At 32.2% G+C, this 514,839-nt stretch overlaps 30 protein-coding genes and 3 long non-coding RNA genes across 92 annotated transcripts; 15 read left to right on the top strand and 18 right to left on the bottom strand.

The window, feature by feature from the left end:
* Positions 1-2,015: 2,015 nt before the first annotated feature.
* LOC113517359 (adenosine receptor A3) lies at positions 2,016-86,381 on the bottom strand. Of its 2 annotated transcripts, XR_008253639.1 has the most exons (4): positions 85,555-86,381; positions 6,129-6,340; positions 2,621-5,629; positions 2,016-2,532 (listed from the first exon to the last, which is right to left on the bottom strand). XR_008253639.1 is itself a non-coding variant. In XM_026902014.3 (3 exons), the coding sequence occupies exons 1-3, from the start codon at positions 85,976-85,978 to the stop codon at positions 4,937-4,939; spliced, it is 1,329 nt and encodes a 442-aa protein (XP_026757815.1). In that variant the 5' UTR covers positions 85,979-86,381; the 3' UTR covers positions 2,016-4,936. The 2 variants fall into 2 exon arrangements, 1 of the variants encoding a protein (XP_026757815.1); XM_026902014.3 differs by having other exon boundaries at positions 2,016-5,629.
* LOC113517545 (uncharacterized) lies at positions 24,235-27,507 on the bottom strand. The gene has a single exon (XM_026902246.3). The coding sequence runs from the start codon at positions 27,383-27,385 to the stop codon at positions 26,126-26,128; it is 1,260 nt and encodes a 419-aa protein (XP_026758047.1). The 5' UTR covers positions 27,386-27,507; the 3' UTR covers positions 24,235-26,125.
* On the bottom strand, positions 30,308-33,882 carry LOC128202199 (corneodesmosin-like). Its single transcript, XM_052901605.1, has one exon. It carries the CDS (start codon positions 33,799-33,801, stop codon positions 31,615-31,617), a length of 2,187 nt encoding a protein of 728 aa, XP_052757565.1. The 5' UTR covers positions 33,802-33,882; the 3' UTR covers positions 30,308-31,614.
* On the top strand, positions 34,966-35,826 carry LOC128202200 (uncharacterized). Its single transcript, XM_052901607.1, has one exon. The coding sequence runs from the start codon at positions 35,195-35,197 to the stop codon at positions 35,780-35,782; it is 588 nt and encodes a 195-aa protein (XP_052757567.1). The 5' UTR covers positions 34,966-35,194; the 3' UTR covers positions 35,783-35,826.
* On the bottom strand, positions 68,911-71,653 carry LOC116413411 (uncharacterized). The gene has a single exon (XM_031912524.2). The coding sequence runs from the start codon at positions 71,528-71,530 to the stop codon at positions 70,685-70,687; it is 846 nt and encodes a 281-aa protein (XP_031768384.2). The 5' UTR covers positions 71,531-71,653; the 3' UTR covers positions 68,911-70,684.
* A 3,108-nt stretch (positions 86,382-89,489) lies between the features above and the next one.
* Positions 89,490-92,284, bottom strand: LOC113517250 (kelch domain-containing protein 10 homolog). The gene is made up of 3 exons (XM_026901875.3): positions 91,774-92,284; positions 91,484-91,695; positions 89,490-90,874 (listed from the first exon to the last, which is right to left on the bottom strand). Exons 1-3 carry the CDS (start codon positions 92,119-92,121, stop codon positions 90,214-90,216), a joined length of 1,221 nt encoding a protein of 406 aa, XP_026757676.1. The 5' UTR covers positions 92,122-92,284; the 3' UTR covers positions 89,490-90,213.
* A 1,458-nt stretch (positions 92,285-93,742) lies between these two features.
* Positions 93,743-107,359, bottom strand: LOC113517296 (RING finger protein 10). The gene is made up of 11 exons (XM_026901940.3): positions 106,988-107,359; positions 106,493-106,670; positions 100,460-100,654; positions 100,191-100,281; positions 99,694-99,915; positions 98,944-99,102; positions 98,085-98,577; positions 97,578-97,714; positions 96,442-96,556; positions 95,621-95,865; positions 93,743-95,214 (listed from the first exon to the last, which is right to left on the bottom strand). The coding sequence occupies exons 1-11, from the start codon at positions 107,079-107,081 to the stop codon at positions 94,990-94,992; spliced, it is 2,154 nt and encodes a 717-aa protein (XP_026757741.2). The 5' UTR covers positions 107,082-107,359; the 3' UTR covers positions 93,743-94,989.
* Positions 104,868-112,318, top strand: LOC113517360 (zinc finger CW-type PWWP domain protein 1-like). 2 transcript variants are annotated; one of them, XM_052901461.1, is made up of 6 exons: positions 104,868-104,958; positions 108,292-108,389; positions 108,757-108,944; positions 110,396-110,592; positions 110,937-111,552; positions 112,040-112,318. In XM_052901461.1, the coding sequence occupies exons 2-6, from the start codon at positions 108,304-108,306 to the stop codon at positions 112,144-112,146; spliced, it is 1,194 nt and encodes a 397-aa protein (XP_052757421.1). In that variant the 5' UTR covers positions 104,868-104,958; positions 108,292-108,303; the 3' UTR covers positions 112,147-112,318. The 2 variants fall into 2 exon arrangements, with proteins under 2 accessions (XP_052757421.1, XP_031768190.2); XM_031912330.2 differs by lacking the exon at positions 104,868-104,958 and adding an exon at positions 107,807-107,885.
* Positions 112,319-116,803: 4,485 nt separating this feature from the next.
* LOC113517212 (elongation factor Tu, mitochondrial) lies at positions 116,804-120,262 on the top strand. The gene is made up of 7 exons (XM_026901804.3): positions 116,804-117,035; positions 117,377-117,580; positions 118,047-118,213; positions 118,578-118,821; positions 119,152-119,343; positions 119,431-119,797; positions 119,988-120,262. Exons 1-7 carry the CDS (start codon positions 116,990-116,992, stop codon positions 120,169-120,171), a joined length of 1,404 nt encoding a protein of 467 aa, XP_026757605.2. The 5' UTR covers positions 116,804-116,989; the 3' UTR covers positions 120,172-120,262.
* A 578-nt stretch (positions 120,263-120,840) lies between these two features.
* On the bottom strand, positions 120,841-123,068 carry LOC113517209 (GTP-binding nuclear protein Ran). Its single transcript, XM_026901797.3, has 3 exons — positions 122,911-123,068; positions 122,096-122,549; positions 120,841-121,751 (listed from the first exon to the last, which is right to left on the bottom strand). Exons 2-3 carry the CDS (start codon positions 122,522-122,524, stop codon positions 121,536-121,538), a joined length of 645 nt encoding a protein of 214 aa, XP_026757598.2. The 5' UTR covers positions 122,525-122,549; positions 122,911-123,068; the 3' UTR covers positions 120,841-121,535.
* A 197-nt stretch (positions 123,069-123,265) lies between these two features.
* Positions 123,266-193,356, top strand: LOC113517207 (syntaxin-1A). Of its 7 annotated transcripts, none has more exons than XM_026901796.3 (9): positions 123,267-123,493; positions 151,187-151,270; positions 166,045-166,144; positions 174,623-174,697; positions 175,450-175,706; positions 177,088-177,225; positions 177,401-177,511; positions 183,677-183,787; positions 188,129-188,267. In XM_026901796.3, exons 1-8 carry the CDS (start codon positions 123,461-123,463, stop codon positions 183,752-183,754), a joined length of 876 nt encoding a protein of 291 aa, XP_026757597.1. In that variant the 5' UTR covers positions 123,267-123,460; the 3' UTR covers positions 183,755-183,787; positions 188,129-188,267. The 7 variants fall into 7 exon arrangements, with proteins under 7 accessions (XP_031768161.1, XP_026757595.1, XP_026757594.1 ...); XM_031912302.2 differs by lacking the exon at positions 183,677-183,787 and adding an exon at positions 184,393-184,485 and having other exon boundaries at positions 188,129-188,265; XM_031912301.2 differs by lacking the exon at positions 183,677-183,787 and having other exon boundaries at positions 123,266-123,493; positions 188,129-193,356.
* Positions 193,357-194,779: 1,423 nt separating this feature from the next.
* On the top strand, positions 194,780-198,925 carry LOC113517510 (DNA-directed RNA polymerase II subunit RPB11). The gene is made up of 4 exons (XM_026902197.3): positions 194,780-195,009; positions 195,094-195,183; positions 198,061-198,235; positions 198,823-198,925. The coding sequence occupies exons 1-4, from the start codon at positions 194,957-194,959 to the stop codon at positions 198,856-198,858; spliced, it is 354 nt and encodes a 117-aa protein (XP_026757998.1). The 5' UTR covers positions 194,780-194,956; the 3' UTR covers positions 198,859-198,925.
* Positions 195,587-197,289, bottom strand: LOC128202177 (uncharacterized). The gene is made up of 2 exons (XR_008253631.1): positions 197,113-197,289; positions 195,587-196,800 (listed from the first exon to the last, which is right to left on the bottom strand). It is a non-coding gene; the product is annotated as an uncharacterized LOC128202177 (long non-coding RNA).
* Positions 198,926-199,415: 490 nt separating the features above from the next.
* LOC113517361 (restin homolog) lies at positions 199,416-264,185 on the bottom strand. 16 transcript variants are annotated; one of them, XM_052901468.1, is made up of 20 exons: positions 263,902-264,185; positions 263,221-263,532; positions 223,398-223,457; positions 223,094-223,168; positions 222,103-222,192; positions 221,230-221,382; positions 220,913-221,149; positions 220,611-220,800; positions 220,308-220,527; positions 217,798-217,854; positions 209,673-209,813; positions 208,979-209,110; positions 208,874-208,894; positions 208,500-208,671; positions 207,739-208,095; positions 204,838-207,656; positions 203,960-204,099; positions 203,479-203,622; positions 201,815-201,990; positions 199,416-199,873 (listed from the first exon to the last, which is right to left on the bottom strand). In XM_052901468.1, the coding sequence occupies exons 2-20, from the start codon at positions 263,459-263,461 to the stop codon at positions 199,827-199,829; spliced, it is 5,472 nt and encodes a 1,823-aa protein (XP_052757428.1). In that variant the 5' UTR covers positions 263,462-263,532; positions 263,902-264,185; the 3' UTR covers positions 199,416-199,826. The 16 variants fall into 16 exon arrangements, with proteins under 16 accessions (XP_052757428.1, XP_052757429.1, XP_052757431.1 ...); XM_052901469.1 differs by having other exon boundaries at positions 263,964-264,185; XM_052901471.1 differs by lacking the exon at positions 222,103-222,192.
* A 1,045-nt stretch (positions 264,186-265,230) lies between these two features.
* LOC113517306 (protein pelota) lies at positions 265,231-270,436 on the top strand. The gene is made up of 7 exons (XM_026901956.3): positions 265,231-265,465; positions 265,537-265,780; positions 266,087-266,341; positions 267,649-267,871; positions 268,759-268,951; positions 269,249-269,355; positions 269,977-270,436. The coding sequence occupies exons 1-7, from the start codon at positions 265,425-265,427 to the stop codon at positions 270,075-270,077; spliced, it is 1,164 nt and encodes a 387-aa protein (XP_026757757.2). The 5' UTR covers positions 265,231-265,424; the 3' UTR covers positions 270,078-270,436.
* An 11-nt stretch (positions 270,437-270,447) lies between these two features.
* Positions 270,448-274,651, bottom strand: LOC113517525 (pescadillo homolog). The gene is made up of 6 exons (XM_026902218.3): positions 274,477-274,651; positions 274,165-274,398; positions 273,584-273,955; positions 272,663-273,383; positions 271,404-271,600; positions 270,448-270,753 (listed from the first exon to the last, which is right to left on the bottom strand). The coding sequence occupies exons 1-6, from the start codon at positions 274,498-274,500 to the stop codon at positions 270,478-270,480; spliced, it is 1,824 nt and encodes a 607-aa protein (XP_026758019.2). The 5' UTR covers positions 274,501-274,651; the 3' UTR covers positions 270,448-270,477.
* A 133-nt stretch (positions 274,652-274,784) lies between these two features.
* Positions 274,785-298,460, top strand: LOC116413413 (uncharacterized). Of its 3 annotated transcripts, XR_008253630.1 has the most exons (4): positions 274,785-274,986; positions 278,863-279,065; positions 288,110-288,289; positions 297,989-298,110. XR_008253630.1 is itself a non-coding variant. In XM_031912526.2 (2 exons), the coding sequence occupies exons 1-2, from the start codon at positions 278,807-278,809 to the stop codon at positions 298,135-298,137; spliced, it is 408 nt and encodes a 135-aa protein (XP_031768386.2). In that variant the 5' UTR covers positions 277,165-278,806; the 3' UTR covers positions 298,138-298,460. The 3 variants fall into 3 exon arrangements, 1 of the variants encoding a protein (XP_031768386.2); XR_004224091.2 differs by lacking the exon at positions 278,863-279,065; XM_031912526.2 differs by lacking the exons at positions 274,785-274,986; positions 288,110-288,289 and having other exon boundaries at positions 277,165-279,065; positions 297,989-298,460.
* On the bottom strand, positions 276,153-277,087 carry LOC113517362 (uncharacterized). Its single transcript, XM_026902017.3, has one exon. It carries the CDS (start codon positions 276,993-276,995, stop codon positions 276,261-276,263), a length of 735 nt encoding a protein of 244 aa, XP_026757818.2. The 5' UTR covers positions 276,996-277,087; the 3' UTR covers positions 276,153-276,260.
* LOC116413412 (uncharacterized) lies at positions 281,963-282,884 on the top strand. Its single transcript, XM_031912525.2, has one exon. It carries the CDS (start codon positions 282,011-282,013, stop codon positions 282,800-282,802), a length of 792 nt encoding a protein of 263 aa, XP_031768385.2. The 5' UTR covers positions 281,963-282,010; the 3' UTR covers positions 282,803-282,884.
* LOC113517364 (LIM domain-containing protein A-like) lies at positions 291,792-294,221 on the top strand. The gene has a single exon (XM_026902019.3). The coding sequence runs from the start codon at positions 291,842-291,844 to the stop codon at positions 294,065-294,067; it is 2,226 nt and encodes a 741-aa protein (XP_026757820.2). The 5' UTR covers positions 291,792-291,841; the 3' UTR covers positions 294,068-294,221.
* On the top strand, positions 295,931-297,222 carry LOC113517365 (uncharacterized). The gene has a single exon (XM_026902020.3). It carries the CDS (start codon positions 296,021-296,023, stop codon positions 297,128-297,130), a length of 1,110 nt encoding a protein of 369 aa, XP_026757821.2. The 5' UTR covers positions 295,931-296,020; the 3' UTR covers positions 297,131-297,222.
* Positions 298,461-302,075: 3,615 nt separating the features above from the next.
* On the bottom strand, positions 302,076-325,634 carry LOC113517602 (uncharacterized). 4 transcript variants are annotated; one of them, XM_031912494.2, is made up of 28 exons: positions 325,472-325,634; positions 325,268-325,329; positions 324,065-324,198; positions 322,671-322,806; positions 321,010-321,141; positions 320,560-320,653; positions 319,913-320,017; positions 319,276-319,520; positions 319,002-319,119; positions 317,656-317,788; positions 316,799-316,917; positions 316,432-316,544; positions 315,869-316,078; positions 315,265-315,376; positions 314,347-314,464; positions 313,669-313,811; positions 313,031-313,162; positions 312,799-312,891; positions 312,553-312,669; positions 311,626-311,732; positions 311,171-311,335; positions 309,577-309,735; positions 308,975-309,075; positions 308,100-308,286; positions 306,346-306,537; positions 305,251-305,356; positions 304,652-304,787; positions 302,076-302,845 (listed from the first exon to the last, which is right to left on the bottom strand). In XM_031912494.2, exons 1-28 carry the CDS (start codon positions 325,496-325,498, stop codon positions 302,697-302,699), a joined length of 3,645 nt encoding a protein of 1,214 aa, XP_031768354.2. In that variant the 5' UTR covers positions 325,499-325,634; the 3' UTR covers positions 302,076-302,696. The 4 variants fall into 4 exon arrangements, with proteins under 4 accessions (XP_031768354.2, XP_052757570.1, XP_052757571.1 ...); XM_052901610.1 differs by lacking the exon at positions 312,799-312,891 and having other exon boundaries at positions 325,472-325,586; XM_052901611.1 differs by lacking the exons at positions 312,799-312,891; positions 313,031-313,162 and having other exon boundaries at positions 325,472-325,586.
* Positions 325,635-328,568: 2,934 nt separating this feature from the next.
* LOC128202171 (uncharacterized) lies at positions 328,569-332,985 on the top strand. The gene is made up of 2 exons (XR_008253627.1): positions 328,569-328,736; positions 332,504-332,985. It is a non-coding gene; the product is annotated as an uncharacterized LOC128202171 (long non-coding RNA).
* Positions 332,986-333,333: 348 nt separating this feature from the next.
* On the bottom strand, positions 333,334-369,767 carry LOC113517538 (uncharacterized). 11 transcript variants are annotated; one of them, XM_052901412.1, is made up of 14 exons: positions 361,888-362,024; positions 361,679-361,743; positions 357,886-358,056; positions 348,921-349,017; positions 346,789-346,953; positions 345,842-345,951; positions 344,859-345,080; positions 344,180-344,362; positions 341,931-342,106; positions 341,530-341,733; positions 340,863-341,087; positions 339,857-340,075; positions 338,292-339,542; positions 333,334-333,558 (listed from the first exon to the last, which is right to left on the bottom strand). In XM_052901412.1, the coding sequence occupies exons 2-14, from the start codon at positions 361,724-361,726 to the stop codon at positions 333,498-333,500; spliced, it is 3,132 nt and encodes a 1,043-aa protein (XP_052757372.1). In that variant the 5' UTR covers positions 361,727-361,743; positions 361,888-362,024; the 3' UTR covers positions 333,334-333,497. The 11 variants fall into 11 exon arrangements, with proteins under 11 accessions (XP_052757372.1, XP_052757373.1, XP_052757370.1 ...); XM_052901413.1 differs by having other exon boundaries at positions 338,282-339,542; positions 361,978-362,008; XM_052901410.1 differs by having other exon boundaries at positions 361,978-362,008.
* A 7,438-nt stretch (positions 369,768-377,205) lies between these two features.
* On the bottom strand, positions 377,206-381,852 carry LOC113517436 (glyoxalase domain-containing protein 4). The gene is made up of 5 exons (XM_026902099.3): positions 381,535-381,852; positions 381,064-381,113; positions 380,684-380,949; positions 379,343-379,498; positions 377,206-378,410 (listed from the first exon to the last, which is right to left on the bottom strand). The coding sequence occupies exons 1-5, from the start codon at positions 381,622-381,624 to the stop codon at positions 378,118-378,120; spliced, it is 855 nt and encodes a 284-aa protein (XP_026757900.1). The 5' UTR covers positions 381,625-381,852; the 3' UTR covers positions 377,206-378,117.
* Positions 381,853-384,727: 2,875 nt separating this feature from the next.
* Positions 384,728-406,052, bottom strand: LOC113517522 (receptor-type tyrosine-protein phosphatase N2). Of its 3 annotated transcripts, none has more exons than XM_026902211.3 (23): positions 405,501-406,052; positions 398,009-398,098; positions 396,925-396,978; positions 396,485-396,548; positions 396,142-396,276; positions 395,314-395,410; positions 395,095-395,227; positions 394,493-395,011; positions 393,623-393,763; positions 393,195-393,428; positions 392,437-392,539; positions 392,213-392,302; positions 392,064-392,143; positions 391,912-391,979; positions 391,304-391,522; positions 391,053-391,204; positions 390,757-390,811; positions 390,266-390,487; positions 389,574-389,771; positions 389,190-389,356; positions 388,031-388,084; positions 387,357-387,534; positions 384,728-386,735 (listed from the first exon to the last, which is right to left on the bottom strand). In XM_026902211.3, the coding sequence occupies exons 1-23, from the start codon at positions 405,679-405,681 to the stop codon at positions 386,622-386,624; spliced, it is 3,348 nt and encodes a 1,115-aa protein (XP_026758012.2). In that variant the 5' UTR covers positions 405,682-406,052; the 3' UTR covers positions 384,728-386,621. The 3 variants fall into 3 exon arrangements, with proteins under 3 accessions (XP_026758012.2, XP_026758013.2, XP_026758015.2); XM_026902212.3 differs by having other exon boundaries at positions 393,195-393,347; positions 405,501-406,051; XM_026902214.3 differs by lacking the exon at positions 393,195-393,428 and having other exon boundaries at positions 405,501-406,050.
* Positions 406,053-410,550: 4,498 nt separating this feature from the next.
* On the bottom strand, positions 410,551-427,395 carry LOC113517283 (activated Cdc42 kinase Ack). Of its 3 annotated transcripts, XR_008253634.1 has the most exons (11): positions 427,056-427,395; positions 426,720-426,973; positions 425,768-426,185; positions 424,783-424,984; positions 423,628-423,823; positions 421,533-421,658; positions 420,919-421,001; positions 418,051-418,263; positions 417,291-417,419; positions 414,153-416,562; positions 410,551-413,701 (listed from the first exon to the last, which is right to left on the bottom strand). XR_008253634.1 is itself a non-coding variant. In XM_026901920.3 (10 exons), exons 1-10 carry the CDS (start codon positions 427,140-427,142, stop codon positions 415,472-415,474), a joined length of 2,799 nt encoding a protein of 932 aa, XP_026757721.2. In that variant the 5' UTR covers positions 427,143-427,395; the 3' UTR covers positions 410,551-415,471. The 3 variants fall into 3 exon arrangements, 2 of the variants coding, with proteins under 2 accessions (XP_026757721.2, XP_026757722.2); XM_026901920.3 differs by having other exon boundaries at positions 410,551-416,562; XM_026901921.3 differs by lacking the exon at positions 418,051-418,263 and having other exon boundaries at positions 410,551-416,562.
* Positions 423,710-424,945, top strand: LOC128202191 (uncharacterized). The gene is made up of 3 exons (XR_008253635.1): positions 423,710-423,832; positions 424,043-424,328; positions 424,821-424,945. It is a non-coding gene; the product is annotated as an uncharacterized LOC128202191 (long non-coding RNA).
* A 417-nt stretch (positions 427,396-427,812) lies between the features above and the next one.
* Positions 427,813-452,060, top strand: LOC113517617 (cilia- and flagella-associated protein 65-like). 6 transcript variants are annotated; one of them, XM_026902350.3, is made up of 26 exons: positions 427,813-428,117; positions 428,499-428,718; positions 429,735-429,889; positions 430,433-430,552; positions 430,796-431,078; positions 431,426-431,507; positions 431,902-432,082; positions 432,514-432,620; positions 433,450-433,582; positions 434,409-434,572; positions 435,622-435,789; positions 436,394-436,460; positions 436,549-436,719; positions 437,010-437,198; positions 437,626-437,702; positions 437,804-438,074; positions 438,300-438,539; positions 439,191-439,364; positions 440,081-440,224; positions 440,685-440,800; positions 441,286-441,405; positions 441,661-441,793; positions 442,435-442,572; positions 443,064-443,182; positions 443,792-443,914; positions 451,897-452,060. In XM_026902350.3, the coding sequence occupies exons 1-26, from the start codon at positions 428,007-428,009 to the stop codon at positions 451,994-451,996; spliced, it is 3,906 nt and encodes a 1,301-aa protein (XP_026758151.2). In that variant the 5' UTR covers positions 427,813-428,006; the 3' UTR covers positions 451,997-452,060. The 6 variants fall into 6 exon arrangements, with proteins under 6 accessions (XP_026758151.2, XP_052757409.1, XP_052757410.1 ...); XM_052901448.1 differs by lacking the exons at positions 431,902-432,082; positions 432,514-432,620 and having other exon boundaries at positions 427,817-428,117; XM_052901449.1 differs by lacking the exons at positions 431,902-432,082; positions 432,514-432,620; positions 439,191-439,364 and having other exon boundaries at positions 427,815-428,117.
* On the bottom strand, positions 452,051-470,869 carry LOC113517480 (S1 RNA-binding domain-containing protein 1). Of its 5 annotated transcripts, XM_052901453.1 has the most exons (14): positions 470,525-470,869; positions 469,327-469,448; positions 459,541-459,988; positions 459,312-459,465; positions 458,720-458,946; positions 457,601-457,846; positions 456,948-457,182; positions 456,472-456,593; positions 456,155-456,302; positions 455,584-455,667; positions 455,011-455,153; positions 454,280-454,492; positions 453,411-453,667; positions 452,051-452,348 (listed from the first exon to the last, which is right to left on the bottom strand). In XM_052901453.1, the coding sequence occupies exons 3-14, from the start codon at positions 459,945-459,947 to the stop codon at positions 452,161-452,163; spliced, it is 2,424 nt and encodes an 807-aa protein (XP_052757413.1). In that variant the 5' UTR covers positions 459,948-459,988; positions 469,327-469,448; positions 470,525-470,869; the 3' UTR covers positions 452,051-452,160. The 5 variants fall into 5 exon arrangements, with proteins under 5 accessions (XP_052757413.1, XP_026757955.2, XP_052757414.1 ...); XM_026902154.3 differs by lacking the exon at positions 469,327-469,448; XM_052901454.1 differs by lacking the exon at positions 470,525-470,869 and having other exon boundaries at positions 469,327-469,532.
* LOC113517481 (protein-lysine N-methyltransferase EEF2KMT) lies at positions 461,424-469,805 on the top strand. 7 transcript variants are annotated; one of them, XM_052901456.1, is made up of 5 exons: positions 461,424-461,474; positions 468,014-468,340; positions 468,550-468,808; positions 469,050-469,274; positions 469,698-469,805. In XM_052901456.1, exons 1-5 carry the CDS (start codon positions 461,439-461,441, stop codon positions 469,802-469,804), a joined length of 954 nt encoding a protein of 317 aa, XP_052757416.1. In that variant the 5' UTR covers positions 461,424-461,438; the 3' UTR covers position 469,805. The 7 variants fall into 7 exon arrangements, with proteins under 7 accessions (XP_052757416.1, XP_052757419.1, XP_052757417.1 ...); XM_052901459.1 differs by lacking the exon at positions 461,424-461,474 and adding an exon at positions 461,819-461,969; XM_052901457.1 differs by lacking the exon at positions 461,424-461,474 and adding an exon at positions 466,354-466,473.
* Positions 470,870-472,316: 1,447 nt separating the features above from the next.
* On the top strand, positions 472,317-475,805 carry LOC113517535 (mitochondrial inner membrane protease ATP23 homolog). Of its 2 annotated transcripts, XM_052901599.1 has the most exons (6): positions 472,338-472,432; positions 472,515-472,757; positions 473,497-473,542; positions 474,160-474,241; positions 474,634-474,858; positions 475,238-475,805. In XM_052901599.1, the coding sequence occupies exons 2-6, from the start codon at positions 472,535-472,537 to the stop codon at positions 475,430-475,432; spliced, it is 771 nt and encodes a 256-aa protein (XP_052757559.1). In that variant the 5' UTR covers positions 472,338-472,432; positions 472,515-472,534; the 3' UTR covers positions 475,433-475,805. The 2 variants fall into 2 exon arrangements, with proteins under 2 accessions (XP_026758034.2, XP_052757559.1); XM_026902233.3 differs by having other exon boundaries at positions 472,317-472,757.
* A 2,606-nt stretch (positions 475,806-478,411) lies between these two features.
* LOC113517541 (glycine receptor subunit alpha-4-like) lies at positions 478,412-510,527 on the bottom strand. Of its 2 annotated transcripts, none has more exons than XM_026902239.3 (10): positions 509,679-510,527; positions 494,717-494,784; positions 490,235-490,302; positions 488,446-488,666; positions 488,093-488,175; positions 486,009-486,140; positions 483,936-484,134; positions 483,157-483,364; positions 482,201-482,311; positions 478,412-481,085 (listed from the first exon to the last, which is right to left on the bottom strand). In XM_026902239.3, the coding sequence occupies exons 1-10, from the start codon at positions 509,768-509,770 to the stop codon at positions 480,855-480,857; spliced, it is 1,413 nt and encodes a 470-aa protein (XP_026758040.1). In that variant the 5' UTR covers positions 509,771-510,527; the 3' UTR covers positions 478,412-480,854. The 2 variants fall into 2 exon arrangements, with proteins under 2 accessions (XP_026758040.1, XP_026758039.1); XM_026902238.3 differs by having other exon boundaries at positions 485,982-486,140; positions 509,679-510,524.
* Positions 510,528-514,839: the final 4,312 nt, after the last annotated feature.

Raw genomic sequence — 514,839 nt, 5'->3', positions numbered from 1 at the left:
TATTATTATAGACGGTCATGATTTTCATTTACACAAATCTTTAAAACCGCTCAATTGATTTTAATAAAATTTTGTAAATGTGTATTGTTTACTCCAAAAGAATAGGTTTTATTCCGATAAGAAAGGTAATGATGCTAGATGGCGGTAGGAGTAAAAACAACATTTGCCGTATCAACTAATCTTAAGAATATAATAAAATAAAAACTGGACGATGTCTGTGCATAAAAGATATTTAAAAAAATATATGTAAGAGGTTTTTTAATAAAAGTAATAGAAGACAGCCAAAACAAAATTTTTTGGAATTTGTGTCTGTCTGTCTGTCTTTTGAAATTCACTCGTACGTAATAGCGATAAAAAAAATTGTACTAAATATAAATAAATAAAATTACGTTTAGTGTAATAAAATAAATCAATACACCAGAGGGAGACTGCGACTGTATCTTTCTTAAATAAATAAATATTATTATTATTATAGACTTTGTACAAAAGTCGATTGCTTGGGTACCTCTGTCCCATTCATGTTTCTACTATGAAGCAGTTTGCATGGCTGTATTTCGGTTTGAAGGGCTATGGCGTGAATTTACAGAGTACAGAGAAATAATACCTGAATCCTCAAGAATGGCAACGCATGGGGGGTATCATGAGCGAAACAGTATACTCTGTTATGTCTATAGTACAGCTCATGTCTATAGGCGACGGTTACCACTTTCCATCAGGTGGGCCGTCAGCTTGCTTGCCATTCTAAGTTGTATAAAAAAAAACAATATTAATACAAATTAAATATGAAAACAAAATCATTGAAATAATATTAGGCTGCTTAGAATGGCAATTTTTGGTATTATTACAATCGAAGCAGAAAGTTACAGCTAGTAATTGTATGTGTTCAAAACAATAGTAATAAGTAATACAGATACATAGGGGAGAAAGGGATTGTTAGTAATGGAGACTGAGAATCCCATTGCTAGCAATATACCCAACCAGGTCGACCTACTCGCGATTCCCCCTGGAAACTATCATGGTTAATTCCTGATGAATTCATCATGATGGGCTAACTGGACTGTTTTCGTTCTCATCTATCACCCTTCACTGGTGCTCCGCCAGCGTATCCCGTTAGCGCAGGTGGGGTTACCTACCATTTTCACCCATCAAAAAAAAAATACAGATACATAGGTAAATACAATAGTTAGTACATAATTATGCTATCAACATTAAACATTACCATCTAAATGTTTGTAAGGCGAAGGTCATATGACAATAGTGCAATCTGCAAGATGAAGGAAATTTTGCAATCCTGCAACGATATTACTAGCTCTGAAGTGAAATTGTTGCAAAACATTCTTCACTATTTCATATACGAGTATATTACCAGTACTTATGTTAAGGTCGACACGAAATATTAGAACGTCTAAAACTGTAGACACAATAATAGACCTGGCTAATGCTATATTTTATGAAACTTAAAATAGAAACAACTTACGGTCGACCTGATAGAAAATAATAGCCGTCACGTAAATGTTTATAAAGTTTATTGCACAAAATTGCACATTGATAACAGATAAATATTTTCAACCATATTTTCAATTTTTGGAGTACAAAAGGGGGGAAGGGGTTGTTAGTAATGTGGACTAACAGTCCCATGGCTAGCAATATACTCTGTCAGGTCGACCTCCACGTGGTCTCCCCTGGAAATCATCCTACTGAATCCTAGGTGTATTCACCAAAATGGACTCACTGACATGCTTTTTTATTCACACCTATCATTCCTCGCTGGTGCCCCGCCAGCGTATACCATTAGCGCAGACGGAGCTACCATTCCATTATCATCCATCCAAAAAATACATACTCCAAAAAGGTGACAGAAAAGGAAGTTTTCAATTCGATTCCTATTTTTTTTTTAAATAACTAGCTTTTGCCTGCAACTTCGTATGCGTGGATTTTGGAGGTGCATAACCACTTCTAGGTGAAGTATAGAAATAAAACATACATTAGACTTTAAGTTGTATCACACAACTATAAAAACCTCATTTAATTTGATGCACCAATTTTTGCATAATGCTAGAGCAAACATATTGACAGACAGACAGGGAAACAAAAATTATATTTTTAACCTCTATTGTTCTTATTAAAACACCTGTAATCGTGTTTTTTTTAAGTATCTCGAATGTACAGACATCGTCCAGTTACAAATTATAATAGTAGAATTATTTTATTTTATACTAAAAAAAATCAATTTCTAAAATAAATATAAGTGCTTAACTTCAAAATGGCTGCACCTTACATTATTATATATATGTATATACCATCGAATCTTAAAAACAGGATAACTTTTGTCAGCTAATTGTCAAATTAGCTGACTCGTTTTTTTTTTATTAGTTTTTTATTTTTTAATTTATTTAAACTTTAATGCACAGTAAAATTCTATGTACATTTGGCGGACTTAACACCGAACGGTGTTCTCTATCAATTAACCATTGGGCAAACCAAGATATACGTAGGCGGTGCATTTTTGAACAGTGTTTTATGTACTCACGCCTTATTCAAATTCAAATTCAAATTCAAAAATCATTTATTCATGTAGGACATTTTAGCCGCTTATGAACGTCAAATTTTTACATTATACCTTAGACTGTACCTATTTAGCTAAATCTATTTTATTGTGATTGTAAATTGTCAGGACAAGACTTGTATGAAAGAAAATGTTTGAAAAATCGTACGTAAAGAATACAGCCGTACGAATCCGGAACAGGCTGCTAATTTTTTATATATAATTAATCAAACAATTTAATAATTTTTCATATACAAATCAATTTATTTGTATTCAATGTTACTCGATATAAACGTTCCATTATGATCTATAACATAATGAGACAGCCTAGACAGAGAATGCCAGGTACAATCCTTAATCTATGAAAGAAATACAGGTATCTGAAGCTTGTTACGCGAAAAATGTACATGTGACAAAAATACAAACCGAATTATAAGCATTTTTCTTTTGCAGAATTGAGTAAAATACAAAATTTGCTTATATTGCTCTTATAATAAAAATTATGCACAACACAGGTTAATAAATAAACGAGTTGCAGACGTCGGCAAAAAATGTTTATAATGCCATTTGTTATTTTTATTCATATGGAAGATTTCTGCATAATTAATTATCTCCACCTCTCCACCTATTTTACGTTAAATATTCGAAAGAAATTTACACTTATACGATGGTACAATTTATGATTATGATTTGATGGAATGAACTATTGCCGTCATCACAAACTTATTTAGGTGAGAATAAATAAATCTTTCATGGTCGTCGTGTCGTAAAATCTAAATAGTTTTGTAAAAATATTTCAGAAAATCTATGTAAAAATAAATATATCTTTTGTATTGTATTATATTATAAAATCTTTATTATACATACTTTACATTGGACACATTAAGAGATTTTTTATATCCATATTTTCTTAAAGTAGTTGAAATTGTCTGTCCATAAATTTACTGTCCTTATATATAAAAGATATAAAATATAATTATATAACATACATAAATCTTACACATCTAAATGAAGCGTCTAATGACAAAAAATATCCTAAAATAATTGGCTGAACTGTCATTTAATTAAATGTTCAAGTATTCAGTCATTCAGTCATTCAGTCATACATCATTATTACAACTCTAAAAATATATTAAAAATCATAAAACGATGTACAAGTTTAAAAGTATCATCTTAGATTACAAGTATAATGTAGTATGTACTATCGTTAATCCATAATTTAGATAGATATAAACAGATAAAACGGTGGTTTATCACAATTACAAAATTTATACAATTTTAAAAATATACACTAATAAATATAAATTGTTTTATTTTTAAAGTATATCATTTATAATTTCTAAAACTCTTCTAGTACTGACATCTATATAAATATCTCAATATCTCTTAATCTGACGTTTACATTATAATAATTAAGCAATCGTTCACTAGATGGCGATAAATTTATTTTAATGGATTCGCAACATATTCTTCTTTAATTTTTATCTAAATTTTTTTCCAATAAATAGGAATAATCAACTTGTTATACATTCATTCAACATTACCGTTAAAACACAAATATCACAGATGACAAAAAGTAACACGAATTATAAATATAAAACTAGTTTACATAAAGTGTGCTTAAAGTAATTAAGAACTTAATAAAAAATAATGATATTAGATATATAAATTAGTAATGCATTTCAGAAATTTTACACAGCCAACCTATATTTTATTTAATTATTCTACAGTTTGAGGATAGACAGGCAGCGACATCTATCTGACGTTAACATTTATTGTAATTACCCCGTTTGCTACAAAATCAGGTTGATTGATTCCATAGATGGCGTAAGATGTGGAATAGGCAGCAATTTATTGCATTACTCGTCGTTCATTTTCATTACAATTGCACAAGGCAGCTCAAGGTGAATCACCTGACTTAAACTCTTAAAGCAGATATCTTAAAATAACCAGCAAAAAATTGAATAGATAAATCACTATTGTATTTAACTTTATACTCTGAGTCAAATATTTAACTAATCTTATCAAAATTTGTATTCAAATAATATAGGTAGGTAGGTACTATGTAAAAAACACAAGTTTTTATAGTAGAATAATAAATATATTTTGAAGCAACAATTGACTGGTTTTGCTTAGACCAGCAACAATTTATTAAAATACAACGTGTAAAGCGAATTAAAACTGTTCTTATCTAAAATATGAATACCTATTTAATCCTTATACTCGTAAATATTTCGCTACTTTCGTTATCCTTCCAAGCAACTGTCGTAGACTAGCATTCATGGTCGTTTTACCATTTTATAAACTGTGGGAATGTCTTTTTCAGTGAAAAATATTAAAGCTTCATGGTCAAGTCACACTAAAAGCCGGTTCATACCGGCAAGGCTCGTGTCAGCTATCTCCGCTGGCACTGCGTACTCTACGAATTAACTTCTCAACTCTTTTGTATGGACTTTGACATATCTCTTGATTAGCGTCAATGAGATAGGGACCATCTGATTCTCTTTCTTCGGGGGTGTGAAGTCCGCTTGAATTATCTGTACCGACCACATTTATAAACGGTTGAATATCTTGAACAGCAGGTGCAGATATTGCTACCACCTTATTTCTATCCTCAGCAGCCATAACTTCCGCTTCTCTCTGTCTCAACCAGATTGGGGAGTTAACATAGACTTTCGGACGCTCTCTCAAAGCATTGCATCTCTCAAGCGCTGGTCTCCTCATTGGTGCTGGTGGCCTGTATGCAGCTGAAATAGGTACACCTCTGCCAATAATAGTATAGATCAGACCTTTTAAAGCTGCACGAAAGTCTTTCAAATGGTAAGCATACAACAATGGATTAATAGCGGAATTTAAATGGGAAAATATAATGCAAAAATATGTGAGCGTGTTCGGAATGTTCAGTTCTGGAACGAAGGCTTTAACAGCGTTCACAGTGTAAAGAGGTATCCAGCACAAGATAAAGAAGAAGACGATGATTGCAAGGTTCTGTGTGGCTTTCACTTCACGTTTCTGCGTTGGTCCCAGTACTCGAAGCATGGTGCCTCTTCCATGACTACCATTCACTGTCACCACCTCACTTAGCTGAAAAGAAATAAGTGGCATATCATTAAGAATGTTAAGAAAACATAGCTAAAGAAGAATTAGATTAAGGAAAAATGTATATAAACATAGATGCTTATGGGAATGTTATATTTTCGTATTTATTTTCTTCAAACGCTAGTAAAAATAGTAAAGTCAAATTTAATATATTAATAAGATTTTCTACGCAGCCCGACTAAATGACCATTATAGGCTATCCATTGACGCCTGCAATATCAAGAATGTTACATGCGCATTGCCGACCCTAAGCAAATGTCTCTTTTTTTAAGAGCTTCTTCCACATCCTGAGCACTCGCAAGAGGAGACCTCTCTGAAACCGCACTGTACGCGACCATTTAGGTTCTAGCATGTGAGTATGAATTCCCTGTCAAGCGCAAACGGTGCAATGATAAAAAGTAGATGTAAAAATTATTTCAAACCGTTCTTCAAAACATAATCCGTTATATATACATACAAGCTGTAAAACACACAATGTTATTACCTGTTTTACAACCACTCGATAAATGTGAGCATAAAACGCTGCCAGGAGCACGCTAGGAGTGACTATGGTCGCGAAGTACAGGAACAGAAGGTAATTGTAGTCCATAACTTCGACGAAGTAGCAGCCTGGCGCTGCCTCCACGTCAGCGTGCCAGCCGAACAATGGTAGCAGACCAACGCAGACACCCGCTATCCAGCACACCGATATTATAACTGAAACGAACAAAACATTATTTTATATTTATTTAAGAAATTTAAAAAAGAAGGATGATTTCAAGTCTACAGATTATGACTGATCATGATCAATGATTCATCATTTCAGCCGTTAACTGTCCACTGCTGAACATGCGCTGCGCTGCGCTTGGCAGGCAGGTTAGCAACCGCAGTTAGGCTTTTAGAAATGTTTTAAAAAGGACGCTGCTCTATCATTAAGGTCTTTTATTCGCCTCTTACGACACTCACAGAAAAGGAAGGAGTGGCTTATTCTTTACCGGAATCTCACAGCAAATGACTGATAATTAATATTTAATGGTCGCGTCGCTAAATAAATAGGGCTTTAATAATTTAAATTTAGGTATAATGGCGTGACTCCCTCTATAGCATTTTTTAATATTATAGCTATTTATTTATTTTATTTAATACAGATAGTTAACGGTGTATTAGAAATAGTAATACAAATACTTTAATAATTTTATTTATTTGCATTATAATGCTCCCAATTTTTTTTTTTTTATGAAACTTGAAATAATAAACAAGCTAACGAGGCGTCTGGTGGAATGTGATAACCGTCGTCTATAGACATGAACAAAAATACGGACATTACAGAATACAATGTGTCATTCATAGTGCATTGTCTGTCATTCATTTATTTATTTTATTTATTTAACACTTTATTGCACCAACATAACATGATTTGTTAAAACAATTTTCAATACGTATAGTGTAGTACAAAAGGCGGTCTTATTGCTAAGCAATCTCTTCCAGACAACCTTTGGGTAGAAAGGATTAAAGCATAAGTAGGTAGGTGGCGCGTTAAAAAAGATAGACTTGTAAAAAATAATATTTATGACAGCATAGTCATATACATACATAAATAAACACATACAACCAAACATATACATATATATACAAACACATACACATATAAATATATATACATACACATACACATATAAATATATATACATACATATACATATATACGCATAAATACATACAAATATACCATATTAATACACATATATATAACACACACAAAACTGGAAATACGTAGGACTAAGTGATTATAAGGATAGGTAGTGGGCTTTAACTAAGTTTTTAAAAATGGGCAACGATTGAGCGCACCGTATAGAGGTAGGGAGTGAGTTCCACAAACGAACTGCTTGCACGGAAAAGGATTTGGAGTAAAAACAGGAAGAATGGGTAGGAATTATGAGTTGGAGGTTGTCAGTACTACGTAAAGAATAAGAATTAGAATTGCTCTCTCCAAGAAACATAAAACGTTCTTTTAAATAATGAGGTGTAACTGGATTAAAGAGAATTGAGTAAAGAAGGGAAAGGATGTGCCAGTTACGACGAAGACGGATAGAGAGCCACTTGAGCCGTGTACGATATTGGGATACATGGTCATATTTGCGAAGTCCAAATATGAACCGTATACATAAATTTTGAAGACGCTCAAGTTTATTTAACTGCTCTTCAGTGACATTTGAATAACAAGAATCGGCGTAGTCAAGGATGGGGAGGAGCAATGTATGAGCAAGCGCAATTTTGGTATCCATAGGAAGAACCTTACGCAACCTGTAAAGGGATCCAGTTGCCGCAAACATCCTCCTGCTAATCTCAGCAATCTGAGGTGACCAGGATAAAGTACTATCAAAACAAATGCCGAGATTTTTAACGCGGTCGCTGTAGTTTAACTTCATTCCATTAAAAACTACAGAAGGAAGGTCATTCAAAGCCATTCTGGAAATGTAACTAGGGCTACCTATGATTATAACCTGGGTCTTGGTCGGATTTACAGCAAGACCATAGGATTTGCTCCAGACAGATATACGTTCAAGGTCTTCGTTTATTGTATTTACTGCAACAGAAATATTAATAAGAGGAGCCCGGCAGTAAATTTGAAGGTCGTCTGCATAAAGATGGTAGGAAGACCGAAGCTGAGACGTGATATTGTTGATAAATAAGGCAAATAAAAGAGGAGATAAGACGCCACCCTGGGGCACGCCCGCAGATGTACTGCACCAAGATGACAAAGAGTCGTTGATACGAATACGCTGCCGACGTCCAACCAGGTAACTACGAAACCATTCAATTGCCGTTGGAGATATGTTGAGAGAAGTCATCAGTTGCAACAAAATGTCGAAATCGACGGTATTAAAAGCATTACTGAAATCTAATAATGTTAAAACTGTCAGCTCTGAGCTATCCATTCCGAAACGGATATCATCAGAGATCTTTACAAGAGCAGTAGTCGTGCTGTGACCTGCGCGGAAACCAGATTGCAGAGGATTAAGAAGGTTATTTTTGGACAGAAACAAGTTGAGTTGCTGATGTACTAACTTTTCCAGAGCTTTGGAAAGGAAGGGAAGAATGGATATAGGTCGATAATCGGAAAAAACTGTGGGGATATTTTTTTTAGGTAGGGGGATAATAAAGGCTTCTTTCCAGATATGAGGAAAAATACCTGAGGATAATGAATTATTAAAGAGAAAAGTAATAGTTGGCAACAGGATATCAAGGATAGGCATGATCATAGCACGACTGATGTTGTCAGTACCCAGAGCATTAGAAGATATTGACAGTAAGCTTCTCTCAACATCACAATCGGACAATTGTCCGAAAACAAAAGGAGTGTAATCAGGAGTTGGAAGCGAAGAAAGATAATACAGTGTTTTTAATTTGTCATTAGGAACAACAATAGAAGAGGAACAAAAATGTCTATTAAGGTTCTCAATATCAATACTAGTGGAACTCTCATTGTGTTTTTTTCCAACTCCTAAAGATTTAAGAAATTTCCAGACTTTTGCTGGATCTCCATTCTCAACAGATTTATGGATGTGGCGACGTTGGGCCTCCCTACACATCTTATTGCAGAGATTTCTGATGCGCACGTAGTTGTCACGATATCTGTCTGGGTCTTTTTTAAATTTAGTTTTAGCATTATTTTTCTTGTTTATGATAGCTCTAATATCCTCAGTGAGCCAGGGCGCAGGCAGATGTCTGACTCTGACGGGACGGATTGGGGCATGCCGATCATAAAGGTCAAGAACGAGTTGATTAAATTCTTGTATCTGTAAGTTTACACAACCTATATTTGCAATAGATGACCAGTCACACTCCGATGCATCTTTTCGCAAACGGTCCATGTCAATGGCCCCAAAATTGCGCTGCATGAGGATTCTACGCTTTAATTTAGGAGGACGGATTTTATAGGAAAGGTATAAGAGATTATGAAAGGAAAAAGCATCAGCGGTGTGCTGACCAAACTTGGAAACATGTTCGGGAGAAGATACAAGGATTAGGTCAAGTAAGGAAGGATTGCAATTCGGAAAAAAATGGGTTGCTTGGAGAGGCAAAATATTTAAATTACAAGCACTGGCAACAGACTTAAGACGGTAAGCTCGGCTATCATTTTTCAACAGACAGGTGTTAAAATCACCCATGATGATCGTGTGATTGAAAGATGGGGTAAGGTTTTCGAGAAGATATTCAAAAGAGGAAAAGTAATCTACAGAAGAGGAAGGGCTATAGAAAACACCTAGAAGGACTTTGAAGTGGGATAAGGTGATTTCAAGAAAAAGGAATTCCGCTTCATTAGAGGAGTTAGAGGAACTAACGATATTAAATGGTATATGAGTACGAAGATATATGGCAACACCACCACCACCTCTACCGGTGCGATCACAGCGAATAAGATGGAAACCAGGAAGGGAGTAAGCGATAGAAGGAAGACAAGGTTTCAGCCAAGACTCCGACACAAATATAGCATGAATGTTGTTATCAGTAAATGAGTCTAACATGTCAGAAAAATGGGCAGGAATACTTTGAGCATTAATATGTACTGCATTGAAATTTTTACTACATCCGAAAATGTAGTATGCAAAGTTTCGTCAAGAGGAATGTTAATGCTATGAAAACTGTCATCACTAGAAGAGGAAGAGGAGGAAACTGATATAGAAATATCATTTATATCATTGTCCATAAAATGTGTGTGATATATAATTAATAAACAAATATATTATTTATATAATAATAAATATCGTATAAAATACGAGTATATAACGTTAAAACATCTACCCGCCAGTGGTTTGTCAAAATTGGTATACAATAAACAACAAATATTCATAAATAAAGCAAATATTGAAAACACATTATCACAACAGAAAGAAGAAAAAAAAAGGAAGGAAAAAAAAAATACATAATTGTTCAGTTAAAATGGAGTACACAGGAATAAATTAAATACAAGTGGGCCCGGATACGTACACCCCGCATGCAGTCATTTGTAGTAATATTAATAGTATATTAAATATCATTCTATATTTTGGCTGTTAAACCTATTCTATAAACTTCTATAAATTAGATAAAAACTAATTATTGCATGTAACGGAATACATAAAAAAAAATAACTACACAAAATTAATCAGTACTGGCAATAATACACACTCAAAATCTACCTGCTAATTTCTAATAATTCGGTCTGTTATTCTATCTATACCCAGTTTCATTAAATATTCATTACATCTGACAGTTGAAATTACGGAGCTAAATAAATACAAGTAAACTTCTAGCGGCATTTGATGCAACAAATTTGTAAAATATTACAAGTGTTTTGTTGTGTATAATACAAAAATGTGAATGAAAAGGATTTAATATAAGTATAAAGATACAATGAGAATGAGCCAGATTAGTAGTTAGTGAAAATTGACAGATTTGATGTTACATTGCTTAGCACTTAGTAAATAATAAAAAAAAACAACAAGATTATCACTATTAAGCACAGAATAATGTAAAATATGGATATATGAAATTATAGTATAAATAAATAGGGCCAGCCATAAATAAAGTCATGAAATAAATAACCATCTACCAGCAGAGCGAAAATAACCAAACACCCACTTACAAAAAAAAAAAAAAAAACTAAATTAATTAAAATATTAACTTATACAATTCTAAATTCTTTTGGTAACACGCTTAGTGCGACTCAATCCAGCCTGATCCCGCCTATCCATTGTCTTCGAAGCGGCCGAAACACTTGCTGGCAATTTGACCTCATCAGTACCTGTACCCGGCAATGAATCGGTTAGACGATTCAACTCAGTAATTGAATTTAAACGTTGTCTCTTACCGTCTGGTCCATCGACAATCACGGATCCATCACGAGTCCTGCACTTGGATATACCAAAATGCTTCCGAGCCGCCATAAAAGCGACGTGTCTGCCCTTGGTAAGAAATTCAGAGAAAGTGATGCCACTATTCTTGAGCCCAGTTTTTGAGAACCAAACTTTGTCCTTAATTTCAAGATTGCGGAACTTCACCAAAATTGGCCTGGGCTTCTCACCAGACTTACGTCCCATCCTGTGGCTGCGACTGATGGAATCTTCAGTGATGGGTAGATTGAGTCGCTCAGTAATAATTTTTATCACCTCTGAAGATGTGTCTTTGCCGCTGTCCTGAACACCATGCACAAGAAGGATTTTGCGACGGCTGCGCATTTCAAGCTGGTCTTGCTGCTTGGCGATAACCTCAACCTGTTGTTGTAGAATCTTCAATGTAGCTAAGATGGAGGACTTGAAATCGCTGAAGTCCGTTGCTAATGAAGCAAGGGTAATCGGTGCAGTACTAGCCTTGTGAAGATCCTCCTGAAATGCCGCCATCTTACTTGAGAATGTTCCTTCATTTGTTCTAGAGATTCTTGAATTGACTCCATTTCTTTATTAAGGAAAACTAGAGAGGAGATAACGTAACCACTGGCAGATAACAGCAGTAATTAAAGTTGGTACATAAATTTAGATTAAAATAAATAATAAAAACAATTAAAATGTATTTATAAAGTAGACAACTTATTTATACGTCTGTCTTGTATAACTACTATTCATATGGACTAAGACATTATATGTGCATCCGCAATTTGTAATTTCACTGCTATATCCCGCTTACCAGACGGAAACATAGCTATGGAAATACAATTGTTAGGCGAGAGTATATAGAGGTCCAGCAGGAAAAAGAAATGTTGGAAGGCAAAAAACTGGACAAGTATTACTATAGATAAGAAGAAGTGGAAAAAGATGAAGGAGGCTTTTACCCTTGGGGACCACTAAAGTGGATAAAAAGCTATAATAATAATAATAAAATAGAGAATTTAGTGATAAAAATAAAAATAGTCTTTATTCAAAGAAACTCCATTACGAACTATTTTATTTCGTCATTGTTTTATGTTTCTACTCCTGGGTTCGAAATGTGCTTATTTGCTGAGAAGAAACTGCAAGAAACTCGACAATAACTGTTTTCAATTTATGTACAAGATAATTTTACATTCATATACTGTATAAGTACTGTCACTATAATTAGCATTGAATTCTATTTATAGGTTATATTGAATGTGAAATAAGCAAATATGAGCAGACCGAGGGGAAAGGGATTGTTAGTAATGGGGTCTAATTAACCCATTGCTAGCAATACACCCTATCAGGTCGACCTCCACGCGGTTCCCCCTGGAAACCGTCGTGGTTAAATCTAGTGGAATTCGCCACGATGGGCTAACTGACCTGCTTCATCCTCATCTATCATCCTTCACTGGTGCCCCGCCAGAGTATCCCGAGTGCGCAGACGGGGTTACCATTCCATTATCACCCATTAAAAAAAATATGAGCAGACCGGTCCCAACAAGTAGCAACGCAGTGAACGCACGAGTATAACAGATAAGCTAGCCATCATTGAGCACAACCATATTTTAGGTACTCAATGACCCAGCTCACCGCGCCACCTCCAATCTGAACATTATAGTGAGCTTGACTTACAGTGAGTATGGTTTACATCATTACATTGCCTGTGTGATTATCAAAATACCCGCCAATTACAAAATTTTAATTGTTATTTATAGTCAGATGAAAATAATAATAGTGTGTTATTATATGCCCGATATGATATCTTTACCAAAACTAAACCGATTTTGAGCATTCATTTTTTTCTAATTTTATCAACATTAACATCCTTATTGTCGTTACTATTATTATAAATGTGAAAGTGAGTTTCAATGTTTGTTACCTTACAGCGTCTTAACACCTTAATCATATATACCTCTATTCTACATTAAATAGAGAAGGATTATGGTTTCTACTATATCTTTCTCTATCCCATATAGTACGTTTTATCCCAGTTAGTAAACCAATCCCGGCCACACGGACGAAGTCGCGGGTAAAAGCTAGTTATAAATAAATATTAAGTTTAAATAAAATGATAATAGAAATAATAATAGCAAGATAGCTATTCATTACAAATTTTATCAGTAGCGCTATCTGATTTAAAATGTTGTCTATTGACATACTTTCTTATCGTGGCCATGATAAAAAAAAATACAAACAAAACATTACGATGTGAATCAAATTCTAGAACACTACACACAAATCATAAATTATACAGTTCATATATTAAAACAATGCGGTAACAATACTTGTGTATTCTATTTGCAGAATATCTGGAAATTGACCAAGATCATTCTCGAGAATATAGCTATTTTATTACCTAATCACATTGACTTGTCACTCATCATTCACTGTACTATACGAAATTAATCCGATAATATTTATATATAATAGATAATAATTATCCAAACAATAAGTGCTTTATATTATTCCCAAATTCGTGTATAATATAGTATATATCATACATATATGTGTAAGTATATTTGTTATTCATATATATTTATTCGTTTATATATGTAATTTTAGTATGTATGTATATCAATAATTAGTAGTACCGCATTCGAGTATTCTGACACTTCCCTATGGTTGACTGGGAGAGAATGCTTTTAGCATTAAGTCCGCCATGTACACATATTTGTACTAATGAATAAATAAATAAATAAATAAATTTACAAAAATCTGAAGATTTTGCATTAGCGATTAGACTGCGTTCTGTACTTTTAATCCTTACGTCCTTACTAATGTCTATTTATTATTACTAACCTTTTTCAATATTGTAAATGCAAAAATGAGTTTGTTTTTAACATTTCTTCTCTCAGCGTATAGCGGCTTAACCAATAACGAGATTTGGTACCCACGTTGTATTTGAGATGAAGAAGAAAATAAGAGTACTTATTGCGGACAATCAGTATTATCCGGGTCAAACAAACAGTTGTAGTTTAAAACTAATTGTAGATCATTCTTTCTCTTTTACATTTAATCAGTATTTGGGTAACAAAGTGTCAATGGATGAATAACTTCTAGCATAAATCGATAAATATATGGATAAATTACCTCTTAATATTTAATATAATGTATTAAATATTAAGAAGTATATTAAATCTAAAAACGACTGTGATGCATTATTATCTGACATTAATGCATTGCGCCAACTTTCAGTAAACTCGCGTAGGAGTTTCCCGAAAAGCATACTTTATAATGTTTGCATATTCGATAAGAGTGACAAAGTCTCATCAAGAAAATTCAAATTGCCATCTTTAGTAGTTCCAATGTTCCAATGAGGGAAAGGAGTTCATTGATCCCTCTTAAGTTGAGTATATTGGCATGTATATTCTAAAATAAGACACTTCTTTAACCCATATTTATTTAGAAACGTACTATTAATTATATGCAGTATTTAATATATCTATCTACATTCTGTATGTTTAAAAAAGATGAAGGCTTCCAAATCGATTATATTTTTAAACGAAAACAGTAAAAGAGATTGTCGATTCGTTTGGATTTTTTTTTTTATTTTTGTTCTGTTAATCATATCGAGTAGGTTACCAATTCTAAACCTATTTTAACAATACTTTTGCTGTAAGTCCGTAGAAAGAGAACAGAAGTGCTATGAGTGCATGTATTATGAAATAGCAATAGAATAACCACAAGTACTATGCTTAATCTATGGCGAACTCTGGTTCAATTTTGATGATTGGTACTATTTTTATGGCAAACAAGCAATGGCCCATCATCATGAAAAGTCCATCGCCTATAGACATGCGAATTACATAACAGAGTATACTGTTTCGCCCATGCAGTTGCTATCACTCAAAAGTTATTCCTTTGTACCTGTACATTTTCATTTTCATCATCATCATCCCATCGATCAGTTCTGTTTGCGAACTGTTAATCAATCCTACATTTTCATTTTCAGATATCATCCCTTTTTACTTACATGTCACATGTCATTATAAATTTTTTTATGGATCCCCGTTTTGTTTCTGCCAAAATACGCTAAAATCTTGATATATTCTTATGTAAACAATAACAAAAATTCATAATACAAACACAATCTAAACAAAACACTATATGGTTATGCTGTGGTTAGCACCTTCGTCATTTCCATGAAATAAACAAACATCTGTTATAGGTATGGCAATATCTATAATAGTTGGCAAACTTTTGGATGAATTTGAGAACGTAAATTAGATTACGTTTTGAAATTATGGAACGGAACGTTGTGGAAGTACTACAATGTCTAAAATAACAATTCATTATTGAAGCTGGTAAATTAAGTCTGTGGATTGTAGATATTTATTTCCATGGTACAGTAGCAGAAACGTTGTTTTGCGTAAATAAAGTACAAGTTTGTATTTTCTGTTGGCTCCATTTACAAATAGAATCCATTTAAATTGCCCTGCAGAAGTCAGAAGATTCTAAACCCAGAACGCGAAAAATATTTTTTTCATGACAACCTATTTTTATTGTCTGATTTCACATAATACGTTAATGTACACGTAATTATGACACGTGTCGAATTATTAAAGAAGATTAATTTATCAAATTCACTTTTTTTTTTGTAATAAATAATTAATTTCTTTATTCGAATATCCATGATTGTCAATATTCATAACATAGAAAATATCATTCCCGTACTCTTTTGTATATAAGTATCATTATCTCGTTTACATAAAATGCATTAATATGAATGAAATGTCAATAGTGTATTCACAATTAGTTTTCTTTCTGTACACATCGTTACATTAATATTTATTCAGGTGAGGTATTTGCAAGATAGGTATTCGAAATAAATGACGCCTTATAAATTATAACTAATAAATATTCAACAGTGGAACAAACATCCAAAAATTTGACAAACTCTATTTAAACATTCTGCACCTATCGATTTTTCCATTGGTAGTTGATACTGCCCCTATTTAGGATAAATACTCTGCCACTGCGTAGTATAGTGGTTGCCACTTAACTTTGAATAAAGGTTTCAGTTTTGTTTTTCTATCCAGCAATAAGTAAGAAAAGAAATTTAGAAACTTTTTTTGGTCGGATTTAAGTGTTCCGAGTCGTGTCTATAAAAATGATATTTAAGCAAATTAAAACTAGCCATTGAACTTATTGAGTGGTACATTATCCTTTTACAATCCTATTTTGCCTCCATTTTAGCAGTCCCGAAAATGGAGTAGGATAATGTGTTTAGGATTTATGCATGTGAGTTTCTTTATTCCGCTATAAATTCATAAACAGATTTGAATGTATAGGATACAGAATCTTTGAATCATCGAATGATAATGGCAATTTTTTTTTTATTTATAAGTTTTAGGCAGGGTAAGCAAATTTTTTAAAATACAAAGCAAAATATTACTTTATTTTGCTTTGTTATAATATCGATCGAAGTGCACATCAATTATTTTATATATTCAATGTATCTGTATTTGTACTTGCTTGATATCTCTTAAACATTACAAATTTAACTAAAAGTAAATCTAAGTATATAAGTGCTAGAAATATACGTGAATATATATAACATTACAAACCCTTTATTGAGCACAAACTAAATGTATACATAGATTATTGTATAAAAAGAAACTTAAGGCAGCAACCTTTGTTGTGGTCGAAAAATTAAAAACAAACGTTCTGTAATATCTTCCAAAAGAAGTCAAAACATATGATAATAAAACAAACACAATGTACTAAACTGTAAAAAAAAAGTTAAAATTAGGTTAGGTATTATTTTATAGCTCAAAAGTAGTTTTGTTAACAGATCAATAAAAAATATCATATTCTACCGTTCAAAAGTCATCATCACATTTTCCTACCTCTATCCCAATTATTATTTGAGATCGATGTAATATGTTTTTTTATCCATATTTACAAAAATATTTGGCCTATTATTTTTCGACCAGCTGCCTGCTTGACGTAAACCCATTCAGCCAACCCCGATCGCAGACATAAATACCTTCCTTTTATCTAGTTCGGTGTTCTAATTATAACATTTAAATATGTTTCAATCAAATCGAGCATGATCGATTAAAAAAAAACCTGTTTTGTTAAATTAAGAGGAAAATACGTCAAAACATGTGTTATTGAAAGAAACTCGTGCCACAACCTTGCCTCTGAGTAGTTAAATATCAATTTTATATTTACTAGTAGGTAATAAGTATTGTTCATGACTTTTTCCTTTCGGTCTTTATGCTCAACCTATTATGCTCAATAAAACAATCTATTGAATGATTTATTATTCAGAATAGATGTCGATTCAAATGTCAAATAAATATTTTAGGAAGACAAAACTTTTATTTACGCTTAACTGTATCACGCGGTTTTGATCGCGTGTTTTAAATATTTTATTTGCTAAGTTAAGATTTAACTTAGCCGTGTCCCAAATTTCATTCAAATCCATTCAGTAATTTTTACCTGAAAGAGTAATAAACATTCATCCATCTGTCCATCTACCCCTCCCTACAAACTTTCAAATTTAGAATATTAATAGGGTATAATATGTAGTTCGTTACATACCTTTTTTTGAAATAACAATGGAATGGTAACCCCGCCTTCGCTATCGGTATACACTGACGGGGCACCAGTGAGGGATGATAGGTGAGGATGAAAGCAGGTCAGTTACAGTAACGTATCTAACAATAAGTCACGATGGTTTCCAGGGGGAACCACGAAGAGATCAACCTTGCAGGGTATATTGGTTCGTTGCATACTTGTTATTTTTGAAATTTAACTAATCCTGCAGGAGCTTTGCCATCTTGGAATGGCAAACAAGTTGAGTAACATCTACCTGATGAAAAACTGGCAACAATTTTAAAGTTATTTGTAGTGTCAAAATAATAAACAAACAAATTCAAAACATTTATAATAATAAACAATAGAGCGAGTGTAACTACATATTATTACAATGGCTGCTCAAACTGATACATAAAAGTAAATACGTACATAAATATACGAATATCAGATAAGGAAAATGGAATACTGATCACGCTCTTCTGTAGTACATACTGCACTTATCCTGATGCCTTGAATCTTGATATTTATTTATGGGTATTTCGTTTAACCACCAACAACACCAGCGCCAAGAATAGCAACTTCATCAATAATAGCGGAGTCAACGCGGTCACCGTGACCGAAAACGGTCAGGACTCATCAAAATCATCATTTCGTTTAATATTTGATTAACTGTATAGCTATAAAACAAATGTTATATTAATTGACTAATTAAACGTGTTCATAATTAGTTACTATTGTATAGGAGCTATAGCGATGCGGTGACAGATGAGAGAAAATTTTTATGAGATTAATAATAGCGCCTTCTGCGAACAATGAAACTAGATGAACATACAGAGCATCTAAAATATTAATTAATAAACAAAATTAGTACGTATTCGCTTACGTTTGTTTAATTAACCGCACTCGTACACGTTGAGTAGGATTAAATTAAATGTCAGATAAACTAGAGAAAACTAGTTACATAAGTTTGATTAAAATTTAATAATATGTCCAAATAATGGCTTAAAACCTTTCTTTGTACGAAAAACGAACGAAACGTTATCATAAACGTGGATGAAACTTTGTTTATTAGTTCGTTGGTTACCTTTAAACAATTTAATGACACGACCCATCAATAAATGGTATTCACGTACTATTTGAGATAACAAAGGACATAGACTACATTTTATCAGTCAATCAATATCACCCAGTCACATAGACAATAGACGATCTCAAGCCACAGATCATTATCGATAACCAAAAAATAGTTAACTATTCATAATCACCTTTCCATTCTTAGTATAGAGGGAGACTTTGCACAAAAGTCGATTGCTTGGGTACCTCTGTCCCATTCGTGTTTCAATCGTGAAGCAGTTGTGTTTGCATGGCTGTGTTTCGGTTTGAAGAGTGAGATATGGCGTGAATTTACTGGGTACAGAGAAATAACACCAGAGTCCTCAAGAGTGGCAACACATGGGGGGTATCATAGGCGAAACAGTGTACTCTGTTATGTCCATGGTACTGCTCATGTCTATAGGCGACAGTTACCACTTTCCATCAGGTGGGCCGTCAGCTTGTTTGCCATTCTAAGTTGCATTGAGAAAAAAAATTTCGATCATAAATAAGCAAATACTCCACGATCCATTTTCGTTAGAGAAAGTTGTTCAGTTTCATTCAGATTATCGGTGTGTGAATATAAAAATATTTAAAATCAACTGCATTTCCATTCCACAAATGCATACCTATAGTTGATTTCCGTATAGTAACCGTGTAAAGTTTTGTCTTGAAGACGTCGGAAGTGGCGGATAAAACACTGTGCTACTCTGTAGTATAAGGAAAACTTAAAATAAATCTCTTGACTAATACTTATCCTCCTGAGTAGAAACCCGTAATCAATTAAAAAAAAATAAAATATCTATATATATCTATATATATATACAGATACACTTCACAGAATAGGATACTCAAATAAATGCATGCACGCGTCATCGCAGTTCTTTAGAACGTGGTATCATTATATAAACCGGTGAATATAATGAATGACACACGCGCATGACAACGAACGAACGTTATATTCTGTTTAAAACACACACGTTTACCACGAATACGTATTCACCTTTTGTTATCACCTCAATGGTCTTAAGGTGAATAAATTAGGGCATTGACACAGGAACTATCCTGTCTCCATATCTTGGCATATCTTTGGCTTATAATCTTGCCTCGCAGTTCGAAGGGGACGTGAAGAGGTCGTTCGATAAGCCACGTCACAGGCTTTCAAGTATGACTAAGGAGGCCTAGAAACACCTCACATCAGAGGACGACACTCTCAATATTAGTAGTACTATCTTCTATTACTAGTATTTACATTTCAAGAGACTGGTAGTAGTAGGTTGTTTGGTGTAGATTTTTACTATAATTTTTTTTAACAGTTATTATAAATAAATTACTGTTTTCCCAAATTGTGTATTATTAAAACTTCATCCCTTTTTCTAATAATATAAACCATTACAAATGAAGTATATATTTATTACCTAATACTGATAAATTAAGTACATAATCAAAATAAGATATATTTTCATATTTTCTTTTCAAAAAGCATTCAAAATACATTAAATATAAGATATTTGAAATATTATTATTTTTTATTATAGATGTTTAACCTATTATTGACCTAAAACATATACATCCACATTTAGTATATAACCAAACCGCAGAAACATGCATTTCTGATCAATCTATCATTCTACATCTGACTCACTCAGTCGCCACATAGATGACTTTATTCAGCGACTAACTTTTACCCACGACTTTGTCCGCGTAACTGGCATGTTCACTGACCAGGACAAAAGTTAGCCTATATCCTACTTTTATTGGTTAAGCCGTTAAGACAATAACAGGTAACACACAAACAAACACTCTTTCACATTTATAATTTTATTTTTATATACCACTGAGGTGACAAACAAGCATACGGCCCACCTGATGGTAAGCGGGTTAATGAGGATGTATAATTATTAAACGCCATGGTTGACATAAACATTCACACTACTAGGTCCAATATTCACTGTATGAAATGACGATACAAAATTCCCCCTTTATATGTATTGATATTCCCAGTGAGTTGACTTTCTAACCGATGTTTGGAATCGTTTTTATTTACTACAGTCATCGTATTTATGACTGGCCAAGTTTCTCGGGAATTTTTAAATGAGTCATACATTATTAAATGTTTGTAGATTCAGGGGCCTATTATTATATGTGGCGCCATTCTCTAAATTTGAAAATTCAATTTCCAATTAAAATTTAAACTTTCTTTATTCAAATAGACTTGTTTACAAGCATTTTTATTTTAAATTTATTGCAGGGTTTGAAAAGTTATTATCTGGTGAAAAGAGCCTTCAAGAAACTCAATAGTTACACTTTAAAATCTCTATTTACATATGTTTATTACTATATCTAACATGGTCATAAAAAAGCCCGCGCATAAACGACTAAAACCATGCAATGCTAAACATTTAGTCTGTTTTATTTGGCTTTGTTCAATAAGTATTTAAATTAACGGTTTTAAATTTATTAAAAATTAGATACAAAATATTCTTCAGTATCTAATTATAATATTTAATGTCACTTCCCATAAAAGACCTATATATTAGTTTTTATTTAGAATAACTAATAAATATTTAGAATAACTAATAAATATTTAGAACTAAATTTTTGATAGATTTAAGTCGATATTATCACAAAACCTAGGTCTGTAAAATAGTATTTTCACAAAACAACTAAATTAAAATATTAGTTTAAAAAATATGGGAAGGTTCATAGAAATGGCGCTACACAATTAACCTCACTATCATTAATGTATGGGTAAACACATTTTATTTGTATGTAAAAATAGAAGCTATTGCCACTCTGTCCTCTTTACCTGTCCCATTAAGTAAAAGTTAGCGTGAAGATACAAACTATTAGAATAATCATACTCCTTCAGAATTCTCTTAATCTATTATTAACCGGCTATAAAAAAATTGTCAAGCGTGGCATCTACTAGCGAAATTCCCTTTATGGGGAAAGCTTATGTTCAGCAGTCGAGAGTTAAAGACTAAAATAATAATAATAAATATAAAAGTATTAATTGTTATTATATAAAGTGCTTTTATAGAAAATATGAAATTCAATCATTTCGCCTCTGAAATGACAAGTCGCAGAAATAAAAAAAAATTAAAAAGACGTATTCCATTTGAGTAGTCATCCAAATGGGATATTTCTCTTTAATCGATTTCTTTTTTAAGTAATCATTAAAAAAATCTTCAAATATATGATTATAGTCGCTTAGCGTATAATAATGGATAAGAATATAATACACCAGTACAGGAGAAAGAATACTTATATTGTTTATTTCAATAAAACTTAATGAAAATATAAAAAAAAATTACTGGAGCATAAGACAGTCTGCTGATATCCAATAATATAGACAGTACAGATTAAAAATCGATTAAATGATTAATGTAAATTAGAAAAAATTGTTCGTTATTAATTTCATTTAGGAAGTCTGTGTAATAATTTCAATAAAACTTGGTTACCTTTCAATTATATCCTATTAAACAGATTATAGTAATAAGTCGCCTCTTTGCATAGTAATGGACACTGCAAACTAAACAAGCATATGGCCCAACTAGACCTAATGCCCAAAAAATTTTTGCAGATTTTGTCACAATGATGAACAAATGCCACAGCACTTAATTAGTGGTTGTAGCCCACTCATACATAAACGATATATCTCCTTTGGAAAAACATCTTATAATTCCTATCACTGAAAGGAATTAGCAGCAAACATTAAAAAGGAGCGCACACAGAAGATCATGGAACAGTCGCAGTGTCACAAGCTTTTCTGCTAGTTGTTTGCTGATATCTGCCTTTTATGAATGAAAAAACACCCGCGCCAGACGTTGAGGGATTGTTATGTAATAAGATGCGTCCTCTTACCTATCATTGTTAGTGCCTCTTTTTATCCACATTAGAATTATCATGATTTTAGCATACCATAACATAACCAAACCATTAATGCGAGTATTTGCACGACTCGTTTGAAGGTTATTATTGTAATTCCTGTTCAAGGTGACTCTCCGCAAAAACTGATCCAACTATATGGAACTATCTATGTATATATTGACTTTTTAGAATACGACAAAACAATGTAAGGATAGAACATATAAAGTGTAGATTCTGAATAAATTTTACTGGATTAAAAATTCTTCACAAAATTATTATTTTGCGGAAATTGCCTAATTCTATATCACTGGTTAGTTCATTACAATTATTTTGTTTAATTCCGTTATGGCAATGGTTGCAAAATTAAACAAAATAATTCTAGTCGATTAACCCATAATTCTAAAGATGACTGCAGGTAAATGAGACGCGAATATTAAGATAGATGATATGCTAACGATGAATAATATTATTATAACTAAAATATTACCAAATATAAACAAATTTTTAATCATAATAAAATTATAAATGAATCAATAATATATAGAATATCAAAATTATATTTATTATACAACAATATGACTGTAACATGTGTAACTTTAACAAGTAATATATTAAAAAGTGGGTAATCTAAAAAAATCTTAATCTAAATATTCTAAGTACCTTTTACACAAAAATGTACATATATCAAAAACCATATTCAATATGTACATAAATTATGTTCCACCTTACGCGTAGTTACAACGTGCCTACCATTTTGACGAGTGTTTAAAACTATTTAAAAAAAAACACATTGTGTTCAGCGTTACCCATGTCTAATAGTCATATCTATATATACCGTCTTCTTTTGTATGCACATTGTATTTATTCAAAGAATTTATGATTCTGTCTCTTGTTTATCGAACCTATATATTTCAAATAAAGAATAACATCAAAACCTAATGAAAAACAATTAAATTCTGTTGAAATTGTCACAGATACAGACTCTAAATGAAATTAGTAACAAATAGAAGGTTCAACCAATTAATGGATTCTTTACTTCTATTCGATACTGTTAGATATCAATAGCTGTCTCATTTTCTTATGGCCATATTGAGAAATATAACTTTTAATCACAATAAATGCCCTGATAAATTTATTTATGAGAAAAAATCGTATCAGAGAAAAACACAGGTAGAATAATTAGATGAATATAGATAAACTTCTTGATTAAATTAGAGATCTTTATTTCAAATAAGTCTTTAAAATGCAACATTTAACATTTTGCAAAATTATTAATTTCTGAAAATAAACCTGAGTTTTATGTCTTTATATAATAAGACATTAGCTCAAGTACAAAAAATAAATTTTAATAACATTACAGGTATATATACTATTATATCTAAAGTAGTGTTTGTTTTTCACGCGGAAGCGTTTGCAAATATCATAGTGGTGCTAATTAGCATAATGTCCAAATTTCATATTCGGCGCGTTCGTGATATACACTTTTTTTTTACTATAACTTCATTTTTGACAAACTGAAATGCAATGTAAAATCAAATTTTAAACCTTACACAAACTACACACCTGAGAGCCTACCATGAAATATTTTCCGAAATTTCGGAGACTAAAGAAACAGAAATTTGATGTTAAAATTACATAATACATGCCGTTTAAAATTATTGAAAATGTTAAAATATCGTTCCTCTGGACTATTAGGATAGGATTTATGATGAACGAAATGTTAAGCTCCATTTACTGGGTCGGAATTTCATTTAATGGTAGACCGCCTGATCATATTTCAACCCATTGTTACTTTGGAAGTTAAAAGTTTGTAAATATTGCACCTATATTTCTGATTTCTCGAGCATTTTGTTATGCCTTATATATGTATATTAATAAATTCTTATATCACAACATTTTCAATGCAAAAGAAAATATGCAAGTTTAAATAAATGTGTGTACATTCTAATCTGGCTAAAAGTTTGTCGAAGATGACTTTATGATTTTTCGTTGCTCGATCACGCTTAAATGGCTGGACTTATTTGAATGACGTTGGGTACACAGATAAATACTCGTATTATTTAACACATAACAAACTTATTACTTTTAATTTAGTGCTAAGGTTTTTTATCTTTAACAAACCGCGTTGTAAATTTGATAGAACTCTTTATAGCTGTCTAATAGTAGTGTATATAAATTTTACATAATACATACATATTATTTCTAAGTAAACAAATCTATAGACTACAAATCTATAATAAATCATAAAATATCTGTCTAATCTAACAGAATCAGATGTCAGATTTCCCCATTTAGTTCTTTGTTAGTCCCATTTTGTCCTAGTTACTTTGGAATAGAATAGGCCACTCCTTCCTTTTCCATAGCTATCGTAAGAGCTGACTAAGGAAAGGCGAGAGATAGGCAGCAGCGTCCGTCTTAAAATATCTCTACAGCCTGACTGTGATTGCCAATCCACCTGCCAAACGTGGCAACTACTCGTTACCCTCCAGGAGGGAGGCTTATGTTCAGCAGTGGACAGTTAAAGGGTGGCAAGATGATGATGATGAAACAGTCGGTGAAAAAAGTTATGTCATATACACGACCATAATAAATCAATTTTGATAATATCAAACCCCCTGCAAAATCTCTTGCGAGTTATAATAAATTGTATGATCTGCCTATTATAGAATTATAGCCTATACATTTGTTTACCTAATAAATAATTTTACACGGTCATGCTATAAAATGTACTCTGTTACTTTGTTTTAGTAACATTACAAAATATCACAATTTCAAAGACATTTCAAGATAGTTACCCTAATAAATGTTAATATAGTATATTTAAACAGTATTTAAGTACATTTTATTACACGTGACAAGAAGATCTAACTGTATTTTGCATGCTAATTCTAGCAAAAGTGTCTTAAGAACTAAATACGAAACTATCTTCTTTTTATGACTAATTGTTTATCACGCTTTCATAAAATGGAAATCAATGTTTTTTTTTATTATTTTTTATACACTTTAATAGATAAAATGATAAACTATTTATAGCAAGCAATAGGTAAATATATACAATTTGATATTCAACCTTACCTATTTAAAATACTACACAGTTTCAATAAACAACGAATGTTAAAATGAAAGTAGCCAATAAACTTATAGTAGGAATGTTCCGTACCGCTGAATTTCGCTTTAATGATTGATCAGCATACGCTTGCAAAAGGCCGCAGTCGATGGTCTTCCTCATATTACTAACAGGAGTGGTTCTTATAACATAACACTTCATGCCTGATGTCACTTCAATTGGTTTTCCTTTCACGTCCAAAGCATTGGTAATGGTTGTATTGGTTGTCGTTGTTGTTACTGTTACCGAGGAAGTCGATGTGTTCGTTGCTGCGTTCAATGTTGTATTGGCAGGAACTAAAGTGCCATTTGGTAACATCATTTCTCCACCAACTGGGGTTAGCGGTACCGGTTCTGGGTTTCCATTCACCGTCGTAACGTTCGTCACGGTTGTAGTTGTGACACTCGTATTATTAGCAACACTATTTGTTGGATTGTTTTGATTGCCCCCTTGGCTTTGGAATATGAAACTAGTTATAATCTGACAATCAATTCTTGTTTCTTCATAATCACCATTGTTATTTCTCAGGCCGAATTTACACACTTCACCTGGTTGAGGTTTGTATTGAGAACTACCGCTGCCATGACTGTGTGCATAAGCAGCGCTGCCTGCAACGCCAGCCAAAGCACCAAGGTTGAATAACGCCAGACCAGCCAACAAAGTACCGTATTTACTTCCTGAATCCTTGTATTGGTAAACGTAAGTTGGAGGTGGACTGTGATATACAGGAAAGCTCATTGCACCAGATGGACTTGTATACCTGATTTGTTGTGGCGGACTGTAGTGGTAGTGATTATGGACGGTCGTGTGGCTATTGTAAGTTGTATGCGTATTTCCTGAACTCGGGTATCCATGACTTTGTGGTCTAGACCCTGATCCAGATAGGCCTCCAGAGCTTGGATACGAATGACTCCCTCCGGAAGAAGGATACCCATGACTTTGTGGTTTAGATCCTGAACCAGATAAACCACCAGAAGATGGGTAAGAATGTCCTCCGCCTGACAAACCACCAGATGACGGGTATGAATGCCCTCCACCTGATAAACCGCCAGATGATGGGTACGAATGTCCTCCACCAGATAATCCACCTGAAGGGTAACGATGTGAAGAATGCGAGCCCGACAGACCGTGAGAGCTCGGATATGAATGTCTGCTTCCCCCACCACCGTAACTTCTTTTAGCGTCTGTGACGGGGTCCAATAAACAAATCACAAAAATTGTGCATAATAACACGCGTAAAGGTAAATACATTGTGAATTCCACTATATTTTTATGCAACAATACTAAATTCTAAAACACACAAAAGTAACATGCGTCAAACTCTTGCGCACTAAAATAACAACTGACGTACGAAATGAGAAATCGAGAACAATTAACTCCACAGATTAACTAAACAAGCCACAAGCAAGAGACGCAAATATAAAACAAGCAGCTATCCCGTTTCAACAGTGTTGCCCGTACGCAAAGTCAATTATTACACCTTTAATAAACAGATGACATATTTTTACATACATATAAAAATTTTGTAACTAATTATTTTTAATATTAAATTGTACATAAATAACAAAGTAAGTGACATAAGGTGTCAATAAACAAAGACAAAGTCTTTGATATGCTACAAGCCTTTAACGTTTCCTTCGTCGAAATGATCTTAGATTAAGAACTATGTCTAAAATAGTCTGATAAATTATTTGTTACAATGTTCAAATAGCAGCAAAAACTCAACGGATAACAATAGCAGAGTTTTGGAGGTGTGCATTCATTACGTGATCTTAATTATTTCGTGTAATCAATCAAAATTCATCAAGATATCAAACAAATTTAATTATTTCATTTTTTATTCATCAAATATGTATGGAGTCGTATATAAAAGTAGGAAAGTAAGAAAGTATCAAAGGATGACCTGGAACGGAGCTAGCTGGAAAAAAAATGCATGAATTAGTTGCCCTGACAAGAAGAAACTCTTAAATTTGAAGAGATATTCATCTAATAATTTTATTATTCTTAGGAGTTTATCTCACATAAAAGCGTCGCTATACGACCTTTATAACGACTAAATTTTATTGCATAACATACACACGAATACAAACGCATAATAAAAAATGCAATCAAATTTCAACCTCTTCCTATTCATGTAAATTAAAAATAACTGATACATCTGCAAAAATGATTATTAAACAACATACGTATAAAAACTTTAAATGAAATTAAAATATGTACATAACAAAATTCTCGTTCGAAATCAACAAATTCTTTCTATGAAAACTTTTTCTTATTGAAATCCACAGTCGAATATATTTTGTGCAATACATACAAAAAATTTTAGTTTTTAAGCGATTGTAATTGTAACATCGTTAAATGGGAAAATAATTTTGCATTTTTTGTCAAGTTATTGCTTTATAAAAAAATTACAATATCCCTCATAACATTTTATATTTTTATTATAGCAACACTCATCGAATGCTTGAGCAACAATAACCGTCGTATGAAAATACCAAACAAAAAATATTACCTGCACTGCACTACACTACATATTACTCTTACCTGAATATAAGATAAAGAGAACTATCTGTTCTCTTATCTTGAAATCAGATAATAAACAACCTGCTCAGAATTTTTAAGTTTATTCTGACATGTCGTGTTACGATAAGTACATTTTTTATCGCATTATTTTGTTTTTTTTTTTTTTATCTGTTGATAGCTGTTATTTTCAACGCTACAACTGCGAAAGTAAGTTTGTTTTCTGTTACTTTTGAGTTTGAATGTTCGTTTGTTACCTCTTAGCGCCTTAATGGCTTAACCAACCGTCATACTCATAAAATTCAGCCATATTAATTATAAATTAGAAAGGAGAAAGCTCCTTTTTTTATTCCATTCAGTCAAAATATAACAATCACGCGGACGAAGTCGCCCATAAACAATAGTTTTTAATAAGTACCTTATACTATTGTTTACTACTACGTATAATTTCCATGTTTGTTTACTTTGGAAAGTTAGGTAATTCCTAGAAAATTTAGTGTAAACTGTAATATGACATGTAGATAATTCATGTAAAATAAATCCTTAGTAATACCTAATACATATGTATATTGAGAAGTCTATTATTTAGAGTTATTATTATTTGTTATTATTACCAAAGGGAGACTTTGTACAAAAGTCGTTTGCTTGGGCATCTCTGTCCCATTAGTATTTCTACCGAGAAGCAGTTGAATTTACAGGGTACAGAGAACAAGATAACACCAGAATTTTCAGTAATGGCAACACATTTGGAGTATCATAGTCGAAACAGTATAGCCGGTTATGTCCATGGTACTACTCATGTCTATAGGCGACGGGTACCACTTTCCATCAGGTGGACCGTCAGCTTGTTTGCCATTCTAAGTTGCATAAAAAAAAAGTTTTTACGTCTCCACATCATGAACATGATACATTAGCTCTACGTACAACATAACTTTCAATTAGAATTGCCAAGATCTCCTTAGAAGTTAACGTTTTTGAAAATATGACAAAGAAATCTATAACTGCCTATCATACGACAATCATACTATTGCTGAGCATAGACATAGTATGACGCACTTAAATTGATACAGTATCAGCCATTAACTGTCTATTGTTAAACATTATGCAACAGTAGTTGCCACGTTTGGCATGCGGGTTGCCAACCGCAATGAGGCTTTGATGTTTTACGAGGAACGCTCTTACGACACCAACGGGAAAGGAAGGAGAGGTTCATTTTATGCCAAATTATGCCACTCAAATTTATATGACATGCTATTCCAACAATGCCTGTTTTTTTACAAGAGGATTACTCGTATTTTAAAGAATACTTATTTATTTTGATATACACAACGTACAAGATAAAAACAAAAAGAAATGAAAATAACAAAGTAACCAAATATAACTACTAGCTGTATCCCATGGTTTCACTCGCATGAATCTGTATGTAAAGTATTCTAACATTAAGCTAGGATATCCGTTTAGTAGTTTTTGTATACGAAAGTAATAAACATCCATCCTCACAAACTTTAGCTTTATAATTAATAATAGAAGGATAAGTTATTAGTTTTAGAAGGATAAAATCGTGATAATACTTATGATTTACAACTGAAAAAAAAAATATAAAGAAATAAAATTGACGTATTTTTTTAAGAAATAGAAAAATATAGATAGAAATAGATATAAAGATAGATAATTTATTTGCATCACTTACAGCACACAAACAGCAAAAGATACAAAAGCAAAGTGAAAAAAAAAATATGTATAAATGTTCCTTATATATTATTTACTAATCAATAAAACCCCGCATGAACATAATTCAGCTAAATCTCTATCAAACATAATATCAATACTGCCTACTAACATTAGCAGGCGCCGTGTCGCAGAATGGAGATTCGATATTTTTAATGGATTTCTTGTAGGTGATTCATAATCATCAAAGTATAACTTCTTTTTTATGAATCACAATATAAAGCAATTTATTCATCTTTTTGGTACATAATAGTACACTGTAAGATAACAAAATATTATCATTCTATAGCAAATAAATAACTTCTTAGATATGTAATAATGAATTCCTTCAATGATAACTCAATAGTGGTCACGAGATTTCGCCCTATACAAAATACACGAACTAAAAATTATAATATTCAAAGTATAAAGTATTACATTATTTAATTTTATATCATACATGAGGTATCAATATAAACATATAACACATAAAATTTGTTTTAATATTATATGTACTTAGTTTATCTATACTTATAATAAATCTGTAGAGAGGTAAATTCTGTACATGAAATATATTTCCAAAATAACTATCAGGTGATTAGTGATCGATACTGATACCAAAAATGCAATCAGTAAAATTTTTGTCTGTCTGTCTGTATGTTTGTTATAGAAACAAAAATTACTCGACAGATTTTAACGAAACTTGGTACAATTATTCTTCATACTCCTGGGCAGGTTACAATATACTTTTCATCACACTACGATCAATAGGAGCAGAGCATTGAAGGGAAATGTTGGGAAAACGGAAGAAGTTACTCCATTTTTAAGCTTCCGTCGAGTGTGCAGCCTTAATGGCCACTTTTTAAAATGTAAAAATGTCCACCCGTGCGACGCCGGGACGAGCCGCTAGTTCTATAATAAGGCCCTAATATCAAATCGAATAACAATTTTCATGTAAAATAAAATTACTCAGTAACGAATAGTACCTAATAGCAATTCAATTTATTCTACAAATTTTGACGTATATACGTATAACCCTTGCGATTAAAAAAGAGTCATCAAAATCACTTCAAACTTGATTTTAATTTAAAATATTTTAATAATATAAAATTCTTTACAAAACTAAAGTATTCAACACAAAAATTGTTAAATTAAAAAAAAATTATAATAATATATAAACATACATGTACAGACAAAAAAAATTACACAACACGCAATCATTATTATCATTACTTCTTATCAGTTACACTCATTTATACACTTATAAACAAAGACATCCACCAAGGAGGCTTCGCCAGCCAAGACTTTAGCTTTTGCCTTGAAGGCATAATGATACTTTCCTTTTTCTTAGGTTCTGGCATTTTCGCATACTCCAGTAACACGTTACAATCTACATTGTTTTGCAGATATCTATCTTTAGTTTGAATTTCCACAACACACTCCATTTTTGTCGAAGATACCGGTGGACCTTTGATCGATAAAGGATCTGTAGTATTTACCGTGGATGTACATACGGTACCATTTACAACTGTCACATTAAATAACGTTGAATTAGCAAGAGTCATGTTTTCATTAGTACTATTAACTGTGGTCACATTTGTTACACAGACTGTTTGATTCATGTAACTTTGTGATTTAGTTTCATTTACAGCATCCTTAGTAAATGTTGACACTATTTCACAGGGTATTCTCAGTATCTTTACTATATTATTGTCTTCCTTTACTTTCAGGGTACATATAGCTGAATCTTTTGGCCTGGTATTGGTTAGAGATGTGTAAGAATTTAAAGATTCGTACCGTCTTCTATAATAATCATCGTAATAGTAATGATCATGATAATGACTATGTGAACGACCTATATTGTATATCGCTAACCCAATCAAGAGGTCACTATATCGGCTCCCTGAATTTCTGTACTCATTTATATATACATACTGAGGAGAAGAATAATAGCTCGGAACACTATAATGTGGTATATTATACGTTTTTCCGTAGTGTGTGTTACCATTAGTATGAATATGGCCATTCAAATTTCCAGTGTTTGTATTGTACCAGTTATGTGATCTTGAACTATGTACTCCTGGTGACAGATTATTTCCTGAACCAGATAAACCTGTAGCAGCAGATGGATAACCATGTCCAAACCCAGGTGTTGATGTATATTGAGGATGACCTGCCCCAGATAACCTTGTTGGTGATTGTGGATAACTGTGTCCTGATCCAGATGATGAAGATGTAGAATAGACATGACTAGAATCAAGTTTTGCTATTAAAGGTGAACTGTTGTTACTAATGCCTGACAATCCTGTCGATGACATTGGGTAAATATGTCCAGTACCAAATTTTGAGGTCGTTGTTGGAATCGGAGGCTTATATGGACCAGATCCTGACATACCTGATGACGATGATGGATATTTACTACCAAATCCAGACAAACTTACATTTGATAGAGGACGACTGTTACTATAAGTAGCTATATGAGCAGTTCCAATAGATCCATTAGGCTTAGGAAGGGGAATAGGATGTGATTGTGGTTGAGTATTTGGACTATTTCCTGATAATCCTGTTGCTATTGGATAGCTTGGACGAATACCAGAATCGTGCGTTAGTATAACTGGCTTATTTGCTCCCGATAAACCCGTTAGGGATGGAGGATATTCTTGACCTGTGGGTTTTTTGTTGTTACTACCTGATAGCCCTGATAATGACGATGGATAACTATAGTTAGTTTTAAGCGGTACTGAAGATAAAGGTGGTTTGTAGCTACTTACTCCCGACAGGCCAGTAGAAGATATTGGATAATTATGACTGGAATATGATGATCCTTGGGGTGAAGATGGTTTGTTTTGAGATAGTTTTAAAGGTGGACTACGTGTATTAACACTATCTCCTGATAGCCCTAAATTTGATAATGGATAGTTATGGTCTCCTTTAGGTAATACTGAAGATGCTAGTGGCTTATAGTTACTACCTCCTGATAGACCTGTACGAGATATTGGATAATTGTGGTTGTAATGTGATGATCCTTGCTGAAGTAATGGTTTCTTGTTATCATCTCCCGATAATCCTGAAGAAGCTGGATAACTGTGTCCTGATAATCCAGAGCTTCTAAAAACAGATTGCTGATTATAACTGGATGAAGGCTTGTTCTGCAATCCGGAGCCAAATATAGTGGGTGACGAAATACTTAAAGATGTTTCTGGTCTATTTATTACATCGCCTGATAGACGTGAAGAAGACGCCGGATAATGATAATTGTAAGTAGGCCTGCTTATAGCAGTTTCATGAAGTCTGCTTGTAGACGGCTTGTGACTATAGCTTCCCCAACTTCTACCACCACCACTACGCCCACTGCTTCTTGACCCACCAAATTTTCGACAGTCTGTACTCACTGACAAACAAATATAGAAAAAGCACAACAGAATAATTCTGTTGGCCATTATGAGAAACACACACGCACAAGTATTTGTATCAATCTCAACTGATAGTATTAAATCATTTACATTACTATAAACATGCGGCCGGATGACGTCGAATATAGTCGTTCTGGGAATGAAGTAGCTCAATGTGACCACTGTGATAAAAAAGGGTAAAGATTAATTGAACATGGGTGACAGACAACTCGTAATTACAAACGTGCGATTTTATAAATAACTAATTTACACAATAAATACTGTTTACTAAAATGTAAACAGATTTTATTTATTTATCTACCCTTTATTACTCCATAAATAAGAATAATAAATACAGTTAATTTGAATGAGAAGGGATACAAAAGGCGATCTTACAAGTAACTTTTTCAGATTTTTATGTAATTTATATAAAAAATACCAAAGAACAAAGTTTTGATTCGAGGTATAAAAATATCTTATGATAATATCCTATCCTTCCTTCCTTATCCTATAATATGGATAATCTCTCTTGAAAGAAAAAAAATATTTAGTGATTATATTATATTATATTGAAATCATTTTGAGTGATTTATTAATACTAATTTTTATTTGTGACTTCGTCCGCGTGACCAAAATAATTATATTTTGACCATGATAATAAAAAACGTAAGAGTACAATTTTGGTACCGAACCCCAATAAAAGTTAATAAGATCTTTAATTTTTTTTCAAAAATCGAGTTTTTAAATCGTTTTTAGCTAACAATTTGCCATATTTTAATAATGTCAATAAATCTCTCACAATTTCCTATCCCAGTCCCTCATCCAGGCATGAGATAAAGGATTTTATTAAAAAAGTATCGAGTTCCAAGAAGCTTTTGCAACTCTGGGCGACACTGATGTAACACCAGATCAATTACTAGAGCTGTTTAACGTTATTCAAAAATTTACTTATCACATGTATAAAAATGACAGTCAATACAGATCTTTATCATTTAAATTGCTAAAAATATCAGTTTCCACTCACACCACACTACAACCGCAATGTTTACGTCACCGGAATATTCAAAATCTAAGAATCTATTAATAATATGAATGCTAATATAAAAAGTTGCAACAATAAAATATCTTAGTACAAGAATATTCACCGTCAATTGTAACCTCGATTTATTATTACAGCAAACTAAACCATGGGGTCCAATTACTAATACAGCTGATAAACACAATGAGTATAATAAAAAAGGATGCAATGACAATGTTTCGATCACGTGGCTCTTTTATATTTAACAATGAGCTGTAAATCGCGATATAATGATCTTTTACGCTATAATCAAGTCTTATGAAGTCAAAGCCGCTGTTCTATCTCGCGATTCTGTCACGACAGATTACCGCCGCGATGCTCGTTTAGTTCCAAACATGACGTCCGCACCGCATCACCTTTAAAATGTTACTCTGTGTGCTATTCATGAACTTGTTAATTCAAGTGTACTGCGATGGAACCATCAAACAGATGAAGCCGTATATATTCCCTATACCATTTGAAATGCCCAACAGAAATGATCGCGCCGATCAGTGCTGGCTAAGGATAGAAGACGTGGAGATAACGGAAACACTGACGATCTATTGTCGTATTGCCCGTGCGTTCCTTCGTAGTTACATCCCTGAATACAACTTAAGGAAAATGACTGAGGATGACGTGAATGTTAGTGTATGGACTGAAGAATCGAGGAGTCCAGAGGATACTTTAACTAAACCAGAAACTGATAAGAAAACAGTGAAAGACTGGAAGTTTACCACAGTGATGGACCCCCTAATGCATATGAGGTTATATGTGAGTCAAAATGCAGACTGTAGATTAGTCATGTACAGCCGAGATGGGACTTCGAATTATAAGGTCGATTGTGAAACTCTATTATATTTTGTCAATGATCATTTACAGAATAGTGCAGTGTTCTTGCGTGATAATAAGTATCTTATAGTATTATGTGTTTTCCTCATATTCACCAATATTCCAATTACATGGTATAACTAGCAATATCTTTTCCCTATATGAATAAAATGGCAAGTTGTATTTTCCTTTTATGCTTATTATATAATACTGTCCTTTCCTTATCTGCATCGAATTATAATAAGAGATATTATGTTATTGTGGTGACATAAGTAGATCATAATAATGATACAATTTAAATGAAAATAAATATAACCATATAAAAGTTATCATTAAACGAAGTAATTTTAAAAATATTCTTCCAAATATGCCACAGACGTTGAACAGTTTTGGCAGGATTACTTAATCTAATATGAACTACTAAATTAAAATAATGATTGAACAATATCTGTACATAAGAGATATTAAAGAAAAAATTATATCAGGGAATATAAATAGCGTAGAAAAACAATACTTTTTTCAATTTTCTCTGTTTGTCTGTCTCCTATGTTTGTTTCGTCATTACGCATAAACTACTGCACAAACACAAATTAGATACGGTTTTCATAATTATGTTCCTAAAGCTAGAATTTAAAATTGGATGTGTTTTATCTTAATACTTCACCTAGAATTGGTCTATTTCATTAGTTTTTCAACTTCCAAAATCCACGTACGAAATTGCGGGCAAAAGCTAGTTTCCATTAAACCTATAAGACCTTAGTAGCGGCGATACAACGGGATCTAAGTACGCGACATGTAAAAGCAGTGAACCAAACCAAGTCACGCTTGACTTGTGTCCATGTAATTAACTATTGTGACGTAATTGACTGATAGCGAGCAGTAATGAATGAAAGCCTACCAATAAATAGTTCTACTGAATATATATAATAGAAATTACTAAGAAAATATCCTTCATTTACGTAAAGCCAAATTAAAATCTTCAGGTTAAAGACAGGTTTTTCTAATTTATAATATTTAAAACAGTTGACTTTTTTGCATGACAACATTAGAAATAGTATTTATCATAGATTAAGAATAATAATCAGCCGTGTAAGTCTCGGCATAGAATAGGTCACCCCTTCCTTTCCTATGGGTGTTGTAAGAGACGACTAAGGGAACTTGTGGTGAAAGATGGAGAGTAGCAGCTCTCTCTCTCTATCTCGTAAAACACCACCAAAAGTCAAACTGCGGTTGCCAACCCGCCTGCTAAGCATTGCAACTACTGGCAAACCCCCCTTATGGGGGAGTCAATTAACGCCTGATTCATACAACAAGGATAATAATAAATTATCTAAATAGCAACTATTTATTTTATGTATTAATATTGGCAACTCAGTGATATCTACATAAATGCTATAAGGTTTTTGATTATGGCACATAATTTTACTTTCTATCAAATAAGTACCAATACAAAAATCAATAAATTATTATAAAAATCCTACGACTTAAAATTATTTATATACGCATATCATCATCATCATAGGCATTATCTTTCCACTGCTGGTCATGGGCCTCCCCCTTAGACATATAGGACTCCTGCATCCACTGACTCCCTGCAATGCATTTGAGGCCGTCACTCCATCTAGTAGGGGTTCATCCTACACTGCGTTTGCTCATACGGGGTCACCACTCAAGAATCTTTCTTCTCCATCAGTTGTCGAGTCTTCGAGCTATGTGACCAGCCCATTGCCACTTCACCTTAATTATCCTTATAAGTATATAAATATATATAAAAAATAACAATTCTGCCAGTTTTTACCCTGTTTTCCTCTTGTCATGCTTTAAATTACTTGTTGGCAAATAAGCAGTTGTAAATATTCTTCTTATTACTTATTCTTTTTAAAAACATAATAATAAATATTTTGAGTCATTCGACATTGCACATTCAACTAGACCATCAACACAATTCTATAGCCGTGTTACACAGCATTTAACTAAATTTTACGCGAATATTATACCTAAGTAAACGTTAGAAACTGGAGCATAGAGCTCTAAATTAACTTCTTTTAGCATCTAGTCCACGAATTCGATAACAATATATTTTTAAATACAATGCCTACATACGTAGACACACTTGTACATACAAATTCGATGAATGTGTCATGTACGCTGTTATACTTCATCTCTTTATGGAATCATAACTAAATCCTAATTAACATTACAAAATAATTTAAGATTTTATTCCACAAAAAAACACCGACTTGTCAAAACTAGTTATTTTGATTTAAAAACTAAATTACTGAACCAATTTTGATCAAATTTCTATTGGATCAATCTGAAAGTATAAGTCTTTCAGATAGAAAAATAATTTACAAATCGGTACAATTTAGTAAATGACGAATTTCCAAGATAAGAAACATAATAAATACAATCGAATAGAGAACTTCCTTCTTTTTTTAAGTCAGATATAAATGGGGTTTATCTATCACGTACCTAATTTTATTAACAAATAAAACCAAAACAGTCTCACATGAAAAGCATATAACTAGTAAGGTAATATTATATTTAATATCTGGATAAAAACAAAAAATGAAGTCTTACTAGTGCCCGAATTTAATTCACACTTTATTTCAATTAATATTCAACCTCTTTAAACCATGTTTATTAGGTACGTTAAATGCAATTTATAACAAGTATTTATCATGTTCACTTTGTTTCAATAGTCCTTGAGACTGATATCGTAAAAACAGAAACGCACATCACGTGGTATTATACGTTCTTACTCGATAATTTGTTTTTATTCCAAGATGAGTTTGCTGTTCTTGACTCACCTGATGATAAGCGACAATAAGGTCTAAAACGAAGTGTGCTTATTAAAAATACTTATTCAGAGTTGCAGGTTATATTTCTCTACGAGCACAGAAACAGAAAGACCTTATATGTTTGTATTCGGATGATGATGATTAAGCGAACTGCTTTTTTCGAAAAAATTCGAGAATTTCCACGATAAAAAAGTATATTATTATAAAATCCTACTAATAATATAATTGTAAAAGTTTCTAAAAATTTTTGGACGGTTTTACACAATTACAATAGGATTTAAAATATTACTGGAATCAAAGAAGTATATATTGCGTCGCAAATGAAAACGGCAACTTTAATCAACCCAAAATCAATATTTCAACTCTCGATTCTAAAATGAATTATAAAAATCACTTTAGAAACGGCGACGTAATTTAAAAAGAAGTTGAATGAAATTCAGACAAAGTACAACTATCAATCTGCTTCTTCTAAAGGTTGTTTAAAAACACAATAGTATATACAGACTAAGCTATTAAAGCAAGAAACTAAATTCCCTAAGTATTTGTTCTTCAACGCTTAAAACACGCTTAGTATCTAACATCCAATTCGTCTAGTTTACGACACGCAATTTTTTTCTTAACAATCAGGCAATTGAAAAGGTTTTTAGGAGCCTACAATTATGAGGCCACAGTTACCTGATGTCACGCTATTTGAATTTGAATGCAACTACAGTAACAACTTACTCAAATTCTATTATTCTTGTAAATATTTTTCAGTTTTACAATACTGATTTAATATTATAGGATAACTTATTTAAGATATTCGTACTGTCAATACACAGAGACTGTACAAAAGTCGATTGCGTAGCTACCTCTGTCCCATTCGTGTTTCAACCGTGAAGCAGTTGTGTCTGCATGGCTGTGTTTCGGTTTGAAGGATGGGATATGGCGTGAATTTACTGGGTACAGAGGAATAACACCTGAGTCCTCAGGAATGGCAACGCATGGGGGGTATCATGAGCGAAACAGTATACTCTGTTATGTCCATGGTACTGCTCATGTCTATAGGCGACGGTTACTACTTTCCATCAGGTGAGCCGTCAGCTTGTTTGCCATTCTAAGTTGAATAAAAAAAAAAAAACAGTGTCCTAGGCGTATTTAAAGGGAATTGTAAGCCTGCTCCAGGACTATCTTGATTTAAATTAAAAGTATAAAAAATAAAAACAACGTTATAATATAATAAATTTATTAATTTTAATCACATAGAACTTAATGTCTTTAGTAGCATCAGGGATTCACCGTGATAAAAGTACCCTGTCTTCTTCATCGCAAATAATATTTACATATATTGCCAAACATGGCGATTTGTTAAAGTATTAAAGCACCAAGAGCTAACAAACAAACAAATAAGCAAACATACGAACTTACTTTTACTATAACTAATAATACTAGTAAAGGTTAAGATATTAGTAAAGATTATATCACTGCTAAAGCAGACGGTCAGATTATATTCGAAGCAGCTTTTCCTGAAAGGTATATGATGCTTTTATGGTCTTAGGAGACAGGAACAAATGGAGGAACATCATTCGTGAGAAACTGACACGTGTTGAAGGTCACGACCTACAGCCATGGGGATACCGACGTGTGGAACGCATGAAGAATGAGAATTTCGCACTATCTTATCTATACTACCTAATCCTACTAAAGTTTGTTAAGTTTTTCAAATGTTTGTTACTCTGCCCCGCTTGAACAGTTGTATGGATTTAAATGAAACATTGTACATAGACAGATCATAATTAAAATTGATGTCAATTAAATTATAACCTTCCTCAGAAAATGAGTTGTCAAATACAAAGAGATTTTTTACAAAACCGATTGTTAATTCCGGAGCTAGTATGTATACACAAAGTCTGCTGAAATGAAATAAAAATGAGACCGGTTAGGTGCGAGTTGTTCTCACACGCTGAGGGTTCCGTACAGAAATATATAAATATGAGACAAAATTATCTTCATTGTATTTGTCGTACTAAATAGTACTTTTTTTAATAGACCATAATTTTAATTAAAAGCATGCATAGCTAAATTTGTTTTTTTTTTTTTTTATAATTTCTCAAAATCAGCATTTAAAATATAATTATTTCAAATTTCCTGCATCACAAACTTCAGACAAGAGTGTATCGGTATAATTCTACGATTTAGTTCTACTAGTAAAACAAAACGAACTAAAAAAAACCTAGTTTTATTAGTAAGATTGTCTATTAGAAAAGGTTGTCTTTTTTACATTTTAAAACATAATTATAAATATAAATCAGTAATTATAAATCAATTTTAAAATATACAAGTCACATTTCATATGATATACTTGGGTCCCTTTTGGACCTCCCAGCAAAGAATATAAAACTATTGTTTTAGTTATTACGAGTAACATTACAATACGTGTGGGCCATTTGAAATTGGGAATATGTAAAAACATTCCATTTTCAAATAAATAAAATAAGTAGTTGCTGAGACATTGCGCTGTAATAAATATACTCATGTACAAAGTCGCACCGTATGGGTTCTTTAAAGCTTTTCACTGTGGTACCCTAAAAATTGCTGGATATGTCTGTTCTATTTAATAATTAGTAATCTAATATATTAGTGTGAATAAATACACTTATGAGGGAAACATAACACTCTAGAAGGACCACAATATTAATTGTTCAAATATGACAAAGTCCAGATATATAACGGTCCACATAATAATCCGCCCTTTTATTCCTTCAGCACGTTTCAATACAAACAGGGTAATAAATGGTATACCAAGCGGAAATCCTGTGTACTTTTCCCAGAAATAGAAACCTACGGTCGAAACATTTTTTTTTTCATAATTTCAAACAAATTTGATCATGTAGCCAGGTAATTTGTATACAGTCATTCAATCTACATATAACTATAAATGTGACAGTGAGTTTGTTTGTTTGTTACTTTATAGCGTTTTAGCGGCTTAACCAATCACTATAAGGGTGGAAAGGGATTGTTAATAATGCGGACTATCAGTCCCATTGCTAGCAATATACCCTATCAGGGCAACCGCCACGTAGTCCCCCCAGGGAACCATTGTGCTGAATTCCAGATGTATTCATCACGGTGGGCTAACTGACCTGCCCTTTCATCTAACCTATCATCTCTCACTGGTACCCCGTCAGCATATACCGTTAGCGCAGGTGTGATTAACATTCCATTATCATCCATTAAAAAAAACCAATCACTGTCAAATTTGGTATACACATACTATTTGGAAAGGATTTAGACTACTTTTTATTCTGGTCAGTAAACATAATCCGATAAATCATGCGGACAAAGTCGCAGGTAAAAGCTAGTAACAAATATTATATTCCACGCGACTATAACATACCAGATCATGTTCTGTAAAAAATAAACTAGTTGTTGGTTATTAAAAATTGTCGAGCAAATCATAAAACATAACTTAGTCCTCCATTATATTATAATGCAAACAGATAATGCAATAATAAATACAGATACAAATATAAAAGTATTTCTTTAAACGTGAGTAAATAAATATGTAATTATTTTATACAACTGCAACGTATTAGGTTTATTAAAAGGCATTCTGAACTCTTTGCTTATTATTTATTTACAGGCGCTCATCGTTTTCTCTTACCGATATTAAAAATAAAAATAAGTACATATCTCTTTCTAAATACTCTAGCGTATTTTTTTGCGACAAAAAGTTAACGGCGTACCTAGGGGTCTACCATGAAATGAAATTTTGAATTTTCAGACTCATTTTCGTATTTTTGTTCATATCGAAATTGGCTCAGTAAATCAAGCTTAAAATTTCCTTCATCATACATCTTACCATAATAGTCCAAAGGAACGATATTTAAACATTTTTAAACGGTATGTATTATGAAATTTTAACATCAAATTTATGTATCGTTAGACCCCGAAAAGTCGAAAGATATTTCATGGTAGGCCCTCTGATGGATAAAGGTAACCATAAGTGTTAAATTTCGTAGTATACGTTAAGAACCTGTGAAATTATCTTTCTACTTTTGGTACTTAAACAGTACCTTTTACTTTAATCAACTGGTAACTTTAATCTTTGTAGAAACTTTATTTTCTTTTTTTATTTCTTTGTATTAAATTTATTCCGTTCCATTAGTGTAATCACATATAAATTTACCTTATGTTAGTAACCAAATCGAATCAAATTCTATTAAAATAAGGACTATAAAATTAATTATTATATACTCAGATTATTTATTCTTATAACGCAATAAGTGCCTTATGCCGTCACGAAAAGAGCTATTATTATTTGTCTACTGGCATGAGGTACATAAACTGGCGTCGTAGAACAGATGAAATTAGTAGTTCTACAAAGTTGTAGCTCCCAAATGAATACATCTATATCGATGCTGTTTCATTGTATATATTTATATATTTTTTTTTATCGATGTCTACCATAGGACTAATAAATCATTATTTTCTTTAGACAATCAATTTATATACATTTTTTACAGAATTTTAAATATAATTTACTAAAAATATGTAAATCTCATATAAAAGGGTAGAGATTTCGCCATATCTCACCAAAGGGGACGATGAGATTTACATAAACCCAAATCAGAATTTTTTTACATCTCTATAAATTATTGATACCCATTAAGTCCTTTCTGTGATTAGAGAAGTAAATAAAACCAAATTTGAAAAATCAATTTAAGGTATGATAGGGCTGATATACCTAAAGGTAAAAGCCCTTAAAAAAGCAATTTACGTAATTAATGAACAATCTTAAGACAATTTTTATCCTAATTCACTTATTTATTTAACTTAATTAATGGCTGTTTAATCACCGCTACAGATCTACCTACATGAAGTCCATAATCACGCGTAACAAACAATTTAATGTATTGCTCAGCTAGGTCAAGGTGATTAATTCATGGTACTACGATAGAAAGTAATTAATTGTTTATAGCTATCACATTGTAAAACATACTATTAGTAGTAACTACCTACCTACATGAGCTAACGACTACCAGTCACAAGGGAGGCGCTATTAATTGATAAAAGCTTACATCGCCCACTCTCCGCCGTTGTGTTCCATCAATGGAATGTGGGTTTAGCTATCCGAACACGGGCAGGAATTTGAAACGTGCAAATTGGTGGTTTAGATTACATTTAAACGACCAGTGTTTGCAAATATTAAGAAAGAGGAGGTTATTCGATTAAGCGCACAATATATTTATATTTATAATAAATAATAAATATATATATATATTTATAATAAGTTTGCTATTGTAATCTTTTGGAGGAAACAATAAAGAGTATCTATCTATTGTGCCTAATTTATTTTTCGAAGAGATTTTCCAAAAGGTGAGGTTTCTAATTTGTTTATTATTTTTTATGTTATATTAGGCTATCTTACGCAATTACATCGATATTTTTTCAACCTACTCTCATACCTGTCGATCACATATTAATTACACGACTGCACAAAAAATGTGTATAATGTTTTCAAGGTTCATATATAGAACTGTCATATTTTTTTACCCTTGTCTTTAAAAAATAAATGTATACACAATTCCTTTTCAGTTCATATATTTTTAAAATCTAAGGTATCTATAAAGCACCTCTTTTTCGATTTAAACATTTTGTTATTTTAAAAATGAGAAGAGCGTGAAACTACTTATAGCGTGACCTTATTTTCTTTTTCTTTTGATACATACAATAAGTGTAAACTAATAAAAATGCTAATATGACTGGTACTTCCTTGTCAGCCCTTTGTCACAATACTCAAGGCCTGCATTTATGACACTTCGCCGGGATGGGCACGCCGCCCTTTGTGAAGGACAAACTAACGCATCGAGTTTCATTATTGCGTCATTGCCATATACACTATTATTTTAAATTGTCAAAGCATAATTGCATTGTTATTAAAAGTAAAAAAATGCAAAAGTATTATAACACTAGTAGTGTTGTACATATAATAAATTGAAAACTGTTTTCACACTTATATGTAAACTTAAAATCTGATACATATTTTCATACAAAAGCGGGCAAGAAACAGTAATTTATAAAAATCATAGTCTTGCGCCGTAAATAAGTAAATGGATGATAATGATAATAATTTCGTGCAACAGGTAGGTAGTAAATATCCTGCTTATAATAATATACTTGTTGCAAACTCCTTAGTTATTTTAAAGATTTTATTTTTATTGTATTATGTATTATACTTCTTTGTTTTTACAATTATCACTTTGCTCTTTTTCGCTGTCGTAGTCTGTCTTTCGTAGTTTTCTTTATTGTAGTTATTTTCCCTTAATCCATTAATTAATTACATCAAATACATCAATATACAATCCATAATATCGCCCGCTATACTTAAAAAGTAAATGCCATTATTTTATTTCTGTTCCATTACCTACGAGAAAGTTTTGAAAATATTAACATTAGAAACATTTATTCGTGACAATTATGAACAAATTACGAGCTAATTTTATACGAAGATATTCCTAAAGAATTTACCATTTTTCGAAAATTTCAAATTTTCTCTTTAAAAAACATTGAACTTTGAACCTGAGTGAGGCTGTATAAATCTCATCCGCGTTAATACCTCTGTTTCACTCGCGTTTCTGACGCCAAGCAGCTGTGCTTCCGGCTGAGTTCCGATTTGGAGGGATGGATATAATAACGAAATTACTGCATACCGAAGCATAACATTTTTGTTCTCGAAAATGTCATTATATGGGGCAAATCTGTGATGTTCATACTCCTGTTTATAGGTCCTAATAGTGTCACAGGCGTCCATAGGCTACAGTGACTGTTTGTCATCAGGCGGGCTGTATGCTTGTTTGTTAATCGTAAATTTTAATAAAAATAATTCCATTACATTCGCCGTGTGGTCCCAGCTATTCTATAGGCCACCCCTTCCTTTCCTGTGGGTGTCGTAAGACTAAGAAAGGCGAGAGACAGACAGCAGCATCCCTCTTAAAAAATCTCCAAAGCCTAACTGCGGTTTCCAACCCACCTGCCAAGCGTGGTAACTACTGGCAAAACTCCCCTCTTGGAGAAGGCTTTTGTTCAGCAGTGGACAGTTAACGTCTGAAATACCAACAATAAAGAACGGGCCAATTAATCTAACTTCTTCCTTACCTGTACTATTTACTGTACCCCATCTTATTCACTAGTACCCCGTGAGAATATACCATAAACGCAAGCGAGATTTTCATTCCACTTTCTTCCTTAAATAAATCAATTTGAATATTTTCACATTTACGGAAAAACGCGAGAAAACAATTTGTCGAGAATCTGGTTTTTTAATCACTGTCCATAAGGTGAACCGTCAGCTTGAAGAAATTTATGGCATTCATTAAGATTCTTTATGAGGATTGGGTAAAAATGAAAATCATCAGTTTAAAACATTTTCCTTACGGAAAAAATATTTGTGGAAAATTTTATTTTTGAATAAATGGAAATATGAGTTATTTTTATTTATATTACAAAATACAAAAAGAACGAGTTCCAATGAGCTTAAAGATGATTTAAAGTTCTATAAAGTAGACATATACTACAGAATAGTACACTCATAAACATTATATTGTGACGATACAATAAGAGTTAAATTATTCTGAGCTACTTTTGTTGGGGGCCGTGTCAAATTCATACAGTAATTAAGTTCACGCGACACACAATCAGTTTGTCTACCCATCAGAAGTAAACACCTACTCTGACTTGATTAAATTACTCGCATTGTGTATATAATTATTGAATATTATTATTATTAATATCATATTACCAATTTAATTCAACTACTTTCTACATTGTTTGATCTCTCCTTTCCACTTAAATGTGATTTTGTGAGAAATAGTGAGAATTCTTCCACTCTTAAGTACCAATAAGATTTTAAATTATTACATTTATTTTATACGAACTGTTCCTGTGACTTTATCAACGTGGCCAGGATAAAAAATAGTATACATAATACCTGAAGCAGACTCCATGCCAAATTTCATGACAATTACTTGGATATTATTATTATTATTTTACACTGACATCCTCGTCATCAACTTCATTTGCTTATTTTGTTGAAGTAAGAGTAGAATAAAAAGTTAAGAAAAATACAGAATACTTAAGCTAGACAAGATTGGTAGTAAAAGAAATGCCAGGAGGAGGCAGCTCCTCTTACTGACTCCTGGCTTAAAAACCTGCTAAAGTGAATTGGCTATACTATCACCTTAATTTTCAGAGCGACAGCTTCAAATATTAGGATTCCCTTTATGTTGTCTAACTCCAATAGGAGTAGAACTCAAAGAAGAATAAAAACTTGTGACGTATGACTTTGGACTGATACGAATGAAAAACATAGCAATATAAGTTCCTACTGTTACGCAGATATTAACAAAGAAATTATTTCCCGAATTCCCAATATTCCTACGAGAACTGAAAGCAGAGTTTAGGCAACCGAATCCGAAACTTTTCCTCTAACCAATTATTAAATTTCCCTGTCACATAATATATTTATGAAGCTGACTGTACAAAAGGGAAACTGGGACAAGCGCAAGGAAGTTTTTCTTCAGTTCTTATAACATTACTGTCTATATTTTGCGACTTTACCTGATTGAATCAATATAGAAACTATGCTAAGTTAATCCAAGTTTGGTCTATGAACTAAATTTCTTTTCTTTTTTTATGAACAATAAAGTTTTTTAACTTTTAAAAAACAGTACAATAATATCAAATAACTTCACAAGCTGTCACATTTCTATTACTAAGATAATAAAATTGTCGTCAAAATTAGTTTGTTGAGATATTTAAATACTTGTTACTCAAACGGATGAATAAATCTGAAAAAAAAATGGTACATAAATTTATTAATTCCCTATATCATCATTCCCGGCTGTTTCCCACCACAGTAGATAAGTCTTACTATTAAAAGCTTCATTGAGATACGAATCTGTATTCCAATTTAAATTATTTTAATCTAATATACGAAACATCGCTTTACCTTGTCAAGTTGTTGTTTTTTGCGGAACGAAAAGTAAACTGCTCGACTAGTTTTGAAACCGTTCGAAACCCTTATTCGTGAACGGACAAATTGGGAAAATTTAATTTAGATTCCATTCATGCCTTTAGGCGATGGTACATTTACAAATTGGCTGGCCAGTCGCTTGTTTGTCTACACTATTAGTAAAAGTCACCATAACCATAACAACCCATTAACATCACATTACAGAGTACGGGACCACTCCCATAGCAAGATATTAATTTACAGAGACATTGTTAAAACATGAAATTTATATTACAATAAATTATTAAATGATCGAAAAATTTCAAATTTCAATAAATTATTCGAATATTATTTTCATATTTTAATAGGTAATATTTTCCTAAATTATACTATATTTATATACCAAATTGGTATTAGCATAATTAACAAATGTTTAATTGTCATTTCAATATTTAACTTACAATTACCAAGCGGATTGGTATAGAGTTTTGTTTCGAATAATTCCTCTCTTACACTGGTATTGCTATTTAATCCCCTAACCGTCTTTTACAATCCTGAGAATGTAAAGAATGAAAGGTTGATAAAGGTTGGACATTCTCTCTCTCGTTTGCCTCTCTAATAATAAACAAAAACATATAGTCCCAGTCAATAATCAGATAACTATTACTATGGTAGTAGTACCACTTAGTACTAAGTGTTTACCCTTACTTCGTCTGTGTACTTTTATAATCCCTCATTCCCATTAAAAGTTGTTATGCGTAAAAGGAACCTTTGTTCGCATTTCAACTCCTAACCTACATAATACCTGCAGTTGGGGGAAAAGGGATTCTTAGTAATGGAGACTAAGAATCCAATTGCTAGCAATATACCCAACCAGGACGACCTCCTCGTCGTTCCCCCTGGAAACTATCATGGTTAATTCCTGATGAATTCATCATGATGGGCTAACTAGCCTGTTTTCATTCTCATCAATCATCCTTCACTGGTGCTCCGCCAGCGTATCCCGTTAGCGCAGGCGGGGTTACCATCCTAATTTCACTAATAAAAAAAATACCTGCAGGTTGGACAAAAAAAAAGACGAACACATATTTTTATTATGCTTATTACATTTTCATTTGTATGTATATTTCGAACATAATTTCATTTAAAATACTTAATTTCTAAACCGTAATACCAAAAAATCCGAGGTGGTACTAACCCGGCGTAGATAATTATTTTTTAATAAGCCAGCATTATTACCTACGTTTCATTTTGAATCTCCAAAAATTGAAATGTGATTTTTAAATAAAAAAAATTAAAATCATATTTTACTTTTTGGACTTGCTTTTTTTATATAACTTATATCTAAAGGTCACACTTGTTTACGTAATTCATTACTATCGATGCAGACATATACCTAATGTTAATACAAAACATTCATAAATCAAGTCATTGACGAAGAATTATAGCTCAATATAATGTACCGAGTGTGTTTGTATTTTTTTTCAAGAAACTACCGAATTATATTTGAAAAAATCGCGTGGGTTGACTCGTATAATGAACGCGCACAATTTACAAGGCCTCGTAAAAGTGTCACCGACGTTTGATGCGACAACTGCGTGCCTCATATCACATTCCCAGTCTAATACACTTTTCCGTTCTGTAGACAAAAAAAAATCTATTTTATAATTTATTTAAACTAATATAACAGTATAAAAATCTATTGTCTAATATTACAAGAATTTCAATTTTTGTTTACAATGGAAAATCTCAAAAAATAGTTAACCAATTTGAAAAATTCTTTCAACTATAGAAAACTGCATTGTTAGCAAATAACATGGATTATATTTTATTTTGAAATAAATTGATAAGTAACCTATCTACGCATATGAAGTTAATATTCAAGTTTTTAAATAAAACAACAGCTTGCCCGTTTTTTCCAGCTGAAAATTGCAAATCGAATGTATTGTAGAATCATAAAAATTCATGTCTAAATATTCATATCACATTGAATAATACATATAAATAGAACTAAATGGTAATTATAATGAATGTCAAATTATCGTGTACGAGTACTTCTTATACGAATTCAAAAGAGTAACTGTTACGTTTCGTAATAATTCGAACGTCGTCGAGTAATATTTCGAACGCAGAACAATTTAAAAGAACTTGTAAACAATTCTATTTGAATAAAGATTATTTCTATTCTATAACTTCTATCCAAGAAACTCTTAATTTTGATTTTAAAAATATTTCTTTTTTTCTATTTGTAGTTAAAGCGAGATAAATAGAGCAGCCGGCGAGTTGTGATACTATAAAACAAAATCGAGCCATTAACTCCAAGTATACTTATCCCATTCGAAGTCAAGTCCCTAGCGTAAATCATTATAACGAGTAGATTTCGTGCCGCAAAAAACAAACAGTGATTCATATTTCAGAACGAATAAAAAGCATCGTGGTCAACGAAATGTTCCATGGACAATATCGATTTAAAACATTTGAAGCTAATACGCGAAAGCAAAACCTAGAGAATTTTGCTCCAAAAAGAAAAAACTATTTGAGGTATGACTAAATTAAAATATGACCACTTCGAGAGAAAATCCTATAAATTATATTATTTTTAGGATTAATTTTCAATTAATATTAAATAGTAAATATGTAACATGGGAACAAAAACTACAACAATTTTATGCACAAAAATAGTGATTTTTAAAATTTTTTGGTACCTTAAGTCAGTTATTTCCGTATAAAATAAACCTATTCATATCACATATATAAGTCTGTGTAGTGTAATAAGATAAATACTAAATACATACTTACTGAAATTTCTCAAGATTGCCATACCTAATAATAATACTATAAAGCTGTGTCCTATTATACGCAATTTCTATACAGGAAGATCTGCAATTCCTCTCACGCACAACAGTAACTGTACCAAGGGAGAATTGAAACAGAAAACGTGTTTGATACAACCTTCGCACTGTAATTACTTCTTGAATAACAGACTTTACCGTAACATATACAATAGAAATAAGAGAATATTCATATTTGAAACACGGTTTTTATTTTTTTGCAATTAGAATATAATATTAAGCCACTACCCCTACCACATTACGTTTTGCATAAATATGTTGTGGAGAGAGTAAATTTATGCTTCACTCAAAAACATTTTTCGATATAGATTTAGATTTTATTGTACTTAGTATCGTTAGCGCGCAATGTCTAACCGACTCCAAAAAGGATAAGGTACTTGGTTTATCCGTATTTTTAACTAGGAAATCATTGTCAATGCTGAACCGATCTTGATGATTATTTTATAATAATAATAGGTACTGTTCGTTCTGTAACCTACCTATTATTGATTTTTCGGAGGTCATATAAAGGTTACGCAAACCATCCCTCCAGGACCAGCTAAAGAGGTCTTATCTTAGAACATTTTATGATCCTTGGTTTTTTTCCCTCAGATGTTAGGAGATAGTGTAAGTTATAGTTAAGAACTTATTTTTATTATTAATAATAAATAATACATAAAGTTATTGTTGTTAAAAATAAATCAAATACGTTGAAATAAGCAAACAAATTTTACAATAAAAAAAAATATGAATTTATTTCCTATTGTAACGTTAATGTAAAATAGTGATGCGCAAATCTGAATGATTTTGTTATTAGAATAATTAGTAATTACTAATTTTATAATTCGACTACTACATTAGTAATATACTTTCTTTTAATTTGCGTATTCGAATGATTTACTAATTAGTAATTTATCAAAAAAATTCTTTCCCTGTATCCACTATATCCACTAACGGTAGTGAATAGACGACCAAAAAAAAAAAATATTAATAAATTCGCACATCGTTAATGTGAAATTAATAACGATATTTTTAAAAGTGAATGTGTTTTTGAATCGTGCAATTGTAAGTGGTCAATAAAACTAACGAAGTAAACGAAGCATTAATTTATACGATTTGAATCATAATACTGTAAAAATAATAATGAAACCCCAATGTAGTACTGTGATTACATCTAGTGAGTCTAGACAAGTAAAAGCACTGAGTATACATACATATACATACCTACCTACTTCACATATTGTAGAGTACATTTTCTTGTCGTGTGTTAATATTTTATCTCGCTAATAAAAATAAATATATGTGTATATGCAACGCAGTGGTAATTTTATTTATTTATTTATTATTTTTTAAGGGAAGCTTACAGCTGTATTAACTTAATAATTAACTATACTTAACAACAAGAAATTAATTAGAAGCTACCACATATAATTAACGAAAATTAAATCACTAACAATGTAGATAATTAATGAATATGAAAACACAGGCTAAACGTCGTTAAAATCAATTAATGAATAATTTGCGATGGTTATTTTTATATAACTGCTGCTACTATTAAATATATCTATTTCATTATCCTTACTTTATTTTGAATTTATAATTAATAAATATGAATTAAATAAAAACCGCTTTACGTTATAAATCCGTTTACAATGATGCAAAAGTAGTTCCAAGTTAGTTTATCACAGCAATTATTCTAAAAGTTAATGAATTACCTATTCTAAAATGTAAAAAAGTTTACTACCTATATTTAAACAATTTCTTAAATTTCATTTTATTTTTCAGACGACTTTAAAACACGGAGGAGGTTTCAAGTCGGTTGCATTTCTTTTTTTGTTTTTTTCTGAGAAACTCTATCATTTATAAACCCATTTGAATCCTTTTTTTTTTATCTGTAAGGATATACTTTCAGATTGATTTCATAGAAATGTTATCAAAATCGGTCCTGTTGTTAAGTTTTTAAATCAAAACAACTCATTTTGCCACGCTTAAAGTTGGTATTTTATTATGGAACAAAATTTATTTTTTCCAAACAAAAGATAGAGAAATTAGTCATTTTTATTCTCGTTCGATCTTTGTTATACACATAGTACATTATATTGCATACAAAACAAACAAAATCTTAATTTATTTATAACTTTATATTATATTTGTTATATTTATGTTTTTTAAGTAAGAAAAAAAGCAATGACTAAATTAATATGAGGACCAACACGCGAGTCAACCCTATCAAATCCAAAAAGAATATCACAATCTGTTTAAAACTTCCAAAAACCGGAATACATACATACAAAATAATATAGACTAATATAAAACCTGCGACAAAGTTTAAATTGGTTTGCGCATTCTAACAGGATGTGGGTGACAGCTAACACTGGCAGTTTTTACTGTTAAAATAACTTATTGGGACAGATTTTTGCATTCGAAGTGAATATAATAATCGTAATTAATACATATTATTATGTAATATTTTGCTAACTCAATGCGAGTACACTTCGAGTCATACCACGCTTTACGCTAGAGATACGTTCTGGAAAAAATCGCGTTAATTGAAATTCACGTATATCGAGGTATGATTAAACATATGTACACATTCATTCGCGTATTTGAACGCGAAATTTGAAATTTGCATTATAGTGAAACCACGCATAACGGGGTCACGTAAAGAGGGGTATTACTGTAGTTATTATTTTTTTGTCTACGGTTTTAGTTACTATTTACTCAGATCATGCTACAACGCATAAAGTACCTATGTATCGTGCGACCAAAGATATTGGATAAAATACTAATTCATCTGTGAAGGCGACTGTAGCCAGTGCCTTTATTAAAGTTTACTATCTCCGTTCAGATTTCTCTATCCACACTGTAATATATAGTACGTACAGTACAAGGAATAATAGGTAGTATTATTCCCTGTTATAGGTACATACTCGCTATATAGGTAATACTTTACATACTTATATTAAAATGTCCTACCCACCCACATACAATATATACATTTTGAAACAGCATATATATTAGGGAAAACGTGAAAGCCACATTCGAGGGTTTAAGAACATGAAAGTGTTATAAAAAGTGAGTTATATTCCGTGAAAATTCAGCAACCAACCACCATCAAAGACGTGTGGAACCGCTTCTTTTTATTAGATATTCTAAAGAAATTTGCTACACAATCCTTATAATAAAAAAACCTACTAGGTCTACGTTCAAAATAAAAATATAAATGTAAAAAATATAAAGGTACTCCTGTTGAAACAAATTGATCTTATTATACCGAGGTGTACAATTGCAATGGAGGAGCTAACAAGACTTAGGAGAGCAGAATATAAACCAGTAACAACAAGGAAGATAATAAAGATAGCCTACTTATTATGTAAATGACACCATAAGAATAAATATATATATATATATATATAACACCACATCGTAAGTATTCTGAATTTAAATAACAAAATTTTCTGTGGGTATTTTTTTTTACTTTTAACGGACAACAACATTTTATTTATTTATTTAACTTTTATACACCTATAGTGTAAATGGCGGACTTAACAGCATATAGCGTTATCTACCAGTCGACCGTATACGAGGAATGTCAGAAAATATTATAAACGTGCAACTGGAATGCGAGAAATAATACAACGTCGCTGGTCCCTAACATTTTTCAGTTCTGGTCTGACCGCCGTGCGTTTTTCAATCTGGCATTTTCTCGAAACCCCGTCGGCATGGACCACTTCCGTTGAAGAGCATCGTAACTTCTCTCGAAACTCGGCAAGAATGTGAAATTTTTGCCGATCTCAAACAGTTTATGGGGATGATGCTGTGAAGGAACCATCCACAAGTGGCTTTCAGAGAGGGCCGAGAAAAAGATGACCCACGTTCATTCCTTCCACTTTAAATTCCGACGAAAACGTGGAAAGAATTCGAACTGCAATGGGGACCGTCGTTTAACGGTCAGACAGGTGGCTGAAGAGCTTAATTTTGGCAAAACCGTGGTCCACGAAAATCTAATAAACTAACATAAAATAAAAAAAATTTGCGCCAAGATCGTTCCGTGAGTTTTTGAGTTTGTAACACCCCCTTTCGCCTGTATTTTTGTGTGACTTCTTATTATTATTATATCTTCTTTACATAAATTGACGACGGGGCAGAGAAACCTAATAAATTTCTTATCTCTTTATGTCACAGGGGGATAATAACGTTGATATATATTTAGATAAAATTTTTAAAAAACTTTTATATTCAGACAAACCTCGTACAGGAATAACAGAAAATATTATTGATATATTTAAATTTGACATTATACAACATCGCTGTAACATTTATTTTATTGATTTAAAAATTATAATTTAAATAAACTTCCAGCAGCAGTACAAAAAACGACAACATAACCTTCAATAAAAAAAAAATACAATACCGTAGGTGTGTTAGAGAGAAGTGTGGACTGAATCAGACGATGCTCATTTGCCCCCTGTGTTGTAAAAAAAATCGAAAAAAAAGAAGATGAATCTTCTTTTTTGTTTGTTTGGTATATTTTTGTGTGTATTATTATTATTATATCTTCTTTAATTTTGAACCGATCTTAATAAATCTTTTCTCTTTAGTCACAATAATAACGTTGATATATATTTAGATAAATTATTACAAACAATTCAGACAAATACAAACTAATATTTTTATTTTATATATTTAAATTTGACATTATACTAATTCGTATTTATTTTATTGATTTAAAAATTATAATTTAAATACTGATTTGTCATTGCGTGACAAAAAACTGTTACATTGGTTAATAAAAAAATATAATGACAAGATTGATGAATGTGGAAGAAGCGAAAGAAGTTTGTTTGAATCGAAGCATTTGGCGTTCCATTGTTTCTGCCTACCCTAATGGGAGACAGGCGTGACAGATATATATGTAAATACAACTATTTACTAAAAACGATAATACAAACCGAATTTAAATTAATTTGAATTTTTTTTTAATTTACACACAGAATTTTTTACTTTTTATAACAGGTCTGTGTTTTAAAATTGCCTATTGTAAACAGATATTCAAGCAAAGTACAAATGTCCTTAATTTGACCTTATTATATGGGATAGGCATATTGCTTTCTTTTAGTAACGTAACATTCTGGGGTTTGGTCATAGTGATATTTTTATGATTAGAATCTCAACCTTATTGTTTAGTACCACATAGCTAAGTAGAAATAAAGAAAGATAAGTTCAAGTTTAAATTATGGCTGCTATCAAAAATAAAGCTTGTGGAAAAATAATTTAATTAACAAGTAATTTATATTAATATAAGTCATTTTATAATTATTACTAATGTAACATTGGTACAAAGACGTTTGTAACGATGGATGGATAGATTTATGGATGTTTCCAACTCTTTTACATAATACCTACTGAATGGATTTGAATATAATTTGATACACTAGTAGGTTATGTCCTAACTTAGCACACAGGATACTTTATATACCGATTCACGCGAGTGAAGCCGCGGCATACAGCTAGCACAAAATAATAGAGAACTCTTGGAATTCGCTAATCGAAAGACTGGAATTCGTCCTGCCACTTTGTATTCAATATGCTCAGCGAATTCTGGTTCCATACAACTACACAAGTAACCCAAGTAGCTAATAAGAAAAGTCCAGAACAATGAAAAATGGCTATTAAAATTTCTTTCACGACTTCGCTTTTGTTCATTGTGTATGAAATTTCGCTTATTTATCACATCTTAGCACAATATATTGCAACTTAATACATTCTGCCTTTCAAAAATGCTTTAACTATTCTATTTTCTATTTAATTTAAAATTGTCCTACTAAAAACCGACTTCAATTGTGACTAAACCAGTTATTTTGGTCTGAAAATTAAACTATTGCACTGATTTTGATAACATTTTTATGTGCCCAATCTGTAAGTGTATCCTTTCAGATAAAAAAAGAATTCGTGTTTCAACCGTGAAGCAGCTGTGTTTGCATGGCTGTGTTTCGGTTCGAAGGGTGGGATATGGCGTGAATTTACTGGGTACAGAGGAATAACATCTGAGTCCTCAGAAATAGCAACGCATGGGGAGTATCATGGGCGAAACAGTATACTCTGTTATGTCCATGGTACTGCTCATGTCTATAAGCGTCGGTTACCACTTTCAATCAGGTGGGCCGTCAGCTTGTTTACCATTCTAAGTTGTATAAAAAAATCCAAATCGGTCTAGAACTGACGAAATTATGACGTAGTAACTCTGTTGAATCGGTTTAGACTGGATAAAGTTATGAGGTAATAAAAGTATTAGTAATAAATAAGTACTTTAAAAAAAAAACAACCGAATTGAGAATCCCTTCTTTTTGAAGTAGATTGAAAATTATATTAAGCTTTCACTTTTTCAATGTATTGTTAAAAATAACTGAGCGATAAACAAAAAAAAACAATTAATAGATATTATGGGCGGTCTATAAATTAATTGGTATGATCATATTCCACTATCAAGGAGCTTGATCACCACAGTTTGATTTTTATTACCTAAATAGCTGTATCCCGCAGCTTTGATCACATGCATTTATATATAACATATCTTATTCTGTAATGTCACGTCTTTCTCAATTGTACGCAAAAAAAAAAGAAGAAATAAAAGCTCGACTGTCGAGAACAATATATTATCATCACAACAGCGATGGTGTGCTTGCATGCCTACTATGTGGAAGAACATTAATTAAAAAGATTAGCTACGTCAGCCACATCTAATACAGCAACGCCAACAACAGTCTCTTATGAAGACAATTAATATAATATAATAATAGCTGAGTCAAAGAGGTCGTCGAAACTGAAAACGGTCTTTTTTTAATGGGTGATAATGATATAGCAACCCCGCCTGCGCTATCGGTATACACTGGCGGGGCATCACTGGGAGATGATCGATGAGGATGAAAGCAGGTCAGTTAGCCCATCCAAATGAATTTAACTAGAATTAACCACGATGATTTTCAGGGGAAACACGTGGAGGTCAACCTGACAGGATATATTGCTAGTAATGGAATTATTTGACCCCATTACTAACAATCCCTTTCGCCGATCAACCCCCCCCCCTCGCCCCGAAAATCTTATGTGTTACGTTTGGATATAACATACATAATCGTACTGGTTTATCAAACTTCTTTCAAATCCATTCGGTCGTTTAAGTGTAAAATAAATAACAAATATTTAAACATCTTTACAAACTTTTGATTTATATTAATAGTAATTATTAATAATTTATATTGTTTTATTATTTATTACTTATACTGTAATATCTTACTATATATCTTAGTACATATATACTTATACTAGAATATCATAATTTAATAGCATTCTTTATTTTACGTTGTGTACTTTATGCGCGTATAGTAAAAAGTATATAAGTAATATAAATATCGCTGACTCCGAGCAGCGATCTTATAATTTGCCTGAAGATGCCTAGTTTAGAGGTGAAACACGTGTCGCGAAAAGCGCGTGAACAAAATAGCAGTCAAAGATTGATGACTAATATGGAAGGTTATGGAACTTCTGGTAGTAATAGTGGCGATCAATCTTATAGTGTTGGCACTCACACACATACTAATGGTAGCGAAATTAAACAAAATAGTTCTGATCAAATCCGCAGTGATATGGACTTCCACAAGACACCTAGTTCAGTACAATACATTGAATATCGAACTCTCTTTCACATACAATTTAAGGACCTATTTTCCCCCATTATAACTACATTAGTATGTAGTAAAAATATTATCAATATAATTCTTACATATTCTAATATAAAATAATAAAATTTCATTAAGATCCATTTAACAAAATATTGCATCTATAAATAAACTGTGTTGGTAACAAATATTAAAAGTATCGGCCAAACTTCTTACATCGCTAACACTCCACACGTCGTGGTGCGCCGCGTGTTTCGTAAAAGAAAGAAAAACTTTATCGCCGAACACCAAACTTGGTTTACGTCTTAACAAACTCTCATAAGCCTCGCTTATTACTACTCACTTGTTCGAACTCATAGCTGATTGACACCGAAATTTATGAAGTCGTGTAAAAATTAATACAATTAATTGAATACTCAATATTATTCAATAATTTGCGCAAGAGTATAGATATAACAAGAATACGTTTTACTTTACAAAAAAATAAATAAACGACAATATATTAGAAATTAAATAGGTAGACTTATTAAAATGAAAAGATTTAGATTTATAATACGAAACATAAAACGTGAATTTTGTTCCCCGATAGCCGTCGTTTGCTCCAAAAACAGTAAAAGTTCGCAAACTCTATTCATTACAAAAAGAATGGTCAAAATCGAAATAGACAATAATAGCACCTAATTTACATCGCAACATTCAAGAAAAGTGTATTTTTTCTTTTTAAAAGACCAGCAGTTCAGTTACAAGTCTTCCACTGTTAACCGATACCACAGATAATATAATACTATACTAGCCGATACTCATGGACGGCGTTAGTCACTTACCATCAGGTGAGTCGCATGCTCATTGCCCTGTGTGTTATATAAAAAAAAATACCAAAAAAATACAGACAAAAAGAAAACATTCTCTTTTTAAAAGTTCTTTATAAAATAATAAGATGTATTACACTATTCGCTACTTATCAGTCACCACAATAGACTGGTTGCCGCCAAAGAGAATAATCATAAAAATTATGACAGAATTGGTATTATAAATAGAAAAAGTTTTAGGGAAGGTAGTAAAAATACAGAGTGATAGCAAAATTTATAACTTATTATTATGTGACGTCACAAATAAAATTGTTAAAATCTTATTAATATTACAAATGAAAAATGTTTGGATCTTTGTTATTCAATCAAGCCCAAGTAGCTAAGCGGAAATGAACCATATCCTGGATTAACGACATACAATACATTAAATGTTTTTTTTTAGCCAGACGAATGCACGGAAAACAGCTAGAATTTTATTTTTAATACTTGTATTCATTTTTCATAATATATAAATGGACAGTGAGAATTTAGCTAGTATTTTATATTCGAAAGAAATATCAAAACAACTTGTCAACAGTAAACTGTCCTATAAATCATACTAGTGTTTATCGGTGACTTTGTTCCCGTGACTAGAATATATTAAGTGACCAAGATAAAAGTAGCCTATGAAGCTATAAAAGTGCTAAAAGGTATGACTATGACTTCGTTCGCGTGACCGGAGTTCTCCGTACCATCGCCTTGTATATCAAATATCATAGTGATTGATTTTTATTTTATTTTATTGGCACATAAAACAGATCACAACCATAAAAAACTTAAATAATAGTTACATTTGTGATTCGTCTAGGTTATAATCCAATCACATTATGTGCACAGCTTGAGTAATTCATGAAAAGCAATCACATAAAATAAAGAAAATACTTAAAATGTTATATAAATATATAAAAGATAAAACTATATAAAAAAACATATTTTCAATCATATTACATCATATATTAAGAGGTAACAAACAAACTCACTTTCTCAATTTATAATATTATAGTTTGTTTCTAGGAATGGCAGGATATCTGGGTTCATATTATATAAAGGATCACCTACATAACCCCGACTTTAATAAAAACTTTTTATCGAGTATGCTTTCTAACACGATATTCTCGTCAAAAAGCAAAAGGTTTTCAATTTCTTATATATTAAATATTTCTTGAGTATGTGTTACATGATATCTTCACCTATTTTATACTGATTTTTCTTTTCATCATTCTTTCATCATGCAATCACTTATTGATTATACATTAATTTATTCTCATATTAATTTCATCATTGTTAAAATCAATGTAATTTTTGGCATTGAAATATCTATTTAATAATTATTCAAGATTTTATTTCACAAAAAAAATATAATTAGATTTAAAAGATTAGCATCCGAGTACTTTGCGAGCTTGAGTGTGCATTCCTTTGTTTAAAAAGGAAATATGGAAATCGGAACAGTATTAATAAAAATATCGACAAACATATATAATCGAATTGAAAACCATCTTTTTGAAATAAAAAAAATAGATAATAAAGAGAAAGTATTTCGGAGCTTTTTTGGTATCCATATTAGATTACATAAGTAAGTATACATTACACCTCTTGTCTGTGGTATCTTACGACCGAAGATGGGGGGTCATTATGCCCAACAAACGCGTAAGCATCTAAGCTCATGAAGATAAGAGCACTCTAAAATGCAACTTCGTTGGTATGTTAATGACAAACTGTTGCTGCACAAACAGTTTTTTCTAAACTAATACAGTAAAATACTTATTAAATACGTATTTAATAATTTAAAAGAATAAGACGAAGAAAACATGGTAACAGGGCCAAAAAAGCGGGGAATAAACTAGCTTAGAATGCGGATACGAAAGTCATGTTGGGCAAAAACAATAAAGATATATTTTCATGTATCAGTATTTTATTTCATAATGTTTTATACGTAAACGTTGTTTTACCACTTATTGCGAAATATAAAAATCGCGATTAAAAAACAGGAGTTGATCATAAAAGGGTGAAAATTTGAAGTTGTATGTATTTTTCAATGCTAAATCATATTAAAATAAAAATAAAAGAATGCGGCATTGTTATAGACACGATGCCGCATTCTAAATTCAAACATTTTAAATCTAATAAAATTCATTTTAAAATAGGAATAGTGAAATTACTAGACCAGTGATTCTCAACCACTGTGCCACGGCACTTTTGTGTGCCGTCAAATTTTAAAAGTGTGCCGCCAAATTTTGCAAATATTTAAATTTTTTGTCATAAACTATTTATGCAGTGTGTTGTAGTAAGTAAATAATTTTTATCTTTTTCTTTGTGTGCCGCCAAATTTTGAAATCGTTAAATATGTGCCGCAACAAAAAAAAAGTTGAGAATCACTGTACTAGACTATAATAATTTTACCAAGTTTGAAGTGACCGTTTTTTCTGCAGACAAATTTATTTATATACTAAACTTATTTTTAACTTTATTCAACTCTAACATAATAACAACATAATTAGGATCGTATTCAATGTTAACAGTTTACAGTAATCTCTCTCCAGTTACATTTTGCTGTAGTTTCTCTAATTAGTACCAATTTATTAGGATATGCGTACATTCCCACAATAAGTGTCTGATTAAATGTATGTAAAGTAATATTAGTAGCCTTGTGGTTCCGGTATAAAATAGGCCACCCCTTTCTTTTCCGTGGGTGTTGTAAGAGGCGACTAAAGGAAGACGAGAGATGGGCAGCAGCGTCCCTCTTAAAACATCTCTAAAGCCTAATTGCAGTTGTCATCCCGCATTTTAATAACAATTACTCTCTTAGAACTTGTAAAAGTGGTAACACATGTATGTAATCTGAAAAATATTCAGTACCACAAATTACATAGTAATGCAAACTTGTAGCAGAATAAATGTTAGATTGATGTATGTTGTATCAGCCGTTAACTCTTCACTGCTAAACATAGCCTCCCCCATAAGAGGGGGTTTTGCCAGCAGTTGCCACATTTGGCAGGCGGGTTGGCAACCGCAGTTTGGTTTGTAGAGATATTTTAAGAGGGCGTTGCTGCCCGTCCCTCCACCATTAGCACCCTTAGGCGCCTCTTACGACACACACGGGAAAGGAAAAGGTGACCTATTCTATGCCGGGACCTACACGGCTGTGACATTGTCTTTGTTATGCAACTTATAGAAAAGTAAATGTTAAGTACTCTATGTTTTTAAGTACCATATGATTTTTTAAAGACAAATATTTTTAATATCTATTAGATCTCTCTAAAGACTCAGTACAGACTAATAGATAGTAGAAACTGTAACCTATAAGTCTCTTATATTATATATATTATAATTAACCGTTGTGTTTATATGTCATACACATTAGTTTATCTTATACAATAGGTTATACATGTAAGCATGTGTGTAGTAAAATATCTTTCTAACAATCTAAAGATTTAATTGTGTTACTAAACTGTGATTATAAATATGTGTAAAGATATATCTATAGTGTGTTAATTAATATTATTGTAAGTAAAATAAGGCTCATGACTTCACAACACAAGGAATGCTAGTGTAAAATCTTGGGAACAAAATGTAAATAATAAATTTTTGGTACCAACAAATATTTTTATTATTAAAAAAAGAATGCGACATTTTCCAATCTTTGATGTATGTAGTTCAGACAATACTGTTGGCCGTACAAATTTATTCCAATAAATTCTTTATTCCATTATTTGTGGCGCAATATGTTTTTCTCTTAGGTTTTCCTCTTCCAATCCTCCCTTCAACTGTCATTTCTGATTTAATATGACAACTTCGTGGTCTATTGCTTCCGTAGAGGTACTATCCGTAATCTATGACTGCTACACTCAGTGGGTCTACCATAAAATGAAATTTCGAAATTTCGGACTCGATTTCGTGTTTTTGTTTATACCAAAATCGAACCAATAAATGGAGTTTAACATTTCGTTCGGCATAGATCCTATCATAAAAGGAGCAATATTTTAACATTTTTAATATTTCCAAACGGCATGTATTGTGTAATTTTAACATCAAATTTCTGTTTCGTTTGGCTCCGAAATTTCGGAAAACATTTCATAGTAGGCCCTCAGACTCAAATATTTCAGATTTGATTGTAAAAATTGAAATATGAGCTATATCTAAACTATAATCCATCATCACAAACAAATATAAATAAGGAGAGCCTTATAATAAAAGGACAGCAGCGAAAAATTATGATTACAAATTCGAATAGATATCTAACCTAGGCTAGTGACCTCCTGCTAATTGAATTACATTGTGCTTGACGAAATAAGAGACGCAAATAAACAATATGCACTACTTACTGATAATTACCTATATTTAGCAGGCTAAATCCTGACTGCGGTTGCCAACCCGCCTGCCAAGCGTGACAACTACTGGCAAAACCCCCCAATATGGTGTAGACCTATGTTCAACAGTGGAGATTTGACAGCTGATATAATAATGACGGTCACCTATGTCTACTTTCAATAACATAATTCAATATCATTTATCTCAAATGATATATTTATGCAATTTTTTTATTATTATTAGCTTTTTGTAATACATACACACATAATTTATTTATAATTTTTACATATATGATATGTTACCAGAGGGAGACTTTGTACAAAAGTCGATTGCTTGGGTACCTCTGTCCCATTCGTGTTTCTACCGTGAAGCAGTTGTATTTGCATGGCTGTGTTTCGGTTTGAAGAATGGGATATGGCGTGAATTTACTGGGTACAGAGGAATAACATCTGAGTCCTCAGGAATGGCAACGCATGGGGGGTATCATGGGTGAAACAGTATACTTTGTTATGTCCATGGTATTGCTCATGTTTATAGGCGATGGTTACCACTTTCCATCAGGTGGGCCGTCAGCTTGTTTGCCATTCTAAGTTGTATAAAAAAAATTACGATTTATCATTAACTGTATCACACTTAATTGCCCTTTTTAAAACGAATAATCACAAATTACATAATAAAAAACTAATTATTAACATACTAACTAAAAAACAGTTGTATTTCCGTAGTTATTTTACACTTTTAATAGTTGTGTGTACGGGCACAGTTAATATAATACTATACTAGTACTGTACTGGTACGGGTATACTAAGTAATTAGGTAAATATGACTTAGGATAGCTTGCTTACTAGGTACTGATAAATAGCAACTACATTATTAAAACGTCGATAATTATTGATCCGTTTATTGATGAATTTTATGCAACGTCGCGATGACGTCGCATTTTTTTTTTTTCATTTATAACCCCTCAAAAATAATTTTAATTTGTTATCAGTCCTGTTCATATTCATAACAGATGTTCCTAGTATCGCCTTTTACTAATATCAATAATTATTATCCCTGGACTTCAAACAATTATTTATCTTATGTAACTACATATTTAGGTTTAGATTAAGTAGAAAGCTTACGAGAGAGAGACTTTTGAATCGACTTCAAAAAAAAGGAACTTCTCAATTCGGTTATATTTTTTTATATTTATTACCTCATAACTACATCAGTTGTAAATCGATTCTCATCTCATCAATCGTCCCAACATTTTTTATCCTTGTGTCCTTAATAGTTCTTATAAAAAAACATAATTAAGTAAAATTTTTGCTAAGACTAGCCTCACGTAGCAAAATCAATCTAAATACCTAGATAAATCAATATGTACGTATTGTATGTATGTAAGTACTTAATTTTGCTCCTATATTTCATATATAAACATAACATACTTGTAGATGTACACAATATACATACTCGGTACAGGCACTATGAAAACATTGCCTAATAAGCAGCTTATAACATTTTATGTGACTATCTTACAGAGTTAAATAAATCGACTGTCAAATACACATTCGTGTACAATTTGCGTTTCAATGTGTTGTCATGTTTGTGTGAAGGAAAATCCACAGATATCTATAACAATCAATCAACATGATAAATGATTTATTCCATGGTGCTGGCGTGTACATTATGTTCCTTCGCGTTTCATATTTTTTACTTAATGGTGGCAAATAAGCATACGACCCGTCTGATCGTATATTACGGTAACCAATGACCGCCTGCAACACCCAGGGGTGTCACTCGAGAATTACCGACTCAGATAAAATCTTATTACGCCCTTTTTAAAGAACCCCACGCTCTAGGGAAAACTTAAGAAGGAAGTTTAGTGAAATGCTAAAAATAACATGCCTAATAATGTAATTTAATATGTTATAAAATAAATCAAATTTTCAAAATACGTAAATACCTATATCATGTACAAAAGAAATATATTAATTCTATATTTTATTAAAACAATAGACAGATAGCTAGATAGATAAATAATTTATTTGCATCACTTACAGCACACAAACAGCAATAGATACGAATGCAAAGTGAAAAAAGATAAAAAAAAAGATGCATGTACAAAAAATTAAAAACAAAAACAAAATCAGAATGCATAAAATTAGTAACATTGTTTTTTTCTTCATGCGTGTGCCACAGTAATACAAAATGGCCACAACTCAGCTTTTTGCTTTGCCCTAAAAAGAGCAAAATAGTGATATTCTGTTGTGGCCAAAAGTGAGCCGCGAAATACCACTGAAAAAAAAAAATAAACAAAGAAAGAATAGCAATATTAATAAAAATGTTCAGAAATTATTAAGATCATCTTAATCGAGATTGAACGACCATTTTATAGTATTTCAAGAACTATACATCTATGCTATCTCTATGGTAACCTTACTCAACATCGAAGTTATGTTCACAGTAGGTCTAGCTAATAAAAAAGTTATGTAGCTACCCAATTTGTGATCAAGCTTTTCTCTGCCATGTGCCCATGATAATATGTGACAGCTGCACTCTATATGAGGCCGAATTTAGAACACAGACGTACAATACGAGGTCTGTCCGGAAAGTTCGTATAAAAGTGTTCTGGAATGCGAGAAAGAAGGCTATACATATATGCTATCTATCGGCATGGAGCCCGCTTCCGTTGAAGAGCAGCGCGTCGTAATCAAGTTTCTCTCGAAACTCGTTGATGTCTCAGAACAGTATGGGGATGATGCTGTGAGGAACCAACCGTCCACAAGTAAAAAGGTCAAGACAATGTTGATGTTTTTTTCGATGTTCTTGTCCATCAAGAATTCGCCCCTCCAAGACAGTTGATGGAAAATTCTACGTCGATGTGCTCAACGCTTCGTGTGGCACGAGTTCGTCCAGCGCGATGGATTCTTCACCACGACAATGCCCCTGCCCATCTCTTGATTTTTGAATATGTGACAGCTGGCACTCTATATGAGGCCGACATAAATTAAAAAAAGAACACACAGTGGACGTTGGCACAATATAATAACTTTGAGGGGATAAAATTGATTTACCTGAATAATTTAAAATAAAATTTTTAAAAAACTTTTATACGTACAAACATAATAACTAAGTATTAAGTTTATTAAAAACAGTTAATAATAACTGTTTTAATAATAACTGACTTGTGTCTTGTACTTTATAGGACAAGTCAGTTACCACAAGTAAGATATTAATTACTATACATTATATTTTTACTAAATTTCTTAGAAACGACACTGAAGACTGAATGGTTAGAAATGAGTCTAAGATTTGGTTAAATGCACTCTATTTTTTTTTTTGACGTCTGATTCTGTATCTTAGGTTGTTTTATACCTGAATGTCCCATAAAAACTTTGATTTTCAACTGTAAGTAGGTACGTATCACGAAAACAGCAAGGCGAAATGCACAGCAGGTAATTGATACCTAGATAACAAAATACCATAGGCTTTTATTGATTTAAAAGTAATATACCATCAAGGTCTATATGAAAAATGTTATTTAATAACAAATCTGTACCAATAGATATTAAATACTTTATTAGATAATTTTATATATATTTATACAACTATTTAATATATTTTTTTTTATACAACTTAGACAAACAAGCTAACGGCCCACCTGATGGAAAGTGGTAACCGTCGCCTATAGACATGAGCAGTACCATGGACATAACAGAGTATACTGTTTCGCCCATGATACCCCCATGCGTTGCCATTCCTGAGGACTCAGGTGTTATTTCTCTGTACCCAGTAAATTCACGCCATATCCCACTTCACACCGAAACACAGCCATGCAAACACAACTGCTTCACGGTTGAAACACGAATGGGACAGAGGTACCCAAGCAATCGACTTTTGTACAAAGTCTCTCTGTGGTAAAATAGTTTAATTGTTAGATCAAAATAACTGGTTTTGTCACAAATAAAGTCGGTTTTGTTGGACACAATCTTTAATTATCGTTATCAACTACCTAGTCATCCTATCGCGACTGTATATTATTCCTGTATGTTAACGCAGTATCACATGCACAAAAGCACATTAATCACAGTTCTGACTATGTAGTAAATACAGTTAGTGATTAGATTTCGTGTTAGTCCACCTGTATGGTCAAACAAATTTGAACCGTACTCACTTGAAATAAGAAATAAATTACTTAGTGTGTATTCATTTATCCCCGTGTGTGAGCAGTGAAAATCCAATGAGATTAAGCATACCTTACTGTTGCTTGATTAACTTTCCGATGATTGAAATACCTACAAAAATCAAATCCAATTCATCAGAGTGGAACAGATAAATATTCCTGCATAGTTTTATATACCTATACTTTAACCTATATCTGCTCGACCTTATAATATAAATAAATTAATAAATATGCTTAAGACTATAATCCCTAATCGGGAGTTTTTGCCAATTGTTGGGGTGAACATAACACTCGTCATGCCCTTAGTGAAAAATAATGCTGTCTCAAAGCTTGTGTACTCCTCTGTTAGTAAATATGAAATTTATTATAATCAGTCCCGTAATTCTAAAAATTAACCCTACCACAAATACAAATGTAACCATGTAAATGTAATCATCATCCATTTAGGAGAGTATTGTACTAGAAAAATTAAACATTTATCCCAAAACACTTGAGTCGAAACACATAAAAAAAAATGTTGACCCTTGCATACTAATCTAATCCTTGCATATTAATCCTTGCATACTAATAATAACGAATCCAGCTGTCAACTGAGTTTGAGAAGTTTAAAAATTTTTGTCGTCTAAAGTATCTTTATGAAATAAAATACCAGTATATTCTATATCTCTAATAAAACACTCCCTACAAAGGATGCGTTTAATTTCAGTTTCATTTTTCTTTTGTTTTTTTCGTTGTAAGTAATTACTCTTTTAAAAATTTTAGCAGGCGGTAAATGTACATAATTAATTACTTTGTGGAATTTATTAGCCCCCTACAAAGATGACAAAAGGAACATTACTTTTCCCTGTAGCTTTTGGTTATAACTCAATGTGAGTCAGTCACTATCAAAACAGCCGGATAAAATGCGCGTAACCATTTTATTGCATTTAGCTAAAAGCCTTTACGATTTCTATAAAGCAACCATGCGTTACAATTTACAACATACCTATATTATAAGTATATATAGCATACACCTAATATAGATATTTATACATATATAATCTGCGTTACTGTAGATATACATGGTTAACTAAACTACTGACCCTCGCGATCTCGTACGGATACACATTAAGATGTATTGCACTTACATACAAACCTTTCTATATAATTTTTAGATGACAGTAATATCAGTATCCAAGTCCGCTGCACGATTTAGAAGACTTTGTTCTATACTATACATATTACCTACATTAAATAACTTTTTACATTTAAGCACCAAGTAGTAATAAACAAACTCATTTTCAACGTAATAATGATTTGGTATCAAAAAGGGCATAGAAACTAAGTTGATTCATTTTTATACCAGCCAATCATAATATCCCAGTTACACGGACGAAGTAGTGAGAAGAGCTAATACTTAAATAATATGATTCTAGATTTATCTGTGTATATAATAGTACCTAGTCTCTTTGATTTATGGAGTGATTGATCTATAGAAAAGCACAGATAAAACAACAACATTTCATACTTTTTTATGAGAAGAGTTAAACCACTTGATCTGTCTAAATATCATTATAAATTTTCAGTAATAAAATTATTAAGATTTAAACAAAATATAAATCAATAGTTGATAAGTTTTAGTGATAATAAAAAGCTGTCATTTTATTAATTAGTTTAATCATGAATATAAAATAACAGAGAATACAACTTAATTGTATATACTAGGCTATCTATGGCTATGTTTCTTGTTAGTATTTTGCATGATTAACACTTCAATGCACTTAGTACCAAGTAGCTTCCAGTCTTGTTCTCGCTTATAAATCTATTACCTTCATTTATTTTCAATCTATGAGATTAACCTACGAGTATACCTAAAGAAATCCACTATATTGAATTTAGTTAAAAGCCCTACATGGTTTTCTATGAGAATCCATAAATTGGCATTAAATCGTGCTTCGAAATACACATTAATTTTTACTTATTTATTTAATGCAAACAGACAGCTAGAACAATACATAATTACACACTTAAATAGTAATTTAACATGTCATAATCATTGTCTATATAACAAAAGCAGTCTAGAAACACTTGACACCAGATAACGCTTCTCTATCACAAGTAGTTACGCTATCACTGTTTGTAATGAAATAAAGACCAAAATGAAAGAAATATTAGAAAGACTTTCGTAGGAGGTAACATAATAGTTATAGGTTGTTTGCCATTCCCAATTATACTAATAAACAAAAGTAATCTATTTTACGGATTCTCATAGAAAAATAACAATTAATTTATAACAAAAATAAAACAAGAATAGAATCCTAAACGAATTGTTTAGGAGAATCCTAAACGGAAAATAGAAAATCTAAATCCACCTAGAAGCTTGTGCGTGATTAAATAGGGAACATACAAACATCTGCAAACTCTTTCTAATTCATATTATAGTGAAAGCAGTTGTACTAACACTTAACAACAATGTTCATGCCTTTAATTGTTCATCTAAGCATTATGAATTTTAAACAAATATTGATTATATAAACTGCCTTATTTTATAAAAAACACATTTACATTTGGTTAATTACTGACTATAAATTCAAATGGCCACTGACTACCCGCCATTGAATAAATTTATTTCAAGGCTATGCAACACTGTTGCATCTCTGCCGACATTTCCCATTAGACCTTCTTGGAGTCAGATTGCTGACTGTTAATAATATGAACACTATCCCCATTTCCCCATCAATATACACAATTTTTTTTTAATTGATGACAATGAAATGATAACCGCGCCTACGCTAACGGTATACGCTGGATGATAATGAAAAGGCAGATCAGTTACCCCATCATGATGGATAAGCCTAGAATTCAACAAGATAGTTTCCAGGGAGGGAAGGGGCACGTGAATGTCGACCTGACAGGGTATATTGCTAGCAATCCCTTCCTTCTCAATATACCCTATTAGTTCGACCTCCACGCAGCTCCCCTGGAAACCATAACAAATAAATTTGTCACGATGGGCCAACTCATCTGACTTCATCCTCATCTATCATCCCTCACTTCTACTCCGCCACAAGTGGATACTGATAACGCCTCAACTTACTTTGTCAGTTCTAAACCAATTTGGAAAATTCTTTATTATCTGAAAGGATTTACTTACAGAATAGTCTCATATAAATTTTATCAATATCGGTTCAGTAATTTAGTTTTTAGATCAAAATGACTAATTGTGTCACAATGGAAGTCGGTTTAAGGGTTTAAGGGACACAATCTTTATAATATATTATTTTTAAATTTTACAATTAGACACCTACATACATATATGAATGAATATCAAGTACATATATTTCTAACAGGCTTTTAGATAACAATATGCATTAGCTAATATTTTTTATCTTACATGTATTATTGTATTTTCACTATTATATGAGATATTAAGTACGTACTTCTTAATTAGAACAATAACCCATATTATTCATTTGATTTAGTGGCGCTGTTTCCTTTAGATCTTCTTTGTTTTTCTTAGCACAACATTGACAACAGATATATATGGCAAGCACGACAGCTAACAAGAGCGGCAGCCAAATGTATACGGGTAGCCCACTTGACTTCACAGTATCAGCATACTGTTTCAGCAACGTACACGGTATTGTGTGATTTTCTCGATTCATAGTCGAGTTGTGCCAAATAGTACACTCTTGACGATTCGTCACTTCCAACGATGATCCAGTACTGACATTCGGGTGTACGTGAATTAAAGACGACGATATATCAAATGTTTCTGCATTAGGATCTTCTTTTGCTGTAGCGTTCGCCATAAAGGAAGACATCATGAAACAAGGGAAAGTCGTCTCCTCGAAATGTTCGTGATCAATAATTTGGAGGGAGCAACTTTCTTTCTTGTGCGCCGTATAATGTGTACTCGTATAGTGATGCGGTTCGTTTGATATCCTTCCTAAATTGTACAAAGCGAGACCGCTTATTAAATCTCCAAAATGTCCACCAGATTCTCTGTACTTATAAACATAGGTGGGCGGTGAGCCGTGATACACTGGATACATCTGGGGCGTGTTACAGTAACGGCACTGGAAGAAAATATTGCTCGGTGGGTGATAGGAGTAGTATCCGTGGTGTGAATAAACATGATGAGCGGAGATCGACCGTCCATGCGATCCTGTACCGTGACCGTAACTGTGACTGTTACTGTAACTATGTCCGCCTGAGTGACTACTCCTTGCACTGATATAAGAGTTTGTAATATAAAAATAGATGATAATTATTTTATGGGGCTGCATATTGCCAATTGCAGCGCAAACGGCGGGCACCGACGTACGACTGGCGGGGAGGACGAGATAATGCGCCGAGTCTTAGCCAGAATGCAGACGCGTTGGCGCCAGTCTGACGAGGACGCGGCCATACTACTGTATACCCCAAACAAATCCCTCTCTATTTATGTATATATATTTAAGTATTAATACTATATTTACATGTATAAACGCTTCTCTAATTACAAAATAAGTATTTGAGGGTTTCATATTAAAACGAAGAATTCCTATAGTAAGTCATAATTGTATTATTTAGAGACGTCACCTATCACACTGATTGCCAGAGATATATCTTCTTAAAGGCATATGCTTGGATACCTTATTCCCACTTGTATTACTGCTTATAATTCGAAGGCATAAAAATAAATTCCGTTAAACTATATTTAGAGTAGAACTACATAGAAATATTAAATGTCAATTAGTACAACAATTAATCGAAAATAAAAAAAAATATTAAGTACTAGTGATCTGACCCAGCTTCGCACAAGCAGATATAATTTTCGAAAATAATAAATAGCCTCTGAAATATTTTTCAGTTCATCCATTACAAACAAGAATATCTTTTCTCTTTTTTACAGATAGACACTTATTTTCGTTTTTTTTTTTTCAATAATATCGTCATATTTATTTGTTTTGACAAAGGAGAAAATTATCATATTCACTGTCTTTTTGTACATACGTTAAGGGATATTTTGGCAAATTCTGGGGAGATATTATTAATTCACTAGTTTATTCGTACCGAATTATGAAAATAATAAATGTCACATATTTACACCAATCTCCTGTTTCTCAGATTGTGTTATGTGTCCATGCAAAACCAATCAACAAATTTAAACCACAATCCACATACGAACCATTTTAAAAAAGATTATTTCCTAGATTTGCTCAACCAAGAACTGAAGCCAAGATCTCATCTATGCAAAATGACGTCTATACCATGGAAATTATCTAATTGAATTAAATCAGCCTGTACTTATTATATAGATGGACCGTTTATTTTGAAAGTGGTGTAAATCCATTTTTGAAGAAAATGAGCTATCACGTAATTCATGCTTATTTAATGTAATTTTTTTTATATATAACTAGGCCGTGTTTAATTTCTCAAAAAAATCACATGTTTTGTACAACTTAAAATCGGTCGGTAAATGAAATTGCATAATCATCTATTATGAAAGTGGTGTAAGTCCAATTGACAGAGGTAGGTGGCATAGCAGTTGGATGCCGATTAGTGTTTTGTTATTTTTCATTTATTTAAATTTGAAAAAATCGCCCTAGAGCCTTTGTACCAAAATGCCAGACCTATTACGTACGAAAAATATAAAGACACGAAGCAGCTACTACCCTATATACCTCCGGTGCATCATGCATATTTTGAAACACTATCACATGCAGAAAATAAGTAAATTCTTGTAATAAGTATCTTGTAATGACAATGTAATTGCCGTCTAAAATAAAATTTTATGTGTTGTTATGCGTATTTGTAAACAAAATTATAATAAAATGAAGTATATTTTAAGCGATATTTGATTTTACAAAATTGAAATTAAACGATTTTTACAATTGTCTAATTTTGAAAGTGGTGTAAGTCCATTTACAGCACATAAATATGTGTTATCGTAGTCTAATTAGGCAAAAACAAATTTATATAAACAAATTAAATGTTGATAAAACAATAGAAACAATGCCAGACCTCATATGATTTGCCTGTATTTTTAAATCAACAAATATAGTAACCTTTAATTTTCTCGAAACAAAAGAAAATGGACTTACACCACTTTCAAAATAAACCGTCCAGATAATGGTTTAATATAAATTGTACTCATTATGTCTCCAAGTAACTTGAAACTAATCATGCACGCTATAAGGTCCAGACTGGTGGCAACGTAGTGAGCCGAGTCAGAGATCGCTATAGTTGAGTGCAGTGATAGATGACTCGTTCATCACACTTATGAACCGGTGCTGCTTGTATTACTTTGTAATACATATAAATAGAACTAAATGCTACATACTCACACAAATGTAAAATTATCTTGTACATAAACGAATTAAAAGGAGTAACTGTTGAGTTTCTTGCGGATGTTTCTCAACAGATACCATAACAACATTCCAAACCCAGCAATAGAATCTGTAAAAATGACGATTTAAAAGAGCTTGTAATTTAAGTTAATTTGAATAAATATTATTTATTTCTATTCTATTATCTTATATTGTTAAGAAGCAAAAATCTTAACAATTTAATCCAGAAAATGAAGCCTTGGAGACTTTATCGACTTCGAATTTAATTGTAAATCCCATGTTCGTCCCACACGACAATGTATAAGCGGTACAAAAATTTTCCTTTGTGTTTATTCAAAACATAGTCTTTAAGAGAAATTTCATTCAAATCCGTTTATAAATAGGTATAATACGTGATTGGATAACAAAATATCCAAACTTTCACATTTAAAAATATTTGTTATGTAGTATAGATCGTGGACATAAAACAATCACCACTAAAATTTACAATAACAACAAATATATACCATATATATATATATATATATATATATATATATATATATATATATATATATATATATATATATATATATATATATATATATATATATATATATATATATATATATATATATATATATATATATATATATATATATATATATATATTATATATACCTTATCCTAGTACCGACACCAGTCTCTCACAAAAATTGTTTTGAATTATAACCTACGTAGCTTTAAGTTTTATTATGTTGTTATTTTGTGAGAGACATAAATAAAATAAAAAATAGTACCTTTCATGCCTATGGGTGACAATTACTACTTTTCATCAAGTGGGTCGACCAGTGCCATCATGCCCAGGAATAGCATTCGCATAATTTCCATTATCTATGCTTCGCAATGATAGATAAAATCGAAACTACATCAATTCTATTTGAAAATTTTTTTTCTAAAATTCTGTTGATGTTCTAATTACCATAAACTAGACTTTTACATTTAGACCCAATTACACTCAGAACTAAACAATGAAATATACGAGTTTAAACGACTTAAATGAGCCATTAGATTTCTTATACCTACATTCTCGCTGTTTTGTATTCGTATTACGAATACAAAACAATACTTATTATTCTTGATAACAACTTTGGTCTATCTCCACACTAATAGACTTGATTTTGTTAAAATTTCTCTAAATTATATAATATATTTTTAAGTGTTATCCGTATATGTTACGTCTCAGATAATATTACTCTAATGTAAAAACTACCGGTTTAATTTACGTGTAATTAAATCAAAAAAGCTCGACTAGTTTTGGAATCAATTCGTAATCTTTAGTCATGAGCGGCTTTGACACGAGCACGATCCTAATAATAGATAGATAATATTACTATTTTAACTGGACAAATTTTGTAAAGAGGAAAAATTAATTTCTTTTTGTAATAGATAAACTTAAAAAATATTTAACCTAATTTTAACACCTATTGAAAGTTCCATTATCAGCAAATAACATGGATTGAATTTTATTTAAACAAAAATAGAAACTCCTACTACAATTGCAAAAATGTATTTATTTACTCCTGCAAATGGGAACAGGTTGCTAGTACTACATATAATTTAAATGTTAAAGAAAAACATGAAACTACCTGCATGTACATAATGTTTCTTTCGTATTTCGTGTGTAGCATGCTTTATATAATTGCTCACAGTTCTCTATGTTCACTATAGTTAAAAACCACTCTCAATCCCAAAAAAGATATTTAGTTTAGTGAATGAACAACGGACACACTATTTACCTGAGAGACGAGACGCCATCATACAACTCCACACAAAGCGGACACTTCCTGCGAGATATCGAGATGGACAATTTCCTGAGCATTGTCACTTAGACGCAATGTCTCCTTGACCGACGTTGATTTAAATTGTATACAGTAGATCGTGATGATATTTTTCTGTACTATTCCACTTAATTTATCGACAGCAGAATCCTCCTGTTTTATTATACGTTTTAATCCTTGACGCCAAAATTTCTTGATGCTTTAATATATGAAATACGCTTAGACCGTAAGTTTGAAACTACACCGTGCAACGTCATAACATTTTTTTTTCTATGAATAATATTTGAATAAAATACATCCTACGAATATCGAATTTTAATGCATTATTATGGAATAGTAACCCTGCGTATGGTAAAGTCTCGGTTAACGCTAGCGAGGTCCCAATAAGGGACGATAGGTGAGGAAGAAACAAGTCAGCCCATCGTGACGACTTTATCAAGAAATAACAACGATGTATTCCAAGAGGGGTCCCTCTTGAAATACATCGTTGTTATTTCTTCCATGGAGTGGACCAAGAAGCCCAATGCTCTTGCAAATGATAAGGCATATTAATATTAGATGATATTGCAAGTAATGGAGCTATTTATCCTCATTACTTACAATCCCTTCTCCCCTACACTGTTAGTTTTACTAGTGAGAGATGATAGGTGAAAACGTGATGAATACACGAGGAATTAATCAGCGGCAAGGTCTACCTTACTGACTGAATAAACTCTATATTACTAGCTATGTGCCAACATATTCAATAGTTCCAGTTACTAACACACCCCTCCCCCGCATTTTAGTAGTTGTACTCAGAGTAATTGTACAGATGATGCAATAAGCTGGCCTATGTGCTATACAGAATACATGCAACCAGTATCAAATCTTTAAACAAACGTACACTTTGGTGTATAGTAAATAATACGCTTACAAGTTTCAATATGTACCAAAATATGTGAACAAATATATAGTATAAGTATTAACATTTAACACTCATTTTTCACTGCACTCTCTGGCTCTGAATTGCATCATCATCATCATATCGGCCATTGTCTGATCACTATTAAATATAGGCCTCTCCCATAGATTGCACGCCTCGGTATACAGAACGGTCTCAAACCACCTCCCTGTGGTGCCAAGGTGTCCAAGCTGACTCCCTGCAATACATTTGAGATCGTCATTCCATCTAGTCATCATCTGAACCTAATATCAATCGTTATCTGTTCCCTACTACATATACGCATCTTCCACTAACAGCCATGACGAACAGTCATGAGCGACCTGCATCAACTGACTCCCTGCAACGCATTTCAGGTCGTCATTCCATCTAGTGGGGGGTCGTCCTACACTACGTATGCCCGTACGGGGTCGCGACTTAAGAACCTTTCTTCCCCATCGGTTGTCAGATGATACTCATACTCACATGATTATAACCTATGAAATGAAAGATCTAAATTTACGCAAACAATATCAGGTGTACACTAGACAACTAGGCAAGTCATACGTTTTCAAGCGAGCACATGAAAAAGAACGAGATGCCTGATATTGCCGTCTCGTTCTCTCTTATGCATACAGTAGCAATAACGCATCTATCGATTGATCATTTGCCACTTGCGATTGTATATTATAAAAATTAATAAATTCTCATGGGAATTAACGTAAACAGATGTACACACAATAATATACACGTACATTTACATTACACCTGTGTTTATTAAACATTCGATCATCGAATGCTATTAAAGAACAAGGAAATTTATTGTAAACTAAAGAGATTTTTTTTTTATTTTAACTGGTTTTTCAAATACGCATATCGCGATATTCATTACTACTTGTACTTTACATTTTCCGCATTTAATTTAAAAGAAAAACAATAACTCCAATCGTCATAAAATTAATATGGAACCGATATGGGAGCAAACACCACCGATTGCATAAAGTGTTGTCAAAATCGGTTCAAAAATAGCGACGATAACTGCGCAATATAATCATAAAAAGTTTTTTTTTAATCAGCTTAATAAAAAAAGATGAATCTGCTGTTTTCACAATAAAAAGGAAGAATAAATAAAATAATACTAAATTATAATAATATTAAATTTTAATGCCTAATACATGTGTTTTTATATAACTAACTACCATAACTGTCATTGAGAATAATGAGTTTCAAAGTTAGGTATATAAATTCACTTAACTATAGTGTGACTACTAGTAGGTAGGTTCTCGGGTTTTGAAACATTGAAACTTTTGGAAAGGGGAAACTTTAAACAAGGCACGTAGTCAATGTTCTTTGTTTACATGTCTACAATTAGAAACTAGTCACAAAATTAATTAAACTGTACCAATGAAATACGTCATTAGAATATAGGTACATGGGGGAGAAAGGGATTGTTAATAATGGAGACTAAGAATCTCATTGCTAGCAATATACCCAGCCAGGTCGACCTCCTCGCGGTTCTCCCTAGAAACTATATCATGGCTAATTCCTTGTGAATTCATCATGATGGGCTAACTGGCCTGTTTTTATTCTCATCGATCACCCTTCACTGGTGCTTCGCCAGCGTATCCCGTTAGCGCAGGCGGGGTTACCATTCCATTTTTACCAAACAGAAAAAAAAATATAGGTACAAGGTAGATACTCATAATAGGGATCCGTGTAAAACTGATCCTAACATGCCCAATAAAAGGCAATAAAAATTTATTCCATAACAACAAACAAAACTACTAATATTAGTGTAAGACCTACGCGAAAGTAAGTCTGGTCGATTATAAACAGATTGACGAAAATTACACACAAAAAATTAAAATTATTAATCGTTTTATTTATTTCCTATATTGTATAATGCAAATAAAGTTTAGGTATATTTATAAATATATTTGCAACTGTAATCTAATTAGGCTGGAGAAATATTGTAAACTATATATTACTGTTATAGTAAATGCAAAAAATAAAACAGGAATTTATAGTATGTCTAAGTTATATAACATAGATAGCAGTAGATCCTAATAATAAAAAGGCATATAAATGCTATATTATTAAAATAAAGAAAATATATGTAGGTATTTGTTTTAACAGGTGATAATAAAATGATAACACCCACAACACCAACGCATTGCTGTAAAAAGGAATATGCTAAGGTTATGTTGTCGTATCGGTTCGGAAATACTGCGATATACACTGGCAGAGCAGCAGTGGGGGATGTCCAGATGGTTGGGATGAAATTTTAGTTTATGGCGGGTTGTACGATGGTGAAAATCTGCCTTGAAAGTGAGGAGATACGACAAACGGTGTCTTTTTTGCGGTGAACGCGCAGACTTGTGTCAGCGCGCAGAGTTGGGCCATCGTGCTGAATTCCACAAGAATTAACCACGATAGTTTTCAGGGGGAACTGCGTGGAAATCGACCTGATATTGCTAGTACTCATAATGGGCAAATTAGACCCCATTACTAATAATCCCATCCCCTATATGCAGATATTTAAAAATCATAAACAGTTACATAAGGCTTTATTAGCCAAGCCATAGAATTACTCAAGAAAATACGAAATCTTATAAAACTCGTAACTTCGCAATAAAGCGGAAAGTGACCGGGAAAATGTCACCATGAAGGAATGTTATTTATTTCTATTAAGAAAATGGGTAGGTACAACAAGGTCACAAATGTCGTTTTAATAAGTATTTACTTACCACAATATTATAGCTACTGCCTATATACAGTCTGTTTTATGATTATTCCACAAAGAATTAATAGGTATAGGACCAACACTGAGGTAAACCCTATTAATTGTAAAGAAAATTATCGAAGATGTCGCGTAATATAAAAAGAAATCTATCGTTTGCTTGGGCACCTCTGTCCTATTCGTGTTTCTACCGTAAAACAGTTGTGCTTGCATGACTGTGTTTCGGTGGAAGGGTGGGATATGTCAATGAATTTACAGGGTACAGAGGAATAACACCTAAGTCCTCAGGAACACGGAACACACACACACGGAAGGTTACTGGCCGAAACAGTATATTCTGTTATGTCCATGACTACATACTACTTATGTCTATAGGCAACGGTTGCCACTTTCCTTCAGATGGGCCGTCAGCTTGTTTGCCATTTTAAGTTGCATAAAAAAAGAAATAATCCAATCTCTCTTTTCTTTCATAAAGTTGATTGAAAAGTCAAATAAATGTTTATCTCTAAAGAAGCAAACTCTACGTAGTTACACACGAGTAGGTGCTTTGCTTTTAGCATGGTCCACTGAACAATCGACAGGCACATATTGACGAAGAAGTCTTATCTATAGACAAGTTGCTCAGTACTTTGATTTAGAAGAAAAATTGAAAAGAACAAATGAAATAGGAAAAAGAGAGTGTAAATAATAATAATTTTAATTTAGTTACTTACATAACATTTACAATTTGACTCCAAGAAATGTGGGATAAAATATGTTTTCTGTAGATTACATTAATCCTTCAAAAAAGAGCATATTCCTTATTAAAAGGTTGGCAACATAATGCAATTCCATTGATGTTGCGGGTGCTTATGGGTGATGATAATCACTTACTATCAGGTGAGCCGCATGCTCGTTTGCGCTCTGTGTTAAAAAAATCCTATATCTCTACATAGATATAATTACAATGGATAAAATCTATGGAATACTAGCTAATCAGACAGATGTCCATATGTGCTTTAAAAATAAGTTTTTGACAAATAAATGATAATTTAAAAAAAAAAATAGATGACAAATAATTTATTAAGGATATTTTTTTGTGCGACATCGATACCCCCCGAGGCCTTTGAATGTTACTCTGTCTGTTATATATTTCCGACTCTAATGTTATTAAATAAATCGTATTTAATTTCAGTTTTTCAAAATGTGTCAAAATGTGTCATTTGTCAAAATGTGTCGAACGCAACGGTATCATTGCGCGTGTCTTTGGAAACGTTTTCAGACAGTAACTGAAAATCAGTAGATTGCTTATTAAACAAAACAACTCACTAAGATATTGCCTTTTTACATTATTGTGGCACATATGTATATTTTTTCTTAATGGATGTTATTAAGAAAAATATATATGATGGCCAGTGTATACCGTTAGCCCCGCCTGCGCTGACGGTGTACACTGGCGGAGCACCAGTGAGGGATGATAGGTGAAAATAAAAAAGAAGGTCAATTAGCCCACCGTGATAATTACACCTACAATTCAGCACGATGATTTCCAGGGGAGACCACGTGGAGGTCGGCCTGACAGGATATTTACTAACAATGGGATTGGTAGTCCACATTACTAGCAATCCCTTGCCTCTCCCCCCCCCCCCGTGGTACATATATAACTTTTTTATATATTACGTTATGTATAAAAAAAATATGTATATTGCCCATACGTTAAACACGTGTTTTTTTACTATTTTCACAACTTTTGTGTCTTTATTAAAGTAAATACTCGTAGAATTTATCTCGAAGGTTGGCTACCAATAAGTCCCCCTTTTCAATTAACTACAAAAACCAAAAACAAAACATTTCAATTGTGTTTTGTGTATATCTTTGTGTGCGTGTGTGTATATGTGTGTGTTTCTCAATCGCTCTCTCAATGTATGTAAAAAACTTTCATTTCATTGTCTACAAACACCATCTAGGAATCTTCCTGTAAACTCAGATTTTTAGCAAATCGTGTAAAAACCACAAGCTGAGCAATCATTCATCACTTGTCTGATAGCTTGCGTCCAAAACATGCTAAAGTAAATTAATACCCGTCAAGTTGGTGCTGTTAAAGGAAAAGTTTTCAACTGATAGGATTCACTGCGTCTTATATAACAAGAGATCAACCCAGGGGACCACAATCCTTTATTATATCAGCTTCTCTCGTAAAAAAATGGTTTTATGACTAGAAATGTGTCGAATCAGGTTAACTCTAGTAAAGTCGACCTACCTGACAAGCCTGTCAATCACTACTAGAATCGGAAACACAGTATTCGAATACAAGCGATACTCGAATTAAAATTGTTCGTAAATTATAATAATTTATGTTTTTGTTTAATCTTTTTTTTTTTCTTTAATTACTCAAGGCAAACTTTAATGACTGTACATATATTTTTACCATTTAAGCTTCAGAAATCCATTGAAAAATTAATAAAGTTTGTGAAGAACTCAACTATTAATCAAATAATAGTACTTGTTTATTCTCAGACTCGATTTAGGTTTCGATTCTTTTTTAATGAGTACCAAAACTTTCGAATATAAAAAATTATTAACTCGGCACATCACTCCTAGTGACCTCTGTCACAAGACTATTTTTATGAGGAAAGGTCTGCAAATCTGCTCCTGCGTCTATTGTTTTCCTAAAATATTTATAACCAGTACTAGAGTTTTGATTCGTCTGTTGAAAATACAAAGGGTGACTGTTGAAAATACGAAGGGAACTCTCTAAAGCCAACATCCAATGACATTTTTTAAAGCATGAAAATAGAATGGTGACCCTGCCTGCGTTATTGATTTACTATGACGGAATACCAGCGAAGAGTGATAGGTAAAATTGAAATCAAATTTAGTCTATCGTGATAAATTTACGAGAGAGGACCGCTTGAACGTAGACTTGACAGAATTAAATTACCCGAATAACTATATATAACTAAATTTAAATTTAGAACTTAATTAGAATAGAGCTAGATTTAGAAATTTAATAGATAAGTACGTGTAAAATAATAATAATATCCCGTGATACGATCATGAACTGCAGAAATGGGCCATAAGAACTAAATCATTACCAGTTTATAACGCGCGTGTTAATGTTAACATTCTTACTCGTATATGTAAACGATAACCACAAACGACCATCTAATGAAGGCTGTGTATACAATAACCAGATCACCAGAGATAGGAACAAGTGTGTGAAATAATATCTACACATAAGCACAACAAATAGAAAAAGATTTTTAAATGTGTTTATGTTTAGAAAAATCTTTTTGATCTTGAGAACTTAACATTTTAAACTACAATTTTTTTTTATTTTTTTTTTTTTCTTTTTACTGTTAAAGGTTTTTGCAATTGATCACGATGTCATCTGATGGAAAACGATGATGAGGTGTAAAATGAAGCTTTTCAATTTACCTAATTAATGAAATCATTTCATATTTTTAAATACTTAATTAATTAATTATATTTAATTTGGGCTATCGGTAATAATTGAGTCGCCCGAGATAAGGACTTACGAAATAATAGAAATTGGGTAAAATGGAAATAAAAGTTTAAAAATGTTTATACCAAAATTTATAGAAGCTCCCTGTAGTAGATTCATAAAAAAAGATGATTTAAAAGTGCTTGTAAATAAACTAGTCTATTTGAATAGATGATTTGAATTTGAAATGTACGAACGTAAGAATTCATGAATTTTCAAAAACAATTGAACAATTTTCAATATTTCTAAATGATTATTCAGAAAATGTTCCGATAACGAAGTATATTTTAAATGTACTAAGATTTTTATTAATAATCAATCAAACAGTGGGCAAATCTGAAATTAATACATAAATATAGTCGATATAGATATAAATAATAATAATTATAGAAAATAAAATTTACAAAGTTTACAGCTATTATAGATAGACATATGATAGAAATACCGTAATTCATTTTTTTTTTTTGGGACGCTGGCAAAAATTTTCTGAACTTTACCCTTATAATCTCACAAACCTACATATGAGCAATGTACTATCACTGTGTATGAGTCAATGTTTTTACGTCAATAGGTATATGTACGTAATAATAGTTATCATTAAAACTCGCATTAGTTCAGTTCTATTCCATTAATCTTACTGAATTTCTTTCTAGATATAATATAAATAGAAATAAATAAATAAGAGTAAAAGAGCTTGCAATTCTGGTAATTTTTTTTTTTAAATCTACCTATATAAATACTTAGCGCTTTAGCATTTTTAGTTTTAGAATGGACGTAATAATATCAGTTTTATTCCAGTAATGTTACTGATTTTTTTTTTTAGATATAATATAAATGAATAAGAGTAATTAAAATTGAAATTCTAGTAATAAATTTGTTTTTCGAAATTTACATATACTTACCACTTTAGCAGACATATATTTCGACGAAACTAAGTTTTACTCACCAAAATCCAATAGAAAATTTAATTCTTCTAGGTAAGTAATGGAATTGTTCAATTAAACTAACCCATTCTCATGAAACTCATTTAGAAGAGAAACCCTACATTTTCTATTCGCAACATTACCCTACATACCTACACTATAATGTCTATGTTCACGTAATCAAAGTGTTGTGATGTGATAAAAATCACATTTGTCAGATGATAACATCGTGCATACCTACTTAATTATAGAACTTTGTAATAAATACCACTACTGTTATGATCTCAATAGTTTATTTTTCAATCCGGGCATAATGTTTATCTTTTTTTTTTTTTTGTTATAGTTAGTTTGTTATTGTAAATATTTATTTCTATTTATAACGCCAACCATGTATTTATTACACAATGAAAAGTAATGAAACTATTTGAAAATATGAGTTGACAAAAAAAACACCAAATGCCGTAGATATGTACGTATATAGGTACTCATATACTCATTTCCTCCTACCACGAATGAATAAATTATGATGAATTAGAAAAATAAAACGTTATCTTAAAAGATTACAACAGGAGCAGTTATCTACTATTTATGTACGATGACATTCATATGGACCGCTTATTGACAATTCAAATGTTTTTTTTTTTTTTAAATACTACTGTAGTCTTTTGATAAAATTTCGGTACTACTGAAAATATATAATTAGAATATTGTAATTAGAAAGTAAACTTCTATGATGTAGCGACGTATTTCCTATCGATAAGTAGTGGTATACATCAAAATTGAAGAACATCATGTCAAACAATTATATAGAACACAATCTATAGATTTTACAAGCGAAAAACACGGAGAGAAAGGCAAAATCTCTCCACGAGATATTCTAGTCTCCTCGAGTTCCTTTGAGTTCCCACCCTAAGATAAAGTAGCAGCAGCACTCCATTATAATGATAGACTTCTAATGTATAAAGTTTGGCCTTGTCTTCTAAACATCCCTAAAGATGTCGTAATGCTTTTATAGAAACTAACAGTGTGTTCCAAAACTGTGGAGCAACAAATTAGAAATTTTTACAGTAAACGCGCAAGCTTGTAAGATCTCTTCAAAGATTGGTCTAAGATTAGTTTCATTTTAGAATGTAAATTACTATTACTATTAGATCTATTACTATTCTTATTGTAATAGTGGTAGTACTATTTACAAGCAAATTGACCATCGCGATATTTTTATTAAGTACGTTCATGGAATTGATGCCTAAGTTGCCATTGTATTCAAATATATGCAGTTATAAACCAATAAATATATGAGTACCTATAACATATTAAGTGCTCATAACGATTATATAGACAGTTTAGTTCACATTTTATCACATTTAGTCTCAATTATACTCATAAATACCTATAAAAGCCATAATTTCTAAAGTTTTTTTCAAATAATTCTAAAAATTCAAGAGTTTTAATACAAAACCAATTTTCACTTTTCGACAAAAACAATTATCATTTAAATAGCTTTACTAGGTATAAAGTTAATAGTCCGAAAATTAGCACAGAATAGAAATCCTAAAAAATTGACAATTATGTAATTATTATATGGTAGAAAACACAGATTATCTTGTTACCATTTTTATTAGGTAGACAACCAAATGTAAAGTGCTCCTGAGATAGTCAAAATAGATTTTGATTCTAATCAAGCCATTTAATATTTAATGCGCTAGTTTCAGTAGGTACCTAAATATATTAAACATTCGAAGATTTAATGTGTTTTTAGTTATACTTAATACATCATTTAATCGTATTAACGATTCATCTGATTAGTATGTATTCAAGAAGTTTTGATACGTAATTAATAAAAAAAAATCTTTTTATAGATACTTATGAACGATAACGAATTATACTTATTATTTTGTATCAAATTTTGTTTACTAAAACTTATCACCTAACAAACGACATAAAAAACGTTACAGTATATACACAGTGAACGCCCATGAATAAGAAAAAAGAGATGTCATTTATCACCAACGCAATAACATCTAATTGCACAGACGTTGGTTGTCGTCTAATCATTCAAATTTAGTCAAAATATAGATAAAAGTTTACTCACCTATAGCTGTTTTAGTACGAACATTTCTAGAGTAGCACATCGGATACAAGATAGCCCAGTAGCGGTCAACGGACACGGCCACCAGGCAAAAGATGCTGATTGTACACAACATCACCAATAAGGACACAGTGAACAGACAGGCGTGAAGGTTTCTCGGGAGGCCCACTGATGCTAAGATCGCGAACGGTATCCCGAACAGTCCAACCAGGAAGTCGGCAGTTGCCAGAGACACGATATAATAGTTGGTACGACGTCGCAGCCGCCTGTCACGGCGGAACACATAAATCACCATTGCATTGCCCACAACAGCTACCAGTGCCACTAAAATTTCAAGAGTAGTGTAAGTGGCATGGAGCTCCGTTGTAGGAGTCCGATGAGGTCCAGGTCCGAATGTTGTCGTCTCTACCTCTAGATCTTCTGCCATAGCGACTTCCGATATGATCTCACTACAAAAAAGTTTACCCCATAATTTGACCCGTCGCTGCCATTTATGTCCCTTGTAGGATTGAATTGACTTCAGTTTGCAACTAGGTCCGGAAAATGTTTTAATTTTTTTCGCAGACACTTAAATATCAAATTTACATACATTTTTACATTTAAAATTAATGAAACACGAAATAACATACGTAAAATATTTAGTTACTGTTGTAGGTTGTAGGTCAATTTTTTTTTGTAATTCGTAATCAGTGACCGAAATATGGTCAATCAGAAGTACGGTCGAGAATGACACTCTCGCGAGGCGCGCTTCCCGTCACTGCGGGCGCGATTTGGCGCGAAACGCCAGCTTGACATCGTCGGGACGCACGCCCTACGCCGACGCGCGAAACACTTGTTGCGGTCGCGAACACTGTGCTACCCTTGAAAAAGGAATCAAGTTCACACTACACCAATCATACAATCCAAAACAACATGTTATTTATTAATTTATTATTAGCACCAAAGCACTCAGAATTTTTGAAAATTAATTCAAACTGGACAGTAAAAGGTGAAATTTTGAGTATTCTTTTCAGATCCCAAAAAATATTTATTTAATTATTTTATTGGCAAATATATATCTACAATTATTCCAAATTTGAAGTCAATAGCATTTGTAATTGCTGAAATAAAACGCTGTAACAGACGGACGCATGAACAAAAGTAACACCATAAACATTTTTTCAAAGTATGAAGACGTAATGGTAACCACGTCCATGCTGGTGGCATGGACGTGGTTAAAAGGTGAAATTTTGAGTATTCTTTTCAGATCCCAAAAAAATATTTATTTAATTATTTTATTGGCAAATATATATCTATAATTATTCCAAATTTGAAGTCGATAGCATTTGTAATTGCTGAAATAAAACGCTGTAACAGACGGACGCATAAACAAAAGTAGCACCATAAACATTTTTTTAAAGTATGAAGACGTAATGGTAACCACGTCCATGCTGGTGGCATGGACGTGGTTAAAAGGTGAAATTTTGAGTATTCTTTTCAGATCCCAAAAAATATTTATTTAATTATTTTATTGGCAAATATATATCTACAATTATTCCAAATTTGAAGTCAATAGCATTTGTAATTGCTGAAATAAAACGCTGTAACAGACGGACGCATAAACAAAAGTAGCACCTTAAACATTTTTTTAAAGTATAAAGACGTAATGGTAACCACGTCCATGCCACCAGCATACGTCAGCGGGGAACAAGTGGGAGATGTTCGGTGAGGATGAAAGCAGATCGATTCCCATCGTGACAAATTCTTTTTTTTTTTATTTGTTTGGGAAAACTAGCAGTTACAAAATAAAGAATAATACATAATATTAATCAAAGAAAACATTGAGTAAATTTGCCACCAACACCGTTTACCACAGTTTAAATTCAAATGTACTCGTAATACAAATAGCTGAAGCAAACAAGAACAGTTAAAAATTACATGAATCTTTTAGAGATTAACTTTTTAAAAGTGCTTGGGCGTTCATTTATAATATCAACATCATTAAATAAAGTGTTATATAAATTCACAAGTCTATACAAAGGTGACCGTTTTCCAGAATTTGTACGACAGCGGCTAGTGGCAAAAAGACTATTTGGATAACGGCAATGCACTCTAGTGGGTATTCTATACCACAACTTATTGATAATTGGACTACAGTCATATCTATTATGACACAAATCATATAAAAGCATAGTTTCTAAATGGATACGTCTATAATTTAGTTTAATTAATTTATATTTGTCAAGTAATTGTTCATAAGAGGAATGGCTATTGGTATACTTATAATGAATTGAACGCAAGAATATTTTTTTAACTTTTTTCAATTGCATCAATATACTCATTATAAAAAGGATTCCAAATGGACACAGCATATTCCAGTTGAGAACGAATAAGACTTTTGTATAAATGAATGAGTGACGAAATTTGTTTGAACACACAACAATTCGACTGGAATTAGTCACGATACTTTACAGGAAAGACTGCGCATAGTTTGTTACCGTTACCTTTTAGAATTTTAACAGCTCGATCAATCGGTATAAAATTCATTGGCATATTTAAGACTATTTTACATCTATCACCCCTCACTAGCGTCCATAAAAAAAATAACAAATGTATAGGTAAGGACTTCCATCATAGGCGCCCCGCCAGGATTACTTTTAGGAATGTACCTATTTATACACAATACTATAACAAAGAAAACATTAATTGCAAATTTATATGTTCTTTTTTAACAAATTTGAACAGCAAGACACCAGCCCTGTTATTATTCAAAAACTTAATAGAAAAATTATGTCAAATACTAGAGCACCCCCTTGCCTGTGCAATATGAAACATCTGCAACAACCTGCAAAATGACGACATGCTATAGGAATCACGAGCGCCGAATCATGATTCCCATAGCATGTCTCTAAACTCTATTCCATAGATAAATTCAAAATTATTCGTGATGTCTTCTCAAAACACGTAAAGCTGTATTCCGGTATATCTTTGCAATAGACATATCCTCAAATGATTGATAGTATGGTAATAGATGGTAGTGGGATATGGCAGTGAAATTAGCGGCTACGAAAATCTATTAATGATTAAGATTAACAACGCATAAGAGGTGCTCGAGTATTATAGAGTATTCTGTGTAATGTCCATGGTACATTTTATGTCTATAAACAATGATTAAGTACCATTTTCCATCTTATGGGTAACAAGTACGCAGATGATTTTCTGTTTATTTTTTTAGACAGAATTTTACTGTTATTTTTTTTTTGTTTTTGTTATTGTGTCACAAAAATGTCTCGCGCAAACTGTACCTTGCCCAAAACTAACTTTGATTTTTCACCATTATAGCCATTTGTTTGACTTTATATATTGCATAAAAAAGTACCATAAAAAGAATTTTTTCTTAGTCATCATATCAGCCATTAACTATCGACTGCTGAACATAGACCTCCTCCATAAGAGGAGTTGGAACAGTTAGGCATTGGTGATGTTTTAAGAGGAAAGCCGTACAATAATATACTTGACTAAAAAAAAGTAATAGAAACATAATATAAATAAATAACTTTCTGTTACTAATTATCGTATAATGAAAATATCTATTATTTACTACAAAATCAAGAAAACAGGGAATTCGTATTCTCTTGTTTATGTAAGTATTACCATCATAACAACCGTTAATTGTCCAATGCTAAATATAGGCCTCTCCCTATTGCAGGGTTTTTGCTAGTAATTGCCACGCTTAGAAGATTGGTTGACATGAGAGACGCTACTGCCCATCCCTCGAACCCATGGGAAAAGGGTTGGCCCATTCTGTGGCGGGACCACACGGCAATTCTTATGGTACTACTACCAAAAACCTAACTCACTCTAAGATCTCTGTTACTATAATTCAATCCTCTATATATATAATCAATTTAAAACCTATTATGGACTTACCAGTAAAATTGTAGAAATGAAACACAAAATCAGTAGAGATTTATATTATTTTTGTCACCATATCTAACATTATCTTTCTTAAAAATCAGAGACTTTATAATTATGTACTATATTTCATATTTCAATAAAAAAACTGAAAACAGTTATGATAAATCAATCATTTTTATAACACTAAATATAATGTATTAGATATTGATGAAGATTTTTGTAAACTTTGCAAAGAAAAGGAGGGCCGTCTCGATGTAGAGTTGATCAAATAACAAAAATTTTAACTACAACAGTTACCATTTCTTAAATGCTATTTCTAATATTAGCAATTGTAGTGGGCTTATCTATTTTATATTTTGGACTGAAATAATAACCCAAGATGCTGCCTTCATGATACAAACGCAATTTCAAATAAGACTGACAGCATTGCTTCTAGCAATAAGTCTTTTACAAATAAGTACATTGTTAATCATCTTTATGTATTGCTATTTCCCTTACTCTTGTTTGACAATAAAGCTTTTTTAATAAATAAACAATCAAATTAATATAAGCATAAAAATAATATACAATTACTTGTACACAATTTAGGTTAGAAACTTCTGGATTCATTTATATGCCCAATAGTTTCTTTGTGATGTTATTATTTTTTCTATAAATCTATTGTGTTATTGTTAAAACATTTAATTTATTATTGAATCATTATGTCTGCTTGACTAGGTATACATAAAACATGCCAAAAGTAATAGATAATCCAAGACATAAGGACTAACTCATAGGTGTATGTAATCTATTTACCAGGTGAATTGGTACACCAATGTGTAATAGTGTTTTTCTATCTACTTGATCTAAATTGGGATGGAAATTGAGCAATGCCTCCCAACAAATTTCAGTAAGGCTTGGAATACATAACCATACTTTATACATAGTATTATTCCGATCTGTATCATTGTCTTTAGGTTCAATCCCACCAAATACATACATACAACCATATGAGGTCACTGTAGAAGAATGGAAATATAATGGATGTGGTAAAACTGTCTTTCTCATAAGTGTCCATTGCAGATCCGATAAATCTAATCTCCATATATCTTTAAACACATAATGTACATCAGAACCACCAGCAACAAAAACTTGTGATCCATTTGGTGTGTCAATTTGAACAGCACTGTGACATTTCCTTGGTAAGGGAGCTACAGTATACTTTGAAGTGTTATCAGCTTTTGGTATGAGGATAGTCCAAGTTTTTGTTTTCAGATCAAACATAGGTAACTCCATTAGTTCATATGCCCACTCTCCTGTGCCTCCACCAATTATATACAGCTTGTCTTTTATTCTTGCCACTTCATGCCTGTATCTCCCAAGTGGTTCCCCCTCTTCTCCTGTCCCAACAAATACTGGTTCCCAAACCATAGTCCGTAAATCTAATCTAAAAAGAGGTATATATACATTAATGTAATTATAGAGATGGAGAGAGGGTTAATAATAATGAGGACTAACGAACCCATTGCTAGTAATGAACCCTGTCAAATGCAACCCCTATAAGAAACCATGATTCTTAATGAAATTTTTAAAGCAGACCAACTAATCTGACTGGGGGGAAGGGATTGTCAGTAATGGGGAAAGTAGTCCCCATTGCTATCAATATACCCTATCAGGTCGACCTCCACATGATTCTCCCTGGCAATTTATCATTAAATTCATCACGATGGGCTAACTGACTTGCCATTTCATCCTCACCTACCACCTCTCACTGGTACCCCACCAGTTTATACCGATAGTGCAGGCCGGATAACCATACCATTTTCACCCATTAAAAAAAAACTGACCTGACTTCATCCTCACTTTTTATCATTCATTCATGCTTATATGCCATATTTAATAATCACAAACCAATAGTGCAAAAGAGCAAGAGTACTACAGAAGAGTACATCTATTTAAAATTTTACAAGATAGCAGATTAAAATATTCTTCTTCTAGAGATAACAGACATTTTAGAATTTGTTTTTTTTTTTACAAATGATATAAAAATACAAACCTATAAATATCACAGTTATATGCATAACCATTAGTACCTCCTATTGTGTAAAAGTAACCATCATGACACAATACTGACTGGCCATATTGGCCAGGAGGTACTGTTCCTTGTACATCCAAGATCTTTAATTTGGCATCACCATTGCATGTTCGCCATACAATCACGTCATTACTACAACGATTGCCAAAGGGAGCTCCGGTACCTCCAAAAATCTGGAAAGAATCTATAATGTAATTACCTAACATATGGTCATTGGAAAGTACATTTTTATGAATTTAAATTACACTAACCATTAAATATTTGCCATTCATACACATTGCATTTGAGGCCAATTCCTCAGGCATATTTTCTATGACTTTATGTTGCTTCCATTTTCTGGTGGCGATTGAAAAGCTCCAGAGTTCTTTAAAAAGTGGCCGAGCTGGAGTCCATGTAGGATTCTCTATTTCAATATTAGTGAGTGGCATAGTAGGATTATAACCACCAAAACAGTAAATATTTACATCATCACACACTATCCTGTGTCCACTACGAGGCCTAGGGCTCTCCGAGCTACGATATTTAACTTCAGTAATCTTAAATGGTTCAAACACATAGTCTGTTTTTGAAGGTGTTACGCCGAAATCAAAATGTAGCATTTAAAATAATTTTATGTCTAAGTATTATACTTTAATATGTTTTACAAGTTAGGAATTTAAATTCTAAAAATATACAAAATGCAAGCCAAAGGTAGAGAAATGTAGAGAAAAGAAACATTAAAAATTCTTATCTCAGAATGTGACAGCCTATGACAGCGTTAGCCTAAGGCTGACAGCATTAGATGACATATTCTTACAGATTCTTATAGATTTAAAAAACTATTTTTTTTTTTACTTTATTTTCACAGAGCAAATAATTACTACACACTACCTTACATTTATTTTATATGCTCGTAGACTGGGTGCCTTTCAAAGATGTCCCTTGTAACCCTTAAAGGGTCCCTTGTAACCCTTCATCATTATCATCATCATATCAGTCGTTAACTGACCACTGCTGAACATGGGCCTTAGGAGGTTTTTTTTAATGAACGATATTGGATTGGTAACCACTAGATTAACACATCGTGATGAATTCTCCTGGAATTCAGCACAATAGTTTCTAGGGGGGACCACATGGAGGTCGACCTGACACAATATATTATTAGCAATAGGAATTCCAATACTTGCCACATTTGGCGGTCGGCTTGGAAACCGCAATTAAGCTTTGGTGATTTTTTTAAATGGAACGCTACTGCACATCCAGAGTAATGTGTAAAAAAGGTACGAACCTGATGTGAACGATATCAAACCTGACGTAAGGTTCATCTAAATGAATGATGGCCTATTTAAATAATAAACTCCAGTGTGAAGATTTTAAATTTGATATAGGCGATATAGAATTTAATGACTTTTTTGAGAAATATAAGTCCACAACAAAGATAGATTTTTGTTTTTACTTACATGTATAGTATACCTCGTAAACCTGTTTTTAAAATTTCAATTTGATGTCACAGCGAAACATAATAAAGGATCAATATAATTATCTAATAGATTTAATGTAAAAATTGTTATATGATAGTCCATAAATCAGTAATTTCGGGGGAAAGGGATTAGTAGGGATTAGTTAGTAATGGAGACTGAGAATCCCATTGCTAGCAATATACCCAACCAGGTCGACCTTCTCGTGGTTCTCCCTGGAAACTATCATGGTTAATTCCTGATGAATTCATCATGATGGGCTAACTGGCCTGTTTTCATTCTCATCTATCACCATACCATTTTCACCCATCAAAAAAAAATCAGTAATTTCTCGAAATTATCAAATTAAAATATTAGATAAAATGAGGTTTAGAAAAATGGAAATTTTTGCTAAATGGTGTGTCTACAGAATATATTCTTCCCAGGGATAATGTGAGCATTTAGTTTCATTTATGCATTAAAACGCATCAATACTCGTTAAAAAGAAGAGGAGAAAAAGAAAGAGAGTTAGTGCCCTCTTTTGTAATCTTATATCTAAATAAAACCATATATATATCTGAGGTGGCATAAAAAAAAAAGGATACTGCCCTGATGGTAAACGGTTACCGTAGCCTATGAACGCCTGCAATACCAGAGGTATTACGCGCGCGTTGCCGACCCTGAAAAAACCTCTTTATACCCCTTTTGAAGACCCCCATTCTATATAGTCTCTTGGGAAAATTTCAGAAAAAATATGTAACAAATTAATAAAAAACAATACCAATTTGTTCCAGTTATCTTTATTTCAAATCGAAAATTATAATGATAAGAGTAAATCAAGCTTTGAATCCGTTACCATTTTATATATAATATAATTTGCATACATATTTTAGACAATTTATAAGCTACAAATCTAATAAAATATGAAGCGCATACAACAACAAAATCTGTTTAATTAATAACAACATTTATACGAGTCATACATCGACTGGATATTATTGACAAAAAGCGAAGAGAAAATTGAGCAACAGGTACAAGGGTAACAAAATTGAGTCAAACTTTTTTATTATATTATTATATGTAAATGAACGTAACAAGATACATTAATATTGTAATAAATTTGATGACGAAATATATGAAAAATTAATGAAAAAAATAATATGTGCAAATAAAAATTTATTAAACAAATTATTCTGTCATTATAAGAAAAAGCAGATAAACTGATGCTGATAGTAACAAATTAAAAATAATTTGTTACCATGTAAAACTCGACTAAAATTCTTATAACATAGAAAGAGCTAGATTCAGCTGTTGACTTATCATAAACTCGTGGGTATTGCTCGAACTATGTAATTATGCATACTATTTTGATGAACAAATGATTCTTGCTGCACAAGCCATTGTTGCAAACTTTGTATTTGTTAACTTTGGTATTGGCAAGATCCTTCCATCTATTTTGTTTTAAAAATATACATATATTGCAAAAATAGTTAAATTACAAATATTTTACAAAAATGTCACGGGTTAAATAGAATTATTTTTGTTTAATTCGCTATCATTAGTATACGTGCGAATGCCAACACTCGAAGATTGACTACTATTATTATTACTAGAGGTGTTACAACCTTCTATATAAACCATCAATCTTCGACCGCTAATCCGTCCACGCACATTTTGCAAAACGTATTTCACCTCTAATAAGTAGCTTGGAGCAGTGTTAAACGTTCGGCGCCTAAATTGCTAAAAATTACAAAGAAATTAATTCAAACTATAGATGTAGATGGAAATAGATAGCACAATGTATAGAAAACGTTTTCCATTGTACTGTGTTCTTACAAAAGCAATTTATTGTTACCTACCTCTTGTAATACTCATCTAAACATGTTTTTAATAAAGGAATTTTAAAGTTAGGAGTCCGTTAGACACTTTTGAGATTATACAGGGCAGGTAACAAATGCCAAAGTATTTGCAGAAGCGACATCTATTTGAAGTCATCGCGACATCTGGAGTTAAATTAAATATATAACATAATTATGTCAAATTAAGGGGAATTTTAATGCTTTTGGAATATAAAGCTTTAGGTTTATTCTTTTTGTTCTTCTTGTTCGTGGAAGAAGGCGCGGCGTGAAGGGCGGCCTCTATAGCATCGCTCAGACTAAGAGTACGAGGAACGAGTCCATCGTCATCGTCTGCGGGCGAGGGCGATGGCGGGGCAGCTGCTTTGCGAACACGCCAAGTGCCGCTAGTACTTGCCATCTGAAAACAAAATAATTCAGTTCATAGGAACATTTTAGCAAATGTATATTTTAGCGATTTATCTTTTCGTCGTTATATTTATAAATATACATGTTACAAACCCCCTCTTTCGCGACCAGAAATTTTATTTCAGAACAATGATTTGTTTTACTTATTTATGTGTATCTTTAAATAACATACTTTTTTAAATGTATGAAATAGATCTAGTTAATTATTTATTATATTAATGAGTTACAATGACCTTACATATATTTACAATGTCCAGTTCCTTAGATGATATTAATATATAATTATGATAATACTTCGGTTTTTTTTTATTCCGTTATTGATCCCATATTATTTTAAACATGAATTAGTTTATGCAGAGTAAATTCTTCGAACATAACTACATTATTTCAACAGTTACCTTAGCAAAAGATGGCCCCGAAGAGGGTGGAGACATAGTGCTTGTAGTTGAGCCAGATTCATCAAGTGAAGGCAGAGGGACATCCACTATTTGACTGCTGTATGACGGAGCCGCGGGTGGGAACAACACTTCAGATGAAAAGTCAGGCTTCGGCGGGCCTTCCACGGCACGGCGGTGCGCGCGTTCGCGACGACGTTCCTCACGTTGCTGACGAGCCCGATTTCGAGCTCGACGTTCTAATTCCTCTGTAATTAAAGATAAATCATAGTAATTCCAGAGGGAATTTTCTACAAAAATCATTTGCTTGGGCACCCGTCCCTTTTACGTTTCTACTGTGAAGCAGTTGTGTGTGCATGGCTGTGTGTCGGTTTGAAGGGTGGGATATGGCAGTGAATTTACAGGGTACAGAGGAATAACACCAGAGTCCTCAGGAATGGCAATGCATGGAGGGTATCATGTGCAAAACAGTATACTCAGTTATGTCCATGGTACTGCTCATGTCTATAGGCTTCAGTTACCGTTTTCCATCAGGTAGGCCGTCAGCTTGATTGCCATTCTAAGTTACATAAAAAAGAAAAAAATTACAAAAATGCTTTTAAAAGTTTCACCATGAAAACCATGAATCTATAATTCATGGTCAATGCTTTTGATCGTCGTAAATTATGTTGTAATTTCATATAGTACAAACAAGAGGAAACGTTGAAACGAAAGGATTTGTTAGTTAGATATATTTGATTTTAAGTTGCTATATATATTACTTGATTTAAAGGTAAGACCTACAATTAACCAATCACAGGCAATACTAATAATAATATACATACCTGCAAAATTGTTAAGGGCAACTGTAGTTACATATGGTGGTTGCAAATCCAGTTCCACAATATCAAATGAACAGTGGAGAGGCAGGTGAGCCGTACAAGGCATATGCTTTCGAGTCTGTAAACAAAATACATTTTAATAAAAAACTACTAACATAAAATTTCTTGTAAACCTATTTTAATTTTTAAAACTTATGTTCATTTAATGACATCTATATACATTCACAACGAGAGTTTTACACAAAACGCCGTACGCCCCCTGAAGAAGACTTCCAGATAAAGCCGAAACAATTGTCTAAAACGATAAAGTTACAGTAAGTTCGTAAAATTCACGTTGTGCATGTATATAGACACCTATTTCAAATGTTAATGTGTTCAGTCAAGTTCTATTTCACTTCATTTATACCACAATGATGGCAAACAATGCATGTAATAACTCAGAACCGTTCCTTATGGCAATCTATGGGGGAGGCCTATATTCAGCAGTAGGCAGATGTCTGAGATGATGATTATAATGACGATGGCATACAAATCATTTTAATAGTAACAATAAAAAATATTTCAAAAGAAAGAGATGTAACATTGAAGATTACAAATATTGATAACAGGCAATTACCAACTCTATACAACCAGTAACATTAAATTTCGCTACTTATCTATATGATAAGAATTAACGTATTGATATTTTATAACTAGACAATATATGTACATGGAAAATATTTAGAAATATTGACTAAGGGATATTAGAAGTCAATTTGTAAGTTTATTCTGTTATCACAGAAAAACTTGTGGTCACAATCGAGTTCCTAAAAGTCTATCCTAAAATCTAGTATATGTTTTATCTAGATATGGCATCTAAAGTGGCTATATTTCATGGTTATTAAAGCATAAAGCTAGTAATATATATAATACTAGCGATATACATATATAGTGAATACCAGCCTGACTTTGTATGGGTAAATAGAATTTTTGAAAATAATAAGCTTATAATGTAGCATTCTATAGTTTTTTTTTAATCGGTCGAGTATATTTTTTATTTTATCACAAATACATTTGTTACATACAAACAATCAAATATTTCCTTTTTATAATACCTGTACAGATAATAATGTACATATACAAAATTATTTAATATTTACTTGTTCAATAAGTGGAAAGGTTTCACGTTGTAGTACGCGACCTCGAATAATAGGCGGGGCGGCCGATAGGGCACCCCAAGACGAGTTCAAAATGCGTACATTCAATTTGTTAAGAAATACCAATTGGCCATCTTCAGCTGTAATAAAAATATTTTTATAAGTATACAAAAATGATTAGAAACTTCATTGTTTATAATTATCTAAATAAAAAAAAATTAAGTTGCCTGTAATAGCTGTACATCTTATATAATACACTAAGAGTATAATAGGTGAAAGAGATTAATACTAGATTGGAAATAATCAAAATATAGTGACATTGGTCATTTACACACCAATACATCTGGTATAATAAAAATATTAATGTATCAAATTTTAAACAACGGATTACATTTATTTAAGTGAAAAGAAGACAACATTATTTGCAGTACATTTATGTTTGTATTCTATAACTAATATTTAAGTTTTTACATACTACAGTAATGATAATTATAAACTCAAATTACATACCTTGATAGAAGTAGAAATATTTTGTTTGATTTTCTTTATCAATGTCTGTAACTGTAGGATTATTCACTATTTCATCGAGCTCTAAGGTAGGTAAATCTTCAGTTAAAGGAAATTCTTCCATTTCCAAAATTTTGTCATCTGTATCACTCTGATTGAATGCTGGCGCTTCTGGGTTTAAGTTTGATTGACTGGTTTCTATACCCAATTCTTCCATTTGATCCTGTATGACTTCAATAGAAGCAGCGCCTTCCTCAGTTACATCAAACCAGTCAATTTTATTCTTATTAACCTCCTGTTTTTCATAGACAGTTGGTACTGCTTTTTCAGTAACTGTTTGAACAATCTCAAGTTTATCAACTACTGTATTTAGTTTCTCCTCTTTTAACTTCAGTAAGTTTAAGGCTTGTTCTAAATATATAATTTCTGTTGTATCTATTTCAGCCAATATTTGGTTTTGTATTTCCATTCTTTCTCTCTCTAATATTTCTTGTACCTATCATGTAAAAATTAAATTAAAATTATTGTGACAATTCAAATAGAGTTAAAAATCTATTAGTATGGTTTTGCTATATAAAAACTATAAAAATATGTATAAAGATGTCAAAAGGTCTTATCATAGCTGAACCAATTTGGATAAAACTGTTTTTATCTAGCTAAATTAATCATAATGTAGATTAACATATAGGAGATACGAATAATTCGACAATGACAAAGTACTCGAAAGATTACATGATTATACACTCCCATATATGGGGGAGACTATTTTCAGCAGTAGACAACTAACAGCTAATATAACAAACATAGTTCATAGTAAATTTATTAGACTAATTATAAAATAAGCAAACTATGTTTTTCTAACCTGTTTCTTTGTAGCAGTAAAAAACTTGGAATAAGGTGCATTATTGATGGTTTCAAGAGGCAAAATTGCTGTTGGTTTAGAATCAGTCAATTGTCCTCGAGGAGGTGCTATTTCCACTATTGTGGAACCTCGTAAACGGCGAACTAGACGCATTGTAACCTGAAACAAATATGAAAATCTTTACTTTTTCATTTATTCATAACTAGCAAGAAAAGAACCGAAGACTCATGAGTCATGTTGTACTAACTACTTGGTTAGTGCTCTGTTTAATTTAGTATTAAATATGCATGTAATATGTACAGGTAACAGATTTAATAGAGATCCCAATAAAACGAAAAGGATAAAATTAACAATCCAGTAACCAGGACTATTGGTGCTTCTGTCATTCATCTGCAAACTATTGTGATTAAATACTAACGAACTTATGCTAGAGAGGGAGAGATTATTGGTAATGCAAATTACTAGTCCAATTGCTAGGAATATATCTTGTGAGGTAGATCTTCTGAAAACCATTGTGCTGTATTCTGAGTGTATTCATCACAATGGGCTAACTGACCTGCCTTTTCATTTTCACCTATCATCCCTCACTGGAAACCCCCAACATCATAAACAAATAGCATAGGAAGATAGATAAGTAGATACTCTTTATTGTTTCCTACAAAAGATTACAGCAGTAAAACTTATTATAAATACAAACAATTATAAATTAGGAGAATTACTATTCTATTTTCAAATATTATAAAAATATACCTCTTCAGCGGGTGGCTCCCACTGCACCATCCGTGTGGGTTTCATATCTTGGACATGTAAAGGAGTTGCACATACAGGGCAAGGAGGAGGCTGTTTCTCATGTGCGGCTGTGTAGTGCAGTACGCAGCCCCAGCAATACACGTGACCGCATGGCCCCGCGCGGCCCGCTGATGAAACGCCCAGACAGATTGGACACTCGGAGCGACCCGTGCTTCTCACCACCTGATAACAAAAACATTTTTGTAATGTGTATACAATTTAAAATTTTGTTTCAGATAATGTGTTAAAATTAGTATGGGACCAACAGTGGAATCAACTTTTCTGATATCCAAGCAGGGATATCCAATGTATACACACTAATACAATAGAAAAGCTTTTTTATGAAGTTGGTTGAAAAATCTTTTAAAAGCATAGATAAAATAAATTTTCTTGCAGGTATTTAAATAAATAATAAATTTAAAAGACAAAAAAAGGACAGTATTAAAAATAGAACATACAATTTCTTCAATTTGATCCCACTTAACAGGCACATCAGGATCCAGTAAGTTTGCCTTGTAATCTCCATCTTCCTTCAATATAAATTGGCAACTAGAATGAAATAAAGGAAATTATTAAAAAAATATCGAAGTTACTATAAAAATTACAATTAATAAACACAGTGGGAAATGGAGGACAAATTAGAAAAATATAGTATATACAGAACATACTATATCATTAAATATAGTAAATTATGAGGCAACCTTATAACTTAATATCTATTACTTACTATGCACGGAGATAAAGATCGTGCTCATGTCTATATGATACGCGCTGTCCTTGACGACGAGGCTGTGGTTGTCCTCCTCTGCGCTCCTGGCCACCTCGAGTGGGATACATGAAGTTCAGCAAATGGTTCAAGTTTTGCTTTTTGCTTCCAGGCACAAGTACTGAGCCAATTTCAGGCTCATCATCTTCTTCTATCCTGTATAATAATGAAGTTTACATCATAATAGTCCAGTGGCTAAAGATATTAATTTATTGTTGAGTTTTTACCACATAGTAAAAACTTTATTTAAAATTAATGTGTAACAGCCAGGGAATGTTAAATTCCTCAGAACACGCATGTTCACTCACCTGACATAAAATGAATATATCTAAGTACCCTCAAGCAATATATAACAAAAATCTTATTAAGTAAAAAAACAATATTTTTGTTTATTTACGGTCTATTAGAAAAGAGAAAATAATAATTCATTAAATTTCTATTATACATATTAAAAGATACAACTTGGTTGAGATTGGAAGCAAAACTATTTTAATTGTCATAACTATTATACAGGTACCCACATCAATTGACTTAATCAAATTACCCATTATTTTTATACATAACATATCTCACCCCTATAATCTTGAAGTACAATTAATATCTATAATAGTTACAAATACAGAAATCAGCACATAAGACTAAGATACTCTTTATATTAATCACAACACATGAACACTACACAGATTCCCTAGGTATACCAATTATATCTGGCCAGGAATCAGGGTCTGGTATTTCAATCTCAGGCGAAGCCTCAGGTACAATATCATCTGGTTGATCCCAGGATGATCTACGTTGGCGCATAGTATGCTCTTTGCTACCACGTGATAAAATCTGATCTACATGGCGCCTATGTATCTCCCCATCCTCTGTTCTCACCCTATATGTGGTTGGACCTTCAACCTCCACAATGGTAGCCCTGAGCCATTTCCGTCCTGGCTCATAAACCCGAATTAACACTGCTTGATTTATATTAAACGTTCTGTTTCGAGACTGTTGGGCTACAGCTTCAAGTTGCTTCTGGGCATCATCTGGTACACAATTAGGGTGTAAATTGGAAACAGCAGTTCTATATCGACGGCCAATTAGAATTTCCGCTGGTGTTTTATTAGTGCTATTCGGTACTGTGCGTAAATGATACAATACTTTCGATAGCTTTTCAGGCCAAGATATGTTACAATTGGCATATGAAAATTTCTTAAGTTTATTTTTAAATGTTTGTATAGCACGTTCAATATGCCCATTAGTCGCAGGATGATACGGGGGTGAATACTTGTGCTTTATACCATTCTTTTTCAGAAAAGAGTTAAACTCTTCAGAACTAAAAGCCCTGCCATTATCAGATACCAATATATCAGGCAATCCTTGTGCAGCGAAAATCTTCCTTAATACATTAATAATTGTCTCACTGCTCATTGATGGAATAATCTCGGCTTCAAACCACTTGCTATAACTATCCACCAGTACAAAAAATGTTTTACCTTGGAAGGGTCCTGCAAAATCTACATGCACCCGACCCCAAGGTTTCTCCGACGGTATCCAAGCCTGTGGATCTTTCGGTGGATTATTTCTCACTTGTTGACAATGCACACAGTCTGCCACAATTCTCTCAATGTGTAGATCCATATCACGCCACCAAACATATCCTCTAGCATAAGCCTTAGTCTGAACAACGCCAGCATGGGGAGCATGTAATAATTCCAAAACTTTACTCTGCAGTGCTTTGGGTATAATAACTCTGTTGCTCCATAGTAAACATCCTTTACTATGAGAAAGAGCCTCTCTGCGAGACCAAAATGGTTCCACTTCCATATTTGGACTAGAACGGGGCCAGCCATGTAGTATATGAAACATAACTTTCTGTAGAATTGGATCTTTCTTAGTTTCTACTGCAATCCGTGTTACATTAAGGTCCCACCCCTCTGGCTGCTCATCAAGTAAAAGTACTTCTCTTAGACGTTCCTCTTCCCCTGCAGACGTATTAGGCACTGTCCATCGACTAAGGGCGTCTGCATTTCGAATAAGTTTCCCTGGCCTATATTTAATATTATAATTATAACAACCAAGCTTCAGCGACCACCGTAACATTCTTGGTGATATTTGGTCAGGTATAGGTTTTAAAGCGTTAAACAGACCAACAAGCGGCTTATGGTCCGTAATAATATCAAATTTACGTCCTGCCAAATATTCATGAAATTTTGTGATACCAAATATAATTGCCAGGGCTTCCTTGTCAATTTGTCCATAACGCCGCTCATGTGGCTGAAGAGTTCGTGAAGCCATCATAATCGGTCGTTCTGATCCATCATCCATCACATGGACAATCATAGCTCCTAGACCATAATCAGAGGAGTCACAAATTAATAGCAGTGTTCTGTTTAATTCATATCCAACTAATGTCAAATCTGATGATAAAAGATTCTTAGCTTTGTTGAAGGCCACTTGTTCGGCTTCACCCCATATCCAGGGTCGTTTTGCATCTAATAACCTATACAATGGTTCAAGAATCGTCGCTTTGTCAGGCAAGAATTTTTCATAAACATTATAAAGACCCAAAAATGCCCGTAACGCCACCTTACTCTGAGGTGCTGGTTTCTCTTTAATCTCCTTGACCTTTACTGGAGATGGATGTAGTCCTTCACCATCAATCATATGTCCCAGAAAGGTAATGCTGTCTGATGCAAATACACATTTCTTTACATTAAGACGAAATCCCATTGAATTCAATTTGCTTAAAACTTTGCATAACCTTTCATTATGTTCTTCAATGTTTCTCCCACATACAGCAATGTCATCGAGCAAGCATGCTACTCCTTCCATGTCTACAAGGGCTGCTGACATTAATCGCTGGAAAATTGCTGGTGCCGCATTCATCCTCATGAGTCCCATAGGAGTGTTAAGCGTTAACAGTTCAGCTGTCTCCTTATCCACCTTCACCTGTGTATAAGCTTGCTTAAGATCCAATTTACTAAATACACGTCCTCCACTTAACTTTGCAAAAGCTTCAGCTGATGTGGGCAGTGGGTATGTATCTGTATTTATAGCAGCATTAACAGTGGCACGATAATCTCCGCAGATACGGAGTGTGCCATCATCTTTCTTAACAACTCTAATTGGTGTGGCCCATTTTGAATACTTAACTGGTGTCAAAACGCCATCATTAATCATCTGTTTCAAAGAAGCTTCCACTTGTTGTTTAAGTGGAAATGGTACTGGTCGAGCTTTAAAATACTTCGGTGCCATTTCAGGTCGTACATGTAATGAAACTTCTGGACCAATATATTCTCCTAAATCATTCTTAAATAAATCAGGAAATTTGTCTATGAAGGATGCTAACTCTTCATTAGACCAGCACAATCCAGAAACATGTATATCCAGAGGGTTGAACCAATTTCTTCCTAATAAACTTGGTCCTTTGCCTGTTATCACCAACAGCTCACATTGTGCCTCCTTGTTACCTAAACTAGCCCGTACATTAGCCAGTCCCAGCACTTTCAGTGGTTCACGTGTCCATGTCACTAATTTTATGTTGGTAGGATTCAGTGGGGGTGGTGTTACCCATAATTTGTAATAAGTTTCCTCTGAAATAATTGTTCTCGAAGCTCCAGAATCAATTTCCATGGAAAGGCTCACACCATCTATTATCACATCAGCTCTAATTGCTGGAAGGTACTTTTCTGTACAATTATACACCCCCAACATCTCTTCGGGCAAGGACTTACAGCTTCCCTCCCCACATTCTGTAGTCTGATGCACTTTCGCCAATCTCCTCTCACAAGCAGATGCGATATGCCCATAACGTTTACAAAAGTAACATCTTGCTTTCACAAACGGGCAGCTCACCAGTTTTATGTAGTCTTGCACAATGTCGACAGTCATTTGACTTTATCCTACCAATTTCCATAGGTTCCGTAACATGGAACGGAGTTTGCTTCTGCAGGATGTTATCAGGGTATAAATCCAAACATGTAGCTTGATAATTGAGACACATTTGTAAAGCACTTTCACAAGTTAGCTTTTCTGTTTTCAATAATTCTCTTTTCAAGCGTATATCACAAACCCCTAACACCAGTCTGTCTCTCAACTGACGTTGCAAGTCCGAAAAGTTGCACTTAACAGCCAATAAACTTATAGCTGCTACAAAGTCTTGCACGCTTTCATTTTGTAATTGATGACGTTTATGAAATTTTTCCGTTTGTAAAATTTCATTAATTTCCGGTTCATAAAATTTGTCCAAAACATGTAGTATATGGGAAAATTCCACTTCAGTTGGTCGATTTGGTACTAATAGAGATACAATTAAGCCATAAGTGTCTTTTCCACACTGAGATAAAAACAATGAACGCGCTTTATCGATGTTCTGTTCACCATAACCCGCGGCATCGAGCGCACATAATAACTGCTCTTTATAATCCCTCCATTTATCTGTTTTTGGATTAAAATGTCCCGGAAGCACTATATTGGTAAGATTTGACGTCATTTTCGCATAATTACATTTATTTTCATCAGTCGCCATTAAAAGATACAACTTGGTTGAGATTGGAAGCAAAACTATTTTAATTGTCATAACTATTATACAGGTACCCACATCAATTGACTTAATCAAATTACCCATTATTTTTATACATAACACATATATAAAGGCATATTAAAAATTTTACTTAAGTATAAAAAATAAAAATAATAGATTTATATTAAACTTTGTTCAGCAGTGACAAGATATAAATTCCTTTATCATTAAATATCATATTTACATTCCAGTTACATAATAAATCAATTACATGGTAACATGTCACTAAAACTAGACTTGGGGTAATACTGCTTTTTTGCTATATTGAAACAGTACTGGTACTAAACTAACAGTAATTTGAATATCAGATATTAAAACTATATATTTAAGTATTTTATAACACCTAAAAAAATACAGATAAATCTTTATTTATCACTCACAAGAAACACATTACAGTACATAATATTTAGGTTTTTATCTAAAAAAAATTATTAATCCTTGTGAGAATCTAGAGTCTGAACTATGATAATGAGTGTCTTACAAAATGGCAAGTATTAGTAGTCTTGTTACTACTAATACTGTAATAAAGTCTGTATAAATATGAAAAGATGGCAATATTTACAAATGTATATATTTTTTTATATTGATATCAAATAAATGCTCATACCTTGTACTGCACTTTTTTGGTATGTTTGTTATAAAATTTTATTTTTAATTATAGTGACATCTATTATTACTTACTGTAATGACTAAGTGACACTGATGTAAAATGTTAATACTATGCAAATTTCTTTGGTTTATATTTAAGCTGTTGTATGAGATATGTTTCATTATAACCTATGGAAATTGACTATCTATATATAATAATAAAATATATAAATCATTATAGTGTCTAAAAAAATTGTTATCTATTAAGTAAGAACAATAGTCCTGGGCTGGGCACAGCTTACCCGGTATCTCTTAAGCTTTATTTTAACTTTGATTTTATTTAATTTAAAATAAATTATTTAACATTATTTACAGCATTCACTTATTACTTTCAATAATTTAAGAAAAATGTTTAGAAAATAAGTTATTATAGATTAGAAAATTAATATTTAGCATAGTAGAAAGTAATCAAATATTCTTTTTACTGGACTGTTTGCTTCATGTGCATTCATTCAATCAAATATTCAAATACATACTTCAAAGCTTATACCACCTATTCACACACTCATGATTAATCTGAATAGAATCTATTTAAGATATTAACAATGTTGGTATTGGGACATTATTCTCCCCTATTGTCATCTTATAGATATCACCATAATGCATGTATGCTATGACAAATCGAGTCATAGTGGTGCAAATTGGCCAATATTGCACTCAATATGATGAACTGGTAAGTGCATATCAGTTATGTTATTTGCCAATTCTATAAGAATTGTGTCTGCCCAGACCATATACTATAATTTTTTTTTAATTTATTATAATATTTTATTACGCACCCGGTGCTCGACGCTCCACCCACAAGGAATCCAGAAGAACCACGAGGACGTGGTTTCCTATCAACTGGTCCCCTGCCCCTCTGAGATAGTGCATTTTTACGATATGGTTCATTTTTAGGAGTATTATTAGATCCTTCTCGTTTCCTATTATTCCGTGGCCAAGGTTTGTGTGTTAAATCTGAAGGAATTACAATTTATACATTAATTATTTAAAAATCTTCATTGATATTAATAACTAATTAATAATAAACAACTTCATTACTACAAGAAAGAACCAAAAAACTTTTATTAAATTATATTATCAACTTGTTTCTGCCTACCCTAATGGGACACAGGAGTGACAGATATGTATATATTATAAACTTTAATAAATATTAAGCTGTTTATATATATAAGACAACTACTCATTCAACCTTGTTCGGAGAATAATTGTATATTTAAGTAAATAGAAGCACTTTAGATTAGCAGTGACGGATTGACATGACCTTTACTCACCTGTATTCTTTTTACAATCGACGGCGGATGCCCTCGACTGTGATTGAGATGATCGATTTAAAGATTTCTTGTCCATTCTGGATTCCTCCAACATTCACAAAAACAAATGAGCGGGATACTCCGCAAGGAGACAACGATATTACGTGCAAGGCCGACATTTTAGAAAGCCATGTTTATGATACAAAACAAAGAAAAATGTATCTTATTATTCAACCAAACTTTACCAATTGGTAAAATTACAAACACACAAGATTTTACACAAAAAAGGGAGTATTCTCTACTCCCTTTCGTCGCTAACGACGAATATGTATAACAAAAGACAAGAAACTCCTTCGCCAGTAATATGGCGACCAGCCGGTAGACAGCCAGATAATTTTAGATGCGCACTTCCGTAATATATACTGAAAAAAATAAAAATTATATAATTAAAAAAAACAAAGTTAAATGAATGTTATTCTTTATAAATAGTAATTTATTAAAATATTTTTTATTAAAATTTGTTTCTCATTTAATAAGTTATTATTATGACTACAAAAGTCACAATTTTCAATTATCATCTTATGAATTACGGATGAAATGCTTAATCTATGATAAAACCAGACGTAAATTTATTTTTTAAATAAATAATTAGTAGGTAATAAAAAAAAATATTGGCGCCAAAATACTAAAAAAATATTTTTTGTAAGAAGAATTCCTCCAGATTAGAAACCTCAATTTTAATAATTTATTTAATTGAAATAGATATCAAATTTATAAGTAAATTATAGCTTCGAATATTGAGTAATAAGGGGTGATTGATCGTTATTATTACGTATACCTACTTATTGTGATCATGGAAAAAGTTCACTTGCCTACTGAAAAAGCTGAAGAACCTGATGAAGAAGCTCGGCAGCCCACTGTAATCAGAAATTACTTATTCATATACTTATATTCTCTAATACATTGAAATAGTATAACATATATTTATATCAGTACCAACACGTTAACTAAAACAATTCTCGAATAAATTACTAGTTATAATTAAAGCAAATAATTTAAAATATTTTTTATAATATCATAACAGGAATAACTTTTATAATTTTAATCACTTTTATAATAATTTGATTATTCTATTTTATTTATTTATTTAACACTTTGTTACATGAATTGTTTAAGTATTTTCAATAAGTATAATATAATACAAGTGGCGGTATTATTGCTAAGTAATCACTTCCAGACAATCTTTGGATAGAAAAAGGTTTTTAATCTACCCTCGCATTTTGTAATATTATGTTTATGAATCTTGTCACAAATTGTAATTTTAGTGCGACACAAAAATGTCTTCAAGGAAAAAGAAACAAAAGAAAAATTTTACTCTTAGATATTCAGAGGCAACAGAAAACACTGTAACCCGGACAAAAAGGTAAAAAGATTATATAATATTAATGTTATATATCTGTATTAACATTTTCTACTGTAAAGTCACACACTTGTTTTATAGGTAGATTCCTACATACTACTAGTCGGGTGAGGGTTTCGCCCTCTGGGACTAAGAGTTTCTAGAACTATTATTCTAGTTTCTTTATGTGTATTATAAATGTAAAAGATTTAAAGATGTTTTCATGTTTGTTTCTCAATCACTCTTAAATAGTTGGACGGATTTGAATGTTTGGTATCTTAATGGTAAAAAATGGTATCTTTACATAGAATACTTTTTATGCACTTTCTCTTCAGAGGACCTTCAGCTACTTTGCTATTTAAAAAAATAAATACATCGAATTGTATTGCAGTGCGCCTAAGGATGCCCTTAGCCAACCAGCTCCAGGCCTGTCCCAACGCGAGAAGCTCCTGTGGCTGCAGAAACGTCGCAAGCCCGGCTTATGGGTGCAATGCGATGACTGTGACCGCTGGCGGTACCTTGCTCATGTCATCGACAGCCACGAATTACCGAAGAAGTGGTTTTGCCGAATGAACCCAGGTTATTTCTTTTCAACAGACTTCAAGAAAGGAAGCAGTTTTTATTTCGGATGTATTTTTTTTTTTATGTTGATTACCTCACCTTCGTTAGTTATAAACCGATATGGAAAACTCGTTTTTTGTTTTTCTTCTTTCTTTTTTTTTACTTTGAAATTAAGCTCAGAATTTTAATCTAAACTGACTCAGTACTTTAGTTTTTAAATTAAAATGACTGATTATGCTAGGGCTAAAGTCTTTTTTTTTTAGTAGAACATAATCTTACAATTACACAGTTGTTACAGTTTTTTTTAATGGGTGATAATGAAATGGTTGCCCCGGCTGCGCTAACGGTATACGCGGGCGGGGCACCAGTGAGAGATGATAGGTGACGATGAAAGCAGGTCTGTTAGCCCATCGTGACAAATTGCACTAGAGTTAACCATGATGGTTTCTAGGGAGAACCACGTGAAGGTCGACCTGATAGGGTGTATTGCTAGCAATGGGGCAGTTAGCTCCATTACTAGCAATCCCTTTCCTCCTACAGTTGTTACAGTTAGATGCAGGTAAAAAACAGGCCTTAACAAACAGATAACATTGCTGAATAATTGTCGTAAATATAAAAACAACTTATTAATGTTAAATTTAAACATTTCCATGGAAGTATTATGGGCGAAACAGTATACCCTGTTACGTCCATGGTACTGCTCATGTCTATAGCCGACGGTTACCACTTTCCAGCAGGTGGGCCGTCAGCTTGTTTGCCATTCTAAGTTGTATAAAAAAAAATCCTAAAATAATTATTTTTATAATATATAGTTTATTAGACTAAGGGTACGTGAAACCTCTCTCTGGTTTTGCAGAAATCCATATGATATGGTAACCATTTACCATAAGACGGGGCATATACCTACATGTTTGTACCTTTCTGATAAAAATCTTATAGAAACTATCCTTAATGATAATATTCATCATCATGTCATAGCTGTTATCTATCCACTGCTAAATATAAGCCTCCCCGATATACTGCCATAAGGAACAGCCCTGAACCACCTGCATTCACTACCTGAATGAATTCGTGGTCGTCACTCCATCTAGTATGGGGTTGTTTTACAAACAAAAACTAGTTAGCTATCATCATCATCATTTCAGCCATTATCCGTCCACTGCTGGACATAGGTTTCCCCTATAGATTGCCATAATGAACAGTCCTGAGCCACCTGCATCCACTGACTCCCTGCAATGCATTTGAAGTCGCCACTCCATCTAGCGAGGGTCTTCCTACACTACGTTTGCTCTGTTTGGGGTCGGCAATCAAGAACCTTTATCTTTAGTATTACTTAAGCAATAATGTCTAAATTTCTGTTTTTTAACTTAATAAATAATATGACCATTGTAATAATTTTAATTCAAAAGTATTTTTCGTTTAAACAATGTCTGAAAAGGTATAATTAGCAGACTATTTACTTAATTCAGATCCCACCATGGTAAGCTGCTCTGCTCCCGAAATTCCGATACCATTGAAGGACGAGGAAGACCTGATCTACAGTGAGTACTCCGCTGGGTCGGTGGTCTGGGCGCGCCTACAGGGCTGGCCATGGTGGCCTGCTATGGTTGACGATTGCCCTGACACGGAACGTTTTTATTGGCTAGACGGTTTCTCTGACATACCCGTAAGTGTCGGGCGATTTTTTTAAATATATAATCATGTAATAGCAATGAAGCCTGCATTAATAGTTTACGTTAATGAAATCCCATACAATATTGTCAAGCTTAAAAGTGAACTTCAAAAAGTAAATTGGAGTATGACACAATGTCTTCGTAAATTCTCTTCGACTATACAAGTAGAAAAATAATCGCATAAAAAGAATATACCTATGTATACATAGAATGTTGTTGTCTCATTTTATCTCATGTATGTGGTAGCGATAATGTATCTATAGATTCATTTTCCATCTGATTACACCCGTAATACGATTAAAGTCACAGATCTTATAGTAATTCTTTATATTTGCAGACTCATTATAACGTTGTATTCTTCGATGCCATCGAAGTCACACGAGCTTGGATTAAATGTAATCAACTGAAACCATTCAGTGCCAATAAGAAAAATTTTAACTATTTATTTAAAGACAAAAGATATAAACAACGGTTAGAAGTAGCCGTGAAACAAGCTGATGATGCTAATATGTTACCATTGAAACATCGTCTATCCAAATATTGTTTCATAACCAGATACACCGGAACAATTATTAATCCTAAGAAAATAAAGAAGAAAACATTACAAAAATTTAAAAATCAATTAAAAAGAAAGCTAAATATTGATTTCTCCAGTGATAGCACCAGTGATACAGATAACAGTTCAGAACTTGAGATGACTGTATCCAAAGATGCATCTGTTAATAAATCTAATATTATTCTTTTGGGGACGCCGAAGAAAACAAAAGAGGCAGCGAATAGTAAAGCTAATAGCAATAAAATTGTCACTCGTAAAGAAATTCTCGCAGATAATAATTTATCTGAAGACAATGTCACTAGTACTTCAGTTATGAAAACAAAATATGAAGACATACCGCCGGATTCAATGACCGTGCAAATAAGTAGCTCCGAAATCGATAACTCCAGTGTTGACGGTAAGCAAATAACTTTGTAGCTTTGATAACGAAAACCTAGAAGTTTAAAATTTTTGGAATAATGAATTTTGAAATCATCTCAACTTAATCGATTAACATCCAAACAGCAAACAAATTATTATCACAGTGCACATAAATTGCAGAATTTTGTACTACTAAAATTAATAGAATTAATACCATCTTGGGTATTTTTGTTAAACACGACCATCTATAATTCAATCAGCCTTTAACAGTCCTCTGCTGAACATAAGCCTCCCCCTTAGGGGAGGAAAATCATGGTATGCCCTCTGGACTAAAATATACGTCAGTCAATCTAAATATTTTTACAGTAAAGTATAATGTGTACTCAGGAAACTTTTATTAATAAAAAAAATAATAATTTTAATAAAAAAATAATAAAATCCCTATTATACGACAGATAAAATAAAATCGACGAATAATGATAAAAATAATAATGATGATAATAATATCTCATGTAATCACACAGGTGTGCACATGACCAGCATTGATAAGGATACTCCGGGATCACCGCGTCCGTCTAACCAAAACGTCATACATGTTTCATCACCAAACAGCGATGATTTTGATTTTTAATTATAATTTTTTTTTTATGTTATCTACCTTTGATGTTAGAGTATAAGATTTATCTTAATTGCATATTGCATGGTCTTTCTTTATATGTCTTTATAATAATAAGTACTAACATGTATAAGTTAGATATAATTTATTTAACTAATAAATAATATAATAAACTTCTTTAAAGGTTCTTTGTTTTTTTTTATATCACAAAGGTAGTAAACAACCATACAGCCCGTCTGATGGTAAACGGTCACTGTAGCCTATGGACACCTGCAACACTAGTGGTGTCACTGAAGAAACCCTAATATACCCTTTTTGAAAAACCCCATACTGTAGTCTCTAAGAATACCTCAGCAGGAAGTGCATTCCACAGTCTAAACGTTCGCAGGAGAAAATTTCTTTGAAACCGCTTTATACGTGACCATTTAAGTTCAAGCGTATTAGGATAAACTCCCTGTCAATGGCGAGCGGTGCATTGGTAAAAAAATCAGGCATCATTTCAAACAATTCCTCAGAACACAATCCGTTATACAAGCTGTAGAAAACATAAAGGGAGGCAAAGTCTCATCTCAGACTTAAGGGCTCGATACTGCCTTTGAGTTTGGGATCGTCAACAATTCTCATAGCCCGTCGTTGAACCGAGTCAAGAGGACCAAGATCCAGGCTGGTATTCTCCTTTTATTTGAAGACCTTGATCATACCTTTAGATGGTTCCAAGTTTATTTCCCGCACAATGCAAATTCTATTTAAAATCATGTGTATGTATATTATGTAAAATCTTTGAAGGAACTACCTATATTAAATTTTAAAAAAGTAAAAAATATTAACTAATTAATTTATTTTTAAAGATCCGTAAACGTTATATCAAATCAAGTCAGTGTCGCACATAGACATTAGTATAATATTTAGACAAATTATATACATAATAACATTATAAATTAAACTGGAAATGCAATCAGGCAAAAAAAAACTAATTACCTATCATCATCATTTCAGCCATTATCCATCCACTGCTGAACATTAGGCCTTTTCCATAGATTTATCACATTTTTTTTTTTTTTTAATATTTTAAGGAATATCAGTCCTATTGTACCTGAACTGATTGAGCTGCTAAATATTTAAAACGTAATAACATTTAAGAGGCTGACTAACTCTACGCAATGCATTTGAGGAGACGTCATACCCATCTAGTGGGTTCTCTCTGGAAACTATCATGGTTGAATCGTTTGCCAGTTTTTTCACGGAGTTGGCACTCATGAAAAGGGTTAAATTTTCTTCTCCATCGGTTGTCAGTTCGAGCTATGTAACTAGCCCATTGCCACTTCAACTTACTTATCCTTCGGGCTATGTCGGTTAATTACCTATATTAGTTTGGAAATGAGAAAAATTAAATAAGTATTTAATTGTATGTATTTGTTTCAAATTGTGCACATTCAAAGTTTCATTAGAATAAATGAACAATCTTTTTTTTTGACTACCATTTTTGTGTGGATCAAAAACGTGTTAGTAACATTATGGTATAAGAGATCTTTATCACTTATTTTTTCATTTTGAAAAATCTAAGGGAGCTAATATTAAGGGCTTTTCACCTTCTTCAGGTATATCAGTGCGGATGATACTATTGTACCCTCAAAGTAATCAATGATTGAGCTGCTAAATATTTAAAACGTAATAACGTGTATTTAAGAAGCTAAATGTTTAAAGCTTAATAAATAGTGCATGTATAACTCTACGTTAACTTTTTTATTATTACAAGTTTCGTAAGTATATTTTAATTGTTAGTAATGGAGACTTTTACAAAAGAGAGCCATCCTTTTATGCTAGTAATATACCCAACCAGAAAATATTATGTATACCGGAAGAACTCCTCACGTACAAGTTCTCTCTGGCACAAAATCTATCATTCTATGGTTGATTTTATAATAAACTGCCGGAATCTGCATTAAATCTGACAGAGAGAATTCAAATTATATTAAACATTTTTATGGAAAGCCTATTACAGGATAGACTTCATAGATGACAACATTTTAATTATTCTCATACAACTATTTTTATTTTCTCTTTCATTTAATTGATTAATTTTAGAAATATCCGCCATGCATTCTTATGTAAAATGTGAATACTATAACTATCAGTTAACGACGTGGTCTAGTGTTTTGAGGTCATACTCACTAAAATGTCCAGACTTGTGGCCTTATTGCTAAATATGGTCGAATATATCCGTCAACCAGGTCGAATCACTCTGATTTCCCGTATTAATTGTCTCCCAGTTGGTTAACCAGCGTGCTGATGGTTTGTATTCACACAATATAACTTAAAAATGTATTTAAAATTATTTAAAAGAGCATCACGATGGATTTCTTGCTAACTTCTTGTGATGAGACCTGCCTTTTTCAAAAGTTCTCATTTATTTATCATCCTTCACAGATGCCTCTCCAGCGTATATCGTTAGCGCAAGCGGGGTAACCATTTCATTATCACCCATTACAAAAATTTGTCATCGTGACAACAATAAATCAATCACAATGGTTTCCAGGGAGAACCGCCAGAAGGTCAACTTAATTTTTTATTGCTAGTAATAGGGTTGCTAATCTCCATCTCAAAAATTAGCAAGAAACATTGCGATTTCTTGAGTGATTATAATCCTATGTAGATTATCAAGCTTGTATATATCTGTCACTACACATTCATGCAAAATAATAAAAACCACTCGCCAATGTAAAAATTTTACTTCAAATTATTTTTAATTGCAAAGTAATAAAAAAAACCTTAAGCTCAATTAATCGCTAGATTCAAATATAACCGCCTGGTTTACTGATAAAGAGGCTAGTTAATGTAACTAAATTTACGATTTTACAGTTAATTCATAATTGTAATAATGCGGTCGATGTTGCGGTACCATTCTTAAACCTAGCCCCAAAATTTAAATTTCAATTTAAAAGGTTAATTTAAAAAATTAATATGAACTTAATTTAAAATTAAATTAATAAAAAATTTTATGTTTAAAGTTAAATTTATTTAAAATTACAATGGCAAGAAATTTTTCTTGCCATTGTAATATAACATAGTTAAAAACAGAATAGTTTGCAATTGTGTATCGCAGAAATCACCAAGACTATAAAATCAACACCCATGTATTTTATTTGGAGACAGATTATTTTAGAATTGTATGAATGTGTCTTTCAATACAAGTTGTCTTGACCCTTGTAAGACGGTGTATTTTTTCAAGGTAATAATAAATTTTTAAGGTAAACAATAAAAAAAACGCCTCCCAAAAAAAAAATTCAAATTCAATTAACACCACCTACTTGAATTTGGATTTTTTTTTGGGAGGCTTCTTTATTATTAAAACGTTTTATGGTTTTGAATACAAGGTAGAGTTTTTAGGAGCATAGATTTAGGCGATTGTTCACCTTAGGCTATCACAAAGATTGTTGGGACGACACCAAATTGCGACTGGCAACCAGTCGCCATTTAAATTACCTCTAAAAGAAAATTTCATCGATTTTAGTCTATAAAGAACATTTTTAGACAAATGGTGGTATCTTTGGAAATTTTTATGTAACTTTAATAGAACTTTAGTATAAAATATAGCAAGTTGTGAAATATATTTGCTAAAGTACATGCACATTTAATGTAACACAAATAATCTTTATTCTTTTCTCTCACTTAATATCAAAATTTATTAAACTCATATCGAGTATTAGTATATGACCTATCGTTCTTGTCATATGATTTCAAATTTGTAAAAATTAACGTTTTCACTATAGAAGAACGAATCCATTCTTATCTATCTTAAACTTTTTTAGAGTTTCATATAAATTAATTATTAACTGTCCACTGCTTAATATAGGTCTCTTCCATAAGAGGCATTTTGACAGTAGTTGCCACGCTTGGTAAGTGGGATGGAACCACAATTATGTGTAATATTTTAAAAAGGACATTGTTGCCCATCCCTCGACCATTAACTTCCCTTAGCTGCCTCTTATGACACTTACGGAAAAGAAAGGGATGGACCATATTATGCTGGGTCCACACGACATATAAAAACTAATACAAATGAATATTTATTTATTTAAGTATAAATTGTTCATTTATAATTTCCCAAAACATGTAGCAAACCATAAATTTTATAAGTTTATTTTTTTAACATTTAGCAAATTTATCTAATTTATCATTATTAACAGATGACAATGGAATGGTAACCTACTCTTTCCAGGATGCGTATGTCTAAGAGCCTTTTTTAAGGGATCAGATGCCGTTTGCTAAATATTCTTAACCAATGATGCTAACCCCGACGATGACGGACCCCCAGTGAAACTGAAAGAACATAATTAAAGATAAAATCAGTTATCAATTAGTTTTATTATAATTAACTTTCTTAAAAAGAAGAACGTTCTTAATTCAGTTGTATTTTTTTTTTCATGTTTGTTACCTCATAATTCTGTCAGATACAAATCAATTTGGAAAATATTCTTATCTGGATGTACTTATTAATTAGTCTTATAGAATTTAACCAAAATTGATTAATTGAGTACTTCAGTTTTGAAATCAAAGTTTGCCACAAATAAAGTTGGTTTTTGGAAGGGGGAAGGGAAGACTTTTTAAGCTATATTGCAATAAAAAAAGTTATGGGGCTTTATACTACCAATTTTCGGCGACGATCGACCTTTTTTTTATCTGGCAACACTGGTTCTCCCTTTAACAAGTAATTAAATTGGTTTTGTCGAAACGAGGTATTTTTTTGTGTTCGATAGTAATTTTTTCGGCAACAACTTACATACACATTTATTTTCTACAAGAAACGTTTAAATTATTTCTATTATCAAATATATTAATTAGGTGGTCTCATTTATCTATGCCAATGGCGACTATATCTTTTGCCAAAAATTTGGTTAATCCAGGTAATTTTCTTTAGAATTACAAATTTTCATTGTTGTTGTGTGATTAAAAGTATATTTCTTCATATTTACATGCTTAGTAACTTCATTTTTTTTTATGTTTTGATTAATATGCAGAAATGTCTTTGGTTATCTCGGTATTATGTAAATGATATTTACCTTACCATAGTATTTATTTCCAATATTAATAGATATCCTATTTTTTTAAATAAATTTTTGTCTTATTTATTTAATCACAATTAAAACTACCTATAATCATTTATAAATTCAACAATAATTAAATAATTTTCTTGGTTATAATTTATAGGTTATGTTATTGATTAGTTACTCGTACTCTGTTTTAGCTCTTAAATTATTATTAAAAAACAGCCAGTGTTCTCAATTAAGATGCGGTAATGGTTTGCCTGGATTGACACCGCTGAGTATTGTGCTCAAGAGGAACTATGCTGAGAAACAGGTCTTTGAAAGAACTAAACCTCATTGTAATGTCGGAACCATAGGACATGTAGATCACGGGAAAACCACATTAACTGCTGCTATAACAAAAGGTATGAAATAATAGTAAATTATGATTTGCTGATTAATGTATTTGCTATTAATGTAATTGTTATTATATTGATTGACTAAAAATAGATGAAACTGAGAGCATCTTTTTAAAAGTTGGTCAATAATGTAGTATTAACCAACTTTTTGAAGTAATAATGACCATATTTTTATCAATGAATTATTACAATGTCATATTAAAAACTAAGTAATATAAAAATGGTAAATGAACAGGTCCATCTTATACGTCACTTGTTCCTGACTAAATTACTGAATTTATTTAGATGAAAGTTTAATCCTGCCAAAATAACAGGTATCATCATTCTATAGAAATACAAATTTTTCGATTACAAGTCTAGTTAATTTGTTTTAAATACTAAATAAATGCTTATAGCTCTTATATCCATACATCTATATTGTAAAAGTGTAAGGGGAAATGAATTAATAATTTGCAATTAACTCTATTTTTAGTACTAGCCGATTTGAATTTAGCACAAAAGAAGGGCTACACAGATATTGACAATGCTCCTGAGGAGAAAGCTCGTGGGATCACTATTAATGTTGCTCATGTTGAGTACCAAACAGAACAAAGGCATTATGGACACACAGACTGTCCGGGACATGCTGATTATATTAAGGTATGAGTACTTTTATATTGAAATGTGAATGCAGACAGTGCATTATCAATCAATTATCAAAATTTGTTTATATGTATAGTGATATTGTAAAAATGCAATGTAGTGTAACTCTGTTTCATTCTTGGATAATTAGAGTGAGGCTGATATGGACATTGTTATAACAAAACCAGAACATGAGAAGGTAAACTTGCCAATATAATAATGCACTGTTGTTACATGGTATAATAATAGTTGTTGATAATTTTAACCCTAAACCTAGTTTTATATTTTTTCTACTCTTTTCTTTTCATTTTAGAATGATTGTAAATCAAGATAATTATTAATATTAAACAAAAATAAATAAATTTACTATAATGTGTTTTAGAACATGATTACTGGTACTGCTCAAATGGATGGAGCTATACTGGTAGTTGCTGCTACTGATGGAGTCATGCCACAGACAAGAGAGCATTTACTTCTTGCCAAACAGATTGGTATTCAGCATGTTGTTGTATTCATCAATAAGGTAGACGCTGCTGACCAGGAGATGGTTGAACTAGTAGAAATGGAAATCAGAGAACTCATGACTGAAATGGGATATGATGGTGATAATGTTCCAGTAGTAAAAGGTTTGTACTCATAGTATATAAACTGATCCAGCAAACATATTTCTAAAGTTGAAGTAAACAATACATATGTATAAAATTGCATTAAAATCATTGATTAAAATTGTTGACTTGATCAGTTTCAGAGATTATTGTACAGAGAGAATGTACATTAGAATGTTTTTTTAATTAAGATTTTTATGTATAAAGTAATGGAATATATACAATTAAGGTTAAATATACACATATACATTGTATTTGACTTTATTTTAGGTAATTCATTCTTTAAATAAATTACTTATTGCAAATACATATTGAAATACATTATAATAAGTTCTAATATTTCTCTAACAGGTTCAGCCTTATGTGCTCTAGATGGTAAAAGTCCTGAGATTGGAGCGGATGCAATCAGTCAACTGCTGAAGGAAGTAGATTCGTATATTCCAACACCAGTGCGTGAATTGGATAAGCCATTCCTCATGCCTGTTGAGTCTGTACACTCAATTCCAGGTCGTGGCACAGTTGTTACTGGTCGTTTACACAGAGGTATTTATAATGTATTCTTTTTATTCCATAGATTAATTGCAATAATTTTTATAAGTCAGTGGTTCTAATAAATAGATTCATTTGCAGGTGTACTAAAAAAAGGTACAGAATGTGAAATAGTTGGACATGGCAAGGTTATGAAAACTACTGTGACAGGTGTTGAAATGTTCCATAAAACTCTAGAGGAAGCGCAAGCTGGTGATCAGTTAGGTGCATTAGTCCGTGCCATAAAGAGAGAACAAATCAAACGTGGGATGGTAATGGCCAAACCTGGCACTGTCAAAGCTCATGACAATGTTGAGGCTGCTGTCTATATATTGAGCAAAGAAGAAGGTGGTCGTTCAAAACCATTCACATCATTCATCCAACTACAAATGTTCTCAATGACATGGGATTGTGCCTCTCAAGTTATAATCCCTGACAAAGAAATGGTCATGCCTGGTGAAGATGCAAAGTAAGTCCTGAATTTTTGCATTTCAGAGTTAATATGTATAATTACACATCTAAACTCCTTGGGATGAGATATTAATATAATTGTCTTCATGTACATCTAATTTCAATAAAGTTGTCGTTTATGAGAGATATTTTTATATAGAATATTTTTGTATAGTTATTTTCTAAATTTATATTATATTTTGTTTTAGATTGAATTTAAAACTCTTGAAACCTATGGTCTGTGAAACTGGCCAGCGCTTTACATTGAGAATGGGTGATTTGACCTTGGGAACTGGTGTTATCACTAAAGTAAACAATAATTTATCTGAAGAGGAAAGATTGATGCTCTTAGAAGGAAAAAAGGCGCGAGAAAAGGCTGCAGCAAAGAAGTAAATTGTATACATTTAAGCCTAGTCGTGTAGTTCACATTATTATTATATGCATTTAAAAATGTAAAATTTAATTAAATGATATACTAACAAAATATGCCTTTTAATTTTTAGTACATATGTGTTAATTAGCTAGGTCTTAAATAATTTGGTATTTCCTGTTGGGGATGGTCAAGGACAGTCGTAAAAATAGTTTTGCTATCTTCTGTCGAAAAGAATATTCCTATTTGCTAACAAATGGCTAAATGTTTAAAAGATATGGCAATAATGGAAATTCCAAGTGCTAACTTTACTTTTTTCATTCTTAATATGATAATAGTAAAAACCGTCGGACAGTTGTGTTTGCTGTTCTATTGTACTATCTGCAATTATTTTGAGCAGTATTAAGTTTGTTTGCAAATTTTAAAATGTATTATACAAGTCAAATGAAACAAAGTAATTGAAATAATCAATGAAACAGCCAATAATAGCGATGTTTCTATCATTTTCCCTCTTATTTCCTTGTAAGGTAATAGCTTTATATATTTCTTAAGGAAAGTATGTAAGTCTTGTCACTTGAAGTTAATAAACTTTTTATTATAGTCAACTTTCTTTGGTGGACTCTAAAGCATTACCAAAGAAAATATTGGGGCCATTTGGATTTACATTGAAGAGGTTCAAATGAAAGTTGATATTTTCTTTTTTGTCTTTATTAAAAAGTATCACCACAATTTTATAATGAAATATTGTCAGTCCTTAGATTTAACAAAAGTTACAGATCACTGAATATATTATTATGTACATATACTTATTACCTGTGAGTTGTTAGAATATTATTCACTATGTAATAGTTTATGTACTGACAATGACCCAACAATTTTATTAGGTAACAGAAGTAAAAAAAAAGCATTATGGGTTTGACTGGCTTAAATAAATACAAATAATATTGTTTAAAGTAATTAATGTAACTAGTTCACAATGACTAATGTTGAATATTGAGGATACATAACATTGTTATTTCATGGAAACAAAGCTATTTGTGATTTTAAAACTTGTTACTTTGATAAGGACTATAAATTTGTGAATTATTTAACTAGGAAACACATTCAAATGCTATTAATTATATTGAAATGTGTTGCACAATAAGTTAATTAATTTTACATTTAAACATAGTGTAGGTACTTCTTGATCATCAGAACCTAATGGAATGGAAACTTATGACAATTTATGTGATAACCACAGGTATTCCAGTTTTCGTTCAAGTTGTACACAAGCATTTAGACTTAACATTTGTTAAGCAAACAAAATATGTTTAAATTACATAATATGCTGTGTAATACAAATATAAATAGAAAACTGGCATTTAGAATGTTGTTATGTAAGCTGTATTTACAAATCTTCATCCTCCTCTGGCAGAGCAGTGTCTTGGGCTTCCTTGAGATCTTTTTCGATTTGGTTCACCAGTTGTGGATCCATTGTAACTTCTGGAGGTACCAGGGCAGGCATAGCTACAAATTCCAAGTTGCCATCACCAATCAATTTTCTTGCAAGCCATAGGAAAGGCTTTTCGAAATTATAGTTTGATTTAGCTGAGATATCATAATACTGAAAGAAACATTGTCATTAGATGATGATTGAAATAATACTTCTAAGCATTAAATTATTTCTAAAAGGTCAAATTTGTTGTTTAAACAGAATTAAATATAAATTAGTAACATCTTGTTCCAGGAGTGTTCTAAAAGTGTAACTGGTTTTTTTTTTTTGCCAAAGGAACAAACTGTGACATTACTGTTAGTAGTTCAATATTTTTTATCAAATGTTTTTTTTAACCTCATAAATGTCAATTTATTTCATAATTTGGGTAAATTCTTAGTACCTAACAACTATGATTTCACACTGTATAACTTTTACTAATTAACATTAAACACAGACATATAAATAAAGCTCACCTGAAGGTTCTTTTTCCTGTGGAATACAATTGTTTTTGCCTTAACTTTTCTGTCTTTGATATCAACTTTGTTGCCACACAGTACAATTGGAATGCCTTCACACACACGCACCAAGTCCCTGTGCCAGTTTGGTACATTTTTGTAAGTGACACGGGAGGTTACATCGAACATTATGATAGCACATTGACCTTGAATGTAGTAACCATCTCTTAGGCCTCCAAATTTCTCCTGGCCAGCTGTATCCCAAACATTAAATCTGATGGGGCCGCGGTTTGTGTGGAACACTAAAGGATGCACTTCGACACCAAGTGTGGCAACGTATCGTTTTTCGAATTCACCAGTCAAGTGACGTTTCACGAAAGTGGTTTTTCCGGTACCACCATCGCCAACCAACACGAGCTTAAAAGTGGGCATATCAGCGTCCGTCATTTTTATTTATATTTTTATTCTACTCCTGAAAACAACCGATGTTAACTACATTATTATTAATGTAATAGAGGTACGCAATGACTAAATGTTTACGCAAGGATTTGTAATAATATCTAATGTTAATCTCAATATATCAAATTGTAATTCTATTCAAAGAAATTAACTATATATGTACAAAATAATAAATGGCATGAAAATGACAAGTTAAATTTGTTTCAAGTTTTCATCGAATGGCGCTTAGACAACCTCATAGGAATTTAGCTCTATCGTACCGAACATAACATCAAATTACTAATAAACTACATGAAAATTATTAAAAATATGTACACACTAATAATAACAACAACATATTGAACAAAATGACTTAAAATATGAATACTATTTACCAAGATTGTTTAAGTAAATCCAGATTAAACCTTCGGCACACAAAAGTCGTTACGGCTCACAATGGCGTCACTTGACTAAACGGAATATTCTTTTGACAACGACAGGCGCAATGACATTTCTAGTCAAAGATAGATCTTGTTAATTTAGGAATAATCACTTTAAATAACAGTATGACGTAATTTGTACTGTAATAAATTTATTTCTAAATTTAAGTGAAGTTTTATGGCAATTACATAACTAAAATTAATAAATAAATTTTAATAATAAATTATATTGACTTATTTGTCTATACTGCTTTACCGATCGAGTCTCTGACGTCAAAAACCCGTAAAAACATTTGCGCCATCTACAATTTTCGCAATGTTCACATCAGACCAGAGATGAGACGGGTAGTGAAGTTTCATTCCTTTCGTAGGTATCGATTTTTTGAGTGAAGTGAACGTAGTGTTCGTGTCCTTTTAGTTTAGTGACGTTTGTTAGAAAAATATCTGTGAATGGGATTGTGTAACAAGATTAAACGTTTATTTGGTGTGTGATTTTCTGTAAAGGATGACGAAGGACAGGTTAGCGGCGCTTCAAGCGGTAAGTTGGTTTTCATCTACTTCTCAACGATCCACTAGTCAGAGGTCTCTTTGATGACCTCGAATCCATACTAAAATTGGTTATAGGTTCTGTGAAATTGTAATAAATACTTATAATATTTAGTACTATCCTTTTGTAAAGCAAGGAATGTAAAAAAATATTTCAATTTAATAGGATTCTTTGGTCTGGTCGCCCCACCCCTGATTTGACACCACTTGAATGATAGCTGTCATTGAAGCGAGACAATTTGTTGCATTCCATAGTTTTACAACATAGGTACCTACCGACTTATCAGTCAAGTCCATTGTTTTTCGATATAAACCTTGCAGAACACTTCACAGTCTGCTAACCTCAAGGAACAATGCTTACTCAATTTTATTGTGAAAACTAGTTCTTTTATATAGATTCTCATAGTTATTGCGCGTTTATTTAGCAATAAAAAAGGCACACACTGAAGTACCCACAAGTTAGAAAAAACATATCTTGTTTGATGATTCATACAGGAAAATAGGTCTCTAATGCTCTTTAAACTATATGAAACTGTATTTACTATAAAAAAAAATATCCAAACATTGGTAATATTGTTTTTGATTTTCATAAAATAACCAATTTTTTTTTATATAATGTAAAATTTAAAAAGGCCAATAACAAACTACTGGCCCACTTGGTAAAAATTGTCATATACCTATTATTATTAATATTAGTAGCTAGACAGAATACATTCCAATATTCATGGTACTCCTCATGTACTACCATTTCTGAATGTTTCCATACCCTGTTATTTTCATATCCCATCATTTAAACCAAAACAGTTGTACAAACACAGCTGCTTAGCAGGAGGAACATTAGTGGGACAAATGCACTATTATTTATTTATTTATTCTTTATTGCATAATAAAATTTGTATAAATGGCAAGGCATTTTCTACCACCTAACTATTAAATAAAAATAGAATTATGCTTATCTACCCACATTTATTCATGTTTGCATCAAAGTGGAAACATGTACATGTTAGAACTGGCCTAATTAGGCCCGTTTCAACAATTGGATAATAGATTTTGTGATAGAGAAGTTCATATTTTTTAGAAAGAATGAATGTGGGAAATCATAGAGGTAGAGATTTACATATTATCATTAGTAAGTTAGAGTGTAAAACAGATAAGCTTGGTATTTGTATTTGTAAATGCACATGAGTATAATGAATTTATAATGGAGCATTTCTATTTTTCTACAAAAATAATGTATTCTTATAAATTTATTTTGCTGTATTTTGATGCTTTACCTATGAAAATAAAAAAATAATCTTGTATTAATTTTACTATGAAATTAAATATGTATTCATTTATTATTTTATAAATAAATATAAACTTCCAACTTTTACAATCCTTCACATTTATCTATTAATTTTGCTATTCATCACATATATATCATAACTATGTATTTTGCTTATATAAAAAAATCTAACCTTAAGACATAATTGATATTAGCTGATTCTACATTCTACCAAATCTATTATATTCATTAAAGTAATTAATAATAATCCTATTAACATTATAAATGTGAAATTTTGTAAGGAAAGGTGGGTTGATGTTTGTAACTTCATTCATTAAAAAAGGACTGATCACATGGGTGTATAAAATCATAACATGTTACTTTATTTACTTATTGATTCACACAGATAAAGCTATGAGATACAGCTAGTTATTATATTTTAAAATAAAATATGTTTAAGACAATCATACATATAAGAAAATTCTAATATTGTCTGTAATAAAGTCATGTACTATTTAACACCCACAGTATACACCCACTAAGATAACTGTGGTGTAATTCGTTTATATTAGATTTATATATCCTTATAATATATTATTTTTTCCAATACATCAAAATGGACTGATAACCTCTCTGTGCTGTCATTATACTGTTAGTATTTTTTTTTAATGGATGATAATGAAATAGTAACCACACCTGCATTAACAGTATACACTAGTTGTGCAGCATTGATAGGTGAGGATAAAAAGCCAGTTAGCCCATTGAAATGAATACACTTGGAATTCAGCATGATATTCAGCTAAGGGGGGACCATGTGGAGATCAACCTAACATGGTATATAGCTAGCAATGGAAGTAGTAGTCTGCATTACTAACAATCCCTTCCTCCCCAGCGAGGTACCAATGAGGTATCATAGGTGAAGTTGAAGCTTATTTTATAGGATGATAATGGAATGGTTAGCCTGCTTGCTCCATCAATACACGCTGGCGGTGCACCAATAAGGGGTGATAGGTGAGCATGAAAGCAAATAGTTGACTCATTGTGAAGAATTTAACAAAAATAAATTACAATGGTTTCCAGGGGAGCCATCTTGGTTAATTCTCGTGGAGTTCATCACAATAGATTGATCTTTCATCCTCACCTATCATCCCTGTCTGGTGTCCCACCATTACATTATTACTTATATTATCAAAGACTATCATATCAGTCATTAACTGTTCAATGTTGAACATAAGCCTTCCTCGTAAAAGGAGTTTTGCCAGTAATTGCCACACCTGGCAGGTGGATGGACAACCACGGTAAAGCTTTTAGTGATGTTTTAAGAGGTACACTGCTGCCCATCCCTCTTACCATTAATTTCCCTTAGTTTCCTCTTATGACACTTACGCCAAAGTAAATAGAAAAAAAAAACTAATTCACTAGGAAATAAGCATGATAACTTCCTCTTGAGGATTGCATGGAATTATATTGTTGGCCAGTAGGGTCGTTTTACTCCATAACTAACCATTTATTCCTTTTTATGATACATTATTTATATATGTTATATAAACAAAATGACAATTCTGAACTTAGTTTGCAAATCAGTAATTATTTTAGAACTGTTATCAGCTGACGAGGGCAACTTCCGGCGTTTGGCCTTCGTTTAAGTTGACTCATAAAAACATTCTCCGTCATACTGACATCATTCGTCAATCTTTTATTTGGATCCCTTAAGTTACAATTGGAATTCACAGGCGCGGGGGGGATGTTAGTAATGAGGTCTAACAGGCCCATTACTAGCTGTACTCTGTCCGGTCGACCTCCATGCGGGCCCGTCTGGAAACTATTGTGGTTAATTATTGTTGAATTCATCACGAAAGGACGACTAATCTGTTTTATCTTCACCTATTATGGCTTTCTAGTGCCCCCTACGCTGGTACGAGTATAACGATATCACAGGCGGACATACCATTCCATTATCACCCAATAAAAAAAATTACTGAAATTCACATAGTAAATTAGTCGATTATTATTTGTAGTATTTCTATAAAATGATTTTATTAGAGTATGACAATCATAAAGTAAATAAATATCGTGTAATTAAAATCTCTGTTAAAAAAAAATTTTAGGTTTAAAAACAAATTGTAAGCTGAAGAATCTTTATATGTATATATTCTAATTGATAAATATAAAATATACAAAAGCACAAAATTATAAAACATCGCGGTAATAATTGTTTAAATTACTTATAGTGAAAACCTCATCCAAATCCATTACGTAAATTAGAAGTACAGGGGGGGTTGGGGTCAAATTACGTTAATTACGCGATACGCGAAAAAGCCGCGTACTGTAATACGATTAAATTCATATATAATTTAAAGAGTTTAATAGGCATTGAGGACGTAATATTAACAGACTAGTTAGTACAGTTCGACGGATTATAAAAAAAAATGTTTATTTTCTCTATATAATTATTTCTTGTAAAGGGGGTATATACTAAGTGCTGACAAAGAGAGATAACATACATACATACACATCCGTCACGTATGTCTTCCACTGGAGTAGGCAGACACAATGGAATGCCAAATGTTTCGATTTTAACAGATCTATTCCGCGTCCTCCACATTCATCAATCTATCCATACATCCTAGTCGATTACGGGTACGGGTACTTTTAATTTGGCCCTCCTTCAGCACAGCCTATTTGGTCAACATACGGCCCCTATCAACATCTACATTAATTCATGCTTGATAAATCTCTTTCGTATTTTTTCATCCATCCTCTCCAAATGAGAGATCGTATCTAAATAATAAAGGAATTTTATATCATCTCATTAGAAAAACGCAGATATTTTATTGACATTTCTTTTGGTTTTAAAATACTGACGCATACAATAGATTGTCCACAAATGCTTCAATTGTTTAACTTTCGTGTTCCCTCTAGAATACCTCGGAAACAGATAAGATAAAGGTGTTTATGTCCTCCGTTAAGAAGAACAGTGTTAGTAACCAACTCGCCTGTACCCAGATTATGTAGGATTCCAAATGCTCACAGCGATTAAATTGACATCAATTTTGGATCCATCAACAGCAGATATAACTTTTTGAGGAAAATCTTAGACGTAAGTTCTTAACCTATTTATTATTCAGATATTGTTATTGTCATTGTTAATAATTATTAAATATTATAATAGTACATGTGGTTTTCGCACTGTAAAAGGCAAATTTTTTTTTTGTGTTATTGATTAAGTAGCATGTAAAATGTAAAAGTTGTAGGTGAACCTTATTAAATAAAAAAATAAAATAAAAATGAGCAAACCAACGCAACAAAGAGAGGTGAAGTTTTGTTTAACACTGTTTTAGTGATTGACATTGTTTTAAGTGCATAAAGTATTTGAATATTGATTATTCATGGTACCCAACATGGGAATAAAATTCTCATTTACAACCGTGAAGCAGTCTTTAAGTTACACACCGATAATTATTAATCGATAATTCATTACATTGCTACTTATAAAGTAGATTTTTTAAGTCGCTTCAAAGAAGGGGGTTGACGGTACGCGATATCTTCAGTTATGTATTAGAATTGAGGATATTATTTTAATGTTAAGTGTGTCCTATCCATGTTTATCCGACAATAAATTTGTCATTATTAAAGTTTTAATAATCTTATTATAAGGTCATGTTTAATATGTAATATCATACATATATACTTTTATTTCTATTAACAATTCTTTTGTTCCTTGTGTTATTGGCAAGTGCATTTGTTGGTATCTAAATATGTACTTTATTTTTCTGTCTGCAATAAAGAATTAACAGGTTCTAGATTCGCCTGCTTAACGAAGTTTTATCATGACATAAAAGTTGGTTTGTTTTTCCCTATCCTAGAAAATATATCACAATTCCTTAACTCAAATTCAAGAATATTTATTTGAATTTGCATTAAATGATGTCAGAGAACGTTTTACGTAGGTATCTGTTAATCTTATACTCACCGAATATACTTTATACCTGTCTGCCTAGTGCTGAATATGAAAAATAATAAAAAACCTATTACATATTAAATATCGCGTCATTTAGTCACACATAAAGTAGAGGTTGTATTGTGTGTCATTATATCAATCTTTAACTGTCCACTGCTGAACATAAGCCTCACGCTTCGGAGAGTTTTGCCAGTAGTTGCCACGCTTGGCAGACGGATTAGCAATCTCAGTTAAGTTTTAGATTTTAAGAGGGACACTGCTGACCATTCCTCGCCCTCCCTTAGTCGTCTCTTATGACACCTACGGGAAAGAAAGGGGTAGCCTATTCTATGCCGGGTCCACACGGATTTGTGCTGTGTGTACTTCACTACTTATAAACTATTATCTAATACGTAACTTATTATAGTAGAAGATATTTGGACCAATACAGTCGTACACATGGGTAGAAGTATTTGTATTATGCAACGATTATATTTCGCTCCATCCGGAGCCGAAGGTGAGGGAGTATATTAAATTGCTACCCCACTAAGATCGTCAAAATAAACCTCGACTTAATATACTCGTAAATCTCCCGTGTCACGATGTTCTTTCATGTTAATCTCCGAAAACGCTTAACCGATTGTAATGAAATTTTGTAAATATGTATTATTTGCTCCAATTTGGGAGATGGGATAGTTTACGTTGACGCTGGTCTTTTGGAGGGAAGGAATCATTAGTAATGTGGCCCAGCAGTTCTATTGCTAACAAAATACCTTGTTTAGATTGACCTCTACGTGGAAACCATTGTGGTTGATTCCTGAATTCGTTACGATGAGCTAACAGACCGTCCTTCATCCTCACCTACCATCTCTCATTGGTGCTCTACCAGTATATACCGATACGGCAGGCGGGACTGCCATTCCATTTTCACCCATTGCTGCTTTTTACGCACTCCGAATACGGCGCAGGTGCGCTAAGCTTCTTTGACCGACCTTATCTTGCAAGGTCCATTACTCCCGGCTCATTGGTTTCAATGCCTGTAGTTTGGCTTCGTGAAGTATCTATTCTGTTAAGATAACATTGTTCCGGTAAGTGACGATAGAAGGCAAATCAACGTTGATCGGGTCAATTTAAAAACCTGTTTTAATTCCTTTCATATATACCTATCCCAAAATACATATGGTTTTCTTATACAACGTAGGATTCCAAAATAAAACAAACCGATGACCTACTTTATAGAATGGTACCTCCCAAACAGGGTTTTAACTGTGTTGTTAAATGAAAAGGAAATCCCTACAACTTGGATTGCCTGGAATCCGTATTCTCCCTTAGTCATGCTTAGTCACGGTAATTTAAAAAAGGCCAATAGTGGGACGACCTCCTAAGCGCTATAAAGAACCTCTGTAATCAAGTTTTGAATTGGAAATATCATATGCCAGTATAGTTAATTTCTGTTAAGTATTTATTATATAATAACTTTTACCCGCGACTTCGTCCGCGTGACTGATATATGTTTACTGACTGAAGTAAAAAGTAGCTTATGTCGTTCTACATGTATCATGTATCGTCGTACATGTATATTAAATTTCGTAATGATTGTTTTCCCGTTAAGGTGTTACAAGGTAACAATCTCACTTTTACATTTATTACATTAGTAAGGATTATAATTTAACCATCCATAGTCTATTTTGAGAAAAAAAACAGGATACAATTATAGTCAGATAGAGAAGAAGGTACACTACCGAAGTGCCGAGATTTTGTGGTATAAAAATTGACTTAAATCTCAATGAAACTAGTATGGGATTAACATGGGATTTGATTCGTTTAAAGTCCTAAAATCTCCAAAACCGGTACAGAATTGGAAAAAATATCGCGTTGCACACACAATAAAATCGAATTGAGAAACTTCTTATTCCAATCTGTTGAAAAGACGTCACATGTCATGTACCTGCACCAGCTGATTCATCGTTTACGTCGCGGTTTATTTTTAGCATTTACACAGCCTGTCACGTGCTGTCTGAGAATGAATGAAGGCTCCGTCGTGTCAAAACTTTCGGAATACTCACAATGATTTTATATAAGCATCATGATTGTAGCATCGTATGAAATTATTATTTAAAAATATAAATAAAATTATTTAAAAAAAAAACTATTTTAATTGCGGCAAAGCCAGTTATTTTGATTTAAAAACTAAATTATTCAATCGATTTTAATAAAATGTTTACGGGACCAATCTATAAGTATATCCTTTCAGACAAAAAAGAATTTTCCAAATCGGTTTATAACTAACGCAGTTATGAAGTAATACCAGAGGAAGAGTTTGTACAAAAGTCGATTGCTTGGGTACCTCACCCCATTCGTGTTTCTACCGTGAAGCAGTTGTGTTTGCATGGCTGTGTTTCGGTTCGAAGGGTGGGATATGGCGTGAATTTACTGGGTACAGAGGAATAACACCTGAGTCCTCAGGAATGGCAACGCATGGGGGGTATCATGGGCGAAACAGTATTTTCTGTTATGTCCATGGTACTGCTAATGTCTATAGGTGACGGTTACCACTTTCCATCAGGTGGGCCGTCAGCTTGTTTGCCAATCTAAGTAGTATAAAAAATAATAATAATAATAAACATAAAAAATGTATAACCGAATTGAGATTCTCCTTATTTTTTAACCGACTTAAAAATAGTTTAATTTTTAGACCAAAATAACTGTTTTGGCACAATTGAAGTAGGTTTTATTGTGGAACACAATCTTTAATTATGATGTCTATTGAAAAAAGCGATTTAAATTGTAATAAAATTATAATGTGTGATTAACGCGAGAGAGTGAATCCTATTGGAAACATAATTATCACAATTGTTGGAGATCACTTTACATACAAAAAATAACAGACGAATTGAGAATTTTCATGTTTTTAAAGACTTAAAACTGAAAAAATATTTCTTTGCAAGTATTGACAATATTTACAGTCTATAATTTGCATTACGGCCATGGACTTGTTAGTGACTTATAATTAAATTCTTAGTACTAGTTATTCTTAATATTGCCCACACTATTCTTACGCTCCAACCATTTAAACATGAATAAAATTACATGGTCGTCAGAAATATTATAAAATGAAATCGTTTAGCTTATTTTAGATAACGTCAGATACGATATGAAATAGTAATACTGTTGATAAGATTCACTCTACGTAGTTACAAAGCTCGTCATTTCTCGGATTACTATATATGTATATGTATATATAGTGTTTTCGTGAAAATTAAGCAAGAGATACCTTATCATTTTTCCCAAATAACATCGACTGTCCGAGAGGAAACATTCAACGAAATTTATCCGATAACGCGATGTTTTGAGATTAAATATGATAAACATTTCATTTCCAGAATAAGATTGATTTGTATATATCGTATGCATACATATTTGTGATCGTGTGTATCTGATATTTGCAAGATCGAATCCCAGCCAAAAACTTTGTAATTTACAATTTATGTTTGGATCATTTAAAAACGATTATCACTTACTTCTTGCTCTTTGGAGGCACGTAAAATCGTCTTACCGTAGCCATATTAGATACTTTTGTGGTAACAGCTGCACACTAGTAGCAATATTAGTGTTGCGATTGAGTAAAGAATACAACGTATGTTTTATTTTTCATCTCCGCGATATCATAAGAAATGATTAAAGAAACGAAACACAATACCCTAGTACAAAAGAAGGAAAATCCAAAATAAAATAGGTACTATAGAAAACCGCCTGACCGACTTAGTTATAATATATAGTCTATTTGTCTTACATAGCTTCTACTCGTAGTTATTTCTTTTCTTTCAAAGGGTTTTATTTTCTCTCATAAAGATTAGATCCCCTATTGTGTATAAAAATATCTACTATAATATACCTTTTATAAACGCCCTTTTTGGGACGACCGAGAGTCAACAGATCGCCACTTCATCGACTTATTTTACGAGTATTTTTCCTTGTTCTATCTATATTCATGAAACTCTTCACGTATTTATCGTTGTGTGTGTACATAATTTGTTTGTATAGTATAATAAATATAATGAGCCTCCAAACGTTCTATCATAATGTTGTTTATCCGTGTTTGTTACTTTTATTGTGTTATGTAATTCCATAAAGAAAATAGTCAGAACGCTTTGTTAGCGAAACTTAAAGTGGGTTACAGTAGAGCTGTGGTGAAACTTTGTCTTCGCAGTATTACATGTCACCACTCGCCATTTTATAAAATGGAAACCAGTGTTAAGCGAAACGGAAAATGTACAAAAAGTTTTCTTATATGTTCTCTATGTATATTTTTATTTAAACGTTTGCTATATAATAAATAAATAAACGGTGAACACAATAGAAACAATAAGTGTATAGAAATAATCTTAATAATATACTATATATAAATACCGGTTGTTTTGTCAGAATCGTTCTAGCAAATTACGAGATTTAGTTTGATCCCTTCTCTATATGGACTTGCGTAGAACTTTGTAGTCTTTGTTAATTGGATTGTCATGTTTACTCATAATCAATGTCCGTCCACTATGATTATGCATAAATTGAATACCATATATAAATATATACCTGGAGCATTATAGAAGGTAACTGCATCCTATGCCCAAACTGCAAATTTTTCTTCGACAATTTTCAGAGATGTTTCCTCCCATGAACGCTCAGGTTATGGAATGAGCTTCCTATCGAAGTTTTTCTAAGAGACTATACCATGGGTTTTTTTTTTTTGAAAAAAAAAACGTATAGAGATTTCTTCAGTGTCGCAACGTGCCCTTATTGCTCCTAATATTGCAAGCGTTTAAAGGCTACGATAACTGCTCACTATCAGGTGGGCCGTATGCTTATTTGCTACCTCAGTGGTATAAGAAAAAGACAAATATAAAATGTTAATAATAAATAAAAACGGAGAGAGTTGTCAACTTTGATTTGTGGAGCACGTCAATGAAAGAAGAGCTTGGAACAACGACTGATTTATTATAATAAAGATTATCACAAATTACCTTGAATATCTTATAATGTGTCTATCTACATATTGAATAATAATCTGACAAGAGTTAGGTATAATTATGATTAAATCAAAATATAATTGTTCCTATACGTTATAACAAGAGATGAGACCTCATAGAGATAAGATTTATTAGTTTAATTTTACCAGTAGTAATTATGTACCTGTCAACATTAATATGTTATTGGAAACACAAATCTTAATGTTACATTCGGCGTTCCAACAATGTAATTGGTGTTTGTTATTTCCCGGTAATTTAGAGGAAACAATGGTGGGTGCTCCGCCCTTCGGAGATTTTGGGAGTACACTACTGACATTGTGACACGGGTCGAACATAAGATACCGCGGGTTATATTGTTAAATTGTCGTTCAATATTAATTACACTGACTTTATGTGCTGGCTTCGGCTAATTACACTTAGGGCCCGTGTTAATTTAATATATTGAACCCTTATTTGTATACCATACGAGTACTTTGATTGCTAATATTGCTTCATAAATATAAAATCAATTATCAGATCATTAACAATTTGTATCGACTATGTTGTTGCAGTTTCTTATACGTTACGTCTATGTATAAATTATCAAACGGTCCTATATCAGATAAAGCATCGAGTAAAAAAAAAACGGTTACTCAAATATTGACTCTTACGTCGTTTCTTCATACTGAATGTTCTAATTTCCAATTTCTTGCCAGTAAATAATCAATAAATAACATGGATGCAATGGATTGTGTGATATTTTATTAGAGTAGTAGACAAAATTCAAGGTTAATACAGTTTAAAGAACGCGCTAATCCAAAATAGTGAACAGAATAATTGTTTTTGCGAGTACAAAAACAGTTATTTTGTGGTTCTTGTTGAAGCATTTGTAGAGATACGCTATCTAGATATTATTGATCTACGAATTTATGTGGTAATTATGTATAAAATATTTCTATGTATCTTCTAAATAAATCGTTTACACACTCTTATTTAAATTACAAAAGTATGCTGAAACAAATATTAAAAAAAAAAAAAAAAAAATATTCGACATTAACATATGTTTGTATAATAGAAACGAGCCATAGATACTTGCGTGAGACAATTTTTTAAATTTAAATTTTTCATGCGTTAGAATTAGGTAGCAACTTAACAAAAATGTCCGTATATTAGCAGTTTCGTGTGCGTCAAGTGATAAAATCATGTTTCCCCAGGTTTCTCATATTACACGACACGTTAATGTACTAACAATTTGCTTAATTCTTACTGTATAATTAGCTTTATACTTAATAATATTATAAATAAAAAAACAACATATAAAAAATATTTATTTTATTTATTTATTTTAGATAACTTGGATCCATTTTTGTTAGTAAGTGTACTTAAAAACTATGTCAATACTTAATCACTAATAGTGATCTAGTCCTCTCGGCAAGCACTCTCACGAGAGAACTATCTAATTTATTTACAAACATATTCAGGATACTGTTGCCATTCCCGCGTATTCTATGTAAAAACGAAGCTATCTTTTTATGCCCGACTGCGTCAAAACCATCTGTGCGAACTTCGGCAAACATCGCTGAGGCGCTACAGAAGCGCGGGAGCCGCAAGAGCATCCTGAAATTATAATTAAATTGGATACGCAAGGCGTTGTAGGCTGCCAGGGTATACCAGAACCACAGACTCGCCGAATACAACGATGCACAATAATATGTTTTAAATAGATTAGATCGTTATTTTTACTGTATCTATACATCGCGCGAATCGGCGTGCCAAGATATTGGCGCGGACCGACAATGCCCTGCGATCTCCATATCTACATCGTCCCTAAGGCTGGCGGTCACCATGTAACCAAGGTATATAAATTGATGCACTCTTGTAATAGAAACACTATTCAACATAATAGGACGTGTATATGTTGGACACTTGCTATCCGCCTCAAAGACTATGTACTCAGTTTTCTTTATATTGTATATTAAACCGCGTGAAGTAGTATAAGACTCATTTATGACACAATAAACACATAAACTCACTACAAGTACCTACTACATAAAAAACTGCATATCGATTAACCAAGTAAAAATATCTATCCGTCACTAATTTATCTTCATTTAACGTATTTACGAGACTATTCTTATGCTCTCAAATACGATCACACTGCTGTTTCATGAGGAGTTGGGTATCCTAAAAATTTCAGGTGATGAACAACACCATGCTATTTTTATAAATTGTTGAAATAATATATTAAATTATCGATTGAGCTGTGGAAGTTGCTCACATTTCTCCAACAACTAGAATTTAATTGAAGATCTTCAAATAATGTAACTAAGTACACTCTCGATCAATTCATATTTCAAACGGAAAGAAGAAACGAAATCAAAATCTATGATGCCACAGATGGTCACACAATCATACGCTAAACTTAACACCCCTCTCTTATCATCGGGGGTTAAAAAGTAGTCTAATATCCGAAGCAAGTATACTCGTATGTTACATATAGGGTTAGGTCACGTATTGAACATTCAAGAGACGTTTGGTGAGGTCCCTTTCCGTCTCATTTGTCGCAGCTAGTAAATTGCTCCGAATTCGTTTATGGGTTCTACGTAAGTCAATTTCGATTGCTTTCGCATTTTAATCTGCGTTTACTATCATAACTCGTTCATGTCCCACTGATAGGCACGGATTTTTCAAGAAGAAGATAGAATTTGATTTCCGGTTTGATTTCTTCTGTGCTAAAGTATTGTTCTTTGTTCTCCTAGTCGTCTCTTATAACTTTCGTATTCTTACTTTATCAATAATGAAAGATAGATTAAATTTATTTCTCTTTATATTATCCGGGGTTTATGTACAAAAGTTCTGGAGTATGTATCATCATCATATCAGTCTTTATCTTGGCCACTGTAGAATATAGACCTTCTCCATAAACTGTAATAAGAAATGATCCGAAGCCACCTGTAACCACTGATTCCCTGATATCCCGGAGTAGATATACTAAAAGTTGGAAATTCTCATTAAATAGATAATTATGTCAAAGAAATGAAATGCTCATTGGAGATGGAAAATCTATTTATTAGCCATAAATAAAAAAAACTTTGAGTTAGTTTAGTTTGGAGTAACTAAGCCAGAACTATAGCTAAGAAATTGTATTTTCAATTAATATAGGTATTAATATATACACAAGGAATCGTACACATATTTGAAGAACGAACAGAAATATAACAACTTATAAGGAAGAATAGAAAAAATTGTTTCGACTCTAAACAATAGAATAAATGAAAACCATGATGATGATAAAGTATTTTATACTAATATATATTTTATATTATAATTAGTTATATGATTTATTATTATAATGATAACTTATCAAGTTTTAATCTGTTATCGATATGTATAATTTAGATATTGGAACTATTACATTACCGAGAATTCATAATCCAATTGAATTACTTCACATACTCATATGTCTTATTTAGCTATCGACTAAGATTGTTATTTGGAATTTTCAGTGCGAACGGGAGTAAAATAAGTCCTCTAAATAGTTTGCAGTATTAAAATAAAATACCCAGAAATACAACGTCTATTATGTTTTTGTACCACCGAGTAAGGTGGCAACATTCTTTGCTTAGTAGGCATTATCTATATGTAGTTTTTAGGAAATTCTCAATCTGGCAGTCTGGCCTAAATTTGACGTATGTAATTATCTTTTTTCTGATTAAAATAGAGCGAGTCAGATAATAAAAATATACCTGTTTCAGCAAGATGTTTATATACGAGTATATAGAGACTAATTTTAACACAAAAATTATGAGACGTAGATTTGAGTATTGTGTTACAAACTACCAATAATTAAATTTAAAATAGTTCTACTAAAATATATTTTAAGTTTAGTTGATATTGATTCTTATTATAATACCATATCATCCGTTGACTGTCCAATGCTGAACATAGATCTCCCACTATTGGAGAGTTTTGCAAGTAGTTGCTACGCTTGGCAGGCGGATCGGCAACCTCATTGGTGATATTTTAGGAGGGACGCAGCTAGCCATTCCTAAACCATTAAGTTTCTTCAGTCGCCTCTTACGACACCCATGGGAAAGAAAGCGGTGGTTTATTCTATGTCGAAATCTCACACGGCTATATCTGTAATATTAAATTTTAATTTTCTTCTTCTTTTTTTCTTCAGCTTCTTAAAATGCCATTGAATATGTAGGTAGTAGCCTGAGTTTACAAGGCAGACTTTCTGAGAACTTCGGAAGTGTCAAGGTGCGATAGGGGCCGCTTACATAACTTGGGCGGCGTAACATGCCACCGTCTGCCAGCAATGAACCAACGTACGACTACACGGTCCCCCTATTGTCGGCGCTTATACATTTGCTTGCATTACAGCTTAGCTTTTTATTAACCCATGTTCCGCCACAGTTTCCAGAGCTACAAGGCTTTTATTACCTACTTATGCAGTAGACTAACAATGTTACATTACCGTATAAACAAATTGTGATTTAACTGCCTACAAAATGGTAAATGTATTGTCGTCATGTGGCTGACATTGGAGTAATCTATGGAAAGCCCATGCTTAATGTCGTAAATAAGCCTGCCGCAGCGTCAGCCACAAGCTGCCCTTTCCGGCTTTACGACGACCCGAGCCCAAATCACGTATTATAACTATGTTGCTATCTACCATTTAAATTCGTTTCATACATCAGGGAAAAATACCGAACATTAATAACTTTGTCAAATCTTGTGCTGTTTTTATTGGAAACACTGTGACTGTGATCCCTTGTGTTCCTGTTCAATTTCTACTTTTATTTTTTCTCTTAGGTTTTGGTCTGTCATATGCCTATTTTTTCAATCATGCATTTTCATTGCGTGAAATTATCTTATTTATTTTTTTACTGCAGACTGACTTTTGAGGCAATTGAATTAGGATCATCTAGATTATATCGAACACACATCAAGCTAAGTAAGGTAATGTACGGTCATTTGACGTTTATTTCATGTGAGAAAAGTCTCCTGTAGATTTTTGTAATTCTTTCATCATTCAATACTGTTTATTCTCGCGTTTGTACGTTACAAGAACGCGATCGATCGCCTTGAATGATAACTTATAATTGTTGTAACTAACGACAAACGGTCATTAATACGCTTGGAAAAGGCTTGAACATATCGATGATTGCGTAGAGTAGTAATCACTAGTTAGTGTACTTCATATTAATTATATATTATTATTGTGCTATTTTATATTTATTTTAGGGTGAATTTGAAATCATTAGCATTAGAAGAGTATTCTATCAGAAAAACTAATCATTTTCAACTGACTTCAAAAATAATGAATAATCTTCATAACTCCGTCAGTTGTTTAGTTTTTAAATCAGAAGAACTGATGTTGTTACAATTGGCGTTGGTTATTTTTTTCGTGGAACACCATCTTCTTAAATAAACATAATAACATTGCGCGTTTAGCTTCATGTTAGAACGGGAGGCTCAGAATTTACGTATATTATAAAATCTGTTGAAAATCTCGTGGAGTTATTCTGTTGTAAATTGTACTTAATATTTTTTTATAATCTAAATGAGTTCTGGCTAACACTACTACTATAATATGCTAGCATTTGATTTAGTTCAGTTTTATAATCGTTCAAGTTTTGCATAATATCTAGTATGTATCTTATTACCAGAAGGAGACCATACAAAAGTCATTTGCCTGGACATCTCTGTTCTCTATTCGTGTTTCTACCGTGAAACAGTTGTGTTTGCATGGCTGTATTTCGTTTCGAAGGGTGGGATATTGCAGTGAATTTACAGGGTACGGAATAACACCTGAGTCCTCAGGAATGGTTAAGCAATGGGGGGTTATCATGAGCGAAACAGTATACTTTGTTATGTCCATGGTACTGCTCATGTTTATAGGCGATGGTTACCACTTTCCATCAGGTGGGCCGTCAGCTTGTTTGCCATTCTGAGTGGCATAAAAAATTGTGTTGTTTCAACAGAAATTATTGTGTCCAAATTCTTTGTTTCTCCAATAACTGATCGGACTACTATAACGGTGTAGGTCTGTTACGTTTTTGCTTGGTGGTTTTTGGAAATCTTTCAGTATTATTTTTGCTAGTCCAACCTAGTTTCAATGTGGCAACTATTGCATCAACATTTTCTATTCGTGTTTTAGAACGAACTGTATATGATAGTGGACGCGATTCTCAAATTTTACGCTAAAAATACATATTTCTCTTACTAATAAAACCCGACTGCGAACCCAACTTTAAAAAATTTAAAATCCTCCTCGGGTACATTTGTTGTACATTTACATTGTTTTTGCAGTTGTGTTAAACAGTTACCAACCAACTCTTTATTGCTTGTTCTTCCAAAGTAAAATCCAACTGTAGAAATACAATTTCGTCTAAATTTAAATATTATCAATCAGATGTGCCTACCAAATTTCGTCGTCCATTAGTTTTTTTTCACGACCAAAATCGTTATTGTTTTTTGCTGTATAATATAAAATATTTACACTGCGTTAAATTTACTATTTTAAGTAATCGGTATGGCGAATGTTTCCAGAGCTTAAAAATAGGGCGGGTCGAAGTAGGTAGTAAGTGGCGACGAGCCATCTAGATGACTCGCTACTTGCTGCGAGTCCGTCGCGCCAGGGCGGCCGGCGCGTCTATATAATGCGCCGAGATTTAGGGATGCCGCCGCCAAGCTCGATTTGACCCAGATCCACGTACTAATCCCCCGACGACCGTGCGTCCCGTATCGACATTGTTTTATCTTATTTCGGTTGTCCTTTGACGAGCCTAAGCGTGACTGTTGTGTAGTTCCAGAGTGTAAAGGAAATTAGAAGAAAATAGTAGTTTGTTTTTTCATTTTAGATAATAATGAAAAAAATTTTCTTTTCTAGTAAACAAGTTTACTTGCTCGAAATGCTCGTTGACTTTGAGGGATTTATTGGAACTATAACGATATTTTGATTTAACTATTGGGAAATTTCGTCATAAAAGTGACAAGGGTGCCTTTGATTTTATATAGATTTTGGACATTATTTATGGTTTGTTATAAATTACAATCGTAAAACACGAGTATTTCTTGAGTTTTATGATAGTAAACCTCAAATAAGTATGTACTTTGATGGGTTAATGCGTCAGTATATTTCTGCGCCTATGTACGCGGATCTGCATTGCATTAGCTTCGAAACCAATCAGTGACGTAACGCACGCGTACTGTGGTGTATCACGAACGAAAACAAAGGGCGTAACGTAGTCACCTAAAATCTAACGACTGGGTATTTACAATTTCAAATTTTTGCAAGTTTTTCGATTTCACAGTCGCCATGTTTATTACTGACATCTTTTAAGAGTTCTTGTATAATTTAAAATAAATTCTAAAGCCATTTCTTCAAATCTCATATACAAATTGATTAACACATTTAAAACCATCGAGCCATTGCTACATGTTGCACCTAAAATCTTAACATAAAATTCTTACTAATATTATAAATGTAAAAGTGTTTGTTTGTTACCTTATAGCGCTTTAACGGCTTCCCAATCACTATGAAATTTGGTATACACATACTATATGGGATAGAGAAGTATATAGACTATATAGACCGATTAGTAAATATATTCTGGTCACAAGGACAAAGTCACGGGTACAAGTTATGTATAAATCCGAAAAATATTAGACTTCTGTTTTTAGTAGTCGGATAAAAATTAGATTGAGCCGCATTTAGAATGGCCGGAGATAAATTTGTGTATTTACGACACTCTCTCAGGGGTTCTTTCCTACAGGAGGGAAGCTACGAGTACAAAGGTGAAGGCCGCATTGTTGCGTAACTGCTCATTCTATTTTACCTCACGTTACTATTTGTTACAATCGGATTATGATTTGTCCAATAGCATCCAATATAGAACTAGCGTTTTCAATCTTTCAGCCTTGTAAAGTCTTATTCCAGAACTACGTTTTGTTAAAAAAGAAATTACTAACTATATATCATATATTTATTGCATACGAAAATTTTATTTTTAATATAAATTTAAGAAAGTAACAAATTTTCATGTTTTGCCTGGTTTTCGAAATATTTTGTTGGTTTTGTTGCCTAAATTAAACTGTTACGTCAAACTGTAAGCTAAACTGGTAAATGTAACTCATTAAAAATTCACATATATTTCCTCCAAATTAATCCGGCACATAAGTATTATGGAGTTCACTAATTGGGTTTATCAAAGCTCCTCGTGTTACCGACATATTAGCGGGAAAATCGCTTAGCAACATGTACATTGAACTGGATTTCTATCCTTAAATCTGTACTAATATATAAAGTGAGAAGAGTTTGTTAATTTCTGAAATTTGATATATAGAAAGAACATAATTTAAAACTCTTGGCATCTGTAAAGGTTGTAATAATTCATCATCATATCAACCTTTAACTGTCCACTGCTGAATGTAAGCCTCCCCCTTGGGGGGTTTTGCCAGTAGTTGCCACGCTTGGCAGGCGGGTTAGCAACCGCAGTTGTAATAATTAACATTAGTGAAATAAATTACGCAATGCAAGGTTTTAAATAATAATAATTTTTCACTCCCCATGCCTATTAATATTTCCCCACAGAGCGTAACTAGTTAATAGGTCTAAAAGCTTTTCCTAAAAGATTATTCTGTCCCACCATCTATAGTATATTTCTGTTTTTTTTTTTTTTTCATTACAACTGTGAAAGTTTATAAAGAAATAAATGAAATTTGATAAATAGAAAGAACATAATTTAAAACTCGTCGCATCTGTAAAGAGTTGTACCATGCATCATCAACAGACCTATAACTGTCCACGCCCATGATAAGCCCCCCATGCGGGGTTGCCATTCCACGCTTGAGGACTCAGGTGTAATAATTAACATTGTGAAATAAATTCACGCAATGCAAGGTTTTAAATAATAATAATTTTTCACTCCCCATGTCTATTAATGTTTCCCCACAGAGCGTAACTAGTTAATAGATCTAAAAGCTTTTCCTAAAAGATTATTCTGTCCCACCATTTATAGTATATTTACTTGTTTAATATCACATAATATGAACGGAATAGTGGCTTTTACGTCGAATTGTCGATAGATATGGTAATGAATAAGAATGTGCTATGGTAATATCAACTATCTTATAACTACATAAATACAAAGCCGATGTAAAGATCTTTGCTTGAACCTAAAATTATACAAATATTAATAAGTATTAAAGATAAATCATTCGCTAAAAAAGTTGCATTAGGCGTCACTGTTTTAAATTATGAATAATGAAAATACTTATATATCTTAACCTCATATGCTGATTTTAATTTCCATGTTATTATGCACAGAAAGCATATTATCTAAGACAGAGAGATAATTTCCTATGTGTGTGAACATAATGTAGATGTCTCATTGAATCAAAATTTAATTAAATATCTACGTCAGTCAACTGCGAGCCGGGACCACAGAATAAAATGATTGCGGCAATTGGGTATCGGTGTTACCAATTATTTAATTTTATTCTTTATTTATATTTTAAAAGAGGTTGTTAATACATTAAATCTGTTATTTTTAGATTTTGCATTTTAATAAGTTTTCAATAAACATCAGTTGATAACACGCAGGAAAATAATAAATAGAATATTTTTATTTTTTTGTTACCTTAATTACCCCCCAATTTAGTAATCAGTTTTTTACTCATTTTATTATGGTCCAGTCCATTGTTGCTGAGATAAAACTTAAGTAGTTTACTCAACATTCCTACTGTTTAATTATATTATATATTAGTAAGATATAATTAATGATTGTGTCTCAAAAAAACGAAATTCAATTGTGACGAAACCAGTTCTTTTGATATAATAACTAAACTACTGAACCGATTTTGATAAAAATTTTATGATAGGTACCAAACTGTAACTATATATAGATAAAAAAATAATGTACCAAATCGGTTTAGAACTGACGGAGTTATGAGATAACAAAAAAAAATTACCAAATTGAAAATGTCATTCTTTATGAAGTCGGATGACAGTAATGTGACTAACGCTCGCGTGACATCCCTGGTGTTACAGGCGTTCATATACTACAGTGACCCCGTTTACCATCAGATAGGTCGTATGCTTGTTTGTCACCATAACAGTATAAAAAAACGAACAGTCGGATGTTTAACTAGATGTTTTCATTATTTGTCTTTCGTCGTACCAAGAGTACAGAGCACGACAAATCGTGATTTTATAAATCATTATTTCGTATCCACAAGTCAAATTAATGATTAACTCAATTAATTGTATGAATAAGCCGAGTTGGCTTATGTAGATGTACAGGCAATGTATTTAGCCGGTTGCGGGTAGCGAGTTGTATCATGGCTTATGTGGCATCGTTTCAGCACTCGCGTCACGTATTTCAATCGACCGAGGATGTGATAACGTCAGCTGTATAGGTCGCTAGTCGACCGTTCCCCCTCTACTCCACATTTGCGGTAAGCGTAAATCTTTTTTTTAATTGATTGAAAATGAAATGGTAACTGCCTATGTTATTGGTTTACACTGGCGGGGTACCAGTGTGGGATGTTAGATAAGGACGTAGTCAAATCAATTTGCATGGAGGTGGACCTGACAAGATATATTGCTAGTTATGAAGCCATAGTACTTATTGATATTATTAGAGGAACACTTGTAATAAATACTTGACTGATTTCGCGGTTCAAAATATTTACAGAGGTTTTCTTTCGTTTTATTGTATAGAGGAATTTTGTACATACAATGTACAAAATTTCCCTAAGTATCGAAAATCACAACTATTAACATATTACATAGTTTATTATTTATTCGGCGAAGTGTATTTAAAATTTATTATCACTAAATGTGTAAATAATACTTTGCTAGTAAAAGCTTTGTGACTACTTGATTAATATTATTGCGGTTCTCTCCATCACTTGAATAATTAGGTGTGAAACATAGATATTTAATGTAATTAAAGTAAATAAATAGCATTTCTCAAGTTGAAGAACGACATTTCGGAGTGGTTACAAATAGCGGCCAATTGATACCGATTTGCAAATAATTTGCTATTTATTATAATTGTATTTGTTTTTATTGCAAACAGATAAATGCTTTATTTATTTAATATATAAATTAATTGAACATAGTAATACTACCCTTTTTGTAAACGCAATTCTCCCATTTTATTGGGGTTTCATTAAGTAATTATGACGATATCGATTTACTTAAAATACAATAGAACGTGTATTTTTGAAAGCCCTTGACAAGTTGGTTTAGTTGTAATAGCTTCCACATAATGGTAAGTAATGAATTAAGCACTCAGTAATAAAAACTATTATGAGTATCTCGTTTTGAATATTGATTCTATTTTTTATGTGTATTAATTTGTTGGCAGTCCATTGTTTTGGTATTTTATTGTTGAAGAATTTATCCACCGTTTATTCCTAAAGCAGGTATTTGATGTGATGAGTATTTTTTTATTAATACAAAAATACTTGTACTCTTCCATAATTTAAAGTTGTACATTTATTGTTTGTATAAAGTTATGTCTGTTTGTGTTCAGTACATGTACTATACCTACGTCCACTGACTACCTTCAAAGCATTTGAAATCGCCGCGTGGAGGGTCATCCTCCGCTTCCTTGTCTGAAGGGGTCGCCACTCAATCTTTCTTCCCATTGGCACTATAGCTTGTTTATTGTTAATTAGCATACTACTGTATACTAAAAATTTATATTGCTCCTATAAAGAAATAATACGTATGTATCAAAAACGTATAGATAAATAGGTACTCTTTATTGTTTCCTCCATAAGACTACAATAGTAAACTTATTATAGATACAAACAATTACAAGAAAATATTACACTAAGAAAACAATGAGCGGCTTTATCGCTAAGAGCGGTTCCTTTCACGCAACCTTTGGATGTAGAGAGTACCTAATTGTTAACAGTTTGACTGGAGGCACGAAACTGTACTTTAAATACATGTAGAGATATACATACGTACAATAATGTGAATATATAAATGTATAGTATGTAATTATGTTTACATTTATTTATGTCGCGTTACCATACAGCCTCATAGTAAGTAATGAACGAGGTGATAGATGAAGTAAAATTTTGCGACCCATTGTCTACGGTGAAGGCTGGCCTTGGCCGACTTGGCATTAAATGTACCGAGAGAACAAGCAGATTTCAAGTGTTTAACGTTTTCTAGGTAAAGAAAATAAATCCTTTAAATATTGTATTTATTGGGTACAATTTACAGTTGTAGAAACTTAATGAGCAAATATACTTAATAATAACAATAATTAACTATAGGCTTACATATAGATATGTTATGAGAAAGTGGAAAATAAATATCTGGAATGAAGGTTAATGAAGAAGTTTTACTAAAGTACCAATACATTTTGTATTTCATTAGCAAAGCCTTTGTGACTCCTCAAAATTCATATAGAGAACATACTTTCTCTGTGGTAAATTTATTCCTAAAAGATAATCGAATTTAGATACGGGGTGATCAGTGAAGTAATCTTTCATATTAGAATGGATGACAAATAGTGTCGGATTAACTGTATTGCACTTTGTCTATGTTTGTAACAGATGGTTGTCATATTCCACTATGAAGGATTGTCTGATTATTTGCCAAATTTTATAAAAACAATTAGCTAATTAATAAGTACTTGCAATTGTCGTCATAGGTAATCTCTATTGTTTACTTGATGAAACCAATATATTAGACGACACCAATATATTAGACGACACCAAATTAACCTGTCAATTTGCAAAGTAAATAATTGAATTAATTAATTTTTGAAAATAATCCTTACTAATATTATAAATGTGAAAGTTTGTTACCTCTTGGCGTCTTAGCCAATCAATCAATAGAAATTCATGAAGTCAGTTGGCACGGCACTGCCTTTGCCAAGGCAAGATCAGATATACCATCCTTTTTTCGACTACTTACGGCATTTTTGACAACCCCTCTCCCCCCTCCGTTTAAAACGTTCTAAAAGAAAACATATGTATATGGATGATATGGTTAAAAATTATAACAATATTGTAATTACTTGTGTCGCGCACGAGCATAAATAAAAACCTACATTTTTTACACTGTTATGAGGAATTTAACAGACAAGACAGCAGGCAAGCAGGTCAATTCTATATATAGAAAAATATTTGTTTGTTGAAAATATTAAAATAGATTTCAATGTTCGATAATCACTACCAAATTAATTTATTTGGTACTTTATGTTATTTTGCGTGACTGGAACTAAGGGCAAGCCTACGCATTGTTAAATTAAGAGATTTTAATTAAAATAGTTCATCAGTTCAATCGCAGTAACAATTGTGAAAGTATAATAACAACCTTTGGGGGCGTCCATTAATTACGTGGGCTTAAAATGAGAGAAGTGTAGGGTGGCGAATTGTTACCAATCTCATTTATAGAGATATGGAGTCAATGAATATCTTATTTTAACTTTTATTCTCCTATAAACTATTACTTGAGTTCTAAAATAAGGGATGACGGGAACCATATTTTGAAAAGAAATAATAAAAGATTTTACTCACATTTTGTAATTTAAGGAGTACTTTTATATTGTACAATAAAAGTAAAAAAAAAAAATGTTTAATTCATAATTCTTACATGTGTTAAATCTTTTCATATCTTAGAGTGCAATTTGTTTCTTTCTTGCAAGAAACGTTATTTCCCACGGAGATAATACCTATGTATGTCAGTAACATCACAGTGAGTGAAAGCTTTCTTAAGATCTTTCTCATTTTTAAGTTTCCGTTGTTAGTTTGCAAAAAGTAAGCAAATTTATTTCTATTTATATTATTAAGTTCGTAATATTCTGATATTTTTATTTTTGATTCCGTCCATTTTGTTGGGTTATTAATAAAAAGTGCGTTTAATAGAAGTATTCTGTAATTTTACTGTACTTGTCTGTTTTTTAATTCAAATTATAATATTTCAATTTAAATCGAAAAGTAGAGCTGATAACCCTAAACCGGCCATGGAACATGCTATCGTTGCGCCGTGTGTCCGGAAATGCAGTCATAGCGTCGTAATTAAAAAAGTATGTGATTAGGTCTGTTATGGAACGCGATCCGAATCCATGAACTAAAATGATGTTACATTACAATGTGACGCTTACATGTCGTGAACTAAATAGCTGATGCTCCTTTTTACTGTTATTTCTCCCTTAAATGTAACGATTTATATATGGATGAATAAATAAATGAATGAAAAATTATTCCAATAGTCCACTACGCTTACATACATTTAGGCTATAAGTAACACAATATAAGTATGTTATGACAAAGGTTAGTTGATTTTCGGTCTGTGTCATTAAAATGAAAAAGGATGCTAAAGTTTCTGCAGAAGCAGCAATACTGATTTTCAATTAGCACCTTATTACCTTGCCCGGTTCATCAAGATTAAATATTAACATTTTGGGTAACATAATACAATAAGGTGACACAAACATGCGCAAAAAATAGATACGCAACGAAAAAATATCAAGCGAAACAACAATAACAAAAGAAAAACAAAAACAGAAAAGCTTTGAACCATATATGTAGAATAAAACAAATATCCAAACCCTGACAGTAATTGTACAATAATTCACAAAGCATATCATTTATAAATACAATATATGCTATAGCATGTATTCAGATAAGAGAAGCACATACACAGAATTGGGGGTAAAACATTTAAAACTCAAATGAAGTGTCGTAGAAATATTAGTTATATAAATTATACGATACGCAATATACATGTATTTATATATTCATTAGATATACATACATCATTATATTTTTATTTAGTTACATACAGTTGTTGGGTAAATTGTGATGAAAACATAACTCCTTTAAATTACAGTCTGTACAATATGAACCCATCTCTAAAATTCGTGACTTATTACAAGTATTTTTCATTAAATGTTTCTCAAGAGTAATTTTCCTGTAAGTTCTTAGGGAGAGGATGTTCATGATAGTCACTCGATACGTTCCCAGGGATCCATAGCGTAGGGCGAACTTTTGAGGGGATGCGGACCTCTATGTAAATTGAATAATGACTGGCCTCGCCTCAAATAAGTGGATATCACAATGTACGTATACTTAGTGAGGTACCGAGTCAGTCTGACTTGAGTACTAACTCGAATGGATATAGATTTCGAAGAAACATACACGATATTCGTATATACAGGTTTCGAGTACTTATAAATTTTTGTTTATCGTTTTATAATTTTTTCTTAATTAGCAAAGGAGATATTATTAAAATGACTATCTTACTAATATTATACCTGTGAAAGTTAGCAAAGATGTTCGGATGTTTAGATGTTTGTGTGGTGGTTACTCAATTACACTTAAACGACTGAACAGATTTGAATGAAATTTCGTACAGGGGTATATTATGTCTATAAGCTCAACACATGTGATACTTTATGTACTGATTACTAATTTATCTTCTTTATAAGTGATCTAGAGAGATATCAATTATAAAATTCAAGTATTTGTCTTAGTTCTTAAAATTGAGTCACGATTCGATTTTTTTTAATCGAATACCAAAATACTCGAATACTAAAAAACACCTTATGTTGGTGCTTTGCTAATAAACGAATTACGAAATTGGTTGCTTACCATCTGACGGACTAATTTTTAAATGTAATAGGATTTGTGCATGCGACCAGAAATCGACTGGAAATTTCATTTTATTAATTTTCATTCGTAGGTACTGAATGAAATTGTTTATTTTTTAAATCTTTTAAAATATTACAAATTTTATTGATTATTTAAGATTAAATCTCAAATTAACTACCAACTCATGTTGTATTGTTGCTTTTCAAGATATTTAACTACTTTATTACCTAACTAGTTAATGAGTTAAATAGTCGTATACTATTAATAGTGCTTATTAGTCACTGAACTTTTTTAATTACTAAATTAATAGATAAAATCTTAATTAATATTGTAAATTTAAAGTTTGTTTGTTACCTTTTACCACTTGAACGGCTTAAACAATCACTATGAAATTTGGTATATCTTGGTTGGCTAGATCAGTGAATATATTCCGGCCACGTGGACAAATTCGCTAGTAAAAACTAGTTTGAACATTTTTTATGACATTTTATGCAAAAATGCAATAATTTTATATTTATTACGTTGTATAAAAAAAAATTCAATTCTGTCTGCTGTATGCATACTTATTCCATCTCTTATAAAAAAAAATAGATTTTTGTTGAATTCTTCTAAAATTTTAATAATTAATATAGCACGTATGCTTAGGTCATAAAACAAATCGATAGGATTTCATGTATCAGAGATATATTATGTATTGACGTTATATATGCATAGTAGATGTTATTTTGCTATCAGTATCAGGGATTTTGCGTACATTGTACCTATATCAACAAACCTATACAATAAATTGATTGTGGCCAAGGATTAATCGTTCTACTGGTTTACTTTCTGTCGTTAATTCGGAATTCATAGGAACTTCTTTACCCAATTGTATTAGACTGTCTAAATTAATTTGCCGGGTCGTGTCCTGTGGTTTTCGTTTACCCAATGAGAAGTGTACAATTTAGCGTTGCCTTTTGTTTGCGATAGAACAGTACCGAAAACTGCTATTACCCAATTGATCAGATTGGCACAATTTCGCCAAATGGCCATGAGGAACAAACAGCGGTATTCAGTATAGCAAAACGTTTAGAGATATGTTATTTCATAACTTTTTTCATAATTTTCATATAGTTTTAGATAGTTTTAATTACCACTATGAATGCTATTAATCTTATTGTTACATTGGTTTGGGCATTTCACGCTAAGAAGATGAATGGACTATACGAAAAATAATATGTAAGATATGAATGAATCCAAGTAGGTATGACGATTTATAGGGATCAGTGGAAAAGGAAAACGTTCTGTGTTGATCCCAATAGACAGTTACAAAAACTTTAGAAGGAAAATCAACTGTCGTATCATTGTCACTTTATGAAGTCTCAGACCAACTTTGAAGTTTTAGTTAATGCAAAATTAGTTCCAAATTTGTTTGTTATGTTCATGCGAATACAGAAAAGAATTCAATATCAATTATACTAGCATTTTTGTAGTGTATACGTATATTAATTACATCATAGATTAGTCAATTCTGATCCAAGTTTGTATGGTATTTTATCTAAATGTTTTACTTTCGTATTTATCTCATATTAATTTTGTGAATATTTGTGTAGCTTTTTCTGTGGAACAAAATAATAAATTTTATAACTACACATACATATAATAAAACCAGCAGAATTAAGGTCCACAAGGATTAATTCACCACAATAGAATGCGCACGTATTCTTACCCCCATGGGCGAAATATTAGATGCTGAAGCATATAAACATGGGTATCGTGTGAAATTCATGCGTATTACTCCCTATAAATTAGCGATACCTTATGATGTCAGATTGAAACTAAATATTTCTTTTTTTTTTTGTATTACAGGCGCAAAGCGACGATGACGATGTCGGGCCCGACGACGTCAATGTCGCCGTTGAAGGCGGCTTCATGGACGAATTCTTCAGTGAGGTAAAACAAAATTAATCTTTTATTATTACTTTATATAATCAATTTGAATTGTTACCTTAATACACAAAAATCCCGTGTGAGGATATCCGTTCACGCTAAACTCCGAAAACAACCGATTTAATGAAGTTTGGTAAATGTATACATTATTGCTTGATCCAACTTAAAAGATATATAGTATACTTAGCTAGATACAGCTAGTTATAATTATTAATAATCGGATCAAAGATACAGCCAGTATAAAAATACATTTTAGTAATTTCTTACTAGGTTGATCACGTGACCACGTGAATTATACTATGTTGAAGGTAGTTCTGTTTCATAAATCATAATTACTATTACTAAATTCGGCATTCAGCTTGTATAGCTTTTCCGTCATGGTCGATCTGACCAATCTATATGCGAGAGCATTAATAAAGGATTTTTGCATATTCATGAGGAGGTTAAATAGCGAATGAAAGTTGTAGACGAGAAAACTTATCGGGCATGCGGTCGTTAATAAATAGGAGTGTTGTAATCAATAAATATTAATTTGCCACAGTATCTATTTTAGTAACAATGTAGTAGTCAATTCGTTATGTATCATTAGGTATACATAATTAATGAATTGTTGTTGTAATAATATATCTAACTACCAATTAGAGTCGCATAAAAACTCGGTAGAGTTGTGTTTTGAATTTATAAATGACAACTAGTAATATCTTACATATCTATGATTTTATAATATTTCCGTTATAATTTTTATTGTAAATAATAAACCAGGACGAATTTATCCTACACTTCATATTTTTGAAATTTAATATTAGTGGTATTTTCCTTAACCTCTCTTATTCATTAAAATTATTACCTCTTATAAAACCTTTTTAAACTAGTTTTTTGTCGTTTCAAGATAAAAAAAACTAAGATAAAACATTATCACATCAGCTTTTAATTGTCCATTGCTGAACATATGTAGACCTCCCACATTGCTAGTAGTTGCCATGCTTTGCAGGTCGGTTGACAACCGCGGTTAGGCTTTTTGTGTAGTTTTAAGTGTGCTGCTGCTGCCCATTCTTCAACCATTAACATAAGTTCTCTTAGTCGCCTCTTACAACACCCACGGGAGAGGAAGGCATGGCCCGTTCCACACGGCAATATATAATATAGAAATAGCTAAAATAAAATAATAGCCAATTTTTATGAATAAGGAATCAATGTTTATTAACTGTACTCCCGGCTTTGCCTGCATAAATTAAAGCAAAAAGTATAACAATGAATATAAAATTTTATTATGTAAATATTTTTTCAAAGGCAAATAATGACGATTATAAATATATTCTATTTATGATTCATAATTTTTAAAGTTGATACCAAGCTTATCGATACAAAAATAATAAAGCTCTTAAAGTAACAATCAATAAACCTTATCAACATCATTTGCAGGATTTGAAGGGAATAAATAAATTGGTTTCTTACATTTTTTCATCGCAACGGCCTTTTTCTTACGGAGGCGTCTCCCATAAATCAGATAGATCATAGTATCGGAGATAATTGGGCGAAACGGGTCGGTTCGCGCACAGAATTTTATTTTTATTGTGACGTCGTACAACAGTAATAGTGAGACATTTGTGCAGTAAAGTCTTAGAGGTAAATAAATAAAAAAAAGAATAAATATCAACTTACTATATGAGATTTACTGAACTAGAAAATGTTATATGCTATACAAAATGTCAATTCTATAGATAGCGCGTGATCCGCTGATATTATAATAAAATCATTGGTGCGATCTGATAGGTTTGCATATCATTATCAGTGTCTAGCAATATAGAATCGACACGAGCTTTACGAAGTTGATTTCTATACTGTAACAAAACAGTAGTGATTTTTTCAAATATAAATGATAATTTGATTATAAAATGCTAATGTTAGATAGCCGTGTGGTCCCAGCGTAAAATAGGCCACCTCATCCTTTCCCGTGGCTGTCGTAATAGGCATTTAAGGAAGTATAATGATCGAGAAATCGGCAGCAGCGTCCCTCTTTAAATATATCCAAAGCCTAACTGTCTTACTGTCCGACTCGATCTACTGAAACTGCGAAGAGATGTTGCATCTCTGTGCATCTTCTACCGAATTTATCATGGAGAGTGCTCTGAAGAATTGTTCGGATTGATACCTGCTGCTGATTTTCACCATCGTACAACCCACCATAAACTAAAATTTCATCCCCACCATCTGGACGAGTGGCGGTCCTCCACCGTGCATTTTTCAAGGCATTTTCTCCCACGCACAACCCCTCTTTGGAATCAACTTCCAACAGTATTTCCGAACCGATACGATAACATAACCTTCAAGAAAAGAGCATTATTTTTGAAAGGCTGGCAGCACACCTGCAATGCCGTAGGTGTGGTGGGTGACCATGGGCGATGGTAGTCATTTACCATCAGGTGAGCCGCATGCTCGTTTGCCTCCTGTGTTGTAAAAAAAAAACTGATTGCCAACCCGGCTGCCAATCGTGGCTACTGCTGGCAAAACCCCCTTTATAGGAAAGGTCTGTGTTCTGCAGTGGACAGTTAACGGGTGATATAAAGATGATAAATATATATAAATTGCATAGCCAAGATATACAATAAAATATTGTATTTTTATTATTAACTAAATTAGTCCTAGTCCTAACCATTATAATATATAATTAAAATTCAGTTTTTAAAAGTTTCCGTGCGTAATTGCATTAATCGTATCTTCATCATATTATATAATGTCAAGTAAATTATGAGTTTCGAGACTGAACTATAGTTAGATCTGTGTACCAAATTTTATTAACATCCATTCAATCGTTTAAGATTGAGTAAAAAACAAATATCTTGAAATTTTCACAATTTTTATTTGTGGAACGATATTGTTATTGTCTCAAAATTTCAATCTATGTTTTATATACAAACAATATTCACAAAACGATCACAGTTATATAATTGTTCACATCTACGACGATTATAAAATTCAATTTATTTTTTTAGGAATGTATTTACAAATGCGTCTTTACTGTCATTGAATTCGTAACTTTTTCTATGAATATAGAAAAGGCTATTGAAAGTTGTTCGCGAAGGAATCTGTCGAAAGTTGTGTATAAAAGGAAATTTTCCGCTGTGTAGAGGGATAAATTTTTTGCTATAGTAAAATTGATAGCTTATTCTTTCATACTTCAATATTGGTCCTCATCATAAAATTTTTGTTTGTTTGGATAAAGCTTTTATTGTACATTCACAATTAATATAGATATCAACTTATAAAGAAAATTACAAAGTACACAGGCGGACTTGTCCCTTGAGGGGTTTTCTTTCAGTCAATCTTGAGAACCCGAAAGGAGAAACTGTAGTGTTTGTACGTAAAAGGTAACCTATGTGGTGCATAAATAATATAATAAGCTATAATCGATAGCTATATAATTAGTAACTGAATATATATACAAAAAATATAGTATACATTTATATGTATTGTTCTCAATTGTCATCAAATCATCATTATTTATAACATATGCATTTTTATATGATATAGTTCTGTATTATTGATACTGAGTGCATATTGACATAAACAATATAACATTAATTTGTTATAAAATCTGTATACTAAACGCATTTTCCAATAAATAAAGCGCATAGGAATAAAAGAAATACAAGACTTATTCCAATTAGCTATAGATATCTACAACCTTACAAATATGTGCCAATTTATAAGAAATTTAAACTACTTGCAAACACTTCGTATGTATGTAATGTAGGCATACGTATATAATCATCGCCTTACTATCTGACTCGTCTCACTGAAACTGCGTAGAGATGTTGCATTTCTATACATCTTTTATCGAATATATTATGGAGAGAGGTCTATGGAATTCTTTGGATTGATACCTGCTGCTGATTTTCACCACCGTACAACCCGTCACAAATTACAACCATTTAGATAAGTGGCGGTCCTCCACCGTGCGTATTTCAAGACACTTTTTCCACACACAACCACTCTTTGCAGTCAATTTAAAGCAGCATTATTTCCAAATCAATACGACAACATAACCTTCAAGAAAAGAGCATATTTCTTTTTAAAAGGCCGGCAGCACACCTGCAACACTAGGAGAGAGAGAGACTTACGATCTGCAGAGGTAGTCACTTACGATCAGGTCAGCTGCATGTTCGTTTGCCCCCTGTATTATATAAAAAATAACAACATGGACCGAAAAAGAGCAAGTTTACTACAGTGTCAGTAAACTAAATTTTTAAACAATATATTTCAGTATAGGGTTATGTTTAAAATCGTGTTTACTAATTAGTTCAGGTGATCCTCACTACTCTAAACAAATGAATCGAACCAAAACATGAAAGCTACAAAAACAAATATGTGGTATGTGTAATTGAAACGTAATATACTCTTATAAAAAGACAAATAACCTATGAAAGTGTTTTCCAAGTTGTATCTAATGCTATTACAGTAAAGTATATTTTAATTTCAGAACTTTTCTTAGTATATTTCAAGAAACTAGTAAAAATGCCTTTTATGCTGAAATGTCTCTTACTATCTAATATTTTCTATTTCCAAACGTTAAAACCATCGTGAGTTGTATTTTCGTCACATTATGTCTAGGAACCGCAAAGGATACAATTCTCTAGTGACATATCGGGGCTTAAAAGCTGGTAATAAATAATTCCAAATACGTCAGTGTACGTGGGAGGACAATATTTCTTTAAATGAATCGTAAGAGGAAAATCTCAATAGCATATTCTATGTCTAATCGACGGTTAACCGCAAATATATTTTAATACAAATAAAAATTTTTATGAGACAATCATTGTGATCACTTTATTGCATTTGTAATCCAATATCATAAACTAAATTCACTTTTTTAAATATACTAATGATGACAAATGAGCATGCGACACTTCTGAAGGTAAATTCTTATTGTAAATTATGAGTGAACCTATGCGTGTTCACAACCCTTCAGAATTGTTATTATTCCCTTTTTGAAGTATTCTACGTTGTAGTCTCTAGGGGAAACCTCCACTCACACACGATCAACTAAAAGTGGCTGCCAACTTGACCTTATTACTGCTTTAGCAATTAAGTATGATGACCTAAGCGATACCAAAAGCATTTATTACTAACCTGCAGGCTGACTTGACCCTCCCGATTGAAAACGAATCGAAATCGCATCGAATAGATTTTATAATTATAACATCCATTTGACAGCTGTTCCTTGTGATTTCAATTTGATTCCAATTCAAGGCGATAAAAGTCAACCCGCAATCTAATTCTTTGTTTGCATGTCCACTGTATAGCAACAAGTCTGTTTTACTAAACTTTCTTTCCTTAGCAATGGATTTTGATAACAGTACTTTTCTAATAAACGGAAAGATAACATACATAAATACGATAGTGAACTGTCTTTAAAAGGGATGTCTTCCATTCAAACTTTGTACGGAAAAAATCATATTAAATTAAAATTCTGCTGCTGACTTCTTGTTTTATAGTTAATTTTAAGCTTTCGCGCATATTTTAAATTTACGATCGAGACTTAATGTCCGCAATCAAAATCAGGTAAGTAGGTACTATTTACTTGTAATCGCATCGTGTTAAATCCTGATTGTAAATTTAAAATATTCTTGTATTATATTTTAAGTTATTTTTCATTTAAACAAAGTTTTATTAAAAAGTCTTCTAGCTGCAGAAGTCAACAGCAGGGTCTTAATCTGTATTGAAATTGGATAGTTGCTGACGTCTACTAAGCTTCTTGAATCTTATGATTATTTGCATTTTATCATCTGACAAATGCTGCAAAATATTAAGCAAAGGCGTAGTAGCGGGAATTAAATATCATAATGTAACTAACTGCTGCCATTAAAATGTATTAGAAATAAATGAATTCATTATTATTCGCTTATCGTCTTAATGTTTAATGATTAATTTTATAATCATTTGAGTTTATTCAATAGAACCTCTTTGTCTGTGTAAAGCTCACAACTGTTTATAGCTCATAATTTTTGTATTAAACCTTGGTTATTTACTAATAAATAATAAAATTTTAATCTACTGTATATTTGGAAGACTTTCTTATAAAGTATACATACTTAGTATTATTTACACAGAATTTTTAAGTTGGCACTTGCGTCACAAATTCTTGGTCGATTTTTATAATTAAAAATTTTGTCGCCAATATACGTACGCTATAAAAGTTTGGGTTTATTCGAGATTCATTTTATTTTTCCCAAAGCTACAATAATGCGCCCCCAGTTTCTTTTCGTGACGCGAATGCTTCATACGTTTTCATTAAATCCTACAAAACACAACTCGGAGCTATAAATATTCAGGTTGCGCCTGGTATTCATCATAATCGTGCAATTCATTTACATGTTATTATGTGTATGTGAGAGAAGCGTGCTTACGTGTGTACTCACTGTGCACAAGTTGGCAGCCCAACGACTCAACTTACCCATTATGCGAGTCGTATATACGATGTGCCTCATTTGCAGCACTCTATGCGAGCTTAGATACCGTCCACCTACACAATACCCTATGTGCAAGATTAATGAGATGGATTTTTTTTCCTAACTTTCCTCTTTTGGTTCTCTCCGATACGAAATCCCATTAACGCGGCTACATCTCTGGAGTTCTAGACCAACGAGCCAAATAAAATTAAATTTATATCATTAGGATTGTCTTAAAATCTTGTCTACTCATTTCTTCAAAAACAGAGTCACCGAGTCTCAGCCTAGGATGCAAATCTGTCAAATACCTATATAGATAAGATACGTTACTTGATAGAAAATGTTATTGTCTAAATTTTGCATTTTAAATTAAGAAATAGATGAGATGTATTATGAGACTCGAAACCACATACAAATAAAAAATATATAAGTTTGAAATTTTTATTATGCATAAGAAAATTAATGACAATATCAATACGAGTATTAAAACTGATAGTTAAAAATATATAAATATGCATTAAAAATTACTCATATTATGCTATAACAAAATTAATGACAGTATCAATATGAGTAATAAAACTGTTCATGTGAAGTTACCAATAAAAAAACTGTAGTTGAAAAGAAACAAAAGTAAATAAAATTTGATAAAAATATATAAGTATGCTAGAAATTAAAAATACGTATATGGCTATTTACTCATATTATGCTATAACAAAATTAATGACAATATCAATACGCGTATTAAAACTGTTCATGTGAAGTCTCAAATCCTTTTCTAGTAATACTCGTTTGAATTTATATTTAAAACAGAATTGGAACATATTGACACGTAGAGGAGGAGGAGGTGGGCGATGCATAGCTTCGATTACTTTGGAACATGTCAACAAAATCACTTGTAAAGAAAAAAAAAACTTCAAAGCTAGTAATCTTGAATATCATTAAGCAATGTTTTATACTTCACTTTCCTTTGAACTCTTTAGAACGTAGATGCTAGAAAGTGATTAGAGGAGGTGGGTGATGCATGACTTCAACTGCTTTGGAACATGTCAACAAAATCACTCGTTGAAAAGAAAAAACTTCAAAGCTAGTAATCTTGAATATAATTAAGCAATGTTTTATACTCCACCTTTCCTTGAACTGCTTAGAAGGTGCTTACTTACGTTATGTTACGTTTAATATCAGAAGTATCTGAAAGCAGCATTTTGTGCTAACAATTAATGCCATCACATATTTCAAATATAACGTTACGTACGGATTGAATATCAAGCGATCGAACGATATCCCGGTTATCAGCGTAATCTGATTAATTGGCGAGTCGCGGACCACGTAGCGACAAGTCCAACCGTCGCATATCGACCCAATAGCTTTATGCCCTTGAACTTAGTAGCTGGCGTTGCCTGATTAAAGTGATCTAATGAAATTAATAACAATCCCATGTGTCCAAGCTCAGATCGATTTATTATCTGTTGGATGTTAGATATAGTCAATAAATCGATCGAATCGTGTAGCACAACCATTTATTAGATGGAACATTCTTCAATGAACTGAGAGAAGAAGAATAGTGGGATGTGACGTCATTATAATTATTTACATTTGATGTGTATGACTTTTTTTATATTTACTTAAAATATGGTAACGAAAACTAATAAATTGACACTAATTTCCTTCTATTTCTGTAATCATCTTTTTTTTTTGAGTAATCAATTTGTAAATGTTTTAGAATAATGTTTACTATTATTACCTTTAGTTTTAGAATAATGTTTTCCTTGCAAAATAGTACTAATATAAATCGATTTTAAAAGTATTGCCGGAACCCAAGTCCAAGAATTGACATTATAAATTAGTGATAATAATAAACAAAATTCATACCTGGAGGTTTATAACCAGTCTTTTAAAAATAAATTTGTTATAAAATTACTTTTATACATTTGCTAGAAGTGTTGCCGAATTAAATATTTATTTGGTACTTACTCAACGAAGCGGGCGTTTGTTTTGTGGTTGGAATCGTGCCAGTAACAATATAAACTGAACTTAATACATATTTTATAGAACCTCTAAAGATGACCTTAAATGCTTAACCACTGGATATTGGAACCGCAAAATTCAGCAATCACTTTATTCGTCATTACAAATATTACTCTTTCATAATACTTGCAAAACTTGTATTAGTAGTCAAGAGCATTTCCGAGTTAAGTGTCTCTTGCCTCTTTCTTCGTCATGGATTATTCATAGATAATAGAAATAGAAATATAATACAAGTACTCGTATATTTTGTTCGATCCAATACACACTGTTGAATAACGAGATGTTTTGTAGATGCGATAGATATGATATTAAATTTTTGAATCTAGAACCCTGAATCGTGTCTACATGTAGAAAATTTTTCTTCGCATCAAACAGTATTGATCAGCAAAAAAAAAGTAGTAATTGTAAGTTAATGATTTATAAATTATGATTATCATATTTTATTTTATATTATTTAAATATTACACGAAAACCATATTCCAGTCTCTATATGATATTTTTCTTTTCTTATATAATCTGATTATTGAGATAAATTCTAATTGTTAAGGACTCGTAAGCAATATTAAATAAAAATGGGGAAAATGGCAAATGTATTGCGCAATTGAAATATAATATTTTACTCGTTATAATTATTTTGGTAAAAGCTGATAAACGAATGGCCGCTGGAAACAGCAAATACAAGAAATTTTACCTATTTATAGACATGCACAATATTTTAATAGCTTTGGTATCTGTGACATAGCGACCTTATTTCAGAGTGCATGCATATTTATGGCTACCACCAATATAAAATATTAATCTTTATTAAAATAATAATGTGAAGGTCGAAGTCTATATATTAAACTTTTTTGACGAAAATTATGAATTTTGAACATAATTTTTTTTAATTGATACCTCTTAGTTTGTTGTGACATCATGAGTAAGAGAATGGATTTTAACGGGATTTTATTATCGAGTAACTGTAACTTAAAAAGGTAAGTAATATAAAAACTAGTGTATTTTTTATCAGAATCGGTTGAGCTAATCTTGAGGCAATTTGTCTATTTCATTATAAGAAATTGTGTAGAACGTAAAGGTTTACAATTTAAAAGGTAAAAGCTAGTGTAGGTATAACTACATTAGCTTTTACTCGCAACTTTATCTGCATTACCACAATTTGTTCATTAACTGAGATAAAAAGTAGCCTATATTCTTTATCATCCCTTATAATATGTGTATACAAAATTTTGTAATGATTTGTTATTTTTTAATGTATGATAATAGAATGGTCACCCCATCTGAGTGGGCCACCAATGATTCATTATCATGCCATGAAAATTACATGCCAGGTCAGTACCCATCGTAATGAATATACTTCAAATTTAGCACGAAGGTTTGCAGGGGGCACCTCATGAAGGTCGACCTGACAGATTAGTAATGGGACTTGTGGTCCGCATTACTAAGAATCCCTTCTCAATCTCCCCCCCTCCCCTAATGATTGGTTGGGGCTTTAAACCACTAAGTGGTAACAAACAAATAAACTCACTTTCACATTTATAATATTAGTAAAGATTAGTAAAGATAAGAATAGTAAGATATTTGCGTAAAAGGCTTTGCAAATCCGCTAAATTGTTTAGTTAATTAAATTAATTTTGACAATTAAGTGTACTGAGTTGCAGACACAGCTAGTTTCATAGATAATATCATTACCAAATTAAAATCTTTTGTGGACATTTGTGTTTGTGAAAGCTTTTTTCATGAAAATATTAGGACACTGAACACGGTAACCGGACGTTATTCACTGGCTTTTCTCTCTACCTAGGTAAAAAAAGATTGACCAATCGCTGGCAGTTTTATATTGTAAGTTATTTTAATTTAATTTTTAGGTACATTACAGAACAGATAATTATCTGTTCTGTGATATTCATGGTACTGTTCATATTTGTTGGTGACGGATCCTACATTTCATCACCTTATATGCTACTTTAAGTTACAAAAATAATTGCGACATCACACAATACGACCTACAACGACTGAAGTCGTTATTTGCGGAGTAAACTCCAGTTTATTTGCTTCATGCCTTTGTCAATTATGAACTGATTTTGATTAGTATTCTTGTCGTCCAGTATCAGTTAGTTTTTTTGCGAATCAAACTCCTAAATAATATGTGTTAAATATCCCAAAACATTGAGATGTCATTGCCAATTTTGAATCTTTTTTTGCAATATTTAAATAGGTGAAAAAATTTTACTACTTCCTACTATTTAGAATGACAAACAAGCTGACGGCTTACCTGATGGAAAGTGGTAACCGTTGCCTATAGACATGAACAGTACCATGAGCATGACAGAATATACTGTTTCGCTCATGATATCATCATGAGTTGCTATTACTGAAGACTAAGATGTAATTTTGTTAAGATTTCTAAAAGGAATTTGATATTTTTTTTCTAGCTAGGTATCTTACGCAATTATGTTGCCAATTGTGAACTAATTTTAATAATTATTTTTTCAATCAAAAAGTTCTATTTCCATGTGTTGATCCTATATTTTTAACCATTCAAACTACTTCTTTTAAAGCAAAACTCTTTACAAAAGGTATTATATTATTATAGAGTAATAATTATACAAACCTAAAAGTACATAATCTTTTAGTTGTTAGTTAAGCACACGAATTCGCGTATTTCTCCTATGTCTAGCAAATTGCTGTTTATTTTTACATAGGAGCAAACTATAAGCAAGTATATATAGTAGTATAAAATCTAAAATTTTTACTTCAATTATTGTTTGTTTCTTTCCTGCTGAAAGGGAGAGAAAGTTGTGTTTGACTGAATGAATAAATGTACTTTATTTGCATTATGCACACAATTTAAAGAATAAAGGAACACAAAAAATTACATTAGATAACAATAAGATGGCCTTATTGCTGAAAGTAATCTTTTCAAACAACCTTATTGTGACGGTATTCATTGTCGAACAAGTAGAAATGAAATAAACAAAATATATAAATAAAGAAAATTAAACAAGCTTACGACTATAATCCCTAATAGAGGCATTTGTTGACTTCATCATCATATAAATATCATATACACACGTATAATTTTTAAAGAACATTACACTCGAAATATCCTCATTTCACATTACTTATGCTATTCTATAAAGTTTCGCACTTGTTTCGTTACTAATTTACTTATTTTTATTTTATTTTTCTCATATTTTCATATTTGTAACCTTTGGGAATAAACGGTGAATTCAAATGAGATATTGAAAATACAATGAGTTCCATCTATATGAGCTGAGTGCAAAGGTTTGATTTTGTAACAGGTAAAATAGTATTGTATTTGGAAATTCTCTACGGACAGTGCTCTCTGTCAGGCACTTACGCTTGATTAACGTTAATTATTCAAACCTCGGTGGACCATTACTGATTAACTACTCTCATTGAATCCTCTGTAATTAATTCGTTCATAAATTACGAAATATGTGATTAGTTGAAAGGTTAAAACACTATTAATCGGTTTTTTTAAGTTCAATCATTGAGTTTTACGAAGTAAACTTATTTATGTTTAATATATAAACCTTTTTTATCAATTGACTTTAATTTTAGCAGTGTTTATAGTGTTGATATTGAAGAGTAATTACTATACTTTTTGCTCTTTATAGCTGCATACTACATACATCTAGTATATAGTAGTGTATAGATCTGTGTCAAATTTCATATTAAATAGTGGTTAAATTGTAGAATCCGTAGTACAATATAAACAAATAGAACAACTCATTCCCCATAGAAAATTTCCTTAAATTTGCGGTAATTATGATTATTTTCCATTCAGTAGTGTTACTATAACAATTAATGGGCCGTGGTTTAGTTCTATATTTATAGTATTTTACTATTTTTTTTTTTCTGAAATCTATAAGAATATTTAAAAAGGCTTGGATTATTGACTTTTATTAAATACAGTTGGAGTTAGAAACATGAAATTTTGTATAAATATCCTTTTACACACACTCAAACATATATTTTATACAATTTTTATGTAATTTCCATATAGTTCAATTTCACGTAAACTGTTGCTATGTTTCAGTGTTTGTATCTTTTATTCCATCCATTATATCTTAAGAAAAAATTTATTAACATTTTTTTAAATATAATATTTATAAATATTATATTTTTCTTCACGCTAAATACTGTTACGGGGTAATTTTAAAGAGCTGAATTCCAATACATTAACTGACTACTAATCTGTACATTTTTATGACAGTTTTGTTTATTATAAAACGATATAATTAGTTAATGCAAGTTTAAAAAAAGCTTTGCAAACAGTAATTAGGGAAAAAATATTCTTCATGTATATTTATACAATAATAGAGTAGAAGAAACAAAAGGGATTTTCAAGGGTTGAAAACCATTAGATGTTTTTTGAGGTATCTTATTTATATTTATTTGGCTTTTTGTCCAAGCTTTTCTTTAAAAAATGTGAGGCTAGATACTTTGGCAGACTGCCAGCACAACCATTGACGTTTCGTCTAGTCTCAGAGACGCTCCTAGAACGATGGAGTGATAAACTGCGAACTGAATCACTATAAAACCTCTCTTTTCATATATATATATATATATATATATATATATATATATATATATATATATATATATATATATATATATATATATTAGTTATATAAATATATAACTAACTGGACCTGCATACGATGTATTTCTCTCAAGGATTCTTATTAACATAAAAATTATCGTATCTCTCAAGTTCAAAATTTTAGTTTGATAAAGCTTCAGAGATCAGCTTGAACGAATATAGTGACACAGGATTTTTATATGTTCATTTATATAGATAAGTTATCTAGCAATGCTCACTAAATCAACATTGAGTTTTATGTTATTATAAAAAAGCTATCTTTATGGAGCAAACTTTAAAATACATTTTGTGTTTATAACAACTTGTACTTAATTTATAATATGTCTATTCTTCTAGATAGCTAACTAGATAGATAAATAGTTCTATCCTGCGACTTCGCCCGTGGTTTTATCGTTATATTTTGAAGCCTATAAACATCTTCCAGAAATGACCTATCAAATGCAAAAAGAATTTTTCAAATCTGACTGATAGGTAGTTTCAGATATTCGTTTAAATAAACTTTTGTGCTTATTTAATAATAGTTAAATTGTTGAAACCGTTCAATCTTTTGGAACAAAAATAACTTAAAAACCAAAATTCATCTTGTCTACTTTATTATTCGTAGTGGCTAGTAAAATAGCTGAAATTAACATAGAGTATGAAATAAAAAAAAAAAATTCGCAAACTTATTTGGGGGAATGAGTGAACATGATATTATTAAATTATTACATTTGTTAGCTCATTCAGTCATTTCTATTTAAGAGCGGCGCTCTTGTCGTTGGAGCTCTTGCCACTCACGACGATTATCAGCGAGTCTTTTCACTTCTTAATACGACACGACGCCAATTTTTTCCTTGATTGTCTTCTTCCTTCTATCCTATCTTCTAATATAATGTTCATAAGTTCCTCATGTCGTATCAAGTATTCCAACATTTTCTACTTTCGAGCTTAATAGTTTTTTATAATTTACCTCTTTACCTTAACCCTGAGTAGAACCTCTTCATTTATTAGCTATGTATTTAAGTTTAGCTTAAGTTAATAAATGAGACATGTTTTTTCCACGATAACAAGAAAGAACGAATACAAATTTAATATCTAGTCTTAAAATGACGTCATAATTTTAAACCGCTTGCCGATCGCTTTTGATGATCTCATTTTGTATACCTGTATACGTTTAAATATGGATGAATAAATGCAAGTATGTATAATCGGAATGTTATATTTACAGTGTAATACTCTAAACTAAATGATAATGCCCTATTCTATTACTATTATAATGTATATATAATTAAAAAAAATTGGATAAAATTTAATGTACGAGTAGGTTATATTCTCTAACTTACCACATAGCATACTTTATATACTGATTCACGTGGGTGAAGCTGCGGAAGATAGATACAGCTAATAGTGAATATATTAGTGAAAATTAAGTTCTATGAATAGTTTGCAGCGCTATTTCCTAAGCTATGAGCTACTATGAGTTATATCTGTATAGTTATACGCATAATTGAATACATTTTTAAATACATATACATATTAGGAAAAGATCCAGGTCATCCATACTTTTAAATACAGATATTTCTTTATAATAAGACAGAGATTTCTACTGTGTAGGAACCTTCAACCATCCGAAGGCAGTGTAAGGTCATTTACGAGTACTAGATTTATAAATAACAATGATGTTTTTTCCACAGGTGGAAGAGATACGAGAAATGATAGACAAGATTCAAGCCAACGTCGAAGAGGTCAAGAAGAAGCACAGCGCCATCTTATCAGCGCCCCAATCAGATGAAAGTAAGTTGAACTATAGATATCGGTAGGCAATGTTGTCTGTAATATATCATCTGGTGGTCTCCATTTGAAGACATTTTTATGCAACTTAGAATGGCAAACAAGCTGACGGCCCAACTGATGGAAAGTGGTAACCGTCGCCTATAGACATGAGCAGTACCATGGATATAACAGAGTATACTGTTTCGTCCATGATACCCCCATACATTGGCATTCCTGAGGACTCAGGTGTTATTCCCCTGTACTCGGTAAAATATATATAGAAATCGTTTGCATGGGTAACTCCGTTCTACTTCAACTTCCTGCTGCCAAGTTGCTATGCTTGCATAGTGTTTTTTGTGGCAACGAGGTTCAAATACTGAAGTGTCATGGGCGTTTGAGCATCATAGTGTATACATGTGCCTGTTCATGTCTATAGATGACGGTTATCATTCTCCATCATGTGAGCCACTTCTTGTTGTAAAAAAATAATTAAAGTTTTTTTAAAATAGTATTGACTGCATTTGATGCACGCTTACATTGTATGTAATTATTAAATCAATAACCTTAGTACCTTTTATGTGGTGACAATTAAATAGGGTTTCACCAGTCTTATTCATTCCCACGATTCGTATGGCGCACAGTACACCTGTTATGGATTGCGAACTGTTTTAAAATATACTATCTAAGTATCTTCCAGTCCTGTGAAAATTATTCAGTTATATTGGTAGAACAATCCCTTAAAAGGATGCCAACGACTTGTAATATTTTTATGTTCTGTACATTACTTATATAAATCCTTTTAAATATTTCTTCATCTAATTTTAGATATTTCTAACCTAATAAAAAGACTTAGATGGTTTACTGAATCTTGTCTATAAATGTGTCATACCTATGTAGTGTTTGGCACAGAGCTTTTATGGATGCACTAAGCGTGGGCTGATTGAAGTTACTCGTACTCCCACAAGTTTGTGTGGGCGAGCATTAAATGAAAGGCAAAATCGGTGGCATTTACCCAGACACGAAGGCGACGCGACGTCTCGTCTCTGTTCGTGGGAATGGCATAAAATCTACATATACCTAAAAGCGAAATGCTTCTCTCAAACTATTCAAGAAATCTTCGAAATAAAAGGTCTGCTCAAACGATAGATAATTCTTGGTGTTCATTTTTAAGTTAATCGATTGACACTGAATTGCATGATATAACGCACAGACGTGGAAGTACGAGCCTTAGACAAGAAAATTCATTTTTACTTCCATGAACAAAAGTGAAATTAATGACAACTTCTATAAACTCGGTTCATGAACGTTATGCCTTAATGCCTTATAATTTAATAAACACTTCGAATTGAAACAATATCATGCAAGAATAGCATGCTATAGTAATATTATATACTCGTATCCAAATTATCCAAATATGAATTTATTACCTTTTTACCTACGTATGGTACAACCTGTATTGAATTACTGCGGATTCAATTGTCGACTGTCAACCAACGATAGATTGTTACAAAGTATAACCATACTTTGTAATACAATAATATCGCAATTTGAACGCTATCGTCAGATCACTTTGATATCGTGTTCATACATTGTAATTATTTTGTTGGATTTTATTCCAGTATAGATAGATGACCGGTAATATTGGTGAAACAAAGTTTATTGTTATATACTATTATACTAGGTTACTAGACAGCGAATGACATAATTGATAACGGAACGCTTGTGGCTTTTCATGTTTCATGAAATTTTTCATTTTCATGTTATATTTTATTTAACCGCATTTTACTGTTCGCGTTTCGCGATAAACTCCACAATATACCTGTTATATTTATAACTGTTATATGGGTAATGAGCTATGGCTATGGCTTTGTCGAGACGAGATTTTGATACGAGATTATTTGGAATTCATGAAAACCCGGGCTACATACCTACATCTATTTGATTTACATTCCTTATAACTAAGTTATATCAACTTTATCCATATTTTATACGTTTATTATGAATTAAACATTTTATTTAGCAACTTTGTAATAAATCTCCTGAGGTAGTGTATATATAAGTACATTCTCATTGAATCCCTTCCGAATTTCATTATCGGTCGGATCTATTTAAGAAACAAACTTTTCTAAGTAGATATCTATCTAGATGATTACTTCAGTATTTTGTTTCTGTATTGGTTAACCTGTTTTAAGTGGTATGAGTTATCCGTTTATTTAACACTTTGTTAACATACGAATGCTGTAATAATTATCTTTATTTTCTAGTTAACAATATTCATTTGTACGAATATATTTTTATTGAAAAATACCACTGTTAATTTACAATTGAAAGCTTATCAAAAAGAGCTATTTCATAGAATCAAAGCATTAGGTAAGAGTGTACCTACACTACAACATGGGCCCTCAGCTTGAGCGTTACGAATAGTCACGATTAGCCATTGACGGCCGAGCCGACCTAAATAGCGTCGTTGTCGCCATATCGAGCAAGTTCACGATAACCTTTTATTCGTCTATTATAATAACTAAACGAGCTCAATTTGTACCCTTGAATCTCGCTAATGAAAGTATTTAACCATACTTTGTGCTAAACTAACAATTTGTATATATAGAATACAAATCAACACAGATTTTAATATCTTTTTTAATTTTAGAGGGAGACTTTGTACAAAAGTCGATTGCTTGGGTACCTCTGACCCATTCGTGTTTCTACCATGAAGCAGTTGTGTTTGCATGGCTGTGTTTCGGTTTGATGGGTGGGATATGGCGTGAATTTACAGGGTACGGAGGAATAACACCTGAGTCTTCAGGAATGGCAACGCATGGGGGGTATCATGGGCGAAACAGTATGTGTGTGTACTGTTATGTCCATGGTATTGCTCATGTCTATAGGCAACGGTTACCACTTTCCATCAGGTGGGCCGTCAGCTAGTTTGCCATTCTAAGTTGTATAAAAAAAATCTAATTTGTGTCTCGTTTGGCTCCGAAATTTCGGAAAACATTTCATGGTAGGTCCTCTGAGCGTAGTTCTTTGTTCGACTTTGGCTTTTTTGATTTCACTTTGCAATGTATTTAGTTCTCAGTTTGGAGGTCATGTGATTTGTTTTAAAGTTTACATCATTTTTATTTTCAGTGAAATCTGCATTGGAATAGAGGTTTTGGTAAAATTCAGATGCTGTTTCTATTATATTTATTCGGTTTGTAATACTATTTTGGTTGCTTTCCAAATTAGGTATCCAAGAAGTGGTTTCATGGAGATTTTTTGTTACACCTGATGCAATGATGTATTTTTCTAATATTTGTATCTCTTTGCTCTCTTGGCTTTCCTTACGTATACCTTCTCTGATTTTTTTACTTTGTTATTTCAACGATGTTCCGTTTTTCATTTTTATTGACAATTAACCTTTTTCTTTTATTTCCATAAAATGTCCTCTCAAGTAAAATATACTCGACGAACGTCTTGTTAATTTCACATTATTAACTGTATCGTCTTCATTTCTGTGATTGTCGTTTACTGCTTAGTATAAGGTTATATTAAAAGTTTGTATTGAATTTATCAAAAGTATATATTAATATAATGTTTTTTTTTTTTTCAAGAACTATATATATTTATAATATATTTTAGCATCACATCTGCCCATACAAAAGTCATTTAAATATTTCTGAAGTGTTTTTTTTTTTTATAATTCTATCGTATAATTTGTACTGCACTCCTTGTATATTCGTTTCATATTTGCTTTTACGATTTTCAATTTGACTGGAGATTTCAAAGTAAAGTGATAGATTCGCGAAATCAATGCAAACCCATTAAGTCTCTTCGAAGAAATGAAGGGATCAACTTGACATGAATCGATGTGGAGAAATTGGATTTTATTTTTTAATGGCTTCTTCATTTCAATTCGCTACCAATCGGCACTTTGTTAAAATTTTTAAATCACTTCATATTTCTTACTGACAAATAAATTGCCAGTAAAAAAAGTAATTAAAATTACTAATTTTAATTATTTTGTTGATATGGTTAAAGAAATAAGTTAATGTGATAGAGTAGTAATTAGTATAGAGAAATTATTTTAAGTTTTCTTTTTACTTTTTACGTATAACGAAGTGTTGGTATGTCTCGTATGTAAAAATGGTTTTAGCTTTTTTTTACTTATAGTGATTATAAAAAAAATACCATAAATGTACATATAGAAATTTCCCAAATCTAAACTAATTCACTAATTATTATATATCAATAAATCAATCATCAAACAATCCATCCATTACTTATTCATTTTGCTATCGGCGGTAAACCATTGTTCAGTTGTTCGGTGTAGGAACTTGGGACCAATTGAAGGAGGAATAGATTCATAACTTTACTAATTGGGTTTCCGTTTTTGACGTAGACGGAATCGGTCAGAAAATCGTTCGATCACGATGTAATCGACGCAAATTGATATAAAATATGCATCAGTTAAATCTAGATTTTATATGACAGCATTTACATATTTTCTTATGTCATATAATATTTCCTTTGACACCCACGGCAAAGGAAAGGATGGTCATATGGCTAAGTGGTGGCATTCTATTTCGCGACCATACGGTAGATAATTTGAAATTACGGTGGTAGAATTTTGTCTACAGTGACGAATTAGTTTAATTCCGTGATGTAGTTTACTTACGTATGGATAAAAGTGTCGTAAACCTCTGCATACAAATGACATTCATTAGATCGTATTACGAGAACCAAAAATGTTGTGTACTCGTAATCCTATTGGACTGTTTATTTATCAGGTATTTCCTCCACAATTAGACAAATGTAATTAACAGTTTCTGTAAGACAAACGTCTGGTAGAGTTTATTATGTACTAGCTTTTTGCACGCTATTGTGTACGCGTGAATTTTAGAAGTAGAAAAAACAATTATTTTAATTATTTCTCGGTCAGGTATCACGATAAAACACACCCATATTAAGTTAGACCTTCAAAAACGCTGCTGTGAAAGCCGTATTCCATTTGGTGTGGTAGTTTTTGCATGACGCCGGAACAAACATACAGATCAAATTTCTAAAAATAGATGCCACTATTTTTTATTTATTTAAACTTTAATGCACAGTAAAATTGTATGTACATTTGGCGGACTTAACACCGGACGGTGTTCTCTACCAGTCAACTATTGGTCTTATTAAGACTTTTTAAATATTTGTTTGATAGTTTTTTTTTTTTTGTAATGGTTTAAAAGAGTGATTGTGTCTAGTAGAGTCGCAGATTATCGTAAAATCTTGTAACCCTGCTTATTTAATTCGTTTTATTATTTTTGTGAATCCGGTTCTTCTTCTTTTTTTTTCTTATTGTACTTTTTATCAAAACTAAAATTCTTCAAAATTACAATTCATATTCAACTAATAATCAAGCTTTATTATATTTATTTAAATATACTCTTATATTGAAAACCTACGCAAAAACTTGCTAATACTATTATATATTACAATTACAAATTCTTTTATGTTACGTTTAATCTTCGTAAACGTTTTAACAATCACATTTCTCGAAAATTAGTTTCTTTATTTGTTCGAAGAATCTAATTTTGTTTATTTTAATAATATTGTAGTCTGTACGTATTACCATTGTTTTTATTCGTATGCAAGCAATATGTAGGTATAAAGTATTTGCTCTAATCCAGTATTTATTCACGTGCCTAGTCAGAGTCACAATTATCCCTAAATGCAATCTCACGCCTCAAATTGCGAGTGAGAGCGTGCGTTATCTTTTATTTAAAAGCCTATCGGGATCTGTGTTATAGCAAGATAATTTAATTCTAAATTACGCCTCTATCCCATTTGTGTTTCTGCCGTGAAGCAGTTGTGTTGGCATGGCTGTCTTTCGGTTTGAAGGGTGAGATATTGAAATTACAGGGTACAGAGGAATAACACCTGAGTCCTCAGGAATGACAACGCATGGGGGATATCATGGGCAAAACAGTATATTCCATAGTATTGCTCATGTTTTTAGACGACGGTTATCACTTCATCAGATTATTATTTCGGTCACCTTGTTTTGTATTGTAAGTTGCATTAAAAACATTGTCAAGTTTTTATTATTTCTGTTGCATATTGTTATTGATTTATTATTTAAAAACATTTATTTATTCTTTGTTGACCACATTACAAAAAATGTTTCGTAAAAAATTAATAAGAATTTTTTGTTTTTGGTTGAAAATAGAATAATAAATCATTTTACTAACATTTAGGCTTTAGTTTTAAAATACATGATATAGCGATAATTAAACTTAAGATACTTCAGGTCACTCTTCATTTGTATTTCATTTCATAGGTTAAAAATTCTTATTCTGTTTTATCTGTTTGGAGCAAATTAAAAAGATATAAATCGGGACAAATCGCAAACAGATGGCAACCCTGTTTGCAGCACGTAATCAATTACAGACGACGGCAGACCGATAGGCTCGAGTATTCCAACAGGAAATGCAATTTCCGTGTCACAATATTACGGAAAATTGGCTGTGATACAACACGCAGCTAGGTGCTTCTTTGCCCAAACCTCAACTATAATAATATTTTATAATTGGGTTAGCCATTATTAATAATCAGTCCACTTCTATTTATAGCATTAAAATTTATATTTTCAACATTGTAAGCTAGAGTTATACTTCTATGTTTAGCATATTATAAAAAGCAATTTTCATTTGCGACAGTGATGCAATAACAAAATGTTGTACATAAGTAAAAAGTAATAAACACTTACGAATTATATTGATTTATAGAGTTACTATATTATTTATTCGATATGCTATTTGTACTAGATTCAGAGGAGATCAAAATTACACACACGCGGAGATTTCTTAACTCTCACCCTCACTTAACCCCCCGTCATAGACGTGAAATAGTCCTAAGCCTTTGATGTTATTTACTTAATTCAAAGAAACCAGCTGTTCATTTAAAAGGGTCACTCGATTACATTCTTATTAAAGTACTTTCAATAATGTACAATGTGTATCCATTCAATACCAACAAAGTGAAGTAATAATTGTATCCTTCAACAAAGTACTTTCCAGGAAATCTTACATCGTTTTAGGGGCGATTACTTTTGTTACTGCAAGTTCAAGTTTGTCTTTATAGGGAGACAGTAGAACCGCGAACTCGTTGACTCGTAATGGTTTAACTTCGTTATCGAAACAACTTGTCTCAGATTGCTTTTCGCTACACAGATTACTTGATTGGGATTGTTTAAAAGAAAATATGAAAATAGAATGAATGTGAAAATTACGTGGGCTACTGATGTTTAAATATAGAAATAGATGGCAATAAATCTTGTATATCATCCAAGACATAGTAGAAAAGAAAAACTGCAGATCTGTTTTGAGCCGGCATAAATGCTTGGCCAAAGTAAAACAAGATGAGAGTAGAACGGATTCTTTGTTCTGTTTTAAATTAATTAAATACGGCAACACCTAAAGTAGATAACACATCCCAAATTTTATAAATATTCCTCTAATTCTGCCGTCGAATACCAAAGTCATTCGACAATGTCAGGCTCGCGTTACAACCGCTCATTACTAAGGATCCCGGATGGTCCCAAAACTAGTCAAACTTTCTCGACTAAAATAAAAGGAAATCCGGTAGTTATTATATTAAAAGTAATGTTAATGCCAGAATTAAATAAACATGGTTTAAAATACGTAGCAACATGACATACAAAATTTTTTGAAATTTGGGTATGTTAATAGACTATTGGCGTTGACTATACGATCTGTACTCGTATTATCAAATGAAGCTACTAATCTCGTTTGCATTAAAAAGTTTATAATACTGTCTCTAAAATTATGATATAACTATCTATGCTTGAACATTAACATTTGGTAATAATTTTTTGGAATGCTAATTAACTCATTCTCGTGATTAGTGAATTATGTTATTAATAATTTAAATTCTATCAATATGCCTCAGTCACCTTCTACTCATATAAGGGTCCGCGTACTACGAAAAGCTCAAACTTAACCGATTTTGATGTATCGATTTAAATTGAATATTCCTATATTGTGGTACTAAAGTAAATTGCTGCTGCTGCTATGCGTACGGAGTTTTATATTAGCAACATATAATTATCCACTGACTTTCTAATAATTCAGTAATAATAATAAAAAATTGTTGAAGGTGTATATTGTTTATATTATTCAGTTTAGTAAACCTAGATAAATAAATTTTTAATGCGCACAATTATAAAATTATGGTCATAGAGGATTTTTCTATCAATTTGTAAGAAATAACATATAAAAGCATTAAAAATACTAGCAGTTTCACTGACTATTTTTAATATTGATCGTCGTAATTGGATTACGGATGGACAATTAGAACTAGCTCGCGTTTATACGTCGACAATGCGACCATTTATTATGCAGGACTACATTGTATTCATAATTGAAGAGGGTTGATCTCATTTATTAAACGTTTATCTATTTATAGAATTTGATAGTTTACTAATGTTGAAATATTTATTTGTATTTGCAGAAACAAAGCACGAACTAGAAGACCTCATGGCAGATGTTAAGAAAAATGCCAACAAAGTCAGAGGAAAATTAAAACGTAAGTATACATTTATGCATTTATTTACTTCTTCTTTGCTGTATAAATATACATACATCCTAATGGGAAGTAGTGCGGATTTAAGGTATTTTCTCCCTGTAGATCATATTTTTTTTTTTTTTTATTTTATTTATTAGGCGCACATAACAGAAGTTTACAAATAAAAACTTAAATTATAATATGCAAGTACATAACGGTATCAGGTTTCTGTGCACACAGCATGATCCAATAATAAATGCGACTGCAACAAAGCTATTAGGTTGCAACTATAGTGAAAAATTTAAACATAAAAATAAACATAAACATAAAGAAAGTTAAATAAAAAAACCAAAACAAAATTATTTTTATAGTAAATACTAATCATATAGTAAATAAAAAATTGTGTCAAGACAATTCTGCTTTTTAAGATTTAAAGATTAGCGTTTTACCTTCAGTTAAATTCAGTCTGTAAAATTAATAAATCAAAATTGCATAACCCTCCTGCCCACATATCTTTAATATCAATGTGGAAAGATCTAAGGGAACAAAACCCACATATTTAATTTTTCTTTGGTTCATTGAAATGAAAACGATTCCATGAAATCATGGTTTATCGTATTAAATTCAACAATTTCCTTGTATTTATTGAACTTGATAAATCATCGTGATTGTTAAGTTTTTAACTGGAAAACCATCAACCAGATCAGAGGAGATTGTGTTTAATCAAATTAATCCAATATTTGTACTAAATAAAAATCTAACTTATTCCACAGACATAGAACAGAACATCGAACAAGAGGAGCATTCGAACAAATCATCAGCTGATCTCAGGATAAGAAAGACACAACACTCGACGCTGTCTCGCAAGTTCGTGGAAGTGATGACGGAGTACAACCGGACGCAGACCGACTACAGGGATCGGTGCAAGTACAGGATACAACGGCAGCTGGAGATCACTGGCAGGGCGACCACGGACGATGAACTCGAGGAAATGTTAGAGCAGGGAAATTCTGCAGTATTCACCCAGGGGGTGAGTTGAATACGTTTCTACGTAATCTTCATATAAAAATATTACGAAATATATGTAAAATTTCTACGATTACGAATTCTGCCATATGAAATCTTTTACTTACATATGTTCATTGTATTATGTATATTATTTCTTTTAAGTTCATTCTACTTTTCAAACTCTAGTATTACTTCTAGGCTCCGTACTTCCGTAGAGGGTCGTTGGTAATAAATCAAGGACGCTAGTTTTGTTGCTCGTATGATAAAGACGGAGCAGTACCGTCTCTGTCTTACAAATAGCAACGTATAAGTACTTGACTGGAGCCGCTTGACCTTTTACAGTTAATAAAGTATACATAGATACATTAATACAGTTTGTGTTCACTATCTTACACATAATTAATGAATGCGCTATGGCAACAGCTAATGGGCTAACTGATGTCACAGCGCATTACACACAATCGTGCGGTGACGCACCGGCATGCACAGCCAACACAATATATTCGCTCATAGCGTGACACATATGTAACTAACTGCTTTGTTTACGTTAGACTTTACTACGATTAGAGTAGAGCTTATCATACGTACGCGTTAATTTAGTTTCATTGCAAGATCGTGTAATTACAATATTTAACTGCCCCTCCCACGTGTCTGTCGTCAAGCAGGTGTATTCGCATTCCTATATTTTGGTCTGAAATATGAAATATAACAATAAAATTAATAGATATGGTAACATTTTACTCCGTAGGTGCTATACCTCATAACAGCAACCTTTGTTGTTACATAGAAAATTTAATCTATGATCATAGAGTTTTTTGTGATTTATGTCGTTTACTACTTTTTTGTTAGAAGGGCCGTTAGCTTGTTTCCTATTCTGTGTTATACATAATGAAATATTATTGGATTGTACAATATTAATATTATTAACATACTGAGTATCTCGCATTATAAAACAAATAACACCAATCACATAATGGTAAAGGCAGACGTACGACGGTCCCTTTTTTATTCACTTTAAATGCATTTCCGCACATTTTACTATGATGTTGTTCATGTCTATAAGTGGCAGTTCTAAACAAATTGCAAACAGACGACAACGTAAAGTATTCCGTTGTCATTTGTTTGTAACGAATGCATACTCTTAAAATAATTTTAATTTATTTACACTAAATAAAAATTTGGAAAGTAGAGTAGGGGAGTAGCTTTCGCTCGGTTGCGTTCGTTTCGCGCGCTTATAAACAAGCATTACACCAGCGAATATGTTAAAATTAACACTGGAGCACTGGAATATTCTCATGAAATACGTATAAAATTTGTTACATTGCATGAGTACGTTGCGATCGCTACTCACTCCTTATAATTGGATAAAATAAAAGAAAATCGTTTTGGCGTGATGATTTCAGATAATAATGGAGACGCAGCAAGCGAAGCAGACACTGGCCGATATCGAAGCGCGACACGCCGACATCATCAAATTGGAGACATCCATTCGCGAGCTCCACGACATGTTCATGGACATGGCGATGCTCGTCGAAAGCCAGGTCACACACTTATATCACGTATACGCCTCTCATCAAATTCACAACACTTTACACATGATACCTTTATTATGGTACTCATATCGATTTCAATCGATACTACATATGGCAAGAATTTAGAAGTAGCAATTAATAATATGAATTAGTCTATAAAATAAACGAGTTCCTATGGATACAGGGTGAGATGATCGACCGCATTGAATATCATGTAGAACATGCTGTGGACTATGTACAAACTGCCACACAAGATACAAAGAAGGCCCTAAAATATCAGAGCAAAGCTCGACGGGTGAGTTACAATATACCAGTGCAGAATCATTCGTTGCTAATTGTTCTTTTTTTTTTGTTTCGTTCGTCCCTTGTCCGTGTCCAATGTATCCACTTCCAATTTCCTTTCCTTATTTATGTTGGGTATAATTTGACTTATTACTGTCCTTTCTTATTATGTTGAATTGGTGATTGGTTCACGCCATGTTTTGTTATTTTTATGTTTTTTTTTTCTGCATAACACATTGGCTTTAATTGTTGTGTTTTAACTGTATGCCGCTCCAACTAACACTTGGTAATGGGCTTATAACTCCCCCAACCTAACTTTCAATATTGTGTGTAACACATATAACTTTTGGTGTGTGCGTAATTTGCCTATTGCATATCGTGATATTTGTTATGTAACAACTGTAACTAATGCTTTATGATCGTTTACTTCTAAAATTGGTTTTATTAATTATATACATGTTATAAAAAGTGTTCATTAAATGTAACAAACTTTATAATTAAATAAATCATAATAAATTAGGGTAACCCTGAATGTTGTGTATACTTAATTTATAACATTTATCCTTCTGTGTCGAATTTTTAATATTTTTTCTACTTATGGTTTTCGACTAAAAACTATTTGTCTATTAACATTCCGGACCAGCTCCGTTTGGTGGGTTCCTGTAACATATAACCTGGGGGATATGTATAAAACGGTATGAACCAATCGGCTGCCCAGTATGCCTGGACGTCTGTCCCGCTCCCTCCCAGCGCCACTGACCTTAGCGCGAGCAGGGTGAACTGATAGATCGCATCGAGCACCACGTGTCGCAGACCACAGACTACGTGGAGACCGGCCGCGGCGAGCTCAAACAAGCCTACAAGTGGGCTATTAAGGCGCGGAAGGTAAAACACCGATCGCACACTATCTCGGGGTTGACTATCTAACAAAGCAAAGGAAATCTTCAACAAGACATAACTAGCAATGGACATAATGCTAACAATAAATAATCTGACTTTTTAATCGGTAAAAGAAAAATAAATATGTATTTGAAACTGTGTGTTCTTCATATTGATTAAAAAGTCATCAGCGGACATTTGCTTCAAGATATATGACTTCATACTAGAGCCTTTAACAATTTCAGTATTAATACATTTGAATCATAAAATCTTAAATGGTACGCATGTTGATTCTCTTCGTAATTTCTTTTCTATGCTTTTTAAAAAAAGCATGATATTTGATTACAACAATTACAATAAATGTTGCACGAAGCTGTACTATTTCACAAAATATGTATAACAACATAATTTGTAATAATTTAAAATATTATTCTTCCGTTAAAACCGACTTCGATTATGACTCTATATCCAACTAATAGGAATTTTTGAAACAGCACAATAAGAGCAAGGAATGTGTCTACAGGTAATAGTTACAAATCTACTGATATACATTCACAAGTCACAAAACCAAATACAGTCGACATGAATATAGTCAAATTCAACAATGTTTTTCTTTAACCTAATAAAAAAAAATCTTGTTATTTTGTTTTTACTAAGTAGATTTCAAGTTGACAAGATACAACAAATAAAATATAGTAAACATTCCCGTGCTTGTGATATCTGTTATAAAATATATAAAAAAAAAAAAAACATTGTTATGATAATTAAAAGACTATAAAACCAATATGTCGTAAAATTAGACAAAACGGTATTTAGATAACGCTTCGATCTTGTCAAACATTACATTTATTATTTAATAACTTCAAATTATCTATATACCTAATATCAGTGTAGCGAATAATTGCACACATGTGGTGGATTTATTGGCTTACAGTTCAGCTTACGATGTGGTGATGGTTGTACATTTATTTGGCACGTGTGTATACAATCGTTTATATATGTTCACTATTGTTATATTTATTAATAGTAATAAGAATATTAAATTGAAAAATGCATGAGCATATTTTACTAAAGGTGACCGCCGAACATATTCATTAAAAGTCCATATACACTTTCAGTTACAAGGCGCGCTTGGCTAGAAATATAAGAAACAATTTTGATACATATTACAATATTACATTTATTTATTCAGCTTCCATTATATGAAAGTCAAATAAATACGTGTGATATTGTAAATATGTTGCACATCTCCAAAGTATATATTTCTCGCCAGATAACCCACGAATATACCATACAGCGATTTTATTTCGTTTTTGTTTTTCCTTTGTCATTGCAGAAAAAAATCTTCATCATAATATGCCTGTCTGTTACGCTGGTTATATTAGCAATAGTGCTCGTGATCGTGCTGAAATAAACGGGCCCGCGGGGAGCACCGGCTACCGGCTGTGACGTCACCAGCACGTCTGAATGGACAATGTGTATGAATTCAGTATGCTGGACGCGACATTACTCCACTGATATTCGCCTGTACACGATTAACGTATTTGTGTGAATGTTACATTGCTTGCGTGTTAATAATATTCGGCAACGATAATACGTGTTAACACGTGTCACGGTACAATCGGACCGCGGCTCGCACTTGACCGTTGGCCTTGATGAATTCGACCTTATTAATTATCGTAATTGTATATTTTGTTTCTTTCACAATCCTTTTCCAAGTTTCATTATGGATTCCTCGACCGGTCAAGTGACTAAATGTGGCTGTATGCATGTCCCAACTAAATATGCGTTGTGCAACAAACAATGTAGGTATTTGTTAAAGGCTGTGTTGTCGAGTTGCAATTTAACTGCAATTCGACAATGGGTATTTTCATAAGGTTACAACAATGTTTAAATATAACACAGTCTAATAATAAACTAATTTTGCTATTAAAGACAAAACAGAAACCGATTATTTTGCCTACACGAATATTTGAAGACAATATATTTGAAGTGCAATAAATTAGATTGTGCTTTAGGTTAATAAGGTCTAAATTAATTATTAAAATATCGTATTTTATTATGAGAATATATTAAAATTCAGTGTATTATATACATCTAAATAATTAATGTTAAGTATATAAATGTCATCACAAATTATAAATGAGCTATACGCATTGATTTATTAAGAAAGTAATATGTCACAGTTAATACACCCTTAAGTTACGGACTCAAAGTCCTTATTTATAATACGCTTTAACGTTTAATAAGCACGGGTGACATATTACTATGGTGAAAATTTTATTAGTCTTATTAAAACTATGGATATATCTAATTATTACTGTTATTACGTCATAACGGGTGCATATTCCATGTACGTTTATATCCATGAACTTTATTTATACCGCAAACCAAATGCCACCCGAGTGTGCTTTCTAGAACTAAAAACTGCTCGTTTTTATACTAAGTAGGTATATTAATCAGTGTCTGAGTAAAATATATCCCAATATAAATCGTGTACATTCTATTTCAATAGGCTTATTGTGATCTGTTACCGTTTTGAAAAAAAATATAAACACTATAGACGTATAGTAGAATCTCGATTATCCGAATCAAATAAAATCAGGGGTATTTCGTATAATCGAAAATCCGGATAATCGATTTCAAAGTCAAATCAAACAATATGTTTTTATTGTGTAAAGCGTTTTACATACGTCATTTAGACAATACTATATAAAAAAAATTACGAGCTATAAAGATAAAGAGTTACATAATATCATTTCTGATTCGGTATTTGGAGCCATGAAGAAGAAGTCCGGATAATCGAATGTTCGGATAATCGATGTTCAGATAATCGAGATTCTACTAATTCCAAAAACGTAAGTTATCGGCAAAAGTGAGTTATTAATTTTCACTTAACAGTTAGCTTTATTTAACGTTATAACATGTTACTGTTGCTTATTATGGATTTTGAAGATATATTAATAATTTCTATTTATTTCTATATATTAGAAAAAAAATGTAAGTTATATAAAAAGATATTATGTATATAGGGATGTTTCAAGTTTTAACAAATGATAGAAACTGGTCGCACAAAAAAGTTGTTTGTTTTTTTTTTAAATACAATGAATGCCTTATGTAGAAATATATAAATAGATGTAGTGTCTATGTGTTAGTGTTTTGAGTTCTTAGATTTATAGTATTTTTCCGTACCCGTATATGATTTTCTAATTGAAATTAACTTTGAAAATTCATATCAGTTTGTCTTTAACAGTTGTAACTCCATTTATGAATCGTAATTAAATTTATGTACGTCACAAATCATCAAGAAAAGAAAACTGTTTCAATGCAATATATTAATGGGATTCTGAGATTTTAAAGAAAACAATATCATGGATATGACTTGTGCATAATAAATAGTATCCATAAAATGTAAGTAAACAGTGTAAATACGGTTCTATGTGTGTAATATCGTGTTATAAACAATATTTCGTTGTCAGTACAAGGTAATGTTTACACCTTTCCAAATATTACTTAGTAAGTCATTAAGTTGGCAGTATTTATTTATTGTATCTAGTTTAAGTTCACTGAAGGTATGGCTACATATAGAAAATAGCCTATTCTAAAGCACCATTCTCAAAGCATTTCAATAAACATTTTTATTGACAGTTCATAGAAACTGTTCTGTTACCACCACCATCACAGACCACCGAAAATTAAATACAGTTTTGTTTCAATACTGTTATAAGTTTACCCTCTTATTTATAAAAACTAATTTCTTCTACAGATCTATTTTAACTATTTCACACTGTTTTATCACTTTCTTTCTTATTGGGAATTTAGCATTAAAGAAAGAGACAAAACAGTTGAATATCTAAAATAGGTTTATGACATGTTTGACGTTTTTATGAATAAGGAGGTTAGTTTATACGAATCTTTAAAATAATTTCGTTGTAAATTCTTTAATGTAAAATTTTATTTATAGAGAATGGCGCTTCAGAATGGATTTTGAATAACTTTAAAAAAAGAAAAAATACAAATTGTTCAATATTGCATCAGGATAATTGCTCAGAGATCCGATTGTTCTAATGTCGTCATATCTTTTTATTTTGGTAAAAACAGTGAGTATTAATTGTTTTCATTAATTAGATTTTTATAAGCTAATTTACTTAATAATCCATTTTGTATAGTTAGCAGATCTGTTTTTATTTACATATTATGTTTGATTGGAGTTATTATTGAGCACATTATTAATATATTTAGAAAAAAATTAATGGAATATCGCATGGAAAACTAAATTTCATTTAATGTTTCTAAAACTTGTTTTTAAGCGTGATTCACACACTTTGGGTCATTTTCGGGCCATTGGAATTCAGTATACGCTTATAGATGTGTCGACGTCCGTTTTCCTGCGTTCTTGGCGTTTTAATATTCAAACATCGCTAAGTACTTGTATATATACAAGAATCAGGAATTGCTCCAAACTACACAGAGAGATATATAGAGTGTAAATCCGATTGATGTGGTTTTTTTTTTAGCCTCACGTTGTTTATGGCTGTTAATTAATTGTATTCGGAAATATGTCTAATTATTATTAATATATAGTTTATTTTCTTTTATAATGCATGATCAGTACGATAGTCACTTATGACTCTAATAAGGATTTGTTAATTATACAATTGCATTTAATAGAAGCATTTTTCCAGTACATTGTTATTTGATAATTATGTATCTATCACAATTTTTCTATCGTTCCTAATATTTTACAGAATAGATGATTGTGAATTCAGTCTTGGTGTTCATTATTAATAAAATATTAAAATTAAATTTACGTATTTTGGCGCACACACATACTAATTGAATAAAAGACTGTAAAAACATTTTAATGCCATTTCTTTTTTATTGGTTAATTATATAATAACGATCATACTAATGATTTTTCACTGTATTGTTTAATATTTAGGTAATTACCCCTACAACGAAGGGTTCTCACAGACTTGTTTATTCTTTATTGTAAAAATCCTATTGAAATTGTAAAATATTGTTTGTAGTTTGAAGATTACATTACATTTTATTTATATTATTTCTTTTTTTTTTTATTTCTTTATTTTTCTATGTCTTATTCGTTAATAAGGCAAATGACGCACCCACTTATATTCTAGTGTTATGGAGCCTCGCAATTTGTAACATGTTTTATTTTTGTCTCATCTACATAAAATAATTTGTAATGAGAGATTAAAGGGAAACCGTCCAAGTGAGCCGTTCTGGCCCCGGACACATATAAAGAGTACTGTTGCATGCTTGCCACCGCCGTCAACAGAAGAAGATCATGATCCTAGTGTGCCTGATCATTCTGAGCCTGGTCGTCGTGGGCTACGTGTCCAGCATGTTCATGTGAGCGGCACAGTATCCGACCGCAAAATGCTCAAAGGTAAACTTGACGACGTGCGGCGAGCGAGCGACCCTCGGTGCGTCGACGAATATGCGCACACCGACCCCGTCTCGGAATTACGGTGCGTCGAACGATTGCGTGTTGTATAACAGATCATATTAAACCTTATGACACTGGCATATGGTTTAGTTTGATTTGGGTCCCAATTCAATTTCGGTTTAATAAATTTTATTACAATTTATTTTCGCGCGGATTTTATTACATATATTGAATATTATTGTTGCCTTTTTTCCACACTGCGTATAGCTTCTCATAATTCTCATATTTACAGATTTGTTTGGGAAAATTATACGTATATTTTATAAAAGTGTGTCAGTGGAATCATTTTACACATTTGATGTGTAAAACAATTCTATTAACTTTATAGTAGTATATGTGAATTTGGACCCGGTTTCCTTCTAGCAGCAATCGTTAGACATTCCAGAATCCAGGCGGTGGTCATATGGTACCTTATCCATTAAAGGTTGTTAAACAAACTCAAGGTACCCGCAATACAGGCGCTGTTCAACGACACAATCGGAGAGTTTGCGCGCTCGCTATATTATATTAGCTACTAATGTGTGTTGTATTTGTCCATTGTGCAGAAGAAGATAATGATTATGGTGTGTCTGCTCGTGCTCGGCCTCATTGCGACTGGCTACGTGTATAACACTTTCTTCTAACTTGAAACGGGGCAGGTTTGACGCGCACTATCTCTGGGCTGCTCTTATAGACCGCATAAATAGTTAGATTTTTAATGTCAATCGATCGAGTAGAATTTGATATTATAATTTCAATACATTATATTAATTTATATAATCACATAAAACATAGTATTATAAAACATATGACACATATTTTTTTTAAATTACTTATTAGCCCAGAACAAGCTAAAGGACTTAAATATGCATGCGTCAAACGAAGAAAAATTACAAGAATTTTTATATCTAGTTAGGATCATGTCATAATTACGCTTATTTAACACAGAAGTCTTATAAATGTTTAAAAATGAAGTAAATATATATTTAAAAAAATACAACAATTAACCTAGAAAGGGATTAGGAAAATATGAGAATTCAATTTTATTACATTTATAAGATATTTTTATTCCTCCAAAATCTTGCATGCATTAGTAATTTTCTGTATATAGCAGATACCTTATTTATACATATGTATTCTATAATATATTTAGCAGTTTATTTTGTTCTTCTATTAATTTAAATTTTGAAATTTCATTTCAGTCCATGATAATGGAGCTGGGAGTTTAAAAACCTGCTTTCCACAAATAATAATAATGGGATTAATTTTATATAATCCGTAGAGTGTAATAAAAAGGCTTCTCACTCTGATATAACGGACTAGGATATTTTTATCGACGGTTTATACGAAATAAGTCGTATTAAAATAATTGGTGTTAAGTGGGTTTATATCTATCATTTTTTTTTTCTATTTCCTAGTCTTATCACATACATAGTTCTATCTGTGTATTTGATACGACCTAAGGTTTCACATAACGGTTTTTTACCAGCTATAAAAATTAAAGTGTGATTTTTCGTATACGGCATACTATGCACAACTGTAACATATTTTTTTTTTTTTTATAAATAAATTTACAAGTTCTTTTTTAAGTAAAGCTTATTCTATAGTTCCTGTTAAAAACCCGATTGTGATATGAAAATAATATAGTTTTTTTTTTATCCAAACCACTGAAAATTAATAATACAGCATTGAGAAAGAAACAACATTTATTTCTGAGAATTTACAACTATTTCGAAGATTGTTAGCCTATTGGCGTCTATACGTGCATCCACTACTGGTTGCTACGTGATTTATTAATCAAGAGCATGACTAGAGGACTAGTCATATATTCTTGGCTAATAGGATCTAACGAAGAAGGAGAGGATAATCTTTTGCATATATTAATATATACGTACATAATATATATATATATATATATATATATATATATATATATATATATATATATATATATATATATATATATATATATATATATATATATATATAATCTCTCTCTCTTCAGTCGTACACTCTTGGCAGAGTGGTCGTGGTTTTCACAATGACGGTGGATCGTCGGTGAGGCTCTCCTTCGCGATTGAGGTCCTCGCAATATGTCTCCATCTACTTCTGTTCGCCGCCGAGCGAGAGCACTCCACAATAGATTTCTGTGTGGCCGTTTTGATGAGGTCAGTCCATCGCGTTGACGATCTACCCCGAGAACGTTTGCCTTGTACCGCTCCTTGGACAATTAAACGTTCCATACAATCTTCATTCCGGATGATATGGCCGAAGTATTTGAGAATTCGTATACGAACAGTTGACGACAATCTCTCTCTGATTTTCAGTTCGTTCATATATCTTAATATATAGTTCATATATCTTAATATATAGACGAAAATAGAACCAAAGCCCCGACAGCGCTATTGGTTTAGGCTGTTGGGGTACCAGTGAATATTTCATCAAGAAATAACCATGATGAAACGCGTAGAGACCTGACATTTTTTTTTTGACATTTATAGCTTATTACTATCGTATATAAGCTATCTTATATTCAAAACAAAATGTCTTCTCATTAATAAAAACGTCAAACCTCTTATAAACTTATTTTAGCGGTTGAATTGTTTTATCTCTTTCTTTTGTGCTAAATTGACAATTTGAGAGAAGGTGACAAAACAGTGTAATAATTAAAATAGGTTTGTAGGTTTTAGTTTTTATGAATACGGGATATTTACATCAAATTATTTATGGGTGTTGCTCTTTCTCCTTTTTGTATTAGAATATTATATGTATACACCAGTATATACGTATTTATACAATCTATATGTTCCATCCTAAAATTTCACTTATCACTGCTTTTTACCCTTTTGCACCTTTATTTAATATTATCAACACGTTTTCTATTTCTCGCACAAGCACATAATTTTTTTATTAATAATCATTTATACTTAGTTATCAATATAAACCACCTACCTTCATTCTGTATATCCATATTTAACTAATAAATACACAGTGACACTAAATTTATAGAGAAATTTAATGATACATATGTTTTGTGTGTTATCATTTCATTAACTGATTAAAACATTAGTAGTATTCTATAGGTAGGTAATGTATTTAATATAAGACTAGATATTTTTTATATAGACTGTAGGCTTCTTATTAATAGACATAACATTTATATACGCAGAAATTAGTTATTTCGTCATTTATGTAATATACATTAACATAGTAATATACCTAAATACAAAGTGCTTTATTGGAATTTGGATAAGTGCAAAATATTTAATATTATGTTGTTTTTCCTGATGATATTCATTAAACATTCCTTAATCATTATGTATATAGCCTTAAGGAATTTCTGCTAAGCTTTGTGGATCAAGTAGTTTTTGAAATTATGATTACTTAGTAAGTAGTATTTCGCTAATAATTTTAAGCTACATAATGTATAATTGATTAAACGCTTTTTGCCAATTTAATGCATTTACTATTTGCTTCTATTTGTCTCTTTACAAAATTGTATATGTAGCAAAAAAATCATTAAGTATATCCATTTATCCAGATTCCATTATACATATTGTATGTAAGAGTGAATTTTTAACCTACTTACATTTGTATTTACAACGTAGTCAGACGTTCTAAAGGCTTACGTCGAATATCGCCTACAGTGTGCTAGCGTGCAAGGATGCGTGATAGATACTATATCGTTAATAAATATGAAGAGTGAACTATAATCCTATGCTTCTATCATCAGTTGCTAGCAGATAAGCGCCAATGACAGTCCGACGGCAATTTACCATCATATGTCGGCACGACGACTGCTGTTGACAAACTGTCAATAAACTGATCCGGTACGAAGGACCGTAAAATGTTTAGTTCATATACCGTAGATGTAATCATCTATATACATAGTTTACATTTCAATTAACATTCTTTATATTGATTGACATAAAATTATTTACTGTTTTCTGAATTGCTAATCTCTAATTAATTTTAAAGATTATAATAAGTGTGGTAGGTGTCTGTGCTGTGTGCGTGAACTGATTTAAATTTAATTAATATTTCACTTGTGAATTACTCAATCATGCTGATCTGGTAGTACCATTGTACACCATATAGTCTTTACGACCTGCCCAAATGAAAGTCAGTTCTCGGTTTTTTTGATACCATTCAATTTATTGTAACTATTATGACCGAAAAAGTTTTCTGAAGGGAAGTACCTCATTTGCGCAGGCCTTTATACATACAGCAGTAGAGTTCATATTTTTCATATAACTTACAAGCATCATCATCAATATCTAATACAGTATTAATACTCTCCAGGATCGTCAAGCAAAGAAAAAAAAGTTGCGTACATTTTGGTGCCTGCACCCCGCCTGGCTGCAAACAACACGCTGCATCGGAGCAACTCATCAATTATGCATCATGCGTTATATTTGTCGTTACAACTTCGTTTGTAAGACACAAATTGTACTCCACTATCACGTGATCTGGATACCTGTCGGCAGATCCCGCTAAAGTTAGATGTTTCAAGTTGTTGAATATGATCATAAGTTATAGGTTCACGAACGTTGAAATTATTCATTTAATCAAATAATTTTAGGACGCAATAATCCATGGATATACTTAGTACAATTTGTAGTACATGCATTATAATATTTATTAGGCTGTTTCTGTGAATTCTTATATGTACCATCTCGCAGTTCATTAACTCTACCCTATTTTAAATGTAAAATGTTCACCATCGGAATTAGTACATAAGATGTACTTAGATTAATGTGTTCCCCGGAGTGATGCCGCCGTCGCATATTAAATTTATGAAATAACAAGACGAAAATTTTAGTGCAATTAGTCTTACAATCAGACTATTTGTCAGAGCCACTTTTATAGTTTTACTTTATTTAGTTATAAATAATAATCTTTGTAGTTAGCCTGTGGTGGCCTATAATTCTTTTGATTTTATAATCTAAATAGGATAAAACTATAAAGATAAAAACATTAAGAAATATCTTGCCTATTCATCTTAAAGTTAATAATGTGATGGCAACATTACTCAGAAGAACGCCCATATTCTAGTACAAAAACTGTTAGCTAAGCAAAAAGCTTCCGTATACCAGTCATTATGTTACTACAATTCAATACTTATCAATTATCATTCATAGGTAGTAGATATGGCAAAAATATATAATATTATCATGTCTACGAATACCTATAATTTCATTGTTAACATAAACTTATTACCTATAAAAAAATCACTGAACGCTACAAAGTCGAATGTAATGGAATCGGTGTAATCAATTAATAATGTACGGTGTTGGATTAGGACTACCTCAAGTTAGACGTGTAACGTTGCATTCGTATCGCAAGTGAAGTTGCGTCGATTGGAGCACATGAAACGGTTGTAGACCGTCTGAATGATGTCCGGCGGCCACGAGCACCGCGCCGGTCGCGTCGCTCGCGGCTCGCTCGGCGGTCGCTCGGCGATCGCTCGGCAATCACTCGGCGGTTGCCAGCGGCTCGCGGTCCGCACGCAGCCGCCGACGGCCGCCTCGATCGCCGCACACAGCATATCGCGCCGGCGTGCCGACGCCGTAGCAATAATAAAGTTCGATTACAATTGTAAAATTGTTTTAAACTTTCGAATGTGTGATAGTAGATGCAGTTGTTGTTTAGTTAACTTTATAATAATAATAATGAATTGTTATTGTGAGTGTAACTTTTAATAAACCGTAAGCGTACTTTAAAACTTTTCAATATAATAAATAGTACCTATATTGTATACATACATACAAACTTTTGGCGCTTTTCGATCAAATTTATGATTGATTTATTATTAAATATTAATTTCATACAGTTTAAGATGCTCTTCGTTGTACAGTAAAACATAAAGTAGCCGTTTTAGCTAGGATAAATTTTTTAATAAATTTGAAGTACCAGTCTTCAGCAATATAAGGATAGATATCGAACAGTATTTTGTGTTTGTAATGTTACTTAAATTGTCGTAGAGAAAATATCACTCGAAAATTTAAGCACCAAAATATTATTAGCATTTTCCTATAAGAAAGTAATGTTATAAAATAAATAAAATTAAATGATATTGGCGAAGATTTAATAAATATGTAGTCGTCATAATGGCATAATTGTTGAAACGTGAATATTAACAGAGTGTACATGAGCGAGAGATTAACGGCACTAAAGGAGCCGCCGCCGCCGCCGCCGCCGCCGCTGCGAAGCGAGCCCTCTCACTGTCTGCCTCGTAACTCGTACGTACTCATTATCCTAGTATGCAGTTGCGTATATAAGGACATGAAGCAATGTTAATTTTAACATTTTATAGCGTAATTAGATTTTTATCCTTAAGAGTAGGATTTCATATAGTTGCCTTCGTAACAGTAGAGAAACTAGGTAATACCTTTTCTCTCGTAGCTTCATTATAAATTGAGATCAGTCGCATTCTCCACTTGCCAGTCAATTCTCGCTTGTCTTCCCAACAGGCGCTAGTCCCTTCGCCCGGCAGCCGCCAATCATTCATTTCATCGCATACTGTCTCGTGTACTCGAAACCACGTGACGTAAGCTAGATGCATCTGAACTCATCGTATCTCTAGTATAAGTATACTTGGCCTCGATGCGAGGTCGCGTACCTGACACCAAGTTGACGTGGACGGTAGTGATCCGCAGCGCGCCGCGTCGCGTCTGCCTCTATTTTGTCTCGGTATATCTCGACCACGACTTTGTTTAAATGGCATGCACCGCAGGAAGCCGACCTTGACTCGGCGTAGGGTCTCAGGTCCTGCTTCAAAGATCATAGTAAGTTTGTTTTTATACGCCTGGTCGTTTTCCTCGGCGCCTGCCCTTAAGCCCCAAGTCATAGCCGAGCGAGAGTTTGGAACACGTTCGCACAAGAGATGCGCGGAACTCGCTCCCGCACTCCGCCCGGTTGCCGGAGAGATTCGCAACGCTGCGCTTTCATGCCGCTCGTGGGGAATCTCTTCGCCATCAGCTCGTTGTAATATAAAGTGTTAGTATAGGCATAACCAGCTTCTAGTCAGCTTTCAATGATCTCTATTATTCTGATAATCTTAATATTGCAGTTGTATTCCTCTGTTACTAGTGTACATAAGTGACTTCTCGTGTTCATGTGTCGGGCGCGGGAGCCGCGCGCCTGCGGTTCGTCACCGGCACGGCGTTCTAACAAATCTCAATATAATCGTAAAGCATAGATATTTTCATAATCAATAGTATTGCATATTGTTGATTCGATTGCTAATTTTGTATAAGTACACAACTAGTATAGTTTATATACTTATGTGTCAATTCTTATAGCATTTTATTACATTATAACAGATGATAGATAGTAAGTGTTAAACGTAATCCAAACGTAATTACAGTGCTGTTTATTAAGCTTATTCAACAATTTTGTGTTCAATATTGAATGAATGAAAATTAACTTATAAATCACGTATTCTTCAATGGTAAATACTATTTAAGTATCTAATATGTAACACTAAATTATATCAACACATATAGACGTAATCTGTTCATCAGTCAAGTTGGTAGGTCTGTTAAAAGTTAAAAAAATATTTCTTCATTATATACCTACTTATTGAAATAACTCTGCTTAGTAAATACGTGGAACAACGAACAATACAAATTGAATTTGTAGCATTTTCAGTTTTAAATTTTATATGCTGTAGTCAAAACTCACAATTGGTCAAGAGAACTTTTGATTGCAAAAAAGTTTGCTGGTATTTTAGACTTAACCTAAACCATTTACAACTGTTTTGCAGTTAATAAATACCTACTGACTGGTTAAGAGTTTAGCCTATGACATATACCTACTAATTTCGAATTATTATGTCGTTAGGCATAACGTTGGTAAAAAGAACATTAATTAGTCTTAATTTTTTAGTTTTAATAAACGAGTGCTACTACGAGAAGTATGTATTTCTAGTTATGAGAATTCTACTGTATAGAAATCTGAGATAGGCCCTAGAGCCACTCACTTCACTGGCACACAAGATACACTAATGCTGTAACATTCATCATGTTATTTACAAGGTGTACCTACTGTTACTGTGTATAAATTATTTACATTATATATAAAACCTGTTTGGGAGTCCTGGTCATGTATCAAAATTGTAACACAAGTCACTGACTACTGATATAAAGTAGCAAAATGTAAAGATTTCGTACAGAGTTTGCCATAGAGGAACCCAGTTATGGTATTCAAATGACAACTTTTCTCAAAAGTAATTTGGTCTTTTATATACAAAAGTCATTTTAAATGATTGGATTTTATACAATCCACACGGTCATGTAATCAAGTGACCGTATAGATTGTAGGATTTTTTTTATATTTCAGCTTTGGCTCTTAGGGAAAGTTGTTCACTTTTATGAATACTGTCACTAGGGTTTTGTTTTGATATATATATATATATATATATATATATATATATCCCCTTTATATCGAATTCGGTACATTTTGCGGTACACCTAAATGGAAAGTTGTAAAACTTTTAGGTCTCTTAACAAATAGGTAAGTACACTCTGTGCATAACATTTCGAATAAATTATGCTAGATATATAACTTCTACAAATGCAAGTGCTATTTTAGTGAAATTGTTTTCAAATTGATCTTCATGATTTTATTTTATATACGCGCGGACACTACGGCAAAAATTGAGAATGCTGTTCGTATACTTATGTCGTTGGCAATTTTAACGACGGCATCATTCTATAACTTGCTAAAGGATAACTGTTATGCGATTGATTTTATTGATTACCACATTATTCTCATGTATGTACTTAGTGAGACAGACCTATTGCAATTACAAAATCAGCTTAGCAAATTTTATTCATCGCATTTATTTTTATGCTACTTTCAAAAGGACGAGGTTTTTTATTCTAAAGCGAAAAAAGAAAGACGCATCTGGTGTACTGGTTTTTACTTAACTAGTCGATTGTTGACGACATAGGTATTATAAAAACAATACAATGGTTGAATTAAATCGCATGTCCGTGTGTCCAAGTTAATTATCAGTAGAGTCGCTAGACTTCAATTGTACTTTATACCTAGTTAGTATTCGTAAAATATTTACAAAATTTCCTCAATTTGTGCTTTGTTCTTTCAAACTTATCGATGTTGCTTGACGTTGAATGATGTGAAACATTGAAATGTATTAGAGTTTATTGTTTTATTTTAAATCATGTTGTTTTTAATAATTATTTAGTTTAGACAGAAATGTTGAAATAGTTTAGTACTTATCTATTGTTCTACTGATGTTTCTTGTACCAAAATAAGTACTCATTTCAGAATTTATATTCAAATTGTAATCCTCTTTACGAAAAAAATTGTCTTGTAATCTTGTAAAGGAACACTGAAAACTACCTATAATTACCTACTATTAAAGTTGTATTTATTAAAAAACAGTGAGGTTCAGGACACACATTGTAAAATTCAAGTTAGATTGGTTTTATAGTCATATTCAACGTAGGTTATCAATCTGAAATTCTCTCATAATTATAAAATAAACGGTGTTTTCTGCTGTATGTATTTTTTTTTATTGAGTGTATAAAATACACTGACTGAATCCCATGATATCATTTGTGTGCTATTCCTGAGGATTAGGGTATTTAATAAGTTCTTTTTCTTAAAACGTTAATACGATATTTTTATTTTCTCCCAATTAATATTTTCAATGCTTAAGGTCTCTTCATCTTCATGTCTTATCTTACTATATGCTTCTCCAATGTATACCGATAGTGCAGACGATTACCGTTCCATTATTATCCATAAAAAAAAAGCTAAGAGGCGTATGCCTTTCTATTTATACTGCATTATAGATATCCCGAAACTTGTTTGTTCATTATAAGAGGGAGACTACAAAAGTCGATTGCTTGGGTACCTCTGTCACATTCGTGTTTCAACCGTAAAGTAGTTGTGTTTGCATGGCTGTGTTTCGGTTTGAAGGGTGGGATATGGCGTGAATTTACTGGGTACAGAGGAATAACACCTGAGTCCTCAGGAATGGCAACGCATGGGGGGGTATCATGGCCGAAACAGTATACTCTGTTATGTCCATGGTACTGCTCATGTCTATAGGCGACGGTTACCACTTTCCATCAGGTGGGCCGTTAGCTTGTTAGCCGTTCTAAGTTGTATAAAAAAAAAATAAGAGATCTCACGTCCATGTAAAATAGTGAGGACGGGATTTTTAACAAATTAAACGACTTTAATAACAAATTAGTGTAACGTAATTTAGTTCTAAAATTCGATGTACTGAAGATCTTAGGTTGGCAACACTGCTAGTTACAACAGAAGTTTACACTATTTAGTATGTTATACTACGTCTATAGTTTACATTGACATAGTAGTAATGAAACATTGATTATTATGGTAATCGATATATCGTTACCAAAATAAAGCACTCTCTTCTCTTCTCACTCTCACACTCAAAAAAGCACTATAGTAATGCTTTTTTGAGCGCATGCATTAAATTATTAGTACAAAATCAACTATATCAAAAATTTATTTTGTAATCATTTACACTATATTATTTGGATTAATTAACAAAATTTGACATAACTAAAGACCAGTATTAGCCATAACATCAGCAGTGCCAGATTGGCTATATATTAGCTATTATATGGCTTAGAGAAATTTGGATTTTTTTTTAAATTGTAGGTAATTGTTTTAGTACTTGTAAAATAACAAGTAAATAATTATAAACAAGTATATAAAGTACCTAATTACAAAAAACTTAATGACGGAAGGAAAAAAAGAGGGTAAAATAAAAACAGAAGGAATGACCTTTATTTTCGTTCATTTTGTGACACTTGGCAAAAACGTGGTAAAAAAGATGTAACTTTGTGATAGGGTAAAAAATGTGAAAATCATATGTAGAGAAAATATTTGATAAATGGGGTAAAAATTTAAAATCGTATGTGGTAGCACTGCGTTTGGGTAAAAATAAAAAATTGTATCTGGCAACTCTGATTGTCAGTGGCGTTAATTTCTTACTTCTTTTATTGTTTTTGATAAAATTTTAAAATATACTTAAATAAATGCAATCTAAGTGAACAACGTTCTACTATAATTTAAGCTATACACTTTGTATATATTATAAGTTTGGTAATTTTAGATTGAAATATGAATGCACCGCCAACCTTTGAATCATTCCTTTTGTATGACGGAGAGAAAAAGTTTGTATTTAATTTATTATAAAACTTACTTTAAATTAAAACTTACAATTCACAAGTCTCAATTGTTATATCGTATCTCGTCAGGGTTCAAAAAGAAGAAGATACTAAGGTGACAAATGCTGCCATATTCACGGTAAACAAGGAAGACCATACTCTTGGAAACATGATCAGACAGTAAGACTGATTGTAATTTCTTGTTATTTATGTGTTAGTGAAAGATAATTGAATACCAACATCTGTCCTTACCTGATTTATTCGTTTGATATTCCCTTGACACATAATGTTCACTAAAGTATGTTATAGGCAAATAATTATACATCCCTGTTTCATATACCTTTATAATTTATCTCAATGGATTAACCCTTTCAGAACTGAATTATTTTTTTTCATCCGATGGATTTGGTAAATTCCATGTGTCTAAAGTATAATAAGGAGACTATAAAAAAAATAAATAAAAAAAAATTAGCTTTACATTTTTCGAAGAAATCTAGTTTTTCTTAATGTGCACAAATGTGGACTCCCGTCCTACATAGTAATAAGAATAAGGTATACGAAGTTGTTCTAAAATGAAATAATATTAATTTAAAAACATTTTTATTACAAAATTATAAATGAATTAACGTAGTTAAATTTTTTCTTTGTGATAAAATAAACATTTATTAGTTTTTTGGCATAATCAGTTATTGGTACAAATATAAAAACACAGTAAGAACAATAATTAGGAAAAAAAAAATCTTTATCTATGTGTGGAAAGCCAAGAAGCAATTCTTGTCTTTGGTTAGGTATAAATGAACTTTGCATTTTACACGGGATTTTTCCTTGCATCTCACCATTTTACACCTAGTCCCAGTTCCATCGTCATGTTTAGGGAAATGCCCAACACCGTCACGAGTTATTTCAGCTGCAGGACGAATCTCTCCTGGCCTTCTTGGTATAATTTGCTACTACTGCTACTTGGTCGACCTCTTTTGGTGGTAGAACATTTATCTTGTAGCACCAAACTGTCAGCCAAGCGACGACGAAAGTAAAGTAAGTCCTTGCTTTTTAGGTGTGCCATTACAAGTCGTTATCTATTTGGTATTCTTGATATGCCTGAAGAACTCCCACATCCGATGCATAAAATATCATACGCAGAGTAATTTTTTTTGATTCTATAAATGTTCTGTAATAGCTGATAAGTTGATCTAATAAATTAACGCCACCCATTGCATGATTATAGCGCTTTAAGACCTCAGGTCGCGCAACCTCAATATATCGCTTCTTTTTTTACACCATCTCTTTACTAAGTCCTTGTCACCTATACCAACAAAATTGGAAGCCAAATGGGTAACCTTATTGTCCAACCACTTTACATCAGTTACATCTCCGTCTCTGCTACATACTTCTTGAAAAAAACCCCTAGGCTTCTTATTTGTTACCTTGTCACTTAAAAACGGTGGTTTAACAAATCTGTTAACACGAGCTGTGCATGCGGCCATAATACCTTTTTGTTTTAGGATTTGTAGTAAATGGTATGATGAAAAATTATTGTCAAAGTAAAGCAGGGACGCCGTCATACAATTCGCTAGGTCCTTCATTGTCATCAAATTCAGGTGGAAAAAACTCCCTTTAGTTTTGGTAAATGACATCTGCGCTAATTCTAGCATTAGCTGCTAGATTCAATTTGCTCGACAAATTGAATCTCCATAATAATTATCTTCGTCATCAGATGATAATAATAAGTCAGAAAGATCTCCTTCATCTTATCATACTTGTAACGCCTCCAATGAGGACATATTGGTGTTTTTGCATCTGAAAATATAAGTAAACAATATCATAATTCATTTTATATATTTATCTTACAAAAATGATTAATAAAACGTTAAAAATATAAACAAAACATATTTTTTTAAAAAACCGTGAACAATGAGAAAAACTCAGTTAAATCCTGATGGGAACAATTGAGCACAAATATAAAAATCGAGATTACCAATATAAGGTAATAAAAAAATACACAAATATTACGTTACACATGACCCCAATAATATTAGATATTCGTTTATATTTTTTCCAGATGATTTCATGCACTAATTTAATTTTTTTTAAATAAAATATAAAGCTCACCTGTACACTAGTCGCAAATTGTCGAAAAACGCTAGAATATCCTAAAAAATGGCGTAAGTAGTATTAAATTGAGTAGTTTATTAGTGAACAAACGAACACAACCCCTTTTCAATCGGAAAGCTTGAGAGTTTAATATTTATTTTTTAAATTATATCTTATGTCTACAATTGTGCACGCCAGTTCTGAAAGGGTTAAAAAACTTGGTTACTTCACGTCATATTTGTTAACATATAAATTGTTTCATAATTAACTCATATTATGTATAATAACACTATTGTGTATAATAACTCATTTTGCCTATGACATCTCCATATTGCCACTACAAAATTCACTTTTTGTCAAAGAATGGCTCTCATTAGATGATAATAGGACAATGCAGTCACTGTAAAAATAGATATACTGTCACAAGTCCTATCTTCATCATCCTATTGCTGAGCTCAGAGGGTTATAAACCTTGTTTTATGTCCTATTAATGTTAAAGTTTATGAGAATGATTGGATATTAGTTTTATTTTTGCAAAAACTACTGAATGGATTAAAAAAAAATTTGGTACATGGAAAGGTAATATTCTAATTTAGCTGTATATAACTTTATAGAACTTTGTATATATAGATTAATGGGGGCAATGGGATCCAGTTTATTAGTTTGTTCATATTACCCTCAATGTGAGAGACGCTATTGAGCTTGACGAGTTATCCAAAGCAAACCCAGGAAGCCTTTTTAATCCCCAGCTCATAAATTGTTTGATATTTCAGAGCAGTGAATGTACTGTAAACTTCTGTTTTCTAAACTTCTGAATTCACACAAAATTACCTCTGATAATTTTAAACTTTTGCATTGTTTACACATATTCTAAATACACAATTTTACATTGTGATCGTCCTGATCGTGAAAATACCTCTGATAAATATTTATTGTTATAAATTAATTTTTGTTTTATTATTTCAGCCAACTTTTGAAAGACCCGAAGGTACTATTTGCAGGTTACAAAGTTCCTCATCCTCTTGAGCATAAGTTTGTGCTGCGCATTCAGACAACATCTGACTACACTCCACAAGATGCCTTTATGAATGCTATCACAGACCTTACATCTGAGCTGTCTTTATTTGAAGAGAGGTTCAAGGTATGTAATGTAATATCATAAAATCCTTATTAATTAAAAAGTTGTTCTAATTAACACAAATTTTATAATCATGAACACACAACAATTTTGTTGAAATTTCATATAAATTGGTACCAGTCAAACCAAGCAGCTGTTTGCAATGTTTAGTCATTTATAAATTGAAGAGTGGGATGTGACAGTGAAATTACTGGATATATATAATTACTGGAGGCATAACACTAGCCTTCAGAAGTGGTATCACATTCTATAATATTCATATTAACAGCACATTTATATAATATGGTTAATGATACTTACCACTTACACCAGCTGATGTGCTATGAGTTTATTCATCATTCCAAGTTGTATATAAAAATTGACTTATATTTTCTATTTGAATTTATAATTTTTTTTTTTTTGCTATAGTATCATTGTAATAGTATAATATTATAAAGAGGACAGATTTGCATGTAATGGATACATTGAAAATAATTAACGAATTTTAAAAATTCTTTTCTATTAAAATTTGCCAAGTTAGTAGTCTTGGCAAGAATTCTCTATGTATTTTCATACTGTAATATTTTTAATTATAAAGTTTATTGTTCCAGGAAGCTATAAAGGAGAAAAAAGATGGATTGGATTAGATATAAATTAGTTTTGTATTAAATGATTGATAGATATAAGGTTTAATAAAGTAAGATTGATAAGCAATTATTATTTTTATTTATCATATGTAATGAGTTTGATTCTATAATTATAATACAGATTATCTGTTCATTCACTTAAAAAGATGGAAATCTGTACATGTAATTTTCTTTTACAAGAAATAAATGTGGATCTCAAATTCAAGTTTATTACAAATGAAGTACAGTTTAATTCTATTATAATTATATTTATTATTATTTATCATGAATCCACTACTGGGCAAGTAGTATACTTTTGTATTTATATGTAATTAAAAATTATTACAATAAAAACTTTATTTCCTTTGATACAATGAGGATAGCAATCAAATATACCGTATATTTACCTACCTGATTTTAAGTGCAAACATCGCAGTCAGTCAAGATACACATCACTAGAGGCATACTTGTTCTTAACTCTTGGGTGCAGATTTTAAGTCGTTATACCCAGTAATTTGGCTTTATAAAACAATAATTGACTGCATTCATTGTAAACCGTTAAATAAATAAAACAAAAATATTTTCAAATTAATTTATTACTTATAAAAAGATTATCTTGGTGTTTATTATCAGATATTATCGCCGTAAAACAGATGGAATGGTGTTAAAACATGATTGTGATGAAAATTGATTTGTGCTTTTTAAAAGATTTTCTCAATATGCATTATATCTAGACAATGCAAATGAAAAAAATTTATAAAAAATAATACCATTCACCAAATAATTGTAAAATATGGATGTCATGCAATTATAAACTTATAAACTTAAAAGATCAATCTTTCTTATTTACACATTCTCCTAAGGTATTAATTAACTAGTAAACAATTATACCATTCGCATGGTAAACAATAATAAATAATACCCAACTAAAACGAGTAACAACAACAACGGTAACATTTTAATTAAATGTTGCAATTAATATTTTATTATTAAAATGTCTCCTCTTCATCACAGTTTTCTGTCGCGTGTCCAAATACTGAAAAAAAGAGAAACACATTATGTATCTTAGATAACTATAGCTACAGTATGGACATTACATAGTAAATTCTATGCATACGAGGTTTGTCCGGAAAGTACGTATAAAAGTTTTTTAAAAATTTTATTTTACAATTATTCAGGTAAATCAATTTTATCCCCTTCAAAGTACTCCCCCTGTGACATAATGCACTTGTGCCAACGCCGTTTCCACTGTGAGAAGGCTCCTTGAAAGTCCTCTGGTTGTAGGTTTCTCAGCTGCCCCGTCGTAGCTTTTTTTATCTCATTTATGTCCCCCAAATGCCGCCCCCGAAGTACCAATTTGGTTTTTGGGAACAAGAAGAAGTCACACGGGGCCAAATCCGGCGAATAGGGGGGTGTTCGGTCACCGTAATGGAATTTTTACTCAAAAACTCACGGACAACAAGAGAGGTGTGGGCAGGGGCATTGTCGTGGTGAAGAATCCAACGCCCCTCTCGCGCCAATTCTGGACGAACTCGTGCCACACGAGCTTTGAGGCGTCTGAGCACATCGACGTAGAATTTTTCATCAACTGTCTGGCCTGGAGGGACGAATTCTTGATGGACAATCCCCCGAACATCGAAAAAAACAATCAACATCTCGGCCCTCTCTGAATCTTTTTAGCCACTTGTGGACGGTTGGTTCCTTCACAGCATCATCCCCATAAACTGTTCTGAGATCGGCAAAAATTTCACGGCCATTCTTGCCGAGTTTCGAGAGAAACTTGATTACGACGCGCTGCTCTTCAACGGAAGCGGGCTCCATGCCGACGGGGTTTCGTTAAGAGGTAACTTCACAGATGGCGTGACAAGCCAGTTCGCACCGCACGGCGGTCAGACCAGAACTGAAGCATTGTTAGGGACATAAGGAAGGGGTCCTGCGCTTACCTGGCCTCCCCACTCCTCTTTCTCGCATTCCAGAACACTTTTATACGAACTTTCCGGACAGACCTCGTATGTATGCATTTCACAAGTCATAATTAAAATTACAAATGTGTAAAGAAACAAATCTTTTGTTGCACTGGATATATTCTAAATATTAATATTGTGTATGTAAAAGTTTGTAAAGATCTTTACTATAATTATATATTCAATAGGGAGGAAAAGGATTGTTAGTATTGGGGATCTAACAGCTCCATTGTTAGCAATATATCCTATCAGATCGACTTCCACGAGATTCCTCCTGGAAACCATCTTAATAATTTTTTTATGAATTCGTCACTGTGGGCCAACTGACTCATCAGTAAACTGTTTCATCCCCATCTCATCTGTCACTGGTGCCCCGCCAGTGCATATCGATAGCGCAGGTGGGATTACAATTCGTTTATCACCCATTAAAAAAATTCAATAAATAATAATTATGCAGTTATTAAGAGCTAAGTTATTTGAAAGAATTTTAAATTAAATTTTAATAATTTAAATACAAAAATATTGAAATTTGTTTCTAGTTTATATTCCTGCAATATTTTGTAAGATAATTTACAGCCCTTACACTTGTTTATACCAAAATGCAAGATGCAAAAGGCATTGCTAGCAGTATTTCCTGTCAGGGGGGTATCCACGGGTTTCCTATGGAAATCGGTGTAATAAAATTCGACCTGGGAGGAAAATGTTGGTAATGAGATTTACTGGCCCTATTGTTAACATCATGTTTAATTAGGTCAAACTTCACGCAGTCCCGCCTGAATTGTGGTTATTTACTGGTGAATTTGTCACGTTGGGCTAACTGACCTGCTGTTATAACTTAGGTTTGATAAATTCACTGGTGCTCTGCTAGCGTATACCGGTAACGGAGGTGGAGTTATCGTTGCTACATCACTCATTAAAAAAATATATCCTCTGGTGCCCCGTTAACACAAACTAATTAGTACAGGCGAGGTGCTAGTCCATTTTGATAAAAAAAAAGTTCTATGTGTGTTTACCTTCGCATATATCGCAGTAGGGGCGAGGCGGCGGCGGCACCCGCTTGGATGCAGACGGCGGTGGCGGCGCGTCCGCGTCTGCCGCTTGGCGCGGACAGTCTTCCGTATCGTGGGCGTCGAACACATCGCAGATGTCGCAGAACAGCCGTGGCGCGGGCCGAGACTTGCGTCCGTTGCTGTTGCAATGTATCGATAAGTTCAGACCACACAAATAACTGATATAAGTATCGATACTATAGGACATATTACATAGGACAACGCCATCTAGTTCCAAACTAAATAGTACTTGTAGCGTGAGTTTTTTTTTATGGGTGAAAATGGAATGGTACACCCGCCTGCGCTAACGATATACGCTGGCGTGGCACCAGTGAAGAGTGATCGATGAGAATGAAAACAGGCCAGCATAGCCCATCATGATGAATTCATCAGGAATTAACCATGATAGTTTTTAGGGGGAACCACGAGGAGGTCGACTTGATTGGGTATATTGCTAGCAATGGAATTTTTAGTCTCCATTACTAGCAATCCCTTTCCCCCCCGTAGCATGAGTACTACAGAATATATATGTCATAATATATAAATATTCAAACACTTTTTTGTAAACATACATAATCCCTCTTAAAACATCTCTAAAGCCTAACTGCGAGTATCAGGTGGAAAGGGATTGTTAGTAATGCGGATTATCAGTCCTGTTGGCTATCAGGTCGACCTCCACGTTGTTGCTCCTGGAAACCATCGTGGCTAATTCTTGTTGAATTCTTCACGATGCTAACTGTCCATCGTTAGGGCAAAGACCTGCTTCATCGTTACCTATCATCACTCACGTGTGTCCTGTCAGTTTATACCGATAGCGTACGCGGGGTTACCATTCCATTATTACCCATAAAAAAAACTGCGAGTATCATGTGTCTTGAGGCGAATCATTAATTAAGAGCATATAGTCTCTAACGACTGATAAGTTCTTTAAATTTTTATGCAAACAGTTTTAGATAATACCTAACTTAACAGCAATTATTTTTTTTAGATCTGCATATACTATATATAATATATTTTACTATATAATATACATTTTATTGTCAGTGCAAAAACGACAAATACAGATAACGATTATAACGCTATCAAGTTGGGGGGAAAGCGATTGTTAATGATGGAGACTGAGAATCCCATTGCTAGCAATATACCCAACCAGGTCGACTTCCTCGAGGTTCCCCCTGGAAACTATCATGATTGGTTCCTGATGAATTCATCATGATGGGCTAACTGGCCTGTTTTCATTCTCATCTATCACCCTTCACTGGTGCTCCACCAGCGTATCCCGTTAGCGCAGGCGGAGTTACCATTCCATTTTCACCCATAAAAAAAATACAATAAAAGGTGAAATCGAAATCATCAGTGGTATATAACATTAAGAATTTACCAATAATATAGAATATATAGAACCTCCCATAAACCTATTTTATGTATTGAAATGTTTTTTTTTTCTTTCGTTCTAATTTTTCAGTAATATAGTATGTGCAGGTCGAGAAAGAAATAATTGCTGTGATGTATTACCTAAAACTGTTCACATAGGAATTTAAAGAACTTATCAGTCGTTAGAGACTATATGCTCTTAATACAAGATTGAATCCTCTCCTCTTAGATAAGTTTAAATTTCAAGTACTCACAACGTTGGTGTATCATTTACTGCTGTTCCTCCTTCGAGCGCCAGAACTTTCGCCATTAACTGTTCATTCTTGCGTTGCATATCCACAATTACAGAGTTCAAGAAGCTTACTTGACCGTCGATCATCTCTTTTTCTTCTATCAATCTGTATTAATATTAATACATAATTACAAAAATAATAAGTACGTATATGTTTATTATTGAGGCGCCCTAAATGTAATAATGATTTTCATGTTAGTTGTATGAACTTACAGTTTATCAACCTCACCTCATAAGGAGACGAGCTTCATACTTTATATACCAAGAGGCTTAGTATAAGATTTCGTGTTTTTTTTTTATTCCGGCTTCTTTATTCGCTTCCTAACAATGAATACGAAGGAATGAAAGAATGAAAATTATTTTCTCTCCTCTCCTACACAAAATCATTCATTCATTTCAAAGTTCTTACTCTATTACGATAATTAATATTGTATTGTATTTACTTTTGAGATGCGTTGTCGCCTTGTCCCAATATACCCATCGCGTTGTTGTCGTTCTTATCTCGTATGCCACCATTAGCAGCGATTTCTTTTTGTAAAAGCGCCTTCTCCCGTTCTGCTATTTCTACCCTAGCTTTTTGATTCTGTAAGATAATTACAGACACATTCATATTATTATAATATTTATAGTTGAAATCACAGGTGTTGGTGTAACTACTAAGTGTAAGGGGAAAGTTTTGTTAGTAATGGGGTCTAATAGTCCTATTATATTGCTATTAGCAATACAAGGTGTCAGGTCGACCTCCACGCGGATCCATCTGAAAGCCATCATAATCAATTCTTGTCGAATTTATGACGATGAGGTAACTGATCTGCTTTCGTCCTCACCTGTCACGTCTCACTGGTGCAACGCCAGCGTATACCGATAGCGAATATGCAGTTACCATTCTAATTTCACTCGTTAAAAAAATGAAATTATTCACCTTTTTATTAAATGTATTGAATATATATATATATATATATATCGGTATATTCTAAACACATTTTTACCCATTAAGATACTATTAGGTGTACCTCTACAATTGTAATGAGATATTATCTTAAATTCGCCATGTGGTCCCGGCATTGAATAGGCCACCCCTTCCTTTCCCATGGATGTCGTAAAACATCTCCAAAGTCTAACTGAGGTTGCCAATCCGCCTGTCAAGCGTGGCAGTTGCCAGTAGTTACTGGCAATACCTTCTAAGGGAGAGACTTATTATCTTAAATTAAGAAATTATGCGAATAAATGCGTAAATGTCAGTCTCATTATAATCTTTTCAGGGTACTTACAATATTTACTACGATTATTTTTTTGTGAAACAAAGTAAAGAATTATTTACCTTAACTTCTTCTTGTAATTTATTTACAAGATCATCTTTCAACTTTAATTCTTTTATTTTCTGTTCAATGTCTGCTTTAAATTTATTAATAGTAGCTTCGCTAAGTGCTAAAGCGTCGGTGCTAGATTTCTTAGTAGCTTGTAATTCTATTGTCAACTTCTCTAATTTGGTATCTTTTTCTGTGTCCGAACTTTGTTGAACATCTATCAACTCTAATTTCTGAGATAATTCTAATACTTTTCTTTCCGCCTCAGAAAGTTTTTGTTGAAGTCCATTTTGCTTTTCTACTTCAATTTTGATTTTTTCTTTGGATTCTTGTAACTGTTTTTCATAGTCGTTTAATTTATTTTTGAGATCATTCTTAATGCGTTTACTTTCTTTTTTATATTCGTCATACTGTGATTGCAACTGTTTATTCAAATCTTCGTAGTTTGATTTTTGACCCTCGTTAATATTTGTGAGTTGTTTTATATCTTGTTCTGATTTTTCTAACTGTTGCTGTAATTCTATAACTTTTTCTTTTGTTTGTTGTAATTCTTCTAATGACTTCCCTTGTTCTGCAATTTGATTTTGTAAAGATTTTACAGTTTTATTTAATAATCCCACTTCATTTTTATGCTTTTCGTTAACTTGAGCAATTTCGTCCCGAAGCTGTTTAATAGTAACTTCTGTTTCGTTAGTGCCCAGATGTAAAGTCTCATTTAATTTTTCTAGTTGCGATTCTTTATCCTTTATTAATGCCTCTTTATCTGATATTTCTTCTTTAACTTTTGTTATTTCTTCTTCTAATAATTTAATTTTGCCTATATCTGCGTTCTTTTGGTCATTCTGAGATTTTATTAAAATTTCTTTGTCTTCTAAAATTTTCTTTAATTCGCTACAAGAGCTGACGCTTTCTTCTAATCTGTTACAAATATTTTTATGGTCAGTTTTAATTGCATTCAATTCTGTCAAAACGTCGTTATATTTCGTTTCTATTGATGCTTTATCTTGAACTAAAACAGCCATTTCTTTCCTTAATGTGTCTAACTGACTTAACTGCTCCTTTAATATAGATTCTTCAGCAGAAGAATTTGCTATGAGGGTCTCGTACTTTTGCTTTACAGTTGACGCTTCTATTAAGGCATTACTTAATTTCTCTTCTATTTGTTTTTTGTTTTCATTGATTTTAGTAATTTCCTCATTAACCTGGTTTATTTGACGATCTTTCTCAGTAACTATTTCTATATTTGATTTTAAATCTACTTCAAGCATTTCTAATTTCAAAGTAAGTTCTTTAACATGATTTTGTTTTTCATCTAGGAGCGCTTTTAAACGATTTTCTTCTATTTTGTGATTATCTGATTCTTTACTTACGGCTGCCAACTGGTTACGAACTTCGGAAATTTCTTTCTCGTATTGATTTCTCTGGCTATTCAATTGTGAAGTCATATCGTCTAAGATTTTTTGCAATGAATCTTCATGTTTCCTAGCTTCTTCTAATTTATTATTTAGATCGTTTTGAGCTTCAGTCAGTTGATCTACTTTTTCCATTAACTTAACTTCAGAACTGACTCCTTCTGATTTTAATACTGCTATTTCTTCTTTATATTTGTCAATATTAACTTCAAGTTTTTTGCGAATAGTTTCGAATTCATTATTTAATTCTTGTTCTTTCACCTTAAATGCCTCGATTTCTGTTTTTAGTATAGTGTTTTCATCTAGCAATTTATCATTGTTAGATTCTATTTCTTTTGAACGGTTGTTCAATTCAGATAATCCATTTTCAAATTCTTTAATTTTATTTTCTGCAACTTTTAGTTTTTCAATATTGTCATTAATTGACTGTGTTAACTGACCACGTTCTAAGGAGAAATCTTCCTGTAATTTAAATAATTTTTGTTTGAGTTCTTGTTCTATTCTACCGTGATTATTGACTGTTTCTCTAAATTTATCTTTCAATTCTTGAAGTTCTTTTTCGCTTTCTTTGAGATGCTGTGAAAGCTGATTGAACTGTTCGTTAGAATCAGTAGCTTGTCCTGTAAGATTTAAATACTCTGTTTCAACTTTTTCTTTGGCTTTTTGTAATTCATCACACTTTTCCAAAACACTATCAAGTTGCCTTTTTCCTTCACCAATTTCCAGTTCCATTGTAGATACTTTGCTTTTAAGATCATTATTCAATTGAGTTAATTCATTAACCGATTGTTTTAATTTTTCATTTTCTTCTTTTAGAGCTTTTAATTCATCTACATTAATAATAAATTGAGAGTTAAGGGTATCAAATTCAATTTTACTTTGGTCTAAGGCCTGTTTATGGTTTTCAATTTCTTTCATAAGTTGTTCTATTTTTGTATTACGGTTGTCTATTTCTTTTTTATGTTCTTCTGCAATTTTACTATGTTTAATGTTAAAGTTGGCTGTGGCTTGTTCGAAGTCATCTTTTAGTTTTATAATTTCTTTGTCTCTCTCATGAATAGTTTGTTTATACTCTATAATTAATTTTTCAGTAGAATTATTAGAAGCACTACTTTCAGTCAATAACCTTTCGTAATCTTTTGTTTTGGCAGATAAACTTTGCTGTAGTTCCATGATTTCCAGTTTATTTTTTTCATTCTTTTGGGTTACATCATTCAATAAACTTTCATATTCATTAACCTTACTAGAATACTCTTCTTTGACACGATCGATTTCTTCTTGTAAAGATTTGCAAATAGTTTCTTGTTTTTTTCTAGCGTCTTCTACCTGTTCCAAATCTAACACTTTAGCACTAAGCTCCATTTTCAGTTTCGTGATTTCTTTGTTAAGGTTTACTTCGTGTTCTTTACTTGCGCCCAAAACTGTAATACAAAAAGAAAATTTATATAATTTTACACGTAAATGTTGATATTTTTATTATTTTATGTAGTTATTCCTTATTACCTTTATTCAACTCGAGTGTTTTGTCGTCAACAGCAGCCTGAAGCTGACTTAATTTTGTATTTAAATCTATTATTGTTTGACTGTTTTCTTTATTTAGTCTGTCGAGATTTTGTTTTTCAGTCTCTAATTTAGATTCGGCCAACTGTAAATTAGCCGATAATACAGATATCTGCGTTTCAAATTCGGTTTGAGCAATTGCTATCTTTGTTTTGGCCTCATTTAAAGCCTTTTCAGATTCAGATTTCACTCGAGCTAGTTCGTCGGACATACTTTTGCCTAGTGAGTCTTTCTCGTTTTCTTTTTCTTTGAGAAGAGCGTATGCTTCATCTAATAGTTTTTGCAATTCTGAAGATAGAGCTGAAATAAATAAATTTTATTTAACATTGACAACAAAAAGAAAAAAAAAAAAAAACATTGATAGCAAATTAAATTTTATATCAGGAGTTTCTGAATGTAGAAATATATCAACCTATATTAATATTTTCTTATTTATATATAGAAATGATAAATACTCGTGTATATATATATATATATACGAAATGTATGAAATTTACATAAAAAAATTCACAAGATAAAATTTTTTTAGGAACGTGAATTATTATCATAAATCGAGGTGCTTGAAGCATCTATTTAAATAAATATGGGTTTATCTTATAAATGTTTTTATATTTTAATAAAATAAATATACTAGTACAATTATGTTTTTAACTAGATGACGCTCTGGATTTATTGCATTAAAAATAAACTAAAAGAAATATTACTATGAGCAGCGGAGAGTTCTTCCTTGTGCTGTTCCGCAATCGCTGCCGCTTCAGCAGTGCGCTGATCTTCAAGCGCTTGCAGCGCTGCAACAGTGGTATCAGCTCGTGCCGCCTGTAGCGCTGCCTCCGCTTCCAACTCACGAATACGATGGAGGTGTGATGATTTTTCTTGCTATCATTAAAGTATTTTTAATTTATTACTTTTTTTTAATAAAAATCAAATTCAGTAATATATCAAAAAGTGATTTATAACACCTCTATATGTGTAATATTGTTCATAATTCAAATTTTATAATTGAAATCGTGTAAAATACAAGTGAGTCTATAAAAAAGTAAAATTATAAATTAATTAGTATATTTAAATAATTTTTTACCTCCATGGCTTCCTTATATTTCTGAAAAAGAAAAATATAAAACATTAATTGAAGATAGTGAAAATAGCACAAAAGAATTATAAAAAATATTATATGTATAATTACATTGTAATCTTCCCTATTGATGTTCTCTTCCTCTGATCTGAATAAGAGATCTTCAACCTTCTGCCTCTCGTCCTCCAGCTGTTTGTTGAGCTTATCCAACTCAGCTTTAAGCTTTCCATTTTCAGTAGCCGACTAGAATGTGCAAATTTATTTTATGTTAGTATTTTTATGATTTAAGTTTCGAAACGTCATATTCTGAATTCATAATAATCCTATATTATTTCGTTGAAAACATTATTAAGTCTTTCGATATTGACTTATAAAAGTGAGTATTTATTTATTTTGTTACCGTTTATTTTCACCAATATTTTTTTTTTGTCGTATCGATAGACGGACTAAGTCATTTCTAATTATTAAAATCAACAAACAATAGCCAGTTCAAATGGAGTTTTCGTCTTTGAATTTTAATCAATAACATCATGTTGTGACACCCATAAGATGTCTATCCAATAATGTTTTTAAACCTTGATTCTAAGTAATGAAACATTGACATATTTTTTACTTCATATTACCTTATTTTTTATTTAATTATTAATTTTCAAACGTTTTCTTTTGTACAAACCTTGTTATAACAATTACAAACACAAAAAAATTGTCAAATACACACAGCCGTTCTGGAGTGATGCGTATATTCGACAACTGATTTTTATTTATGGAGATTATTTTTTAATAAACAATAAAATTAATGATTAACCTGAGTAGCTTCTTTCTTCAATTGCGCCAAAGCGTTCTCCGCCCTCTCTGCTTGCAACGATACCTTTGCAACTTCAGAACGCTCCAACTCTCTTTCACGCATCAACCTCTCAAGGTGCTGTTGTTTCTCTCGCAGGAGTTCCTGTTTTTAGTGAAAGGACAAATTAATATTTGACAAATATCACTTATAAATTTGTTATTACTACTAATCGTGATATTAAACTCTCTAGTTTCAAAACCGTATTTGTATGCCAACGTTAATGATCTGGAAATACGAATCATTAAGTGACGAAATTTATTTATAAATAACCAGACATAATAAGTCATGTCTGGTTATTAAAAAAAAAAAATCGACCAATGCTAATTTATTAAATAAATACAAAATCATATACTAGTTCGAAGTAATATATGATCTTGGTATTCATTGGCCATTTCGCGGTCAACCGATAAGTTATAGTTTCCTTTATTATATTAATCGTATTACAATCATGTTCCACAATGTACCAAAATATTTATCTATGCGTTCATATTACTCTTATTTGATATCCAAATCGCGTGGTCTTCTTTCTTGTAGTCTTCTTCTGTTCATACTTTTAGGTCAAGGACGTCGTCATCTTATTCTGTAATTTATAAAAATTACAAAAGTTACTACTTATGTTAATTCTTCCATATGTTGAAATAAAATATATTTTATAGTATAATAAAAAATATAAATTCACTTACCTATGTCTGTAAGGGAAGGATTGTGGGTCCTAATCTCTATTTATGAGGTTGAAATAGTGTGCTTCCTGCTTATAAATGAGCTTCCAATAATGATTTATAGGATATAAATATATTTCAAGTCAAATAATTTCATTTTCTTTGTGTTATAAATGACAAACAAGTACATGATCTGCTTTATAATGGACATTTCGGTACTATGTACAGGTGGAGCTTAGGATGCACACAACTAAGACTTTAAAAGCAATAGTCACAGACATTTTTTCGATTTCCATTATGAGGAAACACAACAACTGCAATATACAGATATAATTTATGCAATCAACAGCGTAGTTCCCCATTGGAAGTACGCTATTGATTGCATAAAGAATTACCTGATAAAGGTAGGTGTCGAGTTTCGCACCATACACTTCGAACGGATCCGTTTTGTAAGCGGTATGCCTACTATATCCGCAGTAATAGAAATGTCGACGCCATTTTTCCTTGGCGAGCAGAGGCGTCAATCTTTAAATGTTTGAAAGCAACCGCGTCGACATTACCGATAGGCCGATGCATACGTTTCGTGTGATGCGAATCAGTGCACGCAGTTGTACGAGTTTTTATGCAAAAAATACTAAAATCTATGCGATGCGTACGGTGCGGAACTGTGGATGCCTATCTTAAAACAGTTCAGAGCTGGCGAAAATATCGCAAAATACATACGCATAAAAAGAAGTAATTTTAGAATGTCTTCCAGTTCGAAGTTATTTAAAAATTATTATTACTGGTAAGTAGTGGTTTTACCAAGTTTTGGAGTAAATCAGTAAACTTCGCATTGTTGTTTCTGCCTGAAGGGTTAGATAAGTATCTAGATGATGTAATGTCTGACTTAAAAGGCGTAATACAATTTACACATATATTTAGTCATCTTAACAACACATAAGGTTACCAGTCATGCATTGCTCTCCCGACTTTGCCTTCACTTGGGCGGCTTACTATATTGTGAAATCAGATGGTGTTATTGATATATTTTAATATGCCACATATCTAAATTTATATAGGATGAAACCAAAATTATTAGCATCCTTAAGAGTGTGTTCGAGCAATTAAAGTTGTTTTTTTGTTTTTCAATTAAACTTGCCCTAAGGAATAGCTCACGGCGCATCAAGCTGACAATTTAAAGTCTGTGTCGTTATTTGATCTTGTCTAAAAATATAGTGTTTAGTTGTTTAGAGTTTTACTAGTAGATTTCCTTAAAAAGATCTAATGATTAAAATTTCACCCCGCATGCCCCCAACAGTGACTGCACTTTTGTGTGTAAATTAATATTTTCAAACAATTCTATCAAATTAATATTTAAGCATTGTGTTAATTTGCATAATAGTATCTAGTTAACACTATATATTTCTACATTAAGCGAATTGAGATGCTTCTAAACCAGCCTAGTTCATGCACTAAATACCCCTAGTTTTTGTTTAATGTAAAGATGGTAACAGCATTGTGTCATCGCTTAATTGAATTCGCTAACAGTTTTGTTCGTTGTTCTTTATCTAAGTTCACCTTTACTCAAATACGAAGCCCGACTCGAATCTTCATAAATATTTATAAAGTATTCCTTGGGTTTAAGGGACAGTACCTATGCCTACGCAAAATACCATTATTAAGAACCTACGCCTCACTACTCTCATATTGACCTTACTATATTAATAAATTATTTTACGTTGAATATATAGATACCTACTACTATTTATACATATCGAGGCCAAAATCAAGTTTGTTCACTACTTAGATTATGAAGTATATAGTACGTTATACTAAGTCTATGATTCAACATGATCAGCATTATAGTTATAATAAAATTAAATATTTATTGTGCTATTTTCACCATCATTATAATAGCTGTACAGAGTACCTATAGCCAAATAGGATAATTTTAACGCGACAAGACATATAAGTACGTAGGTGTTTAGTTATTATTATGTACTTATTACATTTTATGTATTTTTATATTGTGAATATTGCTTTTTCATACATATGTACCTGATATTGCGAAAGTAGGTACAATATGTCTAGGTAAGTGCTTATTTGAGATTGTAAATATGTAATAGAATTATGTAGGTAACAGTAATAGATTCGATAAAAGTAGGTACACAATGTTTTTTGCAATGATAAATTATTTTTTAATACATTATTAAATATCGATAAGTATAAGGTAAGTTTTATGGTGATTTGCAAATTGTAAGTACCTATTTATTACCTATATATTGAGTAGACATGTAGACTATTGTAAAAGGGAGTTTGTTTATTTTATAATTTTTTATGACTTTGCTTATCAAGCCTATTATTATTAAAAAAAAAAAAACAAAAATAGCTTTGTTTTTTTTTTTCGTGAGAGCAACATTTTATGATAATTGAGAATGCCCTTCTCTGAAATTGTTCAAAAATAATTATTATGTACATATACTGATTGAAAATTAAGTCACATTATCATAAACTATAAAAAACGGTTAGTGAGCTTTAGTTTAGCCAGACTGTTAACATAAAGACCAGACTTAGCCAAATTAGGTAGAAAGGCTATAATTTTTGGTTATCTCGCAAAACTAAAAGTCTCACAAGATAATAAGAAACTCAGTTTGGGATTTATTATTATAAAAATGCCACACCAGAACACAATGTGTCTAGAATGGACATCGCATCAACGGAATGTTATGTTGGTCAATGGAAATAGAGTAATTCTCCATATACCTTTGCTTATTTTTGCGATATATTTTATTTAAGTATAAGTAAGCTTTTAATTGAGATTTAAAAATTCGTTGATCGTGATGCCAATTAAAATTTCTAACTCTATGGTAAAGGAAAATATCATAAATAAATCAAATTAATTCGACAGGCTTAGCCCTTAAGCTTAGCCTTGGTACGCTGGAGTCCAATTACGCTCAGGGAAATTTCATAGATTAAGGAAAGGGAATATACCTGGGAAGTTTATACAAATTGAGAGTTATGTTATAAAACTCTCAAATATTATGAGGAATATTACTTATTCTCAAGGTTATATTCAATAATATACATGACAATGATAAGACGACAAACATTACTTCATTTGGGGCATGTCGTTACGTATTATTATTTTTTACATTTCAATTAAATACTTAAAGTAGGTACAGTTTATATATTTACTATTTTAAAAAATTAAATTTAGAAAAAAATGGTAGCATAATTAGTTAAAGTAAGCAATAATAATTACTTATAGTACCATTTGAGGCGCTTTAAAAAAACAACTTTGTAAGTAAATATCTGTCTCTAATTTTATTAGGCAATCTTATTAATTAATTGAAACATCATAATCATAATTGTCGAAATAGTATGTAAATATACGAAGGGATTAGATCAATAGGATAATAGCTAAAAAGTACGCATTACGTAAAAGATGTAATGGTATTATTATATTAAATAAGAAATACAGAAATCTGTTCATTCGATAAATAATTAAATAAAGTTAATACTCTTATAGGTATTACTAGGATTATGTCTGGGAAGTCGGCATGTACCGTTTAAATATTTATAGCTATGACTAGGTAGTCAAGCACTAGACTCGATCGATCGCCTTGGCGCTGTATTGCCTTTGAACTTAACTATGGCGGGAGAAAGCACAATGCACTTTGCCCCTGTCTAGTATTCAACGATCATTGCAGTTGGTAGCGTAGGACTTTTACATGCATCTAGGAACTTCAAGTTAACAGTCCACTTACTGGATAAAACAATTCATTGCTTATAGATATGGATAACATTATTTGTATACGATTGGTCGCTACTCATGGCATTTCTTGTATTTGAGGAATTAAGGTTTGTACCTTCTTTGTAGGCCTTTTGCAGTCTTAGAATTTCCATCAAAAAACAACGATGTTTTTTTCGAAGCAAATTATAAATCGTACGAACGGGTTCCATTATTCTATTTTTAAACAAGAAGAAGACTGAGATATTACAGTGTACTTATGTTGTTAAATCAGACAAAACTGTAAACTGAGTCGAGTAAAATGGGCATTTACCGTGTTTTACTCAATTTACGTGGGTAATTAATTTATAAATATCCACTTATAAAGTAGGTAGTAAGTATAAGCGATAAGGACAGTACTTATGGACACGAACTTGTTAATTTAGTAAGTAGGTAATCATAAAACAGTAAAATATCTAAATTTTTTTATATAGTAGTTATATAGAAAACGATAATACAAAATGAGAAATGATATAGCACTGAAACCCAGCGATAATATTCATGAAATTGAATATTTTTCTTTAAGAAATATAACCGATTTTTAATATCCAAAGAATCACTAGCTAGAAATATGTAAGTTTTCTTTCAGTTCTAATCTATATATTCCTCATATCGGCCGTTAACTGTCCAATATTGTACATAAACCTCGACCATAAGGTGAGGTTTAGCAGTAATTGCCACGTTTGGCAGGCGGGTTAGCAACCAATCTATATATTATTCAAGTAATATTTTCTTTATATAAATTTTAGAAAATATTAAATAATTATATATATATATATATATATATATATATATATATATATATATATATATATATTTTATACAACTTAGAATGGCAAACAAGCTGACGGCCCACCTGATGGAAAATGGTAACCGTCGCCTATAGACATGAGCAGTATCATGGACATAACATAGTATACTTTCGCCCATGATACTCCCCATGCGTTGCCATTCCTGAGGACTCAGATGTTATTCCTCTGTACCCAGTAAATTCACACCATATCTCACCCTTCAAACCGAAACACGGCCATGCAAATACATATATCAATCAATACATATAAATAATAAAATCGTAACTGGTCGCTATCTGTACATGGAAGATATATAAAAGAAACTATTATAAGGGGGTTTTATAAACCTGTATTTTTGTGTATGTTAATCTTAGAAATGGCTTGACCAATTTGAATGGCTATAAAATAATCGATCAGTGGAATTGGCTGAAGTTTTTTATATGTAATTATTTTCGAAAATTCTGTCTACTCGTGCGAAGCTGAGTCAGTACGCTAGTATATAATATATACAGTTTTATTATATATGAAATTTATACTAAAGTCATAAAAATAAAAACTTCACAATTCTTGCCAAATCTATCAATCGCTTTATGTTACAATGTATATTTGTTACTCATGTCTATTATATACATATATATGCCAATCTCATTTCACCCTCAACATGTACAGAAGCGGAAAATTATTTACAAACCTAAAGCCCATGTGCAAACCACTCCCAGAATACGCATACTTATTGCACTCCACAATTACACACCCACATTCTAGTCGAAGATCACTTTGGCTGTGCATTAACATGAAACTAGGCGAGTTGGCATTATATTTACAAATATAGTGAAAAGAGCACGAGCTGAGAGAGTACATTATTTCGTTTATTATTCACGACCCCTGACACTTCATAGCTTCTCGCTAGTTTCATATTATGTACATACCAATAATTACGGAAGAGCATGCTATCGTGTTTTGTAACAAACAGCACAGATAATGTTTGATTTAATAAATATAATCGAATTGGCATTTTTCTCTTTTTGTATTTAGTTAAAAAATTTGCATGGACTTATCAGCACACATTATTTTATAAATAATAGCTGATATAAATTGATGTTTATAAAATAAAATATTTATATCTATATAATTATCCAGGCCGTTTGTTACGACTTTTATACAGCAAATACAGCGATATTAGTTTAATAAAACAACTTAAAATCAGTTAATAGTAATACTTTATTATTACCAGTAGAGGGTAATGCAGGATCGGATAATAATACACCACAAATACAGTATAATTTATTAAAAACTCATAAACGTTTCCGTTTATTTATTAATTAACATTCACATATTCATTTTCTTTAAATATAAATTAGCAACTATCGTATCCTAAAGTTATTCTAAGAGTAAATATTATCAACTAGTTAGTTATAAGAAACATTATAATATATTAATATTAAAAGTGTAAAATTATATAAAAGCAAAAGGGAATGCTCTTGTTCAAATGAGTTCTTACATTTATGAATATCATCATAACTTACAGGCACTGGTCAATGATTAAAAGTAAATAGGTACTTAATGATTTGATCATTAATAAATAACAATTTATTAATTGCACCAAATAATAAATAATCTGGGTACTGGGTACGATTAATTTTCGAAAATAAATAAATAAATAAAATGGAATATAAAAACCAAATAATATCACAGTTTTACCTTTGATAGAAGCTAATATTTAACAGCATTTTGTGTGCAACAGTAAATCTAATTCGATCTCTTGAGCGCATGGTACATTGTGGGAACATGATTATAAAAATAGCAGGCTATTTGTACTTATAGTGCGTTATAATTGACAAATATTGTCTTCTAGTAGGATACAGTCACTATTGTAACAAAAAAATTTTGAAATAGCTGCTAAGTAACTTCTATTCCAAAATTTTCATGTAAATTGCAACATAAAAACTGTTGTCTGGTGAAACATCTTAAATAAATTTCTGTTAGCATTTTAGTTTGTAAGTAACACTATTCATTACAAAACAAAAGAAAAACGAAAATAACTATATTCGTTGTTCGCTGTCATTAGTAAGAGAAAATCGACTTGGGTAGTCGACGCAGTCGAAAAATGGATGTCCCGATATCGCCGGCACAGAGGTTGGTGAATACATTCGTCAAACATGTGCCAAACTTCAAAACTTGATAAATTGGACGAACACTATACTCACATATAGTATTGGCCCGATTATTATTGGCACTGTGTTTAAAGGCCCCAGTACATTGGGCTAACTTGTTGGACCAAAAGCAAAGACGCTATTCACACGTTAACATTGGCCATTTAATAAAATGATATTTCTTTTTTTTTAACATAACGTACATTACTAACATTTAGATAAAAACTGCTGTACATAAATTATCTTCTTTGTGCCATTATTTTTAGTAACATCAAAGAACGTCTAAAAATAATAACAAGAGAAGATAGTGGACGGCTCATCGTGATTGAACGTTTGTTTATTTACGTATACGATACTTATTATTTCTTATCGCCAGTGTAATTCGTAAACATTCACGCGCAATAAACTTATCCGCGCTGACGCGTGACTGCTAAGTGGACAAAAAGCCAATGTGTGAACGCTAATGAAGAATTGCACAAAAGAACTTTGGATATGTATGAAATGCCAACATTTGTTATTTGACCAACCAGCATTGGTTTCGAGTAAATCCAACATGTTGGCCTAAAATGTAATGTTGGTGACAAGAGTTGGAGCTAAGTAGGTCCAACATGTTGGCCCAAAATGTACTGCGACCTTTGCGTTTTGACGTTTGGCACACGTGTGTGCGGTGTCAACACTATCCTACCGCGCGGCGATAGTGGGGTACTGTACCTGGAGGGCGTTCTTCGCCGACACCGGTGTGGAGGAGGCGCGCGGACCACCGACTCGCTGCCGCCGTGCCGTTAGTGACAGTGCGTATGCGCAACAAACATGAGGGAAAACAACACGCGTTAACGCACTCCACTCCAACTATATAGCGGACTAGTGCTGCGATGTGCTTTTCGAGAGCTATCAACTATTTATAACGAGATTTTCCTTTTATCTTGTCGAAAAACTTCGTAAAAGGTCGACTTAGATTAAAATAGGCTTCGATCAAATAATAGTAGAAAATCTGGTTATGAAATAATGTATGAGGTGTATGATATTAATGTGATTATTGTAATAAAATTACACTAATGTGTAAATAAATATTTTAGATAACAACTCTTATCACGTTTATAAATACATATACTATTTAAAACAGAATCAAGTATAAATAATGTTGTTAGCTCTCGTTTCAACACAGTCCAGTTAATAGTTAATGTAAATTCCAACAAACGATTCTTGTATGAAAAGAAACACAATGTTGGAAAAGACAATAAACACAACACTATATAGTTGAATATCAAAACTTCTAATGTAGCATTGAGAAAGAAAGTGCTATACTATATGTACTGTAAGTTCATAATAACTACAAGTGAGAAAAAAATCCAAATTAAGAAGCTCTATAATATACCTAATACATATTTATGATGTAATTGAAATAATAGGATTCGTCTGAGGGCGCAGAGAAAATATTTCATACGAAGAACGGATATTTAAACATGGAATGTAAATCTAATAATCCACTGATTTAATAGATAGGCAATTATGTAGATGTGGATATTTATACACAATATATTTGTGTAATATATACATTGTATAATGGACATATAATTGTAAGCAATTTACGAGGAGATTCTTTGTGATTTTACAAAATATTTATATTTGGAGAATTAATTATTAATTTACAGTACCATAATATAATACATCAATATTTTCATTAAAATTGAAAGCGTCTGAGACATATAAGACAAATACAAATATGTAAGTTAAAAAAAACATTGTGCAAAGGTAAAATACAATATTTATATAAAAATATTGTGCTAACTTGATATTATTGCAATAGGGACATGGGAGCTTTAAATTTGTTTGCCATCTAGTGGGTAAAAAATAGATATATATGTATTTAGTTCTGAAGTTCTTATGGAGTTTGATTATATGTTATATGGACCACAACACCGTGCGTGAAGTAGCAGCATATACAACACTTATTAGTGGCCACTGTTCACTTAAGATTTGTTAATTACATATAAATAAATACACATAAATATATACATTATAGACCTAATGGCATTATCTTAAAAATAATATCACAGTCTGAAATCAAATTACTACTAAATATCATAAGATATGACTATTGCAGTCTCTTTAAAATTATATAGGACTAAATGAATAAGCGATCCTAGAAGCCAACTAAATGAAATACTGATACATATAAATTTGTTTACGATTCACTTTGCGAATAAAAAATTAATTAGCCTCATAATAAAACGACACACATCAGTGAATCGCAAACGCAATAAAACATATAATAAGTTAAATAAAAACACAAGGGCCAAACCAAAGGGGTGCCAGCTACAGACCAAAACAAAACTCAAACTGATGCTCATGCAAACGATAAGCTACCTTCTACATGACAACCATCCTCTTGTGTGTCACGCTTAGATCGTGCCCTGATTGTGGCCTCCATTTCACGGCAATGTATACAGATCGTGATGTACTCGTATGTACCGACGGACAATTGCTTTGTAATTTGCGTTCGGCTATTTTACTTTAAATATTTAACGGCAATTTCTTATCAGCAACGGTGAAAGTAACACGAGACCAATTAGAGACACAAGGACGAGGTATATTAATCAATTTCCATCGTGCACCTAACCGTAAAATAGTCGATCGTTTCAGAGTAGGAGGGCCGTTCATATATACACAACGTAAGGGTATGTGAACTGAAAGGGCGACACGCAAGAGAAATGGTAACTTTTTCCAAAGCCCGAGAAGTGAGTACGCGGCGGCGGCATCTCCACGAATATGTCAGTAGCTGCGGCAACCCCGTGGCTGGCCCTCGTCACGGCGGCCGGCCTGCCCGCCCACCGGACCACCTCGCCGCCCGCGCCCCGCGCACCCCGCGACACCGACCCGCTCGCGCTGCTGCCGCTCGACTCGCTGCGCCGCGACCGCTCACCCCTGCTGCTCTCAAAGCTGAGCACGCTCTCTGAGCATCGCCACGACTTGGGAAGTGTCTCGCTAGCCCATCGTCGCGGGTTCAACTCTTTTGACTTCGCGTTTGAGCGGAATACGATATCATAGTAAACGCGCGGCTGGGGCAGAGCGATGATGGCGCAGCGGTCATACTCGACGTGTTTTACGAGTAATGTTTTGTCTAGGAGACTCGGCGCGCTGCGGTGCGGTCTCGCTCGGACGGGGGGCAGGGGCGAACGAGGTGATCGGGGCTCGGCCGAACGCGCGCGAGGCTAGCCTACCTGAGTGCCCAGCGACGTCACCCCGAGCCTCACCCCCACACGGGACGACGCAATCGATGTGCCCAGCGACGTCAGGGATTCGCGAGAGTTGGAGCGCCTCAGTGGTGTTGCACGTCCGTTGTTATGTATGGCACACGCACCAGGCTTGCGGTTTGACGGTGACCGTGATACTTTTGCTATAGGCGCAAACAATCCGAAGCGAGGCGCGCACTCGAAGTATCTGTAAATGCCGCAAGGTTGTTTATTGATTTCTTGGAGCTATAAACTCATAATAAAATTAATTATATAGATGATTTTATTAACCTCTTTCCATCAACAGAACCATCGTTCTTTCCGAGCGGATCATCGAGTTCAACTCCTGCCCAAACTCCAGGAGCGAATTCAGTGACGCCGACATAACGCAGTGTACCAGCTTTACTTCCGCGACTACTGGATACTATGACGCGGTCACCCATTCGGAGTTCTCCATTGGTCGTTGTCGAAATTGACGCATCTACAAAAGATATTAAATTATTTGTTACAATTTAATTAATGTTAGTATATAAATACAAATAACGCATTTTTTTTAATTTAAATAATTTTGTTATTAATTGAAAACTCCTTACTCATTTTGCTGCTGACAACGCTACGCACGCTTCCATTTGGAGACAGAGTGCGCCTGGGTCTACCGATGCCAGACGGCGGGCGTTCGAATACGCTGCTCGCGTCAGAGGCCGGTGAGGCATCATGTGGTGCATGTGTCACTAGAGGTACTCTAGTGAGACGCGTCAGTCGGGAGAATACTCCACGCTTCTCTGCACATTGGAAGTAACGAACTCCCGCAACTGAGCCATCGTTTTTTCCTGAAAACACAGGTCATGTAATGCAAAATCAAATTTTATATTTAATTTTTAGTCCGAAATTGATAAGAATTTATTCTTACCAATAGGATCATCGAGCACGATCCCTGCCCAATCTCCAGGAGCAAATTGTGTTTCGCCGATGTAAGCGATCTGACCAGGCTTAGTGCCGCCTACCCATACTCGTTCACCAATAATAAAGCTGTCAGTATCCTCAGTCAATATGACACTGTGATCTGGAACATCAAAATGAAACTTTGGTATTTCTAGTTTAATAATATATATGGTTTACCAAGAAACGACAATATCTACTAATATCGTCAATTTAAGACTGTACCTACTTGTGCACTTTTCATTAGATAACAGTATTATTCATTGAATGGGATTTACTTTATGAAAGCAAATATATTGATTACTTGAATATGCATGTTCATAGCATTCCATATTCTTAGCACGCTTATGATATGCGTACGTCAAGAATACCGTTGCATGCAAGTGCAACGGCCATCGAGGAACAATTTGCAAACAAGTTTGCATACCATTATCGTTACATCGGAATTACAAACTTTCGCTTCATTCTTAGCACTACAAACTGCCTACTGCATAGATGCAGATATAATATAACAAACTGCATTTGACCTCAAATACATTTCTTTTAGCATAATATTTAAATTTGTAAATCTGTTGCAAATAAAACCATGCCTGCAGCCAGTGCATCGCAAACACAAAGCAAGTAGAATAACCGCTACATAGGCAAATATTTAAAGAGCATGTGATCGGTGGTGTGGATTTCGGATGAATGATTTACTATACATTATAATTTTATAGTGAAACAAAAATGTTTAATGCAGAACAAACCGACAATAATACAATTGTTATTTAGAAGATAATTTCTAATATGATTATTATCGTAGATTTGTCTCATTGCAGAGCAGCATCATAAGAGGTGCCCTTACCTGAAGACCTTCTAAGGCCTGCCTCGCTGAGACGGCGCGGGTGCTTCTCCCAAAGTGCATCCATTGAGGTGATGCTGTAGGTGCTGCTAGCTGTGATGACATAAGCGACACAGAAACACATTAGCCACTACAAACACACAACACAACTATAGCCGACACCTTTGCCTGAATTACCTACTTCTCACGGTATTGCACAAATGTTGCGTATTTGACAAAAATAATAGGAGATTGGATGGATTTTTTGTTCATTAACCAAGTTACACTCACATTTATTTATCCATGATCGTTATTATGTTAATTTATGTCACGGTCTATGCACGGATAATATAAACCGTGATGTCATTTATTACTCGTACTTATTTGAGATTATTTTTAAGTAAATTAAGTCAACCAGTTTTTTTTTAATTATAACGACCTAAGTCTTCAATATTATAAACATAAATAATTATTAAGATATTGTTATAAAGACAATGGGTCTAATTACATGCTTTGATTTGATGGATCTACGTGGGCGAGCTTCTCGACATGGTTGAATAGCCACTTAGTCGTACTGGACGCGAATTGAGGCATTTTATACGCGGATAACATCTTTATTAATGTTAAAAGGCGTTTACAACGACTTAGTAACTGGCTATTACAAACTAGAATGGTTTTTTAAATTAGTAGCAGCTGTCTATGAATTATTTTCAGTTACTTTTACGTGCGGTTATGATTAATTGTAATATCACTACATTTTGAATGTTTCATTGATTTCGTTACCTATTATCTCTAATTAATCATGCATAAATTAATTTCCATTTTCTAATGCGATTACTTTTAATATATCAAGTATCTTATTTGTTGTTTTTTTTTATAAATTAAAACTGGAATGTTATCATTTCCAGTAGGTACTCCCACCACCATTACGCAATGTGCTAATTAATAACAGTGATATCCATTACCACTTTAACCACAATCGATGCTAGAGGAATTATGATTATGATACACTTACTGGACGCTTTCCGATGTGTAAATACTCTGCCTGGTAGACTGCTGGTAACGTCGTCTTCGTCGGCTTCGATAAGGTCTGCTCCATGCAGTGTGAATGAAAAGGTGACGGATTTTAAGCAAGTGATTATTAAAAGATAGGTAATTTATACAGATAGAAATGCAATGAAATTTTGACAGTGCGTGTATGAAATCCATAAACACAAGAGGCATCACATATCATGCGCGCACAGATAGTGTTGTCATGCGATCAAGAATTTAATTCATCCAATTTGTTGTTGTAATTTAAGTAAAAAACCGGAACTCACCTGACAAATGTTTTCGCGATGAGTCGTCGCTGAGTTTCCTTAACGTGTCCGTACTGCCGTCTATGACAACAAAATAAAGGCACATAAAGCAAAAACAAAACATGCCGACAAAAAACAGTAATAAAAAATGTCCCAATTACCAGATGAAAATGATTTTGCTGAACATAAAAAACTGCAAATATTTATGTACAACAAAACGGCGAGAGTAATTTCAGATGAAATTTTTTTGCAATTTTGTTAAGGCAGAGTTCGAAATATTCACTAGTTTATCAAATACATTAGTATTATTCACTACCTGTCATCGGATGGAGTAGCACGAAATATTCCACCAACAGTTATTATTATCATCAACTACATCATGTTTTTATTAGCTAAATTAGGGATGCACAATTTATTCCATGCATTGGTTATAATAATTTATTATGATTTATTAGAACTGAGATAAGTAAGTTTGATTATGATTATGGTATTGTGTTCCAAAATAAAAACCGTCAAAGACACGGTTAATAAAATTAAACTGGAAAGTATTCTGAGCCCTTAAATTCTATAGCATTTTACGATGACACTCACAGAAGACTACTGATCGATATATAATATGAGGCAATACAACTGATACGTGCAGAGCCGGCTGTATGAAGCCCTCGTGTGTCCAGTACTGATCGTCCGGTGCTCGATTAATCATCTGCGACAACTGCGTAGCAAGCCGGCCTTGCGGATGCGCGTGGGCAAGCGAATCATAACTCAGATACAACCGGTATAAGACGTAAGACTCATCTCTAACCCCAATCCTATTATGATGTTACGAATTATTATATAAATACATACATAATACAAAATTATTATATTATGTCTGACATTAGCTTCTAATGTAGGTATAGTTAAATATTTATCCACAACAATTGGTTTATGTTATTTTTATAATAATACCTTTAACATATGCTATGTTCACATGAGACATAATTGATAAAGCCTGTATAGTGTTTTTGAAATAATTATATCAATTATACAAATCAGCGTGATTCAAATTGTGGCACTATTGGTGCACTGCAATGACTAATGAATTATGTAGGTAAAACGTTAATAGGTTGAGACTTGCTACAGATCATAACTGGATAAATATTTACTACTGGACTATATTTTTTTTATTAAATTACACAATTGCTATTTGTTCTGTTAACTCTTCTAATGTTTTAACAATAAGAAAAGTCGTAAGTAATAATTGCGGAAATAAATAGGTTTAAATAGAAAATGTATTTTTTTTTCAGCTACATTTTATTTTATTGTCACATTAACATAACAAGATGGTATTTTTTTCTCAAGTCTGTCATCCAAATGACGAGTTTCCATTGTTATGTTAAGCAGACATTTGTCATAGTTATTGAATTCATACTTTGACACCAGGTTTACGAATTGAGTACAAATAGCAGCTATAAATTTTAACATCCCTCATTTGGAAGCGGGTAATTTGGTTGGACATCAAAATAAAGACTTTATAAAAAAAAACTTGTAAACACTTAGAGATAACCTTTCCGATAGCGTTGTAAAAACATCGTAAACATTGCTACGTATATTTTATAGTTGTATCGCAGCAGGTGTCATACAGTAGAAGGGACATACGTGGTAGGTAACCCACGCCAACATTCGTGCTCATTTCACATCAAAACACGTGCGAGACAATGTATAATCACGGAAGTTAAATCTATGGCTATATGAAATACCAGAATAATATATAAGGATTTAAGGAAAATTTTGAATAAATTTTACATTCATATTTAATTAAAACAAGCTTACATATTTGCAGAAATGATGTAACTGCTACAGCAAGTGTACCTCGATTATTTACTCATTCTATTAACGTGACACGAGTGGTACTTGACAACAAACCGTAGCCGAATCGTCTTTATTCTATGACTTTGGTTTTTGTGGTCAAGTTCAAGTTGATGATAATTACGCAGGTAGAAGACGGTTTCGTTCATATTTTGCACGCATTTTAGAAGCGAGAAATCACGTTACTTCTACATGACACGAATGTGCCAATTAAGCTAGTATAGCACTTTCACGGGTAATAGAGACTAACTCGCCAATTAGGGGCAATATCATGTCGACTCTCATGGTATGGATGCCTATCGAATGATGCAACAGCTGCCCGTTGCAGAACAGATGCAATTCTCAATGGCAATTACATAGTTTAGTTAATCGTACAAGCGAATTTAGCTTAGTTGGAAGATTTTCCAACCATTAAGATAAGACAACGAAAAATTGTATTGTAAACACTGGTAACTTCATTTAAATATTGGTAATTTCTTTAGTACTCTATAAAGATATTTTACTTTACTGTCATTGAGGATTATTATTATTATTGTTGAACATTTGGATGAAAACATGTACGTTATTATCAGATGATAAAGGTAAGGTGAAGTTACAAGGAAGTGTTCTAGGCACTTTATTTTAAATGCAACACGAAAATGCTCCTCCGTTTGACCGAGTTGGCATCTTCATTACTACCGCAAGTCTGACATATCATCAACTACAGAAAATGAGGTCAGTCATATCAACAAGTGTTGTATCATTTTCATATTTCAAGTATTTATTTATACAGAAACATTATCATAACTTAAATATTTATTAACGGAATGCAACTATACATTAAAGGCAATTGCTTAAATACTATACATTTCGTATAATCATGAGTCATCAGAAAATATGGAGACAATGCTGTTCTGTCCATACAATATTAAGACGGTGCATAAACAGAAAAACCGCCTTACGATAATTTGTGTTCCCTGGCAAATGACAATAAACTGTCCGGCCTTTTACGGAGTGCTTGAAACAAAGAAGGTACTTGTGAACTGAAGAGTGGAAAGTGGAATGTAAATATTGCGAATGTTGCCAAATTAAAAAATACATAAAATTTACTTATTCTGATAAAGTTTAAAAGCTTATGAAATTGACAAAATAAATAAAGTGAAGTTAAATTTTTCATTTCCTATTACTATTGACAAAAAAAAAATTAATATGATGAATTTTAAAATGCTACTAAAATTAGCTATACTTTACAAAGATATCGTTTATTAATGGATGTTCTTATAATATTGCATTATGTTATCAGATCATTTGCGACAGTTAATATGATGTTTCACATGATCATAATGATTCGTGCTCGATTTAATTATACTGAACAAAGCAATGATTGACACGCTGCCCCTTAGGGTTCTGTACGGAATGAAACTCGATCGACAATCCGATCACGTCCGCCCCCACTATGATAATGGGCCATAATAAGCCACAATGGCACTACACCTGGCATGCTAATTGTGTGCTGTTATATGCGCTAAACGATGATACTCGTAATTAATCCGAAAGAAGAAACAACAACAGAATATCAATAAATAAAGAAAGCTTTCCAATTTTCTATAAAAATATACTGATTTTAGTTGTCATGCTGTTTTTAGTAGCATAATTGATATTAATGGCGAAATAAAAACCTATTTGCTGTTATTAGATGAAAAAAAATAAACGAAAAGAAGTTAGCAAATAGGAATCTTTGAAAAACAAAGATTATAGACGAATCTGATTCTTGGAAACAAACGATCGATTCGATCGTGGAATGAACGATTAAATATAAATACATCGGAAAGCAAACATTAGGTTTTTCATAATTGGGAAATTGCTAATGAACCAAGAGAAATATCTAACTGTTAAGTAAACATGTTTCTTTAAACGAGGTAAACTAAAATGAACCTACATACCTATAAATTTACATTGACTTTTAATGCAATTAAAAAGTAATCATCCAGTTAATCCTAATAATCCATGTATAAGTACTGCCAATTCGACATTTTATCTTTACTAATATTGTATTATACATGTGAAAGTTTTACCTTCTTCAGGTATATCAGCCCTATTGTACCCTGAATTGATTTCTCAAATAAAGCTTTATCTACTTTCCCTGGACAGATGTTCAAAAATTTCTGGTTTAGATCCAGCTAATATAGATTGAAAAAGACCAACATTAAATTGTTTGTTACCTTTTAGCCTCTTAACGGCTTAACCAATCATTATAAAAATTGGTAGACGCGTACTATATGGGGTAGTAAAGGTTATAGGCTACATCATATCCGATCAGTAAACATGTTCGGTCACCAGCAATTTCTGATTTATATAAATATATTAAAACCCATCGTCGTGGAATCAAAATCCTTGGAAGTCGTATGGCATTTACAGAAGTAGGAGTAGACCAAGTAACTGGTGCGAAACAGTTAGTGAGCGGGACCAGTCACGAAACACAGTGCATAGATAGTATAAACTATCTAGATAGTCTATGATTCTCACGCCTGCAGATTTACTGCTAATTTGTTATCTCAAGCAATGATAAATGGATCAAATAAGAAAGCTCAGAACTCTTAAAGCTAATAACTCTAAATAAATTTAAGTTAAGTTAAAGTTTCATTAAAATAGCACAAACACAACTCAATAGTATATAAACAACAATTTCGTCTTAAATTTTGAATTGTCCGGAAAAATGTGATAAACAATTTTAAACAATTTATTGACTTTAATCTGGTTTGTATAAATATTATAAAGAGGTATAATTTGATTTTACGTTTGTTTGTGATGAATAAACTCAAAAACTACTCAACCGATTATATAAACTCTGCTATATATTATTTAAACAAGAAACAACAAGAACAGATTCTTACAATAATTACAATAATGAAATCCAAATAAAATACTAAATTTTCTTTCTATTTATTATATCTATGCGAAGCCAGGGCAGATAGATAGTAAAGATTTAAAGAGAAATCAGACGACGAAAAACATTAAATTGATTTAGTAATTATTTTGGTGAATGATTAGTTTTTATTACACTTTTATATTTTAATAAGTACCTATAAAACTTTTACTCTAAATATATCCGTTTTTGAACTTAATTTCAAAGAAGTTAACAAATAATTTTAAATGAATAATATTGTTATATTAATATCACGAATTGATGACATCAGTTTACAAGTTGTAAAGACGATGCCGATGTTATCTACAATGGACTGTAGTAAGATAAAACGCGGTGAAGCCATATTTGCTGTGGAAAGTAAACACTATGATTCAGAAGTGGTATACGATTTTGGTATGAAATATGTATAGACGACATAACAAGTCGTTGAGCACGTTTCTTCTTCCATCATATTTGGGCCTTATTGTAAAGCGATAGAGCTCGGGGCGTTCTTTGTCGGTTAAATGATGGTATTTCTACTTGGAACTGGTGCGTGCTCGCGGAGCCTTTTGTGACAACTGTGCAAACAATTAAAACATCGTGTAATTTATAAGAGCATTATAAATTGTATAGGTATAGGCAACTATAAAATATTCCAAACATCGTGACTGCAAGGATTATCAATTATACCATAAACAATAATTATTTCAACAGAAAAATCTATAAGTAGTATTGCGTTTTATGGTAATTTAATATATAACCATATAACTACATAATGGTTTTAAGTTATGTAAGTCGAGCGCAATACAATTGGTATAGTATTTTCTGTATGAAGTGTTAATACGTATTTCTGTTACAACATATTTAACAGGGGATAATATAGATAGAATAATAGAAACATTAGGCTAAAAGATAAAATCATTTTAACATAAAATATGTTTCTGCGTAGTTTGTCTATTGTAATGTTCGACGGGTTGTTCCAGTGACAACCGGCAGCCGGCTGGGGTTCCCAAACAGTATGTCGCCTTGAACTTGTGTGCGACGCGAGCGCATTGACGTAAGTGTTGTCTATAAAGCAATTTACACCTGAATATTACTTGCCCGCCCTCGCACTAGCTAAACTATTACACAGAAATCCGATTAGATGAGAATCTATTAAAACAACATTAACAGATTAGATACGTAGGTTCCTCCGTCGTTTGTATGCGTGTGCGCAAAACATAATGATACATAGGTTTTTGATTATAAATCAAGTACCTAGAATAAAGTTTCGAACAATAGTAAGAGGGCAAAAACTTAATCGAAAAACATGTTTATGACATCAAATGACTCACTTAATAATTTCTCGGCACGAATGTGTCCATTAATGATGTGGTAATGCTGGTATACCAAAGTAGAATCATTATTATATCAGTATTCAGTAGTAGGTGTATTGTATTTACATAAATATAGTTCTGGATATAACCGACGAAACAATGGGTAATGATTATAAAAAATTACTTTCAAGTAAAATTGACATTATACCACCATAAGACCCTTATATTTTTTGTTACAGTCATTTCTCTCTGCCCACACTGTAAGCATGAATGTAAACAAGAAGGAACTAAATATGAGATAACTATCACAGATGAATAATCTTTTATCACGTTTTCATTATTACTGTGAAAATAATATGAAAAAAAAAAAACTAAAAAGTGAAAATAAATCGTCCACGAAAATATAAGAAGAAATAAAATCAACTGATTGCTATGTTATATATACCAATATTTGCGGGGGCGGTTTGTCATATCTATAAATGGTTGTTAATTGATGCTAAGGTGAACTTGTGCGTGAGGCGCGCGCGCATGGAATATGGAGTCGACGCCTCTGCGTCCCTTACAGCAAGGGCCTGTGTCATTAACTCTCAGAACTTTGAATATAAAATTTAAGTAATATAAATTTATTACTTGTATGTACTATTAAAAGTAAACAACATTATAGATCAATTACCATGAAAAATTTATGTCTTTATGCTTTCGATAAAACTTTAAATCTATTATCTTACAAGTTACTCCATAAGTCCAAGCAGATGGCAAATTGTGATAATTTTCATTTGTAAACAAGTGGTTTGCGGCAGCTTATCAGCGTGCTCCAAATTGTTCAGTTACGGAACCCATAATTACTCAATTTCCTACATGATCCCAAGATAATCAAGCCGAGGCGCTTAATAGGACAGCCGCTATAAATCCCGCTAGATAACAAACCCATTCTGCTTGTTATTATCGGTAGTTTATAACACCTCGGAGTTGAGATTAGAAAGCAAAGAAAATTACGAAATGCAGGCGTTCAATCGAGTTAGGAAGTTAATGAATAAACAATGAATATGTACTTAAAAGAAATAATAGATTTCATAAACAATATTCCGTGAAAACTTTCGGACATAACATTTATTACGAGTTTAGTACTCATTTGGTAGGTATAATCATAGCCAAGTTGGTAGATAGGTAGGGGTCAAAGGGAAACCTTCTAAAAGTGGGTTGGACTAGACAAATGGGCGCCAACATCAACGGCTATAAATAACTATAATGTCTCTGTGCTCGAACTCTACAATAACTGTTGTATTGTATATAACTAGATTATATATAATACATAACCATATTTGGCGTAACTCCAAAAGATCAGAACTGTCGTCAGTTGTGTTACACGGATTAGAAATTTTATGTTCCTAAATAATATTATATAATTAATTTAGTATTAATTTATTAAAAAATATGAAAAATAATTTAAAAAATTACGATAAGAAATATTAAAACGAAATATAAAATATTGTTCTGACTACCCAAATGGGAGACATTTAAACTGTTAGCTTAAAATTAATTTTAGTATGTATGTATATCAATAATTAGTAGTACCGCATTCGGGTATTTTGACACTTTCCTATGGTTGACTGGGAGAAAATGCTTTTAGCATTAAAGCCGCCATGTACACATATTTGTACTAATAAATAAATAAATAAATAAATAAAAAAAATAAGTACTCAGTAATTTTGGCACATTGTTGGTGAGTCAGGGATCAGGATTCATCTTTATTTTTATACTACTGAGGTGGTAAACCAGCATACAGCCCACCTGTACAGATAAGCGGTTACCGTAGCCTATGAACGCCTGCAATACCAGGGACACACCGCGCGTGTGTACGACCCTGAAGAAATTTCTTTACATCTTTAAGTTTTGACTATAAAATGAAAGGTTTTTCATTTATCTATTTATATTTTATTAAGTGCCACACGAGCTCACCAATCGCCTGGTTCTCTAGCTAGAACATAAAACATGATATAAGGAACCTCGCAACGAATGTTTGGTGGCACAACTCAGAATACCCAAACCTGACTATAGTATAGATTATGTAAAATATAAGACATTTATGGAAGAGACAACTACGTTATTATATAGTAGACGCTTCATAATAGTGCAAAAACTGGACAAGTCATAATTGACGCAAGCACAGCGCATCGAGGTAATTTAAAATAATGAAAAATAAATTATGTAAACCAGTGTACCACACATGATGTGAACAAATGTGTGATTTCTAAGTTACCTATAGCTTAGCTTAGCTTGCGACCATTAATCTAACTTAATCAAATTGGATTTTATCGAAACCAGGATGGCCTAATAGGTACAGTTTCCCTAAATTGTGTTATTAGTTGCCCCTGCCGGTGTGATGTATAAAGCAATTTGTCATACGCGTCTCCGCTCGTGGGTGTTGTAACGAGTACCTCCGGATCCGTCCAGTCATCCGTTTAGTTTGCGGTGTATCAATTTCGTAATAAAAATCGTATAATGTAAGACAAGATGTCGATCGACGATTGATTTACCGACGTGTTTGGTTCAATTGATACGCACGAGAGGAATCGCGAATGAGAAATCGAAACCATGGATCAAGGTGGTATAGCGTATTATTGATTTACTGTGGTGACAAAAATAATACTCCTACGTCAACTATAAATCTAATAGGAATAGACAATAAAATTTACACAAGATTTTTATCAACTCTTCAACTTCTGACCTCATGTAGGGTGCGTGTGGCGGAAATCTGATCATTGATTATAATCCACTCACGTACAGCCTCTGCAGGTCACACCTGTTCTGTAGTTCGGTAACGGTCCACTGACAACAATGCCCGCTGGCCTAAATAAGCAATTTCAAAGCAGAGAGCACGTCTCCGATAAAGATAAGACACAGGAAGTCGCCGAGCCGAGCTATTAATTTTGGCGGACAAACAGTTTACCTCATCGTACAAGTACTAGAATTCAATACATGATTTTAAAAGCAATATCTGGTACAAGTACTTCTAGAAATAACATGTGATTTAGTTATTCAACAGAATTATAATAGAAATACGACCACCTCTTCCTTTCTAGTGGATGTCGTAAGAGGCGAGGGATGGGCAGCAGTGTCCTTCTTGATACATCTCTATGGCCTAACTGCGTATGCCAATCCACCTGCCAAGCGTGGCAACTACTGTAAAACTTCACCCAAGGGGGAGGCTTATGTTCAACAGTGGACAGATAAAGTCTGATATGATGATGATGATAATAGAAATGAGTTAATTCAACGACGTTATTTTAGGTAGTTCAAAAAACTCATTCAACATAATCATTAGTTACTGCGGAGTGGGGGGGGGGGGGAGGGGTTGTTAGTAATAGAGATTTTACTAGCCTTATTACTAGCAATATACCCTATCAGGTCGACCTTCTCGCGGTACTCCCTGGAAACCATTGTGATTAATTCATTGGTGAATTTATCATGATGGGCTAACTGGCCTGCTTCATCTTTATTTATCATCCCTCACTGGTGCACCGCCAGTGTATACCAATAGCGCAGGCGGAGTTACTATTTCATCATCATTATTAAAAAAAATCTTTAGGTAACTAGGTCTGTTATCGCATCAAGGGCATTTAATGTTCTAACAACCAATAACTACGATTGAACGTTACTAGTAAACCACAATTCACTAGCGACAAATGTGACGTGTGTCACGCTACATTCAATAGAAAATAACCAAGAAACAAAGAAGCATTACGCAAGTGTAATTAGCGATGAGACATTGATCAATAACTACAGAAATTACTTTTATGCGATTTTGCAAAACAATAGCTAGATACTGTGATGGCGTGTTCACTTATGATGAAATTATTTTAACATGCTGTCGCATGTATGTACTACACTACAATTTATATAATTTAGTATTATAATATGGTACAGTATAAAACTAAATTGTGTTTTATTTCTGAGAACATAATATGTATATGTAATAGAAAATCCTTATTCACAGTAGTTTATAATCAGATAAAAAATAAAGTACATTGATCATCAAAGGAACAAATTAACAGATAAACGAGAGGAGGGTTTAATAGATATGAATTATTAATCTATAAAGTACCCCACAGAATATATTTTTAACTTTCTCATAGTACTTAATTGGTCATTTTAAAAATAATGTTTTATAATTATTTATATATGTATTTATATATAAACATAATAATGGCAAAAACCTCTATTTGTGTTGTTAATCAGTTTAGCTCTGATTATGCAACAAACATCTAAATATTATAACTAAGTCGTCTTGACTTAGTCACTGACGTCTTTAGATGTTTGTTGAACTGTTCTAGATATAATACTGTCGTTCTACGTTGATTTACGATTTTATACAATTCTTGAGAATCTATCTCGATGGAGGCCAGGATAAAGTTTTGTGATATGTCCTATCTATAAACCAAATAAGGCTAAATGTGCTGACCACTGACCACCTCCGTAGCAGATAGTGCGTGATCTAAGCACTAAGCGCCAGAGGTCATGGTAAACGTCTAAGAACGACTAAGTTAACAATCAAGGTATTCATCGACGATTCAAATTGAATAGAGATATTTCATTGAATTGACTATTCAATTTCTAATCATTTATTGAAAAAATACCAAGAAGTTTGTTTTAAATTATCATCTCAAAATACATTACTATGTTTATTAACATAAAACTAATATTATCCGCGAAGAGGATATTGCATAAATATTTTTAGAGGCTTTATCCATTTCGACACCTTTACGGATGTGGAAGTTAATCATCAATGCTAATTCCTGTCAAATTTTCCTATATGCCACAACTATTTTCGCTATTGAAGAATATACAGATTTTTTGTAAAAAAAATTTTTTGTTATTTTTATATGGCTGTCAAGCTAAAGTATTTTATCACTTTTACAAACATTATACAGCCTACCGACCTCATCAATCAATCATACATTCTCATATACAAAAAAGTTACAAAGATACTTAGTGAAAATATTTACGAGACACCATGAAAATACGACCTAATAAGACCTGACAATAAACCAAGACCAGAGTCCAAATAAAAACACAAAATACACGTAGAAAATGTACTGGAATGTGTGAAAAATAAATCAGAAAATTACATTTAGGCGGTCGTACTGAAGTACGACCGCCTAAATGTAATTTTGGCCTTGAGGGGGTGCAAGGGCAAGTTGAGGGTGGGAAGCTACGTACGCCTTTATACTTACCTACTTACATAGATTATAACTACAGTTTAGGTCGAAAATAACGTTAAAGTATTACGCAACTCTACTTAATAATTTTGTACAATAAGGTCAAAGCTAACGAAGTAAATGAATTACAGTTCATTTCATGTTTAAGTTATAGAAATTATTTTTATGCTTTACTTTTTATATCTTTATTATAATAAATTTCTGTGTTGTCAAAGAATAAAAAAGAAATCAATTACTTATTAAATAGACTTGTTTACAAACTCTTTTATATCGTCGCTTCCCTTATATTATTTATGATTCGAACGCTATGTTCGCAAAGTTTTTATTTGTAGAGAAGAACAATCAAAAAACTCAGTAAATAAGTTTATATTGGCTTTTTTTCTATAAATGATTTACTGAGAAATAAATCTGGAGGAAATGGAAATAAATGACTACAAATGACCTTTGTTATAAGAGTTTACATTTAAAAAATATATAGTAGTAGACTAATACTAGTTAATAGACTTATATCTGAACATGTTTTCATCTAATTTTCTTTGCATTCAAGTTATCTTCTAATCATCAGATTTCTTTGTTTGATATTTATCATATGAAACGCAATTAAAGATACATAAAGAACTCGAGATAAAAATTTGTACGAATAAATAACAAAATTACTCTAAAGTCATAAACTAATAGGACATTTATTTGCATTTTATGATTGTAGTCATCGTTAATTTGCATAAGGATACACCTTTTTCAAATTAAAGATGACATCAAAATAGTGAAAGTTTATTATAGAAGACAGAATCGACAAAACAAATAAGAATGAGCAGAAAATGTCGTTTAAATAAGCATACAAATGTCTATATTATCATGATCGTATTGTCAATATCATAAATGGGAAAATATGTCTGCCTGTAGTCGAAATTACTCGGTCAATTTAAATTAAATGTGAAACAGAAAAAAGTCATTTGAATGCGATACTGAAACAATGTAATTGAAAGTAAACTAAGTATGGAGTGTAAGATTATAGCACTCGGGGTCCACACTGTAAAACCCTGGAAAGTACCTTTTGAAATACGCGAAGAAGAGAAACTCCGTGATAGTGATTAGCTACCAAACGACCACTGAGCCTACTCAGACAATATTAAATATCTTTGGATAATAGTAAACCTCGTAAATCACTCATGTTTCGAGTCAGTTGGAACAGCTATGATTAACAAGTCACAGTTTTGACGTTCAGTTGTAATTGTTGTAACAACAAATCATCAATTGAGCAGGGATGGATTTAAGAGTTTCATACAGAAGAAGTCTATACTGGAAGGTATAAACTACACCAGATACCGTCAAACACATAGTAGAACGACACTTTGTCAAAGTACATGAAGCCGTACTTTATAACTTGATTGATTTAATAGACGAATAGTCGTTAGATTAGTTTTAATCGTGGAAGCTATATAGGACATTCAATTTTATTTATTAAGATTGCCGCTGTAGTCATAATCTTTTTGGCTACAGATGTAATAAGAATCGATATAACTAGATAAAAAAATAAAGAGCTTTCAAAGAAAAAATTAAATTACGTTTTTTTTCTTGGAAAACTCTCCTTGATTAATGAAGTGTCATTACATCGTACTAAAGTAATTAAGTTTAAGTAGACGTATAAATTTATACGAAGACATAAAATATAATTTAAATAAAAGCCGGATTTTTCTTGCGGTCCTTTACCTACTTCATATCAAGTGTTTACAACGAATGTCTTTAAATAGACGATTCTGCTTATTATTATAATAATATATATGAGATCATGTCCAAGTGACGACTCACGATCTAGACCAATACTGCTTTCAATATTGTATTCACTGTCGTGTTGGTTCGCTTAGTGCTAAATGTGGTTTATTTGCTGACACGGATCACGGATTCGACCTTCGCGAAAGACCATAGCGAAATTTCTCCTATGAAAACTGGAACCGACTGACTAGTGAATTTACTAAAACGACTATATAAAATATTTCTACCTGAAGTGGCCATATAGACTATTTTCCAGTTTAAAAACTTTATTTCAAGAAAATTAATTCTATTTCACTTTATAGAAAACAATAAAACACTGTTACTTTGTAGAGCTGTATTCCTGGGATGAAAAGGGTCACTAGAGTTCCGAAGTTGACAACAACTATGGTGTTACAGTTGTTTGAAGCCTTAAGAAGTCAAATGGATCGTATTTGTATGAATAAAATAATAAACTTGAATTAAAGTACACAAGAACGGAACCCGTACGGAATGAAAACATTTAATATTTTATTGGATTGTTTATACCTAGTCTATGGAGTGTGAGATCATCAAATTTGAATAAACGACCGTGCAAACAAAATACATATACGAGAAAAAAATTTAGTGTAATTGTATTACTTTGTTAGATATTCATTTATGCATTTCAATTATTTTTAACATTCACCTGTAATAACAAAAACACTCAGGTGAGATAAACGCTTTATTTGCACGTCGCCAAGTCTGAGGCACATGTATAGTAAATAACATTGATTGGTTGGAATATTGAATAAAATAGTCTTAAATTATATACATGTAGCACTAACGATGCAGCCCGGCTTCGGATGAGTAGATAGAATTTTCAAAAATAATATACAGCCAATGTTACTCGCTGATAATGTGGCTTTCTATAGGTGAAAGTAAATTTTTAAAATCCATTGAGTAGTTTTTGAGTTTATTTATTACAAATAAACAATAACATTTTTCTTGTTAACATTATTATAGATTTACATAAACAGTTTGCTCAAGATGACGTTTCTTAGATGTATTAGATTGAAAATATTGAAATTTAGATAGTGAATTCGTGTGTTACATATACACTTCACAAAGAGAAACGGCAGCTTCATTTGTCAAGCAGTAGTAGTAAGAAAATTAACTATTAAAAATTTAGATGGGACTAAGCCATCCGTGCCCAAACAAATAATATAGACGAATTGCGAACCTCCGCCTTTTGAATGTCATTTAAAATATGTATGTATTGACGAATTATTTTCATACCTCACTGGCTCATTCTAGATTGTTAGGTACTTCTATTTCTAAATATACGGTTTGACTAATTCATTGTTAAATGCTAGTTATTGTAACTGATACAACCATGTCCAAGGTCTGGCGGAGTCTGCGTGTATAATGTGTTGTGTCGCTGATAACTGATTTCAACATCATAGTCCTATAGAAGTGAGTTACATCTAAACTACTTAGCGATGGCTGATTAGCAACGCTACTTCGAGCCTCGTCGACTCTTAGCAGCATTAAGTTAATGTCTATTGTTACGCAGAACAAAACACTAAGATAATTAATTCCTACAAAAAAAGGGAACTCGAGATGCTCTATAATACTTTCCAGAAATATTAAATACAGTTTTTATTTTGTGAAAAATAAAAAAAACAATATGTTATATACAATTTATAGAAGCCTACTTTTTTCTATCATGAAAAATAATATGCATTATTAAATTGGTGACTAGATATTATAATAGAATATAGATCGCTTAGTTCACATTTTTTTTTATTACAGATTTATAAGATTTTATATTTTCTCTAAAAATAAATACAGTTAAATACACTGCAATTTAAAGGCTCGACTTTATAAACATGTCTCTCATGTGCAAATATGAACTTAATAGCTGTGATAATAATAGAACTGTATGAAAATTTAAAAATTACAATGAATTTAATGCATATTACGTTTGGTAAATAAATATTAAAAATTAATAGATAACAGATAGATTACATGTTATGACCTTAACTCACCAGAAAAACTAATTCTCGTTTCGACCGGCATCTTGTATTTAGCCGATAAAAAAAATCTTGAATATTACGTGGAGTTATAGGAAGCGTCGAAGCTTTAGTTCTCCCGGGAGGTCCTGCCTGCGTGTTGCAGATGCGCGTGTGACTAACGAAGAGAACGCGCGGTTAACTCAATGGTCGGGTGTGCACTGCCGGCGGCGGCAAACGGCGTCCGACGTCCTACGCCCGCGCCTCCGCCCTCACGCTCCTGATACCAACATATACGCAGCCTGCTCTGTGCTTGTTGTTTTCCCGGCGCCCGCCCGCCGCTCGCTTGCCGCCCTAGCGCCCTACGTGGAGCGGGTTTTGCCGTAATAACAATGTTACGAGTACTTATGCAGTCCACTGAGCATCAACGAATATGATTTTTTTTTATTAGATTACAATTTGTTGTTACGCGTATATATTTCTACGAAGAAGTGTCTATAGACATAAGCACGCATCCTTGAATTCTTTGACGTAATAACACACTACAGTGTCACTATTATTTATCCTTTGCGGTAATAACAACTCTTTTATCAGCATTTGTGTTATTGTATGATTTGTTTTAATTGTATACTATACATTTTAAATTTAACGATCTGATACTGCTTAGTAGTTTGTATTCAATTCATTATTTATATAATTAAACTTTTTGAAAAAGCAATAGCTGGGCTGTAATGAAAAAAACGACTATTAGAAAATGCTTAAATCTAGGTTTACTTGAATAAAAAATATTTCTTTCTTTCTATTAACATTAAAATATTATTAGAAGAGAATAATGATTCCGTTCTCTTACGAGGAGAAAATGTCCAACATCCAGCAGTGGGACTTTAAAAGGTTGTTATAATGACGTCAACAAATAAAACATAAAAATATTTATTTACATTGGTAAATTTTTATGATTTTTAAGAGACTTCTAAATGGTTTTCAACTCATTTTTTTTTTGTGTTACGTAATGTTTTTGCTAATTATAAATTGATATTGATATTTTTTGCTATCAATTGGATTTACTCTCATATTTATGAAAATGTACCAGTTTAATATGTAGGTACTTATCCCACAAAAGGTCAAGGTATAGATAAAATAATAATACTACGATCAAGGTTTCACACCTTGACTCTATTGATTTATATGTGTGTGCATGGTGTGTTCATGTTACTTAGGTAAGTAAGTACCTACTTCGTTTACAACAATAATTATGATAATAATCTCACTTGGAATGCTAACCGATTTCTGGTAACTAAGGCTTGATCATGACAAAGGTCATGGCTTAAACATTACATCTTATTTTTAACACGGACATAAGGAATATTATTGCGAATACTTATGACTCTGTTTTTATATTGACACTAGTTGTATCCCGCGGCTTTTATCGTGAATCTATCGTTACGTTAAAGTAGTAACATTTCTAAAGAAACAAATTATCAAATTTGAAACGATTTTTTTAAATCCGACTGGTATCTTCAAAAGTTAATTCGTTGAAACAAACTCATTGGCTTTATTATATTAGTATATATGACATTATAAATCATCATTATACTTAACCCACAGTTACTGTTTCGTTTCTTAACTAGATATATTTCATTTAGACTTAAATAACAGAGAAGACAATGCAATACTTGTGACCACTTCATCTTATCGGAAGACAATGATAAAGAGCGCCTCTTGTGAATTTCTACGTTCACCCGCTATGTGAAGCATCCCTTTGATTGACCGTTCGTTGGAATTCTGTCTTATCTATTGACCAAGGCGAATTCCAAGACTTTTAGTAATTAAGTACGAAACTAATGGTTCAAAACAAGAACAAGGACTTCCAACAAAATAATATTATTTTTTATACTCATATACCATACGGGGACGCTTTCCATTAGAGGTAATTCCTACGCATGGCAGACAAAATTTGTATAATTATTTCATTTATACTTATATCATTGGAATAGTTAAAAGCTGATAGCTCATTTGACAAAAAGTGCAATACGGTTTTACTTCGCAAAAAAGAGCATCTTCAATTATGATAGCAAAACGTATAACCATAATCGGATTACAATTAGTGATGACAAGATGTAAAGCACAAAAAAATACAGGTGAATTGGGGAGGTGATGTTACTAAATTATAGCGGTATCTACTCCCACTGTTGGACACGGATCTCTCCCCATAAAGTATATTATAGCCAACTAATCCGAGTTAAGTCAGGCGTCTTGGTATAGTTTTATTAGTGGCAGACGAAGCTAATCAGTAGGCCGGGGCGCCAAAGTGAATGAGGACCCAGTTTAAGAAATTGACGACAAATTAGTTACAAGCTTATTATTCAATTTAGATTTGTATGTTTTATAAATCTTGGAATATAAAACATTGCAAGTGAAATTTATATTAGACTTAAATAAACATACATATAATATGCATATGGATGAGGAAACAGGAGGCGTTTGGAAACCAGGACCAGACGCTCGGGGCAGGCTGCCTCTTCCGTCCTCCCGTTAGTCTGGCACTGAGTATAACCTAGGGTATTGTAACTTGAAACATTTGTTACCTCTTTTGTCGTATTCCGTTATCACAAGAGAAACTTTGCTAAAATTCTACACTAGTCTAAAATGGACACTTAGGCGGTTCGTAATAGGATCATAAAGTGATTTATATTGGCAATAACTGCCAGTTTTTATTGAGAATTTGCTACGTTAGTTTATAAAATGAGCTGCCTAATGGGCTTTTATAACTTATCGTAGCCCGGCACGTGACGACTTTATCGTCATGATATAACTAATAGAAAGCGAAATGTATGCAATTGTATGAAGTTGCTTTTAAATTTCCGCGCACGTCCACAATATCGTCACGACGTTGTCGTCGAAGGAAAATTTTGATGACCTTGGCAGTGTAGCGGTATAATACAATACTCTAACTTCCTATGGTTAAAAGCAAATACTTTGTAAATATATATGAAATAAATAGATGTAATACTTTTTAGGATTAACCATGTGTATTAACGATATATATGTATGAAGAAGCAAAGCACACTTTAAAAAAAAGTAGGAGAAGATATGAATGGTCAGTGGATATGTGATACATTAAAATGACACTAAAACCATGAAATCTGATAAACGCTATGGTTGGGTAATATATAACAATATCTATATATTTTAGTCACAATATCGCCATCAATGTCCAAAGGAAGATATTGGAATGGTGTCCATATTACCCATGCCTAATAAACGCTAAATAGGTTGATGACTGATGTATGAAAGAGAAACAAAAAGAGTAAAGATTTATCATAATTTTACAATTTGACATAGGTATCAGGAATTCATATCAAATCAAACAGACTTGTAATATAAATAACGAGATCTCATAAAAAAGAGCTATCAATTCGATTTATTGGAAATATAAAACATTATAAGTGAGAAAAAAATACAGTCGACGTAATTTTCTGTTGACTCTCAACATGGCCATATCAATTATTATTGTTCTAAGCTGTGTTGAAGGAATGGATTTATAGTGTAATCGTTCTAGCCAGAATTCAGCTCAACAAAAAGCGTGAATAAATCGTCGAACGAACCACATTATAAATCGAATCCGAATACATTAGTATTCGGATTCGATTTATAATGTGGTTTGTTCAAGCAATAACATTTATTTGCAGTGGACCGGTCACAGCAATTGTGACCAAGTGTAACAATAAGGCATCTCTCGTGACAGCGACGATGTTGATGGCTAAGCCGGCCACGATTTCTAACAGGTCAAAGAAAGCTAGTTCTCGAGGCCGAGCCATTTAAAATAGCAAAGAGTACATAGTCACCGCATCCAATAACATGACATGTCAAAACTATACTGTGGTTACAATTACAATGCACCTATCTTGGTTTTGTGGTAGTTCAGTAAATAGCGCAAGTACCTTTCACTCTGCGATGTACGAGAATACAATTGACCTAACGAAAGCGAATTTACAATCGAAAGTGAGTTCGAACACGGCACTAGGAACAATAACCATGTTTTAGAACGGTCATCGGTTACGTAACTCAGACGTAGACAATAACGTCAGTTTGTTTACAGGTGGGCAATAATTAAAATTTTTGCTACACAAAAGAATATTCCAATAGTGGTAAAATTAGCACAAAATCCAAGATGGCATACCTAAATGTAATCGTTTGCAAAAAGAATAATCAAATTCGGTTCAGAGTTGACGAAAATATCGTGTAGTAAAAATCAATATCAGTCGTGACAAATGTACTATACTGTACATAAAAAAGAAAAAAAAATACTAGGTAGTTTATAAACTGTGTTCAGGTATCTTTTAATTAAAGATCCATAGTATGCACACGAGTACCACTCACACTTCACCACTTTTCAACGCGTATACTCTTACATAATTTAATTCCAATAAACTCGTAATGCTTTGGGTCATCATTGACCACCCGTAGCTTGATAATGCAGTGATGAAAGCTTTTTGAAATAATAACAATTTTTGTTCCATTTGTATTATATCATCTTATCATATGCAGAAGCGTATGACTCTGAAATTAAAATTAATTAATCTTAAATAGAACGATATTCATGTGATTGAATTAACATATAATGTTAGCAATTATTCTTAAGTATATAGACTAGTTAATTTAATATCATTTTCTAGGACAAAAAATGCAAAACAAGTTTTTTTTTCATAATTGTAAATGAATTATTTATCACGAGACAATATATAAATAAAGAGACTTAATCTCATAGAGCTAATTAGAACTTACTTAGATAATTCAATAGAATACAAATGAAATAGTAAACAAAAATAGAATTGCATATACTACAAAAATAGATACTAATTTTAGTTCATGCATGCGTCATAGTGATTGTAACGTGACTACAATATCAAGGTGTATTACCTTTATTTTATACATATATAATACTTATATAAATAACAAATAATATAAATAATGCCTACATTCATATGTATTTGGATTATCCTTTTCATTTTCACAATATCGAGGTCTCAAGGATTCATGAAAACAATTTTGTTGTCCTTGCACGTTTGGAAACTGTTTGGGCGAAGAGCTTTTAGTAATATCTGTGGAAAATTGTACACCTGACTATTTTTCGATATTTTTGTTACATGTAGGTATACGAATAATTATAATTATTCTGAACATTACGAATAAATAACAATTGAAGCTGTAGAACACAAACAAAATGATATTACATTCTAAAAAAACCTGAACTTACATAAGTATGGAAATACGATAAATGGTTTATGAGATCCGACAGAAAATAGAGCTATTTCAACACATGCCTTTAATATAAGTACAGATGTTATAAGTTTTAACTCTTCATCTGTGTATTTGTTTATAAAGTCCTAAAAGGTGGATGTTCGTTATAGGAGAATAAAATTATAATTTAAATTGAAATGCCGAGTACGTCTAGTACATGTATTTTATATTAACAAAACAAAAATATTACACACGAAACAAAAGAAAAACAAAAAAAATATATTTTATAATTTATAAAATAGTTTTTATTTTAATATTTTTGTTTGTAATGACAGTGGCATTGTAGGGAAAATGGAGATAACAATTTTAATGCGGCTTTATTATTTGAAATATTATGTAATCGAGACATTTATAATTTACTTATTAGATATGTTTGATAAAAATCGGTTCATCGTGTTGAAAAATATATAATTTGGTTTTGAACTTTATATTTTGATTGGTGTTTTAAAACAAAAATATACAGGCATCTAAATCTCCAATGAATTTATTAAATAATTTCATGACTTCATAAAAAGTATAAAAATAAAATATTTTGATCCTTACATTTCAGACATAATAGGCGAACCTTAGACGTAATGTGCTTTTTAATAAATACATATAAGTATGTATACATATAGGAGCACTGACCGATATATCGGAATTTAAACAATCCTGAGTCATGTACCGAGTTAGCAGCGGAAGGCACGTATTGGAGGGCAAGCAGTCCGTGATGTTTGTTTTCCACTGTATGTTTTACAGTGGAGTTTCGCTTATAACTCATATTAAACCTTGCTTTATTTATAAACATGTTTGAAATTTGAGTACACAATACCAGAGACTATTCGTTTTTGAAAAATAAATTGACTTAAACAATCCACTTTCTAAAACAATGTTGTGCGTTTAAATTAATATTATTAAGTATGGTTGTTTGCCATTATTCATTATGTTATTTAGAACCAATAACTATGTTTTTCACTAGCTTTTATTTTTTTATGTACTGACGTTCTATCTGTAAACAAAAAACTTTTAATAACAATTTAGAATTTGAGAAAAAAGAAATAGTTACTTTAATCATGATGGAATATAGGAGATCAACATTGTAAGTAAAAAAAAAATGCAATTGTAGCAAAAAAAAGTTAAGCGTATTATCTACAAAAATAAAATAAAATAAAATAAAGGCTTACTAAGTAAAAAAATCCGCGATGTCACTACCTTCTTCAGTACATCTTAGGCAATCTCTATTTATATCTACCTTAAATATATTTAAATAACAATTTAAAAAATATTTAGTCAATTACATTACATGTAATTAATTGTTAGCCATTACCAATAGGACAGAGAAATCTACAATTTTACTAAAATATTGAAAATTAGAATTAATTTGGCTATTTTGCCTCTTTATTGTTAACTAGCGGCCCGTCCCGGCTACGCACGGGTGGACATTTTTACAACATTTTAAAAAGTGATTATTGTGGTTTAGTGTGTATTATCATAACAATAATAGTTGGACATATAGTATCGCGAAGTTTTTTGTAGTTATTGATATTTTCTTCAATATTATAAAATATACTTCTATCCAATAGTTTTCGCAGCGCACGCGATGAAACATATTTTATAGCATTTTTTTACACCTCGAGTTACGTTACTAGTTTTAGTAAAGATCCCTAATATTTTCTAGCAAAATAGCCTATGTTACTCAGAGTGAATGTAGCTTTCTAATGGTGAAAGAATTTTTGAAATCGGCAAAGTAGTTTTTGAGTTTATTCATTACAAACATACACACAAAAATACAAATCTTTCGTCTATATATATATATATATATATATATGTATGTATATATGTATATATATATATAAATGTGATGCTAAGTGTAGAACTCGAGAACAGCTAGAACGATACGGGTAATTTTATTTTTTTAAATAAATTTAGAAAAGTTCTGCTGCCAATTCAAACATTCAATCAAATATTGATGTCAAATATATTAATCAATAGCTATTGACAGAATGACGTCTGTCCGATATAATATTATGCATTCATAAAAAAATACCTCTAATAATTGCTTATAAATTTAGATCGATTAACATAAAAAAAATGGTTAAAAGTAAGTTTATGTATAATGTATATGATTATGAGTTAAGTATATAAAAAATATGATATTGAATATAATAATTTTCCTATTTTTTATAAACATTTTTTTTAAGTTAGGTGTACTTAGACACAATGTAGATAACAGGTTAAACAAAACCTAGTAAATACTTCTAATAGCAAAAACTAGGAAGTTCACCCTTTCTAGTTTTTGCTAAAAACGAATCTAACAAGATTGTTCTATGACGGTCACGGCACTGAAATGTTAATCAAAAACAAGATATCCTATTACCACGGGATTGGAGTGTATATTAGCTTAGAGCGCCGTGACCATTGGCGATGAGGTATGACCGACGGCTAACGATATCCTGCTATAAGTCACGTACTTACAAAAACCTTGTCATCATCGAATGATTGATTCCATTAAACATTACCAAAATGTACGAACCGATTCGAGTGTTTATTTTATTTAGCTAAAAAAGTTTTGTGTATTGCAAGAAAAAAAGGGGAGTCAATGTCCTTTTTTAAGGTTTTTAAGCTACATTAAATAGGCGGTTACCATTCATGACGTCATGCTACGTATCACAGCTTCACAGCAAGAATATATCAACAAATGCTAATATAGAATCAACAAATGTTAATTTTCGGATTTAAGTAAGTTCTAAAATAAAAAAATTCTTAAACCATTTTAAATGTTTTTTGTGGTTACGCGATTATTTTGTAATTTGTGAACAGTTTTTGAGAGTAATAATAATAGTTGCTATGTAATCCCGGCATAGAATAGACCGCTCCTTTCTTTCCCATGGGTGTCGTAAGAGGCGACTAAGGCAGGGTGAGGGATGGACAGTAGCATCACACTTACAACATCTCCAAAGCCTAATTGCGGTTACCAATCCGCTTGCCAAGCGTGGTAACTACTGGCAAAACCCCCCAAAGGGAGGCTTATGTTCAGCAGTGGACAGTTAAAGGCTAATATGATGATGATGAATAGAAAGTGCATCATAATTACATCAATCGCCTGTTACTTAATCTAGGATACTGTGTTATGTGAAATCAGGCAATGAACATGATGGAACTACCCCGAATAGCCAGACCTGAGTTAATTCAGAAAATTTTGTACTCTAAATTAGCCCAACCGGCCGGATTAAAGACGCCGTTTTTCTTTGCGAAGCAGTCTTATTTGTAGATACACGATTACGCATTATAAATTCCAATATTTTCAACTTAATGTTTCTGCGAAATATCCCATTATTTATGTGTGTGTTTATTAAAAGCTGGTAATTCAAAGTACAAGTTTAGATTTTTCACGAGTACACCTACTACCAACATTACCTTTTTTATAAACGTGCTTATAAAAATACTGTTTTGTACTTAGAGAAAAGTACAAAAGTGTGTAGGTTTGGCTGGAACCATAAACCGAATCTCACTGGATATGTGTAACGTAACTTAATTTACATAACTGTGTACATCCTGCTCTTTCTGCGAAAGGTCTTGCCTTGCATGCAAGTGATCCGATATTCCTGCAACTCGAGCGTGTTGAAATCGTTACTGGAAAGTGTTTCGCTCTGCTGGTGTCGGTGTAGTACTGCAGGTGTGGAAAACGATTATAAGTACTGTTTTTATTTTAATCATGCATTAGACATTGCTATGTATATGCTTTACGACACCCACTATGCTTAGTGGGTGTCGTAAAAAGTGCTAAGGGAATTTAATGGTCGAAGGATAGGAAGCAGCGTCTCTTTTAAAACATTATCAAAGTCTAACTGTGGTTGCCAACCCACCTGTCAAGCGTGGCAACTACTGGCAAACCCTTTAAGAAGGAGGCCTTTGTTTTTAGCAGTAGACAACAATTGATATGATATTTATACACATACTTCAAATATGTATAAAACATACTTGTGTTGATGTGTTACACTTTAATTATTTATTATTATAAATTTAAATGCGAAATGATACATAGTGGCCTTGTTTCACTTCGCATTTATAAGTGGCCTTATCACTAAATAAACTCTTCTAGACAAATGTTTGGGCAGAAGACATATTTTTTTTACTATAACTATTTTGTTACTATTTGTGGCGCAGTTTGTAATCTTACAAGATTTCTAATTACACTAGTGTAACCCTGGTTTTCCTATAAATAAATATATAAATATTTTTTTAATAAATGCATTTTTTTCCGTCAAAAACAACCACTACACTATTAAAGTTTGACGAAATAAATACGAATCCAGCACGATAGTAAACCTTATAAATTACAAAAAGTTTTAAAAATTGGTTTATATTTGATGAGGGTATCGCGTACAATAATAAAAAAAAAAAACAAACTGACGACCATCATTTTAAAGTCACTTGTTTATATATAATGTAAGTATGCTGAAGTATTTATTTGATCATCAGGAAAATGCGTTGGGTTTTCCAGAGGCTAAGACCATGTAGTGACTACTAACACAAATTACATTCGCTTCCTGGATTTAAACTAAGAAGTGAGTGAAAAATTAAGTAAGTACATTTATTTTTGTTTACTAGATTACTCGCGTCTTAAATTTTTATTAAAACATTTTTAATAATAAAACATATATATAATGTTATTGTAGAAGCTTGTAGATTGGTAAATTTGAAATTTTACTAGTGAATCTTAGGATTTACCAACACGAGTTGGTTAATGTAAGGATAAGATTTGCTGGTAAAACCTAAAACTTATACATACATTGGTACCCGTACTTTTATAGTAACGTATATATATTATATGCCACAAAAAAAAAACCTATGTTATTAGTAATGTAAACCTATGCTAATTATGACAAAACTAGTTATTTTGATCTAAAAACTAAACTACGTAACCGATTTTGATAAAATTTCTTTGGAATTATTCTATAAGTATATCCTTTCAGATAAAAAATAATTTACCAAATCGGTTTAGAACTAACGGAGTTATGAGGTAACAAATATAACAAAATACGACCGAAATGAGAACCTTCTTCTGCTTTTTAAAGTCGGATGATTAATATATAACATTGATAGAGAACTGTACCGTATATCCTGTCCTATATAATAGATATATATTATACAATAAAGGACAGGATCTACTAGATATCAGCAGTCTAGCCTGTCAGTGTGACAAATACATTTGACTTTGAATTTGTTCCGCAATTAATTATAAAAATGATATCATTAAGACAATAGGTATAATGCAATAGCGAGAAGGAGGAGGAGTTAATAATGGGGTCTAACAACCTCCTTGTTAAAAAAAAAGCATATGTATATGTACTAGCACGTATATTTGGTATTATAGAAATATAATAAAATACTAATAACCAGCAGCTGTACATACGAGGTCTGTCCGGAAAGTTCGTATAAAAGTGTTCTGGAATGCGAGAAAGAGGAGTGGGGAGGCCAGGTAAGCGCAGGACCCCTTCCTTATGTCCCTAACAATGCTTCAGTTCTGGTCTGACCGCCGTGCGGTGCGAACTGGCTTGTCACGCCATCTGTGAAGTTACCTCTTAACGAAACCCCGTCGGCATGGAGCCCGCTTCCGTTGAAGAGCAGCGCGTCGTAATCAAGTTTCTCTCGAAACTCGGCAAGAATGGCCGTGAAATTTTTGCCGATCTCAGAACAGTAAAATCCCAAAGCAAAGAGTGGAAGACATCCGGGGAACCACGAACAAAAAAATCAAGAAAATCCCGCTCAAATGTCAAGACAATGTTGATTGTTTTTTTCGATGTTCGGGGGATTGTCCATCAAGAATTCGTCCCTCCAGGCCAGACAGTTGATGGAAAATTCTACGTCGATGTGCTCAGACGCCTCAAAGCTCGTGTGGCACGAGTTCGTCCAGAATTGGCGCGAGAGGGGCGTTGGATTCTTCACCACGACAATGCCCCTGCCCACACCTCTCTTGTTGTCCGTGAGTTTTTGAGTAAAAATTCCATTACGGTGACCGAACACCCCCCTATTCGCCGGATTTGGCCCCGTGTGACTTCTTCTTGTTCCCAAAAACCAAATTGGTACTTCGGGGGCGGCATTTGGGGGACATAAATGAGATAAAAAAAGCTACGACGGGGCAGCTGAGAAACCTACAACCAGAGGACTTTCAAGGAGCCTTCTCACAGTGGAAACGGCGTTGGCACAAGTGCATTATGTCACAGGGGGAGTACTTTGAAGGGGATAAAATTGATTTACCTGAATAATTGTAAAATAAAATTTTTAAAAAACTTTTATACGTACTTTCCGGACAAACCTCGTACATCATTCAGTTCGTCATTATACACGCCCTGTGTGTTTTTGTTTGTGTGTTTTCATAAACGCCCTGCGTCATCTCTTACGGCCCGTAATCGGTCGTCCCTCGAACTGGAGACCGGTAGACAGCAGAGGTCGCCAGTTCGGGGGCCGACCACATACTCTTTTTTGTTGCAGTATCCGGCCGTAATGCTCCTCAAATATTGCGTCTAAATTGCGTCCACCATGTACCCTTTTGTATAGGCATTCCGTCACCCGTATCCAATAGCGAGGACGGGATGCCTTAAATATTGCACCGCAAACCATAAAAAAAAAACAACCTCCTTGTTAACAATGTACCCCCTATCAGGTCGATCTTCACGTTGTTTATTTCTTCTCGAATTTTTCACAATGGGCCAACTGACTTGCCTGGGGGGGGAAGGGATTGTTAGTATTGCGGACTATCAGTCCCATTGCTAGTAATATACCTTGTCAGGTCGACCTCCACGTGAGCCCCCCTGGAAACCATCGTGCTGAATTCCAGGTGCATTAATCAGGATGGGCTAACTGGCCTGCCTTTTCATTCTCACCTATCATCCTTCACTGGTGCCCCGCCAGTCTTTACCGTTACCACATGTGGGGATGTCATTTCATTATCATCCATTAAAATAAAACTGACTTGCCTTTATTTCTACTTATCATCTATTACTGGTACCCCACCAACGGATACCGATAGCGCAGGCGAAATTACCGTTTAATTTTCATCCATTAAAAAACGCAATAGTGAGATTTTTTAAATATGTCACGAATGTCTTTGCGGATCTTGTCTTTCCAGCACACAAACCGTAAATTGTTCTATATTTGTAAAACTGTATACCTAAGTACAACGACAGAACTTAGTCGGCATGTTAAATGAATTTAACGGTACAGTAGCCATGTTGAACCGTGTCGTTTACTTTAAAACTAAAACAGTTTGCAGAATTCGAGTGTGAGGTACAAAAAAATCAAGTATATATACAGTGTCGCACAAAATTTTGCGAAAGCAGCTCTCGAAAATTCAGACATTTATAAATTCCCATGTGTTATGTTAAATGTAATTTACATTCACGAGTTCAAGATGATATCACGCAAACTTAAATTTTGTTTGAAATTTTGTTGTTGCTGAATTTTTGTCATTGCCCGTTTTATGATTGTTATTTTGCTCTTTAGGTGACGTTACATAATCTCGATTCCACATAGAATAACATGATACCTTGTTCATCAAAATCTGTCAAGTCAGTACTATAATATTCCTATAGATGAATACAAAATTAATACACTCATTTTTCGCATAGTCGTATAAACAACCAGATGTATTGATTTTTTATGTAACTTACAAAAAGAGAAGTTTCCCAATTCGTCTACATTTTTTACGCGACTGCTCAAAAATGGAGTGTAATGTTTTCAGGTACGTGAGTTTCTTTATTCTACCATAACTTATGATTTGATTATATGGAGCATTATTACAAGTTAGAGCAGCAACTCGAGTGACACTGGGTATAATTTTTTTTTTAATATTTTTGTTCTTTGGCAGGCAATGAGGAAACATGTTTTTTAATTTGCGGAATAAAATGTACTTGTTTGGAACTACTTCACACGATTATGTTGCCAGTTCTTAACCGATTGTCATATTTTTTTCTACAATTGACACATTTTACTTTCGAGTTGGTTTCATATTATTTATGTGCCGATTAAAACTGTCATTGTTATATTTATTTATGTACACGACACTGCTTTCAAAATTTTTAATCTCACTCTCTCTCCCCTTTTGTCACGATCTCGATTGAAGTCGTGGTATATTTTTACATATTGTATAGTAACATGTTTCTAGAACAATACTAAGCAAATTATACCAACTGGAATTCACATTCATTAATTAAAATAAATCAAATTAAGAAAATCATTACCGCGGGAACATTGACATTGGCCAACCGAGTCACCGTGAGCGCCAACCATTGTTACAATCCTCTCGTAACCGTGTCAACACAGTGAATACATTCTGTGTTATTGTTTATATAATTGTGTAACGAGTTCCCCAAACACCCAAACATTAGGCAATGACGGCAAGTCACTGTCACGTTACCATTGTCATGTGTTCGCTGTGAAATCTGCAACTGGCGCTCCATATGATGATGGTAACAATTGATATCGAAATCAGCTTATCATATTATTTACAGCTAAGTCATTGTTAGGGCTCCGTATATGGTCGAATCCTATTGTTTTTTTTCGACGTTTGATGTTATGGATCTCTACCTTCTAAACGAGATGAAATAGGTGAGGTCATAAAATGTATTTTTTTTTATTTAACGGGATACACTGGCGGAGCACCAGTGAAGGGTGATAGATGAGAATGAAAACAGGCCAGTTAGCCCATCATGATAAATTCATTAGGAATTAACCATGACAGTTTCCAGTTAAGAACCGCGAGAAGGTCGACCTAGTGGGGTATATTGCTAGTAATGGGATTCTCAGTCTCCATTACTAACAATCCCCTTCCTCCCGCGTATTTAGGCATAATATTTATATATCTTATTTTATTCTACGATCAGTATCAAAACCATCATATAAAACGTTTATCATGCATCTATTAGTGTCTATACAAGTATCCATACTAATTTCCTTTCGATATAACGTAAAAGTGCGTTTGTTTATATTTTTTTTTTTTGGCATTTTAGATGAAGAAATTGAGTTATTTATTGCCTTTGATCAGTCATAGTTCGTACATACTTAAAATTTTTCTAACACATTCAATCTAAAATGACTTACTGAACATGTGTCTAAAATAAACTATTGAGCCAATTTATTTGGATGAAATTGACAGAGCCGTTGGGATCTAAAGATCAATGATAAATAAAGGGTGTGTGACGACGACAAAACACAAGAAACTTTGTGCTAGCTAGTTTTTGAATAACAAAGTTTAGTTTTGATATTTTTATTTCAATTAACTATACATTTGTCATGTAAATACAAGAAATTTATTACATATTATACTTAAATTGATCATTTACTTTAAATGGTTAATGGAGAGGTCGAAAATATATGCGTCAACCAGCAACGAATATTTCGAATAATAAAGACTTCGGAAACATTCGAAATAAATTGGCAATATCCGGCAACGTCGCCGAAATCACTTACTTAAAACAGAAGTTAAATTACATGTATATATCTATATAACATATACAGAAACACTCATATGAGAAATAGAGGCTGCTTTACTGCATTTATTCATTTTAAGCATTCAGTACGAAAATAAACTGCTTAAGGAACACGATTTATAGATAATATATTTTTCCTGTTTTTATAAATAAACAAGGATAAATCAAAGAAAATACATCTCGAAAATTCAGACGAGACTGCAATGTAAATATGATTAAACCAAATTATAGTGAGGTTATTCCTTTACCCTTCTCCTATGCCTTCTCAGTCGACATTTGAGAAATATCATAAGAATAAATTCTCATTCATAGAATAGAATGTACCCAAGGCCGACTAGTCAGGAATCCGACATACGGTGTTTAACATTTTAAATGGAATGCATTAAATCCAAAGTCTAAGATGCAGGTATATTGGTTTCGTATTTCTTTTTTTTATTGAGTTTTGTAGTTAAAATCAAAACAGATTCTATACAATGTCATTATATTGTATATTTATTCATATAATATGGCATCATATTTTGCATTTTTAGCTCGAGCATCCTAAATTTTGTAAAAATAATTAAGTGACATCAAATGTGATAAAATTTTAATACTGAATCAACACGGAATTAAATCCTAGCGACTGTAAAAATGTATCAATATCATTTCAAAACTGAAAATGTAATTGGGTAAGTAATTTATACACAAAAATGCAGTCGAATTCAAATCCTACTCATTTCTAAATAACTAGCGTAAGAATTTATAACATAAAAATATATTTTACTGTAATTTAAAATGCAAAAGAATGCTTCTTACTTGAAATTAAATTAAGAACATGTCGAATTATTCTGATCTTTGTAATTGAAAAATCTAAATAAATCAGCTTACAAAATGTACAATGCAAAATTGATGTCTTACTAAAAAGGTTAGATAAAGGAAAAAAACAATATTTTTAAATTGTTCATACAACAGAACCTTATCTTGATAGTGTAATCTTATCAGCCAACACCCAAATATTTAATAAAGATTACAATGGGAGTACTATTGTATTGCAACAAGAGATGCTTAGTATCATCATACTGTCATCATAGCGATGGGTTTTTATTTTGATTCAATTAACACATATTTTTCGTACTGGTTTCTAAAACATGACATTATTGAGTGTGGCATATCGGTTGTCAAGTCATTGTCGATGCATAAGTCACCTTGTTCATGCTATATTAGCGTCGGTATTTGGCATGTAAAATAAAATGTGTAAACATAACATATAACTGCTTATACGGATACGTTATATGATTACACCATAATCTGTAAATAACTTTTAAATCTTTCATATTAGTCGACGACGTAAACACGCGGTTTGTATGAAAAGGTCAAAATTTTTTTGAGATTTCTTTTTAGCTAGGTAGCTATGTCTTCAGGTCTTGGTGCTTTCTGACTTGTTTTTGATGAGTCATTTGGAAAAACTTGCTTATGAAAATTATGCTTATTGAAAGCCGTTTTATAAGTCTCGCAACCAACTTAATCATAAAAGATAGACAAACTTGTAACATTTCCTACCAAAATAAAATTAATGAAGCGAAATAAAAATAGGTTTTTTTTTTTATGCAACTTAGAATGGCAAACAAGCTGACGGCTCACCTGATAGAAAGTGCTAACCGTCGCCTATAGACATGAGCAGTACCATGGACATAACAGAGTATACTATTTCGCCCATGATACCCCCATGCGCTAAGAACTCGGGAGTAATTCCTCTGTACCCTGTTAATTCACTACCATATCCCACCCTTCAAACCGAAACACAACCATGCAAACAACTGCTTCACGGTAGAAACACGTATAGGACAGAGGTGCCCAAGCAAATTTTCGTACAAAGTCTCCCTTTGGTTATGCATAACTAGATACGCTTAATGAAGTTTCATTTGATTAGCTTAGGACCGCTATACAACTATAGGTTTACGTATATTTATGAGTTTTTGTATAAGTATTACCGCCAATCTAATGATATAAATGACATAACAATAGATATATATATTAAATTCATGGTCATATTTAGCTGTAAAAATATGTTTACAATATCTACTTGTTATTCACCGTCTGTATAACATAAGTAAGTATAACAACATAATCGCGCATCGGACATTTTTATTTTGCTTAGAAGCCAGTACTACTCGTAATTAGCGACAAAATTGCTGGCAATATGTTCTTTATATTGTTCCTATATGTGGTTTGTACCGGCATAAAATGGACCCCTTTCTTTTCCGTGGGTGTTGTAAGATGAAACTAAGATGGTCGAGAGTTAAGAGGCTCTTAAAATGTCACCAAAGTCTAACTGCGGTTGCCAAACTGCCTGCTAAACGTGCCAACTGCTAGCAAAATCTCCCAAGGGAGAGCTTTGTGCAGCAGTGGACAATTAGAGGCTGATATAATGATGATGATGATGATTGTTCTTATAGGAAAATATTATGTATAGCTAGTGGTAAATACGTCACAATGACCAACTAAACAAACCCACCCTCTTCACCCCTTACTAGTTCACTTGCACTCACCTCACCAGCGCACGCGGGGGAACTATTCCATTTTCATTCTTTTAAAGAAAAAAAAACAGATCTTTTTTACATGATGCAACACCGTGAATAATACACATCTTGTCACTAGGTTGTCAGTCATACTTATTGATGGACGTAGCAACTAAGAAGTTTGAAATATGGGGCTAGGATGTTTAGAGTCGATGCATCGAAGTTTCAAAACTTTCTGAAGGCCACCTTACTGCGTAACTGTGGGAATATAAAGAATATGATCGTGCCCGAAAGGAATTAACGTGACTCAAGCCAATTTAACGCTAAGTAAAACATACTTGTATTTAAGATTCTATTTATGTGGGTAATAAATATAAAAGTTAAATTACTTTAGCCACGGTGTTTCGAGTAAACAAGAATATATGTAGTACAAATTTCGCATATAAAACCCTTGCTTTGTTTAGTACAGTAAATACGATGGATAAAGACAGATTTTCTAAAGATATGGCATGTCTTCAATGTCCGTGAAAGAGACACGGAGAGATGCGAAAGGGTAAAGACCCATGTAGAGTTCATTTCAGTGAGTATGTTATACTGACAAAACAAACGTAAAGTTACTTAATAAAATAATAATTTTATTTAATAAGATTATTGTTACTCATTAAATTAAAGATGGTATAAACGTATAATATGATAAATTATAAACACTTGTTGAAAGATAAAAACTAGCTGGAGGGAAATGAGTTTTGGACATTGACTGTCTGTAAGATAATTCTTTCATCATTAAAGATAAATTTTGTCAATATAACTTATCTAGACGAGTTTTGTTTAATTTTCACATGACTAATGCTATTCGTAGTTGAGTTCTATGATATGTATTACATTACATGTTACTGTTAATTATTAAGTACCTACGATAAGTAGAAATATATTATAAACATTAGGCACATATTTGCTTTATCTGGCACGACATTTTTCTGTATATTTTAATTTTTTATTTTATGCCATCCAAAGCCTCACTCAGTATTTGTGTAATTTAAATAAAATAATAAAGAAATGTTTAAGAACGAAAAATTTCTATCATGTTGAATAGTAAATAGTTTACGTTTTATGCTGATTTACTTATCAGATGTAAGTCTGTAGAGGTTTTTTGATAAAAAAATGCAATGAAATTTGATAAAGATTACGATGTAGAAGAAAATTTTTATCCTAATTAGTTTATTACAATGAAAAACATCAAGTCAATAAAATCGTCGAGTCACATAAACGTTGTTAACAAAGCGATTACATAATAAATTACACATTTAAATTTAAATAATACAATGCCTGTTTAAATTTTTTACAGCCATAGCTTGTGTAATATGTAGAACATGATCATGTCAACAGTTCAATACTGCTCGTAAGAAAAAACTGTATTTGTAGACAATGTAAGGAAACAAAAGGAAATAGGTTAGAATTGAAAATATAGTAATAGTTACATATGCCAAGTAAATTTTGGATATCTTTTATTAGATGATTTAGAGAGTCGTTGTTAAAAAAATAACGAAGAAAAAACTTGTGCTAGCTAATGCTAAGTTTGAAAGAAACATATTAGTGGTTGTTATTAAACAACCAACAAATTTCTTTCGACTTTTGTGAGTTTACTATAGGACATAGGCCTTCTTCAATGCATACCATACTTCTTGATCTCTTGCATTCTTGATCAACTATCATTAAACAATATATACTTTTTATCATAATATTTCAATCAATACTTATTAATATTATTAATATTTGTGGGCCCGCGAGCCTCATCTTAGACCATATCATCGCTTTCCATCAGGTGAAATTGTGATCAACCACGGAACCCTTTGAATAGAGAAAAAGAAATACGAATATTACTGTATGATTAACATTTTATTATACTACCAAGTATTTGAGTATCTATTTATTACATGCTACATATAGTCCATATCACTAAAATGTTGATATATACAAAAGTCGTGTTTGTAGTTCCAGAGACAAATAGAGCAAATACTGTTACACTGGATGTAACATTTTAAATATAGTGTCATTCATTTGATTCGGCAGATTTTCCGGTTGGACAAGATCTTTAGAAAATAAGTATCGCTACGAAGCGGTTTTATTTATCTTCAAACTTAAAAAGCCTATGAGAACTGTTACTAATGGAGCGAACAGATGAAATGACCTATAGGCGCTTCAACGTAAGCAAACTCTTCACGCCTCAGGTGAAAGTAAATTATACGTACAATAGGCATAATACTGAAGGCCTCAAACAAAAATGAATAGGTTATTTCGGCTCACTGTACTCGCTAGGAATCCATTAAGTGCCACATAAAAAGTAAAGTAACTAACAATACTTGACACATTTAGAGGTATGTAGGCACTTGTTAAAGGAAATTGCTCTATGTTTACGATGTAATAGGTAGGTATTTAATTTGCAATTTACGAATTACAGATACTCTTAAATTTACCAATTTAACGGTATTGGTAATGGTCTATTGTGTGAAATTCCAGTTTTAGAACAGGTAGTTATAGGGGGAAAGGGACTATCATAAATTAGGTCTAAAATCCCCATTGCTTGCAATACATCCTACTTTTTTTAATGGATGAAGTCAATGAAATGGTAACCCGCCAGCACTATACAATGATGGGGCACCAGTGTGAGATGGTAGATGAGAATAGAACAGGTCAGTTAGCCCAAAGTGACAAATCCATAAAGAATTATCCACAATGGTTTCCAAGGGGAACTGCGTGGAGGTCGACATGATAGGGTATATTGCTAGCAATGAGGCTATATGATACCCAATACTAACAATCCCTTTCCCCATGCAATACATCCTATTATGTGTACTACCGCGTGATTCCCCTGGAAAGTACCGCGGTTAATTTTTGTTGTATTCGTCACGAAGGGCTAATTGACCTGCTATCATCTTCGTCTACTCGTATTATCACTGACTGGTGCCTCGATAGTGTATACCGATAGCGCAGGTTACCATTCCAATTTCACCCATTAAAAAATGGAAATTATACACGTTTTTAATTAATGTATTGGATATACATATATCAGTAGTATATTCTAAGTTTTATGTACTTTGGAGTTACTAAAGCAATAGAACAAATACATTTCAAAATATTGGATGTAACAATCGCTCATACACAAGTAGCTATCATATATTTTCTTTGTATGATAAGTACAGAGGTATAATAAAAGTAACGGTACCGGATGGTAGGTAAGTAGTCAGTTGACTGTTATATAGTCGATGGTAGTAGAGTTATTGAACGTTCACTTTTTAACTTATAAGAACATTAGTAAGATCGTAGTTAAAAATAACATTTTACATCTACAAATACAATGACAATGAGTATAACATAGTATATGTATACAAAAATATTACTAAGTCTCATGTCTCGACTTTTAGAGTTCCTTATTTAATGACAAAAGTGCTTGGTATTAGTCGATCATGCATAGGCTTTTAAATACTCAACGACCGTGCTATTTTAGACATAACACAATAAATACACAACGTTTATAGTTATTTGAAAAGATAACTCGGTACAAAACCGTCGAGTTTCTTGTAGTTTTTCTGTATCAATAATAATTTTCCAAAACTACAAAAAAAAAAAAAGAGCTTTTAGAAGTAGCGTTACGCTACTTAAATAATTTATATTTGGACTTGACTTAATAAAATAAAAAATAAAAACAGACAAATGCATAGATTTAAGATTACCGCTTGCATTTATCAGTCTTTTTTTTTTTCTTGTTGTTAAAAAATAAATTAAATTCGAATACTGTTACAGATTGCTTGTATTATGTACATGATATGATTACTGCTTTAGACATGTAACGTCCACTGTTAAACATAAGTATCCACTACAGTCTGTCATAAAAAAATACTTGAATCAGAGCCATTTGCATTCATCAATTTCCTGCAACTTATTTGCGGTAATCACTCCATGCAATGAGCGAGGAGGGACTAAACCTTAGGGTTTAGTAGTAATAACTTTTTTAATACTAACAATTTTTACAACCATGTTTAAAACTACTTGGATAGAAAAAATAATAAAATAGTGTCTGTTGCCGAACATACATATTTCAGAGGCCACAGAAGAAATTAGATTAAATTACGGAATTTGGGGTTAATTTTTCAAATTGCAATTACAAAGTACTGATTTTATTAGCAAGAAACTCGCAACTTATTTTTAATTTAGATATTGATTTCATTATCTTTACTAACATTTTAAATGTGAGTTTGTTTGTTTGTTATCTTTTAGCACCTTAACGGTTTAACCAATTACTATTAAATTTGCTACACATATTATATGAGATGGAGAAGGATATATATCACTTTTCATCTGACTTCAAATAGAAGGAGCTCCTCAATTCGGTTGTATTTTTTTCATGTTTGTGACGTCATAACTCCGTCAGTTGTAAACCGATTTGGAAAACTCTTTTCTTTTATCTGAAAGGATATATTTTACAAATTGGTTCTATAGAAATTTTATTAAAATCGGTTCAGTATTTTAGTTTATAAAACAAAATAACTGGGTTTGCCACAAATAAAGTCGGGATTTTTGTACAACACAAATTCATTATTATGTCGGTCAGTAAACATATCCCGGTCATGCGGACGAAGTCGCGGATAAAAGTTGTAGAATATATTCTTCATCCATGTCTGATTGTCAATGAATTCGTATTTATTTTCCTAAGGTATCGTTTGTCATGGATTTACATGCAATATAACTACGACGTTTTATACATATTTGTATGTATGTGTGAAAAAATATTTATCTAACTTTAGTATGTACGGAACTCATCGTACGAGCACGACACTTGTTAGTCATTTTTTTATTAATGTCAAGGCTGCGACTGATAACATTTTCATTCTAGAATCTATTATAAGACTTGTTTGGCTGTACTTACCTAGCTAATAATATAATCATGACTCTAGTAGAACAGTAATAAAGTACAAAACATATTTATTATAACTGGATAGTTTCTAATGAATAATAAGCCGTATTTAACTAATGAAACTAATGCTGAAATAAAAAAAAATATTCGATTTTCGAAAAAGAAACTATCACTGTGTCTGGCGCGATATCTTGGGAATGGCACGTTTTAAATTCAAATGTATAATTAGAAACGTCATACTATTATTAGACATTCTATTATTAGATACCTACTTATTTATTTCATGACAGTAATTATTAGAGCGAAGGGGAACTCGACAGCCGACGCCAATCGATCATCGGACACAGTTTCAGGTGAAACTCAGTGGTAATTTCTAACCAAGCCATGCTGGAAGCAGTAAAAAACAATAGAAAATTTAGCTATATTGTATTGCTCTCACTTTCCTTTGAACAAAGAACAAGTTTGGAAACACGTTATGTATATATTAACCTTATTAAAAATATCAATACGTCAAGGTCAATTAATCCTTACTAAATATTATAAATTTAAAAGTGAGTTTGTTTATCTCTTGGCACTTTAATGACAACGAATGACTATAAAATTTGGTATATAGCAACTACTAAAATGGAATAGAGAATACTTTTTATCCCGGTCAGTGAACATATATATTTCGGTCACGGGAACGAAGTCGTCAGTAAAATTTAATTATTTTATAAAGTTGGATAATTCCTACCAATAATTTTAGAATCACTGGTGATTTACGTATATGTAAAATTTTCTACGAGTTTCGATAAAAGTTACAGTTATGTTTGTATTTAAATAGGGCAACAAATGTAGTGGAGTCACATATTATATAATGTAAGCTATAGGTTTAGGTATTATGCAGGATTCATGTTTTTTATTTTTAATATGTAAAACTATGTATAAAAAAGAAGATATTAAAAGTAAAATTACCTATACAATAATATTACAATATTTTTATGTATAATGTTTTTATATGACTTAAAAATGAGCATAAAAAATTTAAAAAAGTAGAAAATTAAATTAATGAGCATTTTTTTATTAACATTTTTTTATTTTTTAGCACATAGAGAATATGGTCCACAAATACAATCAACCGAAAAGATAATTATTATTATTTAAACTATTTACTCATTTAACTCTCTCAACTAATCTTAATATATAAAAAACCCGTGTCACGATGTTGGTTAACGCTAATCTTCGAAACCGGTCAACCGATTTTAATGAAATTTTGTGAATGTATATAAACTATAAATGTATGTAAACTAGTCGAGCTTTCTCGACCAAATTACACGTAAGTTAAACCGGTAGTTATCACATTAAAATAAACGTACTTATATAGTTTGCTCCAACTCAAGAGATAGGATAGTTTTAATTCTAATAAAAAAGAAAATGGATCCGGTAGGTGGGCAAAACAACGTTTGCCGGTTTATGTTATCATAAAAATCATATTAGGCAAAGTTGAAACTTTACCTAAAATATATGATTATATATTTATACTGAACCACGGACCAGACGCGCGAGCGAAACGACGGTATATGGCTAGTTTGAAAATAAGTTTTGGTGTTAAACCTAATTACCAATGCTTTTTTATTAGAGATTGTGCTGAATTCTAAACAAGCAGAAGACTGGTTTTTCAATTTGTTTCAAGGTCGCATTTTTAGATACCACATCAAGTTGACGACAATCCATGATATTAGAAAAGTTGAGGTCACGCGTCTTTAGCTTGCCGCATCGATATAATAAGCAATGACCTAACATTGTGCATGTAAACAAAATTATGATTTACAATATATTAAATACCTACATAAATTTATAATAATACGTAGTTTATAGAATTACATATACTTAATCTGCTTATTGTTGAGACTTGTTTTCTCAAATAACATATAAAGGATTATTATGAGTCCTTTCTATGTTATTGCTAGTACACTAAAGTACTGAAAAATGTATTAACTGGTCTTGTTAACTTAACTTAATTATATAAGAATTCATGATAAATCCTATAAATTGTGTCACTTGTGTTGGTAATCAGTGTGCATTGTTTGTAACTGGGACATAGAAGCATTTCTATAGACATAACAAAGATATGCAAACAATCATGAATTCACATACTCTTTAATAATAATAATAATATCATAACCTTGTTTGTATCATTATTAAAATGCAAATCCAGAAATAATATTAGCAAATTATAAATAATTAAAAAAATTTTTTTACATTGAAGAATGTAACTATAAATAGATAATTAACCTTGTACACAGATTAAACTTCATTGTAGAGAATAGGACTGACAAAACAGATAAATGCCTCCTTCAGTACTCAGTCTAAAATTAAATTGTCATGTTAATTTGAACTCTGCCACTAATTGCAATATACCTAGTGAATTGCCAATTAACTACTATACCACTACAGCATATTGAATCCTAGGAAAATGTCAATTGCAGTTTGTATGTAGCAATGTAAATTACACACAATTTTATAATACAGACCTATTTTAAAAGTGTTCAGTAAGATAATATTTACAACAAATTAAAATTTAATAATCCTTGGTGTATTACAGTTGTAACCTTCAGAAAATTATAAATGATGCGAACTTTTATAGTACTAAAGCATTAATTTTACTACTCACCATTTCTCGGAGAGATCGGGACAGCTGGCTTTGGGGCAGAGTTGGAACAAAGTCTTCCTATTTTAGTTGGAGGCTTCAAACCCGATGGCTTTGGCAAAGATGATGGTCTGGCAGAGTCTGGCTTTGTGGCAGTAGTAGTACTGACTGATGATAGATTTTCAGAAGATGCTGAAGATGCTGGTGCAGGTGGCGCAGGAGTTGCAGATGTTACATCGGACGATGCTTCTTGCACTTCACTCATTTTTAATTCACTACTTAAAACACTTTATAATTTTTTTTTTCAAGTTTTTAGTTTAGGAACCCATAACTTTACTGAAAATCGGTTTTGTTGTTAAATAAATTGAAAATGAATAATTTAAAAGGGGATGCGAACAAAATCATCCCACGAGCAATAAACTAAATATATCGCAAGTTCCCGCGCAGTTTGAGGACGCGCAATCTGGATCACGGCCAATGTGATCTTTGTAAATAATGTACAACAAATAAGTTTTTACGATTACGTATCTGCTTATTGGTAAATTTTATTGTGGTACTAAATTTTCCATATTACGCATGTGGTATATTTAATACCGACACTAAAACATTACTTATAACAAAAATAGTAATTAATACTTAGGCTTTATACAAGCGTGTGGGTACTGTTTGCGGATAAATAAGCAATATAAAGAAGTAACGGCATACCTCGGGGAAATGGAGCACAAAAAGTGCTATCCACAAATTAAAGAAAAACTGGCGAGATTTACCGCTCGTCGCGACCAGCTGAGCTTGACAATATTGATAGCACTATCATATCACTGAACGCACCAATATACACGACATGATTAATTGCATTATTTAACACTCGATTAATAATAGGCCAATAATTGCGCTAATTTAAGCGCTAGCAAAGCTAAGAAATCCCGAACACGTAGGTAACGGAAATTATTTTACAACAATACGTTGATGCAATCTCTCATCACGTTCAAAACATCAAGATTGCGTTTTGTTATGTTAAGCTTAGTTGCAATGCCTAAAAATGTCAAATGATTATTAAATAAAAAAAATAATAAGATCTAACCAAAATCCAACAAATACTCTTATGTATTCTATAATTCATTATCACCTTATGTATTTTTTTTAATAGTAATTGTGCATACACAATTATAAATTTCAACTAATAGTAATTCGATTAAATAAAACGCAGTGAAAGACGAATGAGAAATATTAAAGAACCTTTCACACTTGGATTACTATTATCACAGTAAAAAAAAATTAAGTAAATTTAATTATAAGCATTTATTTCTCAAACATGCTTGGAAATGTGAGCGTTATTTTGATAATCTTCTTCGAGATAAATCAAAATTGCCATACTGGCCAGATACATGCGGGCAGCGGCCGGCAAAAGTTGTATGAAAATCCATATCTGTCGTGTTTTGCGGCCAGATAAATTACTATGTTAACTCATATCTGTCCTGTAATTTAAAAATGGAATGACCTTTTACTTCTAAACATGGCTACCAAGGAGGCAACTAATAAAAGGTTTCATTTAAATTTCGAACTGGCTTGCAAATAGAAAGCTGTTTATTGAAAAAAAAAAACAATGGAACATTATGGCGCGTGAAAAATTATTATTGTTCGTTACTCGTCATTGAACTTAAAAAGTAAAATTGTGTTTTTGATTTCCGCGCATTGTTTGAGAAAAGTACTATACAAGCCTTGGCCACAACTAGGCATATATGGCCGCTGCAGTAATAGTACTATATGTGTATTGAGTCATCTTTGTGTATTCGTTTACATTTAATGCTTTATCTAAATTGTAGTGTACTAACCGAGCAAAACTAATACTTTTTGCGGTTTGAATGCACGTACTAATGCGCTGGGCAGAGGTAATTCCTATTTTTTTTATTAAAAAATTATATAATGAGTTTCTATTTTCTTTTTTGTAGTGTCCAATATTCTTTATTTATATGATTATTTGAATTACAGACGTAACATAATTTGTCACTGTCAAAAAGTTATTCTGTCATGTCATTAACTGTCCGAGTGTCAGTCTATCTTTTGACCTCTGACATCTCATTTTACATTGCGATTTGTTTCTAATATTTGTCGGCTTTTTTCCATCTGGATGGTGTTGTTACCTATTTAATATTTTTTGGGTTTTATTGGTATAATTAGAAATCAGTCTTGTACCATGATTTTGAAAAGATAAATTGCGAAGGCTCAAAATGAAGCTCGTACACAAAAATATCGAAAAAGATGGCTGCGGGTGAGGCTTTATTTGTATATTATCATTTTGGGAATTAGGATACATATCATAAATTATGTTCTTTCATGTAGGAATATTGCCCTTATTCCTGAAGAGTCGGAAGATATGTGGCACGCATATAACCTGATAGCTGAGGGCGATGCAGTGACGGCGTCCACGGTACGGAAAGTGCAAACTGAATCGTCAACAGGATCGTCCACTAGTAATAGAGTGAGGACTACACTAACGATCCGCGTAGAAAATATAGATTTTGATACGCAAGCATGTATGTTGCGATTAAAAGGACGAAACATTGTTGAAAATCAGTATGTGAAGGTGAGATATTCTTATTCTGACTATATATCTAAATAAAGTTTTTGTTTTAGGTTTTAACCACGCATCATATCTTTGTCTATTAGTTTCTTATAATAGTGTCTCCTACCTTGAAAAAAGATCATTGGTATATTTGTATAGTAATTGTTATATGTTGAAAGGAAAAGTGCGCAGAACTAGTGAAAAATATATTTTAGGTATTGGGTACATATTTTACTGTGATAGAAGTGAAGAATATTCTCACTCTAATATTAAAAAGAAATATAGTATAATTAGTAATGAGGCTTTATCATTTATACAATATTTCAGATGGGTGCATATCATACACTAGACCTGGAACTCAATAGAAAATTTATACTGCAGAAAGTACTATGGGATTCTATTGCACTAGATCGTGTGGAATTGGCCTGCGATCCTGCAGCTAATGCAGATGTGGCAGCTGTGGTCATGCAGGAAGGTCTTGCACATGTATGTCTCATTACTCCATCTATGACATTGGTGCGATCCAAAATAGATATGACTATTCCAAGGAAACGAAAAGGTTTTGTACAGCAACATGAAAAGGTAATTATTACAAATTATTTGAAAAAAAAGGGGTATCATATTAAAGATGTTATGTGGACTATAATTAACTCATGTTTTACATTTTTAGGCATATTTAAAATGGTTGTCATAATAAATTCTGTGATATACATTGTTCTATTTATGTTTGAGCTATGGTGAAGCTTGTTTGCTATTTCAAGTTACATAAAACATTAAAACCTGTTGAAACAAATTAGTGTTTAAAATATGTATGAATAAATCAGATATAGTTTGTAAAATATATATTTTCCTTTATCTTATATTTAATGATTATTCTTATTAATATTATAAATATGAATGTGAGTTTGTCACAAATAATATATGGAATGGAGAAGGATATACTTTTTATCCTGGTCAGCAAACATATCTCAGTCATGCAGATGAAGTTGTGGGTAAAAGCTAGTATTTAATAATAATAATGTTTGTAAAAGAGATTTAATAATGGTTTCCTCACAGATAACATTTCAGGTATTTTGTTATAGAGACATCTCTCTTTTTTATACATTTTCCTGTAAAGACATTAATATCACAAATTTTTTTATACTAAAATTGAAAAAAAATAATATACAATTTCCTGACCCAGCAAACATTGTTATGTTTGGTCATGAGTCTATTTCTTTCTCAGAACAAAAACTACCTTCTCTTTCTTGTTGGAGCAAAGATTGCATATGAAATTTTAATTAGGGTGATTGGTCCCTAAACAAAAATAAGTTAAGAAATACTAGATGGCACTGTAATTGAGACATGTGGTATTTGTTGATTATCTTGTAGTTAAAAATAATTTGATATTATTATCTATGAATGTGAACAGTTAACATGCAATCTTTTCTGGAATGAATTACCCATATAATTGCAATGTTTTTTTTTTACAAAATTGAATAAAAGTGACAATAATTATCATAAATTATTAATGTATATTTGTATATTATAATGTATTATTAATGCGAGAAGCTGAAGACTGTACAAAATGGAATAACATCATAAGAGAGGTAACAGACACCTTTCAAGGTCACAACCTTCGGTAATGAAGAGGACGAAGAGATAGAGATTAATGTATAGGTAAAAAATAAGTAGACCACTCGCCGATTTGGAAATTTTACCTCAAATTATTGTTAATTACAAAATAACCAACAAAAAATCACAAGTCTCGATTCTATCGTCATTTACTACTTCCTGCCCAATTTTGTTTAGTAACCTTAAATTGTTTTAGTGGCTTTGAAGATTCATGTAAATTGACACTCTGACAAAGGATTTAATACACAATTAAGAATATTATTTATATCTCACAGGGCCTAAATAAGTACTATGATGCAGTTATGCAAGGTATCTTGAGGCATGTGGATTTCAACATTGTCAAATGTGTGATACTTGCATCACCAGGATTTGTCAAAGATCAATTTTTTGAGTACATGATGCAACAAGCTATTAAGACAGATAACAAACTCCTTATTGATAATAAAAGCAAATTTCTATTGGTCAAAGCTTCTTCAGGTTTTAAGCATTCCTTGAAAGGTAAGTTTTATTATGAATGTAGAAGCTTAAATTATTTTGTTACAATAAAAAATATCTTTTATGTTGAACCAGGTTGTAGTTATAATTATACCAAGTTTCATTAAAATATATCTAGTATATGATACATGTGCAATAAAGTTTGATTACAATTTTATTGTAATGTACTCTTGTTAATATTAAAAAGGGGAAAGATTTGATTATTTGCATATTTATTTGTTTGTAATGGATAAACTCAAAAACTAATTTATTTTAAAAATTCTTATATCTACTGATGGTTACATTATCAGTGAGTAAGATAGGCAATATTTTTTAAAAAAAATAGAGATCCCTACTTAAGTTACAAAGTCCCGAGATATAGAAAATTTGTCTATAAACATTATTTGGTGTCACTGCAAAAACTATTATTGATACGTAAAATAGTATATAACATGTTTATAGTACATGAGTACTATTTTGTACATAAAAAATGGCGATATTATAGATAATTTAAATAGAGAATATTATAGATAAATACAGGTATAATTGATGACATTTGTATCATGGTAATTTAAATGTAGTTTCATAATCAAAATTGATTATGTACGAAATTCCTCTATATTTATTCAATTAGATTTTTTTTTCATTTGGAATTTATGATGGGTATAAAACTAAGAAAATGCCATGGTGTAATTGAACAGCTTTACACTTAAAATTGTTGTTGTATTGGTCTGAGTAAAGTACTAATATATCTATATATTACTATGCAAAGCCTTTAGTATGCCTATATATTAATATAGATAAAGGTTCAAAAAAGCATTGCCTCTTAGACTTTCCATAGGGAAGTTATAACACAATTAGTACTGTTTCATTTTAATTATTTATTAAAATTTTATTCTGTTCTGTTTCAGAGGTTCTTCAAGAGCCTGCTGTGATTACAAAAATATCAGATACAAAAGCAGCAAGTGAAGTGAAATTATTAGAGAGTTTCTATACTATGCTGCAACTGGAGCCGGCTAAGGCATTTTATGGAAAGAAACATGTTGAAAGAGCTAATGAAGCTATGGCAATTGAAATACTCATGATCTCTGATAAATTATTTAGGTTGTTATTTATATCTTAACAATTGATTATGTTATATACTTCGGCCTTTCTCTTCTATTACTACGTTTTCAGTTTGTCACAATTAATTCAATATTTTTTTATTACCATTTTGATTTATATTGATACCTTCCTAATTTACTAGATTTGTTCTGTAATAAAATGAAGAGATAATGGGTCGTCTTCAATCATCAGTGTCAATCAGTCAGTGGCTGCTGCTCATGTAGCAATCATTTTTCACATTGCAAAGTGATTTATAATTATTAGCAATAATTTATTTGAAATTTATATCTCAATCAGGTGTCAAGATATACAAAAAAGGAAGGAATATGTCAGTTTGGTGGATTCGGTGCGTGAAAATGGAGGGGATGTAAGAATATTTTCAAGCATGCATGTCTCTGGTGAACGTAAGTATTTAAATATAGAATTAACACAGATATAATACTATTATATTACGTACTAGCTGTTGCCAGCAATATCATACTTTATTTTGTAAGTAGGAAAACCAATGCAATAAGACCATTTCAGATGGTATATCAAGATAAAATATACACCAGATTTTAAATAAGACCTTTAGTTATACAACTGAAAATTACATCCAATTTGGCACAGTAATTTTTACATGATGCTAGAGTAAATATTTAAAAATGGTTGTTTTAATTTCTATTGCTTATATTAAGACCAGCCATATCAATTTTTTTTTTATAATTTTTACATATATTTATAATTTAGTTACAATTTTAATATAATGTATATGAATTGTATGTTTTAGTGAAAACAAATTCCCATTGTTCTAGTAATAAAAAGATTAATTTTGCATAGAAAAATTAGTCAACTCGTCTACCTATACTAAACCGTTTCGTTATATGATAGATAGAAATGAGTAAAATGTTACGTTTTTATTTAGATGCATAGGAGGTCCTTTAATGAATTGAGCAGTCTGGTTTTTCAATTTGTTGTCTTATTGTTGTTATTACAAGAATAAATATGATTACTATTGTGTTAATTTATTAATATATTGTTTACAGAATTGGACCAGTTAACGGGCATAGCTGCTATTCTTCGTTTTCCAATGCCAGAACTAGAAGAAAGTGATGCAGAAGATGATAGTGATTCTGAATCTAATTAGAACTAAGGACTTGATAGATAAATTTATCTTTAATTTACGAAAATTAAGATGTGACGTTAATCCCAAATTCGTTTTTAACCCTAATGATGTCTTAAAAAAATGACTAGTAATTTGGTCTAAGGGACCTTAAACCCTTAGTTCTGTTTTTGCTAAAGTGATATGCTTTCGTTGTATCATGAATTTTTAATATTTTTAATTCTGCTATAGATAAATATATCTAAAATTATATTTTTATACTTTTTGCTAGTAGTTAATGTATCTAGCTAGGAACAATTATTCTGAATGTATATAAAATATTTTTATCCAATTTGTTGTTGTGTTACTATTTTGTAAATATTATTTTAACTATTAGTAGAATAAAAAACATTGTTTTAGTAATTGTGGTATTTATTTTTGACATTTAAGAACAAGCTGCTTCTAATGCTTGCATTTTCTGTTTCCGTTTTTCAGTTTTCTTTTCTTCCTTGACTTTTTCATCATGGAGCCTTCTCTTCTTTCTCAGAAGCCATATTTCCTTTTTCCTTTTCTCTTGCCCAGCTTTCATGCTCTTGTAGAGATTTCTATGCTTTTTACGAACAAGTTTCTCTCGTAATCTGAATGCTTGCTTATCTTCAATTTCTTTCAAATAGGGATGTTCTTTGTGAGGAACACCACTTGTAACAGCCATTGCTTTTTTCTATAATAAGAGAATAATGAATTGGTTAATATTGCCATTTATATAGTAGGTCTGTAAGAATTATTTGATACATATAGTTTTCATATAAGCCTTGTCACGTCATATACCCCAATGGCAATAGCCGCAAACACATTAAAAATAACAAAGAGGTGTTCTGTGAAACAATGTCAAGTCCTCCAAATATTAAACAAATATAAATTTTTGATACACAGATTTGATAGAAAAGTACGCCATTTAAAAAAAAAAATAGAATTATTACCTACAAAAACATATTCAACATCTTTCTGTTGATACAAAATGTTTATTTATTGTGGCAATTTTTTCTTTTTAATTAATGAAATCTTTAAATTAAACCAGCCGCATGGTTCCGGGAAAGGAAGGGGCCACCTCTTCCTTTCTGTGGGTGTCATAATAGGTGACTAAGGGAACTTAATGGTTGAGGGATGGCCGCAGCGTTCCCCTTAAAACATCACTAAAAGCCTAACTGTGGTTGTGAACTTGCCTGCCAAGCGTGGCAATTGGCAAAAATCCTCCTTATAGGGAAGACCATAATACATGACAAGACTGAACCAAATAAGTAAACAAAAAAGATTATTTTTGCTTATTGTAAAGTTTAAACCACCAATGTTTCTATATAGATGCATAGTTACCTTCTCTTTAGCCAATTTCTTTTTTTCAGAATTTGTATCATCCTCTTCATCCTCATCAGAAGATGAATCTTGTTTCACTTCCTCTTGATATTGTTTGGCCAAAGCTTCTTCAGCATCAATCTCAGATTCCTTGTCGCTCTGGTCTGCTTCATCCTCATCACTGGCCTCTTCAATTTCACCATCATCATCATCGTCATCTGTATAAAAATGATTTTTTATAATAGACATGTTAATACACATCTAAATTCAACAAGAAACCTTAATGAGAAATAATAAATTTATTTTATAGATGTCTCTCACAGGGTCGATTCTAAGGGCAGGTAGTTATTTTTTTATGCAAGTTAGAATGGCAAATAAGCTGTAAGCCCACTGATGGAAAGTGGTAACAGTTGCATATAGACATGAGAAGTACTATGGACATAACAGAGTATACTGTTTCCCATGATATCCCTCATGCATTACCTTTCCTGAGGACTCAGGTGTTATTCCTCTGTACCCTGTAAATTTACTGACATCTTTCAAATCGAAACATAGCTATACAAACACAACTGCCTCATAGTAGAAACATAAATGGGACAGAGGTGCTCAAGCAAACTTTTGTATGAACTCTCCCTATGGTAAAATAAATAATACATTTTGTTCAAATAAATACATGGACATTTTTTTATACAATACTAGCTTTTTGCCTGCTACTCTGTATGCATCGATTTCAGAAGTAGAAAAAAATCAATGAAATATACCACTTCTGAATGACATATCAAAATAAAAGATTCAGTAACACAACCACAGGGAGACTTTGTACAAAAGTCGATTGCAAAAGTTCCATTCATGTTTCAACCGTAAAGCAGTAGTGTCTGCATCTGCTGTGTTTCAGTTTGAAGGGTGGGATATGGCATGAATTTACAGGGTACAGAGGAATAACACCCGAGTCCTAAGAAATGGCAGTGCATGGGGGTATCATGGGCGAAAGGTATGCTCTGTTATGTCTATGGTATTGCTCATGTATATAGGAGACGGTTACCACTTTTCATCAGGTGGGCTGTCAGCTTGTTTGCTATTTATTCATTAAGTAGTATAAAGAAAAAACTGAGAAAACTGTATCTAATTTGGAACAGTACTTTTTACATGATATTGGAACAATATACAGATAGACAAAATTTCTAAAAATATGGTCTTATTAAAACCTGTCATGTACATTTTTCTTAACTATCTCTCATGTAAAGACAGTCATTATAATTCTATTAGTAAGATATACTTACCCAATGGTTTGAATTCAGGATCATTAAGAGCCCTTTGTTCAGGTGGAATATAAACCTGATCTTTAGTTTTGTCGACAAATGGAGAGAGATGGGGAGGTAAAACAGCTCCCATAAGATATTTATTTATTGGTAGCAGTGTCCTAGCATTGACACTATCAAATACCCATTGTGGTTGGACATAATAACGTGAGAGGTATTGCTTTTCCATACTTGGTCTATCAACTATTTGGTAAGCAATAGATTCATCAGACTCATCAAATGTCGCTCCAACAAAATGGTCACGATCCCAAGAAACCTGCCCACCAAAACAGCGAATCAAGAAAACTAGAGGCTCTCTTGGTACTTCTCGGTTAATATAGAACTTAATGCCATCGAACAAAGTTTTTAACTTTTTTATCTTTTCAGCTTCTAGCTTAGCTTCTTCTAATTTCTGGGGATCGTCTTCTGTGTTGAATATGTCAATTTCTGGTACCTCCTCAGTCTCACCAACACCAGACAATTTAACAAGTGGAATATTCATAGCAGCTATTCTCTCTGACACATAGGCTCTTTCATCAATGAGGTCTTTGTCAGACTTTGAGGAGAATCCAGATGTCAATTTTGGAGGATATACAAGATTGAGTGAGTGATACAGTTTAAAGTTTACAAATCCCAGCATTGTAATGTAGAACTCAACAAATGTTGACATTATTTTAAAGTCAACATCATCTTTGCTTTGTGGCTAGAAAAAAAGATATTGACAGAAATTTAATAAAACAAAAAAGTTTTTGGTAAGAATCAAATATAAAAATTATCAATAATGTTGCAAAATGATATTACAACTTCTATAATGAAACATAATAACACAATTTATTAAGTTTTTTTTTTTTAATTCATATAACTTACAAAAAGTTTATATTAATGAATATAGTTTTTATTTACCTGAAATGCAAAGTGATGTGGTACAATCCATGTAATAGTTTGACCTTCAAATTCAGCTTGATAATAATAACCTTTGACTGATACAAACACATAACGAAGTGCCTTTGCTGCTATAACAGCATGCATGAACTCTACAGTGAGTCTTCTACACAGTAATGATTGATCTCTAGGGACCCGTCGTAAAGATGGAAAAGTACTGAATAGAAAGCAAAGGGTAAGACAGTCATCAAGGTCTCGCAATGCATCTACAAATGTAGGATAGCGTTCTTTTACTATATGATCTATGTTCATGTCTGGGTAGTCTCTGAAATATTTCTTCATTTGTCCATATTTCTTCATAGCTCTTGCTCGGCGAATTCTCTGTTGATATACCTATGAAATAATTTAACTATTAATAACTTTTCTTTATTTGTTTGAGACTTGCTACTCCCTATTTCACATAGGGTTAAATTATAAAGAAAACCAAACATTTTTTTTTTAAATATCTAAACGATGTAAACAGAGGAACAGTAAAAGACAGTAATTTTGTTATACACTATTTAGATAATAAAAAATTACTACTGAATACTATATTAACTTACTTTTAACTCTCGCAGTTTCCATATTATGGGCTCGTGTAGAAGAAATTTTATATCTTTAGTATGATATAACGTTTTGATGCCACCGGCACCTTTCTGAGCTCTTTTACGGTTTCTGGGTTCTCTTGGATAGATTCCTTTAAGAATACAGATACGTCGAAAATCCTTTAATGTTAACTGCAATTTTTTGAGAGCGGCTTTTCTCGTCATAAACTGAGCTCCTTCTCCAGAAGAGTACTGTAATGAATGAAGTAGTTGCAGGGTTAGAACGACATTAACACGTGTTTAAAGTTTTAATATTGATAACGTACATACCTTTTTCTTTTTCTTGGAAACCATTTTTGTTATCCCTTAATGTAGTTTAAAGAGCTTTTTTCTTAATCTATAATTTATTAATGGTAATATCAATATAAGGTATAGATTAATAAAATGAAAACATCATAGTGCAACTTATCAATGGCAAAGAATTGAACATTTTGACATTTCGTTTTATAATTTTTTTTAGTACGTTTATTCCGTTGTGGAACAGGCTAAGGTCGGAGACCATGCTGCCTAGTCTTCAATATGGTCGTTTTATCAATCCAAACGTCATTACCTAACGTCACACTTTGGCATTTCTCAGATTTTTTTCATTAATAGAAAAGGAAAAGAATATTGTGTATACAGTTAACCTCTATTTTTCTGTAATTCATCGTGATTAATTATAAATATATGCTCCTTATTGATTCCTTAAAAAAATTATAGTAATAAATAATAGGCGGCCTTTCCGCTAAAAGCGATTTGTTCCAAGCAACTTTTGGATAGAGAAGAGTAATTAATGTGAAAGTGAGTTTGTTTCCTGTTAACGTCTAGTAGGCTTTTATACTACATCTATTGAAGTAGGAATTGCTCAGAATTTCTCTTAAGAGTATCAATGGGACAGGTTATTCTTATCAATTTAATTTCAATCCCAATAATACGACTTAAGTTAGCAATGATGTACAGATATTTAAGAAAGTGGATTAAAGGATATTCTTATGTAAAGCTCCAGACTGTGCTGTATGAGATCTGGCATAAAGAGACGTTAAATAGAAAACTTCATTCGTTTGTAAATTTAATAATTTTAAAGATGATAACAATTGAGTATTTTCAACTTTTTTTTTCAATTACTATTTGGTATACTTACTTTACTTAATAATATACCTATCTATATAATATATTCTATATAATATATCGTAACATCTTAGTAATATACCTATCATAAGGTAAATATGTTTATACTAACACAATAAAGAGAAAACTTAAAATTTTTTGTTTGTTTGTAATGAATAAACTCAAAAACTACTTTATCGTTTTTAAAGTTTCTTTCAACTACAGGAATCTATGTTATCAGTGAGTAACATAGGCTGTATTTCATAAAAAAAACCCTTGTAAAGCGGGGTCGGACCGTCACTATTTCATGTTTTGCTATATTACAGACGATTATATATATAAGCCTTTGTTATCAGGCTGGGCGTATGGTTATTAGCTAATGTTATAATTTTTTGCTATAATTCGATTGTGCTCCATGATTAATCAAATAATAGAAAGTTGAGTTAGTAAATATCAACATTAATTATTTTTAAATACTATTTATTCGTTCTATTATATTATCTTGTATCATATCGTACCTCATATCATAATTTGGTTACAATTTCAACTACTTATTAAAAGGGGAAGGAGAGGGATTATAGCAGTGAGGATTTAATTGTGGTCCCATTGTAAGGACTATTCCTAATTAGGTACTTCTCATGCGGTCTTTCCCCGAAAGTATTATGGTTAATTTAAGGTTTATTCGTCACGGTAGACCAACTGGTCTCACTTTATTCATCTTCATTTATCCTTAATACCCCGTCAGTGTGTAAGTACCTATAGCGCAGGCGAGCCTACCATTCAATTTTCTTTTAACAAAAAAACTAATAAATAGTGGGAATGTTATGAGTCTGTTTTTATTCTGGTAAATAAGTAACTAATTGAATTAATTAATCTTTATTTAGTACATAATGTTTTTATGGGCTTAAAAATAAACAATAAATTATTATATCTAATTATAAATTTTACATTTTCAAGTAACTTTTTTATTATTCATTATCGATAACTGGCACGCCAGCTGATGTAGTTGAGGTTGTCGATACTCCAGAGGCAGTTTGACTCTGTGCCCACAGGCTGGGGTCCACCATTACGTATTGTACAGGGTATGCATATGTCGGAGGCCAAGCGGCTGGAGTTTTATTCGTGACCGAACCAGTCGCTTCCTCGGTATTTCCTGTCTCCTTGAGGTTATTTAAAAGATCAGCATATGCTGATATTATTTGAGGATAAAAGTAGTGAAAAGGATTATACTGGGGAAGAGTGGTACTAGCAGGGGCATCACCTGTATTACGTATTTCAGTCGGATTAGAAGGCAAGGCGTTAGATGCCGAGACAGGGTAAGGATAAGAAACTATTGAGTTACCTTCAGGATTTCCTGGCACAGGGTACGCATAGGCATATTGAAGAGGAGGGTTGACTACTGCTCGTTTCTGCGTATTCGCTGTTTCATCCGAATTGGCGATATTTGGCGGATATGCGACAGTTGGTTGTGTATGAGCAGCGGCTACTGGTAGAAAGTTGACGGGCTGGTCAGTTAGCCATTGTGATTTGACTCCATTTTCTTCTGTGGCTGCCACGTACAGATCTCCCGTCGTTCCGTCCATAGATGGCTTCACATAAAGTCCATGGACTGGTTGGAGATTATCTGGTGCGCTCCAATAGGCTGTGCGTCCACTAGCCGTGGCAATCACAGCCAAGAACACCAGACATAAGCGATCAACCATGTTGATTTGTTACACGTATGTAACACCCAATATTATCTATCATTTAGGAGTGAGTCTGAGTTTATATATGATTCCATCCCATAAGGAGGTATAGAGATAACGTAAATTAAGTAATCGTATTTTTAATCAGTACATGATCGTGACACGTTTCGATGTTCATTGTCCCTTACATACTATCACGTTTATCTTTCCAAATTTGATATTCGAACAATGATAATTATGAATAAAAGATAAAACAGTGTTTAGTAAAATATGGTAAATATTATTGTTTATAGTTGGTATGTATTTAAAAAATATTATGTATACGAAAACATGTTTTAATTCAAAAACGTCTTTTTCTTAAAAAGTAGATGGTTGTAAATTATAACACATATAATTTTAATAGCTGTTAAAATGTGAAACTGTTACTGCATGTTATGAGAATAATCGTTGGCACAATTTCCAAGCAGGTGACTTTAAAGTAATTACAAGAAATAAGTACCTATTGAGAATAAACACACTATCCGTCAGCAAAACAAATGAATCGTTCCAAATTCCGTATGAAATTACTTGACTGTCAAATGTTCTCGTACTATTTGATTTTAAATTGATACATTATAGTAATTCATATCCGCATCTTGGTTTATGTTATAAAAACACTAGAATTAAGAATAGGCACCTGTTCCTGATAGAATAGAGCATATCGTAGTCTAATATATATTATTAATGTTAAAAGTTTATACATTAACATTATATTTCAATTGTAAAAAAAATACAATATTACGCCTAACAAAATATCGTACTATATCAGCCATTAACTGTCCACTGCTGAACATATATCCTTATACTCCATAAGGATTTGCTAGTAGATACCATGCTTGGGCGGTGAGTTGGCAATCGCAGATAAGCTTTGGTGATGTTTTAAGAGGAATGCTGCTCTCCATCCCTCGACCATTAAGTTACCTTAATCGCTTCTTACGATACCCACGGGAAAAGAAGGGGTCTCCCATTATAAGCAGGGACCACACGGCCAATCAAAATACATATAAGTATAATCATTAAGTATGTAGTACAGATAATTAGTCACACTTCATCTTTTAGTTCATTCAAACATACAATGTTTCGCATAAAAGTAGTACTCGTAGGATAAATTAGTAAGTAGAATTACCATTATTTATCTATTTTCCACCACTTATAAGTTAAATACCATTTAATCTTATAATCCTGTTTTAGCTATTGCAGTGTTATTTTTTATTTCTTATTAGTTGACCCGGCGAACTTCGTACTGCCTATCAATTTAAGCTGTTTTTTACGTGACTCTTTCCGATATTTTAATAGTTATTCTACTATTCGTGGCAGAGACGAAACCAACGAATCATAGATCATCAAACTCTGTCCAGCTGTTCTGGAGTTATAAATGGTGTAACTAACTAACTAACTAATAAAATCGGGTAAATAGATACAGATCGAAATCGAACGCAATGTAGAACGACCCTCTACTAGATGGAGCGACGACCTCAAATGCACTGCATGGAGTCAGTGAATGCAGGTGGCTCAGAACCATTCCCTATGGCAGTCTATGGGGAGCCTTATGTTCAGCAGTGAACGAAGAATGGCTGAAATTATGATGAGAATATAGTAAAGAGTATAGACAACAACAGTCAACAAATGTTTCTGTCTGTCACATTTGAGATCATAGTCGTGAGCATATTTACAACACGGAAATTGAGATATTATAACATTGAAAACTGTAGTGACTGTTATAACATAAAAGTTTATATCAGTAACAATAAAATACGAACTTGGGTTTTATCGAATATTGTTCTTTGAAAATGCAAGCACAATACATTTTTACTGCGATCCTTATAAACAAAATCTTTGCATATAGAACATCCATATGCCTGAGGAAGCACGAGGAGTTTTCTCTTTGTGGATGGAAGTGTCCGGCTACGTGTGTGAATCTACGTCTGTTAGCGACTGAGAAAGTGAACTGTCCTTCTGTATGGGAGTGCAGAGTGGGCTGCCAATGTTCAGCTGGATTTATCAGGGATGAATACACTAAGAATTGCATTTTAGTACAGGATTGTCCAGGTAAATATATTATCGTTCATGGTACAGCTAAAACATGCCTGTAAAAAAATTTACTATATATTAAAATTTTCTAAAATATAATTTAGAGATATATACTTGCTATTTGTATTAATCGAAAACCATGGTTATTGATTTTATTTTCTGTGTTTGTTAGTATTTTACATAAAAACTACAGAAATAATTATAATGGAATTTTCATATATGGAGCAACATATATGAGATAAATTTTTTTTTTATAATTGAATGGGTAATTAATTTTTAATTTCCTTCCACTCTTATTATGTTTTCCGACCGGTAGAAGCAATAACTGTTATTGGGATTATGACTGAATATGGAGGACTGAATATCTCATATATGGAGGAACATGAGATAATTCATTGACTTTTTTTTATATATTTACTGACATTTAATTTTCCGCTTACTCCTATTCCTACTGCATCTTTCTACTAGTGGAAGTACGAAGTGTTATTGGAATTAGCACAATATCTTGTTAAATGCCTATGAATCTTTGTGCTACAAGAAACTATTCTCATAGCTGCTACAGTACCTAAATGGTATACCTACGCCCTTATATCATACGTATAGAGTTGGCATATGTATCAAAATTATTTGGTCTGTTGTTAGTTTTACATTATAGAATGTACTTAAACTTAATAATGTATGATGGATGTCTTATTCGACCTTATAATATACTGCTTATGATGCATCACGCGAACGTGATATTTATTATGACAAAATAATTTAATTATAAAATGAATCACATGCGCATTCATCAAATTTGGATGTATTTAATACAAAATATTATAATATTATAAGAATATAGTCTACATATAATATAATTCAAGTTAGTAAATAACTATTTTTGGAAGATTATTTTTGAACTCGATGAATGCCTTATTTTTAGAATCTATGTTACGTAGATACGAGATAAAGGATTACCATGGTAGCCTTGCTATCTAGTAATTAGTGTGGCCAGCAACACAATGTATGGTGTAATGGTATGGTGACCCCGCTTTCATTACTGGTAAACTCTGGCAATATATTAGTGAGTGATGATAGGCGAGAATGAAATCATATTATTCAATCCATTGTGATATATTCTCTAAGAACTTCACAATGGTTTCCAGGGGGTTTTTATTGAGATGAAAATGGAATGGTAATGGTAAACACTGGTAAATGATATCTCTAGTAAATGATGTTAAGTGAGGATGAAGATAGGTGAAGTCGTCTTGACGAATTTTCTAGGAATTAGAAAACATTATTAACAATATTTTCCAGTGAGAGCGTATGAAGATTGTTTTGATTGGATATATTGTGAATATTTTAGAGAGACATTTCGAAATCTTGCGTAGATAAGCACCTTACGTTTATTTGCGATTTCGAAACGAGATTCGTGTCTTTGGCAGTTGGAAACCGGAATAGCATAAGGTTTTAGCGGTTAGGACATGGTTTAGCAGTATGACAGTACCCACATACTCCCTCCGGAACATGTGGATATCCATGGCGGAATTTTCAAAGTAAAAAAGGCAGCATGTCATTAATTTATGTAAGTGTGAATACTGTATTTCAATTGAAATTCTTTCGTAGACATACCTATGTTATTATTTCTTTAATTTTCACAAAATTTTTGTTCTAAAATATAGCATAGGTGAATTCTTAAAGTTACCTACTACTACATACATTTTTGATTTAACCTTGTATATTGATGTGTCTACGACGTGATCAATTAATAATTAAAGATTGTGTCCCACAAAAAAGCCGACTTCAATTGTCATTAATTTTATTTTATATCTCAATAGTTTAATTTTTAGATTAATTATTTTGGTCTAAAAATTAAACCACTGAAATGATTTTGATAAAATTTCTATGGTCCCATCTGCAATAAGAATTTTCCAAATTGGTTTAGAACTGATGGAGTTATGAGGTAACATATACAGAAAATAAACAACTGAATTTAGAATGAATGAAAAAAAGTAAGAAAAAAAACCATTTCCATAGGCAAATGGTTTATAAATAATAATATACTAGCCGTTTCCAGCGGCGCTGCCTGCTTCTAACTATGTAGTTTCTGTATAACATTTCTCTTGGAACTCTTCATGAATCCATATATTGTATTATATGCTTAAAAAATAATTATGTACTTAATACCTTCATAAAGTTTCGGTCAATTCAACTTATCTTTTTTATATATTTTTATTTATGAACCGATTGAAATAAAACAAGTACTAATGTTATAATATGTTAAGTGGAGCAAATCCCAAAGTATTAGTGAAAACTGCATTCAAATCGGTTAATTCGTTTCTGAGATTACTGTGCATAAATGTACAGATAAACAGACAAAAATTCTAAAAAATCATTGTTTTGGGTTCTATTACGTTTATAAAGCCCCTATAATAACTTTTTTTTGTATATTTTCCATGTACCAGCTGCGATTATATTTTATGTATTGATTGATTGATATATGAGTATAGATGAAGATGGAAGTAAGTTAGTTGGCTCATCGCGACGAATACAACAAGAATTAACCACTATGTTTCCTAGGGGAACCGCGTGGAGGTCAACCAGATAGGGTATATCGCTAGCAATGGCGATTTTAAACTGCATTAATAACAATCCCTTTACTCTCTATTTTAGTTAGTTTTTATGTGTACAAAATATTGATGTGGGATATGTGGGAAATTTGAATTAACCATTTATTATTAAATATTATACTAATATAATATGTAATAATGGTACCACCATATTATTGTGCTCATTCTTGTAAAATTTACAAAAGAGATCACAACAATTATTCAGTGTTTGCAAAAAAATACTCGGTCATGTGTCGCAAAATATACTTAGATTGCAAACTAAGTAATTCGAATGTGATATTGTATAAGCAAAATTATGTATAAATATTGGAGTGGTGTCGATTTCAATAACCATAGTACCGAATCATCTTAACAATGAAGGTTGCTACTTCTCTGTGTATATTCGCTGCTGTCGTATTTGTTGTGGAGCCGGCGCCTACTCTCGAGGATGCTTTAGCACAACAACTTGAAGACACAGTACTGCTCAGTCAGCAGCCGCAGATCCGACGAGAAAAACGCTCCCAGTACCCATCGTATGGCGGATACGGCGCTCCATGTGGTGGCGCTGCGGTCGCGGCGCTCCCAGCTGTCGCTCCGTTACCAGCCGTCGCCCCTTCGGCCTACCAACTCAACTTGGGTCCCGTGCATGCGGGATACGGATATCCACCACCTCATGCACCCCATTCCTATTCTTACGGAGGGCCACACTACCGATCTGACGAATTTGGATCAGACCACGAGACTTTCTTCCAAGACATGATGGCTGAGCACGTCCCGATGGCACGGTATGGAGGATACGGTCCAGCTATGCACGCTGGTGGTATGGGAGGATTGAGTGGTATGGGAGGATTAAGCGGTTTAGGACAGCTGGCGTCTGGTGGGGCGGCTCCCTCTGGTCCGGCCTATGGAGTGTTCCCCAATGCGAACGTTGGTGGATGCAATGTCCCACTTCTGTTGAGTTGTTCGCCATCGATAGTTCCAGGGAAATTGATAAAGTCCCAGAGTTACGGATACGGTGGCGCCCCCGCGGCGGCGCCGGCGAACGCATACAGAGGCGTAGATGAGAGCCATCACGAAATGCATGAGGAGCACCACGAGGAACCCGAGACTCATGAGCACGCGGCCACTTCCAGTGAGGCTGGCCATCCGATGAGCTCCCACCAGTAAAAGTAATTGTTAGGTATAGTTGTACGTAAATAATTGTAAGACTGCTGTATAATATAATAAACGATTACACGTTTATATAATTTTTTGTAGTTTATTATTTAATTTGACTGACAAAAAATGTGATTAAATTTATAATTAGATAGATGGATAGATAGATATATAATTTATTTGCATTACTTACAGCGCACAAACAGCAACAGACACAAATGCACAGTGAAAAAAGATAAAAAAAGATACATGTACAAAAAATAAAAAAAAAAACAAAAACAAAATCAAAATGCATAAAATTAGTAACAATATTTTTTTCTTCATGCGTGTGCGTAATACAAAATGGCCACAACTCAGCTTATTTCTTTGCCCTAAAAAGAGCAAAACACTGATATTATGTTGTGGCCAAAAGTAAGTCGCGAAATACCATGATGATATGAATTATGAGAAAATATAAATTTTTTTCAACAAAGATACCTAGTAGTAACTAATGTAGGCTACATTTTTAAATATTTTCTTCCTCTGTATACCCATCAACACTCCACAACTTAATGAGTACATTAGAGCGAAAGATACCTAGTTTAATTAGAGAGGGATGTGGTTTGAAAACTGAATGACATATTCAGGACTCCATATTTACCAAATTTCAAACTATCAGTTCTTATTAATCTTATTAGGTAATATTTATAAATGCGAAAGCTTGTAAGAATGTTTGGCAGAATAGATGTAAACATCTAAGAACAAATAAATTACTGTTTCACATAAAAACTACTGAACGCATTTAAATGAAATTTTGCACACAAATAGATTATATGCTAAATTAGAATACAGGATATTTTATATACTGATTCATGCGGGTAAAGCCGCAGGATATAGGTAGTGTTTTTCTAAATGTGTAAAAGAGTTAATCTTTATTACTTAGCGCTGCAACGGCTAAACTAATTGTCATGAAATTTGAAATATATTATTACTATTTAGAATGGAGAAGGATATAAGCTATTGTATTTTTATGGATAATAATCCCGTCTAAGTTATCAGTATATACTAGCAGGACACCAGTGATAGATGACAATGAGAGCAGGTCAATTATCCCATCATGACGAATTCCACAAGAATTAACTATGATGGTTTCTAGAGGTAACCGCGTGGAGGTCGACCTGATAGGCTATTTTACTAGCAATAGGGTTGTTAGACTCCGTTATTAACAATCCCTTTCCTCCCTTAGCCTAATGTTTATCCCGGTCAATCAATACACCTTGTTCATGCGGACGAAGTCGCGGATAAAAGCTAGTCTTTACATAAATTGAAAAAAAAAATTCAGCTTAAAACCGTACAAGTATCAAAAATAAATCGTAAAATAGAGTTTTTATTTAAAGATTTAAACATTAACTTCATATTTACTAATACAGTACCTATTATATTATTCGTGTCAATACTATAAATATGAAAGTATGTTTGATTGTCCCTTCTCATTTTAACCCATCTTTATGAAATTTGCTATACAAGTCATATTGTTGTATGATAAACATCGAAGACATACTATTTTATTATATCTTTTTTTTATACAACTTAGAATGGCAAACAAGCTGACGGCCCACCTGATGGAAAGTGATAACCGTCGCCTATAGACATGAGCAGTACCATGGATATAACAGTACTGTTTCGCCCATGATACCTCCATGCGTTGCCATTCCTGAGGACTGAGATGTTATTCCTCTGTACCCAGTAAATTCACGCCCTTCAAACCGAAACACAGCCGTGCAAACACAACTGCTTCACGGTTGAAACACGAATGGGACAAAGGTACCCAAGCAATCCTTTCCTTTCCCGTGAATGCCGTAAGAGCTGACTAAGGGAGGGCGAGTGATGGGCAGCAGCGTCCCTCTTAAAACATCTCTAAAGGTTAACTTCGGTTGCTAATCCACTTGCCAAGCATGGCAACTACTGGCAAACTCCCCATGGGGGACGCTTATGTTTAGCAGTGGACGGTTAAGGGCTGATTGATTTGAAGATGAAGGTCTCTAACCAGTGCATGTTGCCAGTGATGACTTAAGGAACCGAAACATGATCCCACACGATTGCCCGTAAGCAAAAGCTTCAAATTACTCACGGGCTATGGAGAGGGCTATACTCGGAGTCTTTTTGCATTATAAAATCCGAAACGAGGAACCAAAATAACCGACATGGCCCGAAGGATAAGCAAGCTGAAGTAGCAATGGGCTGGCCACATAGCTTGATGAACCAATAACCGATGGGTAAGAAAGGTACTTGAGTGGCGATCGCGTACGGGCAAACGCAGTGTAGGAAGACCTCCCACCAAATGGAGTGACGACCTGAAATGCATTGCAGGGAGTCAGTGTATGCAGGTGGCTCAGGGCCGTTCTTTATGGTAGTCTATGGGGGAGGCTTATGTCCAGCAGTGGACAGATATTGGTTGAAATGTCATCATTGACTACAAATTTATTTATTTATACCAAATGAAAAGGCAATGCTCATTAAAATCGTACTATGAAGAAATTAATGAACAATGGTTTACTTTGCTATAATTTAAAACCTTATCTAGGCCTTTTTAATAATCCTTCCTTTTTGATTGAAAGTATGTAAGGAAAAAACCAGGCAAAATAGATAATTATTTTTATGTTTACAATATTATTATGTATATAGTGTAAAATTAGCGTTTGTAAAAAAACATATTTTAAAAAACAGTTCTAAGGAGTACAAGTATGCTATTTAAATCATTAGGGCATGTATAACGTAAGGGACCGCATTATAATGTAGGAGTTGCTGTAATGGTAGTGTTAAGTAAATAGATATATAGAACTGTAAATATATATTTTAACACTTATGTCCATTTTTTTATACATAAAAACACAGTGAGTTCATTAATTTCTTGTTACATATGTATATAATGTGGGTGTCGTAGGAGGCGACTAAGGGAGGGCGAGGGTTAGGCAGATATTAACCAAAGGCAGACTGTACAAAAGTTTTATAAAAAAAAGGCTTCAGCGTCCCTTTTAAAACATCTCTAAAGCCTAACTCAATCTGTTAACTGCCAATAATGACAAAATGTGTGAAACTGACTATTGTAATATTATCATATCACCTAATTGTATCACATTTTTAACAAAAAATTTTATTCACTCATTCAATTGCGGTTGCTAAGCATGGTAACTACTGGCAAACCCTCCAAAGGGGAGGCTTATGTTTAGCAGTGGACAGTTATAGGCTGATATGATGATGATATGTATATAAAGAACTGTGAGTATGTAGTATTTCTACTGATCATCCCATATATAATAATGCAAAAGTTTGAGAGGATAAAGGTGATGTACAGATGGATATTATTTCCTCTTGCACGCAAAAACTAACTGAACGAATTTGAATGAAATTTAGTACATGGATAGGTTAACATACAGGATACTTTATATACTGATCGATGCGAGCGAAGCCTCGGGTTATATTTAGTATTATAAATTTGAAAATGGATTTGTTTGTTTGTTACCTGTTCACGCCTTAATGGCTCAACCAGTTGTTATAAAATTTAGGAGTTGTACATGTACTTATAGAATGGATAGGAGAATCTGAGCTACTTTTAATTACAGTCATTGAACATATCTCGGTCAAATAAACAAAGCCATGGGCAAAGCTAGTTCTGTATAAAATTTACTTGATAATATTTATGGTATATTGAAAATAAGATCAAGCATATTTTTCACAAACATGTGTAACATTTCAATCAGGAAGTTAAAAGCACGTGATAAATTCTAATTAAGGCATGCTGTACGTGCTAAATGTTGCAGATTATTAGGTAAGTGGTATTTTATCTCACACATGTGGACGTAGGATCATAACGGTATTTAAAGGTTAAGTACGCCCGACAGAAGCCACAATCAACATTCACAATGAAGATCGCTTTGGTAGTACTAGTCGTTGTGAGTTCAGGCTTGGCTGCACCAGTCGACGACGTTGCAGGACCGCAGAAGTCATCATCATACGGAGCGGAAGCGCTGCTGCCACCACCTCCACCACCACCACCACCCGTACCAGTACCAGCACCACTAGCACCAGCACCTTGCGCCGGGGCTCTTCCATACGGTCCCGTGTCAGTTTATTTTGCTCCACAAGCTGCTCCTGCTCCACAGCCTCACGCATACCAGCCACCGCCACACTCATACCAGCCACCGCCATACCAGCCACCACAGTATCGTGAAGAAGACTACATGCAAGAGGAAATGAATCCATCAGCTCGTTCATATTACGATTCAGCACCAAGTGGTCCACTAGCTCTGAACCTTGGAGGATACGCATCAGGAGGTGCTAGTGCGGGTATCGCGGCAGGAGCAGGTACCGCATCAGCAGGTCACGCCGGAGCTGTAGGCTTATTCCCGAACGCGAAAGTGGGCGGTTGTAACGTTCCTATATTATTAAGCTGTTCCCCAAATGTGGTAGCAGGACATTTATCTGCTCCGCAATCTTACAGCCCAGCGTACAGGAATCACGAAGAAGATACTCACACTAAAACGAAGACTGGATGGGGTGAAGAACGTACCGCTAGTCATCATAAAGTGTCTGTAGACTATCCGGATATCAATGCAAGCAACCATCATGTGGTCTCTAAAGACTATCCGGTACCAAATCTTACGCGTATCGTCGCTCACCGTGTAAACCAAGAAAATGACAAGACCAATGACAAGCAATCGGAGAAGAAAGTTAATTAAGAATTAAATTTTAAATATTGCTTTTTTACGTTTATATGGATTCAATAAATGATTGATTTATATCTATGTTTTCTTTTGTTGCAATATTATATTATAGTGTAAGCGTTTGTTTGAACCTGTTATGCCACTATAAGTGACAGAACACACACACACACACACACACACAGACACAGACACACACACACACACACAAAAACACATATGATAGATGACAATGAAAACAGGTCATTCCGCCAATCATGATGATTTCATCAGGAATTAACCATGACACTTTCTAGAGGGACCGCGTGGAGATCGACCTGTTAAATCAACTAAGAATCCCATTGCTAGCAATATTGGGCATATTGCTAGCAATGGGATTTACCATTATTAACAATTCCTTTCCCGGGGGAAAGGAATTGTTAATAATGGTGACTTTATTTATATTAATCTATGACCAGGGTCCTAGATCTTAGAATTTGTTTTTTTTTTTGTATTTTATCAGCCGTTAACTGTCCACTGCTGAACATAACCTCCTCCATAAGTGGGGGTTTGCCAGTAGTTGTCATGCTTGGCATGCGGATTGGCTATTGCAGTTTAACTTTTGGCAATGTTTTTACAGGGACGCTGTTACACATCCCTTGACCATAAGACCATAAGTTAAAGGGGTGGCCTATTCTATGCCGGGACTTAATCTTAATGTGATGAAAATATAAAGATAACTCCGCCTGTGATATCGGTATACGCTGATGGGGTACCAGTGAGGGATGTCAGGGGAAGAAAGCAAGTCAGGTGGCTCATCGTGAGTATTCATGAAAAATTAATTACGATGGTTCCAGAGGTGGACCTGATAAGTATTGCTTGCAAACATTATCACCCGACCACTGATATTCCAACCGTCCACAGCTGAGCATAAGCCTCCTTCTTGGGGGTTTTGCCACGTACCAGTAGTTGCCACGCTTGGCAGGAGGATTTGCAACCGTAGCCAGGCTCTGGAGATGTTTTATGGCCTATTCTATGCCAGGACTACACGGCCATTATTATTTTATGTTATACATTAAATAAATTGTTATGCTCGTTTTCGTGGATTTTATGAAATCGTTTCATTTACATAACACAAAACTCAAATTATGCTATCACTATGAAAAGTTTTATCCGAATTAATACATATCATCATATTGACTACTTTTGTAATGATTGATAAAAGACTATTTAGTTTAATTTATTAAATACATCCATAAATAAAGAAACGTTTGTTAGGTTTTCAGGAAATTGTATAAGGTTTTATAAAAAAACTGCCAAAATCTATTCTGGATCTACCCGAACGACGTTTTAAAGCTGTTGTAAATAAGAATCTTTCTGGAAAGGCCTATTACAGGATAGATGATATTAATGACAAAAATGCTTGGCAGAAATAAACTCAGACTAAATTTCTATATATAAGCGTCACATTCAAATTAGCATAGATATTTTTGACGTAATTGCGTATCTTGAAACAAGTCATGCTTACTTCAGATTAGTGGTGGCGTGGTGGACCGGGTCGCTGGGCTTATAAAATGGTTGAACACAATGATGATTGGTTCATCCGTCATACTCGTGAACGGGTGCTTCTAGTAGGGACTGGCCTGTTCAAAAATAATAGATTAATTGAAGCTTTTTATTTTCTTTCTTTTGTCGATACCGAATTTGTGATAGTCATTTTATACGTAACTTTTATTTGAAAAAAAAAGTAACAGCTGTGTTTCTTGCCCGTTCTTCTCAGCTGATTCCTATTCATTCTGAACCGGTCGGTAGATTTTTATAAAAAGTGACTATTCAAAAATGCTTATTATTAAGTTAACTTAAATAAAACGATTTATTATTATGGTTTTTATAATCAAAAAAATATTTTATTAATGTTTTCGTTTTTTTGAAAACTATGTGATGTACTAAGACGTAAAAAGTAATGGTATACATTTTACTTAATTTTATTTTACTTAATAATTATAGATTATAATCGAATATATATATATATATATATATATATATATATTACGAAATGTAACTGCGAACTACAGATAGACAAACATTTAAAAAGAATATTTGTTTAACCTCTATTGCTCCTATTTTTTTTTTGATGGGTTAAAATGGTATGGTAACCCCGTTTGCGCTAACGGGATACGCTGGCGGGGCACCAGTGAAGAGTGATAGATGAGAATGAAAACAGGCCAGTTAGCCCATCATGATGAATTCATCAGGAATTAACCATGATGGTTTCCAGGGGGAACCGCGAGGAGGTCGACCAGGGTGGGTATATTGCTAGCAATAGGATTCTCAGTCTCCATTACTAACAATCCCTTTCCCTCCTATTGCTCTTATTAAGATACCTCATATTAATTAGTCTTAAATATCCTCCATGTACGAACATAGTCTTGTGGGAAAAAGGGATTGTGAGTAATGGGACTAAAAGCTCCATTGCTAACAATATACCTTATCAGGTCGACCTCCACGTGGTTCCCCCTGGAAACCATCCCGATTGTTTTTTTTATGAAATCATTACTATGGGCCCAACTGACCTGCTTTTATCGAAACCTATTATCTCTCACTGGTGCCCCGCCAGTGTATACCGTTAGCCCAAACGGGGTTATTATTCCATTATCATCCATTAAAAAAAAACATAGTCTTGTTACAATTTTATTATATTAGTAAGATAAATAAGGCTATAATTACATTTTATAAACAAATTGTGTGGTAATTGTAACAATTATACTATAATTGTACTTGTGAAAGTTTGTTAACGTGTTTAAACGTTTGTTATTCATTCACGCATAAACAACTGGATTAATTTGAATGAAATATTGCACACCGGTAGGTTTTTTGTATATTATTATAAGTAGGTAAAAGTAGCTTAGTGATTTTAAGAAATAGCTTTAAAGTTTCTTATATTTGTCTATTTGCTAGAGCAAACAAAATTTTATATTTACGTTAATTTATTAACACCTAGACGTATGTTACATCAAATTGAATTGTATTTGCATGACTGTGTTTCGGTTTGAAGGGTGGGATATGGCGTGAATTTACAGGGTACAGAGGAATAACACCTGAGTCCTCAGGAATAGCAACGCATGGGGGGGTATCATGTGCGAAACAGTATACTCTGTTATGTTCATGGTACTGCTCATGTCTATAGGCGACGGTTACCACTTTCCATCAGGTGGGCCGTCAGCTTGTTAGCCATTCTAAGTTGTATAAAAAAAAAAAAAAAAAAAATCTAGCTGACCTAGTTAATTCACATTTGAAATTTGTAAAGCAGGTTTTTGATTTGCTTGTATTTTTAGTCTTTTTTGTGTGCATAAATTATAGGCCTGGATATATTATTTTTTATTTTATATATATATATATATATATATATATATATATATATATATATATATATATATATATATATATATATATATATATATATATATATATATATATATATATATATATATACATACAAAAAATATGTTAATCAGTTGTATAAGCCTCTTTGGAAGTTTGGAATATATTTAATATATACTACTAATAAAAACAAATACATATAGATATAACACTCATTAATATAAATATATATATTATGTAGGGATTGAACTCAACCCGTAACAAAAGATATATTAGAGGGAGAGATATATATATATAGCGGGAGACTTTGTATAAAAGTGGGCTTGGGTACCTCTGTCCCATTCGTGTTTCTACCGTTAAGCAGATGTGTTTGCTTGGCTATGTTTCGGTTTGAAGGGTGGAATTTGGCAGTGAATTTACAGGGTACAGAGGAATAACATCTGAGTCCTCAGGAATGGCAACGCATGGGGGATATCATGGGCAAAACAGTATACTCTGTTTTGTCCATGGTACTGTTCATGTCTATATGCGACGGTTACCACTTTCTATCAGGTGAGCCGTTAGTTTATTTGCCATTCTAAGTAGCATAAAAAAAATTAGACGGCAATGGCTAAATTGTATATCAAAAATTTTATATTTCTTTCTTTTTTTAATCGATATCTATGACAAACTTTTTGCAGGATATATTTATATTAGTATAAAATTAAATATTGATAATAATTATACAAGTCATAAATAGATATTATATATATATATATATATATATATATATATAAAACATATATAATTTTTAAACGTAATCAGTATGTTCTAGGAAGTGCGTGATAATTTATTGATTGACACAGAAGGCGCTACTTCAGCGATTCTGCGATTGATAATTGTCACGTATCGTAAAATCTTTATTTCTAAAGGCATTTTTGTAATGATTCAATTAGTATAAATGTTACGGAAGAACAGCTCTCAGCATCAAATGCAGTAACAGAGGCACACAATGAAGACCTTAGTAATGTTCTGTGCTCTGGCCGCAATTGCCATTGCAGCCCCCTCGACAACGGGAGAAGAATTCAAAAGAGTTCCGCCAAGTCAATGGCCAGAATTTATCAAAAGAGAAAAGAAGTCCCCGAGGTACTTCGCGGAACCAACAACATTCACTGGAGCACAACCGCTTCATCTTACATCGGAATTTGATGATACAACGGCCTCAGGAAGAAGCTTTGGTTTCAAAAAACCTATCATAGTGAAGAAAACTGGAGGACATAAAGGATATCATTTATATAGAGACTCCGAGGAAGAAAGAGCACAGTCTGATCCACAAGAGAACTGTTCTAAACAAGTGAACGTTAAACTGTGTGATAAAAATAATGTAGATAAAGTTGTTGGCGGAAGATCTGTTAGGCAAGAAACTGACATGCACGACGATAACATGGAACACAGTATCAAAATGGCAAAAGAAGCAATAGAAAATCTGCAGAGAGATTTAGAACACATAGAACACGTTTCAGGTGTTAAACCCCAAACACACAAACCTCGAGAAGTTGATTCAGCGCATAATGAATTCCACGATGAAATTGAAGTAGCAAGGCAGGCATTGGATCATATCCAACGAAATTTTGGAAACCTTGAGTCAATGGATCTGAAAACTACAACATTACATGATGTACAAGATAAGCGAGAGACAAATAACCATGCCCAATTTGTACAAGAAAAAATGGCTCAATGGAAAGAACACAGTAAAAATAATATAGATAATGGTAAAAATATGGAAGATACCTTTATGCCCATTAGTCGGGAAAGCAACAGATTACAATTTAATGCCACACCAAAAGATAAGAATATGGAACCAAATGAAAAGTTAAATACTCATGAAATATCTGTAAGGGAGAGTAATTTTGAAAATGATGCTCATAAAACAGATAAAGTATTCAAAGACCATCAATCAAATACTGGCAAGCATGACAACAAGGAACAAAAATTCTTTAAAGATGAAATGAAGACATCGGAAACAGAATTTAGAGAATTTAAAATGGAGCCAGAAATGATGAGCAGAAATACTGAATCATCAGTTAATAAATCACCTGAACTTTCATTCGATGTTCATAGCAATGTCTTGAAAATGAAAACTCCTGTTAAAAGTAATGAACCAGGTGTTAATAAGGCTTTTGAAAAACCAGCGGCTAGTGGTATGAAATCTGCTACATTCGAAAGTAATATGAACAAACACAGTGGAAATGACCAAAACGATAAGAAAAAATTTAAATCTTCTGAAACAAGTAATTTTGAGATGATGCCAACCAATCACCATAATACTGGTGAAAATGAATGGAATCATTCTAAAAAACATAACAATCAAGACAAAAGTACTTGGAAACATATGAAGTCTGCGGAAAATTCTGATAAATTTCATAATAAAGACAAGGAACACAAGGAAATTGATCCAGAGTCATCAGCAAGAAAAACAACAGAATCGGATAGCGAGCACCACATGCCAAAGTCTGCAGGTTCTACAGAACCAGGCTCAAACAAACCAATATTTTGGCCACAAAAGAATAAGCAAAATATGGAAGAAGTTAGCCAGATGAAAGCTGCAGGGGAATTTCATAACGAGCATATGTTAAATACACATATGCATGGAGATCATCATCAGTTCATGCATCCTTCACATCCACATAACCATATGCATGTTGGGAGTGGTCTTGAATTTCACACACACCATTCATCACCAATGAGTCATGCTAAGGCAAATGATATGGATAATTTTATGCAGCCAACACTACAAATGAGTATGGGTGATTTTATGGGAAAATCGGCACTGGAAAACATGCTTCAATGGGCACACAAGGATGATGGAGGAAGATCCGCTTACGGACCTGCTTATGGAGGCAGTGGAGGTAGTGGTGGTCTTAACATAGCAGCCTCAGGAGGAGCTGGTTCTAGTGCAGTTGGAGTATTCCCTAACGCAAACGTGGGAGGCTGTGCAATTCCATTGCTGCTTAGTTGCTCTCCTTCTGTGGTGCCCGGTAGCTTAACTAAGTCTGGTTATGATTCCGATTCGGGTTATGCTAGTAGTATGCCTGCCTATAGAGCAAATGAAGAACACAACATGCATATGAAGCGTGAAATTACAAAAAGCAACGACAAATCAAACACTAAATTAAAGCGAGAATCAACGACAACAATACCAACGATGAATGCAAACTCTGCTGACAAAAAACAGTAATTAAAAATATTTTGAGTTCATAAGAGACAATGGCGACTGTATCACAATTATATTAATTTTCAATTATTATAATTATTTAATTATTTTGTATCTCTTATTTAAATTTACTAAGACATCACAAGTTATTAAGCAATAAAAGTATTTTTGTAATACATTTATGGTCACTTATTTTATTTTAAACTGTGACCTGTTCCAACTTTGTACGTTTTTTGTATAAGCCCCTATTACTCATTATAACGTAGCTTTCTAGAGGTGTAAGAATTAAAAAAAAACCAGCTGAGTAGTTTTAAGTTTACCCATCACAAACAATATCCTTTATAATATTCGTTCAGACTTCCCTATAATATAACGTTAAATGCCATAGATAATCCTGCTCAAAATAAGGTTATTGGGTACTTATATCTATTTTTTTAATAAATTAAATCGTAGATAGAGAACAGGACTTCGATTCCAAATAATAAAACTGCGTACGAATTGATTGTATGTATGAACTCTATTAATATATGTGTATATTTAAAATCAATAACTTTGATTCAACTGATTCCTATAGATTTCTAATAATAATAATACAATGAAATTTCATTAATAATTCTTATATAAAAGTATTTAGTTATTAAAAATTAATATATAACAGGTGAAACCAAATTTGTACATTTTTAAATTTTAGTATAAAATGAAATTATTCCAGGACTTTGAAAATTTTAACGGAGTATTATAATAAAATAAATATTTACATAAAAATAAACTTTTTATTTAGTAAAAACACAAATGAAGGTTAGTATTATATTATCTGTGGTAAATGTATTCATAAAATTTGAATCGTTTAACGTGGATGTAATATGAGATATTGCATATTATTTTATTTTCGCTGATTAATGATATATTAATAAAGACAGTATACATTACTGCACGGGTTTTCAAAGTGAGGAAGCGCCTCACATTGGGTGCATAGAGATCTGAAAAGACTATCTATGAGGTAAAGAATATAAACCAATGATCCATACGTCTGACCTTATAGGTAGAATATTGACTAATATAATAAAAAGTATAGTTAGAATTTCTGTCTGTTTGTTCTGACATCATATAAAAACGATTGCACCAAATTGGTTGCAGTTTAAACAGCTCTGAGGATGTAATTTAAAACTGGTATTTGTTTTGTCTATATCTACAGGTAGTTACTTACTCCCTAAATCCACGCGTACAAATTTGTGAACAAAGCTATTAATTATATGCGATAATATCATGTAATTAAATAAATAGGTAGAACTAGTGTACCTAATATAGTTTTAATCGTGCCCAAACATACTAGATAATGAATGACATTTAATAGACATACTATATTGAAAATTTTTGAATACTAGCTTTTACCCATGACTTCTTCCGGGTAATAAGGATACGTTCAGTGACCTAAATAAAAAGTAGCCTATGTTGTTCTCTATTCCTTATATTATACGTATAGTAAAATGTATAGTGATCGGTTAAGCCGTTATGGCGGTAAAAGGTAATAAACAAAGTCACTTTCACATTTATAATATTAGAATATAAAACGAGGAATTAAATAAATATTGACAAATGGATTTTGCTTTTACTTTGTCAAGAATATAGGCAGCTTCAATTGGCATATAATTAATATGGGCCAACATGGGTGTTTACAACTTTACAATTTGCATTGGTGTAAATCTGTCATTAGTTATAATGATATATAATAATTTACACCCATAAATATAGTAACATAGACATAAAAATACAGATGAATTGAGAATCACCTTTTATGATGACAATTTAAAATGCAGATATGACTAACATAACTTTGGAAACCATTGCATTGAAGGAGGACAGGGAATGCCCATATTGTATGTAGTTTTATTTGCCATGTTGAGGTAACATGACCAGTGTATATGTAAATTTTTAAGGCGTGTACAATTTAAAATTTTTATTACACTTTCCTTCATAATGAAGGTATTATTTTTTGTGGCATTATATTTTGCGAAGTTTCATTTAATTTATAGTATAACAGTACACCAACATAGACTAGAAGACAACAAGTCTGCATCTGGTTGGATTAGCGCTGAAGAGTACAGTATTGAAGGGCTAGATAATGTAAACATTCCGTTGTCTCCAGTCATATGTTCAGATCGACGTGGAAGTCAAGCTTGTTCTGGAAACACGAAAAGTGGTAATAATGTAAGTGAAACACAAGTAACAAAACCGCCCGACTACAAAATTCTATATGAGGCCGCAGTACAGCCGACTATCAGATCACAACCCTCTGTTGAACGGAATACGCCATGGGAAATTATTAATCGACGAGAAGCTAATATGGCAAATTCAGTACCCATGGTTGCAGTGGGTACGTACGGTGGCATGCAATACCTGTATGCACATCCAAACTTACTTGCTTCAACAAATCGTTTCCCTCCAATTTCAAATTTACCACCTGTTTCTTCAACTCACATTCATGAATCGCTTCCAGTTCAAGACCAACAGAATGGAAATTTTCTGAGTAGACCAGTACGATTAATACGTTCAAACGAGGAAGAGGATTTTTTAGCGGAATTATCGCATAGAGCAATAATGAAGAACATACTTCCAACGATGTCAGTACGGTCTCCTTATGTTAACCAAGTACCTTATTATTTGCCTCAAGTAGCAGTATTTCCATATACTGTCACTGGTTGTTCATTACCATTGTTGTTATCTTGTTCACCTAATATAAACTATGGTACTTTAGATCAAATGATGTATCGCAAACCTTACAAAATACCACCTCCGGAAAAAGTGTACGAAAAAGATGTCGAGCTGAAACACGCTGAGGTAAAGGATGTCGATAAAACAAAAAGTCCAATAAAACATGACAATATTATGATGCAACTCATGAAATCGACCACTACAAAGAATCCTTTGGAGAATGCAGATCACGTGAAACATAATAAATTTGCTGACTCAAATTTAAGTGAAATGAAACATACTCGTACTGATATCTTAAAGGGGAAACATGATCCACATGATTATAAGCAACTAGTTTTCAAGCAAACGGGGAAGAACCACACTGACAAAATATAAGATTTAAGACAATCTTTTACGTTATAGATTATGTATAATTTGATTATTTCATATTATTTTAAAAGTGTTTTTTTTTTAACTGTCTAACTGAATTAATATTATGTTACAAATTTGAATTAAAATATTAAAAGATTCTCGCATGAGTTTTTATTGATCTATATTATTTGTACAACTATTCGGGCAGATATGCTGCACAATAGAATTTATTATGAAATAAGAAGATAATTTTATAGAACGAGTTACCAGAATTATTGATAAAAATTTATTCATAAAAATATTGTTAAGGCTTAACTATTATCGTTCTCAGAAATGTTAATGCATTATGATCACAGTACATACTGTGATGTCCCCCGGTACTATTTTTTTCTATAGGCGATGGTTTCTACTTTTTTTACTAATTTATGTTTTTATATTGTTATACTTTAAACATATTTATAAATAATGGAAATGAAATTGCAAAAAGAGGATAGTTGCAGAGGATAGTTTGTAGAGGATAATGAGTTGAAAAACAAACTTACGTCCAATAATTGTTATATATAGTAATTTAATATTAGTTTTAGTACTGTCGAATGTTTACTGATATATTAAAGTTATATAAAAAATAACCATACATTTACATAGCGCTATTCGATATTAAATCGATTTCAAAATAGAGAAATCGAATAAATTTTCTCACGTATATTATTTTTATCGAAAGTGTTAAATCTCATCTTGCTGATATACATATATATACATATATATGTATATACAAATTTTGTCAATTTCAATGTATGATAAAATTAAAATATGATTTTTATGGAATAAATGAATATTTATATAATATATGAATTTATATATATATATTTTGTTTGTCGTTAGATAAAACTTCGTGTCCACCAGAGGAGGTGATGGGCTTTAATCTTCAGTGCATCACACGCAAGCGCACCACAATCACTAATGATATCCACTGGGAATATTATGATGAAATGCCTACGTACGAGAATGTTCCAGAAACATTAACAGGATAAGTTGTAACTGTGAAGTGTCGACATTAAATTGTATTGTAAATATTCACAATGTGTAATGATATTCATTGTTTAGTAAAGAAATATTACCGTTTTTATAATGTATGATGATGGAATGGTAAACCATACTGTGCAAACGGTATACGCTGGCGGGGCACCAGTGAGGGATGATAGGTGAGAATGAAAAAAGCAGGTTAGTTAGCTCATCGTGATGATTACACTTGGAATTCAGCACGCGGGTTTCTAGGGGGGACTATGGGGAGGTCGACCTGATAGGGTTAATTGTTAGCAATGGAACTGGTAGTCCACATTACTAACAATCCTTGCCCCCCCCCAACCCCCCAAATATTATAGATAAATAGTAATAATATAAATAAATAAAAATAATTAAATTTAAATTCTACTATCTATAACTACTACATCTTATTAATATTATAAATATGAACGTTTATACAGATGTTTGAATGTTTTTTACTGTTTTATAAAAGACCATATTATGGATTAATTCATATCCAGGATACTTTTCACCATAATTTACATAAGTAACAGCATTTTTTTAATGTAACTTAGAATGGCATACAAACTAATCACCTGGTGAAAAGTGGTAACAGTAACAATATAACAAACTACTATACATGTAGCTACAATTTGCGGAATCTTGTAAATTTGTTTGACGTATGGACAGTATATGTATGATAAAACTCACTTCTAAGAATGAGACTTACTGCTAAATTAAATAAAGAGCTAATATGGTGATTTATATATGTACGTACCTATTACGAGATATAAAGAATGTTGCATTCCATTTATTCAATTTTAATTTAATTAGTTATTCGTTTTTATTTATTTAGTTAGTTTCTATAATTAATATGTAAATAAATTATTAATGTATTAGTTATTTGAGTTTTATTTTATGTTAATAATAAATAAGACGTATAATGTATAATTATTTTTTTGCTACTTGAAATCCGTCGAAAATGATTTTTTATTTTATAAAATTTGTTTTGTCCAAAATCTTGATTCTTGAGAACAGTTATTTAGTTTAACTTATATCTAATAGGTACTATTTTATATGTACTGAGGTTTAACGAATACAAATGACTTGCTTTTGAATTATTATGACCTTTTACTTATATTTATTTGTTATTTACATTAAATATCTTAATCTCTCTTTTAAGTGACTTTCAGATTTATTATTATTATTATTTAACTCTTTATTGCACCATAAATAAAAATATACAATTACAAGTGAATATTTTAGATATATTTCAGAATTTTTTCTATATAATAGGGAGCAAACGGGCATGCGGCTCACCTGATGGTAAGTGAGTACCGCCGCCCATAATCACCCGCAACACCAGAGGCATTGCAGGTGTGTTGCTGGCCTTTTGCATTTAGATAAAAAAAATTTAAATACTTATATTTAAAAACTCCTATAGCTATTTTTTATAATAAGTAAAGATGTTTTTGAAATAAAAGTTAAGAGTATAAAATGTTCAGATAGATAATAATAGTAAGAAAAAAAAATATATACTTACCGAATTGCTTGATGCATGTTATGGTTATTTGTTATTTAATTAATAGTAAATTAATATTTTAAGAATTATCTAATTAAACTGTAAAATATCTTTTTACTAGGCATATAGAATAGATGACGTATTTGTAATATTTACACTATAAGGCAATAAAAACCGTAGATAGAGAGATATGCCTTCGAGTTATTTGCGTCAGTATAAATTTGTAGAAATCTGTTCTTACAATTCCCACATTTAGTGACGTAAACGGTTTTGTAAACAGAGGTAGTGCGAGCGAGTCTGTTAGGCACCTGGATGGGTTTCCTGTAACGCAAATGTGACGTAGACCCTTATAGATAACAAGGAGATATTTATAAGCGCGGAATATAAGTTCACATATTATTTGAGTACCAGACTTGAATAAAAACGTAGTGCGAAACTCAAAAAATAATTGATATAACCATGAAGTCGATACTACTTATTTTTGTTGTGATTAGCATCGTGGTTGTAGGGAGTGCAAGACACATTCAATTTGACGTTGTGTCCAGTGGCGATGATGCCGAGTTAAATATCGACACCACAGAGAAAATTGCGGATATTCATGATACGTCTATTGTAAGTTTTTTTTTTATTTTTAACATTTTGTTTTAAAAAGGTGTATTTATTATTTGTCCAGGATAATAGGATATTATAGTAATACTATATATTATAAATGCGAAAGATGTTTGGATTTTTATGTGTTTGTATGTATATTACTCATCCACGCTTCAACGGTGCACCTACCTGGTTATAACCAAACTTAGGAACTTAACTTACTATTTCACGTAGGCAAAGCCGTGAGAAACAGCTAGTGTGACTATATACGAACTAAATAGATGATATATCGATAAAAGGTTAGGAAAAGTTTTTATAGATAGATTGTTGAGTGGACAAGGACAGGAAGGTCTTTTTAAATTTGGAATTGTGAAATTGGCTCTGTATTGTTTCTAATTTAATGAGTGATAAATGTAACGTATTAATAATAATTTTAACTATATTTTTCTTGCCATTAATTGGGATATTCTTTATTTTACCAGATATATACCAGATATACCAGAGGGAGACTTTGTACAAAAGTCGTTTGCTTGGACACCTCTGTCCCAATCATGTTTCTACCGTGAAGCATTTGTGTTTGCATGGCTGTGTTACGATTTTAAGGGTGGGATATGGCAGTAAATTTACAGGATCCAGAGGAATAACACCTGACTATTCAGGAATGGTAACACATGAGGGGTTATCATGAGCGAAACAGTATACTCTGTTATATCTGTGGTACTGCTCATGTCTATATGCGATGGTTACCACTTTCCATTAGGTGGACCGTCAGCTTGTTTGCCATTCTAAGTTGCAGAATTCAATAATTGTTGTGCTTATTGACATACATCGAATTTTATATCTCAATGTCCACGTCTTACCTTTATATTTAGATTGTTAAGTTTATAATAACTGTCTCATTGGTTTCAGGAGGAAGTTCGTAACATCAAAGCCTCACGATTCGTTCCAATAAATAATATTATATTTTTCAAGAAGCACCCACCCTGCGAGAAAGATGGATTCCAAAGAGATTTGTTCGGTATATGCAGGGAAGTTTGGTAATAAATAAACAGATGTTATGTTTTATTATCATATAAATAAAATCTACTAAATTCTAAGTTCTCGTTGTGATATTAGTTTTAAGTAACTTTTGTATAATGTTTGAGTTAATAAATTAATTTGTGATAAAAAAATGTTTTTTTTTTATAAGCCTATTAGGCAATACTTGAATTACGCCTAATTATTTTCATTTAGAGGTGGAATTATATCAGTGAAATTATAATGTTCAGAGGCATGATGTCCTGTGCCTTCAAAAAGGTTTTATCTTGAATGGGTGATAATGGAATGGTATTAATGCTGGCGGGGCACCAGTGAGGGCTGATAGGTGAGAATGAAAAGGCAGCTCAGGTACCCCATCGTGATGAATACACCTGGAATTCAATACGATGGTTTCCGGGGTGGGCTACGTGGAGTTCAACTTGAGAGGGTAAATTGCTAGCAATGCGATTAATACATTACTAACAACCCCCACCCCCCCCCCCAGAAATATTGTTCCTGAGGATGAGGAGTACCATAGGTATCACAGTATATTTTCGCAATGCTTCTAATGCAGTTCATGTTCTATAGGCGACGGTTACTATTTCCATCAAAAGAGTCGTTAGCTTGACTTTCGTTTAAATTATCATAAAAAACGAGATAATTTATCTCTATCTATTCATTAGATATTAATATAACTTATGATTAACACGAAAAATGATAATGCGTTGTCATGCGTTGCATAAATTTATTATACGAACAAGACTACATTTGATAAGCAAATAAATTAAATCACAATTAATTTAATTTTAACGCACGTACAATTTTTATTACAATTTAATTTATTACAATACGATACACATCGAAAACACAATAACATTGAGATTTGAGAGCACTAAAATTTCTATTTCTAGACCTTTTCCTTAGAATTTAAATAATCCAGTAAAATTATCTAAAACAATTACAAATACTTCGCTCGTGGTTTAATTTTTTTTTAGATTTTTTAAATGCAACTTGTCATACAAATTTGTGTTGCACCCTTAGAATTATAGCGCATATTATATTGATTTTAAGTCACAATTTGTAATAAATAAATCAGATAAATACATACAATAATCTATTAATTCCTAATCAGTAGACTGAACAAGTAAAAAAAAAAAATACAGAGCGGAGACAGGTGTGACAGACAGTATGTATGTACATATGTAAAAAAAAATTTGTTCAGTTAACCGTACTGAACGATAGCTAAAGAGAATGGAGTATTTGTTTTTTGTTTATATACTATAGTACAGAATTAAGCTTACGTTTCACGTTCACTTCTGAGATTTGGTTGAGAGAAACAGAAAAATATGTAAAAACAACTAACTGGTTAATAAACTAAGAATAATATTTGATACTGATGTTCAAATTTAGGCTAGAAATTATTATATGAAGGATTGGTTACATGAGGGACGCAGGGGGAAGGGTAACAGCTCCGTGCCCAGATAGCGGTGATGGAAGTGTGGCGACTCCTCGAATCCAAGCCCCTCGCTCGCAGCAGAATGACTCCACGTTGTTGAGTGCACGCATGTATATTGTAGTCATACCACCTGAAAAAAGAAAGGTGTACCAAAATAAGACCTTGTACAAAAGTCTCTCTTCCACTCATGTTTCTGCTGTGAAGTAGCTCTGGCTGTATTGTATTTCGGATTACACGGTGAAATTACAAGGTACGGAGGCATGCACCAAAATGATAGGAATGGTAATGCGTGAGGGTTATACAGTGTAATCTGTTTCTATGGTTTTGTTTATGTTTAAAAATGTCTGCCACCGTTGGTGTAATTAAAATTAATTTCCAGGAGGGAGACTAGTCCTTTAAAAAAAGTACAAGATATACTTCTAGACACGTATTAATCGGTGATAAAGGAATGGTAACCCCGCCCGCGTTATCGGTATACTCTAGCGAGGCACCAGTGAGGGATGATAAGTGACGATGAAAGCAGGTCAGTTAGCCTATCGTGATAAATTCCACTAGAATTAACCACGATGGTTTCCAGAGGGAACCACGTGGAGGTCGACCTGATAGGGTGTATTACTAGCAATGGGCCAGTTAGACCCCATTATAACAACCCCTTTCCCCTGTCTAGACATGTATTTGCGTATAGCTGAAAGTGTCGCTCTGCTCACCCAAGAAGTGTTTGTGCACCATTTGGATGGACAGAGTACATCCGGCTTACATCATATTCTACGATGTCTACAGTCTAACAAGTAGTTCATTAGCATATTTGCCATTTCTACTTCTTTCCATAAACTTTGGAAATTTAGATGGATTCATAATTTAGGACATTTCTTTAAAGACAGTTATAAACGCGATATTTTAGATAAAATATAAACCTTGCAACTCGAAAGTCTAAAAGTTAAGATTACTTAACCTTTAATTAAAATATTATTAAATTTATTCTGTGATTTAGGTGTTGATCTGATTGTAATCCTAATATCACGAGGTATTTTGAGTCACAAAAATAAACAAGGTCACGGCTAAGTTACATTCAATATAATAGTTAGCAAAAAGTGAACACGGTTGTCATTCGTAGAATATCTGAAGTCGTTCGATTGTCTAATATTGTGGGCACGTTTAGTTAGTCATCTTTTTTTCTAATACGCCATGTTTAACTAACATTTGATTCGTAATACGCAACCTTGATAAGTTCTGATATCACACGTATGTGAATATAAACTTTTCCGGTAATTTTACCACTAAATTGTATAATTCATGTATCGATGTGATACGTATTTCGTTAATATAATACTTATCTATGAAACACTAGTGAATTTGACTATTTTTATCTTGACCATCAATATTGTTGATACTTGGTGGAAAACGTTATAATTGTAATGGGAAAAGTGTTAGTAACAGGGTCTAGCAGCTCTGCATACCTTATTAGGTCGACCACCACGTGGTTCCCAATGAAAACCATAGTGATCAATTCTCATGGAATTCGACACGATGAGCTAAGTGTAGGCCAGTTATTCTCAATTATCATCCTACAATGTCACGTTTAATATATTGATAAAACAGAGGTTACTATTCCATTTTCATCCATATAAATGGAATTATGAAATAGTACAAGAACTTATATAATGAATATTAAATTATTCTGTATTTTTTAAATCAGAAATTTAATTCGAAAGAGGCAGTATTATTTACAGTTAAAGAATATGACACAAAAATAATAAGTAATTAAAAATTAGAGACTTCAATCGCATTTAAATTGCATTTTTTTAGGCGTTTATATTAATTTTGATTAGGCATACCGTTCTTTTTATTGGATACCTGTAACGGGATGTCTTTTACAATATCTAATTCCATTCCCACAAAAGAGAGAGAGACAGAAAGTATCCGTCTAATATTTTACCAAGGATTATGAGTTGCGTGCCGAGGTATGCGAGGGCGTGACCATGCCGTGGAATGGACATGTCAGTTTCGTGCTTCCACGCGCGGTCCTTCCAGTCCCACACGTCGATCGCACCCACACTACTTGCTGTTTTGTCCTGCGGGAAAAATATACTGTTGATTATTTAGTTTTTGATACCTAAAATGACAAACAAGCTGACTGAATAATGGTAACCATTGCCTATAGACATGTATAGCAGCATGTATGAAAATGATGAGTTGATGAACGGATGATTAGATAACTTATATTTCTATTCCATATATATTCATGTAGCTTTTGTTATACTGTTAAGCAGTAGCATATATATTGTAACGAACTATGATATATTATTCTATATGTTTGTATGTTTATTTATCTTAAATTGTTGTTATCTCTTAAAATATTAACTATATTAAGTCTATGTTTATCGTAACGTTTGACTGGTAGAGAATGCCATCAGGCATTAAGTCCGTTCTGAACACATATTTTAATGTGTGCAAAAGTATAAATAAATAAAATAAATTTAATGTAAATGAAGTTATAAAATTTATTATTAAGAAATTAAATTAAAAATTAAGGACCTTATCAGACTTTTTCCCAGCTCCGCCGATAATGTATAGTTTATCATTCATGGCGAACAAAGTAGCAAAACAGCGCGGGAAGCGCAGATTGTGGATTTCGGTCCATCTGAAATTACACTGAAATGTCATTTATATTACGTCCGCACATATTTACGCATTATTCAACTAGTAATATACTATCATTTAAATACCTAATTAGGTTGAGGATATATTTTTAAAGTATCTAACAATATTAAAGTCTTGACCTTTTTTAACATTTTTTTATTATACCACGAAGGTGGCAAGCAAGTATTCAGCCCGTCTCATGGTAAACGGTCAGTGTATGGACTCTGCAACACTATCACCTTGCCGACTCTGAAGAAACCTTAATACACCCTTTTTGAAGAACCTCATACTGTAGCCTCTAGGGAAAACATCGAATAATTTAACGGAATCATTTTGGTAATTTGAGCTTTTAACTGTTCGCTGCTAAATACAAAACTTCTCCATAGATACTCATGAAAAATGGCTCTAAACCACCCGCCATGTTTGAGTTCCATATTATGTTTGTAATATTCATCATAAATATTAAAAATTAATGTTTACCAGCGACATCGTCCGAATGACTGTAATATCGATTGACTAAGATTAAAAATAGCCTATGTCCTACTCCCATTCTAAATATTACATGCGTGCTATTCCTATATGAAGACGATTGGTTAAGCAGTAAAGTGCCAAGAGGTACTTGTATCAAACAAACATATTCACTTTTCAACCGACTTCAGAGGAGGGTCTCAATTCGGTTGGATTTTTTCTTTTTTTATGTTTGTCATCTCATAGCTTCCTATATAAAGGATATATTTACAAATTGGTCCCATAGAAATTTTATCAAAATCGGTTCAGTAATTTAGTTCCCCTCCAAAGGGGTAGTTTAGGTTCACCAGTGGACTGTTAATGGCTGATATGATGATGATGATACCTTACTAGGTATATCTCCACCCGGCCGTATATCTCCACCCGGCCGTATAATTATCACCGTTAGTTTCTATTACTAACAATCCCTTTTTCTGTGTATATTGTCTGTTCAGAGCTCTACGGTAGCTCTAAGGTACTAACTCGTTGGTTTTAGAGTTGTAGCATTCTACAATTTTGCACACGGGTTTCTTCTTTTCGCCGGTCATGCCGCCCGCTACCCAGATGTACTCTCTGTACTTCACGCACGCAACCGCCATGCGGGCGACACTCATACAACGGACCTCACTCCACGAACCTGTTTTAGGGTCAAACCTCTCCACTGATCTAAGAACCCTAGAGAAGAGGAAATTTTTTTTAATGAATGAAAAAGGAATGCCATTCCCGCCTACGCTAAGGGTATATACTGGCCGGGTACCAATAAGGGATGATAGGTGAGAATGAAAAGGCAGGCCAGTTAGCCCATCGCGATGAATTCACCTGGAATTTAGCACGATGGTTTCCAAAGGGGACCACGTGAAGGTCGACCTGGTTGGTAATGTTGCTAACAATGGGACTGGTAGTCCGCTTTACTAACAATCCCCCCACCCTCCCTAGCAGAGGAAAAAATTAGGTACTATTACTATTGTAATTTAATACATAATACGGTGCATTTCATTTAAATGCTTTAAAAATAATATGAACATAGTCCTATAACCTCACCACAGGATACATGTGTTAAAAATACACTATTTAAAGGAATTATTAAATTGTATTTGCATCGATTTGCTGAAAACAAATTGATGATTTAAAATGTGTTACAAACCTCATTTTTGCGTACTTTGAGTTTTAATTGTGAAACAGGGTCAAAGTCGTTTAATGTAAGTAGGCACTTATTTACACATAAACCTACTTACAATTTTCCGATGTATTTGTAAATGATATTTCAATAACCCAAATTATAATATTCATTTGCGAGTTTTTTTTTGAATAAGTAAATTACAATATGTTATTAAAAATGGGTTTAATAAAACGATACAATCCTAGTAGAAAGTGGAGAGTTATTTGTTTACAGACATGAATGTCTTTCTAATATAATAAAATTGTAATTAGAGAATGTCTGTATACAAGTGATATTTAAGAAAAATTAATGTAAATAGAAGCCAAAACAATATTTTTTTTAAATTGCCTGTCTGTTCATCTCTTTGTGTTTGATCCGGCATTACACAAAAATTACTGTATGAAATTAAATGTGGTTTTCACAGTTGTATTCTTGAAAATCAAACTTAAGAACTGATGTGTGTTTTGTCCTGATACGCCATCTAGAAGTCGTATCTTTCATTGATTTTCCTACTTCTGAAATTCACGCATACAAGTAGTGGACAAAAGCTAATCATAAATAAAATAATTCTGTACTTATCCCAGAACACCATATAGTTAAAAACTAAGCAGGACTAAAAGAAGTATTTGGATAGCATAAATTATTAGTTAAGTGATGCTCATGCTGTTCCTTATATTTATTACTCCTGAAGACTAAGACGTTACTTTTATATGTCTCGACACAGAAGTCTTAGTAAATGCTTTGGCTCCCCTCATCAAAGTCAAGTTATTATTAATCTATTCATGATTAATGTTATTTAGTTAATTTAGCTTTACAGTTTCCCAATATGCTTATCTAGAAAAGTATCAGTAGAAGAATATATAATAATAGAAATATAGATAAAAATGCAAACAGAATGTGGTAAATGAATATGAAGCAATACATAGCAACGTGATACATATAATAATAATAAAAATAAATTTCTAATTTATGGGCAAGAACGCAGGGATTTTTTAATTAAATACATATATTATACTATCTTCTCCAAATGTATATTTAATATATGTGTACTAGTAATATGTCTAGATGGCTATATTACCTGCCCTTCTTGTCCTGTCCGCCGATAGCATACAACGCCATGCGATGTACAACAAGACCAAAGTTCTTCCTGGGTATGGCGAGGCCCGACTCGCTGTACCATGAGCGGGTGACCGGTTCGTAACTCCATACTGTGGATACCACGACAGATTTGCCGCGGATATCATCGTCACGAGGATCAGCGCCTCCTGGTGACCGGTGATCAGCCTCAATCTCTTATTTACTCAAGGAGATTTTGTACAAAACTCATATCCACGGATAATTATGTTCTACTTGCGTTTCTACTACTAAGCAGCTTATGCTTGCATGATTGTTTCGATGAGAAGGGCGGGATGTGGTAGTGAAATTACAGGGTCCGGACAACATCGTACACAACAACTTTCTCGTATATGGAGTATCATGGGTATAATAGTGTATTCTGTGTTATCTGTAGTGCTGTTCATGCCTGTATATGACGGTTATTACTTCCCACGAAATGGGTCGTCAGCTTGTTTGTAACCGACGTATATGTAGTAGATTAGACATTATGTGTCATGTGAGTATATATATATAGAGTGATTGGCTCTACTCTCTATTTGCTAAAAATCAAACCCAAGTTCCTGATTATTTAGCGACTTGCTAGGCAGTTGGCAACAGATACAATTTTAGTAGCTATTACAAAGTTTGAACTTAAATAGTCCTAGTAGTTTATTTTACCTTTTTACTAAAACTTTTAATTTTTTAGTGACCTCGTGTGTATAACGTGAAATAGGCTCTTTTTAGACATTAGCTGGATCAAATTTTAAAGTATCCCAGTGAATAATTTATATTTAATTAGATTTGAATTTACGAGTCTGTTATTTACTTTCATACTAGATAGGTAAGGAAAATTTTTACCAACTAGATAAATTCTGCCACGTAAAAAGGCAATCGAATGGTGATGTCTTGGTTCTGGTAAATCTCCGACATAGTCCCATACATTTAGTACAGGATCGTACCTGAATATTGAATACATTTTAATAAGTATCCTAGAATAAAAGACAGCGGCCCCTGTTTTGTTCTTGTGAAAATTTCTAGCAACTTTTTAAATACCTAACTTCTTCACAAACGATATTAAAATAATAGTATTAAATGTTGTGTAAAAATTATAAATTTTATAATACTAGTCAATTTGTTATACAGTGGTAGGTGTAACGTTTTTAGTGATTATGGTGTTTAAAGATTAATTACGAATTATATGATCGAATTACTCAATCACAGATAACAAATATCTGCGTTTCAAAAATATAAAGTTAGTTTAAATATGTTTTTGGGAAAAAATACTTTAAATTATCTTTACTGTTAAATGACCTTAACCTAAGTATAAAAAATGGAACAATTAAAAAGTAGTAGTCTGTCTGTACACGTCTTTCTTCTATAATTTTTTTACTAACAAGTGTTCATCACTTTCCATCAGATAATGTGATGACTTGTAAGTAATGTGACCTTAAAGTACCTACCTATAAATGCTTTTTCCAGTGTTCCGACCAGCTCCGTATGCATTGTGAGGATCAATACCACCAAACACTAAAACTGTCTCCCTATCCCAGTTGAACAGGGATCCTTCTGTGATGTAGTTCTTGTTAGACGGCCCAAGAATGGACGTTGACAGTTTGTTCCTGTTAAAGTTAAAATACGTAAACGCCAATGGGTGATTCGAGTTTATAATACCAATATTTATATATATTGGTTAATTCTCGTGGAATTCGTCACGATGGGTTAACTGACCTGCCTTTTCATCCTCACTTATCAAAGTGCGGGGTGATTTCCGCACTGGTGTCCCGCCAGCGTATACCAATAGCGCAGGCGGAGTTACCATTCCTTTATCACCCTTAAAAAATATATCAATATTTTAGGATGATCATGATTTCATTAAATTCTGTAAATAAAGTTATTGGTTTGGTTTTGAAGCTGCAGCAGTGAGAACTGAAGATTATGGCTTATGGTATCTACTCAACTCTTATATTACAAGTGAAGGGAAAGAATGGGGCTTTGATAGATATTTAAATCCAAGTGTGCAAGAGACGTATTCATGTATGTAAGAACTCTAAATAAACACATCCCATCGCATCGCATCGCATAGATCTTTTCGCCTTTGTTATTAGGTTCTCTTTAGCATGCAGATCATGGTTCGCGAACAGACCCGTAAATAAATTCATAGGTTTTGAATGAAATGAGTAAAAACAGAACAGTATTACAATTTTATAATATAATAATGAAATATCCCTTTATTTATTTATTTTTATATATTTAACACTTTACTGCATCAACATTACAGGATTTGTTGAAGAATTTTTGTATAGTGTAGTACAAAAGGCGGTCTTATTGCTAAGCAATCTCTTCCAAACAACTTTTATCCAAATTTAAAATCTTCATCCAATGAAATATATTCGAATTTCATAAAATTTCTTTAATTCTCATTTCCCTGTGATATAGATCTATTTAATATTAAACTTCAAATATCGTATGTTGAAATCTTAAACCTATAATTACTTATACTAGAGGGAAACTTTGTACAAAAGTCGATTGCTTGTATACCTCTGTCCCATTCGTGTTTCAACCGTGAAGCAGTTGTGTTTGCATGGCTGTGTTTCGGTTTGAAAGGTGGGATATGGTGTGAATTTATTGGGTACAGAGGAATAACACCTGAGTCCTCAGGAAAGGCAACGCATGGAGGGTATCATGGGTGAAACAGTATACTCTGTTATGTCCATGGTACTGCTTATGTCTATAGGCGACGGTTACCACTTTCTATCAGGTGGGCCGTCAGCTTGTTTGCCTTTGTAATAATATATATATATATATATATATATATATATATATATATATATATATATATATATATATATATATATATATATAATTATTTAATATTTTCTAGAAGTTATAATAAGAAAATATTACTTGAATAATATATAGATTGGCTGCCAACCCGCCTGCCAAACGTGGCAATTACTGCCAAACCTCACCTTATGGTCGAGGTTTATGTACAATATTGGACAGTTAACGGCCGATATGAGGAATATATAGATTAGAACTGAAAGAAAAACTTACATGTTATTCCTAGCTAGTGATTCTTTGGATTGATTGAAGAGTGATAACTGAGGACTGAAAAAGTTATTCTGGGACACTGGTACTGATGGCCGAGGAGCTTCTGGCCGTGAGACATTGGCCGCGGTCTGAGAACGTGCCGTGGGAGACGAAGGAATTCCTGAGTTCCTGCACATATTTCTTTTTGTTGAAGTATGCTTTGTCGTTCTATATAGGTATATGGCATGGTATATATGAGTGACCAAACAGATTGTTGCTGTATTTACAGAATAATTAGATATAGTATTTGTTTTTATGTTGATTAAAATAATATAGTGCGATAATATAATTGAGAAAGACATAGGTTACTTTTTGTCCCGGTCAATGAACGTATCGGGCTACGAGTTACTTATTATAATAAATTACTTTCAAACTCTTTCGAATATTTAATGAGTATATAGGCAAGTGTTTGAAAGAACCTTCTAGAAGAGGACAAGGCGGCAGTAGCTGCTGCTAAATAGCTCGCCGCCACACTATGTCTCTTCTCATTGTGTCTCTTCTCACCCTGTTTTGCGAAATACTGATTCTGCAATAAAATATTACAATTTAAAACACAAAATACCTAGTTACACTGTATAAAATTATGTCGAGAAAAAGATATAGCAATAATAACAACATGATTAATGATTGCTGTATAAAGTATGTAGGCGTATGTGCGTAAAAACAAATCTTTTTTGTGTTTTCTTTGCGAAATCCTATGTTACGTTAAGGCATACTAAACATGCTGATAGTCTATTTGTTGTGGTAACGTTGTTCTATAGATATTACCAATATAATGGTCGAAAGAAAGCGTGCATTATGTCAATTTTGAACGTATCTTCAGAAAGAAATAGTTGCCTTAATTGATAACAAAGCTATATTATAGATCAACAATAACAAAATTTATTTATTTATACATTTGCACATATTAAAATATGTTTACAGGGCGGACTTAATACCTGATGGCATTCTTTACCAGTCCATCTTAATAATATTATAAAAAATTGTAAGGGTGGATAGATGGATGTTTGTTACTCTCTTACACAAAAACTACTGAACACATTTGAACGAAATTTGCCAACGGGTAGGTTATATCCTAACTTAGCATATAGAATACTTTATGTACTAATTTACGCGGGCAAAGTCGCGGAAAATAACTATAATATAATAAATTTCATTCATATTAGTTTTTAGAATAATGATTACCGTGTCATAAAAAACTAAAGTTTTAGTTACATAAATTGTTTTAATTTTCAATTTAATCTTACTGTTATCTCAATAGGAATAGCCAGGTACTGTCTTTAACTATCTTATTTGGATAAGGGAGTATAGGTAAGTGTATTGTTAAGAATTTATTAAGAATTTACTTTGTCTGTGTTACTTGTTTCAGCATTAAGAGTGTCACTCTCACTGTTGCTCGTATTCAGTTCTTCTGTGGAGTCTTTCTCGGGTAGTTCGAATATTTGATTATGTTTGCCGTCATTCTGGAATGTTAAATATTAGATAAAAGACTCTTTTATACAATTTTATACCTATTCCCTGATAAATAAAAATACTGTTTTTAAATTTTAGCAACTTATTAAATAAAAAAAAAAAAAAAACAAAAAGGTTACAGTGGCCTGGTGAATCGTGCACATATGAATCTGTTGTATTTGCTTATTTCTTTCTGTATTTTGCATCTGTTTTCTTTCTTGTCTCCGTTGCTCCTAAAATTAGTGTTAATTGTAACTAAGAATAAATTATAAATGAAGCTTAAGTATTGAAAGAAATAATTTAAAATTAAGATGTAACTGACACAGTCTACCTAGAGTAATTTTTTAAATACTTTTTTCTTTTTAGAGCTACCTCTAATAAATTTTGTTGTTTTTCAATTCCAGAAATTCGTTTACGCTCAGTTAATACAGGCATCACCAATGGCACCTCCATATCGTGCACTGGTGACCGAGCTGGAGATGGAGATTTGTAGCCTTCGATACCCTGTTGATTAGCATTTTTAAAGTATGTGTTACATTATCCCTTTCGAGTATACCATACACTGTTAAGCAAAATGTATCTATTGTAGACTTGCCAAATTTATTTCATAAAATTTTGTATAGTTCGTTAAATATTTTACAAGAGGAAAGAAAATCCAAAATAGTTTAAATAAATATTAATTAAAATAGTTTCATACAAAGGTCATACCATAGGTGTATTATAACACAATAATATGAATTTGGTGCTACGTATATTTTGTACTAACGTGTAGTTATGATCAAACGCCTTTTACTTCGATATAGGCAAAAACTATAGATTCATTAGATTTCCCTACAGGCTTTTTGTTAACCCGCATGAATTTTGCAATGCCTGCTTATTTAATTTGAGAGTGTATTTCTTTTTTTTAGACAAAGGTTTAAAAATATTATAAAAATTTGTATAATTTTTGTATATTTATTTTATCTGCACTTATAAACAGCTAATACATATACAAGTGTCGAATATTTTACCTTTCTTTTGTTATCTAGGAAATCGCTCATGGTTGAAAATTTTTCCTTGTCACCACTAAGTCCTTTTAATGTCGTTGGCAGAGGAAAGTCCATGTTGCGTCTTTTCGCTTCCATATTATCATTGGCTATGCCTCGTAAATTACCTAGCAAAGATATTATTGGCATGTTTTTATGTATATAATTAAGTATATAATAATCAGATCATCGTTCTTTTTCTTTAAGTAGCATTTAGAATCTCTTATATGATATTTAAGTTCACAAATCAATAATACTTTTTTCAATACAATAGTAAGTAATAGTTGGCTTTTCTTGGCAGGATTAAATCATTCGAAAGCCTGATTAAGGAGTTTTCAGAAAATGAATTCTTTTGAGTAAAAATATATATTAACAAGGGTTCTCGCTGGATAACAGATATGCTTTGAAGCGTCACTGAATACGTGGCAAGGATATAATATATATATTTTTTAATATACAATAGTTCTAGTTTATTTTATAAAAGTTCTTACACTTGTCTATTACAAAATAAGTAAAAAATAATAATAAAAATAAATATATTCTTATTCCACTTCACGTTCTCAATTATGAGAATTATATTAAATTGAGAATTAACTCATTCGTTATTTAACAAATTAGTTAATTATGATATCAAAGTAGGTAACGTTATAAATTCATATTTACCAGGTACATCATCATTCCTCCTTGGTGGTTGCATCATTGCCATTTGTTGGTACATCTGGTCCTTTGGTACCATGAATTGCTCCAGATATTCTAAGAAATCTTTATACGTCACGTGGTTCTGTGATGGAATGAACGTACATCAGTGTTTCCAGATTGAGTATTAATTTTGCAATTTTGGGGAAAAAATTATGTCTTAGAGAAATGGAATATAGGATTATTAATACTTTATTTGGAAGTTATAGTATAAATAGTAAAATGACATTAATGTTAACCCAAAAACAGCGTGTTTTTTCACCTTTCGGAACAATGATTACTTGGTAAAAGGTAAAGAAAACAGACGTAAATTTTGAATAGACAAAAACGGAGAAAATATTATCATACTCAATAATTTTTATTTTAATTTGTATGAGAAATAAAATATCGTAACTGGCAATGCTGATGTAGGTAAACATTTTATCATTATTAGCCATTGTTTGCGCAATGTGTTTGCAGATTGCTTCGAAATTTTTCCTTATTTAAAGTACACACTAAATGTTCATTTGTAACCTTGTTTACGTAATATTGATGTCTAATTTGTTTCGAGCAAGTGTATTGGAATTTATAATACTTTATGATCACTAATATTCTAAAGAGCGAACGTAATTCAGCTACATTATGTAGATTGTGTTAATAAATGAATTTTATTTAGTCATGAAATGCATGATTATTAAAAAAATCTCCCTAAAGGCTTCAATTATCTAGTACTAGATTTTTGGTCACGACTTTGTACGCGTGACCAGGATATGTCATTAGCCTTAATCTCAAATATTACATCTAATTTTATGATAATTGGTTGAGACATTAAGGCGCTAAAAGGCAAAGAAACAAATTTATTTTCACATTTATAATATTAGTTAGGATTACTATTATTTGAATTACCTTTTCCTCTCCTATCCAGTTTCTTTCAGCAGGCTCGCTTAGACCAAGAACATCTATCCAGTGGTAATAATTCTTTGAGTTGTTGCCGTACCAATATTTAATTATTACGTAACTGTTAAATATACGAAAACATTAAGTCGAAAAATGCTTCATTTTAATATGTTTCGATTTATCGAAATAGTAAAAATCTTGTTAAAAAAATTTGTTATGCTCCTAATTGTTTGTGGAAACAGTTTCGCATCAAAAACATAAATGTGAAAAAAAGAGCCAAAACCAATATCAAGAATATGCGTGATATGCGTCGCCAGTTTTTGACTTGACACGCTGTTTGTTTCTAGATTTGTTTTTTAAATAAAATATTTCAAATACGAGGAAGTTCTCATTCGTATGTATTCGTTATGTGAGTATGTTATGTGATATCTTTTCTAATTCTAAATAGATTTTGACTTTTTTAATTGATAGTATTTATTCCCGTGTCAGTACCATTTTCACTATTACATTACCACCGGTACCAACTTTATTCGGATTGATGTCGCTTTTTTTTATTCTGAGTAGAAAGCTATTTGTATTTACTTTTAATTTTAATGTAAGTAACTACACTTACGCCAGACCATCGTCTACCATCTGCTGCACTTCTGGTTTGTTGACAATCTCGAGTATCTCAGCATTGTCCGGGTTCCGTTTTATGTCAACTAGTTGCCAAGGTGAGATTAGGCCAAACTTTACACAACGCATCACCTCTACTACGTACCGGCTGCGGGGTGGCCAGTCCGCGTACAACCATCGCACACCCGCCATTAAAACTTCTATTTCACTGTTAATACCATGTAAATTTTGTGAACTTAATAAAATTATGGATTTTGTACAGAATTATAAGTTGGAAATATCGAGGGGATTCAGACTTTATCACAGTTAGGGGGCTTATTGCAAAGTATTAGAAACGTGCAGGTTTAGGTCACGTAAGTGGTCAGTTATGTCTATGATTTTAGTACTGATTCTGCAAAATTGTCAGGTTTTAAATAAATTTCTTTATAGAATCATTTTTTGTCGACTGCTTGAGGTCCTTATTGCATAAATTCTTAGTTCTATAAAATGCGCTTGACAATTAAATATTTACTCTTTTTAGATAGATTTCCTATTTAATTCTTTATTGTAAAAGAAATTCACCTGGTAACACAAATGTAGTTAGACTTAAGAATAGTCATAACTTCTTCAGCATCAAGTTCAAGAAAATCTTTAGACGCCACTAGAGGTAAAAAGAATTTCATCACACGCGGAATCTGGAAGAATTCAGTTGAAATTAGAATGTTAACTGCAGATTTATATACTTCCAGTATTGTAACACAATCTGAGAATAGTTTTGTTTGCAAAAGAATAAATAAATACTTAAATAAATATTTTGTCTTTATTTTTAGTGATTTTCGTAATATATTTCCATAATAAATATTGTTAACATAGAACATAACTTTTTTTTAATTGTGGCTTGGTACTTTTATGAATTTTCCAAACATATAAAAGAGCATAATTAATTAACCATTAATTCTATAACAGGCGTTATTCCCTTTTCTCTCGCTTCTAGAAATAAAGCAAATGCACTATCTTCAGAAAAAAGATTTTCGTTTACTATAAACGACCAGCACTGTTCTTCTAAATCTGTAATATATTCATAAATTAGATTTTTTTTTAAATTCTATATTATAAATATATTATGACGGAAGTTAATAATGAGATCACGTACACAGAACAACATTACTACGTTAATAAAAGAGTCGGCTCTACTTTTATATTGACAAAACTGAAAAATCAATCTAGGTAATCACATAGAAGTAAAGACACAATATAAGAAATTAATATTAACAGTTTATTACAATTATTTATAACATATCTCTGTTCAAAATATCGGTACTGATAGGTATTATAAAAGATCTGGCTACTTTATAGCGTTAAAATTTCAAATTCAACGAACTGGTTGTTTAGATTACATACAAACGTTTTTTATTACAAGTGATATAGATAGCGGGCATTATGGCGGGAAACCGCGAATTTTTTTAATAAGTACAAGTAACGTCCTGTGACGTGCAAAAGTACCTCATCTGTTCTTCCTTAATTATAAGTTCAGAATCGTTCGATCAATCATTTACTCACTCAACTTTTGTGTGTAACTGCTGCACAGAAAAAAATAAGGCGAATTGATAACCTTTTTGTGTTTCTTAAAACTCGTGTAGGCTGTAGGGGTACCATATTGCCTACTATAACGTGTCTATCTAATGTGTCTTAAATACGAAAAATACATAACATACGAAAAATTTTCATTTCAGTTTTCATTTTTCATCAGACAGACCTTCATCTCTTGTATCAGTAGTGTAAAAAGTATAAGTAATCAGTCCACACCTTTTATATGAAGATATTGTGCTGCACAAAATATATCTAATATATTGTCTCTCTTCAATAACTTATTGTTCTCTGGTCCACTAAAGATCATCCAATTGTAGATAGTTTGGAACGCTTCTGGAGTAACACTCGACTAGAAGTTGTAAGTATAATCCATTTTAATAGACTTCAATGAAAAGGTAATAAAGTTTTGTTTAAATTGTCAAAAAATTACTGGGTAAATGAAATTAGCAACAAATCAATACATTTTATTAATTAATTTTTAATTGTATTACTATTGGACATCAGCAGTCAGGTTAATTATTCGTTTGATTACATTCGGGTAAAGTTTTAAAACGGACTATTTATTGAAAGTAGATTTTGTGATTTGAAAAGCTGATAATAGCGCATATAACTTTTTGTTGAAATACTTGTATATTTATCTACATAATTGTACTAATAAACTACATGCAATTTTAAAGATTCTTGGTAATGATTAAAATTACAGGTAAGTAATATTGTTCAGTAGCAAATTTTTTTTTTTTAATTCGTATTGATAACGATATACAAATTGTTACAGTGATAAATGAAAAGATATCTTGTTGCATCGTTATTAGGTACCTAGTTTTGTAGATAATGTTCAATGCTTAGCAGTGATAACTGGGCAAGATGGATTTGCAAATAATATTGAACATGTATTCTCAAAAACTAAAATCCGTAATACGAAAATACCAGATGGGGAACTGTACAAAAGTCCTTTGTATAGGCATTTCTGTTTCATTCCGTTTCTGTCGCCAAGTAAGGATGCTTGGGTGGCTATTTTTAGAAGGTTGAGATATAATCTGATGTTGGGATATGGCAGTGATGATAGCATACAAAATTGTAGTAGGTATCTAATATGATGCCCATGTGCTGTTTATGCCTGAAGATATTATTCTAGATATCACAGGGATCATCAACTTGTTCGTCATTCTTAGTCGCCTAAAGAAATCTTAGTGCTTTTTTATAAAAGATAAAGGCTAGATGATTTTTTTTATACAACTTAGAATGGTAAACAAGTTGACGGCCCACCTGATTGAAAGTGGTAACCGTCGCCTATAGACATGAGCAGTACCATGGACATAGCAGAGGAGTATACTGTTTTGCCCATGATACCCCCCCCCCCGCGTTGCCATTCCTGAGGACTCAGATGTTATTCCTCTGTACCCAGTAAATTCACGCCATATCCCACCCTTCATCAATGCAGTATGATATAATACTTAATTATATGGGTTATATTTATTTAAAAAAAAATTAAAATTAATCATAGTTTAGCTATATGCGTTTAAAATATATAAAACACTGCTAGAAGTAAGAAGAATACTAACTATAGGTAACTCTATCTCATTATGAGGATTCACGTCGAAGAAAGTAGAATATATCTGGAGTACTATACGATGACAATGGATTTCTTCGTCGCCAATATGAATAATTGTATCTGTGTTACTGCAAGTGATAAAATTATGATAAAAACGAAAAAGAATTAATTATTGCATTTTATCAACATTTTTATTTATTTATCTAATAACGTAATGTTGCGGTTACAAATATGCGAGCGATTGTAGTTGATGTTCCTTTACAAAGTAAAATTTAATGTCTTACACGTGATTATGAATTCTACGGTAGAACTCTTGGAACAAATCCTGTTTTTTGGGCAGCTGTATTCGCATCCAGTCTATAGGTTCGGGTACCGTGTATCCGAGGCTTCTCAATTCTTTCCCACTATCTTGTATAGTTTCTCTTTCTTTCTTGACAGTTTTATGTTTATTGTTCTTTGTTTGTAAATTTGCATTCGTAGTTTCTCTAGGGCCGTATTGCAATTGAAGTTCAGAATCGATTTCATCGTCCTAGATACGAGTAGGTTGTTTATAATTAGATATAATTGAAATTAGCTTCAAGGTTTTGTTTTGTAAAATAAGTAGCAGGTTAATATCGAAACAAAATGATAGTTAATAATATTTCTTTTAAAAATAATTATAATAATCCATTCATGATTGGCGAAGATATGGTGTAACATATACACATAAACTATAAGCGAATTTATAACCAATCTTGAACAATATTGTACCGTGATAATCCACGACATTTGATACGGAATTTTATTAATTACTCTTTGTCATAGAAAAATACGAGCATGTGGTAAATGTTTATAGTATCCTAAGTACTTAAAGTATTGAAATTTGAATAAATTGTTATTAAAATAATAATATTATTTTATAATCAATTATAATAATATTACGTTATAATTAATTTCATTGGAGGTTTTTCCTTCAAATTTTACTTTGACCTTTGCTTGCGTAGGATCTGCCAAAAGAACACCCACTGTTGAAGATTGAAATACCACCTAAAATAACCATAAATGATAGTTAATTTGACCGGTTTCTATATTTTAAATATTATTTTCCAATATTACAAATATTTGCGACTTTATAAGCATGATAGAAAAACATACTTTTTACAAGTGTTTCACATGCCACACTAGTTAACCGTTACTCTTACAAATAAAAATTATAAGAACTATTTATTTTTTTGTATTCTATTATAATGTAATACTGTTTTTTTGTAAATCTTACATTATAATTTTTTATATATTAATTATACTAGTCGTGTTTGCAACATTGTCCACATAGATGGGATAAAAAATTATCTTATCGTGTTAATTAATTCAGGAAATTGTTTATCAGTGTACCAAATTTCACTCAAATTCATTCTGTTTTTAAGTGTAATTTGGTAACAAGCTTTAATAAAAATCTTTACATACTTATCTACTAATTGTAAAAATAGTAGTAGTAGAATTGGTAGTATTATAAAATGCAATTTATTTTCAGTGTCGACACAACTAGCAACTTTTTTCATCTTTATTGAAAATGGAAATTTATTCAATACCTGATTTGACTGTACTTTTAGGTTACCGCTTGGCGTTGATTTAAAAGGGAATGCAGCTACTTTTTGATAGCTAACTTGGTCGATACTGCACGTGCTAAAATGAATAGCAACACAAAATGTTTATATAAGTGCAAGTTAATTAATGTTTAGAATCTCATCATCATTACATCAACTAGTTTCATTATAAAGTACCAACCTACTACTTAAAATTTGTACGCATTTTTAAGTTTTAATAATGTGGTACTCGTATGTAATCGAGTGCATTGTAATTGGCGACTATACTGTATTTTTACTAACATAACGTAAAGTATTACTCAAAAATCCCTGATGCATCTGTTAGAGCAGTTTTGGATGAGTAATTTTTCTTCGAATAAAGTATTTACAAACAGTCTGGCCATATGTATATTTTCGATAAAGTTTCTTTTAGATGTTTATAAATATTAGTTTTACCTGGAACTATCGACACCAGATGATAAATTCACGTCTGTGCTCTCTTCTTCTTTTTGATTATTGTGGACGTAGTCTGCAGTAAATTTCGACGCATATGTTTCGGGCGACATTGCGTTTTTCCTTTTAGTTTTCCTATTATTTAAAGAGTAGTTTATAATTTTATAAAAAAAATATTATTATGAATTCCACTACAAAAATATTGTTAAAGTAATTTAGAATTGTGTTCTACAAAAAAACAAACTTCAATTGTGGTAAAAAAGTAGTTAGTTTGATTTAGAAATTAGTTTAGACTATAGAACCGATTTTAATAAATGTTTTATGGGACTAATCTGTAAGTATATTTTTTCAGATGAAAAAAGAATTTTCCAAATCAATTTACAACTGACGAGGTTATAAGGTAAGAAATTTAAAAAATCTTTTTTAAGTTTTTTATTCGATTTGAGAATCTTTTTTTTCGGTTGCTTTAAAAAATGAAAAATAAATATCAAAAAAAAAATACTTGTCTTATATTAGTAATTCATCATTTTGTCACAGACAACATCTATTTGTTCCTATATACATATATGCACAGTTTTTTTTTGTACACAAAACCAAACCACGAATAATCAGAAAATGCAGCTCATTAGTTTTGTTTTAAAAGTTGCATAATAAGAAATCAAAGAACAAATATTTAATTTCACAAACTAGAAAATCCATACTGTTGAGTCATTTTCGGTGAATCCCATTTCGTCGAAACAAAATAGAGACATAGCCTTTACCAATTCTTCAAAGCTTTTATCAATTCGACTCAAATTTTCGAAAATAATTGTATCTAAATATTCTTAATTAAAAAATAACCATAACTAAGTATGGTCAACTGGCTTAAAAAATTTTCGTCATAAAGATTTTTAAAAATCGTAAAATAAATTTTTATATAACAGTTTTATAGATTAAATTATTGCTGAAGGTATATTATTAATTAACTAAAATTTTACGTTAATTTATGTAGAATATATTTACGCCGTGTGACGAAATATCCTATTTTAATACTCGATCGAGTGAGGCTGAGACGTGACTTCAGTCAGTCATGTTATTTGTTGGTTTAGTAGTATAATTTTTTTATGATTTAATATACTATTTGTCCTTGTGGTACTGGCATAGAATAGGTCACCCCTTTGTTTTCTGTAGATGTCGTAAGTGGCGACTAAAGAAATGGTAGAGAGATGAGCGTTCTTCTTACCAGCGCATCCCCCGAGTGGTAGGGTGAGCACGCCATCCACCCTATCTTGAGAGAGGAGACCTGCTCTTACCATCAGGGGGCGGGTCGCTGCCGTCGGAGATGTGGTGAGTGTGAAAGCGAACCCATGTCTCCGACATATGGCAGCTCGAGGATATATCGTCTGGTTTTTGGTGGGTACACCCCCACCTTACGGGGGGATTCCCACAGTACCCATTCACCTCTCACAAGGTGTATGGGTCTGCATAAAACATTTTCCAGACGTTAAAAAAAAAAAGGAGTGTTCTTCTTAAAACGTCTCTAAAAGCCTAGCTGCGGTTGCCAATTCACCTACCAAGCGTGGCAACCACTGGCAAAACTCCCCTTATGGGCAAGGCTTCCCTTACGTTCAGCAGTGAACAATTAACGGCTGAAAAATATATACTATTCATTAAATATTACTTACTTTCCTTTTAAGTTCCAAGACATGTATGGCGTATCAGTTTTTGTGCAATATTTATTAACAGAATCTCCACAACATACAGAATTTTTTACTAAATCTTTGGTCAGAATATTACTGGTATGCTTGAAGAAGTCTAATGCTGAAAATAATACATTTGTAATTATATAAATATAATTCTTACGAACACTGCTTACGAAAGTGATGAAGTGAATTCATTAAATCTGTATTATTCATCCTAAAGAAAAATATAAATATATAGATAAATATTATAACAGGAAACTTTACAAGACGGGAAAATATATTATTATGATTATATATTGTCCTTAGATGTCCGTTCGTTGTCTAGTTTCTTGTAACAAAGGGTACTTAAGTATAGTTTGAGGAGTAGGTAATCGATGTGATTGAGTGGTACTTAGGAATTTATTTTTGAACATGACTATGTTAGTGATAAAATTATGAAAAAATAAAAACAAACAAGACAGAGGTAACAATGGGTGGCTTTATCGCTATAAATAAATTATATATTATGGTTAGAGTTAGATTTACATTATTTTTATTACTACCAGAAGGAGACTTTACACAAAAGTCGTTTGCTTGGGCACCTCTGTTCTATTCGTGTTTCTACCGTGAAGCAGTTGTGTTTGCATGGCTATGTTTCAGTTTGAAGGGTGGAATATGGTAGTTAATTTACAGGGTACAAAGAAATAGCCTAAGTTCTCAGGAATGCCAACGCATGGGAGTATCGAAACAATATACTCTGTTATGTTTGCGGTACTGCTCATGTCTATAGGTGACGATTACCACTTTCCTTCAGGTGGGCTGTCAATTTGTTTGCCATTCTAAGTTGCATAAAAAAAAACATTTATAGAATAATCTTCGTCCTAATTTTAAGGTAAAATCGAAAATTAAAACTAATTAATATGAGTATATAAAATATAATGAAATATAAAGTTTATTTATATAAGTACCTATACCTATCTATTTACAACAGAAATGGCAGGGTATGGAATAATATATTTCATACCGTGAGAAAAAAAAACTAAAAAAACTAAACTATTAAAATATTATTATTATTAAAAATCAGTGTCAATGTAATCATGCTGATATTATAAATATATGATAGCAGGTATTTCTAGTTATTGTATGATAACTTACAATAGGTTGATGAAATTAAACTTCTATAGAAACAATCTAAAAACTAATTGATTCGTTCTATCGTAATTGAGTAAATAAATGACTAAAAATACCTATAACACACCTTTAAAGATATAAGAACTATAGATAAAGATACTAGCATAGATTGAGTAAATAAACGAGTAAAAAATAAGGAATCAAATGTCTAAGTACGTTATGCAACAAAAAACTTACAAAAAAATACTAACAAAGTGATCACTCACTGAAATCACTGGTATTTGTCGTCAACTCAGACAATGAGTTGCTTCTATACAATTTAGGCTTAATAGTTATGCAATAACGCTCGAAGATTTTACCAAAACGTCTAAATTTTCTCTTCGGAGATACGATGGTATTACTGGAATAAATACTATTCTTAATAAATGGTATAATACAATATTTCATGTTCTTTCAATTGTACCCCCAATCGACTTTTTGTTTTGCTCCATTGGTCAGTTGATTAGAGTTATTTTGTTTAATTCTATTGTCTTATGTTTATTTGCTCCATGATTACCTAAATATATATAAGTGAATGCGAAACTTTATCTGCCATAATGTAGTTACGTAGGGCCATTTATGACTAGTAACTCGGTAAAGTCGAATCGGATACTATTATGAATGTTCTATATAAACCAATACGCCAACGAAGAGAAAGTAAACTCCAAATAAAACATTGTGCCATTGCCTTTAACCTGACGACGTAGCAATATTAGGCTAATTTGTTAATGGAAAAGACTAAAAATCAGCCATGAGATGAACATGGGTTGTTATTCTGATCTTATGAAACATGAATCTCAATAGAGATTTTTGTATAAAAAGTCAAAATTTTTCTAAAGGGAGACTCCCTTAGTACAAAAGTCTACATACGTACATCTATTCTTCTCATATTTCTTCTGTGAAGCAGCTATGTTTGCATGGCTGTGTTTCGGTTTGATGTCTGGGATATGGCGGTGATATTACAGGATAGGAAGGCGTAACATTATAGTTTTTAGAAATGGCAACGCATGAAGGGTACCATGTACCCATATCTATAGGCAACGATTACCACTCTCTATCAGGTGGGCTATCAGTTTGTTTGCCATTCTAAATATCACTAAAACAAATTGTTTTTCATATTGCACAAGGTTCTCATATATAGGCTGCAATAGAGAATGCATCATTTTGATTGAAACGAAATAAGATTCATATTATACAATTTAGTACTGATGACGATGACGTCACTCTTAAGATTCATCAAGAATCATTAAACCTAAATTGGTATCTAGGTGCAGGAATTGTTATTGTAATGCTTACTACTTATTGTATATTGCCAGAAACATTTTAATCGTAATACACTTAATAGCTTATTATCATACTACTTAGTGCATATAATTAGCTATAAGCGAATAAATATAATTAACTCACATACATTTATCTGAAATACTCACTCTGGACAGTTGCATTTAAATGTATTATTCCTTGCATTCAATATTACTTCTGTACCATTTAACTGTTAAAGAATAGAAGCCTTTAGAAATGTTTTTCAGGTTTAAACACTTATTCACTTTTTACGATAATTGTAAATGATTTTAGCTAATATGTATGCTAATATTTTTTTGCAAGATAATATAAATTTAATGGAAGTTTATTACCTTTTCTAAACTAATGCTCTTTTGCATTTCAAATTCGCTGAAAGAATAATAGAGAAACGTGAACCATATTGCAGAGATTAGTGTTTTTATTGTTAATATTAATCCCCAAAACCGTATGAATATTTTTGACAGATAATGTTTATGGCTTTCTACGAAACTTGACAATCCTAAAAATATTTCAAATAGTGACATGACAATGACAGAAATAGGTTAAAAGCAAATCAATATTAAAAAAACAATTTCTATTACAATCTCTGCTGTCAATTAATTTATTTTCGATCACGAGATTAATATTTTTCTGTTGATTGCGCAATAATATAATGACGCATTTCCCCTTATTAAATGTTTAGCTTAACAGACACCGATAGATATATCGTATCTAAAGATAAACTAGGACTAGCGTTCACCAGCACTATATGAATAAAGCACCATAGCTAAAATAATTTTTAATATATTTAAAAATTTGTAATTGACTTCGATGATCTCCTGTAACTAATCTAGTTGAGTGTAATAGTTTAGGCATTTTATTTCTTATAAGTTTTAATGTCTTTCATGTGATGATAAGGTAAGAATATCAAGAGAAACGGGTTGATAATTAAAATGCTGGATATTGAAGTTCTCTTTTATCACGTCTTCATCAATAGGGAACATAAAGACTATCTATGACAGAATTGTAAAACATAAGACAATAGAAAATCAATATAAAAATATAAAAGACGGATTATGATGGCCAGTAATATAAAAGGCGTATTATGATAACCAGTAATACGCTACAAATACAAGATGTCTACATGCCGTTTCATCTTTGGGATATTATAAGAGGCGATGAAGAGTACAAATCTTAATATACCATTACAAAAGAAGGGAAACTAAAATGAAACTCTATGCCAAAACCACCACCACCAAAACCAAAGACCACCGTAGTAATAGTAGGCTAATATCCTCTGTTCTGTTATTCGAATTATCTATAAACAAACTTCCTGCCAGTACATTGATAAAGAGCAGACCAGTGCGGTATATGTATCGGTTATTGATGGTTCCCGAGTATTGCAAATCTAATCAGAGATGTAAACATAGGTCTATAAATAAAAATAGTCGATCATTCTATGACTAATAAGGTGACATAAATGACATCTCAGTTATTTGAAAAGCAATGTTAGCCAAGTTTGTAAGTGCCTTTCACTAACCGTTTACTTCTCAAAGAATCCGGCTTGATATTGATGTATCGATTGAAGTAAAAACTTTGCTTTAATAATGCCGCCAGTTGCTATTTAGATACCATTGGCAGTTATATTTGTTATTTTCTTTTTATGATTTGTATTAAATATTATAATAATATCTAAACACAATACCTATTATTGTATAAGCTTCTGGGAAACTTCTGAATTATCTCTGTTTTGTTATTTCCTGATTTCGCAGTAGACTAGCTCATGTATAAAAATACTTAGAAAGCTGATAGTTATTGTAAATAATATTTATTAAGATACTAAACTGAATATAAGCACTTTCTTCAATATAGGCAATATAGGCACCTTTGGTGTTGCGGGTAATCATGGGCAGCGGTGGTCACTTAGCATCAATTGAGCCGCATGCTCATTTGCCCCCTGTGTTATAAAAAATGTTTATCAAGTTAGGCTCTTTATTGATCTATCCTTCCAAATCTGACATTTCTCTGTGTGTCGATCAAAGAATAAACTGTGTTTTAACTGTTTTTATTACATTTTACTAGTTATCTACTTATCATATTTTTGTAACTAACAGAAGACCCAAGGATCAAGCAAACCACACAAAACTACCATCACTTTGTGCTAGATTGGAAAAAACAGACCGATTGTACCAGATCATATAAGCAGAATGAAACTAACGTAAAGGTATTTATGCAGGAAAATGTGCGTTTATAATACACAATTTGTATGTGTATAAGAAGCCATGAATTATTTATATATCAAGAGAATTAGAATAGACGAAGCAATGAAGCGTTGCGCTTTGTCGTCACATGCATATACATAGGTGTATATATAGAATTTTGTACTATTGTAATAATATAGCGAAACTGTACGAAAATATGTATCACCTATTGAAACCTAGTGTCTTAGTGATAATATTCATACCACTAAGACATTAGGACAATAAACATTTCATAATTTTGAAAATTTTAGCATAAAAAGTAAAAAAAAAAATTACCGACAAGTATTTCTATTATACCAACTTTTTGGAGAAAATTGTTAGTTTTGTTTCGGCATGATACAACCATTACATCATTATCATTATTTCAGTCATTATTCGTCCACTGCTGGACATAAGTCTTCCACATAGACTACCATAAAGAACGGTCCTGAGTCACATGTATCCAATGACTCCCTGCAAGGCATTTCAGGTCGTCACTCCATCTAGTGGCGGGTCGTTCTACACTTAATTATTTACATTATGCATTATTTATATTCATTATAAATATTACATATTATAGATAAATGCGTACAATAATGTTTTATTAGTTTTATCTACTATATTCATAATGCCTACATCAGGAACTTATAAGGCAGAACATTAAAAATATGAAATAATATTTATTCTTATGGTAAAACCAAGTGGGGTCCTAACACAAAATATGACCGATAAAAAATAAACTAAATACTGGTAGTGGAGGTAAATTATTTATGTACGTTTTAGTATTTTTTCGAATATAAAAATTTTGGACACGGCGTTAGAGAAGAGAAAAAGAAATATTCCTGAATTGACAGCTAGCATGAAATAATAATTGCGAATGGAGGGTTTTTTTTTTTAAATGGATGATAATGGAATGGTAACCCCACTCGCGCAATCAGTATACACCGGCGGGGCACCAGTGAAGGATGATAGGTGAGGATGAAGCAGGTCAGTTAGCCCATCGTGACGAATTTAACATGAATCGTTCACGATGGTTTCCAGGGGGAACCACGTGGAGGTCGACTTATTAGGGCACATTGCTAACAATGGGGCTGTCAAACTCCATTGCTAACAATCCCTTCCCCCCATGAATGGAGGGTTTGGGATAGGAAAGTTTGTTATGGGGATTTACCTGTGTGACTCATACATATCTAAGTACGTCATACGCGAATACAAAGTATATACGTCGAGTTTTGCGATAAGTAAAGTTCGCGGACATAGTACTTCTCTAGCTATATAACAGCGGAGCCCGCGAGATCTATATTAGTTTGCAAACCAATTTAGTGGCCGTTGGTTGTGAGTGTGTGTTTATAAAGTAAACAATACATTTCCGTTCAAAGTGAGTAGAAATATTTTCATTCATTTCAAAAAATGATAAAAAAACTTTTCTTTCAGAAACACGATTAAAGATATAAATAGTTTTCGAGTAATTAGCTTTCTTAAAATTTGTTTTCGACTGTATAATAGTAAATAGATAAAAAGGTGAACAGTAAATAGATAAAAAGGTGATTTAAATTTTTAACCGGCACAAAAAAAAAGAAGAAAGTTTCTAAATTTTTTTTCTATGTTTACGTAATATTTTCAACAATTTTAAATTGATTTTGTTTAGCCTTATTTTCTATATAAGGGGATTTACAATATATAGTCGACACAATCTAACCAATTTTTTTTATACTCCGGTTTCAGTCATACTGTTAACAAGATTGATAGTATCTTCAAAATATTAAGTTCATAGTGTTGTTCTTGTCTATATGTCACTGTTAATAAGGTAGACCGTTAGCTTGTTCTACCTTGCATATTTTTTAAGTGAATAGTCTTGAAGTAATTAGTTCAAAATTATTATGTATTTTTTATATTTCTTTATAGCTTAAATTTAAATATATTTCAATAATAACAATTATTTACTAACTAATACAAATAAGTAAATAGGTTATGAATTATTATAATTTCCGCAAATAACTTACGAGTACATTGTCTAACAAATTTCAGATTCAAATTTATTGATATAAATAATTATATATCAGACTTTGTACAAAAGTCATTTGTTTGGGTACCTTTGTTCCATTTGTGTTTCTGTCTTGAAGTAGTTATGTTTGCATGGCTCTGTTTCAGTTTGAAGGGATATGGTAAATTACAGAGTACAGAGGTATAACATTTTAGTCTTCAGGGAGGGCAACATATGAGAGGTACAATGGGCGTTACAGTATTTTCTATTATGTCCATAGTACTGTTCATGTATATAGGCGACAGTGGCCACTTTGTTTCAGGTGGGCCGTCAGCTTGTTTCCCATTCTTAGTTGCATAAAAAAAATAACTTCTAAAATACAATAATGCCTTGTTGTACATTAAAACAAGGCATTTGATATAATTTTAGACTCGGATAATAATTATATTTGTGTCAATATAAATATACCAAGATTTACCTACTTAGATTGAATTCCTTGTATTTTGTACACTATTTATAATATAATTATATGCAAATACACGAGCAAGTAGGTTACTTGTAACCGGATATCTTGTGTAAATAGATTGATAAATACGGAAAAAACGTAAGAGGTCTATTTGAACTGGAGACCAAATAGACCTTGTCAAATGGAGTTGTATTTGGCTTTTTAAGAAACTTAAAAATAAGAAGAAACTCCATTTGTCTACATTTTTCGCTAATGTGATTGCGTCACCAATTCTGAACCGATTCTTTTTGCAAGCGATAGGATTTTTTTTAAACTTATATTACATTGTATTCAAATTCATATATATTTTAATTTTTGTTATAAGTGAAGCTGTTGTTTTTCTTTGCGTCAATAAAATCTCAGTTTTATACTCTAGTTTTACAATTACATTAGAGTATATATGAAACATCACGTAGTTTACTGGTGTGTATGTTTCCCATTAAAGTAAATGTTTATAAAAATGTTACAGAAAAAGAGTGGTGCACTGTTGTTAGGTTCATGTATGTGAGTTTTATTATTTCGAGATAACTTAACTAAATGTCAGAACAGTTTGTTCAGTATTATTGATTCCTTATATCATCCTGAGTGAAATTGGCTATACATCTTTTGAAAATTTAAATACGAGAATGCTGCTATTGCAATGTGGCAATGGTGATTTTTATTTATTTTTTTATTATAAGGGCTGCTTTTTTTGTGAAGCAATACACTTATTTATATTTATCGTAATGCCAGAGAGACTCAAAAACGGGTTAACTTTTTTTAGCTAATTGTTAAATTAACCGGTTCGTTTTTTATCAGTCTTCTATATACTTACGCATAAAATGTATCTTGATGTATTATTTAATAAATAAAATGAGTGTTTACGCATTATAAAGGTGCAGAAATTATAGGGTAAAATAAATATAGAAGTCATAGAGGATTCTCTCATAACTATTTATCTTGCAAAATTGTATGAAAAATTTTACCCGTTTTTTTCGAAGCACTTCTATGGAGACACTATCTATATAATCTAGGCTATTATATTATTAGAAAAAAAAAACACGTTCTGTTGACAGTCGTCTAATTACAAATGGAAGTTAGCAAGAAATAAAAAATAAACAACGAGACGTTGGACAGAGCGGCCTTCACCTGTCGTGAGATCGCAATTTCATTGTAAGCGTTGTCTGGAAACGTATGGCAAAATAGTTCGTTCGGTTCATTAGGTATATCTATCTATACAAGAAATGTTTTTTTAATTTCTAAGAATATATGACCCTCATTAAATATATATTCTTGAAAATATTAGTGTGGAATTCATAAATGGGAGTAAAATATTATGATAAAGAAATGAATTACGTAACTTGGTCTACAATTACTAAATATATCGTGTAATGTACTTACAAAAATCAATTAAATTAAAGACATCTTTTTTTAAGTATGTTGTCATGTGGTTGTAACTACAAACTAAATTGTAATAAATACTAAATACGCATATTGATACCTACAAAATATTTTAAAACTTTGATGGTGATTAAGTTTCATTGAGATTTATTTAGTCGTTTCAATGTGATTTGCAAATATTCAAACATGTTAACAATTTCTCAAAAATATGACATACATCTATTAATCACCAATCTTACGAAATTTTAGTTATTTCTACACGAAACTATAAAACTTGTGTAGGCAGAAGAGTAGATGTAACATATTTCAGGCAAAATTATTTTAATATCTGTTTTTTTAAATATAATATCCAGCCTTTAATAATGACGTAAAATGTAACTAGCTAATTTCCAAAGTACGAAGTGAAATTCACGTATCACCACCATAACTACTTCCATATCATGACGGCTCCATTTCTGGCCATAAGACTCTTCTCATAAGAGGAGTTTATTGCGCTGGCCAGGCGGTCTGGTGCAGGCTTTTATTTTGAGTTTTCTTTTTCTTGCATTGGTAACTGTGCTTTGTTTTCCTTGCTTTACACCTACTCAGAATTCTTTATACTACGAATAGATTAGAATAGTTTTCTATCTACTACTATCTACTACAATCAAGTATAGATATACTTTTTAATAGTCATTAACACCAACTGCACAAAATACACCTACACTTGGGTTGTCTCACTCACTGTGCTGTATTTCATAACTTTCGTATCTATTTCAATACATGCATTGCTTTAATTGTAACTAAGGGTATGACAGGCAACATTTTTTATGACATAATAGATATAGTACATCACTCTTTTGGGATGGCAACGCATAAGGGATATCAAGAACGTTTGAAATCATAATACTTTTTGTGTTATGTTTATAAACGTCGGTTACTACTTACTTATAGTTAGTGGTAGGTTGTAGAGTTCTGTATGACTTATCTTTTTCACATTCGTCTATTATTCATTTTATTATTATTCAGAGTACTAATAAAGGGCCGAATTGGAGTACTATTGTATATATGTAGTTATGTACATGTTTTACACTATTCATTTTAAATCAGGAAACTAATTTTTCTGTCTCAAGAGTCACCTAATAGTTCTTAGGAGTGCAATCGGAGCACAATATAATTTCTGATCCATAATCAGATGAGGGCTCTCATTTGCCTGTTTAGTATTTATAGTAGGTAATATAAAACCAATATATATAAAAAATATATAATTTAGTAAAATTGTTTTTTAATTTTACAGTACCATGGCAGACAACGATCGTATTGTGTATCCTGATGAAGTAGAAACATCGAAGATAGAGGCAGCGAATGCTGAAGACAAAACTACAGGTGGTGACACAAACACAATAGAGGAAGCACCTCAAGATATTGCAATGAGAAGTATGATCACTGTGCCTCCAAACTGTCCAGCTGGCTACGAGTTGTCCGCTGATGGTGTGTGCCGCGAAGTCTTCAAGTAGCCGCTGTGATACCACAAATATTGGGATTAAATTTAGTAATTTATTTTTATGACATTAAAGTCTGATAAACTATGGAATCTGAGATACATAAAAAATAAGGCGTTTTATAAGCAGTTTTTTAATTGAAGTGTTTAAGTGTATTTTGTTCAAAAATTGCAGTATTATTTGGAATGTCTGTTTTGCTGTGTTTGGAATGTTAAGACTATATAATATGTGTAATTTTTAATTACAATCAATGATTGAATAAACTATTTTGTATATACTTTTCTTGGTTTTTATTACATTTTATATCTTTCAAATCCATTTCATCATTCAGGACGTAGCGTATCGGCCTTGCTATTCATTAGTACTCTCCTTCTAAATGTAAAATACATAATATTGTTCTGGAATTGTGAATTATGTTTAAATTGTCTTGTAAATTACTTCATTTTTTTTATTTACATAGATGTTTAATAACTACGTTAATAAATAAAGAAGGTTAGTGATTCCTAAAAAATATATAAATATTTTCGAAAAACATGTTTCAAATGTGTGTATTTAACAAAGTATTATCATCATTTTAATTGGATTCTATATTAAAAAGGTTTTTTTTTTAAATAAAACACAGCAATTTCTAATAATTAACGATCATTTACTTTAAAATATTCATATAATTACATAATAATGGCCTAAGTCTGTGATAATTAGAACATAGGATCTAAGATAAAAAATTAAATATTATTTCTTTCTATAACCCTGACATCATAAAATATTGTTGATATTCGCCTACAAAAATTATAAATAACCGAGCGTTGCATAAGTTTTAACAAATGGAGCATCACTCTCACAGGAATTCCTGGAAAAGAGAGAAAAAGTATTTAGAGCAAGGATTGTTTGTGGCAAGTAAAGTACATTTAAATGATTGGCTATAAAGATACTTGCACTTGATAACTAATGTGGATGATAAGCGGACTACTATGATAAGACCGATTGTTTCAAATGTAGATAGTTGAAGATATTAGGTAATGACATATATTATAGTTGAAAGAAATTGATAGAACTATTATATGTATAATAAAAAAGGCTAGGCATAAATAGTTATAAATAGTTTTTTATAGTAATATATCTATGATAGGATAATATATATGTATAAAGATTATCTGAAAGAGTATACCCATACCTACGATAGACACTAAAAAAAAATATTTTGTATAGAAAAAATATACATAACAAATTGATATCTAAAGGTAGTGTTTATGAATAACTTTTTTCAATGAATGTTAGAAAAGTTGATCAGTTTCAATTCAGGGTCGAAATATGAGAATTGTGTACTTAAGATTTAAGAAGAATTTAATTTTTTTATCATCAATTACTTTTTAAATGTCCTTTTAGATCTTTTAATTTTAACTTTACTAAGCAAGTAGGTTGTACTTAATTCTCAGTCGACCAGTAGATCATGATCGACTGAGAATAGGTAGAGATCAATCTCAGGCATCGATATAATCGATTATTCTTACTGAATTCTATGTATAGCATAAAATTCTTACCTTCATTAACCGATAACTAATGGTACGATTGTCAAATGACTAAAGTGCAGAGATACGGGGCTAAATAATTATACAGGGTGCAATTTAAATTCATATACATATATAAAAGGGGATGATTGATCCATATATCAACGCACAGCTGAAGCTTCTGAATTTAGAATCTTAAAATTTTGCAGATAGTTTCTTTATATCGCGTAGGTGAATAATGAGAAAGGAATTTTTAAAATACAACCCCTAATGTGGTAAAATGGGTTTTGAAAGTTTGTGTGAAATTTTGTCAGTTTACAAGTGAAATTCTTGTTTTAGAATTAATATGTTTATTGGCTTTTGAAGAATTTACCCCTAAAGAGGTGAAGTAGGAGATGAAATTCGTATGGATTTTGTTATAATTGAAACTAGAAATACGAAACGTTCTTGAAAATTTCATCAATGATATAGTAAAACGAAGTTTTATATTTAGTCATTTGCTAAGAAATAATGTGTTTTATCACTTTTGAAAATCAAATATCACACGCGAGCGAAGCCGCGGGCAAAGAAGGGAGTGTTCTACAATAGAAAAGGGTTGAGCTTCTCATGTCACCTTTACATGTGAGTTTTTAATTTTTTGTCGATTTTCGATCAATGTTTCTTTGGGGGCAATTTTGGTTAGTTTCTCTGATAGAACACAGCAGAAACTGATTAATTATCATAATACCTATATTGAGTATTGTCGGCAAAACATCAAGTGCAAGATGCATATTATTAATGTATATTTAAACACATTGTATTTGAGGATATACATAACATATATTTCTATATATTTATGCTTTAGTGCAATTTCATGCTTGTGTATAAAAAAATATTGATGTTACGTGAATAAATAATGGTTACAAAAAATAAATTGACTCACCACAACAGCTACTACATAAACGATTTGAATTTACAAAATATCAATTCAATTTTGTACAATTTTATTTTATTTTCTATTTTTGAATGGTTAAAGCGGGAAAGTAAATCATTCTTAAGGCGTCATCACATAGTTGCTTTTATTGATATATTACAGTATTTAAGATAATGCAATGTGTGTTAATGCAAAAAGTACAAACTGTAATTGAAAATTTAGTAATAAGATATATGCCTGTTGTTAAGAAGTAACTACTATCATATATTATTTATTAAATTTTTTTTAATCAAGAAAATAGAGTAATAAAATAAATTCGAAATAATTATCTAATTATACCAAATTTTAATAAAATAGACAGCTTTAATTTAAGTAGTAGAGAGACAAGAATAAGGGTGCAGTGGGATACTATGATAATGAATGACAGTGTATTTCAACGATTGTATGATATTTTTTTGCATACATTAATTACGCAATAAATCGGCATATACCCTATTACTTCATAACATACCTTAAATTAAATACTTTACATCTGTATGTACAATAATTAATTTATATTCACATAAATAATAAAATCAATTTAATTTAAGTAATATTTTCTAAATATATTTAAATTAATCAAGTATTACAAAACAACATGTGTCAAGTATTACAAAAATATGGCGCTAAACAGCTATAAATTTAAATAGAAGCCGCCGATATTTTCAATAATATGACCCTTTATCGTTTAATATAAATAACAAAAGGAAACTTAATTATAAAAGTTTAAACTAAACGTTTAAACGTAAAAAATATTGATGTTATATTATAAAAAATATTTATAGGGTGCGAACTCCCTACCTATTAATATGTCAAAAATAAATAGATTCGAAATTTCCTTTACGTTTCTATTTTACGTAAAGTTAAATAAAATTAAGAAGAAATTAACACAAGAGATTTAATGTAGCCAAATACCTATTGGGACTTCTGTTATTTTTTTATTCGAACCCTCTTTTGTTTTAAGTCAATATCTTTCAGCTGCTTCTATTTAAGTCTGTATCTAAAAACTTTTGTTGTTGACTGTGTGCGAAATGGTAAAAAAAAATATCACAGATTTAATTGAACAGATATCATGAGTCGTGTTTATTATATGCGTGCACAAAAAATAAGCGTTTGTATTATATATTTTTTATTAGTAAAATATGTTTTACTTATATGTAAAATTAGTTTTGTGCAATTATTTTATAATTATATTTTTATTATTTTTACAACAACCCAAAAGACAGAGAAGTTATACTTTTTAAGCCGTTTATTTATTTTTTTATGTAACTTAAAATGGCAAACAAACTGACGGTCTAACTGGTAGAAAGTGGTAACTGTCGCCTATAGACATGAGCAGTACTATGGACGTAACAGAATATACTGTTCGCCCATGATACCCCCCCCCCCCCCCATGCGTTGTCATTCCTAAGAATTCAGGTGTTATTCCTCTGTACCCTGTAAATTCACTCTCATATCCCATCCTTCAAACTGAAACAGCCATGCAAACGTAATCTGTGTACCTGTTTGTAACATTATAGCTCATGAACGAGCGGATAAAACTTCAATGCAATATTTGTTTCATGACTAATTGATATTTGTCCTATTTCAGTTTATACTTATATTATAAAATAAGATATATTTTGTTAACTTTATTTTATGAAATGTGACTATAAAGGTCTATACCATGTGGAATGTATTTTTTTTAATGTTTTCCCTTTTCTTTAATTAAACAAATTCACGTTATCTTTTCAATTTTTTATCTGTAGTTAATGTCTATTAAAAAAAGCTTGCTAACATAAAATGGTTTCAATGAACATTGTAATTTAATTGTATGAAGATTATTGATATTATAATTAATTAATGTTAAAAATAACAGTAAGGTGCAATAGGCAGCAAACAATAAGAAATAAATTACTTGTAATTGTATATAAAAAAAAACAATTGTAATGTTTTTTTAATCAAGTCCCAATAAATTGCAAGTACCATCAGTATAATTAATATTAATATGTAATTTAACTTGTATTTTTTATGTGTGGATTGTAATATCAATAACCTTTTTCAAATAACGGCAAGGCAGGCGAATTAAACAATTTATGCTGCAAAACACGGCCACAATGAAAACATTAGTTTACATTTGTTGAAAATATATTTTTATCAACATAAGAAATATACATATTTTATATTAAATAGGGTGAGTTTTCCAAATTTGCTATAATAATTAATATATTAATTAATATAGAAAATTACTTAAAATGTGTTATGGAGCTAATTTTGTTAAAAAATAGTATTGATATTTTTTATTTTTGGTTTATAAATTAAATCTTTGATTGGAAAAAAGAACATATGCTTTAGTAAAACCTGGAACAACACTCACAATAATCAAATGAATTTCATCCCTTTCCTTTAGTTTGCCATTTGTCACTAGTTCTTATTAATAAATTATTTAAAAATGGCTTCTTATGTGTGTTTTTACGCGTTGTGGTTGTCGGCTCATTTGATCCAACATCTGGTTTGACATTCAACATTTTTAAGAGAATTTAATTCTTACAAACGATATTATGGATTGGTGACTCTATTTGTGAAAAATGTACTCACTCTTTAGATTATATAGCTATGAATAATTGAGTAAAGCTTTAATTTGCTATAGTCTATTAGTTCATGGAAAAATAATGTAATAGGTATTTATATGGAGATTATAGGTTAAAATCAAGTAAGAGTTAGTAGCTGGACTAAAGCTACATAAGATGGTCACGATTTTCGGCAATGATGTTATCGTAATGAGAAAGTTTCTTTACATACAAAAAATAACAGTATGTATCGTTACAATAAGAAATGCAATAGCAAAGAGGAGGGATGGAATCATGTAAAAATAAGAGCAAAAATATTTTCAGGAGTAATGATTTACTTAAAAATAAATCGGTGCACAATACAACTAATAATGCATTTGTGTGTTTTGCAACATCATCTTTGTAATTATTAATGACCATGCGAAAATAATATAATCATTAAGTGAAATAAAATGATTAAACTCAAAACTGGCAAAACATCGTGCTGTACTATGACAATAGTAATTTCAAGTTCAGAATATCATCTACGTCACAACAATATAACAACGCACAAACTAAACTCACGAGTACTTACTCGTCCTCCCAGGGACAAATGTCGTTCCGCTGCTTATGCTCACCGATGCCGCTGTTATTATCACGCTTAACAATATTGGGTTCAGAGACCGACGACAGTTCGTCTGTATGAGCAATTTTTTTCGTCGCGTCCGACTCGGACGTCGCCTCGGTGGGACCCGAGACCCTTTGTAAGGGCGCCGAAGGCACTTTGTCTACGTTGTCGTCGTCAACCCCGATGTCCTCGCAGACAGCGAGCGGCGCGATCGGCGGGCGCGGCGCGGCCGGCGTCGGCGCCGGGACCGTCGCCGGGACGGAGACTGGCGTCGGCGTCGGAATCGGCTCCGATGCCGGGCTCGGCGTCGGGGTCGACGCCGGTCCGGTTGTCGATGTGCTCATTGCACACGCTACACTAGTGCTGGTGGCGATCGGCTTGACCGACTCCGTAGCGCCATGCTTCTCGTTAACGCTTACTGGAAGATCGCCGATTTTGCTACTAGTATCCTTACTTGAGGCCGGACTGATTTCTTTTATCGTTGATGGTTCCTGGGAGAGCGATACTCGCACCGAGACTACTTCGTCATCGGACGACTTCGTCCGCTCGGAACCTCTCGAGTCCGACATCGCGCCGGAGGCGGTCGAGTCGTCGTGCGACTCGGATCTCACACTCACTTCCACTGTCGTTACTGCAGTTCGAAAGTCATCACAACCGGGGTCCGGGGGCGGGACGGCCCCGTCGGAGGCGAGCACGCACCGATCTTCGCATGGCTTGAGGACGGGCCGACTGGGCTCTGTCGGGGTCGCGTCCGCAGACGCGAACACCGACGACGGCTCGTCCGATTGCGCCACCGAGCGGGACTCCTCCGGGGAACCGGTGCCCGGCGGAGACTCGTCGTCGGGCGCGGAGCTCACGCTGATGGTGGGCGTAGGGTGCGGCGGGGCGGCTGGCGGGGGCGGTGGCGGTGGCACGGGCGCGGGGCGGGGCGGGCGCGGCGAGTGCGGCGGGGAGCCGAGCGGCGCGAGGTGGCGCGGCTCGACAGCAGACAAGCGCCGCAGCGGCGGCGGCGCACCGCGCAGCCCGCCGTCCAGCGTGCTCTGTTGAGGCAGACGGCGCGTCCGCTCGCCCACTACCACCGCTGTGCTCACGTCAGACGACGAGCTACCGGAGTCCGCGGTTGAGTCCTGCCGACGTCTGCTCGCGACGTTGTACACCCCTTCGCGAGATACACTCTCCCATGGTAGTACTTCAGCGGTATCATCATCGAGTGGATCTCTGCAAATATTGTAACGTCTTGTGTAACAACATAACCGCTTTTAATTGTAATATGTTAATTTGAATTTCCTGAAAAGCTTTATTTGATAGACAGTGGTAAATTTTGCTTATAATTTTATCACCAACTAATGATTAACTAGTATTTATAATCTAAGTTAGTATTATGTAGCTGCGTGTTAACTGCACTGTAACTGTGCACTGTGCTGCGTGGTATGTGTTAATACATATCCCACTTTATAGCTCAACTTAAACTTTGTGGTACTAGTCATTGTGATTGTTGTTTCGGTTCTGTGATGTAAATGGTGTGGAGTTACCTGAAGGGTATGTCGCAGAGGTTGGACTGCGAGTGGCTGTGCGGCGGCGGGTCGGGCGCGCGCGGCGGCTGCGCGGCACAGACGGCGAGCTCGTGCGCGGAACCCGACAATGAGCGATCCGAGCCGCGCCGCCGGGACAGCGTTGCGCTGGCGCCTGCGCCACTCGTACTGCCGCTAGAACCCGGCTTCTTCTTCACTTGCCCGCCGAAGTTGAAGAATCTGTGCATTAGGCATAGATAATATCAGTACCGCGTCAACATCTATATACTAGGTCTTTTTTGACATTAGCGGCGGAAAGGAGATAAATCTATTTCTATATCTTAATGTTTAACTACTGGTTTAATAACTATTTCTATATCGCTCATAGCAATTGGATATCTGTATTTATTTCAATCGGGTGATTCATCCATTATTGGAACAATATTGTAACTACAATATTTATATGTATATACACATACATATCTGTCATGCCTGTCTCCCATTAATATTATATATTGTTTTATACTCGTAGTATCCAGTCCTATTGTGAATAGAACCATGTAGGTTGTGAAACGAGCACCTTTTCGAAATCTTCATTACAATATTAAAATCAACCAATAAATATTAGAAGAATCAATGGAATTTCAACATTTATCTCATTCGTAATGTCGCATAAAAAAGTATCTGATTGTTTAAAAAAAATGAGTGACGGTAGCCACTTCCCATCAGGTGGACCGTTAGTTTATTTGCTTTCCCAACAACACAATATAGTTTTATTCTACATAAATTGGAAGACGAAACAAGTTGATGATCCATTGATGAAGCAGTAACTATCGATTAAAGATCTAATACTTTGTTCTTAGCAGGTCACAATAACTAAGTAACTGATGTGCGGTATATGTGTGAGGAAACTGGTATAGTTCTTAATTTCTTCCACTGAATGTATTATTTTAATCACCTCTGACACATTATAATAATAATCTTTGTCCATTTTGGTTGTACAACTTATGAATATAAATGTACTAACTTGGCTTTTTTCTGGTGTACATTCTTCCCTTCAGCCAGCAGCCGCTGGAAGTGGTCGGAGCGTATGAAACGCGGGTAGCAATCTTTCTTGAGGAGCAGCCCGTACACGTGGCCGGCCGCGTGGTCAAGTGCGAACCGCGAACCGGAACGGAGGCCCTCGGCCACGCGCTCCGCGGTTGCGCCGTCGATGTTAATCTCACATGGGGCGCCTGGCGCTAGAAACTCTCTGCGAACATTACGCTCATTTGGTTTAAGGCCCTTGTAGACCATGGACATTTAGTATGTAAATAAAATTTCTTTTTTTGGAAACTGTCACCGATTATCTTGTCTTTTATTAAACTGAAGACCTCAGGAAGACGAAGCAACCATAAAAGCAAATTTTTTATCAAAATGTTTCTGGTGTGTGCCGAACATGAGTTAGAGTAAAGGACATATAGAACAGTACAAAAATTAGAGTAGAATATAGAACCGGTAAATTTAAACTAAAGTACGATCTTAGAATGCATGTAAATTACTCTTAATAGATACAGAAGGAATTATTGTATAGGCGACAATAGAAGTTATTTTCTTTTCTTATATAAGAAAATTGGTATTGTAAAATCTCATAAGAACTGTAGCTAGATATTAAGAAATATATATTTGGAGTGATTATTTAAAATAATACAAACGCATAGATTTCTTCGAGCTTCTTAGGTATTTGTTTGGTGCCACTGCGACGTAAATCCATAACAGCAAGCCAGAATCGAATGTTCTCATGGGAATACTCCTTGCGCAGGAAACTAGTGAACTCTTGGAGACCAGTCGGGTCTGACACCAACTCTTCTATCGATAGTGCCCAACGCTGTACACGTTTCTCGCTTGGTACCTCCACCCTAGCATCAAGAAATATATTAATGTTTATCGATATACTTTAAATACCAAGATCAGTAGAATAAAAGTGTAAAAAAATTAGAAATAGAGAAAGAATAGCACACTTTTATTACTTTAGGTACATAGGTACATCTTAACAAAGACAGTATATTATTGTAATGCAAAGAAAACTGTGAGAGATATAATAAGCAAGGCTTACAAAGGGTTGTTGATCTGCCAGAAGAGAGTGTCGTCGCTGACCCAAGGATTCGAAGGTTGTGGCGGGGTAAGCCAGGGATCGTAGGGAGCGAAAGTCTCCGAGTAGGCCAACAGGGCCTCTAGGGCAATTGAAGTCTTCACTCTCGTACGATCCAGGCTTGCTTTTAAATGTTCAATCTAGCGGGACAAAATAAAGAAAAGGTTAATTCATTACTTGCAGGAGGTAGTCTTCTATTACTTCTGTTAAGCATTTTCGGGTAATACTACTAACATGCATATAGGGGCATTAATTATTAATGTACTCATATTACAGGAAAAATTTTTCCTAATTGTCTAAAAACTAAATAAATTTAAGATAATAACGTTTTCAAAAACATTAAGTCTGATCTCATAAAATGTATAGTATAATAATGTAAAATTGGGTTATTGTGGCAAACGAATTATATCTACCACACACACGAAAATAAAAAAAAAATGCCAGATATTGCCGACTCCTTTTATCTTATTCATACAGCACCGAAGTACACATCGATACATTTCTTTGCTTCTCATACTTTTAAAGACACTACATGCTGTAATAGTGTCTACGTACAGTGATCTTAAAAAAATATTTCTTAAATCTGGGATAGTTGTTATAGCACCATTACAAAATATTTTAGATCGCTTTTTTGCTGCACACAAATCAAAAAAGCTACACGTAATTAGGCAACGTTGGGGCACAGTGGTATTATGACCGCCATAGCAGTAAATTGCGTGTTTCCATAACCGCTTTATGCGAATATCGCGTGACGGAGTTACAGGTGATGAGATTCTACGATGCTAATTTAGAATTACAAAGATACGGAAACACGAAAATAGGTTGTAAAGTAAAATAAAGTATTGCAAGCGAAGTACCTATATTGATATAATTAGGAGATCATCTACTAACACTATCTTTAGAGAGATCGAAATTATTATATGGAAATTTATGTCTTTAAGTGAAATTATTGAAGATTTATAAGGTGTATATAATATGTTTAACTACCGAAATTAAGTAGATCTTCTATTATGGGTACTACACAGCTTTGTTGATGAACATACTGAAATGCTTTTTTGTAAATATATGTTATTATAAAAAATATTATTCTATATAATTTTTATATATAAAATTTTATATAAAACCATTATATACAAAAAAAAATTATACCAATCAAAACAGATGAATTCACGAATAATGTTTATTTGAAATGAAATGTTTATTTTGTGCGCGATTGAAACCGTGATCACTGGTATAGTGGTTTCACATATAATAATAGATTTAGTAAATTTATGGTGCAATTAACAATATCAGCCATCTTATTAATATTCTTTTTTTGTTTTAATTACTCCATACCTTTTATTTGACAGCGATGAAGATTTTTTAATTGTTTCCTAAATGTATCTGCTTAAAAAATCGTAAATCTCTTATACAGATACGGTGGCGAAACAAGCATACATCCATTGTATTGTATTGTGCAATTTTTATTGTTAATTATTTCTATTGTACACATTAAAAGATTCAATATACAATGACGGATTTATACCATAGAGGGATCTCTTACAGTCAACCTTTGAGAAGCTGAAAGAAAACTATTGAATGTTAAACAGTATACAGACATTTTACTTAACTAGGTGTTATTTTGCGGAATTTCTTGTCACTGGTTATTTGTTTAGAATTATTTTATTTGATTCCGCTACCATTTGCATATGAAATGCTCAAACCAACGCTCAAAAATTGACTACCATTATTACTACCAGAAGTTGTACAATCTTCCATATTAACCATCAATTTCCAATTGCCATTTCGTCTACAGTCGTTTTGTGAATGAATGAAAATTTATTTTAATAATCCACAACACTTACACAGACTGCAAGTAATAACAACATTAAAAAATAGAAAAAAAAAAACAAGTTTACATTTATATATAAAGTCTAGTTGAAATCGGTCAGTGTTATGGAAATGAAAAAGGATGCCAATTCAGGCAATTCAATTGTGACAAGTGTTTCACCTCTAAATGAGGCATACGTATAGAGATCACTTGATGGTAGGTGCTTACCGTAGCCTATAAAGTCCTGCAATACCAGATACTATGGATTAATATGGGCCAATGCGCCCATTGCCCGATCCAGAAGAAACCTCTTAATCCTTTCTTTGAAGAACTCCATGGTATAGTCTTTGGAGTAAATCTAAGCAGACAATTATATTTAGTATATAGGGAGATATCTACGTACCTCTCTGGTGAGCTGGTGTATGGTGCGCTTCTTGGGACGCGGGTGGCGGCTGCGGACCGGCACCGGGCACGGCTCCAGGGCGCTCGGCACGCCGGGCGGCGGCCGCGCCACGCGCCAATACGCGCGTTCCTGACTGTCGCTCACTATCTTGTCGCCTTTCTTACGTTCCTTCGCTAATCGGACCTACGTGGATGAGAAGAAGATATTGTACATATACCTGAAGATTGAAGTGCCGAGTGTCAATAATCAGCCAAAAACCAGCCATTTATTAGTAAATTATTTGTTTTACGGCAGAAATAGGTATATCTTGGTAATCAGTAGCGATTTTACCAATATATATCTATTTTTGCTGTGATGGTAGAGTTTATATAATATAGGTAATAAAAGAAGAAAAACTGTTAAGTTTACTGTTAAGTGAAAAATTAAGTTAATAACATTGTTGGAACAAACATACAATTGTGTAAAATATAAATACGAAAGTGGTGGGCTTATCCTCTGATTATTAAGTGTTATCTGAAGAAATAGCTTAATGTCTCTTAACAAGCATGTATGCAAGAGATCAGTTATGATATTAATTTTGGCACTCGACTATCTGTACCCCATTGCAAAAGATAGATCATTGTTGAATAACAACACTCGACTGCAAAACATATAACTTATATAACTTTTCAAATGGTACCTGTTCTTCCGCCTGCATTGTGATAAAATCCCACTTGGCAGCTAGGTTCTTCTTAAGATTAGCGAGTGCCTCTTGTTCATACTCCTCGAGGCCATGCCGTTGTTTGTTGCGCAGTGTGCGTTTCACTAGGTATATCGCGTACTCCACATTGTCGGGGCCCAGAGTGGGGGCCCCGGAGCCGCCGGCAACCCTCGGAGCTTGCCACGGCCAGTAGTATGGACTCTAGATAATTAATATTATATGGATAATTAAAAAGTATAAATAAAAATAATAATAATTTAAAAGTTTGGTGATTTAAGTCAATTTATAGAAAAATGTCAAAGAACTAAAGAATGAAGTTTTTAGAGTTAAAGATATCACCGTGCTTAAGCAAGAAAGTCTGGTTTTGTTCGTCTTCTTTTATTTTTACGATAGCTTTTGCCCATAATTTTTAGATGGCATACCATTTTTGTGCAGTCTTTTTACGTGATACCGGAACAAATATACATAGAGACAAATAAAAATTGTAAATTTTTTTTTTGGTTTCTATTAGTATTATTAAAACTCCTCATGTATATTTTTCTTAAATATCTTTTATTTACAGACATTGTCTAGTATTATATTATATTTAGTTATCTATGTCATTATTTGTATAAGCTAATGAAAACAAACGTGAAGGTTGAAGAAGCCTACATCAGCTTATAGTTTTTATAAGGTTTATTTACTAATGTTGGCGAATATCGATTTATAATTTATTGTATTTGTAAATTGTGTTACAATATAAAAAGTACATGATAATGTTGTGTACAAGCTAACGTACAATATTATTTGTAACTTTTGAACTAGTAGAAAATTTACTATATCTCAGAAGCCATCATCCCAGGGTGCATATTTAACTAAAATAATAGGCTGATACCACTTAGTGTAACACTACAAAATTCACAATTCAGAATACAAGAAACATAAGTTAACCTAAACCTAAATTATTAAACACGAATACTCACTTGAAATCTATAAAGAGAAGAATCATCCTTTAACACAAGGTTTTTCAAATCGTTGACAGGAAAGAAGTAACCATATTGGCAGAGTTGATTGGCTAAATTTATTGCTTCAACTGAAATACAAAAATGTCTATATTAATATTATTATCTTTATAAGAACTAAAACAATATTATTTGAACAACAAAAGCAGGGATTATACAGCACGGAACGAAGTGGGAAGCTTAGATAAAATGTTAGTTGTTGATTAAAATTACAAAACGCGTGACGTCAGACTCACAAAACATAATCATATGTGAATTCAAAATCAGGATTCTTTTAAGAAAATTTTTTACAAATGAATCTAACCATTTTTTTAAAGAAACGTGGGTTATACCGACTGCGCGGCAGCAGTAACAGCATTCTGTGGGCATTGTGTAATAAATACGATAGCCCGATTCTCTCATTGTGGGTAAAATTATTTTTGTTTATTTTTTTTCTACTAACATAGTTGTTTCTGACAAAAATAGATCTTAGTTATCTTTAATAAAGAAATATTATCCCTTTTTCGTGCATCAGTCACGTTAGGAGGCTTTAAACTTTTTTTTTATCTACATTTCATTGGGAAAATTCTCAATTTTCTTGGTATTATTGGTTGATTGAAATTTTGTAAAAGCTTTAATTGTTTTTCATATTTTATATCCCTATCAGACTAAATGGACCCAGTATGTAGTTATTATTATATTATTATTATCATATCAGCCATGTCCACTACTGGACATAGGCCTTCCCCATAAGGGTGGTTTTGCCAATAGTTGCCACGCTTCCTTAAAAGGATATGAGTATTAAGATTTCGATATCATGACATAATATTGCTAGTTTTAACCAACAATAACAAAGTAAAAGATCAAAGAAAAATAAACATAAGAGCAGAGAAGACAATCATGCAGAGGAGAGTGATGGCTCTACCTACATATTAACACCTGGGGATACAACTTGAACTTCTCAATATAGCTAGATTCTACGGGGTTCCTGCGGCGAGACCCAACCCAGGGCCCACTGCCGGCTACAAAACACTCACCATTGCTAGTTTCATCAAGATTAAACCGTTCCATTAGCCATTCGACAAGATCGTATCCTGAAAGTTGAAGATAAACATTATGATATCTTATTACACGTTCACTATAAATAAGTACAAAGTATTTAATTTAGCAATTAAACAATTTCAATTTATTACAAATCTTAAAAAAAGCAAATAAATAATCATTGCATAGCTATTAAAAAGAAAAAAAGATATTACTCAAAAAAATATATATTTTATTACATTATTTAATTAATTAATTTTTATTTACTCTCGGTTATTTGTTATATGCTTTATTTATTAATGAATTTAAAAAAATAATGATATTATATTAGTTACTGTTTACATAGGTCAACACTATGATAGTAAGTTAAACGATTTCAGATTTCAAAACAGACAAACAAAAAAGCGATATTAGGAAACCTCCCATGTCCTACGAGAAGGATGAATTCTTAAATTTTTTATGTATTCTAAAAATCTATATAGTGTACATAAAAAACATACACTAATAATAGAACAATATGCGACAGTTATAAATTACTGTCTGCACTCTGCAGACATAGTAGGTACCTAAAGTGTGTGCTCGTTATTGATTTTACAATCAGAGTACTCCTTAGACGGCGGTATAGTATTAGCCGCTCTAGTGTGTGTTTTCTTTATAATATCAGATACACCCTAATCTGATTGGTCTACGCATGATTTTGAAAGTAGATCTAAATATGTATATAAAAATACCGTGTCAGGATGTTCGTTCAAGGTAATCTCAGCCGATTTTAATGAAATTTTGTAAAATTTGTAATTGTTCTCTAACTTAATATTTTGTATCATATCAGTCATGTCCACTACTGGGCATAGGCCACCCCTATAAGGGGGGGTTTGCCAATAGTTGCCACGCTTGGCAGGCGGTAGGCAACCGCAGTTAGGCTTTTGTGATATTTTAAGAGGAGCGCTGTTGCTTATCCCTCGATCAATAAGTTCTCTTAGTTGCCTCTTATGACACTCATGGGTTAGGAAGAGATGGCCCATTATATACCGGGACCACACGAATGTGGCCATAGGGGGCAAAATTAAGTTCCTTTGTTTGCTGGGTGTTTATACTTATATGATGATAATAATAATGATGAAAAATCTTTACAAAATTTAATATAATATTACTATGAGGTATATCCAACAATGGAGCCTCAATAAATATCAATAACCATATAGGATCCTCTTCCCGAAAATACAACACCCCTATTATTTTTAATTTATATAACTACCTATAGTTTTATTAATTTTTTTTTATTTAGTAGTGTCAGTAGTTCATTTACAAATCCATAAAATGTAAGAAATTATTATTGTATTTCTATTAAATTGTTATTTTCATACGGTCTTAGTACATATAATATTTAAAAAACTGTTTATCTGGATATAGTTTAACAAAACTCTGTTTATGTAATCTATTTATTTCTTTAGCTCTTTATTTCACCTAATACATAAATATATACAATGATAATTACAATAGAAAATTCATTTAAAATGCAGTAAAGTAATGCTTAGCGATAAGGCCGCCTTTTGTAACATATCACTTTTCATTAATATTTACTGTATGTATTTGTTATTTTTCTTTTTATTTGGTGCAATAAAGTGTAAAATAAATAAATTTATTATTTAGTTGATGTAATAATATTATATGAGCCAAAATCTATTTATTATTATTAATTATTACTTTAAACATATTATTTATAAACTCGCTTTTATAATAAGATGTCTAAACATGTATTGAACACTTGTCTATGGCAGGTCTAAATATTTTTGTGATAAGACGGTAATGTTTTGGACGTTACGCTATATCTTTATCAATGTAGAATATATTTTAACTGACTCCAAAAAAGAGGAGGTTCTGAATTCGGTTGTATTTTATTTTAGAGTATATCCTTTTTTGGTAGAATAACGTCTTAATTTATTTAATTATTTCATGGGCATATATAAATATTTATTTAATTTTGTGTTATGTAAATGAGATATATAATATCTTATCTTACCCATAAAAGCAGATGGAATGACACTAAGAAATAATTTTTGACTTCGTACAGGTACACCGGATTCTGGATCTTGCATTTCCTTTATCAAACTTTCCATCTGTAATTAAAAAGGAAAAAAAAATATTATTTTGCTATTACATTTTGCTATTGAACATTATTTTAAACACAATACGGGTATAGTGTGTAATAAATAATAAAAAAAAACTTTATAAAGTTTTCGATACGATAGCAATTTTACACTTAATAGTAATAGAAAAGAACATAAAGAACAAGTCTTTACCATGAGAATATAAAATTTTGGGTAATGTTTGAGTAAATATAAAAAAAATGTATATTATTTGAAATGGGATTTAAAGCTAAGTATATATATATATATATATATATTCGTTAATAGGCATATATCTACAGTTATAACATATTACACAATGCAAATGCATAGGCTATGGAAAAACCTATTAAAAAGACTTTATCCTCACCTATCATCATTCACTGTGCCACTCACCCACGGCACTCCGGCAGCTTATATTGATAGGGCTGCCGGGGTTATCATTTAATTTTCATCCATTAGAAAATATACTTGATTTTCATTTACTTTTCATTTTGCCGTTACATTGATATATCTACTCTAGAGTAATACTGACTCTCAGTAGCCAAACAATACGTCAATATTTAGATAAGAAATGTTTATTGATTTGATAACATTTATAAGAACAGAATCTGCAATTCGAGTCTTTTGTTTGTTGTTTTATTTTATTTTATACATTATACATAATCTTACGTAACGATATTAACATATTTATTAATAAAAAAAAAATGTATTTTCTTTATTGTTTTCGTATTATTAGTTCTTATAAAGTTTCACTGTATAAATAATAAAAAATAATGTTTGTATTAAAAAAAATCATTTTTCACCCTCAATTTATTATAAGCTTTATAGAGAGCAATAAAATAGTCCGTCTTTTAAATTTCGTTATATTTATAGAGCTTATATATATATCATTATCAGCCGTTAACCGTCCACTACTGGACATAGACCTCCCCCATAAGGGGGGTGTTACCAATAGTTGTCACGCTTGGCAGGCGGGTTGGTAACCGCAGTTGGGCTTTAGTGATGTAGAGGAATACTGCTGCTCATCTCTCGACCATTAAATTTCCTTAGTCGTCTCTTACTCCACTCTAGGGGCACAAAGGGGTAAAATATTCTATGACGGGACCACACGGCAGTAATTATAATAAAATTGTAACTAGACGATCTGTTTATGGGAGATATTTAAGAAAATTTAATATGAGGGTGTTAAGAGGAGAAATAGAAACCAAAACAATATTTTCAGAAATTTTGTCTTTTTTTATATCACTGAGGTGGCAAACAAGCGTACGGCCCAGCTGATGGTAAGTGGTCACCGTAGCCTATGTCTGTCTGTGTTCTGGCATCACGCAGAAACTACTGTATCAAATACTGGATGCGGTTTTCACAGTTGTGTTCCTGAAGATGTAACTTATTATATGGAAAAACTGATGCATGCAGTATATGTTATATTAAATATGTCATTTAAAAGTGAACAATTTCATTAATTTTCCTACTTTTGAAATTCACATTTAAAAACTAATATAATATTATAACAATCATATTAATATTGTTATAAATTCAAAGATAAGGTAATATAGAACTATGCCATGTATTTGGTACTTTCGAGTGTTTTTAAACCAATTGATGTATAAATAACTACGATAGATATTGTTATAAAATTTATTGATACATAGATAAATAATCCTAACTAATATTATTAATGTGAAAGTGAGTTTGTTTGTTTGTTACGCTTTCAAGCCTAAACCGCTGCCTTAATTGTAATGAATTTTGGTATAGAGGTATCTAATAGGGGGTGAGGTGAGAGAGGGGTAATATTTATAAGAAACATTTTACACGTCGTCCGATTTGCTTTAAACTGCGGAATTATTGTTTATAATTCATAATTAATGTATACATTTTTTTTCCAACTTTTAAAGGGAGTAGGTTTCTTTATATAACTATTCTAACTAACTATCTTTACCTATACCAATAATTAGAATCGTTAGACAAAATCAATATTAACGCAAGCGAAGCCGCGGATAAAAGCTGAATAATAAATATTTGCTATATATGTAAGCGAACGCCATCATCACGATGTACTCCTTAATAATATAGATAAATAAACTAAATCGATAAACCACAGCATTATTTATAGCACAGTATTATGTGCTATTAATAAGTGTATGTAACTAGTCAGATTGTCGTTGCTGGAATAGTTTGATGCCGTAAATTTTATTGGCGTTTTGTACGTGTAGTTAATTACAACTGCCGGCTGCATACTGTTGATGTAGCGGAAATAATTGCAATGCAACATCACCGTTCGTAATAAGACACATACAATACCTATTCATAGCAAAATACCATGTTAAAGTTTATTTCGTTGAATGTTTTTCAATCAGAACTTCAAAAAAGTTTTTTTTGCTGTGAATATTATGCGACATGTTTGTCAATGCTGAATCTATTTTTATGATTCTTTTTTATTGAAAGGGCAAACTCACGTGTTGGTTCCATTGCTATACTATATAATTATAATATAATTTCATTAAGTGGATTTGTTTTTATTTAAAAAAAAAGAACGATTTTAAGTTGATTACTGGTTCATAGAATTTTTTATTATTATGCAATCTTATCGAGATTACCATTCTGATGGCGACGCTGTACGAAATAAAAAAATCAATGCTTGTAGTTGCTGTAGTACTTGTACTCTTAGAATAGGCCATAGTACCTACGTATTATCAAGCAGGTTGTAGGTTTGTCATTATAATAATACTTCTTATTGAGACTAGCGAGATTGATTCACTTAAATGACATGATATGATTTAACTGGGATCTTATACATTCTTCTTTATCCTTATGACATCTTAAAGAAAGAAAGAGAAAGAGTCAAGATAAATTATTCTCCTAATCTGTCACCATATGGAAATCATCTGAAAACATCTCACATAGAAAAACATTTACAATCTGAATAAAGATTTAATTTGCGAATGAGTCATTAATTACAAAATATTAAAGAGAATTAATTTGAATAATTAAAAAATAAAATAAGGTTTAATCTCAAGTTGAGCTAAGACAAGTTTGAATCTCAAATTGAATCACGAACATGACAAGTACATACTAAGAATATTGAGCATGACGTCATTTGCGTCCTTTTAGGTCAACGTGCACTTGAGCTAGCCTAGAGGGTCTATATCGCCAAGTGGACGACCCTGTGACGATCTTAGCGAAAGCTCTCAACAAGCAAATCGAGAGCTTTCGCTGAGATCGTCACAGGTCACAGTCGCTCAACGAGAACAAAGCCGATGCAGCATCGTAGTATCGACTCGATCCAATATTCGAAGGCATTCAAGCTTTCAAAGACGTTTTAGATGCGGCGGATGATTTAAAATTGAAATGAGAAAGCCTTTCGCAAAGACATTAAAGACTTGTACTTTTTTGTTCTCCGTTCCTTTAGAAGATAGAGTGTTCATTCGGTTGCATCAATTATTCCTTTCATTTATAATAGTTTTATAATATTAAAAGTTTAGGTGGCAAATAAATATAACTATACTCGTAAATGAACGTTGAAAGTTTTACAGCCATTAGTAAATAATTTTTGACTGTTATTCTAACTTTTACGATGTCACATCGTTGTATGTATGGGGTGAAGTGATTTTACGACAGGTGTAATCTACGCTGAATGTAAAGATGCTGAACAAATGGTAAATACATAAATTAATACATGTTGTATTAATTTTGTATTTATAAGTAAATATTCCCATATATTTTTACAATGAATCAACTTTGTTACAACAATATTTGTAATATTAAGAACTTTGTTTTACATATGTATTTAACAAATTTTAAAAAAGTTTCAAAAGAGTAATTAATACCTGCAAAAAGAATTCCATAAAATATAATAAGCAATCGTTTTCGTTTTAATAAGCAAAATGTTTCCCATGCAATGTATACAGCGATTACTAGAGATCAGTGATCAATTGATAAAATATTTGATGTGGAGATCGCATTGTGATTTTCGGGGTGGACGTTCATTCGTCCCAGGAGACGAGAGCTCTGGGGGCGAAGGCTAAGGCGGTGACGTCACGGGCGCGATCGATAGACCGGCGCGGGGTGGCTCGCGGGTCACATCTCGCAATCGCGGACGCCTTCCACCTCCACGCCCCTTGTCTCCTCTCCACCCTTCGTTCTACAATTCATTACACCTAAAGACTGTTTGTTTTGAACATCTTCACCTTGACAAAATTTTTGTTTAGGGAACGGTACCTACATCGTATAATGTTGAAAGGAACAGTACTGAATACTCTCCAGACCTATTATAATTGGCAAAACGCTATTTACGATGTTAAATTCCTCTTTATTTATTAGTCCAAATATTGTCGAGGTCATAAAAGCTTGTGCCCATATATGTGAAAATATGGCAGAGTCCGGATATTCTTTGAACTTTAGTGGCAAATCTACTAAACGGATTTGAATAAAATTGGAACATTGGGATTTAGCTAGTAGCAGAGAAATCGTCATACTGGCTGTATCTTTCAGCCATGATATTAATCTAAACTGTTGGCTCCCATTAATGTCGGTTTTAATGGTTAAAAACAACAGGTAGTTTGCATTTTAAATGATCAGAAGTAGAAATAATGAAATAATGAAAGTATACAGTAAATATGTTCTAAAATAAATTAAAAGTAAATTAGTATTACTGAATTTTGTAGTCAAATATACCACATACGAAGACAAATGTGATAGAAAAAGATGTATTGTGCTGTTTATTTTTCAATACAGTTCAACCTAGTATTTAGTGTTAGAGTTTGATTAAAAAGTACAATACTGAGAATAGATTATGTACAGTCTAAACCGACGAACCCAGAAATAATTAAGAACAAGAGTTACTTATTTATTACATGTAATGTGACAAAAAAAATCTATAATGAGGTACATAAAATGAGTAGGAAAAAAAATCATCTTGAAAGGGGTTAAGAAAGGGATGTAAGCTGATATAAGAATTTGTCGATGACATATTTCATGTCGCAAGCACCGTAAATCAATGTAGAAAACGTGCGGATTGATCAGTACGATGGCAACATTACGGTTAGATATATATCCACTCGTATAGTACGTGGCCCAAACGCGTTCATATAATCGCGTGGGCGGCAACCGCGCCCTATTTAGACCTTTTACTTTTTTGCTGACTCCTGTTCAATTAATAAATACTTCGCCTGATTGTAAAATTAATTTTTCCAACAAAAACAAATAACCACAAGTAATAATATAACTAACAGATTTAACTAAGGGTTGATTTTACGATCATCGTGAATATTATTTCAAGTGTGAAAAGTAAATGAATATAAGATATTTTATATTTTATACTTTTAATTTCCTTCCTTTCATTGGCACCGATACAAATTTTGTATCGATATTTTATAATATTAACTTGTATACCTAATTTAGCAACTTAATTTTGTAATTTAAATATTATTTATTGTTGTACAATAAACTTTTATTGTTGAATGTTTTTAATTGTTTAACTAAATTATATATGTATATATATGTAGGTACCGGTATAAAAAATAATTGCATTCTACGTTTAAAATATACATTCTCTTGTATTCAAGTCGAGGGTATTGTATCGGTAACTTCCTCCATGTTCGTTTAACAAAGGGCGTGTAGCGGCGGGTATGTCGCTTCATATAAAAGGCCTGGATGTGGGTAGTTAGCTCGTAAATCAAAGATATCAATACGTATAATTAACACAATACTGTGTTCCTTGTCATCATTAAATTATTGTGGCTTTCTGGGAACGATCTGTTCTAATATTGTACAATAGATTTTATAGGTGTGTGTGTGTATACACAGACAGAAGAACTAGCTACCTTTACTACAACTTTTCTGCATATAATAAATACATGTATTACCTAGACTAGATTAGTCATCTATTAAAAATATACTAACATAAATTGCATAAAATAAGTAAAAAAAAAATTAAAAAAAAAATAAAAATAAATTTATAAATCAAATCAAAATGAAATCAAAATCCTTAATATTCTTTTATATTCAGTGTATTCAGGTTAAGTTAGTATGGGAATTTCTACATTTTTAATTATTTTTCAGCCCATATTTCATTGGAAAAAATGTTCAATAACATCTATGGGTAGAATCGTCCTTCTCGGAGAGATATCCTCCTAATATATATATATATATATATATATTTATATATATATTAGGAGAATACTGTGCAATAGACACGGGTATGTATGTTACAGGATTCGATTATATCTATATGGACTCTTTGGGTTCTACACACAATTCAGCAAGTAAGTAAGGATGGTATTACGGTTTGTTAGAAAAATCGAGTAGGTACATAGTACACGTCTAGTTACCGATTACGAGCCAAAGTACATTAAGTATGCAGGATTAGGCGTGATAAAATGTAGCAACGTTTCACCACTCTGTATTATGTACTTTAACCAAAGCCATCTGAAATTTTTACGAGAAAATCCCAATTTAGACATGGAGTGGATAGCGTGCAGAAGGTAGAATAGGTGCCGGCATATCGCTGACCGAAGCAACCTATTGATTTTCAGGCAAGAATCAACCGTCGACCATGCAGTATTAAAAATAAATAAGTTAGAGAAAGCATAACTTCCTTACAAAATGGTAGTGATAAGTAATTTTATTAAATAAAACTATTATTGAATATATGGTGTAAGCAATACAATTAGTTTCATTTTCTGTTAGAACATGCAGAGTGAGGCAAAATCTAAGACTTAAGAGTTCGATATCGCTTGTATGCCTGGGATCATTGACAATTCTCATAGCTCGTCGTTGCACTGAGTCGAAGGGTTCAAGCTGGTATTGAAATAATTGTGTCTAAAGTTAGTTAATTATTTAAGGTGGTAAAGGTAATTATTTCGAAAATAATTTTTAGGAAAAATTTAATATAATCTATTAATATGCACTCATAACGCAATCGAGATAAATGTAGATTAAGAGACAAAAATATTTTTATTGCTATTATTCCATTATAAAGTATATAGAAAAGGCAATACCATTGACGTATTTTTCAGAAAAACTCAAAAATTAATACACCTACGAAGCTCTATTGCAAATATATTCCTTACAGGATGTAGACTTTCAATAAGAAAGAAATTATGGCTAATGGAGTACTCTTAAATAGCTAGTTAAGTATATCTACATTTGGCTAGCTATTTAAGACTGTATAAAAACTAAAAAAAAAAAATTAACTAAATAGTACTGTAAAAATAGGATAGTTATAATGCTACTGTAAGTCGTACTTGTCTAGACTTATAGACGCGAATAAATATTACAAAATCTACTGTTTATTGTTAGAGATTATTGAACTTCATATATTACACTTCCAAATAAATAATACCTATATTAATAATAATTATAGATAGATAGATGGTTTATTTGCATTATATTTACTTATATTTGTCAATATTATTGTAGTGCAATTTTTTATGTTCATTTTTGAAGTAAAGTGTTTGTGTCTATCTAGCGGACATCAAAACTAAAGCTAATTTAAATTTTCTTCTAAATCTCCAATGATAGAAAACATCGATAACAAACAAAATTAACCGTGTGACAGCAGTAGGCTCGCCCATTTATTTTTATAATAAATAAAAATTCTGTTAGGAATTATAGTCATATGCCTAATTTTGTTCATAACAGTAATGACTACACATTAATTTCTTCCCATTAATCTAACATTTATATTATTTTTTCTTATATTGTACTAACATAACTATAATTTTGTTACTAACATATATATGTAAGTTTGAAGGAAAAATATTATTATATTATTATTAATTTAGTGAAATTGTTTTTATATTTATTTTGTCATATAGTATGCATAAAATGATATTTTTTATTATATCATTGTGATAAACAAAACTTCTCATACTTTAAGATTTAATGAGGACTTATTCCGTTTAATCTCTTGAAGAAGCCTTATGAAGTCTTAGCGAGCCCTAGAACATTTTGAATACGAATGTTGTAGACGTAACTTTATTGAAATTATTTCCCACAAAATTATCATTGTGTAATCCCATTATCGCCGCTAAACCATAACCTTCTTTGTAACTTTACTTCGTCACTAACGTCACTTTTACAATGTAAGAAGTATAGTATGAAAAAGTCATAATTTCTTGGAATTTGATCGCGTGAATGGCACTATCATCAAACAAGGAATATTGCATATACATACAAAAACTGTAATTACATGCTATAAAAAATATCAGCGAAACTAAAATACAGTATATTTAATAATATACAATATTAATTTATTCATTGATTTCTTTATAAGCAACAGTAGGTCTAGTACTCAACAGCAAAAAAAAAAACTATTCACTAAGTGGGATAGCGGGATTATAGTGTTTTTTTTTATTATTCCATAAAAAAATATATGCCCATATTTTTTTATGGAATCCATTAAAGATCTATTGTCATTGTACCATATACATGAACTGATTACGTATGTTGTAGGTATATATAGGAAAATATATAAAGTTCGGAATTTTCGCGTAACGTGTAAGATAAATAAATGTTTAAAATAAATAGCATGAAAACTGTTGAAAATGCGTAAGTTATCTATTCCATTAACTTTAAAAATACAGTTGATTTTTCTTGACCTTGTCATGTGACACCACATACGTGAAACATTTTCCCTATATTCTGAGTAAAAATACATCATTTCTTTTCGTTTTAGGATATCGTAAGAGGTGACAACACACCTGTGCAACTGAAGGAAATCTTGAAGTCTTACACCAAATGCCTCGTTTGTATAGTTTTTGTGATTAAAGCCTTTCTTTCATGAAGAGAAGCCTATGGCCTGTAGTGGGATGTAAATAGATCGTCATGGTAATAAGAAGAAAATATTGAACTAACCTTATCGAAGGCGAGGGGTCGGTGTCGAGGCACGTCAGCGAGTTCCATGGCTTCGGCGGGGCGGGGCGGGGGGTGCGGGCGCGGGGGCTGCGCGCGCGCCGCTAGCCGACCTCCATGGGCGTCTGCCGCCGGGGCCGCATGCCGCTCGCGCCCGCGCTGCGCCCCCGACACCTGCCGACCATATGATATAATCAGTTCTGTTATGGAATATGCTCTCCTGAAATTACACTGTTGATGAATTGTAATGCAGTTAACCTAACGTATAAAGCGTACAATTTATTTTCCTATCGTTTACTGACTTTGTTATTACAGAAACAATACGTCAATCAACTGTTTCCGGTCCTCAACTAAATAACACGCCAATTCCCAATACTGAATAATGAAAATTGTTGGATATTTTAATTTATTATTATCTTTTTACGTTGTATTATACTAAATATAATACTTTTGTCCGCTGCATATATATATTTTATATGTTATTTTGGAAATCTTTACAATCATCAGTATTTGTTGTTAGTGCGTGTTTTATGTTTTCAAATTATCTATCTTATATAATTATCTTATTCTATAAATTATTATAATAATAATCTTTAATATTAATGAATCGTGGCTTAAAACTTTAAACTCTGTGTGTCAAAAATAATTCATAAAGAAACTAAACGAATTTCAGTGACAATATCACGTCGATTTAGTGAATCTTAACAAACATTAGAAGTTAAAGAATAACTTGTAAATGAAACGAATTTAGAAATAATTATAGTTCTGTACGATAACTATCAAGTTTCAAATCATGAAATCAAGAAAATGCCCCTTATAATTAAGCAACCGGCAAACATTGAACGAGTAAATAATGTATTTGGAATCAACTGTAACAGGCAGTTTTCAAATCGTCCAAATCATGATCCATCAGTATACCAAATTTTGTTCAAAATCAATGAAAGTATACAAACATTCAGTCATCCGTTAAAGCATTATTAAGTTACGGACTTTTATTCTACTCATATTTTTTTTTGCAAGACTGCGTTATGTAACAAATACATTTTTATACGAATTCAAAATGGAAAAAGTTTCGATTTTTCTTATATTTTTCTGTGTGTATCTTATGCGAAATCTGTGCTAACTCTGAACTGATTTAAATAATTATTTTTACAAACGATTAGACAATATCTCAAATTATTAAAGAACTAGCTTATATTCGCGACTTAGTCCGCGTAGATTTCGGTAATAAGCGGCCTAATTACTTTCTTGTTCTTAGAACGCATAAGAATTTTAATGCCCTCGGTTACGCATCTCACTCACACATGTTCTACTAAAGATATTCTCATCGTCATAACTTTTAAATAATTTACTCAAATCACTTATAGTAAAAGACAAATATTATCTACTTTATATAGTAAAAGTGATGAAAGTATTTATTTGTATAAGCATTAATTTATAATAATATAAATATGCATTGTAAATACGGTATTCAAATTAAATATTTTGATAAGTCACAATTTTAATTACGAGTACACTGGTTTCTAGTTAAAAAATAGATATCTACCACAAATTTTATCAAATCTGTTAGATACGAGTAGTATAGTTTTGAAATCAAATAACTAATTTGCTTCAACTGAAATCGGTTTTCTGTGGAACATAATTGTAAATTATGGTAAAAGTTATTTATACCATATATTACTATAACTTGATTATCTCTCTCTCTCTGTTTTTTTTTGCTCTTTTTGTAGTTATAAAGGCACTTTAATAAATAAACAGGTAGGTAATTAGTATATGTGTTATTGTTTCTAAAACATTGCAAGGTACGTGATTTTCTAATATGGTTGATTGGACGAAAATTGCTTCTCGCTAAGCGCTGCAAACATATGTTCGTATTGAATGTATTCATCACGTCGTACAATCAATGTCCATGATGCATCGTGCACAAATACTCACCACTGTTCACTAGACGAATAAATAATTCATCGCAATACGAAACTAGCTTTCTCTGAGCAAATAAACAAATTCTAACTATTTACAGACTCGATTGAATGATCAGTGATTGAATTGATGATTTCAATAATGTAAAACGTCCGTTAGGTAGCATAAAAATACATCGATCATAATAATTGCGTATGTGAACCGTTAACTAACCAGCAATGCACGTACGGACATGCAAACATGCAAATATATGCAACAACTACATTATTTGAATCAAGACTGTAATAAATTTAAATAATAGCCTTACTAGAAAATGGTGTACCTAATTGTTGTAAATTGCTGGTGAGTTTGTAAGGTAACTACTAACAAGTAGGAAAAATGCCTAAGCTAGAGTCGCGTGATTTTAATATTGCATGGGACTTTGTCCACGTGATTTGATTAAAAAGTAGTCTACGTTTTTTTGCATGCTACATAAGCATTATATTCGATTACTAGCGACCTGCCCCATTACATTACATCATATCACATTAGAAACCTCTAAAATTATCAGTATTTTTCTAGTATATTATGCATGTATTATACATATAAACCTTCCTCTTGAATCATCTACGAGTATTAAAAAAACGCACCAAAATTCGTTGCGTAATTTTAAAGATCTAAGCATACATATGGAAAGACAGACGGGAAGCGACTTTGTTTTATACTATGTAGTGATGATGCTATGTTTGATTTGGTTAAGCTGTGAAGGTGCCAAGGGTCAGTAACCTCTAATATTTATGTCAAACTGGGCAAAAATAATATTTGCCACCCTTTTCAACGTGCATCGTTCTCAATTTTGCTTCTCTCAATTTTGTCACTTTGACTGATATTTGCTCTTACTTTCTCCCCATATTAGGCTCTGTCAAGAAGCAAATATATAATAAAACACAGACTCTTCGCTGAAATACGGAAAGATTGGTATTAATAAGAAGGATTTCTGTTTCTAATTGTAGAATATTTCTATATATATTTGTATAGAACTGGTTTTCCTGTAGGTATGATATAAATAAGATTAAAATGTATATGAATATGGGAATAAGAATTAACAGAGATTTTACATCTTTCATATTTAAGAATTGTTTGAAATGGTAGCCAAATTCTAACATGGTAATTTAAATATCAGCATATAATGCGGTTTCAAAGGAGATTACTCCCTCAAATGATCAAATTATGGAATAAGTTCTGCAAAAAGGGCGATAAAAGATTTCTTCAGGGTCCATAAAATACACGTGATACCTTTGATATTACAGGAGTCCTAAGGTACTGAAATAAGGTAGACTGTGTATCTGGTTGCCATTTATATACTCTGCGCATGCTAGGTGACATGAATTTACCTAAAAATCACTTATTTGATTTGATCGTCACGCCATTCATTTTAATTTCAACCTCTTAATTTTCAAGAATGCACATATACTTTTGTTCCGTTTACATGAAACAAATGGAAATTTTCTACTATCAGAATTTAAAGGTTCCTTAAAATTCTAATAATTTGTCTCCATTAAAATTGCTTATATCTATTTAATTTTATATTCGTTAATACATACGTCTATAATTTTATTCGTTAGAAACCATTCTTGCTACCATAAACTATAATTTACCCATGGCCTCTGGCACGTATGTAATCTTAATCTACAGGATTAAATGACACAATACAGACAACTTTACACACTCTATAATAATCATGTAATGATTATTAGAAACATACTGTCCATCACCTGCATAATGGTAGGTAATTTGTTTTATTTATGATGTTACATAGATCTTTTCCACTATAAAACATTAATAAATGGTTAATAATTTATATTAGAAATAATATTGATATAAGAATTGTCGATACCTTGACGAGCCATGCTGGGGAATTCACAAATTCGTCTAATGATGTCATTTGGTACTTGATGTTATCTGAAATATTGTGTGATATTGAAACGGAATAAAAGTAAAATACTTTTTAAACGCAGCAACAAAGTTAATAGTAGAAATGTGAATTGTAAAAATAATATTTTTAATGTGGCAATTTAATAATCGTACGAATAACTGATTACTCACTTTTTTTTAATAATTAAATTAAACGATAACATGTCCCATTGAATGCGTCACAGGCACAAAGCACATTCATCGAGCGGCAGTCACACGTACCCGCACTAATACACATGCGGTCTCCACATATGATTCGCTGTTTATCCGGGCCCGTAACGCGTAAATATTGTTCTTGGACGAGCCAGCTCCACTCTCAGCATAATATGTTCCACGACTATTGTTTAGAAAACGAAAGACGCATCGCAACTCGCAATATCTTCTGATAAAACAGATAACGCCGCGTCCGCTAAAATCTCTTCTCGAGTCATAAATTTTAGAGTCATGAGGGAATTTTGGGAGGCTTAAGTACCTTAAGATAAGTGCGATAAGTGGTCGGTGTCGTATGCGTTATGTATCTTGAATGGATAATAACAAATTAACTAATAATACCATGATCTACTTACTTTTCGGTGATTAATAATTTTTATTCGGATAATTCACAAACTGTGCTGTCTCTTATTGTCAGTTTGATGATAGATAACAAAATAATACATGTAACAAATTACACATGTTTTTTTACATCATATAAATATCAATTTGATAAAAAGGAATGTTTATTGGGCATATAATCTTACTTCTTACTAATATAATATAAAAATTGTAACCAGACGATATTGGTACATGAAATATTTAACAAAAATTGATATTGGGAGTCTTAATGAGATTTTTTTTTTAATTATTTATTTACTATTTTTCTAAGAGGGAGCCTTTGAGTGTGCATGTGCATGTAACTGCACTGGAAGTTTGCGAAATCAAATTTCAAGAAATTTGTAATAGACATGAAACAATTGTATTGTAGAATGAATTATGGAAATGAAAAAAAAAATACAGTTTTCAACGTTGATTCTTGTGTTATAATAGTAGTAGGTCTCACATGTCTATGTTTAGTAGTAGCTATAAATGGCTAAAAGCTAATCTTATCTGATGCTATAAGTCATATGATAGTGAAAAGCAAAGATACAGAGACCTATTCCATCTGAAAATGAGTGTACTTACAATTATTTTTATATCCATGTTGGATATTGTTCATCGTAACACCAATAGTCTATCTAAAAAGGATTATTAGTAATGGCATATAACAGCCTGCTAGCAATATAGACTATTAGGTTGACCTACGCGTGGTCCTTCCCAGAAACCATCATGGTTTATTCCTAATGAATTCGTATGATCGAGCAACAGATCTGATTTCATCCTCATCTATCATCCCTCACTCCATAACTAGACCTGTTTGCATCAATAGCGCAAACGGGGTTGTCATTCCAAAATCTTTGCATAGTCGATTTATGCAAATGTACTGGAGAAATTGAAAATCAAAATTGTAAAAACCTTTCCCTTCTTCAATTTGGTTGAATGTACACTTATAAAAAAAAAAATTAAATGAAACTATGAGCTCTTTATAGGCTGTACAGTCATTACTAATTCGTTATTCTATAGTTGATGTAACTAAACCGTGACAGACTGTAAATAAGTATTCAAACTACGACTATATTTAATAAGTATAAGGACTTCCTGTATTCTATAGTTAGGAATTGATAAATAAATTAGCTAACACCGAATTTAGTTTGATTTTGGAATATAATCCCTACATCTAAAACAATAAGGTACACAATAAAGTAGACATAGATAGAAAACGTTACAGCAACGATTTCTATATAAACCCATTTAAGTAGGTATCAGTACAATGTAGAGATCGTTGGTTTACTTTATTGGAACGTTTGGTTGTATTTATACAGAAATAATAATTAGGTTCTGTGCTCAGAATAGACGTTCAGTTATAAAGTTCTTACAGGAGTTACTTGTTTCAAATTAGATTGCAGGCACCTTATAATAAGTAGTTACATTATCTTCTATCGGTTTAGAATAAGCGAAGATATAGATCATAGTTGTGAAAGTGCGTTTTTTGTTACCTCTTAGATCTAACGGCTAATCCAATCGCTCTGAAATTTGGTATATATGAACTATATAGAATTGAGAAAAAGATAAATTACAATTTATTCTACTCAATGAAGATAACGTGATTACGTGGACGAAAAGCCATTTCGTAAATTAACTGTTATTTTAAATTGTTTAAGAAATAATGTTAATTAATGTATAAGAAGTTAAAGGAATAGAAAAACTAAAATAAATACTGCAATGATTTTGAAATAATAATAGATAATATTAAAGATAATGGGGCCGCTTCTGAAGACTTATCTTTAAACTTTCAATTTGTTCTCTATTCTATATTATTAGATATTAGACCAATATGAACTAAATATCTAATAGATAAAAATTAAAATTATTGTAAATTTAGTATAAGATAAATATATCTACTACAAAATAATGTATATAATAAATATGATTGGAAAAAGAATAGCTGTATACAAAAACCTTAACTATACTAGAGCTTACATTTATTACAAGTATTTAAAAAAAGAATAATTGTTAAAATGATAATGATTCCACCATCCAATTCAGGAAGGAAAAATTTCAACTGCAAAGGAAGGGCGTGAAACGCTGTGTTTTGACCTTTACTAATGAAAGTAAGTGTATTATTTTTCGTAGATTCTACACTACCAAATAGCATAACATTAATAGGTAGCCAAATGTCAATAGTTTTTAAAATTTATATTTAATTTAAATTTATATTTAAAAGATCTATCAAAAGATTTATCAAAAATAAAAGATTAAATTATTTTTGGGCTTAGAAACTTAAGTACCATATTTGATTACTCGATAATTACAGTTAATTTCTGATTACAGTTGTTAATTCTGTCTAAAAATAAAAAACTAAAGCTTCAATTTTGTCTAAAATGTACATAAAAAGCATAAAATAAATGTACTACTACATACATAAGCATATGTCGCTAATATCTCTCATTGGTGTGTAAATGAAACAATGGAACATACCTCTTTCGCTTCCACCACATTTGTCAATCTATTCATACAAGTATTTCGGTTACAAAAACATTTAAATTGGCCTTTTTTCAGAACGTCACTTACTTAATAGAAATGCGTCCATCTAGGGCGGTCTCTACCGATATCTCCACTCATTCGTACTAGACAAATCTCTTTCATAATTCGACTTTCATCCTAGCGAAGTGACCAAACCAAACCAACTAAACATGTTATTATTACACAATTTACTGTGATGCATAATGTATATATTAATTTTGATACTAAGAATTTATATCGATGTCTATATTTGTTAATAATACTCGTATACATTCAGTAATTTAGTCTTAATATCTAATTGGTGATTGCGTGTGTTTAATTCACAATTCTCATCCGGCGATCAGCTAAAACGTTGTTTTTATAAACAGTAAGACTTGAAAGTCGTCGTTATATTAACCAGAGTAGAGTAATAAAGTGTAACCGAATGGCAAAAACACGGCAGTAGTTAGTGGCTTTATGGAAGATCGGCATTTGTTTATAAACCGAGTGTTTACGTGATGCAATTGAAGTATGGGGCTCTGGGAATTATAACCAGAATACGTACTATGAAAATTTACCCAAAATTTCAGAGTCTAACAAAACACGATGTAGATGTCGAAATAATAAAAGAATTGCTATCAAAATACTTTAATTTACATAATTTAGATACTTTAAGGTTAGTATTTATGACCAACGAAATGTCTAAATCTACTAGCTTATTTTGATATAAACGTGTTTCATAGTATTTACAAAATTTGGAATTAAAATTAGGATTATGTTTCATGGTAGACCTCCTAAGTTTATTTTAGAATCTAAAATGGCGATTCTTATAAATTATGCTGAAAATCATGACTTTTAATTAAATTACTTTATGATATGTCTATGGAAAAAAAAAACACGAAAATGCTCTGCTTCAATTTGACATAGATTTAATTTACAATTATAATTAAAAATGAAAATTAAAAATAAAAACATTTTAGCAATCTACAGCACTTACCAATAGACACTACATTAATAACTTAGCATAGCATTATACTCATATAAAAGTAATACTAATTATTTACAGTATAGTAGAAAAATATTTTTCAAGCAAATCGAATCTCGATGACAGCGATCGTCAGTGGTGGTTACGAGTATATTTAACATAAGATTCGTATAGAATTTACAGTTTTTAAGCAAATTTTATAGAAGAGAACGTTTAATATTTTCTCTAATTCTCAATTGATTACGACTATTCTTTTTGCAATTTATAGGGTTTACTTTTATTCTTCAGTCAATTCAAAAAAATCTTCTCAAGATCGTTATATTTTTTTGCACAGATAAACATTCTCTAAAATTTACCAATTTATTGTTCGTCAATAAAGAATTATTGGTAAGACAAATCGATAAGTCAAAATACAATACTGATATAAAGATCAGTAGCCTGTTTTAGTATTTATTATGAAAAACTATCAATCACGGGGTTATTTCGGAGTTCAATGGTAACGATATCAAAAATTAGGAAGTAGATATCACTTTTAATATTATTGAGTAAGGATTACCTAGTATTTAATGATGATGATATACCATCTAGAGGCTTTGTATATGCAGGACACAAAATATTAATATCATGTATATTATATATTTAATTGACCATACATTTGTACAAAATATTACCTTTTTCAAGGCACTTTTAGGGATCGAGCGGATCCTGTCTGCATTCCTTGCAGCTAAAATACATTTCATGGTTGCATTTTTCTTTGGTTTGCCATTAAAATTCTTTGCTCGAGAAATAAACCAGTGGCAGAATAAAATTTAGGAGTGAGTTGACGCAGGAATTCTTTCAGAATAGGACTGCGCGGGCCCATCTTTTATATTGCCATTACATACTCATAACTTGTATTTATGTATTGTTTTGCAGTGATATGATTTTATTACAGGTAATATTATAGTATTTTATCGCAATTTAAACACAACGTAAGGAATAAGTTCTTTAGTTTGTTGTTTAAGTATCAAATTAGGACATAATAGTTCAGGTATATACGAACTTATTACTTCACCATCGATGGTTACGGATTTTATTCCAGCGCAATACAAACATTTATACGAGTATGTATATTTGTTTTGGTCTGGGCATCTTTTATGTATAATAGAATGTATTTTAAAAAAATATGTGTACCCATCTGTTGTCTATACACATATGCACGATCTTTGCATAGTTTGGGACTAAAGAGAATGTCCAGTGGTATTTTTTTTATTATATAGTTTATTTGTTAATGTTAGGAAAGCGATATATTGTACCTCATTTCTGAGAGATGCTCCGACTCCACAAAGCGACAGCCGCCTAACAAAAGGAACGTCTCTTCCCATAGACAGTTTGATACATTTGTCTTGTCTGTGTAGAGTCGTTATGAGTCAATTAACACCCATCACTGCTAACTCGACCTCTGCTTATTTACATTATGCATCTCCCACAACCTATACGACATGTGTGTATACTTCTTACTATTATAAGAAAATGTACTTAAATACTTGGAAGATATGTCAGAAAAATTTATATAAGGGGTCTTAATAAAAGCAATAGAGGCCAAAAGAATGATATTTAGAAATTTTGTCTGACTGCTTGTTTATATGTTAGTTCAGGCATCACGTACAAACTACACTACTGTACCTTGGAAACGGTTATGTTCCTGAAGGTCTAAATAAAAAATTTGGTATATGTTTTATCTTGATACGCCATCTAGCAGTTGTATATTTTATTAATTGGTTTTTCTATTTCTCAAATCCTTGCATACGAAATAGCGAAAAGATAGTTGCTTTTAAACGTACGATTTTCCCAAACAAGGCACTACATAGTATTTAAGGGATATTATTTTACTAAATCATTTACTAGTATTTAATCTGACTTATGTACAATAAAGATTTTTACAATACAATACAATTTTTTCTAAATATTACGTTATAACTAGAAATATTTTGTTTTACAGAACAACATACCGGAATTTAACTATATGTAAAACAAATTTTCTCTAAAAATAGTTTTTAATAGATTCCAGACAATATACATTATACATTTTATCATTTTTCATTATACATTTATAAAAATATATTTTTCTCCTTTATTTTAAAATAAATCAAATTATATCAGTGACAGCAATCAGGTGGAACAGGTGTTTATAGATGTTCTCTTTAAATTTAGATATAATAGTTAATATAAATTTAGATATTTAATTTACATATTTAAACATTAAGCCTGTGGGTCATAACTTTTTCGATATTGTTACACCTGTAATCTATTAAGAAACATATTTATAAAAATTGCTACTATTAATATTTATGACAGATAGAAAGAGATGCAACGTGCAGTACTTACTGCGCGGCACATCTAAATTTTTTTTCCATTTTATCTATGTATTTTGTTAAATTAAATGTTAATCGTTCAGTTCTTTGTTATCCTCACAGAATAGCCGATTTATCCTAGCAGGGGTAGTTACCCCTAGATTGGAAACCCATGCATTAAGGTCTAGGCAGACGATCAACTGTTCTAGGGAGGTGGGGAACTTCGTTAGCAAATTATCCTATCAGGTCGACCTCCACGCGGTTCCTCCTGGAAACCATTGTCGTTAATTCTTGTGGAATTCGTTACGATGGACTAACTGACCTGCTTTCATTTCTCCCTGGTGTTCTGCCAGCATAAACCGATAGCGCAGACGAAGTTACCATTCCATTCTCACCCATTAAAAATAAGCCTTCGGGATAGCTTCTTGTCCTTCAAATTAAGCATAATAAAACTCTATTTATTATACAATGTTCATAGGGGACTAAAAATACCTATTGTGTCCTTTTCTAGAGTACGTACAATTCCTCGTCTCTATAAGCTTTTATTTATAAATATAATAAAATAAACAAAATGTTTAAATTGAATGTCTGTCCAGATATAAAAAAATGTAGTAAGAATACCTACCTTTTATTTTTGGTTCTATTTCATTAATTAAAATAGTTTAAAATAATTAATATAATGTACTTATTTATAATATCTCACTAAAATTCTGCTATTGCGCTATAATAAGATAAATAGTATATTACAATGGCCAAGATTTTCACGTCAACTTCCAAAATAAGTAAGTTCATTTGATGATTACTAATTCATAAAAAAAAAATCATTTAATATCGTTGTACCGTGATAATAGCTACAATACGTTAACGATAAACCAAATTGCGATGACTAGACATAAAAGAACTCTTGTGGCGTAGCATAGGCAATAGGTACCTAGGTACATAACGAGCGTTATCGACAAGGAGGAAGGCCCTATGTTCTGTTATGTAATACTACAAAGCAGCTATCAATATACTAACACAAAACTAAAGAATCTTATCTACTTATCTAAGAAAAGGTCTATAAATAGCATTTCAAGTAAAAAAGGCAGAAGAAGAAGAATTTATTGACTAACCGATAGAGCATCGGAGCAGTTGGATGAACAACACACGACGGTTGGTATAAGGAGTCACCAGTGCTGAGATTCAAGTCCAGATAATAGAAGATAGTAGTGACGTAGCAAAATAGACCCGGGATTATACTGTTTTCGTGATAACGTTACCTATGTATCGTCATGAACGGTGGGCGGAAGGCGCGGGGCGCGGGGCGCGAGGCGGGTCGCGCGCGACGCCCGAGCCCGGCGCAACGACACCGCAGAACAAAGCGTGGGCCAGCACTAGAAGCGATGCGGGCGCCGCAAGGCGCTAGCTACTATAGCGACAGCCGCGGATTCGCCGGATACTTTACCTAGCGGCGGCGTAGCGAGGTGTGGGCCGCCGAGCCGCCGGGTGTGGGGCGAGGTTCGGTGCGCGGAACTAGTCGCGCGGGTGTCGGGCGCGGTAGGTCGCTGCGGTCAGCGATCGCGGCGCGGCGCGGCCATAGCGGCGGCGCGGCAGGCGGCGACGACTCGCGCACTGCCGGCGGCCGGGGCCGCGCCCGCCGCGCCGCCGCCGCCGCCGCCGCCGCTCCCGGGCCCGCGCACGCGCCCTGCCGCCCTGCCGCCCTGCGCGCCCCCGCCCGTGCCATCGCCGCCCGCCCAACTCCGCTCGCAAATTGATCAGCCGGATCCTCTATTGCAATGAAATTTATGACAGGTCGTGGATCTATTTATCGACGTGATACCCACCGACTGTGCCATAATTTGCTTGTCCTATAAAAACACAGATTTACTTATAGGCATTGTCATACATACATATATGTATAATGTAGGTAACTCTTCTAAATATCTATGTAGTAAATCATATTCGAATACGTTGACAGCAACATTTAAAACATACAATTATCCTTGGCGGCTTGGTAAGGAATTTATTGGACGGATTTGATTTTCACGTTTTCATATGACTTATTTCTCTTGCCAATTACAATTATTTTATCTTGGGAAATTGATAAACATTAATATATAATTAATGGCCAATAATGGGCCAATGAAACAATTTTCGATATACCCTTGATTTGTAATAGAATGTATAAGTACTAGACTAAATTTACAGAATATAAAAAAAAAATAACTTTAATATGCTACGTGAGGAGGAAGACAAGAATATTGTAAATATAACGTAATTGTCGTAGATGCTTCATCAATTCATTTTATTTAAATGGATTGTAGAAGCTAGAGATATCTCTATGTATGTACGAAGAAGACTGGCACTCAGTTACTTCTGTATATTCCGTAAGGAACTTGTCGTGAAGGTACGCAGATTGATATAATCTTAAGTACTAATATTGTAACTAGACGATGTCTGTACAAAGTAAATATTAAAAACAAAATTGAATGCATGGTCTTAATAAAAGCAATAAAACCCAAAATAATATTTTTTTGAAGTTTTGGTTATCTGTTTGGTCTGTCTGTGTTTTTGTTCCGGGGTCACATAAAAAATACTGCATCAAATTGGATGCGGTTTTTATATTTGTGTTTTTGAAGATGTACTCGTAAATAAATAAAATGATGTATGTTTTATCTTGACAGGTCAATTAGAAATTTATTGCAGCAAGTAATTTTTCCTCTCCAGAAAAACAGCAGCCCTTCTGCCGTATACTTATATAATATGGAATTGTCACTGGAGGAGGTGAGATTTGCGGAGGGGGGGGGGGGGAGGAATAATGTAATGGTAAATCTCGTCTATGCTAATCCGAAATTTCTTGCAAAAATAAATGTAAGAATTAGTGGCATAATCTAATCTAGGCTGATCCATTTCTGCACAGTAAACCAATGTATTGGGGAGCTAGTTTGTTACCCAGACACCTAATCTTCCTTGCAACACTCTATTTAACTCTGTATGTGTTCGTAAATTAAAAATCGAAAATGTAAAAAAAATATACTTAATCACAAAAAATACAGACAAGTTAGAAAACTCCTTATTTTGGAAGTAGTTTTTTAATAAGTCGAAGTTTTTATTTATTTGTCAAACAGGTAATCATAACTATCAAGGTCTTAGATTTAGTTATTCATCTACATTAATTTTCCTTGTCTCATCTGATTTTAAATTAATTTTTATTACTCGAAAAAAGATTTATCCTACTAATGTTATAAATATAAAAGTTTGTAAAGATATGTTATGTATGTTTGTGATTCAATCCGTAACCACGCCTGCGCTATCGGTATACGCTGACTGAGCAACAGTGAGGGATGATTGGTGAGGATGAAGCAGGTCAGACAGCCCTTCGTGCTGTATTTCCTTGGAATTAAGCACGATGGTTTCCAGGGGGGACCGCGTGGAAGTCGACCTAACGGGGTATATAGCTAGCAAGAGGGCTACAAATTCTCATTTTTAACAATCCCTTCCCCCAACAGCATTGGTTGCGCATTAACAAACATCACCTGTGTACTAACATTAGTATTATAGTACATTAGTTTGTATAGTACCACTTTTTGTTGTTTCAAGAAATAATTAAATTGCAAATTTAGGGCAAAATCAAAGGCATAATACTTGATAGTTAAGTCATGTTTAAAATAAATGTATGATATATGAGACGTTTGACGTTTTTGTAAATAAGGGAACAATAATTTTGTTTCCATGCAATCTTGTTTTGGAGGAAGAGAGTATCTAACTACTTTACAAGTCGATGGGGTATAAATTCAAATGTTAATTCGTAATCTTACATCTGCGCATTTGATGGTACTAATGGAAGACACAGACACGTTTTGTAGTCGTGGTCGGAGTTTGAATCAACCTGGTTTCGATCCAATTCTGTCCTTTTGCGCTTCTTCCTTCCTTAAACAATAGATTTCTGAATTCCTCAATGTGCCCGAGAAATATTTTTGTTAATTGCAAATGGGGCATTATCTTCCTTTTAGTTTATCGTCATATTTTGTTATCCAATTATTACATTGTTTATAGTTCAATATTATAAAATTACTGGCTGTCTTAAAATTCTAATTCACTTTATTCACTATCTCGACCGTGCCTTAACAAATTTTGAAATCAATTTTTCGAAGGGTGAAGAAGTTAACAACATGGTTACAGATTTAACTTAACGATCTTTAAATAATTTGTATCTGGCTACCGGACTGATTATTCAATTGGTTTAAGTATTTTTCTACTGCATATATACACACTATACTAAAGCATATAAAGAAGACTATATTATTGCATTTAAATGTACGAAGATAAGTTCGTAAATACGTAGTTACTAAGTATATGTTTTTATTTCAAAATTTAGATAAGATCTACCTCGAAATAATAATTATTTCTAGGTAAATCTTACAAAAAATAATCCCTAAAGTACGTTTCGTTTCAATCCAGCGTTCTACAAACAGGTACGTGTTCTAGTTTGGTGTCCGTCGCCCAATTCCGCATCTAGTGTCTTGCTTCCAGACGTCTGAAATAGGACGGCTATTTGAAATTAAGTAAGTACATAGGAATTCTCTATCTTTTATAAGATAGGCTATCATTCTATCTAATTCTAGTCACAAGTATTAAATAAGTGCCGCCTGAGATAAATACCTGTAAATTACAACAGAAATTACTATCCGGCGTTTAAACTCAGACGTTACGTTTTCAACTACGTTTATAAACAAAATGTAAACTCTGTTCATTGGTAATAGTGGATCACTTGGAAATGGCTGGACTTATTCGCGTTTTAAGTGTTTTAGTTCATTTAAAATTTTTTTAAAATGAATTGGTGTTTATTGGAAATAAAAAGAAAAACTAGAATTTGGGCAGTGCAACGTCTGTATGACGAGTCCATTTCAAAGATTTCCAATATGTACAGGTAGTAATTTGATTCATATCAAAATAGTCATGAACAATTCTTAGATACTTACTTTTCAGGATTTAAAATAGTGATGAAAATGAAATAAAATATTCCCAAATAAAATATTTAATTTATTCCTGAAGCAGGATACTTAATAGATTAGAAGTATTAATCTATTTTATATTTTTTTAGTTTATTTAATTTTATATCCGACCACGAAGAGACAAACAAAATGTTGAGGGAAAAATAGAAAAAATAGTGTTGCCCACATAGCCAATTACATTGTTTATTCACATACTCGTACAGCATACACGGTCAAACGTTCGCAAATCTGTATTGTTAGAGGTAACAGGATGTAACAGAAAAATCTAATGGTCTTACCCATCTTGGTCGTTTATAACTTAGATGGCGTGAATTTTTTATATTTTTTTAGTTTAGGAATAATATCCTGAGTCCTCAGGAATGGCAAACAAAATGGGGGATATCATGGGCGAAACAGTATACTACTGTTATGTCCATGATACTGCTCATGTCTATAGGCGACAGTTACCACTTTCCATCAGGTGGACCGTCAGCTTGTTTGCCATTCTAAGTTGTATAAAAAAAATGATATTTATTATTTAATGGATGGTAATGGAATGGTAACCCCGCCTACGCTAACGGTATACGCTGGTGGGGCACTAGTGAGAGATGATAGGTGAGAATAAAAGGCAGGTCAGTTCCCATCGTGATGAATTATGACACCTGGAATTCAATACAAATATTTCAAGGGGGGACCACGTGAAGGTCGACCTGAAAGGGTATATTGCTAGCGTTAGGACTGATAATCCTCATCACTAACAATCCCTCCCCCCCCACATAAATGATATTAGGTAGAGATGACGTTGGTCATTTAACACACCATCTTGTATTCCAATAGATGCAGGTTCGATCCCCACACAATACAAATATTTGCATTTGTCTGTCTGTTTTTTATTTACTACTGTTTTAAATATTTCTATGAGTTGTCCCATAATACCTACAAGCTCTGCTTAATTTGGAACTAGATGGCGTTAGGGTGGTATAGCCAAGTGTATTATTATAACTTAGGTAACGATTGAGATGTGCTGGCTATCTTTAGACCCTTTTGGCAATGACGCGCTTTAGGTACCATTGTACATGAGATATAAAAGGTCACGCGATTCCACAATAGCGGAAGAGTTTGTGGCGATATTTTCGTTGTAGATTGTCCAATTGTCTGGATAAGCTTGAGCGCAGCTGACTCGGGTCACGCAATTCTATACTTTTGAGAGTTACGAATATTTCAGTCCAACTGTAGGTATTTGATCAATACGATAAAAGCAAAATTTTGTCTATACTTAGTGAAGTATGGACAAAATTTTGTGTGTGACAGAGTGCTGTAGGGTGAGAAAAAAAAACAAGCGAGATATGGATTTAGATGAAATTCGTGCTTAAAAATTTGGTTTAAATTAAACTTTTTTTATTTAAAATATAAAGTATCCCTTAATGTCTGGTTTGTTAATTGTTGTTTATATATGAGAAATACGTAGGTTGCGAAAAATAATAAATTATAATTTTCGTTCCTAAATCAATATGTCGCTAATTTAAAAAGAAGATTTTAAAAAAGTAGTCTACATTTTTTTGTTCGAAGATTACTCAAGCCGAAGATGTTTGTCACTACAAACTACTACGTTGTAATTTATACTCGTAAAAATCAATGGCCTTCCAGTTTTTATATACAAGTAGATAGGCACTCATTTATATCTTAGACGCCTTGTAATAAGTAGTTCGCTAATTACCTGTTAGGACGACCACAACCAGGAAATCTTGTATCAACTACTGCGCCAACGATATCAGCAATAACCTACGCTTAACTCTATATAAGAATTTAAAATAAAAACAAATTTTAATTTAAAACATCGAAAGTATAACAGCGTTGGCAAATATTATTACGAGTATCTAACAAAATTTTAATTCAATTTTATACCTTTTTTTTTATTAAATTTTGGAATAATGGTTGTTAATGTGCCAGTATTCTATTTATTAACGAATTTAAAATATTTTTTAGTCTTATTTCGATGATTTACTAGCTTTATCCGCGTGACTGGGATACGTTTACTGACTGGGGTAAAAGTAGCCTCAGTATATGCTACGTGCATACCAAATTTCAAATGGCTTAATAGGAACTATAAGGTAACAAACAAACAAAATCACTGTCACATTTATAATATTTGTAAGAATTTTCTATCCCATAGATGTAATCTAATGTACTGACCATAGACGTAGTATAACATACTCACACTAACATACTAACAGACTGGCAATGCAATCATAAAAACGAAACTAGGAAATAGTTACCCTAATGTGCGTGTTTTGTAAATGTATGAGTATGTATATGACCGTTCTGCGTTTATATGGATTGAAATTGCAAAAATTTACGTATATATTATAATTTTAATATCAGTTCATGGACATTCAACACTTAATTTGGATTAAATTAGAAAAACTACATTTTATACCAATTTTTGCAAAAAATATTTCTGATTATATTATTCTTCGGTTTAAATAAAATAAACAAATTAAATTATTTGGTTTAAATAACTATATAATAATATAAAAGAATAACTACCAATTTTTGCATAAAATATAACTGGTGGATCTATAACATTGCATTCAGAGATAAAAGTTTTTAGTGTAATTACGTGAAAAATATGCAATTTTGTTGTTGTTGTTTTTTTTATAATATATTCAGGTAAGTACAGCACACTTTTTTATACAACTTAGAATGGCAAACTGATGGCCCACCTGATGGAAAGTGGTAACCGTTGCCTATAGACATGAACAGTACCATGGACATAACAGAGTATACTGTTTCACCCATGATATCCCCATGCGTTGCCATTCCTGAGGACTCAGGTGTTATTCTTCTGTACCATGTAAATTCACGCCATACCACACCCTTCAAACCGAAACACAGCCATGCAAAAACAACTGCTTTACGGTTGAAACACGAATAGGACAGAGGTACCCAAGAAAACGACTTTTGTACAGTCTTCTTCTGGTAAAAACTATAATTAACTTAAACTACACTTCTAAATGTAAAAATCATCAAAATTTGTTTTATTTATATTCCCGCCAAATCCTTTTCAAGCTTATATTGTGTGAATAACCTTTTTGTTTTTCTTGCCCTAATATATTTGTTATTACATTTTCTTATTTTAAATCAAAATGTCAATCAATACAATTTTAATCTAAAGCAAGTACCACCATAGTACTATATCAGTCAGTACAATACTGAGATTTAACTTGAAAAGGAGCTATATTCACCATCATCTTAGTAGCTGGTAATTCAATGTAATGAATGTTGCTGATATTCTTGCAGTCGTTACAAGTGTCATTTCAATCGCGTCCATAAATATAAAAGTAAAATATATAATTAGTGACTAATTATTTATAAAAGTTTTGATTAATTCTCCGGTGATGGAAACGCCGTTAATAAATCAAATTAAAGCGAGTGACAGTTATAGGCCCACTATTTAGGTACTATTCCACGTTGCATATATGATAGATATAGAATCATGTAGGCATATCGGGTGTAACATTCACACCATAACAGAAAACTTTATATATTATAACTTTGTAAAAATAACCTTATATATTATAATATATAAGATTTTTACAAAGTTTCGCGATTGTATATAAAAGCGAAACTTTGTAAAAATGTACACATACATGAATATATGTTTGTAATACATATGTTTGTTAGTTTTTTAACCATAACCTATTAAAGGATTTGGGTGAAATTCGGTGCACGAATAGATTATATCATAATATATAGAATATTTTAAATATTGATGCACACGGTCGAAACCGTGGAAAACATCTAGTAATCGATAAAAACTTATATTTTTTATCTAGAACAAAGTTTATTATCGTCATCATATCAGCCTTTAACTGTCCACTGCTGGACATAAGCCACACCTTAGGGGGTTTTGCCAGTAGTTGCAAAGCAGGTCAAGCAGATTGGCAACCGCAGTTAGGTTTTGGAGATATTTTAAGAGGGATGCTGCTGCCCGCCCATCGCACTCTCTTAGTCGCAAGGAAGGGGTGCCCCATTCTATGCCACGTAGCTTCCGGCATAAAACAAGGTTATGGAAAAGAAAATATGGTTTAACATTATTTAATATGAATGTATTGAAGCTTGTAACAGTAATAATACTAAACAATAGTGCAGTAATTAATCGAAATGCTTGTACTTAGCATTATTTTTTAATCTACTGGAATGCCAAAGTGAAATAAGTTCTGCGTCATAAAATTAGAGTCCCTAATTAAGAAAATAAACTTTATATATGACCTATATCAGGATTTCTCAAAATAGGGTTCACCAGTTAATCGCATACGTAAGAGTGGGTAATATAAAAGACGAATTAGAGGATTTGATTATGAATTAAAATTGAAATAAAGCAAAATTTCTCTGAGAATCAATACCATTTGCGCTAAAAATAAGCACATCAATCGTACTAGTGATTAAATAAAAGAAATATCATTTACGTATTGCTCTTTTGTACTTCTTTTTAATAAAACACCTTATTTGTTCTATAGATAGTCAGTTTTCTAAGAGCTTCGCCGTGATATAGAAAGCCTAAGCCATATAACTTTAGTACGTGGAGCTATAAGTTTGAGAAACCTTGTTACAGAATAATAAAAATAATACAATGGAAGTAACAACCAATAATAATTTGCAATAAAATGTTAGGAGATCATAACATTTTTAAACAAGTTATAAAATGAAGAAGGTCAATAAATTAAAAATAATATCATAAGAATAAGTAAACACACCAATTATAGTAAACCAAAAGCCTTAATGTTATACATTAATATCCGATTGTTAACACTTATGTATTATTTATAAACATAGAAAATATGATGTGGTTATCACCTTTCCAGTAACAACGTATATCCAGAGATACTATCTCCTATTTTGGATTGGTGCCATAGATTCTGCTTAAAAATTTTTTTCTTATAAATAGGAATAATGTTTAAAACATAAATTTTGCCACTTGTGTTAAATCCGAAGTTTATGCTCGCGACTTGTCCGCCTTGATATACTTATTTAGATCGGCATCACCAGCTGGATCCACTTGGGACAATTGGCGGAAACTCTCGTCGTCTACGAAGCAGATCTCGTGCCCGTCTGGGTCCGCAAGGATGATCACACGCACAGTAGCCTTTCCAGGTGTATCTAATGATATGAGTGGAGTTAGGATTGTTTCCTTTGCTTCTTGCACCTTTTTGTCTATGATTGGTTGTTGGTCGAATGGACACGAGAATGCAATTCGGCCGTAAGCTTTAGCTCTGTTAACTGGTCCACCTGGAAATTGTTAGAATAAGTTTTGTTTTAAATAATTACGAGTATGTAGGCAACTGAGCAGCTAAAAGAGTGCTTCATTATCATCATAACTTCAGCCATTAATTATATTGAGTTAGCAATAATAGTGGAATGTATGGTAACAGATTTTTCACAACATTTACACACACACAATTGTTTTATTGACAAGAAAACCTAAGATTTTTTTATCAATAATATACATTATATAGTATGACATATGTAATATAATGACTATATACAGATTTATATAATTATATATTAGGCATGTGACTTACAGATATATTTACAATCACATTGTTTGAGAGGTTTATCTTATCTGACTCAATCTTCTAGACAGGGATAATTTAACAGGTCGTAAAATAGAATATGCTAAATCATTGTCTTTTCAAGTACGTACATAATTGAATGAAACAAACATTTAAATTTTGTAAGAGTATTACAACAATTTAGAAAGAACAAAAAAAAAATTTGTGCAAGTTTTTTTTTGTCAGCTATAATCTTTAAATCAGCTATAATAAAATTTAGATCATTATTATTCATGTATATGTATTATTTCTCAGCTTATAGCTGGTTTTGTAGAGACAAGGATGGGTTTGTTACCCACTCACTTGTTCACATATTTTATTTTGTTCAGTGGGAATGTTAGGAATTCAACTATTTAAAAAATTTCTAACTATATTTATATTATTATATATATATTTTTTATTTTTCAAAATTTACATCTTCCCTGTTAAGGAGAGAACATGGCAAACTAATCCCCGACAGAAGCACAGTGCGCCAAGGTTCAGGGCTCTAGGGAGAGAAATCAGCGTAATATTTGGGCAGTATATTTATGTATATCATTATTATTTTTATTATTGATTTAATAATATTGTTAGAGAGCAATTTAGGCATTTTCAAAATATAAAACTTACCAATATCAACTAATTCCAGTTTCGCCTGATCTTCACTGAAACCAAGGACAACACTCTTATCTGTTTTCTCAAAGACCTTTAGAGATAGAAGACCATTCCAGTATGCTATAGACCTCGCCAGATTTGAACTAGCCAGCGCCACCTTCAATACTGGATCTGAAAATTATTTATATTTATTTTATTTTATTATATAAATGTATATATTATATAAAAACTTTATACTTGGCAAATTTATACAGTAGACATACTGCAAATCAGCATATCTTTCTAAGAAAATAATAAATAAAAGTAATGCATGATTAAAATAAAAAAAAGTTTTTGAGAATGACTTAAAAAGAAAATTTTCATTTCGTGCATTCCCTCTTAAATCTTTTCTTTTTGAAATGATTTCTACATGTACATCCCTAATCCCTATGGTTTAAAGTTGTTGTGTTATGTTATCTCATATTATTAGATTATTTTCTATTTTATTTTTAAATAACTGAATTAGATAAAAACACAGGCTAAGACAGTTATATCAAATTAGTTGTATCCTGCGACATTACCCATGTATGTATAGTGATGTTGAATATCCAGTAATCATCCTCAAGAAATGAGCTATCAAATTTATCAAATCCAGCTGGTACTTCTAGAGATTAGTGTGTTCAAATAAACAAACTCTTTTACTTTATATATAAGGTATACATATGCAAAGTATTAAAAAATATATTAAAAACTATTAAGTTCACTTAGTTGATTAGCACATAAATAGCATTAAAATTTAACACAGAATTATTTTAATTATTTATAAGAAAACTGGCATTTAAAATGTTTAAACTGTTTTACCTTTATAGCACAAAAATGATATAATAATATAATACCTACCAGAACAAGTTTTTATTATTCTTGCATATTTAATTATATTCTCTATGAATGAATTTTTTTACTGGGATTGAACATGCAATCAATCTTTTCTTGACTATAAGTAGATATGCTGGCACATATCGAGTTGATTCTCTTTTGAGAATCCATCTCCATAAAATTGAGTGGTTAATAATAATCCTATAATGGGGGAAAGGGATTGTTAGTAATGGAGATTGAGAATCCCATTGCTAGCAACATACCCAACCAGGTCAACCTCCTCGCGGTTCTCCTTGGAAACTATCATGGTTAATTCCTGATGAATTCATCATGATGGGCTAACTAGCCTGTTTTCATTCTCATCTATCACCCTTCACTGGTGCTCGCAAGCATATACCGTTAGCGCAGACGGGGTTACCATACCATTTTCACCCATAAAAAAAATCCTATAATATTTATTTTTATATTATTTTATTAAAAAAAAAAATAATGAGCAATTACCTCCATTTGATGGCTGAGGCTTGTCAACAATGTAAAACTTGTAACCGCCAGGTGCTTCTACATATTTGAGACCATTCTGTTCTTTTACTGGCCAGTTATTATCTGCTGCTCTTTTTAAACTCTCACTGGACTGGATTGTGAGACCAAGGAAATCATTACCTTGCTCATAATGTGTAACCCCATAATTATATGTGAGTTCAACAACAAAGTGAGTGTCTTCTGGTCCATAACCGACCATGGTTTTGCTCCATCTGTTAGCGTAAGGCCTGAAACATGATTTAATAAATGTTAATCATAAATCTTTTTTTGACTGTGTTGTTCCATATTAATGGTAGTTATATTTTTTATCTCTTCACTTTTTTTGATGAAAAAATACTCACCCATTACATGTTGCCTCACAACCCTCAGAAAATTCTTCATGGCGAAGAACCTGGAAAGTGGAGCTTGTTAAATAGAGATTTGTTTTGTTAAATAAGTAAAAATTATAATAAGTTAAAATTATATTCATTTACTACAAAAACAAGTGGCATTATTTAGTACCTACATACATAGGTACATGTATAGTCTAATTTATAGCATATTATTCTGACATTCTAATGAATAAATATCATAATTTTCCTCAAAAATCAAACAAGCCAATATATGACTAACTAACTATAACAGTAAATGTAACAAGGGTAATAATAATTTATTTAAGAGCAAGCCTTGAATAAAGACTAAATTAGTTCTAGTCACATCTAGGCGTTTACCGGTTGACTGGTTTTTCTAAGTGGCCTTGAGAGGCAGGAGACCCGGTAGTTATACTTATTGTACAAAAATATTAATATGTCACTAAACAATATTTTATTTACCTTCATACCCAAAATATCTCTGTAAAATTTGGCTGTGAGGGTTCTATCGGCAACTTTGAAAACAAAATGCAAAGCACGTCCGCTAATCATTTTAAAGGTTTTTTTTATTGCAAAAGCTTTAATACACGTATACAGTTATAATAATTTTTTGTCTAATAGGGTTGATACTTATTATTGTTTTTTTATGACACTGCGAAGCCGATGTTAAAGTTGGAATACACACAAAACAGAATAAAATCACTTTTACAGAGTCTAGTCAAAAAGTTTAAAATGACTAAATCGAATGAACGGATAAATGATTTCATTCATTTACCTATATAAAAAAACAATAATATATATTATATAGACATTAGTGACTGTGAAATCAGCTATGTCACTTCGTGATAAAAAATGTTTATAGGAAATATACGCAACTACTTTATGTAACTTGAAAATTTTACACTATAAAGATACTAGCTCTTTTTTAATACCTTTATATATATTAATATCGATACGTTACACCTCAGAATAGAGTTTTGGTTAGAGGGATATTATAAATAGTCTTGCAACCCTATAAATATTCAATTAATTTATTGTGTAGATTCATCAGGGTGGTTACATAGATTTATTTTTATGTTCTGACAATTTAAAACTAGTGCCGATCTTTAAAAAAATGTACGCCTTGCGAATGACATGAAAACCAGAAAATTTACATATTAAACATTGAACATAATATTTTTATAATTCAATTTTAGTTGAATTTTACTTTATTTTGCTACTTTTTACGTACTAAATAGGCAACACTCGACCATTATAAAAAAAAGAAAATTCTTGACTTGTTCATAATAAACAACTATAATAAATGATTTCAGGTATTAGTAGAAACGTACAGTAAATGAAATTTGTAGTCGAATGAAATTAGTAGTCGGATAAATAGTCACATGAATAAAAATAATAGTAGTAGATTTTCAAATCATTAAAATAATCCGAATGAATTGTTAAGTTAAATAATTAGTGTCGTACTAGTAAGTCGCAATCGCTAGTTCATATCAATAAATAGTGGGAACCATGTAGAACCATGTATTTTAGTTAATTTTATAAATTCATCCTAATTGGTAATATAGCATAGAAATTTACTCATCGGTTTAAATTTATTGAAAATTGTGCTAAAAATGTCGTTTATTCTTTGTATTATATTATCTACACTGAACATAAATTTACTTATATTTTTGTTTATCACTATCTATGTCATTAACATATTATTTTCAAAAACCATATTATTTTAAAATAAAAAAAAATATAAGTGTAGGGCTGTTTTTGAAATGGCGCCATAACTCTGACAGTCAGGGCCATGACCATAATCCGCTATGATGAATCGCCATGACGGTAACATAGTTTCGTAGAAAAACGTAATTTCAACAACAATATTTTATCGCTAAGGTATAACGTAGTGATTACTTGCTCTGTGGTTATTATTATATAGCTGATTTAAATGTAATACTCTCTGTGTGTGAGGGGAAAAGGATTGTTAGTAATGGGATCTAATAGTCTCATTGCTGCAATTGGTAATTGTAATAGGTATACCCTTTAAGAGCGACTCCTTGCGAAACATGATGGTTAATTTTTATGGAATTCGTCACGATGCATCGTGCATCAGTTGGCTCATCGCAATGGGCTGACCAATTTTCATCCTCACCTGGTACCCTGCTGGCATACACCGATAGCGCAAGCGAGGAAACCATTCCATTCTGGGAGGAATAGGATTCTAGTAATGGGATCTGACTGCCCCATTGCTAGCAATATACCCCATGTGGTCGATCTCCACGCGGCTCCCCCTGGGAACCATTCTGGTTAATTATTGATGAGTTCGTCATGATGGGTCAATTGACCTGCTTCATCCTCACTTATCATCACTCACTGGTGCCCTGTCAGTGTATACCGATAGCGCAGGCGGGGTTACCATTTCATTATCATTCATTAAAAACCATTCCATTTTCACCTATTGTATGTTGCAGGTACTCTTTAGAGTAAACACTAAATATCAATGGAGTAAATGAAAACATATCTTGGAGCTCTAAGTTCGATTAAATTGAAAATCGAGATTTAGAACCTTGTACTTACCCGATTGTTGGACCGATATTATTATTTACTAGCGATCCTGGCTTCACAGGGGTAGAAAGTGTAGGGATCGCTAATTTTTTTAAATAAATTGCAGTCTATGTTGGACCATAATAATGTAGCTTTCTATTTGTGAAAGAATTTTTTTAAATTGATTAAGTGTTTTTTAAGTTTATCGCTTACAAACAGAATATCAAACTTTCCTTTATAATATTAATATAGTCTAACACAGCAGATATCGTTTAAAAGGAATAGATCAAACGTTAATAGATGCTCTTTTTTATTTATCCATTTAGGGTATTTACTTTTCATAAGGCAGACTTTCAACATGTCTACCATTCCATGAGCACTTAGGTCCTGGCATGGTTCTAGTATCCCGAGTCATTTCTTCGGTTCGTTAGTGACCTAAATAGCATCAATCAATGCAAGGGTAAAACTTGTTCCAGCGACAGCAAATAATGTGACGAAACAGATAATGGTAACGTAGTGAATTTGAGATAATTTTACCACAAAAGCAATCGTGTAAGAGATTGCGTCCTAAGACGTAATGTCTGGGGCGGGCTGATGTTTATTTATTTAATGTATAGTAGTATTCTCCAGCAGTCAACCTTTGGAATGAACAGTGAATCACGAATGCGGTATTTCATTATTAGGATAGGTAATGATAATAACACGTATATTTGATAAACGTAATATAAAAAATTGTAACATAACATAAAATAATGATATGCTATGCTACGCCATTAATTTTAAGTGACGTAAAAAGGTTTTTTTTGGCATTGGTATCTGATGCGAGATCTTCGTCACTTCTGATCCGATTTTGATATTTTTTTAGCAATCTATAAGGTTTATTCCAAGTGGGCCCCAAACTAATTTTGTTACTGACGAAAGAGTCGGTTTTGTTTCTTTTGAGGTCCGGATGAAATATTTCATAAAAACTTAATTCATTCCAAATAAACCAAAAAAGGTCGAAAAATAAAAAGGGAGCGGAGAAATCATTAAATATGTGAAGAGGATACGAATTTTGTCTTATTCCCTAAAACAATTTAATAATCAAAATCCATTATTCAATCATTCACATAAAAACTACATATAATTTCATACAGAAATACGGTTAAATATATTTCTCTTAATTCTAAACTACATTCATAATTTCCTGGGTAATTAATTTTTTTTTTTACATTTTCCCTTAATATGCAATAAATATAATCTTATACAAATTTCAATATTCATTATGTAAGTCTATTGTTTTTTACTAGTTTATGTAAATATTTGTTTCGTTCTATTTATACTGATTATTAATTTATCAGGTATTCCGTTTACTCAGGATATGACTGGGTAAAGACATATGTAAATTTTTTATGTAAGGTACACGAAGTAGGTAGGTAAGCACGAAATTCATGCACCTTTAGATGATAGGTACGTACAATGTTTGATGTATAAAATACATGTTGATGCTACCTGTGCAGGTACACGCTTAACAAAAGATAAAAATCAAAGGTAAAAACTAATATAGTATTGACTAGATCATTTACTTACAGATAGGTATACCTACGCATTTTATGCACGATAACAAATCTAATAAATATATAGGTACCTACGCATATGTTCGTTTTTTTTTCGAAATAGTAATGAGTAAGTAGCTATCTTTGGTCGTATCGCTTTTAAAGACAAAGGCCAGTTGATATAACCACATTAATATATAAATGTAACATTTCATTTAAATATCTAGAAATTACTCATTTACAGGTAATATATAAACGCAAGATAGACTAAGTTACATACGATTAATTAAACTTACATTAACATTTTGGGATCTATAAATATACGTAATAAATAAAATGCATCAAAAGATATTCTTACAACGTTTAGTAGTACCTATCTATGCAAAAGAAAAAATATTTAGCGTAAATAAATATATATATTTTTTTATTTTTCAATAGATATTTAAATGGGTTTTTATATTCTGTATTTTGTTTTTAACAATTTAATTTTTTTTTCATAAAAATTTCATTTCGTAAAATGTTGCCTGCATCTCTGCAGTATATTTTATAAATTTAAAATTTATCGACAATTTTTTAACACGCTTAAACCAACTGTTTAAAAAACTTTTTCTCAAATGTACCTATCCAGAGATATAATTTTAACACGGACGAAATATTTCAGTTTGTAATACCTAAATAAAATGCAACATAAATTATTTAGACACCTCGAAAATTGACCGTGATATAATTATATTTACTTATAGATATTCAGTTTAAAATAGGCAAATTTACAGTAGTTTTGTGTATTTTATTTTTGTAAATAAATAAATCGATTTATATACGTTGTAATATAATGTCTCAAAGAATTACGAAAAGATATTTTATATTTTTTTAATTTAGAAACAGAAGGCGCAGGTTGCAGTTGACTTTATTATCTCTAAATAATCTACCATTAAAAAGCTGTGTAGAAAAATAAATGTTTTGATTTAATGCAACGAATGAATAGCGTGACTGCGCTAATAGTATATTTTTGTCTAGTGTGATATTATAGACCATGTATTATAAAACTACATAACTTTTATCGTTATAGTACTCAAATCAAATGTAAACTTTCTATGCGATGTAGTTATTCTTAAATTCATAGAGATAGTAAAAATTTACATAGTCCATGAAATACATTTCACACATTTGACGTGCGCTATAATACGATACCCACAGTCTCATACGATTCTTTACAGACCGCTATAAAATATTGCGTGTGGAAAATAAATACGTTATACATTTATAGCTAAAATTTAAAATAAAAACATTTATAAAATTGTCAAGGTTGAGAATCGCTTAATGTTTAATTAAAGTAAGCTATATTCAATAAGTGTTACTTTAATATATTAACACAATAAAGCGAAATTCTCAACCCGATACGCAGTTACACAGACATCGAGGAATCCGTAAGTCATCAGAATTCATGCAAATTGATTTGTTTTTGCTAGTACAAGCGGTGCAAATTTAATTATTCGGTTTTTCCTTGTTGTTGCCGTCTTTTTCCTTTTCTTTTTCTTTGTCCTTCTTTTCTTGGAGCTGTTGCAAGTGGGCTGGTAGAGCTTTCAGAATAGCGTGAACCTGAGAAAAGTGAATTATTATAATTATTTAAATATATTACAAACACAATAAAGCCATCAAGTCCCTAAGAAAATAAATTTTTAAAATGAATATTCGTAATGGACTTGGCGTGAAGATAAATATTTTTATTATTAAGATATTATGATAATCATATGCTGTCAAAGTAAAGAAAAAGTAATATTATATTATAATTTTCTATTAGATATTCATAATTTTCTTTTCATCTCGCATAATTTCAGCCCCAATGTCTGTAATGTTTTTAATAAATATTGTTACTTACTGAATCTTAATTTTTTTTATATCCATATTTAACGTTATCAATTTTAATTTTACGTTGCATAGAATTTCCAAAGTTCTCTATTTTTTAGAAAAGTAGTTGTAAGTTATACTATATTATAATTATTTGTGTTGGCTTTTCATATGTTTTTAATTCGAGTATTCCTAACAAATTTTTTGTTAACCGCACAGTGCAGCTCATGACACAGCTGTGCTTTTGAATAAAAGTGTTTATTGAGTTCGAAACTAGTCAAACATCCTCGAATTTATAACATAAGTAACGCCAACATAAAAAAAAAACGGAATTTTTGTCTGTAATACTGAATACAATAAAGTGGGTTTTACCTCTTCAGCTACAGCCATTAGGACGAATTCGAATTGTTGTTTGGTGGCCACGGTGCGGGGTCGCTGGTCTCTGATGTGCTCGAGGGTGGCCGCGATGTCGATCTCCTTTGCTCCTTTCGCCATACGATTCAGGACCATGTCGATTAGGCAGTAGGTTCCAGAACGACCGGCGCCATCACTAATATCAACATACGTAGGTCAACGTCACGCCCGTCGATTCTTGGATTTGGTAGAAACAATGAATCGTCAAATGTTTCGGTTTAAAGATTTTTTTTATTAACAAGGCGATCTAGCGGTCTCGTTGCTATCAGTAGTTTTTTTTTGTAGTAGGTTTGCGGTACAGTATCATCCCGTCCTGGCTATTGGATACGGGTGACGGAATGCCTATACAAGAGTGTACTTGTTGGGCGCAATTTAGGCGCAATATTTGAGGAGTATTAGGAAGGTAAATAAATGGCCGGATACTGCATTGCTATCAGTAGTACCCTATCATGTCAGGTTGATCTTAACGCGATTCTCCTGGAAACCATCGTGATTAATTCTTGGTAAATTAGTCATGATAGGCCAAATGACCTGACTCGTCTTTATCCTCCAAAGACACGTTATCAGCGTTAACGCCTATTCCGTTATCACCTATAAAATATGAGTATATAAAGCTAAAAATAAAATATTACCTGCAGTGAACCACAATCGGACAGGATCTTCCTCTGTACGACTTATTCACTTTCCTGTAAAAAACAATATCGGAGGGTATTGAGTTGGTAGATTCATATTTATAGGTATAGTATAAATATAGTTTTATTGTTTAAAATTTCGTAAGTACACATTATATATTAATGAAATAACTACCAGTTTAACTAATATCGGAGGATCTTTGAATGTCATCTTTTTTATCTTGTGATGGTGTCGCGAATGACTACAGCTCGCGCTATATATGGGATGCGCAGTTAGACACGCGTTCGTGTCACTGGACTAAGGGTTCCAGATGGTTCCAAAACTAGTCGAGCTTTTCTCGATCACATTACACGTAAGTTAAACCGGTAGTTGTTAATTAAAATATAATAATTTAGCAAATAACTTTTTTTCTATAAATATTTAAGCAGCATATATGCTTAAAGTAGTAACTTAACGAACTTAACGAGGATTATGAATACATACCATGATCATCACAGATCATAAGGCACTGCAATAATTGATCACAATCAATTCCGGTAACTATGGAGATACGTATTTTTGCATTCGATGGAGTTTATTTTCATGTACATTGCATTTTTGAAGTTCAGTTTGTCATTCTAAGTTGCATAAAAAAATATTTTTTTTTACTAATACATTGACAGTTCACTTAATGGTATAATTATCTTCATCATCTATCTATCATCTACTATCACTATCCACTGCTGAACATAAACCTTCCCCATGAAGGAGGGTTTTGTCAGTAGTTGCAGCGCTTGACTGGCGGGTTGGTGGTTACCAAAGCAAAGCCTAGCAGGTTTTGGTGATGTTTTACGAGAGACGCTACCGTCCATCCTTCGACCATTCAGTTCTTTTATTCACCTTTTAAGGAAAGGGAGGGTTAGCTCATTCTATGCCGAGACCACATGGTAATACTCCCTTAGTGGCTTGAAAAAAAAGATATCGCGCTTGTTTACTATGCACCCTGGTGTTGCAGACGTCTAAACTACAGGACCCGTGTACCACTAGATGGACCGTATGCTTATTTGATAAGCATATAGAGAAGAACAAAGATATGTTTATACATAGGGGTAACAACTTTTTTAAGATTATTACTTGTTACCCCCTACTGGGCACTTGTTTCTTGTCTGGTAATATTACCTCCTAAATTCCAGCAGAGCTTTTGTAGAAGCAGGTACACCGTTCTCAGGCCAGGACAAAAAGTGGAACTGTGTGACGGTGCGGGTCTCGCCAGTTCGTTGGTTCTTCAGGTAGAAGCTGCGGACCAGGTAGTCGTCGCACCAGATGTGCTCGCTCACCAAGTGTACCTTCATTATAACATATTAAATATAGCAATTTATATAAAAATATATCAATTATTATATTATGTATAAAATAAATAAATATGTTTAACGAGACTTAAGCTTAGAATTATAATTGCTAATGAGGTGTTAATTGCCGTTGTGGTTAATATTAAATACGTTAAAGGAGAGAGTTAGCATTTTGTAAGTTTAAAAACTTCAAAGGATGTTTCGATTCACGTACCTCATATATGTGATAGAGTTCGGAGCCTTCCTCCGGCCAATACCGATGGCAGAGCTGTTGACCGTTTTCAGTGAGACGCGTGAGCATCACCATCACCACGCTACCTTGTTCCCACACCATCTGCCAGAAGTCGGGTGCGGTGTGCGCCAGCGGACCCGCAGCTGCTATGTATGCAGGGTTCCTTGGGTCGTGGTCCGTCTAACAAATATAACATTACTTATTACATTATTACATAGGATATTCTAAGAGTCAACTAAAATATTCAGCATGATACATCATTATTATTATTATTTCAGTCGTTAACTGTCTACTGCTGGACATACGAGTTCTCCATAAGGGGAGTTTTGCAATTAGGCCTTTGAGGATCTTTAAAAGGGACGCTGCTGCTCATTCCTCGCCCTCTCTTAGTCGCCTCTTACGACACTCACGGGAAAGGAAGCGGTGGCCCATTGTATGCCGGAGCACACACGCCATTTTACCAGTGCACTGTAAAATATGTGGCGTGGTAACAATAGGTGAACATTTTCCTCTTGAATGGAAGGAGGAGAGGCATCTAAAAGTGGCATGTAAATGAGTTATTATGATAATAATTTTGAATGTATATAATATGCGCCCTGCATAAAATAAGATCAACATGAAGAATTTTTTTTATATTTAAAATTTAAAGTTATTTTGTTTTTCAGGCAACTCACAATGGTTGAGGCATTGATGTAGTCAGATCCGAGGTGGTTGGACAACGTGTTGAGGGTCACCCTGGAGTGGTCATAGGGCAGCACATCCGCATACCGGTTCTTGCCCGTGTTCTCTGGTTTCAAGGCGGCGGTAGTAGCACATGGTTCGGCTTCGTAAGCACATAGAGCCCGCCACTCTTGTTCAAGACGGTCTTTGTTACGCAGGTGATCTTCCATGTATGCCTGATGGTGATACAAGCTTAATCACACGATATTTACTTATTAACTATCTTAGTGTTTGTCTTATCTATTATCTATGCTTAGTGTTTGTCGGAAAAATTTACTAGGGGATAAAGGTAAGTCCGAATTTTAATAGAGCCAATAGATTAGACAATAAGTTGAAATTTTACGATAAATAAGAGAGAGAGATAGAATGAGATTTATAGAGGCAAATTTAATTAAAAGAAATTAATTACATGTCGTGATTCTAATTACTTTAGAATATTACTTACCAAAACCATGTGTCCAGTGGATATATCCATATTAGTCAGGGCAGGTTCTTCGCTCCTACAAACCAAAAAACATAGTTTCACAACTTCTTTTTTTAAGAGTTTTTTTTATTTATCATCATAACGTTTATTGCAAAATATAGTAGTCTATGCAAAAGTCTTGAAATTATCTCTTAGGAACTTATGTAAAATTATTAAACAGAAAAATCACATAATTTTATGTAATCGTTACGTTACGATTCTTAATAAAATCCTTTCGAAAATGTTTTACTTGAAATAAAAATAATTATTATGGTAACCAGGAAGATGTGCTGGAGCGTGTAGAGGGCGAGTTTCCATCAGGTTCACGGGACAATGAGGTGATGCGTTGCGGCACCTCTGTAGGGTTCGGGGGAGCGGCGGTGGTCTGTTGTCCTGACCACTTGCCAGACATGCGCGCGCGGCAGAGTTCCTTATAAAAAAAGATAAATATCGTATATCAATAAATATCGTAATTTTATTATGTATAGATAAGAACATAAGAACATGAACAGATTTTTTAGATCACTACCTGATAATCCCTGGTTGCTTCAGCATCTATTTCCGCTGCACCGGAGAGTCCCTGCATCTTTCTTTTAGCTTTAAAATCATACTTCAGCATGACAGTGAATACGATGGCCGCCACAATGAGAACAGATAGGCTTCCAACGAGGGCTAATAACAATGGTAGGTCGATGCCTAAGAAGAGAGTTTCTGGTGTTTCCATGTGCCGAATAACGGGACGTTTGCTCTGGAATCGAAAGTTTTTATACAATTTTCGAAAAAGGTTCTCAATTCACTTAATTGTTTTTTTACTACAGTATCTTTACTACTTCAATTAGTTTTGATAATTCTTTTTAGAATGGTAATTTATTACCTTGTTACTTTCATATTAATTATCTTTTTTTAATTCAAACTGAAATTTTGTTTCTTAGAGGAACAAAATTTACTTGCACATAATTAATACTATTGGTATTAATGTGATAAGAGTACCTAGATGGTGAAAATCTGTTTACTCGTATCTTTAGGGTAAGCGTGTTTCATATTATATTTTGCTTAATAGTAAGAGCTACTTTGTATCAGATATGATCAAGCGCGAACTCATCGTGTAATAAAAATTAAATGACTGATATAACTCACTCGGTCTCCGACGCCGGTGGAAAGAACTTGAGCACCAGTTTCACGACGTAGTTCTTCTTTAATGTCATCTATGCACAGAAATTAATTATTTGGTTATTATTAAGTTTAAGAATTAAGAATTGTTGATATTATTGCATTCTGTGAGGACTTACCGACACGGCGAGCAACGTCTTCTGCGTTATATCCTTTGCTATTCTTTTCCACTTTAAATGTCACCTCTCCAAGATCAACCCTAGAATAATACGTTTAGTCAGTTGATTGCAAAAGTCTATTAATTTTACCTATATACTTAGATACTTACCGAGGATTCGTAAAAGTATGTTTTTCTAAACCAAGCATCTCTTCAAGTCGTGCTATGAATGAGATGCCTTTTTCCCAGTTAGTAAGAAATCTGCAAAAGGTAATATTTTTTATAATTATAGAATTAAGACTTAGAATCAAAATTACAAGTTAATTGTTTATTAATTAATACATTATCTATTTTTTCTTTTATTTTTTTACTATTTGTATTTTTATTAAACCTACCTATTTTTAAAAAGCACATAAGCGTAAGATGGGTCATAGTCGTAATCATTGTGATCATGATCGCCACTATTTCCTGGTTTTTGTGCATTATCAGATCCATGAGCTGAAAAAAATATAAGTATGTAATTAAAAGAATACTTGATTTTTGCGTAACTGTAACATCAATAGGTATAGGATTGGACACATGCATAATTTCAACGCAACTTTTGTCAGTATTTATTGTCACACACAAATTCTAATAAAACTTATATCTAATAAAAGGTCTGTAGAGTATTACCACTTTTTTTTTTTAATGAATTAGGTGCTCATTAACTTTAAATATCGAAATTTTTAAATATTATAACTATTCTCAAGAGAAATTAAAAACTAGTTTTAATGCACTTAGGTCTAAACAACAAATTCGTGACAAAAATGAAAGTGTGAGAATAATAAAACAGTGAATACGATGGAAATTCCAATTATAAATTTACTTCTATACCTATTTATAATTTTAACTATACGGATAAAATTTCACATAAAAGAGGTAAGGAGGAGGACCACAAGAGCCGAGCCTCATGCTTTTCATGTTAAAAAAGTAAAATGTGCGCGATATAGGAAACATTTAGTGCGGTGTTCTATAAAAAAAACATGATAGGTAGTGCAATTAAATTTTAGAAAAAAGGTTTCCTTTTTCCGATGCAACGTCATATAATTTTAAAATTATTGGAGGGAACATCGATAATCTAAAAACAGCTATCTCAGGCCGCTGTGACACTAACCTGTCACTGACTTATTGTGGTATAAAATCTTTAATGTTTTTGCGTCCAGACGCGGCCCGGGCTTTTTAACATCATCTCTTTCCCTACGTTTAAAGCCCCATTCGTTATTAAGCAAATCTTGAAATTCTTCGGGATAAAATTTGGAATTTTCACCTGAAACATCGTCCGTATTTGTAACACCTTCACTCCGGTGTGAGAATCTCTTCAAGGTTGAACTTCTCATGGTTAAAGGGCCTAAGTAAAATAAAATTCCAAAGAAATAAAATTTGGGAAATGTCACCCGAGAAGAATAAGATAAATAGATATGTTGGGTCATTGGAATAAATGAGTGAAACAATGCTGCTGTTGTACTTACAATGCAAATAAAAGAGTAAAGCAAAAAATACTATTGCCATGTAATTTTATTATCATGTGTTATTTTAACTCACCCTGTAAATCATCAGCTTTCAATGGACCTCCTTCTGCATACAAAGCTCCTTGAGGTTTTAGTTTTGAATCGACTATTTCTCGCCAATAGTTCATTAAATATTCCATGTTTTTTGATGGTTTAGGGTCCAAAGAATTTGGATCTGTAATGTAAAGTAATTTAAAAATAGGGAAGCGAGTAGTTATTAATTTCTTGGTCTACCTCTTTTATTCACATAAATAAAAGAGGTCACCGGCAATTTCTTACTAATTGACCTTGGAGATCGAGATATATTTTAATCAGCTGATACTTACATCAATATTTGTACCAATATTACTTTTTGATTCAATTAATAATATTAATAATTAATTATTTAATTTTATATACATTAAAAATATTGTTATTTATTTATTTTTTAAATATTTTTAATTATTATTTTTTATCATATTAAGTGTAATTATTTTACATGCAGATATAAAAGGGTATGTAATTTCTGAAAAATTCAGTTATACAACCAAGTGTATAAATCTATTCTAAGTTTTGTAATTATCAATTTATAAAACAAATTGGATTGCGCGCCGTCAGGCATTGAATGTAGCAGATAGCTGCTAAAAGTATCAAAATTTAATAAAAGTATATTGATATTAAAATTTCAAAATGGCTGGAAGCATTAGTTGAGTGGTATCCGTCGCTAAATAGACTCTGTTTATAATTATCACCAATGTATTTATTTGTGTAGCTTACCCGTTTAAAATGAATACAAGGCACATCTACAAAACGTGTTATGTATACGTAAATGTTCTAATTTTAGAAAAATAAATTGTAAATGTAGCTTACAAGACTTTTACGAGTATATATATAGATTTTAATTTAATAAAAACACGGAAATTACCTTTTAAATGATAAGGATCCGATTCTCCACTGCCTGTATCGAACGGTATTTCTTCTAGTCCATCTTCATCTATATAAATTCTTTGTTCTGGAATATCACTGTTTTCGTATTCAAATGGAAAATTTTTCTCTGCAAAGCTTTGTTTGTATTTTTCTAACGCATTTGATCGAACCTCTGCGTCGAGAGGGGAAAATCTATTTTCTGTTATATATTCAGCTGTGTAAGGTGGAGGTTTAGTTTTGTACTTCCGAAAATGTACACCTAAACGTTCTTCATCTGCATATGCATTAGGTTCATGTTGCTTTCCTGTATCTTCAGGGAGAGATTTCTTTTCTTTGTCAATGACTACATTTGGAACATCATCAAGGTCTCGAGTTCTCGCCTTTTCGGCTTGAATACGTTCTCGAAATCCTTCGAACGGGAGAATAACTGGTGAATCTTCATTAGTACTCATCATCATCAAGTCTCGTAATTTGTCGCTCGGGGTTTCACCATCAGTAGATGGTAAGTCATCATCGTCTGTGATGCAGAATAAAATTGTTAATAGACACATTAAATTAATAAAATTAAATAAATAAAAATTATATCAATATTATATTTACCTTTGGCGATTATATAAGGAGTTAGTTCATCATCATCATTAAATGGTGGATTGTAAATTTCATTTGCAAAGTCTGAGTCAGTTAGCGCTGAATTCGGTGTGAAACGAACAAAAGCCGTTTCATCAGGTTCAATCTAGAAGGAAAATAATAAAACTTAGTATTTAATACCAGCAATAACCAGATATATACATTACATTCCTTATTTGAATTGTTACTTACTTCTTCTACATTATCGTCTCCTTCTTCAAATTGACCGGAGTTTAGTTTAGGGTCTACAAACTGTTCACATAATTTTGTGTTAACTTCAGCTGGATCCCTGTAAAAAATTTGCAGTTCAAATTATTTTAATCATAGATTACATTACATAACAGAAAATAATTTATAATAAATTATAGAATGAAGGTTATATAAAATATAATATTTAAAAACTAAGGCCGGCTGGTAAAAGCGCACTAATTTTAATTTTATGTTGCCTTTTATTGGTAAATAAAACTTAATATCTTTTTTTATGTCATGTACTTGAACTGACCATACTTGAAATCAAAATGGTAACCATTGGCTATTGATATGAACAGCATCATAGACGTTGCACAATACACTTTGATATCCATACATCACACATAATAGTCCTTGCGTGTTACCATTCCAGATAATTAAGTTGCTATGTTTCCATACCGTGTAATTTCATAATATAACTAACATTGTGAAATTACATAGTACATACGTACGCTTACAGGGAACATATAAGTTATTTTTTTATCAATTGGGAATGACATATAACCGTTGACTATACACAGGAACGATATCATACTTTGATGTACATGCTACTCCTTATACATTATCATTCCTGGTAGCTAAGATGTTATACCTTGGTACCTTGTAATTTCACTGCCATATCCAACCCTGCTAATCGAAATACAGGCATGCAATTACGGTTTGATGGCAGAAATGAATGACAAGTTATCCATGCCGATGACTTTAACATATATAGTACATGACATAGTATCTCTCTGGTAAATTCAATAAAATAATGAAATTTGCTAGTACATGTCTTGTCGCAGCGTATACAGCATGGCCTGGAGCACACACTGGGTATAGGCGTGCTCCCAGCGGTAGCCGCGCGCCGCCAGCCGCTGCAGCTCCCCCTCGAACCATTGTAGTTGCTCCGAGTTCAGATCGTATCTAAGAATAAACATATTAATATCAAAACTTCTTCAATTTTGAAGCAGATAATCTCATACTTAAAAAAAATACCGATTGATTTAAAAAGTATTTCGTGCCCCGCCAGCGTATACTGATGGCACAGGCGGGGTTACCATTTCATTTCACATTTTCACTTCCTTCGTCATATGCCCATTGTGCAAAATACAACAAATGCTTAGTAACTTACTTGTAGAGAGAGCCGTCTTCTGGTTCTTCGTCGTAAATAAGAATGCACTTCCCGAAAGCAAAATCTAAAAGAAGTAATAAAATTTAGTATTAGTTTGACAGATTTACGAGTATTCAGTGTTTCATTCAGCACAATTTATAAATACCATAAAATGACTAAACCCTAATAAGGCATAGGCTTATGTCGAATGTTGCTATTATGTTAAACCAAATACTCGACACGTCAACATTTCTATGAGCATATTAGAATTCAAAGTGAACTGCTGAACATAGGCCTCTCTCATAGACTGCCATACCAATACATTTTATATCATCACACCATCTAGTGGGACTGTCATCCTATACTGCATTTATTTGTACGGTATCGCCACTCAAGAACCTGTCTTCCTCATCGGTAATAAATGTATATTATCTAAGTAATGTAAAAACGAATTTTCTTACCATCGTAGCACCATTCAACTCCCTCTACACATAAAGATGCGCTGAATAAGCAACCTGGTGTGGAGAAAAAAGATTTTAATTTTAGTTGTATTCCCTTAAGACGCATATATTACAAACATAATATCTATTACATGTATTTTTAATGTATTTTTCGTAAGTGGGTGTATTATCCATTTCTATATACCCACGTTTCATCCAAGTAAATGCTAATAAAATGTAAATATCAAGGGAAATTAAATTTAGAAGTATTTTGTATAACAAAATGAGAGCGCCGTAGACGAATTCTGGGCTATTTAAGTGAACGCTTATTGTGTTGTTTGGGAACCATTTCGGTGCCCTAAATTCTAGTTTGTTTAATATCCATTTCTGAAGATTTGTTTTTAATAGACAGATTTTCGCTGGAATAGTGAGAGCTTTACTGCTTCGTGAGTCTTTATTTCGAATGAGCTATGAAAAATGTTATAAATAACAGTCTTTTTTGTAAAAGAGAATTATTCAATCCTTTTTTATTTACTGAATACATTTTCACTACAGTTAATGACCCAATAACATGATGTTCAGACAACGAAGATGGTGTATTGGTTTAAGACATTGCTTGACTTTCCAACAAACGCAGTTTCGATCCCCGTGTAATAGATTTGTATTTATAAGTAGAGCTAAATATGTTTATATAGTTTTGGATATTGTCTATGTATAATATGTATATATTTACTAAAAATATATTTAAGTAGCTTTTATCAGTTTTATAATATCCGTACCCATATTGTATCATTCTTTAAGGAATTCGTTTACTTCTTAATTACCCATATTTATATATATTCACATTATTGTAGGTATGCATATCTCTATTTATATTTAAAAAACGAATAGAGTTTCGTGCCTTCAATCAAACTGTTTATACATACTCTTCTCCATCCAACGGTTGCCTGGAAGAGATCGCTCGTAGCGATAAGGCCAGGCCGCCCATTGTTTTCTTAGTCTAATATTTTCTTGTATTTTTTTGTATTTATAATAAGTTTACTATTGTAATCTTATGGAGGAAACGATTAAGAGTATCGATCTATGTTCTTTTCTAGGCTCTTACCTATGTTCCCATCGGCGTGCGAGGGCGCCAGCGTGCAGAGCAGCGCCAGCGCCCACAAAGCCTGCCGCCGAGAAAGGCGGCACATCACATCTGTAAATAAAGATAATTTCAATTTTTGTTTTAACTATCAAAGTGAAAAATGTAAAATTTTTATTACTAGCCTGTAGTACTTTTGCATGGTTTCTTAATTCTCTGTTAGGCATAGAAATTCCTAAATAAAACTAAATATTTTCATTGAATAAACTTTTTGTGCTATTTTTTCTCACTACAAAAATTATCAAGGAGGTTCAATATTTTTGTTAGAAATTATTCTAATTATAATGGGTATATAGGTAATCACTACGTTTATTGAGACTATAAGTCGAAATATAATGACAATAATTATCGGAATAACTTATTTAATAATAATAATTTAGCTTAAATAGAATTTGGTTATCTTTTTATTTCAGCAGTTTGTTATTCCGATTAAATCAGTAAAAGACGTGCAAATATTATTAACCATATAAAATTAATAAAAAAAAAAATAAGTATAAAAACGATTATGTGGCTTTATATAATATTAGATATTATCTGATATGCACGTACTCTAATGTAGATACAGTGTGGCAATTAGGTTGTGAAGTACACGAAAAAACATAGAATGAAGATAAATTATTTATGATATCTATGATGGTTGATGTGAGCTATTTGGTATATAGTTATATAGTTTTATTTGTAACTTACAACTTCACGACACTAAGACATTAAAATCCTTGCCTAGTCCGAGAATTGCATTTCAATCGTAACATAAAATATCCCGCGTCACTATAGCACTGGTTATCAGGGACTTAATTTTACCTGACTGACCGCTGTTCCCCTACGTTAGGTAGGGGAAACAGCGGTTGAATCAATATTGATATAGTTTTTATGACTATTATTGGTGGCACGATTCGGTTTTATCAAATAGCAAAATGCACTATAGACTGACTGTGTTATTATTCCATAAGTTTTTACAAATATTACATTTTAATAAATATGTAACCTATAGATATCTCGGTGGTCTTGTTACGTAGCAATATATTGTGATAGTTATATAACTTTATTGTAATAATATTCCTTTATTGTAATAATATTCCTGTCAGGGGGGGGGTACTGATTCCAGTGTATTCATTACGATGGGTTAACTGACCTGCCTTTCCATTCTCACCTATCATACCTCACTGGGGCCAGCGTATACCGTTAGCGCAGGCGAGGTTACCATTTCATTATCATCGATTAAAAAAAAATATTCGTGATCTAATAGAAGCCTTTATTCATGAGCATGTTCATAATACTAATCGCAAATCCCCGAATTTATTACTTGAGTAATGCTGATATCGATAATAATTATCTTCTATATGTTATACTAACTTTTACCCGTAACTTCGTCCGCGTGACCGGGGTATATTTACGAACTAGGATAAAAAGTAGTTAATGTTCTTCTTAATTCCATATAGTAGGTACGTTTTACGAAATTTTATAGTAATTTTTAAACCGTTATGGCACTATAAGATAACAAATAAACAAACTCACTTTTACATTTATAATATAAGTAATATTTAAATTTCAATTATTAAATAGATCTCAAAAAGGCATATTATATTTTTTTTTCTATCTATCTCTTATTTCACAAGATAATAATATCATATTCAAAAGATTTTGCACGAGTAGATACATTGAAGGCTTAACGTCAATCTACTAAATTAAGTAATACGTATACGGAAAAGTAACTCGATATCCAGTAACACTAAATACGGTATATTGTTTAGATATACATATATGTAGCTAAAATAACTATTTAATAAACGCAATGTTTCTCTAAGGGTTCTTAGAGTGCTCTTACGTGGCAATTTGCCAACAACAGAAGAAGCGTAAGTGGCATTTTCTCTTTATTTTATATCCTACGCATGTATTTACACAAAACGTTAATATTTAATAGTGTTTCCCACTAATACACTTTTACGTATATATTATCAGAGTATTCCATTGCACTGTCAATTCCTTTTTGTTGTGCAAAACATTAGTAAAGTAGACGTCACCAACTTCATGTGTAAATGAAGAAGTATTCATTGAAGTTTGACTGGTTACAAACCGTCTCCAATACAAGGTTAAGGAAGTTAATGGACTGAAAACGTATTAACAATGAGATTCTAATGTAAGTTAATGGCGTTAGACTAGGAGAGGATGGTTTGTTAGTAATGAGGAGATTGGTCCCCATTGCTATCAATATACACTATCAAGTCGACCACGCGGTTCCCCCTGGAAACCATGGCTAATTTATCGTTAAATTCACAATGGGCTAACTGATCTGCCTTTTTATCCTCACCAATCATTCCTCATTCGTGCCCCACGAATATTCCATTCCATTATCATTCACTAAAAAATGGTGTTAGACTGGACATGTGTTAAAATACATATAATGTAATGCCAAGAAAATTCGTATTTTAAAGTTAATGATTTCATTATTATTAAATAAAGTATATTTTATCTTCAGTTTCATTGGTAAATGTTAATGTATACATCGAAATATGTCAGACATAGCAGTATCGTCGCGTGTCTTTGAGAAGTCTTTCAGACAGTAAAATCAGACGACTCTTTGAAATATTGCCTTTTTGTATCACTGTGATATATGTACATTAAGCATATCGCTCATATGGTAAAACTGTTTTTGTTACCATTTTCACAATTTATTTGTATCTCCTGATGCAAAAAAAGATTTTATTTATCTATATAAAAGATAGATAGGGGTCTATTATTCTTCCCTAGACACGTTTATTTACTTAAGGAAATATTTGCGGCGGATTATAAATACGTAGGTCACTATATTTCCGATAACCTATGCGATATACATATATTTTAGATAAGGAGCTAGAGAGACGGACCCTATCATTGCGATGCAATGTTTACCAGAAAATTTCTAAATGCAGTGATATTATGAAAGTCTATTTGAATATAAATGAATTAATTAATCATTTGCGCAGCACCATCATTATAAAATAGTAATTAATTACTATTTCGATTACTAAGGAAGTCTAAATAGTACATTTAAAAAGAAATGGTTTTATTACTTGAATATGTAGTTGTAAAATTGCCAAATAATTTTAATTTATTATAGAAATAAACCACTTATTGCCTGAAATGAAATAATATTTATCAACTAACAGAGCTTGAGAGTTTCGTAATTTATTCTCTTATACATTATTACAATATGTATAATTTAAGATTGTGACCCACAAGAAGAAACCGATATCAATCGTAGCAAAATCAAATATTTTTACTTAAGAATTCCAGTTATTTTGATTTAAAAACTAAACTGCTGGACCGATTTTGAAAAAAAGTCTTTGAGACCAATCAAGTATATCCTTTTAGATAAAAAAAAAAATCTCAGTCCAAGCGTCTTAAAAATCGATTTTTTTCGCGGTTTAAAACATATTAAATTTTCTCAATACAATTCAATCACACGGAAACCATCCCGGTTAGAAATGCAGACTACCGGCTCCATTGCAGGCAATATATCGTAACAGGTCGACCTCCACGTGATTCCCCCTGAAAACTATCGTGGTTAATTTTTTATAAATTCATCATGAGCGGCAAAGTGACTTGCTTTATCCTCACCTATCATTCCTCACTGGTGCCCCACCAGCGTATACCGACAGCGCAGACAGGGTTACCATTTCATTATCACCCATAAAAGAAATATAGTTCAATTACGAGTATATTCTTATATTTATTTATTTATTTTCTCAAAGGTTGACTAAGAGATCCCTCTATAATATAAGTCCGCCATTGTATATTAAATCTTTTTATATGTCTAATATAAATTATGTACAACAACAATTACTGGATCGTTCTAATTTGGACGCTATCAGTCGAGTTTCTGTAATGAGATGAATTTTGTTGTACAAAAACAGTACAAACTGAAATACCTACATTAATGAAGCCTCATGTCCGATTAGAAATAACATTATGTCAATCGATTGAGAGTTTTGATAAAATTAGATACCGACAGGAAAATAAACTTATATTTATTTTCGAATAAGAAATAAAGTAAACCGTCGGGTAAATACTAAGCGAAAGGCGAACATGAGCGTGGGTCGAACGAGCCACTTAGTTTTAGACAAATAAAGCACATTTTATTCAATATCTATGAGTTAAGTACAAATAAACATGAGTGGCATATTTCTTCATCCACTATTAGTTTTACGTGTAACAGCAGTATGTATCAGTATATCAGTCGTTAACTGTAATTGCTGAACATAGGCCTCCTCATATTGGGGGGATTTGCCAGTAGTTGCCATGTTTGGCAGGCGAGTTGGCAATCGCAGTTAATATAAATTCAGTTTTCCTTATTAATTCAAAAACAGCTGAATGTGGCGTGTTAGTATGGGAGGCTTCAAATTTTTTAAATTGAACATTTTCTCTATAAGTGACGTGGGTCGATAAAGGACAAACAATTATGAGCTTTCCATTCTAACATGGCGCGTTCAGCTGTTAATGAGAAAATCAAAATTATTTGAAATATTGAAAGATACACGATGAACCAAATAGAGGTCGAACTGACAGACGTCAATCGTACGAGTATGTTGTAATACTGTTATGTGCAAGTACGTTCCTAGCAGTAGTATCACTAATTTCCATTACTAACAATCCCATCTCCTTAGTATCAACAGTCATGTAATTAGGAACACCAAGTATGACTTGTGCAAATTAACCTGTTAATTAATAGGTAATTTCCATCCGTAACGCGTGTTTGTTTACATACATATATTACTGTAATATTATTCTGTACGTGATATTACGTATACAGGCGAATACATTTTCGAAAACGCGTGCTCAAAATAAATCAATAACATATGCCAAACATACTTTATTATGCATTATTCTTTGATAGATAATAATATAAATTACTGAAAATATAAAGATTCAATATAATTTATAATAAACGATGAATTCAATTTTATAAACTACTAGCGATGGCCCAGATTCGCATGGATAAATATAATTCGCAAAAATAATATAATATATAGCCTATGCGCTGATAATGTAGTTTTCTATAGGTGAAAGAATTTTTAAATTCGGTTGAGTAGTTTTTGAGTATATCCATTAAAAACAAACAGTCAAATCTTTCCTCTTTATAATATTAAAATAGATAAATCTTGAACCACTAATTTCATAGCGATTACAAAAGCTGCTAAGGCGTCAAGAGTAAAAAACAAATGAGCAAATTAGCTAACAAACTTATTTTAATATTATAAATAAAGATTATATCAATATTTTCATTATACCTATTAGTAAGATATTAAAAACTTATTCAAAGTTCAAAAGTTACTTTCGAACGACACTGTAGCAGTATAAGTAACCTACGTATATAAACTAAAACTATTTTTAGGTCTTAAATCTAATGATTTACAGTTTACCTAACGGCTAATATGGCGATTTTTATATAGGCGATGGTTATTGCTTTCATCACGTGGGCTTCAACAAGTCATTTCGTTATTTTAACGTATCAAAAATGAAAATGGAACGGTAACTCGTCCTAGGCTATTGCTATACACTGGTAAGGTACTAGTGAATGATCACAGTTGAGCATGACGTCAGGTCATTTGGCCCAATGTACCGAACCTACCATAATAGTTTCTAGTGAAAACCCTAAGCAGATTAACCTGATTGAATACATCTTATTATTTTAGCAATATAATTAATCTCCGTTTCTACTAAGTCTATACTTCCAACATCAGCCTATCTCTAATTCGATGTCGTATAAAAATGTTCTGGGGATTGTTCAGACGTTAGTCGTGACAGTAATTACTTTTCATCAGGTTAGTCGTCATTCACGGTTTCCAAGTTGACCTCCGTAGAGCAGTGGTAGTTATGTTTCTTTGTGTGAATCAAGTTTTTGATTATCAGTCTAATCAATTTAGATTGTATTGTATTGTAAAATCTTTATTGTACATAATTCTTACTGTACACATAAAAAGATTTAATATACAATGGCGGACTTATCCCACAAAGGGATCTTTTACAGTCAACTTTTGAGAAGCTGAAAGAAAACTGTAGAGGTATAAGGAGATAAGGGTAATAACTGTATAGTTAAAGATAAACTCAATAAACCAAGTAAAAATGAATATATAATACAATAAAAATAACTGTATCCACCTACATATGTAAATAATAAAAGTACATAAATAATAATATAACATTAATACATAAATAAACAAATAAACTTTTCAGAATTGATTTGGGTCTGAGTGTTTTGGGTGCCCCTAAATATTCGCTGCCTGGACTCTCATAACACAGCTAGCTTGAGGACGAGTTTTTTATTATGATTGTGTGACAGTTTTAGGTATTACTATTTAGTTAATAATTTTAAATTTTTATATTAAAGGTACCTATAATTTAGCAATATATGGCTAACGAAGCGAGTGACGTATCTACTGTAATTATTATACTAATGACCTGTTTTTAAGTAATATCTATCTAATTAAATAAATAAAAGAAATTCGCCTAATGCAGCCAGTAACAGTGTTGTATTGTGTTGATGTTGATGTCATTATCTTAATTCTAATTAAATTATAAAAACACCGTCTCCAATCAAGCATGTCCGCGCGTGACCATACATTTCTCCATGTCATATTTGATTTTTTTATAGTTTACTTTGTATCATTATTAATAAACTAATTAATTTAACTAAATTGCGCAAATATGTAATTTCTAATGACCAACCAACGTCAATCTCGTATATGCCAATGTAGTGTCGGACGACCTTCCGCTAAATGAAGAGACAACCCTAAATTTGTTGCAGGGAACCGTTCCTTATGATAAGCAAACTTCAACAGTCGGCAATAAATGGTGAAAATTTATGTACCAGTTCCAATCAATTTTCTTTAATTATGACAAATGTTCCTTAGAAGTTTCAGTTATTTTTATTCGATCGATACAATAAAGATTTCACTTATTAACAATCATTTCTCTATACAGCTATATTGGCTACTAGTTATATAGTCTCCTCTGACGTAGGCACCCATGCCCTTTGCTTCGTCCCACGCAACTTGCCGTTTTCAATTTTCCTAAGGCTATTTCGTTTATTGCTGTATGTATTGAACCCGCAGTGGCGAGTTCAAAATAAGAGGTCAAGGAATCCATAGAAATGTAATAGGTTTGACAATTAATCACAAATTGATTTAGTTACGCTCTACGGAATAACATGAAAACATATTAGAGTAAGCACCGGTTATCTAGAATGTAGGTACACATAAGCCTTACAATGGAATATATCTCGTCAAGATAGCTAAAATTATTATGTACACAGCTAATATTTAGTTTATAAACAAATCAAACATGAATGCAAAAATAATGAAATTGTTATTACGTGCCGTGTAACAGGTTTCACGGCAATAGACGCGACATGGCGAACGGTCAAGATATCCTAACAGTTACACTGTTTCATTATCTCTACAGTAATAGCTGTACGCACCGTTTATAGCTGCCGTTAATTTCTGAGCATATCCGTGACAATGCTGAGCACTTAGGTCCCTCACAATAGGCACTGAGACACAGGTTGAGGCGTTTTGTTGGCGGACGCGAAAGAAGCTACCAGCTGTGAAACTTGGAAGCGGGCCTGCGCACTCCGCTCTATCGATCCATTGCCCATCCATTCACGTGTAGCCACTACCGCCGCCTACATAACGACATACCGATCTGATGTTAGACACCAATCATCATTAGATAACGCGATATTAGCACTCGGCTCTTGAAGCTTCCACACTTGAAGCACTTCATTCGAACACCAAAGTTATAACTGATAAACGATATAGCATGTTCACAAAACACTAATGTTTTCACCATTTATATTTATTAATACATACATACATACATATACTTTATGTTATATTATTTCCATTAAGATGGTCGAGAGGGCATGTGTTATATGCGAAGTACATGGTATATTACATTAGGTACGGGGACAAATAAAGAAAAGTGGCGTCCGTATTGTCGCCCACGCTCCAAGTTATCGCGAACCCTGAATGCTAATGACGTGTTACGATAACACGTACGAGTCGGCCCGATGTCAACTCGTTAAAATATGGAGCTCTATAGAACTTAAACGAATTTTTCATGGGGTTTAACCTTGGAGATCTTTAGAAAATACCTATTCTAGCAAAAGCGATCATGAATATTTTAGGCGTTTAAAAATTATGTAGGTAGGTTAGTATAGAACTTACCTACGTGTATATTAATCGTTATTACAAACTCTGTAAAGGCGCTGAATTTTATAAACGAATAACCAATAATTCTCCGAGAACGAATTTGTGTTAGAGCTAGAGAATAAGGCATGGTAGTCTTTAAGTTTTTAAGTAATGCCCATGGTGTTCTTCATTTAACACTTTTCAATAGAAAAACCGTCAATATACCCGCTATTCCATAATGTAAAAGTACAACATGTAAATATATATGTACATAACGTAACCAAAGTGTTTATTTTACAGGATGCAAAATTATAAACAAAGGTATAATAATAAAGACAGGGCATAAATATCGTAAACTCAGGAAACATAATCAAAACGTAACTTTTTTTTATATCATTTTGCACGAGATGAAGACAAAGGCTTAACTAACAATCGAACATAAGATTTCATATAAGCAAATCTACATATCTGTCACTGTACAATGGGAATCTATCTTATCACATACATTATGCAATCGTGAATAGAATGGAACATTGCAATTATTATTTAAGGTCCCGTACGGACCTCTAACTGTAAATATTTATTCAATTGTGGGCGATGTAATGACCTTATACTCAACACCCACCCCTATTATTCCGAGAGAATTAGCGACTCTACGATCGTTCCATTAAATTAATTTAAATTGTTAACGATGTTTACTATATAATTTAATATTTCTGTTCACAATTTGTTATGTATTGTTTAGAACAGAGTATTAAAATTAATAATTTAATTTTGATTTTAACCTGAAACGAAGATGTAGGTGAACTTTCTAGACAAATTCCATAATATGTTATGGATGACAATGCAATGGTAACCCCGCCTGCGAGGGGAAAGGGATTTTTATTAATGGGGAGTTTAGTCCCCATTGCTATCAATATACTCATACCTTGTCAGGTCAACCTCCACGCGGTTCCTCCTGGAATTGTTATGGTTAATTCTTGTCTAATTCATCATCGTAGGCCAACAGACCTGTAGTCATTTTCACCTATTATCTTCCACTGGTGCCTCGCCCAAAACACCAGTGTGTTTACCGATAGCGCAGGCGGGTTTTTTTTTTTAATGGGTGATAATAGAATGGTAATCCCGCCCGCGCTGTCGAGGCACCAGTGAGTGATGATAGGTGATAATGAAAAGGCGGGTCAGATAGCCCATCGTTATGTATACACCTGGAATGCACCTGAAATTCAGCACGGGGATCACGTAGAAGTCGACTTGACAGGTTATATTGCTAGTAATGGTACAGGTAGTCCACATTACTAATAATCCCTTCCTCTCCTACTATAATTTATCGCCATCTTCTGTACTGACGCTTCTTTTTTAGTGGATATAACCCGGTGTACACGTCTATATTAACGGAATATAATAGCGAGGCACCAGTAGAGGATGAAACAATGATAATAAAATCATTTGGCATACAATAGGAATTAATCACGATAGTTTCCAGGTGGGGATATACCTAGCAATGGGAGCTAGTGTTCCCATTTTTAACAACACCTATTTCCTCTGTGCCGACGTAAGGGTCGGTGACCCTGAAGAGACCTTGTATTGTTAATTTTATTTTGCTGAATACAGCATGACATTACAAAATGAACGAACCTGTAAAGGAATAATACTTTTACTCCTCCACAGGAAACTACTCGTTTTATAAAAGGAGTGGGTGAAAACTCAATTATCCTTTTGAAATGGCAATGCTATGATATTAGGGCTTACAGTAAATTTATGTCCTTAATCCTTACATGATGGAGTCAATATTACCTATAGGCGTTTTCATCTACACATTCTAAAAGACATAATTAATCAAAATAATGAGTATTTACACATTTTCTCTATTTTCCAATTTAAAAATATATATAATCTTCTCAATTTAATTAAATATATAATTTAATAATAATTTATTTATTCATTCTGATTCGATACATATAGCAGATTTTGCAGTTCACACAACGTATTTTTTAAAACTCAAGATCAGACCAGAAAAATAAAGAAAGTACACTAGTTATTCTGTGAAATAAATAAATGACAATAGCCACCCAGCAATGTTAGTTTTTTACATCAAAATAGACAGTACAAAAATGAATGAAGTAATGTGAGGGTAGTTTGTTTCTTTATGACTGCTTATGTAAGTAGGTACATAGAAAATTATGTTAAAAATTTAATAGGTATAAGTAAGGACCTACGATAGTGGGGCCGATTCTGAGATCATATGGGCCAGCGTGGCAAATTCAACAAGAATTAATCATGATGGTTTCCAGGAAGAACCACGTAGGCATGTCGATTTCAAAAATTATATAGTTAGCGATGGGGAAATTAGAGCCCATTACAAACAATCCAATTAATCTTTATTAATATTATAAATCTGAAAGTGAGTTTATATCTTGCAATTTGTCATCGTAATGGATCCGCCAATCATTATTATATATTTATTTATTATCTATTTATTGTACCACTTATAAATAATACAAATATATGTATATATTAAGCTTATAGAGTTAAAGTAATCTTTTCCAGACAACTTTTGGGTTGAGGAAAAAAAAAATATAAAATGTCTAGTTTTTATTCTGAACAATCAATATAATTCGGCCACGCTGATGAAGTCGCAAGTAAAAACTATAATAATTAACTCGTTTATAATGGTAACTCCGCCTAAGCTTTCGGTACACGCTGGTGGGACCCTAGTGATAAATGAAGGCAGTTCAATCGGCCAATCGTGAAGAATTTGACTAGAATTAACCACCAGGAGGAACCGCGTGGAGGTCGACCTGATAGGGTATATTGCTAGCAATGGAGCTGTTAGAACTCATTACTAACAAACCCTTCCCCCAGGTACTTCATTGTTTTTATTAATTTAACCCATATAATATAGATACTACCTAATAACACCTATGCTCCTACGTAATAAATGATAAATTAATCTAAGATTAAAAACCGTCCGTAAACCATCGATATCCACACAAAAAAGCTTACTATGATAAGAATATTGTTTTTATCACTTATGTTGCAGATACTTATACATTTTAAACACCATGTATAGGTAATAGATTTAAAGATGAATACCTAAATATCTGCACGTATTTATAATGGATTTCGTCTCGCATCTAAATTATCCAACCTACGAGACAGTCAACAATATGTAAATAGGGTTATATCACTAGGCATTATGTATGTAGGGTTTATAGATTTTTTTTATTGACAATATACCTATTCAGACATGAAATTACGCATAATATATAGGTTTGCTTTATAAATAATATATATTTAGACATAATTGGATCAGTAAATGTACTCAATGTAGTCAACTGATGGAGTTTTTTTTTTTGGTAGATGAAAATGGAATGGTAACCCCGCCTGCGCTAACGGGATACGCTGGCGGGGCACCAGTAAAGGGTGATCGATGAGAATGAAAACAGGCCAGTTAGCCCATCATGATGAATTCAACAGGAATTAACCATGATAGTTTCCAGGGGGAACCACGAGGTCGACTTGGTTGAGTATATTGCTAGCAATGGGATTTTTACTCTCCATTACTAACAATCCCTTTCCCCACTTAACTGATGGAGTTATAACTGCCGCATTTAAGGGCTTCGGACATCACAGAATTCTTTGACAAACTTCAGGGGGTCCCTTGTCAAAAATTGTACTGCTTTTAAATTGAAACATAACAGGTTTCGTTTGATAATAATAAAGACACAGATACTAAGAAGTGAATCACATCAAATTCTACCAGAGTCGTTTCATTTAGCGAAACGGCCAAACTTCAAAGCATAATTAATTTAGTCATACCATATTTTACTTTCACTAAAAATACTTAGATGCCAACTATACACGACTTGATATGTGTATGTATTTGTCTTAGATTATATAAATAGACCATCGCGTCTCAAAAACGGGTTAACTTTTTATCAAATTAGTTGATTCTTTTTTTTATCAGTGTTAATTATACTTATGTATACAATGTATCGTATCGTGACGTATTTTTTAATAAATAAAATGAGTATTTACGCATTAAAAGGATGCAGAAATTGTAAAACAAAATAAATATAGAAGTTATAAAGCAATAACTCATAGTCTTTATCACGCAAAATTGTATGAAAAATTTGACCCGCTTTTCTCAAAGCATTTGTATGGAGACACTCTATCTATATAATGTAAAACCTACACATAAAAATACTTTAATAAAGTATCTTCATAAGAATAGAAGACGCTCTTTAAGTAAAAAGTTTAATCTAAGTTATTTTTATTATAACAGTTTTATAAAATTTCAGCATACCTAAATAAAATAAAAATCAAAAACCATAATTAGCAGCAAACATGTTTTTATTTATAATTAGGTAATTATATAAATAATAGTACGAACATAGGATGTTACAATTTACTATTAACTATACAGTTTTTACAGTACTTATACAACTCAGATGCCAATAATTTATTAGCTCTCAGAGTTTACAGAATAAAAATAGCAAATATATTTAGTTTAATAAAAAATGATAACTTTGCGGTGGAGGTTGCACATTTGAGTTTAAATGTTAAATATGAACCAATCCATATGAGCTAACAAGTCGATTTTTTAATTGGTTGATTTCGGATGAATATTCCAGCATAGTAATAACATAGTGTTAATTATATAGGCTCAGACCAACAAAATAGTATCTATATTGGAATTATTTAGAAGCCTAGTTCATTAAGTAGGTCAAACAAAAGTTAATAGAGCCAACTCAGGGCATTTACAGTAAAATTATATTTATCAACGTCGAGCACGTAAAAAGTCGATGAGATAAAATAAATGGAATTATAATGTTTGGAATTAATTAATAATGTTATTAGTATTTTTGCCTTTATATTAAAAAGTTTAATAAGTTATGAGCATATTTTGTGACTTTACTATTTTTGTGCGTACAGAGATCCGTCTGTACTTTTTTGTTAGTCTAAGTCGATATGTGTGGTGAATAATAAAATTTTGTAAATGGAAATGTGGATAAAAATATGCATATGACAAAATATATAAGGTTTTATACTATATTATATATACAGAAAATATTTCAGTACCATTTTATTATTTTACACTAGAAAACACTGAGGTTTGGCATTCATTTTCGGTACACACTTATATTGTATACAAAAAAACAAGGTTTCAAGTATCAGTCTACCAATTGTGAACACTGGAGTGAACTCCATTCAAGAGAGCATTCTTTAAGTATGACTTGAACAACATAAACATTCAATTAAGGGTTCAAATTTAAACATGAAGGAAAATTTACAAAGAGTTAAAGAAGAGCGTAAATACTGCATTTTTAGACACGGCTTAGTCCATTTCATAATTTTTACTTTTTTTAGGACCAGCTAAATTTCGAGGGCGTAACTAAGATTTGATTTGAGTATGTAGGCAAAGAAAATTAAAAATATACTTGCCACAAAAATGTTTGTCAATAGAAAAAATATTCAGCGCTAAAACGCGCGAAGAGTATATATTTTTGAAACGTTGTCTAAAATTATTAACTTTTCGCTTTCCGAGCTCTTCATTGGTGTACATGTCCCATATTCTAAAATAGAAAGGTGATAAGGGTAGTCGCTCTTTCTAAATTATCTGCTGGTATCAGTATGGTCCTTCAAATGTATAGTATTTATACCTCTACGTATTTGTTATATTCATATCAAATGTTTGAATCTCTCCTGTAAAATTGATAAACATTTAACTAAACATTTGTGAACTAAACTATTTACGTTATAACTTATGTATTATATAATTAATAATTGACGAAAAAGTTTATAGTAAGACTTCGATACTATTTCATTGAGATTACAAATAGAGTTTAACACGTAGATAAAAAAAAAAATACAGATTAAATAATCATAGAAGAGGTATGTATTAGAGATTTTGATGCGTTTCCTAAGTGGCAAATGTCATCTTGCATCCACTTAGCATCTATTATCTATTCAACGTGTGGATTTTCTATTAAAAATAAAAAAAAGGTTCGTTTTTTTTACTAATATTTTTTCTTACCAACTGATTGTTAAACATTGGTTGATAATAAAAAAAAAAATATTGGAAAACATATTCATCAAACGTATTTATATTACCAAGTATAACGTATGTAACTGATATATATGACTTTTACAGGCTTACGTCGAACTCATTAGCATCCTTTTAAGTGTTCTAGCAGAGAAAAATTTAATTGTAAAATAATTAACCCAACATATTATTTAAGTTGCCCATACTTACATATTGCTTACAGCTGCCAAATATTTTGTTAATTTAAGATTCATGTTTCAAGGAAAATCTTTAGTTTCTCAATTAGAATACTTGCTAAAAGGATGTTAAAAATTTCATTTCACTTTGTATATTAGGCGGTTTCAATTTTTAATATTTCACTGGCTCTGGTTTTTTCTCGAGAACGTTGTCTTTTGAACACATTAGGTGTATGAGATTGCTATCGTTTTATCTACCGTATTAGAACACCATCACTTGATTATACAATTTTTATATTCATACTCTGCCTCGTAAGGGACTTCACGTTACATTGATATTTTTTTTTCTTTACATGTACAAAATCACATAGAGAGAAATATGACGAAATAGACGGAAAATATTAAATCAAATCTTTCCATTTGTTAGCAAATATAAACTTTGCACCATAGTCCGTTAATTCTGTACGCGTTGTACATTTAAATGTAGAAATATTTTAAGAGCTATACAGTAAATTAGACCCTAGTACTATATTTGTTTGTAAACCATAGACTTAATAAAATACATAATAAGTTATAACAATCCCAGATAGGATACACAGGTTTTTGTTAATTGCTACCATTTATAAACGTAATATTTGACTTGCCCGCAGTTCGTTGAGCACATTCGAGAAGCCGGTCACCGTTTCTCACATTAAATTTATTAATAACATTTACTTTACCATCACCAGAGAATTGGCAATGTGTGACAAAAAGTCGTAATATTGACCAAACTTGGTCTCACGATAAATGAGAGAAAATAGACCTATTAAATAAATAAATGTAATGAGTCATTACCATGCTAATGACTTATGCGGAATTTAGAAATTATGGACGACTAACTTAACTAACAGGTACTTAGTGGTGAGGCACCATTGTGATGTTCGTTTGAATAATAAGAGTTTGCGCAGACGAGCGACTTTTGTTTGAGGAAAACAAATTTCTCCGTTGTATCCGGCGGGGGTTTGTGACGTCATAGAATGTTATATATATTCTATAAGTTAAAAATTACATTAAACTGTGCCCTTGTCTGCGCGAACCCTAAAACATTAGAACTAACAAACATGGGTGCTTATTTCTAATTTGTATCGAAGAGAAAAATACCAAGAAAAAAGGAAAAGTTCTATCGAATAGCTTAAGGAAAAAACAGCACGGTATCTTAACAATCTGATAAATTTAGTGTAGAACAGACACGAGTATTGTTTTATAATATAAAAGAAAAAAATATCTGCAGGCTGACTATTAACATTACTGAATTGTTCCTCTTACACAAGTGGCAAATCAAACAACAACAACAAATCTATGGATCGAATCGTTTCAGTTAGCACTCGTATGAGATAGAATAAAATATCGGATATCGCCATCTCATTTTATCTCAAGGACTTGCTAGCGATGACAATTCTATTTATACATTCATACGCCTCTTGTTTAGCAAAGATTGGGATAAAATTGAAACCTCATCAAATGTTAGTGGACGTCACTATTTTTCTAATAATATTAATATTTATCCGATATGATTTCAATTCGAGTGTCAAGTCAGCTCACAGGTTTTGGAGTATTTGATTAATATATTAATGCTAAAGATTTTTTCTCTTCAATAATTTAACTGGTACATATCAAGAATGTTGGTACAGCATGTTATGTCATACAAAAGTCTAAAATACAACTAATATGTACACATACAATTCTTTGAGTCTTAATTAAAACTACAATTCACTTCACATTGAGAATGTCTATAATATTTTATTATTTATTTACATATAATTTGTTTTTACACTTGACATATTTAGCAAACAATTTTGGTGATTTTTTATTGTTGCCATTAATAATAAAAGAGACTAAAAAATTATTCGAGCTATTTATTCTATTTATGCAGTGATCTAGACATAAACACAAGTCAAGATTATTTATTAAATTTACCAAGTATAAAAAAAGAGTTCTTTTTAACTTTAGTTTTAAGTTAGAATAATTCCAAAATCAATATCACAATAGTAAAGACTGCCATATTAAGAAAAATATCGTTTAAAGAAAGCCTAATTTAACTAATACTTTTTAATTCAATTAACTTGGCATTATTTATATACATCAATTAGCACATTTAGTAAAGGAATTTAACATATAACTGTTAAATAAAAAATAGAATAATATTTTAAGTTATAAAAAAAAAGTCCCTTGGGAATATCTTAGACACCATGTGTAAAGGTAGGCATGGGCGATACCGGCATCCGCCCAGATATCTATATAATGGGTTCCTTTGGACTTTGACGGCGGAGAAAAAATCGTCACTATTTCAATATCGCCTATACTAGACAGGTATTTGTATTAATTTCGATCGGATGAATATATAAATATCGTAATACGACTACAATATCTATATATTGTAACTGTATATTACCACTTTTAGTAGAAAGATAGTTTGCAAATATATATATTAAAAATATAAAACTGAGTATCAAGTTTTCTTCTTTGAGTGTCTTGTATTGAATATTAAAATTGCAATGATATATAACAATCCTAATATACAATTTATTAACAAACATTAAAACTTAATAATATTTAAAGGCACAACGATTAATATCAACCGTAAACATGTGGGTAACTAATGACTGATAAATAATGTTGAAAATATAATATATAGGTTAATTCTTTTCATTTTTATTTTACAGTTGACAGCAGCTGTAGTTGAACTTATATTTTGTAAATTTTATTAATTTTAAATCAAGTATTAAAACATGCCCTCAACTATGAAGGGCATCACAATTAATGTTTTAGTCACATCAAAGTACATTTTAAATAATTAATTAGAAACACTGAATATTTTTTAATTTTTGTAAAAACATCCATATAAATACTCTTAAGCGTTCGTTTTTAACAAAAATAAAAAAAAATTGTTTTTTACAGATTTGTTCCCCGTATGCACAGGTCTTAAATAAAAGACAGTATTGCCAAATGTAAAATAAAAAAAATCGAAAAGGTTAACCATTATGTGGATAGATTACTATTTCGGTTTAGATGGACACGGCGGGGCGGGGCGGTGAGGGCGCGGGGCTGGTTCCTCGTACACTTCGTCGTAGAGTCCCGCATTCGCATATGTCGCCTGTGTGCTACCGTACCGCCCTTGGTTCCCCGCTTCGTTGATCTCACTATAAAAATTACTAGCTGTGTCGTTCACTTCATCGTACGTCACTTGCGCACGCGCAGCGGAAACGTTCGTGCCGTAATTATTACTGTACGTCGAGTAATTATTATAATCAACGTTTTGATACTTTAAAGCAGAGTAATTTTTTGAATTCTGCATTGAATCACTGAAATTCTGTAACTTCTCCCCCTCGTCTTCAAATTTTGGTACGTAGATATTCTTCTCGTAGTCATTCATCGTTCTTACATTGGACGCTGTGGACAATTTCGTGTAGTAATCCTTCGTTTCCAACAGAAACTGCTGTTGGGCGGGATTCATGTCGAAATTATTATAAATGGGAATGTCGTTATATCTGCTCTCGTTGATAGCGTTGCTCGCGGCCTCCGCTAACGTCGACGGATCACCGTAGGCGCTACTATTTGAATAAATATTTTCATTATTTGTATTCTTCGATCTGAGATTCAATGACTCCGAAATTCTGTCGTCGAGCGACATGTTTGCTAACGACGTTATATTCGATTCGTTACGTCTTTCCACAGATTGTGTGTTCGTACTAGCATAAATTGTGACAGGAACTGTATTATATACTGTGTTATTTGGCACTACTGTATTGTTTCTACTTACAACTGTCATATTATTATATATTTGACTAATATCAGTACTAGTGGAAGCTGCATTGCTCGCAGTATAACGATTTGTTTCAACTTGGTTCTGCTGAGTAAAATTAAAATCGTAATTTGGCCGCGAATTACCTTGGCTGGTGGTCGGCCAGTACTGGGAAGTGTCGAAGGGATCTTGCTGAGTAGTTAGGGACGGAGCATTGTTTGGTATCGTTAAATTATCTAAAGATCTAGCACCATAGAGATTCGTGTAGTTTTGGGTATTTGAAGAATTCGCAGAGTACGGTGGTAAACTTTCTATGCTTTGCTCGCTCCAATCTGGCTCTTGACCTAAAACAAGTTTGTTAATAGATTTTTTAATTAAAAAAAAATATATATACATACATTTTTAATATAATAAACAGGAAAAGTTAACGAGTGTGTTAACAGAAAGTTAACCAATTTATAATCTAATGATTTCTTTAAATTTTCAATACTAAAGTCAAGGCCGCTCTATTTTATATTGCCGTCATATTGCAGTAGTAGCTTATAGCATTTGTACAATTCAAACGAATCTCATAATGATACATTTATTAAATCCCATTAAGTTATTTAGAACACGCATTACATCAAAGTTTTTCCTATTTTCATTGGTAGTTATGTCAAGTTCACTTGAAGTGACTAACTGGCAATTATCTCGAATTCTTAAGGTTGTATTTTGAATTTTATTTATTTATTTATTCTTTAGTATAAGGCGTACTTAATGCTAAAAGCATTATTTCCCTGTAAACCTTAGGGAAGTGTCAGAAGTGATTTCATTCACTTGGACTTTTGCAGGTTTGTTTTGTACCCTTAATCACCTTTTATGATATTGTTGAGAAGAAAAGGGACGGTGTATTTTTTTTTAAATACTTTATTAAAAATCATATAGAAAGGAATTTGATGTATAAAAGAAATATAAAATAGACACATAGATGGACTTATAACAAATAGATGCTTATTATTAGTATTCTGTATAAATATTCTGACACTATTTACTGCCTACGGGAATATCAAAGTAAGCAATTATTTATACACACCTATTTCAGGTACATCAATTGGCTCATCGAGTATGGACACATTGTTCATCACTGGTTTCTTTGTTGGCGTACTAAGTCGTGTTGACGGCGGCAAGTCCAAATCGATTAAAATGTCTTCTTTAACCAGTACTGCAACAAAATTAAAACAATGAAGTAATTAGGTTATAACATAAATAATAATGATTTAAAATATTTTAAAAATAGAATTACTGTAAACAGTTCTGTTTATATTTGAAGAAAAAATGCAACTAATTGCGCAATAATAGATGTTTAAAGGATTTTACTTCTGATTACTGCATAGATTCCCAATGGAGACAATGTTGCTCCCAGTGATCGCTAAGGCTTTTAGAGGCATAAAGTGGTAGCAGATATATTGGCAAATTTGTTACAACTATTATGGACTACTATAACCTACTATTGGCCCAATACTGGGCACGATCTCTCCCTCTATTCTCAAAAGAGAATATTGACTTACTATTATTGGTTAGAAAAAGTGGGAATGACTGGACTTCCATAAAAAAATGTTATTTTTTTTACAACAGCAAGAACTGGGTTTATTGCCCGTTCATTTTAGTTAGAACTGCAATCCGAATGGGCGGTAGGATCATAATAAAGTAGTATCCAAAAGTGCTTAAACTTAAGTTTATTAGAACAAAAAGTATTTCTTTCTTATACAACCTATGAAGTGGTATGGTAAATAAATTAAAATGGAAAAAAAAACCTATTATAAGATGACGCGTATGACATTTCGTATGCATACCTTGATTTAAACTTTTTGAATAGTTATCTCTAGTGGCGCGAGACGTCCTCTCGGCCAATCTATCGTTGACTAGCTTATTGTAGTTGAAGTGTTTGCTGCCAGTGTTATGCGCGCGCGTCGTCGGCGGCTGCGTCGACTCGATGGTGCGACGTTTTCGATACACGTCGTCAGAACCGTTCGATGTAACGGCCGACGATGACGTCAAATCTGATACTGTTAAACAGTTATTTTAAGAAAATAACAAACGTATTGAATGGAACTTCACAAAAGTAATTTAACATTATTATTCGTTAACGTAATTAAAGATTATTTTTTTCAATAAATCAACTTAAATTTTAACAAAATTAGTATTAAAGCAATATTATAACTGTGAAATATAGAACTCCCTATTTTATTTAGAATTAATTTATTCAATTTGCCGAAAAATGAAATGAAAAGAAATCTTCAATGTACTAATTTGTGCTGTCAGACCAGTTAAAAGAAAGGCATTCATTCTAACAACATATTGAGAAATTAAAATATATTTTAGTACGTTTGGCAACCCTACACAAATGCTGCTTTTACGTCACATCTCATTTATGGGATTCAATATTCGTCACGTTGCGTCACATTTCGTTTATGGAAGTCAATATTCGTTATCGATGAAGGCGCGACGTTTTGTTACAGCATTACTCAGTAGGTATCCATTTGTATAATCTAATTAATGACAGTACGCAATATTGACAATTAATATGCAGTCATCCATGTTGCATATTTTTACGTAAACTCGGCATTTTCCGCCATTTCACCCGCGCGAACCCATTATCACTTATTCCGGAAATCTCGAAATTTCGAAAAAGAATTTGGAAAATTCGTTCTTTATGGAAGCGATATATAGCATATTTAGTTTCTGAATTCTAACTGAAGCGATTTAGGCTGTCCGTTAATAGATATCCAGTCCCTCAGAATTAATCTCTTTTTTAGTGGTACAGGGTGAACAAAAGGTTTCAAAGATTAATTGGACCTAGGTATTGTCGATATTTATTATCGTCTCAGAGAGAAAATAAAAACAGTTTATCATATTTAAAAGCAAAAAAAAAAAAAAAAAGAAAAATGCATGTCCTTGTTATATACTTTGTTTTTTGACTCAAAGTACATTATGAGAGGGAAACTTTGTACAAAAGTAGTGCTAGTAATATGCCATAAAGTAGTTGTTCTTGCATTGCGGTTTTATTTAGCTTGAAGAGAGGGATATGGCAGTGAAATTACAAAGTACAGGAACACAACGCCATAGTTTCCAGAAATGGAAACACTTGAAGGGTACAATGGGGTCATATTACTTTTTGTAATTTCGTTGTTATTTGTTGATATTCATATTTATAGGCGAAAGTTACCGCTTTCCATTAGATGGGCAGTTTTGTTTCTAAGTTGCGTAAAAAGCATTAGTTAAATTAGTATTGTTATAAATTGTATATAGAGAGGAAAATATCACAAGCGTTGCTAAGTTTCTAGGTATTAAATTAACCAAGAGTGATCAAACGTTAGTCTATTTAGAATCAATTAACAGTATAAACATAGAAGTGTTAATTATACATAAATATGTACACATGTAAATGAATTCTATTGAAGTACAATGGTATCTTATAGTAATAATTACCAATAACAAAAATATCTTAAATACACTATCGGGATTTAAGGCGAAGAAAAAATTTCCGCTAGTACATGATACCTACATAATGTCGGTAATAAAGATGCAGGTATGTAGATACTAGTTACTTGCAAATTTTTTTTTTTTCATAGCGTTAAGTTCCGATAGTGTATTTAAAATATGTGTAAACAACGCGAAAGTTTAAAATTAATTAAAAATCAAAATATTATAAATTTAAGCACAGAGGTAAAATTTATACAAGATTTTTAGAAACACAAGTTTAAATCTATCCTTTTATTCTTTAAACCTAATTGGATTTCATTATATATAATTCCAAATTAATTTCATAGCTAAATATTATTTGTTAGTCTTATTCAATCTAACAAGGAAATCTTAAGTTTCACCTGTGTTAATATCTAATAGCGTCATCGTACGCTTTAATATTTTAATAAACGCAATACTAATTTCACTTTCATGAACGAAAACAAAATCCATACAGCATGACGTGATGGCCACACGTACTATAATCGGATATGGTATAAGCACACGCACGTCTGCGAAAAATATTATAAAGAACGTGAGACGACTCGACTAGCAGTAAAGAAATTGAATTTTATTGTTTTGTCAAAAGTATAAAATCTATACTAATATTATAAACAGGATACACTCAAGAATTAGTCAACCGATTTAAAAAATTAAGATTAAACAAAAAAAAAACTTTACAGGAACTTACATTTCGATATATTTAGTATATTTCAAAATTAGTTATCAAAATTTATCAAGATCTCAAATACATACATATGTACGTATATGTGTAAGTACATAAATTTAGCCAGTATTATTTAACGGGAAATCCTAAAGATTATGAAACCACAAATAATAACCTACGAAGCTAATATTTGACTGATACTCAAATTTCTTATGGGGATAACACATTTACTAAGAATGGATTTTCCAAAATTCCATCAGTAAAGGGAAGTAATGCATAAACGAATATAAATAACAAGACGTATAATCTATACTATACCCTACAAAAGATTATAAAACTTGCCTGAAATAATTTAAAATATATGTGTTAGTAAATAACAAATATATAGAAAAAAATATACTACGCAAATAGCTCAGATTAACACATAAAATCACAAATGGTTACTAAATATCGGAGTCTGATAATGTAACACCTATATGCTAATCGTTATAATTATTAACGAATTGTAATTAACATTAATAAAAGTACTTACCTCTTCGCACTGGAGATAATGTTTGTGACTTCTTTGCAGTTGCACTTGGTACGTGTTTATTTTTAGCTGTCGTCACTAACGTACTGAAATAGGATATTATTAATTAGCACACATTATCTATTACACAAACACCGATAATAGTATTGCATCATTCGCCTAGTCCACAATGAAAGAGTTAGGAATAAATTTGGGGATGAATGATGGATATTACGTTAATAGGTGACGTCATATGATGGATACCGACTAATTCACGCGAGCTACCATAATTGGCACAGTATATTCAGTGTCCTCAATAGGATTTAAGGATACCGTTTCTCATTATTTGTATATTGCAACTTTAGAATTGGGGACACATTTTAATTTTTTTAGTTTTTCTATTATTATTATATTGTAATAAGATTATTAAGGGAGTTAGAAAAAGAGTTGTTTTATATGAATCAAGATATGCTTCATTTTATATAATCTCTTAATAAAACTGTACAAGTCCACCTATATTACGCTCAACGACTATGAAACTACTAATTTCATCCATAAGTTATGTTTAATTTATCAAAATAATGTAAAAAAAAACTATTATTTCGCTAAACATGTACCTAATATAAAAGTTTATATACCTTGGGAAGAGTCCAACGTCGAGGGTCCGTTGATTCTGTCCCTTCCACCAATGTAACTCGGGTCGCTTATCTATTAGAATTATTGCATCGCCGGCTTCTATTGTCATCTGACCTTGCCTCTTATAACTGGAAGAGAGCAAACATGTTTAAGAGCGTCCACATTATAAGACTGACAAGTTCCGTAATAAACACATTTCAATAATGATTAGCTATTTAAGTGGTTTCTTAACTGAAGTAATTCATAATATATAGGACAGGGGTGGCCAATCCGTCGATCGCGATATTGGTCCAGTCGATCGAGGCAAGGCAAAAAATATAATATTTTGCTAATTTAGCGAAATATGTTCAGACGCAAAGCTCACACTAATATAAATATGTAGGTACTACGAACAATTTTTAGTTTTATGTTTTCCCTCTTAATAAAATAATAAATATTACATAACTGTGTACTGAACTATGTTGTTTCATTTGAAATTTTAAGAAGTATGTAATTCGTAAATCACACAGGGTTTCGTCAATAAACAGTAAACCTTGGGTCCACTACCACTGAGGTGGCAAACAAGCATATGGCCCATCTGATGGTAAGCGTTTACCGTAGCCTATGAACGCCTGCAATACCAGAGATATTACGCGCACGTCGCCGACCCTGAAGAAACCTCTTTACCCCCTTTTTAAAGAACCCCATGCATCTCTGAAACTGCGTTGTACGCGACCATTTAAGCTGTAAGGTATGAGGGTGAACACCCTGTCGATGGCGAGCCGTAATTTATATATATATATAGGACATAAATTGAACACTGACAATTAGGTATGATCTTGTATAGTGCATTTGTTATTTACAATTAAACTTGGGTTCTTTATTACTATTAAATGATATATGATTTTAAAAATTATTAGAAGACTGTCATCATTGTGTTCTCTTGTATTTGATATTTATATGTTGTATTTAACGTGTGTATATATATATATATATATATATATATATATATATATATATATATATATATATGTGTGTGTGTATGTATATATATAATTATTTATAATTTATGTAAATATTTATTTAAATTTCTGTCTTGCACTACTACTGCCCACTCACTACTTCCTATGCCACTGTGTTAGGTTGACTGGAAGAAATCTCTTTTAGAGATAAGTTCGCCTTTACTAACATTGTTATTAACTTATTGTTGTTACTGTATGTTTTAGTGCAATAAAGAATATATAATAAATTACAAAATTTTAGCAACAGTATTAACATTTTAAGCAATTCGACTTATGTAAAATTTTTTCATGAATATTACCAATTATCTGCAATATTAAACCGATTTTCTTTCATAACATTCTTACATTTATATAAAATATTTAATTTAAATAGTATTAAATGAATATTATATATTATTCCTCGGAATAAGTACAGTTTAATGTATGCACAAACAAATGTTTGAAGCATCACAATAGGGTAGGAGCGTCAACAATGTCCCGCATAAATCCATTATTGTATTGCATTTGCTGAGTATTGTACATTTTTTTAGGTTTACGTTCAACACTCAGCTTTAACAATTTCCATCAAAATCTTAATATAAACGATCGTGTTCCAAAAAACTAACCTTCAATTCTGGCAAAACCAGTTGATTTCAAATCTAAATTACTGAACCGATTTCGATAAAATTTCTATGGGGCTAATCTGAAAGTATATCCATTCAGAAAAAAAATTGGCTTACAACTGACAGAGTTATAACATAAAAAAATATACAACCGCATTGAGAACCCTTTCTTTTAGAAATCTGTTGAAAAAGACATTTTTATATATTAAGACATGAAACGATCTTACAAGGTTTATTAACACAGATTTCCAGAACTGTTCAATTGATTTTAATGATTTTTTTATTTGTATTGCTTGTTCTAATTTGAAAGATAAGATAGTTTTAGTTATGAGTAACACATTTGCTGGGTCAGCTTGTTTAACTATATCCAGGGAGGTGACATTGTAAAGGATCAGATTATTGAGCTCTGTAGTATATATACATATAACCTTATAGTGAATGAGCGTGAAAGTTTTTGTCTAGATTCAACAACGGACAATTTATGTCGACGTTACCTGAGAGCTGCAATGGCCGTTTCAAATTTATTCGTCTCCATGTACCGCTGTATACCGGCAAATGTGGGCCGTTCCTTGGGTACTAGGTCCCAGCATTGCATCATCAACATGTACACGTCTGGTGGGCATGCATTCGGTGCTGATAGCCGTTGGCCATCGCGCACAATTAATCGGAGTATTTCCGATCCATTCAAACCTGAAGAAGGTTAGTAATGTAATTATTTTCAATTAAAAAATAAGTTAAAAATGCGCATGCGAGTTGCTATTTAGTCCGTAAATATTGGCTGCGGCATCTTTTGTTACTAATGAGTTTCACTTCATTTATATCAAATTTCATGGCCATCGCTATAACGACCGAGGCATTAAATTGGAACAAATAGTCAATTAAACTCAAATTTCACATTTATTTTTCCAGACTGGCGGCGGCGTGGTGAGCCAGGTTGCTAAGCTTCAGAAAATATGATTGCACGTAATAATCGTCGACTGAGACGTTATATTCGTGAGCGTGTGCTGCTCTCAGAGACTAGTCTGCTGTTTACTACTTATGACTGATTATATTTAGTACAATCAATACAAACAAAATAAATTGGTTTTAAAAGAGTAACCATCTAGAAGCTTATAAACAAATCAGTTTAAATAAGATGATTTCTATATTTAAATACATTTGTAAATATGGTTGCCTCAGCTATAATAGAAACCTGGTATGCAATCTATATATCTATTAAAACAACCCATTTGCACTATTAGACACAAACTGTCTCTCCAATATAAGAGGAGAATTTTTACTTACTAATAGTAGAATAGGATTTTATTTTGTTTTCTCTCATTTAAGTCTTTACCATTTTGGTCTTTTGGTAACGGCTACTAACTGTGATTAAATACCATTGGATGAGAAAAGACATAAGTTTCTTTTTATCTTGGTTAATCAATATATAATGCGAAAGAAGACATGTGTAAAAGCTAGTAAGAAATAAAATCTAATTAGCTGTAGTCTAATACTAAAATATTACGTGATGGCCTGATTTCACACCCTTTAAAACCTTTAAATATGACATCATTCCTAATCAGTAGATAAGCATAATTCTTAAACTGAACAATTTTCAAATGAAATTACCAGCTCTCTGATAACTGTATGAGTATGAATTTTATATTCACCTATCCAAGGTTCTTCACCAAATGTGTACATTTCCCAGAGTGCTACGGCGAACATCCATACGTCGGAGGCGTGAGAGAATTGACGCGAGCGGAGCGACTCCGGCGCACACCACGGAAACGGCACGCGGCGCCGCTCGCTCATGACATAACAGTCATCTGCATCTGGCAATGCTCGCATTAGACCGAAATCGCCTATTTTAACCTGTTAATATATAATATAATATAATAATATTTATTCGAGTAGATACAATTAGATTATTGTCCAAGAGTCATTTATTTTATTTATTAAAAATAGCTCTTATTATATAAAAACAATACAACAATAAATTAAAGTTAGACTGTTTACATTTTCGATTTGTACTTCTACATAATAATTTAAAAAATAGTTTTTTGAATAAGAAATTAATATTGTCAAAATTAATATAGGATAATAAGAGGGAGTAAAACCTTTAAAAAATTTCAGCTGAATTTAAAACATTCAGATTTTCGCAATTTATGTATAATACCTTTATACTTAAATGTAACCACACAGGAGAAGCCAAACTAGTATCACAAATTAAACATGTGACTCTATGAATATGCTATACTCCTGTTATCCATCATAATGTTCATTGGTATGAACAACTTACAGATGAACTAATGGGTGTAAATGACAAGGTTTCCATCAGATGACCCACCTTCTTTCATTTCATTCATTACAAATAGTTAAAAGCCGGGGATAGTTATGGTTTTTTTTTTCAATTACAATAAAATTGTAATTAGGCAAGAACTGTACATGATATTTAAAAAAAAATATTATGACAGATCTCAATAATACTAATAGAAGCCAAAATTAAAACTATCTAATAATCTAACTTAAAATCAGGTATCCTGATATGCCATCTTGAAAATAATCTATTTCATTGATTTTCTTATTTCTGAAAACCATGTGTTTTTCACCAAGCAGTAACTAAAAAGCTAGTTTCTTAATAAAATCTATACTTGCCAGTTCTAATGTAGAGAGAAGAATATTTCTACAAGCCAAGTCTCTGTGCAAAAATCTATTCTTCTCCAAATGTGCCATGCCAGCTGCTACTTGGCTCGACCATTTTGATATAAAATTCAATGACACTTTGCCATTCTGACTTCTAATGTAATCCAACAAGGCACCCATTGGAGCAAGTTCACACACCATCATCAACGGATGAAACACTACTCCATGGAGTTTAATAAGATTGGGATGATGCAAACTGTGCATTGCTTCAACTTCTCTCCGGAAGTCATCATAAATGCCAGGCTGTGAGAAAGCATCTGCTTTCAACACTTTAACTGCAACTGGTATAGTTTGTGGAGGCTGGGTAGACACTTTCCATTCTCCTTTTTTTACAACTCCAAATGATCCATTGCCTAATTCATTATGCAGACTAAAAAAAATTATTTTCTATAATGTCTAAATACTTTGAATAGAATGTGAGATATTTTGTATATAAATAATATTAAATTGTTTATAAATTTATATAATAAAATAAACTTTATATTTAAAGCTAGTTATTATCTTTAAATAGCTTCTCTCTCATACCAAATATGTGTATACCAATCTTCTTTAAGTGCTAAGAATAAATAAACAAATTCATTTTCACATTTATAAAATTAGTAAGGACATTATACAATTATGTATCAAATAATATTGTAATAAATATGCTCAGTAATTAATAATCTTTGTTGTAATCAAAGGCAAATTCTTTGACTTGTTGATACAGTGACCATAAGACACTTCAATAAACTTATTAGAATCTAATATGACAGGTGAAGTGTTTATTGTCATGATTCAGATTTTGGGCTATTAGCAGTTTTGTATCTTGTATAAACAAAGCTTTACCAGATTCGAATTTAAATATACAATTGAGCCTGTATATTATGAATAAAATAAACAATTTTATTACAAGAACTATGCTTACACAATATCCTTCTCCAATATTATACATGTTGTTTGTGGCTCATTCTGCTGTGCTGGTTTTAATGCTAAGTCTGTTTTTTCTCTAGAAATTGAACTGGAGGATGTACCAAAGAGTTTACTCCAAAATTTTCGATTCCATAACAGCAATTTCTTTTTTCTAACTGCATCAAACAGTCTACGAATTCCAGGTTTACTGATACCAATTCTCTCTAAATCTTCTGCATGAACATAATCAAAGTGCGCCAACCTTGTTATCTAGAAAATTATTAAAGTCTATGAAGCTTAATGAACTAAATTACAAACATTATATCTACCTACTTAATCACAACAGTGTTACCTGCAACTGATCTCTAATTGGTAAATAAAACTGTTCCAGCTGCACATTGCGTAGTATTTCACAAAGCCATTCTGTTCCCGAATCCATTGCGGATTTCTAGTTTTTATTACATGAAAATCTCTAGAACGGCTAGCTATCATCTCATGCAGGAAGTTAGATACATGAAGATCGTTTGAGTTAAATGATAACTTTACGTTAGGGATTCCACTTGACGTCAAACGTATTTTTCTCCTTAAACTAAATACAAGTTATATTATAATAATACATAAACACACATTTTAAAAGATTATTCTCATACATATTACAACTAAAAACGACATAAATTTCACAAGAACAAGAAACGGACTATTCTACACAGATAAAAAATTAAAATGTCAAAGTCAAAGATGACAGATACATCATTGTCATTCAATGAATGAAATCTCAACAGTGATATAATATGAGTATTTTATTCGATTTAAATAAAATTTATAAAAAAAAAGTAATGTTTTTAAATTTCATTTAAAAAAAAATAAAAGTACAAGTAATACTACTATAGATAAAAAAAAATAAAGGAAAAATTGATTAAAAGCTTTGATGTTTCAACAGAATCAATAATAATCTTTTTTTTTTAATCAAAATTGTGATTTGAGAGAGCACCGATAACAAATAACAGACAGACAGACGGAGGAAAAAAATTGCGCCATAAGAGTTGTTTTGTACTATTTAATCCAAAATTTAAAGGTACAAAGACACAGTACGTATTAAATAAATCAACGATATGGCACCTCTATGGCTAACAATTTAAATATCTAGGTATCCGTTAATATTGTCATTATGATGACGTTATATATGATATCACAGGACATTATATAGATAATTTTTGATGTAAAACTAAAGAAAAATATTAAGTAATTAATAAATAAGTGTACAAAGCAAACAAAAATATATTTTTTGCACTTTGCAATCAAAATGCAGAATTTTTCTGATGAAAGTGCATTGCCGATAAAGACAATAGATTTCAGAAATATCCCTGTGGACACCGTAGCAGAAAAAAATATTTCAATCGAAAATAAGTCGGAAGTAAGTTTTTCTATACTTATCCTACCTGTATTTACATATGCGAATGATAATCTTAGATTTTAAGTTAAAAGAGAAATTTATTACATTCGAAATTATATAGGCGTATTTATGACTATGTAATAGCTAAATAAGCCATTACATAGTCATGGTCCATTGTTGGACTTCAAACTAATAGGTACTGAGCTAACAAATTCCATTTATTATATACAACAGCAAGTAATAGAATTGGGATGATCGCTTTATCCTTGGGAAAGTCCTTCACCGCACATGCTTGTAAATCGTCGATTTACTATTCTCTCGGTTGAAGTTAAATTTATTAGATGGTCCTGTGGCAAACCTACTATAAACAAAAATACTATAAGTAAAATTACATGTTTTCAGAAAACGCTTACATATCGTGTTTCACTTATGTATGCATTGAACAGCATAGATCACGTATTTAAACTGTCCATCACATCGACACCAGTTAAACCAACTGATTGCGCTGAAGTCAGGATCTTATTTCGACCAAATATAACCGGACAGTCTTTCACTGATTATTATGTCATAGATGACACCGACGGAAATATTTATAGATTGACTGTCACTGGGAAATGTTATGGTATATACGCATTTTACAAGTTATAATATAGTAGATAGGGATAACACTATACTTTATGGATGCCTGCAACACTAAGGGTATTATGTGCTTGTTGACAATCTGTAGAAATCTTGATACGCCCTTTTCAACCGACTTCAAAAAGAATGAGGTTCTCAATTCGGTTGTTTTTCTTTATGTTTGTCAATTATTTCATAACTCCGTCAGTTCTAAATGAATTTGGAAAATTATATTTTTATCTGAAAGGACATACTTACAGATTGGTGCCATAGAAAATTTTATTAAAATCTGTTCAATAGGTAGTTTAGTTTTCTAATTAAACTACCCGGTCTTATCAAAATTGAAGTCGATTTTTTGTCAGACATAATCTTTAATTATTGAAGAACTCCATACTGTAGCCTCTAGGAAAATCTTGAAATCAGGGAGTTCGTATAAAGGAAGTATTATACAAATACAAAGAAATAAAAGTAAAATTTTATCACAATTTTATCTCAGATACGAGTAGCATAATAGAAATGTTCTCAAATTGTTTGTATATGTAATTATTTTTTTTTATTCTTCTCTTTCTCGCAGACAAAGCTGCGAATTACAGCTAATGTAAAATATATTGCTTGTACTAACAAGTTAAATTATTTAATACATTGGATTACCCTCGATGATATTATGGCAAGTTTTCAAGTATAAACTGATTTCTACATAGTAATATTACTTATACTGTATATCAAAAATATGGAACGTTTATTAACATATTATTATGTAAACGTACATTTAATATATAAATACCTATAATTCTACATAAATAATAAATAATACATATTATATATATTAATAGAATGAATAAATAATAAAGACTTCGTGTACGTACTTATTCGTTGTTCACTGTAGGTACTTGAAGAAACTAGAAAACGTGGGAACGTAACTAGTCTAATTACATTTCCTGTATATATCAGCTACCTATACAATTACATAGTTATGTAGTGAAACATTTGATGCATTTACGCTTTACCATTTCCATTCAGGTCCAGAAGTGATACTGAACAAAAAGAAATTGATGTTCAGAATATGCAAAAACGTGTCAGAACATAGAAGGGCAGTTGTTAAGATTATAAATAAGTCTGCTGTGGATACTACTTATCAATGGCTTTTGCCAATATACGGACAAGGATATTTTCAAGTACGTTTAATATTACTAGCTTAAAATATTCTATTAAATATCCCGCGGCTTTACCAGTGGTCGTATCGTACAGACGAAAAACCCATACCTAACCATCTTCAAGAGGGGGGAAAGAGATTATAATGAGCACCATTACTGGGGGATTAAAGGGATTGTTAGTAATGTCTAACAGTCCCATTGCTAGCAATGTACCTTATCAGGTCGATCTCCACGCAGTTCCCCCTGGAAACCATCGTGGTTAATTATTGTGGAAGTCTTCACGATGGGCTAATTGACCTGCTTTCAATTTCACCTATCATCTTTCACTAGTACCGTGCCAGCGTACACAGTTGCTACACTTGACAGGCGGATTAGCAACCCCAGTTAGACTTTGGACATGTTTTATAACGAACGTTTCTGCCCATTCCTCGCGTTCCCTTAGTCGCCTCTTGGGAACCAACGGGAAAGGAAGGGGTCGCTTATTCTATGCCGGGACCACGTGGCCCTTTATTAGTGTAAATTATTAATCTAATTGAAAGTAATTCGATCTCTTTCTAATTTTAGATATCTACAGGCAACTGTGGACTTATCAGAGCATTTGAAACAATAACTACCACGGTACTATTTACTGGTACAGCTCTTGGAGCTTATATAGCAGAGATGGTCTGTTTAGTGTTGAATCAGGTACTCGTATATTCGTGAAAAATACTTATAAATAACAATTTCTCGAAATTAAAAATAACGACAACCCAAATGTTAGAAAGCAAAAATATTTAAATTCCTTGATTTATTGACGTATCTACCTGATAGTGTTTTAACGGGGACTAGCGGCGCAATTTCCAGAAATTTGCCCTGTCGGTGATGATAACCAACTGGTTTTTCATCTTTATAAGTATTTACATAATAAAAACTAGATATAATTTTCAGGAACCATTATTTTTAAATGTGTTAGCCACTGTAGTGTTACCTGGTAATCCTTTATCCAACATCAACGACCATGTCTTCGAAATGAATTGGAAACGTAAAAGCCGTTATATGCATCTTATGGAGAACAGCCTTAAACGTTTAATTTATATACCATCGGCTTCAGTTTTCGAAAGATATCTCGATTTTGGAACGGGTAGTATATCGGATATAACTTTGAATATATCTCAAACACTAAGCGTTACTAATCACGAACAAGAGGAAGGTTGTATTCAGTGGATGGCAGGTTGGTCGATATTTTTTTACACTAGCTATATTTTGGGATTAAAAGACCTATTAATTATGTTTATTTGGATCATAGTTTGTTAACTTTATTTTGTTTACAGCCCGCTTTGCCAATATAGTTTCCTCATCTTAATTGTACTTAATTTCAAATAACATTTGTCGCGAATTTAAAACAACTATTGCCACAATTATATTAAACGTGTAATATTTTACTATAATCGTAAGACAGGACATGTCACCTATACTATATCTGAGTTTAAAATCAGGAATGAAGGGAAAAAAGAATGATTGCCCTTACCGTGAATATTATGTTAATTAGTGAAATTTAAAAAAAAAATATACTTTCAGATCCAGACAATATATTTTTAATAGATCCCATCGACTCTGTAATTCCCCCAAACGAATCTAGACTCTTCACTATTAGATTTAGGTAAGAGACGAGTACTATATCTATATATAATACTAATTCTCTGCTAAACGCTGTAATTATTAAAAATAGAGAATATATATAATGCCAAAATATTTGTCATCACGTCAAGTATCTCAAGCAGAGATAGAGATTTGCTTGTTAAAATACTCTATTTTTATTGAATTTCTGCTTCATCCTACTTTCATAACTTTTCTTACTAATATCTATTCCGAAGACCCTTACTTTAAATAGAACTGAGTATATTTAAAATCTTACATAGGCAACTTAGAGATGAGGTTCAAGAATAGTTTGCGATTGAGTACGGCTGTAAAAGACGATCTACCGCCAATTGCTATTAGATAAATAGTGATAGAACTTTTTAGGCATTATAGGCATATATTTTCTGTATTCGTAGGCCAAAAATGGAAAACGAAGTATACGGATATTTGATGTGTGGTGATTTTCAATATAAAAAGTTCGATGGAGAACATTCAGATGTAATTAAAATGAAGCACACGTGGTTCCGCATACCGTGTGTCGGTAATACATGGTTACCGTGCACTGAATGGACCACGGACTGGGAATGTCCGTCTGAGGTCAACATTTCTGTACTTGTAGTATAGATAGCATATGAATATCTAGTGAATAATATGAGTATAATTAAGACTAGCTGACCCGGTAAACTACGTATCAACGCCATCTATTAAAATTATTCGGAGTAGCCATTCCTATGATAAATTACCTATTTTATTTTTTTTATTTTTCAGCTGAACTTTAGGGGCTTTCCGACTTTTTTTCTTTTAAACCATCCCTGTATCCAACGAATAAAATTAAAAAAAAAAAATTAAATCGGTCAAGCAATCAAGTATGATCGATTTTTTTTTGCAATAAAGTATTTCTATTTCTTTTTTATGCCAGTAAGATTATATACCCCAAAATAACCCAGAAGAATTAGTAGGTACTGAAGAATCTAAATAACGTTCGATTTTTATGTACCTAATAATATTTTGTTGTTTACCTAAAACAGATAGTCTTACCACCAACAGTACCAGCAAGAACTACTTTTTCCAACTTTATGCTAGCAAATAAATTGGAAATACCAATGTACTTTAAATTCGAAGCACCATACTCTACGTAAGAAAACAATCATTGGTATTAATATCATTGTATGAATATTTAATAAATAGTTTATGATTTTACACAAATAAATAGCAAGTACCATTTTTGTATAATTAGAATGGGTCTTTCACAGAAAAATTATTTACATCGATTGCAAAAAAAAAAAAAAATAAGAAAATAGGTTCAGATTTGGCGAAGATCTTAGGAAGAAATTGTTATTATTATATTAGCTGTTAACAGCTCACTGCTGAACATAGATCTTCCCTATAAGTTTTGTCAGTAGTTGCCACACTTGGCGACGGGTTGACAAACGTAGCTAAGTTTTGATGTTTAAGAGGGATGCTGCTGCCCATTCATCGACCATTAAGTTTCCCATAAGACATCCACGGGAAAGGAAGGTGTAACCTATTCTATGCAGGGACCATATGGCAAGACAAAGGAAGAAAAGATGTTAATAAATACGCTATCGCAACATATTTTAACAAAAAAAAAAAATTTAGGCGAATAAATAACCTCCCCCGTTTTGAAATCATTTATAAGAGCATAAGTGAACTGAAAAGTATCTATACCTACATATCAACATAGTTATTTAATAGCTAAATCATCATCTTCATCATCTTCCTACCCTTATCCCAATTATTATTTGGGGTCGGCGTAATATGTTTTTATCTATATTACAAAAAGATTTGGCTTTTAGTTTTACAACCGGCCGCCTGCTTGACGTCAATCTTCTTTAGTTACTTAATAGCTAAATAATTTTCATAAAATACTGGGTCATTTTTTCTATATTTGTCATAGTTTTACGAGCTTCAGGCATTATATTATTGCCGTGTTTCTATTATAGGAATTTCGTAGTGATGCCTATGTGCGGTATTGTACAGAGTAGAGGATGGCAAATTATTTCTGTTGCTCTGGAACCGAAGTCTTGCGGTAATTATTATGAGACATGGGACCTCATAATAAATAAAGTTCATAAGGTACCTTTGCATTTATTTTGTTACGCAACATAACGTTGACTGTTTTATGTTTAACAACGAGTCCATTTAGATTATAAGTTAAAATAAACATTTTTATTCTCTGTATTTTGGAGTGATCAACAATTTTTTATACCGACTAGTGCGTTCCTTCAGTTTAGTTGATAGAACATGTGAGAATTAATATGCCGGACGAAGTCTATTATCACAAATTGTGTCATGTCCGTTAGACAGACAAGCCTTTTCTATTTGAAGTCCTTAAACTCCGATCCATTTATGAAACTAATGAATACTGACGGACTTTTGTCGGTTAAAATATCATGCATTATGCCTCTAAGTTGTTACACCGTGCTTTCGTTACTACTATAATTCTGCATACTACTACAACAATAACAATACTACAAGCAGCGACTCTTGTAGCCTATGAAATCATCATCTTCATTTCCCTTTTGGGGGGTTTGACTAGTAGTTATCACGCTCGGTATTCGGATTGGCAACTGTAGTTAGGTTAACTGGTGACGTTTTAAGAAGGACGTTGCTGCCTATCCCTCGACTAATAAAATCCTTGAGTCGCCTCTTACAACATCCACGGGAAAGGAAGAGGTTGCATGCGCGCAAGCACGCAACAGGTACGCACATACGTACGCATGCACACGCACACACACACACACACACACGTATCTTTTTGTGCGCTACTTTATACTTTATATATTCTAATTGGCGTATCAAGATAAAACATATACTAGATTTTAAGTTACATCTTCATATGGACATGTGAGTATAATGACAGGCTATTCCTCAATTACAATTTTAAGCATATTTATTTCAGGCTCGAATTTGCTTATCTGGTAACGCCGAAGTCAGTCAAGTAGAGCTGATGTCCCATGGGTATAACCCATCCACACACGCCGTGTATGAGTTCCCACCCACCATCACCGACTGCACCAACTACTGTACAGCTTATTTGCATAATCTGACTAGGATGAATTTGCAGTAATTATTATTTAACTTACTATAAAAAAAAAAATTAAAAATAGTTGGAGATTTTTTACTCTATCAACATTACAATGGACTTTAATGAAACGGACATCAAATACACTTTTTATTCTATATTTTTTTAAACCATTGAGGTGTCACACAAAGCATACGGCCTACCTAATAGTAAGCGGTTATCGTTGCCTATGAATACCTACAATACCCCAATAACCCAATCTACACGACCAAAGTCGGGGGATGCAGCTAGTTTTACATTATATTTTTAAATGTGAAATTTGATGAACATATTTGTCACTCAACTATACTCATAGTATATATATCAACTACATGTATATTTTTATCCTAATTTTCGTAAGAAAATCCATGATTTACGGCTATTTAAAAACAGAAGTCATAAAAATACGAAAAGGCGGCGAAATGTCTTGTATGAGTAGTATTTAAGAATAGCAAGAGAAAGATACTATGGGCATCGGAGACAATTATCTTTTTATATAAAGGAATTAAACGACTAACAATTTTTTTTATGCCGCTTAGAATGACAAGGTGACGACCCACCAGATGGAAAGAGGTGACCGTCACTCATAGAGATGAATAAAAGCATGAGTATCACACAATACCTACTCTGTGACACCCATGGTACCCTCATACAATGCCATACCTAAGTCATTATTTGCCATTTCAAAACTACTAAGAATGTTGTTAACGGTCCATCTGATGAAAAGCGGTAACCGACACCTATAGAAATAAACAGTATCATCCATGGGCATAACAGAGTACACTGTGTCGCACATGACACACTTCATGCGTTGCCATTCCTGAGGATTAAGGTACTATGCCTCTGTATTCTGTAATTTACTGCCATATTTCACTTCAAGCATAGCTATGCAAACATAATTGCTTCACGGTAGAAACATGAATGGAACATAAATAGGCAAGCAAATGACTTTTATATAAAGTCTCTTTCTGGTGAAATACCAAATTTTTTCAATACTAAATTCATCTCAACCATGTTCATTATTTTCTTACAAGTAATATGATTGTTTTAGTATAAGAGTGCTAAACAGCGTTCCTTGGCTTGGTGCGGATAACAGTGGAACAATAGTGCTCCCTCCAAAAGAAATAATCAAATACCACTGGTGGTTTTTCCCAAAAACTCCAAATAAAGTGTACGAAACTACAGTTACATTTTCATGCATCTGTTTAATTAATAATAAGTAAGTTATTGCTGGAAATTATACAGTTTTTATACATAGGTATGTGTCTTTACAGTACCTGGTAATAGAAAGGGACAGCGGGGTGAAAATCAGTATTTAAGCACTAATAAATAGTAATGTTGATGATGATGAAATAGTCATGTCCTTAACAGTTTTTCCTAAACAACCTAGGTTAAAACATGAAAATATTTTAAGCGACTTGAAATAAAAGGTCCCTAATTTCTAATATTTTTGTTTGTGTGTGTGTGTGTGTGTGTGAGCGCATACGTATACGCCTGACTCTGCGCGTGTGTGTGATTTTAGTAAATTCTGGACCGATGTAGATAATTTTGTCTCGTACTAATTTAGTAACGATTAAAGTAGCTTTTGCAGAAAAAGATTCCGAATTATGAACCTTCAATACAAATCGCTTAGATGTTTACTTATTGTAAAAGATTCAAGTGGGATTATTGCAACTTTTTATGCTGAAAATTTCAATATCAGAATATGATACAGTGGGCGATTAAATAGAAACGCAATATGCCACTAAGGATGTATAGTAGTTCAGATAGGATACGTTTATTTATAGTACATATATGTACACGAAATTATTTGATTGTTGCAGGCCAGTTGGCGAACCTACGGAAATATTTATTCACATAAAAGGATTTTCGGAATTACCAGATTTGAGGGTTATTTTAGTTTTTCTTCTTAAGCTATTATTATTATTTATTCTATCATTTACTTGTATTCACTTTTACTACACGTTCTATGTTGCAGGTTATACCAAAAACGATTAATCTGCACGACATAGTCGTAGGTGATAGCTTACCTTTCAACGTTACGCTTTATAACTACGGATCATGCTTTTTTACGTCTAGATTATTCCATACAATCGACGGTATGGGGGATGATTTCAGTGCGGATAGACTTGAGATAAATTCTACAGTTGTAAGTAATTTGTTATATTTTATTAATTACAATCACACAATTGATTTACATTTTATTATAAAAAACTTATCAGACACATTCACCATGGGCGTCACATTATGTCCTAAACTCCTTAGATTTGTATAACGATATCTTCATCAGTTCTTAACAGATGTTGATATTTTTTTTAAAGATTTTAGAAATTATTCCATAATTGTCCCATATTTATTTTGTTATCAATGTAATCACTTTACCATGTAGAAATATTCATGAGAATGGCTAATGTATGTAGACCCTTTTTTCAATAACAGAACAGTCTCAAGCCATCCAGTCGATGCGAAGTTGCAATGACTGTGATACCCGCCGGTGCTGGGCCTCGTCAAATAGACATCAAATATACTGTACTGTTTCGTACCGAGTATGAAGAAATAGATGAGATTCAGCCTATACAAAAAACTATTTGTACTATTTGGTACGACGGGATATACCCCACTATTAAGGTTCGTAAAAATATATATCTCTTCTGATGTTTCTAATATACAGAAAAAAAGCATTTATTGGAACCAGTCTTTTTTAATCATTACTTTCTGTATCTAAGCAATATCATGGGTAATATTTTTTTGCCAACACGATTGTTATCTATTATACTGCGGAAATAAATATCATAACGGTATTAATACTTCATCTTCCTGTCACGACCCTTCCAGCCAGGCAGAAAGAAACGAATGCCAAAGGCCTCCATTACATCTTTATACAACACATCTTGCTTCATCTATTTTCATAACTTGTTTTATATCTATGCACGAGAATACCAGAAATTTCATTCTGTACCATGTACATAATATGCAAACAAAATAAAAATATAAATAAACAACTTAGTGTCAATAACAATAATAACTATATAAATTGATGAAAAATGGTGTGCAGGTAAAACGTACAATATCTGTGAAGTGTCCCGTGATATTGAGCAACCATTGTGTTTGGAACATTTTCAATGTTAATGAGTAAGTACCATTGGTTTGTAAAAATCAATTAATATTGGATTATACATGAAAGTCACGTTTAGAGTTAATAAATCAAATTATTTATCTCCTTTTCTATACAGACTAAACAAGGCCTTAATGGACTGTCGGCCAAATAAGCCCATGTCCGTTAATATATATGCACCTGATTTGTGCGTGCGTAATGAAAACGTAGAATTTATATTCGTTCTGGGTTGCGTGTACAACGTGCCGGTACCCTGGAACTTACGCAGAGAGAAAATATGCGACTGCGAAATGATTCAAGTACAGATTGGTATATCTACATATGAGATGAGGCATACTTGCACACATCGATCTTTGGTCGAGTTGTCTCCGCTCAGTGGGATAGTCACGGTATCATTTTTTGTCAGTACTATTAATAATAAAATTTTATTTTGATTTAAAGCTAATTTGACTAAAAATATTAATCTATTGTTGACATGAAAATGTGACAAAAACTACAAGTTAATACAATCCAAAATTCTGTGATATCTATATTTATTGTACTGCAACGGATCGATATACGAGTTCCTTTGAAGTTTTCAGCAAGCCTCTTAACAAACAATTGGAATTTTCCAGAATGATTGTCCTGGTATCCTTCATTTGAAATTCAATTACGCCTACGAAGGGCAGACTGTGTTGTGTTACGTGATGACGTTACCCAACCAGAGAACAATAAGTTTGTATCTAAACTTATACGCCTATTTGAACTCCAAGGGTGTTTTGACCCCACTCCGACGTCTTGTCGGTATAGACGACTATCTAGCAATATTGGACTGTGGCAAAGTACCAATCAATAATTTGGATCCAGTTATTAGGGTAATATGTAATATGCATCTATTGTTCAGTGCTTAAGATTAACCAAGTCCTTTATATTCCAAGGATATTATAATAAAACAAAAAAGTTTAAAAATCTTTGATTAGCCAGTACTAGTAGGTACCATTAAAAATAGAGACTATTTAGTTGTTTATTTGGTTACCTCTGTCGTCCTTGTATTTCTTTTATCAAGCAGATATGCTTGCATAATTATTTAGGTTTGAAAAATAAGATATTGCAGTGAAATTACAACATATGGAGGTATAACATTTTAGTCTTCAGGAAAGGCAATGCATGCGAGATGCTTGGTGACAGTTTGTTTTTAATTGATGAAAATGGAATGGTAGCCCCGCCTGCGTTATGGGTATACGAGTACGCTGGCGAGGCGCCAGTGTGGGATGACAGATGAAAATGAAGCAGTTTAGTTAGCCCATCGTGATGATTCATCAAAAATTAACCACGATAGTTTCTAGGGGGAACCACGTGGAACTCGACCTATTCTAGTATATTGCTAGTAATGGATCTGTTAAATCTCATTATTAACAATCCCTATCTCTCCGCTTGGTGACGGTTACCACATTTACATACAGGTGCACTTTCTAACTTCACATCAAAAGTCTTCTACTTTTGGAGATTTACATTAATAATTCCAGATCGTATGGTTGTACAATCCGACGGTTGTATTTACGACGTGGCGACTTTTGAAAGGGAACACAATATCCCCGGACTCGGTTATCCGTTGCCTCCTGTACTTCGCCGAAGTGCCACCGCTCGGCAAACTGGCGATACCATTCGCATTCATGCCCACTGAAATGGTTGATTACGAGGTCGGGTCACCCAACTTTTGCATTTTTTATTTTGCTAATATACATTTTGATGGTACATACAGTTTTGTACGCCGTATGGTCCCGCCATAAAATGGGCTATCCCTTCCTTTTCCGTGGCTGTCGTAAGAGACGATTAAGGGAATGTAACAATCGAGGAATGAGAAACACCATCTTTTTTAAAACATCACTAAAGCATAACTGCGGTTGCCAACTCGCCTGCCAAACGTGGCAACCACTGGCAAAACTCCTCTTATGTGGAAAACCTATATCAGGGATGGACAGTTAACGGCAGATGATAATAATAATACAGTTTTGTGTAATTCATCTGATGTCCGCTTGATATTTTTCACATGAAACACAAAAATGTTTTTTGTCTTTTGGCTTGAGGGGTGAATAGTTTAATCCGTGAAATGTTTGATATCAAAGTTTAATTTCTTAGTCATTAGAAGTGGTAATGATATGTAAATAGCCCGTCCATTATAATTATATGGATACATTTTGAATTTGTGATGTTAGATTGTTTGGTTATTTTATGGCCATTAAAAATTGTCAATAGATGTCTACATTTCGATGAACTCGTAAGGAGCTACATTATGACCATGATCTCTATCTAACTGTTAATACCACGGAGATGATACTCCATAATTATTGCATATGTGGTGAATATAAATCAATTATTATAATTATAAATTATAATTAGTTTGAAAACATTTTAGGTGACGTTTTATTGCTCCTTTGGATACGATACGGTAAAAATACTTGTAAGAGGACAAGGCGGTCTTCCAAATTGTGTAGAAACAAGACTCGATATACCAAGTTATGTTGAAAAAGTTATCAGAAACGCATATAGGAATGACGTGGTAATTTTATATTTTTATAAAATTAGAACCGGATTAAGCCATGTAGAAACCCCTCGGAATTGTAACTCTGGTTACTTATTTAAGGGAAAGTCAAATATTTCCTTAAATAGGTAATGCAAGTACTATTTAAACCAACACCAGATTTTAATACCTCTAATTAATGTGCCATTAAATGAAGCGCAAGGCTTCTAAAACCCAGAAGTATTTGCTTACCATAATATCCGTCTAAAATTGCAAAGACGACATACGAACTTAATATCCCTATTTATTATCTAAAGTAAGTAGGTGGTAATCCTGATTGTACAGTATCATATAATGCAAAATTAAGTGTCTCTATATAATTGCATACATTTAACACTCCTATTATAATGTAATGATAAAATAGTGTTGTCATATTGGGTATTATATTACCGCGATAAAACTGTACCGTCCGTGCGCCCATTAACCACTTATTTTTCAGATTTATTTATCAGTGGAGCACATAACAATACCAATAATGCCGACACATTCTCTGTCCCGAGATATATTATCAATTTGCAATGATACCGATCGCGTCATGCGATTTATTTGGTTGCCGTAAGTTGGTGTTTTATTGTGATAAAGAAAGACACAATATATTTCAGGCTTAAAAAACTTCCAATACCTAATAACAATCAATTTAAACAAAAACGTATTAAACGGCTTTGTATTGGACGTATTAAAGTAGAGAAAAGTGTAGGTATTGGTTGTTAATAAAATACCGTTATACTAACAAAAATATTTTGTTTAAAAAGACCCCGGCTATTAAAAGCCGGGGTCTTTCATATATATCCCTTAACAATAATGTAAGCCATTAACGGCTTACATTATTGTTAAGGGATATCTTCAGTAATTAATATTATGAACCGATTTTAACAATTCTTTTTGTAATAAGTTTACATTGTTTATGAATTTATATTTTTTGCATAATAATATTTTTAATTATGTTAAAAAAACATTGAATTGATTATCATTGGATGATGATTTAAAAGTTCATATTGTAAATAAGTTGCTTTAACATATATATTTTTTTATTATTTCAGAGAAAGGATAGCAAATATAGTAAACATAGTAATGACTCCATGTTGGGGTGTCATTCAACCGAAGTGCACAGAATGGATAACAATGACTGTATACACGTTACAAGAGCCTGCTACGTTCACGTCAGTACAATAGTATCAATACAATATAGTGGACAAACATCTCAATTTATATGATAAAAGTAAAAAAAAAAACCAGTAATGACACGACAAATTTAGAGATTAGCCAGAGGTTGCAGATGTAACTCACATTTGCCTACATTTTACGACGAGTAAAATATTTGTATCTTACATTATACCGCCTTTATTCACATTAAGTTTTCAAGTTTCCATCACTGGAAAGTTAGTCGAGGACTACAATTTACATACATATTACAGGACGACAGTAGCATGCGAAATTTTGGATCTGACAGAACGCAAACGCTACCAAAGAAACGAGTCGCTTAGAAGGAACAAAATCGAAAAGTGCAACCAAGAATTTATTATAACTGAACATGGAACGTTACATCCAGTTAGTAAACATTCTGTAGTAAACACAGTGATCTTATTTATAGGTTTTAACCGACTTCCAAAGGCAGTAGGGTCTGAATTTTACAATATTTTGTTTCTATATATATATATATATATATGTAACATGAGCATCTTTTGTTTTTATTTTGTAACTTATGTATATATGTTATGTATTATATATTAGCTGATTAAGAATTCATTCAATAATCTTTCACATGATTTTTTTAATCGAAAGTTTTTACTGTCTTGCTGGTCTCGCATTAATTTTGTCAAGATTAGTCATTGTATTTTTCTGCAAACGTGAAAATTATTAATATGGACAAACTGTCGTAAATTTTCATAAAAACCCGTCATTATCATCATTGCTTTGTCTTTTCCCATTTATTTAGGGTCGGGGCAGTATGTCTACTCTTCCACAAATCCCTGGCAACTGTCATTTCCATGCTCACTCGTCTTTTATGCGTATCATTTTTTACAGTCCATCCATCTTTTCTTCAGTGGTGCCCTTCCTTTACATCTATACAATTTCATATTTAACACTTTCTTTAAAACATGGCTTCCATTTCTAACATGACCATACTCAGACATTATATTCATTGTGTAAAAATTAAAACAATCAGAATAACATTATTTTATTTGTAGGATATCAATGATTCGCCGCCGTACGTTTTGGATATTGAGAAACCGCAACCTTTTTATTTGGCTATGTCAGTGTCGATTTCATCCAAAGGCCAACGTGATGGCTATCCTAGAATGTTATTAAAACAAATGTGGGAACAGGTAAATATTTATCACTTATCTATCTACATAAAGAAAAATGAGAAATTCGTTTTAGATATAAAAAGAGATTAATGACCAGACGGCTTACCATTAAATGTTTTCCGAAATTTCGGGGTTCAACGAAATACGAATTTGAGGTTAAAATTACATAATACATAGGTACTATTTAAAAATATTAAAATACAGAACGAAATGTTAAACTCCATTCACTAGGCCGATTTTGGTATGTTCTTTGAAATTGAGCATGAAAATTCGGAAAAAAAATACATTTCATGAAAGATCCTAAGTAGTGGGACGATAATAGACTATTATAATGGTCATATTAAGCATTACTCCATCTTTTTGGGAGAATTACTAGTAATGAACTGCTCCTATTAGATCAACTTCTGGTGGTTGCCGGACCATTATAGTTATCTACAGATTCGTAAAAAATTGTTTATTTTCATAATTTCGATACAAGAAATTATTACAGCTTTCATATTTTTTTATAGACACCGCCTTACGATTTGCTGTCATCCGATTTAAATGATCATGGAAATGGAGACAAAATTACAAGTGGCAACAATATGACCATGACAGACATCATTCGAGTTATAGACGGGATATTATGGTTTGAATTTAATATATTTTATACCACCTTTCAATGTTAAAGTATGTAAGCAATTTTACACACCCTCTCACATACATACATTCAAATTATACATTACACACAGAGAACCCATTTTTATTTCACATTTTATTACAATTTTCATTTTTACTCATATTTGTAATCAGTTAAACTTTAAAATAAACATTCAATATGCAGCATTAAACCTTTCACAAAAAAATTCTCAATTTAATGACGGTTGAGAGCTGTTGTCTGAGATACAGGTTTTATAAACTAGTTCAGATACAGATGTTTAAGCTAATCCAAATATACTAATGAATTTAAGAAGTGCTCAAGTGTATTCTAAAGAACTCTAGCAGTGTTTAATACAATAGAAACAACGCTATAAACATTGCAACGTATAGTATAGTAGGGTGAAGTTTTTGGCTTAGCTGGGCTACTTTTTATTAGTTTTATCATCGAAGATAACTTTTTAACTTAACTAGAAGACTGAATCTTCTATTTTTATCTGTTTTGACTGCACACTGCAAAATATCCCTTATTATATAAATAAATAAATCATATTTACTTATAAAATAAGTGATATTTTCATATTTCGTAACTGTTTTATAGGGACGCACTGCATAGCAAGATGTTTAGGAACCAAATAGAGTTTTACGCTAAAGAAGAAATACCTACATATTCACAATTGGTGAAAATTATAGATGCTGACGTAAAACCACGTTTGAGTAGAAGGTATTTACAAAGATTCAATGAATTTTTTGTGTTATAAATGCATAGTTTAGAAATAAATGTAAATGAGATGAAATAATTTGGGAGAAAATATTAATTTAAAAAAAAGGAGATTATATATTATAATCTCGTGTATGAAAAGATTGATGAATGTGGTGGAAACGAAAGAGGTCTGTTTGGTGTTGTTTCTACCTACCCTAATTGGAGACAAGCGTGACAGTATAATACAATAATGTCATACGTACATGTATGTACGTATGAGATTATTGTATTACTAATACTCGTGTATTACTCTCGATGCTCTCTGGTATTAAGTTTCCAGTTTTATACTTACTTACACATTGTATGTCAATATGCAGACACCACTAAATGACAGGTCAGATATCATAATTTAGTTTATATTCTGTTTAAGATAACAAATAAATATATTTAAAAAAAAATTCAATATCGTTAAAAGCAGCATAATCCAATTAATGAAGTTGTTTAATTTATCTGCAATATTTTTACTTCGCGGCACCACACTTTCACAATTCTACAACACACACACACACACACACACACATATAAATATATATTGTCCCTGTAAATTAGTCATTACGGGGATATATGGAAACGCCTGCCCTCTGGTGTGAGTGCCGTGCAACAACGTCTGTGTGTCAACTTTTACGCGGGAACAACCATCGACCTCCACGGCAGTGATTAAAAATATTAATAATCTTCGGTTATTTGGGGTGAGTTTAGGTTATTATTTGTTATTATTATTGTTTTTATATGCATACACATAAATCGAGGAAAAAATAGACACCGATAACACGAATTACGGGAGCCCTGAACCAGCACCTAAGTGTGAGATGAAGTAGGTGATGAAAGTCAATATTCCACCGAAATTCCTCTATATAACATTTGGTCCTTCGAGCCGGATTTATAACCCGTTATCGTTGTCTATTTTAAATCATTTATACAAAGAAAACACTTAAAATCGCGGATACACGTAGGTCATATGCTTCCACCTACGTTGTAAAAATTATTAAAGTAGTAATCGGAAACTTATACACTGTACACATATTTTGCGGTAATATTTATGTTTCAGTGTTAGGTATTTATATATATGATTTTGATTGACCCCCCATATAATTACACTTTCATATTCACATTCAATTTACATAAAAAAAAAAAAAAAAAAAAACTTCATTTCACCGTACACACTAGGTATTTTGTTTTTCTTTTCTAAATCTTGCAGCTAGATTATCATCCTCTGATTGTTTTTGTGGAATAATTGTTTTTAAATAATAAAGTAAATATACGGTCTTATTTATTAGCGGTAATAATAAATGATAAAGTTTGCACCTGGTTTAGTAGCGGATAGTGTTTAGTAATTTCACACTATTTTTCATTCATATATTGGGGAAACTTTGCGGGCGGCGGATTGCGATTTGGAGGTCGGTGTTTCAAATCTGGATGCGATTCTTTCTTTTTGCGTTTTTATTTTTGTCACTTTTATATTTAAGGGGATTTTTTCTAATTACTTGGATACTTTTTCGACATAAAAGTATAATTAATTTTTTTTTGCGGTTTTAGATACTTTTGTATTTGTTGATTTTAAGGTTGTTCTATTATTAATAAGTGTTATTTCTTTCTTGCGGTCTTGTAATATAACATATTTATTTAAGGCTTATATCGGTAAATAAGCATTGTTAATTTTATTAGTTTTACAATATTTTATTTTAAATAAGCGGATACAATAAAAGGAGAATAATCCTTTTATGTGGTTATTAGTTTGGTAAATCACATAGTTTCCATTTGTTTAGTTATTTATTTTGTATATACTTGTAGATTTATAAGATAGGAAATCTATAAGTACCTATATATTTTTGTTATTTTAAATTATTGTAGGATAAATCTAATTGTTTGAATATTCAAGTCGTTATACTTTTTGAAGTTATTTTCTGTTTGTTATTGTTTATATTTTACGATTAACTTATAATTAAAATAAATATTTTCTTAAAAATGGCTGCGGTTAAAAGAATACAAATGAAGTACGATATGGTAGTTCAGAATATCGATCTTATATACGATCTTGTGCGGACAGACCAACTAACAGTAGAACAAAAGAATGAGTTTCGAGTTAGATATACCGATTTAGACACTCATTACCAAGAATTTGTTTCTATGCATTTTGAAATGCAACTTAAGGCGGATGACTCGGATTTAGATAAACTTAAAGCCGTATACGAAACTTATAACAAAAGGTATTACTTTATTAAGAGACGTCATCTCGAGTTGTTTAGTGAAACAAAACATGATTGCGGTAGTGATAATCAAAATACTGATTCCACTGCTAAGTTTAAGGCAATTCTTCCTCGGTTGACACTCCCTACGTTTTCTGGAAAGTTAGAGGAGTTTAATTCCTTTATAGAACTTTTCCATTCATTAGTCGGTCAAGATTTAACTTTATCGAATACGGAAAAATTATATTATTTGTCAGGTTCATTAGTAGGGGAGCCCAAAACGTTAATTCAACACCTATCTGTTACTGGTGATAATTATTCGATCGCAATTGACTTGCTTAAAGCGCGGTATAGTAACAAGCGGTTACTGGCGGATAAGTTGTTGCACAATTTATTGAGTGCGCCACCAGTAAATTCTAGGAATTTAAGTGGTCTTAAATTATTTGTAAATACTTTATTAGAAAATACAAAGGCGTTAGAAAAGATGAATTTTCCAGTAGATTCGTGGTCATATATTTTATATTATATTAATTTTCAAAAATTGGATAACAACTTAAAAAAAGATTTTGAAAACAAGATTGAGGAAAAGGAACTACCTACTTTTTCGGATTTATTAAAATTTTTGGAATGTGAAATACGAAAGTTGGAGTCCAGTGCGGTTCCTGACTCCAACACTTCTATGCGGCGTAGAATGCCAGCTCCAGCAGCGGTACGAGCTGCCCATGCGGTAATACAAAATCATTCTACCACATCTTGTAAATATTGCGGGACAGCGGGTCACTTCATTGTCAAGTGCGAGAAATTTTTGGGTTTAACGCCTACTATTAGAAAGCGTCACGTGATATCGAATAATTTATGCTTTCGATGTCTTAATAGTCACAATATTGCACAATGTCAATATAATAGAAATTGTTACAAATGCAACTCGCCAAAGCATCATTCATTATTACATTTTGACCTCCCTGCGGGGGCGCGGGAGCGGCAACAGCGATCACCATCCAATCACATCATGAGTAATACGAATGCTCCGGACCATGTACCTCAGGTGACGGTCCCTGCGGCCACGGTTCAATCGACGAGTACAAGTGTTAATAACGTGTTTGGAGGAATGTCATCGCAAGCAATACCCTGTGAGACCTACCAACATACAGTTTTGCTAGCAACTGCTATGGTTCGGGTATTAGATTCACACGGATATTATCTAGAGGCACGTGCTCTGCTTGATGGCGGCAGTCAGAGTACGTTTATTTCTGAAAATTGTGCTAATAAGTTAGGATTAAAGCGGTTTAAATCTAACGTAGTAACAGTCACGGGGCTAAGCGATATTCCTGTAAGCGGTTGTAAAGAGGTTGTTAACTTGACTATTATACCCAAGTATGCGGATTTACCTGTTCTCTTTACAACGGCTACAGTTTTGAATAAAATCACTCGTAATTTGCCAGGATTCTCCTTATCACCTCGATTAGAGGATAATTATAGAGGATTAGTTCTTGCGGATGAACAATTTTTTATAAGTCGAGAAATTGATATTTTGATTGGCGCGGATCTTATTGGGGACATTTATTTAGGCGGCGGTACTATCAAGGTACACGACCACTTACCTCGTGCGATGAATACGGTGTTCGGGCATGTGTTGACTGGTCCTGTCACATTTATGGCTACAGATCCATGTCCTCGGGCTACTCATTCTTCTCATACATTTTATTCTAACATTTCTACGGATGATATTTTGAAACGATTTTGGGAAATTGAAGACCTTCCTCACGCGGTTAAAAACCCTATGGACATGGAGTGCGAGTCTATTTTTGTAAGCACTCATCAGCGGGATAAGGGCGGTAGGTATGTTGTACATTTGCCTTTTTTATCCAACAAACCTTTGCTTGGAGATTCAGTCCCATTAGCTAAGAAGCGGTTCTTGGCAATGGAAAAACGGCTTCAGCGTAATGACTCGTTGCGTAAAAAATATGTAGATTTCATGAGAGACTATGCGGAAAAGGGACATATGTCACTCTGCGTCGGTAAACCAGAAGACTATGTTTCCGGTTGTTTTTATATTATATGCCACCACGGAATTTTTAAAGTAGGTTCGGAAAATATAAGGGTCGTATTTGATGCTAGTGGTAGCACTAGTAACGGAGTTAGTCTTAATGATTGTTTGCATGCGGGGCCCAAGCTTCAGCGCGACATAATGGAGATTATTTGTAGATTTAGATTACATAAATATGTATTTACAACGGACATCCGAATGATGTTCCGTCAAATTTTGATTAACCCAAAAGATCGGCCATATCAACTCATCTTCTGGAGAGAGTCCCCAGATATGCCTCTTCAACTTTATCAATTGAATACCGTCACTTACGGGATGAAGTCGAGTCCCTATCTCGCGATACGGACCTTAAGACAGTTGGCTGAGGACGAAGAATCACGGTTTCCGGCGGCGGCGCGTCTTCTTCGTACTTCCGTGTACATGGATGACATTTTGGGTGGTGCGGATACGCTAGAAGAAGCACAAAATCTTAAGCGGGATCTGACCGGTTTATTAAAATTGGGCGGATTTGATCTCAGTAAATGGACCTCTAACACCGCGGAGTTATTGAGAGACATATCTGAGGAAGATTTAGAAAAACCTCGTATCTTTGTAGATAATGCGGACGGGCCTAGCTTCATTAAAATATTAGGCATCCAATGGGATCCCAGTAATGATAGTTTTTCTTATCATACCAAGCTAAATGATAATGTAATATGTACAAAGCGTTTCATCTTGTCGACGGTAGCTCGAACTTTTGACCCATTGGGCTGGATTTCTCCAATCATTTTACAAGGTAAGATTCTGATGCAACGGCTTTGGCTATTAAAGTTGTCATGGGATGACAAACCACCTGCGGATATTGTTGCGGATTGGCAAGGCATTTTAAAGGATTTGCCTGTAATTGAAAGTTTTAATCTGAAGCGGTTTGCCCTAGGAGATTCTAAGATTTGCTCTATTCATGGATTTGCTGATGCGTCTGAACTCGGCTATGGCGCAGCTGTTTATTTGAGAGCGGTCAATAACTGTGGTGAGGTTACTGTAACTTTAATGATGGCCAAGTCAAGAGTTTCACCAGTAAAGTCCAAACTTACCATTCCCAAACTAGAGCTTTGTGGCGCGACATTATTGGTACGGCTTACCAAATATGTCGTGGACTCTATTCAGAATGAGGTGGATATTGAAGATATTGTTTGTTGGTCAGACAGCACTATCGTACTTTCATGGCTGCGGATCTCACCTCATCTTTTGCAGACCTTTGAAGGAAATAGAGTGTCACAGATTGTCAATAGCGGTGTAGATATAAAGTGGCGGCACTTACCATCGGAAATGAACCCTGCAGACGTTGCAAGTCGTGGTTGTCGCGCGTCGGAATTGCTCGAACACACATTGTGGTGGGGTCCGTCTTGGCTTAAAGGTCAGGCTGATACCTGGCCTCAGAATATAATGAAAAAGGCAGAAGGCGATTTGCCTGGTCTTCGCAAGACGATGGTAAAAGTTCATATGGTACAGACGGAAGCGAATCCCATCTTTACGCGGTTTAGTTCATTAACTGTACTGCTAGCGGTAGTGGCTTATTGTTTTCGGTTTATTAATAATTCTAAAAATCCAAATCATAAAGTTACCGGTGTTTTGACAGCAAAGGAAAGGCAATTTGCCTTACTGCGGTTAATAAAATTGGTTCAAACTACAGCGTTTGCTAATGATTTGGATTGTATTAATCGAAAGAGTCTTTGTTCTTTAGGGTTGCGGCGGCTTATGCCTTTCGTTAGTGAGGATGGTCTATTACGTGTAGGAGGAAGATTGAATTATTCCGATTTGTCTTTTAATAGGAAACATCCTCTTCTTCTGCCAAAAGATCATCCATTAACGGTTTTAATAATTGATCATTATCACAAAATGCATTGCCATATAGGTTCAACGGCATTGCAGGCTATTTTACAAAGTCAATTTTGGATTATTTCGGCACGTCAAGTTATACGTAGCCGAATTTTTAAATGTATTTCATGCTTTCGGACAAGGGCTAAACCCGCGGAACCCTTGATGTCTTCGTTACCTACCGATAGAGTGATTGCTACGGGAGTTTTTCATACTGTGCAAACGGATTTTGCCGGACCCTTTATTATAAAGCATTCACGTTTGCGAAATGCAAAAACTTTGAAGGCGTATCTGTGCGTTTTCATTTGTTCAGCTACTAAGTGCATTCATCTTGAATGTGTTACGGACTTATCTACTTATAGTTTTCTGGCAGCTTTGACCAGGTTTACATCTCGACGAGGTCTCCCGAGTGTAATTCGGTCGGATAATGGCACCAATTATGTAGGCACAAACCGACATTTGGATGAAGTACAGCGGTATTTAGCTTCTCGGGAAGTACAAGCGGAGCTTAGTGGTACTGCTGCTAAACAAAATATTAATTGGCGTTTTAATGCGCCAGCAGCGCCACATTTTGGAGGTCTTTTTGAAGCTACGGTAAAGGCAGCCAAAACGTTATTACGGAGGGTCATCGGTGACCAGGTATTAACTTTTGAGGAGCTAGTAACGGTATTTACTAGAGTAGAAGCGGTTCTTAATTGCCGGCCCTTGTGTCCTTTGACACAAGATCCTCAAGATTTTGAAGTCTTAACACCGGCACATTTTTTAATCGGTCGATCTTTGTTATCAGTGCCCGAATATAATTTTGAGGATATTCCTAACTCGCGGTTAAATCGGTATAATCTTATTCAGGCACTGTCACAGCGTTTCTGGAGAAAGTGGAGTGAGCGGTACCTCCATACTCTTCAAATGCGGAATAAATGGATGTCTCCTACAGACCCTCCCAAGGTGGATGATTTAGTTCTAATTAAAGATGAAAATTTACCACCATTAAAGTGGAGATTAGGCAGGATTTTAGAGTTGTTGCCTGGTAAAGACAGTGTAGTACGAGTTGTGAAACTTAAGACTGCAACTGGCACTATAACGCGTCCAGTTGTCAAGATTTGCAGACTTCCCTCTAATTAGTTGCAACCTTGTTATTTATTATGTATTAGTTTAGCTTTTTTAATTTATTAGTATTATTTTTGTTGCGGTTTCATAAGTGGGTTCTGTATAAGTGCGGTCTATACAGTTTCCAATATTTATTTATTTTAAGCGGTTTTGTTTGATAAAGGCATTCAGCCTTTCTCGGGCGGGGGGATGTTTAATTTATCTGCAATATTTTTACTTCGCGGCACCACACTTTCACAATTCTACAACACACACACACACACACACACACATATAAATATATATTGTCCCTGTAAATTAGTCATTACGGGGATATATGGAAACGCCTGCCCTCTGGTGTGAGTGCCGTGCAACAACGCCTGTGTGTCAACTTTTACGCGGGAACAACCATCGACCTCCACGGCAGTGATTAAAAATATTAATAATCTTCGGTTATTTGGGGTGAGTTTAGGTTATTATTTGTTATTATTATTGTTTTTATATGCATACACATAAATCGAGGAAAAAATAGACACCGATAACACGAATTACGGGAGCCCTGAACCAGCACCTAAGTGTGAGATGAAGTAGGTGATGAAAGTCAATATTCCACCGAAATTCCTCTATATAACAGAAGTTATATTTGAATGTTCTATTACTCAGTCATATAAATGGTTGCCAGGCTTTGCATGAAAATTGGATATGGATAGATCATATTCTAGTACACATAATTTTTATTTTAATTACTCAAAACCTAAATATTTCAGAGTTACTTCTGGTATTTGCGACGCCATTGTGAACAAAGCTGTGTTTCATATTTACGGTCTGAACCCTAAACATGAAGTATCCATCATGGACGCTGAGTGACATTTAATATTACTTATTATGTATTAGAATATTAGTTAATAAAAAAATAACAAATAGTCAATAATAGTTTTATTTACAAATTTAAATAGATAAGATTCATGCAGTCATTATTATCACAATAATTAATTATAACAATCATAAAAACATTTTTACCTAATAGTAAGTCAGTCTAAAATTTTCTCCAATTTGAGCTGTATCTTCTTGGGCTTGTTAGACGGAATCACAGTGACAGACACGCGATCGCCCAGTTTCGGCGTTTGACTGCCACCCAATTTACTCCGGTGTATCAAACCGTTTTCGCCTATTCCACAGTCGACGAAGCAACCAAATGGAACTACATTGCGAACGACACCTGTAAAGGAATACATATATACATACACACACACACATACATACATATATATATATATATATATATATATATATATATATATATATATATATATATATATATATATATATATATATATATATATATATATATATATATATATATATATAATATTGTCGTGCGGTAATGGCATAGAATAGAACCCCTTTTCCCATAGGTGTCATAAGAGACGACTAAGGGAGTTTAATGATCAAGGGATTGGTGTCAGCGTCTCTCTCAAAATATCTCTAAAAACCTACTGTTACCAACCCGCCTGCCAAGCGTGGCAACTACTGGCAAAACTCCCCTTATAGGTAAAATTTATGTTCAGCAGTGGACAGAGCTGATTTTTATGATATATATTTAAATAATAATTTTAGTATTACAATTCTGTTTCTTTCTAGTCAAGCATTCTTTCTCTAAACTATTAACACGTAAATTCTGGCTTCTTTACTTTAAAAACCATACCGCAGGGGAAGAAAGGTTGTAGTGCTAATGATCCCTTTCGCTTCATGCTATCTCTTTTGCAAAACCATCATTATTAAACTCTAGTGAATTTGTCACATTGAGCCAATTAACTTCATCCTTATCTATATAATTCTTCAGAGATAACTCGCTAGAATAGATTGCAAACCTACTTCATTTTAATTTATGAAAAACTAGCTTATTACCCGCTATTTCGAAAATATGGATTTCAGAAGTAAAATAAATGAATTGGATCACTTCTAGATGGTGTATCCTTGATACGCCATCTATATATAGGTATAACATACACCAGTTTTTGAATTAGACCTTCAAGAACATACTGTGAAAACTACATCCAATTTGGTGCAGTAATTATTGCGTGATGCCAGAACAAATATATAATATTATTTTGGTGTCTATTTATCTTAAGATCTTTAATGTTTTTCTTAAATATCTTCCATGTACAGATATTATCTAGTTACATTTTAAAATGATCATCGATAATAACTGTCATAGATTCAACGTCAACTATACTGCAGACAGAATACGGGAGAAAGTATTAAATATTAAGTAACTAACCTGTGAGTGTCATTCCCTCTTGTAATTGATCCACACCCTGTACATTAAGAGAATACACAGGTCTACAGAAAGAAATAATGTTATCTTCGTTTGTTTTCTGTTTGAATGCACCTATTATAAGTTCTAATGTACTAATATCAGATCCAAGGTCCTTGCTCATTTTCTCAATGTCAAGAGTGTAGACTTTTGATTCAACCAATTGAGGGAAGTGCGGTTGAGTCAGCTCTTTTATATTCACACCAATTTTCTTTGCAAACCTGAAATCATGATTTTGTAATGTTTTGTTGTTCATATTGGTGGTTGGATTCCGATACTTTCAGATTTCAAAACAATATTCATTTATATATGATATATATGTATACTTGGGATAGAAACGAGGCGACGATAATAAATTTAACAAATATCACAAAACAATGAAGTAAAATACTGGTTTTATGTAGTTTTAAAAGGAAGGAACTTCTCAATTCACACATTACAAATACAAATTAAGTTTTGTGTGTATGTAACACAAAAACTTAATCAATTCTGAATAGCTTTTGACAACTCATTTTACAATCCATGGAGTTTACTTCCGAGTTGTCGCTATATTAATTTTGTAACAATTAAATTTTAACATAGCAAATTAGCGTAGACATATAGTCGTTGATTTTTTGCACAGCAAAATTCTATATATTATATAGATTTTTTTTATTCCTTATTTAGTTTGAAGCCATAGACATCGTTATGGTCTTAAATCTCAACCTAAAGACATTTCATTATTTTTTTTTTCCTAAAAGCTTAGAAAAAAAATGAATAAATTGAAATTGATATAGTTATTGCAAATAATATGGAAGATCCTAATTCGTAATTATAAAAATACAAATACTAACGATTTTGCTATACTGTAACTTTCCGGATGTATAATTGTAGCATCCAATGGTTCAGTACCACCAACAACTCTTAGAAAACCAGCGCATTGTTGATAGGTAGTTTTCCCAATACCGGATACTTTTAATATCTCAGCTCTTGTTGTAAATCCACCGTTATCTTGACGATACGCTAAGATTTTCTTTGCTCTTCCTTCGCTTAAGCCAGCAATGCGTCTGTAATTATAATGTGCGATATATGTATGTAACATATATAAATGAGCAGTTCTAATAGTAAAACTGAGGGAGCAGTCAAGCTTCTAGAACAGGTACACGTGCAGAAGACAAAAATGAACTCAAGGATATATAATGAAAGAAGCTTTTGTCATTCGGTTCTCTCTGCCTACCCTTAAAGAATCTAGCGTGAAGTTCAAACTCAAAAAGGTCAGACGTGAAAATAATGACGAATTACAAAAACTGAGAAATATACCAGATATAATTATGAATGCTAATAGTATTGATTATAAAGATTGCGTAGGAAAAAAAAACAAAAAATCCTTACACATCTACAAATGTGAACATGAGTTCGTTAGTTACTTCTTTGCGTTTTAATGGTTCAACTAATAAGTCATAAAATTTGACATACACGTACCATTTGGGATAGAGTGAAGTATAGGTTAACTTTTCTCTCGGCCACGTGAAGTCGGGTTCAAGACTAGTATTTAATATATTTATATAAATAAAAATGTTCATACCGTAGCATAGCTTGTGATGCGGTATTTATATCGACTCCAACCAAACTGACCACTTTTTCCACTGTGCAGTCTAGCGCGGACTCCATCATCTTTGGAGGTATATCGTGTTGATAAAGTCCAACGCCTAAATTTTTCGGATCCACCTAGGTAAAATACAAAAATTCTTATTTTGAGACTGGTCATCTTTGTAATTTCCTATAAAAGACATTTTGTATACATAACGATTGTGCGAATACATAAAATTTTTAAGGTCAATAACAAGATAGATAGATAGATAATTTATTTACATTACTTACAGCACACAAATTACAATACAAACATACACAGTAAAAGAGATAAAAAAATGAAAATAAAAAAAGCAACAAGAAAACAAAAAGCAAAATATATAAAACGACAATTTCCTTTTTTTCCCTTCAAGATCAACATATTTCACCTATATGTATAGAATATACACAATTCCATACTTGTGTATTGGAGCTGCCAGAATAAGAACAGAAAATAAAAAATCATAAAAACTACTCTTGTCCAAATGTTTTTCTTGTCATAACATATACCATATAAAACAAAACTTACTTTTATCAATTCTCCCAGTGGATCCAACACCCTTCTGGCGATTGATAATGCAGAGATTAAATTCGGGTCCATATTAGGATGCTCCTAAAAAAACAAAAACTATGATACTTACTACATAAATACAAATCGAATACGAAAATAAGATTTTTTTTTATTTTTAAATAACAAAATTTCTGTCTAAGGACACTGCTATAAGTATACACTGCTATAAGTAGCATAATTAATAGATTAATTTTTAGTTTCTGTGCGACTAATGACTTCGTTTTCGCCCAGTATAATAATCAATACAGGCCATCATCATCATCATATCAGCAGTTAACTTTTCATTGCTGAACATAGGCCTTCTCTATAAAGGGGATTTGCCAGTACTTGCGACTCTTGGCAGGCGGGTTGACAACCGCAGTTAGACTTTGGTGACGTTTTAAGAAGGACGCTGTCGCCCATCGTTCGAACATTAAGTTCCCTAAGTCACTTCTTATGACACCCATCAATCAATGTAGATAAATAACCAATAACTGTTGCTGACTAATTCAATCTAAAAATAATTGATCCAATATATTATATTTGATACCTTTTGAGCTTCTTTACTTATCGAATAAATAGAAGCACCTTGTTCCGGCACTATTACAATAGGTATATTGCCAGCCACGTGGTGGGCTTTCAACCAAGACTCAGTCTCACGACATGCGGTTCCATTACCCAAACTAATTAATTCTACTCTGAAACAATATGAACACTTAAGTATATTCAGAAATAATTTACAATATTTTGGATAAAGAAAGTGATAAAAAAAATTACAAACGACAGAAACGGTCTTATAGTTAGCAACAACCTCTTTCAGGCAACTAATAAAAAAAAAAGTTATGGAATAAAGGAGACGTTTTATACCTGTATTTTTGTAAAAGATATTTCAATTGTATAACTGCTGGATCGTGTTGATTATTTTGTCTTAAATTCGGATGTATCGTGCAAACTTCAATTTTATCTCCATTTGGATTAATAATACCTACCTGAAATTAAAATATGTTAATTGTTATCATTAATATATTTAAAAAAGGAGACAGTTTTTATTTCCACTGTAATATTGAGTATAATAGGCATGTGCATTAATATTGTATTATATTTCATGTTTGTTATATATGTTATAATGCAATATGCTGTTGGTGTTCCTTTAAATAAATAAATATTTAGCTAATTATGCACTAATATCATAAATAATAGTTTTTTTAAAGTTAATGCCAGTTTTTTTTTTTCTACTACATACAAAACTACAGGCACTAATCTAAGAGAATATAAGTAGTAGGTAGGTAGTACATGATACTACCTATTAGGTATTCTGTACTAATTAACTTATCAATAATTACCTTACACCCAGCCTTAAATCCAGGATCCAATCCAGCTATTGTTCTATTCTTTATAGGTTCAGTCAACAGATATTTCTCAAGATTGGTAGTGAATGTCCTCACAGCTTCCTTCTGTGCTACAGAAGTGAGGTCCGAACGTACTTGTCTTGAGAGCCACGGCTTGATGAGTCGATTAAAGGCATCGCCTAGACCTTTACAAACCCAATGTTTGCTCTTCCATAATGTTAGACAGAATCTGAAATATTAAAAGAGTATTCAATTATATACTTCAAAACTTCAACAAAAATTTAATGATGTTAGAAACCCCTCTCCCTATGTGTACATTTCTCTAGAAAGGAAAATAAAAAACAGGATTCCTAATTATTTTATTTATTGTGATGAAATTTTTTTCGAGTAGTTTTTGTTTCTATAACGAACGTACAGACAGACAGATAGACAGACAAAAATTTTACTGATTGTATTTTTGGCATCAGTATCGATCACTAATCACCCCCTGATAGTTATTTTGGAAATATATTTCATGTACAGAATTGACATCTCTACAGATTTATTATAAGTATAGATAACCGAGTCAAAATTTAGAGTCCAGGTTCACAAGTATGTATATTTTATTTATTTAAGATAAAAATAGGCGTGCAAAGTAATTAATTTACCTTTCTAATTTATTATAAAACCAATCAGGAATAATGACTTTTACAGACAGGATCTTCTCATCTTCTCCTCTATTGATAGCTAAAATTTGATGAGGTTTTACGAATTGACATGGACATGACCATTGAAAATACAACTCGTATGTCTCTGGGTCAGATTTAGAATCAATCTTTTTGCTACTGTCCACCTTCACTTTTGTAGAGCTTTTAGTTCGACTACTTTGTATTATGAATCTTGTTTCTTCTTTCCTATATTATATAAAGTTAAATTATTAAATAATCCATTTAAATATACATTTCACAAAATTATTCGTTTAGTTATGGTTACAAAGACGATTTTACGAATTGATACATAAAAAAAAAACTATTTTGGAATAAAATCATTATAATAGGGCAGGATAATTTTTATTAATATTTACTTACTTTTACAATTGGCACTGCCATTTGTGTAATTTGTTAAGAAAATCTGTTATTCAAGGGGATTTTGTAGACTACCTTTATAAAATACATAGAATAGCAAGAGAATATTTCAACTTTAAGTCAATGAAAATTTACTACATAAACATTTTACTAATATAATAAAATTGGAACTAGATTATATATGTAAACGAAATATATATGTATATGCAAATATACATATATATTTCGTTTATATATATATATATATACAAATATAGGCAAAACAGTATACTCTGTTATGCCCATGGTACAGCTCATGTCTATAGACGACAGTTACCACTTTCCATCAGGTGGGCCATCAGCTTGTTTGCCATTCTAAGTTGTATAAAAAAATTATACATGTATAAGTGAGAGGTTTAAGAATTTTTTTATGAGAGGGCCTTAATAAACGAAATATATATTTTTTAGAATATTTTTTGTCTCTTTGTCTGTATGTTTGTGCTGGTATCATTATTGGCTACTGCACAAAATTAGATGTGGTTTTCACAGTTGTGTTCTTGAAGATTTAACTCAAAATCTAGTGTATGTGTGTATTTAATTGATCTTCATGTAAAGTAGTAAAGAAAAAAACCAGTACAAGTATAAAATATTATGACAAATGAGATATGAATTAGTCACATAATTGATAACATAATAAATTAGTAGAAAATTAAATTGGCTCACAATTTCCGCATTTGTTCAAGAACTCTTATATCTTTATAAATAACATCGGCTATTATGTGAGTGATGTGTGTATCCACTTTCTCTACTGATGACAGCTCTTCATCATCGGTGCATAAAGACTTCAGATCAATGTATTGCCCATTTAACATTGCTACTGCATATGACTCTAGGCCTAAATTACGAGCTCTTTCCGCCAACGATAGTGAGTGAGATTTCAATGGTGCATACTGTAAAAAAATCAATATCTTTTAATTTTCAAGAGGAAAAAGATCTTATGATAAGTATAGTACCAAAAAAACAAAAGAAAATTTTAATACAACACTACACAAAGAATATTTAAAACATTTCTAAGTCTTACTACATTCATTTATAGCTTTAGAATGATTTTTAAATGGTATTTAAAAATTTATTATTACAAATTGAATTTGAATTATTTATATGGGAAATTAATTTTGCCAAGCAAATTGTATTCTAATATGATGGGTGAGATAATTATGGCAATGAATTTTTTATACAAAAAAATAAAATTGAGTTTCATGAGTAACATATGTATAAAGAGTTAATAGTTACTACAAATTAAACTTATAATTACCACTAAATCAATTTCAGGCAAACTCTTAGCATTCAAAATGCTTTTTTCAACATCTGGTGTTAGCTTCTTTGACTTGCGCAGTGTTTCAATCACAGACTTTATCTTCTTTTTCAACTGTGTAACATTTTGATAACTTTCAAATAACTCCTGCAAACTATTGGCAAATATTTATAAAATTACATTCAAAATTAAAATGAATTTGATATAATATAGTGGCATAATAATTTACCGATCAGGCATTAAAAAATCTACTGCTTCTTTTCTATATCGAGCAATAAAGGGCAAAGTGCATCCTTGAGATAAAAGTGAAATGAAATTATGAGCCAATTTCTGTGGAATCTTCTCAATATGTGATAATATAGCAGCCTCATCATCTTCAATTACAGTATTTTCTGAGTCATCATTACTGTTGGTAAAAGTTGTTTTATCACTATAATCAATTTCAATATTTCTTTTCATTTTTTTACTGGGAACTTTATCATCTAGCTTGCCTTCTTCTTTGCTTTTGATATTTCCTTTACATTCCTTGATGTTTTGTGGGCTTCTAGTCCTAGGTTTATTCTTCATTATAGGAACTTCTGATTCCTTTTCTGTATCTTGAACCTTCCGTTTTCTTTTACTTATTGAATCTGCCATTTTTGTCTCTTAGAGTAATGCAATTAACTAATCCATAACATCTGAACAAAAATATATTGGAAAGGTTTTAAATGTGTAAGCCTGTATTTAGAAATCTTTACATATAAATGTGCAAGTGAGTTTGTTAACTTATAGGGCATTCACAATTTAACCAATTACTATGAAATATAATATTTATTCCAGCTATAAAACATATTCCTGTTACATGGATAAATACACAAATGAATGTTAGCCTTTATTAAGTAAACTTTTTATTAATTAAAACTATTTTTCTACATTTACAATTAAAGATGTTGAACCTATATCTCTCTGTAATCAAAGCTGATTTTTTTTTCAGATACACCACAAAGGAAAGTATTCTATTAACAAGCCTTTCAGTAAACAAATCAATTGTTAACAAATGTGTTAGTCATTTTTAGAGGATTTTTCATCTGGGTAGCAAAGATTTGTGAGTTTAAAATCCTTTGGATTGAGCTATTGAAAAATAATATTTGTTATTCATTTCAAAAACTATCTTTTATATTGAAACATTTCAGAACAAAATATACCTAAGTACAGTCTAGAATCTTTACAGTTCTTTGTGTTACAATTAAGGGCCAATGAGTACAATTAAGAATAGCAACAATTTTTTGGTTTCTAAATAAATTCTTTAATTTAGGATGAACATTGACTACTATCTCCCAATAATGCAATAGGGGGAAAGAGATTTATGGTAATGTAGACTACCAATCTCATTGTTATCAATATACCCATTAGGTTGACCTCTATGCTGTTCCTCCTGAAAACTATCGTGACTAATTTAGCGTTGAATTTGTCACAATGGGCTAACTGACCTGCTTTTTCATTGTCACCTATCCATCACTAGTGTCCCCACCAGCATATACTATTAGCGCGGGCGGAGCTACTAATCCATTATAATCAATTATAAAAAAAATAATGCGGTAAAGTTGTAGAAAAAAAAATAGTGATTAATGAGTACCATTAAGGTAATAATAACATATTTAATGAACTAAAATTGTTAAGTACTTAGAATGCACGAATATACAAACAAAATTATAGAAATCATAACAATACACTGAATTTTATATAAAATACTTTTACTACTCATTTACGTTAGTTAACACTCATTATTTCAATTATTAATTTACCACCAACGTACCTAATATTCTGAGATGTTAATATTTGATATTATTGATTTTCCTATTATAAAAATAAAATACGTTTTAGTTGAAAAACAACAAAAAAATTCAAATACATTAAAAAAAACTGCAACTGACAAATAAATAAATAACAGCCGAATGACAGCTTTGACTTCTCTGACATTTTTTCTAGAAGTTATTAAAATCAGATTCGGTTTATACAGGGCGACGTCACTCCGAATAAATAATCAATATGAATTAATACAACCATCTCTAGTATATATCTCTATCTCATTATTTTAAAAAATAGGGCTTAATTCATCAATATAATTCTATTATTCACGATATCACGATGTTAAAAAAGAAGTCCGATTTATTAACAAAATTGGTAATTTTCTAATTCTAAACTGAATTTCACAATAATTTTTGCAATTAACAGGGATCAAGGAGTTATACATGTCGATTGCAAAAATATTAATTTCTGTGACCATTTAAACTATTGTATGTGGAGTATAATAAAATTATTGGGCGTTACATTGAATAAATGCCACAAGAGTCGAGTTGTTATGACGAAACACAATTTTTATTATTTTTAATGTTGCATACAAATGATTGTATAGAACATTTACAGTCATTTTTATTCAAAGTGTAATGAGTGTGATTTGTAACATTTATTTTGTAAATTTGTATCCATATAGTTTAACTACCTATTAGAAAAAAAAAAACGCGGGAAACGTTTAAAAAAGCGGGAGTGTTTTTTGATCTTCTTTAAATTAATTTTATTTTTAATTATATAAGGATTAGTTTTATTTATATATTGTGTATTAGATTGTATATATAATTGTATATTTTGTAGTAATAGTGTTTGTTGCTGTAAATATTGGTAAGTAAATTACCTATATTAACATTATGGATCCACCTATAGACCCTGGGGGGACAACCCCCCAGGTGTCTGCAAATATAACTATCCCATTTAATAATAGTTTTGATATATTGGGTGAATCTAGTATGGACACAGATGGTTCTAGCGTTGCAAGTTCTAAACGTAAGCGAGTACGTGGCGAACGTCGCATTTGCAAACATTGCAATAAAAAACGAAGGAGGCACACCAAAGGTCTCGAATCTAAAATTAAAGATAGTGATTGTCAATGTATTGAGGATGAGAATCAAACTCTAGTATCAATACCAGTTGTAAATAATACCGAGTCTGTTAAACCTGCTTCTCCACCCAGTACTTTAAGCAGAACTTTGTACAATGCCGAGGATGTAGCTCCTTATGTCGTTCATGTACAAAAAAATGAAACACATCCTAATGATAACACTACATTACATCCTATTGCATTTGGTCGCTTTTTACACACTAATAAGATAAATAATATAGTGAATGGTAGCCTCAAAAGAATAGGAAGAAACCGTTTATCGCTTTCTTTCTCAAATTTTGAAAATGCAAATGCATTTTTAAATAATAGTCACTTAGAAACACATAATTTTAAGGCATTTATACCTTCTTTCCATGTAACCCGTATGGGAATTGTGAGGGGTATTCCTAAAGATTGGACAGAAGAGGAAGTAATCCAAAATATATCAGTACCTATAGGTTGTGGGAGAATTCTAAAAACCAGAAGAATTAAGAAAAAGACCATTAATGAAGGACAACCAAGTTTTATTAATACTGAAACTATTGTTATTACTTTTGATGGACAAATATTACCAAAAAGAGTATTTATGTTTTACACATCATTAACTGTAGATTTGTACATTTACCCCACTATCCAATGCTATAACTGCTGTAGGTTCGGACATGTCAAGATGCAGTGTCGTTCAAATCCTCGGTGTTATAAATGCAGGCAAAATCATACAGGTGATAAATGTGAAGTAGATGAGGAAAATGTTTCTTGTATCTTGTGTAATGGTTCTCATTCAGCAATTAGTAAGAAATGTCCTGAATATGCACGTCAGAAAGCCATTAAAGAAACAATGGCCCACAGTTGTGTTTCTTATGCTGAAGCATCAAAATTTCATCCTCCCACTTCTAAACTATATTCAGATGTATTAACATCATCATCTCCGTCAAATAAATCTCATTTTCAATCTTCTTTCCTCAAAGAGAAATCATCATTACCACATATTCAATCATCACATAAAAAAACAGTTACACTTAAACCACGCTCTCCTCAAAAAGCACAACAAGGATATGATCGTTCTGCCCATGAAGCCATAGTTAAGGAATATAATATTCCTGCTCCCTCTAATGGTTGTGCATTATCATCAAATAATATTGACAATAATCAATCCATCTTTGATATTATTCTCATGCTTATTAAAGTGTTATCGCAATTGAAAATGATACAAACAACTTTACCACCGTCCAACGATGCCATTTACAATGTATTTTCTCAATTATTAACTTCTCACAATTGATTACAAAGTCCTAATAATTCAGTGGAACTGTCGTAGCATAACAAACAAGAAATCAGACTTATTTTATTTGATTAATAAATATAATCCTTTTATAATAGCTCTCCAAGAGACTCGGTTAAAGCCAGGATATCCTTTTAGGATTTCAGGCTTTACAAGTCTCCGTGATGATAGAGCTGACGGATATGGCGGTGTTGCCATATTGGTCAAAAACTCCCTTCCTTTTTCTTCTTTTTCGCTTCCTGTATATAGCGGCATTAATGCAGCTGCTATAATTATAAATGGTATCTGTTTTGTTACTTTATATATTCCTGATCCTACATGCCAAATATATTCACAACTAGAACAATTATTTTCAATTTTACCTAAACCTTTTCTCGTAATGGGCGATTTTAATGCTCAACACCAATCGTGGGGCAGTTCTACTTCTAATTTTTATGGTGGAAAACTCCTGACGATAATTGACACTTACAACTTATGTATTATTAACTCAGATGTACCAACACGTAGAACTGCACCGAATGAAGGGTTTAGTGCTCCTGACATTTCAATATGTTCTTCTGATTTAGCTTCTTCACTGTCGTGGTATCCTCATTCCTCTACTTTCGGAAGCGATCACTTTCCCCTCATTCTTTCTTTTCCAATTTCCATTCCCTCAAGTCGAAAGAGTGGTCCTCGGCTTAAATATAATTTATCAAATGTAGACTGGAATATTTACAAACAATATTTAGATAATAAAATATCGGAGTTACCTATTGTTTACCATGGAAATGAACATCAATGTTGTAATGACTTGATGATAAATATGAAGGAGGTTGCTGATTTATTATTTCCTGTTAAAAATAGTGCTTCAGGGAAAATTCCCTCGCCACCTTGGTGGGACAAAGATTGTACGGAAGCAATTAAAAATCGTAAAGAGGCTGAAAAAAATTATAATAATTACATGACACCAGAAAATTTTGAAATTTACACCGCAGTTTCACGTTCTACTCGAAAACTACTGAAAAAAAAGAAATTAGAAGGCTGGAGAAGATTTTGTTCTTCTATCTGTCCAGAAGTTAATTCATCAGTCGTTTGGAATAATATTAAAAGATTCAGATCTGCCTTTAGTGATCATACATCACGTTCTGCACTCGATTTAACTTTAGCGAATAAATTTTTAGATCGTCTTGCTCCTAGTTATGTGCCGGAATGCCTTTACAATATTTCTCTATCCGTCTCTGACGAATTATTCGAACTTGACTCTCCTTTTACTCTAGTAGAACTTAAAGGTGTTCTAGCTTCTATTAAAGACTCTGCACCGGGAGAAGACGGTATACCGTATTCCTTTTTTAAAAATGCTAGCGATGCGACATTAATTTACTTTTTAAATATAATTAATTCCATAATTATTTCGGGAAATATACCTACTTCATGGAAGTCTCAGATTATTATACCATTTCTAAAGCCTCATAAACCACCTTCTGAACCATCTTCATACCGTCCTGTTGCACTTTCCTCTGTCTTACTAAAGCTAGCTGAACATTTAGTGAAAAACCGTCTAGAATGGTTTTTAGAAAGTAATAACTTACTATCCCCGAACCAGTTTGGTTTTAGGAAAGGTAAGAGCACCTTAGATAATGTGAGCATTCTTATTTCAGATATTCATATAGCTTTCTCACAAAATTTGTCAATCCTCTCAGCCTTTTTAGATATAAATTCTGCCTATGATAATGTAATAATTTCTATTTTAAAAACTAAATTACAAGCTCTAAATGTACCGGTAATGCTTTCTAATTTCATTATTAATATTTTATCAGAAAGAACAATATATATGAATTTAGATGAAGATACCAAATTATCTAGAACAGTATGGAAAGGCCTTCCACAAGGATCTGTTCTCAGTCCAATCTTATTTAACATATACACATACGATCTAGAATTATTCCTTGATAAATCCGTCAAAATTTTACAATATGCTGATGATCTTTTATTATATTTTATTGCGAAGTCCATAGAATCTGCTTCTGCCAAATTATCTGATTCATTAGATTTGTTAAAAACGTGGTTAGATGCAAATGGTCTTAATCTTTCTGTAACCAAGAGTAGTGTAGTTTTGTTTTCAAGAATGAGATCACCGCAACAAATTAAGGTGCTTTATGATAACTCATACATTCCTATAAAGACTGAAATTAAATTTTTAGGTATCGTGCTAGATAATAAATTAACAGGTCTGTCCCACTGTAATTATATTTCTACGAAATGTGAGCGTAACCTCAACATTCTTAGGTGCCTTGCTGGAGTTTGGTGGGGAGCACATCCCGTTTCACTAAAACTTGCTTATAATGGTCTTATAAGGAGTGTCATTGATTATGGAACTTTTTTGTTAGCTCCAGGAAGTTCATTTGCTTTTAAGAAATTGGATTTAATTCAATCAAAGGCCTTGAGGATTATCTCTGGAGCAATGAAATCAAGTCCAATCAATGCTTTACAGCTCGAAGTCGGTGATCCACCTTTGGTTTTAAGAAGACAATATCTATCTGATCGCTTCTTTTTTCGTTGTTTACAATTATCTGATCATCCGCTTATTCAAAAGTTATCTCAACTACATATCTTTATTTCGTCTTCATCTTATTGGAAACATAAAAAACCTCCATGTTTAATACAAAGTTATGAAAAATATAAATCCATAGAATCTCCCACTTTTACATCGTCCTGTTTTCCCATTTATAAATGCTCATATCAATCTTTAGTTTTATCTCCTAATATTAAATATGATTTTGGGTTATTAAAAAATGATTCAGAATTGAATGCCAAATTTATGTTTATAACTGACATTGAATGGAATGAATGGCACTACATCTTTACTGATGCATCAAAACCAGACAATAGCGGTTGTGTAGGTGTGGGTGTGTTTCATTCACAATTTAATATCGTTCAAAAAATTAAACTTCCACCGGAGTCTTCAGTTTTTACCGGGGAATGTTATGGTATTTTAAAAGCTGTAGAATATATACTTTTAATGAAATTACATAAGGCAATAGTTTTCACTGACTCTATGAGCTCTTTGCAAGCTCTAGCCAAATATCCGTTTAAATCAAAACCAGTTTATCCCATTATTTGTGACATAAGACAAAGTCTTTATCTTTGCATGTTGAGAGGTTATTCCGTTTCTTTTGCCTGGTTACCAGGACACAGTGGTATTAGCGGCAATGACAAAGCTGACCTTATTGCAAGAGAGGCTGTAACTTGTGGTGATATGTATCCGTATCATAATTACTGTAGTGACCTAGCTTGTCTCCCAAAAATATATTTAAGGTATGCCTGGAAGGAATATTGGGAAAAAACAAGTACAATAAAAGGAAGATTTTATCGCCTTATACAACCCGATATTCCTTTCAAACCATGGTTTTGTAAATTAAAGCTTGGAAAGACCGCAACAACTATTATAACTCGTATGCGTCTAGGTCACGTATGCACACCTTCTCATTTATACAAGCTTGGTATTGTACAAAGTTCGTCGTGTAATTGCGGTGCTGAAGTGGCGGACTTGAATCATATATTCTTCTCATGTTCTAAATTTGACCACACCTCCCTTTTTAATCATCTCCGATCCATCCGTGTTCCATTCCCAACTTCTATTCTTACTCTACTTTCTTCCAATGATCCTATTATCTATAAAATACTATCTTCATATATATATGATAACAATATTAAGATTTAGTTATATTACATGAATACATTTATAGTTGCATCAATTGCTTTTCCTATATATTTATAAGTATATTCTCATATGTACAAGTATATGTTTCATATCCTATAAATATCCTAGACCTAATCCTTATCCTTTCTAAATTCGTTTGTGTTAGGTATTTTTATTACTATTATCGTTTCCCCGTTTTGTTCTTGGCAAAATACCCTAATATCGGGGTGAACGCCACAAAAAAAGAAAAAAAAAAAAAAAAAAACTACCTATTAGATAGTTTTTAAATATGTTAAATACACAAGATGGATTAGATGTTTATAAAAGACTGGTACGCTATTATTATAATGGGTTTCTTAATTTTGTTTTAAACGTAAGTAAGCTACTTATAAATATTATCATTAATTAAAATGTAAACAATACTGTCACAAGGTATATATATAAATAGCTAGTCTGCCTGCACTATTGTTATACGCTAGCGGGGCACCAGTGATAGACAGTAGGCGAGGATTAAAGTGTCTCCGTTGGCCCATTGTGACGAATTCCACAAAAATTAACCACGATGGTTTCCAAGGGAAACCGCGTGGAGGTCGACCTGGTAGGGTATATTGTTAGCAACGGGCCTCTTATTGACATTTACTGACAATCCGTCCCCCCCCCCCTTACCTAAATACTAGAATATATACGTTACAGACATAGTCCCTATATATATTTATTTTTTCCATTTCATTACATTGTTAAATTAATAATAAAAATATCAAGAGATTTTAGAATGCTGTAAAGTGTATAAGTACATATTTTTATCTTCATTGTCATTATTATTACAGGATGAAGATATTAGTGCTCTTACTTGGAGTAAACAACAGGAATTACTACAATCAATAGTCCATTGCTCTTTGATTAAAAAATACCCCGTTAACAATGAATTTTCAAGATTATATTTTAAAAAACTTATATCATGTTTGGAAAAAGCAGGACAAGAAGTTCATGATGAATTATATATAGGATTATGTAATATAATGAATAATACTTCTGACGATAATTTATTTCGCTATCGTCATCACATTATTGGTAATGATTTTAATAATATTATTACCATAAAAGAGACTAAAAATATGGTTGTAAATGGTACAACAGGAATGAAAACATGGGAGGTAATTTTTTGCTATTTATTATTAAATTTTAACAAAAATATATAACTATTACCTTGTTATTTTTTCCTATTAATTAATCCATAATTAACGAAAACATCAATAATTTTCTTGATATTTTGTTGTAGATTTTTTAGGTGTAAGATATTTATATACTTCTCTGAAATATTAATATATTTCTATAATAGGTATTGGTCATTTTTAATTTTTAGGCAGCATTTATGCTTGTGGACTGGGCACTATGTAATCAAGGTGTATTTCGTGATAAAACAGTATTTGAACTGGGTTCTGGAGTTGGTTTTACTGGCATTGTTATATCGAAGTTTTGTAAACCAAGGGAAATGATATTATCGGATTGTCATGATGATGTACTCAAGATGATAAGTGATAATATTGAAATTAATTTTCCTAATATGACAGTGAAGGAAGTTAATAATTGTAAATCATTTGTTAACGAAAAACATTGTTTGGGTAATATTCTATGTAATAATTATTATTACTTGATGATTTTAGTGTACTAATAATAATGACTTTAGATAGGAAGCCTACTTAAAATAATTAATATGTAAAATAATTAAATTACTATTGCATTTACAATTAATAAAATCATTTTAAACATTATCCTCATTAACAATGCAAAAAATATTTTCGACACTCCTGATTTATATAATAACAACAACATAAATAATTAGTTAAATTATTTATTTTCTAGGTACAATGAATTTAGATTGGAACAATGATAATAATATGGAAAATATAGCACTAAAGAAACCACCAGATATTATAATTGGAGCAGACATAGTATATGATCCTTCTTTATTACTTCCACTTTGTAATGTCATCCAAGATTTCTTACAAAGCAATAATAATATAGAAATCTATATTGCTAGTGTCATTCGCAATGAAGCTACATTTGAAACTTTTTTAAGCATATTAGGTATGTATACTTTTTTTTTATAATCCAGGGAACAAACGGGCATGCGGCTCACCTGATGGTAAGTGACGACCATCATCTATGAGTACCTGTAATATCTGAGGTATTACAGGTGTGTTGCTGGCCTTTTAAAAAGGAATATGCTCTTTTCTTGAATGTCACGATGTCATATCGGTTCTGAAATCCTTCTTAATATTATAAATGTGAAAGTGAGTTTGTTTGTTTGTTTAGTACTTTAGGTATAGAGCCTTAACAGCTTAAGCAATCACTATGAAATTTGGTATATACGTGCCATATGGAATAAAGGAAGACATAGGCTACTTTTTATCGACGCGAACAAAGTCACGGGTAAAAGCTAGTACTTACTATAAAATCGTAATCTATATCTTTGTTTAATGTTTTCTAATTATGTTTTAACTATTGCAGATACGAAAGGTTTGACATATCATAAGTTGCAGCAAGAAGAAAGCGTATTTGTAGAGTGGGACAACACTATACAAAGATGTTTATTAAAAATAAAGATGCTTTCATAACTATGTGTAATATACTTTCTAAAACCTAATAAAATATTCTCCCCCACAGACTTTGATAAAGAACGGTTCTGAGCCACCTGCATCCGCTTACTTCCTGCAATGCATTTGAGATCGTCACTCTATTTAGTGGAGGGTCGCCCTACACTGCGTTGTCCATACGAAGTCGTGACTCTAAAACCTTTCTTTCTCATCGGTTGTCGGTTTTTCGAGCGAAATTTTTTTTTGCGGTATAAAATAGCAAACAAGCTGACGATTCACCTGATGGGAAGTGGTAACTGTCGCCTATAGACATGAGCAGTACTATGGTCATAACAGAGTATACAGTTTTGTTCATGATACCCCCCATAACACTTTAGTTCTTAGGAATGCGTTGCTATTCCTAAGAACTAAAGTGTTATGCCCCTGTACCCTGTAAATTCACTATCATGTCCCACACTTCAAACCAAAACACCCATGGATATACAACTTCACGGTTGAAACACGAATGTATCGACTGTTGCTAGCCCATTTCGACTTCAGCTTTTTTTATATTTTGGGCTATGAGTATATCCGCAGTTCATCCGAGTTAGAATCGTCGGTTAACCTCTCAGTCAAAGTTGGACTTACCTAGTCAAGTTCTTTCAGGTACATATACTCGTCGTTCTCAATTATGCCTAGTATAGATGCGATATGGACGTTCGACATGATTTTAGTTTTGTCCATGTTTATATTAAGACTTACCAGTCTAGAAGCACTATTGAGGTCATTGAGCATAGTATTCAAGTCCTTCAGGGATTCCGCCATGAATACTATATCATCGGCAAATTGAAGGCGAATAATGTATTCGTCATTGATTTTATACCATATTTTTTACAGTCCAGGATTTGCAGTACCATGATCAGTTTCTTTTATAAGATATCACCCTGGCTGTTAAACCTTTAATAAAATATGACAAAATTGATTAATTTTAAGATATGGGAAGTTTAGAACAATCAACATGTTTTTTATCAAATAACTAAAAGAACCGATATATTTTTGTTTTTGTACGAGTGTGAGATTTTTATATTTATGTTTATACATATTTTTTATGCTTTCTTGGAACAATAATGATAAACGGATTTGTCGAAAGCATTTATAATATAACGTTATGACGTTATTATATACGTCTATGACCGAATCAGGCTTAATGAAGAAAACTTAGCTTGTGGTAGTACCTAATACCTGTAATTTAATTTAATGCATACTTAAATTGCTACTTATTTTCCAGTGCCTCGCTTCAAAATCAAAATTTCTCGCCTAAAGGACCATGGGTTCCTTAGATTATGTACGTTATATTACATAATCTAAGGACAAACAAACTTTATATATCTGTGCCTCTAGTGAGAAAGGATATAACTCAAGTTATAGCCTTTTTCTTTTTTAGGCTACTTTAAATAAGCAAATTTTTCTCTTTCGAATGGTATAAGAATCGTAACGATATCTTTAAAAACAATAGAGATAGTAAACATGTAAAAGACTACAATTAACAAAATATTTGTGGTAAAAAAGTCATAATTAGAAATAAAACGACAATATTTTACAAAAATTATTTTTGTAAAATGAATTAGTTCGATTTGAACCCTTTTACACCATTTAATAGCGATTATTTTTTATAGCGTAAAATACACAACATTGTTTTTCTTCAATACTTTAATAAAATCGTTTTAATTCAACTTAAAACTATTTTCACATCATAATTTTAATATTTTTGTTAAGTGTGATTAGGTATAATAGAATTATTTTTAAAACTATAGGTTTTACACAAAAACCGACAATTTCATAAGAAAGAGGAGAAAAAATTACTATAAATGCAAACACTGACTTGTTCAATTAGCAAATAATAAAAGCAGTAGATTTTTTTTTTCTTTATTTAAAATAGTTTTTTGGCTCTCCTGAAAAGTGACCATTTTGAATTGAACCTTTCTCACTAGAGGCACAGAACAGATATAAAAACGTTATAAAGTTTTTACCATAGATGTAGTATATCTCATGTACAGACTTTTACATTGTAATCATAGATCAAGTAATCACTATATTAGAAGTGCAACTCAGAACAAGGTTGATATGGAATGATAAAAATGAGACAATAAAATAATTATACTTTAGTGCTTGTTTTGTAAATATGTGCACGTAAAAGGGCTGGATTCCTGTGGAAATGAAGTTGCAAAAGTAAAAAAAATCATCTGTTTGTTAATTTTTTTTTAATTCGTGGACGTTCTATACTTAGAACTAATATTTTGTCTACGAACGTATAGAATATTTCTAATGATTTTATAAAATTTCATTCAAAGGGATAAATTATAGCAGTAGGTGAATGCCCTACTTGTCCATCTTACTGTAACATTTATATTGTTTTCTTTTTTCTCTCTTTTATATTGCTAATGTAGACATTTTAGAAACTAAGGGATCTATTAATTTTTTGTATGATCATGGGTAGGTACAAATCTTTTAATGATATCAAAAGTGTCAAAGTCAACATCAATAATGTCAGCAGTCGGCTGTCATTTAATAATATTTGACAATAGAGACATGATAATGGTTTTTAATTTTTTATTTATTTTCTAAATTAATAAAATATATTTTTATGGACATTTAATAATTATTTATTAAGTTCGTGCTGCACATTGTACTTGAATGCTTAAAGTAGAATATTTTACGCAGCGTATATTGTTTGTATATTAAATTATTATAGTGGACCCCTGAATTTATATAATGGTTGAGGAAAAAAATAAGTCTTCACCAGATGAGAAATCTAAAGAGGACGTTAAACAAGATAAGTCTGGACAACAAGGAAAAACTTGGGGTTATGATTTATATCCTGAGAGAAGAGGTACTTTTAAACCAAAATTAGGAAGTGTTCTGATTGGAAGAGAAGGTAAAGAGAATATAGACAAATTAAAATGTGAGAAAAATGTTTTTGAATGTGTAAAAAATAGTAAGTATCATTAAGTTTTTATTATAAAAGTAATAATTATTAATTAGTAACATGAATGTTTAGGTATGAAGATTTATTATTTATTAATTCTATCCTGCAGCTTTGCTTGTAGTTTCTTGTGATATAGCTTATAATCTTCCTTAAATATAATATATTTTGTCTATTATAAAATGGTGTGGCTGATAGCTGATGTTTTAGTGGTTTTTATTTTTTGAATAATATTTTAGAAGATAAAATTATTATTTAATTTTATGATAAATGTTTGTTGTAATATCCATCAGTAAAACTTCAAGTGACAGGTCACTAAAATTATTATCACTAGGGAGGATATTTAGAGATCTGTTTTTTGCATCATGCTATAATACATGTAGTGTAAATAAAGAAAAAAAAAAAAAGAAATTTGTAAAATCTAAATAAATTATTCATGTTTAATATGTAAAAAATTATATGTAATCTGTCTGCTATATTTGGCATAATTAATTATTAAGCCATTTGACTGTGTATGTATGGAATTTAAAATTAAAATAATATTTTTTTTGTTTTTATGCAACCTAGAATGACAAACAAGCATACGGCCCACCTGATGGAAAGTGTTAACCTTAATTAAAAATAAATAATACAAATACATATTTAATATTTGGCTATTTGTTTGTTACTTTGATAAAAGGAAATTCATTTATATGTATAGAAAAGTATAAGTTTCGGTATTATGTGTACTAACTTATTCTGTAAATTTTAGGTCCAATTGTAAAAGTTATGATGGCTGCTCTAAAAAGTTCTGGTTGGTAAGTATTATCTTTTCATAATGTGACTTTGTATGCACATATGTTTTTATTTAATTTATTTTTTATTGTTAAAAGCTTCATAAGTATATGTTATATTCTAGAGTAAGAACAACCAGATTAACTTACATATAATTTAGTTGATAATGCTCAGCTAGTTTTGGAACCATCCAGGACTCTTAGTCATGAGAGGTGAGTGTGAGCCTAAGGGTCCTGGTGTTTTTTTATTACCATCTTTTGATTTTGTATATAAAGGTTTTTATATTTATTTTGTTGAAATTATTGTTATTTGTGTTAAAAATTATTTTATAATCAATATTACGGCACCAAGTAAAACATTTCCCTTTGTATAGTTTATTCATTTTCTCTTCATTTTCATTATGTGCATGACTTTGTCTGTATGACTGGGATAAAAAAGTAGCTTGTGTCCTTGTGGCAAATACTATTTTTACATCAAATTCATGATGGTTGAGTTGTTAACTCTCTTGCTTATTTATAAGTAAATAAATAGCGATTATGTTAAAGAATTATTCCTAGATAATTTATTCTATTAAGATATTAATAAAGATTCTGTATATTTTAGTGTGAAGTTATATTAAACTTTTTCATGTTTTTTCTAGTCCAATTGATATACGGAGACATATATCATGTGAAGTTTGTGATTATTCTGTCAGTGGTGGTTATGATCCAGAATTAAATCAGGTAATCCATAATCTTTTGTGTTTGATCCCTTAAATGCCATCAGGCAACAAACACATTCACTTTTATTTTTGGATATCAATTTCTCTACCACTCTATTACTTCTACTGATCCAGTATCCAGTGACGTAGCTGTGAACTGAGAAGCCCTCCTGCTAGGACCCCTGAAGCACTAGTGGGAGCCTTACAAAGATCAGTTCTCCTCTTGTCATTGTTGTTGTCTGTAATTATATATATTATATATCTGGGAATTGTTATTTACACCATTGATTTCAACTCCTTAACTATCTTGACTGTCTTTGTATTTTTATCTTATATATATATATAAAGCTAATAATATATTTAATCATTAATTATATTGGGTTATTTAATGTCACTTAACATATGATTTTACAGATTGTTGTTTGCCAAAATGTTTCCACAAGACAAGGAATGGTTCAAGGTGTTCTGGCGCATGAAATGATCCACATGTTCGACTACTGCCGCAATGAGCTTGATTTCAAGAATATGGAACACTTGGCATGCACAGAGATACGGGCCGCAAACCTTACCCACTGCTCATTTGCTAGCGCGTGGTCCCAGGGCGATGCCTCATGGTTGAAGATAAAACAAGCGCACCAGGTTTGTATAATCACTAGTTTTTTGTACGCGTCTGCTATTTTCTATTTCTGAAATCTATGTGTAATAATATTATTATGCGTGGATTTCTGAAGTAGGAAAAATAATGAAATAGACTTACTCCAGATGGTGTCTCAAGATAAAACATACACAAGATTTTAAGGTAGACCTTCAGGTACACAAAAGTGGAAACCGTATCTAATTTGATGGTTTTTATAGATTTTGCGTGATGCTGGGGCAAACATGCAAACAGTTTTACAAGGACCATCAACGATTTAGATTTCACCCAGTATAATAGTTTTTCTAGATACTTACGTCTTATTTTGATATACATTATGTATATATCATCATGTTCAGACAGTATATGATGTATTTCTTCCAGGACTGTGTAAAAACCAAAGCACTGTATTCAGTGTTGGCTGTACGGCAGATTGGCAAGAGAGAAGCTGTCGACATAATTGAAAAAGTCTTTCCAAAGTGCTATGCAGATTTGGAACCTATTGGTAGGCGGATAAGGAGAAACTCTGATGATATGATCAGAGCTTTCAAAGAAGCAGCATATTATGGTTACGAGTAAGCAAATATTTTGTTATGTCTGTAGATAGTTAGTAGTAAATATGTACATTATGTAATAAAGTAAATTGTTGATATCAATTATAAATAAAACATCTAAAATGATTTAAAATAGTGTCTTTTATTTATTACTCTATAATTTACTTATGTATCGCCTAAAATCATAGCTGTGTATAATACTGTCCCTTTCACAGATTATTTTATTGTTATAAGTATAGAAAGCTAAAGGTGTGAATAATTCTATAGGTACAAAAACAAAGTCTGGAAAGGCACAAATTTTCGTTTACAGGACACATTATATATGAGGTCTGGGCACGTTATGTTTACAATAGATAATGTAAAACCCTAAATAATAACGTAGGTACTTTAAATAAATTATATAAATTATGATGGCTTTCTTGTTTCTTTATAAAAAAACTACAAAGCGACTTTTGTGCAAATTCTATATTCTATATTTCTTAATATACCAGTTATATTACATTAAATGTTTATTGATTGGTACCTGGTGTATATGGTAGGTACGGATAAGTTTGAAAAAAGGACTTAGTAGTCGTTTAACACGAATATTATTATGATTCGTTTAGTGTGCCAGCCTGTTAGGACACACGAACGAAAAGAATTGCGTTATTAATCATGTAAAGCAGCTATTTTAACCTTAGCAGAGTAACGTTCAAATCAACTTGGGTAAAGTTGAAATAAAAATTAAGTTCTATAAAAAAGTTTCGGCTATTTTCCGCAAGGGGCGCTGTCCTATGCACACGAATATATTTTTCCGTATTAATTGGTACTGTTCAAAATATAATTCAATTACCCAGTTTTGTGTAATATAGTATATATATATATATATATACTATATTACTATATATATATATATATATATATATATATATATATACATATTACCCATATATATATATATATATATATATATATATATATATATATTACTATATTACTATATATATATATATATATATATATATATATATATATATATATATATATATATATTCCGTAGAACAAATTTTTTTAGCCAATTTACGAACAACTTGTACGTTGTATCTAATATTAGAAGGCAAGCCTACCGTACCCACATAATATATTTGGGATTTTAAACATGACATAGAACACAATGGGAATTTAGAACATCAGCCACTTGAAAAATTGAAATGTCTTTTATCCATAGATAATTCTTATTAATAATAAAAATACATCCGGATTATTTGATTATGAGGAATAAAAAGCATGAGCATAAGAACCTATTAACATCGCATTGCTGGGCATGAGTGTTACCGCATAAGAGGAGGTAATATTACCAATTGTTAACGTACTGCTCAGGCTGCTTATTAAAGGTTTTGATTCGATTGTCTTTATATTGCACCAGTGTATTTTGTTTCTTAGAGAGATAAATATGTATTCAAATATATTTATTTACTAGAATATTGGTTTTGTAGATTTTATTCTTATTATAAAATTTATATATTCGCCTCGTAGACTGAGGCACGCAGATTTATTGATGGGTAAGTACAAGGTATTAAGTTTACGTGTCTCAATATTACATCAATTATTTATTACAAGTCAACAGCAATAAAATTAAAGAGAAAAATTACAGTCAATAAAAATATTACAACAAAATCACATAACATTATACTTTTTGAAAGTATAATAGTGCATTAAAATATTAAGTCGCTTCAAACGATATCTTGGCAATAGAAAGTGGTGACAAATTCTTTTCGTTCATTATTTGTATACGTTACTTTACGATTGTATTTAGAAGCATTAAATCTTAAGACTACCTAAATAATTCCTTTACAAGCCATTTCAATATTATTAATATTCTCAATTCGATTCTTCGCCAGTTTTTAACTGATTTTGATAGTTCTGCAATCTACAGGGTTGAGAAAATTAATATGGGATCAATTCTCGTATTAGTCCCACGTTAATTCTGTCATGATTAATGTAGTTGTTTTGTAAGGTACAAAATTTCAAAAAAATATAACATTTTCGTGTTACCTGTGACTGTGACGTTCTTTTTGTGAAATTTTAAACGATTTAAAAGATTTTGATTAATGATGATTTGAATTTAAAATGATTTTTGTGCAATATATATAAATTAAAAATAATTTGTGCTAAAAGATCAAAGCAGACCAGGAGTGCCGTGTAATGAAGTGTAATAATTACAAATAATCTTAATTCCTATTAAAATCGCATTTATGACTAGATAACAATGGAAATTAGTTTCGTTGCTATTATCTACTTAAATAAATATTTTTTTTTATACAATAATAAAATAATTATTATCTATTTTTCAACATAAGCTAGTTATATTCTATAATTTAAAAATATATAAGTACTTATTCATTATTTTAATCACTGATTTATATTCGTTTGATATTTTTTTTTATTTAACATTACCTGTCAACTGTATTGTACGTCTCTATGTAGGTACATATATTTTACCTAGGTACATATTATTATGGACATACATTATTCACTAATTTCTATTGAATTGACTTGAAATTATCTCCGAGCATGGACGAATGATTGTAATTGGTATCTACGTCATTTAACTAATACCTACTATCACTGGATTTTAATAAAATTTACACTAATGCATTTTTTCAGTAGGATAAATGTGTAAGCTATGGGTAGTTCGCCATATTAAGTTTGAGTCATGTAGGTATTCTGTAATAATTGCCATACTCAGACTCATGATGACTAGAATACCCTATAGTAGATGAGAGACCATAATCATAAGCCACCTATAGGTCCAATGGGAGAGCCAACGTGGCAGATTAGTTGGGTTTGTTAACGGTATTCACAATATTCAGGGAATAATTTAATTGACAAAATATTGTAGTCTTATTACTTCTGTATAATCCTTACCTATATTATAAATATATGTGCGAGCTTGTTCCTTTTGGGGTAGGATATGAAATTTGTCAATAAATGTTTTGTGTAAATATAACGTACAGTTTCGCGGGCAAACACTAGTAGGATATATGTCAATAAATGTTGTGTAAATATACGACAGTTTCCGATTAAGTTACCTTTTGTGTGTAAGAACTTTGTGATATCTCCATGCCACTTCACTGTATTTTTAAATTACTTCCGGAAGAAGAAAGTTTTTAATTCGGTTGTATTTTTTTATGTTTGTTACTTCATAATGCTGTTAGTTTTGAACTAATTTGAATATTCCTTTTTTATCTGAATGGATTTACAGTTTACAGATTAGTTGCATAGAAATTTTATTAAAATCAGTTTAGTTTTTAAATAAATAACTATTTTTGCCACAATTGAAGTAGTTTTTTTTTGTGGAACATAATCGTTTTATGAATGGACTTATGAACTTGGATAGTACGACTAGTTTTGTCAGTATATACCTACCTATATTTACATAATATGTAGATGGTTAAGAAATTTGTATAACTATTACCGAATTGGATTGGGCAGTGCTCAGAGATATCTCAATGAAGTCGCAGTGCTTTTACGAAAGGTACTTTTACGCTTTTTTTTTAGGGGGAGGGGGGTCGAGATTTTGTACTCTATATATTATACTGTTTTATCTTTAACAATGTATGGATACATAATTACCAATTATAATAAGATATAGCAGTAAGGATGCTTTCTGAAGTTTCTCAACTTTAAAGATATAGCGAAGCGTAGTTAATTATTTAAGGTAGGCACACGTTAATCTCTTAAATTATCTTCATGGTTTGAGATATTACCTTTTAATCTATTTATAGTTACAGATATCTACCCAATAAACAATTTAGTTTTAGTTCTATAAATTTCGTTATAAAGTAGTTACTGTAACTTGAAATCATACGGATATTTGCTTTGAATGGAATTTATTGGGACGAATTCTAATGGCTAATTTAATTAAGGGCCTCTTTATAAAACTCCATAGCACTGAAAGGTTTTACAATAGCAAAAGCTAAGGCACCTGAGTGAATATTGTGAGCAAAGCAAGGCAAGTTATTTAAAAACTAGAATCTTCGATGTAACGATGAGCTCACAATGGTCCCACCATCTACAACTCTGATTAAAAATATTATGAATTTATATATATTTATCGAGAATCCTTTAATTTAGTATTGAGCAGTTGTAATAAGTACATACTTTGTAATTAATCCATGAATACCTAATTAATTATTTACAAGTAAAAATGGTACGGAGAACAGATATGTAGATCCAAGCATATGTATACCTATATTTTTTTTTCTCTTCCGAGCTTGGAGTAGAGTTTGCGTAAACGAAGGACAGTCCTCGGCATAATTTTTTGTATTTAATTCATCCAACTCCACTTTGTTTATAAATTACTTAAATACATTTTAGATTACTACAAAGTAATCCCATAAAACCGATTTTTTTTTATTTCTACATCTTTGCACGCTGAATTACAAGAATATAATTTATTTTCTTAAAATTCAATCAAGTATCAAATAAATAGTACGACAGTACTATTATTGACAATAATATTATTGACAAATAGATAAAAGAAGATATTCGTGGTAAGATTGGCATGTCCCCGGTGGGTGCAACTGGGAATTTTGTCCCACATGGATAAAGTCCCTCGTCTGTGCATGTCCTTTTTAAATCTTATATTAATATGTATAAAAGGCACTTTAACACTTTTTAAAGCTTTGGACGAATCAATTAATACACAAGCATAATTTAATGATAAAATAATATGCATTAACAAAAATATATTAGGTACCTATATTTAGGTATATTTATTCGCATAAAATTAACAATCATAAAAAAAAATTAATCCCTTGAATATCTTTAAAAATTACAGGACGATTTCCATTAGATACCAGTCAAATTACAAAAACATCTGAATAATTAGATAGATACTTTAGAAAGTGGTTCTATATATTTAAACCTCGTGTAGGTAATAAAATGCGAATAAGATATTTATTTACCTTACAGTGAGATTCTTATTAATCGAATTCTGAAAATTCTGACGTTAGTTTACTAATGTAAAAAAGTGTTTGTAACTTTCAAAAGAAAATTATCTGTCTTTTTTTAATTTAAAATAGTAGCATAATAATATAGAGTCAAATAACTAAAGAGCCAATTTTAAAATTACCTATCATTCAGATGTGTGTAAAATAGTTCAATTTCCTATGATATACGACAGGAAATGCGGAAATTAGTTAATAAATAACGTAGCAATGTATTGTATTATACTTACTTAAAAGGTTTGGTTCGATGTGTCTTAAAGTAAATTGTGATATTGAAAAGATTAATAAAACCCTTACCTAACCTTAACTTATTAACAGGGGGTCACACTTTTGTAAAATCGACTAGCAATTCGTCTAATATTTACAAGTATGTTACAATATGTCTATGTAGGCACAACGATCACATTTTGGTGACAACACGTGCTTTCACTATCGAGTTTTAACAGTTCACTTCACTCACTTGTCATAGACCCTATGGGCCTCACTGAGGTATGTAGTCCAATAGATAACGTTGAAGAGGAAGAAACAAAATGGGAAGACCATGAGCGCGAACCGGTCTAGGGCGCCATGTTGCGCGCCGCAGAACATAACGCCGCTGTCGACGAGGGCGCCTATCCGAGCCAGCGTGCCCCGGCCTGACATGCCGCCACCACCGCTGGACTGGATCGTATCCAGCATCGGTGAATCCTATCGATACATTTATTTATTTATTCACTTATTACAACGATGCCATTACAAGTTTTGCCTAAGCGACAACGTTATTATATAAAACATATCTTTATTATATTTGTTCAATTCAGCTCCTAACATTGTATAAAATATATCTTTATTATATTTGTTCAATTCAGCTCCTAACATTGTAATTGCTTTTACACAATTTAATTACGCGTTGAGTAAAGCGTGTTGTAACAGGTTATGGGCTTACGGAAATGTCTAAAGTATCAAGCTATTTCTAATGTCTAGATGACTAAATACCAACAGCTTCAATATAACACCGACTAACTTCTACACACGAATCAATTAGCAAACATGCGTTGAAGCCGTGCAAACACGTTGTTTTTCAGATATTTTCATTATTTTAAGCATATAAGAGAAATGTAGTCATATCTAAACCATAACTTTAATTTATTTCTTCGTTTCTTTACGGAGGTAATATAAGTTATCATTTATTTTAAAATGTATTACTTATTACTTATTTCCATGACAACAAAACGTATCAAGAGTTAACCCTTAAAATTGCATCCTAAACCTACACACTTATTATCTACTCTAAATGCCTACATTTAAAGTGGTATCCTAAACATTACCGCTGGCAGCTAAAATTCACACAGTGCAGTGTTCGTTTTAAATTCATCTTTACCTTTAGAGATCTTGTTTCGCATCCAACCTTATTTTGTCTCCAATTCCTTTTGCCCGAGTGGGACGACTAAAAATTGGTGTCCTAATTTAAAAAATATACCAAACGCCCGTATTTAAACCTACTTGAATAGTACTTATATTAGTTTTGTTCGTGTAGTATGCATAAAACCATAGAGTATATACGATCAGCACTAAAAGTCGATTACCATATATAGATTTTCAAAATATTTTAATACCGTTTCAGATATAATTAAGTCTCTCAACTAGATTTGTATTAGAATTGAATAAACATCGAAAAGCACAAAATTAGCTAAATACTTATTACACATATATGCAGCGATATATAGGGATTTTGGAAATATAAATTTTTTCAATTGATTTTTGGTGTTGACTGTACGTACATCATGTCAAGCCGCGTTCTATTATAGTATAATTATATTTACCCGTTGTATTGTTTGATGGGACATTTGTTGTTTGAGGCCATCATCTTCGACGCTGAGCTGTGGACTGAACACTCCACCTTGTGGTGTTCCTGTCACTGGAGTACTCAATCTCTGTCAAAAACAATGAAATTATTATATTTACGTCGCGATTTGATCTTTCATAGGGAGTTCATAGACTTTATTAGCATAATGTATCAAATTTACAACTAATTAAATCTTTATTAATTTTAAATTTTCGCGTACACGTATATTATTTAAATTCTTAATCGGGAATAAATTTTTATTGTAATGAAGCTAATTATTATTAATTCTTTTCTAATTTTGGTAACCATGTGACTATATATATATATATGTATATGTGTATCCGGATTACATGGTCATGGAGTCATGAGATTCCGTGGTCATATAGTCATATGGCTATAGTGCCGTGCCGGTATAGAATGGGCCATCCCTTTCTTTGTCGTGCTTGTCGTAAGAGGCAACTAAGGGAAATTAATTGTCGAGGAATGGGCAGCACTGTCTCTTAGCCAGCCTGTCTCTGTGTACCTGCCAAGCGCGGCAACTATTGGCAAAAGCTTTTAATAGGGAGAGACCTATGTTCAACAGTGGACAGTTAACGGTTGATATGATGATAACGTATATTTATGACTCGATTATGAAAAAGTTGTTCAAAATTTGGGGTAAACAGGTTTTCAAGTGTTTAAATTGTCTGAGACTCTTCTCATCATTCATGTTTTAGTTTTCAACAATTCGCACACACTGACAAGTTAAGAAAAGTGATGAACTTGACATCGGAGCAAATGTACTACGAAGCGGAGTGGTTTTTAACCTTACGTATCTAATCACGTTTTTATAAATACTCATCTTTTTCTGCTGTATATTTTTTTACACTAAGATGTAGCAATTTTGAGTTCGTACTAAGTTATATTCGTGCCATCTTTGTGTTGGATCTCTACCTGTGAATGATTCATTAGCATTGGTGGTGCAAGTTGGGCAGCAGAGGCAGCTCGCCGTAGGTCCTGCCGTCGACGGCTCCAACTCTTGTCGTAGCGGATACCGAACAACACCACGAAGTACTCCATCAGAGCCAGGAACACGAAGATCGTGCATGAGATCAGCCATACTTCAATGCATTTTAGCTCCAGTGCATCCGGCGAATTTGTGCTGCAGATGAATGGCAAAATGATGTTGAAATATAAAAAAGTAATTAAAAAGGTACCTACCAAATTTTGTTATTACTTCTAAAAATATGAGTATTAGATTTTTTTTTTATTAAAAAGTGTTTAATGTCTAAGATACAGTAGAGGTTGGCCCTTTAAACAAGTTTTGTATTTACTCTTAGACTTATATGTCATTGCTTAAGCTGAAATATTAGCCTATTATAATAATAGGCATACAAGCAGCTAAGTATAGGGTTTTATTTAAAAAAAATCCTTCACTTACATTGGGGTATTGTTTTGTTTATCCTTAAGACACTCTGGGCTTAAAAACGTGTAAAAACTTAAAAACATTCATCATCCTATCCTTAGAATGATGAATGTTTGTTGTCGAGAACAGAAGATAATGACATGGCTACATCAGTTAATTCATGACCACGACTGGTGTGATCTGGTCGAAATATCGAGATAACCTTACCTGGGTTATCTATTATTAAAATATTTTACCTATATGATCGTGTTTATTTCTATCTTGTGAATTATAAAGCAGTAAAAGTTAATATTGTTGAATAGTTTACCTGACTGTATCAAACATAGTGACGAGCGATAGCAAAGTGGTGACTAATAACACCATCCGCCCGGGGACAATCTCGGGAATCACACAGAAGCTGCCCCATGAGATGATCACAAATAACGAAGATGGTAAGTAGCTTTCTAGAAGGTAGCTCCTTAGCTCCCTGGATAGCTTGATCTGGAGACGAGCGGCAGAGTGCTCGCCTGTACGAAAATTAAATAACTATAAATAAATTAATTCCGCAGTTCGTAAGCAATACTGTATGCAGTGTACCTATTTCTATAACATATAGGACAGTACAGTACCTAAGTGTTGTAATATTATATATAAATATCTACTGACATAATTGCATCAGACAAAACGATACAGCTGTTATGTTTTAAGCCATAAGTACATATTTACTAGATACAAACTGAATTATATTTGTGTTCTAGAAAACAACCAATAGGTACCTATCTAGTTAATTAAATAGTTGTATAAGACTGGTAAATAGGGTGGTTGATAAATAGGATACACACTCTGAATATTTATATCTGGTAAAATATTTATATTTATTTAATATTAGGTAATTTTTGTCGTTAGGTGGTAGGTGGGATGTGGATCGGGAATCTTCATATGTGCTGTACTTTACCAATTGTTGGGCCGGTAGGTTTTCTAAACAACTGAACAAGTATGCACTAAGAAGAATGGGCCTTATAGTAATATTAGAAGCTGATACGTCCTAGACGGCTATGTAAATAACTTCTCTTCAGTGATCTTGTTAGCTGCCGGTAAATATATTAGGCCTAGGGAGACAGCGTGACCCTTACAATATGATAGTTCATTATTATATTAATAATTATGAACTATCATATTAGGTAATACCTTAGATTATAGGTAATACATGTATGTATATTGCATCTAATAAATAATAATCTAAGGTATTACTTAATAGGGTATATTTGTTCTCATCTTGATTATGCAAATAATCGTAATGAGGGCAAATATATCCTACAAATACAGTATGCCTCACTACCACTATTATACAAATGATGGTGGTAGTGAGGCATACTGTATCTATTTTAGTATAACTTTGGAGAGAGGAAACTGAAAAGAGCTAGAAGAATCTTTTCAAACGAATAAAAAGGAACTAGTTCGCGAATTAGCGCCACTGGAGTGAGGAACATTATAATGAGTAGACGGAATACCATGGGATAGCAATTGTAGTCAGTAATAGCTGATAGTAATTCAGCAGTAGTCATTCGGTATCCTTGAGATGAAACCATGATATTAGTTCCCTAAGTAAAAATGAGATAGGTGGTACGTAAAAGTTCTCCTAATAACTGAGTCTATTAGAAAGTATAATCGTAGTTGTGTAAGCTTCTGAAAATTAACTACAAGGTCGACTCTAATAAAATTTAACGACAAATTGTCGTTCTAAATAACGTCGCCGTAAAATTAAATTTAAAATCTTCACTCAGCAATAAAAAACAGTTGCGAATGTGGACTGATTTCAGGTTAATACGACACTATATTTAATACAAATTAATTTAAAGAACAGACTGAATAGCATTACTTCGCTTAGACAATTTTTTTTTCTACTATGGGTACCTGCTACTCTATAGATTGTGTTTTATTAAACAAAAATTAAATAAAATTTTTTTTTCGCAATTTTTTTATACCTCATGTCATATTTATTTATTACAGAAATAAGGATACAAAAAGACAATAGACTATGTGTATGTACTAATAAGTGCTTTAAAACTATAAAGTAATACAGATCACAATAATGCAGGTATATAAAGCACAACCATGCATCAAACATTCTATAATTCACTATGGTAACATGCGTCACATGAACATACGAGGAGGTGCGCTGGGCACGGATGTAACATTCTCAATACCAATAACCTGATGAATTGTAGATATCTAAACTGGTACTCATCCGTTTAGAGATTTCATCCGCGCCAAGCGACGCGGGCAGCATGCCAGCGATAGCAACGCTCAGCGTTAGTGGGTATACTTAGTACAAGGCGCAAACTTAAGCGCAAAGCAATAAATATACATTTACCTTCACCAAAATTGCGAATATGATTACTTTTGTCCGTGACGAATGTGACCACATATTTGGGGAGCCGGAACTGGCTGCGCTGCCCGTTGGAGGGTCCGAGTCCGAGCCACGGCGCCACCTCTCGCCACTCGAAGCGGACGTCTTGTCTTGTGTATTTATCTATAATCCACATTAAATATTAAGATGAGATTAATAAGACGATATTTGTATTTAGCAACGAATGCTATTTTTTATCATATAAAATGCTAATACAGTTCTAAAGTGCGAAAGATCAAATTGCCAGTATTTTTACACAAAATGCATAACACTTTCCTCCTCAGGAATGAGAGCTAATTTAAGAGCTTTAATTTTCGTAAAGAACTTTAAGTACTTGGGAAGTAGTACCAGTATGATAATTGCAGGCAAATATCGTTATTTTTATAAAATTATTGCATGTTATTATTGAATTAGTAAGGAATAGAAGAGGCAAAATGCTGGGCTACCTTATACGATATGACGATTTTTTAAGAGCATAGTAGAAGGAAAAATAGAGGGCAAAAGAGGAAGAGGAAGACCGAGGAATAACTACATGGGACAGATAAAAGAAACACTAGGTGTCATGTCGTATAGAGAGGTCAAGGATATGGCCTGGAATAGAGCTGGCTGGAAAAAGATGCATGAATTAGTTGCACCAACAAGAGGACTCAACACCACCAACCACCAAAGCACCAACTCTTAAATGAAAAGAAAATAATTTTCTTTGAGAATTTTAAGGGAGAGAGTACCATAGGCATAATTGTACCTCAACACAGTTTAGTAGTTTAATATTTTACCTTCAAGGTAGATATGTTCCAGCCGGTTCTCTTACGAGGGTGATACAGTAATTTATCTGAGACCAGATGTTAATTTTCTTATCATAAAGTCACAAATCGGTCAATTATGCTAGAGGTGAACATTCAATGCTATGACGTTCCATTTAAAGGTTATTGTGGTGCAGATTTTGAAAAATGTTTTAAATAGCATCGCACCCGCATACAAATAAACATTTAATTACTGTGCCTATAATAATTATGGAAAATAATTGTTGATGAAAGAGAATGAAGCTAGAGTTGCAAGATAAAAGTAAAGGTCTTTGAAACTTCGTTGTCTCTGCCTATTTTGCAAGGAATCTAGTGTGTGTATTGTATCAGAAAGTCCGAAAGAGTTTTTCCTAAGACAAAAATACTTAGGTAAATGTTAAGTATTTGTGTTTCTCTGTTTTCTGTGATATTGCAGCTTTTAATTGAATGGATTAAATTTAATTAGATTCAATAGATACCTAATATTTAACTAAAAAAATGTGTATAAATGTTAAAATCCTGATTTCTTTGCTAGAAATATAAGCAATGTAATGGTTTATATATTTTAATTTCACCATTGTTGAAATCTTTGACATTTTTGAAATGTAAATCTTATGACACCACAAAAACTGTGAAACTTAATTGTGAATATTATGAAGCCGTATCCTTTAGCTGTCAGGGCTATGTTTGCTATCCTGGTTATAGTAGGGAAGGAATACTATCAACTCATTTGTTTTCAATATTATCTTAATATATAACATGAAATTATTTTATGAATTAACCTCATAGTGATATTTTCTGATCTCTTAAGACTAAAAAGAGTAGTTTATACCATTCTAAATAGATTGAGGGCACAATGCTGCTGCTGTCAATATTATAAGGTTAGTTACTAATAAACGCCTTTAAAAAATTAAAAAAAAATATATAGTAACGTAGTTTGGTACGGAGGTGGGGAAACGATTAAGAATTACAGCTCTATGTTTGAATTTCCAGTCGAACAAAAAGAATATTTTTGACCAATAACGTGTACTTGACGTTTGTACGTGATAATAATTAAATATTTTTAAATTAGAGAAGCCTTTAAAAGCTGTGGGATATAATATTGTCTATAAAGTGTAAAAGTAATAACATGCACTATAATATACTGTGTTAATAAAAATTATGGTGTTAGGTAGCACAATTTTATGACAGCATTAAGCATTGATATGCAGGTAATAAACTTAATAAGGTTATATATCGGCCTTGTAAATTTTATGATTTTCTAGATTTGTAGAAAAATCTGCTGGTACTTACAGCTACTGAAATCAATCGCGCAATTTTGCACATCTAGTGGATAGAGCACGAAGTCCATCTCACATTTGATCGTTATCGTTGCACTATAAAGAAAAAAAAAATATTAAAGTCATAATTACATGTTCTAAATAATGTTTTAAACCGCTCCATTCATTTAGTGACGTGTTGGCAGCATATAAACTTCGCTAGACACTATTTAAGATGTAATCATGTTAAATATAACTTTTATATGTTTACATGTCATCACCATTCAGATATTTGACTGTTCAGCAAGAGCTCTAACACAATTATAACGCGGGTGTTGCCAAAACAAACAAACGATTGTCTACGGATAAAAATAAAAGCAGACGAACCCAATACTGACTGAGACGGTGCCGTTGGAGTAAAGCCTCAATGAAGCCATCTCTTTAAGCACGGAGAGGATCTTCATGGATTGCAACTGCCAGATGTAAAGGTCTGGCGTCCATATGAGCTCACGGAACTCCCAGGGCAAGTCGATGAAGGGAATTTCGGGCGGGACATTGAGCCTCCGCTCCTCCCATGACGCTTGTAGGAAAATGTCGAGTGTTATCTCCTTCAACAATAGAAGAGTAGGATATAAGTAATTAAAAGTAATATAACTAACTCAAAAAAAATTGATTACTTAGATTGAATTAGGAGGAGGCTTTTAATAAAAGAATTAGTTTCTTTTCAGGTCACCTCTAAGCGTTTCTTGTACATACCATTGTTTATTATATACATACAATTTTAAATTTAAAACGTAGGTATATATTTAACATACCTATGTTTTTGAGTTTATTCCCGTGTCGAATCCTTTATTTTCGACTACTTCAAGTATTCAACGTAGTCGTATTTTTTTATGGATCTTACATTAATTTATATACTTTTTGACATAGTGATTATATTCTTATGTACCTATCTATTTATTTTCTCTGTGTAATAGCATATTATCATCATAATAAGAAAATACGTTTTAAAAGTAAAAGGCTTTAAGTTAGATGAAACAATTCAACCTGTCCAGAAAAAAATAGATACAAGATGAGTATTTCGTCCAAATCCATCACTTACGCGGCATTGTGAATATTAATTTCACAATAATGGAAATGTAAGCACGCTTATCTATTATCAAAGACAAACATTTGAAATAATTATAATTGTGACATAATAAAATAATATGATAATAGATGACTGTTATGACATATCAGAGCAATGTAATTTACAGTTACTGTTTAAATTTAGTTCACAATGCAGTTTTAGCGAGAAATAGAGTACTAGGTATAATATATCAATAAAATAATAATATGAAACATTAGTTAATTTTCTGAATCTTTATACAGTTTCTGATTGCATGACAAACATCGAAATTTTACTTAATTAAAAATGGAATGAATATTTCATGTAGTAGTAAATGATACTATACTTGTTAAATCAATAGACATCGAGAATTGTCTGTAACAGCAAGGAATTTGCAGTTATCTATCTGTAGTTTGTATTATAAAATAACTTTATAAATAAAAATTGAAATAGAAATATTTTTGTGCGAAAATAAAAAAAATACGACTGCTTTAACAAAAACGAACTACTTAAAAATATAGGCGATATCATTCGGGATGATGTAAGGATTCCGACAATATTTTCAACCTGTTAGACATTTGGGAGTTATGGGGGAATAAAGAAAATCACATAAGAACCTTGAAAATGTTACACTTTTTTTTGGGCAGTTGTGTAATTAGGAAAGTATTTCTTTATATGATTAGAAATGACAAACAAACTAACGATCTATCTATAACAAGGTAGAAAGTGGTGACTGTTGTCTATAGACATTAACAGCATCACGGATTTAAGACAATATACTTTGATATCTATGTTACCTACTTCTTATGCGTAATTATTATTAAACCTCGATAGCTAACAATTTGACTACCATATCCCATTCTTTAAATTGAAACACGAAGCACCTCTCAGCCATGAGTATCATATAGTATCATAGTGTATTTTATAATGTCCGTAGTGCTTCATGTCTATAGTCGATGGTTACTTCTTTGTAATAGGTGGGCCATCAGCTTGTTTTGCTATTTTATTCTAAGCTACATAATAAAGAAAATGTACTATTCCAAGTTGAAAAAGGAAATTAAAACATACCTCTTTGTTCTCATCAACCCCAGAGACTCGATTGACGTTGACACCTATATATACAGTAGTGTTTTTGCCTGAAACAATAGCAGGAAATTATATTATCATACAGTTACATTGCTTGAATTATGATAAACTGTAACAAAATAATAGTAATCAGTAAATTTATGGCAACCGTCGGTGGAGATATCGCCGGTACCCACTACTCGATGCCGGCCTTACTTGGTGTGCTCTATATTTAGAAGTTTCAGTAATGATAATGAAATAAAATACTCGGAGGATTCTAATTTCACCTTTCTTTGGTTTTCGTATCATACTGACTATGAGGGGAAAACCATGGACACAAAAAATACGCTTTAAAAAATAATTTTTAGCGCAGATCATAGTACATAACGTCATATTATATTAAGTCCGTTATTTTCACTTTTTAGGTGTATTAAAGTTTATTAAATAAATAAATAAAATAATATAATATTTGTACTATACTAGTGTTTTACATGGGGAAGTGAGTTCATTAAAACAAACTCATTAATTATGAGTTACAAAAGTTGGTTACAAGGATACTTTTGTCCCAATCGTTATGTCTGTCACCGAACAAAGTGGATGTTACAATCTATTCTGTTGTTTCTGGTGCGAATTATCTATAAGAAGCGGTTACTACTTTCTATCAGGTAGGCTATCAGCTTGTTTGCTATTTTAAGTTCAATAAAAAGTAAAAAAAAAGACAACTAGTCACTGCAAGAGGTTATATTCTATTCGTATAGGGGACGAGATAGTGTAGACTGGCCATATTGATGGATTGGATTAGTACAGCTGCGCCTTTATTTATGTGGTAACAGTGTAGTTGCAATCATCAAGACGGTATTTGTAATTAATGATTTTTACGCAACTTAATATGGCAAAGAAGCTAATTAATGACCCATATGATAAAAAGTAATAACAATAGAAAAGCATTATGAATATCATAAAATGCACTGTAAGATCTTTGGTACAAAGCGCCGTATGTTCCTTAAAGTAGACTTTCGGATAAAGTCGAAACAATTATCGGAAACTACAAATACAGTAACTTCATAAGATTTCCTATATGTATAAACATATATATATATATATGGTATTTATTTATTTATTTATTCATTAGTACAAATATGTGTACATGGCGGACTTAATGCTAAAAGCATTCTCTCCCAGTCAACCATAGGGAAGTGTCAGAATACTCGAATGCGGTACTACTAATTATTGATATACATACATACTAAAATTACATATATAAAATATATATGAATAAATATATATATATATATATATATATATATATATATATATATATATATATATATATATATATATATATATATATATATATATATGTGTGTGTGTGTGTGTCCCTCATGCGTTGCTATTATAGAGGTTAAAATTAAGGGTACATAAGGTGTTATGCTACCCTTAATTTTACTGCCCTACTCTATTACTATATATGGTACCATCACTGTTATTAGATAATTTTGACACAAGATAGACAAACAGATATATTATTACTTACTTACGAACGAACTCCGACTAAAGCATGTTATTATTAGTTGTCGCAAATACATATTCTTCAGTGACCAAAGAAATAAATAAATTGTACAATGTGTTACGGATTATTAAAATACGAATGCATTGCTTGGCTTACCTAATTGTATAGTATTGTATTTTCTTAGTTAGATATCTACATATTTTTATATTATATATAGAGTACGACGAGTTACTGAATACGAGGTATGCAAAAGGTGTTCAATATCAGAAAGTATTCCGTGATGTCTAGACATTATTATAGAACCTCCCTTTCAGTTCTGTTACAAATATAGATAGGTAATATGTACCTACGTTTACATAGTATATTGTAATGAAGCCATTTATGAGTTTATATAATATCTAATACATTGCAAAAGCAAATGAGACTATTTTAAAAATCTTTACTTGATCCGGAGACAATTAACTTTATCTAATTATGCAGTTAGGTATGTATGTAAAATTTTAAGATTTTGGACCTCGATGACTGATTTACTTTGAGTTTTATAAATTAGTTGCAAGTCATCTAGTGTAAGTATACTTAAATAGATAATAAATATTTATGTAATATAGGTATTAAAAAACTATGGTTCAAGCTTGTAGAAGAATGCACATATTTTTATCATAAAATTGGAATTAGATGAGAGATCAAAGGGTAAATATAAAACTAAAGACAGGGATTAAAGTGAAAGAATGATGCGGCAACAATTTATTAATAGTTAACAGACATTTTATTAGATGTTGCGGCTTATAGTGTGAGGCGAGGTTTGAGACGTTATGATGTAAGCATTATTTACATTATTGCATTATTTACCCTGAAGAGGATGTCCGGCTAAAATCGTTTCGTTGTCACTTTTGTTTATATGCTTAGTATAATGAATATAAATTTTAAAAATAATTTACGAAATTGTTTGCAAATATAGTTGAGCACAGACAATGTGCTCTCAGGATACTTATATGCATAAGATATGAAGTTCGAAAGTTGCAGGTAGGTAGGTAAGATTTAAACTGACCGTATAAGCTACACGATATCACATATCACGTACGATTATGAAACTCACTACCATCCTTCAAATACAGCGCTAGTCATTAGTCATATTCAAGAATATAATTAAATCCTGTCATTATATATTTTTTTTTCTAGTTTTTGACGGTCTATACCTACTTGTTTCGTTATTGTGTGTGAAATAACCATATAAATAATTCATATATATGTACATATATCTATATATATGAATAATATTACAATATGTACTTGTATATATCTAAATGTTATATATTTTATATATTTTTATGAAATATATACTACTATACGTACTTAACTTTGTAAAGTTATGCATACGATTATTTGCATATGTTTTATTAACACGAGCGTTTTATTAGATACCTTTTCTCCTCTCCTTTATCCAAAGGTTGTCTGGAAGAGATTACTTTAGCGATAAGACCACATTTTGTCGGCCATTAAATTCTCTTAGTCGCCTTTTACGAGACCCACGGGAAAGGAAGGGGTGGCCGATTGTATGCGGGGACTACACGGCCAAATAAATGAAACAGAGTAAACAAATAAATACAATAAATAAATTTATGAATTTTATATGCAAATAAATAAATCATATAGAACCAATGTATAAAAAGAAATGCGAAAATTGATTCAGATATAGCGACGTATTTGCGGACGGTATTCGCAAAAAATTTGGGCCGTATTTAGCCTAATTTTTTGGAGTTGCTTAAAAATAGCTTTTTTTTTTCTATAAATAGATCGACATTTAAAAGAGGAGAGGCAATTAGACGACAGAAATAATACATTGACTAATGATTGGCTGAGCGGTTGCTGCTACGTTTCGCTGAATAACATCCGGTGTTAAGTGGATAGCCGGCGATATGAGTGCGGGTGAACCTTCAATAGACACAGTAATATTTTAAAAATATCGCCCGCATACCTATTTTGTTATGCATATGTATAACAATTATGTACATAGTTAATTCTATGTAAGCATTGCGGACATAATTATTACAAGAGTGGAATATTTTTGATCTGTCCAATCTTGATTTTGTACTAAAAGGTTACCAACTTATATGTAATTACAATTTAATAACTGCATATTTTTATTCATATTTACGTGGTATATATGATATATGGTACTATTGTATGTTGATTATGAATGAAAATACACTTGACTTAGTATAATATAATATAATAATTAATATAATATAAAAATTTTTGTCCTTTACATGTATTTATTGGCATTTAGAATGGAAAATAATATTTCCAAAACCTACTTACATATATCAATAAAGTTTTTATCTCAAAGTTAAACTTTGCTAGCTTGATGATGTAGTAAAAATTAAAGGAATGTTTTTACGTAATGAGCATAAATATGAAAAAATACATTTTGTGAAGAAATAATTATTTCAAAAACAAAATTTTCTTTTATGGACACACCATAGATTTACTAATGGTAAGTTGTAAAACTTAGATTTTCCTTCAATTTATAGATGGTTACAATGGTTACAATGAAATAAATGACCTACTGGAGAAGGATATAACTTTGTCGTTTATTTTATTAGTGATAGAGATCTGTTACAAAAATAAATAAGTACGTAATTCTATGTATTTATAATTTACAGAGATAAATTTACATATTTTGAGGATTAAGAAATTCTTAAACTACTTGTATTATTTAGCTGGATTTTTTTATATAACTAAGAATGACGGTCCACCTGTTGGAAAGTGGTTATCATCGCTTATAGATACGAACAGTATCATGGACATAACAGACTATACCGTGTCGCCCGGTGTTATGCCTGTGCACCCTGTAACTTCACTGCCATATCACACAAGGATGTGGTAAAGTTAACGGTATACAGTATAAAGATAGTGGATACCATAAAATAAAATTAAAATAGTTTCAAAACAATAAATTACTATTACAAACTTACCGGGTGGAATGTTTCTATTGTAGTTTGTTGGAATCTGGTACGAATGTTGGTCCATGTACAGGATCTGGCTGGAAAAAAGTTATCATCAATTAGTCACCCTTATTTAAAATTATAAATGTTTCATTTAAGCATGAGGTGACTTTGGTGTTTTGTAAAACTTCTGGGTCTGTTTCCTATATAGTATCATCATCATCACCTTTAATTGTCCACTGATGAACATAAGGCAGGTGGATTGTCAACTTAGAGATGTGGATATTTTAAGCCAGGAGTTACCACGCTTGGCACAACACCCACGGTGAAAGATTGTCAATTCTAGTTAGAGATGTGGAGATATTTTAAAAGGAACTCTGTCCCATTCGTGTTTCAATCTCAAGCCTTGTGTTTGCATGGCTGTGTTTCGGTTTGAAGGGTGGGATATGGCTCTTACAACACCCCTCAGAATGGCAACGCATGGAAAAAAAGAGTATATTCTGTTATATCCATAGGGTGGCCTATTTCCATATGCCAGGTTTGCCACCACATGGCGACGTCTTAGTATAAAGAAATTATATATAATTATATAATTTGCTTTATACTGAGATCGAGAAGATAGTCGATTGAGGAGTCGATTGTGACGTATCATTTCTTTAGACCCATTCCTAAAATTTAAATTTAAATTTGATATCACATCGAAATTTTTATTCTAAGGACTAATATAAACTAAATTTCCAATAGATTTAACTCAAAATAATTATAAATTTAGATTATGATGGCCCATAAAACAGTAATTTCATGAAATTATCAAATAAAAATATTAAGTTAAAAGATAGATTTAGAGAAATGGCGTCCTAGAATCGAGCCCAATGTAAAGGTAAAAATAAAAATAAGACAAGATAAAAGCATTTGGGAAATTAAATGGAATCATTTTTATTTTTTCATTTAATTTTATTTTTATTTAATCATGTAAATCTCTATAAAATCTTTGTAATACTTTAATGACGTTTTTTTATAAACAAAAGGCATTGCGGGTAGTAATATAGATTTGTAATATTATAGGCCTCTTTCAAATTATCGTAAGGAACGATCTTAAAGCATTTGCAAAGTTTTTCTGCAATACTATTGAACCCTTCATTTCATCTAGTGGAGAGTTGTGATGTTCTTGTTTTGTTCAGGGTCGTTAACTGCTCGATTTTCTCTTTTTCATTTGTAGTTAATTTACTGAGCTATTGCCAATTTAATTTATCGATTTTACGTCCTCTTATCCTTTTTAAAGTTTTTGTTACGCGAAGAAATTTAGACGTATTTGATTGTATATTTAAATCGCATTAATGATAATTCGATACTAAGTCATAAGTTATTCTACGATGTACTTGTGAAATCGATGTAGTTGTTTTAACATCTTTTAATCTAAAATAGTTTTTGCCGTATGGTCCCAACATAGAATAGGCTACTCCTTCCTTTTCCGTGGTTGTCGTATGAGGCGACTAAAGGAATTTAATGGTCAAGGGATGGAAGAAGCGTCCCTCTTAAAACATCACCATAGCTTACTACGCTTGCCAATATACCTGCCAAGCGTAGCAATTACTGACAAAACCCCCATTACTGGCTAATATGATAATCATATGATGAATCTAACACCGACTGTACGAAAGTCATTGTTCTTTGCCCATTTGGCTCATTATTTGTAATATAAGCTATCACTAATTCTGTTAATAGCTTTCAATCTTCTGTAATTGTCTTACGCACCCAAATGCCACATTTTGTTAATCAAAGAAAACATTGGAATTATTACTCCCTTATGATATAAATATACTTATAATACAATTTATTTATTGAACTTTAAACAAAGGAGGAGATTTTTAATTCGTCCGTATTTTCGCTTTTGACAATTATTTTTAGAATAAATAGGATATATGAGTATTTCTTTGATTTTTTTTAATGATTGAAGTGGGATAGTACAGGAGGGATCTTGTGCTATCGGTATATGTTGATGATCTGTCAGCGAGAGATGAAGGTGAGGATAAAATCAAGTCAGTCACTTCTTGGGTAACATATTTAACTTGTTATGTTTGTTTGTTGGGGCTTTTAAACCCCATTATTAACAATGGTTTCTCCCTAATATGTTTATGTTGGCGTGGTATTCATTTTTAAACATTTGAAGCTACTGCTTTTATTCACTTTCATATTTATAATATTAGTAAAGATTAAAAATAAAGATTGAGACAAATCCACAGGGGTTGGTTCGGAAAATTACGCCACATCTTCTCATCTAAAATACCTCAAAGTTTAAAGACGTAGGTCTTTAACTAATGCGTGTTGCCAGTGATGAGCTATGGAACCGAAACATGTAACTCAATGAGTTATGGAGAGAGCTTTACTCGGAGTTTCTTTGCGTGATAGAATCCGAAATAAGAATATCCGCAAAAGAAACAAAGCCACAGACATAGTCCGAAGGATAGGCAAGGTGCAGTGGCAATTGGCTGGTCACATAGCTTAAAGAATCGACAACCGATGTGAAAGAAAGGTTCTTGAGTGACGACTCCGTACGGGCAAACGCAGTGTAGGATGTCTCCTAACTAGATGGAGTGACGATGATGAAGGATAAAAATTATATTAAAAAGTTATACACATTTACAAAATTTCATAAAAATTGGCTGTGCGGTTTGAAAATTGTGACAGAAGATTTTTATATATTAAAATTAGATGGGGCTGAAATTTATTCCATTTAGCCAAATCTAGTTTTGTTATAGATAGGTATAACATCAGTTGGCCTTTGGCCGAATGGAAAATAGTTTTTTAGTAGTTAATTTATTTTAGAAAGTAACAAATGACTGCGTGATTTTGGCCCGGATATATAATATTTTTTATGCTTATGGCATTGGTAAAATAAAAACCTAAAGTTCCGATTCCCATATAAAAAGGTACACTAACTATTTATATTTATACTTTTTTAAATTTATATTAAAAATATATAATTATATAGGGACAAGATATAAATAATATCTCTAGAGGTTTAAATGAAACGTCACTAGATGGCCGGATATGAGTGCAGAATTTGATGAAATACGCTCTATTGTCAGTGTTGTTTTTTTAAATATTAATGTACATGTTAAGTGTGTTTATAGAATTTTTTGTACATCTACGACTTATGGTTCCGCTGTGAGTCATGTCATATCATGTGAAGCTCAGGAGATATTAGGTACTCTTCAACGTTGTTTTATTTAGATCAGAGTATTATAATTATTTATGTCGGTCTATTACAATATAGTATGACTCACGGTAGTTATTCAGCTAGATATAATACTTCGGACATTTCTGAACCACTTTATTTTTCGGAAGTAATGTACTATTATTTTATTAATAATATATTTTTTATTATAACTGTTTATAATAACATCTCGCCGTGTGGTCATGGTATAGAATAGGTCACCCCTTCCTTTCCCGTGGGTGTCTTAAGAGTCGACTAAAGGAGGGCAAGGAATGGGCAGCAGAGTTTCTCTTAAAATATTTTGTCAATCCGTCTGCCAAGCATGGCAACTCCTGGAAAAACTCCCCAAGGGGGAGGCTTATGTTCAGCAGTGGACAGATAAAGGCTAATATGATAATAATGAATCACATCTTGATTTTTTCAAGGTGGGAATGATAGTTTTTTTTAATAAATAAACGAAATGGTAACTCCGCTTGTGTCATTGATATACACTGACGGAATACCAGTGAGGAATGACATGTGAGGATGAAATCAGGTTAGTTAGCTTGTCGTTACAAATTCATCATGAATTAACCACGATGGTTTTCAGAGAGACCGCGTGAAGGACGACCTAGTAGGTTATATAGTTAGAAATAGATTATATACACATTACTGCTTAAAATGTCACCAAAGCCTAACTGTAGTTACCAAGCCGTTTGCCAAGCGTGGCTACTACTGGCAAACCCACCAAAATAGGGGCAGGCCTGTTTTTATCAGCAGACACTTTACGGGTGATATGATGACTACCTTAGCTATGACTATATATGCCTAACCAGTTTTTTATTCAAATGAAGGTTAGGCTAGGTATTAGCATGTATTAGCTAACTGAACACTTTGTAAGGCTTTTCATGTAGCTGTTTGAGTATCGCATAATACGATTAAAAAGTAAGAGAAGTACTAGCTTCAAAGATTAGGGGCACGATACACTGTTGTGTTATTTAAACTTGGATAACATTAATAATTTAAACATAGCTAGATAAAAGGAAAAGAATATAAAATATATAATAATATCTTTGTTTTTATTGAAGTTTTCTAGATTATTCGTAATTGAGTATCTTAATAGGGAGTTGTGTTAAGAGGTTTTTTTTTGCTAAAAATCCTGTCTTGCGTTTAAATAAAAATATAATATTTTCTATTTTTATTCTCTCTTTTTTATAAGTTTCTACAAAAGACCAATGTCGAGGAGCATAACAAAGATCCACTTTCAAGCAGAGTTGACGAAAATAAACTAGGAAAATAAAGAAACATGATTTATTTAGTAGCATTGACATCAACTACTAAAAAAACATAGATCGATATTTTTTTTCCCACTTTATTTTCGCGAAAAAATTTAATGGACAAACTTTCGAATGTTACGTTTTTATTATACGGCGTAAAACATGATATGAATACGTTCTGACCTAGGCAAGTTTGTAGGTAACAGAAGTGATTTCCTTTATAATCAACTTAAAAAGTTAGTTAATGAATTATGAAGCGATGACCTAGAACGATATATAGAACTTAATAATATTCACCGTCTTACTAAATTGACACACACGTTCGTGTTGAGGTCGAACATGCGATTCTCAGTTGCATATATGGTAATTATGTGAAAATAAAGGAAAATCGTAATGAGGTAATAAAAGTTACATTACCTATTTACTATTTTTTCCATAAAAATAGCAATATCGGTGCAAAATTATTATGGAGTTAACGCAAGAGCATAATCATATCGAATAATTGAATGGAAAAAAGAACTATCAAAATCGGTTTAGAATTGCCAACGATGATTTAAACAATGTTCTAAAATTTACTCCTTTTTTAACAAGATATTCACAAAAATTTACTTTATTGTGTTCGAATAGGTTTTGCATTTCCGTCATTGTAGCTCTTTGTTACAAAAAGAATTTTTAAAAACGACACAAGAGTTGTAATCATTATAAAACATAGATTACCAAAAATTTCTTATAATATGGTTTCATTTATTTACACAAAAGACATAGCAGACGTAGTATAATTCAAATAGGTACTCATAATTATATTTAATTTGTTTTATTATTTTTTACCCAAGATTGATATAATATGAATAGAAGGGTGAAACAATAATTTAACACGATAAGGATAACACGGTATAAAACAATATTTCACATATAAATTGTTATGATTTTAAATATTTTGTCTAGGTTTAATTAATTTTGTACAGCAACAAGCTAGTGAGTTTGTTTAGCGGAAGAAATAATGAGCACGCAATTTAACAGTGTATTATAGTAGGTAATTTTTCATATTAACGTTACACGCATCTGTCGACTTTAATAATGTATATAGGTATTATAATAAATATTATAAGTAGACAGTAATAAACACTAAATATTTTTAAAAGATTTCGAAATAATTATCAATTTGCTTATTTCTTAGTGTACTTTATAATTTATTCACGAATTCACAAGCAATTTTGAAAATTAGGGTTACCAACTTTGTTGGTTCTTCCACAAAAAAAAACCTTCAATCGCAATTAAATTTATATTGTCACGACTGAAAATTAGAAGTTATAAATTGTTCTAAGTGCGAATTAACATAGGTACCTCGTGATAAACCTGGCCGCTGGCCAAATTGACCGAGCACGCGTCTAGAGATCTCTCGGACGCAACGCGCTACGAAAATATCAATTGTTAGTCTTTGATATATTTGAATCAGGCTAGGGTTAAAGAACTGCTTTGTTTTTTGTTATGATTTTCTACTCTTGTCCAGATTAGTGTTACCAAAATAAATATACTCATAGTATAGCAATAGGTACTTATATGTAATAAGAAATATAACTGAGTATTTAGATACGTAATATGCCATGAATACATAATAATGTATTTAATATAATTTTATATAAGAATATCTTCTTACAGTAAATTATTAATTTAAATAAAGATAAATTCAGTAACAGCAATATGCTATAAATACTATTTCGAAGGATTGAGGCCTTTGTTGACTTGAAACACTTATACAAGTAACATATTCGGGTAGATAGTTATTTATCTCGTGCATTTGCATAAAATTCATCAAGTTTAATTATATATAAATTAATTACCTATACAGTAACAATTGGGCAAAAAAGTAAAAATGTATTATTAAGTATAGCCAATTTTTATCATTTTATTTTATTTGATAATTTAATATAAATTGCAGCAATGTTTAAATATAAAGATTTGAAGATTACTATCGATGCTAAGTTCTAAAGTATTAAGATTAAGAAGAAAATAGTTCCGGAACCACCGAGATCGTTGTTCTGAAATGTGTAGCTATCCCTCATAATAATTTATACATCTGTCTTACAAGGAGGTGGGACAGAAAGGCTACATTTATTCATATTTCGTACATACATTTGTATTCCTTCTGAGATAATTACTCAACAATCAATAAACAGTAGTAAGGAAATGACATCTCATGTATTGATAAGGAACTTTTCTTATCTTCGAAAAATACCATGCTGATAATTAAGCCTTTATCCTTTTTTTATTATTATTATTATTGTCTAAATAGATTCAATATTAGTTTTATTCAATCTATATTAGCTAAATCTATATCTGAAATTTTTGAACATTATTGATTCTTTTAAATTATTGTCCTCCATTAAATACTCTTTTTCTGTTGAAAGGCAAGGTGGTAATATTTGTGATATCAGTTCATTGCTTATATACCTCAGGAAAGTATCTAAAAAAGCCTTAAAAGCCAGTTTGTTATAGGTTATGATTGTAAATTGACTTCCTAGTCGAATTTTAGACATCGATATATAAGTATTTTATCGTTATATCAGCCTTTAACATCCACTGCTGAACATAAGCCTTCTCCTTGGTGGATTTTATCAATACTTGCCATGCTTGGCAGGTGGATTGAGAACCGCAGTCAGGTTTTAGAAAATGTTTTAAGAGGGACGTTGTGCCCATCCTTCGCTCTCTCTTAGTCGGCTCTTACGACACTCAATTATCTACAATTATTTATAATAAGTATTTATTGTACCTTTATTCAGTCACCATTAGATTTTTGTATCGTACAGTGTATAAGCTGAATAAAATAAGCATATGCAACTTTGTCAGTATGACCGGAACATATTGATTGTTTAGAATAAAAAGTGGCCTATATGTTTTTCTAAAGATCAATTTTTTATTGAAAATTGTTTTATTCAAATAAATAACAAGATCACATATGTTTAACTATACTACTACATGTTTAGGTTTTTGCACTGTTAATATTCATGAAAGCTGTTATTTTACGATAACTGTGGTATTCAGAACACTGTCGTGGTACAATAAATTGTATGTTATTAAATATGTCACGTCCGGTATTACTCTATTATAATCACTTATCATAGAAAAAAAAACTTATGAAAAGATTATGGATAATTTTGTCTTTGAATAAGGTAGGTTTATTAAAGTTACACATTGTAATACAATAGACTAGATTTGGGCTCGATAATTACCCCATACTTTAGGTAAATTGTAATAACGTAGCGATTTAATACAATTAAAACATGGTCTCATCAAATTATATAGTTAGCTACATAATTAAATAGTTCATTTTCTTACATGTAACTGTGATCACATATATTTTTTATATCTGCTACTGAGAATGGTACGGTAATAAACTAATGGACATCTGTGTGTGCCAATGGGCAGCATAGTATATTTTTATTATATCTATTTTTTTATTATTAGGTTTTTATTATCTATTTAATATATATGTATTATAATAATATAAATTTATTATCCATTATTAATATATACTTATTTGTAGGTAGTAAATACCAGTTTTTAAATAATATAATATATACATATAATATAATAATTATTGTACATAAAAACAAAAATTCCCTATTCAGAAAGTAAGAATAAAACAAGAAGCTCATTAGTATAGGGTTTAAGAAAATGACATACACTTTATATTTACAGAAGATAATTTAAAATAATGATAAAAACCGACATTTAATAAATATAATAAAATAGAAAAACTACCGAAACCAACTAACCTAATTTTTAAAAATATGTATAAAACCAAAATGTTGATCATTTTGTGCAATTAGATATGGATTTGGAATCGAATCTTTTAAATCTATCAGGTGATCACGTGGGTTGTATGAAGCTGAAATAAATAACTACTTATTTATATCTTTGATTTAAAAGATATTTGTGGAAAGTATTTCAGTATTCTATACACTATCGTTAGGGAAAAGTTCTTTAGATTTTGTTTGTTGATTTTTGACCCGGATTTAAACTCAATATAATCTAATCGGATTTACTCTAGCATACATTTAATTTGGTGTTTTAAAATAACATTTATAATAAAAAAGTATCCAAAATTAACAAAACCAGTATTACGTACATAAAGTACACAGGTACGTCGTGTGGTCCCGGCATAGAATGGGCCATCCCTTCCTTTCCCGTGGGTGTCGTAAGAGGCGACTAAAGGAATTTAATGATCGAGGTATGGGCAGCACCATCTCTCTTAAAACATCACCAAAGACTAACTGCGGTTTCCAACCCGTCTGCCAAGCGTGTTAATTAAACGGGCAAAGTTTCACTTATGGAAAAAGCCTATGTTCAGCAATATATATAATAAAAAGTACTTATGAAAGAGCTATCAATAAAAAAATATAGTTTATTTAAATAATTTATGATTTTATTTATACTAATCAATTTTTCCGTTTACTTCTCTTAAACCACAAGATAAATTTTGATATATTTATTTGTCATTCAGATAGTACAGAAATTGCTAGTTTTAATATAAATTGAGCTAGAAGTAAGTGGATTTGCCAATTTCCTTTCTGCGGGTATTATCGACTCTATACACTCACTGACGTATATCACAACAATAGTGCGATGGATACTTAGTTGGTGATACAATAAACAAGATAGATACAGCAGACGTAGGCAGCTTGCAATCGCTGGTATTCAGAGCAAGGGTTTATTTTCGTTGTCACAGTTACCGTCGCGGCCACCACAGTTATATTTGGGTTATTAGTGACGCAAATTACCTATGATAAACGCGTTTAAATTTAGCCTGGTACTTCTGTAACTCTATTGTTGTCTATAGGTCACTAGCGCGAGAAAACTATTGTTTATCAATGAAGCTCAGAAAAACAATTACGAAACTACAAAGATTCGTAACAAGATTAATGTAATCAATCTCATCCTAAATACTAACATTGTATATGTAGAAATTTCATATTTTGACGTTTGTTGTCAGTCAGGCTAGTATTTTTGCTCATATGATGGCAACGTCCTCTGATGTTTAAAAAATTCTTGGCCATTCTTCATTATACACGAAGATCTCTGATGAGTTATGCTGGATAACGCGATTAGCCGCGTTCTGAAGTACGAAATAGATGATACTAATTTTTAAATAATCTTAAACATTAATTTTTATATTTTAGAGGTTTATGCTGGGATGATATCTTGAGCCCTTTAAATTATAGTACTAAAATGTAAAAGCTTTTTTTGTTTATTTTATAGTCTTTGAATCGTATCATCATTCCTGTACATTCTACGACCAAAAAACTAACAAATTAGGACTAGAAACGAAGTGAGTTTCTTAATAGCGACTCGTCCAAATTCATACATTGCAGGTTGTAGAGAACATTACCAAAGATATAATCTGTCGTCGTTTGTTTCTGCATGGATCATGAAAAACCTTGGATTCTTTAAAAACCTTATAAAACCCTACAAGTTTTCTAGTCGCCAAAGCCATGTACAAGAAAATGCTCCGACGTTGATTCAAAAGTCTGCTTTAGAATGTCTATAGCCAGCAGTGGACAGAATTAAGTTAAAGATTATAATTTACATCTTCATTTTTTTTTTTTTTACAACACAGGGGGCAAACGAGCATGCGGCTCACCTGATGGTAAGTGACTACCGCCGCCCATGGTCACCCACAACACCTACGGCATTGCAGGTGTGCTGCCGGCCTTTTAAAAAGGAATATGCTCTTTTCTTGAAGGTTATGTTGTCGTATCGGTTCGGAAATACTGCTGCTGGAAGTTGATTCCAAAGAGTGGTTGTGCGAGGAAGAAAGTGCCTTGAAAAACGCACGGTGGAGGACCGCCACTCGTCCAGATGGTTGGGATGAAATTTTAGTTTATGGCGGGTTGTACGATGGTGAAAATTTGCAGCAGGTATCAATACGAACAATTCTTCAGAGCACTCCCCATGATAAATTCGGTAGAAGATGCACAGAGATGCAACATCTCTACGCAGTTTCAGTGGGTCGAGCCGGACAGTAAGACGCCGATCGTCAACAACTCGAGCTGCCCGACTTTGAATGCGGTCTAACGGAAGGAGTTGGTACTGTGGCGCTCCTGCCCACAGGTGAGAACATCTTCATGGCATTATTATTATTTTAGCTGTTAACTATCCACTGCTGAACATAAGCCTTTCTCATAAGGGGAGTTTTACCAGTAGTTGCCACGCTTGGCAGACGGGTTGACAACTGCAGTTAGGCTTTTAGAGATGTTTTAAGAGGGACGCTGCTGCTCATACCTCGCTTCATGACATAATCTCTATTAATTCCTCGTAAACGTGATGATTCCAAAAACAGCAATATTGCCATATTTGTCTTTCCTGCGGATGTAGTAACAAAATCTACAATGATTGAATAAACTTAATTCGTAACAGTAATAGTCATAATTTAGTCCTCTATCTTTCCCCCACTACATCTATTTACTTTCCGAGTATGTGTAATATATTTATATACAGATACAGGTGGGTATTTATTTTGTTTAAAACGAGTATCACTTAGAATTTAATATTTACAAAGTTACTGACGTAGTTAGACCGGATATGCGTGAGAATAATATAATTTCCTGAGTGTGTAGTAAGTTATTTTATTTTTTATCATGATTTGTATTGTATTTTGTTACAATAGTTGTAATTCCAAGTTCCTATGATTAAATAAATAATTGGTATAAACTGTTCATCAAAATATTTAAACGTTCAGAAGTATATTTGTTTGTTTAAGTGTTTGGATACTTGAAGAAATTATTTTTTCATGAGCATAATTAAATGCTATATGATCTTTATGATACTGTTCGTATTAATTTCTATCAAGTGGGCCGTCAGCTTTTTGTCATTTCAAGTTCGACGATGAAGTTCGAAGATAAAAAAGCTTGACGAATGTGAATGAAATTTTGTACATGAACAAATTATACCCTAGGATGCGTTGATTCAATTTTTATTCTAATTCACGCTAGAACAACCGCGGAAAACTGCTAGTAGGTTAGAACTTTATTAATTGCATTTGTCGTATTACTAGTATCACACAGTGTCACTATTTATTGTCTATATATTATCTTGATAACAACTAATTATTACTTATGTAAACTTTAACACGCCATAAAGACAATCATGAAGTGATTTAATTTCTTTTCAATGTAGAATATTATATTATAACAAAAACAGAATAGACATTTTGATTGTAAAAATGGTGATGACAATAAAATGGTTTGTGGTTTGAAGAAGGTATAGATGATGACAGATGAACGATTGATGAAAGATATTTAAGTATTAATAACCACATAAGAGTTACATTAAACTACCCGCGATATTTCGTAAACAGTGTTCGAAAATTTCTAATCTGTAGACACATTACGTGGCTTATATTGGAATTTTCATAAGTTAATTAATAAAATGCTTACGATACTATATCTTTAAGTAATGTGTTTAAATATAACGTAAAAATGCACCTAGGTAAGTTCAGCCAATTGAACTCGTACCGACATGCCGGTTTACATTTGATTATATATGAAGATGATTCAACTGGAATTTCGAATATTTTTATTTACATATTTGTTTAGTAAATATATTTATATTTTCTTTTTCGGCAATGTTGAGATTTTATTTTAGAATGAATGTATGTGTATACAAAATAAAATAAAATATAAGCAAGACAATTAATAAATATAACGATGCAATTTGTATAAGTACAGTAAGTCTTATTGCTGAGAGCAATTTTTTCAAGACAACTTTAGCGTAATGGACAAATTTATGTACAAGTACGTATGATAGTATTGTATAATTAAGAAAGTTATAGTGTAAAATATTTAGGAAAATAGTGTAAATATTTATTAAATAATTATAGGTACCTTTATCAAATTCAAAAAATAAAATTATTAACTATATACGATATATAATCCTATATATATTATTTAGCATTCAATGAAATGATAAAAAAGAAGTACACCAAGTAGCTTGTGCATTTGTGTGCCTGCTTTCAATATATCTAAAAAATTCTTACAGGAAACTTAAATATTTTCCTTACAAATTTTTAAACATTTTAATTTACCATCAGTAAAAAGGAGTAAGTAGGTTCGCGTTCTGTCACGTTAAATCTAATATGCTCGGCGAAATGCAGGCATGTGAAATGTTACTTTTGTTGGCCACATTGGGAACAGTTGACTAGTTCCTCTGATTATCACATCAGATATATTAGTATCTGTATTAATCTCTTAAGAAGTAATCAGCCATTAGTGTTGGTATTATATTGCTAAATGGTTACTTTCCATAGAATTTTCCAAAGTTTCAGCCGGTTTTATCTCTTTTCTGATAATTAAAAACTCAAAGTTTTTAATTTGTCAAATAGTGTTTTCAATATATCATCAGAGGTCTCAACTTGTTAATGACGATGAAAATATTACTTTTAGATTTTTGCGTTGCGCTTTTTATGTTTTATAAGATATGGGAATTATGATCAAGATAATTAGAAATATTAAAGTGCAGTGGTATTGGTACTAACTAGCGAACCTTTTTTTTACACAACTTAGAATTGCAATCAAGCTGACGGTCTACCTGATGGAAAGTGGTAACCGTCGCCTATAGACATGAGCAGTACCATGGACATAACAGAGTATATCTACTGTTTCGCCCATGATACCTTCCATGCGTTGCCATTCCTGAGGACTCAGGTGTTATTCCTCTGTACCCAGTAATATCCATATCCATCCTTCAGACCGAAACATAGCCATGCAAACACAGCTGCTTCACGGTTGAAACACGAATGGGACAGAAGTACCCAAGCAATCGATTTTTGTACAAAGTCTCCCTTTGGTTCCTGGTTCCTGGTGAACCTTTCATTTATTTCTTCATTTTTATGGTATTAGAGTTAATTTGTGCAAACTTTATTGACTATTGTATTGTCAAACTAGTCATAGGTCATATTAAGTTTGTATATTTGCCTTAATAATATAAATAAACAAAGACACAAAACTATAATTTTTAGCGCCATTCATATAACCTTTCGTGTGTTTATTTTTACACGTATAATTGAGTAGGTACTAGAAATCACTTTATTTTCAAACTATTGTTACTAGTAATGACAATATATTTAAAATACCTATAGTGCCCAATATGTTATATTAATTAACCTAGTTTAAGAAATTATATACTGTTTTTATATTTGCAACTTTTGATATTTTTGTCTAAACTTTGTGTTCTGGCTACGTCAGTGTGTTTTAAGGAGAAGAAAAAACATTTTCTGTATATTTTGTATAAATTTGTTCATATAGCTGCGTGTGGCTTGAGCCTTAGAAAGCAATATTATGCTCTAATGAAGGTATACTATGCATACACTAAAAGTGCTTAACATAACCTATAGTTTTGTATATAAAATTAATATAGAAATATTAACAATAATTGCCAATTGTATTCAATATACACTATACATTTTACTGATATTTAGGAGCACGGGGTAGAAGGATCTCTGAGAGAGTATTAAGTTGGACGGTACAGAATGTGATAAACCATGACTTGGGGCTGTGTGAGTGGTGCTTTTTATCCTAAAATCATCATACGTAGCTGATATATTTTAGACATAGGTAATATTCGTACCGCTCCTATATCTATATTAAGTATAAATTGATGATGGAAAAAGTTCATCACCCATTTTGATACCGTTCATACTAGACTATCTATATCCATTTCGACATTATAGAGCTGTTACTCTCCTAATATTGTAACTACAATATATAGATATCGCTGTAAATTACACATCCCTAATATAAATACCGTAATATGTGATTATTTGTGCATATTGCAGTAGTGGATTATGTGTTTATATCAACAAGTATTGTTGCCAAAACGACGCCGAGCGACGCCGTGGCCCGTGTGGGGCGACAGCGGCCGCCAACGGCCACCGGGCGATCTCGTGGCGCGGACGCTGCCAGAATCGCATTGCGATTTACACGTGTTTTATTTTTAACAGATATCCACATTTATTGTCAACCTTATTTAATTTGAAAAGTATTTTCTTTGTATTTGTTTCTCAAATAAACGAATAAATTAATTTTTGTTACACACTCAAGTACCTGTTTTACAATATTTGTTTCTTATTAGTTTCAGTGGTATCAATTTATTTTTATGTCATTTTATATATCAATTACATTTTATATGTACATATTTTAAAACTTTTCAATTGACTATCCTTAATTTTGTGAAATTATTAACTATTTAAAGAAATACTTAACAAGGAATAATAACAATTTGTCTCTATTAATGCCCAACTAATGCGGTCGTACCAGACAGCTGTCTCGCGTGCCCATCTAAATTATTTTTGTAGCTCATTCGAGGCCTGAGCGCTGATCACGTTCGCGAAATTTATTCAGTTATTGACTGTCATGATTTTTATCTATTAGTGTCTAGGTAATCATTGTATTCAAGTTAAACAATTAACCGTTATTGGGTCACAGAGCTGAGAATTCTACGAAGTTGAATTTTATAGACGAACCTTGCACACTCTAATAGTTCCTTGTTGGGAGAGAAGCTGGATCCACCGCCAAACGTGACGATGGCCAGCAGCGCCAACGACAGCGTCCACATGACGGGCTACGGTCGCGCAGACCTACGCCGGTACGCACCTCTTGCGCATAAAGACACTTTACACATTCGCCACTCACACATCGTCAGCTAATGTGGCACATCACTTCACTGGGTTCAGCGGGGCACATCCAGGGTCTTCGTGCACGTTGTACTATAGATACGGTTCGAGGTCCGAGAAGCAGCGAGCGCGGAGCGATACTGCGACGACGGACGGCGGACGCTATCGCGGCGGGCGGGCGCGGTCACGGGCGCAACCTTCGCTTCCGTGCGCTCTCACCCTGTGACGCGCCGCGAGAAAAACTATTGCTACGCAACCGGTTACGCGGCGCGGCGTGTGCGACCCGATCGTAAACTGCACCGAAACTCTGCAGTCTCTCCATTCGCGTTACAAGTGACGTCAGAGAACAATAAAATAGCTTTATATAGATTGCTACTTATTTACATTGTGATAGGACTAAAATAGACTAATTACACCTCAGGCAGTTAAGTTGGAAAAAATATCCCTGGGTGGGTTAAATGTTGTGTCGTGTTCGCGTGACAGAGACTGCCGTGCCCAACAGACAACATTTTGAGTTTCGCAAATCTACTTGGTTGTAACTGAAATAAACAAAAGTGATTTAACTCCTCATAAGTTTTGTATATTAGCGATTCAATCCAATGTTCTTATATTTATTATGATTAATAATTATGTACTTTTTGCAGTATTTATTCAATTGTATTGATATCGAATAAGCCATACCGCACAGATGTAAGTTCAAACTAAGGACTATTGAGGCACAAATTTTAAAATGATATTTTTGAATACTCCTCCCCTAAGAGAGACTGATTAATATACAAAGCACAGTTTGTACATGTATTTATAATAGACGTACGATAGCATTTTAAATATTCAAAATTTAAAAAATTGTATGGAAATTACTAATGAAAATTCTCATCGGCCACATGGCTAGTGATCTATGATAACACATAAATATAAAGAAGATAGATATATAAATTATGACAACGCGGGAATGATAACTATCGATTATTTCAGTGAGCAAGGCCTTGCGTGCAATCGTCACGAATTTATTTAATTTCATTGCAATATTAGAGGCAGTAAGTACACTAGAATAAAAGCGAGACCGCATTAAGCAGACGCCACTAAATCAGCAGACGGCGAATTATTTCGAATGGTCCCGATATTCAAAACGATTGAGGCTTATCGTGCTGATCCAATGATTACCTACTTTCGAAGCAATATTAAACGTTAATGCTGTTTTTCAAGTAGAAAATGGAATAATGTTGTGTTCTAATATTTTTAGAATAGTAGCCTCTGTAAAGAATGATTCGTTTTATAGAGCATCGTTCTTGTTTTTAGAACACAATATTGTAGTAATGCCTTTCACAAACGAGGGTTTCGAAAATCAGATTCTTGACTCAATAAATAATTTAGGTATGATTTCATCAAAAATATATAACACTAGCTTTTTTCTCATTGCTTCGTACTCGTGGATTTCAGAAGTAGAAAAATGAATAAAATAGATCACTTTCAAATGTCACATCAAGATAAAATATATATCAGTTTTTAAGTTAGACCTTCAGGAATATAACTGTAAAACCTTATGAAATTTCATGACGTAGTGTTTCCATGATGCCGAATTAAACATACAGACAGACAGATAGACAAAACTTCTAGAAACCATTGTTTTAGCTTCTACTGCTACTATTTAAACCTCTTACATATATTTTTTTAAATATCTTCTATATACAGTACAGACAATATAATAAAATGTGTGTTTAGCTATAATTTTATTATATTAGTAAAATTGTTTAAATAGAAAGTGATAATTGACATGACATTGATGCGACAGAACACACTGTAATGGCCACAGTACCTTTCAAATGTTGCTTTTCCTGAGAACTTAGATGTTATGTTTTATACCCTGTAATTTCATTGTCTTATCTCACCTATCAAAACGAAACTTGATGTATAATGATTAAAAGATGTGTATCATAATTAAATTTAGTTATTAATAATTTATCAATATTTTTTTTTTCTTAGATTAGGGATGACCCAGTTTATTTTACATATACACTATAATTCACACTACCTTACCCACTCATACATCTACACCTCTTTACAATTGGTTACCATAAAATTGTATTACTTAATCATTGCTGTGAATATCTGAATTGTAGCAACATGGATTTTATTTATTTTGTATATTAATTTACCTGACTTTATGGACATTCATTGTTATACAGAGTTTCTTTCATACATGCACTTACTACATTACTTGTATACACCCATTTTAACTTGCCTATCTTGATTTAAAATTATAATTTTCGTTTATATAATTAAAATACGTTAGCTAGCTGTATTTACAAAAGACTTATCATGTAAGTTGTTTTTTTTAAGAGCTGTGGGTTTTTGTATTAAATAAATTTTTTTTTTTCAGGTCTGGACATAGAATCGTCATTATTATTTTTAAACTTTCAATTAGGTACGCTGAAATAAGTAGCTGCAGGCATATTTCCTTATGCAACGCTTAGTGGAGCATGTATGTTTATTTCAAATGCACTTGACTGGATTCACTTTGTCCCTGCGATGTTAGACAACATGCTGATCTTTATACGACCATGCAACAATTTCGTAATTATACAATTTATTACCAAAGAGCTAATAAGGAGTTGTGAAAATCTTATAATACAAAAACTCCTTTGACACGATGTTTATTTACATCATGGTTTTTTAAAGTTGGGTCTACGGACCCCTTAGGAGTCCATAGCATACGTATCAGAGGTCCGTAGTAGGTCAGTTAACTTTAAGTATATTTATTAGGAAATTGTGTAGTAAATTAGTTCTAGCGGCGAATTCAATAGACTCCCTTGAAACTATTAATAAAAGTTTAATATAAAAAAGCCTTTATTCTTTTCCAAAATTTTAGTGCTTAACTAAAATGTTTCTTGACAGAGGTCCATGGAATTATTTAAATCAAAAAGTTGAAAAAACCCTGGTTTACACTAATCTTTGAAACCGTCCAACCGATTTTAATGAGATTTTGTAAATATGTATTATTTGCGTGAACTTGAGAGATAGAATAGTTTTTATTCCGATAAGAGATAATGGACATGCTAGGTACTAGATAATTTTTATTTTAAGAAATTTACAAATATTGTGGTTCTCAATTCACCTGGAATATTTTTCTATGATACGCGATATCTTTGGCAATTTTGAATTGATTTTAATATTTATTTTTAAATTTGATAGAAGTTGCTACCGTTTTGGTCTCATATTAATTTTGTCACATACAAAACCATCCTTTTTCTCCCTTAAGTAATTTATTTGTTGATATTATTGTCATTTATAGTGCCATTTTTTACATAACAGAAAATATATAGCCTACGTTACTATCCCCCATGCGTTTATCTTTCTATAGGTGAAGGAATTTTTAAATCGTGTGAATAGTTTTTAAATTTATTCAATAAAAACAAACAAACCAACAAACAAATCTTTCCTCTTTATAATATTAGTACGGATGGTTGTAGTAACGATATTTCATGTTTTATTTTACAGGAGTAAACTGAGGGTACAAGGGGGAAAAGGATTGTTAGCAATGGAGATTGACAGCCCTATAGCTAGCAATATATCCTTATTACGGGGGACCTCCACGTGGTTCCCCCTAGAAATGGAACATTTCTTGTTGAATTCATCACGATGGGCTAACTGACCTGCTTCATCCTCATCTGTCATCCTTCACTGGTGCTCCGCCGGTATATACCGATAGCGCGGGTGGGGTTACAATTCCATTATCATCCATTTAAAAAAAAAAACTGAGGGTTCAGTGTCAATTGTCAAACCTAGTGGCAGTCCTTACCTATAAACTATGTACTATAGAACATACTGTGCAGCCTATAGTACTTCTGCGTACTTACCTACATAATAAGATAGCAACATTAACCAATATTTTGACTGTGTCATTATCACCAACTGCTAGTCTATTTTTGGCAACGTATCTATTTAAATTAATTTATTTTTTGTTTATTCTTAGCCATATTCGAAGAAAATATACTTGACAATACATTTAGTCATATTTATAAGCCAACTGTAGAGTTTTCATCCGGCTATAAATTAACGTTACAGTTTTATGTAAATAATAATATATCTTCTAAGAATTCATATAAGATTATATCACATAGCTACATCGTGTATATTTTTTTATGATATGAATCAGAATGGCAAATAAGCTGACGGCGTCATCTGTTATAAAGTGGTAATCGTCACTTATAGACATTTATAGTGCCATGGACATAACAGAGAATATTGTGTCGCCCATGATATCCCCCATTGCCATTCCTGAGAACTAAGGTCATATAACAGAGATATTTTGTTGCCCTCTATCCTCCTTCACATAAATAGCTCCGCCAAAGGGGGAGCGTATTGTTAGTGCAGGTTAACAATCCTATTTTCACCAATATATCCTAACAGGTCAACCTCCTCGCGGTTCCGCCTGAAAACTATCGTGATTGTTTTATTGTTGAATTTGTCACGTTGGGCTAACTAACTTGCTTCATCTTCACTTGTCATTTCTCCCTTAACTCACGTAGTACGGTTATTAAATAATATTATAAACATCACTGATATTTTTAGTAGTAGCCTGCCAAAGATTTTAGAAGCGGCTCAGAAATATCTGGAGTCGGGTTAAATACATTTATTATAATTTTGTATGTCAACACACTACATTTATAACATTGATTTGGCTTTTGTTGTTATAATGTTAGAATTATTTTTAATAAATAAATAAATTATCATTCATTAAAAAAAAAACAGTATAACAAACATCGCAAAATAACCATATCATAATGATATTGATCATCCTTTTCGCTTTGGGTTTCCTGGAAGAGAACTCTTTTATAGTTAAGCTCAGCTTTACATTTACTTACCTCTGTCTAATTTTTATTATCAATAAAGTATTATTAATGTGTACAATAAAGTATAAATAAATAAATACTTATGATATTCCCATTGCTCATGTGTTTTCATTATTGAGGATCATGTTGCCCCTGTACTTTATAATTTTAAACAAAAC

Source organism: Galleria mellonella, unplaced genomic scaffold (assembly GCF_026898425.1).
Source record: "Galleria mellonella isolate WM207_F2 unplaced genomic scaffold, CSIRO_AGI_GalMel_v1 utg78, whole genome shotgun sequence".
In the NCBI taxonomy this organism is placed as follows: Eukaryota; Metazoa; Arthropoda; class Insecta; order Lepidoptera; family Pyralidae; genus Galleria; species Galleria mellonella.
This window is presented reverse-complemented; position numbering and strand designations above follow the sequence as displayed.

Coding starts and splice junctions, on each gene's coding strand:
- LOC113517545 (XM_026902246.3), bottom strand. CDS start 27,385: ATGTATTTACCTTTACGCGTGTTATTATGCACAATTTTTGTGATTTGT.
- LOC128202199 (XM_052901605.1), bottom strand. CDS start 33,801: ATGGCCAACAGAATTATTCTGTTGTGCTTTTTCTATATTTGTTTGTCA.
- LOC128202200 (XM_052901607.1), top strand. CDS start 35,195: ATGTTACTCTGTGTGCTATTCATGAACTTGTTAATTCAAGTGTACTGC.
- LOC116413411 (XM_031912524.2), bottom strand. CDS start 71,530: ATGCAGCCCCATAAAATAATTATCATCTATTTTTATATTACAAACTCT.
- LOC113517359 (XM_026902014.3), bottom strand. CDS start 85,978: ATGGCAGAAGATCTAGAGGTAGAGACGACAACATTCGGACCTGGACCT. Junction 6,341..85,554: donor TCGTACTAAAACAGCTATAG/GTGAGTAAACTT, acceptor TGTTCGTTTCAG/TTATAATATCGGTGTGCTGG. Junction 5,630..6,128: donor ATCGAGTGGTTGTAAAACAG/GTAATAACATTG, acceptor ATTTCTTTTCAG/CTAAGTGAGGTGGTGACAGT.
- LOC113517250 (XM_026901875.3), bottom strand. CDS start 92,121: ATGCTACATTTTGATTTCGGCGTAACACCTTCAAAAACAGACTATGTG. Junction 91,696..91,773: donor TGAATGGCAAATATTTAATG/GTTAGTGTAATT, acceptor GATTCTTTCCAG/ATTTTTGGAGGTACCGGAGC. Junction 90,875..91,483: donor TATAACTGTGATATTTATAG/GTTTGTATTTTT, acceptor ACCTCTTTTTAG/ATTAGATTTACGGACTATGG.
- LOC113517296 (XM_026901940.3), bottom strand. CDS start 107,081: ATGTTGGAGGAATCCAGAATGGACAAGAAATCTTTAAATCGATCATCT. Junction 97,715..98,084: donor ATATTTCTACTTCTATCAAG/GTATGTAATTTG, acceptor TTTTTATTACAG/CTGAAGATGGCCAATTGGTA. Junction 95,866..96,441: donor TGCCCTTAACAATTTTGCAG/GTATGTATATTA, acceptor CTTTAATTACAG/AGGAATTAGAACGTCGAGCT.
- LOC113517360 (XM_031912330.2), top strand. CDS start 107,820: ATGGAAAAAGTTCACTTGCCTACTGAAAAAGCTGAAGAACCTGATGAA. Junction 108,390..108,756: donor ACTGTAACCCGGACAAAAAG/GTAAAAAGATTA, acceptor ATTGTATTGCAG/TGCGCCTAAGGATGCCCTTA. Junction 108,945..110,395: donor GTTTTGCCGAATGAACCCAG/GTTATTTCTTTT, acceptor TACTTAATTCAG/ATCCCACCATGGTAAGCTGC.
- LOC113517212 (XM_026901804.3), top strand. CDS start 116,990: ATGCCAATGGCGACTATATCTTTTGCCAAAAATTTGGTTAATCCAG. Junction 117,036..117,376: donor CAAAAATTTGGTTAATCCAG/GTAATTTTCTTT, acceptor ACTCTGTTTTAG/CTCTTAAATTATTATTAAAA. Junction 119,344..119,430: donor TACTGGTCGTTTACACAGAG/GTATTTATAATG, acceptor ATTCATTTGCAG/GTGTACTAAAAAAAGGTACA.
- LOC113517209 (XM_026901797.3), bottom strand. CDS start 122,524: ATGACGGACGCTGATATGCCCACTTTTAAGCTCGTGTTGGTTGGCGAT. Junction 121,752..122,095: donor ACAGGAAAAAGAACCTTCAG/GTGAGCTTTATT, acceptor TGTTTCTTTCAG/TATTATGATATCTCAGCTAA.
- LOC113517207 (XM_031912301.2), top strand. CDS start 123,461: ATGACGAAGGACAGGTTAGCGGCGCTTCAAGCG. Junction 151,271..166,044: donor TGGACGAATTCTTCAGTGAG/GTAAAACAAAAT, acceptor TTTTTTCCACAG/GTGGAAGAGATACGAGAAAT. Junction 166,145..174,622: donor AGCGCCCCAATCAGATGAAA/GTAAGTTGAACT, acceptor TTGTATTTGCAG/AAACAAAGCACGAACTAGAA.
- LOC113517510 (XM_026902197.3), top strand. CDS start 194,957: ATGAATGCACCGCCAACCTTTGAATCATTCCTTTTGTATGACGGAGAG. Junction 195,184..198,060: donor CTTGGAAACATGATCAGACA/GTAAGACTGATT, acceptor TTATTATTTCAG/CCAACTTTTGAAAGACCCGA. Junction 198,236..198,822: donor TATTTGAAGAGAGGTTCAAG/GTATGTAATGTA, acceptor TTATTGTTCCAG/GAAGCTATAAAGGAGAAAAA.
- LOC113517361 (XM_052901468.1), bottom strand. CDS start 263,461: ATGAGTGAAGTGCAAGAAGCATCGTCCGATGTAACATCTGCAACTCCT. Junction 220,801..220,912: donor CGTTGTCAGCAGCAAAATGA/GTAAGGAGTTTT, acceptor TATCTTTTGTAG/ATGCGTCAATTTCGACAACG. Junction 217,855..220,307: donor TGACGTCGCTGGGCACTCAG/GTAGGCTAGCCT, acceptor GCACGGCGGCAG/CGAGTCGGTGGTCCGCGCGC.
- LOC113517306 (XM_026901956.3), top strand. CDS start 265,425: ATGAAGCTCGTACACAAAAATATCGAAAAAGATGGCTGCGG. Junction 265,781..266,086: donor TTGAAAATCAGTATGTGAAG/GTGAGATATTCT, acceptor ACAATATTTCAG/ATGGGTGCATATCATACACT. Junction 266,342..267,648: donor TTGTACAGCAACATGAAAAG/GTAATTATTACA, acceptor TATATCTCACAG/GGCCTAAATAAGTACTATGA.
- LOC113517525 (XM_026902218.3), bottom strand. CDS start 274,500: ATGGTTTCCAAGAAAAAGAAAAAG. Junction 274,399..274,476: donor TTTCCAAGAAAAAGAAAAAG/GTATGTACGTTA, acceptor CATTCATTACAG/TACTCTTCTGGAGAAGGAGC. Junction 273,956..274,164: donor GGAAACTGCGAGAGTTAAAA/GTAAGTTAATAT, acceptor ATTATTTCATAG/GTATATCAACAGAGAATTCG.
- LOC113517362 (XM_026902017.3), bottom strand. CDS start 276,995: ATGGTTGATCGCTTATGTCTGGTGTTCTTGGCTGTGATTGCCACGGCT.
- LOC116413413 (XM_031912526.2), top strand. CDS start 278,807: ATGCAAGCACAATACATTTTTACTGCGATCCTTATAAACAAAATCTTT. Junction 279,066..297,988: donor TTTAGTACAGGATTGTCCAG/GTAAATATATTA, acceptor GTTTGTCGTTAG/ATAAAACTTCGTGTCCACCA.
- LOC116413412 (XM_031912525.2), top strand. CDS start 282,011: ATGAAGGTTGCTACTTCTCTGTGTATATTCGCTGCTGTCGTATTTGTT.
- LOC113517364 (XM_026902019.3), top strand. CDS start 291,842: ATGAAGACCTTAGTAATGTTCTGTGCTCTGGCCGCAATTGCCATTGCA.
- LOC113517365 (XM_026902020.3), top strand. CDS start 296,021: ATGAAGGTATTATTTTTTGTGGCATTATATTTTGCGAAGTTTCATTTA.
- LOC113517602 (XM_031912494.2), bottom strand. CDS start 325,498: ATGCAAAAGAGCATTAGTTTAGAAAAG. Junction 312,892..313,030: donor AACAACAAAATTTATTAGAG/GTAGCTCTAAAA, acceptor CACTAATTTTAG/GAGCAACGGAGACAAGAAAG. Junction 311,336..311,625: donor GCCTTGTCCTCTTCTAGAAG/GTTCTTTCAAAC, acceptor AAATATGTGCAG/GAACTCAGGAATTCCTTCGT.
- LOC113517538 (XM_052901410.1), bottom strand. Junction 346,954..348,920: donor CATTCCATCTGCTTTTATGG/GTAAGATAAGAT, acceptor TTCAACTTTCAG/GATACGATCTTGTCGAATGG. Junction 341,734..341,930: donor TGGCAGATCAACAACCCTTT/GTAAGCCTTGCT, acceptor TCTTGATGCTAG/GGTGGAGGTACCAAGCGAGA.
- LOC113517436 (XM_026902099.3), bottom strand. CDS start 381,624: ATGATTAGCGGACGTGCTTTGCATTTTGTTTTCAAAGTTGCCGATAGA. Junction 380,950..381,063: donor TGTGAGGCAACATGTAATGG/GTGAGTATTTTT, acceptor ATCATGTTTCAG/GCCTTACGCTAACAGATGGA. Junction 378,411..379,342: donor ACTGGAATTAGTTGATATTG/GTAAGTTTTATA, acceptor AACAATTTCCAG/GTGGACCAGTTAACAGAGCT.
- LOC113517522 (XM_026902211.3), bottom strand. CDS start 405,681: ATGGATGGGCAATGGATCGATAGAGCGGAGTGCGCAGGCCCGCTTCCA. Junction 393,429..393,622: donor GAAAGCTGATGATTTACAGG/GTGAGTTAAAAT, acceptor TATTTTACTTAG/GCCCTTTAACCATGAGAAGT. Junction 390,488..390,756: donor CCACTGGACACATGGTTTTG/GTAAGTAATATT, acceptor TATCACCATCAG/GCATACATGGAAGATCACCT.
- LOC113517283 (XM_026901920.3), bottom strand. CDS start 427,142: ATGGATTCGGGAACAGAATGGCTTTGTGAAATACTACGCAATGTGCAG. Junction 426,974..427,055: donor CAATTAGAGATCAGTTGCAG/GTAACACTGTTG, acceptor ATAATTTTCTAG/ATAACAAGGTTGGCGCACTT. Junction 421,002..421,532: donor GACGTTGGACTCTTCCCAAG/GTATATAAACTT, acceptor ATCCTATTTCAG/TACGTTAGTGACGACAGCTA.
- LOC113517617 (XM_026902350.3), top strand. CDS start 428,007: ATGCAGAATTTTTCTGATGAAAGTGCATTGCCGATAAAGACAATAGAT. Junction 430,553..430,795: donor TCTGTTTAGTGTTGAATCAG/GTACTCGTATAT, acceptor TATAATTTTCAG/GAACCATTATTTTTAAATGT. Junction 443,183..443,791: donor GTTATAGACGGGATATTATG/GTTTGAATTTAA, acceptor ACTGTTTTATAG/GGACGCACTGCATAGCAAGA.
- LOC113517480 (XM_052901453.1), bottom strand. CDS start 459,947: ATGGCAGATTCAATAAGTAAAAGAAAACGGAAGGTTCAAGATACAGAA. Junction 458,947..459,311: donor TGCCTGAAATTGATTTAGTG/GTAATTATAAGT, acceptor ATTTTTTTACAG/TATGCACCATTGAAATCTCA. Junction 457,183..457,600: donor TTTTATAATAAATTAGAAAG/GTAAATTAATTA, acceptor TTAATATTTCAG/ATTCTGTCTAACATTATGGA.
- LOC113517481 (XM_026902156.3), top strand. CDS start 467,476: ATGTTAAATACACAAGATGGATTAGATGTTTATAAAAGACTGGTACGC. Junction 468,341..468,549: donor CAGGAATGAAAACATGGGAG/GTAATTTTTTGC, acceptor TTTAATTTTTAG/GCAGCATTTATGCTTGTGGA. Junction 469,275..469,697: donor AACTTTTTTAAGCATATTAG/GTATGTATACTT, acceptor TAACTATTGCAG/ATACGAAAGGTTTGACATAT.
- LOC113517535 (XM_026902233.3), top strand. CDS start 472,535: ATGGTTGAGGAAAAAAATAAGTCTTCACCAGATGAGAAATCTAAAGAG. Junction 473,543..474,159: donor GCTCTAAAAAGTTCTGGTTG/GTAAGTATTATC, acceptor TGTTTTTTCTAG/TCCAATTGATATACGGAGAC. Junction 474,859..475,237: donor AGATAAAACAAGCGCACCAG/GTTTGTATAATC, acceptor TATTTCTTCCAG/GACTGTGTAAAAACCAAAGC.
- LOC113517541 (XM_026902238.3), bottom strand. CDS start 509,770: ATGTGGACGCTGTCGTTGGCGCTGCTGGCCATCGTCACGTTTGGCGGT. Junction 486,141..488,092: donor CGCGATTGATTTCAGTAGCT/GTAAGTACCAGC, acceptor TGTGGATTATAG/ATAAATACACAAGACAAGAC. Junction 482,312..483,156: donor TGCTAATGAATCATTCACAG/GTAGAGATCCAA, acceptor TGTTTTTGACAG/AGATTGAGTACTCCAGTGAC.